We start from the raw sequence: 576,716 nt of genomic DNA, 5'->3' as shown, positions 1-576,716 counted from the left end.
TGTTGTTAGTCAGGATGGATCAAGAGACTCCTAAAATATACAGCTAAATGCTGTTGCCCCTGGTTACCTCTCAGAGGTGGAAGGTAAGTTCCTATTGCTGAGGATGCTATGCACTTCAGTATCAGGACCCAGAGATTTCTGAGCTGGAACTTACCAGAACATCCCCTACCCAATGGCTAGATTTCATGGTACCACGAGACACCATGTAAGCTTCCAAAAGGAAGAAGTGAAGCAAGCAACAGCAGTCCTACAAGTTATGATGCCTATGGACCATATCAAAAATCAGCTGGCACAATAAAGCTAAGGGTGCAGAAGCATAACCATCAGCTGTCTAACTGTACTTAAGATCCACTTAACAAGAGAGATACCATGTCTGGTATTGGAAACCTAGCTACCTCCTCTTTGCTAGTGAAGTCACACTTACTGGAAGAGAATCTACAACTACTATTTTACTAAACCAACGTACTAAACCCTAACAATAACTGCCCTTATGCCAACAGGTAAGTGTAGTCTTCACTCCTCATAAAGCAAACTTCTCTTTGGAACAGATGGATGCCCCGGCCAGTAGGGCATTGAAAAGGGGTCCAGGGAGATCACCTGAAAGAGAAGATGGGGGACAGGCAAACACAAAGAACAGAGCCTTGTCTATAGGCTGATCAAACTGCTGATTTTACTTTTTTCACATACTTTTCACTTTTTCACTTACTTTTCCAAGCTGTCTTGGAACAAATTTCTTAGGATGTTATGAATTTTTACCCAGAGTGGGTATTTGGGAATTAGATCATGAACAGCTGTGTGCTGTTCTTTTAAAACAAGCTAGAGGAAAGAATTTTAAAGATTTTTCTCCCTAAAGGAATAATAAATCAATGAAGAGATAGCTATCTTTAATGTGATTTAGATATCATCTGAAGAATAATTTCATTGAAACACATTATGTTATAAATGTGATGATTTTTATGCTTTCTTATATTAGCTAAATATACACTTAATTTTTAAAGCTGAACAGATGGACTGATCTCAGCTACTCAGTCACTCCCTAAGTCTACTGGACTTATCCTATGTATGTAATTGACTAAACTCTTGTAATCTTTGATACACTCAGTTTCAACAAAGCAAGTTCCTGTGTGGCTCAAGTTTTTGATGTTTCATCCTTTGTATATTGTGCCACTTTATCTTACTTATGTCCATTTTTTCCTCATGCATTCCAATTGATTATTATGTCTCTAAATTGCAACTATCATCAACTTTATTCTGTTTCCAAGTTACATGGAATGATACTTTAAATTTTTGATGAATATTTGAAACAAAAATAACATAGTACAGTGTCTCCCATTCTCTATAGGCATTAATAGCTCTTCATCTGTGAATGGGGCCTTGTGATAATCTCCATTCACTTTGGCATGTCAACTGGTGTTGACATTGTGACATTGTGCAGGTCTTATTTAGGTAACCATATTTTTGAGACTTCATTGGTGCAGCTTCCCTGGGATATATGGAAGATACTGTCTCATAGCAGACATCCTGGTCTTCTGGCTCCTCTTCTTGCCTTCTCTTCTGTGATATTCCCTGAGCCTTAAATGCAAACATTGTGCTGTAGGTATATCCACTACTGTTGGACACCATGTCAGAACCAGTTGCTCTCTGTGCATATCTATTTATTTGTTAAATTGGTCATCTTTTCTTATTTGGCACATGTATCCCATTGTATTGTTAGGCTTATTTAATTAGATTCTTTCCTTTCTACTTAACTGTGCCCAACCTTTGATTTTGATTTTTTTCTATGCTATCAAAGTCCATCCTCAGTAACCTAATATTTTTATAAACAAACACAGGATGAAATTATTTATGAATAAAATAGTTTACTCCAAAAAATCTGTAGACTGCTCAATATTTCCTTCTACTTACAAAAGTATAAAAATCAAATGTGACTCTCAGATCAGGCATATTCCATGTGCTCCCACCAACAGGGAGGCTGAAGTAGAACGACTGTCTCAAGCTTGATGCCAACTATACAGTTAGAACCAGATAAACCAGGGATACAGAGCAAGATTTTGTCTTCTAAGAACAAACCAAACAAAATACAAGAGGTGAATATCCATAAAACAATATTTTATATTTATAGTGTACAAATAAGGATTGGATTTTATTAACCACCTAAAACCATTTTAAGATTTTTGTAGGTTCTCTGCTGCTGAAAGATTTTTGGCACATCGGAGAAAATCCTTTACAAAAATGAGTGCTCCAGGAGAGACTGGTGCTGAGACAGGAGAGAGATGTGTTGAAGGGGAAAAGGAAGTGTGAATACCGGAAACAGTGCTACTTAAAAAAATAGTGTTTCAGAGACATTTTTCAGTTTTCTTTTGTAAGCCTAACAGAATTTTTCTTCAGAGTTTTAAAATGTAATCACAACTCTTACTAACCCTAAAGACTGAAAAATTTTAGTTAGTATTATGTTTTAATATTGGAAATGAATAGGGTTGAACATTTAGGCTGCAAAGGACTTCCCAGGCGTGCCAAAGATCTATGTGTAGAACATGTGATTTCATCAGTAGAGGGAACAAAGTCCTGATTAGGTGTATATAACTTTCAACAAACTGATCAAGTAGTATATTTAGATCAATAATAGGCATAATTGAACCTCTCTGATTCCACCAACACTGGAAAATGTGTTAAACAGGATTATATAATAACATATGGGGCATCCTGTTGAAATTGAATCTTAAATTGACAGCACATTTTTTTTTTTTTAAAAGTACATCCTGCTCATTGATAGTCCAGAGGGCAATCTGTGTATTTATTTGCAGTTCCTGGCAACCCTTTCAGCTTAGAACGACCTGAAGCCTAAGAGTCAGGCCACAAACATGGAAAGCAGTAACAACATACGAAAATCCATGGCATTTTACTGCCAACAATCACAGGTCCATTGTCATTTCCTCACTGAGGTACAGGGTATCTGCTCTTGCCTTTATATCTGGCTAGAACTAATAATTTGCTTGTAGTTAATAGAAAATAGAGGAATACCCTGCAGGAATATAAGGTCTAGATTATGACAGGAGCTTCAGATTCTGCATGGAACATGCAGATATTGCCTGTATCTGAGGACTGAGCTACCAAATAAGAGAACTGCCTGCTGCCACCATATTGTAAAGAAGCCTCACCCACATGGAAAGGCTCAAGTATGTGTTTCTATTGGCTGCCCCAGCACCACCTGCACTGAAGTCGCTTCTGAGAACAATATCAACTATTTGGAATGGGAGAAAACCTACGACTGTATAAATCCCTCCTGGTCACTGTGTAACTATAGACTGTACGGTGTAAAACAGGCAAAGGATTCTTATTTGGCTTATCTAAGTACTGTGCTTACAGAATCGCATAACACAGTAAAGCAATTGTTTAAGCTACTGGGTTTGGAGTGGCAGGGGAGAGGGGGTATTTGCTAAGCAATGATAATATCTAAAACATTAAGACAAAATGAATGGCTAAACTAACCAGTATTGAAGAAGCTGAGAGTCATGAAAGGTTTAGGTAGGGAGAATGGCTCCTCTTCTCTGCATCACCCCACACTTGAAAGTCAAGGGCAAGGGAGGAATTGCTGGTGAAGATTTGTGATCTCTTACCTTTAAAATTATTTATGTAGAATAATTGCAATTTCAAGTCAATCAGTGTGCGAAAGCACTGGGAAAAGAAGATTGAGGGCTGAATGGAGAAAGGAATAAATTAAACTCCTGTCTTAATTTCTGGTCTCTGCCTCTGAGCATTTAAGGAAGAAGCCATTAAGACAGTGCATAGGACTTAATGGTCTTTAAGGAGGCCGATAACCGGGGAAACAGATTACAGTCATTTTGTGTTGGTGACCCGCCAGTCTGACTTAGTCACTTAAATTTTGCATTTCTTTACAGTTCTAAAATAAGGACGTTCTAAAGTGTTCTTTTGAAAGAATACAAAAATTCCATGACAGAAGAAAGCAATTTGGTGACAAGAAAATTTCCTTTATGCTGTAATGTCTATGGTGAAGTCTCCAAAAAGTCTGAATGGCCTAAGATAAAAGTGAAATAAAGTACTTGGTCTTTACTTATGGCAGCAATCTTGTGTGTGTGTGTGTGTGTGTGTGTGTGTGTGTGTGTGTGTGTGTTTGTTTGTTTTTTGAGTACCATAACATGGAGTAGTTGTGGAAAGCAGAGTGAGACAAGACTAAGCCATTTTCCTCGAGGACTTTACAATATCATGGGATGATTGTAATATGAAAAATGTACACATTACTCACTCAGATTTTTCTATTTACATAGCATTTTTTTTAAAGATTTGGGAGTGAACTTTGAGTGACTTGAAACAGTTTCCCTCATACAGCTCCTCTCCCCATACCCCTGCCCCTTCTTCCGTGAGAGGGTGGAGGGCCTCTCTGGCTGAGTAGTATTCTATTGTGTAAACAAATCACATTTTCTGTTTCCATTATTTGATTGCGGGACATCTGGGTTGTTTTCAGTTTCTGGCTATTATGAATAAAACTGGTATGCTGTTCAGTTATCTTTCTGAAAAGAGTTTTGGCCTGTAGTTCAGTCTGGCATCAAACTTGCAATCCTCTTCCCTCATCCTTCTGAGTGCTAAGATTCCAGGTATACACCCTTACCACAGCTGCCTGAGTTAGTCTTGGGTCTTCTTTGGCCCCTCTCTGTTCTTTTCAGGATCTCTCAGTTCTTATGATGTCTGGTCCAACCAGTATCTTCCCCTCTCCTGCAGTCTACCAGCCCTGGATTCTCTGAGATTTCTGAAATGTAACGTTCAATCCTTGGCTGATTTATTCATATTCACCAGTCAAACACCCTCTTCATTAGTGTGGCAAAGCTATCCTCCAACAGGGCTCTTTCTGGTGGAGTAATATAGTATATCCTATTCTCCCCATGGATTAAAACTCCTCAGGATTCCCAAGATTTTGATGTCATACTGCATTTCTCAAAAGTTCATAAATTCGAGAGTGATCCCAAATGTTTTATAGATAATATGATACATATTATTGCCATGCCTCACAATATTCATTTTTTAAAAAGAATTGGTTTTCTGATTACTTTGTAGTGAATTCATTAAAGAGATGGGTGCTTGTCAAACTCTTGTCTCGAATTCTGGTATTGTTTCACCATTCAATTCCTTAGTTATGGTGTTCCTATCACACAATTACCTCAACTTTAATGACACTTATTCACTTTCAATGGAGTTACCTAATAGATAGCACACTTATTTAAGAAAGTAAAAATATTAATCCAGGTGCTCTTAAGGCAGAGGCAGGTGGACCTCTGTGAGTTTGAGGCCAGCCTCGATTTACATAGTGAGTTCCAGGCCAGCCAGACCTATAAAGTGAGACCCCGCTTCAGATATCTGTAATAATTGTTAAAAAGTTTCACCAGCATTTTGTAACAGACAAGATCACATAGTAATAGCTCACATTAAGTCCTCTCCCTGGGTGGTACCTTCATTCAACTGAATGATTCAACTGAATTCAACTGAAAATTCATGCCTAGGACTTCAGCCTCTTGAGGAGTCTCACATGCCCCAAGAAACCTATGAATGGTTATATGGTTTTGTCAACCTGCACAAGAGATGATATTTTTTCCCACAAGAACTGTTCACTTCTCTAAATTGCAGAGGACCCAGTCCTCACCTAACTTGATTTTGAGGATCGCCTGAGAGACTCCACTTACGAGATGAGCTGGTTATTGTCTCTGTAGACAGGTCCTACTTTTACTGTCTTCATCTTCCTGTTTATTTAGTTTAAATTAAAAAGGCACTAAAGTTAAAATACAATTACAGATTTTTCTCCTTTCTTTTCCTCACCCAACCCTTTCCATGTTTCTCTGTTTTCCTCTCCAATTCAATGTCTATTTTCCTTTAATTCTTATTGTTACATATATGTATAAATGCATAAATGTTGTAAATTAACTAGTTAAAGAGTATATTTTGTGTTTCTTGCATGCATAAGATTTCAGGGAAGAACACTTGGTATTAGATAACCAGTTAGGGGCTCATTCCTGGAGACAACTAATTGTCTCTCTTGGCTGTCCTTAGTTACAGGTAGTTCTTTGTTTACAAGGGACTTGTCAAATTTCCACCAACCATGTTAGTATACTAATGCAAGACTTACTTTATGCTAATAGGTCCCAGTAACTATGCACACTTAAATTAGGAAAGGACCACTTGACATGCCGATAAATAATGATTGCTTCATGCCTCTAAATGACTCTCATTATTTCTCCACCTAATACCTTTAACTCAGCCTATCACCCATGGGCTTACCTAACACCTGGAATACCAGGAACCAATTCAGTGCACTGCATTAGTGCATCCATTCTAATGGCTGATGTCTCTGCTCAATGAGTTATTGTTCGAGTTAAATCTCACACCTACTTAAAAACAACTTTTAAAAAATCTTGAAGTTACATATCTTACTTTGAGCGACAGTTTGAAGATCATAAAATAAATCAACATCCTTTAGAAATTATTTTTGGAAGTAATTCTATGTTCACTTAATATTTTATTTATAAATGACTAACAGAAGTCATGTCATGTTAAAAATCACATCTCAGAGAAGTCAAAAATAAGTTGAGCAATATTTTAATAGAGCATTACTTTGCAACTGGGATGGTTCTTAAAATATATTAAAAGGAAAAGCCAGCTGCTAACACAAAGGAGTACTACTCAATAGTCACTGTGTAGGAGTAGCTGGAAGCCTAGAAAGGAGATGCCACGATAACTGCTTACATCGTTACCGAGGAATACATGTGAGAGAGCACGCCTTTAGCCCACATCCAGTGTGGTCTATGCCTTGCTTTGGAAAATTGTAGCTTTCCAGTGTTCTCTGCAAAATTTGGAAACCTTGGCAGGAACAAGTCATTTAGGTCAGATATAATGCATGTAAGTGTAAAAATGAATTTAGAACTTGGCTATTGGGATGCATACCTTTACTTTAAACATGGGCTCTAACATTAACGTTGAACAATAGAACCACCTTGAAGAGACAGCATCCCCACATTATTTTAGTAGATATTTTCATCCAGAAATTGCAAAGAGTTTGTGGATACAGAATCGTTATAGATACAGAGATGTTTTGTGTAGGTTAAGAATCAGTGACAAAAAGTACAGGCAAAATGCACTTCCACACACAAAGTATGCATCTCCTATGTTTTTCAAGATATCTTCAACTTAAAAACATATTATTTTTTCATACAGTATAGTTTTGATCATATTCTTTCCCCTCCTCTACTCCTCTCAGACCCTCCTACCTCCTTATTCATCCAATTTCCTTGTCTCTTTCTAAAAAACAAACAGGAAAGACAGCATAAAACAAAACCCAAAACAGACAAATTCAAAAAAAGAATCAGAGAACAAACCCCCCAAAGCAGGAAACGATCCAAATACACACACACACACACACACACACACACACACACACACACACCCCTCCATAGAGTTTCATGGACTTAAAAGCTAGTAAGAAGAAATATGTGGGAAGGTTTGGAATGAAGGAAGGAAAGGGGAAATGATATCATTGTAATCTCAAACTTAAATTAAAAAACCATGTAGTCCATTTTGTGTTCCTCCATCACTCCTGGTTATAGGTAATACCTAGAGAATGGTTCATATACTCACTGGCACTCCCTTGGCAAAAACCGATTTTTCCCTTTCTCAACATGTAACAATTGCACATAGCTTCTTGGTTGGAGAAAGGACTTTGTTGTATCCTTTTCTCCTCTTGGGATTTTGTCAAGGCATGTTTTATCTGAAGTTCAAATGGTCTGGTATTTGGCTACTCAAGTCTGCAGACATCAACAGCTTTTAAACAAATACTTCCCTTCCCTTCCAGTGGGGACTGAAAGCAGCAGTACTGAACAGTGACATTCAGACATGGTATGGAAGTTAAATAATACTGACTACTCAGCCCCAGGGGTGGGGACAAACAGACAAACAGACATGGATGACATATGCAGAAATGAATTAGTCATTCTATATAATTATATATCTTCTTAGTAAAAGGTGCTGCTTGGCAGAGACTCCAAAGGAGTTTTCAAGCCCAACACAGATTCCTCCCACGGGTGTGACTCATCAGGAGGATTATTCTGTCCTTATGTTAAGTGGATCCACTTCATCTCTCCTTTAGATGATATTCCCTGAGAACTTCACTGGTTCGGCCATGGGAGGATGGACCTTCCATTTGGCTTTTACCAGTTTCCTATGCTTCTGGTTCAGCTCTTTCTTGTGCTCACATTCATGAAACAAACTTTTTTTTTTCTGTGAAACAAACAGCAAAACAAACAGAATCTATTCCTTAGTCTTGATCCCAGTTTCTACGTGCAGGTGGTGGAGAAACCAGAGTCAACCTGACTGTAGTTTTTTAGATTACTGATAACAGTAATAACGGTGACATTTTTGGAAAAATAACCTTTGTTTGAAACAACACTTACAGGCATTATTCTTTGTCATGGAAAATGTGCACTTTGGATTCCATTTTCTGTTTCTTAGAATTTCAACCATCAACAGTATAATTACTAAATGATACTGTGTGTGACTCTGTTGATTTAGTTTACCTAATGCTTCTCCTAGGGAGACACAGTCTTTATACTCAAGGAACAGAATTTTAAAATCAGAAACATAATTCATATATGCCAGTATTAATAACTAGGAAGATTTTTAGTTTAGAATAGCAATCTGAGAGCCTGCTTATCTGTATCATTTCATTTCTTATTCTGTAAATGAAAAACAAAGTGGTGAAAGGAGTAGGCTCAGGCAAAATCACAAGGAAATACTGGGTAGTGTGAAGGACACAGAATAGGAAAATTCTAAAATAGCAAATGTCCATTGGAAATATGATCAAAGCCATCTGAGAACAGTTGTAACTGTGACAAAGATTTTTACCATGGCAGAGGTAGAGGAGTGCCAAGCCTTGACAGGCTACAGAAATCTAGGTCCCGTGACTTCTTAAAATTGGTTCTTCCAAGCCATGTTGTCCTATCAAGAAGAACCTTTTTTGAGTGGACTTAAAATGGACCAGAGAGTGGCAACCAAGAGGACCAGGCAGCAATGTTTAGCTTACACTAGGGAAGAATACCTGGACAAGAAGTGTCAGCAAGCTGCCTTATTGTTCACCACTATTTGAGAAAACAAAATGTGGGAGCCTTGAAGTTTAGAAATATAACTGAATTTAATATCATAAAATCTCATGACATTCTTTTCAGTAAAATCCTAGATACTATTGAGGTCAAATTCTCAAATAATGTTTGCAAGAGAATGAAGAATAAGAAAAGAAATAATATTTAAATTTATAAAATTACATTTATTTGTTTTTTATTTGTGTGTAAATGTATGTATGTATGTATGTATGTATGTATGTATGTATTTGCACATGTGCCATGGAACCTATCAGGAAGTCAGAGGGAAACTTGGAAGAGAGACCTGTTGGTTCTTTCCTTCCACAATGTGGGTCATGGGGTCAAATTCATATCATCAGACTGGGTAGCAAGTGCCTTTATCTGATGAGCCATCATTGCCTGAGAGATAATCTTCTCATAGGTAATAAAAGCCTGTAGAAAGACATTCATAAATGAGTAAGATTGGAATGTAGAACTTCAAAATGAGTAGACAATCACTAAGAAAATTGTAAAGACTATGAAATAATACAAATCAGTTAAGAGTTTGGAAAGAGAGAAAATCAAGAAGTAATTCCAATAGAAGAAAAAAATTTTAGAAGCGAAGTCCAAGATAAAAGTAACAGAAGAGTGAAACCATGAAAAATGACTCTTTAAATGAAAACTATAAGGCACAGGAGGAGGAATTAAAAAGAAAAGAAAGAAAGCAGAAGGATTTAAGAAAGAGTGATAGATATTGGAGACAAAGTGAATCCAAAATAAGAATAGTAAAATGGTTATACCAAAAAAAAAAAAAAAAAAAAAAAAAAAATCAAGGAAGGAAGGAACCATCATGGCTTAAGACTGGAGATAATTGTCCCTCAATTACAAAATATGTCTATTGTTGATTTGCAGGAGAACACCATGTCCTGTAGTGTTAACAGACACTTGTACATGACTGAGACTCACTTAGTCGAGTAGATCTACTTTGAAGCCTGTTTGCGAAGAAAACATCGAACAGATGCTTAGAAACCGTTCAACTTTTCTCCGATTGTTCAAACTTCTATGCAGTTAAACTGAAGTATGTAAAAGTGTGAAAGCGAGAAAATGGCTTTTTATTCCAAAAGTGATTCACTGCACAGTTACCATGCCAAAACGTAAAGACAAAAAGAGATACCAGCTGCAGTAACTTTGGTGTTTCTCACCACTCATCTCTGTTCTACTTAGTGCTAGGCAGGTCAGCTCAGAGACAACGATAGAATCACTAACGACTCATCCATTCATGGGTTTGGCTGTTGATCCAGCTGCTGGGCTGAAAGACCGCTCATCATCTGCCTTGAAGAGCTCTAGCCCTGGGCCATCTCCAATGTGATGTCCAGGACATTGCCCCTATCCCTTAGGTCAATCTCTTGTTTTTGTTTTTTTTCTCCCTTTAGTTTTCTTTCATTACTATGTTCTTACCAAAGCAAATATTTTAAATAACCAATCTAATATCTTTCTTTTTTTTTTGAAACAAGTATGATTTCTAGAGACAGAATGTTCTAGGGAAAGGAAATATTTTAAATAGCCAATCTACGGTCATTTTGGTGTTTTTTTTTTTTTTTTTTCAAAAAGGATTTCTAAAGACAGAATTTCTAGGTGTTTTTTTTTTTATTTTAAATTTCCTACTTAATTGTTGTATTTTCAGGATTTATTTTTCTGCAGCAACTGAAGAACAAGACATATTTTCACTATAATAAGGCCTCATGGGCACTGATTATATGATTAACAAGCAAGAGCCCATTTGAAACTAGCGCACACACACGCGTGTGTGTGTGTGTGTGTGTGTGTAAAGTCTTTTAAGTTGCTGACAAATTTAATAAACATAAGAATTTAACCTTGTGTATAAGGACAAAAGCATCTCAGCTACTTAGACTGTAATCTCACCTTCCTTCCTTCCTTCCTTCCTTCCTTCCTTCCTTTCTTTCTTTCTTTCTTTCTTTCTTTGAGACAGAATTTCTCTGTATAGCTTTGGTTGTGCTGAAACACACTCTAGACCAGGCTGGCCTCGAACTTACAGAGATTCTCCTGCCTCGGCCTTCCAAGTGCTGGAATTAAAGGTGTATACCACCACCACCCAGCTACAATGTCATTTATAAACTCCTTTATAAACTACTATGGTTAAATTACCTGCCCTAACCATAGTAGCAGTGGCCATATCTAGGTGTTGTCTATTGTATTCTAGTCCCTGCTTCTGTATCCCAAAGTTCCTTGTGTTTTATTCTGTTGGGTATTTGAGCATTATTGAACCTTTCTCTTGTCCTTTTTGAGTTCAGATCCACTTAGCTGTGGGAGGTGATAAAGTGAAAATAGAGCTATGGGGACTGTAGTACTGTTATGGGCTTCTTAACACAACAAATACAATAACAGCAACAACAGCAAAACAACAATAACAGCAGCAGCAGCAACAACAGCAGCGAAACAAAACAGAAGGATACTTGGTCAGGCAAACTCTTAGAACAGTTACTGTTATGGGAGGAGTGAGTTTGGACAGAGTTATAGAAATGTTGCAGGGGGGGGGGGGTGGGGCTGGAGAGATGGCTCAGCGGTTAAGAGCACTGGCTGCTCTTCCAGAGGTCCTGAGTTCAATTCCCAGCAACCACATGGTGGCTCACAACCATTTTTGTAATGGGATCAGATGCCCTCTTCTGGTGTGTCTGAAGACAGCAACAGTGTACTCATATGCATAAACTAAATACATATTAAAAAACATTAAAAAAATAAATTCAAACGTCATCAGACCGCCCAGTCTAAACATTAGTTAAAAAAAAAAAAAAGAAATGTTGCAGGGAAACGCTAGAGTGCAGGAATGAGTGCATCCCTCTGGCCCCATCTCCTACTTCAGCAGTTTATAGGAACCGGTGGTTCCCAATCATGGAGCCTTCTCTGCCAAGGCTTCTGAGAGTTAGTGAATGAAAGAAGGTATTAGGACTAGATGGGAGGTATTCTTCTACTCCATATACCCAAATCCCCTCCCTGGCTCTCAATTATTGGATTCTTCATAGATCTTGCATACATTTTCATTCTTAAAGTAATTCTCCTTGGAAGCAAGAGTCTTGGAAGCTATGTGTCCCAGGCACATAGATTCATCTAACATTTGTGTGTGTGTGTGTGTGTGTGTGTGTGTGTGTGTGTGTGTGTTATAAACAGCCAGCAGATGTTAATGGCGGTATTGCAGACAAGCTTGACTATTGGCCACAATGTATTCTGGTTCTTAAAGATTCAGGTGTGTTTCCTGCTGGGTGAGCACCCTCCCAATTATTCTTAGGGGTAAGGCCACTGGGTTACCTAGAGCTTTATGTTTTTTGATTCTTCTCTGAGCAGGCTTAAGTCCAAACCAGGAATAGAGAGGGTGGGATAGACCTTGAAAAATAGGAATTACTTTGTTTCTCTACTTGACTCATTTCTGATTGCTTCATTCTTTTTCTCAATGGGTCAGGCATAAAACCCCTGTTAATCCTGTTCTAGGGTGGGATTTTTATCTAGGATGACTCTGTTGCTATATTCAAGCTTGTGATGTTCATAACTGATAGGCAGGGTATCTTGTACCAGGCATCTCTTTCTATTCAGATTTCACTAACCAAATGTTTACTCTCTATACTGGCTCATATTTTGGAACTGAAAACCTATTTTATGTGTGTGCAGCAGCAGGATCATTTAGCTGGGTAGGTCTCAGGGTAAGGAAATGCCCATCTTACAGTGCTAGAACCTTGGCTGCTCTCCGCATGGAATTGCTTAATGGGCGCTTATGCTATTTACAATATTTGCATTTTTGCTGTTTCCAAGAAAACCTAACCTTTCAGTTTTCCAGGTGCTTCTGTGAGATGCCTGTGGGCACTATGAACCTGGGTCTCAATTATAGAACAAGTGTTAATTTTACTTGAAGTCAGAAGTATGGTTAGTTAACATTTGAAATACCCTAATCAGGAATACACCCACTACAAGCAGTTAGCATTTGAAAGAATCTAATCAAAAGTGCACTCCCCAGAGGCACCTGCTACCAGGGCTCTCACATGTTGCTCTCTGATTAGCACTAGTAGGTGTCCTAATTATAGCATAAGTGATGGTAGAAAATGGTCGTCCTTGGTAAAATGAGAGTTTACAGGATGTATGGACTGGCGAGAAGCGTTGCATAGAAACGCTGACTTGTAAAGAGATTAGCTGTCCAATGACTCAAGCAGATTAAATGAGTGGCTTCCAGCAGAGATGATTTGCCTCCAACCCTACCTCCAACTCTCTACCCTAGAATATATGTCAGTAGTTGAGGATGGGGTTTTGGTTGTCACAGCTACAGAAAGAAGCTGACACTGACTCCTAGTGTGCTTTGCTCCTAAATCCTTTCAGTACGCAGACTCCTAACTAATAAATACTATCCAACTAAAAGTATCAGCAGTGACAGGGTGGAGAAATTCTAGGATAGGCCATTAGGAGGATGTCTTTTTGTCTAGGACTTCATTTGGTTTCATGTGTTGATGTTAACTGAAATTCTGCACCTGCTTCTAGTGAGAAATTTAGCTGACTCCTGCTCCCAGAATATTCGATTCCCTCAATATGAATATTTTATAGAAGATGCTCCTTGGTATTCCTAAAAGAAATAGACCTTGGATGTTTTATGATTGCTTGTGACTGTGTTATAGATTTTGCAGATTCTAGTCTGAGGTGAGTCTCATGGTTTTAGACCTGGAAGGGTCTAAGACCGTTGGAAGAGGATAATCTTGTGAAGGTCTTGTAAGTCTCATCAGCCTTGTCTCCTGAGCCTCATGAATCTCTTGAGTGTCATGTGCCCTCATAAGGAAATATTAATTGGCCTCATTTTTATGAAGGTGTCATTTGGGTGAGTGACTACAATTGTTCTGATTCAAGATGGCAGTATCCATACCTAACCTGGAGGAAACAGCTACATCACACATCACTCTGACTTCCATTCTTTCTATTTTTTTTCTATGATATCACCTGAAGCAGATATATAATTATTTTCTTTCATTTAGGACTGAGCCGTGGACTTACATAATAGCAGTATAGACATGGAAGCAGAGAGTTATCCTCAGTAGTTGGTTCTTGTATGTCTTATTATATATAGCATGAGCCATGAAACTGCTGCTATGGTAAGGAGGTACACCACTACATACCACATGGAGGAAGATGACACCCAGGACTCACCCCATAGATGCTCCAACCTCAGCTATGCATGCCAGCATCTGTTGCCTCTCTTATACATAATGTGAATATATAATTTCCACTATGGCTTGAAACATGTCATTCCATATCATAGACTATGTGGACCTTCCATGGGACATCCCTTGATGGAACATTTTTTTGGTTGGATTATAGAATTCTAAATGAAACGGATAAAATGTCCCTCTCTGATGCAAGATGAAGCTTGTAAAGACACTCCTCCCCCCTTTTGAATATTTATTTATTTATTTATTTATGATTACAAATAGGACAATCCCATTTCCACATTCTCCACTAACTCATGACAGAGACCCTCATTAGGGATAGAATTATTTTTTGTATTTATTGAGATTATATTTGTCTGTCTTTTTTGATTATGTTGTTTTAGGCTAGAGATCTTTGTATGTGTAATACTACTTGTGGATTCTAAAACTCAGTGGACTTAGTTGGTCAGTACTGTCTGAGAACAACAGTGTAAAGCAGGTCTAGTTCTTTCTGGTTCTTTCTTCTATTCTTCATTCCTAATTTTTATTTTATTTTATTTTTGTCTTTCAGAATCAGGCCCAAACTTTCTAAATGTAAAGGGAAAAAAATCTAATTGTGGTAAAATATTGCTATTTAAAATTAATACCTAATTTCTGTTGGATCTTTTCCAAATTTAAATATTATTATTTTTACTAATGTGGAGGGAGAATGGCTTCATAGGCTCATATGCTTGAATGCTTGGTCCCCAATTAGTGGAACTGTTTGGGAAGGATTAGGAGTTGTGGCCTTATTGGAGTAGGTATTTGTCTGGGGATGGGCTTTGACCTCAAAAGTCCAAGTGAGGCCCAGTATCTCTCTGTCTGCTGCCTGTGGATAAGGTTATAAAGTTTTCAGCTACTGCTCCAGCACCATGCCTATCTGCTCATTTCCATGCTGATCATGGACTAATCTTCTGAAACTGTAAGCAAGCCTCCAATTGAACGCTTTCTTTCATATGAGTTACTTTGGTTATAGTGTCTCTTTATAGCCATAGGACAGTGACCAAGATAGCTATGAACAATTAAATGCCAGTCTTCTACTGTGTTTTATAGTCTTAGTTTAATTTTAAGAAATAATCACTAAGAAAGCTGGGATAATTTCTAATTTTAATTTTTAAATCTTAAAAAAAATGTAGAAAAGAGTCACATGGATCACATGTAAGGGCACTACACTGATTCTTAAGTTTAATTCCCATGTGAAAAATTGGAAACAAATCATAAAATGTCAAAGGTACTTTTTCCTATTAACAGGGGAAAAAAATCATCTAAATTCTCAAATATAAAACAAGTTAAGGGAGAGTTTGTGGGAATTTAAAATTCCAGGAACTGTTTTCCGATGACATTGGGCGAGGACTGTTTTGAAGTGTGCACAATCAATGTCAGAGGTAGAAAAGCCTGAACTATTCCAGATGAAAAGGCAAATCTCAACAGGGTGGAAGACAGAAGTTTATTTCTGGCTTTATTTTCTTGTGAGCCCTTTTCCCTTGTGTTATCCTGTAGTGAGCAGATGAGAAGGAGGAAATGAATCAAGCTTATTTACTTGCAAATAGACACATTCTCCAAAGCTTTGCTCTGAATAAGGGTATCTAAAAGCCGAACAGTGCTACCAAATTTTCATCCTTCAAAATTCCAAACTGATTCTGTGAAAAACACAGTCTGTTAAAACACAGTTGCTGCTCGGTTTAAAAAAACAAAAAAAAAAAACAAAAAAAAAACAAAACCCCAAAAACCAAAAACCAAAAACCAAAAACCAAAAAACGAAAAACAAAAAACAAAACTCCCAATATGTTGAGCATTCGTTTGAGTTTCTTCTTCCTCTCTGTGAAATCAGATACTCTTTAAAGTCATAGCAGATTGTTTTTGCTCTTGAGCTGTCTTGCTCTCTTTTCTAGTTGTGTGATACATTAAACCAACATCGTGCTTAATGTCTGCAATTATCACAGAGGTTAAGTCTGGTGCTTATGTAATGGATTTCTAAAAAGAAGTCCTTAACAAAATATTAAGCAGATCTATTAAGACAGAAGCAAAAAAAATGAAAGTGTAAGTAGACTTTGCCTAGATTAGACATCCATTTCCACTTTGTCCCTAGTTCCTTTGGAGAATGGCACATTAGTTTTCTTTTCTGGAAGAATGGCTTTGGGTATTAATTTTGCTAGTACACAGAAACTTTGGATCCACTGGGTGGCATCCGCATTGAATAGTGCTAGAATTTAGAGTTTCTGGCATAATAATGAAAACATCTCTCATGGTTTTGGTTTTAATACTAGATACATTTTCACTCTGATATGACTAGATGTAGAAATGTCTTATTCTTCTAACAGATGGAATAAAGCTTGGCAAGTGTGTTGGAGAAGAACCAGGCTGTCACAGATGTGCCCAAGGGCTGACTTCAGTCAGAAGGCCATTTACCTGAAGTTACAAAATAAGGGTAAAGAAGCTTAGCTAGGGTCATTGTCCTGAGCAACAAAACCATAGCTTATTGCTATCTACACAAAGCCAAACTACCTCATGTGAAGCACAAGGTACTATGTGGTCTGGCCCCTGCTCCCAGCTCTCAGTGATGCTGATGTACACTCTTACCTATAGTGGTTTGTTCATCTGTTCTCTTTGCCTTGTTCATTCCTGACCAAGCACCTTTCAGGTGTGTGCATAAATACCTCTTTCACAATGAATAGCCTGGCTCTGTACCCACCTCCAAACTGGGTCAGGTGCCCTTTCAATATGTTCTAGCACTGTTTCGCTTTATTCTTCCATGCATGGTGATATTTTTTATTCTAAATTAGAATGGACAGACTACATGTAGTAATTAGGCTTTAGGATAGAACAGGAGAGGGCAACCCTTGTCTTTCTTTGCTACTGTGGCCCAAGGCTTGATGCATAAATAAACATTTACTGAATGATTTAAAATTAATATGTAAATGGCAGTACAGACCAGTGACTTTCAACTCTTGGTGATTAATCTTGCCTACCGGAGATATTTGGCAGTGTCTAGAGTCACATTTTATTAACAGTATCTGTAAGTAGATAGAGAAACCAGCACCTAGTGGGCTGGGCCCATTGTAGGATAGAGACACTCTGCAATGTGGAGGTCATATTCTATTACAAAAAATTGTCTGCTCTAACATGTGAATAGTATGAAAATTAGGGATTAAACAATGTCACGGTTAATACAACAGTTAATACAAAGGTGCTACCAGAGGAAAGTAACAGGAGGAAGAGGACAATGGAAGCAAGTGACTGTGGGTTTGGAAGCAGCTTAAGGCTTGCAGCAAGGAATATGATTCATGAGCACAGTCACGGAGAGAGGGAGGCCAGTCTTTGCGGGCGGTGACGATGGCAGTGGTAGGAGACTAGCTCAAAGCTCCAGCTTGCGGAGCTGTTTGGCGGATTTGTGTACCCCTCCTCACCTAGTAACTGCCCTCTGCCCTCTTTACTCCTTCCTGTTGTTGGTGACATATTCATCATTAGTTTTGAAGGTTTTTTTTTTTCTTCCCACTCCCTCATCAATCTGAAGTTGTTGGTTTTTTTTTGTTTTTGTTTTTTTTTTTTTTTTTTAAAAAAAAAAAAAATTTTATCCAAACATGATAGGTTGTCTATGGGGCAAGAAAACTGAAACAACTACCATCAAATTTGTGGAAGGAGTCTGTGGAAGACATAGAAGTAAAGTGATTATAATAAAAATTCAGCCTTCTTGGTCTTTACTCTCAGAAACAGGGACACTGTATTCCAGCCATCTCTAGCACGTCTTTAATCACAGTTTATTTGTGTAATCATGTTTTCCCTCCCACATCTGAAATGCATCTGAACTTAAATTGTCATTAAAATCATGCTCAGTTCAACAAAGATGGGACCCACCTGTAAACAAGAAAATGTTTGATGTATTAACTGGTTTTGCAATTCATGACCTATCATTCTGATTAATAATCATACTTACTGTATCTATGGAAACAAAGAAAAAAATTACATCTGCCTTCAAGAAATGTACACAAAGACGAGAAATATTTTGCTCCTCTGAAGGGTCTACACAGATGTTGTCCTCCTTGTCAACCCTGTGCTATTATTCACTTTGCCAAGAGAAAAAGCAAAGCCATGTGGGTGGACATCTGAAGCCGTAAGGTTAAAATAATTAGATTGAAGATGTTTTAAGAAGAGACAGATGCTTTCATTAAATGAGAGTTCCACATCATTTTCTGAATAGGGAAACAAAAAGGCACATATTTAAATGATTTATAAGCTAAGCTCACAATTTGATTGATGAAGACAACCAATTTCTGCAGTTCTGTAAACACATTTTATAGACAATCTGGAAGAGAGGATACATCAGAAAATAATATTTAATGGAACAGAAAAGAGATCAGTAAAATACATTTCATAAAATAATACACCATTAATAATTGAAGAGATGTTATGTGGTTCATGTTTGTATAATGAATCTAGTTTATATCACAATTCCCAGCATGACGAGATTTCCCGGAAGGCAGCAGTTTTGAACAAGGGAGGAGTTGTTCCAAATATTCCAGAGTAGGTGGGATTTATACGAGAGCTAGAACCGAACAGTAATTTCTGTCATTTGCTCTTTGTTTCTCTTTCTTGCATGAGGTTTAAATATCATGATGCTCTTCTGGGGGTGGGTGTTTAAAAATTAGAATCTATTTCATACAGCTTTTCAAAGCAGGAAGTATAAGATTGTTTTTCTTTGCCATGTTTTTACTTGATTCTGTTTTTATTTTTACATTTTATTTTTTTAAGAACTGGGTCAGAACCATAATTCTCCCCTTACTACCTTTGGCCATAGGCCACATCTGTTTATGTAGTTAATGATGGAGCTTGATTGTCCTCCTATGCTCAGACAGATGAGGCACTGGCTCTCCTGGGGAAGAGAGGAAAGGTGATTAATTATCCAGGACGGCTATGCAGGCACCTCAGCCAGGCTCTCTGTTGTCAGGTGAGGCTTAACCACAAGTGCCAACAGGAGGCTGGCAAGAGACTCGCATCACCCTAGGTAGCAGATGGCCAGGGCAGAGCTTGCTCTGTCGAAGTCGGTGATTCTGTCTTCATCCATCCTCTCCAGTGGTCCGTTCAGGTGGTGAGCAGTGAGCGGAGTGAATTTCTATAGAACTGCTGGAGAAGAGGAAAAGCTGCCATGATACACATTACCCCTTACTGCTTGCTACACAATACCTCTTCCAGGACTCACAACAGGCCGACAGGTGGGTAGGGCTGTCTTCCACAGTAAATGGGAGGAACTTGAACCTCTGAGTTGAGCAAATTGTCCAAAGTCACAGGGGAAATTGGTGCTGGGGTAGGGATTCCACCTGAAGTGATTTTTGCCTCCAGCACCCCTGTGCTCTTCTCTGTAGCCCTTGACATTCTTTTAAAGGTATCTAGGGATGCTCTTCCAGCGACAATAGGAGCCGCATTGGGCAGCTTTCCAAGCTGCAGCACGTGATTCCTCTGTTTCTAATCAGACAGACGGAGGTTGAAGAATTTAATAAGATTCTACAATCGCTTAATGAGAATCTTGACCCGATTTTCTCATTAACTTCACATTCTACTTTGCATCTCAGCACTTTCTTTCTATGCATAAAATTAATTCCAACAATGTACTTCACTTTGTACAGGTGTTCTGTGCTCTGTGTAATAGGAAAGTTTAATTTTGTGATATGAAATGTTATAAAAGGAAGACAAAGACCTGCCACTAGTTGGGAAAACTGTAGATATGCCTACACTTCTGATTGGGGTCATAGCCCAATAAACCCATGGTAAGTTGAAAATATCATACATTAGAACTGCATTTGTGGCTAGACATGTAGCTCATGTATAGAAAACCTGTCTAGCATGTATGAGGCCCTGAGTTCAAGTCACAGTACTCCATCAACAGGGAATGGAGACTCATGCCTGTAATCCTAGCACTTACAAATGCAAACATGGGGATCAATCAGAAGTTCAAGGTTACCCTCAGCTACACAGCAAGCCAAACTGAACTACACTGGATTCTGTCTCAAAAAGTAACAGCAACAACAATAAAAGCGAATCTTTTTTACGTGAAATGTGCCTAGAATGTTCAGCCTACAGTTGGGCAAGATCATTATCTTGGGTTAAGTTCTTATTTATAAGAAGTGCTGAGTATGTTATATAATTTGTTAAATACTCAACTAAAAGTAAAAAGGACAACAGTTAGTATTATGCTTTCAGACAATAGATGGGGGAAATTCTAAGTTGAATCATTATAAATTGCAATTGTTTGAGCATCAGGAACATGTGACTGTCACTGTCACATCATATAATATCAAAGGCTTTAAGACCATCGTATTTCAATTCCTATTTGGAACAGAAAGACTGCACTCAACTTCCCCCAAAGAAAGGGCTACAGAATTTTTCAGGAGATGGGGTGAAGAGAATCCCAAGTCCCTTGTCTGCCAACTGGCTTTACCTGAATGAAGAGTAAATAACGTTGGATTTTCATGACATATGGGCAGTATTATATATAACCCAGAGCAAGGTACTCAGGGTGATTGCATCTCGTGGAATGTTGCTTGAGCAAGACATTGTTCTACCATCTGAGGATGAAGAAAGAAAACCCTGATGTTTGAAACAAACATTCAACCAGATATCTACAGCCTCTGTAAGAATTCCAAGTGGTCAGTTCGCATGCATTTTTCTTGTAATTTCCTCAATAATTGAATTTTGGATGCTATAGAGATTTCGCTGTTTTTCTTCAATTCTTATCAAATGTGTCATTGCTGAATCATACAGCATTATCTATTAAAAGAGGAACAGCTTCACTCCGAAAAAAAAATTTCCAGATCCTCTCAGGAATTTGCTCCTGGGGGGGGCTACAAGGAAGAGGGGCCAAGGCAAGCAGCTGCTTCTTTGTCTTTCTGTCTTGAGGTTCATTCCTTGTAACTATTCCCACTACCATGTTTCCCTAGAGTTATTAGAATTTGGCTAAAGCATGTAAAGCAATCTCTCTCTCTCTCTCTCTCTCTCTCTCTCTCTCTCTCTCTCTCTCTCTCTCTCTTTTGTTTTTTGTTTTTGTTTTTCGAGACAGGGTTTCTCTGTGTAGTCCTGGCTGTCCTGGAACTCACTTTGTAGACCAGGCTGGCCTCGAACTCAGAAATCCGCCTGCCTCTGCCTCCCAAGTGCTGGGATTAAAGGCGTGAGCCACCACCGCCCAGCAAAGCAACCTCTCTTTAATGCTTCTTCATTACATACACTACAGCCAGAGACTTTGAAAATTTAAGCAAATATGAGATTATAATGATATAGAAGTAAGTGCAAAACACTTGAAGCATAACTATGGTAACTGATGTATCAAGTCCCCTGGGCTGCTTTTTTTATACATGAGGCTTTCCCTGTCATTTCATTTATGTGTCTTCTTATATACCCTTGATCCCATTGGGTATGTGGGATCAAGGGTATGTAAGAAGGCTGGCTCCTTCCTGTGGCTATCGAACTTTCACCAGCAGAGAAAGATTGACAAGATCTAGAAGAGATGCAAGTAAATTTTACAACTAGAAGATCATTTTTGCAAGACATATAATTTATATGGAACAGTAAGAAAAAGGCAATCTTAAATATTCTTGGAATAAATTCAGTGAATATTTAATTATTCCAGGAAAGATGAAGAATGAAGTTACCGAAGTTGAAGGGTTCTGTTGAGCAGGTATCAAAGAATGTTTACAAAGGCTATTAGAAAGGAAATGCACTGTACTTTTGGCAATGCTTTTAGTATATACCTTATTACACATATACATTAACTTGACTTACTGTAGAATTGACTACATTGACATTGTCTTGTTTAAGAATATAGTCTTCCCATAGTTATTAAATGAACAATCCAGTGCCAGGCATGGGATATCTCCCTATTAATTACTGATGAGGGTTGTCCCAGAGAGCTCCAAGAATACACAGGTCATTGCCATTGGTTTTGATTGTTCTGCATACTGATGAATGGTAAGACATTATTGTTGAAGACACTAACACAATTTGCTTACAGGACAAAGAGAAATCAGTCTGGAATTGGCCAGAAAATTTCTCCCTTTAGACTTGCTTACACAGAAGTATATGCTAGGGGTTGGGGGAGAATAAACATCAGTTGTCTTACCTAGTGCTGGGCCCTGCATGCTACAATACCAACTTACCAGGTAGGATGTAGCCACTGGCATAATTATTATGGCAGTTATCTACTACTTTCTCAACATATTTGAGACCTGCTTCACTGGGGGAAATTCGCACCTGGTACTATGTATGGGTACATGGGTGGGGAAGTCAGAGGCTCTGGGGGGAAACATACTGTTGTTTTGCTAAATGGCCATTCAAATTGCCTTTAAGTATTTATATTATATGCATAGATCTGTGCTATTCTCGATCTTGGTCAAATTTTCTTTTCAGAGTTGATGGTGGTTAATATAGAATTTCAAAACTGATCTCTTTATCAACCTCCTCCTTCCCCTACATCTCAGTGAACATCTTGGAAGAAGGTGATGAAAACAGTGTAAGAGATGGAGGATGGGAGGTGGAGTTCTGTGAAATGCTGTCTTCTGGCCATAACACACTCATGGCACTCTTGAACTCAGTGTGTGGTTAAGCATGGATGAAGAAGGAGATCCTGATGGCAGCTATGGAAAGGAAAGTTAGTTGTTTTTTTTTTTTTTTTTTTTTTTTTTTTGCTATGGTCTTGGTATGTTCTCCATACCTGTGTACATATAAGCATCACTGGATGGATTCAGTAAGTTATAAAATAAAAAAAAAAGCATGAATTTAGGAGACATTTATTGGGAAGGGTCTAGAGAAAGTTGGAGAAGGAGGGAAATAGATATAAATGAAGTATATTGTATACATGTATGACATTTTCAAAGAATAAGAAAGAGCATAGCCTTAGCTCTAGATTATGGTAAAAATCTTTAAAAAGCTACTTATGGATTGACTTCAAAGTCTGTAACAAAGTCTTTGTTCTTCAAAGTTTCACGCACTATAGGGTTGGCCAATAATATAATGCCATTAAAGGGAGGTAGAGCTGTTAAGAGGTAGTTGATCTTACTGGGTTGTGGCTGAGTCAGACCTTTGAGAAGGAATCAATGAGAGTACCAAAGAGTGAGCTAGGTCTTAGGGGAGTGGATTATTTTCCAGAAAATTGATATGGCCCTATCTAGTCTCTCTCTCTCTCTCTCTCTCTCTCTCTCTCTCTCTCTCTCTCTCTTTCTCTCTCTGTCTCTCTCTCTCTGTCTCTCTTTCTGCTTTCAAAATAGGGGTTCTTTATGTAGTCCTGGCTTTTCTAGGACTCACTCTGTAAACCAGGCTTTCCTCAAACACACAAAGATCCACCTGCCTTTGCTTCCTGAATTCTGGTATTAAAGGCATTTGCCACACAGTCTGGCTTACTTTCTGCTCTTACAAGTGATCTCTGTTGTTTGCTTCTTGCATGTTCTACTGCCAGTATGCACCCCTCTGGTGATATTGGTGCTATATCATTTGAAGTTTCAAGCTAACTGACATGTAAGACATGGTGACATCTTTGTGATTAAAATGTGGAATCCTTTCTCCTCAGTTCTTCAGAATGTGCCTGTGTTTGGAAGTTAGCTTTTCAAGGAGGTAATTAGGTTAAAATGGGTTCACTAAGCTGTTGTTTAACATCACAGTGTCATTACAAAAAAGGGGAAATTTAGAAGAAGACAACAAGATGGAGAAGATACTGTGAGAACACAAGAAGAAGTGGCCTACAAGCTAAAGAGAAAGAGAGAGATTTCAGAAGAAAACCCAACCTTGATGATAGATTTCTGACCTCTAGGGTTGTGAGAAACTAAAGTAGCTTGCGGTAATTCACTATGGGAGCTCCAAACAAAGAGGTAACTGACAAAAACATTGAATCTAGAACTCAATAATCTTTAAGAGGTGAATCATATTTTTTAAATAGAATAAAGCTTATTAAAATCTTCTGTCATTTGTAAAATACTTTACATCAAGTTTTCATTTGGAGATGACTAAGCATTTGAAGTGTACTAGACTCCACCACAGCTGGCCTGGTAAGGATTATATTCTTCAAAAGATGCAAGGTGGGTTGTTTTCCTAGGGCTGCTGAACCACGTAACACTCTCAATGGCTTGAAGGGACTGAAACTTATGCAGAGTTCTGGAGTCTGGAGGTAGGAATCCAAGGCCCCTGCCATTCTTCCTTGCCTTTTTACCACTCCTGGGGAATTTTCTAGCATTTTCTCTCAGGTAGTCTCTAGCATTCTCTGGTTTGTATTAGCTGCTCAGCTCCAAACATGCTGCCACCATCACATGGCACCTCTCCCCAGTGTATCTCTTTCTCTTCACTTAGGATATCAGGCATATGGGATTAGGTCCCAGGATTCTCCAGGATGAATCTTAACAAATTACACCTGTGATGATCCTAGTCCCACATAAGGATATATTCCGAGTTTCTGTGGTTTGAAGCATCAAGATATCATTTTGTATGATATTCAAGCTATAAGAAAGGCTTTGAGCTTCCTTCTGATCTGGGCCTGACCACTGAGCAGATCCCAGGCAGCAGCTTTGCATCCAATTTTACAAAACCCAGAGGAACTGGGGCTTGCAGGAGCTCTAACCCGGGCAAGGAGACAGAAACACCCTCACCAAACAGGGAGTAACTGGGACCCACTGGGACCCAGGAATTCAATCCTGGCCCAGTGCACTTGTTCCTTCCTGTCTGCACCCAAGCACTAAGCAGACCTTGGGCCTCATCTCTAACCCCAGCAGTAACACCCACTCCAAACAGTTCTGACACAACTAAGATAACAGCTCCAGTCAGAGACAGCACAGGTAGCACTAAGGAGATCCAGATGGTGAAAGGCAAGTGCAAGAACATAAGCATCAGCAACCCAGGGTACTTGGCATCATTAGAACCTAGTTCTCTCACACAAGAAAGTCCTGAATTCTCCATATGACTAGGAAAGCAAGTTTCAGATTTAAAATCACTTCTAATGATAATGATAGAAGACTTTAAGAAGGACATAAATAACACTCTCAAAGAATTTGAGAAGAACACAGGCAAACAGGTAGCAGCCCTTAAAGAGGAAACACAAAAATCCCTTAAAGAATTATAAGAGAACACAACCAAACAGGTGAAGAAATTGAACAAAACATCCAGGACATAAAAATGGAAGTAGAAACAATATTGACACAACTGTCAAAGAAAATGCAAAATGCAAAAGTTCTTAACATAAAACATCCAGGAAATCCAGAATACAATGAGAAAACCAAACCTAAGGATAATAGGTATAGAAGAGAGTGAAGATTCCCAACTTAAAGGGCCAATAAATATCTTCAACAAAATTATAGAAGAAAACTTCTCTAATCTAAAGAATGAGATGCCCATAAACATACAAGAAGCCTATAGAATGCCAAATAGACTAGACCAAAAAAGAAATAACTCCTATCATATAATAATCAAAACACCAAGTGCACAAAACAAAGAAAAAATATAAAATGCAGTAAGGGAAGAAGGCCAAGTAAAATATAAAGGCAGACCTATCAGAATTATACCAGATTTCTCACCAGACACTATAAAAGTGAGAAGATCCTGGACAGATGTCATACAGACCCTAAGAGAACACAAATGCCAGCCCAGGCTACTATACCCAGGAAAACTCTCATTACCATAGATGGAGAAACCAAGATATTCCATGACAAAGCCAAAATTACACAATATCTTCCCACAAACCCAGCACAACAAAAGATAATAGTGGGAAAGCTCCAATACAAGGAGGGAAATTATACCCTAGAAACAGCAAGAAAGTAATCCTCTTCCAACAAATCCAAAAGAAGATAGCCACACAAACAATGCCACTGCTAGTAACAATGTGGAGAAAGAGGAACACTCCTCCATTGTTGGTAAGGTTGTAAGCTGGTACAACCACTATGGAAAGCTGTCTGGCGGTTTCTTAGAAAAATGAACATAGTGTTACCTGAGGACCCAGCTATACCACTCCTGGGCATATACCCAAAAGATGTTTCAACATACAACAGGGACACATGCTTCATTATGTTCATAGCAACCTTATGTATAATAGCCAGAAACTGGAGAATCCAAATATCCTTTAACAGAGGAATGGATACAAAAAATATGGTACATTTATACAATGAAGTACTACTCAGCTATTAAAAACAACGAGTTTATGAAATTCTTAGGCAAATGTATGGAACTGGAAAATATCATCCTGAGTGAGGTAACCCAATGACAAAAGAACACACATAGTATGCACTCACTGATAAGTGGATATTAGCTCAAAAGCTCACCATGCCTAAGATACAATGCATAGACCACATGAAACTCAAGAAGAAGGAAGACCAAAGTGTGGGTGCTTTGGTCCTTCTTAGAAGGAATATCAAAATACTCAACCAGAGCTCCCAGGGTCAAAACCTCCAGCCTGAGAACACAAAGGAAGGGACTCATGGCTCCACCTGTATACGTAGTTGAGGGTGGCCTTGTCAGGCATCAGTGGAAGTGGAGGGCCTTGGTCCCTGAAAGTTTGGATTCCCTAGTGTTGGGCAATTCGAGAACAGGCAGGTCGGAACGTGAGGATGATGGGAGCACACCCTCATAGAGTTAGGAGGAGGGGGGATGGGATAAGGAGTATTGGGGGGAAATGGGAGAGGAGATAACATTGAAAGGAAAATAAATAAAATATCCAATTAAAAAAACAGATAATGGGTCTGGCAATTGTAGTTGAGCAGTTGAGACTTTTTGTCAACAATTTATTATGGAGATTTCATATAATCCTCAAGGACAAGGTATTGTGGAAGAGGATCGTAGAACTTTAAAAAGATTGGTTAGACATACTGTTGCTGAGACAAAGAATGATGCTGACCTGTAAGCTTGCAGAGTTCCCTGACAAGGGTGACTGGGGAGCTGTATTGGACATATGTTCCTGACCCACCCTTGCTTGACTATATCCCAGGTGGGACAAGCTGCCTTGCCTCAAGTTTTTAGACCTTGTGGGATAGAGAATCGAAAAGAGAAATTATGTCTCTTGTATTCTTATTAAAGGTGCCCAGCTATTAGGACTCAATCATGTACTGGTCTAGAAATCAATCCAATATGGGAAATAACAGTCTATTTTTGAAAGACTGGATCTGGACTTTGTCAAAGACATATTTGGAAGCTAGCTTTAGCTTACTATGATGTTAGAATAGCAAGAGATAATGTTGGGACAGGATCTGGATTTCAAATAAGGGTTAGTATATGTTTTAAGGATCTTTTAATTGTCAAGCTAAAATTGTTTTTTTTCTCTTCTACAGTATTTATTGTATGTTGCATTGACTGTAAAATTTCCCATTATGTTAGTGTGTTGAAACCTGGCATGTCTGTTATGGAGGTCTATCAACCAGTTTTTGTCTCACTGCCCTGAGTATTAGAAAACCTTGATTCTCTGAAAAAAGCTTGAAAGTGCTGGAAGAAGTGAGTTAGGCTTTAAGCAGAAGCAAGAGGGTAAAAGGCTTGATTATTGCTGGTACAACAGCTTTAATTCCATTAATTGCTAGCACCACTGCTTCTGCAATAGCTTTGACACAAGGAGTTAAGACAACTATTTTTGTTAACCATCTAGCAAAAAAAATGTTAGTAATGTATTGAGTATACAAAAGGATTTACATAGGCATCTGGAACAACAAATGGTACTCTACAACCCATTCAAACTATTTGAAAGAGGTTCAGGGTTCAAGAGTTAGGAATCATCCCAAGTGTCATGAAAAATATCATTGGAGTAGTGTTATTTTTGAAATTCACAATGATTGTCATTATAATTAGAAAAAAGTTTAAAGACACCTGTAGGATATTTGGCAAAATTCCTAACACCTCTCTGGGTGTGTTAACTTTCCATAATGGGATTATGAATTTAAAGAATGCTGTTCTGTTGACCTGTGATGCTGCAGATAATGCTGATAAAATTATCCATGGCCTGAGCTCAGTATTTCCATTTTGGTCAACCCTCAGGAATGGCATATATAGCTTGAACAGGCTAGCCCCTCTTGTCCTGGGAATACCTTTATTCCTGCCCATCATATTAAAGCTTATCTCCAATAACATCAACATGTTGGCAGCCAAAGTACATGGCTTCAGCCAGAAAATGGACCCCCAGACAGATTTACTAAGTTAACAGGCTGGCAAGCCATGGATAGGTAAGATTCTGCACAGACCCTTACCAACCTAAGACAGAAATGCATTGCTTTTGGTAATGCATATTTCATGACAGGTAAGGAAGGCATTCTTGTCAGAATAACCTAAGACAGGTTCAGTCTTGTTAACAAAATAAAAAATGGGAAGAGATGGAGAGCCTTTGGGGAGCTTGGCAAGTAGCTGACATGGGCCAAGGACAAGGAAATGGGCTGCTTGGCAGGAATATGACATTGGCCAAGGACAAGGAAGTAGGCTTCAAGCAGGAATCTGACATTAGACTAATACAAAGAAGTAATTTCAGGTAGCAGTCTAAATCATAGGTTACAACAAAGAAGTAATCTCAGGCAGGAATCCAAATATTAGGCCATAACAAAGAAGTAATTTCAGACAGGAGTCTAAATTTTAGACTAGAACAAGGAAGTAGGCTTCAGATATGACCTTGCACTAAGATAGGAAAGTAGGCTCAGATACTTTGGTCATCCTGATAAGCCTTTAGAAACAGTGATCACCGGAGTGTTCAAGTAACTGGATTTAATGCCTTGCTTTTTCTTTCCCATTTGTGTTTAATGTATTGCTTGTTCCTCAGCTATTTGCATCTATTGTATTGCTAGATCTTCAACCTAGAACTGACCTTATTACATGCATGTAATCAAAATGGTATAAAAGCATAAAGAAAGAGGGGGTATAGTATTGGGGATTCTAGGGAGGGGAAATGGGGAAAGGGGACGACATCTAGATTGTAAATAAATAAAATATCCAGTTAAAAAAAAGAAAGGCTTTGAGCCATAGTGGAAGAGAGAAGGAAATTCAAATGATCAGTTTATTTAATTTTAGATATCAAGGAGTAATTAATTGCTTGTTTTGAAGAACTTGATAGCTGGAATGGAAAGGAATTAGGTTCTGGATATATATAAAATTAGGTTCTGGAGATATATATATATATGTATATATATATATATATACATATATATATATATTTAATGTGTGTGTGTATATTATGCCACTTGTTATATTACTTTATTGAAGTAATGTAGATTTTGAAAGCTCATTTCTCCACTTTAACATGCCATGAGCTTGCTTCTCTGTCTAAAGAGAAACATCACTTTCCCTTTCTCAAATGTGTTCTCTGTTCATGCCTGTGATATCCATAGAATGGCTTGTCATCAGCCCTTGGTTGATTTTCAACCTTTAGCAGACCATACCGCAGACAGAGAGCTAGAAATAGCCATGGTAATCTGGAAATAAAATCATTAGCTGCTTTGCTTGAGAATTTTGAAAGTTTGTCATTTTTCCCATCTTACCATGAGCTACTTGAGTGCAGAGATTGAACCCAGTAGCAGGATGCCTTGCTGCTAACATTCACTGAGAACTTTAATGTTTCTGTTCCCATTCTTAAAGTTATTTCCCACCTTACTGGTGGTAGATATGGTCTATAGGTGTAAACTGAGGAGTCAGGAGCATCATAGCATTTGAATGGCTCTGTGGGCATCAATATATATATATATATATATATATATATATATATATATATATATATATATATATGCAAAGCATGCATACACATAAAATTAAAAAATTAAATTAAATTAAAAAAATTAAAAAATCTTCAAACAAAGAGTTACTTTACTTTAAAAATAACAATGTAACTCAATCAGTCACTTACTTTTGGGAATAGGTTGTTCCCAGTCTCTTGCTTTCTTTGCTACTAAATAATGAGCTTGTAAACCATGGATCTCTGGGTTAAAGTACAGATACATCTTATTTACTTTTCTTTATACTCCAGATTTTGTCTGCCCCACCCCTGTCCATCCTCCTACTATTTCACATCTCATTCCTCCAACCCAACCCCTGTCTCCATGAGGCTGTCCCCATTCCCCATCCCCCATCCCACATGACCTCTAAACACCCTGGGGCCTCCGGTCTCTTGAGGGTTAGTTGCATCATCTCTGATTGAACAGACACCCAGGAATTCTCTGCTGTATATGTGTTGGGGGGCCTTGTATCAGCTGGTGTATGCTGCCTGATTGGTGGTTCAGTGTTTGAAAGGTCTCGGGGGTCCAGATTAATTGAGACTGCTGGTTCTCCTATAGGATCGCCCTCCTCCTCAGCTTCTTTCAGCCTTTCCCTAATTCAACCACAGGGGTCAGCAGCTTCTGTCCATTGGTTGAGCACAAATGTCTGCATCTGACTCTTTCAGCTGCTTCTTGGGTCTTCCAGACGGCAGTCGTGATAGGTCCAGTTTTGTGAGCACTCCACTATATATCTCTTTTCAATAGTTATCAGATTACATTACCCAGAAGTTTGATGATTTAAATCTTTATAATGCAGGTCTTTTCTCTGTGTAATCAGGCAGTATTGTTACAAGTCTTGGCTGTAGCATGTTAACTCTTTCCTGTATCCAGAGTAGGCTTTGCAGGAAACTCAAATGACAGGCTTTATAGACATGTAAAACATCTCAAAGGTATACAGAGGGCTTTAGAATAAAACAAATCCAGGATCAAAGGCTTTTAAAATATTAGATTTATTAGTTGTCCTGTATATGTGTGTGTGTGTGTGTGTGTGTGTGTATGTGTGTGTGTGTTTGTAAGTAGCTGTGTGTGCCACATCTTATGTGTAGAAATACCAAGACAACTTGCCAGAGATGGTTCTCTGTCCACAATGTAGATTCCAGGATCAGATGAAGGCCGTTAGAGACCCGGGCTGTTAGGCTCAGTGTGGGTGACTTTGCTTGCTGAGCCATCTCTCCAGCTCTGGTTTAATATATGGTGTCCATTATTTAGGTTGGCTCATGCTTGGGCTCCTTCTAGGCCAAAGTTAAATAAAGAAAGCAGGAAAAAAAGAATCTTTATGTTTCTTATGGAAAATATATTAATTTTAAAAGTTATATCTAAATTCTTTCTTTTTGTTACTATGTAAACAGTACCAATACTCTAACCATCCTGTATATGCTTGAGTGCAATTGTAGAGAATATATCACAGGATGGACCTGTTACCACAATTATACATTTCCTGGATGATCTAATATTTGATCCCTCAAATACCTGGTTGTTGTCTTAGTAATTACAGAGAGTAAGAGTTTGCTAAAAGTCTCATGTGACTATTTTTTTCTGTTTTTCAGTACTTAAATCTCAAAGGGGATGACATAGGAGACATATCCAGAGGGTGTGTGTTTATGTGTATCTCAATTGTATGGAGGTGAGGCTAGATAAAGGTGGACATCTGTCTTCTTTGTTTGACACAGGGAGAGGGAGAGCAAGAAAGAGAGACAGACAGATAGACACACACACACACACATAGACACACACACATAGACACACACACATAGACACACACACATAGACACACACACACACACACACACACACACACACACACACACATATATATATATATATATATATATATATATATACAGAGAGAGAGAGAGAGAGAGAGAGAGAGAGAGAGAGAGAGAGAGAGAGAGAGAGAGAGAGAATTGTGAAGGTTATAACTGGCTCTGGATTCTTGTCCTGCTTTTGTTTTCTGCTTATAATGAAGTGAACGATCTCTGCTTCTGCACCTACTACTATGAGATTCTGCCCTTCAAAGATCCCTTTTCAATGTCTAAAGACCTGCCACTAGGTGCACAAGCCCTTTCTTAATACAGGAACTTTGCGGAGAAACAAATGATAGCAATAGGTGGTCACTCCCTATATTGTTCCTGCCCAGTAGTACTACTGTTTAATTTTATGAGGTTACCAATTTCTTCTAGATTTATCTTAACTAGAAAACAAGCTACCAAGCTTATAATTCAGGGCTGAAAAGATGGTGCAACAGTTAAGGACCTTGCAGCTTTTTCAGAAGCATGGATTCAATTCTATATAAGCCACATGGCAGATTACAACTCTCTGTAACTACCATTCCAGGAACTCTGATACCCTTTTTGTGCCCATGCCAGCATCAATATACCCTGATATTCAGATATACATGCAAGCAAAACAGAGGCATTGAAAACATCTTTATAATTGTGTGAAGTTTCAAATATTAGAAAAATAAAAACAGTACAATAACATGCTCATTGTAAAAATAATTTAAAAATCATTAGCCAGAGCACTGAGCAGATCCCAGGTGGCAGCTCTGCCACCAATCTCACAGAACCCAAAGGAAGTGGGCCTCCTAGGAACTCTAACCAGATCAGTATCTTAGGTAAGGAGAAAGCAACACCGGCCCCAAACAGGGAGTAACTGGGACCCACTAGGATCCAGGAAGTTACTCCTGGCCTGGAGCACTGATTCCTTCCTGTCTGCGCCTGAGCACTTAGCAGATCTTGGGCCCCAGCTCTAACCCCAGCAGTAACACCCACCTCACACAGTTCTGATACAACCAAAATAATAGGAAAGACAGGCTCCAGTCAGAGACAGGGCAGGTAGCACTAAGGAGATCCAGATGGCGAAAGGCAAGTGCAAGAACATAAGCATCAGCAACCCAGGGTACTTGGCATCATTAGAACCTAGTTCTCTCACACAAGAAAGTCCTGAATTCTCCATATGACTAGGAAAGCAAGATTCAGATTTAAAATCACTTCTAATGATGATGATAGAGGACTTTAAGAAGGACATAAATAACACTCTCATAAATAACTTCTCTTTGAGAAGAACACAGGCAAACAGGTAGCAGCCCTTAAAGAGGAAACACAAAAATCCCTTAAAGAATTATAAGAGAACACAACCAAACAGGTGAAGGAATTGAACAAAACTATCCAGGCCATAAAAATGGAAGTAGAAACAATCAATAAATCACAAAGGGAGACTAACCTGAAGATAGAAAACCTAGGAAAGAAATCAGGAGTCATAAATGCAAGCGTCACTAGCAGAATACAAGAGGTAGAAGAGAGAATCTCAGGTGCAGAAGATAGCATAAAAATATTGACACAGACTAGACCAGAAAAGAAATGCCTCTTGTCACATAATAATCAAAACACCAAGTGCACAAAACAAAGAATATTAAATGCAGTAAGGGAAGAAGGCCAAGTAACATATAAAGGCAGACCTACCAGAATTACACCAGACTTCTCACCAGATACAATAAAAGCGAGAAGATGCTGGACAGATGTCATATAGACACTAAGAGAACACAAATGCCAGCCCAGGCTACTATACCCAGCAAAACTCTCAATTACCATAGATGGAGAAACCAAGATATTCCATGACAAAACCAAATTTACACAATATCTTTCCACAAACCCAGCACTACAAAAGATAATAGTGGGGATGCTTCAATACAAGGAGGGAAATTATACCCTAGAAAGAGCAAGAATGTAATACTCTTTTAACAAATACAAAAGAAGATAGCCACACAAAGATAATTCCACCTCTAATAACAAAAATAACAGGAAGCAACAATCACTGTTCCTTAATACCTCTTAAATCAATGGATTCAATTCTCCAATTAAAAGACATAGGTTAAATGACTGGATACGTAAACAGGACCCAGCATTTTGCTGCATACAGAAAACTCACCTCAGTGACAAAGATAGACTTTATTTTAGAGTAAAAGGCTGGAAAACAATTTTCAAGCTATGGTCCTAAGAAGCAAGCTGGAGTACCCATTCTAAAATCTCCAGCCTGAGAACACAAAGGGAGGGACTCATGGCTCCATCTGTATAGGTAGTTGAGGCTGGTCTTACCAGACATCAGTGGACATAGATGGCCGTGGTGCCTGAAAATTTGGATTCCCTAGTGTTGGGGAATTTCGAGACCAGGGAGGCAGGAATGGGAGGATGGTGGGAGCACACCCTTATAGTAATTGGAGGAGGGGGGATGGGATAAGGGGTTAGGCACCAGTGGAAATGGACAGTGAAATTGCTGCCTGAAAGTTTGGATTCCATAGTGTTGCAGAATTCAAGAGCAGGGAGTCAGGAAGGGGAGGATGGTAGAAGTACACCCTCATAGAAACTCCCAGAATTATATGGATTAGACATGACAGAGGCAGGCTGCCAGAAGACTACATTCCAGAATTCAAACAAACAATTATCTTGATACTAAAATTTGCTTTGAGAATTGTATATTGCAGAATACGCAGCCTTGGTGTATCTACTCATCAAGCAAGCTGAGCAGACCTGCTCGAACCTGTGATGTCTTGAAATTCCAGATGGATGCAGTGAAGACACAGCATCAGAGGCTTATCAATTTACTCTCTCCCCACCCCTCTTCTAATATCTCAATGCCCACAATCAGCTTGAAGAAGTTAATGAAGAGTTGGCGCCCCTATTCCCTGGACTTAGGGAAAATTGTTTCCTAGCCTTTTACTCTAAAATAAAGTCTGTCTTTGTCACTGAGGTAGTTAATACTGGGCTGTCTTTCTAGGGAAAAGTAGTGTATTTTAGTGTAATTGTATTTTCTCTCAAAATACAATTAAAGAATAAATATACCAATTTGTGTGAGTAAGGTACAAGATAGACCTAATACCCAGGCCATCATTTTGTTGACTAACCAAAACCTCTGTAATCTCTCCTAACTAAAACACTTAGTTCTGATCCTGGCTTTTTTTCTTGGCTTTAGAATGAATGTCAGCTGAAAACCATCCATTCAAATCTTTTCTCTCAAAGTAAATAGCAAGGATTGGCTATGAGACTATAAGTTTTCAACCCAGTCAGAAATCCAGAATGACTGAGTTAACTGAAATTATGGGAAGGACAAAGCATAGCTTCTAAAACTTAGCCAATTTATAGAGACTGCTGAATACCTGGACAGTTTCTATACTACAAAACGTTGGAGCATCCAATCTTCAGCCTTCTGGCACAGGATCATCTGACAGACCTAGTGATGCAGAATTATTAAGGGCTGATTACTCTGTCTTGACAGATATAATTAGTCGACTATTCCACAAGTGTGTCCTTTTCTGGACAGTGATTTGTCTGTAGATGAAAAGAGGCAATTCTTGCCTAGTGGCTGTCTCACCACAACTGAAGTAACTCCAAGGATGCTCAATTTCTTCTTAGAATCCAAGACAGGAAGCTGTCAGGAGCAGATATGTCTCTAATCAAAATGAACATTAATACAGAAATGTTTGTAACATCAATTCTGTGGACTTCTGATGTTTTGAAAACCAACTATCCATGTAAGGTAATCTGGACTGTTGTCTGTTAACTCCACTCAGCTATTTCTAAATAAAATATATAAAACACCCTAACAATAAACTCAGAGCCATGAATTTGCTATAGTCCCTTAACTCACAGGCTAACCATCTCAAATCAGTTGAAAAAGTTAAAGAAGGACTGGGTCTAAGCTTTGTATTCCTAAATGTGTTATACAGGCACAATGCCTATGAGAGTATCAATATTCATCTCACTTTTATGTCAATAAGAAGCCCATACCAATGAAAACCTTAAATTTGAAATCTAAGTAAATTTTGTATCATTTAAGAAATTATAACTTCATCTTGATAATAATTATACAGATTTCTACCAATAAGTTATGGCTATGCAATAAATCCTAGCTAATCCTTCCTCCCTATTCCCACAAAACCACTACTTTTCCCTAGAAAGACAGCCCAATATTAACCACTTTAGTCCCCAAACTTAGGGAATAGGGGCGCTGACTCTTCATTAACTTCTTCAAGCTGATTATGGGCATTGAGATATTAGAAGAGGGGTGGGGGGGGGAAGAGTAAATTGATAAGCCTCTGATGCTGTGTCTTCACTGCATCCAGATGGAATTCCAGGACCTCAGAAGTCTGCTCAGCTTGCTTGTTGAGTACATACACCAAGGCTGTGTATTCTGCAATATACAATTCTCAAAACAAATTTTAGTATCAAGATAATTTTTTTAGATGGCTGACATTTTATTAAATATATTGTTCTAACAGCTTTTGTTTTTTCCCCTTTTTATTCGATATAATATTTACATTTCCAATTTTATCTCTTTACCCATTCCCCCCACCACCCAGGAACCCCTTATTCCATCCCCCTCCTCCTGTTGCTATGAGGGTGTCCCCCCACCTACCCCCCACTCCCACCTTCCCACCCTCAGATTCCCCCCCCCCACTCTGTGTTCAGCCTTCATGGGACCAAAGATCTTCTCTCTCACCTATGCCCAACAAGGCCATCCTCCCCTACATATACAGTTGGAGTCATGGGTCCCTCCCTATGTGCTCCCAGGCTGGTGGTTTAGACCCTGGGGAGCTCTGGTTGGTTGGTATTGTGGCTCTCCTCATGGGATCACCAACCCTTTTGGCTCTTTCAGTCTTCTTTCTAACTTCTCCATTGGGAACCCTTGATCAGATTAATGGTTATCTGTGAGTATCTGCCTCTGGGTATGTCAGACTCTGGGGGACCTCTAAGGAGAGACAGCCTTATCAGGCTGCTGTCAGCATGCACTTCCTGTCATCCATATCAGTGTCTATTTTTAGTGACTGCACATGGGACGAGTACCCAGGTGGAATGGTCTCCATATAACCTCTCCTTCAGTTTCTGTTCCACACTTTGTCTTCGTATTTGCTCCCTTGGGTATTTTGTTACTCGTTCTAAGTAGAACTGAGGCATTCCCTCTTGGTCTTCCTTCTTCATGAGCTTCATGTGGTCTGTGGGTTGAGTCTTCACTATTCCAAGCTTTGGGGCTAACATCCACCTAACAGTGAGTAAGTACCATGTGTGTTCTTTTGTGATTGGGTTAACTCACTCAGGATGATATTTTCTAGTTCCATCCATTTATCTAAGAATTTCTCGAATTCATTATTTTTAATAGCTGAGTAATATTCCATTGTGTAAATGTTCCACATATTTTTTGTATCCATTTTTCTGTTGAAGGGCATCTGGGTTCTTTCCAGCTTCTGGCTATTATAAATAAGGCTGCTATAAACATAGTGGAGCATATGTCCTTGTTATATGTTGGAGCATTTTTTGGGTATATGCCCAGGAGTGGTATAGCTGGGTCCTCAGGTAGTGCTATGTCCAATTTTCTGAGGAACCGCCAGACTGATTTCCAGAGTGGTTGTACCAGCTTGCAACCCCACCAACATTAGAGGAGTGTTCCTCTTTCTCCACATCCTCGCCAGCATCTACTATCACCTGAGTTTTTTATCTTAGCCATTCTGACTGGTGTGAGGTGGTATCTCAGGGTTGTTTCGATTTGCATTTTCCTGATGACTAAGGATGTTGAGCATTTCTTAAGGTGCTTCTCGGCCATTCGAGTTTCCTCAGTTGAGAATTCTTTGCTTAACTCTGTACCCCATTTCTTAATGGGGTTCTTTTGTTGTCTGGAGTCTAATTTCTTGAGTTCTTTGTATATATTCGATATTAGCCCTCTATCGGATGTAGGATTGGTAATGATCTTTTCCAAATCTGTTGGTTGCCGTTTTGTCTTATTGACAATGTCCTTTGCCTTACAGAATCTTTGCAATTTGATGAGGCCCCATTTGTCAATTCTTGATCTTAGAGCATAAGCCATTGGTGTTCTGTTCATGAACTTTTCCCCTGTGCCTAGGTATTCGAGGGTCTTCCCCACCTTCTCTTCTATTTATTTCAGTGTATCTGGTTTTATGTGAAGGTCCTTTATCCACTTGGACTTGAGATTTGTACAAGGGGATAAGAATGGATTGATTTACATTCTTCTACATGCTGACCTTCAGTTGATCCAGAACCATTTGTTGAAAATGCTGTCCTTTTTCCACTGGATGGTTTTAGCTCCTTTGTCAAAGATCAAGTGACCATAGGTGTGTGAATTCATTTCTGGATCTTCAGTTCTATTCCATTGATCTTCCTGCCTGTCTCTGTACCAATACCATGCAGTTTTTATCACTACTGCTCTGTAGTACAGTTTGAGGTCAGGGATGGTGATTCCCCCAGAAGTTATTTTATTGTTGAGAATAGTTCTTGCTATCCTGGGTTTTTTGTTATTCCAAATGAATTTGTAAATTTCTCCTTCTATCTCTATGAAGAATTGATTTGGAATTTTGATGGGGACTGCGTTGATTCAGTAGATTGCTATTGGCAAGATGGCCATTTTTACTAACTTAATCCTGCCAATCCAGGAACACGGGAGATCTTTTAATCTTCTGAGATCTTCTTCGATTTCTTTCTTCAGAGACTTGAAGTTCTTGTCACACAGATCTTTCACTTGCTTGGTTAGATTCACTCCAAGATATTTTGTATTATTTGTAACTATTGTGAAGGGTGTCATTTCCCTAATTTCTTTCTCAGCCTGTTTATCTTTTGAGTATAGGAAGGCTACTGATTTGTTTGAGTTGATTTTATATCCAGCCACTTCACTGAAGTTGTTTATTAGGTTTAGGAGTTCTCTGGTGGAAGTTTTAGTATAAGTTAAGTATACTATCATATCATCTGCAAATAGTGAAATTTTGACTTCTCCCTTTCCTATTTGTATCCCTTTGACTTCCTTTTGCTGTCTAATTGCTCTAGCTAGAACTTCCAGCACTATATTAAATAGGTAAGGTGAGAGTGGGCAGCCTTGTCTAGTCCCTGATCTTAGTGGGATTGCTTCAAGTTCTCTCCATTTAGTTTGATGTTGGCTACTGGCTTGCTGTATATTGCTTTTACTATGTTTAGTTATGGGCCTTGAATTCCTGATCTTTCCAAGACTTTTAACATGAAGGAATGTTGAATTTTGTCAAATGCTTTCTCAGCATCTAGTGAGATCATGTGTTTTTTTTTTTCTCTTTGAGTTTATTCATGTAGTGGATTACATTGATGGGTTTCCCTGCATTCCTGGGATAAAGCCTACTTGATCATGATGGATAATTTTTTTGATGTGTTGTTGGATTCGGTTTGTGAGAATTTTATTGAGTATTTTTGCATCAATATTCATAAGAGAGATTGGTCTGTAATTCTTTTTCTTTGTTGGGTCTTTTTGTGGTTTGGGTATGAGCGTAATTGTAGCTTCATAGAACGAATTGGGTAGTGTTCCTTCTGTTTCTATTCGATGAAATAGCTTGAAGAGAATTGGTATTAGGTCTTCCTTGAAGGTATGATAGAATTCTGCACTAAAACCATCTGGTCCTGGACTTTTTTTGGTGGGGAGACTTTTAATGACTTTTTCTATTTCTTTCGGGTTTATAGGTCAGTTTAGATGGTTTATCTGCTCCTGATTTAATTTTGGTTTCTGGTACCTGTCTAGAAAATAGTCCATTTCCTCTAGATTTTCCAATTTTGTTTAGTATAGGCCTTTGTAGTAGGATCTGATGATTTTTTTAATTTCCTCAATTTCTGTTGTTATGTCTCCCTTTTCAGTTCTGATTTTATTAATTTAGATACTGTCTCTGTGCCCTTTGTTTAGTCTGGCTAAGGGTTTATCTATCTTGTTGATTTTCTCAAAGAACCAGCTCCTGGTTTTGTTGATATTTTGTATAGTTCTTTCTCTTTCTACTTGGTTGATTTCAGTTCTGAGTTTGATTATTTCCTGTTGTCTACTCCTCTTGGGTATATTAGCTTTTTGTTGTTCTAACGCTTTCAGGTGTGCTGTCAAGTTGTTAATGTATGCTCTGTCCAGTTTCTTTTTGTAGGCACTTAGAGATATGAGTTTTCTTCTTAGTACTGTTTTCATGGAGTCCCACAAGTTTTGGTATGATGTGTCCTCCTTTTCATTGAATTCTAAAAAGTCTTTAATTTCTTTCTTTATTTCTTCCTTGACCAAGTCATCCTTGAATAGAGCATTCTTCAGTTTCCATGTGTATGTGGGCTTTCCATTGTTTTTGTCATTATTAAAGACAAGCCTTAGTCCATGGTGGTCTGATAGGGTACAAGGAATTATTTCAATCTTTTTGTATCTGTTGAAGCCTGTTTTGTGACCATTTATATGGTCTATTTTGGAGAAGGTACCATGAGGTGCTGAGTAAAAGGTATATTCTTTTGTTTTAGGGTAAAATATTTTATAGATGTCAGTTAAGTCCAATTGGTTCATAACTTCTGTTAGTTTCTTTGTGTCTCTATTTAGTTTCTGTTTCCATGATTTGTCCATTGCTGAGAGTGGGGTGTTGAAATCCCCCACTATTATTGTGTGAGGTGTGATGTATGCTTTGAGTGTTCGAAAAGTTTCTTTTATGTATGTGGGTGCCCTTGCATTTGGGGCACAGATGTTCAGAACTGAGAGTTCATCTTGGTACATTTTTCCTTTGATGAGTATAAAGTGTCCTTCCTTATTTTTTTTGATTACATTTGGTTGAAAATCAATTTTATTTGATATTAGCATTGCTACTCCAGCTTGTTTCTTGGGACCATTTGCTTGGAAGATTGTTTTCCATCCTTTTACTCTGAGGTAGTGTCTGTCTTTGTCACAGAGGTATGTTTCCTGTATGCATCAAAATTCTGGGTCTTGTTTATGTATCCAGTCTGCTAGCCTATGTCTTTTTATTGGAGAGTTGAATCCATTGATAGTAAGAGATATTAAGGAAAAATGATTGTTGCTTCCTGTTACTTTTGTTATTGGAGTTAGAATTATGTTTGTGTAACTATCTTCTTTTGGGGTTGTTGGAGATTACTTTCTTGTTTTTTTTTTTCCTTGTAATTTCCCTCCTTATGTTGGAGTTTTCCATACATTATCCTTTGAAGGGCTGGATTTGTGAGAAGATATTGTGTAAATTTGCTTTTGTCATGGAATATCTTAGTTTCTCCATCAATATTGATTGAGAGTTTTGCTGGGTATAGTAGTCTGGGCTGGCATTTGTGTTCTCTTAGGGTCTGTATGATATCAGTCCAGGATCTTCTGGCTTTTATAGTCTCTGGTGAGAAGTCTGGTGTAATTCTTATAGGTCTCCCTTTATATGTTACTTTGCCTTTTTCCCTTACTGCTTTTAGTATTTTTTCTTTGTTTTGTATATTTGATGTTTTGATTATTATGTGACTGGAGGTATTTCTTTTCTGGTCTAGTCTATTTGGGGTTCTGTAAGCTTCTTGTATATTTAAGGACATCTCTTTCTTTAGGTTAGAGAAGTTTTCCTCTATAATTTTGTTGAAGATATTTACTGGCCCTTTAACTTGGGAGTCTTCACCCTCATCTATACCTATTATCTTTAGGTTTGGCTTTCTCATTGTGTCCTGGATTTCTTGGATGATTTGGGTTAGGAGCCTTTTGCATTTCGCATTTTCTTTGACAGTTGTGTCAATATTTTTATGCTATCTTCTGCACCTGAGATTCTCTCTTCTATCTCATGTATTCTGTTGGTGATGCTTGTGTCTGTGATGCCTGGTCTTTTTCTTAGGTTTTCTATCTCCAGGGTAGTCTCCCTTTGAGATTTCTTTATTGTTTCTACTTCCATTTTTAGATCCTGGATGGTTTTGTTTAATTACTTCACCTGTTTGGTTGTGTTTTGTTGCAATTCTTTAAGGGATTTTTGTGTTTCCTCTTTAAGGGTTCCTATTTGTTTACCTGTGTTCTCCTCAAATTCTTTGAGAGTGTTATTAAAGTCCTCTAACATCATTATGAGAAGTGATTTTAATTCCGTATTCTGCTTTTCCGGTGTGATGTGGTGTTCAGGGCTTGCTATAATGGGAGAACTGGGTTCTGGTGATGCCAAGTAACTTTGATTTTTGTTGTTTATGTTCTTGCGCTTGCCTTTTGCCATTTGGTTAACTCTAGTGCTACCCTCTCTCACTGGGTCTGACTGGGGACTGTCTTTCCAGTTATCTTGTGTGTGTCAGAACTCCTCAGGGTCCAGATGTCTCTGTGATCCTGATCCTGAGCTCCAGCTGCAATGAGTGCAGTGTCTCCTCTAGGATGTCTCAGGGTAAGGAGTCTTCATGAGATCAGACCAGCTAGGTGTTTGATGCTGAGTGCAGTGGTTCCTCTAGAATGTCTCAGGATATGGTATCTGCTGCTCTGGGTTCCCTGGCTCCTCTAGGTTGACTCTGAGTATGGTGTCCCCTGTTCTGAGGTTGGTGGCCTCTCTAGGATGTCTCAGGATACAGTTTCCACAAGGGTGCAGACCCACTGGGTGTCTCCTCCCACCACCAGGATCCGGAGAGCATCCGAAGGGGAGTGGAGTTCTGCAGGGGTGGGGTTTAGGTAACTGGGGTTGGGGGTCCTGTGAGCTTCCTACTCCCAACTGTGGCTCTGGTGCATAGGGCAGCGTGCAACTGGCCTTACCTGCCTCCCTGAGGACACGGGCCTCTCAGGGATGTCTCAGGATACAGTTTCCACAAGGGTGCAGACCCACTGGGTGTCTGCTCCTGCCACCAGGATCGGAGAGGGGCTCTCATAATGTCTTTAATAAACACATTTTCAAAACAGGATACAACCTAGATTCTTGTACTGCATTTGGTCTCATGTTTCTTCAGAGCTGAGACTCTTTAGACTCTAATCTAGTAACCTCTCAGACTGTTTTCCTTCTGACTGGGTATTAAGGAACACAGTGTAGTTGTGGTGAGGACTGTCCCACATTCTGTATATTTATACTATTCTTTCCTTACATCATGCATGGTTCAGCATGTTCTTCTATGTCATCTATTTCTAAAAGCCTGGAAAATTGTTCTAAAGCCTTTTGAGATTCAAGTTAGATATCTGAGCAGGAATCAATGTCCTTAAATTCATTCCCAGAAGTCACATAAAGGCAGACTAGCCCTCATAATGTATCACTGGATTGAATTGTAAAATATCCCATTTAAACTCCAAAAAAACATGTAGAATTTTTGGGACAGATCTGCTTCTCAGTAGCCCCAATCTAAATAGATGTAACATTCTGTGGTTGTCTTAGAGTTACTACTGATATGATGAAACACTATGACCAAAGCAACTTGGGGATGAAAGTGCTTATCTGCCTTACACTTCCACACCACTGTTTATCATCCAAAGGAAGTAGGACAGTATCTCATTCAGGGCAGGAACCTAGAAACAGGAGCTGATCCAGAAGCAGTGGAGGGATGCTGCTTGCTGGCTTGCTCATTATGGCTTACTTAATCTGCTTTTTAAATAGAACTGAGGACCACCAGATCAAGGGTGGCACCACTACAGACAGTGGGCTGGACCATACCCATCAATCACTATTATAAAACATGCCTTACAGCTGGATCTTATGACGGTATTTCTTCAAATGAGGTCCCCTCCTTCCAGATAACTCTTGTTATGTCCAGTTGACATAAATCTAGCTAGCATATTGGTCTTTGAATACATAATTATTACATTGGATCTTTAAAAATTGTGATATTGAATTCTTTACCTTTATCAATTTTCAGAGTAAGATTGTGTTTAATAATTGCCACTAAAATTGCCACTTTAGTAGTAGCAAGTGAGATTTATTTACTTTTTAATTTTAAAATACCAGATGCTATGTAAATGCTCAGGAATAGACTTTACCCTGAATTAGAATACTTCTTAGCATGTGCAGGGCTAATATGGGATTATACAGGCATTCCTGCCATGCCTTATGTTGTTGTTAATATTTAATAAATGCTGCTGCACAGGCTGACCATCTAAGTGGCAGGGGCTCTGCTTAGCTCAGGCCACCATGCTCTACGACCAGAGGCCATGTGCTCCACAGCTGGAATCGGACAGAGGCCACAGGAACACCACAGGTAGAAATGGCCAGCCAGGCCCTGGTCCAGATACCGGTGACTGGAGCAGTCTCCCAGCCGATCTGCTCCCCCCTGGAAACTGAGTCTGGAGGCACCCTAGGGAGGTCACAGACCGTAGAGCAGCAGGTAAGAGAACCCGCACACCACCCTTGGAAGACAACTAGCAGTAGGGAGCCCCCAGAGGGCACGTGGCATACAGACCTGCCCCTGCGGAGAGCCACTCCCCTTCTGCCCCTGGCCCGGATACCTGTGGCAGAGGTACCCAAGAGAGGTCAAGGACCTCAGGGTACCTGCCCCGGATACCAGCTGCAGAAGTACCCAAGAGAGGTCAAGGACCTCAGAGCTGCAGGCATCCTAGAGAGGACACGGCTTACAGAGCTGCAGAGCAGGGGACACCATATCCTGAAGCATCCCAGAGGAGCAACTACATTCAGAGCAGCAAACACCTAGCTGGTCTACTACCGTGGAGACACCATATCCTGAAACATCCTAGAGGAGCCACTATACCCAGAGCATCTGGAGCTCAGGATCATACAGTCATCTGGACCCTGAGGAGTTCTGATACAACCAAGATAACTGGAAAGGCAGACTCCAGTCAGAACCAGTGAGTGTGAGTAGCACTACAACTAACCAAATGGTGAAAGGCAAGCGTAAGAATGTAAACAACAGAAATTAAAGTTACTTGGCATCACCAGAACCCAGTTCCCTCACCATAGCAAGTCCTGAACACCACATCACACCAGAAAAGCAGGACTCAGAATTAAAATCACTTCTCATGATGATGATGGAGGACTTTAAAAAGGACATAACAACACTCTCAAAAAATTTGAGGAGAACGCAGGTAAACAGGTAGAAACCCTTAAAGAAATGCAAGAAAACAACGAAACAGGTGAAGGAATTAAACAAAACCATCCAGGATCTAAAAATGGAAGTAGAAACAATAAAGAAATTTCAAAGGGAGACTACCCTGGAGATAGAAAACCTAGGAAAAAAATCAGGAGTCATAGATGTAAGCATCACCAACAGAATACATGAGATAGAAGAGAGAATTTCATGCGCAGAAGATACCATGGAAAACATAGACACAACAGTCAAAGAAAATGTGAAATGTAAAAAGCTCCTAACACAAAACACCCAGGAAATCCAGGACACAATGAGAAGGCCAAACGTAAGGATAATAGGTATAGATGAAGGTGAAGACTCCCAAGTTAAAGAACCAGTAAATATCTTCAACAAAATTATAGAGGAAAACTTCTCTAACCTAAAGAAAGAGATGTCCTTAAATATACAAGAAGCCTACAGAGCCCCAAATAGACTAGACCAAAAAAGAAATACCTCCAGTCACATAATAATCAAAGCATCAAATATTCAAAACAAAGAGAAGATACTAAAAGCAATAAGGGAAAAAGCAAAGTAACATATAAAGGCAGACCTATAAGAATTACACCAGACTTCTCACCAGAGACTATAAAAGCTAGAAGATCCTGGACTGATATACAGGCCCTAAGAGAACACAAATTCCAGCCCAGACTACTATACCCAGCAAAACTCTCAATCAATATTGATGGAGAAATCAAAATATTCCATGACAAAAGCAAATTTACATAACATCTTACCACAAACCCAGCACTTCAAAGGATAATTGGTGGAAAACTCCAACACAAGGAGGGAAACTACAACCTAGAAAAAGCAAGAAAGTAATCTTCCAACAACCCTAAAAGAAGGCAGCTATACAAACATAACTCTACTTCCAATAACAAAAATAACAGGAAACAACATTCATTTTCCTTAATATCTCTTAATAGCAATGGACTCCATTCTCCAATAAAAAGACATAGACTATCAGATTGGATACATAAACAGGACCCAACATTTTGCTGCATACAGTAAACACATCTTTGTGAAAAAGACACACACTACCTCAGAGTAAAAGGTTGAAAAATAAACTTCCAAGCAAATGGCCCCAAGAAACAAGCTGGAGTAGCGATTCCAATATCAAATAAAATCATTTTTTCAACCAAAAGTAATCAAAAAAGATAAAGAAGGACACTTCATATTCATCAAAGGAAAAATGTACCAAGAGGAACTTGCAATTCTGAACATCTATGCTCCAAATGCAAGGGCACCCACATACATAAAAGAAACTTTACTAAAGCTTAAAGCATACAGTGCACCTCACACAATAATAGTGGGAGATTTCAACACCCCACTCTCAGCTATGGACAGATCATGGAAACAGAAACTAAACAGAGACACAATGAAACTAACAGAAGTTATGAACCAATTGGACTTAACTGACATCCATAGAACATTCCATCCTAAAACAAAAGAATATACCTTCTTCTCAGCACCTCATGGTACCTTCTCTAAAATAGACCATATAATTGGTCACAAAGCAGCCCTCAACAGATACAAAAAGATTGAAATAATCCCTTGTACCCTACCATGGACTAAGATTGTCTTTGACTTGGACAAAAACAACAGAAAGCCCACATACACCTGGAAACTGAACAATGCTCTACTCAATGATAACTTGGTCAAGGAAGAAATTAAAGACTTTTTAGATTTAAATGAAAATGAGGACACATCATATCAAAATTTGTGGGACTCCATGAAAGCAGTACTAAGGAAAAATCATAGCTCTAAGTACCCACAAAAAGAAAATGGAAAGAACGTACATTAATAGACAGCACACCTGAAAGTGTTAGAACAAAAAGAAGCTAATATACCCCAGAGGAGTAGACAGCAGGAAATAATCAAACTGAGGGCTGAAATCAACCAAGTTGAAACAAAAAGAATTAAACAAAATATCAACAAAACCAGGAGCTGGTTCTTTGAGAAAATATGAGAAAAATGAGCTTCTTATTAATATAAAAGTGAGATGAATATTGATACTCTCATGGGCATTGTGCCTGTATAACACATTTAGGAATACAAGGCTTAGACCCAGTCCTTCTTTAACTTTTTAAAACTGATTTAGGATGGTTAGCCTATGAGTTAAGGGGCTATAGCAAATTCATGGCTTTGAGTTTATTGTTAGGGTGTTTTCCATATTGTATTTAGAAATAGCTGAGAGGAGTTAACAGATAACAGTCCAGGTTACCTTACATGGATAGTTGGTTTTCAAAATGTCAGAAGCCCATAGAATTGACGTTACAAATATTTCTGTATTAATGTTCATTTTGATTAGAGACCTGTCTGCTCCTGACAGCTTCCTGCCATGGATTCTAAGAAAAAATTGACCATCCTTGGAGTTACTCCTGTTGTGGTGAGACAGCCAGTAGACAAGAATCGCCTCTTTCCATCTAAAGACAAATTACTGTCCCAAAAAGGACACACTTGCAGAATAGTCAACTGATTATATCTGCCTAGACAGAGTAATCAGCCCTTAATAATTCTGCATCACTAAGGTCTGTCAGATGATTCTGGGCCAGAAGGCTGAAGATATGATGCTCCAACGTTCGGTAGTATAGGGGCTTTCCAGGTGTTCAACGGTCTCTATAAATTGGCTAAGTTTTAGAAGCTATGCTTTGTGCTCCCCATAATTTCAGTTAACTCAGTCATTCTGGATTTCTGATGGTGTTGAAGACCTATAGTCTCATAGCCAATCTCGGCTATTTACTTTGAGAGAAAAGATCTGAGTGGATGGTTTTCAGCTGACATTCATTCTAAAGCCAAAAAAGCCAGGATCAAAAGTAAGTGTTTTAGTTAGGCGAGATTACAGAGGTTCTGGTTAGTCAACAAAATAATGGACTGGGTATTAGGACTATATTGTACCTCACTGGTACAATTAGGAATAATTATGCTCTAATTGCATTTTGAGAGACAAATTTTATTTTAACAGGAATGGTGAAGCTAGGTGATGAGAGAGAGAAAGAGAGAGAAAGAGGGGGGGCATGGAAGCAGATGTTCATGTGTCTCCACCAGTGAAAGATAGTTTATATATCTAGGTTGGGTATTGGGTTACACTTCTCATTGAGCATTACCAAACTTATAAAGCCTTTGATTAACATTTAAAAAATGTATAAAAGCAAAAAGGAAAAGGGGGCATGGGATAGGGGGTTTCTAGGGAGGGGAAAGGGGATGGCATCTGAAATGTAAATAAAATATATATAAAAAAAAGACTGAAGAACAGATTGTTGGACTTGAACTCACAGGCTGGTTCCTTGAACTGATATCTTTATTCCCCTAAGTGTTCTCTTTTGCCCTTTCTGTATCCCCAGATTAAATGATAAATCAATATGGTTGAATTAGATTTTCAACTTCAAGAATCTTAAAGGAGAATAAGAAAACCCTTTGTTCTATGAGAGATGATTAATGTGCTCACTTGAAGTTCTAATTTCCTCCTTGTTCTCAATGTTTTCCTCCATTTGCTCTATCATTTCTTCAGTTCCCTTTAATAAAGTGAAACCTCCATGCCTCTGAAAAAAAAAGGCCAGCCAGAAACACTGGCCCTGGCACCCATAAGATGCCAGAGTGGGAGATGGCTCTGCCAATCTCTCACTGTGTCTTCACAAGGTTGGGCTGAGCCCAGGCCACCCTGCCATCCATGTGGTACCCAGTAGAAAATGAGACTCTAATGCTTAATGATTAACCAAAGGCTTTATAAGTTTGGTAATGCTCATATTAAGAAGATGCCCACATAATTAGAGGTGTTTCTCAATTAATTAACCTAGATATAAGTTGTTACCCAGGACAGCTCTTGGTACATGCATGGTCATCCATGGTGCCTACAAATCTCTCCCTAGCTTCTTCTCTTCCTTCTTCTCTTTACTCCTCCTCTTCCTCTCCTTGCTCCCCCCCCACCATAGCTCCTCCCAACTTGTGAGGAAAATATGCAGTTATACCGTATGAAGTAGTTTAGTGATGATGTCTTAACTAACAACAGACCAAAAAGAAGGAGGAAGCTTGTTCAAGTGACAACAGACTAAGGCTCTTTCTCATCCCCTTTTATTACCAGTTTTCCCTCAGTGTAACATAACAAAAGTCTTCCCCTTGACTGTAAGCATTGGATATATTACTTCATGCACCCTTCCTTCATTATTTTTTCTTCTACCTTATCTCTCCATGCAAAAGAACTCACTAAAAGCACATAGGATGTGCTCCTGAGAAGATAGGAGCTGTCTTTAATTCTTCTATAACAAACTATATCAAATATAGTTCAGTGCTGTGTAGAATACCAGTTCCTGGATCTACAATAACCCTGAGACCACTACCTCTACCCTCTACCTTTCAGGAGCCATGTCTCAGTTCGAATTCCACCTCTAAGAGAGTCAGATGACTCGCCATTAGAAGCGAATGATCGTGAGGTCATGACAAAGATGACTTTTACACACACTTAGACTTACTTAGGACATGAAAAGAGTAGGACTGTCTTAAGAAGGATCTTTTCTGAATAATGAGTCATTATTGGAGTGGTACTTTGTTGTAGATTTAGAATTCAGTTAGTGTAATGGGTCATGATTTTCTCTCTGAGAGCTGCTGGAATATCAGAGATGTGAAGATTGCTTTAGCTTCTTCACATTCCTGGGAAGTTAGGTTCATCAGCATTTAAACATCTTTTATGGACAACAATACTTTGGTTTTTAAGGACTAAATTTACTAACTTAGTAATTATCATGTCATTTTGGTTTAGCATAAAAGGAAAGCATCACTGTGTGGTACCTTTAATCTTATAGTAAGCAGTCCTTACACGTTAAGATCTTCATTCTAGCTCCAGTATAGAGGTACAAGACAGACGATCTTTATAGTTCATGACATTTGCCTTTATAGCTTCATGCTCACTTTAGATAAATTGAAATAATAAAAGACAAGATATATCTCCACACATTAAATTTGCTTTTTATGCTATTCTCTTGAAAGTCTCCTCTCCAGGTTATACCATCTGTTCTATAATTTGATTTGCAGAATAATGCTGAGAATATTTGTGTTTTTCTTTCCCATTCTTTTCCTTTGATGACATTTCAATAATTCAGATTTCAAAGGAAAGTTCATGAAAAAAATGATTCTAATGTCCTTAGTCAGAAAGCTAAACCTTTAGTTTTATCCAGCGATACCTCTTACCACCATCACCTCATAATCAGGAAGATTTCAGTGAATTAAAAATATCCATTAAAGTTAAAGCTTTGGTCATCTTTCCCATTTTCTCATTTCAACATTATTTTCTGCTTAAAACAAATTAACAACTTCTTTCTAGCTCTTACCATAAATTAGCTTCCAACATAACTACTTTATTAACATAGTGAGAAATAGTACTACTGTTCTCATATCACAGATGAAGAAGTTAGCATAGAAAGTCAAGGAACTTGCCCTTTGCTCTGTATGCCATGGATGGTAGAGTGGTCCTCTTACCTCAGCTTTGCCATTTCCTTTATAGCTCTGCATTCCCTGGCCTAGCGAGAATCAGAGTTATAAAAGTATTATACAGTCATTATCAATGACTATTTGAAGACTGTGCATTGCTCCAATTATATCAGATTTTATTATTTCCTAATTTAAACAATAAGAAAAAAAGAATATACTGACTTTTGACAGCAGATACACTGACATGGTTATTGTGGTTTACTTTTATATTGCAAAGAATAAATGTAAATCAAACCTCAGTATTTAGGAACAAACAAGTTGAAATTGCTATGTGAAGTCTATAAAATAACCACAGTAATTTTGCTCTTTAGAGAAGATGAAAAATAAGGCCATTAATGTAAATGGTCTTGGCTATTCAGAACAAACAACATGAAAGACAGAAATTCATTTAGCCACTAAGATGAGCTTCCTGGCTGTATAGACATTTATGCTATTATAAACATCCAACTTCAAAGGCATCAGGATAATTGGCTACCACTGATGGTTTGTTTGGTCCATGATACAATCCATACCTAGAGTAAGTGGGAGCAAGCATTTAGAGCTTCGTATTTATCACTTCCATGTTATTTCTCCTATCAAAGTACACAAATGCTCCACAAGACAGCAGAGATACATATGCAATGAGGGATTGAATTGACTACACAGGAGAAATTTAGCTAACGGTTTTGACAGAGGTTTGCTGTGTTTCAAAGTAGAAAACACAGTAGAAGTAGGTAATGAAGGAAGGCTTGTGGATGGGAGGAAATTAACAGTGAATCTTAACGGCACAACAGGATATTAAAATGAGAACATCAAGCTGGAATGAGATCTGGAACCTTCTTCAAAAGCATCCTCAGATTGTCTTCCTAATCTCTTGAGCATCACTGAGGAAATTCATCTCTGAGGTACTTGATTAAGATCATACATTTTGAGTATCTGCATCGACCCACCCTACCCTTCCTCACCAGTGATGTTTGCACATGAGAATATATTAGAAGTGGTGCGTATAATGGGGCAGGTTCTGGCATTTTCTATGAAATGTCAATTAAGAGTTTGTTTAATCAAGAGTAAGACTTAAAAAAGCACTATGTTAATTGACTTCAATTGCTTGAAGGGCTGTAACTAGATATTCAAATTTATTGTACGTATTGCTTCAGGGTAAAGAACTAGGAATTCATTTAGCCCACGTTTTGACCATAGGGAATTGCATGCATAACATTAGCTTAAAAAACACATTTATTTATTTATGTATGTATGTATGTATGTAGGCACAGAATGGCACACATATGTAGGTCAGAGGACAACTCATGGTAATTGGCTCCCTCCTTCCATCACGTAGATTATGGGGATTGAACTTGGGTTACCAGGTTTGCTTCTAAGTTTCTTTGTCCATGGAGCCCTCTTACCAGCAAAACATTGTATTTCTGAGGTTTGTGTGTTTCAACAAAAGAACTGTCTTCCTTAGAAATTTCTGGTTTCTCATTGTCATGAGTAACCGCTTATGACATGAGAAAATTAGGAGGCAGATCATAACAGATGGTGAGCTGTTTAGTAGGAGTCTTTGACTCTGCATTTCTTGTATCTATCACCGGTCAGTGCAGAGTTCTTATTGCTTCTGTGTCTTCCATCAGCTGTGATCTATCTCAGTCCTGGTGTGCTTGATGCTGCTCTGCCCCTTATGCTGATTTTCTGATTACTAGCCATGCCTTATGCCATCTGTTTCTTAAAGACATGAAACAGTTTTGCTTGTTTTAATTAATTAACATCTAAGTAGATTCATCCAATGGTGTTATGTTTTATTTTTGTTTAATGCTGGTTTTTTTTTGGTATTTGCATTGTGGTCTTAGATTTTTAATATTCATTGCTGTGCAGTGTCATTGAATGAATACACTGCACTTATTGCATTGTGGGAACTGGGATAATTTCCATTTTGAAGCTTTAAGACTATTATTTTACATTTCTCATTGATATTACTATATGAATGTGTCTTTGTTGAAAATACAACTGTGAGTAAATTGTTGGGCCATAGGGAATACACATGCTTGGTCTCAGCAGAAAATGCAAAATACTTTCCCAAATGCTTCTATTAGTTTACTCTTTTGTAAGTAATTTCTGAGAACACTGGTTATTATTGTCAATAGTTGATGGTTAAAAATATTCTGGATATATATATGTATATATATGTATATATATATATTTATAGAACTTTATTTGTGTGTGTGTGTGTGTGTGTGTGTGTGTGTACCCACATGAGTGCAGGTGTTCACTGAGGCCAGAGAGTGTAAGATCCCTTGGAGCTGGAGTTACAAGTGTTTGTCAGAGTAGCATAATGTGGGTGCTGCAATTTAACTTGTGGCCTCTGGAATAGTTATATGTGATCTTAATTGCTGAGTGATCTCTTCATTCCATGTATATGTAATATTTTTAAAATTAATCTTATATTTAAGATATATAGCATTATGTTAAATATAGTAGAATAAATTCATAAATCTATTATCTCACTTCCTTTTTTCTCCAAAAACCCCTCTCAGTTCTACTATAGAATAGAATTATAGTGAAAATCTTAAGTGCAGCATAGTTTTATTACCTAAAGTTTATAGACTTTGTCTACATTAAATCTATAGACTTATTTATCCTATGAATTTCATTTATAACAGTATCCATACTTATAATGGTTTGCTATCCCTGGCAAAATTCCTTCACTGACTTTCTCTGTGAATTTATCTATATCTATATCTATATCTATATCTATATCTATATCTATATCTATATCTATATCTATATCTATATAATTTTAAATCACACCTTCCTTTATTCTCTGGATCCTAGGCAAAGACATTCTATTTCTATCTTTTGAAAGTTACCAACTCTATCTTAACTTTAGGAGCTTTGTGCTGGGCTCTTATCCTAGATATCATTTAGTTTATTGAGATCTTGCTTCTAATGTTACAGCATTTTCTTTTGTAAATCTCATCACTGAGGACAGAGATGAAGAGCCAAGATAATCTAAGGTGACATAATTTGAAAAGATCACTTTGATTGTGTAGAGTATCTTGTTTGAGAATAGTGAGTCTTGAAAATTAGTTTTTCTTTCCCCTTGGTTTTAGGTTTTGACTTTGCTGCCAGCTCTGTTCAATCACCATATACTCTCTTCACAATAGGAGAGAAAACATTTTTCAATAGTCTTTGGAGTCACTGGGGTTAAAGAAACATTGATGTTAACTCAAACTGCACTTTGACCCGTAGATATTTTTTCCCAAACTGATCCAGGAGGTGGAGTGTCTTTTGAGGAAGATGGCATGATGAGAGCATCCCTAGTTTAAATACTACCACTGTGATTTATTGAGAAATGGAAAGCACATTTATCATTTTGGGGGATCTTTATTCTTTAGCATCCTTTAATAAATCATTCTTGTCAGGTGTTATGAAAGAATTATTGGATGTTTCACTTTTACTCTTTACTTAGTTGCTCTGAAGTTTTCATTGTGTTATATGAAATAGGCTATATTAGTCATTTTAGAGGTTTTAATTGCATTATATGAAATGGGTTATATTAGTTATAACCTATACCATATATAGGTTATATTAGTATATTATGTTGTACTTTGTATTATAGTAATGGTATTGTATATTGTGTGGATGCATCTGTCCTATTTATTGACAAAATCATCTATTTTTATAGCAGTGCTGCATTTTCAGATATATAAATGATAGTAATATCTTTAATTTAGTATTGTATATTTGGTACTGAGAATCATGAAAGAGTCAATGGGAAATGGAGAGTCAGCGCTGATATCAGATGATCACATTAGGCTGGTATACTTGGGAATATTAAAGTACTTTTTTAAAGAGAAAACATTCATTAATAAAATTTAACCATAGGCTCTATATAATCAAATTTTACTTATAATTCAAAACTTTGTAATTTGGGCTACTGGTGGCTCTCTTTTCTCTCACCATCACAACAGCCAAATTACTTTTAGATTCTAGTCTTAGATGTGAATCAGTTATCTGTTTAACAGATAACTGATAACTGATTCACATCTTATTTTTACAGTTCTTCTTGTGCAGTTTTTGTTGCTCTTATATCTAATAGTCCCAATATACAGTCAGCCCTCCATATCTCTATGATCCCTAATCATGGACTCAACAAACTGCAGATCAAAACATTGGAAAAATATATTGTTACTAAGCATGTAGATTCTCTTTCTTGTTAATCCTAAACATCATAGTATAATGACTATGTATACAGCATTTACACTGGTATTATACATTCAGTATTATATCAATCTCTATATTGGATTTTAAATGTAAAATATGCAGGAAAAAGTGTGTAAATTATCTGCAAGTGATATGTCATTCAGTATAAATGATCAAGCAACTGCAGACTTTAGGATTTGAGGATTTGGTAGTGTCCTGGAATCAGAATCTCATGGATTTTGAGATATGCCTTCACTTACTTCTGATTTTCTTTTACTTAATTAATGTCTGAATCCTTGGGAAAGATTTCAGAGCTTATATTTGGCACTTGTTCTTGAGGAGAGCCTGGGTTTGATGCTCAGCATCCACATGATGGCTCACAACCATCTGTAACTCCAACTATAAGCAATTCAATGCTCTATTCTGACCTCTGTGGATAGACATGCATATATGTATGCAAAATACACAGTTTAAAACCATCTTAGAGAATAGTGCTGATGAGGATGTGAAGAAAGCTGAGCTCCTGTGTACCAATGATTAAAATGCAATTTGGTACACTCATGGTTAAAAAATTATGAAGGCCTAAAAGGATAATTAAAAAGGGAGCTACCATATGATCTGATAATTCGCTATATATATCCAGAGGAAATAAAATTAATATGTTCAAGGTTATTCTTAAGAGCTATTACTTGAGGAACTAGCAATACAATAGATGCAAATAGTCAAAGAACAAGCAAGACAATGAACACAAATAATCAAAGAACAAGCAGGACAATAAACAAAGTTCCTTGGTCACTCCCATGATCACTGTTTCTAAGGACTTTTGATGATCAAAATATCTGAGCCAAGTTTCCTGTCCTAGCCCAAAGTCATTTTCATGTCAGAAGCTTACTTTCTTGTTCTAGTCTAAGATTTAGATTCCTGTCTCAAATTACTTCTTTGTGTTAGTTCCTCAACCTAGAACTGACCTTAATACTTGTAGGTAATTAAAATGGTATAAAAGCAAAAAGGAGGAGGGGGGATGGGATGAGGGTTTCTAGGGAGGGGAAATGGGGAAAGGGGATGTCATCTGAAATGTAAATAAATGAAAAATTAAAAAGAAAAACAAAAATCAAAATAAACTGATCAATTGTGGTGTCATTAAACCATTCCAAAACATTTTAAAAAAAAGCTATTACTTATGAATTTGACATAGGCTCATGTGTTTGAAAGCTTGGTCTCCAATGAGTAGTACTGTTGTGAAGTTGTATAAAGTATTAGAAGTAGGGTCTAGCTGGTATGTGTAGGACAGTGTGTGGATAGGCCTGGAGAGTTAGAGCCTAGTGCTGCTTCTGATCCTTTCTGTCTCCTGTTCTGCCAAGATGCAAACATAGTGTGCTGAAAGCTCCTGTTACCATAGAATGTGCTTCTCTGACCCCTCCATATTCTCTGACATGGCAGCATACACCCTGTAAGCCAAACAAAGTTCTTTTCCTTAAGTTTCTTCTGTCTTGTATTTGTCACAGTGATAAAAAGATAACTAATATATGAATTAATAGTGATCCATACTATTAATATGGATTAATATTAATAAAAATATTTTTACTTTAAGAATATTTTAAGGAATGTGATTTAAGGAAGTTTCAATAAAATTTTTTATATAATTTATCTTGATCAATTATTTCCCCTCTCTCAATTCCTCCAAGCTCTTTCCCACTTCTCTTTACTTACCCAGTTTTTTGTTTCCTCTCTGTCTCTAAAAAATGCATAAAAACAGAGAAATGAATATCAAAACAAACAAACACAAAATCCCAAACAGAACAAAACGAAACAAAATCCCATGAAAAGCCATGGAATTCCCTTTGTGTTGGCCCCTTAGTGTGGTGAATATATCCAGTGCCACTTCACTGGAGGAAACTGATTTTTCCTTTGCACTGAGCATCAGTTGCAAACAGTTTCTTGGTATGCATGGTACCCTGTGTCGATTTCTCCCTTTCAGTGCTGGGACCCCATTGGCTTGAACATAAGCAAGTCATGTGTTTGCTGCCTTAGCCTCTGTGTGTCAATTCCGTTGTGTCTGGAAGACACCATTTCCTGAGAGCCATCAGTCAGCTCTGGCTCTTACAATTTTTCTGCCTCTTCTTTTGTATAGATCCTTGAGCCCAGAAAGGGTGTATTTGATAAAGACATTCTATTTAGGACTGAGTGCTCCAAAGTCTCTCACTCTCTCTTCAGTGTTGTTTCTCTGTGCTAATTCCAATCTACCGCAAGAAACTTCTGTGATGATGGGTGAGCAAGGCACTGATCTACGGGCACTGCAGCATGTCATTAGGAGTCATTTTATTGCTATGTTCTTTTAGCAGAAGAATAGTAGTAGGTTGTCACTTAGGCACATGACCTATCTAGTCTCAGGTACTTGGACACTTCAGCAATATCAGGTATAAGTTCCATCTCATGGAATGGGCTTATTCCAATAAAAAAGTGGTTGGTTGCTCCCATAATATTTGTGCCAGTATATCTTGCAGGAAGATCACTGTTGTAGGTGTAGCTAGGTGATACTGATGATAACTTTTCTCTTCCAGTAGCATGCAGATTAGTTTACAGCACCATCAACAACAGTCAGTAGGGATGAAGCTTCTAGTTGGGTACCTGTTCAACTTTTCATGTTTGATAACATAAGTAAGCATTTTCTTTAGCAGCCCCCAGTTGTTACAGGCAAATCTAATATATATATAATTTTCTTTAGAAAACTCTGAATAATACAGGCAGTCTACAGTGTTTTCATTGCACTATAATAGAAATGGCTTTCTTACAAAAGGAATTAAAGAACTTATGAGAAAATCAATTAATTCCTATCTTCTAGTATTTACTAGTTATCACAGGTGAAGTACACACTGATTAAAAGCAATTGATTTTTACAAAGCTTCATGGAGTCAATACTGTATTTCCATTTGTACTCTAGAGATAGTGTTTCATAATGCTGGCAAGGTATCTGTGTTGTCATGTAGCTCTTGTGCAAGGCATCCCATCTAAAATCTTATGGTGAATTGGGGCTCATGGGACTCTAACTTTGCTTTGTCAGATTATTTTCTGAAGCCCCCATTTTTCTATGAAGTGACAGAAGAAATTTGCAAGGAAGCTATCCAACACCAGATGATGCCTTGGAATGCAGTAATAGCAATGGCATGAAAAAAATTCGTGATATTATGCATCACTTTTGAGAGCTTACTAAATGTTGAACATTGTACTAACTACTAAGCATGTATTTTCTTGGTTTCATAATTTTTTTATTTTTTTATTGAATATTTTATTTACATTTCAGATGTCATCCCCTTTCCCCATTTCCCCTCCCTAGAAAAGCCCTATCCCATATCCCCTTCTCCTTTTTGCTTTTATACAATTTTTTAAAAATGTCAACCAAAGGCTTTATAAGTTTGGTAATGCTCAATATCAATCAGAAGTGTAACCTAATACCCAATCTAGATATATCAACTATCTTTGACTGGAGGAGACATGTGAATATCCACCTCCATGTCTGGCCCCCCTCTCTTTCTCTCTCATCACCTAGCTCTTCCTCTCCTTCTCCTTCTCCTCTCCTTACTCCTCCTCTCTGTACTCCTCCTACCTTAGCTCCTCCTACATATCATCCTTCCTGTTAAAATAAAACTTTTCTCTCAAAATACAGTTAGAGCATAACTATACTAATTTATGTCAGTAGGGTGCAAGATAGACCTAATACCCAGTCCATCATTGTTGGCGGCTCTGCCCCCAATCTCCAAGAACCCAGAGGAAGTGGGGATCCCAGGCACTTTAACTTGGGCAGTATCTTAGCTAAGCAGACAGCAAGGCCTACTCCAAACAGGGAGTAACTGGGACCCACAAGGACCCAGGAAGTCACTCCTGGCCCGGAACACTGGTTCCTTCCGGTTTCATAATTTTATAAACTAAGAGTGTTATATGTATTTAATAAATGAAGATTTTTGAAGCCCTGAGACAATAACTAAAATTACTTGCTAAAGTTCATACACGTGGAAACACTGGGATAGGAATTCAAGTCCAGGTCTGTTTAATTCTAGAATCTTCTCCCGTTACCACCTCATCAGATATATTGTTCCTGGAGATGATCAAGCCTAGTCTCGAGAGGGCTTGGCAAGAATAACTTAAAAGACTTCCAACATCAGATGGATGGTTAACCAAGAGGATTAAAATTTCCAAGTGCTGAGAATCTGTGATTCTATGTTTATATCAGCAAGAAGTATATTTTTATGTACCTTTAGACTTCAGAAGAGAAATCGTGACTGGAATTTTATCAAAGATGGATTTAAAATTAGTTTTAATTTAAAACACTGCAAAGGAATGTGGTATAGTTTTAAAAATTGGTTACAAAACAAATGATCTCTTTGAATTGTGAGTTAAATTTAGTCAGGGGAAAATGGTATACCTCCTTTAAGAAATGTTTAGCTTTGGGGGCTTTTCATTCTCTCAGAGTCAGAGCTATTTCCCATCTTGTCTTCTTATCAGGGATTTTATTCTTTGTTGCTGCTCTTGATGATGAGGCTACCAACCAAACACAAATCTCATTGTACATCTCATCTCTAAGATATTCTGATGATCTCCTTTGTTTATTTTTATACTTTAGAAATGTGCATATATGTATGCATGCATCTGTATATATATACAGATATATATGTGCGTGAATCTGCATGCATGTGTTTGTACATGTATCTGTACATGTAAAGGTCAGGAAAATACCTTGCCATTCTCTTCATATAAGTTGAGATCTTTCAATGGTTTGAAGCTCATCAATTTTGCCAGAGGGGGCCTCTCAACAAGCTCTAGGGATTTTACTGTCCCAGCTTCTTCAGTGATGGCATTATAAACATGTACTATGACACCACACACTTTTTAACATGGGTTCAAAGGATTAGGTTCTGTTCCTTATGTGTGCAAGGAAACCACTATTGACTGAGCTATGGGGCCAGGGTTTCTTAATCCATAGTACATATATCTCTTGACTTCTCATGATCACTTTCAAATGGCATCTAAATCCAAGTGCAGCTATCTCTCATGACTACCATTACTTCCAGAAACTATCAGGTGCAATTGTTTTGAAAGCCTCCAAAGATTGTTCTAATGCTTTATGTTCACTTATAATATGCCGAGTATTCCCATCACTTCTACCAAATATCTAGTTAGGCATAAGTATTGTATCAATATTCTGCATATGACGTCTTTTCAAACTGATGATAAATCTTTCCAGAGTTCTCAAAGGCAGAAAAGAAATAGACTATAGAGAGAAAGGCATGTCTACATTTAATCTTTTCCTTTGTGTACACTTGCCTTGCCAGTAGGAGGACCAGATGTCAACCCTTAGAACTCATGGAAAGAGAGGGAATGAGAAGAAAGAGAGAAAGAGAGAGAAGAGGAAGAGGAGGAGGAGGAGGAGGAGGAGGAGGAGGAGGAGGAGGAGGAGGAAGAAGAAGAAGAAGAAGAAGAAGAAGAAGAAGAAGAAGAAGAAGAAGAAGAAGAAGAAGAAGAAAAGGAGGAGGAGGAGGAGGAGGAGGAGGAGGAGGAGGAGGAGGAGGAGGAGGAGGAGGTGGAGGAGGAGGAGGAAGAGGAGGAGGAGAAAGAGGAGAAAGAAGAAAGAGCTACATTTAAGAAAATACAGTTTTAGGCTTTCTGCTTTTCTTAGCCACCACACCTCACTCTCCTGGACACTTATAAGCCATGTCAACCTTCACTCTACCACAACTAATCTCAATATGTTTCCACCAACAGCCACCGATTGCTACAAGATTTCTGGCCCCACTGTCCTCACTAAAATCTTGTAATTCTAGCACTTATTCTGTACACAAATGGTTTAGTAGAAACAGACCTCTACCTTAAAAAAGGCATTCCTCTGTGGTGCTCTCAAGTGGGGACTGCTTTTTATCATAAAGTTTTGAAAAAATTTATTATTTTATGTTTATAAGTATTTGCCTGCATATATTTATGTGCCCCACATGTGTGCATGATGCCATGGGGGGAGGTCAGATCTCCTGGAACTAAAGGTACAGATACTTATGAGTGGTCATGTGGGTTCTGGGAACTAAACTTGGATTATCTTCAAGAGTAACAAGTGTTCTTAGTGGCTGACTCACCTCTCCGGCTTCTATTCTATAGTTCTTACATGCTACATCCAAAGATAGGAGTAGATGTTCTTGTTCATCATTGTTGATTTCAGACCATTATTTTTTCTTCTTCTCCAAAAACTCTGAATTTCATGACAAATTGCACATTGCTTCTCTTTATTATTGTTATAATTATCTAAATTATAGGATATTCCAAATCTAAATTTATGGTTTTAGTTCCTGGCTCATCCTCATGCTTTCCATTATTGGCAATGATGTTGTGTCCAGTAATTGGCATCTCGTTTTTATCTTTTCCTCTCTAGTCATCCATCCTTCACCTTCATCTATTCTTCCACCTACAGTCATCATTTCAAAATATCATTTTGTTTTTCTTGGTATGTGTCTCTGTGTATTTATGACCTTATATAAATCATGCACTTTACAGTTTGTTATGATTCTGCTTATTTGTAACTATTCTTATTTCTGCTTTTTTGTTAGTTCTATATAATATGGCATATTTCTGGGGACTATTAGTCAGGGTTTTCCAGGAAACAGACAGACAGACAGACAGACTGACAGACAGACAGACAGGCAGACACACACACACACACACACACACACACACACACACACACACACACACACAGAGGAATTTCTATGTTGGCTTACATTACATGGTTTGGGCATACCCAAAGGGATGCAAAGAACCCAGTAACTGCATATTGTACAAGTCTGGATGTCACAGAATTCTCAATCCAGCATGAAAGGCTGCAGGATTCCTGGAGTATAACTAGTGACCATAGAAGGCAGAAGAAACTGAGTTCTGATGTCAGTGAAGAGATGTGAGATCAGCAGCAATGACAACGTAGATGAACTTGGACTTCCTTTTATCTGCTGCCACCATAAAGTACTGCCCACATAGAGGACAGGTTTCCCCACTTCAAATAACCAGATCGAGAAAAGCACTTACTGCTATGCCCAGTGGCTTACTTTTAGTTGATTCCACATCCAGTGGAGTTGATATTCAAGTTTAATCATCATATTGGTAAAGGGTGTTGTTTGCTATTTACTGAAGTGGGAGACATTGGATGGCAGCTGTTCTTCGTATCTGGTACTTTACTCTTTGGGCATGAAGAGTATTTCCATTCTTTGCTGTGATTGTCTCTGACTGAGAAAGTGCTGTATGAAACCCACGTGCACCATTTTGAGGTCTGGTCTACATCTGTCTTGATCTCTATTTCATATGTGGGCACAGCAGAATTCTAGTGCTGAGCCACCAACAATATTGTTTTGCCCTGACCTCTGTTTTTCAGCTAACCTATTGTGAATAATACAATGATACAATACAATGACACAATGATATAGCTCAAGCCCTCTGAACAGGTATGTCTGGAGTGTGATTGTCATTCTGTTTCCTTTAGTCATAAAATCAAAGATAAGAGAATCATCAATACTTACATATTTCAGAGTTAGCCAAAGACTAAGGCTAACAGAGTCTGGCCTGGCTAGATTGGCTCTGAATTCTGATGATCTATACCCAAAAAGTAGAAGCTTAGAGAATATGTGCCTGGGGAAAGTGTTTCCTAGAATAGCTAGGCTCATAGCGCTGTCTGAGAATGAGCATTTTCTAGGCTTAGTTTTCTGATTTGTTTTTGTTTTGTTTGTTTGGTTTTTTTTTTTTTTTTTTTTTTTTTTTTTTTTTTTTGTTTTTCAAGACAGGGTTTCTCTGTGTAGCCTGGCTGTCCTGGAACTCACTCTTTAGACCAGACTGGCCTCGAACTCAGAAATCTGCCTGCCTCTGCCTCCCAAGTGCTGGGATTAAAGGCACGCGCTACTACCGCCCAATCCTTTATTTTTATGGTGTTTGGTAGTTTTGTTTAGAATTCAGGGCAATTCAAATGGCAACTTCTAATTGAAAAACTTCCCCTTCCCTTCCACTCCTCCTTCTCTTCTTCGCTACTTTCTCTCTTCATGGTGCTGAGGTTGAACCCAGGGACATGTGCATTTTTGACAAGTACTCTTCCCATGAACCACACGTTTACCTTTTAAATTAGTACTTTTTATTTTTTACTAGATGGAAAAGAATTTACTGTCACTTGGATAGAAATCTCCAAGAGAAAATATCCCTGTATGATCTTCAGAGATAGGTAAAACTATCTTATGATTTTGAATAAAATTTCCTTAAGGAAAATCTCAAGTAAAATGTAAAGATTATATTCAAATTGAGGCTTTTCAGACTCTCTGTCTTATTTCATGTATATATTAACTGACATTAACCACATTACTGTTGCACAAACTAAATTAGATAATTCAGCATAAACTATGTGACTCTGCCCAAAGTACGGACCACAAACATTCACATAAACATGTTGAGAAACATGATTTCATAAATTGAGAAATGATGATGGGAACATTATGTGTGGTAATATTGCTGATGATCTTTAATTTTGTTCATATATTTAAATTGGAGTGTGGATCCTCATCTTTACCCCAGTTATAATGAATGGTTTTGAATAAGTCAGTTACTGGCCCAAATCGAGACCCATCCCATTGACAAGAACCAATCCCTGACACTACTAATGACACTCTGTTATGCTTGCAGACAGGATCCTAGCATAACTGTCCTCTGAGAGGCTCAACCCAGCAGCCAGTGCAAATATAATATAATATAATATGATATGATATGATATGATATAATATAATATAATAAAATAATGTATATCATATACTATAGAATGGAAACAGAATGTTTTTTATATAAGCACACAATCAGATCAAATTTATAGGCATTTAAGAAAGCCCAGAATGTCACACTTTGCCTTCCTGGTTCCTCCTTCCTGTCACATGCTAAAGTACATAGTACAAAACCATTAATGCCTCACTTTTGGTTGAACTCATGATCCTTAGCTCTCTCAATTATTGCTCTTGGCGTTTTTGCTACATTAGTCATACTTACCATTTGAAAGACATGAAGCCTAAAGACAGACGTGTAGTTATGGTTCATAAGCTACCATAGGGTATTTTATGAAAAGATTCAATGGGATTTGATTACATTTGTGCTTCTTTTAATTTTGTTAATATTTTTCTGGACAAAGCCAATCAGTCATTTCAAACACCAATTAAAAACTGTCTTTTAAAAATATTTTGAATCACTCCTATGCCTATGTGTCTGTGTGTGGGCATGGAGATGACTGCAGGTGCTCACAGCAGCCAGAGGCATTAGATCTCCTCGATATTTGAGTTATGAGCAATTGTGAGACATCTGATGTGGATGCCGGGAAGCAAACACAGGTCTTCTGCAAGAGCAATAGTTTTTTTCTCTGAGCCATTTCTCTAGTCCCTGAAACAGGGTCAGTGGTGGGTCGGGGGTGAGGGCATCTTTAGGACTTGCCAGAGACCTGGGAAAAGGGGAGGTCCCCGGGAGTCTATCTGGGTGACCCTAGTTGAGACTCCTAGCAGTGAAGATATGAAGCCTGAAGCGGTCACCTCCTGTAACCAGACAGGACTCCCAGTAGAGGGATAAAGACAGCAGGCCACGCACAAAACCTTCGATAAAAAAATGTGTTCTGATTGCAAGATGTGCAGGGACAAAAATAGAGCAGAGGTGGGGGAAATGGCCAGCCAGTTACTGCCCCAAATTGAGACCCATCCCTTGACAAGAACCAATCCCTGACACTATTAATGACACTCCATTATGCTTGCAGATAGGATTCAACCCAGCAGCCAGTGCAAATAGATGCAGGACCATAGCCTAACATTAGACAGTGTTTGGGGGAGTCTTGTGGAAGAGTTAAAGGAAAAATTGAGGGACCAGGAGGGGATAGGGACCCACAGGAAGACCAACATAGTCAACTAACCTGGACCCTTGGGGGGGTCCCAGAGACTGAACCACCAACCAAAGAGCATACTTGGGCTGGACCTTCCCTCCCAAACATATGTGGTGTTATGAGCAGCTTAGTTTTCATTAGGATCCCCCAACAATGGGAGTAGAGGCAGTCCTTAAGTCTGTTGCCTGCCTGTGGATCTGGTTCCTCTTACTGGGCCACCTTGTCTTGTTACAGTGGGAGAGGATGCCTAGGCAGTGACTTGAGGCGCCAGGGTGGAGTCATACCCAGGGGAGGGCTCCACCTTCTCAGAGAAGGGAATTGAGGGAAGAGCCCTGTGAGGCGGGGACTGGAAGGAGAGGAGGCTGATTTGGAGATGTAACGTGAATAAATAAATTAGTTAATGGAAAAAAAAAAGAGAATTCTCTCCTCCACCCAAGGAAATCTGAAACAACTATTTCCAAATTCAAAGCTGTCATAATTCTAAATGTGTTTTATTTGAGAAGGTCAAAGTAATTTGTGAAATTTTCTTACTGTTAGTCTTGCAAACAGCGATGATAGGAAATGCTTGTTTTGTTATCCACATAGAACATTCTTCCAAAAGTCCTGCAAACATTTAGAGACTACGCACCAGTCACTTTTTCCATTATAGAATTGCTGTATGACCTAAACATTGACCTATGGGGGGAAGGCAGAACTAGGAGCAGAATCCCATTCCATGGCAGAAATTATACTTAGTATTGAATGGAAGGAGAAGAGCCAGTGAGGCCTCGCTTATCACAGATGGGAACTTGGGCCCTGGTTTAATTACCTCATCTACAAAGGAGTTTTTGGCAAGCACTCTAGCACCCTATAGTAAATGGAAGAAGTGCAGGGGTAGGTATCTGAGAAACAGCTATTGCCTTGGGGTGTGTATATGCATGTTCGAACAAACTCCCAAGCGTTCTTTGACCCCAGCTCAGTTTGCTGAGAGCAGTTGGCAGGCACCAAGTTGGGCTCACATTCCCTTATTCTGCTTTCCAAAGCCTTCTTGGTTTTTGCTTGGTTATATCCTGTGCATTTGGACTTGGCATTTCAGAGTTTGTCACAGATCCCATTTTAAAAATCAAACTTGCTGTTGCTTTGGCTCAGGTACTTTAAAAACAAAAATCGGAAAGTCATGAGCTATGCAGGCGATCTTGGGAAAGAAATCAAACTCAGCCATTTCTTGTTAGCCAGAGCCCAACCAGGAATGAGTGGTTCTTCAAATTTAGTATTAGTTTTCTGTACATATTTTCTCCACAGGTGCAAACACGATGTGACTTACCATGGGAATAAACACTAACTCACGTCCCTAGGAAAGACATAAAGGTAGGACAGGAGACACGATAGCACTGTTTTGAGACAAATGCTTATCCTAAGAAAACTTTGGAGTCTGCTTTCAGACACCTATGAAGGCCCTTTCTTACTAACTTCAAGTTTGTAACTACTTACTCTGAACATGCTTTCAGTTATATTGCTTTTAGGCTACAAAGTGACTTCATCTATGAAAGGGAACTTAACTGTAGTTAGTTGATGAACTAGCTATTCACAATGAATCATAAAGTTGGTTTGAAAGTAGCCATTTTGATTAAATGTCAATTAGGTGATATAATAATGAAGCAGTTAAATTTCACAATGACTTTTTACAAGTCTTTGAGTGTAGAGATTAGCCATCTTCTCTGTTCCTTGGTAACATCTCGTTGCTATACTATCCTGTCATTTACAGTTAACAAAGCCTTTCACTTTGGTTTCTGCTGCTCAGCACTTGATCATCCAAGGGCGATGGACAAGTTTATCTTCACAGCTGCAACGCACTGTGAAGCTGGCTGACTTCTCTTTGATTTGACCTGTAGTTCTTATTCCTGGATGAGAACCATACTTGATGACAGGTGGGGGAAATAGCTGTCACTTTGTGCTGGGATTCACTGATTTCATGTCTGTTGCAGACTGTAGTTTCTGTCTATGTGGTGGGCCTTTTGAATGATGACACTCTTGCCCAGGGCACAGTGATTGTCTGAAATGGGATAGCCACTAGAGTCAGCATTTTCTCTTCCTCCTTACTTCTCAGAGCAGATGGGATAGTTATGATGCTTTGCTTCCAAAACACACTAATCCAGTGCTTGGCCCCTTGCTGAGGACAAAGCACAGCACCTTGGTCATCTTCTTTGTCTAGATTCATCATGGGGTCCTTGTGCAGATTTGTAATGTGTACGGCAGGAACGCAGGCGGTGTGCTTGGCTTGTCACTGCTCTGCTCCTGAAGCTTTTATTTTCCAGCTGTGTCAAGGGTTTTGTTTATTTGGAGTACTGCACTTTCAGACAAGAGATGATCAACAGCAATCATTTTAATAATGATCATAGACATTTTCGAATCTCCTTTCTTGTTGGAAGGCTAGAGGTAGCAGACCGACTCACATGTCCTCCATCAGCCATGGGGAGAATGAAGAAACTCCAGTGTTTTTGCTCACTCCTGTCTTACACATCTGTGTCATAGGTTAAATGGTGACCCTGTAGACATCTCATGACTGAATGTGATGTAGAGGTTCATGATCCTGTACAGGGTCACATATTAATGTGGGGTTTGTGAAGACTGGTTTCTACAAACACTATTTGAATATGAAACTGCCAATTATTAATTAAAAATCAAGCATGTAATAAATCAGAGGCTCTTCTGGAAGTGCTCGCCTATGTTGTATCTCATTGTGAGCATACCATCTGTGCTGTCTGTGTTGCAAATGTGTATTGCCACCCAATGTCATGTAATATTGCCCAAGATATATCAACTTAGATATGTCTACTGTGTATTATGAACTTCAGTGTCTTTCTGTACATACAAAGTTTTATGCTTTTATAGAAACAAGTGGCTTACTTATCTAAAATGAAGATTTTTATATTTTCCCAATATCACTCCTTAGCACGTAAGGACCAAATTTGTATGTCTTTAGATTGTGCTGTATTTGAATGTTTGAATTTAATAGTCTTGATTGAGTTGCTAATTTGAGTTTTATAAAAAATAAATCATTAAATTAATTTTGGCTTTGGCTTAGAAGAGAATTCCAACTTTATAAATGTTCTACACACACTTCTGCCACTGTATACTATGTATTTATGAGCAATGGAGTTCTCAATATTGATAATTATAAAATAAAAATATTGATCAACTATAAAAAAACACTGAAATTGTTCTCTGTCCTAAAGCATCAAATATTCATTCAACACTTAATTCTTTATATAAAAGCCAGTGACTACACTCATATCTTAAGTGTGTAGAAATGATTTTGTCTTTAATAAATGGTAAAGTGGGTTAGGTGTGATGGCATACACCTTTAATCCCAGTACTTAGAAGGCAAAAGCAGGCAGATTTCTATGAAATCTTGACCAGTCTTTTCTATAGAGAGAGTTCCAGGACAGCCAGAGCTACACTGTGAGATGCTGTCTCAAAACAAAATAAAAAAGGTCCAGTAAAGTTATATGTATGCTAAAGAGACTTTAGAATATTTTTTTTGTGCTTTGCTTTTAGTAAAGGTTGGACTTATATAGCTATTATAAATGTGTCTGTCTGTGTGGGTGTATGTGTGTGTCTGTGTGTGTGTGTGTTTGCGCGCCTGCACACATATACATACCTAAGGACATAAAAAAGTTTCCTTGATGAAATAAATACTTTAGAGGGCTCAGCTGATAGTATCATGTGTGCTCCTGTAGAAGACCTGAGTTCAGTTCCCAGCACTCAAGTCAGGCAGCCCACTTCTGCATGTAACTGCAGCTCCAGGGAAGTACAATGCTTGTAAACCTCTGCACACATCTGCACTTACATATCTATTCACATACACATAACTTTAAGTAATAAAAACGAACCTTAAAAATAATGCCATGAGTGTAAGTGATAAATGTTTAAGAGGCATTTTGACCTATATGATCAAAGTCATCAAATAAGTCCAGCTTCTGTTGCTCATTGATTCTGTATGGAATTCTACTAACTAGAGTGTGGGCATGATAAGGCCACTAACAAAAGAGCCAGCAAAGCACATAATGAAGTGCTGATCTTCCCCTCTAGATTGTGCCTTCCATCTTTATACCCATGTCTTCCGTCCCTTTGCCAATGTCAGTTGAAAGAAGGAAAAGAACTAGAAGGAAGAGATAGGATAAGAGGAAGGAAAGAGAAATCAGAGGTGCACAGAGAATGAAGGATGCACAGATAAGAGTGGTAGAAAAGGAAAGCTGGCCTATGTAACTACAGGTTAAAATAGTGAATCATTTCAGTGGACACTCTCCTTTCTTAAAGGCGAGGAAAGCAGAAGGTGTGGGAGGCTTTGAGGGAAAGAGCACATCAGACAAATCCTCCTCAAACTGCATGTTTCCCTGCAGGATGACCTTGATTTCTTGCTGCCACAGCAGATGCTACAGATGTCTAATCCTCTGATCAGGTGGTATGTCCCAAATCCTAGGTTTTCATAAATATTTTGCAGAATTTCTTATTATTTAAGCTCATCTAGACTCAAGGGTTTGGACAGCAGAAGGGGATATACACAGCAGCAGGAAGCACCTGTTTTTCTACAGAAGAAAAGATGCTTAAAATCTTGATGATGAACAGTGGAGACACACCAGGCAGCACTAGGGAGCTTCTGTTTCTTTTGTTTACCATGGCCTGTCAGGACTTGTCTTCCTGTTCTTCTGACCAACTCACCTTGCTTTAATTTCATTATTGTCTGTTTTTCTTAGTGCCTGGGATCCAATTATGGCTAGGTAATTATTTTGTCACCTCTTAGCCTCATTGTCATTTGGAACAGGTCATGGAGTTTTAATAAGGCAAGGCTTCTTTTTATCTTTTGTCTTTCATGATTAGGTGGTGTTTAGTGGGGAACATGGAGACCATCCTTTAAGCAGTTTGTACCAAAGACATCCAGTATGACAGATTCAGGATGTGGTGGGAGACTGGCAGGTGGAGAAGGAGCGACAGAGAGGAATCGTTGGCAGGACCTGTGTGTATCATCTTCTCAGTTTAGAAGCCCATATGGCGCTTCATAATGCTCAGCTCAATTGCTATATAGTTTTTGTCTATATCCTATTAAAATAAACTCTATTAAGCAGAACACTTCAGCTGAATTATGAATTTTATGTTAAAATCCACCATAGAGTTGTTAAAAGGAGTATCTTGAGTTTAATATAGACTGACCTTGAAGGATAAATTGGGATATCTATTTTTTTGAGTGTGAAAAAAATAGTATCTTCAAAAGAAGTTGCCACCATTTAGTTTTCAAGGACAAAAGGATTCCATGTTTTTTATTAAAAAAAAAGTTTAAAGTGAAACTAAAATGCTGGAAACAATATTAAAGAAACCAAAATATAACAAACACCTCCTCCAGTACTCCTTACTTCTAATTGAAGTATGCACTATTTCTATTGTGGCTTTGATGTACAAAGGCTTGAGTTCTAATATCTGTGAAAAAATTCTGTCTGTCTGTCTGTCTGTCTGTCTGTCTGTCTGTCTGTCTAGGCAGGGGTTTTCTGTGTAGCTTTGGCTGTCCTGGAACTTGCATCGTAGTCCAGGCTGGCCTTGAACTCAGAGATTCGCTTGCCTCTCTCTCTGAGTCCTGGGATTAAAGTGTAACATCACACTTGAATCTATTTTTATTTTTAATGATGTATATGCGTGTTTGTCTTTATGTGACTATATGCACTTTACTGCAGGTGTTTATAGAGGCTATAGGCACTAACTTCTCTGGAGCTGGAGTTACAGGTAGTTGTGAGCTGCCCAACATGGTGCTGGGAGTTTAACTGGGATCCTCTGAAACGTACTACACACTAACTGCTGAGCCATCTCTCCATTCTGAATTCTAATCTTAAACCTTGGGAAACAGCCACATAGAAGAAATTACCTTCTGACCTTAAGGATTGTGTAGTTTGCCATATGTGGTGTGGTATAACTGTGACAGCAAGTATTAGTGGCTCATTACTGTGATTAGTGATCTACTAGGATTTAATTTTATAGTTAATACAGTACCATGGTGTTTCAGTGAAATATATTCATTGGTAAACTTTTTAATTTTTGAAAAAATTAGTGGAAATATAAATTGATATAATTAAAACTGACCACTTAGTTTTGCACAACCTTATTACTACATTTCAATCTCAGCTGGTTTTACAGTAAATATTTACCACACAGTTCAGCCTTACGAAGCATGATTTTGATGGTCTTCAATGTACATCTGGAGTATATATGAGTGCCAATCTCTCCTATGATGGTTTATAGTATGAGAGAACTAGAACAACTGCTTCAAGCAGAGTCACCCAGAGCATAACACCCAAACATAGCCTGTGTACAAAACCAAAGGAAAGAAAGGGATATGGCAGTAATGTGTAAAAAATGAAAATTCTCACAAATAGACTAGCCCTGAGTCCCTTTATCAATTCTCTGAGAGATCTGGATGTTGGACTTGAAGGCATATGCTTTTATTTTTTATTTACATGACATTTAAATACATGGTTTTGGTCAAAAAGTCAAAAGGAATATGAACATTGAAAAACATCTACATTACTGTCTTAATGATTGGCTTTTTATAGCAGTTGAACAGCTTCAAGAACCAAAGGTTTTTCACTCACTGATGAACTCAGAGTGTGCAAATTCTAAAGATATGCTATTAAATCAGGAGATTTCTATTCCCCAAAATAGCTAATGCCATTTTATTTTCTTAACAGAATAGCAGAATGAGCTATAAAGAATACAATCAGATTCATAGGAATCTTGGCATGTGTGTATGTGTGCGTGTATCCATTCACATGTGTGAAGGCATGTATGTGTATGTGCATGTGTGTATAGGTTAGAGGACATCCTTGGGCATTGCTCTGCATACATTGCCCACATTTTTGAGACAGGGTCTTTCAGGTTTGGAACTCATCAAGTAAGCTAAGATGGCTGGCTACTGAACTCCAGAGATCTGCCTATTCTCACTACCCTAGTTTTCAAAGATTCTAAGCATTTGCCATGTTTATCCAGCTTTTTAAGGGTAGTTCTGGGGAACACATTTGTGTCCTTGTGCTTACAAAGCAAGCACTTTACTGAGCTATTTTTTTCCTTAACTCTTTAAGCATCTTAGACACAAGAAAATAAGAATAAAAGAATTCAAGATATGGATTAGGGATATATTGAATATTGTATGTAATTTAATTCACTTATTAAACATACTAAAAGTTTATTCATACAAAATGCTAGATATTTCCACTTATTTCCAGTGAGTTTTAAAACCAAATTTATCTGAAAAATCTACTTTGTAGAAGCTTAATGATTTTTGGAAAAGTTATTTAATATTAAAAAACAATTTAGTCTTAAAGCATGTGTTTATTTTTAAACAATTTTTTCAGATGACTCTATTGTTAAGTTGACATAGTTTTAAAGTAAAAATATAATGTATTTGAAATATTTAAATGTATCTTTTGAAACTTTAATTATAAATTTTTCTTTAAAATTTAGATTTGGTTATTATCAAACAACAAACTTTTGAAAATATAATACCTCACTTAAAAGTAATATGCTAAAGGCAATATATTTGACAGTCAAACATAGTTATTGCACCAGGTTAATGGGTTTTGGTGAGCATTTTCAGGTAGTTGGTTAAATTTTCTAAACTGACTTTGATTCCAAATTGACTTTGATCCTGATGTCTGGGACTTAGAATTAGAGACAAAATTTATTTTTTAATTTTTTAAAATTTATTTATTGGATATTTTATTTATTTACAATACAGATGTCATCCCCTTTCCCCCCTTTCCCTTTCTAGGACCCCCATCTCATCAACCTTCCTCCTTTATGCTTTTACACCATTTTAATTACATGCATATATTAAGGTCAGTTCTAGGTTGAGGGTTTAGCAATGCAATAGATGCAAATAGTCAAGGAACAAGCAAGACAATAAACAAATAGTCAAAGAAAAAGCAAGGCATTAAGCCCAATTACCCGAACACTCCTGTGATCACTGTTTCCAAGAAATCAGGATGACCAAAGTATCTGAGCCTACTTCCCTGTCCTAGCCCAAGGTCATTTTCATGTCTGAAGCCTACTTCCTTGTTCTAGCATAAAATTTAGATTCTTGCCTGAGATTACTTCTTTGTTCTAGCCTAATGTCACATTCCTGCCTGAAGCCTACTTCCTTGTCCTTGGCCCATGTCATATTCCTGCCAAGCAGCTCATTTCCTTGTCCTTGGCTCATGTAAGATTCTTGCCAAGGAGCCCCAAAGGTCTCTGCCTCTCCCCCTTTTTAATTTCATTAACAAGACTGAGCCTGTCTTAGGTCATTCTGACAAGAATGGCTTCCTTACCCATCATGGAATATGCATTATCAAAACCAATGCACTTCTGTCTTAGGTTGGTAAGGCTCTGTGCAGAACTTAGCCTCCTTGGCTTGCCAGCCTGTCAATTTAGAAATAAAATTTATTATCTTGGTTTCTTTATAAGTCAGTTATTCCAGGTTCTAGTTACACACACACACACACACACACACACACACACACACACACACACACACAAAATTTCTAGAGAGATAATTTGGGATTATCAAATTTAATTAATATTTTCCTTCTAACATGTACAGGTATTTAAGTCAGAAGACTTGCTTGTAAACTCACTATCAAATAGCAAATCACTTTCAAGTTTTCTTTTATGTTCTTAACACTGATACTTCATAATCATTTAAATTAGCTTAAATATGAATACATATAGAGATAATGGCCAACCAGAATGGGCTTAGCAATAGTTTTTCATGAACATTATTAGATGCTGAACCTTATGAGAGCATTGTAATAGGGCCAGTGTGGCAGCCTTTGACCTGTCCATACAATATCTTACCACCATTTTTAACAGTGTTATTTGCATTGTACTCTGAAACTTCCTGGCAGTCTGGTAAGGTAAGTCCTGGGATTAGTATTTTACATCTGAAAACCTAGAAGTATTAAGTAGTGTCTAGGCTTCTGAGTTATCAGTGGTGAGGCTGGAAATGGATCTGAACTTACCATAACCTTGTTTGACATTTAGTTAAAAGATGAGGAAATTTAAATATCGAGAGCACCAGGAAGAAGCAGGGCTAGAATCTCAACCTAGTGTGATGATTCCAAGTCTAGCACTGGCTACACCCATCTTCTCCCTGTGCTAAATGATTCTAGGACCCTTATCATCTACATTCTCCATGTAAATCATATGAGATTAGTAGTAATGTATAAGTGATCAGTTCAGGTTTCCGACAATACACATGTTTTCAGATAGAAATACATCTTTTTGTAGTTTTTTATTTTATAGTCATCAATCTAATTTCCTTCTCTTTCCTTCCTCCCTCCCTTCCCCTTCTCTTCTTTATTCTCTTTGTTCAATGATGTAATTGTGGCAATTATTTCTGGAATCTCAGTATATGATAGTAGAGAAGTTGATTCTGTTTTCTTTCATAGAAGCATAACTATGCATGAGTATTCAGTATTTTATGGAGCTTTTTGGTGAGGGGAAAAACTATATATGCACATATATATTTATTACAAAAATATGGTCATATACTTAAAATTTGTTTGATAATATGAATTATTAGCAATGTAAATAAGTATATATTTAGTGTTTGTTATATTCACTGACAATTACTAAGTAGATGAAAAATTCTGTACCAGTTTTTATTAATCTATGTAGACACGAATACCCATAAAATTAAGTCAAAATATATTATTTTTTAATTTGATAAATACAGACTTAAATGAAAAAGAAACTACTTTCTATTTTAAAAGCATAGAGGAGAAAAGCGTAGAGAATGTGATGAGCTCATTTGACATTTGAGGAGTAGTTCTTATACATCATTCTGGCTGACTAAATCATTTGGCAAGGTTCTGAAATGGGAGAGATTTGCTCCTTGCAAATCACCTTCCTTCCAGTTCCCGTGGTTTTTCTTTTCATCTTCATGCCTCTTCTGGTTACTAGGCAGTTTTCAAAGAGTGATTCGATGTCAACCATTTATGTTTTATTTTTTCAGAACTTTAGGTCAATGTTTTACTTCTCCAAGAGTTATTTGCATTTTAATTTTTTTTTCTGCAATGCTACAGTGAAAAGCTTTCTCCTTAAAACAACGTGGGGCATTATCAAGCAAGTAGGGAAAGTATCTGAAGGAAGGAGATGGCATCTTGAGCAGGGTAGTGTGAGCACATCTCTCTCCTTATTTTCATAAGTCAGACAAGAGTCTGGGGACACAGCACAGCGGTAGAGCATTTGCCTAACACATGAAATATTCCAAGTTCAGTCTTTGGTACTGTAAAATGAACCACAAAACTAGCAATTCATTTGATAGTTATTTCCCAGGTGTCTGTTAAATGCACACACACACACACACACACACACACACACACACACACACACACACACATTGTTATCACCAAATACCCGTGGTAATGTAACTATACAGTCATGTTATTCGTACTAAGCTCTAGGATGAGCTTGATATGGGAGAATCTACAATGTGTTCAATAATAATGCAACAATTTCCCCAGAAAAATGAAGAGCAGTAGAATGACCCATGATATGTCTCACAGTGTTACTGCATTGCCTGGCTAACAAATAATGATCAAATTATACTCACAACTGGAATTAAGGTTGAAACTTATTTGTTTTTATTGTGTTGGATTTAAATTGTGTAGAGTTAAGCTTAAAAAATTCTTTCTTTATGGATTGAAACTCGGAGAACTTTAGCTTGTCACTCACTTGCTGCCTCTGAATGCTTGTAGTTTGTTCTAGGACTCAACAGGAATGTGTGCCCACTCTTTGGCCTGACAATTTAGTGGAAGACAGAAAATCTGTAAAGCTCTCAAATATTTTTTGATGTTTTTAGAAACCCCTGTAGTATTGTGTGGTTTATATCCTATGAATTTAAGTGTGGTTCAGGCAATTGGAATTCACCACAAGTAAAGCAAACTGTGTTTGTAGGACTTATCTCTAACTCATGGTCTTGACAATGGGGTCCTTTTAAAGGTGCTGTGCGTGCTCTTGGCTATTCCCATCAATCTAGATTAGCTTTGTAGAATTCAGGAGTAGAACTAGGATTCTGAAAGGCAGAGTCACGAATGTTGGGTCTGGTCAAAACTCATTACCACCATATTCTCTACCCTGAGCTTAAATGTGGATTTTGGTTTTCGTAAATGAGTACTTCTTGCCGCTTAAAATGCAGTTTTCTAAAATTTGCTGCTCTATGAGTTTACTTACCCTTCCCTCTCCCTTTTAAAAAGACAGGGTGCAGAGTACAGCACCTAAGTACTAAGTACTGAAGTACTAAGCCAAAGGTACTTCCAAACAATAATTTTAGAAAGATGGAGCGTTTAAAGCCAGCATGGGCTACATATAGCAAATTTGATATCATCATCATCATTATCAAGAAATTTGAGGCAAATAAACGAAAATATATCTTTATATTCTTCAGAAAATTTCTCTTGTTACGGATCAATTTGTAAAATAAAAGCAATGCACATGGAAGGAGCTAAGTAACTGAAGATGTTTTCTTTATTTTGAACGAAGAGGTAAAAATATAGATAGAGTCTACTTTGAAAATATTTTTTAAACAATTAGGGAAGAAATAAAATGTAATAAAATAAAACTTCTATAATAAAAATTCTCTGAGTAAAGCATGTGCCAAAATTGTTTTGTTTGTATCTAGTGTCTCTTATTCTTCACATCTGTGGAGGACACAATTGTTCACACATGCATTTAAATACCTAGCATAACATAAGCATTGTTCTAAGTGGATAGACCCTTTGAAGGCAAGTGAGATTAAACACACATTTTCTGGGAGCTTACATCTGAGAAGGAACAACAGCCTAGCACACCAAAGATATAAGTGTAATGTGATGGCTTTGGAGATGTCACTCAAAGTCATCTCATATTGTAGATTAAATGGCAGACATGGTTGAGGAATAGATTTGAAGATACAGAAGATTGTCTCAGAGCATATTGAAGGTGCAAAGAAGAAGCCAGTGAGGGTGGACTGGCTGGAGCAAAGTCTGTGCTAGGGAGATAAGGAGTGGTCACGTGACTCAGAAGGAAGCGTTTGGTATAGGCCACTTTTTTTCTTAGAGATTACATAGGTATTATGTATGTATGAACATATGTGTGGAGGCTTTTGTTTAGACATGTTTTTATTATATTGGTGGGAAATTTCATTGTATGATCGCAAAACTGGCTTATTCAAAGGGAAATGAGCCATTCAGAGAGTACACAAGGAACACTGAAGTCAATATGTGTATTACTTTGGCAAATTAACCTTGACGTTTTTTAGTTCTTATTTGTCTGAGGCAATTTAAATTCCTATATCCAAGTTATAAAACATTGCTTTTATATTTGTATATTAAACTCTGCTTAGAAATAATAAAGCACTTTTAAAATAGTCAAAATACCTATCTCCCATGTTTGGCTCTGTGGCGTTCTCTCTCCTCTCCATTTTTATTGTCTAAAGTTTGGTGTTATCATTCCATAAGTTTTTTACCATATACACATGTATTTCATATTTTTAAGCATATTAGCTATTTTTTTTTATTGCTGCCATGATAAAGACCTTGGGGTAGAAAGCGTTTATTTTGTCATATGGCTTGTAAGTCATCATGAAGGTAAGTCAGAGCAAGAATCTGGAGGCGGGAGCTGAAGCAGAGACCATGGAGGAATGCTTCTTCCTGGCTTGCTGCCCAGCACTTGCTCAGCTTGCTTTCTTACGCAGCTCAGAAATGCTTATCCAGGGATGGCCTCATACCACAGTGGTCTCGTCCCTTCAACCATTAATCGTTAAAAAAGAAAAGGCCCTATATACTTGCTTACTACTAATATGATGAAGACATTTTCTCAAGTGAGGTTCTCCTATGAATTTAGTTGGTGTCATTTTCCAAAAAAAAAAAAAAAAAAAAAAAAAAGCCAACAGTAAGTTAATGAATGGCATTGTATTTTACATTCATACAGTGCTCATTTTTCCCAATGTTACTTCCTGAGTCACATATACTTGCTGTCATTCATCGTCCTCTTTATGAATATGCCAAACTATTTATTTTTCAGAAAATAGGGGCTTAAACTGGAAAATATCAGTGCTTTAAATATACTTCAGTTTTACAGGTAGGAAAGTGTTTTATTTAAAGTGTGTGCATCTTTTTTACCCTTTTTCTTTTTTAAAGTTTTTATTGACTTTTTGTGAGTTTCAAGTCATGCACCTCAATCCCACTCCTTTCCCTGTCTCTTTCTATCCAACCTTCTCCCTTGCAATCTCTTCTTCCCAAAAATAAAACACACACATACACACAAACAATGATGACAACAACAACAACAGCAGCAACAACAAAAAACCAAAGCATAGAAAACACCTCATTGTGGAAGCTGCAGTACATCACAGTGTGTCCCACAGTGTATCCCTCTGTCCATATGTCTTCACTTGCAAATGTTCTTTGCAATGAGTCATTGGTCTGGTTCAAAATCTTTGGCTTCTGTAACACCATCAATATTGGATCTCCATTGGGACTCCTTTCGTTATCCTGTTGTTGACCTGTGTCCTGGAGATTCTGCAGTTTTGGATCATCAGGACTGGTCCTTTCATCCATACCAATCATTTGCAGATGACATAGATTTTTGGATGGGCTATCTCAGAGCCCTAGATCTTCTGGGCCTGGGTGGTAGTTGAGTTGGTCAGCCAGACAGCTCTCCCTTGATCATATCGCCAGGGTGAGCCCTCCAGCACTGCTCTGGCTAGACCACCCAATGCCCCAATGCTGCTATGGCAGAAGTAGGAGGGGCAGGAGGGGCAGGAGGGGCAGGAGGGGCAGGAGGGGCAGGAGGGGCAGGAGGGGCAGGAGGGGCAGGAGGCCAGGAGGGGCAGGAGGGGCAGGAGGGGCAGGAGGGGCAGGAGGGGCAAGAGGGGCAGGAGGCAGAGTCAGCTCTCCTGCTCTCATGCACTTTGGGCTTACTCACCTGGACCCATACCTCCAGAGTCAACTCCACTGTGTTGCCCAGTCAAGCTTCGGGTCTTACTGTTGCAAGTGCTACCGCCTGAGAGGGACTGGACCAGCTCTCTCACTCTCACAGTCTCAGGGAATGGGGTGGGGAGTGATCTCAACTGGTGAAGGACTCATTTACGTTAACAGTGCCATAGCCAGTGAGTGGGCAGAGCAAGGTCTCCTGCTCTCATGACCCCAGGGTCAGCTCTCCCAGCTACTGTAGGTGGCGAGTTGGGGAGGGAAAGGGCATTTCCCTTGCACCCATGCCACTTCACGCCTGACAGAGTGACAGGGCCAGCTCTCCCAGGCTCTCACCTTCGGGGCTGGCTCACTTGTGCCTCCGGATTATGTTCATCTTAAGCCTTTCTACACACTGAAACTATTTGGAACAAAAGAAAATAAAACTTGCATTGCTTCATCTCTTCTCTGGTATCTATCCGGTGTTGTCTGACTTTTCATCAAATTTGTGGAATGTGGAAGACTAATTTGAGCTATACTTGATCACTTAAAATTATATGAAATGTGAATAATCAGAGTACTTCAGCAATACCAACCATCCATTTTTCTCTCCTTCAGTGGTTTTATTTTTCATATTTTGTTCATACTTATAATGCTACTTTCTACTAACTTGTTTGTGTTCATCTGATGGATTATTAAGTATGGGTTTTTTTTTTTTTGCACATTTTAGATATAAAATCTGTAGGGTTATATTGCATGCATTGAAAATAATTTTCTTAATTCTTTTGTGAAGATTCTGCTGTTTTCCTGGACTGAATGAGACACACGCTTACTGTCTGGTGTGAGCCAGACATTTCCCTCTGGTCTGGTATGCTTATTATTCACCGTAGAAGACTCAGGCTCCTTAGCACTTTCTCTTTGAATTTACTTGTGACTTTTTATTAGACGTGCATTTCCTGCGCAAATAATACAGTTGTATAATGTTTATGTATCTGCCACGCCCATTTTTCTTTAACTATATACATGATTTACATTTGCTATGGCTATTAAGACATTAGTGTAGAAGACTCTCATTGTTTCTGTGTTTTCCCCATTTCCCTGCGTGTTAATTAAACATATTGTGAAGAATTTTATTTTGATTTATTTATACTGTTTAAGTGTGTTTTCCTGAATAATTTTTTCAGCAGATTTTTAATATATTATCTATGCTTAAGACCACAATGTATTACTATGTCATTCTTTCACCAGCTTAAGTGTGAAAATCTTATCATTATCACCCTTTATTCTCACATTTATAATAGTCACATTTTATTTCCATAGACACTTAGGTCAAGATTAGGTGGTATTACACACTTTATTTCATTTAAAAACTCAGATGTAGATAAACGCTATAGTATCATCTGTATTTTTGTTCATCATTATCTTTTCTCTCTCTTGAGGTTTCAGTTTTTTCCTTATTTCCTCTTTTCTAATTAGGGAATTTCCTTTAGGTGTTATTTTAAAGTAGATGTGTTGAGATAAGCTTTCTCAGGGTTCCTTTATCTGTGGTTGTCTTAATCTCACTTATGATATTATTTTTTTGTGTGTGGACAGATCTTGTCTTTCAGTATTTGAAAAACATATTATCAGCATCCTTTGTGACTGTTGAAAGCAGTCCACCATCCTGTGTTCTATCACCCTGTCCTTTGTGGTGCTGAAGGAAGCTCACTGTCTTTGTTGGTTTTCCGTGGCTGCTGGAGTTTGTTCTTCTTTCACTGCTTTCAATATTCTGTTTTTACTTCCAGCTGTTGACTGTGGTACATCTTGGTGTACATCTCTTTGGGTTTGCTCTGTTCATTTTATTCACTGTTTTTTGAATCTCCAGATGTCCAGGAAAATTTTATTCATGATTTCTTTTAGTTTTCTTCTAGTTCTGTTCTTTTTGCTTTTCTACATGAATCCCCATTGGTGTTCTGTGCTGTCTCAACAATGTTAACCTGAAGATATACAGGTCATGTTTGTTTTCCATCTCATGAGTTCTTTATTGCATGATTACAGTGACTTAAAAGCTATGTATTTGTCCACACTGTGGTGATTTAAAGTGATCCCTATTACCCAGTCTTTCCTATACTCAGGAGTCTGGATTCATTTTGAATGAGAAATCACCATGTGCTCTGCTTCTCAAATCTGAATGTCCTTCATTCTCCTCCCCAGCACCAGTTCTGCAGTATTCTTAATTATTTCCTCTTCAAATTATTCTACCTTTGCTTTCAAAGTATTTTCTGTTTGTGAAACATGCAAAGACTTGTACAGTAAACTTAATTAAATGTCTTAACTTTTGCCTTTAAAAATATTTCCACGTAGATTAACTCATATAGATGCCTATCTATACATTCTGGAAAATTTCTTCAGACTTATTTTTAATTAGTTAGTTAGTTAATTAAGTTTAGAGGCAAAATCTTACTAGTGACCCAGGCTGGTCTTGAACTCCTGACCCGCTTACCTTAATAACACCACGGTGTTTTAATTATAGGTTTATGTCAACAGGTGAATTCCAGATTTTGAATATACAGTTTCAGTGTCTATATTTCTGTTTTGAGAAATTTGTTTTGAGGACTGATATATATATATATTATATAATATATTATATAATATATAAAATATATAATATATTATATATTATATAACATATATATAATATATATTATATATATAATGTATTTTTGAATTTTATTGATTATTTTATTTATTTATATTTCAAATGTTATCACCCTTTCCAGTTTCCCCTCCACAAATCCTCTATCCCCTTCCCCCTGCCTCTATGAGGGTGCTATCCCACCTGCCCACCCACTCCTGCCACAGTGTCCTAGCATTCCCCTATGCTGGGGCATCGAGCCTCCATAGGACCAAGGGGCTTCCCTCCCATTGATGTCAGATAAGGCCCTCCTCTGCTACATATGTGGCTGGAGCCATGGGTCCCTCCATGTGTACTCTTTGGTTGGTGGTTTAGTCCCTGGGAGCTTTGGGGAGTTTGGTTGGTTGATATTATTGTTCTTCCTATGGGGTTGCAAACCCTTTCAGCTCCTTCAGTCCTACCCCTAACTTCTCCAATGGGCTTCTCATGCTCAGTCTGATGGTTGGCTGCGAGCATCCACATTTGTATTGGTCAAGCTCTGGCAGATCCCTCCAGGGGACAGCTATACCAGGCTGGTGTCAGCAAGCACTTCTTGGCATCAACAATAGTGTCTGGATTTGGTGCCTGCAAAATGGGATGGATCCCCAAGTGGGGCAGTCTCTGGCCTTTCCTTCTGTCTCTGCTTCACTCTGTTCCTGCAGTTCCTTTTGACAGGAGGACTTCTGGATTAATATTTTTGAGGTGGGTGGGTGGCTCCATCCCTCAACCAGGGGCCACGCCTATCCACTGGATATGGTCTTTACAGGTTCTATCTCCCCTTTGTTGGTTATTTCAGCTAATGTCCTCCCTTTTGGGTCCTGGGAACCTCTTGGGTCCCTGGCATCTGGGACTTTCTAGTGGCTATCCCCAGTTTCCCCTCCCCCACTGCTACACACCTCCTTTCAAATTCCTAACCCTCTGTACTTTTTCCCCATTTCCCTATCTCCTCCCATATCTGACCCCCCTTTTCCCTCCCCCTCTTCTCTCCTAGATCCCTCACTCCTGCCACTTCCTGAGATTGTTTTCTTCCCCCTTCTGAGTAGGTCACAGTTCTTTTCCTAATGGTAAGACCTTTTCAACATACAGTAGATTCTTTTTCTTGTTTACATTTGACTTTCTTTCAATGTAATTAAGGAGCTTGAAAATAGATCTAATACTAGACAACTCCAGTATTTAAAGTCTGTGGAGTCTGCCACTTTTCACTCACAATAGGTTGACTAATGAGATTTATTTACGGTTTTGAATTTGTAACTCACATTTGGTTGAAATTTACTTGTAACAATTTATAGCATTATGTTTAAAAATTTATCCCTCTCAAGAAGTTTGATACTCTTATTTATATCGGTTGCCAGAGGCATCATCAGCCTGTGGTTGTCTTGGTTTGTTTGCTGATAGAATAAGTTTTAATTCAAAAGCACAGATGATTAAATCTCCCAAAGGATTCAGTTTTTTTCTCTCCTAGAGATTAAAGGGACATTTTTTTTTAAAAAATATATTCTAAATATGTGCTTGAAACACTATATATTCTTACCCCTCTTTTCTTCTCCCTCTTGGTTCAGCCCTGCTCACTCTGCCCCCACATTCTCTGGTCCCATTTGCTCTGGGCTTGCTTCCTCTGCCCCCGCTCACTCTGGCTGCCCCCCACCCCCAGCTGACTCTGGCCCAAAGTACAATGTAGCTATCTTCAGATACCCATATGAGGACATCAGATCTTATTATGGATAGTTGTGAGCCACCATGTAGTTGCTGAGATTTGAACTCATGACCTCCTGAAAAACAGTTGATACTCTTAACCACTGAGCCATCTCACCAGGCCAACCTATATATTCTTATCTATAGATTGATTCCGTGTGGTTTCTGGCTTTTCTCTGGAAGGTCCTTGTTTCAAGGTCCCCTTCTGTTCTTTACAAATTAAAGCCATTTTCTCCTGTTCCCCATATAGTTATTATTGTACAAGGCTACATGTTACTATACTTGCTATAGTTTTATAACAATTGTTTCTCAGATCCTTTACATTTGGATATTTTCAACTCATTTAGATGCAGCTGTGTCTTTTGAAATCTGTTTATCAGGTTTTTAAAAAGTTTTAGTTCTGATGTTATTTTTGGTATGAAAATCTTCTATTTTGCCAATTGCCAAAACCAAATGTTTTTCTCAATTTAAAATACATTTATTTATTTATTTATTCATTTATTTATTTAGTGTGTGTGTACGCGTGTGCACAGGTGTGCACACACACATCCTATGGCTATCTGTGTGGACAAAAGAACACCTTGAAGAGGTCAATTCTCTCCTTCCACCACAATTTCACAGATCAAACTGAGGTTGTCAGGCTTTGTGGCATGCATCTTTACAGACAGTCATCTTGCCTGCCCTTTTCTGTATTAATTTCCTTGTGAACTAAAAAAATAGAATGCTTAAGTAGCAGGATGCAAACAAAATCAACATAAAGAAATCATTGTTAGTTTTTCTGTATATCAATAATAAACTTGCTGAAAAAAATCAGAGAAAAATACCATTCACAGTAGCTTAAAAATAATATATCCAGCCACTTTGCTGAAGTTGTTTATCAGGTTTAGGAGTTCTCTGGTGGAAGTTTTAGGGTCACTTAAGTATACTATCATATCATCTGCAAATAGTGAAATTTTGACTTCTTCCTTTCCTATTTGTATCCCATTGACTTCCTTTTGTTGTCTAATTGCTCTGGCTAGGACTTCCAGTACTATATTAAATAGGTAAGGTAACAGTGGGCAGCCTTGTCTAGTTCCTGATCTTAGTGGGATTGCTTCAAGTTTCTCTCCATTTAGTTTGATGTTGGCTACTGGCTTGCTTTATATTGCTTTTACAGTGTTTAGGTATGGGCCTTGAATTCCTGATCTTTCCAAGACTTTTAACATGAAGGGATGTTGAATTTTGTCAAATGCTTTCTCAGCATCTAGTGAGAAGATTATGTGTTTTTTTTCTTTGAGTTTATTTATGTAGTGGATTACATTGATGAATTTCCGAATACTGAACCATCCCTGCATTACTGGGATAAAGCCTACTTGATCATGATGGATGATTATTTTGATGTGTTGTTGGATTTGGTTTGCGAGAATTTTATTGAGTAGTTTTGCATCAATATTCATAAGGGAGATTGGTCTGAAGTTCTCTTTCTTTGTTGGGTCTTTGTGAGGTTTAGGTATGAGTGTGATTGTAGCTTCATAGATCGAATTGGGTAGTGTTCCTTCTGTTTCTATTCTGTGGAATAGTTTGAAGAGAATTGGTATTAGGTCTTTCTTGAAGGTTTGATAGAATTCTGCAGTAAAACCATCTGGTTCTGAGTTTTTTTTTTGGTGGGGAGACTTTTAATGACTGCTGCAACTTCATTAGGGGTATGGGACTGTTTAGATGGTTTATTTGTTCCTGATTTAACTTTGGTACCTGGCATCTGTCTAGAAAATTGTCCATTTCATCCAGATTTTCCAGTTTTGTTGAGTATAGGCTTTGTTTTGTTTTGTTTTCCGAGACAGGGTTTCTCTGTGTAGTCCTAGCTGTCCTGGAACTCACTCTGTAGACCAGGCTGGCCTCTAACTCAGAAATCCACCTGCCTCTGCCTCCCAAGTGCTGAGATTAAAGGCGTGCGTGCACCACCACTGCCCCGCGAGAGTATAGGCCTTTTTAGTAGTATCTGATGATTTTTTAAAATTTCCTTAGTTTCTGTTCTTATGTCTCCCTTTTCAGTTCTGATTTTATTAATTAATAATTGGATATAGCCCAGAAGCTTGCAATACCCAAGATTCAACTCACAGACCACATGAAGCTCATGAAGAAGGAAGACCAAGTGTGGGTGCTTCGGCCCTTCTTAGAAGGAGTAACAAAATACTCAAGGGAGCAAATATGGAGACAAAGTGTGGGACAGAAACTGAAGGAGAGGCCATTTGGAGACCATTCCACCTGGGTATCTATCCCATGTGCAGTGACCAAAGGTAGCCGCTGATGTGAATGTCAGGAAGTGCATGCTTACAGGAGCCTGATATAGCTGTCTCCTTAGAGGTCTGCCAGAGTCTGACATATTCAGAGGTGGATACTCACAGCTAACCATTGAACTGATCAAGGATTTCCTAATAGAGAAGTTAGAGAAAAGACTGAAGGAGCTGAAAGGGTTTGTGGCCCCATGAGGAGAGCAACAATACCAACCAACTAGAGCTTCCCAGGGTCTAAACCACCAGCCTGGGAGCACATAGGGAGGAACCCATGGCTCCAGTTGTATATGTAAGGGAGGATGGCCTTGTTGAGCATAGGTGGAAGAGCAGATCCTTGGTCCCATGAAAGCTGGATGCTGAGTGTGGGGGAATTTGAGGGTGGGGAAGTGGGAGTGGAGGGGGGTAGGTAGAGGCACATCCTCATAGAACCAGGAGGAGGGGGGATGGGATGGGGGTTCCTGGGCAGGGGGAGATGGGGTAAGGGGATAACATCTGAAATGTAAATAAAATATCCAATAAAAATGTAAATATATATATAATAATTAGTAAAAATTTGACTATGAATGTGAAAGACCTCTACAATCAATATGTTATAATACTGAAGAAAGAAATGAAAAAAAAAAAAAACAGAAAATGGAAAGACTCATGATTAAAAGGTACCAGAATTAGCGTTGTAGAAATGGTTCATGATATACAGACTCAACAAAATTGCTACAAAAATCTATTAATATAATTCTTGCAATTAGAAAAACAATCCAGAAATTTATTTGGAGGCACAAAGACTCAAGTGGCTAAGTAGATCCAAATCAGAAAGAACAACAGTGTAAGGATTACAGTACAGATCTCAAATTATACCACAGAACCAGAGTGACAGAATATTTAGTACTAGTAGAAAACCAACACACCTACAAGATACAGTAGATGTCTTAGGGACAAACTCACACAGTTTAGTCTCTTAATTTTTAACAAAGGTATTAAAAAGTGTATGATAGGAAAAGGCAGTCTCATCAGTAAATGGTGCAGGAAAAACTAGATATCGACAAGTAGAAGAATTAAATTAGCTTCATATCCCTCACATGAGCAAAAATGAATTAAAAATCTTAATGTTATTCCTGAAACTTTGAAACTGAAAGAGGAAAACATGGGCCAAAACTTGCAAGATCTATGCAGAGCTAAGGGCTTTCTGGAAGGATGCCAATTATACAGGAAATAATCCCAAGAATGAATGAGACAAATTATACTGATAGTCATGAATGAAGTTTCCAAAATAAGACAACCAACCACTTTATGTGATAACTTTAAATATTTTAGTTTAAAAAAACATAAAATAATGTTTTGTAAATGAAATAATATTTTAGCTTGTTAAAATTCTTGGGGAGTTTAATTTACTTTTCCTTGGGGTCATATTTCAGTCTGTATGGCTTCTTGATGTAATTTAAATGCATTTCTTCCCAGCCGTTCCTCATCTACTCAGAGCGATATGTATGACCTCTATTGCTACGTTAGATTCAAGCATCTGATTGAGTCACTGAATTTTTCTATGTTTCAAATGTATACATTTGTACAATTGTTACAAAAGAATATTTATGTGCTATACTTTCAGAAATTGGTGGTTTTGCATACATCACAATTTATTTTTAACACCTAATGATGACTGTGGCTATGATATTGGAAGCTTTGTATCATTTTTCAAGCATTTATTATATAACACTAAACACCATTATTGCTTCAAATAATTAAAACAAGTTTACTTATAAATAAGGATATAGTTTCTAAACAAAATAAACACAATCACTCAATTAAAAACAATTAAATCAATTAAAAACAGCAATATGTCACACCAAATGAACTGGCATAATGTTTACTATTAGTAAACCTGATGGGTAAATAAGTACAATATGAATAATAAAAGATTAAAGAGGTATGAACAATTATAAAAGTTATAATCATAAAGCAACCATTTTGTGCTTGATGCTATTTTATTCTTTTTTCCCATAAATTAGTTAATTTATTTTTTTCACTTTACATCCTGAATGAAGCCTCCCCATCTCTTCATGGTCCTCCCTCATATAGCTATTCTCCTACCCCCTGTCCCCTTCTCCTCTGAGAAGGGAGAGGACCTCCCTGGGTACCAACCTACCCTGGCACATCAAGTCACTGCAGTGTTGGCATATACCTTCCCGCTGAGACCAGACAAGGTAGTTCAGTTAGGGGAACAGGATCCACAGGCAGGCAACAGAGTCAGGGACAGCCCCAACTCCAGTTGTTATGGGTCCTGCATGAAGACCAAACTACATATTGGCTACATATATGCAGGGAGTGGTGGTGGGGAGGCCTAGGTCCAGCCCATGTATGCTCTTTTGTTGGTTGGTTAAGTCTCTGGGATCCCCCAATGGTCCAGGTTAGTTGACTCTGTTGGTCTTCCTGTTGTGTTTCTATCCCTTCCAGGTCCCTCAATCCTTCCTGCAATTCTTCTACAAGACTCCCTGAGCTCCCTCTAATGTTTGGTGGTGGGTCTTTGGATCTGTTTTGGTCAGCTGCTGGGTGGAGCCTCTTAGAGGACAGTTATACTAGGCTCCTGTCTTCGGCCATATGCACTTTTAAATCACTTTGCAACCTCACTTATTTACTGTATCAGACCCATGAGGAAGATGATAATATTAACCTAATTTTTATATGTAAAAGGAGACATGAAATGATAATTGCGAAAGAAAGAAAGAAAGAAAGAAAGAAAGAAAGAAAGAAAGAAAGAAAGGAAGGAAGGAAGGAAGAAAGGAAGAAAGAAAGAAAGAAAGAAAGAAAGAAAGAAAGAAAGAAAGAAAGAAAGAAAACCCCACATTGCTCTTTCAGTGAAAGAATAGAAATTCCAGTCCAGGAACTTTGGATACAGAACCTACTGAATGTCACTTTGGCAACCGCAAATACTAAAGTCAATCTATAAACTTCTGTCACTATTCCTGATAAATCACTGGGAAAAGAGGCATTTAAAGAACTAATTATAATCAAAATAATTTGCCACAAATAGAGTTAAATCAAGAAGGAGGATTGCCAAGAAGGTAAGATGTGCGCTTGCTCTAGATTGTCCTGTCTTCACTGTGTTTTCTCAGCTCCCCTTCTTACTTGCCAGACCTTACAGTGGATGTTTTACTGTGATAAATATACTTTGATTTATGAGAACCCATCCTGACCTTATTAATTTTTCAGAAGCTTTAAATTTTAGTTTAAATTTATGAACAAATCATCTCAGTCTTTCCCAATACATTCATTGGAGAAAGTTGAACACTCTTACTTAGGTTCTGTTGGTATTTTCAATGTGATCTGTTGCATTTTTGCATCATTATTGTATTCAGAGATTGGTTATAAAGTAAGAAAATGCATTCTATTCTGCACTTTAGCCGAGAGAACATTTTGTTACCAAGATTGAAAATTGTCTTGGCCAAGGATTCAAACAATGAGCTGTTCTATTTGGTTTAATATTAACATTTTTATTTTATGAAACATTTAATTGAAGTAATTGAACAGTTTTTGTATCAAATGACTCAATCAGTATACCCTGTCAATGACTAGGATATGGTAGGGTTAACAGAGTAAAAATAGGGAAAATGGGATATAATAGTAGACTGAGACTTCTCATATAGACCTGAGGGTCTGCATTTGATACCTCGTAACATTGTTGGCAAACTGGTCAAGGGAAAGGCTTGGAATTTCATGACATGTCTAGAAAGTTATTTGTGGGAAAAGTGATGTACACTCAAAGACTTTGATATTTTAAGCCATAAACAATAATGACATATTATGCATATTTTGGCCTATGGTTTTATCTTGAAGAGCAAAATTCAGGTGGTTTGTTCATTATCCATTAAGAAAACTTAGATAGAAGTTTACTGAATGAAGGTGTCTAAGATAATAAATGAGGGCAGAGTAGAGGTGAAATTGTGACCTTCCGAGCAAAGATGAAGACGTAGGTAACACTATGCTTATCAGTATGCTTTGACAACTCAGACAGCTGCTCACAGAAGTATGTCTGAGGAGAGAAGGCTGTGTGAAAACGGATGACATTAAGTTTGATTGATTTCAGGAAATACTTTTCTGAGAAAAGAAAACTGAAGCTTGCTTGAGTTACTGTCCTCTCATGTATGAATTAGAAGGCATTTTTTTTTTATAGTTTTGCAAATGTCCTTTGTACATTCATATTGCAGCTTTGGCTACTAGGTGTCATCAGTGACTTTGGGGCAGAAATACTTTTTGTTTTGTCTTAGAAGTATTTTTTTTGTTGTTGTTAAATTGGACATTTCTTACCAATAATACAATCGCACTCATTTTAAAGACTAGGTTTTTCAAATCTAGAACATTTGTGTTTTTTCAACAGTTAAATAGAAATGCCTTATAACATTTCTTGTAAGACTTTTTAAAAGTCTGTATGAATTAAGTCCTCATAATAATGCCTACACATTGAAATAGTCACTAACTATTGGATTATACCCAAATGTCTTTGGATGTGTGAAGCCTCAAGAAACCAGGCAATGGGCAAGCCTTCATGGACAAGTGAATAAAATTGCATGAGTCTCTAAACAAGAAGAGACAACATTTTGGAGGATATTTTTCTAAGCAACTTGCAGATAGCAATGGATATTACGGAGGTCTACTTAGGATTTGTGCCTGTTTCAAAGAAAGCTCGCCATGTGTGGAACACACACACACACACACACACACACGCATTCACACTCATTTTGTTTTATTTAGTTTTTAATCCTTAAAGGATTCACAGAGCAGGCTGAATGCAGCTGCCGTGTTTTCCCTGGTTAAATTGGCAGTTACCCACTGTGTAGAGTTGCTAGGAGAGGATGAATAAGCATGATTACAGCATCACTTGATGGACATACTCTCTCAATAACAACCTGTGGAGCTCTGGGGTCTGTCTCCCGTATGGCTCTATGTGTGACTTTTCTCCGTGTTTGTCATTAATATTGGCTGCCTTTATTCAGGAAGCATGCTATATTTTTAAGTGTTGCTTCCAGATACAATTAAGAGACAAAAGCCTTGGTATTTAAACAGGCACTTTCTTCTCAGGGTGGTGCTGCTGGTACTGCTTCCTACCATCTGGTTTCTTATTACATCCTGCCCTGCTTCAGCTGCTAGAGAGGAATTCAGCTTCTTGTGGAGCGCGAAAGTCATTCACGTTTCTTTCGTGCATAATTGAGCTCGTAAACTGTAGAAATTCTGATGTGCTTCTGTGCACGGAGCAGTAACAGATGAGCCGCTTGGAGGCTAGCCTGAGCAGTCGGTCAGTAGTACAGTAGCAGCTCCTGTGTGTGGATTGCTCCCGTGAGGTCAGAGCATCTGTTTATACTCTGCTGGGAGGGGGCGTTAGTGATGGGAGCAGAGTATATGCCTATATGCCTGTCAAAGTCAGCAGTTCTGGCAGAGCCTTCCCTCGGCTTGTCGTCTCTGAATTGTTTTGATAGCTAAGAGATGCTACTGTGTAATGCTTGAGATTTGTAATGGACTGAGGAATGCTTGTCCTAGCCGCTGAAACTGACTGCACCTGTGTTTTCCTAGGAACAGCATCATGGGGTCTACTGATACGGACATCGAAGAACTGGAAAACACCACTTACAAATATCTTATTGGAGAACAGACCGAGAAGATGTGGCAACGCCTGAAAGGAATGTGAGTGAGCCCTCTGCTTGGTCTTATGTTTCCCCCTCAAAAAATATCTGACTGTTAACACAGATAATTGTGGGTGCTACTTGACTTTGAGATTTAGTGTTTTCTTTGCAGAAATTTTCTCTTGAAAACTAAAATATGCCCATTTTCAGCTAGCAACTTGTTGAAAGCAGAATAGTGTTTCTGTACCTGTGTGCTTTGTATGAAGTAAGGTAAGGCTCTGTGAAATCACTTTCTGTTTACACTCCAGGGCTTCTGCTCTCCACTGTGTGTGTTGTTTAGATGTGTGCTTTAGATAAGTGCAGAAGGGACTAGGAAAGCAGCTTGCTTGGTCCTCACTGAAATAATTTCTCTCAGGTAAGTAGAGAGAGAAATAAGATGGAGATTTCTTTCTTGGTAAAAAACAAAGATGGGCTTAATATAATAATTAATAGCATATTGATTCTGTGCTTATTCTATGATGGTTAAATTAATATTCTAATAAGAAAATTATTTATGTGGCAAAACAACATAAAAAGCATATCAAACATATTAGAGCTTTGGTTTAAATTAGCCAGTTGAGTTCCTCACTAGTTAGTAAAGCGCAGAATTGCTTCTAATGTACTGACCGGGTTCTTAACAATACAGAACAGGATGTACAGTTATGTGAAGCATGACTTGTAATTACCTGAATTCACACTGATTCTAGTGTTAGCACCTTGCTCTTCATCCCCACCCCACACCTACCCCCACCCCCATCCCTGTCAGTGTGTGTGAGTTCCGGCCAGAGCTGCAGCACAGCACTGTTGATATGCTTCGTTTTCATCAGAGCACAGTTGTAAAAGCCGATGTAACATTTGGATAAAAATATGAATATTTATAGGTCATTGGAATTTCTAAGTGTATTTTCATATCTCAAAATTAAGTGGAGCATTAGGGTTACAAAGGTAGCTGGAGGACTAGCGTGCTCCATGGACAAGAAGCTTTGATGGATTCCTGTCTCCAACGCTGTTGTGTGCTTACACAGTGTTTCATGAAAAGTAGTGTATGGGTAAGTTTATGTCATTGCTTTTATAAAACTACATCAAACTTTGTTTAGAAGTCCAGATTCTCTCTAGTCTTCTCCATTTGGATGTACAATGCTCTCAGTGTATATATATTCTCTGTTACTTGAAGTCATCCATGGTATTGTGGTACCTAGTATAAAAGCACCCCAATAAGGCAAACAGTTAGCAGAGAATAACTTTTAAAAAGGAAGCCATATTTATAGCCATTGAATGAACTAGAGAAATCTGTTCCAAAGATCCATTGACGATTTAGATGACAGATTCTCTAGAGAAACAAACAATTCTGTTGAAACAAATGGCGGTTCACACAATTAATTAGCATAGATGCAAATTAACCATCGGCAATTATCAGATGATTTATGCTCTAATCTAATGGATGAGTATCTGTACTGGGCTGCTATAACTGAGATCACAACCTATTTTAGATTCTTCCTTTACAGGACAGAATGTTTTGTTTGCTCTTGGTATATTGTATTTCCTTAGTTACTCTGAGGCAAAAAGATACACAGTAATGACTTTAGAAATATGTCTTCAAACAATTAGAAAATTGATGCTGTGTTTCCCCAACATTTTAAAGAGAAGTTATCTGACTTTTCATCTTGTCATTTGATAAGAGTTTCTTTGTGAGTTGACAGTAGCGTATATCTGTGTGTGCACATGCTGTGTTCCTTTGGAGCTATTGCTACCCAGAATCACTTAATGATCTCCAGCCAGTTTAATGTTTTAAAGCCATTCCTACTGATTAAAGTGACTCAGTGCTTCTGTATTCAAGCGTGAAAAAATTTGCATTTCGGTTCATTCCTTTTCCTTGCACTTTGACTTAAGACATTTTCAGAGTTCCTGGCTTAGGCTTGTCAAAGCAAGAAGCTCTAAGTTTAAAATCTGCATGACTAATGACAAGCAAATTGTTTAATTATGGTCTTTTGTGTAGTCTGCTTCCAATGCAGTGATGTTCGGGACTCCCTATCCACTTGATGAAAATGCCTCACCTCTTTAAAACACAACACTGGTTCAAGCAGAATTTTACCTCATCAGGATTGCTCCTGGGATTCTACTTTTAAGTGTCTGCAGTGAAAATCCTGTCACTTGTGAATGCTATTAAACAGTTTTGAAATGATTTCTTATTTTGATAAAATAGACTCAATGGTGGCTATTGGATACTTTATTTGGAAAGGATTTTATTTCATTTTCTTTTATGGAATCCAACTTTATAAACATATTGGTGTTTTTCAGCAGGCTATCCATTTTTAATTTGGCATACAGTATGTACATTTTAAGGTTAAATTCAAGTGGAGATGAAAATAAATGAAATATTTATTCATGCAACATGGAAAACACAGCCATTACAGGAAGATACTTAGAAAGTCTTTCATAGAGATTTTATATAGGATATTTTAGATACCTTTTTAAAAATATAGTTTTGCTCTTTACACTAGTTTATTCTCAAACTTATAATTTTCCTGCTTCATTCTCTCTAATGTTTGGATTGGAGGTATGCACCACCACACCTGGTTTGTATACTCATTTGAGTCCATAGAAATAATGACAAATTTTGTAACACATGTGGAAACGTTGCTAATCTAAATTAAGTATCAATTTTGCTAGAGTATTCAGCTCATTTCTTTCATGAATCTTTTTAGTGTGTGCATGTTGCAAGTGTGTGGATGAATGTACGTGTGGATGCATCTACAGGTGTGCATATATGTGTGTGCATGTATGTGTGTGTGCATATGGAGACCAGCGGTCAGGGTTTCTTCCTCGTTCACTTTCCAGCTTAGTTTCTGAGACAAGACCTCACTGAACATGGGGCTGAGCAGTTTAGCTAGACTGGCTGTCATGTAAACCACTTGAATCCATCCATCTCTGGCATTGCAGTGGCAGGATTACAGGCAGGCAGCCTTTGGGCTGTTTTTTCCCCATTGGTGTTGGGGATATCCAAACGTAGGTCCTTGTGCTTATATAGTAAGCACTTTACCAATGAAGCCATCTCCTAACTTCATCTATTCACCCTTTGGAGTTGTTTTTACTCCATGTTTGGGAAACCCTACACTCTTATGAAACTTTCTATCTCTAATTCCTTTTGGAGAGCAAAGGTGAAATAGTCTTATTTTCATTCGTATGAAAACCTACAAGCCCCACACTGTCGACTTTTAGGTAACATTTTCCTCACCACTTTCAATTTAGCATCCTGACATGACTCGTCATCTTCAATAGTGGAAGCATTAGCAATAGCTATGACATCAGACGCTCCAGAAAGCTGTAATTTGAAATCATCACGCACTTATTCATAACTTGTAAATAGTTCGGGGTTTAGAAAAGTCTTCATCTTTCTTATACCATTCCAGCAGCAAATTCAATTTCTTGTTCAGAAGTTCCTTGTGACTCTGGAACCTCAGCTCAATCCTACATATGAAGGGTAGTTACCTACCTGTGGGCTTTGCAGAGACTTTATGGATTCTCTGTGATAAGTTGACTTGAAAGTTTTATATTGTTTTCAATTAGTGGCACTGATTTTTTTTATTCTAATATTGGATATAATGCTTTTTTTTTTTTATACTAAAGCTTCTTTCTCCTACACAACTGTGTGGTACATAGGTAGCAACATCGGAGCTGCTTGTCCTTGGCAGTGCCTCAGTTCTAAGGATTCAGTCCAATAGCTAAAAGCATTTCCAGAAACTTGATCATGTAAAGTTTTCAGTAAAAACCACGTGAAGTTGTCAAAGAAACTAACCCAATGTATTATTTCACTTGGTCGTTCAACAGAAGCAAAGACAACCTGAACTCCTCCAAACGACAAAGTAGCTAGACATTATTGCTGGCTCCTTCAGGTCATATGAGCATAGGACAAGAGCCGGCTAGACTTTGAATAATCCTTTCTTGTTGGATTGCTGATGTTATCTGTATTGCCACCTGTCTCTCCTATCTTTTACAAATGTCTAGATGTTCGGATGTGTGGCATTGTGAATGCGATGAAACCGGAGAACTTCAAGTGAAGCTGCTTCTCCTCTCGCTTTAATGATAAACGTTAATCATCAGCAGTAAAGGGTGAACTGTAGGGAAGTAGAACGTGAATGAGGGTGGAAGGACTCTATTACTCCTTAGTACTAATTAACTCATTTGCTGAAGAAGGCAGTCTGATGTATGGTTATCATAGGGAGTGGCCCGGGCCCCATTTCTAAGATGTAACTTCTGTGCGTATTTAAACTAGGCAAAGATTGTAACTGGCAAGAAGTATCAACACAGCATTCCGGAGCTGGGATTATACCGTAAGATAAAGCAGCTTCATAAACAAGAAAGAAAAAGGATGCTTTAAATCTCCCACTTCACACCCTTTACAGCTGCTCCCGTTTGCGCGTCAATGCTTAGTGTCATCCATAGCATCTCCGTATCCCTGTTTCGTGTTAGAAGTCCCTGTTTAGGCCTCTGTTTTCTGACTCCCTCCTAACCAGATCTGAGGTTGACTCTAAGAAACGCTGCATACTGCCTTTGCTCATTTGAATAAACATCCTTCTTCAGTCATCTGAGGACTGAGCTTACTTTTGTAACTCTTGTTCCAATGGCTGTCTGTATAGGGGCAGTTTCCACGTAGTCAGCTTGCAATACTTCCGCCTTCGGTACACGGCTGAAGCCGGGAAGAGTCTCTCCTGCAGAGCTCAGGCTACGCCTTCATCAGGAGGAACTGTTCTACTTCAGTGCCAATAGAGACCTTGTTAAGAAACGCCCGGCATCTCTGCTGGGATTTTCCTTACACAGAAAATTCTTTCCGGCTTTCCATTTTAGGCTGGTTTTGGTTTATAAAATAACTGAAACCTTACTTTCCATTCCAAAATCTACCTTCTCTTATGAACCATTGCTTCTGAGTTCAATTCTCAAGTTCACTTTCCTTGTTTTACTCCTGTATTCCCAGCCCTCAGCTCTGTAATGACTGTAGAGTATTAGAGAATTACAAGATAATCCTGATTTCTGAATGCAAAGTTGCAGGATTGGAGACAGATGCACAGCTAGAAAAGGCACCGAGAAGATGGAAGAAAGCAAACTATTATGTACTAGTAGCTAGAACTGTGAGGATATACGCTGTGCACTCTTATGTGTGCATATAAATGACTCTAAGATGTAAGTCTCCCCAATTACTTACTCATGTATCTTGTGAAGCATGAATTTGTACATAGGTCTGTGTTTATCTTCTAAAACAGAGGCATTCTCAGAATAGTTATCCAGAAACAGCACCAGAAAAGAATGTAGAAAGGAAATTTTGAAAGAGTCCCCAGACCTCATGGTAGATGGACTAGTTCTACCTTAGGGTCAGACACTTTCTATTCTCTAGTATTTGTGAACATTATCCTACCTAGAAAACAGGATTAAAGCAGGATACGAGGTTGAAGTTTCCAAATAGTTGACTCTCAACTAGATCTCTTATCCTGGATCACCCAGACCATCTAGATCACCCCACAGAACCTCTTGACAATTGAATCCAGGCAGACGAGGAGGAGGTGGAATAGAGTGGTGTGAGAAGGGATGGCTTGTAGACTCCAGCCCTGAGACTGGGCAAAGCATGCCATGCACCAAAGAATATGGGGATCTCAAGAACGTAGAACATGAAGTCTTCCAGAGTCTTCAGGGAGAATGTTATCCAGCTGACACCTTGATATTAGCTCAGTGAAAGTGACATCAAGTTTATGATATTCCAAGTAGAAGACAACTTAACCTGTATATTTTAAGATACTGGGTTTTGCGATAAACTTTGTTATAGCAGCAGCAAGAAACTACAAGTGGATCTCCTTAAAACATTGTATTTTAACCACGAGACTAACATGGTTTGGTAAAAATCACTTACCACTGTTTTTACTTCCGAGTTTATATTTAAAGTTACAAACCTCAATGTTTCAAAAAATATTTTATTATTATCTATGGAATAAATGTTCTTTTGGTGGGATTAAGATGGCAATCTATTATTTCTTAGCTATCTATTTTTCTTAGTCAGGCGACGTGCAAATGTTATTAATTTTCTGAGCTTTACTTCTACCTGTGAAACCTAATTATTTTGCTCACCATTCATTTACTCATTCAGGAAATGTTCAATCACTTTCCCTATACATGCGTGTCAGACAACAGAACAACAAGAAGGTGAATTATAAAAAGCAAGTTAGCCTGCGCTAAAAAGTAGACTGTGAATAGGCACCAAGGTTCTTTTAGGAAGGTCATGGTTGATTTCTCTGAGAAGACTTTCCAACTGAGACAGCGAAAAAGTGATACCTAGGATGTTAGTGTGTGAGAGGGCCTAATAAATGACACTGCCAATCCCTGATGAAGTTCAGAATCTGGTGAGGGATGGATTTAGGAGTCCACTCTATGGACTATGGATTAAAGTATATGTTTTAATGTAATAAAACTTTCATTGGCTTTGGTGTGCAGCTTAATGTGTCAGAGGGCCCCTGACAGCCTCTAACCTCCGCAAGTATAGATCTTGAAAAATCTCCCCTCCTAATTTACCTCATGTCTTAGTACAGATGAGACTCTACTTTCTCCATGCATAGATGTCTTCCCTATTCACTGAGAGGAAAAAAATCCAGTCTCCAAGCCCAGCTGCATCCACCACTATTCATAATCCAAACAGGTGATTCTTTTATTTGCAGCAAAGAAGGAAAGGGGCCCAGGAAGCTTCTCCAGTGAAAAGGGTTTAGATGCAGAGAAAAGTACTAGGATCTAATGCTTTCATACCTTGAAGTCAACATAACAACAGTTGTATAAATTATATGACAGCACCATAGCACATCCGTGGCCACGGGAGGTCTTTCAGACACTGTCATCATTAATACCCCTACAACACCCATTCTTTAGTTATGGTGTCCCCACTACTCACCAACATATGGTATCTATGTTGATTTATCTTTCAATACCTTAGTTTTTCATGCGTGAACTGGAAATATCTTCTATCTCACAGATGTTGAAGAGTTTAAATTAATGGCTAATTAAATATTTCTTGAATCGTATCTATAATTCCACAAACCTTAGCAGTTATTATTGCTAATCTTGCATATTGAGCCATATATTTTGAGGTGATTGGCACTATGTAAGACAGGCTGGTTTCAAACTTGCAATATTCCTGCCTGTGTTTACCAATTGCCGAGATTACAGGAATGTGCCAGCCCGGTTCCAAAATTCTATACCTTTAAAGGTACTTTTGTTACCAGAATTAGTAGGCAGAATAAAATGGCCAATTTAATAAAGCTTTCTTTTAGCCCAGTGGACCTTGTCTCACAGATGTTCCTCAGCTTCTTTTCCTCAGTATGGTATACTTTAAAATTGAAGTACTTTCGTTACCTTGGTGCTGGAGGTAGAGGGTCCCAGAGAGACAGCTGAGAAGCCTTGAGAGTTTCACAGTGGAAGGATGTATTGGTGTTTTAAAGTGGAGTTTAGCTCTCCATGGTCATGTCTAGCTGCAGGCTAGACAGAGTTTCCGAGTTACTTACAGGTTTGCAATCAGTTGACTTCTCAATAGCAGCTGTTATGTCCCATGTCTACCCATTTGCTGACATATTTTAGAAAATGTCATTGTTATTATGCCTCTATATTTTATCTTGTACCATGTTTCAGTCAGCTAGACTAGTGTTAGCTATGGTTAACTAAAGTTAAGGGAATAAAAATGGAAGCTGGGGAGATGGCTCAGCGGTTAAAGTCTTTGGCCAAGCAAGCATAACCACAGTTTGGAGTCTTAGACTCTATATAGAGTGCTAGGTGAGAATGACAGATACTTGTAAGTCTAGCCTTGGAAGGTGGAGACATGCTTATCCTGAAACCTAGCTGGCTAGAGAGACTAGTCATATTAGCAATTTCTGGGTTTTATTGAAAGACCCATGATGAACAAATTTGAAAGGCAATAGAGTAAAATTCCCAATACCAACCTTGGGTCTCCATATGCATGTAGCCACACATACATATGCACTCACCCCCACAATATGATCATATACATGCAAACATATACAAACATGTACACACATGGAAATACACACATACATACAGAAACATAAATGAAAGCCAAAGGACACAAAACTGGTAATGAGTCATTAGAAGTATAAAAATGAAGTGTCATCTTTAGGACTTCTTTACGCTATACTCTTTTGAAGTTGTTTAAAGATTAATTGTATATTTTATAAAATATTAAAAGACAGGTTTCTACTAAATAGGTTTTACCTGCTTAAGGATGCAGATAATTTTTGGTATTTGGTATTATTTGATAATTCAACATTTATAGCTACTCAAATAAATTTATAATGTGTCATAAAAAACTAGTTGGTTTCTAAGCACCAAAAGCTTCAGGAGAAGAAAAAAAATAGATCTTAATTAAACTGTGCATGAAGGCTGGGATGTGACTCAATGGTAGAGAATGAGGTCTTGTGGTCAATCCTCAGAACCACAGGCACAGAATAATGAAAGCAGTACCCAACTCTACACGAGCATGCTGGCCAACGAACTCCCCTGCATCAGGTTCTAGATAATTCTGATGAAAATCAAAGTACATTTGTTAGGAAAAACACTGTGTTCTGACTCTGTTTTGGATCTACTTACAATGACTTTCTAAGCCTTAGTTAGATTCCAGTAAGAACAAGATGAAGAAAAACTGTACAACTTCAGGATTGACCCTACTTCTTATTAAAATATTTCAGAATTGAATTTTAGAAGTAATCACACGTATAAAGTTTTTGCGTCTGATACTTTCTGAAACATTTTCCCTTTAAAAGATTTTCACAGAGTGTGTCCATTTTACCCATTACGTTGCTAATCAAGGGCATGTGCACATAAAGGTATGGCACATTCATGCAAATGTACATGGCACATACAACACACTCTGAAGTGGTTTGGTTTTGATGTATATGTTTCAAAATAATCATCTCCCGTTTTTCTACTGAGAAAGCTGGGCCCCCAACCGTGGCCACTTGGCCACGGCTCCATAGTTAGTAGGGAAGAGCTAGATTCTCAGATCCATTCTGACTCCATCTAACACTGGCTTAGATACTTCAACTTAGTGCTCAAGATACAATTGGAATTAAAACAAGTCTCCTGTTTTGACTTTCCCACAATCCTGCTGTCTGTTTGCCCAGCTCTGCATGCTTGAGGCTGAAGTCTGGAGGGAGGCAGCACTTGGTTTACATTTTGTAGATGTCAGAAACTCTTCACAGTTGTTCCCTGCACCCCAGGATGAGCACTGCCACCAGTTCTTCAGTTTACTGACTTACACTGTGATCCTTGCTAGCATCTACACATGAATTTGATATTCTAAAACCCTTTGTCCATCAGATCTTAGACCTTTGCAATACTACTCTAGTTTTCTTGACTCTGTGCCCCAAATGACTGAAAGAAAAGGCCCAGAATATTTTATAGGCCAATGAGGCTGAATCTATGACTCTGAAGATTAGAACTAGACATTTTTCCTTTATGATAACCCTCCTTTTCTTGTCATAAAAGATTTTAAGCACATAATAATGGTCTTCTTTCAAGTGAAGTGAGCAGTCTTTTTCCATTTTGTTTATGTCAGAAAAATCAGCTTGGGGTTCTTCCATTTCACTCTCTGAGGCAAATAGAAACCGTGTCCTTTCCCAGGCTGTCTTTAGTATCCAGACTAAAAAGCTCCTTTCTGGATTTCAGAACGTTCCAATTTTCCAGCACTTCTCACTCTTTCAAATACAAATAATAGGCATATTTTTGACATGTGTGGTCCTCTTGACTCTTTATTTTCCAGAAAACCTCTGCTTTAATATCTCGAGCTTTCTAGCGTGTATCAGTTCTTCAGAACTCCTTCTACCCCAACCCTGCCTCACGCTCTTTACTCTCGGGATCCAGTTCGTTCATGACTTTGTGTATCCATGCTCTTGGATTGCCCCTTTGATAGTGACTCTTGGTTATGCAATGTGCATTGGCCAATGGGACTTTGGCAATGTTTTGTAAGAAAAGCCAGGGAAGGAACTATTCACTGGGGTTATTCTCACTTAATTGTCTCCAATGTCTCAGTGCAGCATGTAAAGAAACCTGGTCAAGATGGACATACAAAGTAGATATTCACCACTCAATTGAAGCCTCTCCATAGGTACCAGACATGTAGGCGAGGACAGCCCATACTAGACAATTTCTTCACCATTGCAAAGGGATAATTACATGCTCACTCTTTAGGAGCAATAAGGTTTGGGGTCAGTTCACACAGATACTTCTCTGTTATTTCCCTAAAGAATTTTTTTCCTGTCATTTTATGGTTCCAACAGTTTCTTCTATGTGGTATCATTTTCTTTTCCCGTCATTTATAATTTATTTATTAAACAATTACTAAAAATTGTAGAGGTTAGGAAAGTAAAATATGGAGGTCTTCTTTTTCTGAAAATCAGTTTAGTGAAATTTCTTCCATGCTGTTTTTGCTAGGAGCAGTATAAATGATGTATATTATCTTACAATATTTCTACCAAAGCCTGCCCTTTCAGTGGCCTGTGTACTGAAGTCATATTGTTGTTAGATTTCCATGAATCAATATAATTTCCCATTAAATAGAAAGGTGACGAGGAGTAAGGCAGAGAAGCTACACAGTTGTGTAAAAGAAGATGGTTCATATCTTGTTACCCTAGCAACAGGGACTGGCAAGGCTAGGACTTTCCCGACATCCTGTTGCCCTGACAACAGGTCATACAGGGCCTGGCAGGGTCCAATCCCAAGTATTCTAGGTCTCTTCTTTGAAAGCACAAAGTAAAGGTACCAAGTGGTGTTATATTTAATTCCTTCTAAACACATAAATCCTCTAATTTTCAAAATATTTTATCAAATGATTATCTTTTCAGACATGAAAGAGGTAGAAAGAAATCATAGCCTCCACTTTTGTATTCATGAGTACAGAAACATTTGCTAATTTTTGATTGGTTCAAAGGAACATTAGTAAAATAACAAGGAAGGAATTAAAAAAAAATGAATGGAGAGAACAGACTGTAGGAATCAGAGCCGGAGCATGGGGGTCTTGCACCTGAGAGTTGAGATGGAGTTGTTAGTCATGAGAGACAGGCTCAGCTCAGTTTTAGAGTCTGTCTGAACGAGTCATTTGCTGTTTGCTGACCTCCATTTCCGTTCATGTAACCATAGCCAAATACCATAGGATGATACTAGGTTGTATGTTTACTTTACCAACCTAATTCTCAATTTATTACAAAATTTTCCATTTTTTATTCATATTAAGCATCAACCCGTTTTCCTCACTCATTGTTTCAAGTAGAGTTGACAAAAAAGCAACCTTTGTGTGTTTGTGTATGTGTGTGTGTGTGTGTGTGTGTATGTGTGTGTGTATGTGTGTGTGTGTGTGTGTGTGTGTGTTTCTTTTTGTTTGTTTGTTTCTTGGGTAATTGGTTTGAACATGCAAAAGAAGTATGACTTAGCTTCATTCTTGGCTGTATTTTTTAATCTTCCTATTTTAAGGTTTATGTAAAATGGTTCTATTTAAAATTGACCTATTGATTAATTTTCGACTACTACTGATCTTTATAAATTCAGGTGCAATGTTAGTTTAACGCTACAGTGATGGCTTTAGGGTTTGTATTAAAGCAGAAATATCTCTGTAAACTCGTTTCTCAGAAAGCAGGAAGCTGGGTTTGTAGAATAAAGACTTTTCTAATTTAATTCAAAACTTAATATAGATGGCTAAGAAGCATTATCTGTGGAAAAACACCATCAAGTTAGGGCTGAATTTTAGAAAGACCATGCAGGGAACTAGGAAACTTGGGGCCTTAATTGGTGCAGTGACATTAAAATCAAAGAGGTATTGTTGCTTACCAGAAACTAGATGAGGTGAATGTTTCTGATTCTCCAAGTGCCCTTCCTGCTTCAGCATCATTGCTTATTAAATATTATCATTCATTTAGCTGTGAATCAGTCTGTTTTGTAAATAATTTTTTATATCCCCCTTGAGGTTAGACAGCAGAGGTGGAACTTTCTCCACTCTTTATTATGTCCCGAGTACTTGGCACAGCAGATAGCATAAAGCAGGAATCCAAAAATGCTTCACAACTGAATGACATGGCATGAGAAGTCACACGAGTTATGGCTGAAAGGTCGTGTATGGACTCCCCTTGATCTACTCTGTAGCAAGGAAGAGAATAAAGGGCCAGAAAAGCCTCAGTAGTCAAAGATGATCGGGGATGTTACATTAGCACAGGCAAAATAACAGAACCCCAAGTTAAATGATACTCAGTGGAAGTTATTGTCAAAAAGAAAGATTATTGTAATAGATAAAAATGGCACAACTGAGGTGCTCGCATGCTGTGCATAGCACAGAATATTTACAAATGGTAGCTGTCACTTTGAGCGACATTTAGTGCAGCTGTATGTAAGGCAATGTGCTTGCTTTCTCTCCATTCTTCTTTCAAATACAAGATGGATATGAACGTTAACTACTGAAAATGACCTTATGAGTAGAATGCAAAGAGAGGTTGAACACAACTTATTAAACTATCCAGAAAAAGTCAAATGTTCTTTTAAGATATTATTGAATACTTAGGATTCTGGCAAAAATATCTTCCACAATTAGTCTTGTGGCCTTGTGGTAGAGAAGAGGTAACTGCCCAGTGGAGTTCCTAGCCTCAAGGAGTTAGGCAGGAGATAACTTGGTTAAACTTGGGGGAAATGGAACTGAATCCATTAGTGGTAGTTTTCAGTTGATGGCTTCTTGTCTACGGTTGAGTGGAAGACTCATCTTTACCTTGCAGATTTCTTCTCATTAAAAAAAAAAAAAGTTAATAGCTGCAAATCAACATCCTCTTGAGTTTCCTAAGGTGACTGAGGAATTTTAAGAGTTCCTGAATTTCACTGTATCTGGCATTCAGAGGCAGAGTCTGACAAGGCACAAACTAAATCTAACAGGTTAGCAGTTGATATTTTTCCCTCTGGATTCATCCTGTCATATGAATCATATTTCAATTAGGAAAAATTATTTTTCAATTGCACATTATTTATTCTAAATAATAATTCATCCAGCCAAAATTGTAACATGGATTAAAGGGATTATGCAAGATTAGTGACTAAAAGTGTTCCAAAATGAAATTCACAACCAGACCAGAATAAGGGATTAAAATATTCCTAGCATTCTTCCCCAACTAACTTTGTTACATATTCTTTTTCTCTATTTTACATGAAGTGATTTGTAAAAAAAAATTCATCATAGGTTACAAAATAAAAAGGCTGAAATACAATACTACAATAATTTTCTTCACTTTCATGTTTTTAAATGTCGAATCCTGCATAATTTGTGTAATACATTCTTTCTATAATTAGCAGAGTTTGTTGATCTCCTGATAGTACCTGGAAAATAAGAAGTCGTATAGAATCACTTAAGAGACCTCTGGGGTTAGAAACGGTAACTGTAAAGTTCCCTAGGGAGAGATGTTAAAATGCAACCATAACATTAGAGAATTGAGAAAGATCGTCTTGATAAATCTAGATTGTTTTGCTAACTATGTGTACTTTTTTCTCTACAAGTAAATACCAATTTTCACAGTGTGAGTCATACTATGGCAATCTTAGTCACCAATTCTCACTGACTTAGGAATGGGCATCCTCAACAAAAAAGAAGTTATAGCGTAAGTTCATGTAGACTACATTCATGTATTTTGGAAAATAAGACTCATTATTGTATTATCCCATTTCTATAAGACAAGTTAATTTGCTTGTTTATGCAACAAAATTCATTCATTTGTAACATGGAGAGTTCTATCATTATGTTGGACACCAGGGATAGGATAATAAACAGAAGGTATGCAATTCCAACCTCTAAAGAGCTTATATGTTGATGATAAGGATGAATTGTAAAGAAATAAAAAAAATATATAGTATATTTGCAATGGGAGCATAATTAAAGCAACAAAGTTCCTGAGAATGTCAAAGTAGCTATTTTAGAAATGAGCGGTCAGGAAGAGCATTACCTGACAGTAACTTATAAAGATGGGTTCAGCAAAGTAGGCTGAATTCCCTGGCATTCTGTGCACATGGAGGCAAAGGCAGAACACTTTAAGCAAGGGTGAATTTGTTATATTTGAAGAAGCTCTAAAGTCCAGTGATGCTAGAGTGAAGATGAGGAGGAGGAAGAAGAAGAGAGAGAGGAGGAGAAGGAGGAGGAAATGATGATGATGATGATGAAGAAAGAAGAAGGAGAAGGAGAAGGAGAAGGAGAAGGAGAAGGAGAAGGAGAAGGAGAAGGAGAAGGAGAAGGAGAAGAAGAAGAAGAAGAAGAAGAAGAAGAAGAAGAAGAAGAAGAAGAAGAAGAAGAAGAAGAAGAAGAAGAAGAAGAAGAAGATTAAAAAAATCAGAAGTTAGATTATTTAAGATACAACTAGGGCAACATAAGAAATTAGGATTGTGTTTGTACATAATAGAAGGCCTTTGCAGTGATAGAGATAGAGTATCTTATTATGTTTGAAAAATATAATGTCTGTTTTGTAGAAAGTGAACTAATGAGTGGGGAGTTGTGGAAGGCCAAGAGTGTGTTATGAGGTCACAACAGCTGTTTAGGTGAAGGTTCATTGATCTTAATGACAATGGTACCTATGGAGGCAGTGGTAAAATGTCTGCCACTGGATGCCTCTATGTACAGTACTGAGTTGTGCAGATAGTGTCATCCCATACACACATATATTTATGATAAAATTTAATTTATAAATTATGTACAGTAAGAGATAAAAATAACAATAACATGATAGTGGGCACAGAACTGGATTTACCGAGCCCATGTTTTGCCAAAGAACACAAGTATGATAGCCACGGAGAGGGGGGATGTAGACTTGAGGACCTCTTTAAAGACATTAAAAGTTGACTGAAATCTAGTGATGAGAGATGAGAATGTGTGAAGAACAACAAGCCATGAAAACATGAGTGAGGTCAAGGGGTTAGGGGTTCAGTGGGTAAGGAGTCCCTGGAGTTAGACACTAGAATCAGGGATCTTTTGTTCTTAAATACCCATAATTGTGTAATAAGTATACATTCTATGTAGATAGCCTTATACAAGAAATTCAGTTTGTGAAATGACTGAACAGAGGCAAAATTAGTTTTTTTTTCTCTGTAGAAGACCCCTGTTAGCTCCTTTGCGTTTAGTTACCAGGTTTTATCCTCAAAACAGAAGAGGCTGTTAGAAGTGTGGCCATTTCTGTAATGAGAGCAAAGTTGGCAGATCTAATTTTAAGATGCTTTTCCTTGACAACAGTCTTTAAAATAATGTCTATACAGTAACAAAAATGGGCTCCAGAAATTAATGAGGCTGAATTTGGCCAAGAAACTTAAATTCCTTTTGGTGGTTGATCTCATGTTGTTGTGAAAACATATAACAAGACTTTCTCTTCACCTTTTTTTAATGATGGGGCTTGACTGCCTATGGTGCTGATGGTGAGACAGGATAACATCAGTGAGAGGTCAGAATCAACAGGCACATGTGCAGTGAAAGAACATTGTTTAATCACAGTGTGTGGGGACTGTGGCCCTGCATAAGGTTGGTGTTCTTGCTTTAAAGGTGCAATGGCTTCAGCTGCATGAGACTTTAAGTTCTCTCTTGAGAGCTACATTGCTATATAAGTCTGCACAAGCTACAGGAGCAATTAACTATTCCTTTCTATGATATTTGTTACAAGAGTAAAGCTTGCTTGGTTGAAGTTTTATAACAAATTCTACCTATGCATACATGCATGTGCTCAAACACACTCACATGAAATAATGTATGTAAGTATGCATTTTGATATGAATGTACCTTTCTTCCAGTAACTATCATACTGTGCTGTTAAGTTTTGGAGACAAGTAAAAGGTTAATTCTTTTTCACTTTTATCAATATTAGTGCGTGTACACACACACACACACACACACACACACACACAACTTCATAGGCTATGATATTCAGAGTTAAAGGAAAGGACACTTGTGGATGGATTTTATATCGACTTTTGTGTTTACAAAATTGACTCTTGAGCCTGGGGAGAGTTCCCATTGGGTAAGAACACTTGCGCAGGCACACAGACTTGAGTTCAGATCTTGAAACAAAAAGGTCAGTGTGGCTATGAACACCTGAAGCCCCAGTGTTGGTGGTGGAAAGAGACAGGAGGATCCCTGGGATATACTGGCCACCCCAAAGTTAGTGAGCTCCAGGTTTAGTGAAAAGCCTTTTTTCAAGGGAATATGGTGGAGAATGACAGAGATAGATATCAGACAACATTAACTGGCTTCTGCACACATGGACACACAGAGGTATACAGCAAATGCATGCACATACATGTATACCACAAAACACAGTAAAATAAACAACTTAATTATTTTATTTTTGTTTGCATTAAACTTATTTGCAGGAGTATAAGCTACTTCAATATTTTAAAAAATTCACCTTATGCAATTTTTTTGCTGATAAAACCCTCCTTAACACCCCAATATTAAAGATGGATGCCAGGGCCTCATGCATGCTGGGAAATATTCTACTGCACACTACAGCCCAGCCTGATTTGCTAAGTTTCAGATCAGATCTTTCAGGGTTTCTCATTTGAAGTCTATTTCCATGCTGTTTTCCCCTACATAATTTTTAAACAAACAAACAAACAAACAAACAAACAAACAAACCAACAAACCTTGCAGACAGACATCTTTATTTTTCATTATAATAAGTCATATGGCTTACAGGGGAACTAGGAAAGCTGAGAATAGCCCACCCCGCTATAATTCTTGTCCGTTTAGTTGAGCCACTGTAATTGCAGATTTATGTGGCTGAGTGTGATTACAAATATTTGTGCACACAAATATTAATGGCTAAATTAGGATGATTGGCATTTCCTTCTCAAGCAGTCACCACTTGTGTAGAAATCTTCAAAATTCTCTCTTGTTCTGCACAAAGCATACAATAACTTGCTGTTCTCTGTAACTTTGTTTTAGCCCCATTTGATTCAACCTCCTCTGTCCTTCCTCATCACTCTCCTCCCAGGGCTCTACTCTCTAAGTCTGTGAAATCACCTCTTTTAGCCTCTTAGTGAGTTGGAACGTGTGTTACATAGTTTTCTATACCTTGTGTATTTCAGTTGACAATGTCCTCTTGTTTCAGCCATATGGCTCCAAATGCCAGGATTACATTCTTTTCTGTGGCTCAGTACTCTTCAGTCATGTGTGTATACCACATTTTCTTTTTTCATTCATAAGTCATTGGACACTGAGGTTTAATGTAAACCTTGGCTTCAATTAATATGGAGGTGCTAATGTCTTTCTAAGAGATGCTTCCTGGGGTTGAAGCTAGGTAGGGTCTGTATGTTTGTTTCCTAGGTCCATAGCCATGCTAAGCCACTTAAGGTATCCAAAATAATTCCTTTAATCCTAGAATTCTCTGTGGTGAGTCTCCACAGGTAATATGTGCACATTTACAGTTTGTGAGTTGAAACTTTTTCTTACTCCTTGGGTCTCCTCTTTCTATCCTGCTGTTTTTCTGGAGAATTGGACTGAAATTATCCAGGACCCAATCACTTCTATTTGTTCTCCCAAAGCTATACTTGAATGTACCAAAGTGCCAGCCATACTTTCACTAGAACTTATAAGAAATATAAAATTGTTTTTCTTGGTATCAATCATTTATAAACAGCACATATATTCTCAAAAAATTAAATCTCATTTTTATTATAGTAATAAAATAGCAGCTGTCCTACTTTCATTTGTATGGCTGTGATAAAACCTCCTTACAAAATGCAACTTAGGAGAGACAGTTTATTTTTAGTGCAGAATTTCAGGGTATAGTCTGTCACTGCAAGAAAGTCAGAGTGATGGGAATGGAAGCAGCCAGGAGCAGAAACGAATGCACTTCCCCACATTTCTTGTTTGTACTCAGTTTGCTTGCTACCTTCTTAGGTAGTTTAGGACCCTCTGCCTAGGGAATAAAACTGCCCTTAGTGGGATAGGTCTTATGATATCGATTAACTTAAGACAATCCTCTATAGGTGTGCTCATAGAACAACCCAATGTAGACAACACCTCACTGAGACTTTCTATCCAGGGGGTTCTAGGTTGTATCAAGTGTACAGTTAAACCTAACTATCAGAGTACTGCAAGACAATTTAAATGGGGTTTTTCTTCCTCACATAAAGGCATCCAGATCTGATTTTTCTGACCTTGGCTTTCATTGTTTAATTTTTCTTTTTTAGACCTAAATCCTTATTTAAAAACAATAATTATATTGTCTCTTAACTATCTATTGGAAGAGTTACTTTTTGTCTACTGTAAGAATGAATGAAAATTGAGGATGAAGACTAATCTTTGACCACTCTCCTTCCAATCTTTCACTTACAATACAGTTCTATTATCATTCCAGTGTGTCAGTATTTGATGTTTATAATGTTATGACTGAATTAGTTTCATTTCTGAACCATCATGAAAATTAGTAATTTTTTTTTTTTGCTTTAATGACTATGTACCTATTACTAATTCTTTCTTTCCAAGGTCATCTAAAAAATTATAAATGCATGTAATATATTTCCCATATTTACAAACATATCATGTGTTTTTTATTTCTTTTTTTAATGGATATTTTATTTATTTACATTTCAGACGTCATCCCCTAGAAGTAATTTCAGGCAGGAATCTAAATTTTAGGCTAGAACAAGGAAGTAGGCTTCAGACATGAAAATGGCCTTGGGCTAGGACAGGGAAGTAGGCTCAGACATTTTGGTCATCATATGCTTCTTATGGCCTAGTCTTTGAAAGACATTTTTTCTTTCTTTGCTCTGTCATATTCTCTGGCCACAGCATTCATTTTAGGGAGTCTCGCTACCACAATTGTTTGGCTTCCTGTGTTCTATGCATCACTAGATCCCATTCTTTCCTGGTTTCCTCTCATTTAGATTGGTTTCCCCAATGTTTCTCAGTGAGGGCTCTTGGGAGTTACATTTCTAAAAGTGCATTTGCTGACTGAGGAAATGGCTTTGTTTGTAAAGTTGCCACACAAGCATGAGGTTCTGAGCTGATACCCAGAACCCATGTTGAGGTTTGGGGTGGAATCATGCTATAACCCCCAACACTTGAGGAATAGAGACAGATGGACTCCTGAAGTTCATTGGTCAGCACTCTCATCCAAATTGATATGCTTCAGGTTCAGTTGAAGACTTGTCTCAGAAAATAAAAGTGGAGAGAAACTGAAGAAGATAGAAAGTTGGCCTGGAGTTTTCATGTGGACATACCCACATACCAAAAATTACAACATACACCCACACACATGCATATACACACACATACACACACATGCATGTATTCATACACACAGGAAATACAGGTAAAATATGTACATTTTAATTTGACATAGCTTAATTAGCTCTAAGATAATTTAAAAATACTAGCTTCCAGGATTTTATGAACACAACTTCAATGTTCCTTAACTTTCATCACTGTTACTAAGGAGCCTGATGCTGCCCTGCCATCATGAAGAGCTCTGTCATACCTTGCCTGACCTTTGGGATCTAGGGATCTCTTTCATGTCCTTGCTCTGATAATAACGTCACTGTACACATTTTTGCTACTGTTGTTGAAATTGGTTTGTTCTTCAGTTTGGGAAGAACTTTTCATTTCTACTTAATTTGATCATTTTTCTTTCTCTTTGAATTTTTACATTGTACAGTCAGGATTAAATCCCAAATTTTCTTACATTTTCCCCCTTTCCTGTTGATTTTTTTCAATTAAAAAGTATTAATCATTCTAATGATTTCTCAACATTTGCTTCATTTTTATTTTGGCGTGATCTCATGCATAGCACTTCCCTCATTCATTTTTATAGCTCTGAAATGAATGTATTGATAAGCGTCTTTCCTTCTGTATAAACACTCTGTTTCTGTGATCTTTGTTTTACTGCATCTTTATGGCTTCCTTCAGAGGTCTGGCCATTCTTAATTGTCTTCTCACATTTAAAAGAAATACTAAAAAGCTGACTGATGCTCATGATGAACAGACTCTGAGAACGCAGAGTTTAGCATTCTGTTTCTCTAAAACAGATCACGTTGAGTTCAAATATCTACCATATGGAATGTGGCCAAATTGTCACTGAGCAGTGATGAGGTATCAGTATTTTTCTTTTTCCTTCCAATAAATATATGAAATATAAAATGATAAAAAGATAAAATTGCATTAAGCATTTTTTTGTCCAAATGGAATAATTATCTAAACGGCAGCAATAGTGTAGCTGACACATTCTTCAGTTTTTATTCTCAGTAATCCATGGTAATATCTAAATGTAATACAATATTTTGATTCTCATTGCAGAGTGTTTGCATTAGACTTCCTGGATTAAATCCATGTAAAATATGTGAGATCGTCATTATGTTTCAGAGGACTCATTTCTATAGTATGTAAGGAATCTTATATTTGGTTTTCTATTAAGTGGAGCCATAAGAGGCGTTGTCATATCTGATCATCACTCTTTCCAGGATCCTCTAGTTAACACTCAAGACTCTGTATATCCACCAAATTATGGTGATATTGAACTATGGAATGTGACTTAAGCATGCATCTTCTTTTATATAAGTCTGTCACTTAAGATCTCAGTTGGACATTAATGAGTCTAGAATCTGGGTAGAGAGAAAAATAAACTTAATTCCAAATGGGGCATTATAACCCAAGGCATTGGGTGGGAGTAGGGGATGTTGCAGCAGCTTAGAGTGGGTGCTGCCCACCTAATCTAGGAAGAAATTGTTTCTTCTTTGTCAGACTGTAAACACAGGATAGCCCCTCTTATATTTTGGAAAGTCATCAAAATTTATCATTAAAACTACTAATTTTTAAACTTAAAAGAATTAGTAAATAAAACACAATTTTTGAGATCAGTTACTGTTCAACTCTATGGTACTAAGTAAAATTTGTATGCAAGAGCATGTTAAAATGGGGTTTCTTGATATAGCTTTGCAGCTCTAAGGCTAACAATCATACAAAAACATAGCATTTAAAGACAGAGTCATAGACACTGACCTATGCTACAGAGACATTAACTGAGTGCAAAATGGATTATCTGGTACTAATCAGTACTCCTATAATATAGATTTTGTGGGAATTGAAAGCAATTGCTTTCAGGCTAATTTCGAGGGTCAGCAGTATCCCTAGATGTTCACCATCCCCAAGGAACAGTCTGAAGATCCAGACTCAGATGGGAGCTACCTTTGTCAGCAGAGAGAAAGAAGGACCACTAGGTTTACCAGGAACATCAAAGGCATGTATTCAATAGGTCAAGTGGGGCCTGGACTCAATTAAAAAGCAATCCTGCCCAGAAAGACAGTTCAGAAGAACAGATATTCCCAGGGAGTAGGAATTAGCTGGGAAACAATGAAGGAAATTCTAAACTCAAGTAGCTCCCAGCTTGGAAGTGGAAAGAGTAAAGCTGGAAAACACTTCACTTTGAAAGAAAGTAGAGCTCTGGCTTATACCACATGTTGGTCATTTTTAATTCTGCCCCGACACTGGTCTTATGATTGAGGAAGGACAAAGCGGGGTTTAATCCTAAGGCACAGACAAGGGATCCACAGGATGGATGAGGATTGATGCTGGAGGAAGAATACAAGTCACACAGCACTTTTTTATGCTTCTGTGAGTTATAATTCAAAGCTGTGAGTTTTCCATTTGTAGTCTTTGTATAAAGGGATGGTGAGCATTAGACATGGAGGGAAGCTCAAAACGAAGAAAGAAGGGCTACATTTATAAATATCCAAGTGCATGATATTTTCTGTAGAAATAGTACAATTTTGGACTGATCTTTTTATATTGATTTTTTTAGAACCCAAATGCTTTAACTACACATGTTAATGAGTAAATAAAATCATCCACCCCAGACCTTTAGATAGGTGGGTAGTAAGGTAAGGTGTCATCCTGCCTCCAGATTGCTCAGTAAAGCCCATTCAGTTGTCTTCAAACGATAATGCACAGCCCAATTCAGTTGATAACTTCTACTTCATAGCTAGCTAGAAAGTATTTCTTTTAAAACTTGAACTTTTCTCCAGACTTTTAAAAAGCATTGTTGCCCTTTTAACTAACATGACATCACCTGAAATTTATTTAAATATTAGATAAACTATTGTAAAAGTCCAATTTTTTTTTTTTTTTTTTTTTTTGTGGGTTAAAAGCAAGTGTTTGTCAGGTTCGTGACAAGGAATGCTTCAGCTAGTTGGTAAGAATTTTGTTTTGTTTAAGTTCTTGTTTGGGACTCTTATAGCTGTTGTAATGACAAGAATGAAGTTATCACAGGGTGTTGTGGTAAATCTCTTGCCCATAGGTAGTCCATAGAAGAAAAGACACAAGTCAATAAGTATCAAATGAATGCTGCATGCCTAGATTGGGCAGATTTACCATTAAACTACACTATTCCCCGGCTATGAGAGGTCTTAACAACTTGCGGTTTCCTAGGTCTTCTTTGTCTTCTCTCTCTCCACCAACTGCCCTCTGCTTCGACCAACTGCCCCAACTGCCCCTCCGCTGCTTCTTCCTCTCACGGCTCCCTGGTCTTCCTCTTTTCCTGCCTCTGGCTCCTCCCACTCCTCTTCTACTGCCCAATCACTGGCTGTAGCCTTTATTTAACAAATTTGATTGGACAGAAGGTTTACAAGATTCACTCCTCCTTCGCAGCCCCTCCCAGGAGTGGACTTACCATGACAACAAGAGGCTAGGGCTATCCACCACAACAGGGCAGATGGTTTATACAATGAAGTGTGTTTGAAACCTTGGCTAGTCTTCTGTCCTTTTGTAGCTACTATAGTAGATCCTTGGGGATAATGTATGTTTGACAACAGTTGAAGCCGAGAAATTGCTTGTGTTAATTACTCACTCAATTATGTACCAAAGACAGCTCTGCTGACTTTTTGATGTGTCTATGCTTCTTGCCACAGGATCTGAGAATCAGAAAACCATTTGACCTTCTTTTGAAAAATAACAATGTACCAAAGTTCAGGGTTTGCAAAAGTACTTGACAGAAAAGTCAAGTGTCTCCCAAGTGAAATTCATTCAGAAAACACATATTATAGTGTTGATCTATGGCCTTAAGATCTATGATCAATGATCTTAAGACCATGGAAGCATAAACTCTAATTTATATTATGATTCTATAACCCTAGGCCATTTACATAGATAAAAATAAAAAATCTATACAGTTTATGGAGTTTTGCTATTATTGCAAATTTTATGTGAAGTTCAGATATGAAAAACCAAAAAGCATAAACAGATGTTCATCTGTTCATTCATTATCTATTCAACAATTCATTGGTCTAATAATAGTCACTCAATAAAATGTTCCAAGCTTCTATATCATGTTCAGTGTGATACTTGCCTTTGGGGCTGGACAAAAAGATAACAGATGCAAATGTTAGGAGGTAAGGTAGCTATAAGCAAATATGTGCTAGTCTTTGACACAGTAATTAGATATGGCCTGCAAATGGCATCAGTTGTCGAATCTAATATAAAACAGACTGAGTAGAATATACCTCAAGTCTTGATGAGTCAATGCTAGAAATTGTTTTGTTGAGTGAAGAATCTAGTCTTACCCACAGGAATTGGGTCAAAGGCAATCAGATTGATATTAGGAAGGCAAAGCAGTATGCCAGGAAATGAGGAGACTGGATTCCAAGGACAGTTAATAAAGAGCCGAGGCTCAGTGACAGCCTTGGTGATAATGACAAAGTCACAGGAACATGGAGTTCTTTCCACAGAGACACAGACTTTAATGACCTGAATATATGCTGGCTCTTAAATAAGGAGAACACAAGCTACTTGGGAAAGACATTTTCTTCATTAAACCAAATATCGAGTACTCTGTAGAATATCATGATATACAATACTGAGAATGTAGAAAGAAAATGTTAATAACATATGCTCATTAAAAATTGTTAAATGTCACAAGCACATTATGTCAACTGATTTTAACAAAGCAAAGGTGTATGTGTGTCTCTGTGTGAGAGCGTGTGTATGTATGTATTGTTGCTCCCATTTTAGAAACAGGAAATTGAAGTATAGAAAAAAATCTTGACTGGGGTAATTAAATAGGGATTAACTTTAAAAGCTAGGCTTATCACAAAATTAGCTTGCCTCTTACACTAAATATGGCTGGTCTCGAGTGAAAGATTTGACTTCATGCTCTAGGGATGAATTATGTTAACAGTGAACAATGCTGGTTCTGTTTATGATGAACGTAAATAGGGTTAACTACAGTAGTCACATTGCATCCAAACCAACATGCAGAAACTCTTTCTCCATGCTTCTTTAAGTTTCTTGTCATATATTATTGCAAAAGTTGCATGTATTTTATAAAGCGGAGTAGTCAGGTTTTTGTAACAGCATTTAGTCATCTTCTAATGACTTAATTGCCAATAAAATTTAGAATTATATTGTTATTTTCTTTACTTACGTTGTAGGTTAACTAGTCCTTACATAATTATTGTTTAAAAAGGTTTGTTTTTACATTTTTATTTATATGGATTTATGTGTGTGCAGTGGCAGCACACGTGGTATCCACTGGAGCTAGAGTTTCAGGTGCTTCTGAAGTGCCTGATGTGGGTGCTGGGAACGGAGCAACTCCTGTCCTCCTCACACTGAGCCAGCTCTCCAGCTCTTACCTAACTCTTGAATTTAATCATTTTATATCACTTTTAATTTTAGTGAATAGTATAACATTTATGTTACTGCTATGCTACATTTTTATTGTTTTGTATTTTTACCATTGTGTGTAGTAATATCAAATGTCCAGGTTCACGTGACCCCCTTTAGATTGTTTAAAATATTAGGCTCATCTGGCTTAAGAATAAGGATCTTCTGCATTTTTATAAATATTTCCATTAGATCTAGAAAATTAGAAAAGAATGTACACAAACACAAGTAATTTTTTACATTTACTACTTTTTTGTATCTGTAAAAAGTTGCATGCAAGTCAAATCCTCAGTTTGGGATTACTACTTAAAAGTTTTGCTTTTACAGAAAATCAAAAACCATAATAAATAAGGAAAAGACAAATATGGTAAAAAAAAAAAAAAAAAAAAAACCAAAAAACCAAAAAAACCAAAATTGCCCAAACCAAGTATTAAGAGACAAAACCTTGTGAAAATTCCATTGAATTAGTTTTGTGTTGGCCACCTACTGGTGGGTCTGGGGCATACACTTAGGAAAGACTCCATAAAACTGTGTCTCTCTGAAAGACTGAGTATCCATGAAAGAAAACAAGTTCTTTCTTTGTGAGAGGTGTCAACTTGAGACAGCCTCTGGGTTAGGGATAGGAGCTCAAGTCGGCTTCCTCTCGGCATGCTGGGACTCTATCTGGTTTGGGTCTGTGCAGGTCCTGTGCATGCTGCCCAGTGTCTGTGCCTTTGTGTGTGCTCTCTTGCCTCTGGTTGTGAGGTGATCTGTAGCTTCAAGTTCCTGCCATGACTTTCCTAGAAAAATGAACTGGAACATGGAATTGTAAGCCATATAAACCCATTTGTCCTTAAGTTGCCTTTTAAGGATATTTCATCAGAGCAACAGAAATGGTATTAGGAGAACAGCCAAAATGCAGTGCAATGTTTTAAATTACTTACAGGTTCTACTTTTCCTCTTCATAGTTCATGTGTTTGCAATTTTAAGAAACAGTTCTGCATAGAACAGTAGGTGACTGTACTGATGTTTCAGCAATCATATGATATTAATATATGCAGCAAATGGGTTGGCACAGTCATGCCTAAATGGAAGGCAACATAAAACTTCTATAAAATGCTGACAACAAAGGACATTTGACAAATGAAGTGGACATCCAAATTTAAAATTTTACCTTTTCTATCTGCTTTTTCTTAGATGTTATTATCTGGTTTGTCCATGAAAAGCTATTTTTCCTTGAGTTAGGATATTCAAAAGATCACAAGTGAGAAAAATCCAGTTAACTTTTGAAAATTTCAGTACTATCATTAAAAAAAAATAGGAACGTCCTAATGCTGCAATCATTAGAATTGTACCAAATAGAATCATTGTATTTCAACACTGATGGATTGTACATGGTGGGTTTCACCCTCCTTAGAAACTGTTGGTATTTCAAAAAACAGACACATGCAGAGAAAGAGAAAATTTCAGAAAATCATGTGTTAATAAAATTGTGCAAATCTATACATTATGTTATTCCGAGTCTTGTGTGCTCTGTTTAACTCACCATTTTTGTTTAATATTTCAAGCCACTCTGATAAGGATTTTTTAAAATAATGAAATAAAATTACAAGTACTGATGTGTTCAACCCCTGACACATCAACTGAAGAATTATTTGCTTTTTCCTGATGTTAATTTAATGAGCTCCTTTTGAGCCTATTATGCATAAGCTTTTCTGCTGCAGAGTATCTTTCATTATAAACCTTCTTAGGAAGATAGTTTCAAATAAAAGCTCTCGGCTTAATAATGACAGTTTCTGATGGCTTTATTAAGATATAATTTACATGTCTTAAAATCCATTCATTTAAAATATATAATTCAATTATTCTTAGTAAATTTATAGAGTTACCCAACCTTCACCATGAGCCACACGTTTCCATTGTCTCAGAAATTTCCTTTGTGAATGTGCAGTCATGATCTAGTCCCTACCCCCATGCCCCAGTAGCAGGCAAATGTTAGCTTTTTTCCTGTCTCTGTATAGTGTTGCCTTAAAAAATGTTATATTGCAAAACCATGCAATAGATAATGCTTGTGTTCTTTGTGTATTTCAGATGTTTATTTGTTTTAATTGTCAAATGGTGTCAGTTATATGTAGAGCCACATTTAATTCCAGTTCCTCGTTCACCAGTTTGTGGGCAGGTTCTGGTTATTACAATCAAGGCTGCTGTGAATAGCCAATCAGAGATCTTTGTTGGACCTAGACTGGCTGGTCTTTTGAGTTGATTATGAGTAGTAGAATTGTTAGCTGATGGTAAGTCTCTATTTGATTCCTTAATAAGCCTCTGTCAAATAGGCTATCATGTTTATGTTCTCAGGGACAGTGGAGAACTCCTGCTTTCTTGCTAGCTCCTAGCATGATGAGATTTAAAGTTATTGCAGTTTGTATACAATTATATTCCATTAACTTTTTAATTTGAGTTTTCTGGATTACTGATGGTGTTGGATACCATTTTGCACATCTGTTGTGGATAGCCCTGGTCTTGTATTTTGATGCTAATTCCTCTTTCCTGGGAGGGGCTGCAGATGAGAAGTGAATCAGTGTACATGTGACTTGTGAACTTTCTGCCCACCTTAATTTGTAGAATAAAGGCTAGAGCCAGTGATTGGGCAGTAGAAAGGGAGGCGGAGCAAAGAGTTTTGGGGGAGAGGAGGATGAGGATGAGGAGGAAGGTGGAAGGACAATGGAGGAGAAGCACATGGCCTGGAAAAACTTATAAGGGATCTCATGGACGGGGAATAGAGTAGTGTAGTGGTCAATCTGCCCAACTAGGTGTGCAGTTTGTACTTACATCATTTGAGTTATGTTTTTATTGATCAGGCCTTCTTGGGTTGGAAATTTACCACAACACACATCTATTTTCTTTTTTTTAAATGATAAAAGTCCTTTCACTTCCTTTGATTATTTGTAAACCAAATTAATATCTTACTTTGGCCTTCAAGAGTTTTTTTTAAAATAAATTATGCTTGAAATCTTCTTCATGATATGAACTTTTCAAATAGTTTCTCCCAGCCTACCACTCATCTTTCTCCTTCATCCTGTATCTTCTCTCAAATCTGATCGACTTGATTTTTCATAGAAGGCTATATTGCCACTCTTCTGCAAATTTAAGGAATCAAATGATTTCTGTAGTAAAAGCCTTTTGCAAAGACTTCTGATGACAAAGCAAGCAAGAACAGGGTGTAAAGAGATGACTTACATGCCACACACATACAATACCATTGTCACTGTTTAAATCACATTTGATTTGTACTTTTTTATTTATTCAACAAATACTTTTAAACGAATACAGAATATAAGACTGAAAGAGTACATTCAAGATGGGTGGTGGTGGCACATGCTTTTAATCTTTCAGAGGCCAGCAGATCTCTGAGTTGGAGGCCATCTTGGTCTACAGAGAGAGTTCCAGGACAGCCAAGGCTGTGCAGGGAAACCTTGTCTTGAAAAAAACAAAACAAGACAAAAATAAAAACAAAGCAAAAAGAAAAACTAAATGTATTTATCTTTAAGCTACTTTTGAATTCTATGGTGTTTGCCAATTAGCAGAAATGCATTTTTGGAGAGTGGAGGTAAGTCAGTTCTGGGTTTTAAACCTACTCATGTCCCTCCTTCCTTTTTCCCTTCATCTCTTCCTTCCCTCTTCCTCCTTCTCATCTTCCTTTCTTCTCATCTTTCTTTCCTTGCTTTAAGAAGACAATAAATTTATCATGTGAGCTTGACAGTAATGATTGTATCAATTAAGGTTAGGATTGGAGCTATCACATTTCATTCCAAATATCCAAATTTATCTAAAAATTGTTGATTGCCAGCATCATATGCTGTCAATTACCTTTTGTGGAAACTTTCAAGTAGGAGTTGATATGACAGGCATCTTGTTTGCTGCATCCTTAAGACTGCCTACAGATGCTGGCTTTTTAAAAAGAAATGAAGTTCACTTTCTGTGGTTTGTATTTCTCTGAGCAAACCCTACCACTTCCAGTACAGACTGTTGTACAAAGATGATCAGAAATAGTTATCCACCACTACATTGGCTTTGTGTGTGTGTGTGTGTGTGTGTGTGTGTGTGATTCTTATGGCTTTCATCCTTTTCTTTCATTTCTAACTCAACAAGATCAGCATTTTGTTTACTTCAAGTTAAACAAAATGATGTTAATTGTTAATTAGATTTTTGTATTTTGGAGCTAGATATTGTATATTTTCCATTATAAATAGCACAACAGAAAAATAATTATAAGACGACATAATTTTATGGTTATAGTCTAAAGAAGGGAATGTTACATCAGTAAAGTAATGCAAAGACAGACCAGCAGGGCCAGTAACTTTGTAAAAGCAACCTGCTAAATTTATAATCCCTTCTCTCACACAGTAAGAAATGTGAGATGTTTGTGGTTTTAGCTCCCTAGTGAGCACTGAAGTCTGAAACGTGATATAGGAAAAGACAAACTTCTTTGAACTGAACAAAAATGTCTGAAGGCCTAGGAATTGCACAGAACTCTGCAGACTGCAGTGTGAGTATGAGACAGGTTAAATCCATATGGAGTCACCCAGGTACCAGTTTCCCTTTTAAGCGTAGCTTGTCAATTCTTGGTTTAGACTGAAATGTATTTGCAAGGACACCTAGTATAAGTCAGATGAAACAGGAAAATGTAGGAGATCTAGGGGTGCTCCAGAAGTGGAAGTAGTCTGTACACCTCAGGCCTGCATTGTTTCCTCTCCTGTGTCAATCTACAGGAAGTCTGTCTCTAACCGCGCCTAGATGAAATCTCCCTGCCACTCTGTTATAATTGAAGAATCTGAGTTTTGGTGTCATAGGAGTTACCAGCTCAGTGTTTGATTCACAAAAGCACAAGGTGGATGCTTTTTCACAAAGCACACAAGAGAGTACAGGGTTGATAATTTTCCCTGGATGAAATTTTAAGAATTATAGTCAAGAGAAACACCAATCAAAAGAAACATTAGAAATACAGCAATGGACTACACCTGTGGCTTAATATACCTTCCAAGCAGTTTTTTTTTTTTTCTAGGTGGGTTTTAATCTTTTCTTGGCTCCTTCTCCAGGTTGAGGTGAAGCTACCTGTTGTCATGGCAAGAATCCAAGTTGGGTATCTTCAACAAATCCTCTTGTTTTTTTCTATACACCTAGGCAGAGAATGTCAGTTCACTTAGTTCAACTGTATTTCTGTGCCACGCCCTGAAGCTGCTGACAGAAGTGTGGAAGAGCTATGAATGTTCAAAGCTTGAGTGAATTGCTGCCCAGTTCACACTAACTATGCTGCCCTTTTGTTTTACATTAACATAATCTGGTTTTGTATCTTCATTTTCCCATAAGCTAACTCTTATCCCCCTTCAAATAGATGAATAGCTAAACATTATATCAAAATACATTGTACATATGCACATGAGTCTCAATGAATAAGTGAAATAATATTATTAAGAAAAGAAAATCAGAAAAGTTAAACATGTAAACTCTTCAATTTTGGTAAATTTATATTCCATCTTTGCATTCTATAGTATCTTGAACTAACTTTATTAATTCAGAATTAATTTTGAGATTCAAATAAAATGTCCTAGTTACCAAGGCATTATCTGTGTGTTAATCAAAATAAGATGCACATTATGAAATCAGAATCTAAAATGGATAACAGTAATTAAAAATATAATTTATGCTAATTAACAGTTAACCTACGTGTGTACATAGAACACACATATTTACTTTTGGAGTGTTTTAGCTTTGTAAGGAAATTGTTCACCATATTAGATAACAGTATCAGTGCTAGCAGGTTGATCCTTTTTAAGCTTATAAGTAAAATTTAATTCTTTTTATGCTTTTTTAGAGGTAAAATAAGATAGTTTTCTTGCATAGTCTTCAATGCATCTTTTGGTTTATTATTTTATAAATCGGCACACTTCCTCCTTAAAAGTTTTCTCATTGTAAAGAAAAAGCAAATAGCTGAAAATATCAGCATATAATAAAAATTGAGCTTTAAAGAAATGTTCTGCTTCCATTAATAATACTTTTTTTTTTTTACCTTCAGAGACAATCATAAGAAGTGAAAGAAAATGGTGTGTTTGAGAAACATTTTGTGGTCCCCAGTTATGGAATGACGAATGACTAACTAGTTTTCTTTTACCAGGAGGTATGAGTAACTTCAATTACAGAAATGGAGCTGTAACTTTCCCAGAATGCACTTGCAAAGTGTTCTTGAGAATGGCAAAGCTGTTCTCATGCTGGAGATACTTAGTTAACAGATCTCTCCTTACATTGCACATTCTTTCTCCTCAGAGAGGTTTGCAAGTAAAAAACATGGAGCTGAATTGAAGCCTGTGGGAGGGATTTCAGAAGACATTCAGTAGCCTGACCTCTTCTTTTTCTCTCCTGCCCATGAGCCAATGTTGAATGCTCAGCCAGCTCATGGCCCAGATGCTTCCTTCCTGGATGCAATGCAGTTACTTATTCATTTATTTCTGGGGATTTACCTTGACTTTGCTTGTCTAGAAACCATTCTTGAGCTGTAGCCCCAGTCGGCCTTGGACTCACATTCCTCTTTCTTTACATACCTAAGTGTTGGGACGACAGGGAGGTACCACCAAACTTGGCTTCCCTCTTCTCGTGAAGTGAAGAAGAGTCCGTCTTCTTGATCCTCACTTTGAATGCTCTAAGCGTTTTTTCTAATTTTTTAAAAAAGTTTTTAAACATTTTCCTACATTAGAGGTTTTGACAAAGCCTTGAGGGAAGAGGCTTTCTAAAAGTTAACAGGAATCACAACTGAACATGCCCAACCAAGTAATACTATAGAGCAAACTGGTGGCACTGGAGACAAGAATGTATTTCCCCTATGCTCTCTGGAAAGCCTTAATTTCTATAGGTCTGAACTTGTCGTACACATTGTATTTTATTTTCCTGTTAGAATCCTGTGTAGCCATCATGGAAGTAGTACTTTACAGCATCACCCCAGGCTCCTGAAAGTTTCTTTTCTTTTGTTCTTGTTTGGTTTTTTGGAGACAACATTTCTTGCTAATGTATCTCAGGCTGGTCTAGAAATCACACTGTAGCCCAGGCTAGTCTAAGACTCATGATTCTTCTGCTTCAGCCTCTGGAAAGCCATTATAGTTCAGATATGCACCACCATATCCAGCCTTTCCTATTTCTCTTTGTAAGCCAACCAAGGGATTCTTTTAATGTGTATTGTCTTTAAATTTTCTCACACAGTCTAAACCTCTCTTTCATTGTATTGAAGAAAAGACCCACTTTACAGGACCTTTGTATGTCACCAAGAGAACTGATTTAAGTACCTACTGTGCAATTCACAACAATATATTATTTAACTGGTAAAGAGGTGAAACCACTTGATCAAGCACAAATAGCTAATTCTGTATGAAAATAACTTCTGACTCTATTATATTTTGGTAGATCCAGTGTCTATGTCTGACCGGCTCTTGGATAACCTCATCCCTAAGATAATTAAATAGTCCACTTGGTTGATATGTCTGACTCATCTCTATTGGTACTTTCCTTTGATGAGCATCATGGCCATAGTATGTGCTATTTTTCCTTGCATATAGAGTCCCTTTTAAACACAACTGAAATTAAATTTTCATCATAATAAAGTACCCAGTGACTTAATATATATGCATATCTTTATTGAATATTCAACACAAAGTGGGTGCATAATAATACTCATTTAAATACACGTTTGCACTGAATTTAATAGCTATGCCCCTATTTTCTATTTATGGAAGCAAATGGGAATGCGCAGTAAAGGTGAGTTTTTATGTTTAATTTTTTTCTCATTTCACAAATGGATTGTAAGACAAAATTAAAAAAAAAAATTGCCGGGAAACTTTTAACAATCACATTGCTGAGTTATTGACTGTTGATGTTCACTATAAAACTGAAACCCTGAATTGTGTGATTATTTCTTTCCTGTAGGAAAAAAATGTGAAAAATGTCTTTTAAAAGAAGCCAGTGATGAACCAAAAGTGGGGAAGGAATCCCATTTTAAAGTTCAGTCTTATAAAGTAGTGAGCAATGAAAACAAATTCTTAATGTATGACTGTCTGTCTATCCAAAATACACAAACTATTCTTACTTTCATTCCAGATTTGAAAGTCCTAATTCAGATATAAGGAGAATCTGTATCAGGCTTTCTTTCAGCTGGCTTTCCATGATAAGAGGCAGTGACCAGACAATGTATAATGATTATGGCAATGTATGAAAATGTAGGGAGAGCTTGTCAGATTTTTTTCATTTATATGATAGATATTTGTTATATCACCTTTCTTTTGTTAATTTTTTATTTGATATTTTATTTACATTTCATATGTAATCCCCTTACCCCATCCCTTCCACCCAGGAACCCCCTATCCCATCTCCCCTCCTCCTGCTTCTATGAGGGTATGCCCACACCCTCCCTGCCCATACCAACTCCCACCTCCCTGCCCTCGAATTCCCCTACACTGGGGCATGTAGCCTTCATGGGACGAAGGACCTCTTCTCCTATCTATGCCCTACAAGGACATCCTCTCCTACATATACAGATGGAGCCATGGGTCCCTCCCTATGTCTCCCAGGCTGGTGGTTTAGACTCTGGGAGATCTGGTTGGTTGGTATTGCTGCTCTCCTCCTGGGGCCACAAATCCTTTTAGCTCTGTCAGCTCCTTCAGCTCCTTCTCTCTAACCCTTCCATTGGGAACCTCTTGATCAGTTCAATGGTTAGCTGTAAGCACCTGCCTCTGAGTATGTCAGACTCTGGCAGACCTCTAAAGAGACAGCTATATCAGGTTCCTGTCAGCATGCACTTCCTGACATCCACATCAGCGGCTACCTTTGGTGACTGCACATGGGATAGATACCTAGGTAGAATAGTCTCCAGATGGCCCCTTCTTCAGTTTCTGTCCCACACTTTATCTCCATATTTGTTCCCTGGAGTATTTTGTTACTCCTTTTAAGTAGGACCGAAGCACCTACACTTGGTCTTCCTTCTTCATGAGCTTCATGTGGTCTGTGAGTTGAATCTTGGGTATTGCAAACTTCTGGGCTATATCCAATTATCAGTGAGTGCATACCATGTGTGTTCTTTTGTGATTGGGTTACCTCACTCAGGGTGATATTTTCTAGTTCCATACATTTGCTTAAGAATCTCTCAAATTCATTGTTTTTAATAGCTGAGTAATACTCCATTGTGTAAATGCACCACATTTTTTTGTATCCATTCCTCTGTTGAAGGACATCTGGCTTCTTTTCAGCTTCTGGCTATTATAAATAAGGCTGCTATGAACATAGTGGAGCATATGTTCTTGTTATATGTTGGAGCATCTTCTGGGTATATGCCCAGGAGTGGTATAGCTGGGTCCTCAAGTAATGCTATGTCCAATTTTCTGAGGAACCAACAGACTCATTTCCAGAGTGGTTGTACCAGCTTGCAGTCCCACTAACAATGGAAGAATGTTCTTCTTTCTCCACATCCTTGCCAGCATCTACTATCACCTGAGTTTTTTATCTTAGCCATTCTGACTGGTGTGAGGTGGAATCTCAGGGTTGTTTTGATTTGCATTTCCCTGATGACCAAGGATGCTGAACATTTCTTTAGGTGCTTTTCGGCCATTCGAGTTTTCTCAGTTGAGAATTCACCTTTTTATTAGATGATAATTATTGAAATGTATCTCTGTTTTATAGTGTTTTGGTGTCCTAAGACACATAACTACAGACAATAGCCTGTCCGTTGTAAAGGCTACTCTTGTTCTGGATGTAAATACAATGGTCTGCAGAGCAAGATGGTTTCCATGATGTTATCACTCAGAAAACTTAGCACTCTGAAGTCGTGAAGACTGTCATTTGCCTACCCTCTGTTTTTTAGATAAGTGTATATAATTTTAACTATTTGAAATGTTATTCCACCCACATGCAGCACTCAAGTACAAAAATCACTTAGAACATAGACAAGGTAGTTCATGAAAAACAAATTACGGTATCAAAATAGTCACAGATTCTCTGTAAAAATGTGAAGTCAAATGTCATCTCCCACTGGATGAAGACTAATGTGCCATGCACAAAACCTTTTATTCTAAATATTCTGTAACAGAATAGAATTTCTTCATTCTGAAAATGTATCCAGTTATATTACTTATTTTAAGTTCTATGAACAAGGTTTACTGTCTTCTGTTTCTCTCCTTACTTCACCAGATAAACACTTGCCCCATTTTCAAAGATATACTTAATAGAAATCCACTTTTGAAAAGTCTCTTGGGTCATGAGAATGGGCTAGAAGCACTCACCTTGAATTTATGGTGCTCTATATGTACCACACCACAGCACCACTCATATGGTTTCTCATACTACATTAAGTGCTTAAAGAACAGACACTTTTCACATATTTACCATGAAATAGCCATTTATGTAACAACCCTAGATGGATGGGGAATATCTATCCAATTCATCTTTAAAAATAGAATTAAATGGAACACATAGACAGCCAGGAAGAATGAGAATTACTCCTCCAAGCTAGAGAGTTTTAGTTTTTGCACAGATGCACAATCAGTTTAAGAATATTTCTTTTTAAGTCTAGTTGTGAGTTTTTAAATCATGTGATGCCAGTGAACCTTTGTGAAACCCCTTCACTAAATCTATTGAAATGATTATGCATTTTTTAAATCAAAATCTGTGCTCATGGTCTGTGGACACTTCAGTAGTAAGCTTCCCAAGAGAAGAAACTAGAAACGGTGGGGAGGAAAAGAGAGCACTTACCTTACAAATCCAATCAAAAGGCTTTTGTTTGGTTGGTTCTGGTTTTGTCTTATCCTATACTATGAGTGACTAATGTGCACTTTCTGGGTGATTTATTCAAAGAGTTTCTTCCTGAAACTTGACTGACCAACACCCCTCTTCAAAAACCTTCTATTTGCAGAACAAAGAAAACAAGAATTTGTGCAGTACCACAAAGCATTGCGTTAGTTAGCTTTTCACTACTGTCATGGGTTTCTTAAGGTAAATGACTTGAGGGGGAAGATATTTTGGTGCGTGGTTCAGAGGTTTCATGGCCACTAGTTCCTTTGATAGTTGGCTTATGTTGAGGCAGAAGGGCCATGGCAGGACGACATGAAGGAAGCTGTCCTTTGCATGGCAGATCTGGGGAAAGTGAGGAGAAGAGGATGAGGAAGACACCCTTCTCACCATGGCATGGCCCTAGTCACCCACTCCTCCAATCAGGCTTTACCTCTTATTCCTATTCCTTCTCAGGAATGCCATCAAATTATGAAGCCATTAGTCCTTTGATGGTTTTAGAGCCAGAGTTCGATTGCTCTTCTAAAGCCCACTCACTTGCAACCCAGCCCTAGCACCTGGGCTTTAGGGGGACATTTCACATTCAGACTCTAAGAATCCTCTTTTCTCCGGTCTTTATTTTCCCTCAATTGGTTTCTACTTTATTATGTGCCTACCCTTACCACTCTCACAGTTAAGACTGGTTACTGGCAAATTTCTGGCTTACAACAGTGGATCATGATCCCTCCATCTTCACATTTTAAGACTCTTCTACTGCCTATTTTCCCCAAATGTCTTTGTAAAGAGGAAGCCAAGAGAGGTGGCGTAAACTGATCAATACCAAATGTTTTCCTTAAGAGAAAATGTGAATAAGAACCCAAATTTCAGGCTTCTCTTCCCTCAGCTGAAAGGCTTGAATTTTATCTAGTGACTTTTATATCTCTGAATAGATAACTCTTAGTAAGATAATGTTTTCAGAAAAAAGAAATCTAAGATATTTAAATAGAAGATCTGGAGATAACAGGGTACAAAAACACAAAAGAAATCTTGTGTAAAATATAAGGCCCTTTCTCTATATAACCCTAAATCACAACCCATGGTGATTGGCATAACAAATATTTGTATATTCGAATTTATTTGTGCAAATTCATTTGAATACTTTCCTCAAGTGTTTTTGATGCTGGAAACTCAAGAGTGAAATATATATTTTAAATGATCATGATCGTATCATCAAAATACATGTGCAAAAATTTATAAAGATTTTTGGGAACAGTAAATTGTGCTTAGTTACTTTAAAAATACTTGTTATTTATTTATCTGTGCACATTCATGTGTGTGCATATTATATGTATGTGTGTCTAGTGTGCCCGCATGCACATGTACATGAACAACAATCAGAAGAGGATGTCAAGCACCCTCTTCTATCACTCTCTACTTTATTACCTTGAGATGGGGTCACTCACTGAAGCTGGGGCATGGCTTGCAGCCAGCAAACACCAAACCCTCTGTGGTCCCTGCTAAATCCAGTCACAACATGGGGGTTACATATACACCACAGCAGGGCTGTGGGGTATGGGGATTCTAACTTAGGACTTCATGCACGCGCACATGCTCTTATACACTGAGCCATCTCCCCAGCCTCTATATAGTGTTAGTCCTGACTTTCAGTAGTTATTTGGGAAAATCTTCGAAGTGGATACTTGTAAAGTTAAGGTTTTAGAATGTAGTCTACATGCTGCTATTCCTCAACATACATGTTGAAGGATGGACTTTAAAAAGATGTTTTCTCAGGTGAAGAATGCCAATTGTCCACTTTAAAATTACTTGCAATGCCTGTAATTTGCTATGAATTTTATAACTTCTCCTGGAGTGTGTCAATATACTCATTAAATTTTAGAATGCACAGTTTTGGATCTTTCTCACCAACATATACTTAGATTATCAAGCTCATATTCTTTTTTAAAAATTTATTTTTATAGGATATTTTATTTACATTTCAGATGCCATCCTCTTTCCCCATTTCCCATTCCTAGAAAACCCCTATCCCATGCCCCCTTCTCCTTTTTGCTTTTATACAAATTTTTAAATGTTAATCAAAGGCTTTATAAGTTTGGTAATGCTCAATATCAATCAAAAGTGTAACCCAATACCCAACCTATATATATCAACTATCTTTGACTGGCAGAGACATGTGAACATCCGACTCCATGTTCTGCCCCCCTCTTTCTCTCTCTCGTCATCTAGCTCCTCCTTTTCTTCTCCTCCTCCTCTCCTTACTCCTCCTCTTCTTCTCTGTACTCCACCCACCTTAGCTCCTCCTACATTTCAACCTTCCTGTTAAAATGAAACTTTTCTCTCAAAATACAATTAGAGCATAACTATACCAATTTGTGTCAGTAAGGTGCAAGATAGACCTAATACCCAGTTCATCATTTTGTTGACTAAACAGAACCTCTGTCATTTCTCCTAAATAAAAGACTTAGTTCTGAACCTGGCTTTTTTCTTGGCTTTAGAAGGATTGTCAGCTGAAAACCATCCTCTCAAATCTTTTCTCTCAAAGTAAATAGCCGAGATTGGCTATGAGACTATAAGTCTTCATCCCCGTCAGAAATTCAGAATGACTGAGTTAACTGAAATTATAGGAAGCACAAAGCATAGCTTCTAAAACTTAGCCAATTTATAGACACCGCTGAACACCTGGACAGTCCCTATACTACAAAATCTTGGAGCATCCGATCTTCAGCCTTCTGGCCGAGTATCATCTGACAGACCTTAGTGATGCAGAATTATTAAGGGTTGATTACTCTGTCTTGGCAGATATAATCAGTCGACTATTCCACAAGTGTGTCCTTTTCTGGACAGTAATTTGTCTGTAGATGGAAAGAGACAATTCTTGCCTAGTGGCTGTCTCACCACAACTGGAGTAATTCCAAGGATGCTCAATTTTTCCTTAGAACCCAAGACAGGAAGCTGTCAGGAGCAGACATGTCTCTAATCAAAATGAACATTACTACAGAAATGTTTGTAACGTCAATTCTGTGGACTTCTGATGTTTTGAAAACCAACTATCCATGTAAGGTGTTCTGGACTGTTGTCTGTTAACTCCTCTCAGGTATTTCTAAATAAAATATATAAAACACCCTAACAATAAACTCAAAGCCATGAATTTGCTATAGGCCCTTAACTCACAGGCTAACCATCTCAACTCAGTTAGAAAAGTTAAAGAAGTTTAGGAATACAAGGTCTAATCCTTGTATTCCTAAATGTGTTATATCGGCACAATGCCTATGAGAGTAATAATATCCATGTCACTTTTATATCAATAAGAAGCTCATACCAATGAAAACCTTAAATTTGAAGTCACAGTAAATTTTGTACCATTTAAGAAATTATAACTTCATCTTAACAATTATACAGATTTCTACCAATAGGTTATGGCTATGCAATAAATCCTAGCTAATTTTCCTTATTCCAACAAAACCACTACTTTTCCCTAGAAAGACAGCCCGATATTAACCACTTCAGTCCCCAAGTCCAGGGAATAGGGGCACTGACTCTTTATTAACTTCTTCAAGTTGATTATGGGCGTTGAGATATTAGAAGAGGGGCAGGGGGAAGAGTAAACTGATAAGCCTCTGATGTTTGTGTCTTCACTGCATCCAGCTGAAATTCCAGGACATCAGAGGTTCGAGCAGGTCTGCTCAGCTCACTTGATGAGTGGATACACCAAGGCTGTGTTTTCTGCAATATACAATACTCAAAACAAATTTTAGTATCAAGATAATTGTTTGTTTGAATTCTGGAATCTAGTCTTCTGGTGTCCTGCCTCTGTCATGTCTAATCCATATAATTCTGGGAGTTTCTATGAGGATGTGCTCCCACCATCCTCCCATTTCCACCTCCCTTCTCTCAAATTCTCCAACACTAGGGAATCCAAACTTTCAAGCACCAAGGCTGTCTACTTCCACTGATGCCTAACCCCTTACCCCATCACCCCCTCCAGTTACTATGAGGGTGTGCTCCCACCATCCTCTCATTCCCACCTCTCTGCTATTTAAATTTCCCAACACTAGGGAATCCAAACTTTCAGGTACCAAGGCTGTCCACTTCCACTGATACCAGGCAAGGCCACCCTCAACTACCTATACAGGTGGAGCCATGAGTCCCTCCCTTATTGTTCTCAGGCTGGAGATTTTAGAATTGCTACTCCAGCTTGTTTCTTAGGGCCAGTTGCTTGCAAACTTGTTTTCCAGCCGTTTACTCTAAGGTAGAGTCTGTCTTTGTCACTGAGGTGGGTTTCCTGTATGCAGAAAAATGGTGGGTCCTGTTTATGTATCCAGTCCATTAACCTATGTCTTTTAATTGGGGGATTGAGTCCATTGATGTTAAGAGATATTAAGGGACAATGATTGTTGCTACCTATTATTTTTGTTTTTAGAGGCAAAATTATCTTTGTGTGGCTATCTTCTTTTGGATTTGTTGGAAGAGGATTGCTTTCTTGCCTTTGTAGGGTATAATTTCCCTCCTTGTATTGGAGCTTTCCTGCTATTATCCTTTGTAATGCAGGATTTGTGGAAAGATATTGTGTAAATTTGGTTTTGTTGTAGAATATCTTGGTTTCTCCATTTCTGGTAGTTGAGAGTTTTGCTGGGTATGGTAGCCTGGGCTGGCATTTTTTGATATTTTGTATAGTTCTTTCTGTTTCTACTTGGTTGATTTCAGCCCTGAGTTTGATTATCTCCTGCTGTCTACTGCTTTTGGGTGTATTTTTTTTGTTGTTGTTCTAGAGCTTTCAGGCGTGCTTTCAAGCTGCTAGTGCATGCTCTCTCCAGTTTCTTTTTGTAGGCACTTAGAGCTATGAGTTTTTCCCTTAGCACTGCTTTCATTGTGTCCCATAAGTTTTGGTATGACAAGCCTTCGTTTTCATTAAATTCCAAAAAGTCTTTAATTTCTTTCTTTATTTCTTCCTTGACCAATTCATCATTGAGTAGAGCATTGTTCAGTTTCCACGTGTATGGTGTATGGGGAGTTTCCATTGTTTTTCTTGTTATTGAAAATCAGCCTTAGTCGGTGGTGATCTGATAGGGATTATTTCAACCTTTTTTGTATCTGTTTAGGCCTGTTATATGGTCTATTTTGGAGAAAGTACCATGAGGTGCTGAGAAGAAGGTATATGCTTTTGTTTTAGAATGATATGTTCTATAGATATCCATTAGATCCATTTGGTTCATAACTTCTGTTAATTCCACTGTGTTTCTGTTTAGTTTGTTTCTATGATCTGTTCATTGCTGAGAGCAGGGTGTTGAAATCCCCCACTATTTTTGTGTGAGGTGCAATGTGTGCTTTGAGCTTTAGTAAAGTTTCTTTTATGAACGTGGGTGCCCTTGCATTTGGAGCATAGATATTCAGAATTGAGAGCTCATCTTGGTAGATTTTTTCTTTGATGAGTATGAAGTGTCCTTCCTTATCTTTTTGATAACTTTTGGTTGAATGTTGATTTTATTCAATATTAGAATGGCCACTCCAGCTTGTTTCTTTGCACCATTTGCTTGGAAAATTATTTTCTTGTCTTTTACTTTGAGGCAGTGTCTGCCTTTGTCACTGAGGTCCGTTTCCTGTATGCAGCAAAATGCTGGGTCTTGTTTGTGTATCCAGTCTGTTAGTTCATGTCTTTTTATTGGGGAATTGAGTCTATTGATGTTAAGAGGTATTATGGAAAAGTGATTGTTGCTTCCTGTTCTTTTTGTTATTAGAAGTGGAATTATGTTTGTGTGGCTATCTTCTTTTGGGTTTGTTGAAAGATTACTTTCTTGCTTTTTCTAGGTTGTAGTTTCCCTCCTTGTGTTGGAGTTTTCCATCTATTATCCTTTTAGGCCTGGATTAGTGGAAAGATATTTCGTAAATTTGGTTTTGTCATGGAATATCTTGGTTTTTCCATCTATAGTAACTGAGAATTTTGCTGGGTATAGTAGTCTGCTCTGACATTTGTGTTCTCTTAGGGTCTGTATGACATCTGTCTTGGATCTCCTGGCTTTTATAGTCTCAGATGAGAAGTCTGGTGTAATTCTTATAGGTCTGCCTTTATATGTTACTTGACTTTTTTCCCTTACTGCTTTTAATATTCTTTCTTTGTTTTGTACATTTGATATTTTGATTATTATTTGACAGGAGGAATTTCTTTTCTAGTTTAGTCTATTTGGAGTTCTGTAGGCTTCTTGTATGTTTATGGGCATCTCTTTTTTAGGTTATGGAAGTTTTCTTTTATAATTTTGTTGAAGATATTTACTGGCCCTTTATGTTGGGAGTCTTCACTCTCATATATACTTAATATCCTTAGGTTTAGTCTTCTCATTGTGTCCTGGATTTCCTGTATATTTTGGGTTAGGAGCTTTTTGCATTTTGCATTGTTTTTGACAGTTGTGTCAATGTTTTCCATGTATCTTCTGCACATGGGATTCTGTCTTCTATCTCTTGTATTCTGTTGGTGATGCTTACGTCTATGACTCCTGATCTCTTTCCTAGGTTTTCTATCACCAAGGTAGTCTCCCTTTGTGATTTCTTTATTGTTTCTACTTCCATTTTTATGTCCTGGATGGTTTTGTTAAATTCCTTTACTTGTTTGCTTGTGTTTTCTTGTAATTCTTTAAGGGAAATTTGTGTTTCCTCTTTAAGGGCTTCTACTTGTTTACCTGTGTTCTCCTGTATTTTTTTTTTAAGGGAGTTATTTATGTCCTTCTTAAATTTCTTCATAATCAACAAGAGAAGTGATTTTAAATCTGAATCCTGCTTTTCTGGTGTGATGGGGTATCCAGGACTTGCTATGGTGGGAGAACTGTGTTCTGATGATGCCAGGTAACCTTGGTTTCTGTTGCCTATGTTCTTGTGCTTGCCTTTTGCCATCTGGTTATCTCTAGTGCTACCTGCACTCACTGTCTCTGACTGGAACCTGTCTCTCCTGTTATCTTGGTTGTGTCAGCACTCCTCAGAGTCCTGCTGTCTCTGTGATTGTATCATGTTGAGATCCTGAGTGAAAGAGCTCCTGGGATGCAGGCTGCCTCTTGGATCCTGAGATCCTATGATCCTGGGCATATTAAAGCTCCTGAGAATCCAGCATCCTCAAGTGCTGTGGATCCTCCGCTGCTCTGAGTGCAGTGGTTCCTCTAGAATGGCTCAGGATATGGTGTCTTCACAGAAGCAGACCAGCTAGGAGTCTGCCACAGTGAAAAGGACCAAGTGAGGGGCGCCAGGGGAGTGGTATTCTGGAGGGCAGGGTTTTGGTTGGTGATGGGTCCTGAGTGCCTTGGGGCTCCCAGCTGCAGCTCTGGGGCCTAGGGTTTTGGGGGAGGGTTCTTACCTGCTGCTCTAAGAACAATGCTTCCTCCAGGATTGGTAGGATAGGGTGTCTTCACAGGAGCAGACCAGCTAGGTGTCTGCCCAGCAAAAAAGCCAGGTTTCAGTCTTAATTTGCTTCCTTCTTCCACACATAGGCTGAGGAACCACCATGCAGAGTTCCTCTGGTCTTAATTCAGGGCACACAAAATGAGACACAAAGTTGAGTAGTCCCTGTACTGTGCTTTTCTTGTGGGCGGCCCAACACTTGGCTTGCCTTCAGCAACAATCTTGCAAATCTGTGTAGTCAAAATCCCTGTTAGACAGGATGCTTCCCTCGAGTAAATAGCTTCCTGTTTGCTGATTGCCACCTCCTTATTCCTTCATATGAATTCCCACTTACTGCTTATATTCTAGTTAGATTTCCATGGCTGTGAGAAACATGTTGACTGAAGAAATTTGGGAAATGGTTTAATTCATCATACAGGTTGTGGTCCATCATTGAGGGAAGCCAAGGCAGGAATTTCTAACTTACGTGCTTCAGAAAGCTCGATCCAAGACTTGTAGCTTTCACAAAACAGACTGACCTCCCAGAAGAGGCTGAAATATTAAATGATTTAGCTTTCCCCCCACACCCAGACTGCCATTTCAATTCTGACACTTCCTGTACATGGTTGACAGACTTGCAAAGGATGTTAACAGAATGGAAAAATAGAGAAGGACCTGATATTTCTGGAGAATATAATAAGTTTCATCTTTACGGCATCTCCACTCCTTATCATACCATAGATATGAAGAACTGAGTCTGAATATTATCTTACAAAATTAAATATTTTTATATGTGTCCATAAACCATTGCTGTCTTTACTGTCTCATTTTTCGACACATATGGCACAATTTAGTACAGGCTGCTCCAAGACATGACACCTTAGCACTTACAGAGAGGCAGAGACAGATGGATACCTGGCATTCCTTTATCCTTCTTTCTTGAAATAAATCATAAAGACCAGGAAATAATTTTCTGACATTATTTCATTTTTTCACCTTGTTCCAAATAATTTTACCAAATCCCCATGCGAAACATGCCCGTTTTATGTCTGGTAGGAAGGAGTCTTCTTATCTGTGAAGACACCAGCTCACACACTGTTTATTTGAACAGTCCAGCTTTGCTAGGCCTCCCCAGGAGGTTACCACTAGGTAACACTGCGTCTTCCTGTCACGTGTCTCTGACTGTAGTCCGAGATTACGTCTTTATCCATGCTTCATCAAATTTCAATACACAATACACAGCTTCCCCGCTTCTTTGGTTCTTCTTGTTCTTATAAATGTTCTCATGGCCTAAAGAAGTTATGAAACAATCACATGTGTTTTTCTCTTGTTAATCTTCTATTACAAGTACTTTAGCTCTCCATACCTTTTGAAATGAGTGGAAAAACATTTTTTTTTTTCCCTGACGGGGACAAGAAAGACACTGGATCAATGCAAGATATGTATACTGGTGTATGTAAACACTTTAAAAGTAAGTACCCCTCGAAGCATCTTGAAGTAGTTAATGGATTTGTAAAGCTAAAGCCTTGCAACAACTTAACGCTTGCCAGAACCTTCTTGTTCCTTCACTTGCCTTACTTCTCTTTCTCTCTCCCCCTTTCCCAAATTTCATAGCTTCTACCTGTTAAAGGAAGCCTCTGCCAATTTCCCAATAAACATAATCTTTAAAGATTGGTAAATTTTTTCTTAAAACTTCTCCAGGTCAAAAACTGATTTCTTTATTATTTGAAAAAAAAAATCCCTTAAGAAGAAAGTATTAAGTTCTATAATGTGCTTGTCTTTAGGGAATTTCTCTGTAGAATTAAAAACAAGAGTGAACATTTTGGATTGACAAAGAGTTTGCTCGGCCAGACCCTCTTTAGACTGTTGAATGTTCTAGAGTCATCCCTGTACTGGTAAAATCTAGTTTTAGCTAGGCATCCTGCTAAGTCAGACTAGTGCAAATCTTGTTTTCAATATTAGTTTCCTAATCTTCCACCATCCCTAAGTGATGTCTGATGGTCCTGGCCTGCCTTCAGTAAGAACCTGTTAGGTCATCGTTTTCCACTGCCTCACCCACCCTGCTGTAAGTTCCCTCTTGCCCTCTCTGTGTCTGGAGTTGTGTTCCATTCTTTGTTTCACATGATTCTGAGTAAGGACATCCTTATCATGGTTTATCAAGTGTCTGACTAATCTTTTTCATTGGCATGACACGGAATTTCAGATGGTGAGCAGTTGTGTCAGGGAGCTCTGAGTCCTCGGTATTGGGTGGGTCACCGGGACAGATCTGGATGGGAAGCGAAGTGAGATTCCGTGGAGGAAGAATAGCTCTCATTGTGGCTCTGAGTTCCCATCCACTGACTAGACAGAGAGAGAGAGAGTGTGTGAGCTAGGCTGGCACAGAGCAGTTCTGTTCCCATCATTATCAACTCACTCTCCTTGCCAAGTGTTTCCATTCTAGGAGCAGACTCGGTTACCCTGGGGCCCTAGAAGTGTCTTCAGGCAGCCCCGAGCCAGTCCGGAATGTGACTGTCCTTACGCTCCTGTGTATCATGGAGTTGACTGGATCTTGAAAACTAACTCTGAATTTTTCATAAATGTTTTTTTTTTTTTTTGCACATTCCTTTAACCCTAAAGAGATTTGGACAGTATCTTTTATGTTGGTATTATTTTAATATTATATTGTTTTATGTTGATATGATTAGAAATGTGAAAAATATTGCTGTGTGAAATGCTGTTCTTGCTTGTACAGAGCAGCCTGTGAGTAGGAAGACCTTCAATTGTCCCTGCTCTCCGTGTGTCTTCCGTGACCCTTCTTCATAATAACCAGAGTTATTGCAGGCTATGAAAATGCCAACAGATGACTCCGTTTCTTGTTCAAGTGCAGTGCAGCATAACAGCTTCTCCTTTCATAGAAAACAATTGAGCTTTGAAAACCATGGAATAAAATGTGCAAAGCATATTCTCTGTGCTAGGAATGCTAGCACAGAAGAAGAAGCGGTAGGTGAGCTTTGCAGGATGTGTCTACTTTAAACAACTATTATTTTTAGATTCACAGATAGCCACTTGGATTTTATAAGTACAATGTAAAAATTAGTCACTGGGTGATATGTTTATCATTTTTAAACTCAAGAAAATAAAACACGTTGCTCAAAACAAAATTCCTTGATAATTTTACTTTAAAATTTCTAAAAATGAAAGAAAAGTTTCAAATATCAATATTTTATGTTATTTATAGCAATAATTATGTTATATTTATATTATTGTTTTTGTTCTTCTGAGACAAGGTTTCTCTAACAGTACTGGCTGTCCTGGAACTCAGTTTGTAAACCAGGCTAGCCTCAACTCAGAGATCCACCTGCCTCTGCTTTCTGAGTGCTGGGATTAAAGGCATATGCCACCATCATCTGGACATATTTTTTATTCTTAATTTTAAAATATCAGAATGAGAAAACAATACAAATATTTCTTGTTTGGGAATAAAATATGTGCTAAGCCCTCCATGTTGTATTTCTGACTGCCAGGTCCCTGCTGTTAATAGAAAAGGTTTTTAGCCTTAAGTTTGTGGATCACAACCAATTTTTATTTTTTAATAACAGACTCAAAATTTTTCCAGTGGATGTTCTCTGTGTGTGTGTGTGTGCATTTGCATATGTGTATGTGTTGTGAGAGAAAAAGAACATAAAGGTGATGATGGGTAGGAAAGTGGGGAAGGATCTGGGAGGAGTGTGGGAAGGGAAAGAAAGACATGATCAAAACATTTTGTATGGAAATTTCAAAGAATAAATAAAAGCATTAAAATGCAAATGAAAATAAGAGATTTTTAAAAGCATGCCATTAAGACTGAAGAAAATTTCCTTGGTTCCAGTTTCTTCCCAATATACGTTAAAGAATAACTTCTCAAGAGGTAGGGATAATAGTTCACACAGACTCTGTGAAGAACCTTCTCATTGGAGGTTAAGGATTGCCTGGTATGGTGGTACTACATCTATAATCCCAGCACTCTGGAGGCCAAAGCAAGAGCCTCAGAAATATGATTCAAGGTTAAGATATACAGCTGTACAGATGTCTTCACATATAGTACCAAGTTCATAAGAATTTATGTCTGATTGTTTTCTGCAGGGCTATACAGGTATGTACATGTGTGTGTATGTGTGTGTATTTCCAACTTTGATCAATTTTCAATGATTGATTTTGTTAATTAGTAATAAATTATATGTATATTCATTGTTAATTTTAGAGATGCCTGAAAAGTATGGGCTATGAATTTTATTAAAAGTGTAGATGATTTCTTGCATTCAAGGGAAAGATTGCAGATGTGTTTATTGTGCTAATCAGAAGCATTTTTACTATATTGTAAAAAAAGTAGGTAAAGGTAAAAGGAGAAAACATTTTATTAAGCTTAAAATGTAATCCTGAGGATGTGAAAGATGATGTGAAAGATGAAAAGCAGGGGTATTAATGAAGGGGGGTGTGGATTGGCACAGTTATCTGTGCAATCCCAGTATTCTTAGCATTTTCTAGTTAGTGAGAACTTATAAAAGCTTAAGCTGATGTTGGTATCTATCATTTTCATAAGGCAGTTGCCTACATGCAGTCCTGGCTTCCCCCACAGTTGGCTGTTTTGAGGAAGGTTCTCAGACAAGCATAACTTACACTAATCAGTGGCAGATAATACAACAGATGGGTATGTGGCTGAGTTAGGGATCTGGGATGTTGTCCTGTGCCAGCCAGTGCCTGTTGCCATTTCTGAGCATTAGTTTTCTTATTTAAACTCAAGTAAAGCCTCTTTATCTTCTTTGGGACAGGACTGTGAAGATTAGCCCCACTCTCTGCATGACCTATTTCTTTTTTTCCTGGGGTTAGAGAAAGGGGTGTGCTTTGATTTATTGAGATAAAATGTCTCTATTGGTAAATTCAGTGTGGCCCCAAACACCTTATTCTTGTGCCTTTGCCTCCTAAGTCAGTTTTCTTCAGGAAAAGGACACATTCCCATGTTCCAGTGGTCAGCCCTACACCTGTGTGCATTCAGACAACACTAATTTGACTCAGTAGATTTTATAAATGATAAGGACAATAATAGTAAAGCTAATAGAAGAATAATAATGAGTGCATCCTATTAATGTAATATATGGGATATTCAAGTGTCTTTGTAAACTGGCTATTCCTGAAATTCATTTTGGTGTCAAATTCCAAAATCCTGGTTATGCCTGACTCAAGGTCCCTAAATGCCTAGGGGGAACTCTTCGAGTTTTAGGAGTGACAGCAGAGGAAGGATGTATTCCCAAATGCTGGCAAAACTAGCTATGAATGATACTAGCTAGAATGAAAGTCCTGTCTAATGGGTTCATGTGCAGTTCTTCCATTAAGAAGGTATGTCCACAGATAGACTGGATACAGGGATCACTCATACTTGTCTGGTGCTAGGTTTCAAGGCAAAATCTCTTGCTTACCATCATGTGTGGGTCCAGGATTCCGTGGAACTGGGAGGAGCAGGCTTGGAGCAAGAGTTGTGTTGAGGCATGTCCAAAGCCCAGAAATCTTGTCCTGAGATGGGTAGGAGTAGGATCGTTCCCCTCCTGACCTAGGTCTGCATGACCCAGTGCACATTGCCCTGTGCGCACCAACTTTGCCTCTCCAGAGGAGGTCACATAGCTGATAGCCAGGTTAAACTTAGGTGCCTAATACCTAATAAATCTTCTTCCAAGTTCTCTAGTCTTTTTCCTCAAGGCCTAATTCCTACTCATTTCTTCTGTCTGCCTCTCACCTTTTATATGTCTCACTTCTAAGCCACGCCTTTAAGTCATGCCCTTAGGCCTTGTCTCTAAATCTGATCTCTAAGTCACGCCTTAAGTCTCGGCTCTAAATCACACCTTTAAGTCTCACACACCCAAGGGAAGATCCTGAGTATCCAAAGCAAGATGTTATCAGAGTGTGCTCAGCTGTTGTAAGCTATTGTAATGAAGTCTCTTATCCAGGTATATGGCTCAAGATGGCTGCATGGATGATATCCGCCTTCTGTTGGCTCCCCACACAAAGGTTTAAGCAGCCTTTCTCTCCCCACTCCCCCATTATACCAAACCAGTTCTTGGAAGCTGTTTCTCTCTCTCTCTCTCTCTCTCTCTCTCTCTCTCTCTCTCTCTCTCTCTCTCTCTCTCTCTCTCTCTCGTTTGCCTCTGTACTCACTCCCCCACCAAGATTCTGCCTGTACCTACCTGTCCCTTGTCCCCTTGCTAAGCCTTTCTCTTTCCAGTCCAGTCTGGTGTGCATTGGGCCTGGCTACCCCATGGGGAGAAGAGGACACAGATTGGCAATCATGTCCTTGCTCCGCAAATGTTGTCTTGCACCATATGGTGTTGCCTGAAGTAGTCAACAGTAGTGTCAATGAAGGCAGTTCTTTGGCCCCTCAGCTGATCTAAGCTTAGCTATACCCTAATCTTTCACATGGACAAGGAGCTGTACAGTCTCTCAAGGTACATCCCAGACCACGCAGACTTGCTAGTTGTTCACTGCTGCAATCCGACTCCATTCTCCTGGGACTCAGGTCTCGGCCTGGCTCCGGTTCTCTAGTAGCTCCAGTGATGCCTGAGGTTGGGGGAGGGGTGGTGGAAACGCCTTTGGCCACAGAAGCTGAAGAAAGCTCGGTGGCATCTGAGGCTCACAGTCACAGGAACCTGCAGTATTTCTATGAAAAGGCAGGAATACTGTGTCCTACTTCAAGGCTGAGAATGATTTGTGCCAGGCCTGTGCTCTGTTCTGTCTGTGTGTAAGCCTCGGCCTAATGTCCAACATATCCTGAGTCTCCATTGGTGAGCTCAGACTCCCACACAGGTTCTCTGGTTTTTACTGGGTGTTCTGTCTTCACGTAGCAGGGGCCGGTGCTGAGCTCTAAGCTAATTTTCTTGTCTTTCTCACCAGAGAGCTGAGTCTAACTTCCTTCTTTGCTGCCAGAGGTTGGGTGAAGGGTGGGGAGATCATCAACTCTATCAAACTCCAGAGGCCCAGTCTTCAGGCGTTGGCTGGGTTGGAGGGGTTATAAGGCTTCCTTAACATTGGCTATGGCTGGGGCTGGCATTACTTCTCAAGATGAAGATTCAGTTTTAATCCTCTCCCTGCTGAGAGCAGGAGGAGTCTTCATATTGGACTCCTGGAGGTTGAAGGTGCCAAGCAAGCAAGCAAGCAAGCATGCAAGCAAGCAAGCAAGCAAGCAAGCAAGCAAGCAAGCAAGCATGCAAGCAAAGTCTTTTATCCTTGATGCATATTTTCATTTCTGTTACACTGAAACCAAGCTTTGTGGATCCTTACATAATTTCCTCATCTTTTGCAAAGCTGATTTAACTACCCGTGAGGAAAGACTTCTTGGGCCATACTTAGCTGTCTTGCTTTCCTCTCAATCCCCAGAATGTGTCTAAAGAACAAAGTTAATTTTTTTTTTCTGAGATTTTATTTCGTCTTTCCTTCCAAATGTAATCAGATTTAAATTACATACAGATGGCTGGAGAAATGTTATGCATTTAGTTTTCTCCTTAAGTGCTTAAAATAAATATTGTGATAATTGAGAGAAATGATCACACGCAGGTGATCTTATGGCAATGTCAATAAAATATGATTACTAAAGGCCGCCAGTTGGTGCTTGGAAGTAAAGTGTAAAATCTTGCAAAAATAACTCAGCAGGGCAGAAAAATTCATTATGCTGTTTTATTCAATGCGTCTCTTTACCAGAGAAAGAATAATCACGCCTAGCATTAATGTCACTCTGAGAACACATACTCCAGCACAAGGGAGCAAATTCCAGTCTAATCAGCCCAAATCAACGGGCTTTCAAAGGCCTTTCTTTCCACTGGTTGTTAGGAAGTACTTACAGCTCCTCCCAGACACAAGAGCATCCCAGGTATTCTGTGTGCTGCATTAGTCCTCTTACAATATGAAAAGTACCTCTTATCATGTAACAAGTGCAAATTCTTCACCAGACATTTGTGTAGGAGAAAACCTACATAGAACCATACAGAACTATTGGGATATCTGAGAACAGTGAAGTCTTTTCCAAAGACTTAGGGTTCCAGGAGCTCGATGGTCACCAGAGATGCAGGGAAATCAAGGGGCTTTCTTGTCTCGTAATCCGAAGAGTGAGATTCTCAAACACAGAGAGAGTCTTAGAGAGAAATTATTACAGTTTCATAGGTGGACGTTTAAGAGAGAAGGAGAGGGAGATAAAGTGGGGACATGGGGTGTCTTAGGAATTTTATTGCTATAATGATCATGACAAAATAAAGCATGTTGAGGGGGAAAGGGTTTATGTAGCTTACATTTCTACATTGTAGTCCATCACTGCAGGAAGCCAGTACAGGAACTCAAACAGGGCAGGAACCTGGAGCCAGGAACTGATGGAGAAACCATGGAGGAGTGCTAGTTACAGGCTTTTCAGCCTGCTTTTTTATATAACCTAGGACCACCAGCCCAGAGATGGGACCAGCCACAATAGGCTGGGCCTTCCCACATTAATCATTAATTAAGAAAATGCCCCACAGAATTGCCTATAGCCTGATCTCATGAAGGAATTTTTTTTCAATTGAAGCCCCCTGCTTTCAGTTGACTCTATCTTATGTGAAGTTGACATAAAACTAGCCAGGACATGAGGGTGGGGGAGACACACACACACACACACACACACACACACACACACACACAGAGAGAGAGACAGAGACACAGAGAGAGAGAGAGAGAGAGAGAGTGAGAGAGAGAGAGTGAGACAAAGAGAGGGAGAGACTCAGAGAGAGAGAGAGAGAGAGAGAGAGAGAGAGAGAGAGACTCAGAGAGGGAGAGACTCAGAGAGAGAGAGAGAGAGAGAGAGAGAGAGAGAGAGAGAGAGAGATTGACTCAGAGAGAGAGACAGAGGGACACAAAGACAAAGTCAGCTCTGTAAAACAAACAGCAGGGATTCCAGAAAATAGGGTCTCATTAGATTATTCTAGGGGCTTTAAATGACTTACTGAAGAATCCTAGGTAGACTATGGGAGGAGGCTGAGTTGACAATCCAGTTGGCCCAACTAGGTGTTCAGAAACCTCCACTCAGTTTCAGTCTCAAAGTCAGGAGCAACCTTTAGGCAGAGGTGCTCATCTGGAGGTAATAAGGAACTAGGAACCAGAGTTCTCTTCTGGCCTTTCTTTAAAGTTCCTGCTTTACTGAAGAGTCTCTACTTCCTGTTGTGGTCAATATGATGTGTGTGTGTGTATGTTTATATATGTGCACCTTTATCATAGTAACTAATTCAGTTTTATATTTAGTCAACACAGGTGTGTATACACTGTACACACTCCTGGATGATTTGAAATGTCATTTTAGTATACACAGAATTTCCCAGGAATAGTACTTCAGAAGTAAGTCAGAAGGCTAAAGAGTGTTTTGTGTTTCACTTAGAATATTCTATAGTGAAAGAGGATTTTGGTACTGAGGTTGTCAGCTTAAAAAGACAGAAAGCACATTTGGATCATGCAGTCCATTGGCTCGCATTGCTAGGGTCTGTGAATAAACAACACTCCACCACGAGTGTATGGTAGAGCAAAACTGAGAACACAAGCCAGGCAGCAACCTAGAGAGATGAGGTTGTGCTCCGGTCCCTTCACAGTGTACCCTCAAGGAGCTTATGGCCACCTGACAGGTCGCACACCTGAAAGTTCTGCAGCTTCCCAGCACAGCCTCCTTAGGGAACAAGTCTTCAGCAATGAGTTAACAAAAATTCTTCAAGTCCTGCCTCAGTGGGGAGAATGTGAATGAGTGACTCTACTCAGTCACACTCTCGGGCACCAAGCCTTGATATTTGGAGTGGGTAGTGGGCTCAGTGTCTAATATCAGCCCTTCAGCTCTTCCTTTGCAAGTCCTACCTTAGTGGGTGTGCAACTCACTTGCAAGCCTGGCATTCGTCCCCTGATTGGTCCGGCTTCAGTAAAAGGTGAGGTGGGAAATACCTTATTGTTACAATACGTTATACTAAACACAATTCCTTGGTTAACTCAGCAGACAAAAACATGATTTGGGGCTCAAAGTGTGTCAAAGGCTTTCTGCACAAGCATTTGGACCTGAGTTTCAATCCTCAGCACTCATGTTAAAAAGCCAGGAACAACTTTACATGTCTATAAGTCCAGAACAAGGTACAGGAGAGAGGTGGCGGCTTAGTGGCCAGTTAGCCTAGGGGAAATACTAAGGTACGGATGCAGTGAAAGATCTTTCACCAAAAATAAAATAGAAAAATAATTAAGGAACCTCTCCCAGGTCAGCCTCTGGACTCCACACAGATCCATATGGTTAAGGACATAGACCACAAATAGAGATACACATGCACAGAGACAAGCAGACAGGCACACAGACACACACAAACAGGCACACACACACAAAGATACACACACACACACACACACACACACACACACACACACACACTCACACCTTGAGAACAGCTTTTGCTGCTAGTTAGCAATGATCCAATCCTTGGATTGTCAGTAATTAAACTATAATATTGTGGTTAAATATCAAGGATATATTCAAAAGAATGCAGAAAGGTAAAAATGTAATTTCTGCTGTGTAACCACTTTCCAGCAGAGGCTCTGCTTTGCAGTGGGTGCCAAATGATGCAAGAAGAAAAAGGGCAGAGAGACTTGGAGGAAAGCGGCAGAAAGCACAAATCTTCAGAATGTCAAGGCAAGGGAGGGGTCAGAAGACAGCAGATGCTCTGCAGGCTTTGGACTAGCAGCCTCAGCCTGATGAGCTGAGCCTCAGTTCTCATCTTCCAGCCTTGATCTTCTGCAGTTCTTGATGCCAGTAAAAGTGTAAGCAACCACAATGTGGGCTGTTCACTGTCCAAATGCAAGCTCTGGATGACAGTTAACCTTCAGCTGTGGCTTAAAAGAACAATAGAAATTTTATTGTTTGGTAATGCCTTACAATTAAGGTAGGGAGTATATAATGAATAACATGTCAAATTTTTTTTTTTTACAGAATTTCATTATAATTGCTTTCAGAAATAGCTCAAAAATCAAATATGCTACTTAATTAAGTGATGTGCTTATATTTGAATAATTAATTATTTTTATTCTCTGATAGACCAGTTCATAAGAGTATTTTGAGAAAAGTATTTGTGAATGTCTATTCATGTTACCATATGTATGCTAATATATTATTTATTATATACTGATGTGCTTTTGACATTTGTAACAAAAATTTACCCTTGGAGAGTACACATTTCTACAGTGTGGTGATTTGAATGTGATTGAATTGAGGACCTTCACTAACTTCACTGGGAATGTCGGCACATGGGTTGAAGCTACGTGTTGATTAGATTTGTTAGAAGCAAAGGACTTGAGTATTGTTGTTATGCAATGTTGACATTCAACATTTTTCGGAAACTGGCATACATTTGGGTAGGCATCTACTTTTCTGCATATAATTTAGAGATGTACTTTTTGCAGGTATGAAAACATTATTTTTGCACTCTGTATATTTTTTATACATCATGAAGAGCTTGTAGTTAGCAGTGGATAACATGAATATGGTGTCCCTGTAATGGAGGCCTCATAATTTCCAAAGCAGGGCTCCTTGGAAATGAGAGAAACAAAACAATAACACTAACGCATGTGATGGATTTACTCTTAACTAGCTTTGATATAATTAAACTACCGGGGTTTTTTATTTCCGTGGTAATGTATATGATATTAAAAAAACATTTTTGAGAACTAGCTTGATGTCATTGGTATATCACTTTCTACCATGGGCCACTGGCAAACAATGCATTTCGGCTCTTGGGTCAGGAAGAGAGGCCATGAAATAAGGTAGAGCTGTAAAGTCAGCCAATCATGGATTCCACTCACTCCCAAAATTTCATAGCTTAGTTCTTCAGCTGGAAACCTTCTCTCTCAATTTGGTACTTTATGTCTTAATTTTTTTTTGTTGTCCTTTTCTTTTCCTCATCCCTTGTTCTTTCTGGTTAGTAAAATTTTGTGTGTATCATTGTTTATGGACATATACTACATGCTTGGGCTGCTTTTATTTCCGTTGGGGGGCAGTTGGCAATATGTGTCACCGAGGATAACTGTGCGGACAGGAAGCATATGGGTAACTTGGAATCCAGAGTTTACCCTTAGGGTGTGCTATGCTCAGCACTTATAGATTGATATTTTCTTCTCGAATCTTGAGATAATATATGAGGTACAGGTCACCCTCTCTAACATACTTTCTGTGTTCGTAGTTGGGCTTATAAGAATTCTACATGGATTATCTGAGTTGGCTCAATATTGTGTAGTGTCACCTGAAGTCCAGACACATTTTAAAAGCAAATAATGTATACATTATATAAAGTTATCACAAACTACTGTGGGTTTTTTTATTTGTAACTATTTGGTCAACACTGTTCTCAATCACCTTTTCAAACACGTGTACCAAGGAGCAGAGTATAAAGGAAATTCTCTAATATGAAATAATTAGAGCCAATGTTAAAAACCCAAGGCGTCTCATCCCTACTTTTATGTCTATTTGGGCTTTGTGACTTTTCAGCAATAAAAACACAAACTAATCTGACCACTGTTGAAGGCCTCTCAGAGACTGTGACAAAAAAACCCATATAAAATAATACCCAGACAAGCACATCTTCCCTTGTCACATTGCTATGCTCTTGGCAGTACTGGCCCTCCAACACCCCCTTTCTAATGAGGAATTAGATGGCACTTCTAAGGGGCTGCATTGTCCTCCCATCTATTCTTTCCATTGTTCTTCATGTAGACTCGAATTTCTATTGAGGTGTCTATTTTTATTTATTGGCACAGCTGAGTCAATTATTGCGTTATTTGTTTTTTTTTTTTTAGGCTTATTTTCCTGGCTCGGCCTCCATCGTTGGCAAGGATACATTATAGGATCTGCTGTTGCACTATGTTCCCTCCATAGGCTTATTTCAAGGTTTGATGATACTAGTGTCCTGAGGGAACTGATCAGGATTCTTTCTCTTCCACCTCCCCTTCTCCCCTCCCCTCTCCTCGCTTTCTCCCTCCCTTTCTCTCTCTCCCTCTCTCTCAGAGTGTGTGTTTTATATACTTGTAGTATAATTCCAAGCGTTTCCAATAGTTATTATTTTAGACTTTCTGCTTGTATTTGAAAGCATAGTGAGGAATTAGCTGAATTACTGGAGCAGAAGGGGACTTGGCTTTGCATGGCTACTTTGCCAGTTTTCTCGGATGAAAACGCAGAAGCAGAACAAAATGATCTACAGTACCGTATCCAACTACGCTATAATTAATGTCTGTACCAGTCATGAAGTAGAGTCAGAGTAGATTATGACTGCTCTGTAGGCACATAAACTTTAAATTGAAAAAAAAAATTAGTCTTCAGCCAACAAGTCATACCAAACTGAATCAACTTAAAACAGTATTGAAAAGAACTGAGCGAAGCTTGCTGGAGGGTGCAAATTGGCTGCCACACACAGTTGTTAGCAGTGGGTGATGGATTCTGAGTGTGATGTGGAAAGAACAGACTGCTGCTTTGGAACACCTCTGGAGTTTTTCCTTTCAGCTCTAAATACCTGAGATTCTTGACAATTTTCACAGCAGAGTGCTGGACTTACAATTTCTGCAGGGTTCTAAGAAGAGGCATATGCCTTGCAGCTACAGAGTTTCTTGATATCTGCAATGAAACCGGAACAAAGGAAATCATATGTCAAAGGCAATAATTTGAAAGTAGGTTTAAGTAGCTTTCTATTAAAACATACAAGATTAATAATCCAAGCATGAGGACTAAGCAAATGAATTGTATGTGTTTACTTATTTGAATACATGTGCTGATACGAATTGTATGTGTTTACTTATTTGAATACATGTGCTGATATGAATTGTATGTGTTTACTTATTTGAATACATGTGCTGATACGAATTGTATGTGTTTACTTTTTGAATACATGTGCTGATACGGTTGAAATTGTTTGAACTAGGAATGGGGGAAGAGGGAACGTATGAGGCAGCATGCCCAGAATGAATGTCAGGATTCTAAAATATTGAGAGTACCAAGGATGCACATAGTCAGAAATTCACTAAGATCGTAATGCAGAGTCAAGTCATTAAGAAGTAGCGGTGGTCACATGACCACAGCTGGGAAAACTGCAGTGACGCCATGGCTGTGGCACACACAACTGTTGCTAAGTTAACAAACCAAAGCTCCAAACCAAACCAAACCAAACAAAACAGCAACAAACATCCACCTTGTGCTGAAACCATGTAAGAAAAAGAGGCGTCTCTCTGGTACTGACTTTCTTCAGCACATTTTATGAATGGAGCTGAGAGGCACAAAGGTTGTGAGGCACTTTAGACTTCAACATATGTCACAGGGTGACATTTGATATTCATCCATTCGTTCATCAGCCATTAATCTATTACCGTTCTGTATTTTCTGGAGAATGATCTACGATATGAGCATTTTTGGTTTCAAATGGAGTTTATGAAATCCATAGTAAGCAAAAGTAAAAGAATAAATAGCAAGTAGAGGAGAAAGGGAGAGAGACAGAGACAGAGAGACACAGAAGAGAGACAACACAGAGACACAGAGACACAAATAAGGAGAGAAAATCAGGAAATAGCAAAATATCATCAAAAGAGAAGTTTGCAACATCCAGCTTAGAGGCCTGGAGAAACCTGATTGAGAGAACGAGGAGAAGCAACAGCTTCAAACTAGAGCTTACAAACATGTTGGCAGGCAGTCATCTGCTCCAGCTTGAGCTTCCCCTGGCTGAAGTTCCACCTTCTCTTTTCTACCATGGGCATTTTTTGTGCTATGAGAAAAACAATACTAAATGATTCTTAGAGGTAGTTTGCCTTCTAGGTGTTCTCAGGGTTACACTGTTTTTACTCTCAGGCTATTCTGTTATTCTCTCTCCCTCCGTCACAGTTAGGAAGTTGAAGTGAGCAGCTCAGTCCAGCAAAAAGATTTTTAGAAAAAATTTTTAAGATAAACATGGTTGGGTCTGAAATAGGGAAGCTACCACACTTCCAGGGTAAAGTGGAAGTTTCTGGTTGTGTCATGGGATGCAGACAGACTTACATGGTGTTTGTCTGAGGCAGACTTTCATGGTGTTTTCCTGAGGCAAGACCCATGAGAGGATACATGAAGTTTGGAGAGAGTATAAATAGGATTCAATGGACAGTGAATAGCTAGCCTTGAAATGCTTTTTTGGTCTGGCGAATCTTCACTTCATTAAGACAGGGTTGGTGGAGAACTCCTGGTATCCCCACTGGTTCTGGTCACTCTTGCTGACTCATGCTGATTAGGTGGAGGCCTGGCTGAATCGTGCCACCACTGCTGATTCATGGTATGCTGACAATACTGAACTGGATTGCTGGTATCCTGACAATAGAGAGTGAAATCACCCCCCCAAAGAATTACTTCTAAACAGGTCCATATTCCCTTGTCCTATTTATCATCTTTTCTCCCCTACTTTTGGACGATGGGCTAGAAAGGGAGTTGATGCATTTGAGAACCCTTATTAATGTAGATTTTGAAAAATATAAGCCTACACTAGGGCCAGATTCTCAGTCAAACAACATGACATTCTATCAGTACAATGTATACTACCAAAGTCTAGTTGGAAATTATGCCATGGGCCTAAGAAACTACAGTCTATAGTAGAAAGTAAGTTGTGCCATAAGGAATACTAAACATACTTGGTAGTTCTTCAAAGGGAAACAGGAGCAAACCCTGGAGAAAGCGAAGTTGGAAAGATTGCTGTGAGCAGAGAGTTTGAAGGTCAGGAGCCAGAGACTGCATCCTTTGTCTTCAGGTCTGCACCATCATATTCACTGAGAAATGGAAGAACACATAGTAAGTCTTGGTCTCCAGAGTCTTTCCTCATAATTACAACTTGATTTTGCATCCTTCTCTCAGCTAAAAGAGCTTCTTATACACTGAACCTGTGGGGGGAAAAGGGCTGATGGCCAGAGTTTGTTGAGAGTCAGAAGTAGTAAGTCAAGTATGTGATTGAAATCTGGAAAAGAAATCCCAACTTATTCTGCTAGCCTTAAAAGGTATGGCTACATCCTCCTTTCTACCACTTGAAAACACTACTAATAGATGACATGAGAAATTATCTCATCAAAATTAAGTGTAAGAATAGCGAAGAACATAAAAATTACATGGGAAAATATGCAATAAAATATGAACAAGGTGTGTATGTGTGTGTGTGTATTTGTGTGTTTGTGTCTATGTATTTGTGTCTGTAAAAGAAAGATTCTCATAGCAAACATTTTCCTAATAGTCGTCCTGCTAAGCCCAGGTACAATTTAAATTCAATTCTTGATTTTACGTATAGGCTAAGGTAGAAATTCATTCTGGGTAGATGTATGTATTAAGCATTTATCTAAATGATCTAGTATCTATGTGTCTATATATGTATTATCTATTTACACCCATCTATCAATCATCTATCTATCTATCTATCTATCTATCTATCTATCTATCTATCATCTATCTATCTAATCTATCAATCTATTCATCCATCATCTATCATTTGAAAAGCAGAGACTTTTATCAAATAGTCATGGTTATTTTCCCATCTGTACAGATGAAGGAACTGAAATTTAATCAGTCTGAATAACTTCTTGAGTAGCACACATATTATCTGAAGAGGATCTGAGACTCAGCCAAAGCAGGGCACTCCAGAAAGCCATGTTTTGTGTTCCACACTGGAGAATGCTGCTGAACCATTTGAAGGCACTTAATCATTTAAACTATACTGTCATATATGCCTGTTAATTAACCAAACAATAAACTTAACTGTGTTAACAGCTTTTCTCCCATTTTCATGTTCAATGCAAATGTTTAATCTGGACAATTACTCTAGGCTTGGAGGTATCATCTGTTTTTAAATCTGACACTGAATTTGTTCTCCTCTGGTTTCTTTTTGTTGTGACAAAACCCTGACCAAAAGCAACTTATAGAAGGAAGGAAAAGTTTTGTTTGGATTACACTTTCAAGTAACGGTCCATTATTGAAGGAAGTCGGGGCAGGAACCCAAGGCCGGAACCTGAAGATGTCTGTCTGCTTTCCATACAGCATTACTTGTAAGCAACTCATTTTCAGCTCAGGAAGTACAACTGCTACCATGGACCAAACTCTTTGATTTGCCACTCACCATCAGACAAATTAGCTGACCTTTCTTATACAGCCCAGGACTGTAGGGGTGTTATTTAGAAAACAGCACCCGGTCCAGCTTGTTCCCGAGCAGCCATGTTCCTGCTGCTCCTTGGCTCTGACCGTGGCTCTGGCTAGCTAGATGCGCAGGCCCTGGCACCCACGAGATGCTAGCATGGGGGATGGCTGGGATGGCTCTGCCAATCCACCACGAAGCATACACAAAGCTCGACTGAACCCCAGACAATATCTGCCATCCTATCAGTAGCTGGTAGAAATGAGACTCTTAACGCTTGATGATTATCTAAAGAATTTATATATTTAGAAATGCTCAATCAACAAGATGCCCACACAATTAGAGTTGTTACTCAATATCTAACCTTTTGATAGAAGTTGATATCCAGGACAGCTTTTGACCTGTCTGTGGTTCTCCATGGCTGCTAGCCTCCTTCCTCTCCTCCCCTTTCTCTATTTCTCTCCTCCCCTTCTTTTTTTCTCTCTCTCCCTTTTCTCTTCTCTTCTCCCAGCTCCACCTCCTCTTCTACTGCCTAATCACTGAGCTCCACTGTGAATACAATGTAGCAGAATAAATATCCTACTACAGGACCATTTACCTAGGAAATGGTGTCAAACAATGGACTGTGCCTTCCTACCTCAACAATCAAGAACCCGCCCCCCAATACACACACACAGACACACACACAGACACACACACAGACACACACACACACAGACACACACACACACACACACACACACACACACACATCATAGACATGTCCACAGGTCAATTGGATCTAGGCAGTCACTTAACAAAACATCAATTCTCAGGTGACTCTAGGCAGTGTCAGGTTGACAGTTAAAACCAACAAGGACAGATTTCTTATTAAGTGTATTCATTTCCATCTGTAGCAGCCACTCCTTACCAAAAGAGGTACCTAAAATGTTTGATGGCAGCAAAATTTCTGTCTGTCTTTTGAACTGATTTTATATGTCCCTGTGCTATATGAACCTGGAATTTTGGACTTCGCTACTGTGCTGTTCTGATTGGGCTAAGTGTTCTACCATCTCTTCAGGCACTACATTTTCTAACTGAATGTTCCTTTTCTTATCCTGGTAAGCATTTAAAAGACTATGAAGGGATGGGCATGGAGCTACATGTAGAGTTTGTCTAGTATGCTTAAGGCCTTGCGTTTGAGCCCTACCATTTGAAGAAAACAAATACTATAAATACTTTCAAAAATACTACAAAATACACCCTTGCTCATCACTTTCTTAAATTCTTATTATTATATTTTATAGATTAATATGATAGTAAAAGCTGAGAAGATGAAGCCACACTGCCATCAACACAGTTTAAATTAAAATGAATCAAATGTCTTGTACTTTAATCTTGCATATTAGCATTTTAGAGTTTGCTAAATACTGAATATTCATGGCTCAGCTTGCTATCCATTTCTACCATAACTAATTGCCTAATGAGGTTTCAGTGATGTTCTCTTTTGATGCTAATGGCCCTTGAACACAGTGAAAATGTCATGTCATGAGAGAGGGCTAAAGAAAATGCACACTAATCATTAAAATGGCCCAAATAGTTTTAAGCTTTAATAAAGGAGGAAAATCCAGAATTGGGCAGGAAATATCTAAATTTGTATTGTTTATGCAGAAACAAATTCAAGTAATATTACCGAAGATGATACAGTATATTGACTTAATCCTGTTTATATGCTTAAATTATATTCTCATTCTATATATAGATTTTCTTCTTTTGAATAATTTTCACACTGAAGCTAATTTGATTTTTATTGGCCTAAAGTATTTTTATTTAAATTCTTAGATCAACTTTCTAAAACAACATCAACTCTCTTTGAAAGAATCACCAGCATTCAGAAAACTTAAAAAGAATAAAAGGACACAAGACTCCCAGAGCTCCATCTAATGTTTGGCTGTGGGTTTCTGCATCTGGTTCCACCAACTGCTGCATGGAGCCTCTCAGAGGACAATTATACTTGACTCCTGTCTGTAAGCATAATAGAGTATCATTAATAGTGTCAGGGATTGGTTCTTGTGTAGAGGATGGGTCTCAAATTGTGCTAGTCATTGGTTGCCCATTCCCTCAGTCTCTGCTCCATCTTTGTCCCTGCACATCTTGTAAGCAAGATAAATGTTGGGTCAAAGATTTTGTGAGTGGGTTGGTGTTCTTATCTCTTCTGATGGGAGTCCTGCCTGGCTACAGGAGGCAGATACTTCAGGCTCCATATCTCTCAATGCTAGGTATCTCAGCTAGAGTCACCCTCATATACTCCCTGGAATCTCCCCCATGCCAGGACTCTGACATGTCTTAGAGATGCCTCCAAATCCCCTCTTCCCACTCCCACCCTGAATCCCACTCCCACCCACTGCTCATTTCCATTTTCTTTCCAGGACTTCTCTCCCCAGACCCTACACCAGAGTAATTCTGCCATTCCCTCCTCTCTCCAACCCAGTTCCTTACCTACCTCCACCTCCACCCTGATGGCTATTTTATTTCTCCTTCTGAGTGAAATTCAAGCATCCTTGTTATTTAGCTTCTTTGGCTCTGTGGATTACAGTGTGGGTATCATATCTTGTACTTTATAGCTAGTATCTACTTACAAATGAGTACATAGAATGCATGTATTTTTGGGTCTGGCTTACTTCACTCAGGATGATATTTTCTATTTCCATCCATTTGGAAAAGAATTGAGGGACTCGAATGGGATAGGGGTTCTACAAAAAGACCACCAGAGTCAACTAACCTTGACTAGTGGGGATTCACAGAGAATGAACCACTGACTAAAGAGCATACATGGGCTGCACTAACTCTCCCAGATCTCACACATATATGTAGCAGATGTGCAACTTGCTATTCATGCAGGTTCCCAACAACTGGAGCGGGACTGACCCTGACTCTGTTGCTTCTCTGTGGATCCTGTTCCCTTAACTGACCTGCTTGTCTGGCTTTAGTGGGGAGAGGATTGTGCCTAGTCCTGCAGTGACATGATGTACCTTGGTGGGTTTGTACCCAGGGGGCATCCCCCTTCTCAGAGGAGAAGGGGAAAGGAGAAAAGGGGCAGTGTGAGGGGGATACTGGTAGGAGAGAGATGGCTGTGAATGGCTATAAAGTGAACAACTAACTAGCTAACTAACTAACTAACTAACTAAATGAATAAATGGGAAAAAAGAAGAAAAATAAAGTCATTTGATTCTGTATCAAATGGGAAGATGGAATGTTTATTTTTAAGGAGATAGCTCAAGGCATAAAGTAAATGATTTCTTTTACTCTTGTTTTTACATCACAAAAAAATTCTGACTTTAGGCCATATAATCAACCCAATGTGATCTCAATATTTGTATTTAAAGGTATGATCTTTTATCCTTCCTCATTGTCTTCTGGAAATCTTTACATTTCTATGTTTCCAGTAAATGGTGTTAAATAGCTAAGCCTCTTGGCCTTTTGTCTGGTCTAGCCTTAAGTGCTGAGGGAAATAACATCCATCACTTTGCAGCAGACATAAACTCAGTTAATCGCATTGAATGCTCAACCATTGCATTATGCATTTCCAAACATAATTATAGTATGGCCTAACATAGTCTAAAATTCCATTTTCCACAGCCAATAAAAACATGGTTTTGGGCTAGATCCAAAGTATGCCAAGTTTAACTTGTGTATCTTGGAACTGTTTTAGCAAATGAAACCCCAAAGGGTTAGATATCCTTTCTACTTTTTTTTCTGTTTTGTGCAAAATGGAGAATAAGAGTAGGAAAGTACGTCCTCAAGACATGCTCTTGGAAAAACAGTTTCACAACTGCAAAGTGTATGTGTGCGTATGCCATTAACTGAGATTTAGTAGAAAGTATTTTACAGAAGCTAAGATTTGGGGACTAACTCTGCTTATTACTACTGAACCGCTATTCCTTCTACACTTTACTCACAAACAAAGAAGGAAGTATTTACACAAACACAGATACAGATATATGAGACATGGTAGTATATGCCTGTCTCCCCATCACTGGGCTGAGGTAGGGGCGCTGAGTTTTAAGGTCAGTTTCAACTACGTAGTGAGTTCTGAGTAAGACAACTACAAATCAAGACCCTGTCTCTAAGCAAAGATATATAAGTAAAATTAATAAAGACAGATAAGATTACTCACCAAACTCACATGTTCACATGTGGCTCATTATTTAAGTGTGACAATAGGTACATATTTGTTAATTGCCATTTTATTTTGTATAAAGCAGTATTAAAGATATGCATAGACTATAAGAAAGTCCTTCAATCCTGGACAAATCAAGCAGGGAAGATACAGTTTCTGGTGAACTGAGACATATAAGACCTTGCAATTGTGCCGTCCATATCCTCTAGTGGAAGGGAAGATTTTCAATGGCCACTGTGAAGGCACATGGATCTCAGATTGGAATCTCAGGAAGTATTCAGGAAGGGTGGTTGGAAATCTGTGCTGAGGGCTAGACTATAGCATTTTAAGATGTTTTATTTTATCAATTATCAAAGAAATGATGAATATATAAATGTAGTACAAGACAGCTATATGAATTTGAGGAAAATTCAAATCACACATGAGTAGCGAGTTGGGAGATATTTCTATTCAAAGAAATCTCAAGAAAGGACAATTTTCACTAAGCTTAATACTCAAAGGGTCAAGACCAGTTGTTTCATACTGCTTGTTTGGTTTTGTTTGTGAAAACACAGGGACTAATCTCACAAGGTTTTCAATCTTATTCCTGAATTTTAAAAGTAAAAAAGGCTTTATGTAACACAAGTCATGGTAGGTATAAAATTTGAAGATAATTTTGAATTAAATATGTTCTTTTGTATATGAAAGTCTTAGATTTCAATACAATTTACTCTCTTTGGCCTCCTGGTTGGTGTGACATACCAAGTCTACGATCAAATATAAAGATCTACATATCATTTTGTTGTCTGTCTCTTTACAGTCTTTAAGTCTGGAATGATTCTCCAAATTATTTTTATATTTTCAATGGGACATTTTAAAAGCAAAACAAACCATTTATATATAGATATTTCTCTACTTTGATTATGTCTGGTATTTTCCAGACAGAAAATAAAAATATTTATAATATAATGCATTTATTTTTGGAATGTCAGAAATAAAGGCATTCAGTGTTACATTGTCAGAGTACTATGTTCCTGTTTTTACAAATCTTACAACTAGAAGTCTGTAGAAAGATATCTTGAGACTGTATAAATATATTATTGTATCTGCATTATTTCTACCTGCTATTTTCAAGACTCATGAATTTTACTGGCTGTATTATTATGTTGTAGCTGTTATGACCTTGTAAGAAACAGATTTCTTTTCAATGTTCAACATTTGTCTATAGCCATAGTGTCTCATAAATTTTTATTTTAATCAATGGAAAATAATGCATTTCTGTCACTCATATTGCTGTTCAAATTATTTCATATTTCAACATGGAAGTTCATGTAGTCTTTTTGATATGTTGTCATCATTCTGTGAATGAATTTTTACTTTTATATTTTTGTGTATATGCATATATATGTGTGTGTACACACACATATATAATAGTTCATACTAATACCTTTAATTTATACCAAAGGCATAAGCTATATATTAATTTTTCTTTTTTACATATCAAATAATGTCTCTCAATGTTCTCTGTACAGATTTTTTCATATAAATGATTTTTTATAAGGGATGTTTATGTGTATAAGAATAAACCTGCCATCTGGTACTGAAGAACATTTTTTCTGAGGAGGGAAAAAGACAGAAGCAAGACCAGTATTGCTAATGTAGAGATATTTTTAGATAAATAGTACTGGGAAACAGACAAATGAGACAATTTAGAAAATTCAAATTATATAAAATTATTGAGAGTGTGTCTTAAATTTTATGTGTAGTTCATTTATTTCCCCAAATATCAGCATTTTTATTTGGAATATGTCTTTTAAAAATGAGGAAAATGTGTTGGTATTTATTATAGAACATTATGGAAATTTAATGAAAACATGTAGTTTCTGAATGTAATTAGCAAAAATAGAATCTTGACTGTGTATTGTGATAAATGTCACCTATAACTAATAGCATACCATCACCCCACCATCCATACCTATTGTCAGACTTCCTGATGTATCCTGGGCTGTAGTACAAGTAGTTTTGATTTCTTTGTCAAGCCAGCCAATATAAAGTCCCTTTACACCAATAAAACACAGGACAATTAATTTTCCATAGGAATCAAGGTTGAAAGAAAATTTGTGGACTGCTGGCTTTAGATGGTTGGTGCAGGGACCATCTAAGAACTTGATTTTCTAGAAATCAAATTAACAATTTAAAAAGTGAATTCTGAAATGAAGATGAAGATATGTGAAACAATATTTTCATACTCAAATTATGTGCTGACAGCCAACAGAGCACTAGATCACACCAAAAACGTTTTATAGAGATCTCTGCATTCATAAGTGTCATCCTCAAAACCACACGCTGTGCTTTTATCAGTAAAGCAGATGGTTCTCTTCTCTGACAATAGTGTCAGTGGTCCACCACTGATTGTCAGCTAAAGTTTCATTTCCTCAGTATGGAATATGGAAGTTGGCCTAAGATTCTCTAGTCTTTCCCTTTCATCCCTTCACACTTTTACCCTCAAGTCATACCAAGATGCTTGCTATTGCCTGTGATTAAGGTGTTTCCTTACCTGCATTATTTCTTCCTTTAACCAGACTTCTCTTCATGTATTTTTTTCTGATTTCTTTTCTTTTCTTAACCATTTTAAATGTTTTATTGTAAAAACGATAAATGTTCAGGAGATAGATATTTTAAAGCTAATTAATATGATATAATATAACATGCATAGAAATATTACATGGAATTGCATATATATATATGCAATCTTGAATTTATGTAAATCAGTTAAATATTGAAAAAAGTCTTAAAAAAAATCAAATCTTCATGACCACTACTTAAGACCAGTTAGAACAAAGGCTGCCTGATAATTTGAATCAAAGTGGTTTCTTCCTCTTCTTCTTCTTCTCCTCCTCCTCCTCCTCCTCCTCCTCCTCCTCCTTCTTCTTCTTCTTCTTCAGTCCATCTTGTAGCATTTCTAATCAATGAGTCCTCTCTGATGAACTTATAGTTGCTGTCTAAGTTTTGGTAACAATTTCCTCTATGTATCTTCATTCTGAATATATATATATATATATATATATATATATATATATATATATATATATTATATATATATATATAATATATTGATAATAATAGTGATCTATTGTTGTCTCTCTCTCTCTCTCCACACACACACACACACACACACACACATATATATACATATGTGTGTGTGTCACTCTACTGGAGTAGATTGAAATAGCTTATAGAAAATATCTTTTTGAGGAAGGAGGGCGCATGTTAATATCATTTTCCTGACAACTGGTCCACCATTTGTCAATTTGACAGGGAAGTTAACCCGGGATACTTTCAAAGGAGTATATGATACCCCCTACCCCAGTTTTGAAGTATATTGTTTCTTGACTACATGTTGAAGAAGTTAGATCATGCAGAGCATTTATCTTTAAGCTGAAATTATTTTTGAGATCTTGAGTTCAGAGACTCAGGAAAAAGTTGACTCTCTTCTAGGTTAGAGATTAAGTGTGAACCTACCTTGAGAAGACAGGGAGAATGTCCTGTACAATGGTTGGAGGAACAATAACTGGAGCTTGAAGGTTCCATCACATTCCAGGAATCTGTGATTGTATTTGTAACAACTCATTACTTCAAGGTCAAAAAATAGACATTCGTGAGCGTTATACTGGAGCAATGTGTGTATTCAAAATAGAGGCAATGTTCTTTACTAGAAAAACACCTAGGATTAAATTCAGACTTCCACAAATATATGAGTTTTAGAATTAATAGTAATCGTGGAGATCATCACTAGAAAAATGTTGTTTATGGAACAAGAGCAAGAGGACAAAGTGAAGGTAAAATGCAGAATGATGGTGAAGAATAGAGACAGAGAAACAAGGCCAATATTGAGAGAAACCAGAACTTAAATCCACGAACAGTGTAGAAAGCTGCCCTGGGTTAAATTCTTGCTTTTCTCGTTTCCAAAAAGAATACTAGCTCTCTACAGAAGTGTTGTTAACTTGTGTCTAAATTTGGTTTGGGGAAAAAATCAATATAGTAAAGTCTGTTGAGCTATCAGAAGTATTTGATATGTAGTTTGTGCTCAGCAAATGGCTACCTCCATAAAGTCTTACCAACATGGCTGCCCAAATGTGAACAAGGAAGATACTAACAGACATTCCTGTGCTATTTGCACGTTTTTCAGAAAATCTATGCCTATGTCTATAATACTGTTATTTTTAAAATTCTGAATGTTTTCCATTTTATTTTTGAGATTTTACCAAAAAATTATAATATTTCTTCCTTCCTTTTTCTCCCTCTAAACCATCTCAAATGCTCTCCCAACTCTCCTTCAAATTCATGGCCTTTTTCCCCCCTAGTTGTTATTGAATGCATTTTGTCAAAATTTGCTGGACTGTCCAAATATAGGTTAATTTTGTATCCTGTATTCTAACTCTATTCTACTCATGCACATTTGTGTGTGTGTGTGTGTGTGTGTGTGTGTGTGTGTGTATGTGTATGAATGCCATACAGATTTTGTTACTGTGGCTCTGAAGTATAATTTGAGGGCAAGTATTATGACACTTCTGTGCTACCCACTTTGTTTAAGACTTTGCTTTGGCTATTCAAAAATTTGTGTTTCAGTTTTAGCACTAGAATGCAGTGTTGAGTGTTGGACTTTGGAAATGGCGTTGGTCAGTTAAAATTGTGACTGGAATTTAAATTCTGAGCTTAATAAAATGCACGTACAAATATTTGGTTAACTGTAACATGCTAGAGAACAATTAGTCATAATAAATTGCAATAAAAATGAATTTGGCAAAAATAGTTTGTTAAATTGATTTGGAGTGAGGAAAATATTCAAGTACAAGTGAAGACGAAATTTGAAGCTAAAAACACCTTTTTTTTTTTTTTTTGATGCAGGAAGAGACGTAAGGCAGCAAATACATATGGTTTACATTGCCTCTCCCAGTTAATAACTCACTTTTTGCTTTAGAAAGATAATGGTGGTAGTGACCTACTTATATACTTTTGGGTACTTATAGGACCTATTATGCATCCTACTGACAGTCAAGTGCTGGGAGTATAGCTCAGTGGCAGTGTGCTTGTCTAGTATGCACAAAGCCATAGGTTTGATTCCCATGTCTCTCACCTCCCAATGAAGAAAATCAGTGGCTGCTGCTATTCAAAGTCTGTGTGAGTCATGACCATCTCTAATGCTCTATAATTCTTAATGTCTGGAGAAGCCAATAGGTTAGCATTCAGGAACTTTCCACTTATCAACACTGATTTATTTCTTGGTGGGAGTCATTGACTCACAGGCATTACTGGAACTTTAAGACAAGTTTGAAGAAGAAGAAGAGAAAACATTGATTGAATTTAGAGTTATTTTGAAACCAAGCTTCAAATATGGAGTGGAGCTGGTACTGATGAGTCAGTACTGAAGCTAAGTTGATGAGTGAGAGTTGGACTTTACAGTTGGGAAACTAAGCAGCAGAACCATGTAGCTGCTTCTGAAGAATTTTCCACTGACTGAAGAATTACAAATAAGAGTACTTCGAGCATGTTTGAGGAGTGATGAAAACTCTGACTCACATGGTTTCCAACTGTCATAGCTTACGGCTTATTTCCCTCATTTCCAGTATGAGGGTGAAAGTTTCTTCAGCTCTTCAGGGTAATGTGTGCTCCCAATTACACACTGTTGCTTTGTTCTTAGGCCTTAGAAAAATTTTAACCTTTCCTCTTAAGCCTGCTTATTGAATATATATATTCATCCTTCAAGAGTCAACTAAACCATCTCTGTTTTAATTCTCACTCAATCTTACATTAAGGAGGCACCCTCATATAATGTCTCTTGAACTACCCAATATTCAAAATTTATTTACTTATATAGTACATTTATGTATGGCTTGATCCCACACAGAGCAGTGGGTATTTGACTATGAGAATCTATTTTGAATAATTTTCTTTGTTGTTGTTGATGTCCTCTTGGAATGTCACACTGTTTGAGGGAAGCACTTTGGCAGCACTGGTGGCTGTCAGAACCTGGGGGAGTGTTAACCAATCAAACTTTAACTGACCTGTTTCTACTCTTCTCCTTTGCAATGGATACAACTGACTTGGCACCTAGCCAACTTGGGGGGCTAAAGCTTTCCTTGCCACAAACCGACTTCTCTTACTTGTTGAGGAAAGTATAAAGTCTGACACATTTTTTTAAACCTTGGGTCTGATACACAGGTGAAGACAATCTGTTGAAATTGTTTATCAGATAAAATCCCCCTCTCCCAAGGTAAACAACATTTTTAGTAAAACTGACGACCACTTACAAAGTCACTCTCAAATATGCTGTCAATTTTAATATCAGCATGTCTTGAAAGTGCTTTCTCTGAAACTGAACTCTGGCTGTCATAGTCTATAAGAGACCTTTAAGAGTGTCTTTTTCATGGAATAAATGCTCTTTTAAAGGAAGCATTTGGGGCAGTGATTGGATAACTTGTCTTCTATCACCCAAGGCTGCAGCAGAAACCCCTGCCCATCACCATGTGGAGGCATCTTGATTTCTTTTTTACTGTCTAGAACTGTGAGAAAATAAGATTTTGATTTTTACATGTACCTTGTCTCAAGCCTTCTGTTACAGTAGCACAGACTGGACTAAGATCCCATTGTAAATTGTACTTATTCTCAGATACACAAGATTCTTGGTTTAAAGTGTGATGACAAATTGAAACACATTGTGTGTCAGAAAATATCTTGAAACATTACAAGGAATTGATACAAGTCTGTTCTTAGGGACATACAGTTACACATATGAGGCAAATGTCATTTTTGTATAATTTAATTAGGTTTTCTTCTGATACGGTCAGAAAGATTAGACATTCTGCTCCCTTCTTCCTTCAGTGCATCTTGGAGTCTTGATGGATAAGTTCTTGCATGCATAATTACACTGATTATCATAGATGAAGATTGTGGTGGAATGAGGAATCAAAAACATGTTACAGGCATATGAAACTCAGATGGGCTGTTGGAAGAGGCACCTGCCTATACAGGTGTCAAGGCATCTAAAATCAGAGCAATAAGCAGAACAAAATGTTTTGAGCTAAGAGACCAGTATGGATGGAGAAGGCAGGAAAGATGGATGCTCAAAGGAAACAATGTCTGGGAACTAAAGATGAAGAATCAAAAGATCAGTTTGAAGATGAGGTGCAGGGACATGGGGGCTTGATTGGTTAGATATTAATGTCACTGTATGATGTCATCACCATGCACCCACTTGGATGAATATGAAAGTTTCATAATGTAACGGGACCAATGTGCTTTTTCCTCTTTTGTTTAGATGAATGTGACCCTTTCCCTGTCAGTCAGAGGCATTTATTTGCCTCATGCAGGGGTGGGACTGACACCAGCAAGGCAAAGAAGCAGCTCACTTTGATACCTTCATGGAGATGTTATATCCCTTGAAAACTAACATTCCTACAACCCTGGCCCTCTTCATACCTGAAAAAGCTCCCCAAATTTTTAAGGCTCTACTTAGTGTTTGAGATAAAGGCATTTAGACTTAAATATCCTCAGGTATTTTTGCTACTCTTTGTTTAATAATGGATGATGGACACTTAGGACATAAGACCTGTTCTATTGCGAAGGGTCCAGAAAGGCATCCCACTTCTTACTGATGAAGTTTTGAATGGGGATTCAGATGAAAGGTGATTTATACCAGTGAGCCCAGTATTTGGATCTTGAACATGTTTGGTTGGAAGTAAAAACCTGAAGGAAAGGGGATTTCACTGTGACTTAGGGAGTTATATATTACAGAGGAAAATTTGTAATACAGAATGGTTGGTCTCAAATCTTTTTCAAGGGCCCATGTGGATATAAGGTTCAGGTAGCCCTATTAATCTGGTGGGGACTTTAGGATTCAGTTGATATAGGGAATGTCTATTCTAGTGTTCCCACTTCAAGGGAACAGGGATACTATAGAGACTTCAGTGGAGTAATTGCTGCATCATAGATGTAATTTACATTTCTGTAAATTAAAGAATTGCTTCTATATGAGATAGATAAACAACAGATCTCCTAGGACCAGTGAAGCTTAGAGTGGCTAAGCATTGAGTGACTTTAGTTCCCACATTGAGTCAAGTAAGTTTAGCAGTCACAGAATTTAGCTATTTGTATGGAGCCAAGTGACCAGATAAACAGGAAGCCTTGTTGCAAACATCAGAGACTACAGAGAAGAGCTAACACTTGCAGGCGTGATTCTGGGGCCACCAGTATCCTGCCACCTCCAAATCATAGAAACCCACACCTTTAAACTCTGTGCCACCTTGAAGTAAGGCAGCATACAGAAGAAATCTTAAAAAAAAATGCTCTTTGACTAGATGTAGCTAAATTTTTGGAAAACATTATTGACATATAATGAAAAGTGGTTGTATCAGCTTGCAATCCCACCAACAATGCAGGAATGTTTCTTTTTCTCCACATCCTCGCCAGCATCTGCTATAACCTGAGTTTTTGATCTTAGCCATTCTGACTGGTGTGAAGAGAAATCTCAGGGTTGTTTTGATTTGCATTTCCCTGATGACTAAGGACGTTGCACATTTCTTTAGGTGCTTCTTGCCATACGAGTTTTCTCAGTTGAGAATTCTTTGTTTAGTTCTGTACTCCATTTTTAATAGGGTTATTTGGTTGTCTGGAGTTTAATTTCTTGAGTTCTTTGTATATATTGGATATTAGCTTTCTATCAGATGTAGGATTGGTAAAGATCTTTTCCCAATCTGTTGATTGTCATTTTATCCTATTGACAGTGTCCTTTCTTTGCTTTACAGAAGCTTTGCAATTTTATGAGGTCTCATTTGTTAATTGTTGATCTTAGAGCATAAGCTATTGGTGTTCCGTTCAGGAACTTTTCCCCTGTGCCCATGTGTTCGAGGTTCTTTCCCACCTTCTCTTCTATTAGTTTCAGTGTATCTGGTTTTATGTGAAGGTTGTTTATCCACTTGGACTTGAGCTTGTACAAGGAGATAAGAATGGATCATTTTGCATTCTTCTACATGCTGACCTCCAGTTGAACCAGCAGCATTTGTTCAAAATGCTGTCCTTTTTTCACTGGATAGTTTTAGTTTCTTTGTCAAAGATCAAGTGACCATAGGTGTGTGGGTTCATTTCTGGGTCTTCAATTCTATTCCACTGATCTTCCTGCATGTCTCTGTACCAATACCATGCAGTTTTTATCACTGTTGCTCTGCATTCATGACCGTGTCAGCCACGTTCACTTCATAAGTGACTATTGAGCATATTTATATGCTATGCCTAGGAAGGACAAGCTAGTTCTGGTCTTTTTAGAGCTAGTAAGGTTGGTTCCAAATTGACAGTCTAAGGAGGCAAATGGCTTAGTTAGAATAAATACAGATGCTACAGTTTATTTTTCCTATGTGAGTAGTGTACATTTTTGATCCCATGAAGTGTTCTGGTGTACATTTGACTTAGTTATGGTTAAGAGATGCTAAAAGTGACTGTAGAATTTATTTGCAGTTGGGCATCACATTTAAGTTACTTTACAATTTATCCCAGAGGCTGTGAGAGAACCATGGAGTATCACAGCAGGAAAGGATCTCATAGGAGGGGTAGCCCAATCCCTTAGTTTGACCCAAGAAGAAACAACGCAGATTATTGCAAAGACAGCTACTAGGTCTAGGGTTTGAATACATGCTCTTTGACATTAGGACAAGAATCTTTCTAAAAGAAAATAGAGCTTTCATTCAGATCTTGGTAAAAAAATATTTATTGATCAGTACCAATGATTACCACAGGAATTTACAGAAGGGTTTCCTGGGCTATCTCTTTAAAAAATATCGGGGATATAAGGGGGTAATGTCTTCATATTTAAGAAGAGTCAAGGGGTTAGGAGAAGAAAGAGTGCAACCAGGAGAGATAAGGTGATTCTTCTCTTTTTTTAGAGCTCTCTAGAAATGGTAGAATGTAGACTAGAAGAAACTCTGACAGGAGGCAGAGTATTTACCCACTACATAGTAGGAGAAAAAAGTACAACAACAAAAATAACCATTTGTTTCAAGAAAGAGACACCAGTGTCCTTCGAACATTGCATGTCTGGGACTTTAGCATCATAAACAGAGAGCAAACTGTTTACCTGTTTTCCATAGTGATTAAGAAAAGCACCATGATGTTTTCATGGTGCTTCTGGATGGAAATATGAAGGTGGATCCACATGCTTCACTAAACACAACAAAATAGTTAAGACAGATGTTTCAGCCAAGTGCTTTTACTCATGCTTCCTGATCACCAACTATGACTACCTTTAATACTGCTGAGTCAAGTTGGGTGCGTGCATGAGTTTGCACCTGTATACATACAAAAAGTGTGAGTATATACATAAGCATATATAAAGATATGTGGTATGGACATATGTCTGTATACATGTATATGTGAGAATGTATAGTTTAAAACGTTAAGCAAAATAAGCTGCATTTAATTTACCACATCAGGAAAAACAAATACTATTTCTGACCTTGGCCTTATTAAAATCTTAATAAAGTATATTCAGTCTATTTTAAAAGAGATTTGTCCTGGTTATTTGTACCACAGCTTTTACTACTTTGTGTTGATGGTTGTGTTAATAAAAGTGATATATTTTTCAAATTTAATCAACAATGAGTGTTTTTACATCTTATTGGATGCTATATTAAAATTGAATGCTAGAAAAGGCAACTTATCTTCCCCAAATCAAATTTAAATACTCTCTGAAAAGCATAAATGAAATCCTGTGCTTTGGGACCCATTGAGATGATTCAGCTTGTAGAGACGCATGCTGCCTAGCTTGATTATCTGAGTTCACTCTCTAAGACATATATGGGAGGAACTGAGGGTCACTTACTGCAATTCATTCTCTGACTTCCATCTGTGTTCTTGGCCATGACTGTACACACACACACACACACACACACACACACACACACACTGTATAAATTAAAAATAGCAATTTTTTTTTTTTTGTTTTAAGGGAATGTTTAGTTTACAGACATAGTCTCATTGCTTTCTTTGAGATGAATATTGGGCTCAGATGATGTGCTTAGCATGAATGTGACTCTATCCTGACTCCCTTCATCATTTATAGTTTTTTTAAAAAGAACGTAAATTGATTACAATTAAAATTACATTGGCTTTTCTGTGACCAGTGTGAACAACCTTTAAGTTCTCTAGCTGATAATGAAGTCTTGAGTTTGAGGTAAATAATAATAATGTGGTTTTAGAAAGAACTCAATGTTAACTGTTGTTATGTTGAGTTGTTTTCATTATGGTCATGAAAAAAAAATCTCATATTATGTTAAACGGTTTGTTTTCTATTTGTATGTGTGTAGGTGGCATGCATGCATACATGGGTATATCTATGTATGTGCTCAGTGTGTGAGTGCCTTTAGAGGCCACACTAGGTTCCCAGAACCTGGAGCTCCAGGTGGCTGAGGGTACTGATAAACAAACGGAGGTCCCCTGGAAGAGCAGTAAGTTCTCTTTACTGCCAAACCATCACACACAACTCACTTCTATTGGAAAGGTAGATCCACTTAATAGATGTAATAGTATAAACCATTACTGTATAGACAGAATACCACTACAAATGCAAAAGTCCCTCCAGGAAAACATCAAAAATGCGTTATTATTTATGTACTTTCCTAGGTGACAAAGAAAGTCAAGACATATGGTTGTAATAGAGTGTGCGTTGAAGAGGTTTGCTTCTCCTTTTGAGTTTGAATGGCCTCCATGCTTAACTTATTGCCATGTAAGAAGTCATGTGACTTCACAATGTGTGCTTTTGCTAAGGATGGACACACTGATTTTGATGTTTCTCTTTGATTAATCATAGAATGATAATCTATGAATAATAATATGAATAATAATCTATGAATACTCACATCAAAATGTTATAAATATGAAATTATCTTTTTATGTGGAGTTGTATAGACATTATAACTTCTATGACAGTTTGTTTGCAGGAAGAAAGTAAGCACAAAATCTCAAAAGAAACTACAGAATTCAGTTAACATTATAACTTCATTTTACAGGCAATGACACAGGAGTCCAGACAGGCAAGATGTTTGCCCCAGTCACTGCAAGACAGGGGCTGATTGCACACATTTATTGTATCTTTGGTTCAATGCTCTCTCAGCCTGAATTTTACTTCCTGGTATGGACTAAAACTTCTTGATTAAAATCAGTGATTCTTATAAAAGTCTCTTCTCCCTTTGATGACAGAAAGAAAAAGGTGGTCTTGTTTCTCTGAAGTGTTTGCACACGATTGCAAATAGTTACCTACCTTTGAGACCTTTGATTTGCCTTTTTATGGATCATTCAACCAAAACCATGTCTACTCCCTACCTTTCCCATTATGGCGGCATGCACTTTTAAAACATTTTAATCATGCTCTTAGATGGCTCATTTAATTACATATGAAACCTTGGTCCTAGAATTGAATGACTTCCTCCCGGGCCACCAGGAGCTTGAACAACAATTCAAGAAAGTCTTCAAAATAACTTACCTCGAAGAACTAGGATTTTTGCTCTCTCTAACTTGGGCTGCTATTTACGGAGTGAATGCCTCAGGTTCTAATGAAGTAATGCTCACAAATTTGTTCATAATTTTCTTCTCTACTTGTTTGACTTCTCTCTTATTGTTATGAAATTTAAAAAATCCCACTTACTATAAAATAATATGCACCCAGACTATTTGGGTTTATTTTATTTGTGTCTTTATTTATTTGTGTGTACATGTGTTTGTGTCTTGTTCTCTTTTTGGTAGTGTTATTTTCATAGTTGCAAAGCTGTGTTTCAGGACAGAAGCGTCTGGGTACATTTTCACTAACACACTTGAGCAATGCTTGTTTTGCTGACTCCTGGGCTCTGGCCAACACACAGGGACTTCTATCAGCTGAAATGGCATCTTCAACTTCTGCCTGAGTATAGATTATTAGGTTGTGAGTGTCTAAAATGATGTCTCTCGTCTCCACACTTCATCCAGTGTGAACTAAAGCAACATTGTAAAATAATTATAATCTCTTGAAGCAAAGCCAGCTGTGCAACCTCAGCCCCATCGTTCTTCAGTAATTCATACACAGTTCTTATTTTCACAGGACCGGCTTTTAGAAGGCACTCACTTGGGACTGCTTAGCCAGCTGTACAACTTTTATTTTGAAGAAAAAAAGTTGAGCCTCAGAACAGGCTGTTTTAAAGACAGGGAGGGACTTAGCCTTGCCGGCTTGACCAGCATATGGAAGGAGAGCTCTCATGGCTGCAATAACTTAGGGGGAGCTCCCACCTGGGTGTCGCTTGGGGCAGGAAGTTTTCTGTTTGTTTTGTTCTGTTTCTGAGGGTCCTGTGTGTTTCTCTTGCCTGCACCAGAGTGACTCTTGGTGGGTTTTGCACACCCTACTCTGTGGGGGAGTGCCCCAACGTGCCTGTCTTATGTGGCCTCTATGGACACACTGCCCAGCTGGCAGAGAACAGGGAAGTTTTCTCCCAGCACCCAAAAAGAGAAAGAGGAAACTACTTTTTCCTTCTGGGATCCTTGCAGCACAATAGCTTCCATATCCCCTCCCTGGATTTCTGGAGTGCTTTCCAGGAAGAAGTTAAACCTTCATCTTTAAATGGATGAGTATGTCACAATCAGGAAGAAACATCTCCAAAGACCCATCTTTCGGTAAGTCCTGTTGCATCCCAGGTAGTTCGGGGCTGTCAGCCACAGTGGTCTCTCTCCTTCATCTCCAACCCGAGGAATGTGGCACTGAACAACAGCAGAGCAGCAAAGGGTGCCTGGAGTTTAACTTCGTGCACATTGAGGAAATCCTTTTACTTTCAACTCCCCGAAGCTCGGTACATAAACTCTTATCAATTCTTCAAAATATGCTTTAAAAACATTTTAGCTATTCAAGCACATGAGTGACATAGCACTGGAAAAACTTTTGAAACGTTGTGCAATCTCCCCCTGTTGCTCAGTGCCGCTGCACTCTCTAATAGTTGGAAAATACTGTGCTTGGTTCTTTGAACTGATTACACTCAAGGGCACGGTTTCTGTGGCTATAAATGCTATGTCTTTCCGAAGTAATGTGCTCTGAGATAAATTTGAATTTGATAGCTACTGTACTGGAGGGTACATTTTCTAGATCCTTTGGGAATATTAGGCAAGCAGTTAGACAGGAATAGGTCAAAGAGGAAGACTGTAATATATAGAATGTGTAACCATGAAATATGGAGTTTATGGTATAATAAACTCAGTTAAGGTTTATTTGGGGTGTGTGTGTGTGTGTGTGTGTGTGTGTGTACTTTTTCTCTGGGGCAGCACTGATTTCTAAGTTTTTTAGCTTGATTGTTTAGTGATCTGCAACATACTTTAGAATTCAACTTTGAGAATGAATGGTTTTTAAGTAGGTAGAAAATAAACACACGTTTTCTGCTTCTTGAGACAAAGAACTACTTAACTGTCAACTTTCTATTATCTCCCCCCAAAATATTGTAAGGATACAGAAAATTAGTAAATGTTAACAATAGTAGATGCTAACTTCAAGTTGTAGCCACTAGTTGTTGATCTAGGATTAAATCCATAATGATAGAAATCTATTGAATGGGCCCCATTATTACTTCATCCTGAATATGGGTGGATCTTAAAGAGTGCAATTATATAAACCCTGTGTATTTTATGTACTAAGTAATTTTTTTTACAGTTTCATTGATACCTTGGTAATACATGACACAGTTACAATGTAAATCTGTTTTAAAACATTTTGAAGGTAAATTATAGTTAAATCCAATATGGACTTAGGTATAATTTATATCTACTTAAATGTGTAGCTGTAAATACTACAAAGCAACTGCTATAATTCTAACTTCATAAATCCAAAATTATCCTCAAAATGCATGTTCACCCCAGAGGTCTTCCAACCCTATATAATTATATATTTTATACAATAATATATTAATACATTATTCTTTGTTTTCTTTCAAGTTCATAGTAGTTACAGGAACTGCTCAAACTGGAATCTACTTTTTGTTCAGAAGGCAAGGTGTGTTGGACAGAGGCAAACCCACTTGGTCTTCTTTTCTGTGTATTAATCCCATGTGGGAGTTTGGGAGATGGAGGCTGATGTCTTGTGCAAAGTCCTCTATACTACTCGTAAGCTATATACACTTGGGTGCCATTTTCTGGTGGACATCACCCTATCTATAGTTACCATATTTAAATACAAAGAACTGGCTCTTTGTGAAAGGTGAGATTCTTTTGTTCCTTAATAGAATAAAACTTGGTGAATATTTGCTTCATGTTCCTGGTGATCTGGGTGAATCCTGATTACTACAAAGAGGTCGTACTTTCACTCTGTTGTTTCAAGGAAGTATAGGAAACAGATCAAGGTTAGCTGTAAGGATGAGATCGACAGGCATGTGGGCACTGCCATTGCTGTTACTATGCATGGCGATGAGGAGCGACAGGAATATAACAGTTTAGTGTAGTGAGCCATATGTTTTTAGGGAAAGTTCAGTTGGACACGGATTTCCTCATAGCTATTTGTAGTTGTAGGCAAGCTGGCAACTGGGGCAAACTGTAGTCTTCAGTAATTTGCCCTATCTCACGGTTCTTCTCTGGGTACCTTGTCTCTTAGACATCATACATATCCCGAGTCTCTCATTGCAACATCTTTTTTTCAGGCCTAGCTTTTCTTCTTAGAAACCTGTTTCAGATATTTCTTACTCGGTGTATTTCTGCCTGTTTCTACACTTCTCAAGGGCTTTGCCTCTGGTTATTAGTCCACTTGATAAGTAAATCTGTTTCACATGTGCCAGTAGGGCCACATAAATTTAATAGAACTTTCATGAATGGGATATCTTAGCTGCTTATAAATAATTCATTTAAAGTTTAGCAAGATAGGTAAGGTTTGGAACTTTCATTTTGAAATTCTAAATTTATTCATGCAGGATGGCTTCTCTTGTATAGCTTGTGGTCCTAATCCAACTGGCCTGTACTTCTCTGGCAGATGTTGAGTCCATTAGAGATATTATCGTGTATATGTGTGTATGTGAGCATAGCCCTCTAATGGCAATATACAACAGGAGGAAATAGTACCCTGTGTGATATTAGGGATAAATTAAGTGATCTTAGAGAAAAGATGTAAAATTTCTTTTAAATTCATTTTTGAAACAGAATTCAAATCATTTTTACATCAGCATAATTACTTTAAATTTAAGAAAGTAAAAACTGTTCATTAAACAGGAAAAAAAAGTAGATTTTGAATAATTCATAGTGCATACTGACATCCCACTGCTGGATTAAGAAGGGTGACATAACTTAGATCCTGTTTCTAAGAACATACAGGTCTCATACAATGATAATTCTCAAAGTATGTCTCATAATAAGGCTATCAAATCATTCTTACAAAGGTCATCCTTGGAATGAGAATATATACTTACATAGATTTCCACACCATGTGAGCCAAAGAACAAAAACAAAACTTCTCTAATGGCCAAGGCAGGAGTTTGTATAATCTTGTTCGTAAATAGTGTATAGAACTTTGGGATCAGCCCTGAGCATTTGAAAATAGTGTTCCTGAAATTCAGTGTGGTTCTTGAGGTGTTCTTAAGCAGAGAAAAGACAAATATTTACTTCCAGAGGAAATAATACAGATATGATAATTTTTCAGGAAGGAAATGTCATCACAAAACAGATACTCGTGTGTTCCCAGTCAACAACACAAGTTTCTGCCTCTCAGTATTTACAAAAGAACGTTGCGTGGGTCATTAAAATCCAAAGTGTAAATCAACAATTAGGGAGAGAGACCTTCTGCATACACATGACTGTAGGCCTTTAAAGTTTCCTTTCTGTATTAGCAAAGGGAATTTTCTCTGGGGTCTGATAACTGACATTTCTATCTCTTCCTCATTCATCATCTTCTTGAGAGTCACCAATTTATAATTTTATATTACAAAATTTAGCACAATCACATGAAAGACCTGTGTTTAACTCCAGCAAAATAATTGCTGAAAACATTTCTGCATTATCAAATTCATATTGTTTTGTAAGCTTTTCCCAGTATCATGTGATGAACTAGCCGTAGAATCTGATACCAAGAAAACTTTCCCCTAAGAAGCTATTTCTTTAAATATCTTTGTCATGCAGAGTGAGCTTTTGCTGTGAGATCACTCCCCCCACCCCATTCACTTCACACATTTTCCCATTAAAATTTTACTGCATGTGGAATTTTTCCCATTGTAATTCATAAAAGTGGATAGTTAATGTGAATTGTAAAGATTCTTGCAGGTTAAACGTTTGTAAGCAACAACCTTTGAACTTCTTTCAGGGTTCCAAGTTGGGTAAGTTATTTTTGTGGGGATTTTCCATTAGGAGTACCATTTCTTAAAAAGTCATAAACAAAATCAAATTACACAAATAGTTCTTCATCAGCCTTAGCAGTGAGAACTGTTTTATTCATCTGGGATCTGAGACACTAAGGGGCGATGCTGCCAGGGCCAGAGACTAATGAAAATCAGTTGAGATCTTCCCAGCCTCCCAGCCCATAGAACATGCTGTTTCTTCTCTTTATGTGTTTTCAAAAGTTTTATTTTTTTACAAGTATCTGTTAACAGTGGAATTCTGAGTGTGTTTTTGGCACACATGTTCCGTTCACAGAGAAATGTCGAATGCAGTAGGATGGAATGAGGAAAACTATAAAAAGATCCTAATTTTGTTTGTTGGCCTTCTGGGTAACTTCTGGGGTTTATGACTTAAAAAATAATACTATAAAATAAGTTACACATCTATTTGAAATATGTACCATGTATTTAATATGAAAAATATTTTTGAATACAATCATTGTTGTTTATTCCCATGGTTTAGCCCAGTGTATAAACATTGCTATCAAAGCCCACATATATGTAGAACCCCGTCTTTCACATTCTTATACTATATTATAAGGGAGAGCACATGAATCATTACTTTTTTCTTTTGTCAAGGTATCCAGATGAATGTCAGTTATTTCAGATAGGTGCATTTCCTGCAAAGCTTTTGGTACAACCAAAAATAACTTGAATAAATATTGTAAATCATAAAAACTCTCTTGAAAATTTAAAGGAATTATGATGCATTATTGGCTGTTTTTGTTTTATAAATACTTAAGTATTTAGTATCATTTAATTGGAATTTCTTTTGAGCACTTTCCTCCCTTACCACAGAAATATATAATTTTGAGAAAACACAAGGTACAATCTCAGCAGAGTACAGGAAGTCACACAGAAAAAAATTTAAGTATTAATGTCAACCGATGAAATGGTGTAATATATTAAATGTCCTTTTTATTCAAAATATTTTTATAGGATATGTCTCTATGTGAATCACATGTAAGTTATAGCATAAAAATGATATCATTCTGTATTTGTAAATATATTTTTTCATTTTTGCCAACAAGATGTGTTTATACATTTGTTTAGTGATAAAAGAAAGATCCAGGCATACTGATAACATGATAACTGTTATCCTATCTCAAAAACAGAGCATGTGAACTGGCAAGGGGGACAGTTACTGGAAAGTTAGCTTTAAAGTTTTAAAAAATGTAGATGCTGTTTTTTAACATAGGTAATAAATAAAAGAACTTTTTTTTCCATTTAGGTTCTTGCTTTTAAAGTAGAAAATATTACAAAACAGAGATGTGTGTGTGTGTGTATGATTGCCTGGGCAAGCTTGGTGTGTATGTGGAAGACAGAGGTTGTCTGAAGCTATTTTTTTTCTAAAGCTCTCTACCTTATATTTTGAGACAGAGTATCTCACTTACCCTAGAGTTCACCATTTTAGCTAGATGCAGTAGCCAGTGAACCCTTGTGGTCTTCTGTCTCCACCCACCAGTAGTGGAGTTACAAGCATATGCCAACACACTGGCTTTCATGTGGGTTCTGGTGGTCCAAACTCAGATCTTCACACTTGTGCAGCAAGCACTTTACATTCTAAGAAATCTCCCCAGCACCAAGAAATGAATGTAAGGTTGAGAGCACTGGAGAACAATGGTTCTAAACCTATGGGTCGTGACCCCTGTCCAGGGGGATGAACAACCCTTTCACCGGGGTCACCTAAGACCATCATGAATATTACATAGTTACATTAGAATTCATAACAGTAGGAAATATACTTATGAAGTAGCAAAGACATAATTTTACACTGGGGGTGTATGTGTGTCACCATAACATGGAGAACTGTATCCAAAGGTCATAGCATTAGGAAGGCCGAGAACCACTGCTGTAGAACACGATGCTACTTAACCAAGCAAATCTATTCTAAAACTGATATATCTACTAAAAATTTATCTTCTTGTTGTATTGGTCAAGGGTTTTATGGCTGCTAGCTAAAGGTCATTGTATTAGAGGACAAGAGATTGACACAAATTGATCTTTAACATAAATTATAAAAGTCAAAGCCAAACAAGCTTATTGGAATGCAAAACAGGTAATGGTTATCATTGAAAATAATCAGGCATTAGTGTGCCTACGCATTTTCCTAGTCATACTGGAAGTTGCTCTAATTTTTAAGTGATCACTATCTATCGATAAACTGTAATGTATTGTGTATTTTAACTTGCAGTTGCTGTTTTCATCAGAGGCCTTCCGATTAATAGTAAGAACTAACTATCATTCAGTACTCTGTTGAGAAGTTATATGCATGCAGTACTCTAGACAATACCATGATAGGGATGACGTTTGAAATGAATGATTTAAGCTATAGAGCCAAGAACCAGGAGCAGACTGAAGCATGGGAAAGTGTCTCCCGCTCAGCTGTGCACATCTTGTTTCACAGGCTAGACAGCTTGCTGACGCTTGAGGTTATTTTGGGAGTTTGGTATGATTTAGAAATGGCTTTTCAAAGATCTGGAATGTTGGAAATGAGGAAAATCAAGATTATGCCCGTAGACTAATCTATTTAATGGTCTCACATCATCTGGAAATTCTTATATTTTGAGTAATTAGCCTTCTGTGGATTTTGTTTAAGTAAAAATCAGGAGCAGAAAGTCACACCAATGGACGCTTATTAAAAGATGACCTGTGGGTCTGTAGATGGGGGATAACTTTAAAGATGTCTGCAGTATTTATAAACCAGGCCTCTTCAGTTCTGTGCCTGGACATAACATAGTTTTGACAGTTTGTTCTCATGGGAAAGCTTTAGTTTATTTATGAGTTTGATTACGGCTGCTTGGACATGAGCTCTAATTGAGGAAAATCTAACATTTCCTGAATCGGAGCTGCTGGAGGTGGAAAGCAGCCCAGTGAGTGCATCAGAAGGAACAAACCGCTCTTCTATGTGGGTTATCTTTGCACTTGCTACTCCTGCCCTCCCAGAGCCTTACTTTTTCAGTTGAATTGGTGTCCATTTCTCATGTTTTTGTGACACAAGACTGGTGGTATCTTAGGATGGTATTTTTAGAAAAGGTGCACATGTGTGTGTGTGTGTGTGTGTGTGTAGGTGTGCTTGTGTACATAGGTGTGCTTGTCTATGTACATATGTGTGTGTATGTTTGTGAGAGAAAGAAAGAGAGAGTTTATGTGTGTATATGTAGGTATGTTTGTCCTTGGTGCAGATGTAGAGACCATTTGTTGACTATTTATTTATTTATTTATTTGGAGAGGCTGGCTGGATAGTGAACCCAAGGTTCTGCCTGCCTCAGCACCCTAGTGCTGGGCTTACAAGCATGGCTGTCAGCCTTGAGATTTTACCATAATGTGAGGATTTGAACTTGGCTTCTCATGTTCACTGAGCCATCTCCTCAGTCCTAGAATAAATTTTTAAATAGACATTCACTGGTTATATATTTCCTGATCAGATGTATATAGGCGTGGAGAATTATGAGCTTTAGCATAAAATTACTTCAGCTTTTAAAAAAATTACAATTTAATTTGATGATTTTTCAGGATCAAAGAGCTTGGAACAAATTGATTATGAATCCACAATAGTGAAAGAGTAAAGTTGTGTCTATCATTAACACATGACAGTGACAATTTTATGGGTTCCAATTGAGGAGAGAACAGAAAGTCTTATGAGTTCAACTCACTTTTAAGTAACATCATTTAAACAAGAGCTTGGGTTAAAGTAAGCACATGTGAGAATCCGGGAGCAATTGCTTAGTAGAGATCTCCAATGAAGATGCTTAATGCTTATGTTTTCTCCAACAGTAATAAACATCATACCAAAGGAGGCTTGCAGATTTCTAGGACCACAGCCCAGCACTTGTTATTTGGTTGAGCAGATTCTGGCTGTAATCATAAGATCTTGTGGCATTTTCATCTGCATCCTTTTTACACCTTTCCTCCAAGTTCTATCATAATTCTATGAACAAAAGATTGACTTTCCATATATATATATATATATATATATATATATATATATATATATATATATATATATTTCCTAAGGCTGGAATCAAAATTGAGTCAATTGGAATATTTCTCATAACTTTTAGGAGAACATGAATCATAAGTAAGAAAGGGCTTCTTCAAGGCTTCAAATTTAAAATCAATGCATTCAGCACAGTCTTTCAAATAAGTAAACTAGTACATGTGGTGATCAGTAACAAGACATTTGCTTTCTTGTTTTTAAAAACACTTAAAAAGGGGCTAGAAAGATGGCTCATTGTGTAAGATCTTTTGCTTGCAGAGGACCAGTGTTTGGTTCTTAGTGCCCACATGGTGGTTCATGGCCATTCATAATTTCAGTCTCAGAGGATCCAGCATACTCTTTAACTCCTTGAGTGCTGCCTGCGTGTAGTGCATGTACATATGCAGAGTCAAATCACTCACACATAGAGAATAATATAAATTAAAAAGTATCATCACTGAATGGGGGCTGGGGAGATGGCTCAGCATGTAAGAGGAGCCAGGTCAGTCAATAACTGAAGACGATGATATCAGCTATTACTGTATATAAATATTCCCAAAATATAATGTTTAAGATGACTCTTATCTTGGAGTAGAGGTAAGGTAAGGGAGTAAAGAGTCCCACTGATTTCACAAGGCTAAACTTGAACTCAGTGGGAGATTTCTTGTGTACTTGTAGTCAAATGGAGCATTACTCATGGTGGCTGGTATAAGAACCCTGGGTTACATGATTTGGCTTTTTTACATTTCATCTTTAACAGCTCTCCATGGAATAGCCTGGGCAAATTCTCATCATTTATGTAGGATGCATAAATGGAAACATTTCTTTTTTGTAGGCTCTAAATGAATCTTATTGAGTCCTGTTGCCATTGTGCATTGAGAAGATCAAGGAGTCACACAACAGGCTCAGGGAGGAGGCCCTGATGCCAACAGACAGTACACACAAGAAAGCGCACAGAATTGGGTGAATTAGTGAAGTATGCTTTTTCTGAAAGTGCTTTCTCTGATTATTCTTTTCCTTAATCTACCTTTAGTTTATTCATCCACTGAAAGGATAATAGAGCATCTAGTCTTCCAGGCTGTAGAGTCGCCTTAGTGATTCCTGAGGACAGGAAAAAATTATTAACAGAGCAGTGAGGTCCTGGTCAGTGTTGGGTGGGTAATGGGTCAGATGGGGTGCGCCTGACTCCCAGGTGACAACATACCTGAGATTCTTAGTTAAAACTTTTTAATAGGTTTAAAGTTTAAAGTAGTCTCACCTAATTGCCTAAACCAGTAGTTATTATCCTGATAGCAACTACCCATGTTTCCCCAGGTCTTTTTGAAAATGGATCTTTATTAAGGAACTTGCTAATAAACCTGAGGAAATCAATTATTTTAACAGAAGCTGCAGAATTAATTACATAATTTCAGGCAATTCAATTCTAAATCTACCAATCCAGTGACCTGAAAAGTAAGTTTTGCAAGCCACAACAAACACACAGTTCTCCCACATGCATTTTATTTGTAGCTCAGTCACCACCATAATGTGCATTTTTCTTGGTTTTAAAGTTTAGTTAATTTTTTAAAATATTTTCCTTATACAATAGGCTTATGGTAATGATTTCTGTTTCTGAACTGTCCCAAAGATCACTGCAGAAAGCAAATGTAGGATGTGTTGGTAAAAGCTATAAACTTAATAACTTCTGTTTTGAATCAGTGATACACAGACGAGCTGGTCTTGCCACTGTCAGAATCGCAGCTTACAAAACAAAACAGAAACAAAAAGAGCCCTCCAGCAGTAGCCTCAGGTTCACCAAGTCCTGGGAGAGAAAGCTTTGATGTTTTTCTATAGCTCTCCAAGTTCATGTTAGTTCAGAGCTTGATGCAGACTTGTTTCCTTGTAAGATAGAATTAATACACTCTAGAAAAGGAACATCTAAAAATGTGCTTAATAACATCAGAAAATTAGTGAAAACAAAAGCCATTTTTTTCCTTTTCCCCTTCTCCAAAAAAATAAGAAATAAAAAAAGTCTGAGCAGAGCTGGTGACATGTACTTCTAATTCTAGTATCCAGTAGGTAAAGGCAGGAGAATCGTGTGTTTCATTGTGTAAGTCTGATAGAAGAATATTTTCTTTTAAAGATTTTTTTTTAAATAAAAAAATCTGTTAGGTTCAGTACCTCTGATTATTATTTTTTCCCTCTTAGAAATTCTTTTGTGTGCCTCTTAGTGTGCCTGTGTATTTGTGTGTGTGTGTGTGTGTGTGTGTGTGTGTGTGTTGGTACTGGTGAGTGTGAAGGTGCCATAGCCCGTATGTAGAGGTCAGAGGACAACATTGGGTGTCAGTCTTCATTGCTCACCTCATGGGTGAACAGGCTCTCTGTTGCCCTTTAGGTGCACATATTAGGATGGCTGACATTGGGTTTCTGGTCCTTCCCTGTCTCTATGTCCTATCTCTGTAGAGACGCTGAGTTCAGAGATGGTCAGAGTTCAGAGATGGTCGAACTACTGAGTCTTCTTTTGTGTGACTTAGAGGAATCTCAGTTCAGACTCTGATGCTTGCGTGGCAAATGCATTCACTGAATCATCTACCAAGCCCTCTCAGCTTAAAAACTTCTTAAATATATTTTTATAATGTAGATCTACATGGGCTGGCAGGAACTCCAATATATTAGTTCTCAGAGTTGACAGTGGGGTCTTGAAATCACTGGAGACTTAGAAAGAAAAATCCAAATGTATAAATGTCTTAGTTACTTTTTCTGTTGCATTGATAAAATTTCCCAGTGAAAGGGAAGACATGGTTATTCTGGCTCACAATTCAAAGGAATAGTTCCTCCTGGAGAGGCAGTCTTGGCTTCAAGAGCCTGTGACACCTGTAGGACTTTCATCCAGTCAGGAAGCAGGCAATAGTGAATGCAGGATTCAGGCCCAGTAAATGATAGCACACACTTTTAGGACCAACCTCAGTAAAACTAACCAAGATAATACTTCCCAGGCATGGCCAGAAGCTAACAGAATCTAGATAATCCCTTATCAGTATCCTCAGTGCCTTGTTTCCTATGTGGTTCTAGACCTGTCAAGTTGTTAACATTAATCTTCCTTGCAGGTGCTGGAAGTAAAAAATTCTGGATAAGACGTAGTAGTCAACGTCTTCTTAAACTCTCTACTTTTCCTTCTATGTAGTCCATCTTGATATCATTAGCCCTCAAAAGAGGTACATGGGAAATGCAGTGACAGAAAAAAGAAGGTGGCCTATTTAAGAGTGTCCTTTGAAGAAAGAATAGGTTTCTGATAGGCAAATGGGAGGAGGAAAGGGCATCCAGAATCTGAGAGAGCGAGTAAAGGCAGGGGCTGGAAAGTGTTCGAGAAAGTTTTGTAACTGGGAGACTTGACTGGCCAGCACTTCGAGCTGTGTAAGCATCACTAGGTGAAGGAGAGTGGATAACAGTTTGGAGCAGACTAGATAGCTGACATTGATTGCATGCATTCTATAGATGTGCGTTATCACTTCTATGATATGTTGCCACGAATATGATGTGAAACCTGCACCGGGCTCAGCGTTTCTAGAATGCCATGTCCTTTTGTCCTAGGGCACCACTGCCCTGACACACTAGGAACAAAGCTCTATGTTTGTTATTGCTACTTGCTGTACCCACTCTCCTTTTAGAAGTTTTGCAGAGGACTTTATTTTTGTCTTGTTTGGTAGTTCTCAAAATGTATTCAATTTATAGTTCTCATTAATGTCTATAGATAGTGGCATTTGGAAGAAACTCGAGTTACCTCTACATTTCTCCCAAACATGTCTGATCTGTTTTTTGAAACTCTCTCACCTTTACTTTTCTCCTTTAACTCATTGTTTTTTTTTTTTTAATTTTTATTATCCAGAAGATAGTTTGACCCCAAGAAATGTTTCCACAGCTAATATTTTTCCTCTCATCTCAGAGAAACACAGTGGCCTAGCTGGAGAATAGTGAATGTTTATTATGTAACCATGATGGGGAAAGTTTAAAAAAAAAAAGGAAGAAGAAATATTTTGAAAAGATTGAGAAACAGTGAACAATATGACATTATTGAAACAGCTGAGGATAAATAAAGAAGTAACGGAGGGGAGTTGCATGGGGACTGTCCCGCCCAGTTGTCACTCCGCATACCAAGTGGGCAGCCTGTTACCTGAACCTTGAGTTTTTTCTCTTATTTCAGCCTGAAAAGATTTTTTTCCCAAGAATTACCTTTAAATTCATACTTAATGAGAACAGTTTAAAATATGCAGTTAATTCTATGTGAGCAGTAATAGCTTAAAATTGTGTAGACTCCTATATAATATATTCAATTAAAATTTTATATGCCTGATTTATTATTTGTTTGCAAACAATCTTCATGAAATGGGAAGATTCCAGCTTCAAGGCGAAGAATCAAAAGTCCAGGGGCTCACAGGAAACTAGAGGAAGGGACAATTACATTGGGAGCAAATAGTGTGTTTGTAGTTACAGGCTTTATTTTCAGAGTCAATAGTTTTTACAGGTGACGCACAGCTATATTATCCTTCACTGAGGTATGTTCCCTCTTTGTTTCTAGCCAATGAAAGTACCTGAGTTAAAACAAAACCAAAACCTAACTCTGCTTTTCTGAATTTTGTAATACACTTGATTTCCATGAAAGCTTTCTCTGGAAGAGATGAAGAGGCAAACAAAAAGCCACAGTCACATGATTTCCTGCAATAACTGTGCAAATGTGGATTTTACAGGACACAAGATGCACCTACTAGGAACCAGAGGGCACAGAGTACTGTCTCCAGATAAAGAAGGAGGAGGGGAAAAAATAAAGTTCAGGCTTTTGCTTTGAAAGTGTTCCTAAACAGAAGAGATTTGTTGCTATCATAACCTAAACAACCGTCTCCCAAGCAGCAGAAAAGACCCTGGACATATGGGAGGCTGTGGCTTCCTGGATGTGCAACCCAATCCTCAGTTGCATTATGACTTCATTAATGGAAACGAGTACAGTCTGGAAGAAGCCAGTCTGTTCCGTGTTTGTTTTGTTTCGATTTCTGCTTATTTGTCTTAAAGAGTTTATTTTATTGTAAACTTTTTGAAATGTCATACTAAGAATGTCTAGCTGCCTGAGACATAGACAGATACTTACACCCAACCTTTGGATTGAAGTCGGGAACCCTTGTGATAGAATTACGGAAAGACTGGAAGAAACTGAGGAGGAGAGTGACCCTATAGGAAGACCAGCAATCTCAACTAACCCAAATCCCTGAGAATTCCCAGACACTAAGCCACCAACCAGGCAGCATACACTAGCTGGTCCGAGGCCCCCAACACATACAGCAGAGGACTGCCTGGTTTGACCTCAGTAGGAGAAAACACATCTAACCCTCAAGAGACTTGAGGTCTCAGCAAGTAGGGAGGGCTGGAGGAGAGGGGGCATACTCTTGAAGACAGGGAAAAGAGGAATGGGGATGACGAACTGTGGAAGGGTGGACTGGGAAGGGGACAATGCCTGGACTGTAAACAATAAAAGTAAAATAAAGTGGGGGGGGGAGAGAATGTCTTTTCTAAAGAGAAAAATTCTCACAATGTGTTAGGCAAACTGCAGAGTCTCCTTGAAGGTTATTTCTTCTCTTTTAAGAATCAGATGTTGAGGATGGGACAAAGACTTAGTGAGAGTAAGAGAGCACTTGCTATGCAGTCAGGAGGACCTCAGTTCTAATCCCAACTGCCTCCATAAAAAGCTGGATGTGGCCTCATCAAAGAAGGGACAGAGATGAGATTCTGGGAACTCCCTGGCCCGCCTGCCTAGCTGAAATGATGGGCTTCAGTTTTGAGAGATCTTATCTTAAGGATTAACATACAAAAATGATTCCCAACCTTCGTTTCTGGCCTCTACATTCATACACACAGACACACATATGCATACACGTATAACACACACACACACACACACACACACACACACACACACACACACCCTAAAAAGGATAAGGTCAAATATTTAAAAATTTTTACTAAAACTGTATATTTGCTACTGTGGAGTGGTAAAGGCATATTGTCTTAAAATGCATTCCTTTCCTGGGGTGACACATTTTTCAATGTACTTCCTTTATCAGCGATGATACATTAACAACAATTAAACTTGATATTAAGTCAAGGCATGGAAGACATTTCTGACCATGTTCTGGAGTTAAGCACCTCTAGAGAATGTCCTCTATGTTGCACCGGACAGGCAAACTCTCCTCTTTTCTTTTGATCAGTGTCTACCTAACTGAGGTGGAAGTCAAGCCGCTGAGGTGAGGCTGAACGTTTTGGTCTCCATGTACAATATGGATAGTCTTGTATGCTTCGCCTTTCTTCCTCACTCCCAGTACATTGATTCTCCTTTCCCTATGGGCTCAGTTACTGACTTGGCTATCCTTGTACTCTTTGTCACACTCGGCTGGCGAAGCACACTAGTCTACATTTACTTTTCTTACCTCATCCCCTGATTTGAAAGTACAGGGAACACTCTGATGTCGGTGCTTCCAGTAGCTGCTTCCTTTTTTCCTTCTCTTTCTTTTGCCAGATATCAAAATATCTTATAACATTAATGATTTTGCCGATGAGCATTCTGCTTGGAGGAGCTATGCTCATATCTCTTAACTACAAGAGCATTCGATGCCCCATTAGATTAATGAGTCTATGTCCAAGCAGAAAGTGATCTCTGGAACCACACGTGTGATGTTGCTTTACAATGTTTCCTTAGTGAATGGGACATTTTGAAGAAGAGTCTGGATTTACACATCCACGAATCATCTGAGAATAGAATTCTTAGGTGATATTTTCATACCAACTGAGTTACTTAGAAATGTGTCTTCTAAAATGATTTTCCCTTAGGTTGTTGGCTCTGTCAATTTAAAATTGAATGTGCTTTTTACTTCTTAGTCTTTACATTGTAGACTGTCTGATGCTCATATTTGTTCTCATTAACTTCTTATTCCCTAGAAAAACACGTTCCATCATCTCAGCTATCATCTCTGTGAGTGATTGCTAAGTTGACACCTGACATTCTCAACTCATAATACATTTTATAGTACATCTCATTTATCATATACATATTTGTTCACTGGATGACTGTCTGACACAAATCCAATTTGTTATACCTAAAGACTCTATAAGAATCAATTTCAAAGCACATCTGCACATCCCTTATGAATCTATTTATATGATGGTCCCTCATGAGATAGTTTACATCAATACATGCACACATGCATATGAACACACATTCACAGTACAGCCTAGTATTTTATGCTAAAAACATATGGAGTGAAAAAAAATATAACAATGAGTTTCCATAATTGACAGTACATTTTATTTATGCTAAATATGAGTAAATGTATGAGGATTCTAGCTGGTTATTGATTAGGCCATAGTGCTTAGGAGAACAGCTAGCTTCTTTATATCACTGTGTTGGGAGCTATCAAAGAAAGTTAGACAATGCCTTGTATGGTCCATCCTTTTGACATTGAAATTTCATTTTTTATGCCTTTTCATTTCTTGTTCTCTATAACAAAACAATTGTCACATTCTTCCAATTTTGTCTTTAAAGAATTTATTTCTCTCCTGTCTTCTCTGTGCCTGATGGTGTCAGTCTTTAACCTGTTTCTGTACAGTTTGATGGTGTTTTCCAGACTAGGATTCTAACTTCTAGTCCCATAGTTCCTTGCTTCCTGAGTTCTCAGATTCATATCTAAAGCTTTGTCCTGGCTAAATCATTCCTGCCTTCTGTAATTTTCATGCCCTTTATTTCTACCGAGTGAAAAATGAAGAGTAATGGCCTTTGCAGTGCTCTTTGCTATCTCACCCGCTTCTTTTGTTGTAACACCTAAGTAATTCTTGATGACTCAGCTTCTCTGGGACCTTCATTGTTTCCTCTGCTTTGTCCGTTTCCACCCATTTCTGTCAATTTCCTGCCAGCACCATCCTCTGTCTTTATGAATGCTTCAAGTACTAGTTTTGTACTGTCTTCAGGAGAGCTTCTTCAATCACTCAGCTAGAATAAACTTGTCTTATTCTTGGACTTTAAGAGCAATAGATCTTCATTCATAGAATGAACATTTCTACGACTATTTCTCAAGAAGTTCACTCTTTAATATGTGTCTGGTTTCTCCTTAGTGTGAACTTATTAAGATACCAAGTTAGGGAAGAGCCTATAGCTTTCTCACTTTCATTTTAAAGAATCATCCAACTGCAGAGAGCTCAGAAGCCATCACACAGCTGGGTTAAGGAGCAGTCTAAACTTGCCCCGTTCCAGACTTTCTTCACTCCAGTGAACTTCTACACCATCAGAATGGCCACTTTGAAGCTATGGAGTTTATTTAGCGTTTTACTTTCTCACCTATCCACCACAAAGAAAAGAAAGAAAAGACCATAGCAGAGTCAAAACTAGAAAGCCACACAGCGCTCAGTGCTCTTTCTATATCCTCACAACTCACAGGCCCTTTAGCCTGCATTCTTCCTTCCTCGTCACTTACTATTATCCCGTTTTGATCTGCTTTCTAAACGCTGTGCTCTTACAGATGTTTACATATGCACACATCTTGCGAGACTCCAAACAACTATAAGACATTAAATACACTGGTTAATCACTGATGGCTAGTTAGTGATTAGAATATAAAACTTAGACTGCTACCTAACAACCAAGCTTCAGGATTTAAAATGAGTATGTCTAATATCCAGGGAAATACACATTAACTACTACAGAGGTAAATGAAAAATAAAATATTTATCCAGGTTTGATGAGAATTCGGAGCAAACTTTCTCAAGTTAAACGCAACAAACTTGTAGTAAATGTGTCTGTTGTAGGGGGTGTGGACCTATGTCTTGTAGGATATTATCCTTAGCAGATGTGTCTGTTGTAGCAGGTGAGGGTCTGTGTATTGTAGGATATTAACATTAGCAAATGTGTCTGCTGTAGGAGGTGAGGTCCTAGGTATTGCACGATATTAAGATTAGCAGATGCATCTGTTGTAGCCAGAGAGATCCTAGGTATTGTAGGATATTAACATTAGCAGATCTGTCTTGTTGTAGACTGGGAGGTCCCATGTATTGTAGGATATTATCATTAGCAGATGTGTTTGTTGTAGCCAGGGAGGTCCTGTTGAAGCAAACAAATTTTTTTCACAGTACTTGAAATACTTTTAAAAAATAATTTGTTTTTATTATTACGTATTTTGGTGTTTTGCCTGTATGAATGTCTGCATGCGAGTGTTGAATCCCTTGTAACAGAAGTTACAGACAGTTTTTTTTTCTGTAAGAATTTTCATTTTATTATTTTAAACGAGGTATGAAAACAAGAGGAGTGTAGATTTATAAATACAAAATAACAGTCTTTACATCTATAAGACAGTAACAACATTAAGTAAAAGTCATTTTAAAGAAAAAAAAATGGCTGTGCAGATGAGGATGGGCCCAAGGCAGTGACAAGGTGTGAACATTGGCACCTTTCCCCCGGTGACATTGTTACATGAAACTCAATGTTGCAGATCATAGTTCTTTTCCCTTTGCATGAATGGGCATCAACTGTTCCCCATGCTAAGACAATTATTGAGGGATGATAGTTTTCAATTAATTCCAGAAGGGGAGATAAGTGTAAAGATAGATAAATTTGGGGATTTCTAGGAGCTTGGTGCATGAGAATGAAATAGTGAAAAAGAAAGCAGACACATCCAGGGCTAATGAATAACTGAAGTTGATGTAATTTGCAGAGCTGTAATCAGAAGAAAGAGTGGGGAAGATTTGATGTGTCCTCAATATTTAAGGCTAGTTTAAAATTATTATGGTCTTTGGTTTCTCTTTTGCTGACTCTACCCCTTCAGGGAGACATAACAGTCTTTTCTTTACAGACAGTTTTAAGATGGAGTTATGGGTGCTGGGAATTGAACCCGAGTCCTACTGTAAGAGCAGCCAGTGCTCTTTACTGATGAGCCATCTGTCCAGTCCAATAATCAGAATTCTAGTACATAACTTATGGGTATAAACAGAGGTATAACTTTTCAAAACTGTAGTATATGCTAAAGTGTATGTTTGTGTGTGTATGTGTGTGTGTGTGTGAATATATATTCCACACCAGATAGAAGTGCACATATCTCAGTTTTGCTAAGGAATAATTATGGTAGCTATCACTGAATGAGCATTTACAAAGTGGCTTTTCAAATGCTATAGTAATTTTTCATATATGAAAAATCACTTCAAATGCATTAGCCACTTTTTAAAAGGGTCTCATCACTAATAAGATTCAAGCTTACACCTGCCAAGTCACACAATTAATTGCAAATCCATATTGTCCCTAAACAACAGGGAAATAGTGTGAGGGAATGAGAGGTGGAGGATTTGCATATTTGTTGATGATTTTTATTGGCAAGTAAACTATATACTATGATTAGTCATGAATTAGTTGACTAAGCCCTATTGGCCCAAGCAGTAATATTCTAAGTGTGAGGGACTATGAAATTTCCTAGATAGAAGAAATTTGACAATACAGTTAATAGAAAATTTAACAATAGTAAAAACCAACTAAAACATGATTTATGATAATGTGCTGAAAATTCTAAATAATTTCAGCAATAAAATATTCCTAAAAATTCCTATGTTGGTCCTACCTTTAAACAATTGTTATTACTGTTGAATTTTATTTATGTTTTCATCTATTAATCTATCATCTAGCTGTCAAATATTGTATGTATAGAGTATGCATGATGCATGGATGATATAGTATGTTTGCAAATATATATATACATATATACATATATATATAATCTTTTTAATTAGCATTATATTCTACATAGGATATTCTATATACTTCGGGGGCATTTCCATTACATTTATAACTGAAACTATTTGTAGTATCTCCAAACATTTTTTAAGTTGTTGTGAAATTATCTGTTTCCAATATATTGTATAAAATGTGTTGGGGAAATACACCAAGAACTGTACACCTAAAATGAAAAACTTTTTAACATTGCTCAATGTAAACTTATATTAAGTAAAATAGACACATATATGTTTTAGGTGACAGGTTTTGAGCATTTGTAACTACAGAGATTTGTGGAACTCTGTTAAATTCAATCAAAGCCAAAACAAACAAACACAAAAGCAAAATTCCTTAAACCCAGAAGCAGAGCAAACCAAACCAAACCCCAAAGACACAAACAGCTTTCATAGGACTTTATAAATATCTGCCAAACTTGTCTTTAAGACTTCCCCTTTGTGTTTTAGGTTTATGGCTTCATGTGAACAACCAATTTTCAAAGCAAAAATAATGAAAGTATTCTTCAACTATAGTCTCAGTGATGTCAAACCGACAAGGCTATATCAAGTACTGAATGGATATTTGAAGATTATATAGTGAAAGGGAATCTAAATGCCATCTATGGGTAGCTATGTCTGGGTGAAAACTGAAGGTCCTTTGTTTCTTGAAATTCTCCTGGATGGCTGAGGGACGGACTTTCTATTTCTTTGTTTGCCAGAGTCCTATGAGCAGTTGATGACACATACTTGTATACTTGTTCAATAAAAGGACACATGAATGAGTAATAAAGAAAGTCCTGACACATACTAAGTTTGGAATGGTGGCTTTACTGGAAAGCTACTCTTTTACTGTGAGCCTGAAAATCTAAAAATAATTTAAATTGATAATCAGAACTACACATTTGGATTTATTTTGAAGATGGAAACTGCTGAACAAATTCAGTATATTCAACTGCTTAAGACTGGATCTCATCAAAATATTCTGTGTAAGGTTTTAGAATTTGGGGCCTGGTTGAATATTAATTTCTCATCTTTAAATTGAAGAGAATAATAGTACCATGTCAGGTTGAAGTGAGAGCAGGGTGGGTAATACATACAAGGGAACTGAACAGCACATTGAAATGTGCTATTTGACAAATGATAAGGATCTTTATTGCCTCGCACATATTTTGTTAATATTATTTTCATTGAAAATGAACTAGCCCTTTCCCTCCAGCTCACAGCACACATTGAGTCTGTGTTGAACAGTTTTTTTTTTTCATTCTCTAAGCTCTCCTCAGCTCACATCCCATGGCATTGGCATCATCAATATCCTGGAATCTCCATGGTAACCTATCCCTCACCTTCACAGTTCCACACAGAGACCTCTCAGAGTTTCCATGTAAAGTCTTAGACCTTACTGTACATGACTTTGTCTTTTACTTATTTCCTCAATCCGGAATCTTCCATGTCCACAGACCCAGTACCACAGGGATGGCACCTCCAAGTTCTGCTGCCAGCTCAGGTTGGTGCCTATTTCCTTTGGGCCACAGCTGTATCAGCCTCTGTACTCTGATTGTGGAGAAACACTTTGTTTTGTGGATCAGTAAACCCCTTTAGGCTGTCTTCCTTTCAGTGAATTTAGTTCTTCACAAGCCTGAACCTCTGATGTGTGAGGTTCTGCCCTGAGGATACTATGCTATCTTTCCAGCACAGCATGTTAGTTTTTCTTTAATAATACTATTCTCTTAAAAAAAATTAGCCGCTCTGTTGTCTACACTTTTTGTGTCCGAAACTTGAAGCTTTCTCACACACCTGCCTTCTGGCAAAGAAATAAAGACTAAGTTTCACTTAGATTCTCAGGACATGGACAGAATGAAGCAAAAGTCTTCTCTAAACTGTCTCATGAGGGGACACCAGCCCAGTTCCTGATAGAGTCCTCTGAAGTCTAATAAGCAACTGGCTGAATTTCTCTCCAAGAGCCACATGGTCCAGGTTATGACAGTCCCCGGTTATGACTTCTTGGCATCAACTTTTGTCTTTTTTGTTTCCTGTTGCAGTGTTAAAATACCCGACAATGCAATTTATTTCAGCTTGCAGTTCAAAATACAGTCAATCACAGCATGAAGTCAAGGTGGGAGGACCTTTAATTGGTTGGTCGCTTTGTATCCACAGTCAGTGAAGAAGAATGAATCTATGCCACCTCTCAGTTCACACTTATTATTGTATATACTCTAGGATGCCCTGCCATGGAATAGTCTCATCTGCAGATAAGATGAGCATTGAACATCAACTAATTAAAATCAAGATCTCCCACAGGCATGCCAGGCGCTCTATCTCTTAGGTTATTCTAGACCCTTTCAAGTTGACAATTAACACAAACAATTGTACTATTGTGTGTATGCACGCAGGCATATATGCATGTGCACGGGCACGTGTGTGTGTGTGTGTGTGTGTGTGTGTGTAGAGGGGTAGTAGTTATTTTCATCTTTCCTCAGCCATTATTACATTACCACTGAACTTAGCTATTGTGTGTATGATTGGCACTTGGTTATACAAATTTTATATTACTAAATCTTGTTATCATCTGTGTTTTGTTGACTCCCTTCTGTATTTTTGGTGACCTCATAGTAGGTCCTCTTTATCCTGTGATGGTTTTGGTAATTTAAAAAAAAAAAAAAGGCTTCCTTCATTTTCCCCATGAGTCATTACAGAAATGACCTAATGACTAAGAGTGTTTCTGCATCTTATAGACATCCCGTGTTTATTGTTTGGAGTTTAAATCTAATGTGAGTTCTAGGGTAAAGGAAGAGATCAGAATATAGAATTTTACATACATTACACATGGCTGAATTAGAGTCTAAGTTCAGAGTCATATAGCACTTATTCATGGATATAAACATGACCATAAACTGTACTCATAAGGTAGAACTGGCTCTGGGCAAGAAATGTAGAGCTTGGACTTTTTAAAGAAAGTCTTAAAGACAAGTTTGGTAGATATTTATAAAATCCTATGAAAGCTGTTCGTGTCTTCAGAAAGTCTGACTTCTACATTTCTTGCTCCCAGCCATTTCTACTTTATGAGAACAGTTTATGTTGATGCTTATGTCTATGGACCAGGAGCACTAGATTGCAAAATTGCTATATATGGATCATGAATTTAACTAGAAATTTGAAGTGCTTTTTATTTTGTTGTGTTTCATTTTGAAATCAAGACTGGATTAAGATTATATGCTTTTTCACATTTTCTATTAAACAAATAATCATGTTAAGGGTGAATGTGTTATTAAATAGTAACTCCAAGAAGAAAATTTCACTGATGCTGTACATTTGTTATCACCATCATTTCTGCAATTTGGGAAGGTCAGGAAAAGTTGTCCCCCATAAGGGTAGTATTCAAAAGAGATTTATATCCAAATATATATCTTGACAGTCAGGCTTTTCAAATTCGCATTCATAGAAATGGTGGGTCCAACTAATCAACCTATATACTCTGTCCATTGCTATCTAGCTACCTAAACTTAAACTCATGCACCTTTATTACAATGTAAACAAAAAATTAAATCCTTTCCTCGCTTGTCACTAATTTGACTTAGGTTATTTTCTTAAATAGAATTAGAAGCAGTGTTATGCTTGAATCACTAGGAGAAAACACATGAAATTAATATTTATCCCATGAGATCAGCCATTATGGTTGATCTCAAACTGTAATATGGTTCCTAAGACCTGGACTTGGGAAAAGACAAGTACAAGAAACTCCAACCAGCTGATAGGAGCTGGTCTTAGTACACTCTGAAGATTTCAGTGTCCATCATCCTCTGAGCCTGTATGTCATCTGGGAAGAAGCTGGGGCTAAAGTAAAAGCTCAGTGCATCTTTCCTCCTCCTGCTATGGGTAAATCAACTGAAAAATTTACTATATGTGACATGAAGGGTGGATGGTCAGCAAGCGGTCAATCTAAAAACAGAAGTAAGAGATGGCCAGCAGAAGCAGAATGTTACTATAAAGTCTCTTTAAGAGATAAATATAATATAAATATAAAGCCAAGAACCAAAACAGATCAATGGCAAGAGGAGTGGTGTCTTGTCTACAGATGTGACTATAGCATAACCAGGTTTGATGAATTTTCTTTCATAATTAACCTAAGGAATGACTGCACACTGGACAGCAGAGATCTCCTTAGTTTACAAGTGTCTTCAAACTCAAGCTTTTGTTGTTGTTTCTTTAAATGGGGAAGCCATGAGTTACAATGGGAAAATAACTTTCCAATGGTTTTTCTTGGACACTGGCCCAGATGTTTCTGGTTTAGAAATTCACCTTCCTAGGACATATAATGTAGTAAAGAGATTGTCTTCCATGATAGTTGGCCAAAATAATGCAAAATTACCTTCAGTGCTTTTGTTTATTCAATTTCATGTTACATCTAGATACTATTAATATCATTATTACTTATTTTGGGGATATGAATTGAACACAAATTAACAGATTTTTATCTTCTAAGTTTAAATTCTATAAATCAATTAGATTGGCGTTGTATATGTCAAGAGTTCACTTATAGAGAAAGTGGTATACAATGGAATATGTAAATGTCATTATTATCATATGTTTAAAAGTAAAACAAGAGTAGTTGACTGTCTGAAATTAAAATACACAATCAGGTTCATAGTCTTTTAGATTTAAACACTGATTAAACATTAGATTTAAATCCTTTAGACTTAGACATTGGCTCATATTTTTCCAAACTCTTAATTGTATTAATCTTAATTGAGTGAATACATTTGAGGGAAAGTGAGGATGCCAATAAGCATCTAAAGGAAGGGAAAAGGCTGATGGAACAGTGTTTTGTAATATGTTCTCACTTCCCTGTCTGCGTAGTAGCCCCAATTCATTATATGCATCTTTCAGATTTGCTGTATCAAAGAACTTTGCTGACATGCTCATTAAAATGAAAGGGCAAGCCTAACACGTTTAAATTTTCTAATGACATGGCAGAGGCTGAGTTGGGACAGATTAGGGAATCTCTAATATCAGAATGGAGAATGGATAGACACCAAAGGTTTCTACTTTCATGTCTCTAACTACACATCAGCTGCATGAACAGCACACAGAAATCAACTTCATAGACTGAGACAAACTTTCTCTACTGTCTGTCATTAGTAGAATGGCAAGCTACGTGCCTGTGAGCGGCACATGGTTTCTTGTGCTGTAAGTCACACTTCCGTCATTCATGGATACAAGTGTTAGAAAATACTACTTCTTTCTGGTTCTTTGATTAGTCTGAAAAAAAAATGAATGACATAGATCCAGATGTTTGATGTTGAGGAAACTGTTTTTGTGAAATTTGAACCAGCTTTTAATAAGGCTATTCTAAAACATCCTTGAACTCTTGAGTGGGAGATGCCATGACAGGAGGAGGCATGACGACTAGGAGACATTGCGTCTGTCAGTGACACTGAAGCAACACTGTGATTCTATTAAAATCAGTGACTGAGTGGAAGAGTCAACAAAGACTTTAAAGGAGTTAGAGAATGGTTTGCCCTTGAAGGTAGATGAGATCTGGGATTTACTAGAAAGGCATTTTCTTGATGGGGCTTGTCAATAAAATAATAAAATTTCCCTTTGGTAGAAGTCAGAGGGTCAGAATATTCTGACATTTTTGACAAAAGTCAAAGGTTGCAGTCTCCATTAAATGTTTTTGAAAGAAGCTTCTACAGGCAGTTAGATCTGGTCACCCAGCATAGCCTGTGCTGTCACTCAACCCAGAAAGGGTCTTTGTCTTCTCTTGCTCCTACTGGGATCAACTTTTTTTTCTAAATCCTGGTGCATCTCTAAACCATATTCATCCTGTAAGGTGGAATTTCACTTTCTCTTCTGATCTTAAAATTTTGTGTGTGTGTGAAAAAAAATCACTATGCTTTATCTATTATATTTTATAATGAGAAAACTCCCGTGAGGGCCAAATGAAAGACTGGTTAGAGTTGTAGTGTGTAAGGATGTAAAGGATGGGTGGTAACAAATTCACGCATGAGCTGAAGGTCTTTTACTCGACTGGATGCGAAGGACCATTATCTTGGAGCAGTATTCTTAGAGGGTTTCCCATGAAATTACCACAATGCAGATGGTCCTCTTGTTTCTCATTTCACAGAAGTGTATTCTAAGGTGGGAAAATACAGTGTTACCATGTAAGAGAGGTTGCTGACTTTAGAAAGAGTTTGGAAAAAAACAGGTAAATCATTTTAATTGAGCTAGGTTAATATTTGCTTCATATTAAGAACTCTTGGTCTTCATCTCATCATGGCAAAAAGTGACACAGGGCAGTGGAAATATGTTCAATGACATGGATAAGGATTTAAGAAAAGAAATCAAATGGCCAACAGATACTTTAAAATGCCAAGTTTTAGTAGTATCAGTGGGAGGATAATTGAATCAATGTTCACTTTTAAGCTTGTCAAATTAAGTAAAATAAAAAGCTAATGCTATGCATTGTAAGAGGGAATAACTCAAATATGAATTTGTAGTACTTTTTGGAAATAAATAGTACCTATTAAAATTAAAAACAGATACCATTGAACTAAGCAATGTGTTTAGATACCCTTTATGCAAAAAGACCAACTAATGTATACCACTTTACTTTTTACCTCTGTATTGCTTGTGATGCCTAAGTAGTAAACAATCTTAAAGTCTGCTAATATTGATGATTGGCTTATCATTGTGAAAATTAGCTGTTCTACATAGCATACATGGTACAGATAAGAATTAGAACAGAAATGGATAACTAGAGGCTAATGAAAAGCCTATTGCCCCAAACCAATGATTATTATCTTTCCACAGGAATTTAATAAAATTAATATTAAGATATATAAATGGTCATTCTTCGAGAGCAGAGAAAGTTAATGGAGTCATTGTAAATGACTCATTTTTTATGTATCACACACTTCAGAAAGGCATTTATGAGGGCTGCATGTCATCTTCCCAAGAACCACATTGCTATTCACTGACCTCTCTGCCAATGGATCTACAGCACAGGCTGGTCTCATCTGGCCTAACAACTAATGCAGGTGTTTCCCATCTGAGCTGGAAAGTACATGGTAGAGGGGAGCGGATGGAAAAGGCTCCCATTTCAACAAAACCTTGGATGAAAGCTGGCTTATACTAAGAACCGGTCAGAACTCTAAACTCTAGTAGCTATAGTTCTTATCAGAAGCATGAGTGAAAAGCCTATCATGACATCACCATGACAATGAACAGATTCTATAATTGCCTATACTCTTGTCCTGACCATCTTTAGATGCTGTGTGCTTTGAGATCATCATTACTGTCTACTGAATATTGCTGTTTTGACTCAACTACAGTTGTAGCACCTGCTCTGGTTATTGGCATTGTGCAGTCGATGGTATCCTGCTTGTCTCACTGCAGCAATGCTCTGTACTTACTTCTCTCCTTTAGGGTCCTCAGGTTACTCCAGTGTAACCCTGAATACTCTTTGTAGAGTGACTCATCTTGGCCCTGCTGCTGTTCTTTAGTGCTATCTTCCTTGTTTATACTCAATCGCTCTAAATTTTGATTACCCTAGGAGATGAGTTTTATAAATTCTCATTAATGGCCTTTAAACATGCCAAATATAAACAAAAAAATGTTCCCAATTCAAAAGAAGCACAATCATTAGAAATAGAAAATGGAGAATACTACTTGAATATACATTTCATAATTTTCTGGAATGTTCTCCAAAAAGATCATGTTTAAAATATTTTTTAATTATTTTAATTGTTACACAGCACATGGCACCATTGTTTACAAAAGGAACATCATATGGGCATGAATGGATGAAAGGATGTATTTATTCTGCCTGAATATGGAAGGAACAACACTGGGGAAGTTTGAAGAAGAGGGATTTCTAAGATGAACTAATTGTTTGGGAAGGTAGATCAGGAAGAAAGTTACTGAAGAGGCACAGTAGAAAAGAGACAGCAATAAAGGCACACAGTGGGGTGAAGAGAAAATATAAAGAATTAGACTTTGGTCCTGCCCATCTGTCACACTTACAAACATCATTGTGATAGTGGCCCAGAGTCTACAGTTTTGCCTGTAAATTGCTTTCAAATGGAGTATCCATTTAAGCCCCTGGAACAACATGGATGAATAGCCTAGAAAAGATATTCTTCTTATAAATTCACTCCTACTCTTAGGACCAAGGAGTTCATCATGACAAATACCCACTTTGGAGAAGAAGAGCTAGCACATAAATAAATGCAGGACTATTTTAGATGGAATACTGAGCTACAGGATAATCCTGCTGATGCTTTCTTTATGCTTAGCTCTTATTTTCTGTTCCATCATTACATTTCATTCTGCTTTGGCCTTACAGAAGGATGCCTTTCCCTACATTTGAGGATTATTTAGTCATGCAAAATTCTTGCCTGTGACTGCTGCCTTATTCTTGTTTATAACCGTTAAAGTTCAGCCAGATGGAACACGTCCAAACCCTTGGTTCTATCCGACATTTGAACAGCTGGGACTCTGTAATTTCTGAGCATGAAGCAAAGTATCTGTAAAGCTCATGTCATCAAGACCCGTGAGGTCTCATAACCTCCATCAGTAGCTCTGAACTCACACAGCTTCATCTGGGGGAAAATATCTTAGTATCTGTAATTTGTGCCAGCATAGAAGATAAAGTAAAAAAGGCTCACATGTAATATCTGCCTTTTAACATTTCAGGACTTTTGTGATGGGTTTACTAAACTCATTTTGTACGCACGTAATTATGCCATTATTCCATCTTATGAACTGATTTGACATGAAACAAAGATTTAAATATAGGATGGAATTTTCTTTCAGACAGCATTAAGATTCCCAACGTTTAGCTTAGATTGCTGAGTAGAGAATAATTAAGACAAATCAATGCTGGAATAGAATGTGGTATTTATCACAAAGATTAAGTGATTTTCACAAGTTTTAAGTCATTTTTATGCCAACAATAAAGAGGGAGGTTTTTTTTTTTAATTAAAAAATAAGTATCAATGGTACGTAACTGTTTCTTTTGTTTTTCTGTTTATTTTTGCTTTTTTTTTTGTATCCCCATTTTTCAATATCACAAAGATAAACCCTACAACTCTACAGTGCCTGTGAGTGTCCTAAAAGTCTAAGTAAGTGTGTTTTGGTAGAGATGAAATTATAGTATAGTCAGAATGGTTTTAAGATATTTAAAGTATATAATAAAAATGTTTTAGTAAAATTTATAATAATAAAAATATAGTACTCTTATTCTGATTGGTGAGGTTAGAAATGTTGACAATTGAGCCCTTGAATAACACAACACATAATATCTGAGACCTGTATGCTAACCCTTGACTTCAGTCTTCATTGGCTGTCAATTGAAATTCATTAAAAATTTGTGTACTATTAAATTATGAAACAATAACAGGCAAATGATGCTCAATATCACATCAACAGTTCTTTCTCATTGTGTCTAATAGTTGGAAATTTCTTATAATCTTGTCAATGTGGAAAGGCTTATAATGTTTCGGTCCAAATCAAATTTTTATTTTATTTTTTTAAATTTTTTTATTGGACATTATATTTACATTTCAGATTTTATCCCCTTACCCCATTTCCCCCACCATCCAGGAACCCCTTATCCCATCCCTCCTTCTCCTGCTTCTATGAGGATGTGCACCCACCTACCCCCCCACTCTGACCTCCCCACCCTCGAGTTTCCCCCCACTCGGTGTCCAGCCTTCATGGGACCAAGGATCTCCTTTCCCACCTATGCCCAACAAGGCCATCCTCCCCTACATATACAGCTGGAGCCATGGGTCCCTCCCTATGTGCTCCCAGGTTTAGACTCTGGGAGCTCTGGTTAGTTGGTATTGTTGCTCTCCTCATGAGGCTGTAAACCCTTTCAGCTCCTTCAGTCTTCTCTCTAACTCCTCCATTGGGAACCCCTTGATCAGATCAATGGTTTGCTGTGAGCCTCCACCTCTGATTTAGTCAGACTTTGGCAGACCTCTAAGGAGACAGCTATATCAGGCTCCTATCAGCATGCACTTCCTGACATCCACATCAGCATCTACCCAAATTTTTTAAAGTATAGATATAAGACAGAAAGGATTTGTTCTTTCTCATGGTTGGTGTGGATACAATCTGCCTTGGCATGGCTCAGGGATTGGGATGTATCTGAGAGGTAGGGGCAGCTTACAACTGTGCAGCAGGAGCTTGCTCAAAACACAGTGAATCAGGAAGCTGAGAGGGACTGGGAAAGCCAGTCAGTGAACCCCAAGTTCTGCACCCATGTGATTGCCTAGTGAGGCTTCACCCACAGTCGAAGGCTTCCACAATATCTATATAAAACAATGCCTCCTGGGAACCAAAGAGCCAACCATATGAGCTGCTAGGAGACATTTCACGTTCAGATCACAACAGAATATAGATGAGATTGGGTTTCATTCTCTGAACCTGGATGCTTGTTGATAGTGCACCGCAACTCCCCATAAAACACTGAATAGTTCAATCACTTCAAAGTGCTGGTCTCGCCCAGTTGACCTTGGCACTCTAGTCATCCCGAGACAAGCTTTGTTAGTTTCTAGTACAGTGTCCTAGTTTTGTCTGTCTATGCTCTGTTTAAGTGCAGTTATTCATTATATAAGTTTGTTCATGTTTGTATGAGTTGGGGCTGAGTGTGATTAATTCAGATTCTCCTTTCATTGTAGGAATGGGTTTTGTTTGTTTATCAACTACCTGGTATGATAAAATTACTACAAACATTTCTATAAAATATTTTCATAACCATGTATTTTTATTACCTTGAATAAATACCAAGAAAAAAATTTGGGGTTCTTATTTGACTTTATAAAAACTGCTAAGCTAGTTTCCAAAGTTGTTATAAAATTTTCACTCCCACCACCTAAGTAGTAATGTCATGTTCATTTATTACTTTAATTAACTAATTAATTGTCATCTCAACAATGTCAGGTTGATTTTTCCCCCATTCTGGTGAGTTCAAAGTAATTAGTCACAACTGAATTAGATCTGATTTTTTTTTCTTTTGTGTTAGCTACAATGATACTGATCTTGGTTTTTCAGTGTTACTGACCATTTACAGTAAGTATATTTTTGATGCTTCTGAGAAATATCTTATTCATTTCTTTGGTTATTTTCTATTGTTCATGAACTTATAGAAATTCTTTCATCATCCAGTGCATAAAGTGTTTGCTACACCTATGTCCCTATGTCCTATGAATGTTTTTGTCAAGCCCATGACTTGCATGTTTTTTTTCTTTAGTGACTTTTTTTAGTGTTCTTTTTGAAAAAAAAAAATTGATTATAACCAAGTTAGATTTACTCAACCTTTATGGGTAGTGTTTTTGACCATCTTGTGGCTATAAAATATATAAAGCACTTTCCTGTATTTTATTTTATAAATGAAAGTTATTTGTCATTTATTGGGTGGCTATTGACTTATCCTGCTTTATCTTGTATATGTTTTATAGCTTAGGGGAGAAAGCGTAGATTTCTCTCGTGGACATTGTGCTTCTGTAATGTTCATTGTGGAGCTTACAAATCAGACTTTAAGAGGTTCAAGGTGATCTATGAAAAGTGTCCATATAATTTTAAAATATGACATATGAAAAGTAAGTACAAGATATAATGGATTGCTAGTTCATTCTTGATTAGCAAGACACCTCACTATGATTTTTTAAAAATCGAGTATTGAGATGCTGACATTTCTCTACTACCATTTACAAATATTTAGCAAGTATTTCCTGATTGCAACCTGAAGATCCATAACCATTGATTATATTTTTGTTCTTTTCCACTTACAAATGTCTCTACAGTCCCATGAATTTGAACGTGACTTGCTACCTCTATGTAGTCATGTGGACAATATAATTTTTTTCTTGTTTTGTTAATAACATTTCTTTGTCGTGCTCTCTTGGCAAGTAGTTTTTCCTACATATAGTCTTAAATTCTGTATTTTCTCTCTATGCATATTGCTTTCATTTGTCAGCTTCTGCAGTTTCATGGAAATAATCTCACCAGAATAAGGTTTTATCACAGGAGAATAAATAGTTACTTAAAAAAAAAAAACCAACAACAAATCAAGTTAAGTTTCTTGGGGAAGTTTCACCTGATTTTATTCTTTTAACATAATAAAAGTTGGCAAGCTTTGATTTTTATCTTGAAACTAATTCTTTCATTAGGAGAGTAACTTAATATAGACTATATCTATATTTGTAAATGTTTATAATACATATTTTATAACTATTTTCCTACAATCTTTTCATGGGACTTTTGTTCTAATGTTCCTAGATGATTTTAGATTTAAGTAACATTAGGCTCCTAGTCTACCCAGCTATGGCCTTGTGTAGACAAAGACTGTCTGCCTAGCTGACCACTGGGAAAGCGAAAGTGTCTTTATTTCTCAGACCTGTAGTCATCCCATCTGAGTGAGTCTCATTTCACTTTCTGTCAGAGAATGAGTCTTTCAGAGTACCTCTTTGCCTCTCTCCCCTCCCTCCCTTGGTTCTGTCTCTATCTTTTTCCTTCTTTATCTTCTCCCCTCCCTTTCCCTCTCTTCCCTTCCTCTTTGTCCTCTCCTCTCTTCCTCTCCCTCTCTTTTTCTCTACTCCCATCTTGATGCCTTTTGCCTGTCCTCCCTTCCTCTCCCCTCTCTTCTCCCCTCTTCCTTTTCTTCCTCTCACTTATTATCTTTCTTTTTTCTTTTTCTGAGTCTATTGGTCTGTTGGAAGATATCAGAAGGCCTTTGAAACAGAGCAACTCTAGGATTCTCAGTGATAATCTTAGGGCAGTTTTAATCTCCCCTAATCCAATATCTCTGTTTCAACAACGTTTTTCTCCTAGCCCTGTCTCTGGGCTCCTGGACTTTGAAAGACATCTTTCTGTCCAGACTCATCCTGTCTTTGTGTAGTTCTTACTAGTGATTACAATCTGCATTACTCATGGTTTGTCACCCATGCTTGCATCTGTTTCTCTTCTGAAGCTTGTTTAAATCTAAGAGCAGTCCCACTGTGACCAGAGCCTTGCCTCCTTCTTTATAGCCAGCTTTATTTATAGGGCTCCACTATTTGCTTGCTTTTTGCATTTTCCTAGCCTGAGATGTCCTCAAGGCCTAGCATAATTGTAAGTTGTTATGTATTGGATAGGACATATCCCTTAAAGGCTCTGCTGTCTATGGCTTTTTCTTTGATGTTGGTGGAACACAGATTAGGACTTGGGGAAAATGATTGGACTCTGATGCCTCTGTTTTCACTAATGAGCTAATTCTTTAATTCCTGGAGTCATAGTTTGATGGTACTATTGGGTGATTTCAGAGCTAAGGGCTTGATTGGGAAAAGTCATGGTGTCCTCTGTGCCATATATCTTACTGAGACCTTTTTTGTTTTGGTCTCTACTTAATAGCCACTATGAAATGAATGACAACACCCTTCCATACCATTCTGTCCAGAGGCTCTGACTCACCTCAAGCTGAGAAACAGGAAGTCAGTTAGCCATTAGCTGATAGTTCTGAAACCATGAGCAAAAATAAATCTTTCTTACTTAATGCTGACTTTCTACGTGCAGTTTCTGACTGCATCAAAGAAGATGCTAACCAATGTCTAGTCATCCCTTAAAAAAACAATTTCCAGTCTTTGCTAGTTCAAATTCATTCCCATCAGGATCATTGACACTCATCAGTTTCTGTGACTCTTTTCTACATTCCACAAGCGCTCAATGTAACCTTCAGCAGTTTTCAACTATAAGAGTGTCAGGAATTCTGTATCCACTATGTACTTCAACCTTAAAATTTATCAAGTGAATCAGTCTCCATTTACCCCCTCTTTCTTATCTTGAAGAAAACGTAATGTTGCTTTTCTTCACTTGTTTGAAGTAGAGGCTTCATTTTTATGTTTTATCTGCCTGTGCACTTAATTTTATTTCATTGTTTCTTATTCCTCTTTCACAGCTTTCCTTTATGTCACTGAAATTTACATTTAGTCCTTCCTCTAAATTGCTCTGAGGTCTTAGGACATTTCCTTCCTTGGACCTGGTTTTCTTCTCATTTTCTTGACTGGGATGTCCAGATTTATCATTGCTGATCCTTTCTCAATGAAATATTCTCTATTCTTTATTTTTTATAACACTCTAGAGAACCAGAATTCATTTGTGTTGCTCTTGGATAAAAGGTAGCTGCCCTTAGGTATCACCTCCATTCCTAACAAACAATTTATTGGTGTGGAATTTTTACAACAGCTGCCTTTACAGCCACTAAATCATTCTATTTTAAGTAGGGTGAGCTTAATTTTATTTAATATACTAAAACTTTAGATGGAATATAATAAAATGGACAGTCAGTAAGTATGTGTATTAGGAAGCCATTGTATAAAATGTTTATCAAGAAGATTAGCTTAATAACTTTGTGCCTTGAACCATTTTCTTAAGAAGAAAATAAAGTTACTGTATTTGGTGCACATGCAAGATACTTTGAGTCATACTCAAGTTAAAGACAGAATTTGAAGGTAAAGGGGGGGTCCTAAAGTTTCCACCAAATCAGACTTGTTGAGATAGATCATATCTAAGGTAAAAAGAGAAACAAACGTGATAGTAGATTTTTCTTTATTTAACATTCAAAAAGGTTTAATGGGGATCAGTGACATGAAACGGAGGGTAAGGATACTCACTGCTCAGACTTTTTGATTTCTTTGAAAGGAATCCACAGTGGAAGAAGAGAATTTTGAGGTGTCTGTCTATACTGTTCTGTCTATTCTGTAGCACCTACACACACACACACACACACACACACACACACACACTAAAAATTAAAGACTGACAATTTAATAATGAATTTATTTATAATTGGGAAACAATCCTGGTCTATATATATGGAATTAAAGAAAGGCTTTAATCTATGTATATATAATGGAATAATTAATTTAAACTAGCTAGCACGTTTATCACCTCACCAAAGGTCTTGTTAAATAATGAGTTCATAAAATATTCATTCTTTCAGCAATGTATTATTACAAACTGTATTTATCATACAGTGAGATAGAAAATAGATCTTCCTTTTCCAGTCTTACCAAGATTGCACCCTTGAAGGGCTAGAAAAAGATATTCCACACAGATGGAAACCAATAGAAAGAGTTATTATATATTTATAAAACAAAACAGATTTTAAGGAAAAAACTGTTTTAAAAATAAAGTAATTATTCAATAATGGAGACATCAATTCATCAAAAAAAATTAACAACAGTTAAAAGCCAGGTGTACCCAGTATCACAACTGAATATGTGGAGCAAATGTTAATGGATATGAAAGGAAGGATAGATTATAGCACAATAATTCTAGGAGACTTTGATATCCCACTTCCAACACTGGACATACCAACAATGTAGGTAACACTGGGTTTAAAATATGTTTTAGTAACTATTCAAAGAATTCATTATCTTAGTAGAACATGCCATGCCTAGACATGTTGAAGATCTAAGATATAAAAGCTTACGAGATTAAACTAGTGTGTTCATGTCTGGAAAGTGGCTCAGCTCAGCATATAATGCACGAGACTTACAAGTGTGAAGACCAGAGTTCATCAGCACTGGTGTAATCGCCTCCTGAACATGTCTACATGCTTGTGATGTCACTTCTCAATAGGAAGACCCAGAAGATTCCTGGAACGAGTTGGCTCCCTAGACTAGTTGAAAAGTGAGATCCAGGCTTATTTGAAAGACTGCTTCAATACATAAAGTGCAGAGTGATTAGAGAATACCCTCAAGGTCAGCTTTGGGCTTCCACTGGCTCATGCATATAGTATACAAGTATACATACGACACTCAGCTCTCCTTCTCACATATAGTTACTTGCATATGTGTGCAGGCACAGACACACACACACACACACACACACACACACACACACCCCCCAAACAATAAAACAAATAAATTAAACAACAGTAACTTCCAACCCCTGGTATGTTGTTTCTCAGAGACAACGTTTAAGTGATGTAGCAGCTACTGTGTAGTACATGTGAGTAATGAACAACAGCAACAAAAAGTTTCCTATATTTTAACCCTGCATTCTTTTTATTGTGTGCAATACGGAGTCTTGTGTAACCCAGGCTTGCTTTAAACTTGAGATTCTTCAGCCTCCAAGTGCTGGGACCACAGGCATGTGCCATTATACATAGCTTATACTGCACTTCTAAATCGTCTTTGATGCTTCAGGGCAGATTTCATCAATCTCCTGTTTTAGAGGTAACATAGCCAAGGTTCCTCAGCTAGACAATACAATAGGCTCCCAACTCAAGCTGTCACCTGGCAATCAGCTTGCTGTTTCCTTTCATCATACTATATAAGGCTCTACGCTCAAGAGCAGCAGAGCGGAGTTCCAGCCCTGCTTGTCTGTGACTTGGTTATGCAACAACAATGAGTCACTTATTATCTCCCAGATTCAGTTTAGTCTTCTGTAAGAGAGAGGAGACAGGCAGGATAAGAAGGAGAAAACCAGACCTGAACTTTTGGCGTTCTGTAGGCAAATGACATAGTTTTCTGAACGAGTAAATGTGCTAAGTACAAGGGGATGGAGATAAGAAACTGTTCCAGGTTAATAGACACAGCTGGACGTTGTAGGGCAGATTCTGGGACTCTAATTTAAGACAAACAGTGAGAAAAAACATGAAGTTTGAACATGAACTAGGTATTTGATGTTAACAAGCAATTGATGGTAGTTGCTGGAGCAGCAAATGTTATAGGCAGAGTGCCAATTGCTTAATGCTATGTACTGAATGGCAAAGCGGGATGATGATGTTATATTTGCTTTCAAATGCTGTAGCAGCCATGGAGAATGGCTTGCCTGTATCCCTAACACTTGGGACACAGAAGCAAGAGTATTTTGATTTTGAGGGTGGTCCAGGATGCAACGTGATTTTCAAGCTACCGTGGGTTATATAGTGAGTCATTGTCTAAATTAATAAATTAAAAAAATTGAAACCTTTGCAAAACTACTAAAACTTTCTCATGCAGAGCAACGAGAACCGGGTGAATACCAGTGATAGTTAAGTAAACGAGTGGACCCATGGGGCCTCATTAAATGCAACTTCTCCTTTACTGTGTTTTTACAATTTCCCTCAATTAAAAGGAAGAACACAAGAGAGAGTATTGATCATTTCACAAGTGCCTATCTGTCCCCAAACTTAGAAAATTACATGCATTCAAGACACACAGGTTTTTGTATATTGATCATATCTCCTTAAAATGGGTTTGAAAAATGATGAGAGAAGCAGTAAGATGAGACATATGTCATCAAGTTCAAGCTCATGTGTCCCTTACAGACCACACAGTATGTCATGAGCAACATCCATTTTAACTTTTTGAATTAAACTTTTCAGATATTAAAGAACATTGGATAATTAAAAGCTTACCCTAAGCAATCCATGAGCCCTGTCCTCCACCATGCTCAGTTTCCTGCGTGGGCTGTTTTAGCTGCATGAACTTGTATGAACTCTCCTGTGAAAGAGAAAGAAAGGCCCGCACCCAGCAAGCCAAGAGTCTCTTTTGTTTCCCTCCACTGCTTTTTCTATGAAAACAATCCTCATCTCTTTAAAAATGTATTTAAATGCTTTTTTTCATTATATAATACAAGTTTTCATTTTGCTTCTCTCTTAATTACATTTGAAACAAAGAAAAAAAAACTTTGCAGAAACCATGGTGAGAAAATTTGCCATTTGTAGTATATAAAACACTTCTTATACCCTATGACTAAGAGAACAAATTATCTTTATTTAGGATAAGCACACTATTGAAAATTTCATATATGCATATGGGTTCTGAACAAATCTATGCCCATTGCATCTCATCCAGTCTTTCTTCTATCCTCTTAACTGTTTTCACCCTCCAACGTGATGTGCTCTGTTTCAAACTCACTGAGTCCACTTAGCTCTGCCTTCATGTATCTAGCTATAGGGCCATCTACTGGAGCATAGACAGCCTCTGTAAGGCCACATACCTGAAGATAAATGACTATCTCCCACAGCAGCCATCAACTGGCCAAACTACTGGCCAATAGTTCCTCACCTACATATGGGACTTTATGAACCCCTCCCCAGCAGTGCTGAAATGTTTGGCTGGCTTCGTCTTGTACAGATTTTGTGCATGCAACCACTGTGAGTTTATGTGTGAAACAGCCCTGTGTTGTCTGACAAATACTGTTTTCATTCAGGTGTTTGCCTCCCCTACATCTTACAATCTTTCTGCTCTCCCTTCCGTGATAGTTCTTGAACCTTGGTGGGGGATGTTATATAGATGTCCTACTTAGAGCAGACTATTATTCTATTAATATTAATTAGTTGCCAGACTCTGTATTAGTTGGCATGTACTAAAAAAATGAAGCTTCTCTGATTAAGGTTGAGAGGTGCAGTGATGTATGGGTAAGAATTTAACCTATGCCCGTTTAGCAGAATAATAATATTAAGCTCTACTCTATGGCGTATGACCTAGCAAATCATATGATTGAGTCCAGTTGATGGTAGGAGACATGAATTTCATCTTGTGCATCAGGCTTTAAATCAAATTAGAAAGTGGCTGGTTAGACTCAAAATAGTCGCTTTGCTATTGATCCAGTGGGCATATCTTTCAGGTTAGTCATTATTGTGGTTCACAGGGTTTAAGGCTGCATAAGACTGCTGATTACTTTTCTCCCATGGCAGCTGGCACTGAACCTTCCACTAGTACAAAAGTGAGCCAATATAGATGACACTTCCAGATTAGCACCAACTTAGAGGTAATCTAGACCCAGAAAAACAAAAGCCACATGCTCTCTTTGCTATGTGGATGCTAGCTCTGAATCTTTAGAAAACTGAGTTTAAACTGGAATACAGGTAGAAGCCACAAAACAAGGAGCCATGAGTGTATTTCAAGGGCAGTGGTATATGACGCAGATGGTGTGAAGGGGTAAATGGAATAATGGAACAGGAAGGATTAAGTAGGATAGAGGATGAGAGGAAGCATAGGAGTATGAAAAGATAACCAACAGTAAATACCTTCTTTGAAGAAAGCATATGGAAATCTACTGCTGAAGAGGCTTTCTAACATATATGCACACATTAAGGGAGCTTAAATGGCATTACCCTGTAACCAGATACAATGCCTCTCTCAGATGTCTAGGCTATCAGTGCTAGGTATGGGTTATCTTCTTAGGAGTTGTTGTTCACTGAGATGCTAGTGGGCAGACTCCTCCCCCACCATAAACCTTGTTCTTGCCACTGTTCTCAGTTATCCTCCAGAACTTGATGATAAGACCCCATTGCTGAAGACACTGTATACTTGAGTCATGGAGCAATTATCTTATATCTGATTCTAGTAATAATAGAAAGAGTTACAGGAACTGAAATAAGTCATTTGACCTGGAAGAGACTTAATATCCATACTCATACTCCATATTCATTTTGTCTTTGCCATATGACTTCCAAATTATAGGAAACAATAAAACAAACTTGCTCATTTTTATAACTTGCAAATGTTATGAACTATTAAATATTTTCATTCGAAGTAGCAAGTATTTTTTTGCCATAGTGACCAGTGATAAAGTGAAGAAAGATAATCACAAACACTTAAAAACTGCTTTACTTGCTTATACTGTTTTGTCAAGATTTATGGCTATCTTGTCATGCAGTAAAGCTCACAATGACTTAATGTGAACTTGAGACAATGATGCCCAGTCTGTTTATTTCTGAACCACTCCAATTGCTCTAACATCTATTCTCTTAGCTCCACATTAACCATGGCTGCCAAGTTAACCAGTCAAAACATTTCACAACTGAACATTAGTGGACACAAGAACACGAGCCGAAGCAAATAAAGATGCCATGGTAACCTGATGAGTCTCTGGGAAGTGGTATACTATGACAGGCGGGGAAGAACATTCCCAAATAAAGCTACACACAAACAGTCTGGCATATCATGCTCATAACATCTAGTAATGTGAAATGAACTTGTAATTTCTTATTCTCCACATCCTTATCATAATCATAGTAATTAAAAAAACCCTATTAATACTTAACTCCTTTTTTAAAGATATAGAACAATAGATTTTTAAATTAATGGGTGCAAAGTATAAGATTATTTTATGAGATTGTATTAAGGAGGTACCTAAGAGCATTATTAGATGTGGTTGAAGGTGATTAAAGCTATATAGTTAAGTTTTATGAGACACAATAGGCAAATGATAACTAATAGATTCATGTAACTTCAGATTTGACTGTAACGAGAATGTCATCTAACCTCCATAAATTGTGGGAAACCCCTTATTCTATTTTTTAATTGGTTTTTCACTTGTTGCAAGTCAACCTCCAATCTGAAAATTGGTTATATGAATTTTAATCGTTCCATGTCTGTGAAAAACTCCTAACTCTTAAACTTTTGCAGTTGTCTCTGCAAAAATTTAAAAATGTCAAAACACCATAAAACACATAAGGAATTATTAAACTTTCAAATCTGCTCTAGGAAAGTGGCTTGATGCACGTCTACTCCTATACTATCATCACAACTTCTTACGATTCAGTCCATCCTTCAACAGCACGTCGTTCAATGTAACTGGTTTTTTTTTGCCAGATAAATGTTTCTTATCACTTGGGAGGCACATTCCTGCACCTTGCAGACACTAGAACATTCTTCAACATCTGGCAGAGTGACAGGTGTGGAGTGTGGTAAACAGGCAAGATCTGGACCACTGATTTCCATATCCATTGAATGCAAAGGTGGTTGACATCTCTGTGATTAGTTCTGTGCCTCTTTTCATAATTCGACATCAATCACATGGAGGACAATGGAAACAGATTTCTAATAAAATTACTGAAAGATTTTTTTCATAATTTCAATCCAAAGGATTCCAGGATGGATGTTTGAAAAAGAGAAACTAAGAAGTTTAAGCATGATTAATCTTGTTACCGGGAATCAAGACCCTGATGGAAATAAAGAAAACAGGACGGAGTGAAGAGGGAGTAGGGAATGAGCAGAGATTTGCAGCCAAAAATAGCCTACAACTCTTGAACTGCCATTCACTTTATAGTTGGCTAGTCTTGCATTTGAGAAACTGATTGAATTTTTGTAATATTAATCTATTTATATTGTTAAATAGATAGACTTCCCATTATTCAACAGAAATTGTGCTGAAGAACAAAGTCATTCTTGATTTTGCAAACATATAAGAGAACAGCTAACATGTGAATAACCCACAAGTTTAAAGGGTAGTTGATAAAAGGGAATCATGCATGTTCATTGTGACCCGTGTTGATTAGGGTGATTAGCTCTGGTCTTGGGTTTGCTAATGTCCCAGTTGTGCCCCCATCCCTGTATAATCACTGTATGTTCTACTTCACTCCTAGTATGTTGCAGCTTGCAAGGTGAAGAAAATAAAGTCATCACCATAGACTGAATTTATAGTAATAGAGCCTTTTAGTCAAAGTAGGAAGAACTTTTCAATGTGTTAATCTTGAGTAGTGATTTAAAGGTCCCATGGTAAGAACTAATGGAAACATGGATTTTTAAATTAGATATTGAGAAAGCTAAGAGTTAAGACTTTTTAAAGAGAGATCCCTAGATAACGATTGCTTAATTATATGGAATCATAAATATCTGGCTGTTTGGCTGCTTTAGATTAAAAACCATGTTAATCTCATATGGTTCAACCGAGTACAGCAAGTGCCAACACTCTGAGTTATATATACGTATACACACATATATAAATATTTTAAAGATGGCAATGTATATGAAGTGTATGATTCTTTTAATTTTTAAATAATCTTTATGGGGAAGAACAAAGTATAAAATATTTATTTGTTATTACCTAGGATAATACTAAAGCACATATATCAAGGGGACAGAAATGAAAGCCAAAAGAAAGCTGGGTACATTTTTGTGTCAGGTTGTCCTGAAATGTCAGAGCTATGTATAAGCACTTCTTGGAAGGAGTGAGAATCCTAAAAGACATTCCAGAGTTATGTATGAGCACTTCCGGTAAGGGGCAAGATCCCTAAAAAAAGAACTCAAGGGTAAGATTTTGCCTAAGAAAACAACAGTGTGCTCTAATATAGTTTGGCAGCATTGGAAAGCCATGTTAGGTTAAACCATGACTGATTACACTTAGGGTTCCGGAAAGGCTTATGATATTGATTAATAAGATTGCATCATAGCAATGTGTTCTCAAACAGATTGAGCCCCTGTCACATGGGAAATTTCATTGAAGCAATGATAGCCCTCCAGGCATATTAATAACCATAAATTCTTGGGAAGCAAAGCAAAGAAAGATTCACAAACCCAAAATAAAGTATCTGAATCATATCTTTTATTGGAACGAACAAAAACTTAAAGGAAGAACTAAAGGGAAAAGATGAGACATTACCATTTCTGGAGCAGGATGTAAGAGGGGTTAAAGGACCACATCTCATGAATCCTGTATTGAACTTGTTTATGTACACTGTCTGCCTTTCTCAGCTGCATCAACCATCACAACTGAAGGTAGGTTAAGAGTTCTAGAGTTGTGTTAAAGAAGGAGGCTCCATTAAGGATGCCACCTGGACCAGTAAGTTCTAGCTGTATTGATGTCATTTAGGGAGAAGACTAGGGGCTTTGGCATCTCATGAGAGCCTTGCCTTTCTCTGAATATATAAGCAATGTAAATTGGACCATGGTACATTGTGTGCATCATGGCTGAAGATGATGGAGAATACTCTCAAGCTGGAGATGCCATGCTTAGCGTGGCCACATTTTTCTAAGTTCATGATTTGCATATATTCCACAAGAAAACTCTGAAAAATACCTTGTGTCATTGGTAACAAATGATCTGAAAGCCACTGACATGGAAGGCTTTTTCTCTTTAGTACACAACAGTTAGATTTGATTAAGAATTCCATGAACATTTTGCTTATTTTGAAATACAAAATGCAATATTGTTGGGAGTCACAAAGAAAATTGTTAACGGAATTGTAGGTAGTTGATGAATTCACTGTTTCAAAACATTTAACACAAGCAGATACTCCTAATGAAAATATTATTGGTAGAAACTTAATGGGGAAAAATCATATTTCAAGGCTAAAGTGAATGAGAACAAAGTAAAAATGTCTTCACTGATGGAAAAACTGTGGTCTCAGTAAGCTTTCATCCAAAGTCATATTATTTTATTCATTCATCAGACAGTGCCCATGATTCAACTTTATAACAAATCTGACCTAAAGGCTAGATGGAGTGCTAACAGTCAGGAAACAGCATTGTATAATTTTTAGTGCTCGTGGCAGTGCTTAGACAATTTATCTCAGTAAAGAAGACAAAAGAAAAGCATCAGTCACAACTCAACAACACTCTTTTCAAAAGGTCTTTCTGCTCTGGAGATGCCAAGATGCCAAGGATAGACATCTGAAGCCACCCAGAGAATTGTCAGGATATCTGACATTAGACTTCCAATGGCTTCTGACAACGCCGGCGCTGCCCATGGTACCAAGCTCGGGCATAGGTCTGGGGGATTAAAGAACACCTCAGACTCAGGTCATTTGCTGTGAGAGAATACCAATGCCTTTACTGGGCAGGTTCAATATATACACAAAGCCAGGGCAGGAAAAACACAAAGTCAGGAAAAAAAAAACAGGAACTCAGCAAGGGGGCAATAGGATGTCAAGTGTAAATTCTCTTCCTGGGGCATCATCCTTCAACAGGATGTTTTATTCTTAGAAAAACTGCAGAATGTTACTTTGCAGACAGCAGCACCCATAAAGTCTCAGCCAGGGCATAGCAGCCCTTCGGGGTCCTACAGCTTCTGTGCCAAAAATGAATGTTAGGACTAGCTCATAGGATTTAAGGGGAGGGCTTGAATGATTCCAAGAAGTCTGCCTTGTGATTGGAAAGGTAATTTAGGGAGACAAAGATGGGCAGGAGCAGACAAAATTGATCAGTACCACAAAACCTGACGGTAGAGGCCATGATAGCAGTCTAAAGTTCTGTCATGTGAGATGAATCTGAGATTCTTAAGTGAGAGAGCTATTGAAGATTAGATGGCACCCTCCAGTTTCAACATAGCCCAGGCCTTTGCACTCTTTTACCCTACATCACTGGCATACCTATGATTCTAGCTAATACCATACACATCTATGAAATTACTTGTAGCTTACACTTCAATTCTGGAAAGTATGTGTTGTTATTTTTCCCATTAAGTTCATTACATCAGAAAGAGTTTCACAAAGCTTAGACCATGTTACAACTTTAAGAATGACAAAAATCACATGTACTTGTGATATGAAGCTTGTCCATTTTGTTAATATCATTACAATCAACATCTTTGTTGTTTTCTATTAAGATAGAGAGCCAACTGTTCACTCATACAAAATGACAACATTCATTGGATATATCAGGTGTTGCTAAAGTTATGTGTCTATGCCCAATGTAGATACAGTGAATGTCCCCCCCACCCTAGCATCTACTGAACTCATGAGCTGTCTCATGTCATCACTGTGTGAGCTTTTCAGAGCTATGTACTTCTAAAGTCCTGTATCCAGTGTGTTCTAGAATGTCTTTCACAGTTGGATGATTGCTAAATGTATAGAGCTCACTGTGCACATCGATACATGGAGTATTTGCGTGTGCCACTTCTGTGAGGGACACTATTTCCACAGCTCTCCATCTTACGCCTTTTACCTCCCTCAAGTCTAAGTTCACATTGTCAGTGCTGTTTTACTTACCATTGTCACAGTCCCTCTCCTCTATGATTCTCCAGGACACTCTGATGTCTGATACTTTTTAATGTGTTCTTCATTCATTGGGTTTTCTTTCTGCCCTGTCCTAGTATCTTGGTGGTAACCAACAGCTCTAGTTAGACTTATGACCCACTTAACAAGGGGGAAACTGGGCCTGTAACTGGAACCCAACTAACTAGTCAGTGTTAGTGAAGTCCTGAGTGTTGGAGGAGAATCTACAACCACTAACGTACTAAGCCAGCATCACCCCTTACAATGGTCTATAAACATCTGTCCTATAGCCACAGATAAGTGCAGTCTTTGTCTTTCACCATTATTTGGATTTATAGGAAGCCAGCTGAGCCAGGAAATAATGCAGTGGTAAAGTGCTTGCCTGCCATGCTTCAATGCTGGGTTTTATTCCTAGTACAAGAGACAAAATTAAGGAATACAAAGCCTTTTAAAGAATTTGAAACAATTTAAATTGAAGAAATTTATTAACATTTCTTCATAATACATACATATATTTGACTAAAAACAGATGTAGATTTGAGGCTGAGTTGTGTATTTTGTGTGGGCATATATATTAAAAGAAACTTGATAGTTTGTTTGACAACTGATTCTACTTGACTATAGCTCTAGTATTTGGACCAAAGAATGCTTTTGTTAGTAAAAAACGAAATGCGTTGTTTGGAACTAATACTGTGTATTTCATTTAAATGATATTTTGATGTTTATAAGTCACTTTGTGTGCATATATGTATTGATCCACACCATGACAACTGGTAAGAGAGCAGGTGTTCCAATAAGATTGGATTCTGATTTTTGATTCCAGCACTAATTAGAAGAATCAGATCCTCGGTTTAGGCAGGTGCGTAACGGTGATAAAAACACCTGACTAATTTATTCAGGTCCTATCCAAGTTATTAAAGAACCAAATGATGTGATACCTATAATGTGCCACGGAGACGGCTAGACAAATCATAAATTCTTCGTATTACTCTGTTGCAGATCTAGGATAAGTGGTAGTCCAATTGACAAATTCACCTTGAAGATCTAAGATGAGTTTACAGGGCCAGGACCCTTTCTTCACAATCATAGAGATATTTTGGAGCTTTCCAAGAGCTTCCCTTGTAAATCAGTTGAGCTCAGTGATAGTATGATGGCTTTCTAGAGCTCTGGGCATGTTTGCTTCCATCAATCCTCCTACTATAAGGGGAAAAAAGAAAATAAATTCAAGAGGAAGTCATTAAGACCATGTGTGTATTTGAGTGTGTGAATGTATAATGTTACCATTATATCTACTTTTTCATATTTTAAATAAAATCAAAACATTTCACAGTTATCAAAATATGTTGCGAACACTGGGCCTCACCTCCTTCATGTCTCTGGTTACATCAGCTGAAGTGGGGGCAGGGGGTGTGCTATGTTTCACTGTAAAAAACTGAGTAAAAATGAGGAGTTTTCTTTTTTTTATTGGATATTTTATTTACACTTCAGATGCCATCCCCTTTCCCCATTCCCCCCCATTAGAAAACCCCTATCCCATGCCCCCTTTTCCTTTTTGCATTTATACACTTTTTAAAAAATGTTAATCAAAGGCTTTTTAAGTTTGGTAATGCTCAACCAGAGGTGTAACCCAATACCCAACCTAGATATATCAACTATCTTTGACTGGTGGAGACACGTGAACATCTGCCTCCATGTCTCCCCCCTCTATCTCTCTTTCATCACCTAGCTTCTCCTCTCCTTCTTCCCCTCCTCTCCTTACTCCTCTTCCTCTCAGTACTCCTCCCACCTTAGCTCCTCCTACATAGCACCCTTCCTGTTAAAAGGAAACTTTTCTCTCAAAATACATTTAGAGCATAATTATGCCTATTTGTACCAGTGAGGTACAAGATAGTCCTAATACCCAGTCCATCAAAAATGAGGAGTTTTCTATCCCTATGTTATTGTTGTAGTTCAACGTTTCCTGATGAGGTCTTGACGACCTTCCCACAGGGCCTCACATAATGTTCTGTAGTTCATTTCTAAAACCAGTAAGATAAAACTGGGACACCTGCCAAGCCTTACTGCCGCACTCTGTGAGTGATGGAAAGGATGATCCAAAATGTGAAGCTCAAGATAAAATAACTCAGAATTTTAAACCATAAAACCCAATAGCTCTACATCATGTATAGAAGAACAGTGTGTGAATTAAGGTAGTAATTTATCATTTCTATCCCCGAAGTTTCTATGCTGTGTTTCCAGCCAGTATCCAAGCCCATGTCTAGACTTTGTGGTTGAACACTACACTACAGAGAAATAGAGAGTATGGTCTTGTGAGGGGAGAGACATGGGCATACAATCCCACATCTACATGAGTTGATGAAAGAGCTAATTTGGATGTAAATTTTAAAAAAGAAAAGGATCCCAGAGTTGTGCATTTACAGACTTCATATGATAATCTGAGAGCAAGACAGACAGAGACAGACAAAGATGAAGAGAAAGGCAAAAAGAGAGGAGGAGAGAGAGAGAGAGAGAGAGAGAGAGAGAGAGAGAGAGAGAGAGAGAGATCTGTATTTTAAGGTCTATTTTAAGGATTCCAGAGAACCGAGTAAGTCAGAGCCTCAACTACATAAAATCAGGAAACCATTGTAACATCCTCAAATAACAAAGCAAACTAAACGACTCATCTCTTGGCTAGGTTAAGATATGCCTGCCAGGGTTTGTTGTGTTACCTTTGGTGTGGTGTGATCATCTAAGTTTTCTCACCAGGAAGGTTTATAAATAGAGGAGACAGAAGCACATGAGAAAAAACTGTCAGTAACTTTTTGGCCATTTTATTCTTTGGAAGCTTTATTCTTAGCAGCATAAAGTGATACAATCCCATGGAGAATGCATCTGCTCAACTGCACTGACATGGTGGTCACAAGCCCTCCCATTTCACTCACATGACATCACTAACCTTCTGATCCAGAGAAAGGACATTCCAAACCGAGTGAAACGTGCTAGTGTAGAGTCAAACTTAGGAATCTTAAGCCTCACTCCTGCTTTAAACAGAGAAATTGTTTATGTTAATCATTAATACGCAGGACAAAAACTTGTAAATGTGTCACACTAAAAGCAGTTTTATGTGATAAACTTACTTAATAAAATCATTCAAATATGGAGTAAAGGATTTGCTGACATCATTTATTAGAAGTTTTAATGTGGTCATTTGGGATTGACTTGAAAAATTATTTGAGGAGTGAATGAACTCAGAGTGTGCTTAAGTCGCTCTTCAGATGAGCCCTGTTGATTACCAGCTTTAGAGCTCTGTTCATTTAGATTTCTTCAACTTCAGGAAGAAACTGTACCTACCTTTCCCAAAGACCTTATTATTCAAATTACAGTGATTCATTTGTTTGAGGAACACAGAGAACACATGCCAGGAAGTGTAAAAGACTCTGAAAAGTAAAGAAAAGAAAGTAAGAGATTCAGAGGAAAAATGAAGAGGAAAGAAGATGGGGTGGGCAGGAAGAAAGAGGGAGGAAGACAGGAGGAAGGGAGAGATCAGAGGAAGAAGGTGGAAGAAGAAGGAAATCTGCCAGGACGAGGCATGGTGGCAAAGTAGTTAGGAAGAGTTAAGGAGCAGACCCTCATTTGGATGTCTTGTCATGTAATAAAAATAAGATGGCATTACCTTCCTTTGTCCGTTTTCTCATCTTTAGCATTAGGGTGATTGTAGCTGAAACTCCTAAGACTACTATAAGGGTCAAATAAGTTTATATGTGCAAAACACTAAGAACCATTCCTGACACTTAGTAACCTCTCAATAAATGTCAGCTGTCAGCTGCCCCCAAGAAACAGCATAATAAAAAATGGGCAAATGCAGACACAACAGTAATACAGTGCAGCAAACGATATAAATCTAATCAAGTGAAAGAGGGAACTCAGATAATATTGGGGGGAAAAAAACCCCACAGCTATGATTAGCAACGGGAGATGGGAAGGGACAACAGTCAAATCAGAGTAACGGAGAAGAGAACTTAACTCCCAGTCAGTGGGTCAGAGGAAATGTCAAAAGGAAGCTATCTAGGAATGCAAACATGTTAGAAAATAATGCAACTGGGTTGGCAGGCAGCAGGAAGAATCCTGGGCAGGAAAACACAAGGAGCATTTAAGAAACTGTGGCTGGTTAGGTGAGGGAGGTAGGGAGTGTGAGCTGGAAATGCACCATAAAGAGGGATAGAGAAAGACCATCTGTGAGCTGCAAAATGTACAGTAAGGAGGGATAGAGTAAGATCACCATGGCATCCCATGGGACACCAGGCAGCCATGAGTGGAATTACAGGGAAGGTAGACATATTTTTGCGAAGAAAAAAACAATGAAAGAACACATGAGAATAGGCATGTATAATCAGATTCACTCAAAACAGAAGCACTGGAGAAGAAAGGGGAGGCGGGAGACTGTTGAGCATAGATCAGTAGAGAACAGAGCCCAGCACACTCATCACAAGGCGAGTGATCCCACCATTCTCTTCCCCATGTCATCTCCTTTAGTCTAGTCTAGAGCCCAGGCAACCCTGGACAGATTGCTTGGAAATTTTAGCTTATATATTTTATGAAGTGCTGGTAATAACACATTTGCCTGAGGCCATGCAATTTACTATAGAATGATCTTTGAAATGCACAACTAAGATATTTAAATTAATACTAAGCTGCGAACCAAATATCATTTAAATTATAACAAGATCTGTTAGCAAAGCTGATTTCCTTCAGACTCCCTTGAAAAAATTCAGTAACTCAGATATACGATGTTCTATTATTAGGCATTACTTATTATGTAGCCTTTGAGTAAGACATTACTGAGAAGTTCCATGGGGTAATAATCTTTGTCATCTATTTTATATTGTTCATTATTTCTTCAAATGCCAGTGACTGTTAAAATGCCAAATATATGTTAGAAGTGTCTTTAGGCATTTTTTTTTCTGAGAAAGTATATCTGTTTACAAATTTTTTTAAAAAAACATTTATTTTTATATGCATGTGTATTTTTAATGTGTATGAGGTTGTTTTTTTAAGATTTATTTATTTTATGTATGAGTACACTGTAGCTGTTTTCAGACACACCAGAAGAGGGCATCAGATCCCAATACAGATGGTTGTGAGCCACCATGTGGTTGTCGGGAATTGAACTCAGGACCTTTGGAAGAGCAGTTAGTGCTCTTAACCACTGAGCCATCTCTCAAACAATTTTGAAGAAATTGTTCACAATTTTTTTAAAAATTAAACCCAATCCCAAATTCCTCCTCCTTAATTGCTTTCATATCCTCTTCACTGCCTTTCATGTACTCTTTTAAAAAGTCCATTGGGTCCACTTAGGGCTGTCTATGTGTGAGTCATTATAGGTCTATCTACTGGAACATGGGTGGCAGGGTCACACCCCTGAAACAGCAACAACAAAACAACACACTATTACCTCTACTACTGCAACACTCCATTCCCCAGAAACCGTATCAACAGCTCCTCAGCGAAGGGTGTGGCTTCATGAGCCCTCTCCCGATCCATGCTGGGATCTAGGTTGGCTTGATCTCCTGCAGTTCTTGTACATATAGCCACAGTTGCTGCGAGTTCACGTCATGTCTGTAAAAACTGCTTTGGTGAAGAAATGCAGTACCTCTATTTTTGGTTTTACAATTCTATGCCTACCTCTGTGATAGTTACAAGAGATTGCAACTGGTTAGGCTAGCCTACATCTCACTAGGTTTGCCCTGAATTTGTGAGCCTCCTGTTTTGTCTTGAGTGCTGGGATCCTAGGCATGTGCTACTACTCAACTTACTTTCTTGTTTAGATTTAAATTATTTTTAATTAACACCCATGGGAATCCCATACAAATATTCAAAGTTCTCGTAAGTATTTTCAATAGGATATTAAAATTATTTTTATGAGGATTTTTATTAGGTAGTGATATGCTTACTTATTTAGGTCATAATGATCTTCAAGAAATAACAAACAAACAAACAAACAAACAAAACATGTTTTGAAACTGTCAAAAACCTGGAAACAAACTTCTCAGTGCAATTTGGTCCTTTAATATTGTGTGCTGAGTTCTTAGTCTAAAGAAGGCCCATGAGCTGGTGATCCATGTAATACTATTTCAGCCTTCCTTATTGATCTCGTTTAAAGAGACAAATGGATTTTAGATGAAGTATGGAAGGCAGTGTATAGTTTAGAGTACTAGTTTCATTTATTCTCAACTTTTTAACTAAGATGAAGTGCGGAAAGCTAGTTTTCATTGAGCTGGCTCTCCTTTATTATCAAACTACCCGCAGTCTCTCTCTTTCCCTTTCTCCCACTGAATTATCAGTTTACAAGAACAACTGATCGTGAACTGAGCATACAAACTGAAGCAGGAGGATTGCAGGAGGATTGGAGAAAAGCCTGGGTTACACAACAAGATCCTATCTCAAATAACAACAACAACAACAAAAATAGCAGCACTGTATCATAAAATTATCAAATCACAAGAAATCAATGAGAAATCTCTGCTTTAGTATTAATAAATTAATGATTACTAAATAACAGTAATGTCTTTAATATATTAGAGACAAAAATATATGTAACACAGTGTATTTCTTCAGGGCTGTGCAGTCTTGCTTTTTTTTCCCTCTGTTGTGTTATTGAAGTATTTGTTATTATTAAATTGTTTCCTAGTTATTATTCAAATCCATTGTTTCTGCAATTTCAGTAACTTTACAAAATACTATAATAGTTACTTTTCTCTTGCTGTGATAAAACACTGAGGCAACTTGCAGGAGGAAGGGTTTCTTAGGGGCTGAGGGGTCAGAGGGCTAAGAGTCCCTCACCATTGGGTAGTGAAATGTAGTAGCAGACAGGCATTGTTGAAAGAACTTCTGAGCGCTCTTTTGAACTGCAAATAGTGAGCACAGAGAGCCACTGGAAATAGGGCAGGGCTTTTGAAACCTCAAAGCAGGCCTCCAGTGACACACCCCCTAGGCCAGACCTCCTAATCCCACTCAAATAGTGCCAGCAACTAGGACCAAGTATTCAAGTGCTTGAGACTATGGGGAACACTTCAATCCAACCACCACAAATGCCTCTCGTTTTGCAGAGTTGAGTAGCTGAGTGGTCAGAGTAGCTTAGCATCTCTTCCGATAACCAGAATCACCTTTATTTGCTTGCAAATTATACAACTCTTGTATGTTAGATATTTCTTAACTTGAACTCACCTGTCTAGAATATTAGTAAGTCTTTAAAATTATTAGTAAAGTCTGTCTCTTTAAGTCTTTAACATAGTAGGATTTTAAAATATTTCAAGCAAACCACTTTAAGAGGGATATGATTTGAAAAAAAATTGAGGATTTTAAAATGTGTTTGCAATTCGATTGTGACTTTGAATATCATGATGAGGAAGCCCAGTGAAATGATGTGTTGCTACAGAAACAGTATTTATGCCAAAACTCTCCCTTAAATTAAAAACATTAAAAAATTAACACAAGGGCTGACGAGAAGGCTCGGGGAAGCAATGGTACTGGCCATGTAAGCTTGGGGAACTGTGTACAATCCATGGACCTTACATAAAGGAAGAAGGGAGAAGTGACTCCAGACAGCTGTCCTTTGTCCTTCACATGTGTACTGTGGTGCACATGCTTAAACACTCACATTACGCATACACATACATAATGATAATGAAGAAAGAAGAATGGAAATTACCATGAAATTGTTTGTGAGAAAAAGATGCTTTGGAAACTGAATCTTGATATAACAATGGCTTTTGTGTTAATGGGTACATGTAAAATTCAGAGGTGTGTGGGTGTAGAACAAGTTTTATCTAGAATAATAACCACATCAAATGTATAGAGATGAGTTCCACCTATTCACAAATACGATTGAAATATTCCTTTAAAATGGCAACCGTTTGGCATAGCTTTATAAGTATTTAACATGTGAACACATATTTGAGTACTTACATTCATTTTCTACTCTGCAGTATAAGCAAAGGCTAAGATCCAAAATTGGTTTTAGTCATGGATGCGGTGGGTTTCTAACTTGTAAACATCAGAACAGACATATTTGTTATAACATAATTTAGCAATTGATGAAATTGCCGTGAGTTTGATCATACATGTGCACTGTATTTATTTCATTTTCTTGTGTTTATGGGAAGAATTGATAAATATTGGATATTAACGAGTTAAAATACAGTTCCTGAGGCTGGAGACATGGCTCGTTAAGAACCATGTGCGGCTCTTACAGAAGACCTGAGTTTTGTTTCCAGCATCTATGCTGAGAAGCTCACAATTGCCTGTAACACCAGCTCCAAGAGACTGACAACCTCTTCTGACCTCCACAAACATGTGCTCATGGGCACACCCCTCTCCAACACCAACACCTACACACACACACACACAGAGAGAGAGAGAGAGAGAGAAAGAGAGAGAGAGAGAGAGAGAGAGAGAGAGAGAGAGAGATTTACACACTTAAAAATGTGCGAAACCTCACAAATAGAAATTAGTCAAACTATACAAACCATTGAACTATTTTAAACAGAATAGCTGTTTGAAACAAAAAAATGTGGAAATTACTTAATATATTTACTATTTTCTACTACTATTCTATTATTATTTACTGAATATATTTTATTCACTTAAAACAAAATCATAAAAATATAAATAAAAGATCTCAACTTATTTTCAAATTTGAGTACTTACTTTTATTAAGGGAAGAGTGAAGTCAAGAATCTAATCTGCAAACTGAGTTAACACTTCAAATGTATGTTGGCTGAGCTGGTGGTCTCTGGAGGCTTATTAACAATGTGAGATCAATCAGCTTACCTTGGTGGGTTGAAGGCATAGCCCTGGAATCTGTATTATTAGGAAATGTCCCAATGTTGCACCCATACAGGGGCAGGTCCCTTACAAGTAAAAGGAACAAGTCTGTACTAAGATCCCAGGCTTTTTTGCTTTTAAATTTTATTTTGTTCTTATTCTGTGTGTATCTGCATGTATGTGTCAGAGCATGAGCTTGGAAATACCCTTGTGTGTTAGAAGATGGTGCCAGATTCCCTACACCTGGAGACAGAGGCCGTTGTGAGCTTTCAGATGTGAGTCCAGATGTGAATGCCAGAGTCAAACTGCAGTTCCCTGCAAGAGCACCAAGCACTTGTAACTACTAAGCCATCTCTCTGCAACCACTAAGATTCCAGTTTTCATTTTGAAATGGTGTTCAGGGTAATATTTGGTGCTAATATTTGAATGTCATCTAAAATCTCTTCAGTTATAATTTCTTTGTCTTCTAAAACTGCATTAATTTTCTGCATCCCTCAGAAATCTTGGTAGGCAATTGATTATCATGCCTTTTCTTAAGATCAGTTGTAACAAGTGATAACTTGTTAATTCAGGGTATCTCCTGTAACAATGATGCTATCATTAGTTTTCAATCTGTTCTAAAACCTAGCCCCCACCCCCTCTAAAATTACAAATATCTATCCTCAACTTTTTTTTTAATTTAATTTAATTTTTTAATCAAACCGTGATTTTTACTTTTTCACAGAGGGTTTATAAACACAAAAAGGCAGGATGTGGGGAAGGGGATGACACAGGAGTGCAGGTGTTCAGGGGAGTACAGTTGTCTTCCAGAACAGAGTATCAGCTGGATGAAGGTTCAGGGAACATGTCACTATGACTCTGTCTATGAATCACTTGTTTCTTATCTAAACTGGTACTCTCCACCAAGGTTACCTATTCACAAGGGCAATGGCTATTAGTTCTTATCCAGGCTGATAAATTTTCACTAAAGCTGCCTGTTGACAATATCTTATCTGTTTCAGTGTTTTTCCACAGAGACCAAGGTTTTGTGTTATCAGGTTGACTTAGGCCTATGGCTGATTTTAGGCCTTCAGTGTATAAGCAAGTTTGCCCCCGACATCTCCTCCATTCTCCAAGTATAAAAGGACCATGGCGATTCCAATCTTGCAAAGGCGGGGATAGAGGCCTGACCTCCAGTAATTAAAAGGGACCTTGTAATGGCTCTGGTTCTCCTGTCGTTGTTCAGTGTATCCTCAACTTTTAATGATTAACTTGTAGCCTATTGATGATTTGATACAAAGCCTGACTTGAAATGCAACAATTAGAGAGAAAAACTTTAAAGGTTTTGTGAATAACCTAGGCTTATTGTCCTTTAACCATAATGGGGTGTCATATACTCCATAGGCTCAGAATACGTTCTTGGTTTTGAAGGGATATATGCTACAACTGTAGATGTTTACACATTGACTTATGGTGACAATATGTACAGAATAAACAGAAAGAAGCAAAATCTGCAGGGTCCCGCAGGTAATTAAGTGTTCACAGGGGGTGAAGTGACATTATCTTAATATTCCATTTGTGTTCTACAGAACATCTTATAGCCATTTATCAAGATGTGTTAGCATATCAAGCGAAGGAAAATTTGTGCAATGTTATCAGCATGCATTTGTTATTATATATGTCAATTGAGAGAGGCAAACTTCCAGAATATGAATCCAGATGAAAAGCAGTCCGTAAGCATGCTCACTAAGCATGCTTAAGTCATAATATCCTTAGGGAATATATCCTTAATATCCTTATGGAATGCTTAAGTCAGTAAGCATTCCATAAGGATATTCATTTTTATAATTTGTCTTTTACACCAAACAATTTTTCAGTTTTCACATGCATACAGACTCTGTCTTAGAGTTTCTATTGCTGTGAGGGTACACCATGATCACTTAAGATGACCATGGCAAATCTTAATAAATAAAATGTTGAATTGGGGCTGGCTAAGCACAGGCAGCACAACTGGAGAGGAGCTGAGAGTTCTACATCTGGATCTGCAGGCGGCAGGAAGAAAGAGTGACACTAGGCCTGGCTTGACCTTCTGAAACCTCAAACCCCCACAAAACATACAAACACACACACACACACACACACACACACACACACTACACACATTTTCTTCCAACAAGGCCACACCTACTCCAACAAGGCCACACCTACTCCAACAAGGCCAAACCCCCAATGATGTCACTCCCTATAAGTTTATGGGAACCATTTTCATTCAAAGCACCACAGGCACCTAACATCCATAAATGTCGGAGGTCTAAATAATTAATAACTCATTAAGGTTAGAAAACAGGACTCTGTGGAGATCGCTCAGCTATAAACTGCCAAATAAGTATGAGGACTTGAGTTCTTATACCCAGCATTCATATAAAAAGCTAAGCTCAAGAGTAGGTGTCTATAGCTCCAGCACTGGAGAGGAGATTGAAGGGTCCCAGGGGCTTACTGGGTGGCAAATATATGGGAAGTTTTGCCTTTCTCAATTGATGTACAGAATAATAATTGCATGAGGATAAATATTTAGGAAATTTTCTTTGCTTGATATGCTAACACATCTTGATATTTTGTTATAGAATTTTCCATAGAACACAATTGAGTATTATGATAATTATATAACATTCCTCCTAGGTTATATTATATACAGTTTTATAAATCTATCTATCTATCTATCTATCTATCTATCTATCTATCTATCTATCTATCTATCCATGTGTTCGTATGTTAGCAAGTCCTACTTTGTAGTTATTTCAGTGAAACTCGTGGGCCCAGCCCAAATAAAATGTACTGTTCAGGTATTCATGCCTCGTGTATGCAATACACAAGGTCAAGCTACTGACTTTTGTAAATGATTTTAAATTTCTTGCTTTAATAGCTGAATTGGCTAATGGTGTGTCCTCCACTGTAGACAAAATGCTTTCCCTACTTAACTAAATGCAACAGCTGTGTTTTGTTGACAAAATCTTATCTAAAATAAATGCTTTCTGCCTCATTTTCTGTGGACTCCTGCAGCAGCTTCTTAGTCCAGCTGGTGACTGGGTAGGAAACCCACACAATTAAAAAGAAAATTAACATTTTTTCTTATACAAACAAAATGTTACTTTACAGTAAATTGAATGTAACTTTACAGTAATTGAATGTGCTTTTTCTTGATAATTGTATTTTTAAATTTTATTTCTGTTTATGTCTTTCCTTTCTCCCTTCTATTTTCTCTGAGAATTAAATGTAAAGTTAAATTACTTGGGTGTTTCACTTTAATTCTACATTAATATTTTATGAGTACAGACTCGTTGCTTGAAGCATTAATTTTATACAATTCATTAAAGTCTTTCCGGTCTGCAGAGAAGGAGCTGTAGTCATGGCCATCACTTTACACTGAGGAGCCAGAGCCAATGACTGTGACTGATTACAATGGAAAGTTGACATCCCAAGGCTGGCTTCTAAAAGCCTCCAAGGAAATGACTCATATGTGACAGACATGGGAATGCTCCCCCCAGAGTGACTTAGGACTTTCCTCTGACATCACCCTGTCGTGAGATTTCATCATTCAGTGTTTTCTTTAGTTCTTATACCCTGGTGCTGAGTTTTCCCTCACTCAAGCTAAATAATCCAGGCTTAACAACATCTGCCAATGGTGGCCAGGACCTGACAACTTCCTAAGCTATTAATACATTCGAATAAAGGGCAGACAGCCCTTACTATAAGTAATGCAGATGCATTAGACGATTCATTAGCTGAATTAATAAGCATCACAAGGATGGTAATTGCTGCTGGGGATAATGGCTCACTTCCATGATCCCAGCATTTAGTTAGCTGTGGCTAGAGGATCGCCATACGTTTCAGATCAGACTGAATTAAGAGTGAGACCTTGTTTTGAAATAACTGGCAATAACCAAACTCAGAAAAAAAAAAAAAAGAAAGAAAACGATGGTGATTCAGATTACATCAGGAAACTCAGGTTACCCTGAAAGCAATCAGTTAGAAGGATCATCTATCGCCCTCATTGTCTACTAGATGGCAGAATTAGTGAAGTTACGTTAGGACTTTTAAGAGACAGATTCTACCTACTTTAAATGTATTTCTCTTCAAATTATCCTACGAAGAATATCCTCTCGTCTTTCCCTGTTACCTCTTGGCAATTTCACCATAAAAAGAAAAAAACAATAATAGCCCAAGAAGAATGCAGTCTGTCAATTATTGTGCCTCCTGGCTGGCCATACCACTGAAACAAGAAAATGCAAAATGAGCACCCTGCAGATCCCTGCTCCGAATTTACATATTTCACTAAATAAAGCAAGCTATGCAGGTTGTACCGTTGTAAAGACTAGCGGCATTCCTTAGGATGATGACAGTCTGGAGTCTGAGTAGAAGGACATAAAGGCAAGTGAATGAGCAGATTTGTGAAGGCAATGGTGGTGAAATTCAGTGGGCGCTGTCCTAAGAGCTGGCTCAGAGGGGGCACTTTCTAGTCTCTGCTTTGGTGCTTTCCAGTCATGCTCCACACCACACGTGACATAAAGAATCCAAGAAGACCACTATAAAAATCCTATAAAGATCAGACTCTGCATGCCCGTCTTGTTATGCCTTTTCAAGTGTGGCCTGGCCTCATGGTGAGTGTTCCCATTGTTCACGGCCCTATGAGGTCTGTTTTCTCCCATGCCTTTCTTTGCCTTAGATGATACCACAGGACCTTAGAACATGTTCCCAGGCAAAGACAGGATTTGCTAGCATAGTTCCAAGCTGGGCAGTAGTAATTAGAAACTGTGCTTAAACTGCATCTACCTGGAGTCAGAAAGCCCTTCTGGAAGCAGACTATGCATGACCATCTCTCTTGATGTGGAAACTCACCGTTTTTACATTTGGATATCTGCCCTGCCGGATCTCTGACAGACAGTTCACAAGCATGGACTGTTTTCTGTTTCAGGACATGCTTGACGTCCAAGACTCCTGGAAATTTCCTGCCCCTGCCTATCTCAGCTGAGCCACCTGACCTTGACCTCTGGCTCTGGCAGGCTGTTGCTGTTCTTCAACTTCCTTTTCTGACAATGTTTCTGTTTTGTTCTCTTTCTGGTCACGCCATGGGTTCTTTCCCCCCTATTATTACCATCCCATTTTCTCTGGATAGTATATATTAAATGTGTTCTCTTATGGGATGCTTTTGTATTCACATTAGTATTTATACATTTCCAAATATAAACATCTGGAGGGTTCTATGTACAGAATATCTACAATCTCTTTTACAACAGCATGTTATCAGTGGTCTTTGTGAACCTGGGGGTGGCTTCATGAGACTGTAAATTGTGTAGTCCCTTGGGTTAAAGGTAACTCACTTTGATTTAAAACCATGTTGTTTTCATTTTAATGTTACTCTGAACTTTATCCTTGAATCCCTACTTTGTAAGTAACACAACTTTCAGTGGGACAGGGCATATGTACAAAACCCTTGTCTCTCGGCATACCTTGCTGCACCCTCATGTGGCTCAAATCCTGTCTGTCTTCCTCATCTCCTCTATCTTCTGTCTCCCTGGCTGGTAACCACTGATACCTTTAAGTAGGCGGGGAAGACAGTCCATTGTATCCTTGGAGGAACACGTGTAGGAGGAAAAGAGATGTCCACATTCTCTGGGTGCTTCTAACAATAGCAGAACGGTGGGCACAGGAAGCTTCAGGCTGGGGTGTAGCAGACAACTATCTTGGTTGTAGGACAACAGAGGGGCAACTCACTTTTAAGATTGTTAATATCTCCTGCGTATAATAGAGTGGGACTGTGGGCTTGTAAAAACGAAAGCCTGTCTGTTGCCTTTTCCAGTTGTTGTTGGTTTTATTTTTTTAAGTCTAGCTTGTATTCTCAATGCCAAATCAGGACTCTTTAATTATAATTATAAAATCTTGACAATTCTGTGTGAATTTTCTTGTGGCTGTATGCAGAACTGACATTGTAGGGCTGGGACGATGGACAGCTCAGTGGGTTAAAGTGATTCTTCTATAATCATGGAGATCTGTGTCCTAATTCTCAGACCCTATGTAAACCTGATGCATAGCCCACATATCTCAATTTCTGGGTCTCTCTCAGAGAAATGGGAGGTAAAGAAAGGGGGATCCCAGAAACCCGCAGGAGATGCCCAAGCAAAGAAAAGAGAACAATAAAGAGATCCTGACTCAAACATGGTAAAAGGCCAGGACAAAGACTCAAGGTTGTCTGCTGATGTATGCCATGATACACATATGCACTTGTGCATTCTTACACATACATACCTGTGTGTATAGATGAACACAAACACACACATTGTACATGCTCATACAGACACATATAACTGAAACAGCACATCCAACTGAAGAGATAAAATTCATTCTAATAATTGTAAATTTTGTTGTTTTCTTTATATAAGTGGAATTGTATTTTATATAAAATTGTCAACACAAGAAATAGTAAAGCCTTGACATTTTCTCTGTGTACTGTTTCTTGTGAATTATACAGCAGGCCCTTCATGCAGATGTTCCTGTGAACAATCACTTCACTTCTACTTACTCTGAAGTAAACACACAATACCTAGAAAATTAAGGCTGTACATAAGCATTTTTTATAGATTATGAACAACAATTTTCAGTAACTTCTTTGGAATCATTTATTATAAAAATCATCTAAAGACATAGGAAATGATGTTTGGTAGAAATACTACCTCCCATAGTTCTTAGAATTATTCAAGTGCCCTGAAAAACGTGGCAACAAATTACATCTACCAACAACTGAAAAACCATATCTCAAGGATAATGATGAATGCAGAACTAAAACACCCAAGGGGTCATACAGCATAATTTCAGCCAAATCAATCCAAAAAAATAGTCAAAGCTTGATGTATTGAATTTGTTTCTGTGGTATTTAAGAATGGTGGTTACCGTTGTACAGGGACATTGAGGACTACAGCCATGTCCAGAGGATCAAATGAAAACTGAGTTCTGACAATATTCTGTTTCTCTTAGCTCTGGTGACAATAATTTGTCCACTAAAAAACCCCTACAAAGTTGTAACTTAAGATGTGTGGGCTTCCATTATTCATGCTACAATTGAGTTACAAAGTGGAAAACAGTGCAGTGTTGTTTAAAAAAAGTCTTTTGATTTTTCTCTTCATTGTAAAGCAAAATCTGATGTATTAATGTGAACTTCAGTGGATGAACTGTGTGAGTTCAATTCTTGGAACCTACAGTGGAAGAGAACCAACTTCAAAGAGTTGTGTTCTTGCCTCTGTATCTGCACTGTGGCAATGTGTACATGAAAATACACACAAATGTAGCCACATGCTAATAATACATTTTTTAAAAATGAAGGAACCTTTATTTAGCTCGGGGCTTTGGAGTCTAGCAATCCAGGCTTGAGAAAGCCTACTGTTTTGGTCTCTAGTGAGTATAAATGGCAGTTTGGTGGGAGGCGTAGAGGAATAAGAAACTGTATGACAAGACAGGAAGCCAGAATGCAGGAGGGACAGACTCAAGAGATCACTGTCAGACACCAGAATTTCCTTTGAAGAATAGGACCTGTAGTGATCTAAGAGCACACACTAAGCCCATTTCTAAATGGTTCCTTCACCTCTTATGTCTCTTCCCTGGGATTACATTGTCACTTTGAGCCCAAACCACAGTGAGATGTTACATTTATGATTGTCTCCAGGGAGGGAGGGACAGCATCATCAAAGCAGGACTATTTCAAGGGATAGTCTGTGGGGTTCTGATCAGAACCGTACTTGGCAAAGTTAAAGAAATGTGTTTTTGTATTTTGTTAGGCACCATAAGAACCTCGCCCCAAGATGGCGATGGCCACCCAAGGGCCGAGTGATAAACAAGTCCTTATTAGGTGTGAAGGCTGTGCTTCAAGGTGGCCTGATCTTACGCAAGCGTCACGAGCCTATGGAGAGATGATACGTGGCATGAGTTCATGGGCTCCTGGCAGGGTTTATAAGCTGCGCCCGGGAAGGGATGGGGGCTAGCCATCTTGACTACCAACTGCTAAGCATCCTGAGTAAACTGCTGTGAGAAGGAACCGGCCGTGTCTTAATTCCTGCTGGTCAGGGTTGGTGCGGCACAGTATTTAAACTTGAGTATACAAGGAAAATAGAGCCCTACGTATTTAGTCAAAATATGCATTATTGTTATTTTTTTTCCTGCTTGAGAGTATTGAAGTTTTAGCCATTATTCAGGATACTTTTCAAATATCCTTAATTTTCATCTAGAACCTATGAGAAAGTGAACCTTGATCAACTGGAGGGTGTTGAATGCAATTTTTTTTTTTTTAACAAATTAATGATTTTAGACTAGTTTAGCTGCCTGGTATTTTCTGACTTCCTATCACTTGTTAGATAATATGAAATGAAGGGTGAAACAGAAATATCCAGTTTCAGCGTTTTTCTCATTTGCCTTCTAGCACAATCTCTTTAGAGTAGTTCAGTTTTCTTTTTATTATCAGAGTTAGCTCTTTCAAACTGAATGCATTACTATTAACTCCGGATTGAAGCATTAAGCACCTCCTTATGACTTAGGAACGTGATCCACTTTACTTTGATGTGGAATGTGTCTTGTGGTCTGGTCATAGCGTGCCTTCACCTGTTCCCCTCCTATGTCTCTTCACACTTTCCTCCTTTTTGTCCGAAAGCTGGCCAGTGTGGTGATAGGTCTAGGTCTGAACATTTCATGTTTCTGCTGTCTTTTTTTTGCTTGACTGTTTTAACTTTTTTCCCTTATCCAGGGTTAATAATCCTCTCTGGTCATTTTGCAAATTTTGTTCACTTACTGGTAACAGTTTTAACTCAAGATAGTAACATTCCTTTTGAAAATTGCATCTTACCCAACCATGGAGAAGCAAAGTGAATTTATCTTGATTCTAAAACAATGCCTTGTCCTGTAGTTAGTTCTTAACTCTGTCACATGAATGATTTTTAGAAAAGCCTGAAACCAGATGGACCCTGATTATTTTTTTCCTATACATTACTGTTAATGAAGATTATCCTGCCATGCTAACAAAAAGAAGCTTAGTAGCTAAGTATAGGCATCTTTTAAAACATTTTCTATAGTTTAGGAAGTTCTGGGATGGCATAGTTAACAATTTGAAATTCAAACCTGTTTTTATTTTGTAATCATAGTGCAATAGAATATTTCCTCACACCTCCCTTAAGCGCGTTTATGTATCTTTACTTTTAAATCTGATTATGTATGTCCATGCTTACATTATGTATTAGTGTTCAGCTCAGCGACTTGTCTATAAGTCTATTGAGCTGGAAAGGAACACAGTTTGACAGACCGTAATCTTCTTTTTCAGATGATTGATGTGTTCCAGAAATTTCAAGTGCCTTTCAATGTCATAAGCAGTACTAAAAATTCCACCAGCTTGAGTTCAATCCAAAACCAACAACAAACATGACATAAAGTCTAAACACAAATGCCTGTCACTGAGAGCTTTTCCATTCAGTGTGTTGTCGCTTTTCTGCCATGAAGGACTCCACGGCCATGTTGCTCTCTTGCCCTGCGCTGCCACAGTTAGAGGTCAGTTTGCAAGTTTTGGCAAAGAGAAATGGAAAGTGTCTTTTTCAGACAGATGCTATGTTTATCCTGCTTATTTGGGATATTTTAAAAAATAAATTGTTCACTCAAAGAGGCTTCCCTTTTCTTCGGTAGGATCCATTTTATAATCTGAAGTGCACCGAAACATCCCTCCTGGCCTCTGTAGCCAAGGACCTCCTAACTAAATATATGTGTCAGTCAAAGGTCTGCTCTGTGCACTCACATGGGTTATTTTCAATACTCTTGAGACTGAAGTCACCATAGCAATGACATTTCACTCTACCTAGATCCTCACTGGAGATGCCTATTAATATAACGTTTATCGGGACAGATTGGTTTATTTTCATGCCATGATAACACATTTTTAAAAACTCAAATCGTCCCACCTCCTTTGCACAGCCTTTTATGTCTTGATTTCTTTCCTTTACCCATATACAAATCTATTTAGTTCTATCTCTCTTAGTAGAGAATAGCCTTGGGAAGGTCACATTCAAGACTTAGACTACCAGTTTATCATCCTTTCAGACAGATAGACTGATGCTCTCACACAAGGAAAGATTTTGAGATCCAGAGATCTGGGTTAGAGTGTAGATGGAGGTATAGTACTGGTGAATCAAGAAAAATATTCTAGATTAAAGAAATGCAATACTTAGGACAGTGGAGACTGAAGTCAGGTGGATATATGTGATGAGTACACTTCAATAGGATGTACTAACTAGATCAAGCAAAAAGAAACTCCACTAGAGACCTAGGTCTATCTAGTGCTCCTAGCCCATTCACATGGACTCTGTGAGACAAAGATCACCGAATGTGTCTGTGTGATTGTATTAGTTAGGGTTCTCTAAAGTCCTAATAGAACTTTAGACTGTTAGAACATAATAGAATGTGTCTATATATTAAGGAAATTTATTGTAATGACTTACAGTCTATAGTCTAACTAAACAATAATAAGAAACTGTGAATCTGAAATCTTCAAGAATGTAGTAGTTGCTCAGACCCCCGAGGCTAGTTGTTTCAGCTGGTCTTCTGTATAAACTGGAATCCTGAAGAAATAGTTTTCAACAGATGTGCTGGCAAATAAGTGCAAGCAGGTGAAGAAGTGTGAATCTTTCTTCTTCCAATGTCCTTATGTAGACCTCCAGCAGAAGGTATGGCTCAGATTACAGGTGTGTACCACCATGCCTGGATTTGGAACTTACTCTGTTCCAGGCCTGCCTTGAACTCAGAGATCTGTTTGCCTCAGTCTCCTGGGATTAAAGGCATGAATTTCCTTGCTTGGGCCTAAACTTTGCATGGTCACTATTTCTCAGTATATGGATGTTTTCCCATGTCAATATTTGGGTCAGAAGCCTGTGTCTTCCAGTCTCAAAATCTGGATCACAGGTGTGCCTTTCAATTCTGGATTATAGTTCGTTCCAGATGTAGTCAAGTTGACAACCAGGACCAGCCATCACAGTGACCAGGGCTACTGACATCATCCACTTTTCCTGTGTCCTGCCCTCATCCCATCTGTCACTTTTCTGTCTGGCCCAGTTACTGAAGATTCTTAACAACATCCACAGAGTGTATGAAGGTTTCTTTGTAGTATCTGTATACTTACACCTCACCACATCAGTTACTAGCATGAAGCTAATATTAATATGACATAATGTTTGTCTTGAAGCTTTAGGGTTGTAGCTAAGCATTGAAATACAAATAAATGACAAATATACCTGTTAGTTTCATGCCATGATAGCATAACTGAGTTTGATCTCAATGGCCTCCAATTTCCAGGCTTAGTAATCACTGTAATTTGTGGCTAGGATTATGATATTTTTTTCCTTAATAGCATTTATTACTTCCGTTAAGGATAGCTCTGTAGCATAACTCTATGGCCTCTGCTTACACTATTGCCTCCCTTACATAAATATCTTCCTTTCTAGTTTCCATTCCCTTCATTATACAGTCATAACCCTGTCTTGCCCTGTCTGTTATCCATGTCTTTGTCCTCTGCAGGGCTCCATTTATAGTCCCCAAGGCTCTGAAGGATAATTACTTTTGTCCACCCTTCTCTTTTCTACTGAATGATAATTTCTTTGAAAATTAAGAACATGTCCTATATATTCAATCCTATAGCACTTATGCTCTTCCATAAATCTACTGATACTTACTAGAGAAAGACGTTCACTACATGGCTAAAATGGCACTTTTTCCAGGTCTGACTTCATGCTAGAGTTAACAAGATTTCCATCATGATTTTATTGAAGGCAAAGAATGGAATGTTGTTAATGGAGAGCACCAGGGAAACATAATCTTAACAAAATGAAATAATATCAACATGCATTAATACTGAGACCAACGACACAAATTATGCAGACATGTTGCACAAATTGCCTAATAGACAAGAGAAACTAAAGACTTCAAAATTAACTCTAAGTTTTCATTTTAAAATTAGAGTCACAGTTGAAATTAGACAGATTGCATTCTTTGTAGCAATGGATATGTGTATTTTGTTTCCCTTAAGATACTAAGATGAGATAGGACTAAATATTTAACAGAGGCCTAAGCAAGACAGGAATTTAGAAATTTCTCATAAGGATTAAAATAAAATGTTTTCTAATTGGATAACTTCAGTTAGGCAAGAGGAAAAAGCAAAGCTTGGGCCTTTGATGTTTTCTTTATTGATTGCACATGAATGCACACAGATAGGAGCTTAATCATCAACAGGTCTAGCTTTCCAAATGTTACCTCAGCTTTTGCTTTAAAGTATGTTCTAGAACAAAAGAACACATACAACATATTAGTAATCTACTTTTTATCTAGCTTCCAAATGATCAAGTGAAGGAACCACACTTCAATGATGAGCAAATGAATTTGAGAGGTTCTGTGTGAAACTTTTGAGATAATTTTCTTTTGTGTAGGAGTTAGATTCAAACAGGTTTGTGCTCAAATGCAAACCCTGACATTCGCTCCTTGAAAATTTGTGGGACTGCTATGTTCTGAGTTTTACTCACATTACAAGGAATCAAGTATCAGCTGTGTAAAGATGTGTTGATGTGTACATGGCTGTTAGTTTATATTGTTGGAGTGATGTTTTTTTACACTATGTGAAGATGTGTTTCTGTCCTTCACTGCCTGCCTAAGACATCTTCTGATTGGTTAAAATTAAAAGCCTATGGTTTATAGCAAAAGGAAGGATAGTAAGGTGAAACATCCAACAGAGAGAGAGGAACTCTGGGAAAGAGTCAGAGGCAGGAGACTCTGCACTGAGACATAGAGGAAATCAGCCATATGAAACTAAGGAGAGGCAACTAGCCACATGGCAGAACTTAGATTAGTGTAACTGGGATAATGAGTTACAAGTTAGTTGTGAACAAATCTACCTTAAGATCTAGGCATACAATAATAAAATTAAGACTACATGTTGTTATTCACAGCAATAACAGGCATAGAAAAGACCTAATGGTTACATTATATGTCCATAGATAATGTCAAGAAAGATATAGAAGAAGCAGTGTGAACTTTCTTTTCAAAAAAAGGGACCGGTTTCTTCCAGGTAGTCAGGAATGAAAGACTTTTCTTTTTGTGTAAGGTCTTAATATATTTAGAACATTATAACATTTCATGTACTTTCTTTTAAAACAAACTAAGAGTAAAACAAAATGATAAAAATATGAAATAAAATTTCAAAGCATTCCTGAGCTAGTGCAAATAAATCTTGCCATCTCAACTTTCTGCATTATACCCTACAGCTTGACTTTCCCAATATGCTGTCCACAAAGAGACTCTTGTTACTATGGGAGTTTCAATATCTCAACCCTTTGTGGTTCATTAAAAAGTTTGGGGTTGTTGTCTTTTTAATTACTTATGATCATGAAGTAAGCTTAAGTCAGAGTTTAGGGTTCTAAGTCACAAGGTTTTTTTTTCTGTTATTCTTGTTAGCAGGGCAGATATATTGGAGAAAGTTAGTTTTAAAAAGAATCAGTAACTAATAAATGGGAAGACGCTAAAGACACCAGTATTTTTAGAAAACCCAAACTGTGGCTGTCTTTATTTTGTAAACCATGTAGCTATACAAATTTGGTATCAGCACATTTCTGCCTTGAACGATACTGATTTTGTCTATTAAGAATCTAGGTACTCTTCTGGGTTGCTGAGAGTTTTCATTTCAACACGGTGGACAGATTACCTTCTTGCAGATGTTATGTTGCATTCAACAGATAATAAACACTAAGTTAATTATTCAATATGTTAGACAGTGGAGTATGCCATGACAAAAAGACACAAGGGGGTGAAGTTATGAGCATGGCTGGTGGCCTTAACTACGACAATCAGAGTAGTCAGCTGGGGATGAAACTTGAGCAGTGACTTCGTAAATGTGAGAACAAGCCACGCAGACATCTGGGGAAGAGCATTCCTGGCAATGGGCAGGCTTTGCATAGCATTGTACATGTTCAAGGAGCTGCAAAATTGCCAGGATGACTGGTTAGCACAAGAAAGAGGGATAAGGTAAGATCATTGTAGTGTTTTAAGGAAAGTGGATGGCTCCAGCTTCTTCTCTGAGATGGGGATACACAGGGTTTGTTAGCTGATAAGAGATGGAAGACAAAGTAAAGGCTCCATAAATGCAGGGAAGAGCACACCATTATTAACCAGCATGAGGAGAGTGGAAAGAAGCTCAGAAATGGGGAGCGATTCAAGGAAATTTACTTTTGTCCTCCAGAGAAATGCAGACATCAGATTCCTCTGGGTCCATTTATGCTCCCTTTGCTCCTTCATGCATATAAATTCACACAGGAAATTACTGTTTTAGACAGTCTTCTCTTTTAATTCATATATTATTACTATGATGCCCTTCAATTCCTTGATACTCAGCCAGGATCTTCTCAAACACTATAAGTAACAATATTCCTTTTGCTTCTTCTGGAACTTTAAATATTGCATACAAGGTGATCATCCTTTATGCAGGATTCTGCATCCTTCATGACTCTTCTTGTCTCTTGTCTTTTGGTTTTCATTTTGGAAAACTTTTTGAATCAAGTTTCAAGATATCCATTTTTTCTTTGGTATTTATAGACTCTTAGTTATATTTTACCAGATCTAGAATGTTCATTTGGTAACATAAAGGTTACTCTATATTTTGTTTATACTTCCTCTTCTTCAACTCCTCCCAGAGACTCCTCCCTCTACCCACCCAAATCCACATTTTTAAGAGGACTCTACAAAAAAAAAGAAAGAAAGAAAGAAAGAAAGAAAGAAAGAAAGAAAAAAGAGAGAAAGAGAAAAGAAAGATATAGATAGAAAAGAAGCTAAAATAAAAACAAACAAACCTGAATAGGACAAAACAAACAAATGAATTGAAAAACAAAGAGCCAAAGGAAAAACACAAGAGATACATACAGATGCATGCCCGCACACTTGTGAGCACACACACACACACACACACACACACACACAAACACACACACACGTTGGCATGCACAGAAATCTAAAAAGACAACACCAGACACATAATATATTAGCCAAAACATTATGAAAGAAGCAAACAAAAACACTCTGAATATATCATTGGGTTCATTTTGTATTGGCTATCTACTTCTGGGTTTGAGCCTGGCCTTACGATTGGTTTGCATATCCAGTGATTCTGTTAGAAAAAGTTAATTTTTCATTTGTGAGTAGTTAGAAATTGACGATAACTTCTTAGGGTTGGGAACTTGTGATCTTTTGTGCTGTTTAATAGTGTAAGTCCGTAATTTCCTACCTAGAGATTCTTTGTCTTTGAGATTTAAGATCAACTTGATAATTCAAAATATGCTTACAGACTATTACTTAAAGAAAATAATTTCATAAATGCTACCTGTTCAGTGGATACATGACCATTAACATATTTTGAGTACCACAGGAGAGAGACGGGTGATGGTCCAGTCTGAGCTATGATAGACACAAAGGGGATACTTAGGGGTGAGAGTGTTTGTGATTTAAATAATTTGTTTATATTGGCCAGAATAGAAAGCTAACCCTGTACTATAACTATTAACTCCAATTTAAAGTGAATATTCATGAGTTAGAGCTGCCTGTTTTATGCTCAGTTCCAATCAAGATGCCAAACATAAATAACCTTGAGATGTGACTACACCTGAATTGACTTTGTCCTTGGAGGCAATGACTCTGGATTATGGGAGGCACTGGCACTGGAATTAAGTACGTGTGCTCTAGGTGAACAAACTTAATCACGTAGAACTTTGGAGTGACCAGCCAGTGAGTATTATGAGCCTGTTTGTTTGTAAAACTGTACATCAACTAATTATAAAGCTGATTATAATTGTATTTACTCATATGTAGCTTGAAATTATATATGCACAAACTAAAGTACATATAAACTTTTCTATAAAAGTATAAGAGTTTTATGCAAAAATGTGTAGTATAGATCAATTTCAATGACTATTTGTACACTTTATCTAAGAACTTGGTACCATATAAATTCACTTAGCATTTCAGTGATGTATTTCACTTACAGACCACTGGAATGTTTTTCCTCATTTGGCTGCTAATCTGGTCTAGACAGTATCAAGAAGTGAAATATTTTCAGCCAAAATATTAAAACTTGTAAAATAATCATTAAACAGAAAATTCTCAGCAGCAGATGTGAGCTTATATTCTGTTAATGTACAGAAGGAAACTAGCAGTTTGTCAAGTCAGCACTTTCTCCAAAGAACACGTCCTACACATAATAAAACACAGCTAAAACTTGTTTCCTATTAGTTGTTCATTCAGTGAAGTTGCTCAGACACATGCACGAGGGATGAGGCATGCTATTTCTGAGTGGCAGCTGAGATACAACTGTATCTCATGGCTGCAGGTTGAAATGTCTATCCAAGTATGGGTGGAGGCCTGATGAGTCCTCAGGAAGAAGATTTAGAAAGTAGATGGCAGAGCTACCATCAGAGTATTCCTAGGAGTGAGTAGTTATGCTTTAAAATGATGTTAGAATTAATGAGTCAAGTTCCTTAGATGCTCAGTACACATCCAGGAATACAAGATGATCCCAGCAACACACAAGGAACTACTCCTAATATATTTTTTAATTTACTTTGGAATATTTTTAGAACATGGCAATTTAAATTAGAACTAGAAGGGCTTTAAATTTGGTATAAAAATGTTCTATTTTACAAAGGAAAATTCTATGACATTTGGCTTCTCTCTGACTCCACAACTTATAACATAAGCCACCAGGCTTCAGGAGGCTATTTTGTTTGTAAAGAGGGAAGAGATATCTCACCACAACCAATACATAATCAATAAAATTCTTGTGTGACATTTATAAACATTTATGCTAAATTTGTGGATATGTGGTAATATAAAATGAAATAATTCTTTCAAGAAGAATAAAGAAAAAAAGAAATAATTTGTCAGTAGAATTTGAATTAGATCACATAAACTTGTGATATAGGTGCATGGCATTATTCATATATTTCCAAAGCTTAATACTTGATATTGCCAGATGATATTGGGTGAGCATGTTCTTGTTTCCTGTTCCTTTTGTTTATTTATTTTCATGTTTGAGACATTTTTTTTTCTCTGTAACCTTGGCTGGCCTGGCACTACCCTGTGTAGTACAGGGTGGCCTCAAACACATGAAAAACATTCTGTCTCTGCCTTTCTTCTTCTAGGACTACAGGTGTGGGCCACCTGGCTCCTTTTATGAAGATGGAATTGCTGATCATATTTTGAAGCTTAGTAACCTTTCATGGATCTACTACTAATTTAACAATAATATTTTGATGCATCAATAAAGGCATAGTTTTCTTCGACAACTTCATTTATTATTGGGCTTCTTGAATAAAAAGGCAGGAGAACCTTGATACATCACAGCCCTCTTTTCTCAAGCAAAATTCACTTCTAGCCATGTGCTGCTTCTACTGCAAGGAAGTAATATTGCTAAACTGCTCTAAGGAGTTTCCAAAAGACAAGTGGAAGGGTTTTTCTGCAATTAATGCTTTAGGCACATTAAAATATTCATCTTAAAATTGTAAACAATTATATATCAGTTATTTCTTTCTATTTTTAATCTGAACACTCTGTCAGAGCTACCCATTGTGTGCACACTGGGCAGCTAATTAAATTGCTTGTACTGTAGTCACTCTGTGTCAGGCAACAACCCATCTTTAACTATCTTCTATTTGCTTGAAGACCTAAAGATGATAGATCTAGTGAGTGGTTGGTATTCATTCTCCCATTCTGCTTTTGACTTCAGACTTTCCATTTTTTTTTTTTTTGTCTTCTTAGTACAGGCATTTTACATAGTGAGTTTTATGAGACAAGCTGCCCCTAGTTTAGTATAATGACCAAAGAGGAAGAGAGTTAAAAGAGATCAGACGAGCCTTAGGTTTCACTCCCCAGGGCTCATTCCACTTTAAAGGTCTCTGAAGTCAACTTTGAGAGCAAGCATTCTCCAGCCCATTTGTTTGAAGACATTTTGTTCATAAAGCATTTACATTTGATGTAATTTTTTGAAAGCATACAGAAATATATACCCTCTCTACTATAAATGTCCTTAAATATAGTCACTTGTTCCCTTTTAAATGCCTTTTCCCACTTCTATAAATGTACACTGCACAAAGTTTATTTTATTGTTTACTTATAACATTTGTCGTAATTCAACCCTCCTCTTAAACTGTTCTCCCACTGTGACCTATGGCCAAACTATACCGTATAAGAGTTTGCTTCATCAGGATTTATTATTCACGGTTACACACTACCTGTAGGAGTTCACTGAGCTGTGTAGAGTTCCAGACTGGACAAGGGCTTGAGTGGATTTCTTAAGCTAGCTGAACAATGTTTTTAATGTTTTTTTTCTTGTAAGTTAATTCAAATAAAATGATTTTATAAACAATTAAAGAATATTATACATGATCAATGAAAACACTTTTCAAATTATTAAATGATTTTTTTTGAATCTGGATTGCATTTGAATTTAATATCTTTTTTTGGAAGCAATTTTGAAGAGTAAGTTTTTATTGCTATACTATTTTAAGTTGAAACTTATAAAGAGAAGCATCTTGGCTATGCTAAAAACTTTTGTATTCAACATGAGGAGGGACAGTATATGAAGTGAGGTGGGATGAAGGAATGCACCCTTAAGAATTAAATTCATTGAGAGACTTCACAATCTTTTCGCCAGTGGAACGTGTTCTTTTTATGGCTCTGAGTTCTACAGCTTCATCACACATGCAGAAAAATATTCTGTGCACTGGTTCAAAGTCAACATGCTTTTGAGGTTATAGTAAGAACATTCTTTCAGAAACAGAGGAAATAACTGTCTGCAGAATATACCCAGGAATAAGCCATTAGCATTGATATCCATCAAGAAGACACTAATAACTATTAAGTATAAAAGGGGGGAGGGTTTCAAACAGTTCAGTAGGTATAGGTTAGATACTCTTAACATCTTGGCTGCTGTCATTGGTGCAGCTCCTCTAGAGAAAACACGCCTCTCATGCTTCTCATAACAGGAAACACGTGTGTTTAAGAAAGATGCAAGACAAGAGTGGCCACTGTGATGTATAAAGTAGTTTCCTCACACCATACTCCCGGAAAGAGCATGTGCAATGTGACACTCTGGTATTAATCTACTAAGAAAGACTATCTCAGGCCAATTCAGATAAAGTGGTAAAATGCATCTTACAACCTCCTTCATGAATTCCTCTTAAAGTGAATGTCCTATACCTCTCTTACAAATGAGGACTCCAAGATCCAGAGATGTTTCAAGTCATTTCATATCAAATATCAGATAACAGCAACAAGGTTTAAGGGAGATGCTGCTCTTTCTGGCACCCTCGGTACTTTATTGGTTCCGTTAAAGGAAGAAAGAGAAAACATTCAGTGAACCTAGATTCCCATCATTTTATTATTGTCTCTTTGTTTACAGCTTACTCCCTAAATGATATTAAGGTATATAAAAAAGGAGGCTCCAGTAGGAAGGTATACAAAAAATAAAATGTGACGCAGGCTCAGACATAACATAGAATAACAGATGACAGGACGCTCACCACTGGCTGGAATTGGCTGAGATGCTTTTGGCTAGTGTCTTACACTGTAACAAACAGACTTTATCCATTTCAGTGGGACCATCACACAACTTTATTAAGGAAAAAATCATTTTATATTTATACATTTATATTTAACACACTGAATAAATCATCCTGCTTTTTATACAAAAAGCAATAACATTTAGTCTAACTAGACAAAACTCTAATCTGTGATAATTAGGACACATAAACATTTTAGACAGTCAAAACCTTAACTATATGAAGGAAAGTACTCAAATATTTTCTTTTCTTCTTGTAAGATAGGGACTCATGTAGCCCAGGCTGGCCTTGAACTCACTAGGCAGTTGTGGATGACCTTGAACATTCTCTCCCCACCTCCAAAAATGCTGAGATTACCTGGATGTGCTATCATACTTGGTTTCACACAGCTATTTTAGATAAGTTTTTGTTTTCTCCTAAGTTTCCTGAACTGAGAACACAAGACAAAGCCTTGTTGAGAGTTTGTAATAATACTGGGGAAAATCAAACTTCTAGGTGCCAGACACTAATTTTGATAGAAGATAAAAATGTCATGTTATTTACCAAGCATTTAAGGTAGTTGATAACTTTATAACTTCAAATGGGATAGAATCCTTCATTATTCTGTCAAAAGATTCCATGCAACCTTCTTATTTAGATGGTAAATCAAACGTAACTGTGCAATTATGAAGTGAGCTTTGCTAACATGAGATTAACTGTGCAACTCCTAACATGAACAGTTTCTTTATATTTACAGTGGTTTTTACTGCTCTCTTCTCATGCATTTATTACATGTGAAAATTTCCAAAATTCCTTTCTTCCACTTCTTGAATTCCTTCTTGTATTTATGGTTCTGCCCAGGATGTACTATACAAAACAGTGACTATGAGTTTAAGGTCTAGGTAAGGAAAATGGAAATGAACATGCTTTGGCATTTATAATGTATCAAATACTAGTCATTTACACATGCTTGTCTAAATTCTTTTTGTGTGTACTCCATCTTAATTGCCAACCTGTGGCTTAGAGAATATATCTTTAAATCCCTTCACAGTTTAGTGAACTCAAGTACAGAAGGCAAGTTACCAGATGACAATAGTCACAGCCAGCACTGTGTGCTTATGATCAGCTGCCTTACAAGTATGTGGTCTTGACGAAGTTGCTGAACCTTGAAATATCTCTGTCTGGTCATCCATAAAGGAGTGTGGATACAAAATAAATAGATAAGCTTCAGAGAGCTCGTGTTCTTCCTTGTGGAAAATAAGCAAGTGAGATTGTGACTCTGGACGTGAGAGGCAAGATGGAGCAGAGTGTAGGAGCTAGCCTTTAACTCCCCAGGGAAGCCCTGAGAGTGAACAGATCCCCAGGAGATATGTATAAAGCAACAAGATGACCAGGGGGCCAGAGGGGAAGGCTGCCCAGGGATAAGAACAAGGCCCAGAGGAGAGTGTGGGAGAAAGGTTTAAGGAACTAGAGAGGAGCCAGAAGTGTAATGGGACAGAAGCCAGGAAGTCAGTTGAAAAGCCAAGCAAAACCTCTTATACTTTCAGGATAAAATCAGATCAGTGTTTGGCTATGAGGTCATCACTGACCTTTCAAGATACCCGTTTCTAGAACTGCCGTGATGGAAGTGAAACTGTAGTGGGTTCAGGGGTGATGAGGGCAAGAGGAAGACACAGGGCACAGAAGACTATCTAAGCAGTCTGCCACAAAGTGACTGAGGCAGCTATAAGGTAAAGAGAACTGAGGCCAGGGCCCTTAGGTCAGGGACATGTAAGAGACTTTCTTGATAGTATATAAGGACCAGACCAAAAAAAAAGGAAATAAAACATACACACACACACACACACACAGAGAGAGAGAGAGAGAGAGAGAGAGAGAGAGAGAGAGAGAGAGAGAAAGAGAGAAAGAGCAAGAACTGACTAAAAAGGAAGGAACGATAGAATGAGACAGAGGAAAGAGGAGCAGACCCATTGTTCTTGTGAAAACATTCATATTATCAGAAATGCTTCTGTTTTTTTCCCCAAGATATATAATTAATGAAAGTCTAAGATTCAAGACCATCTGTGAACGTCAGACATCACTGTAAATACAGGCCGAGAGTGGCAGTGAGGAGCCACTCATGTGATATGGAAGGCACATGGTTTGTTATGGAATGTGTCTAGTGCAGACAAATAGAATGCAGAACAGTGATTGGCCTGGAATAGGATTGAAGACTCGGTGGATCTTCCTGTAGACAGAAGGTAGGAAGTCTGAGGACAAGGGGTCTTATAAGTAGAAATCCAAAGATGGAGAAAGACTGAACTGTATGATCAAAAAGGCAGAAAAAAAGTTTCAGACAAGAAAAGTGACAGTCACATCTGCCAAGGGCAGGAGGGCTGTAGATCCACCAAGGAGCTGGGAGGTCACAGGCTGGAGTGAAATGAGATGAAGAAGGAAGTTCAGCCATCAGATCACACCATCACACAAAGAGTAGAGTGTTGTGTCCATGGGCACACAGTTCTATAAAGAGTCTACAGTTGAGTTTCTACTGTTTATTATATTATGGTTCTGTCTAGAGATAACTTTTTTATTTTGAGTTATTAGGACATTTTAAGGAGCTTTTTAAAAAAAAAAACCTATAAATTTACCCTGTATGGTAGAGAGGCACATAGCCACACACATTTTTTTTTTTTAAATCTCTTACAATTCCATAGGGTTCTTAGAACTTAGAATCAGCTCCACATAGCCCAGCTTCCATGTTCATACTCAGTAAGATGAGATATATCCCAACATTGATGTCTGTGTTACTGTATTTCTAAATAATGCAGAGGTCCTAACAGCTGTCTCTCTGCCTCTTTCTACACCCTTCTTTCTGACAAAATCCTACAGTGTTCTCTTATGACTTCTGTTCCTCCATTCCTGCTCCTTAACCTAGCCAGATCTGCATTCACCATCAGATCTGATCTAAAACATACCTCCTGCTTTCAATTGGCTTGTGCTACTGAACCTGTCAGTCACATCCTAGTTCTTACATGAACATTCTTATTGTTATTGAGATGACTAATGTTCCCTCCTTCAGGAAGTAATTTCTTTACCTGGCTCTGCTTCTGTGTAATTCTCACTCCATGTTGATCCTTAGTACTTTGCTCTTGAATTCAAAGTATTCAACAAAGCTGTTCTAGCTGTACTGACCTCAAGAACTTAGACTGACTTCCATCAATAACAGTTCTGTTGACCCCAAAGAAGTCACTGGGCCTTTCTGAGCTACAGGATATGGAGTACCTACCTCAGTCTATGTTATGGTAACCTCTGTGAAACCAGTTGGCCCAAAATAAACACTGTGATGTTTACTACCCAAGACTGAACCTCCTCTGCTTCCCCAAATGAGTAATCTTTGTTGACCTTGTTCTTCACAGTGGGCAGTCAACCATGAAGTAGGCAGAGGATGGAGAGGGCCAAGTGCTCATGTGGGGGTGGGAGGGAATAGATATCAGGTGCCACAACGGGGTGCTGAATGGAGTGAGGGTGCTACTAAAATAGACACCCACATTGTAGCCATAGGGCAAAATGCAGAAGTTGATACTAGAAGCACTGCAATCACAAATAAATGGGGTATGCTCCGCATCAGAGTGTAAGTCTAACTCTTCATATTACATAAGAGGGCTTTCATGCTTGATATCGGGGTAATTATAACAAGTAAATTACTATAATATTTTGGAATCTCCTAAAGTTAAGCATTATAATTATTTTATGTGTTTTATTTTTATATTTTTAGTATTAGTAGAACTTTAAAATATGTCTAAAACCATGTACATTGATTATTAGCATATTGCCAAGGAGAGAGGTTCTTAGAGAAAGGGTGTCTGGGAGCTACAAAAAGAACAACTCAAGGTCAAGTCTTGGATCCAAGCTGACTGTCTAGGTTCTACTTGCTATTCTTAGAGATCTCTCTGTCCATGTCCTACTTGCTTGTGTGTGTGTGTGTGTGTGTGTGTGTGAGAGAGAGAGAGAGAGAGAGAGAGAGAGAGAGAGAGAGAGAGAGAGAGAGAGATCTCCATGCAGTTCTCTCTTTTTATCCCCCAAAAAATTCTCTGGATAGTTCATCTCCTGCAGAACACAGGTCAAATCTTTTATTTTACATATCAATTTACTCTGGGTTTCTTTTTGATTATCTTATGAATCAGCATGTGACCCCAGCCCTTTGATTCTTAAGAGACACCAAGCAGACATTTTCTTTTAAGATTGCGAAAGAATTCAGAGATTTGCCTGGCTCTGTTACACGCAGATGCTAAACTCGCTTAGTGGGACCCAGTCCTGAAATTATCATTTCTAACACACATGGGCCAAACCTTACTGTGTCTCAGGCTGACCTTGAACTCAGGAATCTGCCTGCCTTTGTATCTTTCCGACAATCTAGCTCATTAATGCAGCTGCCTTTGTCTATTTAGATTTGTGAAGCCCCTCATACAATTCATCCTAATTTTTTGCATAGTTGAGAAATTATATATTTTTGAACTCATGTTTTTAGAGTTCTTTTCCACAGCCTAAAGGACAGTTCTGAAGGTCCCAGTGTTTAACATTTTGCGGAGAAACAGCCACAACCTTGACTCCTGGTGATATTTCTAATTCTCATGGAGTCATTAATGTCAACAGGGAGGACTTTCCTAGGAGGAATGTGAAATATGTACATTATTATACAAACAAGATTTAGGCCCACAGAGCCAACGACTGACACTCATTGAGCCTCACACCAGGACCTTGTTCCAGGGGCTGGAACCATGTCACTCTGTCCCCACCAGGTCCACACTGAGCTCAACATCATGGTCCTCAAATGGTAGGCTTTGGCCAGTGTGATGATACCAAGGTTCTGACGTGGGAATCGTGGTTTGAGATTTTTTTTTCTCTGATTTCAGAGACAGAACATCTAGTGCTATCCTGTAAAATAAATAAAATTAAAGTCACATTTCTTATTCTGTTATCATATAAATAAAATGAAAACATTTTTTTATTCTCTCATGACACTATAAATGGTAATCAAATGAAAGAAAGCCTGTGAACATGCGATGAGTATGTTTTTCTATCGGCAGTCTGAGATAAGCAACAGATAGCTCTGCTAATATTTATATCTCTGTTTTCCACTCTCCTACAGTGCCTTAAAACAGGAATGTCTCACGTGGTGATTTTGTGAGTTACTGGCTCAGTAGAAAAATCTATGCTCTAACTGAAAATGCCTCTTACTATTGAACAATGCTAGGAAGTAACCAGGAGATACAGGGCTTGCAGCTATACCCTGGCTTGTTATTCAGGACAAGTTATCCTGCGCCACTTGAGAGAGTTTCTATGGCTCCATCACACTGCCAGAGAAGCAAGGAGCATTAGAGGGTCACTGTCCACACTCCTGAGATGTTGCACTTGTTGGACTGGACACCTTGTCTGTAAGGACTGCCTGCCCTCTTCCCAAGTGATGGTAGGACTCACTTCTCCAGAGGCTTTACAATGCTCACATTGTAGACAGACTTTTATTCAGAGAATTACAAGCTCTTAAAACTTTTGAAGAATCTTCTCTTTCTTCTCCAGAGTGTAAAAACATTTTTTGTTCTAAGTGCTAGGCAAGGGTAGTGATGCTCCTTTGCAATTCTTTATGTTTCTTTATGCAGTTGATTATGTTTCTTGTCCTTTAAAAAATATTTCCCTTATCTTCTCAGAATAGCCTTATTTTCCTCTGCTTTCTCTCTGCTTCCTCTGCTACAGGTCCAAGCACTTTTAGAAAGTCATTTTTTGAGATCTTTTTTTGTCAAATCTCATAAGGTTAAAATAACACTTGTGATAGATCAGAAATAAAACAGCTTTTTGTGAATTTCACATAATAAAGAATAACATGTTATACAACAACATCATACAACACTCAAAGTATTGAGTCAGGTGTGTTGGAGACATACTAACAACAGCCTAAAAAATTAGTATTTAACATCTACAGAATTCTACTGTTTGTCAGTGAAGAGGAGGTGCATAGCTCGTGTGAGTGAGAGATCTTTGTAGGGGAGCAGTCTCAGGCTGCAGCCAAGTGGGAGGAGAAAGATGTGCTTGATAGTTTCTCCTTACCATGTCAACATCTACACAAGGAAGCAGTTCCTCTTCCCTCCCTTTGGCACACTGTGGTTTTAGCTAAAGGCCAACCATTCATCAACATCCATGCTAAGACCAAAGAAGGCTTTGTCATCCCTTTCTGTCTGACCAAGGGAAGGTCTTGTCATTTCTAATGGGTCTGAGGCATTAGGGTTCTCAACATGGCTGTGTTTATGTCAATAACACACGTGTACTCAGGACTGCATCCCCTCCTGATTAACACAAATTTCACCTCAGGGAGGAATAAAATAAGCTGCTTATTTCCAGGAAACTGAATTCTGTGATTATATAACCTACTGAATCCCCATTGCCATTTTAAGATACTTCCATGCCATACTGAATTTAGTCCTCTTGATGCTTATTCATATCTTCACTTACAATAGACACGAGTCAGCATGAGAACCTAATCATACAAGTGCCAAAGGGGGGATTTAAAATACAACATGATTTGGAGCTTTCACTTCCAAAGTTAATGACAACACACTGGACTTCTGAAGATTCTTGCCTTGAAATTACAAAGCCAGAGTTGAACATCATTGAGTAGAACCTTTGAGCTATAAAACTGGAAGATATTTAAAACAGTGTCAGGCTCTTAGTCACGAAAGTCTTCGTTCAGATGTAATTACTTGGAGTTGAGGGAGATAAATATCCAAGAGTTGAGAACTCTACAACAGACAGACTTACTGCTGGCCTCAGCTTTGGGTGCATATTAAGGGCATTTCCCCCAAATCCTCTCAAAATCAAGTCCAAGACAAGAAACTATAAACTTTTCATGTTGTTTCATGTATCTGTTCTGTAAATTAAAACAAATAAACCGAACTATTTTAGAATATAGTTAAAATGGTAAAAAGTAATTTTTCTCTGTCAAAGTAATAGCTATTGCTTTCTTGGTGTCTTTTCTCTCTTATTTTAGATCCACATGGTAAGAAATGAGCCACATTTTTCTTCTTTGCATTAATTATTGAAATTTCTTATTTTGTACAGTGCCTAAAACTTGAAAAGTACTAAAGAGCCAGATGGACAGCATTGCCAGATGGACAGCATTGTCATTAACGTGTAGAAGTTAACCTCAGTAGAGTTATGTATATATACATGTGTATGTGGCTGTTCTAAAATTTGGAAGAATATTAATTTTCATAACTACATGTTGAAATGTAAGGGAAATCTTCATGCTTGCTCTACTGCCATGATATGAAGCACTAAAAATGGAAGCCAGAGTCCTTTAAATAGAGAAATGCATGAGAAGCAGAGAAGTCTGACAAGTAAAATGACAGGGGAACTCTGGGATGTATCTATTAATCTAAAGAGTAACTGCCAACTCCCCATAGGCCATGGTGAGTAGAGTCACTTCCTGGGCATTATGGTGCCTCCTAACAGTTAAGTCTACCTAGAGAACGCAGAAGACTCACATAGTACATATTATATTTATAATAACATATAAAGAGAAAAGATCTAGAAAAATGGGAAACTGCTCACACTCTTGTAAAGGCTTATCAGCATTCAGAACATCATGGTCCAGTGCTCAAGAAAATGATCCCATTGAGTGCCAACTGGACAGTAGGTATTGTATTTTTTCACCCAGCCATTCCAATTCTTGGAGGAAGTACAGCTTCCATGTTCCTGGGAGAGCTGCTTCAGAAGCTGATGTCCTTCTGGCAGCGTCATTCACCTCACAGGGAAGGGAAGAAGCCTGGACCATGTTTTCCATTCCTGCCTTCCCTTCCTCATGCTGGTTACCCTGGGGTCATAACGTAAGGACCATAGAAGAGAATGAAGTTACACGTTCTACTAAATAGCAATAGATTTGAAGTGCAATACTAAGCCCAACACCCTAAATCAACATTTCTTAATTCATTGCTAAACTTAAGCCCAGAAAAGCAAAGGCCAAGTTAGGATTTAAGAGTAATTTATCATAGAAATTAGAGTTCTGATTAGTAGGACTTTTATCATTAGTGTCATAGGTAATGTTGCTTGCTTAATAACACCAGTAGAGACATGGTAGAACATGATTAGGGAATTTAATTTATTTTATTTTACTTTAAAATGTCTATTTATTCATTGGCTTGTTTGTTTATTTATTACTTTTGAGACAAGATGATCTTTATCTTACAGTCTTCTTGCTTCAGCCACCTCAATGCCAGTGTTAAGGCAGCTTCCAGATATGATAAAGTTAAATAAAGAGTGTCAGTTTTTCTTCCAGCTTCACATGATTCTGCTATGATTCTCGGATCCCCTTACAGACACCAAAAAGAATAATTTTGCCCTCGGGTAAGAAACATAGACTATGATTTTTGTATATTTCACATAAACAAAGATTGCTAAGCTAGGAAAATCACACAGTGAGACACAGTCTGGCTCTCTCAGGACACGAAGGTAGAACGGATAAAAGGAGAGAGGGGCAGTTCAATAAGAAAACATTTCTTCCCCAAGGCGGCTCTCAGCATGTGTGGTGTGTGTATAAACATGAGGAGAGCAACTAAGAAAACAGGGACAATGAGCACACCATGCTGAGAATGCTGACGTACTGAAACGCATGTGGTCTGAATAGAGTTCTTAAAGTTGACAGAATAGGGAAATAAGGTCTTGTACCCTGCCACATGGAGTTGGAAGACTCTGGAGAAAATGATGGCCGTTAATAGGTTGCATAGTTTAGAAGCCGCAGAGAGTCAGCATCCTGCACACAATTTTCTTCTGGAGTCTCTGTGGCACTGAAGGAAGCATTTGGCAGCAGCCTACATCTCTGTGTGAGCTCCTCTTCATCCACGTTATTGTCACGTGGGCATCAAGATGATCAACTCCACGGAGACTACGAAACCAGCACATCGCTACTACGTCGTTTAATTTTCTGGATAAGAGCCTCAGCACTTCATATGAGTGCTTTCTCGATGATATAGATTAACGTATGTAATAGTATCCATCTTTTGAAACAGAGAACATTGAAGAAGACAAGCGTCAGGGACTGCTCCTCTACATGCGGTAGTGCTAGCGTGGGTCAGGCAGCAGCATGGGGTACTGCAGGGACTTTCAGTAGGGTACAAGGGAGGTGGGAAACATCATTTACACTGTCAGTTTGTGTTTGGAAGTGAAGTCATGATTTATACTAAAAACTACTAAAACTGAAGTTATTGGTTAGTGAAATCCTAGTGTTCTGCCCAGGTCAGAAAAAAAAGGGGGGGGGAGGGGGGCGCAGGAAAGAGTTAGTTTTGTTGTTTGTGAAATTGCAGAGGAATTCACTTTTTAAATTTGTGAAACTGGTTGAAATGAAGTAAAGTGAGTATGAAAGCAAAATTATTTGAACCCCAACTTGACTCTCTACAACGTAGCTGAGATACCTACCCCCTTAAACTCTTAGTTCATGGATTCCCACATTGGCAATACTCAGATATAACTGTAGAGTTAAGTACTCTTATTACATATTAACATAAAACAGAGGCAATAGTATGTAAAGTCCCAAATGCATGCACTCACCGAACAGTAAGCAATTGTCCTCCCTCTCCGTCTCCCTCCATCCTTGTTTTCATTCATCTCCACAGTTTCCATTTGTCCCCATGAAGCAAAGCACCTTGCTTAAGAATCAATCAACAACTAAAAGAAAGGCCATCTCGTTGTTCCTAGGTCCTGACCTGAATGGCACACCAGCTCTCTTCCCTTCCTCTCCGGTTCCACTCCCTAAAGTCCACTCAAGTTCCCCTCTGGACAACTATCTGCCATTGGACACTTTTGCTTGGGTTTCTGAATGGCACTTCACTAACACCTACTCTAAACAGCATATATTTCAAGAATATTATTCTACTATCCCTTCAAGAAATGATCAACCTTGGTTAGGTTAGATATTCATACCCTACCCCACTGCTAGATCGAGAAAAGACTCACTCACAATGCGCTGCAACATATGCAGACCTTGCTTTGACTGTGTATCCAGGATGCAGTGTTGACCTTTGTGAACCAATGGTTCTTTCGTGCACGTGATGTAGCATAGTGGAGACAAGTAAAATTGCTATTTACAAGGCTGTCACTTAACGACTGTGGCTTTTCTCAAGCAATACCTTTCTTTCTTAAGCATATGAGCAATGTCCAAAGAACATCTGCTTTCTTAAAAATTAGCATAAATATTTAAAACAACTTTGGAGCTGCATATCACTACAAGTGTCATAAGGTATAAATGCACGAGAGAGCGAACATCTGGCCATCCTGGAGATATGTTTAACTTTTGTATTCACGTGCATTGCATAACTAAACTTGTCTAAATTCCAGACCAGAAATTTATTATTTGGAAGCAAGATGAAACCAAAACACAAGCCTCTTAAACCTAAACACAAGCTTGTCCAAGGAGGGACAGTGAAAACATGTCCGCACTTAGAGTCCTGCAGGAGGAGAGAGGCCATCTTTCACTGTTTTTAATGAATGCTGCAATCCAACAGAACTTTGGCAGTTATTTTTTTTCATAGAGACCTAAGAAAAATAACAAAAATGAGATAATTATCCACATTTTATCTATGGTTTTCCACAATTAATATAATAATCTCAACGTAGAAACATTTTTAATGCTTTTGCAAGTGTGGTACATTTAACATCTATTGGAAGTAAACATATAATAACATGTAATAATCTTTTGCAATATAATTTAGAAAAACACACTAAGATTTTTAAAAAACTTTATTCATTTCTGACTCTCTGAGTTGCCTCTCGTAAATCCCCAAAGTGAAGTCTCCAGCAAGCTTAACAATTACTGTTAACAATAAAATTGGCAGTGGGAATCCATTCTTAATGCAATGAGTTTAGCAGGATGCAAAGAACTGAGAATTCAAAAGACCAGTGTCTGGTGATTTACTAAGCATGGACTGGTGAGCAAATCACCCATCTCTTTTCAATCTCAGCTTGACCCTCTGGAACATTCAAATACTAATGTCTGCTCCCTCACTTGATACTTAGTTAATGAAATTATGCAAATGCATAAATATTCTCCGTAAAGTTTTAATGAACATAAACTAACTCATCAGTATGAATGACGTATTGCAACTTTTTTACTAATTATTTTTATTTATTTACATTTCAAATGGCGTCCCTCTTCCCAGTCCCCCCAACCACAAGCCCTTCACCTCTTCCCCCTCCCTTGAGGGAAACGGTCGGTGGGCTACATGGGTCTGAAGGCATCTCATTTTGTCCCTTATAAACCTTGGTGTCACTCCATGTTTAGGAAAATACAACGGCCTTGCAGCCAGCAATGAATGAGAGCAACTCCTCATGCATGAAATGACAAAACTGAGTCTATGGACATGAAGATTTCCTCAGTGAGGGAAGCCAGACCCAGATGGCTCTGGATGATATGTTTCCATTTCTATGACATTTTAGGAAAACAGAACACAGGGACAGAAAACACATCAGACAGCAAGAGAAGGAGTTGGTGGGAAAGGGTAGTGATGCAATGAAAGGTAGAAGTGTTCTGTCTTTAATGCAGCTGAGGGCTCCACTCTATGTGCACTTGTCAAAATTCATCCATTGGTTGTTTAAGAATGAGTATGCTTCTCATGTAAATAACACATGGCATGCTGACACATGTCTGTGATCCTAGCACTGAGAGGTTGAGGCACTATGATTTCTGTGGATCTGAACCAGCCTGGGCTACATAGCGAGCACTCATAGAAATAGAAACACGAAAAAGAAGATAAATTCATGTACACCACAGTAAACAGACTTATGAGCAACAACAAAATCAGGAACTGCAATGGAGGTCATAAAATAGTTTCTGGAGGCAGGTTCATCTAAACTTTGTGTGGAAACTGATTAAAGGCAGAGAAGAGTGGAATTTGTGTTAGCCAGAAAAGTATTTCTTTTATAAGGTGGTCGGTCAGTCTCGCAGAACACTGGCTTAATTGATGCCCCCGTGAGATACTTTTTCACATGGATATCCATTTGAATGCTTAGGAATCAACTGTTCAAAATGCAATAGGCATAGTAGGAGCTCAGATCCTTGGCATCTCCCACTGACTCCTCTACATCTGGAGACAGGGAAAGAAAGAAGAGGTAGAGAAAACCATCACTGCAGTTGGGTGGGGGACTTTAGAGGACAGACCTGCAGACTCAGCTCTGCAAAGCCATTTCAAAATGTAACTAAGTTCTTGGGTAGAAAAGGAGCTAGTTTGGTATTTGTCAGGGTAGACAAGTGTGAATATGACACCACCGGGTAGCAAGAAGCCAAGTGATCTGCAGGAACTGGGAAGTGTAGGGGGAAGAAATAAAAGTTCCCATGATAGAGTTGTGCTGCCTGCAAGGGGGTCGATTCGCCATAACAATATCTTTGGGAAATCATCTATACTGAGGCAATGAAGTTATTTGCAAGGTTTTTGAAGCACTGGCTGTTTAACACAGGCTCCAGTAATCACAAATATTTTCTTTGGTTATTCTTTTCAGCTGATATTTTCTAGAAACTTCAAATTTCCTACAACTTCTTTTCTCTAATCATTTCTTCTCCACCATGGAAGGAATATTTTCTTTGCCTGTCTTATTCCCCAGTAAGGGGAAGATATTACTAAGTAATCATCTATCTAGCTGTCTGTCTGTCTGTCTGTCGGTCCATCCGTCCGCCCCCCCGCCCACCCACCCACCCACCCACTCATCTATGTATCTATGTATCTATCTATGTATCTATGTATCTATGTATCTATGTATCTATCTATCTATCTATCTATCTATCTATCTATCTATCTATCTATAAACCCACAGGATTTTTTTTTTTAGTAAGTCTCCTTTCTCTGAAGACCCTACTGTGAGGTAGCTCAGGAGATCATCTTACCAATTGTGCTAATAAAAATATAATCATCATCCCAAATCATGTTACAATACAGAAAGACAGGCTATCATTCTGAAAGTGAAATTAGCTCTTGAGTTGTTTCTCTTTCCTGTAGGCTCTGTGTGTGCCTTCTCCATGATCTCCCCTCCAACATGACCTGCCTCAGTTATATTGTCTGCCAACTACCCAATTTTCCAAACTGATTTGTCAAGCTTAATTCATTGGGAACTCTCACCCTTTCTTTTTTAAAATTAATTTTTCCAAGCTTTGAATCCAGTTTTAATTGTTGCTCTGGGCTGCTGAGTATCGTCTCCACCATCGGCAGCTGCCTACATCAGTCACTGACTGTTACTTCGCTTCTCAATATCTTTATTCCAGAAACACTCTTAAAGCACTTCTGGTGTTTTCCTTCAGTTGCATTCTTGTGCATATTTGACCTGGCTGCATATGTCTACAAAGTGCTTTTGTTTGACGATTTATGTGTTCTCTTCAAACAATGACTTGGTTTTGTTGTCGTGGCGGTTGGCTGATTGGTTAGGGTTTGGTTTGTGTGTCTGTGTGTGTGTGTGTGTGTGTGTGTGTGTATGTGTGTGTGTGTGGTTTTTTGAGATTTTTGTTTGTTTGTTTTTTGTTTTGTTTTTTTTTTTGTTTTGTTTTGTTTTGTTTGAATCCTAACAACATCCACTTTATCAGAGAACTCATACATAAGATTTCCTAGAAGGTGAAGCACTGTGAGGTTTATATAGGAAGAGCCACTCTAAGTCATTTCTATATTAGGTAAAATTATTACAAAAGATTTTAAAATCCATGGGGTGATTGAGATGGCTCATCTGTTAAAGGTGTTTTCTGCCAAGCATAATGGATTTGATCCTTAAGACCCTCGTGGTGGAAGGAGAGAACAGACTCCAACAAATTGTCTTCTGACCTCCATATTTGTATCATGGTATACACACACACACACACACACACACACACACACACACACACCTGTACCTGCACATGCATGGAAAGACAGAGAGACAGACAGACATCCAAAGAGCACTAAAGAATGTAAAATTTAAAATCTAATTTATGCTGTCTAAAGGAACTTCTTTCTTTCTTTCTTTCTTTCTTTCTTTCTTTCTTTCTTTCTTTCTTTCTTTCTTTCTTTCTTTCTGGAGTTTTTGTATGAACTGAACTGACTAACATTTAAATTGAATGAACTTTCTCTCTTGTTGCCACTTTTTGACTAGTATCTATGAACCACTGATAAAAGCTTCCAATCCTAGAAATTAACTATGATTTCATCACCAGGCACCTTGCTCTCAAGCTTCCTCCAGCCTTCTGGATTTATAACGTTGCTTTGACAGTGTTTTGTATTATGTTGTATTATATTTGTATTGGTATTGGAATTATTTTTGTGTATTGGTATTGGAATTATTTTTGTGTTGTATGCAGTACTGATTATTTTTTTTCTAGATCTTACATTTCATTATTAGAGGTAGAATGTTTTGGATTTTGGTTGGGTATAGAAATAGAAAATTACATGCTGTTTGATTGACTGGTATTGTTGCATTACAATTATGCCATGTCCCGTGTTATTATCTGTTCTGAGGTAACAGTGTATCACTGGAAACATGGCATTGTTTTTTTTCTGTACTGAACTTTACAACAGCTCACGTGCGAAGCATGAATACACAAATGAAACAACACTTTGCTAATCTAATGGTGATGCAGTTCACTGGGCTACCAGGTGAATTAGACCTTGTCTAAAAACCTATGGATATAAGCAAATAATAGCAGTAATTCTAACTATGTGCCAGTGACTCATCAGGGAGAGAAGCTTGCTGTGGGAGCCTCATGACCTTAGCTCCATCCCAAGAACCACGTGAAAGAGGAAGCAGAAACCAACTCTATAGAGCCTCTTCTGACCTTCACAGGAGCACTATGGCGCGTGCACACACACACACACACACACACACACACACACACACACACACACACACACACACTACAGCACTGAGACTCATGTCCACATAGACACACAACAGCAATTGCACCAGTAACAATAATAATAACAAAGTTAAAAACTTAATAAACACCAGGTCTTTTGTTATTTATCAAATTTCCACTATTGTTATTGTTTTAAAGTCTTTAAAATTGAACTTAAAAATAAACAAATCTCACTATTTTTTTTAGAGTTTATTCACTTGTTCTGTAGCTACTCTCATTAATTTGTAGCTTATTTCATTTTATAGTTGTTTTTATTATCTGCCCAGATGAAAATGAAAGGGAAGGAATGCTATCTACATAAAGATTTGATTAATTTACAGTTCAACATGAATATGAGATACACTTTAAAACTTTTCAGTGACGTCTAGTTGCATTTAATGTTCCTAATCAAATATTTATAGTGATATATTTTATTTATCATGTCAATATTTAATATATGTTTTAGCAGTTTAGAAGTGATAATTTGCATAAACCCCATACACCCTTGTTCAAGTTAAGTAGAAATAATTAGTTGCCAAAGTGATTAAATGAAAATATTGGTCTTTAAAGAAAACCTTTCATGCTTTTATGAATTATACATGCTGCAAGTGACATTCCTCCCTCGGTGTTCCAAGCCTGCATGTGATTTGTGCTCACTTAGGCTGTAATTAGTAAATGCATACAGAATAGTATTGTCAGTGCAACCTCCCATAGGAGAAAGGAGCAAATTCACCTGTGTGAATCACATCTCGAATTGTATTTTCAGTATGACTATCAATGCTAATATCAAAAGTTCAGAAATAATAATTTTCTTTTGAGGAATTCCCATACTATGTTTCACAATGGCAGGACTTATTTACACCCCACCAGTGTTCCACAGAGTAATCTTTTTCTATATCTTCACAAATCCTTGTCATCATTGGTTGTTTTGATAATCACCATTTGAACAGATGAAAAGTGATTTCCCCTCTGATTTTAATTTACATTTCTTTTCTAGTCAGCTTGGTTGGGTGTTTACTTTTCCATATATTTGCTGGTTATTTGGATGTCATTTGAAAAATGCATGCTCAGGTTAGTTACCTTTGATGATCAGGTTATTCATTTTTTTGCTATGGAGTTCTTTTTCTCTTTTGATTTTTTCTTTCCCAGTTCCGTATATATTGTGTATATCAGTCATTTCTTTCATTGGATAGTTTTTTTCTCCACTGTACCTTTGCCTTATTTAGAGACAATTTAATTTGATATAATCTCATGTGTTTCTTTCCCTTCTTAAATTGCATGAGTTATTTTAAATTATGTGTAAAACCCCCAAATCAACCATGCAAACAAAAAACTCATACCCAAAGCAATGTTATATATATTTTTCCTCTATTTTCAGAGTAGGCTTAAATTTTGGGGATTCTTTTGCTTGTTTTTGTTGTAGCGAGGAGAAAAAGTACCATCCCAGGGCATGGCATGACAGACAGGTGCTACATACTTGAGCAACACTTCTAGACCCAGTCGTCAAGTTTGAATTTCTGTCTTCCATTTACCTTTATAAATGGTGTGAAATGGGGGCCTGATGTCATTCCTCTTGTGAGTGTCTACTTGTCCCAATTATTTTTGAGATTGTCCTTTCTTATTGAGTGTTCCTGGCCCCTTTGATAAGAATCAATAAGAGAGTGACCAAATTTTCCACTATCTGTTCTGTTATTTTGACCAATGTTTCTAGTTTTCTGTTAGTACCACAATGAGACTCTAGCATTGTAAGACAATTTGAAGTAAGGGGTATGGTAGCTCAAGCTTTGTTCATTTTGCTTGATTGCCTCTGACTTTGTCTATGTTTGCGATGCTCTGTAAATTTTAAGAATTTTAAAAACAATATATTTCTGTGTAATGTGGCACTGGAATTAGGGAAAGCACACAGGCAGAGTGAGTTCCGGTGAAGAGAAAGTGTTCAGATAGAGACACAGGGCTGGCTATTGAAAGTGGGAAGACACAGGGCACTAAGGCAGAGCCTGAATACCAAGAAAGTCTGAGTGACTGGCCTAGCATTAGTCTTTACATAGAAGAATGCAAGTAAGAACATGGGATTTCTACTTTATTATTTTATTTTATTAGCATTTTGAGAATTTCATACTGTAGGTTTTGATCATGTTTACCCCTCCCATAGTTACTATTTTTCCAGATTCAGCTCCTTTTCCTCTATTCTCCCATCTTTAGATTTAATTTGTATTGCTTGTATACTCTTGCATATATAGCCATTAGCTAGAGTGTAGCCCACCTATCCTTAGAAAAAACTGGCTCTACCTCTCCCAGTACCTAACAAAGCACAGGTATTTGGCTGTTCTTTATTTTATTTGGAGGAAGTATTGTACTGGGCTCTTCTTGTCACATTTGTCCTTAGAGAATATTTTTCCCTATGTGTTACAGCTGCGAAAGGAACCTCTGTCTACTTTAATGGAAAAATCCCTTCAGTTGCTAATCCAAGTACAAAGATTTATTTTAAGCTTTTGTCTTCCCAGTTTTTGAGCTTACAAAAAGGAGTTTAATCAAAACCAATATTTTTGTGTGTGGAGCTGGATTATGGGAGGAGAGACGAAAATGAGATTTTACTTCTTACCAAAGGAAAAGATTAAAACAAGAGAAAACAGTGGAAGCTCTGTGTAACAAATCATGGATTTTGTAATGCTGAGAACAGGGGGAGTTACAGTTAACTCATTCAGGGCCCAATCTTAATCAGAACAGGCCCGTGTGAGTCAGTTTGCTCTAGAGAACAAAAGCAGCAGGAATAGGTGTGCGTATGCAGGTGGAGAGGCCATATGAGGACAAGAGAGCTTTCTCTAGTACTTTTTCTGCCCTATTCCATGGAGACAAGGACTCTCACTGAACCCAGAGGAGGCTATGTCAGCAAGACTGGTGGTCAGCAATCCCCAACAGCAGCCCTGTCTTTGCCATCACAGTGGTTAGGTTACAAGTGTATACAGTCATTCCTTCTTTACTATGTTGGTGCTGGGATTTAAATTCAGGCCCCTCTGCTGGGCAGCATGCATTTCGACTCACTGAGTCATCTCCCTACTCCTGATGTCTGTTGTCTTTGGAACCACAAGCATTAGCCACGCTTCTGAGTATTTGTCTCACTTCCAGTGACTACAAAGAATATCTGGGGAAGATGAACCCATGAATATATTTGTACAGCAAACTTCAGGCAGAAAATATGATTAAGAGAGAATTTAAGAAAATCTCCTAAATGTCAGAATTTAAATCCCATTAATAGACAGGTAATCACTTTGTTAGAAGCTCAGCAGAGCCTCTCTGAAACCCAGCTCTGTTTTACTTCAGGATTTTCTTGATTCTGTGTTTGTATTATTGCAACATGTTCACTGTTGGTTCCCAGTCACTGTTTTCTATAGAACACAAGCTCTGTTCTAAACTATCATTGAATTATATCCGAAGCAAACACATTCTATTAATACCACCTTCCTGGAAGGAGTTGGCATGTTTTGTCACCTAAAAAGCCACAGAGATAAATAATTACAAGACTTCAAGACCTCAGAATTCAGAGGGCATCCGACCCTGTAGACATATAAATTGCAGCACACTGTGGCATACCCAAACCTAGATATGCAGTACAGACAGTGTTCATACAAATGAGGTGATTTGTTCACCATTAAGGAAAGCAGATGGAGTCTTCCCTCAAGACTCCATCTCATTCAAGGCTCTCCAGTAGGTTTTCAGAGTTCTCTAGGTGTAACTATGCTACATTTTTCTACCTAAATCTCTGAAGGCAAAGCACCATGAGGAGTTGTGTTCAAGACGAATGAGTGATTTATTATCATCCTTGTACTTCGAAGTATTCCTGTACAGCGAAGGGCATGTTGAAAGTTTGCAAGAACTGTTAATGCCAATTTTATTACCACTAATATTCTATTGAGAAGAAACAATAAAAATTTAGATCTATATCTGAAGACACCAAGGTATAATTGCACCATTTAAACAGATATGAGATATTAAGAAGGGTCTTTTGTGGTTTAGATGTGCTTTTGTTATATTATGGGTTTGTCTTTGCTTTTGCTTGGATTTGTTTCCTGGCAGGGTCTCACATAGCTTTTGAGCTTGCTAAACAGCTAAGGATCACCTAATCCTCTTCCCCTCTTCTTCCCAAGTGCCATAACTACAGGCATGGACCACTATGTCTCCCATACTATTATGAAATTTCATTCAAGTAGGGTGCAATGAATCATAAATTCTACTTTTGTACTAAGATTTTTCAATGTAAAGAAAAATAAATCAGTCCAGTCAATTAAAAAAAACCACTTTGCCCTAGTCTGAAAATTTAACTGTTTTCACTTCACATGAAAAATTATATTTCTTTTTAAAAAAAATTCCCAAATTGCAGGAAAACGCACAGTATAGACATTTCATTCAGATCTTATTAGAAAGAGAAGAGGTTACAATAAAGTTGTCAGCTAAGCAGTCCCAAGGAAAATTATTTCAAAAGTCAAATAAATGTGGACAATTTATTTTATAGTAGAACTGTTTTGGTCTTGAGACAGGTTTTACTCTTTGTGCAGCCCTGGCTGTCCTGAAACCCAAATTGTAGACCAGGCTGGCCTCAAACTCACAGAGGCCCATTTGTTTCTGCCTCTTGAGTGCTGGGATTAAAGGAGTGTGCCACCACCACGAAACTGGTTTTTAATACACTAAACCATCTCTTACACTATCAATACACTAAACCATCGCTTACACTGTCAACACACTAAACCATCATTTACACTGTCAATACACTGAACCATCTCTTACACTATCATTACACTAAACCATCTTTTTCACGATCAGTGCACTAAGCCATCTTTTACACTATCAATACACTAAACCATCTCTTACACGATCAATACACTGAACCATCTCTTACACGATCAATACACTGAACCATCTCTTACACTACTGTTGTGAAGCATTAACATGGAAAACAGCATGGAGGCTCCTCACAAAGCCAGAGACATAATGTGGTCAGTCTACATTTCGACTGTATATGTAGCCAGAGGAAATGAAAGCCTTCTGCCAGAGAAATTCCTGTGCTCCTGTGCTCACGGCAGAACTATTCCCAATAATCCTGACAGGGAAGGAACCAAGAGGTCCGTGAGCCGATGAAGGAAACACGCTGCACCTGAAGCTTGAACAATTATCCAGCAATACAGAAGCAGATGCTCTTGTTATTTGAAACAATGTGAAGAGACGTGAAAGACACCGTAGGGAGTAGTGTAAGCCTGACAGGGAAAGACAAAGGAGATTCAGTATTGGATAATGAAGTGGAGCTAGGCAGAATAAGCTCTAACAGTTTACAGCACAGTAGGGCACAACTACATATGAACGGCCAGAAGAGGGGAGTTGGAAAGTTCCCAACATGTAAAAATGACAAATGTTTAAGAAGATGGAAATTCTAAATATCCTGATTTGAGCCTTCTACATTGTATCTATGGCATTATCACATTGTATACTAATGCACACTTGTGTACCAATTCAGAAGCAGAAATATATATCAATAATATCTTAGATTTTTCTTCAGTGCTTTAGATTTATTTCCTTAAAACTTTTTAAATATATTTAATATTAAACTCAAAATATCACGGCTATAGTGTTGGAAACTGAATGGACCATTTGTTCGTCTGTTTGTTTGAAGTACTGAACTTTTTTTTTTCCTTTCTGTCAGTAATCATTTGCTAGGTGAGACTGAGTACATGTACACTGCCTAAGCAGTGATCAAGAGAGAGAATTTTAAAGATTAACACCCACATGACTTTGTTCCTTTCACTACCCCAGCATCTGTCACCACCACTGTTCCTTTGCTGTGAATACATGTGGTGAGGACACTTCACTCTGAGTGTGCAGTTACCCCCCTTTCTCAGCAGGGTGTGCTTAACATCTGGTTCCATCACAGGCTGGCTGGCTCTCAGCATCCTGGCTGGCCTCTCTTCTATGTGCTTAGCATTCAAATAGGTTTCTTGAGATTCCTTTGTTATTTTATTCTATCACTCTCAAGTTATTGCAAGCCATTTGTTCCACAAGCCTGTGTTAAGTCATTTTTTTAAAAGCTAATTTATTCTAAATACCCCTAAGTAAAGAACTCATTATGACTTTTTCATCCCAATCCCCCCTTCCCCCCACCCCATGGGACATTGTAAAACCAAATTGCAGTAGAAAAGTTACCACTAGTATTATAGAATAGAACACGAGGGAGTGTCACACCTTCAAAAACACTGCAGTCACTGGTGAGGAGAAAAAGTCAAGACTGAAATTGCCAAAAGAAATGAGTCAAGCATCTTAGAGTGCGGGACACACTCTGTGAGTCTTCATAGTCAGAGTCTTGGGGTGAGTCAGAGAGATGAAACAGAAGAGCTGCAGGATTAACAGTAAGAAGACTGAGTTTGCAGACCAGAGCTGGATATCTGTACATGAACTTCGAATTATGCTATGATTCTTCACTTCTTAAATCCCTCTGCCATTCTTTCTTGCTATGGTGATACTTTACACAGTACCAAGTGGTCGCTGTCCATTTGCCTCTATAAGCTTGTTGGTCATTGATATTTCATCCAGTTATTTTGAGAGCTCATATAAAACTGGCTTTATTGTTTTTGCCTATGGCGCCTTCTTTATTTATATTATTTTTACTTTTGGGTAAAGATAATGAATTGTCACACATACTTATTTTCTTTCCAACTTGAACTCTGCTTCCCACCTAAAATCATAAGTAGAGATGTGTCTTTATAAAAATGAAAGCGAACAAAAGAAAAGTAATTGGAGAGTGATGTTTTAATGACATTTGAAACATGGTATGTAATCAGGAAGAAAATTGTTAGCTGTCAGTGAAGCACTGCAACCACGTGGATTCCCCACCACAGGGAAACTGAGCTTATATACATTGTGAGAGAAAATGCTTCCCAGCTTACAGTACTCTGCCAAAGTGTCAATCAAATGGAAAGAAGAGAAAAAAAATATTTTTAGCACTCAGAGACATAAGAATTTTTGTCCCAAGCATACTTAGTTGGAATGTACCAGAGGATGTGAGTTTTAAAGCAAGGTATGGAGAATTGAGAAAGGAAGAAGTTACTGAATCCAGAAACAGGTGACTTATAAAGAATGTTGTCATTAGAAGCCTCAGTGTGCACAGTGTGCTCCAAATTTGGGGGGGGGGGGCAACTCGAACAGATTTGGGCCAGGAGAAAACAAACTTCAAGACATAGCTCTCCAGAATTAAGAAGAAAATTATTGATTGGTATCTGACAGATGTGGTGGATCTGTGAGCATTGTCTATAAATGCAGAGATGACAGTAGTTAAGGTGATGGGTTGATAACCAGCTGACAATGGTAACAGAACCTAAGAACGGGATTGAAATTACTCACCATTCAGCTATGCAACGAACTAGACCCATGAGATCATAGAGGTATAAAGACTGTTTTATGGGCATAGTTGTGTGAGCATAATATGAGAAGATTGTAAATGGGGCAGCCATGTAAATACCCAAACCCCTATCTAACAAGAACACTAAGAGAGTCAAAGGACAGAATCATGATTGTCTGTCCTAGTGGCATTGAGGGTTCCTACAGCAGAAACAACCTAGGTCATTGTGATCCACTGTACAAACAAAACTCCCCACAGTTACTAATGTGGGGGCTCCTTACTGTTTGCCTGGTTGTCCTGTGACTTCAGGGATCAAGCTTAAGGATTAGGTTCTTGATATTAATACTTCCTGCTTCCTAATGTTATTCATCCCCGAATTTGCCACCCAGAGGCTGATAGCAATGACATCATTTCTATTGTTGTCAATATCAATGTAAAACTCCTAAAAGAATTTCATGAGGAAAAGAATCATCTGGAATGATCCTGAGGGATTGTGGGTATAAAAGCCACAGTACGGGGGAGGTAAGGGGAATTCTATAATGTTTTATCAGAAGTCGTGCTTAATTTTATTTTGAAATCCAGATGGGGGGGAGGGAGAGAATCATCTAAATTAGAAGTTGTTGGTCTTTTTTTGTAGTGTATACAACAGCCTTCACAATAAAAGGTATCCTGCTCTCGAGCTGTGTTGGATTGCTGCCTATGCTAGGAATTACATCTCTGGGGAAAGCGTGGGCTTTCAAGAGCTTCTTTAAAAGACTCAATTTTCTTCTTGCTGAGTATCAAGTGTAACTGAAAGCCTTCTATGCTTTGGGTACCATTGTGGAACTGTTCTGTTTATCAGGTGTTCTTATGTACTCTATAATAATTGGAAAAAATCCATGTTGATATTTTTTCTGTAGTTTTATTTTTTTGTGTGCGTATTTCTCTAAAAATCTATTTTTATATGATTTTCCTTCTCTGCTGGTGTATTTTTCAAGCCTGATGGTATATGCTTCTGCATTAATTAAATGTTCCAAGCCGCTTGTTATGTTTGTTTTGTTTCCACCCCACTTCCCAAAAATTTGAATGGTGACATCTAATCCTCCTACTTGCCAAAAAGATGGTTTGGGGGGGGGGGAGGAGCCTGTGGGATGTGAGTAGACCCGAGGCCACAGGGCTACAGAAAGGAAATCTGTGCTGTACTAAAAGAAATCTTTTAATAACAGCTCATTTGCTTCTTCTGCCAGGGGAGGAACATGGGAAAGAGGAAGTCAGCTGGAGCCAGCACTGGACCTGCAGGTCTTGGTGGAGGGCACAGCCTCCAGAACTCCAGAACTTTAAAAGAAAGAATTGCTATTATCAGCTGCACATAATGTACTGTGTTGTAGTTTTAGCTATCCTTATTCACTTTCAGACAGTCCAGGGCCCAGACTATGCAAGTGCCATCCACTTGTGGGTCTGGGTCCTTCCTATATCAATTACCAACCCTCACACACAAGTTCAGAGGCTGCCCTGCTTTAGATAGTTCTTTGCTTGAGACTGTCTTCCCAGGTGACAGGGAAGCATCAGGCTGAAAGGGTGCATCAGACTGACTACCCAGGGAGTCTGCTACCACACCTCACCCTGCTCCAAATCTGTGCTGGAATTTGCTCTAGGCTTATTTGCTGCCCTCTTTGGCCTTACTGTTAGCTTGTATTTTCAATTCTTTTGTCATATTAGTGAAGTTTCAGTGGTGAATGAACAATAATAAAGACTTCTAAACAGTAATCTACCATGTCTACTTTTAAACCATAAATCTTTTAATGTCTACATCCTTTTTGTTTGATTTTTAAAATATACTATAAATTTTCTGATTCATCTAGCATCAGTGCCTCTAACAAACACCCTTTCTCAGTATCAGGTTCCCCCAGTGTGAGAGAGTCAACTTGCTTGTAGATTTCTAGCATTTCTGGATGGTCTGCATTTCCTGGGTGGTGGCTGTGCCCAGGCTTTCTGTGGGATTTCTTAGCCTTTCTAACCCTGTCATAGGTTAGGTGCCCATCACTACACACAAACTAGAAGAAAGCTCTTGGGTCTGTACTATTCCTTTCTGTGAAGCAAGGAGAGTGTCAAGTAGGGGAAGGCTTTCTTGGCTTTCCTGCCTTTAGTCTTCTCAGTGAATCCACAGGGCTGCAGTAAATATCACTGGAAAGAGTGGGTAACACAGCTCCAGTGGGGTGTATTGTGAGTGGCAGGCTGAAAGAGATTCACCACAGGTAATGGGAAAAGAGATGAATAGTCTTTACATCTGTATGGTATTCACAGATGCAGCCAGAGTTACGTAATCTCTTTGATTTATGGTACCTTGGGTATTGTCCATACACCAGAAGCATCAAGGAAAAGAAGGGTTATAAAAATTCAGAGAAAGAAGAACAACAAAACAAGGCAGTGGGACAATTAAGAGACTGAAAGAGGACAGGCAAAGATGGGGGAGGGAAGGGAAGAGAAGGAGGGGGAGGGGAGAAGGAGAAGAGTAGAGAGAGGGATCGGGGAGAGAGAAACTCTGTGGAGAGCTTCCCAAATAAGGTTCCTCTGCGGAAGAGAAGAGAAAGAGGAGAAGAGGGAAGAAAGGGAGGAGGGGTTGTGGGAGGAAGGAAAGGAGAAAGAGGAAGATACTTTAGGGCAACTGAACAAGTACCAAGAAGCCTCCACTCCTCTTTCCCTTCTACTTCCTCTGGTGCTCCATGTTTCTGATTTACAATGTAGTCTCTCTCCATAGGTCAGATGCAGCATCTAAGGCCCATAATAGAGAGCCAGCCACAGACATGGGAGGGACAAACGAGAGGTATTTGACAAAGTACAGCTGAGCTGAGTGCTAAATGAGTTCTCAAACGTCCAGGAGTATGACATTTAAGATGTTAAGCTGCTCTCCAGCGCAGCTGTCATGAGTGTTCCTTATTCGTAGCCTGTCTCCTTGATTTGAGTAAATAACTCATTAGTGGGCAAAAGTTTCTGTCTTTTCATCAAGACACACAACCTCAAGTATATTTAATTACATTTTAGTATATATTTATTTAAATCATAGTGTTTTCGAGCTGTTAACAGTGACTAGGTCTAAATGATTAATTTTTTTCTGTCTTAGAGTTATATGGTTGTACAGGTTTTTATTTTGTTTGTTCTGTCTCCAAGGAGAAAGAAGGGGGGATCTTGAAGGTCTTTCTAACTATCTCTGTCCTTTAAAGGGAATTCTTGTTTTACATGCTGGTTATTATGCAATGCCTATTTCTGCAAAACAATAAGCTAACATCCCTTGAACTAGTGATAATACTTTACTAACTTGTCATTAGAGAAGAGTGGAAATTGGATATAATTTTAAACTGAGAATAAACCATTCATCACAGTGGCAGGAGCTCTGTGCTCATGGGTTCCATATCTCTTGATTCATCCACCCACGCTTTGAAAGCAATGAAGAAATATTATTTCCAAGTTGGACATCCACAGTTGTTCTTTCTGTCACTGTGCCCTAAAGGATATAGCATAGTACCTACTAACACAGTACTGATACAGCATTAAAGATTATAAGCGACCATAGGAAATTTTGCATAGGATCATGCAAAGACTGCTCCAGTTTCTGAAAGATTTGAGCAGCCATAGATATGGGTATCTGTAAGAGTCCTGACCACAATCCTCGACAAGCCGTGAGAGATGACCACACTGTCAATAGGACTTTTTTGTTCCTTTAAATCGAGACCATAATCATATCTAAATGCATTTAAGGCTACTGTCATAAAGCTAATCACATGGTATTTTGTGTTGTGCACATTTGAGGACTAAAATATGGTATAAATACACGTAGACACACATACTCACACACACACACACACACACACAGTGACACAACTAGGAAAAGTCAGGGAAAGAAGGGCATCCATCCTCTTCCACAGTTATGTTTGTTCGGGCTGTGAAAGTACCTTCCATGTGTCCCTAGTAAATGCCTGGGGTCCAGTAGGATGCTATTCCATGCAGCCCTAACACTGTCTAGTCAGAACCCACTGATCCCACCATTTTCCTTGTTGTTTCCTTCAGTGATTCACATTTTTTAGGGAACCTGTAGCTCGTGATTCACTAGTTACCAATACAGTACAGCATGAAGGAATGAGTGTGGGATGACCTTACATCAGAAGGTGCTGCTGCTTTGATGAGGCACAGATGTTAATTTCCTGATCGTTGACCTTTGGAGTCCATAATTTTATTTTCTAATGGGTCTTCATTGTTACTTTGTATTGTTTTAGCCTCCCATTCAAGGCAGGCAGGACTGCCTGAAAGTGGCTCATCAGGTTCTTGTCCTGATAGTTGTGATGTCATCTGTCCATCACGTGTCCATACTTAATGTGAGCATTAGTATCTACGACCAAGTTCCTTTCAACTTCACCACTACTCTCTTGGTTCTCGGGAAGGACTTTTAACACAAATTCATTTTTATCCATTTCTTCTGGAGATTTAGTAGTTTGTATCTCTCAAGGCTCATTTTAATGGAGTTGTTAAATATATTATTTCAGTGTTCTTTTTATGATTTTATTCTAATAAATTGCATTTTAACAAACTCGATCATTTTAGTCATTATTGTTACATTTGGGCCAATATTTTTCTTTTATTTTTATTTTCTTACAAAGAATTGGCTTTCATTACAAAAAAAGAATTGGCACTTTTTTATTACTAATTTATTTATTTACTTTACATTCCAATCACAGCTTCCCCTTCCTCTTCTCCTTCCAGCCAACTTCCTCTCCTCTCCCCCAACCCCTACCTCTTCCTTTTCTCCTCAGAGAAGGAGATGTCTCATCTGGATGTACCTGCCTTGGTATGTCAACTTACAATAGGATTTCTCCTATTGAGCCTAGACAAGGCTGCCCAGTTAGGGGAAAGGGATCCAAGGGCAGGCAACAAAGTCAAAGACAGCCCCTGCTCCAGTTATTGAAGAACTGGCAAATAGACCAAGCTGCATGTGGAAAGGGGGGCTAGTTCCTTCCCAGGCATGATATTTGGTGGTTAAGATGAGCCCCATGGGCCCAGATGAGTTGGTTCTATAGGTCTTCTTGTGGTCTCTTTAGAGTACTTTTCATTTTCTCCTCTGTGCCTTATCTCCACGTGCACTCCCAGCCCAGGAGCATCCTTTCTGCTGCCCTCACCTATGATCATGTGATTCCTCTAGGACATACTTTCTTCACACCGCATAATTGATTATTTTTCCTATCTCTTCATGTGTCTTCTAAATGTGTGTGACTCGGTGTCAGAACAAATAAGGAGATATTTCAGTGTGTGTGTGTGTGTGTGTGTGTGTGTGTGTGTGTGTATGTGTGTGTATTTAAAAGGAATAAATTAAACATGGTTTGGTTACTAAGTGTGGACAGAAACCTTCAGAGGTTTTATGAGATAGGTATTTCGCCAGATATATCTGGTAGCCTAGTAAAAACAAAACAAAACCAATGTAAGCAGTTAATGATGATGATGATTATGATGAGGATGATAAAAAATTCTAATAAGAGTAGAGAACTTGTTTACAATTTTAAATCTGTGTGCATATCATGTTTTCAACTTTATTCATAAATAGTCTCATACTTAATACATATATGCAAATTCACTCAGTTATAATCATTTCGTGCTTATAAAAAAACAGAGGTAAGAAGGGGGAATTCTAGTCATCCCAAAATATATGTCAGTTTTTTAGGGCAGGAAACACTTTTCTTTATAAAACTTGTTCACATTTTTGATGTGCACGCTTATTGTGTATATATGATGGCCTCTTACTGTAACAAGCTACTGATAGAGTGACTCCCTGGGGACCACTCAGGCTATCTGAATTAGGAACCCACCTGTGGTAACCTCCCAGGAAGTGCTCCTCTTGTTTTGTATAAACTTTTCCTTATTCTTGAGTTCTTCATTTTGATTTATTCGTTTCTTCAGGATTAGGTTTAATCACATATATATGAAGTTCAGAGTAATTGTACCCCTAAGTGGTCTTAAATTGATGCCCTTCCTCTTGGTTCAGACACCAAGTGATGCAGATAGAGGTGCATGCCACCATGCCTGGCATACATCACCTCCATCCTGCTTCTCTGATATTCTTTGGGTGGTTTATTAGTTAAGGTTTCTTCCATATGCCCTCAATACTTGACAGAAACAACTTAAGGGATAAAGGTTTATCTTGCTCACTGTTTATGAGGCTTCAACCCATCATGACAGTGAAGTTACACTTGGGAAGACAGCTCACATCATAGCCAGCCAGAAAACTTATACTCTGGTGACATTCTCTTTCCCAGAGTCCATGAGAAGGTGCCATCAAGGGTCAAGTTTCCCTCTCAGTGAATTCCCATCTGGAAGTATCCAAATAGACTTACCTAGAAATTTGACACAATCTCCTAGGTTGCTTGTAAGTCCTCCCTAGGCATGGCGAGGGAAGCTTTTCAGTTTGAAAAAAAAATAGCTTAAGTGACAACACATAAAACAAAATAAAATCAGAGTATGAAAGAGAGTTCTGTATATCAAAACAATCAAAACAAATCAAAACAACTTCAGTGTCCTATCACAGTGAATAAATAAGGAAGATGTGGCAAAAATTTATTGGAATACTATTCAGCCAAAAACAATCATTATATAGAAAATGCACAGTTTGCAAGTATACCCTACAACCAGCTACAGTCAAACAGTACTCAACAACTCTCATAAGGAGAATGCATTCACAATAAATATTTACACTAATACAGAGAAATGGAAGTGAAAAATCCTTGGTACTTTCATAAATGAAAGGCAACTTGATCAAATTTAAAGTTTATGGGCCAGAAGTTTCTGAATCCTTTCTGGGCCACTTCATTATTCTCACAGTGCCGCATCAAGCCTCCGTGCTAGGCTTACCATCTCTTTCTACAGAGCTTGGTAGAGTCATACTTCCCATAAGTTGGACTTTGTTTTTCTGTGTCAACTCTGTGTAAGTCATTTGGTATGTACAACTCACGTTGTAATGTCTGCAGGTATTTTATTACACAAAATTCATGTTGAGAAAGTGTGATAGTTCACACCTCCTTGAGAAGTTTTAACTAAGGTGTGACATTTTCTACAGAGAAAATATTTCTCCAGGTGGAGGAATGTCAACCGGCTTTTACAAAGCTCCCAGTTCGTTCTCGAATACTCTAAAGCTTGGTATTGGAAATCACTAGAAGTTAAACTGCCGGAAAATTGAAGTCATCCTATTTCAGCTAGTGCTCAAGTGGAGGTGTGTTCTGCCGTCGCCTCTGAACAGAAACGACATTAAAGCATCTCACAATGTAGAGAAATAGCTAAGGTGTCTTCATATTGTTTATCTGTGTTGGGTACAGAAAGGGGTTTATGGTTGTCTGTACTCTGTGAGAGGTAGTGGATCTGAACAAGCAATGTGGCTCCATTTCAGCCCAGGAAAGCATTTCCAAAGATGTCTGTCTTACAATTTAATGCAAAGAAGTTCCCCAAAGTGTCACACTTATATCCAGATCATGTGTATTAACTCACTGTGTTGGATGTCTATTGCTGCATGACCATTATCCCCAAATTTGCGGTCCTAAAACTCTGATCTTAATCATCTCAGAGTCTGTGTCAATCGGCATTCTAGACCTGACTTTGTTGTACTTCACTTTGTTGCTGTAGACCTGTGCTGAGAGTGTCATGGAGGGGAAGGGTCAATGCGACAGAGTTGCTCATCTCCTGGAATCAAACGTTACCTTTCATCTTTCTGCCTTTGTTGCATATAGTGGACAGTAGTTAAGGTGCCATCAGAAGATATCATGGCCAGCCCTGGAGAAGCAGAAGGATTTTAGATAAAATTCTAACCCTAAAAATAGACTCTTAGAAATGTGTCTTGAACATGTTGTGTTGAACTTTCAGAAAAATTGGCCTTGAATATGGTTATCATACTACATACTAATATTTGTAATATTCCTGAGATGTGAATATCATTTGTAATAATTACTTACATTAAGAAGATTGGTTTTAATTATACAAAATGAAAACATCTCTGCATAATGCTCTAGAAGTAGTTATGTTAGCTGTTTTATTTAGTTTTTGTGCTTAACACTGAGCTATTTCTAGTTAATAAAAAAAATCTCTCTCTCTTTCTCTCCCTTCCTTTTTTAAATAGACTAAGATGCTTAGTGAAGCAGCTAGAGAAAGGGGACGTCAACGTTGTTGACCTAAAGAAGAATATCGAATATGCAGCATCAGTACTGGAAGCTGTTTACATCGATGAGACAAGGTGAGTCGTAGCTCCACACACTTTTGTCTTCTCCTCTCTGTCTCTCCTCTTGGCCCTTTTATATTATAAACCAAATTATTCATCTTTGGTATGAAAGAAAAATCAAAATATTAAAATTTGAAGTTCATTTTCATGTAGCTAGTTAACTGGAATATTATTCTTTTTAAAATTATTAGTAGGTCCAAATAATTGAACATAATAAAATAGTCAAAGAGTACAATTATTAAACAAAAATAATTTATTGCTTCTTCATCTTTACTGTTCTTAAAATTTAAATATCAAAAGACTTATGTAGGCTTAAAGTAGGTTTTACTAATGTAAGAGTTCCTTCTATAGTCTCAGAATACAAAATCTCTTATTAGAAAAGGGGTGTGAGACCCATGAAATAGATTCATCAGGTCTTATGTGGAGGGCTTCTGAGGGTTAGCTAAGTATCTCATGCCCCAAACCTAGCATCATAGTTGGCAGTTGGAGGAGGTTTGGACGGAGACATTTATTTAAAGAGGGTTGTCAACACAGTATTGTGGCTCTCTGACAAATTCCCCATTAAATCACTTGTAAATTCAAGTGATTTGACTAGTCTCTCCTGGTACTCAGAAAACATTGAGGCAGGGTCTAAACTTCCCACCAGAGAAGGTGAAAGTTACAAGAAAAAGAGATTTGCCCCCGTGCAGGAGCAGAGGGGCAGGCACACTGCAGGAGTTCAGTTCAAAGACAAAAGGGAATTAGGAGGAGGTTTCTGGATGTACCATCGAGTGCTGACAAATGGGGAAAAGGGAGAGACTGCACTTATTTCTCATATAGGAGTCAGGACTGTAACTCCATCAGTGCAGTCATAATTTCTGAGAAAATAAGGTTCAAGATGTACTTTTGAATTAATTATCTCTGAAGGACTCATAAATGCCTATGATAAAATAAAAGAACCAAGGTTTGAGAATTTATATAGATTGCAGTAACATGAAAAAGTCTATTAAGATCCTTACCCTACTATTTCCTCACCCATCGTTGACCTACCTGTAACAGTAGAGTGTGCAGAAGACAAGGAGTGTGTACATGCTACCAGGCCCTGTCCCCTCTGCTCATGTTCACGTAGGTCAAGTCTGACCAGGGAGAAGGTGAGAAGTGTTAAAATAGAGATGGGTTGGAACTATTCATCTCTGTGTGCTGAACTTCACAAACAGCTAACAGGCAATACATTTATACTGTTATCTATGGTCAGGGTCTAGGCTAAGTGTTTTTAGATTCTTGCCGTCTTATTCAAGTAATTGAAATAAATGTCTGTGCTTGCCTGTTACAGTATGACTCAAGTCAAATATATAAAGAAATGATTCATCAATGTCCTGGCCCCACCTTAGTCCCAGTGTTCTCAATTCTCCCACTGAATGTCATGTATTTTCCAGTGACATAATAAAATAGTTTATTCTGGATTTTTCTCCCCTCGATTTATGGAGGTTGGACCACAACTGATATTTCATTTTACTGGTTTCACTAATCAAGTAATTTTGGAGCTCTTGAATCCTGTGTTAAACTTTTATACACCCCCAAATTAAAATGTTTTTACTTCTAAGAGAAAGATTCTCAATGCAGGCTGCATTGAGAAGGCTGCATCCTTGGGCCGTAAAATATAATTTCTCTGGTTTACAAGTTTTTGTTTGTTCTTTTGATTTTATGTTTTGTTTTGCTGGGAATTTTTGTTTGTCTGTTTTGCTTTGTTTTTTTGAGACAGGGTTTCTCTGTGAGCCCTGACTGTGCTGCTGTCACTATGTAGACCAGTTGGTCTCAAACTCTAAGAAATCCATCTACCTCCCCAGTGCTAGGATTAAAGGCATGCACCACCTCACTACCCTCTGAGCCCCAATTTGGAGTTATTAAGAGGTGAAAAATCACAGGTTTCTTTTTACTTTACAATCCTTCCCTGAGTTGTTTGCTTGGTTGATCTTCATTGAAAGCATAAGGCATAGGTGGTCATTCAAAGGGAACAGAGCCAGGTATGTGCTAAATGCAGAAGATGCTCCTATACTTTCTTTAGACTTTTGCTTTCAGCTGTATGACTTACAGTTCATAAGTTGATTGAACTTAGCAGGTTTAAGGTTCTTCAGTCTGCTTTGGACCAGACATTATATGTGATGTTTATTTATAAATGAACTTTAAAATTCAACACTTCCTTGGAGCTTTCCAACATCTTGCTGCATATGTAATTTTTATTTGCCTGGATGTGCAAAGTTTATTTGATTGATAATATGCTATATTTATTCATTCCCATGGAATTATGTCCTTCCCATGGAAATTATGATTTCATGGTTATTTTGCTAGCTTAGGTCTCCATGGTCCTCAAGTCATTTAAATACATGTTGCATTTTTTTGTAATTCTCTTACATTTGAAAATTGCTCTCTAGTACAGGAAAAAAAGGTTCAGCACAATGGTAGAAATTCAGCTTCTGCTGTGTTGGTTGTTTCCAGTGCAGGTTAGGGTCCAGGACAGTGAGTTATTTATTGGCTTGCATAAACTCTAGTTTATGTAGTGCTGGGTATTAAACACAGGGCTTTATGCATGCTAGGCAAGTGCTTCACAAAATGAACTATAGCCCCAGAGCCCTGCTCCTGTGTTTAAATCCTTCCATAGCATCGTGTTCATTAGATTAATAATAATTCCCTAAATTTACACTGTCGTCTAAAGGCTACTAGCTCTCCACAACCCAATGCAATAATCAGAGTGATTACTTTCTGCATTTACTAATGGGAGCACTGAAGCTCATTTAAAACATCACAGCAGCCCTAGGAGATACAAGTTCTCTTATTACTATTTTGAGCATAAAGACAATGAATCCCAGAAACGTTTACACAGCTTATGTAAGAGAGTACACTGAAGAGTGAGTTAGAGCCTCTAGCATTCTTGACACTGGAGTTGGGTTATTAACTACCATTCACACCCTAATCTGTTTAGTTAGGGTTAACTCACAGGTATTTTCAAGACTGGAGCAGTTGCTTAATGTACAAAAGTAGTTGCTGCCCAAGCAGGAAGATTTCCCCAGCATCCACGTAGGAAAGTCAACTCCTGTTACCCCAGTGTGGGTGGGGGCCTGGGACAATGAATTTCTGGAGTTTTCTGACAGAGGAAGGTAGAGAGCCTCAAGTTCACTGAGAGAACTCAGGGAAATATGGTAAACAAACAACAAACAAAAAAAATAGAAAGTTAGACCAGATATCCTCTTATCTCTTATCCTCTTGTACCTACCTACACAAATGTACACACACACACACACACACACACACACACACACACACGTACTTTTAAAGATGTTTATGGACCTTTTGATCACAAATTCTTAGATTCCATGGTATTCAGAGGGCATTCTCATCTTTCCCTGTTACGACCTTATGTTAACATACTGCTGCCGTGAACTCAGCTACAGTGGGACATTATGCCCTGGAGAGAATCAAAGCCACGCATTGGAGTTTTGTCTTCCCTGGAAAGCCTATGGCTAAGCATTTCCATCAGGCCAGTGGCTAGACCTAAAACTACTTCTCAAGAATCTTCCAATTTTGTGCTGGAAATGCGCACTTAAGGCATTTTAGAGCAAAACCCCATAATTCAAATTGATTTCCTATGTATTTTGTAAGGCCTGAAGCATGGAGTTGAGCATATTTCTGAGATGTGTTTGCCGTTTGTCTTAAGAATTCTAGTAAAGTAGGCTGTGTAACAGAAAGACTTAGGCAGCATTTAGTTGCATGCTAGTTTACATTTTAAGATACTCTGGCTTCTGAAAATTGTATCTAGCGAGCCTTTCAAGAAAGTAAACTGTTCTGTGCATGTTCCATGGAGATATTTGAATAAAAGATTAACACAGGATAAAATAGGAATTTTAATTTATCAGTGCACACACACATGCATGCAATTCTTTCTACTAAATATGACTGCAGGGTTTCGGTTAAAATAAATCAAAACAAAAATCTCACTGTAAAGATGATTTTGTTTAGAAAAATAAAATTTCTGATAGAAATAGAAATATGACTTTTATGGAGATTATTGTAAATTCCACAGTGAATATGATCATTTATTAGGTTTTATAAATTTGAAAATGCCAGAATTTGTGAGTCTTTCAGACATGTCTCTAGAGGCTATTATTCTTTAAAGTTACACAGTTGTAATCCATGTGATCTAAAAAGAATACACTTGTCCTTATTTGGATTGTAGCACAGCCAAGCAAAGAAGCATCCCTGGCTTCATGGATACCAGGGTAGGCAGCTGTATATTGTGTTTGCTAATACCTAAAACCATAATTTCCTCTTTTATTTTGGTTAAAATGAACCCATCTTTATGATTATCATGACTAGACTATAGTCTCTGAACTTAAAAAGAGCAGGTCATTCAAAGTCAGGACCCTCAACTCAAAACTGAAATAAAGGCACTTAATCTAGAGTACTCAACTTTCTCATGAAACACAGATGAGGGTTGACATGAAGACTATGTGTGACTTATGCCAGGTAGAGAAAAAGTTGGATTGTAACTATTATTTTTATTGTACATGTAAAATGAGATACACTTTGCATGTTTGGGTTACAGAATATATTAAGATATAGAATTTAAGCCCACTAAGGAAAATATCAAATAATTGTCTGAGAGCAGTTTGGAGTTTTGGAGAAAATGCACACAGCCATAGAATAAAAGATCTGAACAAAATGATGGAAGAGATCTAGCCCCTGCTAACACATTATCTCTTGACTAGCTTTCTAACTAAGCCTATGAGTTCTTATCTTGAGAAAGGTCATACAGAATTGAGACTGCACTGATGCCAGTCAGCGCACTTAAAAAGTTGCACTGGCAGACACTGAGTGAGTACCTGGTAAGTGAGAGTCATTTGGTGCAGGAATTTACCAGTGAACTTCCACTGGCCTCTCACCTATTGAGTGAACATGGTAAGTCACTATCAGAATCGGATGGGAATTATAGTAGAACAAGAAAGGTGAAGAGCAATGTGAAGACAGAGGGCAAGCCTGACCCCCAAAAGAAGGCTGGGTGTTACAGAGACTGAGAACCAAGATTAAAAACTTCAAGGAGTAGCAGCTAGTTGCAACTAGAGGGAGTAGTGTGTGGTAACCATTTAGAGTCTGGATTTCAAACCAACCACAACTGGACTTGCATGTGTTTCCTAATGAATCTGCTCTCTGCTGTAGCTCTCTCAGACCATTCTTCAGGGCACAGCTTCTAATAAGAGGTTTGAAGATGCAAAGCATTAAGAATGTGCTAAGTATCCAAACATTGAATTGATACAGGGTATCCATTAGAGATGTGAACTGGAAAGTTCTAACCCCAGAGTTTCTGATCGTTTTAGTCATTGCTAACTAGAATTCCTTTGCTGTGTGGCTGGGTTCCCCTATCTTAAAGACTCTCCACTGAATATTTCCTTATTTTGCCAGTCTGTCTTGTCACATTGCTTGGCAGCCAGTGCTGGCTCCAACCTATTTGTTTTTATGTAGGCCATTATGTTTATTAAGTCCAAATAATATAAGCAGTCTCTGAAGCATGAGCTGAATCCTCTTCTCCAGTTCAAGAAGCTCAAATTTTCTGTAACTGCTGTAAGAGCTTCCTAATGGGTGCTTTCAGAACTCAGAGTGCATCCCCTTCACAAAGACCCCACTGTATGCTCTCCATGTTTATGTCTACCTGATAGAGACCAGGCCACCGTTTCATACGGGAGCCTTTCAACATGTCTTCCTACCTTGAATTCAGACTCTCAAGTCCAAAGATTAACATAAGAGGACCATCAACGTTAATGTTCAGTTGGACCTTCTTCTCCTAGGATTAACATCTGGGCTAGAAGAATGCAGTCAAAATCCATGCATATAAAAATGGTAGGGTGATGAATCTGCATTGGTGTATCTGCATGCTCAAGGATAGTCTTGTTCATGATTATTCAAAGATGATGTCATGTTCATCCCATGCTTTAAGTCTCTTGTATGTCAGAGTAGAATCTTCCCTTTAGTGCAACTAAGAGGCATATTCAAAAGATTTTTCAATACAACAAAGGAACAGTCTTCACAAAAGTTAAAATTAAGCCTCTGTAGAATACATATTTTTAAAAAAAGTTTTCAAATGTCAGGTTTTCTCACTTTCAACCATTAAGGTTTTAAAGACTCTTGGTTACCATATTATACTAGTACTAGCAGTCGGGGTGAGGATAGAAATGTGAAAGAAGTCTGTGGAGTGGGGTGTGTGCGTAAAAATCTTTAAAAGATTAAGAAAATCACAGGGTAAAGCTGAAAAGAAGAGAAGTAGGCACAGACATGGGCCATAGATCAGAAGAGTGTGGACTGGGTAGAGTATGGCATAGGGTTCCTGAGTTGGTGAATCTAATCTCTCAGGGAGAACCTGGATGCGTTGGGAAATTCCTAACCCTCTGAAATACAATTCCAGCAAAGGGAAAAAGCCACTAGCTACAGTATGATGTTGAGCAGAGTTAGTGAGGATGGTTTTGAAGAAATTTTTACAGTCGTGCTTCCAGAGTTTGCTAGTATGGCAGAAAAGTATAAACAGAACAAAATATTAATGGGGTCACATACTTGAAGAAGTTAGCTGGAACTAACCAGTGCACAGCTAAGAGTTCCTGAATGAATGGGTGTGAGCCGTATTTTTGAATCAGAAAGGCAGGTTAGAGTTTGAGCCAAGTGCTCACCACAGGTGGGTAAGGGGTTACAGGAGTCATGGTCCAAGTGTGAGCAGTGAGACACACAGCATTTGGACCCTGGTGATGTAGAGAGAAAATTCTCTGTGCTCATCACCATGGCATTGATTCTGTGTATTCCTCTCACACTTAAAAACATTAAAGAGAGGAAGAAGGGAAGCGGAGAACTGAGCTATAAACATCTTTGAGGATGTTTCAATTATGACTTGAGCTCAGCCAACCCCACTTAAACAGAACAGTTGATTTACTAGCTCCCATTAACCAAAAAATTGCCCACTAGTGCTGCCTATAAAATAGGTTGACTCCGGGTACAGATGATGTCAGCAGAGGCTGATCTGTTCTGCTTGTTCTGGAATGATCTCTCAGATGCTGTGAGGGGTAGTAAGACATTACCAGTATTTCCAAGCTTCAAACTTTCTGAAAACTATCAAATCTAAAAGGAATGAAAAGGCGTTCTTTGCTACAGGATCTAACAAGCATATTCTCATATTTGATTTGTTTGGGTTAGCCAGTAAGCTTATCTTTGAACAATCATTGTGTCCAGGGGAACTGGATACATAAGCTTATGTGTCACACATCCCAAGAGAAGGGATGCTATTTAAGTCACTTGGCAACAAATTGAGAAGGATGAGAGTGTTTCTTAAAAAAAAACACTAACTATATGTTGTTGACTCTGCAAACTAAAAATAAATAAAATATATCTCTGTTAATTCTTCAGGCAAGAGGACCTGGATGAGGGTGTGCATAGGAGCTTGAGAATATCAGTTGGCTGGAAGTTCAGATACTGTTTTATTTTCCTCTTGCTATTGATTATGGGAAGTGGTTTTTCCCCTTCTGTCCTTCCTCCCTTCTTTCTTTTCTTTTTTTGTTGTTATTTTTCATTCTCAGCTGTTACTTTTCTCACACAGAAGATGAATCCTCAATTTCTTTCTGCTGTAAAAATCTGTAATCATTGGTTCCCAAGTGTTCTTATTAACCTACCCTGGCCAGCAGGACAAGGCAAGGAGTCAGTTGATGTTTTGCTTAGAAGGGAAGAGCTTGTAAATGTGGCCTTTGCTTTGCTCAGTTTCACTTGGAAGAAATACCAAGAACATCTGTTCAGGTGAACTGTGTGTGCTAAAGATCAGTACATCTTCAAAAACAAATGATAAGGTTTTCATGAATTCTGTTTTTGTGGCATAAGCTGTTTGGAATACTGTGTTTGTAGGCTGTACTCACCTCGTACATGGGTGTGAAAACCAGGCTGAAAAAAAAAGTCACACCAGTTTTGTTTGGTTTTCATCTTTTCTGACCATCTGTGGTTTGTTACTTTCTATAAACCTCAGAAACAGCTTCACTAATGTGAGCGGACAAAAAGAATTATCATCAGTTGTTCTTAGAAATGACTGACAAAACCTTCACATATTAAATAAGATTTCACAATTACAACATGTAAAATAAATTCTTTAGACTAAAAAATGTCCCTTTTTAAACACTATTCTTTTCTAATAATATGCATGACAGTCATTTGAAAGTTATATCTAAGACAATATATTATGCAATTTTCAGATATCATTGCATATTATTGCATGAAATTCTCAAAAATATAAGGAGTTACACTATTAGTTTTGATGAGAAGTTAATAAATTTGAAATATACAATAAACAATTAGATTCATATTGAAATATGAATATTAAATTCATATTTATATTCATATTAAATTCATATTGAATATACCCTAAAATTTGGTTCTAAACTATTCCATATCCTTTTCCAGGGACATTTGGCCCAAGAATCAGTATGAGTGAATCCTACCTAATTAACTGAAATGAATGGCTAGTTCCAAGTTTCCTAGCCACAGTGTTTAGAGATCAATTCTATCCAAAAGGAATTCCAGAAAGATTGATAAGGCTGTTGGCAAAAGTTTTTTTCCTTATGAGAGGGCATTGTGTGAGTGTGATACTTAATTTTTAAAAATGATTGTGTGTGTGTGTAAACTAGAGCTCAACACTGAGTATCTTCATCAATTCCTCTCTCACCAATTTGACTAGATCGAATGACTGACAAGCTCCAGAGACACTCCTGTCTTTGCATCCCCAGTGCTGGGTTTACAGGAGCATACTATCATGCCCTGTTGGTTTGTTTTGTTTTGGTTGGTTGGTTTGCTTTTATGTGGGATTGGAACTCAAGCCCTCATACTTGTCTGGCCAGCACTGTACAGAGACACTTCTCCAGCAAGAGAGTTTATGAAAAAGCTATTTTACTACAAGAAAAAAAACCCTAAACATTAAAATTGGCATACAAAAAGATAAAAGGAATCTGTGCTTTAGATATTGTTAATCTGATTTTTATTTTTTATTTGTAATAGATTAGAATCACATCACTTTACTTTCTCAGTTTTCTTCTTTAGCACCTCTGATATCTTTTTCCAGTCTCAAGTTGGTAGCCTATTATTATTATTATTATTTTAGTGTTTTTATGTGTGAGTGTTCTGTCAGTATGTATGTCTGTCTATTTCTTGTATGTATAGTGCCCATGGAGATCAGAAAGGGCATCATATCCTGTAACTTTATTTTTTAAAATCTTAATTTTAATATTGTTTTTAAATACTTTAATCTCTCTTTTAGCCCACCACCCACCAAAAGTAGTGGAAAAGAAAGTTAGTGGACCTGTTTAGAAAAGATTCTTTGTAGCAACACCAGTCTGTGAACTAAACTGGCAAATTTAGTTCACAGGTCAGCAGCAATCCACTAGCAAATACTTTAAATATACAACCAGCAATCCAGTTCATTAGAGTCGGGATCACAAACAGTTATCGGCAGCAGTGGCACTATCTAGCAGAGACAGCTAGTCCTCAGCCTCAGCACAAGTCAGCAGTTGGAGGGACCAGCAGGAACCTACTTCAGTCTCCATCATTGTCCCTTGAGTCATTTTTACACACCTTCCACAGGTCTTGCTTCTGCACTTGTCTTTCTCAACATGTGTGTCTGTATCAGCTGACATCACTCATATGTCATTAGCAAAATGTCTTTCATCATATGCCCTTTCACATATTTAACAAAACATCCTTTCTTCTATGTCTACTTCAGCTAAACATTCCTTTACGAGTCTGTCTTAGTCTTTCACATATGTCTAGTTTAACTGACCATTCCTTCACATCTTTGCCCCAACAAAACACTATCCAAGCGACTCCCCTCCCCAAAAAAAACCCTTAAGTTTCCACTCCAAGATCCCTTGGAGCTGAAATTATAAATTGTTGTGAGATGTCATGTAGGTTACTGGGAATCAAAGCCAAGTCTTCCGAAAGAGCAGTCGTTGTTCTTAACAGTTATTACACCTCTCTCTCCTGACCTCCTGATTTTGAAAATCCCTTGCCGAAGTTAACCTACATTTAATTTTTACTTTTAGTTAAAATAACATATCTCCTCTGTGTTTAAGCTACTTTAGCTCAGGTTTGGTGTCATTTATCCTTGAGAGCATCCTTCTGGCAACATAGGTCAGCCTTGTTCTGAACCTATACTACTATCCTGTGATCAGAGCAAGATCTCATCCTATTCTAGCTATAATTCTAAGCAATGGTGTGTGCTTTCTAACTTAGATCCTTATATTTAATAATGTATATCTTCTAAAAAACAAAACAATAGGTTGATTAAACTTCAAAGTATTCCATGAAGCACAATGATAATGATCTTATAATAATGCCAAACAACATTGATGATTCTTGAGCAAGTATCAAGTACTGGAAATCAGACACAGGTTATTTTTCAAAATAATTAAAGAGGCATGTGATCATTCTTTTCAATACTTCATCAGTAAGACTTGTTCCAAAATATGTATTGCCTGTTTGCTCCTCATCTTTTTCTCTCACATCTCTTTGTTCCTTGGGGATCACCAGTCTGATATTACTGTTCTGTTTAATGACTGCCAGGACCCTACTGCTATTTTCTCTTCTATTTTGGCCCCATGGGTTAAGAGATTTAGTCTATATTCTCTTATTTCTGTCTTATAAATATACCTTATCTTTTTGTAGCATTCATTGCTCACTTCTACTCAGGTGAAACTTTGGCTTTCATATTTTGCAACCAAGCATCATACACGTATTTCCCATCTGTGACATCATTGCAAGAAACTCAAAATAAATGTTCTAGCACTTGTCCCATGTCATTCATTGGCAGTGAAATAATAAGCATATAAATATAACTACTAATGCTATGTTTATTCTATAGAAGAATATAGAAGCCTCTTTGACAGGTAGATGCCCATCATCTGGCAAGCTGTGATTGGAGAATAGTAGTTTTGAAACACTGATGTTGCTGAAGGCTGGTGTTCCTGGTGTTTCACTCAGAAGGCTGGATAAAACAGCATTCAGAGACTGCTCCAAGAATTTCTGATTCAGTAGGTTCTACTTAGAGATAGTTTCCACTTCTCATAAATTCTCAGTCTACGAGGATTTTCCCAATCTAGGGAAATACACTTTGAGATCTACTTGAGTAGAGAACATCACAACAAGGCTTCAGAAAAAGAAATACAGAGAGACCATTAGGCACTGGTATAAAACTAGTGTGGTAGCTCACAATTCTAACTATAGCACTCTGTAAGTTGAGGCAGGAGGATTAATAAACTATACTATAGGTTCAAAGCTAGACCAAGATATATAACAAAGCACTATGATAAAAAGAAAAATGAGGGTACATTTTGTAGAAAATTAATGTTATCAAAAGACTGTGGTCCAGGAGTTATACCCCCTATTATGTATGAGGTAATCATGTGTTGAAAGATAGCCCCTCGCCCCAGTTCCAGGATACAAATGAGAAAGGAGTCATGAAGAGCTAAGTCAGGGGGTGTGAGGTACCAGGAAGTCAATTTGTAATGTTTTCAGTAGTCTCAGGTCTTGGGATTCCTCTCTGGGTTACAATTTGACCCTTTATCTTTAACCTGCAGCTCTTAATAATCTTGAGTAGACACAGGTAGAGGGAGCACAGACTGCTTTTTGTCTTACATTCCCTTGATTAGGGAGGATAATATGTCCCCTCCTGAACTTGATAGTGATACTAAACTTGATTCTTGAGTCATAAAACAGAGAAATCAAGATGGTACTGATCTGAAAGTTTCATCCCTCTTGGCTGGGTTTCATAATTAGAAGGTTCTGTACATGTTCCCCAGGAGAAAGTGATAAAAAAATCTTACCAGCCTGTAAATTATAATAATCACTGACCTCCCAGATATAGTAATGCACCTCTAGCATGAGTACTATGGAAATAACAACTCTCTAATTGGATCTAAGATCTCACTCCAGGAGACAGAGCTCATTCACGGACTACACAGCAAGGTCATGGACTCCAGGGAGAACTTAATACTATATTCTACTAAATGGACAAAGCCTTAAACCATTTCCTATACCCTTATCTTTTTACCCAGATAAATGCATTTCTCAGTCCTATTGGGGAGGGTATTGTTTTGTTTGTTTGTTCTTTGCAATAGATAGTGATTAATACTGAGACCCATAATTGTTCAATAGAGAATAGCAGACTGTGGAGTCCTCGGATCTCAATAGTACATTTAAATCATACCTCCTCATGCTAGGACTTAAGAATCACTTCATATGAGAGAGCAGAGAGATTGTAAGGGCCAGAGGTTGTAGACATCTGCAGCAGTGGACTTCATGTGGGTAGGGCCAGCGCATACATGAACTCATAGTGGCTCTGACTGCATGCACAAGACCAAGCCAGCCTAAATTCCACATCCATGAGGGCAGTCCTAATTCTAGCTAAAAATCAATGAGCAGCTGATGTCTGCTGAGTGACACAAAGTCAGTTTTCTTCAGATGTGTGATCCCTGAGAGGCTACCCATGCTGCAGCAGATGGCCCACCCATGCACAGATAGGCAGCACTAATGGAGTCGATGAGTTTGAAAATATAAAGCTTGAAGGGAAAGGAAGTGATGAGAGATAGAGGAGAAACCAGAGGCATGAAATGGGAGTGCCAATGAAACAGAAACTTCTTTTCCATTCCCCTCTCTTCTCAACATGCTATTGTCGATTCTACTTCTGCATCTGTGGCTTTTCCTATCCTACTAGGTAAATTTTGAATCTATGTAAAATTATTTTTGAAACTCTGCCACTGTCTTTTCACTGCCTTGAGAGAGGAGAGAGAGGAGGAGAGAGAAATAGAGAGGAGAGAGAGAGAGAGAGAGAGAGAGAGAGAGAGAGAGAGAGAGAGACAGAGACAGAGACAGAGACAGAGACAGAGAGACAGAGAGAGAGCACTTTTCTTTCCTAAGTCTCCTTTGGCATTATCCATATCATACATGCTTCAAACACTCTGACCTCATGGTGTGAGACATTTTCTTATGTGTTGGTGAAAGGAAATCAGCTTAGACTAATTCACGTAGAGGTGTAAACAGCTGGGGCTCCCGCAAGAGCTTACTGTGTGACAGCTGCTGTTCTAAGCTATCCAGGTAGTAGATGATGAAGCCAGAAGCATGATTAGAAAGTCAGGTAGCTTAGCCACAGAGGATGCTTATTAACCAAAACCTTGATAATTAGTGGAATGTTAAGCTTTGTGCCTAATCGAATATATTCAAAGATATATTTTGAGCTAAGAATTCCTGATGAGAAGCCAAGAGTCCTCAGGAAGGCCCGGGGCAGTGTTCTGACTCTGTTTTTCCCCCATTTCTATCCCAACACACTCCAAAAATATAATCTTTTTCTCAGCTCTTCAAGCAACTTGATTCCATCTGAGATCCTTACTGAAAGATGCCTGGGGCCCTTCCTGCCTGTCATAGGGGACTGGACCTCCCTAAGTATGGGCATTCACTTCCTTGGGTGAATACAAAGGAGCTGCCAAGTCATCCTTAAGTCTTAATGTGGAGAAAGTCACCTCTGACTTCCACATTATCCTCAGCCAACCTTCCAATAGTCGAGACTCCTGGGAGTTGAGCCGATGAAGGCATGGCTGCCTTCCCAGCCAAGTATCTAGTCCTTGTGTTCTTTCATATACAATGGTCATGTTCGCACAGTTCACAGAAAAGAGGTAACATCTGCTTTAAACAACCACAAAACTTCAGAATTTGTAAGTTTTTGTCCCTTTGGGAACAGTACAGGGAATGAATAAATAAATAAGCCTTGATACTAACCTGGAAGAATTTATTCCACTGTGTTTAGAATTCAGCAGGTGGGGTAGTGATGATAGAAATGAAATTTCAAATGTACTCAATTCTATCCTAGCAATGAATTTATCACCTTTTAAAGTACCATAGTTGTTTTTGTTGTTGTTGTTGGGTTTTGTTTTTTTTTTTTTTCCATCTAACATTTCTTCAGAAGAGAGTGCTCCAGATACCAGCATACCAGCTTTCCAGCTTTGGAAATAAATCTAAGCTTTTTTCCACCAAAAGTTTTCCAGTAAGCTGAACACTTTTAAGATTTTCTTTCCTTTTTTGATTATTTGATAATTTCATACATACATACATACATACATACATACATACCCAATGGTCAAACCTACCCCTCCCATTCAGCTCTTGAAATTCATATTATTCTCCTTCTACTACTTTTCTTTCTCAACCAAATATTTTTAAAGATTATTTTTAACTCTAAATTTCCAAGTTATAGAGGAGCTAGAGAACAATCGCCGCTGGGATTGTTGACTGAATGAGACTTTGAATTTTGAAAGGAAACCAGACATTTACAATGAACAAGATCTCAACAGTTAAAGATCCAGACTCCAGAATCAGACACTCTGAAGCTCAGAATTTGTCATGTCCACTGACTGAGCAAATCTCTTAAGTGTGCGTGCTTCTTTTATTAATCACTAAAATAGACAAAGGTGGAACTCTTCCCCAAAGAAGTATCTTGAGGACTGAATGAACTAAATTTTGGCTTTTTTTTCCTGGTTCAGAATATAAGCAATAACATTGGTTCGAATCTTTATCTGTATCAATGTTATGTAGTTCTGAAGTCTGAGTGAAAGACTGGTATCATCTTTATATTTTCTTTGGTGGATAAGCAAATGGAAAAAATATGTCAACTCATAACACAGACATTGCTAGTTTAATAAATGACTCTGGAAACATTATATGGGAATCTACTGGGAAACACTGACTATACAAGATGCTGTATCCAATAGGAAGAGGAGATTCTCTTATCCCACCTTGCAAGTGTCCAAGAATGTGACACCATCACATGGCAGATGTGAGTTCCGCCTCACCCTTAGCACTAGATCAGAGTATTGTTCCCCTGAACATTGACTCTACTGCAGGGTGCAAATCATGGCCTTTTAGGAATATGTCCCTCCCTAGAGGTTACAAGTTTCTGATACAAAACACATTTGGAGTCTTTCCCTCTACCCTTTTCAGGTACTAGCATGCATGACATTTTTTAAAAATCATGTTCAGAATTTGTACTCTGAAGGATTTTGTGATTTAAAAGTAAGGCATAAAATGTGAGGGCCTAAACAGTAAGGTCAGCAAGACAAACACAGCCAAGCTGGTCCTGCCGCATCACACAAGGAGCTGAAAGTTTGCATCTTAACTCAACTTGTAAGCCTTTTGGGAAACATTGTAAAATTGAGGCATAGGTCACATAGTTTGTTCACCAGATAAATGACATCAAAATATTGATTCTGTCTCACATGGAAAAACTATGGTTCTGCTCTGGACTCATCAAATGTTAGGGGTAGAAGGCATAAGTTAATTGCTTTTTGAAATAAATCTTTTATCATACAAATGGCATGGAAGTAAAAAGAAAAAGTCAAACTGGAGAAGCCAGTCTTTCCTAATCACACCCAGCCCAGCATTTAAATTGTAATACTTAAGTTCAATTGTGGCCACCAACTTCCTGGAAAGGACTGTGTTTCCTTGGGTGTGACTATTTTCCAAGAGTCCCCTTCAGACAGAAATATTTTCACTGACACATAATTGTAAGAGTCAAAATCCCATGACCTCTTCTTCCGAGGTTGCCCCCTTCTTTATTTCCCTTTCCCTTTAAACTTTCTAGTTCAAAATATAAGCCCTTTGGGAGATGTGTCATCTTATTCGGAGAGAAATTTTGGCCTATAAATAGCTCCAAGGGATCACTTGATCACTGATTGGATGCAAGGTCAGTTTTTCTCAGTTCCCTCGACCACTTTCTACACAAAGCCTATGTCTGAGAACCTCTCTTTAATCTTTGATAATACTCAGTGGGACTGAAAGCATCGTGTCAAATAGTGAAACATTTTTCAGAGGTCAACAACTGGTAGCATGTTACACACATATGCACAACCTATCATTTCTTTCCTTTATGAATTCGTAAGGAAAATGCACCAATAGTTATCATTTCATATGATAGTTCATATCATAATATAATATGAACCAGCATCTCTGGACCTTTATAGGCAGACTTTTCCTATACATTTTTAAGTTGTGCAAGTTGTCTCTGATGATCCTATTTAAAGCAGTATTTCCTGTCATAATTATATCCTCATTCTCTTCTGTTTATTCTCTTCGTTTGAAATGAAAAATCATAAGACTATGCTATCTATCTATCTAATCTATCTATCTATCTATCTATCTATCTATCTATCTATTTTAAGACAGGGTCTTTCTATTTGGATCTGCTTCACAAGAAACTCACTACATAAACCAGGCAGGTCTTGAACTCACATAGACTCACCTGCTTCTGTCTCCTGAGTCCTGGAATTAAAGGTCTTAAATACTATGCCCAGAATATTTTAATTTTTATCATTTCATAGGTTATCAATAATTTTGACATGACTAAAATTATTGTGTTTAAACATTTCATTTATATAAGGATTTTTTTTCATATATTAAAACCAGAACTAGGAACAATATGCTATCAGAGATCAATATTACTACAGGACCAAGACTTCATTCTGTATCTGACTTAAAGTCTACACTGGTAGGCACTCCACACTATTCATATAGGAGAGAGGAAGGGAAACATGTTTTAATGACTATCTTGCAAACACGAAAATAGGCTGGCAAGCTGGAAGTTATAGGGAATTAATGCTATAGTCTTGAATCTGAAAGTCATCCCAACTCAGAATTTTCCATCTATTTTTTAAGGCCTTCAGATCATTCAATAAGGCCTAGCCACATTTTGAAGGGTAATTTATTTTGCTCCATCTTCACATAAAAAAGTACCTTCTTAGGAACATCTAGGTCATCATTTAAACACATAACTAGGTATCATACTCCATCCCACTCCATTTGCCCTATCAACTGAACCACCAGAGAAGTGTCTGTCACTGTTTCAAGATTTGCCTGTTCTGTATACAATGCCTTTGTCTTTTTAAAAAATTGGATATTTTATTTATTTACATTTCAGATATTGTGCCCTTTCCCCATTCTGCCCCCACCCCCCAGAAACCTCCTATTCCATCCTCCCTCCTCCTTTTTGCTTTTATATCACTTTAATTACATGCAAGTATTAAGGTCAGTTCTAGGTTGAAGAACTAGCAATACAGTAGATGCAAATAGTCAAGGAACAAGCAAGACAATAAAAACAACCATAAAACAAACCCTTTATTCCTTTTTTCTAAACTAAATATAAACCACTCCTTCCCTGAAACTGCACACTTTTTCTCAAGAAAGATTTGCATGCATTGTAACAGCAAATTGCCAGAGTAACACATCCCAGGGATGCTCACTATGTCTTTACACCAGCTTTGTCTTGTCTAACTATCTGTCATGGCAGTTTGTGAGTCTAGGATATATAGACCTTAAGTCTCCAATACCAATTATTGGTAGAAAAATGGGTAATGGTTACCATCCACCTGGCATTCTGGCATCCAGCTGATAAGAACAGGGAGAAGAGAATGAGAGGAACATGATGACATCACGTGATTACACCACAATGGTTTCTGTTCTGTCTGTCCTGCTCTATAGATTTACTTGATCACAGCATAAACGAAAGTAGAAATGGCATATCTTTAAGTAACAAAATTCAAGGCATGCAGTATAGTATTATACTAAAATGGGCTAATCAATCTAATTTGAAATGACCAAAGAAGGCAAAAAAGATTTTTACTTAAAATTACAATTGCAGTTGTCTATTGGTAAACTAAAGTCATTAAAACATAAGAAGAAAAAAAAACTAGAAAAAGTCACAAAGTGAGTATTGATCAGTATGTTTACTCATCTATATGCCTTTTGTCTTGTGTGTACATGTAGTTTGGAAACCCAATATTTAAGGAGTGTTTATTTTTACTACCATGTTTTATAAATACAGATGTACTTATTTAATATCATAAAAAATAAGTAGTGTGTGTGTGTATGTGTGTGTATTGAAGGAAACAACACATGGGGGGACCATTTAAAGGTCATGTTGATTAAAAGATCACAAAGGTCAAAGCTAAAGCATGACATGGATACCTACGCTCTTGATCGAGTGCACTGATGAGGAAATGGCCAATTCAGATGTCAGGACAAGCTAGTTTGTATTCTTTAGACAAAGTAGACTAGTATGTGTAGCTGGGTTTGTATACAAGGAAAATCTTTCATTTATTATTCCCAGTTCAAGATTTTAGGAAGTTCTCAGTTACAGACTCTGATAGGCCTTCAGTCGGTATTCCCTCAGAACACCTCTGTGGCAACTATGGTTCCTTATCAACCAGTCCACGTCACTTCCCAGAAGTTAATACACACCAGGTCCCCAACTCTCTTGATGGCTTTGGGCTGCAGTTCTGTTTTGGTTTCATTGAGAAAAAGGTCTCATTTGAAACTGGCCCAGGTTGGCCTCAAACTTGCAATCCTCCTGCTTTAGCCTTTAAAGTGCTGGGACACTTGGGTCCTGGTCAGAAGTTCTAAATCCATGAAATCAAGTCTTCACCCTTATGTTAAAATCAACTCTTCACTAGCAGTGTTCCTCCTCCTTAGAGAGTCTCATTCTCCTGAAATGACTTTTCAACATAACCCTTTTCATCCTCACACACCATGACTATGGGTTCAAACAACTAAGCATTAGAAGTATCTGGAAAATTAAATTGCATATGGACTGAATGTGTATAATCTTTTTTTTCATATTTCCCTAAATAACACAGTATGGCAATATATATATATATATATATATATATATATATATATATATATATTCATATATCATTTATAAATTTATATACATATATATGGCAAGTACATTTTATTAATGTTAGGTAGAATGGAGAACTGATTTAAGGTATACATGAGAGCATGCGAGAGCTAATAGGTTACAGGCAAATAACCTGATAATTTACTAATGAGACTTGAACATGTGCTGATATGTGCATCCTAGGGGTGAGAGAACATCCTTAACTCCCCCACAAATAATAAAAAACAATTCCAACACATTTATCTTTATTTAAAATTTTATTTACTGTTTTTTATGTGAACGTATATGGTGTGTGTGTAGGGTGGTGTATAAATGCCACAATACACATGTTAAAGTCAGTCTAAGGAAAACTTTCTTTTCACATGGATCTGGGGATTGAACTCCGGTCTTCAGGCTTACATGGCAATCATGGGAGGTCCGTTACCTGATAAGCCATTTCACTGACTTTGTTTCTTCCTTTATGATTTTGTAATGTTGTAAAAATATTCAATGATATTGTTTAAAAGACTGTTTTTAGAATTCTTAGGTTATTTAATTAATTTAAAAGAACCTACTCAATGAAATAGTGTATACGGACGGCTTATGGACGGCTTATGGAACCCTCACAAGCTATCTCTACTATGTAGAAAAATTAAATTAGGATTTTTTTTATAGCCTCAACCTCCTTTTCCTTCCTTTCTACTTACTTCCTGAAAAAATAAGTAGCACACACTTATTTATAAATTTTCTTCCTTGCTTTGAGTTAATCACCATTAGGGTGGCATATTAATGAGATTGACAACATAATGTAACCACTACTAATACTTTTCATCAATATTTGGGAAGCAGCAGATGCTATCTTGTATCATTTGATGCTTCCGGCAAGTGATCAGCTCAAAAACTTAAGGAGCTTTCCAAATGGTAACTCAATTTTTAGAAACAGTTTGTGTTAAGGAATAATTAGAGAACTGTGTGCCATAAAAAAAAAAAAGCAAAACAAAACAAAGAAAACATTTGGATATTTGTTTCCTTGTTAGCCCTTTCTCCCATTTCCCAGTGCTTATCCTGTGTATATGTTTGTAGAAGGCTTCTGGACACTGAGGATGAGCTCAGCGACATCCAGACTGACTCGGTCCCATCGGAAGTTCGGGACTGGTTGGCGTCAACCTTTACACGGAAAATGGGGATGATGAAAAAGAAGCCGGAGGAAAAACCAAAGTTTCGCAGCATTGTCCATGCTGTGCAGGCTGGGATTTTTGTGGAAAGGTAAGTAAGCAACTGGATTCACACCCCAAGATCGGAGAATCTGAAGGTCAGTGAGTATGTGTAGTACAGAGGACACATGCTACCACAAGTCTAACTAGAGGGAGCACTTTGGTCTTCTGTTTATTACACCTAAAGCAAAAGACTCTTGCCTTGCTTATTTTTAAATTTCTATTAGGATGATAGGAAGATTGAAATCATACCCATTTGGAAGCACACCCATGTGGATATCTGTTTACAAACATTTCTAATATATTCGTATTTTAGCAATTAATTTTGTATAAATTAGTTGCAATAACTCATAAAATAAATCCTGTAATAGGCAGTAATCTTTATTTCAATGTTAAGTGAGTCATTTTGTCCTAAATAGAAAAGACCTCCCTCTCCCTCAGTTTTCATCATGAGATGAAATCTCTCTCACTTCTGCTTTGGAGAACTTAGTATTTAGCATTTGTGTTGCTGAAAGGAGATTCACTGATACCATTTTGGGTTGCCAGGGGTGTCAGTGTTTATACATAGTAATATGGCCAAGTTTCACATGGTGCTTTCTTTTTATCTTTAAGAGAAAAGGCTACTCTTCTTTCTATAAAATGGAATGTTTCAGAATCAAAGCTATACAAAGGGCAATTATAAACATGTCTGACAAAAGTGCAAAGCATTTTTCAGGAATCCTTCAGTAAACATAGTATGTTAATTATGTGTAAAGTGGAAATTAAGTATTTTTGAAACTGAGCAGATTGAAGACAGACAGTAATTATATTATTTATCAGGGCACTGTTTTTGGATAGTGACTGATTAGGCCAGGCTGGCTTTGAATTATCAGTGGAGAGGCTTGTGTCACTGTGCTCAGCTACAGCACCCTTTCCATGTATGTGAATGCTGGCCATTTCCTTCATCGCTCAATAGTTTGGAACATCATTTCCAACGAAAGAACAGTGGAAAGGATACTGGATTTTCAAAATGTAAGTGAGAAAGTGTAACAGTAGCACTATTGAAGATGCAGTTTAAATATATGTTAGGACAGTTGTGATAAAACTTCTAAAAGCTTATTTCATGAGGTTATAACTCAAAAGAGCATCCAATGAGTGTTGGATTATTCAAATTACTTTGCAAGCTTCCTACCTACATCTGATTGGCTTCAATAAATAAATACTAAGGATACTCTAATTAGTGGTAGGATGCTACCTTGTCTAGTGAAAAGATTTATTCTAAAGGAAGTGCCAATCAAGGAGACTGGGCTGAGGAGAGTGTCTACAGTCAGGTCCCTTTTGTGTGTTATTGATTTCCCATGGCATCAAATTAAAAGTGTCTAAGAAGCATTTCAGAGTCTCAGACGAAGCATGCTGAAGGAATGTGGGTTATCTTCCTTCTTTAAAATTTGTACACCTATTTGAGACAATGTTATGAATTCAGATTCATATATTTACCTGATGCGTTTCTATTTATTTATATACAACATCAACCAATCTCACTTCCAAATAGAAATATCAAAACACACAGAAGATAACTAAATAACAATTTAACTACTATAAATTAACATGGTTGAAGTATTTAGAAATAAAATCTTTATCTATCAAAGTCAAATTCCCATCATTGATATGTTTATTTTGAATTTTCAAAAGTAATTATTTTTAATTCTGAAAATATAACTCTTATTGCTTCTCCTGTAAAGCTTCTATCCCAAGATTCAGTACCTTAGCAGGTCCTGGCAATTATTTGCCCAAATGTTCTCTTGTACAGCGTTGAGAAAAAGAGTGTTTATTTGCTTCTTAAGTTTGGAATTATGTTTTATAGTTTTAGAGAAATCTTTAAAAAATAATCCATTGTAATTTCACTTGGACACTACCACTTCTTGGGTTCCAGGAAATCTCTTAGTTTTTTCCCAAGATATATGGCAGATCACCTGTTTAATAAAGTGACAGCTCCACAAAGATGTCCTGGAGCAGTCGTGATGCTTTCTCTTTTTATTTGATGTAATTATGTTTTCTTATATATAAAATTTACAAATTTGTATTTCTATGCCTGCTGATAGGGTTAGAAGGTTAGGTAATAGGCTAATAGGGGAAGTTTATAAAAGTTACTTTAAAAGGGCAATCTTCCCTGTGTCTTTTCATTCCAAACAATAAGTAATATTATGTTCATAGCATATTTCTCAATCTAGGAAACTCAGTGGTGTAAGAGTGATCACTGTGCTCAGGGAGCTGAGTTTTATGACAGTTGGATAAAGAATGTAGTTACAGTGATAGTGATACAGAGCAAATGTTCATGTTTCCACAAGAATTTTTATTTAAAAAAATGCAGAATATCTCTCCTTGATTATTTCTCATATTAACAACATCTCTTATAGTTAGTCAAATTGCAGTGTTAACTTATATCTTAGTGGGGGAGTCACAGCAATGCAATCTAAGGAATACAGCTCATTGATACTTGAACCTTGTCTTTCCAGAACCTTAAGGAATCACAAATCTTCCATACTCCCAGATAGAAGACAATTGCTGTTAACTGTGTTAGGGTTTTCTTTACTAAACTCTACCTTCTATTTGGTTTAGCTTCCCATCAAATTACAAGTCAGATTAGCTATTCATCAAAAGACAAACAAGTTACAAGTATATAAAAGTGTAGTGCTGTTTTCAAAAATGGAAAGCTTATTTTCTCAGAGTAAGCTTTCTTAAATAATATTGGATGGCAATTTGAACAGTGCTGAGTTATTTTTTGTCAATATAACCTTTTGTTATATCCTTAACCACAAAGAGCTGTGTAAATTGTGATGTTGCTGTCTCCCTCTGATAGTAGCCATTCTGAAATAGACAAATACAGATAGATAGATAGATAGATAGATAGATAGATAGATAGATAGATAGATAGATTGACAGCCAGATAGAAACACAAGCATGTTCATGCTATTCAACCTCTATTGTAAAACCTTTAGTACACAAATGGACATAAAACAAGAATACTCTGCTGTCACAGATTGGGTGGCCTGTGAAAGGTGTCACTGGACATAGAAAGTACTGTCACCCTGTAAATTGCAAGAAGTTCAGGGAAAGATGTATGTGCATGGAAGTTAAGATCAGTTCTCAGAGTTGCTGTGAGTTGACAACTGCTATCCCCCTTTCACCCAGAGAAACAATGATGGTTTTTATTGCCACGGTCACAGTGGGGATGCAGGGTGAAGAAACCAAGAGTTGTCTTTTTCTGATATTTGAGAAAACAGCTGCAAGTGTTGAGCAAATGAATGTTATATATGCAATTACTTTGTCTTTTTTAGGATGTACAGGAAGAACTATCACATGGTTGGTTTGACATATCCTGCCGCTGTCATAGTGACACTCAAGGTGAAATAATTTCAATTATTTTTCTTTGTAAAGTGACATAGATTTATTTTACATCCAGTGCCTAGGATAAAAATGATAAAAATATTTGCTGCGGCCTACATATTACAATATGGAACTTATTTTAAGCATCTGTTAAATGTAAAGCAACCAAATCTTGATTCACCACACAGTCACGTGACATCTGACTTGTGCTAAAGTCGGTATCAATCGGTACACATGAGTGTATGAGCTTTTCCTTCAAGCTTTAGTTACTTGGCTCTTGAATTACACTTTGAAATGTCACTATTTCAAGAATACACATATCTTCTCATGCTTATATTATGCATTATACAGGTGTGTAGTGTGTGTTTAAATAACAAAATCTAATGAAGTTATTTAAGATCTTAAAATTTAAGAAATTGTAAAAGTGATACAGTAACTAACAAACAAAAAACAAACTTTCCTCTCTTCTGTCTGGCTTCCTGGGACCACCGTGCCCCATGTCCAAGTGTGATTGCAGTGCTGGGTGTGCTGGATACAACCAGGAGTGGGAGTCTGCCTGAGCAGGCTGCTGGCTCACTTCCCCATCTTACACAGAGGACATGCAAGGCACAGGTGTTCCTTGCTCATAGTTGTTTCTTCTGCAAAGAAATCTTGTAGGATTTGCCTTCTTAATGCCCTCTCCTCTCCTCTCCTCTCCTCTCCTCTCCTCTCCTCTCCTCTCCTCTCCTCTCCTCTCCTCTCCTCTCCTCTCCTCCCCTCCCCTCCCCTCCCCTCCCCTCCCCTCCCCTCCCCTCCCCTCCCCTCCCCTCCCCTCCCCTTCTCCTTTCTTCTCTCCTCCTTTCTTCTCTCCCCTCCCCTCCCTTCCCTTCCCCTCCCCTCCTCTCTTCTCTTCTCCTCTCCTCATTTTTTCCTGTCTCTTTATTTGGTTGTGTGGACTCAACTTTGTCTCTAAAAACAACCTTATGGTGGTTTCCTTATATTATCCAAGAGATTGTGGCTTACTTTATTTATGTTTGCTTGTCTGTTTGTTTTTGAATTGGGGGGGGTCCTATTTAAATTTTTCAATGTGTATATGTGTGTGTTTTCCTTTTTTCCCAAGTGTCCTTTCTGTATTTTACTCTGCTGATTTAAATATTACTAATTTTAAGAGGTTGTCCAATTTTCATGATGTGTGTTAATACATCCCTGTTTCCAAAGCTAGAATAAAGATGAGCATGTAAATTTCACACCTCTTCACTATGTTAACTACTCTGTTTTGAAAGATTTTTGCCATCCCTATTATTTCTTCAACTTCGTGCAAGAAAACCATTGTTTGTTTATTTTTAAATTATTTGCTTAAAGACCAACTAAAAACATTTTAGTATAAGAGCGCAGTCATTTTGTAAAATGTAGTTTATTAAAACTACATCAAGTGCAAGGCCAAGGGCATAAACATCATAAAGGAAAGAACATTTAAATGAATGTGTTTTCTGAGACTCCTCTGTGCCAGTCTAGCAGCATAGGTGCTAGACGCCTGCTGTAGGTGGCAAGTGTAAATCACAACTGTTTGTAAAGCCCATATGAGGTATGGGGAGCTACAATTCATCTTCCAGCCTCTGACTGGAAGCCTTCAGTGTATGAACCAGCTCTTCCTTGTTAGCTTTGGGATTTTATAAAAAGATTTATTGTCCATTAAGCTTTACCAATGCTTAAACTCCTTCTAGCAAGAACATTAGATTTTTAATTTATACAAAGAGATAAAAGTGTGTGTCTAAGCATCATATTGGAGCCAAATGGGAGGAATTAAACCATTGCATGCAAGTAAACAAAGGCTTAATTGGCATTTTATTTTAAGTGATTAAAAATGGCTGGCAAGATGATCCCGTGGTAAAAAGAGTTTGCTACAAGAGCCTGGGGGCCAGAGTTTAGTCCCTGGGACCCAAGTAAGAATAAAAGGAGAGGACTTACTCCAAAAAGTTGTCCTCTAGCCTTCATATGCATGGGAAAGACTGCATGAGGCGAGGCACATAAATAACAATGCATTTGAAGTACCATTGGAAGCTATCACTATTATATTTCACAGGACGGATTCTTACAGAGGCTTGATCAGATGTTTCATTTAGTTTCAGCATCTTGCAGCATATCAAATTGGCTCCCACAACAATGTTCACATAAAGGAAAGAGACTATGAATGGTGTTGACACACATATATAACTAATCATTGCTTTAACTGTCCACTTACCATCCAACACTAAATATGCCAGTGTGTGTTTCTGTGTGTGTGTGTGTGCGTGCGCGCGCCCGTGTGTGTTTGCATGTGTTCACCCACCAAGCCTTCTTTACTGACAGGCAGGATCTTCTTTAGAAGAAAATAATGTACTCCATTAGATTTTCTTCAGCAAAACCATGTGGTGATTGTGCTGGCAGATGGTCCTACTTCCTGCTCCCACTGCCACTGAGAGGGGCTGCATTTTTGGTGTTGTCTGTTCCCTATGGACCTGCCTACATCCCCCAAAGAACTACATGAAGTGGCAACATTACTAACCCATTTCTCAATCAAACGAGCCACTTCTAGTTCTGTCTATGGAGGTCTAGAAGTGAGTCAGCCTAGGTCATGTGAGGGAGGCTAAGGCTCTGCTTCCCTCTGGAATTTACATCCCCCCAAACAAGAGATAATATTAGTGCTTTGAGCTAAATTACCAACTTTTTATGCCAAGCAAAGAAGCAGGTGGCTAGAGGAGTGGAAACAAAGACTCAGATTATTTTCCCTTTTATCCCTTAATTGACCAGCAATCCTGCCTTAAAATGGAGCCATTCTAGAAAACGATTTATGACAGGAATTCAGAGGGAGAAAAAGATGAAGGCAGCATTAGACTGTACCCAAGTGTTATTACATCAGCTTCATCAACCTGGGACTGGAGGAAAAACCTTGAAGCTGTATGATGCATAACAACCAAACTCCCAAAGATCATTCATAACAGACTCCTCCAGTACAATGTAGTTTGACATGTTCAGTTGCAATGTTCCATGTTGTATGTCCAGTGATTAATATGTTAAATAAGTGTCTGTGAAAAGAAGCACAATTATATGTTCTTGTTGTCTAAAATATTTACTCTTTTTTTTTCTACAGGAAGTTGATAAATGGTCTTTTGACGTATTTGCCTTAAATGAAGCAAGTGGCGAGCATAGTCTGAAGTTTATGATTTATGAACTGTTTACCAGATATGATCTTATCAACCGCTTCAAGGTCAGAAATGTCAACAGTGAGATGCTTAGAGAATTGGTTATGTGAATAAAAATGACAATAAAGAACACTGAGCCATTGATCTATGCCTTCAGGTTGACTTAGCAGGTCACAGGTTAGTGGTATGAGCTCACCGTCTGATGAAACCACTACTCACTGACATGTCTGTTATACAGGCAGCCCTGGATTCTTTATAGAATACTAGCAGGACAAAAAACTGTCTTGAAGAAGTACAGAAGATTCTAGAGTCTGTGTACTACACAAAAGTCCTGTCCTTTTAAAATATCGAACCATGATCTTTCTATGTAGCCCAGGGTAACTGTGAATTTGCCATGTCTGTCTCAAACAGTCTCCTTGACTCAGCCACAGGAGCGCTGAGATGTTAGTACCTCATCTAACTGACTGGAAGCTTTTCATAGATTGAAAAGCTAGGTCTTCAAATTGGTTTCACTTCAAAGTATCTAAGCAATAGATTTGATTCTGATTTCTGAGCAGTCTGAGGCTCTAGCTTTTATTTCCTGGGGGATCATGACATTGTAAAGGCTGGAAAGTACTGGAAGGCCACAGATTTTCTCCTACGGATGGGAATGTTAGGTCTTGCTGCTTATATTTATACTTTTATACTTTTAAAAACTAGCCGTTATTCTTGACTGTTAAATATATAAAATGACAGAACTATATGGTATGAGCTATTTCATTTGGGTTACAGTCCTCCAGATTGAGAGCTAACGTATCAATAATGTGATTTTTCAAGACTAATCACATTGAACTTTAAATTACTGTCTGTATTTGACATTAGTATTTGTTCCATTTTCAAACACTATGCTCTTACTTATGTAGCATAACAATCTTGGCCAAAATGTGATAATAAATATTGCTTTCCACAGATTCCTGTTTCTTGCCTAATTGCCTTTGCAGAAGCTTTAGAAGTTGGTTACAGCAAGCACAAAAATCCATATCATAATTTGGTTCATGCAGCTGATGTCACTCAAACTGTGCATTATATAATGCTTCATACAGGTATCATGGTAAGAAACCCTTTATAAATGAAATGTATTAGCATGGAGATAGCACCCCCCATCCTGAGATCCTCATGCCATGAAAAAATATGTGTACAATATCATAGATGTCTCTAACATATATGTAAAAGTCACTAGGATTTTACAAATTAGTTATACATTTTTCAGAAAGTATTTTAATTCTGTGGAAAAAAACATACTTAAAGGTCAATTAAAATATATTTAATATGTCCATTTTTAAAATTTGAACTGTAGAACACTTTTGCTTGTACTTTATTTCCTTTTTATTGCAAATGGATTTTTTCTCACATATAGTAATTATGGTTTCCACTCCCTCTAGTCCTCCCAGTTTCATCCATCTTGTTATCTCCAAGTGGATACACTTTTTTTCTGTCTCTCATTAGAAAACAAACAGGCTTCTTAGGGTAATGATATGATATAATATGACATGATATGATATGACATGATATGATATATGGTATGACATGATATGATAAAACAAAAATTAACCCACTGGAATAGGACAAAGCGATATATACAATACAAACACAGAGAAAGAAAGAACACATGAAAAGGCACAAGAAACAAACATAAACACAAAGACCCTTTCAATTGCACACTCATGAATTCCCTAAAAATACTACAGTGAAGGCCATAACACAAAGGGGAGAGAGAGAGAGAGAGAGAGAGAGAGAGAGAGAGAGAGAGAGAGAGAGAGATAAAGCCCTGGTGTGCCATTATGTGACAAGGAACCGCCAAAGATGCTGTTGAATGCATTTTTGTTGTCTGGGCATGCAGCATACTCTCTTGAAGAGTAGTTTGTTTCTACACTCTTTTCTAGGCAAATTCTTTATTCTTACAGAACTAACCAAAACTAAAATAAGTTAAATAATTGACACAGAGAAAAAGTCTTAAGTCATCAGAATGTGTTAAGGATAAATACTCACTTTCTAGCTCACCTAACTTTAGGGCTGTTTCTCTGTGCTTACAATACTAACCACAGACACATACTTACAGAGGGTTGGGGGAATTATGTAGGTAAGCTTTTACTGGTATTCCTTTCTGACTTTTTCACCCAAGCAAATGAATGAATGAGCAAGATATTCAACATGGAGATATTAGGGTAACAGTAAGGGAAGATTGTAGAAGGTCTGGGAATCTCTGTGGTGTCTTCCAGCTCAGGATATCAACTGGAAGGAGAAAAGAAGGACCTACTAAGTTGGACAGTGAGGAGGATGGGCCATGAGTCACCCTCCAGTCCTGAGGCTTTCAATTTCTCATATTCCAGTGTTTACTAATATAATGTCATTAATGCCTGTAAGTGGCATCTATTTGAGCTAAATCCTTGGGTTACAATTCTCATCACAATTGGAAGCTAACCTGTCAGTAATGTTTCAGACATCCCATCCCATGGGACTCATGAACTTCCTTCAAGCTCTTTATTCTGTATGATGAGGGTTAGGGTCCCAGGAATGTCCTCTGAGGCCTTAGAGTCCCAAAGAGCTTGTCAACCTGTCGCAGGTGCATGATTCTCTAAGATGAACAAAGGCAGAAAACTATCATCACAGTTGTGTTTTCTCATTCTGAAATTAATTCTGTTGACTACTACATATAATATCCATGTGCGAGGGCTTACCCACAGTTCCTCACACACTCACCAAATACATTTTTAGTCCTTATTTTCCTTTGTCTCTTAAGCTTTGCAGATCTGTCAATGTCTTGGGGCAGATCCCTCTTCTTCCCTGCATTCCATGTTACCTGCTCTGCAAGAAATGTATCCAAAGCACAGTATCTTGAGGCAGTGATTTGTTGTTCTCCCTCAAAGGCATGTGGTTAAAAGTCCCAGCAGGGAGGCTTATGCTTGAGGTGTCTCATGGGATTGCAGCCAGCTAGCTGCAATAGCTGGAGACAGCTGAGGACATCCCTGGCTTGTGGTCTAGGATGGCTCACTTGTGACTTCTTGTTGATAATGACTGGTGGTTAAGCTCAGGTGAGCACTTAAGGGATAGTTTAAATTTTTGCTACATTGTAGAAACGTCCTCACTATGACAAAGCACTTTTAAAACTGTCCTAAAAGAAATGTTTCCAGGGCTCTTTGTTTCTCTTGAATGAGAGCCCTGTGTAGTCCCTTTTCCCCCAAACCTTCTGGTCCAATGAGTTTCCATTGTCACAGTTCTGTCTGGAAGGCTCTGCATTCTCTTGCCTTAGTGCACATGATATATGAGAATGGAAATAGGGACCTCCTGACAACTCTAAGGGCTGTTCTGTGGGACACATTGCCTTGGGGTTCTCCACTCGCTGGTTGATTCTATTGCCTCTGTCTTGACTCTAACAACAAGGTGATTTGTTTTTCATATGTTTGATAGTCCCTCTTTCCTGAATTTATTGTTTTTTTTTAAGTTAACTAGAAAAGAAAAAACCTATTTAAATCACACTCTACAGTAGAGAGTGAACTGAGGAAGAGGGTGAAGAAGCAATGCCCATTTTGCTCTAATTCAATAGCTGCTCAATTGTGAAGCAATTTGAAAATAAAAAAAAAGTGCTGTCCCAGCCAGAGTTTCATCATCTTACAATATGATTCAGTACAAACACATTTTGCTGTTTTCTTTTGTTTACTGCAAGGACATGGGGACCAAATAAACACCTCCTCTTTTACCCTCTTTTATTCCAAAGTTCAAAGGTTACACTGAAAAGATCTGAAGTGTCACATTAGTAGACAAGCAGAGAATTTCAAATCCACCTTGTGACTTCTTTTCTCTATTTATTCATTTATTTATGTATTCATTCATTCATCCCCTCACTTTACATCCCAATACCAGCCCCCCATCTCCTTCTAGTCCCTCCTCTCGCACAGCTTATTCTCACATTCCCCCACTTGCCTTCTATTCTGAGAAGGGGTTGGCTCCTTCTGAGTATCACACCACCGTGGCACATCAAGTCACTGTAAGGCTAAGTACATCCTCTCCCACTGGCAGAAGACAAGGAAACCCAGTTAGGGAAATGGGGTCCAAAGGCAGGCAACAGATTCAGTGTCAGCTCCCACTCCAGTTGTTGGGAGACCAGCATGAAGATCAAGCTTCATGTCTGCTACATAAGTGCGGGTGGTCCAGGACAGCCCCATGCTCGCTCTTTGGTTGGTGGTTCAGTTTGTGGGAGTCCCCAGAGGTCCAGGTGATTTGACCCTTTTGGTCTTCCTGTGGAGTCCCAATCCTTCCCTTAACTCTTCTAAACTCTCCCAACGACTTTCTGAGGTCCATCTAATGTTTGGCTATGAGTTTCTGTCTCCCTTTACCTTGGCTGCTGGGTGGAGGACCACTATACTCCTGCCTGCAAGCATAACTATCATTAATGACACTCTCATTAATAGTATCAAGGGTGGGTTCTTGTCCGTGGGATTGGTCTCAATTTGGGCCAGTCATTGAGTGGTCATTTCCTCCGTCTCTGCTCTACCTTTGTCCCTGCACATCTTGTAGGCAGCACACAAATTGGATGGAAGAATTCATTGGCTGGGTTGCTGTTCTTATCCCTCCAGAGTCCTGCCTGGGTACAGGAAGTGACCACTTCAGGCTCCATATCCCCCAGTGCTAGGAGTCTAAGCTAGAATCACCCCCATAGACTCCCTGGAGCCTCCCCCACACCCCACCTTGTCCCCAGTCTGGGTCTCTAGCACATCCTAGAAACAACCCCCCTGCCAATTTCTCTCCTCTTAGCCCTGCCGTACCTACTTCTGATCCCCCTTCCCCAATCCCCTCCTCATCTTCTCATCCACTGTGTGCCTTTAGCCTCAGACTTACAAGGAAGATTTGTTGAGTGCATCAAATGCCCTTTCCTGTTCTCTTGAAGCTGGAGAACTCTGCGCCCACATCCCTGGTTCCTGGCACAATACCAAGAAAATGAAGGCATTAGTGCAGGTCAGAGGCACTCTTGAGAAAACCACAGATGTGATTGTAACTTCCTTTCTATTAACAAAATTGGCGTGACACCTGGCTTCCGATTTTAATCATTCTTCAGCAAAATATCAGTGGGGTCACATGTTAATGTGACCATTACAAAATTAGTTTCCTGGCAAACCTAGTTTTGTCTCATCTAAGATCCAGAAACTGCATTTAAAGCAAAAGGGAGAATAATTTTTACAATGGAATACAATTTTTTGCAGGTGAAATGAATTTGTGAATGTGTTGAGTATTTTATCAAAATGAGATCACACTACCAACTTGACAGTTTTAGAAATATACTTTTAACATGCTTTCTTCCTTGGTGGTAGGTGAACACTAATTTTTGTACAAATGAACATTTAGGTCTTTGGAACAAAAATGCATTACAGAGATGCCAGCTAAATCTGTTCCAGTCTTTGTCACCCTTCAGATTTGGTACGGAAAAGACTGGGTCACTCCTTTTAGCATTGAGCTATTTTGAGCTGGCCTCTTATCAGAGTGACATTTCTAGAGCACTCCAGTTCCAGGCCAAGGCTGTCAGGTGACTAATGCATCTGTCACCTGCAAGGTGTTCTGAGGAGCGTCTTCTGAAAGGGATTGTGATGGAGCTTCCTGTGTGTTAATGTCAGAGGGGAAGCCCGCAGTCCTGTCAGTCAGTCAGCAGTGGAGAGAGGCAGGGACTTGATGTTGGCAAGGCCCCTTGCTTCCCTGTCTCTCTTTTTGTCACCTGATTAACTTGTAACCTGTGCCACAGTGACAGTGATGTGCAGAAAATCCATTTGCTAAAGAGCCATTTCTCTGTGGCGTGATGTCATACTACCTCCAACTGTCTCTTTGAATACAAGGTCATTCTAGGGCCATACTCAGTGCACTTTGTGTTTGGTGGCTGGTGACCTTCATTTTCTCTAAGGAGCTGGGTAGAAGAAAGTGAGGCAACTTGCAATCTTTCCTTTGGAATTTGCAACCCACTGCTTGGCTGGATGCCAACTCCCACACTTTGGGATGACTCTATTTTTCTCTGATCAATCTGCAGAAAATGTGGCAAGAAGCCCATGGTCTGTGGTAATGGCTTCCTTGGGAATACTGTCTGAAAGAGCGTGGGCTTAGGAGGCTGCCACCAGCTTTGAAAACACTATCTGCCACATCTAATGTGCTAGCTCTCCATTTTGGCCTCTATTAACTCCTCACTAAAACAGAGTTAATAATACTGACCAATTCGCAGGCTGGTAATGAAGAACCATTAAGTCTCACTATGAAGCACTTTGTGCAGCACCTGAAAGAAAATAAATGTTAATACAAGCTATGTTATTGTTAGCTCTATAATGCAATGCCTTTCTGTGTAAAATGATAGCAAACTACCGAAGTGTTTTCTTTCAAAAGGATGATGAAAAAAATGTGTCAACCCCAACACTTTAGGCTCAAATAGTTATTAATTATGTCTCTTTAGAATGCCCTGAAGAAAAAAATACTTTTAAGAACCAAGCCAATATGATTTTCTGATCTAAAATTCTCCCTAGACTAAACATATACTTTATCACACATATACATAAACATACAAGGCAATTTAAATGTGAATATAGTCTTAGAGTTCTATTAACTTTACACATTCATATATGTTCAGGTAATTCAGTTAGCTATTTTGCTTTTGAACAATTAGAACATAGACAACTGTCTCGAACCATGAAACTTACTGTGATCTACAAAACAAAAAGAAACCAAAATTTCTTTCTTGTCTGAATCCTGACTCTTGTCTCTGTGTGACCTCTGGCACATTGATTCATTTCCATGAGACTGAGCTTTGCAATCCACCAACATAAAGCTACAAATATTTACTTACTGAGGGGAAAGTAGGACAAGAATAAAAATAATGGAAACTCAAAGGTCCATCTAATAACATCCCTTTCCCACCCTGTCCATCGCTGCTGTGTAAGCTGTTGGGAGCGCTCAGTACTTTCTTTTGATGTCGCAGGAGGACTGCCCGCTTGAGAATATGTCTGCCCGAGTCCTCCTCTAGGCCACATACCGTCTATGGTTTAGATGAGGTGCAGAATCTACATTGCTCATGGCTCATTATTTTAACCTTGGATTTCTACCCATCACAGACCAGCAGAACCCCAGTGTTGGCTTAGTTCTGTTCCAGATGGGAACCATGATATGATCTGACCTTGTATGTCCTAGCTTGTCCCCCAGGAATTATTTCTACAAGAAATAATTTGTAGATTTGTAGAATTATTTCTACAAAATCTACGAGCTAAAACTTTTTTTTTTTTTTTTTTTTTTAGTTCTAAGGACATTCATTGCCAGTAACAAATGAATCATCTGTGAAAAAGCTGGAAGTCATCCCAAAATTCTACTTTCACTAATACAAAAAAGATACTTTTCAATTGAATGTAAAGATTTCTGTATTCTCACATTTTCTCATATAAACGTAATCAATAAGACCACAACACAGTAATAATTAAGTGAGGTTCACAGAGAAACTTTTTTTTTGTGGGAGGCAGAGATTAACTAAGAAAAAAACAGAAAATACATTTGAAATCAATTTTGGCAGCTGGAAATATAATTTTAAATAATTATGAGCTAGTGTGTGATTAAATTCCATCTCTAAATTTACTTTGCATCTTTGCATTTGATATTATTGTAGTAGGTACTGAGTGTTGCTTTTTTAGCCAATTAAATTTATAACTATAATCAATAAGAGATGCTTGAGGATGACAGGGTGATTTCTGTTCCCTTGGAAACATGTTTCTTTAATAAACAATGGATCCCTGGGGTACCAACTTTTTAAATTTCATTTCTCCTCATTTTATGGTGTTTAGTTCCATGGACTCAGTGGGAACTCTAGAGGCTCCATCTAGTTTAGCCTGTAACACAGGCCATTATGGAGATCACTTTTTTTTTCCTTTTAATGACTCAAATGAGTGTGTACATGCACCAAGCAGCTAGTTATACTAAGTCCCATTAGCTCACTGCCTACATGCAGAGCTTTCATACGTAAAGTGCCATCAGTTAGGACATGCTGGTTCTCATCGTCCAGATTTAATGCTTTGCAACATAAAGTAATGACTGTCGTAAAATGCCATTTGTTCTGTGTTTAGCTATTGGACAAGGCTTTGATAGGAACAGCACGTAAATTTACTTTAAACTTTTGAAAGCTTACAGAGAAGTACTCCTTAATTCCATTTTAACGGGAACTGGAGCTCAGCAGGTTAACAGCTCACTTCCCCAGGGATGACAAAGGACTATCACACTGGACTAACCTATCATCCACTCTCCTCCACTCTTCCCCACTACATCTCTCTTATGAAACTGATGAGCTTCAACTCTACAAACAATATCTCCTGCTGCGTGACAGATTCTGCCATTGGTTCTGTGAGAAGCGCACAGCTCAGTGGGCTCTGAGAGTCAGTACCCATCAGCTCGGCCTTCCTGACCCACGGGTCTTCAGTGGCTCCTGCCTGCCTAAATCCATTAGTTTTAATGAAAGAAGAGCATCAATTGGTTTCATGCTCTTCATTCTCTTTTTAACCTGATTAATCTGACTTTTAAACATAATAGGGCTGTGGCCAACTCTGTTTCAATATAGACCACATTAATCATATTAACCATATCAATATGATTTATGGTATCATTCTCCATTTGCTGTTTTTATGTAAAGGACCTTTGCTGTCAGCCATCTTTTTCTTTTTCCAAAATCCATTGCCATTGTCAAGCCTATGTACCAGTACTTAGATAGTACCTGTATCCTGTGACCTCTTACAACTATAAATAAGGGTCATTTGGTATTCTTCTTGTGTTGTGTTTGTGTGTGTGTGTGCATGTGGTGTGTGTGTATATGTGTGTGTGTGGTGTGTGTGTGGTATGTGTTATGTGTATATGTGTGTATGTGTGCATGTGTACATATGTATTTATGTGTATGTACATATGTATATTTGTATGCATGTGAGTGTATATGTGTGTGCGTGCACATATTTAGGCATGAATGTGCATATGTATGTATGTGTGTGCATATATGGGCTTGTGTGTGCATGTATGTGCATATGTGTATGTATATATGAGTACATTTGTATGTATGTATATGAATATATATATGGCATGAATGTACATGTATATATATGTGTGTATACATGTATATATGTATAAGTATGTGCATGTGCATGCATGGGTGTGTGTGTATGTCTGTGTTTTTGGTCTTTATGTGTTTCAAATGTATGAAAAATGTTCAGGAGAAAATTCCACCTCACATTAGAACATTTTTTCCTAACAGAAGTCCTGTTTTCTTGCAGGACTGTCCAAAAAAAATATTTGTGGATGGTGGAAAAACTTTGTGTTTTAGCTGTTCTCTGTGAAAACACTTGGCCCATGTGATTACTAATCATGTGAAACATGCCTAGGCAACAGGGCATGAGAATTTAATTTTATTATGTTTTACTTATTTTTAATTGTCATATTGTTATTGAGTGTTAATCGAAGTGAGTAATGAACAATTCATTGAATTATTCTATAAACTATAGGAGTAGAAAATGGTATTATACAGATGATAAAAGAAAGGCCAGTGAGTATGAAATAGATGGGTCTAAATTTAAATGAAATTAGTCTTTCCCTTGTCATTGTTAAGTTTCACTGAATTGGAATATATTTGGAAACCAATCTGTAAATCTAAAAGCAAATTTCAGTTTCTCTCTTGGGAAAAATAAATACTTTCGATTTTAAGTGGAAATTTGTTCTCATGGCATCTTCTGTATGGCCTTCTACAATCATCTATAATATACATTTTAATGAAGGTTTACTCCATGTTAAAAGACCACTATATTATAATTAACATCATACAAAGCCAAGCTAGTAAGATTGTAATTTCAAGATCCAGTGACAGTCAACCTTTTAAACGATGGAAAATGACTCCTTTCCCAAGTAGCAAGGACACTCATATTTTGAATTTTAAATTTTGAACTTACAAAGCATGACACAATCATTGGTTTCATAAAGCATCCATTATTCACAATTAATGGAGTGAGAAGGGAAATTCATATGAAAGAAATAGAGCATTATTTTACACGATTGTGCATTCTGGACACACTAAAGATGTCCCCATAAAAAGAAATGATAATGAAGACATTGACTGTGACAATGTGTTTCCTTCCTTTGCTAGCACTGGCTCACTGAACTGGAGATTTTAGCAATGGTCTTTGCAGCTGCCATTCATGATTATGAGCACACAGGAACAACAAACAACTTCCATATTCAGACGAGGTAAGAGCAATGAAGTCTTAGCGTTAACAAGTAAAAATTTAAAACTTATTTTTAAATAAGTTTTAAAGGGCAAAGAAGACAACTGTGGTCAAGATACATGATAAAACTCAACAGAATGAGTGTCCTTGTGAAACCCATTGCCATGAGCAATGGATATATGCCAATTAAAGTGATTTTTACATATTTTTTTATTCTTAAGAGAAGTTGTTTAGAACATGTAGATTTTATTAAGAATAGGTTTAAAAATTTTTAGCAATCCTTCTTAAGCTTTAACAACTTAAATCAACCCACTGCTCTTTTTCAAGACTATTCATTTTGCCTGACACATTAACAACTTAAAGAACATAGATGTCTTTAGGATAAGTTCCTTCTACCAAGGCTTAGCCTAAGCAGTCACATAAGTCAGATATGCATTCACTGAGGAACATTATATAATAAATTGTCTAAGGTGTAGTTTTGAATCATAGTATATGATAAAAGAGGTATACAACTTCATTTCTTGGGAAATCAAGAGATTGTAGAAATCTCATTCCAGGGCAGTAGGAAGTATTTAATATAATTGAAAAATAAGATGCCTTCATGAAGGCTAAAATGGCAGTTACTCAAACCAAAGTAGACATGGATTATAGTAGCCTCTAGGGTTCCTATAACAAAATACCACTGAATGGGTGGCTTAAACATCATGCAGTTCCTTTCTGACAGTACTGGAGGTCTTGAGACTAAGACTAAGGTGACAGAGGCGTGCTCTCTTCTAGGTCCTACCCTCTTAGCCTGCAAACAGCAACCTCTTTGTGTCCTCAAGCTGGTCTTTTCTCTCTGCATATACCCCCTGGTTCTCCTCCTTCTTCATATGAGGACACAATTCATACAGGATTTGATTCTGCCACTTACATCACCTCATTTAATTTTAATTATACCCTTGATAGATATATATTCAAATATAGTTACACTGAGGGTTAGAGAGTCAACATTTGAATCTGGTATGCATGGGCTCCAGAATGCTATCTGTAAAAGGAAGGTACCCTAAGTTCTTTTTACTTAAATGGAGATATCAGTGCCTGAGAGGCAGAATTAAGTCCAGAGTAAATCAGGATGCAACTCACTTTCTGTATGTGGAATCCTGATATTTTGTGATTCATTAGCTAAGATTGCTTAAGAAGAAAATGGGTATAAACAAAATTATTTAAAAGGCAATTTGATGTGAATATTATAATTATTTAAAAGGCAATTTGATGTGAATATTATGCTCATTGAGCAGCAACAACGTTAATAACTTTCCCACTCAGGTCTATGACCTCCTCAGCCATGAGTTTTTAACCAGGTTTACACCACCAAATATGAACTCCCTCTTGTGGCAGTGGGCTACAAATCCAATCAGCAAGTAGTTTATCATCTCTCTAACAGACGTGCTACTATTACACTAGTAGCTACTTCCTGCCTGTCTGATTGGTACTGTGTATACAGGATCTACAGCAGAGTAAATCTGTTGGTGAGAGGTCTCCTCAACAACCCACAGAGGAGCCTCTGGCACTCTGAGGGATGGTCTTCCAAGCCAGTCCCACCTTAATTTCTCTAAGTCTGAGACTAGAGAATGTGATACCTTTAATAAGAAACTCTTATCACCTAGTTTTGGTGGGAAACTAACAGCAGTGGTAATTTACCTGCGTTGTTTTAAGGGTTGTGACTATACCTCATAGGAAAGTATTCTCTGCTTGGTTTTTTCATTTAATAACTTACAACTTATGGAAGCAGCTTTATCTACCAACAGGAGTGCCACCACTCAAATTCTATTTCATTTTTAATTAGTTCATCAAGTATCAGCCTTCTCATCCATTGCTTTAGCTGACCAGTCTTCTCTTACTCTTTCCAACCGCCCTGCCTCACATCCTCACTTAAACCAACCATTCCCCAATAGTCCTCTTTTCACAGTGTTAAATATGCTTATTTTTGTTTATTCACTAGTTTTGTTTTGATAAACTATTTCTTAGAACAATTTTAGATTTATAGAAAACTGATCGTGGGGCACAAAGTTTCGATAGGGTCAACCCAGCCACTCTACAGTTTTGTCCTATAATCAGGACCAGTGTACACAGCTTGACTTGGAATAGAGCACTATTTGCAATTAACAAGTTTATATTGATATGTTATTAATTAAAATCCTTGCTTTTCTTTAGGGTTCAGATTCTGTTTGTAATTTCTATGGGTTTTGATAAATGTCTAATGAACCTCTCTGTAGCTTTAATGATTTAAGTATCTCATCTTCTTTGCTTATTTCTCTCTTCCTTCACCACTGGAAACAGTGTTCTAAAGATTGGGTTAGTTTTGCCTTTTCCAAAGTGTCACGTTGAAGTTAGTATGTGTCCTAGACTAATTTTTTTTCCACTCAGCAACATACGTGAAAGCTTCCTCCATGTTTTCTCAGGTCTTGGTAACTCATTTTTATTCTTGATATCTGAATAATATTACATAGTATGGTCCTGTCAGAATTGTTATAGTCACCTGTTAGAAGACCATTAGTCTGCTAAATTTGGCACTTATCAGTGCAGCTGCTATCAAACGTGCTAGTTTTATGTGGTTGATTCCTTTAGGGTTTTAACAGAAATATCTTAACAACTAGTAATTCAGATATTAGGAGGTTTTTTTTGTTGGTGTTGGGAGGAAAGACAGTCTATTACAATAGTAGGTATTTTAAAACTTAATGGTGACCTAAGATGACTGAAATGCAACTTATAGATCATCCAGGTTACATCTCACAATATATTTAAAAAACAAAAACCAACCAACCAACCAAACAAACAAAACCCCTAAAATCACTAGGATGAAGTGGCCTATGAAAACACACACAGCCATTGGATGGCAGTTCTGAGACTGACTGTGGAGTTGAGAAGAGAAGCAGACTCAGTCTAATGACTACTTAACTCTGCTGCCACAAGAAACACACAAAGGGTGGGGCCAAACTGTTAAAGCCACGAATAGGATGGTCAGTTGATCAACAGAAAAAGCTGACACTCAGTGAAAATGTGAAGCTGTTCTGTGTAGCCCACTCCCCCAGAGTGACAGAGAAACACTGGGAAAGAAGAACTTTGCCATCTGATTATAAAGCAGGAATGTTATTCGCTTATTTTGCAGAACAAAGCAAACATCTTTCCTTTTACTGTATTATGACTCCAATGAAAAGAAGACTGTTCATATCAAGGTTGCTTAATGAAGACTTTTTACACCCACAGAATCAATCCATAACAAAGAGGGTTTATATGATAGATGGGTCATTACTGAGCCTTGCTGTGTATAGGCCAAGAGTCCCAGAAAGGGGAGCAAGTGACCCACAACTGGTGAGCACTTACTGCTCGTTCTGTTCTGAACTCTGAAGACTAAAGTGGTTTTCTCCAGGGCTGCATCAGTATACCACATGGTGCTTGCTCTTTCACTAATCACCTAGGGTGAGCAGACCTAACTTACTTAAGCATTGGTCTTTGGAGAAATAAGAGAAGGCATAGGAATCAGGTAAGGGAAAGAAAGATGCCACATGGAGATGAGAGAAGAAACAGATGACAACAGCAAGAAAAAATAGTATTTTCCTCATTTCTAGTAAGAAATAATAAAGATGACTGTAGTCTTATATTTTACTGTCTTTCATATAAATTGTCTCTGAAGATCCATTATTTCATGGATTCATTCTACATGAACTTGAAAATTCTATTAAAGGAAACTATTTCAATGACAAAACATACAACAATAAAACATTTTAAATTCATGGTGTTACCTTCACATTGCCAAAGGAGAAATAAGGTCAATGTCACCAATAACATTAATTCTATTTTATTTTATAGTGTTCATGCTATTTGGATTTATGGGGGGTTTTGTAAAATGGAGATGTACTTACTGTATAAACAAAATAAGCAAGGCAGCATTTGAATTTCCTCAAGATATTATAATGCATGAAATCCTTGAAAGTGTAAATAAATGAAATTAATTTTCCCTTTGTGAACAGCAAATGACGAGCTACATGTTACCATGGATACTTCATGTTGCTTAGAGTCTTGTTCTTTTCTTAGCAGTAAAAGACCATCAAACATTGAGAGCATGCTGCATTCTCAGCAAGCTTGATGGATTTAAAAGACAAAGCTGTGCATATTTTGCTATGCTAAATCTGATTTAAAAACACACCTTGGCTTGTTTTTTCAGAAAGGAAGTGATACTCATTGCCACAACGTATAATCACCCTGAGAATCCTACTATAGATAGGTCTAGGTTGACATGATAAAAATGAGACTGTTGGGAAATCATAGTTTTTCCTATGACCTTGGCAAACTTCTGGAAACACATGTTGTTCAGTTAATATTGATTTGGTTATCCATCAGATATGAATTACATATGACCTTCCTTCGTGTTGAACTATGATTGTTAGTTAAGCGAGTGTTTAAGCTGTGAGATTGTTAGAAGGTATGTGAGGTTACTTGGACCCGCACACAGGTTTTGCATTTATAACAGTGCAGGATGCAAAAGAGTGAGTGATTATTCCAGTGACTGATAGGCCAATTTGCTTATGCCGAGTTAACAACATGAAAGGCTTGCTTTATCTGGTAGACTATTCGATAATGCTCTTGAATATACTGCTTGCAGAAGATAGATGTCAGATTTCTTTGGTGTCTCCTTTTCAAAATATTATGTCTATATAAAGCAGGCCATATGATTTTATGACACAAATAGCAAATGGTTACTAGAGAGACGCGAATTAGTGCAGCCTTCCACATTTTTGCATGCTTCAGGGACAACATTGGTTCCTTTGTTTGTACTCGCCTGCTCACCAGTAAACCCTCAGCAACAGGTGAGTGCTAGGTTGTAACTAGAACTTTATCCATCAAAAGCCAGAGACAGTCCATTCTGTGCAAGACAGTTTCCTACCACAGTGTCGTAGAGTTTCATATTGCTGTGATAAAACACCATGACCAAAAACAACTTGGGAAGGAAAGGGTTTATTTCAGCTTACAAGTCTCTGGTTACTCTTTCACTGACAGAAGTCAGTATAGGAGCTTAAGGCAGGAGTGCGGAGGCAGGAACTGAAGCAGAGGCCATGGAGAATTGCTGCTTACTGGCTTGCACAGGCTGCTTTTTTGTACAGCTCACGACCATCATCCCAGAGAAGGCACAGCCCACAAAGGAAAAGGCCCTCCTATACCAATCATTTATCAAGAAAATGGCCCACAGGTTTGCCTACAGGCCAATGTTATGAAGACATTTTGTCAATTGAGAGTCTTTTCCATTTACTCTACCTTATATCAAATTCATCTAAAATCAACAGACACACATGGAAAATATATCTAGCAAAAAGAAGGAATGCCAGAGGGATTAGGCTCTAGGGGCCAAATGGTAGTGAAATTGCTATAGGCTTTAACTGCTGTAGGCTGCTGCTTCCTTTCCCTGTGCTAACCTGTATGGCTGGTTGGCTCACCAACTGAAGACACCGCACACTGGGATTCTTTCATTCTGACACTCTAGGAGGAGAGAATAGAGAAGCCAAGACTCCACTTTACAAGACTGAGAGTGCTTGCAGCTGACCCATACTTGAGCCAGAGTATCAAGTCTACCCAGGCAATTTGAAGTAGTTTAGAGTTTAAATAATATGAAAATGTAGACAAGAGAAAAACAAAAGCCATTTGATGCATTCAACAGCTTAAGAAAAAAATGTCTGCTGCAAACTTGTGTTGGAAAACAAGTTTCTCCGTTTGAATTTACAGTGAGTACATCCGCAATGTTCAGATTTAATCACAGGATTGTGTGGGAGCAAGTGATTTCCATCCTCCTCTTTATCCCCTAGCCAAGGTAATTTGGGGTCAAAGGAATGATGATGTGATTACGTACTTGAAATGGGGTAAAAAGGGGCTAATTATTCACTGACTGAATAACGATGAGCTAAATATTTTCCCTTAGGTATTTAGGCTATCTCACAGATATTAGCATTATAAATGAAAAGGAAAGGGCATATAGATATTTAAAGTATAATAATTAAAGGGGAAATTAGCATCAGGACCAATTATCTCAGGCATGCAAGCCATCTTTGGCTTGAAATTGAAAAACATTTGAAAAATGTTGAAAATTTCTATGTAAAAATCTAAAGAAGAAATGGAGTCATGCCAAGATACGCAGGAAAGTATTTGACAAAAACCCAATATCCCTTCATGGTCAAATTCAATAAGCTAGAAAAAGCAGGCATTGTTCTTAACTTTAGAAAGAATATGTCCTAAAGAACCGTGCTCACTGGGTGCTGAGGGTGCAGTTTAGAGACCTTGGTCAAAGGACTTACAAATCTCACCTAGACAAGAGGTATAAGCTAACAAGAGTGATTATATGGCAAAGGGACATAGCAATGTATTACTTTATGAGAAATGACCAAGAGTAGATATTAAATATTTTACAGAAATAGTAAGTATATGAACTAATGTATAATATTAATCAGCTTAGCAACATATTGTCTCAATAGGTCATGCTGTAGCAAATCTATGCCTTTTTTCATTTTAAGATTTGTAAATGCAGTGAACATTGGAATCTACAAGAAAATAGGGATATTTTTATATTAAGAAAGAAATAACATTATCTTTGTTCACTGTGACATGGCTTTGTAGCGTATTTGAAAAAAAAATTGACAAACCAAGAGCTTTAAAGCAAACCCTGCAGTTGAAGTGATACAGCAGGGTTGTAGGAGGCAAGGTCAATGGGTCATGGTATCCTAAGTCTACAGCTCTATTATCTACCAGAGTCAAACTGATGGAATTTATTTTTGAAAATATAATACCATTTACATTAGCATCCTCAAACTGTAATACTAAGTATAAATAAAACAAAATATGTAAAAAAAAAATCTAGAAGAGGGAAACCATTTAATTTTGCTGGAAGAATCCAGAAGGGTCGAGGACACCAAGAGAACACAACTCATAGACATCAACTAAGTAAGGAAGGCTCCCAGGCACTCCCAGAGACTGAAAAAGCAATTTTGGTACTACATGTGTCTATGCTAGGTCCTCTTCACATATGTTTTAGTGTTACCCTGGTGGTTTTGTGGGACTCCTAATAGTGTCTTTGACTCTTTTGTCTGCTCTTGGGACCCTTTTCCTCCCATTGGGTTAACTTGCCCAGCCTTGATATGAATGTTTGTGCCTAGTCTTCTTGTATCCTGTTATGCCATGTTTGGTTTATATCCCTGGGAGGACTGCACTTTTCTGAAAGAAAATAGATAGAGGAGTGGATGTTAGGGAGAGGGGAGCCCCTCTGGCAAGAAAGCAGATTGGCAGCAATGGGAGAGGAAACTTGAGTGGGATGTATGACAAACAAAAATTTAAAAAAATAGAAAAAAAAAAGATTCTGGCAGAAGAAACAAATTGAAGAGGTAAATCATGTTCATGGATAGAAAGCTTTGATTTGGTCAAAATGTAGTTCAACCCAAGTTGATAAATATAGATCCATTGCAATCTCAATCAGATTTTTTAGTGTATTTGGTTCTTTGTTTTGTGTTTTTGTTTTGTTTTATTTTGTTATATTTGGTTTGGGGGTTTTGTTTGTTTATTTGTTTGAATTTTCTTAAAGTTTGTATAGAGAAAGAAGAGCTCCAGAATAGATAGTACAACATTGGAGTAGATGAATTAAGGGTACGGTTCCACCTCACGTCAAAGTTTACAATTGTGAAAGTTCCTGGAAAGAACCACACCTTGTGCTCAGCCTTTTGCAAGGCTAATTAACTGATTAGATACTCAGCAAGGTGGACAGGTTAGAATGTTGCAAGTCCAGAACCAGATTATATTGGGACAGTTTAAGCCTCCTTCATAGATAGCTCTTTATTGGCCTCTTTTGTGTGTGATCTAACAACTTTGTAGCCATTACTAAATCCTGTGGAATGTACACACTTCCAGTCCTTCTTCCCAACCAAAGGGCTGAGTATATCATCAGCTAGTCTTGAAGTCTGAGAGCTGTTTTTCTATGCCCCACCTGCCTGATGCTTCTATCAATGTATTTTCAAACCATCTTGAGTTTTACATTTTTTTGTTCTTCACTATAAAGGTATTTTTTCTTCACTATAAAGAATTGCTATGATGCGAAAATGTGTAATCTGGGGCTGACTCAAGTCTGCATTCTTGAGCCTTGATCACTCATAGAGGCTCTAAAAAAAACCTCTTATCTTCTTTAGGGTGAGAGATGTGCTTTAGTGTTGACTACACAGCTGTAAGAATCAGAAAGTGTTAGTGAAAGAATAGACAGACAAATGGAACAGTCTAGAAAGCCCAGAAATGAACCCACAACATTTAGTCAGTTGCTTGTTTAAATAGACTTATTTTATTTACTTTATTACTTGTGTGTATATGTGTATGCCACATGTGTGCTGGTTCCAGTAGGGGCCAGAAGAGGGAGTCAGGTCGCATGGTCCTGGAAATGCAGGCAGCCTGAGCATCCAGACACTAGTTCTGTGAATTCAATTTGGGTTTTCTAGAATGCTTTGTAATTGCTGAAACATCTCACTAGCCCTAGTCAATTGATCTTTGACAAAGGAATTAGGGCTTTGGGACAAAGAGAATCTTTTCTGTAAATGGTGTTAGAAAACTTTCACATCCAGGCTGAACACTGAATAGGGAGGAATTCGAGGGTGGGGAGGATGGAGGGGGGTAGTGGGGGCACACCTTTGTGGAGGCAGAAGGGGGAATGGAATAGGGGGTTCCTGGGTGGTTGGGGGGAATGGAGTAAGGGAATAAAATCTGAAATGTAAACATAACATCCAATAAAAAATATGAAAAAAAGAAAGAAAACCTTCACATCCATCTGCAAAAACAAACAAAAACCAATAAACTAAATACAAGTTGCTATGGTTTAACTGTGTCTTCTAGAATTTATGGGCTGGAAATCAAATCTCCATTCAGCAAGCTAGGAGAGGTGACTCCTGACCACATGTAGATCATAAGGACTCCTCCTTCATAAATGTACTGCCATTGTAAATGGGCCCTCTGGGTGATCTCTGCATATCTCTGCCCTTCTTCCATGTGATACCCAAACCTGCAGCAAGAGGGAACTTTACAGGTGACCAGGTGACATCACTTTTATCTCAAATAGTCCTGCCTCCAGAACTACAGAAAACAAATATCCATCATGTACAAAATGTCTGTTGGGACTCTGTTTCAGCAGTGTGAAGTCTGATAAGATACAAACCTCACATCCTTCAAATGGCTCAAAGATTTAACTATAAAACACAAATCAAAACGTTGCAAAAGACAACACAAGAGAAAATTAATATGACTGAACATGACACCAAAGGCACAGCACATGAAAGGAAGGAGTTCACATGAAAGCTGAACCTCATTAAAGTTAAGAATGCTCTGCCATAGACAGTGCTAAGAAAATAAAAACAGAACATAGACAGGAGGACAATATATACACGAGACACAGTTATTACAGGACTGTTATTTAAAACACACAAAAGTTGTTTTAAAATAAAAATAAGAAAGCAACCTGACTGAAACTCAAATATATATTAGTGAAAAGAGCCAATATGGGAAGATATCTGCTGCATGCTGCAAACTCTGACATTTGGGGAAAGAAAACACAACAGAAGGCGACCTCCAACGAGCCATGCTGGATAAAGGGAAACTGAATTTTTTACAATTTCATTGTGAACTCGAAATGGTATACAAATTAACTTTGTTTCAAATATTAAAATATTATATAGTTTCAAAAAGTAACTTACTACTTGCATGATTTTCCGTGTTCAATAATGGGATTTTAACCAGTGTGATGACTTAAGCTTGATTGTTTATTACTAAACTCTCGAAGTCGGAAGACATCTGGATGTTTGCTTTTAACTTCCAGGTCAGATGTTGCCATTCTGTACAATGACCGGTCAGTGCTTGAGAATCACCACGTCAGTGCAGCCTACAGACTTATGCAGGAAGAGGAAATGAATATTTTGGTAAATTTATCTAAAGATGACTGGAGGTGAGTTTCAGGGGAAACCCGATGGAAATTGAACCTCAAGAACAATGTAAGTTATGCTGTTAACATGAGGCAGAGAAAGGAAGGCCCTAGGTCTTCCCTCATTGGAGGAAGTGCTCTCAGGCTCTGTCCAGGAACCGTCTCTGCTGGTGGATAGACAGGAACTAACTGCAGATTAATCCAATAGCCACACACGTGTGTAAGACCACATGTCACACCACAGATGATACAATTATTCAGCCTGTAGTGGAGCTTGGGTTGATTTTGTTACTTTTGTGGTTGGTTGTATTTCTGTTTGTTTTTTATGTAGTCTTACACAAACTCAAAATTTTAGTATCATGCACATTTTTCTCCTTAGTATTTTGCTATAAATGGAACTTATCATTAAAAAGATGAAAAACTTTCATCTACTTGAGAAAAATTACAACTATACTAAAATGACCCACAGTGAAGAGAAAAAATGTATGTCTCCCAGGAATAAAATGTGTAAAATTAACTTTCATTGTCTAGCCTTTGAATTATCTTTTTTTTTCTCATAGGTAAGTCTTGTTATTTCTGTATGAATTTATTAACTCTTTTTCTTTGTAATAATATTTTATGTGTCTCTTCATAAACTTTAGCCATCCTGGTTGGACTTTTTTGTATGATGTGTTAACAAATAATACATTAATCACACAGACTGTAAAATTTACTAGTAAGTTCAATGATTTCCAACTACCAGCATAATACCTATTTTCTAATATAACAACAATAAAAGTTTGCCTAACATTAAAACTTGGTTATCTTGTTAAAGACCTGTAATTTTTCTACCCTCAAGTGTTTTTAGTATTTTTATTACAAATAAAAGCATTGCATTTTTTATAAAAATATTTCACATCATAAGTTGTATTTCTCTTGTGTTATGTTTCACCTACTCTATTACCATAACTTAGAACTTATTAAGTATTTAAATGGAAAGCATAGCATATTTAGTACATTGTGTAGATTATGGAAAGTTTTTGTCTCAATTCTTCTGTTTAACAGATATTGTGTCTAGTCATATTAATGCAAATTCTGTTAAAATTCATTGAAAAATTATAATTGAGAATAATTTTATTATCTACTTCAATTCCTGTATTTCTCTGTAGACATGGTAAATTATTCTAAGCAGGTTGCCCAGTTTTATAAGTGACAGCAGAATACTGAGGCTTTGTCACTTTTGTATAAAATATAATAAGGTTGGACTGAGTGCCAGCAATTTTCAAAAATAAATAATAATATGTTGCTATTTTTAAAATAAATCATTTATTACTTAAGATATTCGTGATGGGGGTGGAGTTGAGACACAGTTTCTCTCTGTAGCCCTGGCTGTCCTAGAACTTGCTTTGTAGACCAGGCTGGCCTCAAACTCAGAGATCTGCTTCCCAAATGCTGGGATTAAAGGCACATGCCACCACTGCCTGGCTAAAAAATATTTGATTCAAGATCATATTCAAGTCAAAGCCTTGCCTTCATTTATAATGCTGGCCTGACAGTGAAAACAGAATATAATTGACTTCTTATCGATATATAGAAGCCTTTGCTAGGGTGACTCAATTTTCTACTTAGAGTGAGAATTTGTTACTCTGTCATAGGCTCTGTGATATGATCACTGTATTTACACAACAACATCTTGCTTAAAAGTTTAAACAGTTCCAATGGGTATGTCTATGTTACATAGGATTGGGTTCACAAAAGTCTACCCTTTCACTAACATCTGGACTTCGCTGAGGTGCTTGTGGTGGCTGCTGAGCTCTGTGGAGTGACCCAAGGGCCAGCTTTTGAAATGAGAATTCTGGTTGAATTTTATGCCAGTCACATTTAGCAGCACGACTGAGCAAATGAAGTCTCCTCTGGAGGGAAATCTTAAAAATCCTTTGCAGATCTACCACAAGAAATAAATGTTCAGTTAGTGTACTGACAGAGATATTACTACATAGTCCTAAGTCTATAAGTAGACTGGATAAATAATTCTGGTCCTATTAAAAATAGTTTCATTTAAAAGACTAAAAGAAAAGTGCAAGAGAGACCTTGAGAACTCATGTTTTTCCATGTCCCTTCCCTGGGGCATTGAGTCAAACTGTCTTGTTGGCCACATAAGTGTAGAATATTATCCAGTGCCACTGACTTCAAGTCTTACTTCTAAAGCATTCAAAATTGTCTTTAGGAGCAAGAGTGATGTTCTTGTGAGAGCACATGCCAGACAAGTACAAGGACCTTGCTTGGTTCAATGTCCAGAACGCATGTGAAAATGTCAGATATGGCAGAACATGCTGGCAATCTCATTCCTGTAGAAGCAGAGACAGGGAGATCCCTGGGATTTGGTGGCAAGCCAGCCTAGCCTAATTGTCAAGCCCCAAGTCAGTGAAACCCAGTTTTTTAAAGACTGCATTCAGTTCCCCTGAGTTTGACTTCTAGTTTCCACATGGACATGCGCAGATGTGCATGCACATCTATATACATATGTACACACAGAGACGCACATATAAACACACTCTGTGTGTGTGTGTGTGTGTGTGTGTGTGTGTGTGTGTAATATTTAAAATGTCCAAGGATTTTTTAAGTAGGAAAAAAACAAGACTTGGCAATTATGAGTTGGAAAGAAAAGTGGCTTGTGAAGGAAATACATCTCATTTTTAAGGAGGATATTAAGTGACATGACCTATTCAAATCATGAGTGTCAATGATTTAAAAAATGTACAACTTTTGTGAACACTATTGCATTTAAAAGGTGGTAGCTCTGTGTTGATAATTGTTAGGAAAAACAGTATGATCATATTTATAGAAATCTCTCTAAGCTAAAGATGACTCAAATGAACCTTTCTCCCTTTGATTCCTCTACAGAGATCTTCGGAACTTAGTGATTGAAATGGTCTTAGCAACAGACATGTCAGGTCATTTTCAGCAAATTAAAAACATTAGAAACAGCTTGCAGCAGCCTGAAGGGTAGGTTATGTTCTTTTGCCATGTTGAAGTTCTGTGGGTTTATGCTTAGAAAATACTAGATGATTATTTTGTTCTGGTAATTTGAGCATGTCTTTGGTTTGACAGGATTGACAGAGCCAAAACTATGTCCCTGATACTCCATGCAGCTGACATCAGCCACCCAGCCAAGACTTGGAATTTGCACTACAGGTGGACCATGGCCCTAATGGAGGAGTTTTTCCTGCAGGTGCATTTTTTACTCTGTTTTGGAAATAGCGACTGTGAATATTGACAAAACTTTTCTCAGCAGAACCAGGGCCTCTGACTTCTATTTCCATTTAGTCACCACACATAGTTAGGGTGCTTGGGGAAATCTACCAGGACTTGATGTAAGTACATTAGATAATCCAAAATTATATTAAATGCCTTTTAAAAGGAGTAATGTTCTAGATATGAGGATGTGGCAGTCAGGAAAAAAAGCAATAGAAAAGCAAGATAAGAATACTATATTGCCAGGCAGTGGTGGCGCACACCTTTAATCCCGGCACTTGGGAGGCAGAGGCAGGTGGATTTCTGAGTTCGAGGGCAGCCTGGTCTACAGAGTGAGTTCCAGGACAGACAGGACTATACAGAGAAACCCTGTCTTGAAACACTAAACAAAAACAAAAACACCCCAAAACAAAACAAAATAGCAAAAACAACAACAACAAAAAGAATACTATGATACTAGGAGGTAAGTCTGAGAACATAACCTGCACAGTGAGAAGAGAGAAAGGATGGTGAGGGAAACAGAAACTTCTATGTGTATCTTCCTGCTCAAAATTTACCTCCATACATAGCTGAAAGAGAGGCTGAGAAAAATGTAGTGGAGCAGATACCTGCCTAAGCGAATTGACAAATACAAGCCTGAAGGAGAGGAGACCCCTGTTCTCTGGTGTAGGTATTTCTTTACAAGTTGTTTCCTGTGTAGTGTCCCTGTTCTGTCAAACATAGTATAAATGTGATGTAATCATTCAAAGTTGGCTTCAGTTCCACAAAGGCTCCATCTTCCAAAAGATGGGCTCCACATCAGACTTCAGACCCCAGTGGAGCCATAGGACATAGAAATGTTGATTTCTGACCATCTGGTTACAAATTCAGTTCTTGTGGTATATTCTAGAGTTGTAGACTTGTTAGTCTATAGCTGGTACTATACTGACAATTAGAATTTTATCATAAAGGATGGAAGTTAGTAATGGCCAGATAAAGCAGATAAGACACATGAGTGGCTCTGCGGTCTCTAGGTGGAGGTGGAGCATGTCAACTCCTGGATGAAGAATATAAATCTGAAATTTTCTCTGAACTTGAGTGTCCACAGTATTCTGAATTTTTATTACATAGGTGTGAAAAACCTAAATATTCTGAATTGAATGATCATAAAAACCCAACACGGGGCAATCTGCTGGGTGCAACTAAGCCTGTACTTAAAGGACATTTTGTAGCATGTGATTTTTCTTATTTAAAACGACCAAAAGCATAAAACCACTGCTATGATTCTGTCTTTAAATGTAGGTGAAATTTAAGAAAATGGCGTTAAAATAAGTTGATAGGAGGAGGTGATAATTATAAAAACAAAAATCAGTGGAAGAAAGCAAAGGGGAACAAGAGCCAAAATGAATAGAGACAAAATCTGACAGCCTGAATGAAACCACTCGCAAGAGCAAAAGGAGGGAGAAATATACATAGAAGATGGATTAATATTATAGAGTTTACATATGTCAAAAGGGTACAGAAGTGTATGAACAGTTTTTTATGAATAATACTGATGACAAATAAAATTGCCCAAATCTTCAAGAAAGATATAAATTACCAACCTAGGCATACAACCAAGCTACAATGAATATTCATATACTTACATTTTAATTGAATTTTTGATACAATTCCACATAAGACAACTCAGGATTTGGCTGCTTTTCCAGAGCATGAGGATCTGGGCTCAATTCTCCACACCAACATGGCAACACACAATATCTATAACTACAGTCCCCAAGGATCTGATATTCTCTTCTGGCCTTCATCAGCATCAGACACACATGCAGTGCAAAGACATACATGCTGGCTAACACCCATACTCATAAAATAAATTAACTCTTAATAAATGAAAACCCAGGATTAGATAGCTCCAATGTTTTATTTTAATTTCAATTTCCATTATTTGATTCAGTTGAGAGACACCAATTTTCTTAAAAATTTTAAGACAGAAATAATAATTTTAAGACACAAAATTTTCATGATAGAGGAAGAAGAAAATTAGCAGTGTATTGCTCGTAAAATCTGACAAAGATGTTTCAAATAAAGGAAATTATAATTCATATCTGTCATGAATCTAGATGGGGGAACTCTTAAAATATTAGCAAGTCAAATCTATAATATTATAAAAGAATACATAGAATTACTTAGCATGCATGTCGAACATTTTTTAATTATACCAAACTATATTAAAAGTATAAAAGGGGAAAATCACATTGTCATATCAATAGATTCACAGAATGCATTTGACAAAATTCAACACTTTAGTTACACAAATTCCCAGCAAACTAAACTAATAAATGCTTCTCAGCTTAGTAAACGATCAAAGGGTCATCACTAATATAATACTCCAAGGAGAAATACAGAAAACTCTTATGTAAAAATTGGACTATCCACTGTTTCTGTTACATGTTTCATATGAAATCCTACTCAGTACAAAGTACTGAGAGGAAATAGTAAATAAAGTGGAAAAATAAAACTATGGTCAGATGCAAGAGGGCTGGTAGAACCAAAATATGGTTTCACAGTATTGTAGGATCAACTGTAGTTCTGTACACAAGCAGGAAACAATTGGAAAATTAAGTTTAACCTTTCTAGTTGTGGCAACTCCTTATGAGAACATGCCTCTTGCAAAGGATCTCCTTCATCTCTCCCTGGAGAGAAGAAGAAACACAATAAAAAGTGCCTGGTGCAAAGCCCCGATTCCTACTGTATGGATCTGAAATGCTCAGTGTGCTATCAAGTCATCACAGCCTTTAGCCATGTACAAACACTTGTCTTGTCTGTTGTCCCTTGTCAGCCTACTGAAAGACAAACAAGGTTGACACAAAAACCTATGTCTAGTGACCAATAAGCACCTTTTGGTTAGAAAAAAATTAAGTTTAAAACATCATTACTTATGAGAGCATCAGACAAAATATTAAAGATTACATTTAGCTAAATGCATGCAAAACCACATTTTAAATTTTACATATATATAAAGTTAAGTTATATGTATAATTAAGTTACATATATATATATATATATATATAATTAAATTAGACACATAATTAAGTTTTGTGTGTATGTGTAAATGGACAGATAGCCCATGTTAATGAGTGGTCCAGTTTGTTTTCTGTGGCTGTGTTCAAACCCAGACTGGAGAGGAAAGGGTTCTTTATATTTTACAAGTTGCAGTCATTGTCAAGGGAAGCCAGGTCAGAAGCTAAAGCAGGATTGTGTAGGTCACTGCTTACTAGATTGTTCTCCATGTCTTGCTCAGCTTACTTTCGGGGCTGGACTCTCTCACATCAGTCATTAATCAAGAAATCACTCCATAGTGTTGCACACAGGGCAATCTGATGGAGACATCTCAGTTGCAGTTTGCTCTTCCCGGGTGACTAAAAGTTGTGTCTAGTTGGAAAATGCTAGGCATAACAGTGGATTAAAATATTCAATATTACTAAGACATAGTTCTTTCAAAATTGATTCATAAGTTTGGGATTGTGTTTCAAAAATCTTAGCAGGCCTCTTTGTAAAAGCTAAAATTCTGATCCTACAATACAAGTGGAAATGCACAAATCTAAAATAGCCTTGGCAATTCTGTAAAAGACTAGAAAGCTGGAGCATCCACTGTCCCATATTACATAATTAGCATTTCGTAATATAGAAATGACCAGACTGTCACTGGCATATAGACAGGGAATAGATCAATGCAATCTGATAGTGCTTCCAGAAATGAGTCTACACATGTCTCCTCGTGTGATTTTCTTCATAGACACCGAGGCAAATAAGTTGGGAAAGACTTTCCACAATGTAAATACAACAATTATAAAATGATGGGGCAGTAAGCAAATCTATCCTTTCTTTAATGAGATTTTGTTCTTATTTATGTGTATGTGCTCATGTGAATGTATGGCATATATGTGTGGGTGCCCTTTGAGGCCAGTGCCGACATCCGATCCCCCTGCTTTTAGCATTTCTTCACCTGGCATTCTTGTTTTAGATTTTTGATTGTTTGTTTTTGCTTTTCTTTTTTATGTTTGAGAGAGTGTCTCACAGTGTAACACATTCTGGCCTGGAACTCACTCTGTAGCCCAGGTTAGCTTTGAGCTTTGGGTATTCTTTCTGCTGCAGCCCCCAAGTACTGTCATTAAAGGCAGGCCCGAGTACATCCTGCTGCTCAACTGCTGTTGAGCAAAATTAGAAGATGAATGTAAACATGAAACATTAGGAAAAGCAGTTAAAAGAATGTTGAAACGTTGAGAATCTTTAGGAGTAAAAACTCTAATAACTCTCTCTCTCTCTCTCTCTCTCTCTCTCTCTCTCTCTCTCTCTCTCTCTCTCTATCTCTCAAACAGTGTGTGTGTGTGTGTGTGTGTGTGTGTGTGTGTGTGTGTGTGTGTTTGCATGCATGCATGCATGAGTAAATTCATAATTAAAAAAACCACAGAGAAAATTTGGGCTGTGTTAACATCGAAGTCAATTTTGTGTTACCTTGTTTAACAAGTTCAGTATTTTCTGACAAATGCATAGGACTTTTTAAGTACACTGTGTTTGAAGGACAGTGTGAAGAGCAGCTCCTTATTCATCTGCTTCAACTCAACCAGCTCACTTCCTGCCTTTAGTTTGACTCAAGTTCACCCTCTATCCAGGAAGATTGTGGCCAGAGGAGAATTCAGTCCTGAGAAACATTGAAGGCTGGATAGGCCATCATCTTCCAGGCACAAGCTAGTCACACTTATCAGTGCATATAGTATCTTTTCTTTGAGTGTTTAACAAATCAACTGAGGAGTTTTTCAGTAGAATAATGATATCTAGAAGATGTTCCATCTGATTTGACTGTGATTGACATAAAAGACAGAGGTACCAGCCAAAATGATAACCAATAGTAAAATATTATATTCCTACCTCTTTTTCTCTTTTTGGACACATACTAGTTGGCACAATGAGAAGTTAACATAATTAAATTTAAGAATTACTACTTCCATTAGTTTGTTTTTCACTATGATCACAATAAATGAATAGTTTTCTCTTTTCAAGTCACTATTGTATGACACATAGAAATGATCGATCTCAATTTAGTAAAGCTCTATATCTGTTAAGCAATATTATCTTAGCAGAGAGAAACAAATGATTTGAAAAGTAGGTTATTCATAAGGAAAAGACAAAGTGATGCTTTTTTAAACTCTAAATTGTATATTATCAAGAAATCCCTCTGTTTTCTTTACTATTGGTAGATGTTCTGTAAAGTATGGCATTTTAAAGTAAAATTTGTCTCTCACACTACTAAAAATGCACTCAGTCAATCCACTCCAGATAAAGATCTGGGCGAAATGAAAATTACAGATATAAACTCCCAAATCAAATGAATGTAAAGAACTATAGCTCAAAATGTTAAAAATCAAAGCTAGTTCTAAGAGTTGAGAAAGTGCTGTAAACAGTAATTACACGGGTAATCCTAATGTTTGGTAAGATGATTACAGTAAAAATACACAATTACATTCTACCATAAATGCAACTGAATATAGATGTGGCATTCCTATAGCCATCAAACATATAATCTTTTAGAGTGACTTTGTGAGCATTTCTGAGGGTCATTTTTAAAAGGAATAAAGGAAGGCAGACACATGGCAAACATTCCTTATACAAGGTGTCCAGAGATGGCTGAAGGTGCACTGTCCCGCCTCCATCTCAGCTTGTCTACAGAACCAGGGCTCCCTCACCCCCTATCACTGGGGCCTGATAGTGGTCTGAATGTTACTTTATATTACTTTTAAGACTTACATCCAGATCTCAGTGTGAAAAAGTTCCCCAGACTTCTGTGCTTCATTCTTTTCTTGGTTGTTTTGTTTATTTAGCCATAGAAATTGCTTCAGTTGTAGTGAAATTTAAAGAAAGAAAGCCTTGGATTGACATCTTGCTGATAGCTGTCAGAGCCTTTTACTCTGTTTGGAAAGCGGAAAAATAATTACTGGCTGTTTGTCATACCAGTTCAAAGAAGAAACCTTGACAAGTTGGCTAGGAACTTTGAGACAGCTACGGGCTGTCAGACACTGAACACCGGACCCTCTTGGGGATTTTGATGGGACCACTTCTGCTGCCTCAGCACCTGTAGGCTCATTCCCAGAACAACAATGCCCAGACAAAGACCATCACAAAAGAGCCATTGGGTAATTGAGTGTAGTATTTCCTCTTACCACTTCCATATGTCAATGTAAACACCAGGAAATATATTTATTGGATTTAATAAGCTGTTGATTCTAAAAACTATTTTTGGTCTCTTAAATAAAGTGCTTTCAACAGAATGTACAACTTTCAAGATAAATGTGAAGCAGTTGTTATGTAGAATGCTCACAGTTTTGACCATTGATTTCATTTGAATAAAAAGTCAGTATCTCCTGCCTTAGGAGAATAAGGCCCTCATAAGGTTGGTCAAGCTTCTCCTAAGATAAGTTTCCCTTTGTACATCTCTCCCCTCCCCATGGTGTTCTGTTCAGTTTTTTCGTGGTCTGGCTCAGGGCCCCCTGCTGCTCACCTGGTACCCATGGCCTTTATTCATTCCAAAAAATAAATAACACTTTGAAATATTTATAAGAAAATTGAATAATTAATGTATTTTAGCATCCCGTGCTTTTAGCAATAGGAATTTAATATTCTAAATTAATTGAAAGGTACAGGAGGCAGAAAAAAACATTAACCCTCCAACTTCAGCCACAGGAAAGCCAAATCTGCATGTCAGTGGCAAATGTTTGTCTTAGATAAAAATGTCTCAACTACTCCATGTCTTTAAAATGGAGCTTACACAGAGCATAATATCAAGGTGCCCTTTTCAACCCTAAATAATCCTTTTCAGTCTTTGAAAGAACCATATAATATAGAAATAGACCTACTTAGTGGTATCCTGTTGGGGTATTCTTAAGCTATAAATAGCAGATATTCAATCAATAACATCAGCCAAATACAAATATTATACTGTCAGCCAAGGACAACTGCATCTGTAAATACTAAATAAATATATGTCTTTAATATTGTTTTTCCCATTAAGGCTATCATCTGTCATTTCTATTGTAAACAATGACAGTGCCATTATATTTTAATTTAAACACTTAAGGATACTGTTATTCAATAATTAACTACTGATGACATTCTTGTACTGTATTATAAACATATGATAAAAATCATTTGTAGTGAGACATTTAATAAATCTTAGTCAATGAAAAGAAAGAGATTTCAAAATACTCATGCATATTTCACTTGAAGAAACAGTCAAACATAAAATCTTGCTTTTTAAAACTTTGTGAAGCAGAATCTAAAATATGAAGATAAGTCCATAAACTTCATGGTTAATTAACATCTGAAAAATGCATTGGAATGACTGATCCATAGGGACTTCGGAAAACTGAAACGTTTGTCTGTTTAAAGTCAATGGGTTGGAATACTACAAAGATATTTAGAGATCTATTAGCACTAGAAAAATCCCTCCAAAAACAAACTATTCAAGATAAATTATATACGTTTAGACTTTAATGATATAAATAAGTATGTAGGCATCACTGCTTTAAAAAGATGTGGTTGTTTTTAGTCATTCTATCTAGACTGCACATTTTCTTTTTTATAATTTGTTGAATTTTTTTATTTGCTTGAAACTTCTCTAAAACACAAAGCCTATTACTATTGTTAAATACAGAAGTTTTGTATAAACCATTTCATAGCAGCATTCACGGTAGAGTTCAATTGAGTTTCTAGGAGAAAATATGTGTGAATGGAAAAGAATGGGAGACTTTGGAGCTACTTTCGAATTCTGCTAGTGGATATTATTTTAGCTTAAATTGTCTCTTTTGACAGCCTCCCTTCTTATCATATACTAAAGCTGATATCTCCTATATTTCCAAATCAAGTCCATCTTTTATCTCCTGTACATTAACCTGAATCTCATCTACTCTCATGTTCCAGTGACTTTCTGTACAACAGTAACCACACAATTGGCCTCTCTACCATGTCATCTGAAATCCACATGCTCCTGTGTAGTGATTGCACATTTTCTTAAATTCTCCAACTTGATTCTGGCAATTCATCTTTCTTTCCCCAGGGAGACAAAGAAGCTGAATTAGGGCTTCCATTTTCTCCACTTTGTGATCGGAAGTCAACGATGGTTGCCCAGTCTCAAATAGGTAATTTTGAAGAATGGTGGTCCTGAAAAGTGGGTGGGACTTGATGGTGTTCAAATGCATGTACTATGCTGTTCAACGTCTTCCAGACCAACCTCGTTCTACACTCAGATTAAACTGTGACTTCAGGCTGATCTAGGTAATGCTGAAGGAGAATCAATGAAATATTTTTACAAAATGAATTCAATAAAGCCACTACTGCTGGTCAAGGTCAGGGTTTCTAGGTTCTTGTCTTCTTAACCACGGAGTTAAAGTAAAAGCCTAACCCAAAATTTTCAGGAATAGCAAAGCAATTTTATTTAAAGGAAAGCAATAGAAATGATCTCTATGAACAAGGACCCATGTTAGAGCCTAGAGTCTCTTTATGTATTCTAAAGGAAGGAGAGACTAGGTTCTGAGGGGTATACTTGCAGCAGATCTCTATTCTGATTGCTAAATTAGATCACACGGGCATTCTCCTACCATGTAGCCCACTTCCTAGAATGCTTCTGATTGAATAGAAACTACTCCAGCTTTGACTATTGTTAGGGGAATGGAATTTTATCATTATCCTTAGGTGGTATAGATGTAGCAGGATGCAAGTGGAAGTCTGTGGTTGTTAGATGAACTGTATGGAGAGGGGTATGTGTATGCACAGAGCACACAGGGAGCCGGACTGCCAAGAGCAGTGTTGGGAAAAGAAATGTGTAACACATCCAGCTGAGTCCAAGGTTACTGAACTATCCCCTATGCTTGCCTGTCTCTGATAGTATTCTGACAGCCAGACTCCTCTTCACAGAACCATGTGATGTATGAATCTGTATCCCTTCTCCAGAGCTGGGCTCTGGTGTAGCTGTTACAGAACATTAGGACAGTGGGAAAGCTGCTGGCTATAACTTTTTCTCTTCCCAGCCAACTTCCAACAACTGTTCAACCAATAAAACAGCATCTGGTGCTTATCACCATTCAGAAAGTGGATGTTGTAGACTCAGGATCTCATCTAGCAAGCTGGCTGACTCTCAGTGGCTAGTGGCTCTGATACACATTCCTCTTAGTGAGTAGAGGTGCTGAATTATTGGACAGTCTACCTGCTCTAGAAAGCTTAAAGTCTGGGTGAACAATTAGTTTTACTTTGAGTTCAAATATTAATTAAATTATAGTAGTTTTTTATATAAAATTTGAAATGTGTCCCAACACGTCCTTGAGAAGTGTCAAGCATACAATACTTTGGTTAATCATTCAATGGATAATTTGCATGTTTGTGTATGTTACTTCCAGATCCTTCTATTCTTGTATTCAGACGTTAGTTTCTGTTCCTAGGTGGGTTCAAGGCAAAAGCACCTAATAGCTCTTGGGACTGCAAGGTTTTGCAGTCTCGGAACTTTAAAAGGTTATTGTTTTTAATCTCCTTTTACCTCACTACTAAGGGGCAAATGCATCCTGTGGACAAGGCTCTGCTCTTTGCCCGTCATTCTCCATCTTGATGAGCACTTTAAATGTAAGTCATCACTCAATCCTGACATCTCAAAGTGGTGGGATTAGTGCTGTCACCTGGAGATTGCAGTGTTCTCTCTGCTGCTTTGACAGCACACACCCACACTTTGTGAACTAATTCTTTATATGCAGAGAATAATAAACAGCAATTTGAAAAAAGAGTGCACTCACAGACTACTCTGATGCAGTAAAGGGAAAAAAAAAGTGGCTGTCCTCCTGTGGTTTGAAGGGTGGGGATCTTTAATTAGTTGGTCTACTTAAGGTTTAGATAGCATTTTTTCCCTGCTGCCTAACATTCAACAACCAAAAACCAAATGAGGACCATTCATAAGGGTAATGGCCTCTCACTAAGAAGAGAAGACATCCCTGTTCATTAGAATTGGCTCAATAGTTAGGACAGCAGAAAGGATGGAATATTAAATAGGAAAGACCATGTGCTTGCACTAGGACGTTTTGTTTCTCAGCTCTTACTACTGAATGCACTATTACCCAAAGTAGCTGCCTCTGAAGATTGTTACTGTCCTCAGCTTAGCCAGTTCTGTAATGAGGACTTGTTTTTCCACATGTGTCTCAGGAAGTCCTCACTGTGGCTTACCATACAGTTTAGGAAATTGTGACACTTGATTGTATCTTCTGTTCTGTGTGTTTTGCTTTTTTAGGTTTCATTGATTTCATAGTGGAGCCAACGTTTTCTCTCCTGACAGACTCAACAGAGAAAATTGTTATTCCTCTTATAGAGGAAGCTTCAAATTCGGAGTCTTCTAACTATGGGGCAAGCAGGTATACTAATACATATATATAATCTTTTGCCCAATAATTATTCTTTTCCTCAAAAGTAGGCCTGCGGTTCTTGCAGTAATTGTTAGGTAGTAGTGCCATCTAGTGTCTATATACTATAGTGCACTCCCTTTGCAACTGATGATGGTCCAGTATAAATGAGGAAACAAAGGGTATGAGTCTGGATGGGAGGGGAGATGGGGGAAAGAACTGGGAGGAGTGAGTAGAACCCAAACTAAAATCAGAGTACACTAGCTGAAAAAGAGTCTGTTTAATTTTTTTAAAAGAGAGAGAAAATAAATGAAGCATGTTGGACAGTCCCTGCCCACTCCATGTGGGAAAGAGGATGAGGGGTAAGCACCTGCCACAGGTTACATCTGGGCCCATGTGACTGTTGTCTAACACCTGTGGGTCTCTATAAACCTGTATAGTATGGTATCTTGACCTAGATGTCTTTTGATTTCTTTGGTTGTCCATGGCAGCTCATCCACCATGATTGGGTTCCATGTTGTTGACTCTCTGAGGCGGTCAAACACAAAAGGCTCCATGAGTGATGGGAGCTGTACCCAAGATTACTCTCTGTCGGCTGTGGATCTGAAGAGTTTCAAAAACAACCTGGTGGACATCATTCAGCAGAATAAAGAGCGGTGGAAAGAGTTGGCTGCCCAAGGTACAGTTGTTGATGATGCTACCATTAATGAGTCTCTAATTCCTTAATAATTTGCACCGCCTTCCATTTGATGTGCATCTTTTATAAAATACAAAAACTCTTGATCGTTATTGAATTTTGATCATTCATGAGACAGCTGGTCCTGTTGCCAGCTAAGAAAGGATACTGCTGTTCATGTCACCTGAGCTGCAAATGTGTGTGCTGATAGATGGTGGCCGTACAGATGTGCAATAAGGGACAATAACATGATGACAAACAGTGTAAGAACCCTTGTGCTTTATCAATGGTGCTTTCAAGCCTATTCTAGCACCAAGAAAGGCCACTAGTTCTTGCTGTATCTACTTGAGTGTCTAGTATTTTAGTCGAAAATAAAAGTTTGGGGCTGGAAAAATGGTTCTGTAGTTAAGAGTACTTGCTGCTCTTTCTGAGGACATATGTTTTTTTTTCCAAACACTTATGATAAACAGCTCATCATAGCCTATACCTCTAGCTCCAGGATCCAGTGATCTCTCTTGGCCTCTGTAGACATCGGCAGAACTACTTATCTCTCTTAGCCTCTGTAGACATCTGCAGATACATGCTAGCGTATACACGCATACAAACACACACACACACACACACATACACAGAAACACATGCATACACATAATTGCAGTAAATAATTTTGAGTGAATAAAAGCATTATGAATTATTGGGTATCCAGAGTAGAAACTACTGTGTGAATTGGTTGTTAAAGGTACTGTGGTTGCGTAATGAGAGGGAACTGAGTAGACCCGCTTCAGTCTTCAGGAAGGCCTGCAATGCTAAACATGAGCAGGAGTGCACTTTGAAATAAGGATGTGAGGAAAGCCTTCACTAAGGAAGTGATGACACAGATAAATAGGAGAAGGGATGAGAACGAGGGCTAGAGAGCAGCCTGGTGTGGAAGATCAAACCTTTTCAGACAGATGCAAGGAATGGCCATGTACAAACTAGGAGGTGGAGATTGCCTCAAGCCTGTGGAAAGGGAAGATGGTGAGCATGGAAGCTCTGCAGGAATGGTATGGGAAAATGCGGTGACCACACCATTTGTTTGATCCCTCAAAAGGAAAGCCAAATGTACGCTTATCCCTCAGATGACATGTGAGTGACTTCAACCAACATTTAACAATGGTTTCTCTGACTACATAGCAGGAGATATTATTTTGTTTAGGTTGCAAAAATCTCACCAGAAAGGAGGCAGTTATTTGCCACCTAGGAGAAAGATGAAAGTGTAGACTAAACTCCAAACTGTGAAACAGAAGAGGGAGGCTTGAAGCAGTATGCGTGCAACAGCATGAGCAAGAAGTTAGACTTTAGGTGTTTGAACAGAGACTTTCTGTGCGTATTGCACTGGTTTCAATATGCTTAGTCTAAGGAGGGGCACTAGTAGGAAACGTGGACCTGCTGGAGTAGGTGTGGACCTGTTGAAGGAAGTGTGTCACTGTGGGAGTGGGCTTTGAGAGAGCTTCTTCCTAGCTGACTGAGGATGCCAGTCCCTCTCCTAGCTGCAGTCAGATCAAGATGTAGCTTCTCCTCCTGCACCATGTCTGCCTGCATTCTGCATGCTTCCTGCCTTGATGATAATGGACTGATCCTCTGAACTTGCAAGCCAGCCCCAATTAAACGATGTCCCTTATACAAGTTGCCTTGGTCATGGTGTCTCTTCACAGCAATGGAAACTCTAATTAAGACACATATTTATAAAATGTATAGATGCTAAACATAATCATGATACAGAGTATACCATAAATATATATGTATGCATATTATGTGTGTATGTATGTATCATTGTATGATTTGACTTTAATAATTTTAAACTCTATACCCACCATTGTATCAAATCCTATCTGTTCTCCTTCCAATCAATCCTAGATCTGATCTCTTCTTGCTCATTCTCTTGCATGCATGAATCTATATGTGTGTATATAACATATATACATAATTGTATGTTGTCTTTTCTATTGCTATGATTAAACACTATCATTGAGACAACTTATAAAAGAAAGTTTAGATTTGGTTTGTAGTTCCAGAGGTTAAAGTTCACAATGTTGAAACAAAGGAACAGCTGAAAGCTCACATCTTGATCTATAATCACGGACAGAAAAGGCACTGGAAATTATGTGGGCTTTTGAAACTTTAAAGCTCATGCAGAAAAATATCTATTTCAACAAGGCTACACCTCCTATTCCTTCTTAAACAGGTTCACCAACGTGGGACCAAGTATATGAGCCATTCTTACTTCATTGTACCACACATGGCATTTACTGTCATGATACTACTTAATATATATATATATATATATATATATATATATATATATATATATATATATGCCTTTATAATTATGCATATAATTATCTTATATGAATATATTTCATCATAACAAATGAAAACATCTGCTACAAAAGACGCCTACTCCAATGTCAGTGACTGTTAGTTTATATGGCCATGGTAATCTGCTATGGACCACTCCCAACCTTCAGTCCCTGAAGTGAGAGCATCTTTCTTATCTCAGATGGGATGATGATGTGAAGCTGATCCAGTGTCTACTGAAGCTATATGAGAATCCCAGAGGTGGTACCACAATCTCAGCATTCCTCACATCTTCATCTTCAGATCTGCAGAGCATCCCACTAGTCCTTATCAGGGGAAAGGTATAAATCCTTTGGTTCCACTATGTAAAGTTCACTGTAACAAGGTGAGCTAGTAGCTAAAACACCCCTTAAAAGAACACTTTCATCCAGGAAGCCTTCTCTTAGGGAGCTGAACATACCTGTCTAGAATTGATGTATGTAGATTTTGTTTTGATATTAGGCTTTAAAAAATACGAAAGCTTTCTAACATCCCAGAATTTCCAGTTTGGATTAGATTTTTCCATCTAGGCTGAAGACTATGTCCCTATCATCAGTCTGTTATTTCTTATTGTCTTGTGTCTCTATCTTTTCTACACTATTCATGAGATGTCAGAACAACATGCTATTCTTGTAGCAAGGTGGGCATTTGAAAACAGCAAGAAGAGTATATGTGAATTCTGTATCTGCTACCTTGCTAAATATGTCTGTCAGAGGTAGGAGCAGCTTTTACTACCCTTAATGTGCATAGTCATATTGACTTCGTCCTGTCCTAATTGTATTGCCTTTATCTCTCCATGTCTAACAGCTCTAGCTGAGATTATATTTAAGAGGAGTGAAAAAAGTGGAAATGCTTGTCTTATTTCTGATGTTACTGGAAATATTTCAAGTTTTTTCTTCATTGAACATAATGTTGGCTGAAGGCTTGCAGTGTGTTACTTTTTTGTGTGCTGTGATATATTTCTGTCATCAAGGTCATCAAGGTCTTTTATCATGAAGGGTTATTGGATATACCGGAAGGCCTTTTCTGAATATAACGTGATGGTCATGTTGTTTCTGTCTTTGAGTCTATTAATGTGGTAGATTATATTTACTGATTTGTACATGTTGAAATATCCTGCATCTCTGAGATGAAGCCAGTTTTACTGTGGTAGATGGTATTTTTGATGTGATCTTGAATTTGGATTAATTATACTTTGTTGAGTTTAGCTTCCATGTTTATCAAGGATATTGACCTATACTTTATTTTTATGTCTATCCTTGTCTGGTTTATGTGTAAGTGTACTGATGGTTTCATAAAAACAAACAAAAGTAAACACAGACAAACAAACAAAGAAAACTCTTTGTATTTCTCTTCTATGGAATAGTTTGAGAGTCAGTGGCTTTAATTCTTCTTTAAGGAGATTCTACACAAAGGCTTCATGCAATATAATGTGCATTTTCCTATTTGCTGAAACCATCCAATGGATGCCAAAAGGAAAGATAAATAAATTGAAAGTTTTCTACTATTTCTTTTATATCTGAATTTGTATGCTTTCTGACATTGCAGTTTTTTTCTCTAACTTTGCATTATGAATATGAATAATAGCTCCAAGACTTTATAGCAGTTCATGTACCCTCAGAAAACAGTTGGGTTAGAATGTGGCCGTAGACAAGGTGGCAATGAGGAAGAGATAGGCATGTTAGGTGCTGCAATGCTGATCCCATATTAGTGAAGTCGTATGGCCTCAGTGACTAGACCATTTACAAGCACATTGGAAGTTTGTCAACATTGTATCTTAGGGAACTCTACACACTACACACATACAAATGCACATATGTTTACATTTATGTGTGCATGTATATACATGTACTCTCATTTCTGCTCTCCTTAAGGAACCTTTAGACTTACATTCAACATTCTCTGTTTAATTTTCTTCCCTCTCTGTTTCAAATGTTCTTTATTAATCAGGGCAATATAGTGCTGGCCTCAACTTTAATTCATATAGGAAAAGAAACCCTGTTTCCAACAAGTACTTGCTACCATTCAGCAATGAGTTCATGGGTAGGTTAGAGTAGTGTTTGGCCAATTACTGAAATGCTTTCAATAGACTGATCCATGTATAACGTTAGAACCTTTGTGAGCCAATGATTTCTCAAAAGCCCATCTGTGGTCAGTCCAGCTTTTTGGTGAATTCTTAATATCAAAATTATTCACTCATTAAACCTCACAGTTTAGGATACACAGAGAGCCCTGTCATGTGCTGGAAATATGCTCCAGTTCCATAAGGGCATGCATGAAAATCATATCTAGCTCTGAATCCTTTGCATACTATATTTTATTCTATGGGTTCATACTTATCAGGCATTTTAAATTTATGTCTAATTTGTGTGTATGGATATTTTGACTGCACAGATGCCTGTGCACTCTATGTGTCCCTGGTGTTTTTGGAGGGCCTTGGATCCCCTCAAACTGGAATTACAGATAATAATTATGATCCACCAATGTGGGTGCAAGAAATTGAACCTGGATCCTCCAGAAGAGCAACCAGTGCTCTTAAAAGCTGGTCCACCATTCTAGCCTCTTAGTATACATTTTATATATAAATTAAGCAGAGAGAATAATGAAAACATGATAATCATATGCTAAAATAGAACTCTATAACAATACATTATAATGAAAAATAAATGAAATCTCTACCTCTTTCTCAAAATATCTTGCTGAAAGTCATATTGGACTCATATAATAACATCAGTTCCCATAACTTTGATTCCTGTACAGGATTTGGGTTCTTTCTTGTTGTTTAAGTTATTAGGTATAACCAATGGGAAAAGACATTTTTGGATAATAATAATAAATAAACATGTCCTTACTCTTAAATAAACATGTTCTTACTCATCTCATTTTAAAAATGAATCTCAAACAGAATATTATTTCTTAATATAAATTTATATTTAAATAGAGGTATAATATATGTAAGACTAATGTCTTTCATGATAACTTCTCATTCAATTCTGTGTCTGCTTGAGCCAAAATTGATTAAAATTGCTTTTTTCAAATCATCTGAAGATCATCACCAACAGATATGAGAGTCATGAACAGTTCTAATAACAAAAGCAAAATATGCTGAAAATTAAAAAATATTGACGATATTTGGTTTTAATGATTTTACTACAGTTGTTTATGCAAATGTGACTAATTTATAAAAATATTCATTGGGTTTTTTTTTTTTTTCATTACCTCTTCACACTTTCTCTAGACTGTTAAAGTGAGTACCCTTGTTTTTCGGAACCAAAACCTATTCTACAGGAACAGTGTAAGTTTTTCTTTTCAGTAAGCACCTTTAGGTAAAACTTCCTCTGTGCTGACAGCTCTAATTTGATCAAAAGATATTCTTCCTGGATGTCTACCTGAGCCTGAGTGAGAAAGGGAATCCCTGTTTTTTGTTTGTTTTTGCAGGTTGTTACTAAGTTGACATCAGAAACCTCAGACATAGCAGCTTCACATTTCTTGATTGACTTGGCTTCTCTGGCATGGACTAGATCTACTGGTGGCCGCTGCATCAACATCTTTATGCCTTCAAATATTGGTGCAAATAGCATTTTGTGGCACCTCTCTTTGCTGAGATGACACAGCGAGTGCCAATAAATGTTCCTTGAGCAACTTCTCAGTGATTTTTGTCATGTCTTCTATAAGGCTACCAAGATAGTTTCGCTTCAAATGTGCATTTTCTAAAATTTCTAAAAGGAAGCACACATTTTAAAAAGTTGTCCTTTATAAAAATTTTAACTTTTTTCCTCTGAAAATGCTTCAATAATCCCTACCTTAAAATTATTCATAAAAATTACAAGATGAATATTACATGGAACATGTTCATAATTTATATTCTAGTGAGAATGAATGGCCAGGATAGAATGGTTTGACACACTGGGTTGTGTTTAAATCTTCTGTTGCCACATTAGTTTAAGATTAGTTTTTGCTACATAACTTAGTTTAAGATTAGTTATTTTTCCTCCAAGAAAACTTCCTTAAATATTTTAATTGTGTTTTATTAATTTCAGTGTGTGTGTGTGTGTGTGTGTGCGCGCGCGCACAAATGGCAGGCAGTGCAAATGGCAGGCAGAGCATGTTGAGATCAGAGGACAACTTGCAAGACTTGATACTCTTTTATATATTTTAACAAATGTTTTTCAGTACTGTTTTTGACTATGACTCCCTCATGGCTAACTTAATAATTAGCTGTACCAGAGTCGTAAAAGAACTGTCTTAGTTAGGGTTTTACTTCTGTGAACAGACACCATGATCAAGACAATTCTTATAAAGACAACATTTAATTGGAGCTGGCTTACAGGTTCAGAGGTTCAGTCCTTTATCATCAGGGCAGGAGTGTGCCAGCACCCAGGCAGATATGGCACAGGAAGAGCTGAGAGATCAACATCTTATTCCAAAGGCAAACAGGAGAACACTGGCTTCCAGGCAGCTAGGATGAGGGTCTTAAAGCCCATGCATACAGTGAAACACTTCTTCCGACAAGGCTACACCTCCAAATAGTGCCACTCTCTGAGCCAAGCATTTTCAAACCACCACATCCCACTCCCTGGTCGCCCTTAAATTGTTCAAACATGTGAGTCTATGGGGGCCAAACCTAGACAAAGCATTATCAAAATACATTTGATCTAACTTCAAAAGTCCCCATAGTCTATAGCAGTCTCAACAATGTTAAAAGTCTAAAGTTCAAAGTCTTTTCTGAAATTCATTAAATCACTTAACTGTAATCCCCTATAAAGTCAAAATCAAAAGGCAGATCACATACTGTAAACATTAAAGAATATACATTACTGTTCGAAAATGTCATAGGGAGACAATACTGGAAGAAACAAGACCAGAAGCCAGATGGGCAAATTCCAACCTTTGCATCTCCATGTCTGTTGTCAAAATGCTCTTCAGATCTCCAACTCTTTTCTTCCTTGTTGGCTGCAGCACAATTCTCTTTGGTTGGTTCCACTTCCTGTTAACAGCTTTTCTCAGCTGATAGCCCATGACTCTGGCATCTTGAACATCTTGGGGTCTCCAACGTAAATTCAACATTGTAGCTTCTTGTTCCAATGCCTGGGATCTGCACATGATCTTCTGGGCTCATCCAGAGGGATTAGGTGGGTCACTTCTCCAGCTCTGACCTCGGTAGCACCCTAGGCTCTGGTTGACATCACTTCACTGCTGCTGCTGCTGTTCTTGGTAATCATCCCATGGTACTAGCATGTCTAATACACTGGATTCTTCTGCTGTAATTAGGCTTCACCAGTAGCCTCTCGTAGGCCCTCTGCATTGCTAAGACTCAACTTCTTTGCCTGACCCCTTCAGTTCTGGGCCATCAAATGCAACTGAGGCTTCACCCTTACCTATGGCCTTCTCTAGCCTCTCATAGTGCTAAGCCTCAACTGCTCTCCATGACCCCTTCAAAACCAAAACCACCGGGGTAATTCTAACACATTACCAAGTATAGCAGCAGCATGAGGTACAACCTTGGCTATCACTGGAACACAGCCTCTTTGTGCTCTCAGAAAGCACTTCTCAATGATGCTGGTCTCTTCTTAACCACTGCTAGTTTCTTAGTTCCAGCTAACCAGAATCAGTTGTCCCAATAATTCCTTCTATTTTTGACTCTAAAGCCTGAACCACATAACCAAAGCTTCCAAGTTTTGCTGCTTGCTGGAGCTGGAACATGCCCCCCCACTCCCCGTTTTATTACATTATTATCAGCTTTCTGTTTTCCTACTCCTTCACTAACTAAACTTGGCTATTCTGGAACTTGCTCTGTAGATTGACCTTGAACTCAGAGATCTGCATGTCTTTGTCTCCTGAATGCTGGGATCAAAGGTGTGTACTACTACCTCTGAACTTAAGTTTTTTTCTACTTGGAACTTGCTCTATACCAGATTGGCCTTGAACTCAGAGATCCGCTGCCTCTTTCTCCTGGAATTAAAGGTGTGTGCTACCATGTTTGGACCTAAGCTTAGCTGGGTGAGATCTTGCCCCAAAGTTACCACTCCCTTAATCTGTTTATCTTCTTGCACATAAGATTCAGCTCCATTTCACTTCCTGGTGACTTTTACTACTTGAACCATACATTTTATGTTTTTCCTTTCCCAGCTTGCTCCTTTTCGTTAAAACACTCTTCATGAGAGTGAACTTTAGTAACCACACCACAGAATTTATATTAGATAGTTTTGAGACTTCCTTTGTCAAGCAATTAGTCTAAATGTCTTCATCTTAGCCTTAGGCAGACTCTTTAGAAAATGGCAAAAAACAGTTCTTCAGCTAAATGTCATAAAAAACAGTCTCTAGGCCACATACCAACATTCTTTCCCACTCTTGGGACAACAGGCCTACACAGTTTAAATCATCCTCAGCACCACCATCTTTCATATTCCTACTAAGATGGCCCCGTAAGGTCCACTTAAAGCACTCTATGGCTTTCAAATCCAAAGTCCCCAAATTCCCATTTTTCCAAACAAAACATGGTCAGGCCTATCAACTTCTTAGTTATGGTTTTGTTGCTGTGAACAGACACAGTTGTGAACTGTGAACAGTTGACCAAGGCAACTTTTATAAGGACATTTAATTGGACCTTGCTTGCAGAGGTTCAGTCCATTATCATCAAGGTAGGAACATGGCATCTCTCAATACAAAGTGATTGACATTACCTTTCCTTGAATCACCAATGTAGCCTTTCCCATATCTCTCCCAAGTATCTCCCAAATCCACCTAGTGTCTCTATGAGAGATGGCCAGAATAGAAATAACATAGGTCAGAACTGATGTCACAGTTGTCTAATGTGGAAAGATGTAAATTAATAAATTTAAATTAACTTTTAAGGAATTGAGGATTCTTCCCTTCCCCTAAACACAAAAGCCTCCAGAGAATAAAAAGAGTTTTAAAAATGTTTCTGTAGACCTGACTGCTCTAAAAGGGAAGCTTTGTAATCCAGAAAATATTTTATGAAAATTTTAAAGAAATCTTTACCACCTATGTCTTGATTTCTTAAACTACAAATGTAATTATATATATTTATATACATATTCATAATTTTTAATAATTTTTTTCATTAACTGTGGGAATCATGGAGGTTCCCAGAGATCATGCAGAAAGATTCAGAACGAAACTGTTGATTTTTCTCATATATATTTAATTTCTGTTTTTTATTTTTTTCTCCAACATCATTATATAAATGTATAATTTTCCAATTATAAAAAGAAAGAACAAAAAACCAAAGGTATTTGTAGTTTCTTTCCAAGTGAGGTTGAATTAAAAAATATTCAAAGAGAAATGGAGAAAACCTTCAGGGATCTGAAGGTGCAACTTTATTATAATGTCATTTCTTTCTTTTCTTTTCTTTTTTTGTTTCTAAGAGACAGAGTTTCTCTGTGTAGCCTCAGCTGTCCTGGAACTCACTTTGTAAACAAGGCTGGTCTTGAACTCACAAAGATTCTCCTGCCTCTGCCTCCTGAGTGATGGGTTAAAGTCATGTGGCACCATTGCCCAGTTTACAATGTCATTTTTTAAAACATAGCCTGGCATAGTGGTTTATGTCTTTTATGACACCACTTGCCTCACAGAATGACAAAACTGTGAGTCCAGCCTGGTCTAAATAGCACACTCCAAGACAGCCAAGACTATGTAGTATGACTCTGTCTCAAAAACAGCATAGAGACTAGGCTCAGCTGGCTGGTGAAAGGTCCAGGTCTGCATTTCCAGCTACTCTGAAGCTGAGGCAAGGGAATCTCAAGTTCAAAATGAGGCTGGGCTCGAAAGCACAACAAAGTCAGCCTGCGAAACCAAGAAAATTCTCTTTCAAAACAATCTGTGGTGGGACAGTTGCCTACTGTGTGCCAAGCCCTAAATTTAGTGACTAGCACGACAATAACAACAACAAAATAACTAACAAAATCAAAACTGTAAGCTGAGCCCCTTCTTTAGCTTGAAAGCTGGTGATAAGTTATTTTGGTAGGCTTACATTAGTTTTTAATTATATCTACAACATTTGGTAAAGGTAATAAGACATACAGGCCACAGATCACTCAGTGGTGTTTGCTTCCCACTCTGGAGATTCGATTTTCTTTGTAGGGTCTTGTGTCTCACATCACCTTCTGTGTTCAATTAAGCTGAGAAAACCCATAGATATCAATGAGGAGTTGAGGCATTGTTAAATAAAATCAATGAATACTAAGACAATAACTTTGATGTTAGTTTGATGGAAAAATTGTACAACACCCACAATTTATTTTAAATCACTTAACTTCCATGGTGAGAGCAACCCTATTACATGAATCTGTAGAGGTCACAAATCCATCATTGTTGATCTGCAAACTACTTTGTAGCTAATTGCTCAATATGCTTTTTTTTTTTTTAAATTTTAAAGCATGAATTTGCAAATTTATTGCAATAGGAATGACTTGCATGAAGAAGGAAAAAAATTTCTTCAACCACTCTATTCAAAAACTGTGGTTGGATGAGACTCTTCACATATCCTTTCAAATAATCCTTTCCTATAGTCTGCAACATTAGATAAGAATGTATGCACAACAGAAAAATAAATAGTATGGGTGTGATGTTATGAAAACAGAAGCGTCTCCCTCATCCCAGGTACTAGAGTAGCTGTGTGTTTAGGACTAATTTCTCTCTTGGTTGATCTGAGGATTCATATAGATAAGTACTAACCATGTAAGCCTTCTGAGATGTGTTGACATAAGAGAAAGTTAATATAAGCAACTGCTATAAAAACAAAATGTTGAGAGGTATTCTATAGTTTCAATTTAATTCCATGTGTGAATTTGCTGAGCAGTATTTACAGAATAGCATGAGGACCATCTAGTAGTTGCTAGGTTTTAGATCATGCATCCCACCAGAATTTGCTGGACTTTCCCCCCAAGTCTCATACATATTTGTTGAAAATTGTGTATCTCAGACTCATAATAACTGTAAGTAATTTTAGCTTTCATAAGGTAAATAAAAGTAAAGGAAGAGGAAAGAAAAAAAGCTGTAAGGGGCCAAGAATCACTGAAGAGAATACCTCAGACTCAAATAGCATGTAAAAGCAAAGAGAGTTTTATTCTGCAGAAATTACCAGCAAGCAGGGGTGAACTATTCATCAAAATGGCGATGTGGAAGTGAGCTCCCAGGCTCAATTTAAAGCCCATTAAAGGACTTTCAGGGGTGGATAGGTGATCTTTATCCTCATTGGTTGGTTCTATCTCTAGGGATGTGGGTGTCTCTGGGATTTGCCAGGGTTCTTGGGACTTTCCAGAACCATTACCCTCTAACTAGTCTTGCTTCAGGCCAGATGGCAGAGCAGCTCCTGATTGGCTGTCCATGGGCTGTGGTTTGTCCTGGAACAATTTTTTTTCAGTTCTGGGAAACAGAAACTTAGGCCTAGTCCCCTGAACTGGCATCTCACAGCCTGTCATAGACTCAGTCTAGCTCCGCCCTCTCAAACCCAATCCAGATAACTGGAAAAAATAGATAACACACATAGTAGCCAGAGTCTCATCCTCCCAAGTTGGAAACACACAATGATGTTGTCTCCATTCAGCTGTTGGCCAATTATATACTTGTGGACCATTAACATAAAAAGGTGAGCCGTCTGCAGTCTCCAGGTGAGAGACAAGGCCTTAACTTGGCTGTGGATGATTCTGTAGGACCAGTACTGTGTAAAGCTCCAGATCACTGACATATGTTATGTGTGATCCAGTCTGGGTGGAGGGCTGAAAAACTTGTCAAAACAAAATACCAGAATTTACAGTTTTGTTTTGTGAGTATAGAGAACCACAAATGTGGGGATTTTAAATTTCTTCTCCCGAAGGTCCGAGTCTTGTGCTTTCTCTTCCACACATTTGCATCTCTTTACTTTGAAAGTCTCAAGGGTGTAGGACTTGTGTGTGTCTTGAAGTTTTGTTCGTGTTTTGATTTATTCTTAGCTAATCTTTTACTACAGTATTTTCAGTCAAGGACATTAATGAAAAGAGAATTCTGGTGTTTGTTTGTTGGTGCTTATTGTTTTGTTTGTAACAAAACACTGCTTACAGTTCTTGCTGTTAAACTGCTCTATCACCCCCAGGGAACTGAGCTCAAAATCATTTTAGTTTTTCTTAGCATAAAAATGAAAAGCTACCACATTTGTCTCATAAATTTCATCTTGAAACGTTATGATATTTTTTTTCCTGAAAACTAATAATTTTCTTGCTCTTTCGGATTTGAGTAAACTTGCCCTCTTGGATCAGGGAGTAAACCTGTGTGAGCAACATCTTCAGGTTTGTGAAGCACAGGGTAGCTCTGGAGTACAATGCCCAGATCTGCTCCATACATGAATAAAACTTTTTGTGCAAGATGAAATTGATGATTAAGTGGTAAGAAGTGTGGCTGGCTAAAAATGTTCTCTATGAGTCTGTCTTTGTTGTTACTATTATTACTAATCCAACATGTCATTCTCAGAAATTTATGCTTTTTATGCCTCTTCTTACCCCGGTTGCATATGATTAAATAAATTATGACATATTGATACATTTGTGTTAAAGTACAATAGATTTCATCAAGAACGTAAGATAGAAAGGGTACTATGTATTAAGTCATTTTAAACAATCTGAAGTTAAAATTTATATAATTATTATTATACTCCTCTGGTAGCTGCACTTAAAATATGTAAAAGGATCAGTCAAATGACTTAGTGGGTAAAAGCACTTACCACACACGTAAGTGGAAGGAGAGATCTACCTCCTGTAAATTGTCTTGTGACCTCTACATACCCTCGCTCCAACTAAATCAATACATAAAATACAAGTATAACATATTAGTGTTTTCCTTATTATTAATAATTATCATCATTGATAATATAAAAATTATGTGTATGTACATAAAAAAAATTTTAAATATATGAACCCAAATTCTATAAAAAATTAAATACCATAGGCTTTAGATAATTAATAAGATATAAATTCATCATTGGATTTTGCATTCTGACATTGTTAAATACAGCAATTTTGGGAATGGTTCCTTACGGTAGTAACATTGTGTTATGCGGTGTCACACTAAAATCCACAGCATCATTTCTTTGACTTTTAAGATTAACAAAAAATGGCAACAAATAGGCAATTTAGGAAATTATGCCTGCATAATTGTGCTGTGCCACAAAAATTAAAGATGTGATTCCTATGTCTTTCCACATTTCCAGCTATTTTCCACGTACAGGAGAATGAACATGACTCCATGGTTTCTATATCAAATAGGACACACTATTTTCTTTTTCAGTACTATCTGTGAAAAAACCAAGCTTAGCTATATCCACCAGTCTCCATTCAGCCAGTAGCAAAGTAGATTGCTACATCAATATAATTGGGATAATTGGGCATTTTTTAATCAAAATCAATTGAACGTTTCTGTTTACTTACCAAATTGAAACTTAAATAGAAATTTTAGATCATCGGAGTACTTCCAGCACAGCCGAAATGTTTCACCTCTTTGCACTTTATTTCCAAGTTTCAATTCCTGATGATTGATTTTGATCAATGTACATAAGACCAGTAATATGAGCTAATGTTCTACCTACAAAAGATAAAGCAAAGAAAAAAATAGCACACCTTTTAGACTCAATTGTTATAATTTTATTCTGATAAAAATTAAACGCCCATTCAAATATGTCTTGCCCAAACACTGTTGGGTGTGGAGGCTTCTCTGGAGACCTCCCACAGATCACACTCTTAAAGAAAACTGACACTTCTTTTCCAGCTGCTATCTAATTGCAATAACACCTAGGCTTTGGATGGGTCTTGGTGTCAACCTCCTTTCTCCTCGTGCTGAGTTATTTTTCTGGCTTGTGCTTGTACAAGTTTTTCACACTATCACAATCTCTGTGAATTCATATATGCAACTACTATTGGAATATAGACTTATGCAGCCATTTGGAAATCAGTGTGGAGACTCCTCAAAAGGCTAAAAATAGATCTTCCACATAATTGAGTTATATAACTATTGGGCATATTCTCAAAGAACTCTATATCCTGTTACAGAGATAACTTGCTCACGTTTATCCCCTGCTTCTCTATTCAAATATCCAGGTAATGGAAACAGTGGAAATATCCCTCCACTGAAGAATAGATAAAGAAAATGTAGTACATTTACACAAAGAGACATTAAACCACTGTTAAGTAAAATGAAACTATGAAACTCACAGGTAAATGGATAGAAGTGGAAACAATCAATGTGAGCAAAGTAAACCAAACCCAGAAAGACAGACATCACACACTTTCTCTACTACGTCGATGATGTTAGCACTTGAAATACTCACAGAGATTAGAAAACTAGTAAGGGGACATGAAGATGGGGAATCTTTCCAAGGAGGGAGATAGAGCATAGTAATATAAATAAAGAATGAAGAATATGGAACAGGAAGTATCAAATGAGGGGATGGGTAAAGGAAGACATAAAGAAGGGACAACCAACACTAAAGCCCTTCTGAAGAAGCCATATGGAAACCTGCTACTGAGGAAGTTTCATATATATATATATGAAAGTTTTATACATATATATATATGTTAAAGGAAGTATATATATATATATATATAAAAACTTCCTCTAACACAGAGACATATATATATATATATATATATATATATATATTAAAACTTCCTCTAACACAGAGACAATGCTCCAACTAGACACCATGTATTAACAAAGCCCCATGACTAGGAAAGGATTACCACTTTTTGAGTTGTCGGTTAATGGGATCTCTTAACTATTACAGACCATTGCCAATGCTCTTGGTTATCGTCCAGAACTCAATGATAAGACCATATAAGAACTTATTGATTTGAAACTTATGTAACACTTTATAAGATGAGGTATTTTGTGTTAGTCTGGTTCCTGGACTCTGTGACAAACTTCTGGAGAAAATAATTTCAGCAAAGAAGGATTTGTTTCAGATGTCCAGCTCATGGCTGGTTGGCTCTTTAAAGAGTAAGGGAAAACTTTACTATTAGTTCCTATAAAATTTAAAAAGAAGCTTATCTGCTTCCAGTATAGAGTGGCTTGGAGTAAATGTTGCCATTCCAAAAAGAATAAAATAGGGACAAAAAAAAAAGCTATGACCAAAGCAAGACCATACCCAACAGAAAAAAATGCCAAATTTTACAGCTCTATATCTGGTTCTGAGGCATTTATTTAATTTGTACAAAGCCATGTTCTTGCACCCTTAGTAATATGGCCTCTCTTTGGGACTATTAACTTTCCTGGCCTAAAACTTTACTTAGCATATGGTCCACATTCTAGACATCCTTAATCTCACAGAGACTTCAAGGCATGTTCATCTTCGTTCTCACAGCTTCAGACATTACGCTTTGAGGTCCAGAACACAAGGACTTCAACCATGACATGTGTACTGTGTGCACATGTCAAACCTTCATCATCCTTCATGGTCCCTAAGCTCCTTTATTTTGCTAGTCTGTAAAGCATCATATTGGACAATGCAGAGATTTGCTATCAGCTCAAGTAGTGCCTAGGATCCCACCGACCATGTCTGCAGAAGTTCCTGTGTACTTGAGTGAAGAGCCAGGTGAGACATTTCCCTAGGTTGCCATCCCTCTTTCTCCTCAGAGGCTGTTGGCCACCAGCCTGAGAAGACAAAGGAACAGAGGCAGAAGCAGGGTTCAGATGGCAGTAAATATGGAGGAATGACCTCTGGAGATGGCTGCAGCAAGACAAGTCTACTTTATTGTTTCAGGGGTAGAGTAAATAGGGGCTTTTTAAGGGATGTGTGTGGAAAGGGCTAATTGGTCCTAGCATCATGCAAGCAGAAAGGGCTGATTGGTTCTAATACAGCACTGAATAATCATGCTGGCAAAAAGTCAGAGTGGGATGTGTGTGTGATGAGTTATGCAGCCTTGCAGAGAGCTCTGTACAAGGTCACTTTTCAGACAAAGCCAGCCACCTGTGTTCAGGAACACCCTCTAGGTAAAGACACTCTCCAGACAGAGAGAGGCAGAGACAGGAAGACCCTGCTGAGAAAAGGAGTCTCCCATTTTTCACAGAGCTCCTAAATCCACCTGGTAATGGGGGATGATACTGTAATAGCATGGTTCCACAAAACTAGGTCACCCTATGCTAAGTTATCCTCACAGTATCATTTCTATTTTATTGCCTCAATACAAAATATTTGGTGGCAGTGGACTATTGTTATTGTTAGTTATTATTTCTCCTCTTCCTCCTTCCTTTTCTTAAATTCTTCTTTTCTCTTAATTTTATAGTACTGAGGATTGGACCTAAGGCCTTGGGTGTATTAGTCCCATACCTCACTATGCAGCTACATCCCAAGCTTCTTGGTGTCTTTATAGTTTCAGTATCTCTTTAGCAACCACATATTTCTTGATATTATTATTATTATTATTATTATTATTATTATTATTATTATTATTACCACTATTACTATTATCTTTTTGGCATTTCAAAACAGAGTTTCTCTGGGTAGTCCTGGCTATCCTGGATCTTACTCTGTATACCAGGCTAGCCCGGAACTCAGAAATCTGCCTGCCTTTCCCTTCCTAGTGCTGGGATTAAAGACATGCATCACCACTGCCTGACTGATTTCAACTTTAAACACTTTCACTTTCTGAGAAATTTTCAAGGTTTCTAAGGCTTCAGATTTGCTTTTTGTTTCCAACTTTCATTGTAAGGTGGCTAAAAGCAGCTAGCAATATTTAAACTATGGGCTAAATGCATTGAAATTTCCTCTTTGCTTTAAGATATAATTTTCTAAAAAAAAAAAAAAAAAATCTGGGCATGACCAGAGTGTAGACAAGTTCTTCACAGTGTAGCGCAAGGAAGGACTTTCTAGCACAAATCACCACAGAATATTCATCCATTTGAACACCCATCACAAGTAGTCTTTAAGTTCTTTATTCCAGTTGGCATTTTCCCACTAGAATCTCTCATTTACGTGCTCTGCCTACAACGCTGTGCATATTTTTTACCTCATAGTTTTGCACTGTTCTAAACTCATCCTTATAAACCAGTGCTAAAAGCTCCTAACTCACAAGGTTAGGATGCCCTGAATGTCAAAGCCCTGGATCCCTTTCTCTAGTACCAATTTTCTTTATCAGTCAATGTTTTACACACACACACACACACACACACACACACACACACACACCTCTATCTCTCTATCATCTCTATCTAATCTTTATAACCAAAAAAATTATTGACTCATTATGTTAGCAATTTTGCTCCAAGGACTGTTGGAACATTAATTTGGGCTGAGGTAATAAAAGCATATGGTAGTAGGAGTATCTAACAATCTAGTCACTTCATGCTTAGCAGGAAGAACAGACATGAAGCTGAGAGGATGCATGTGTTTCTAGGGAATGCCCAGTATACTCTTGTCCACTCTCCACTGCCTTCCAATAATGATATCATACTGTGAATATGTCAAGAGGTGACTATAATAACTACCCCAGGTCCCCCAGAATCTACCTATTTCACCAAATCTCATCACTAGTACCAGATATGAATTTATTTCTGTGTAGCCTTAACTACAATTATAAAATGATCACTTCCCCCAATAATAACTTAACCACAATTGCCTCAGTTAAGACACCTTACCTGGCCCTTGGCAGTGTGGCACAGAGGGTCTACAGATGAATATGAGTATTGATGATTGTCTTTCACCACCAGCATGTTCAGAATCTTTGAGAACTATGAACACTGTCCATTAAAGAAGGAGCTATGATCTCTGTTACAGTTTGTCTTTCAAATCCTATGAAAAAATGGTGTGCCATTTTCATCCATAAGATTTTGCAGTCTGGTACTGTTGGGAACCAACAGCAGTGAAAACTGCCTGAATTGTTTAAGAACATGTCTGATGTCAAGAATGCACTGGGACATTCATTTAATATGCTATAACTTCTGGAAATAGTTTTATCTATTTGGGGTCATTTAGGGTAACTCTACAGAGAAATTATTTTAACCAAAAGCTATGTGCATGAATCTTATGGGAGATTATTTTCCTAGCTCTAACTTGATTATCATGCATATCATTTGTAGGCTACATTGCATGTAAATGTTAGTAGCATTTTTGTCATAGCTAGGAATCATAAATATTTTCATAATATATTTAGTGGAATATATTGAAGTTTAATTTGATGCCATTATTACTTCTAAAGCATATATAGAATAAACCTGTACTTAGTTCTTGTCATTTACACAATTACCAAAGAGGCACATGTAGTAGCACTGTGTTTTAGTAGATTCCTTTACTATGCTGATATTGTACTGCAGTTTAAATGAAATTCTTTCTGGTAATATGTATTTTATTTATAAAGTTTATTTTGGTTTTTTTGTTTGTTTTTTTGTTTGTTTGTTTGTTTTTTGAGGCAGTACTGCAACTGTATTTGATATTCAGGTTAGTTCTCATCTACATTGACCGTCTGTAGATTTTTGAATGCGGTAACAGGCACGTAAGTTACCAATGTATAGAGCTTGTTTGGTGAATCCTCATCTTCATTACGTTTTCTGGACAAGCGTACTCAGATGCGATATGGAACATTCCTTATTACCTTGGCCCAGACGGCTTTATTGAGCCTGGTGTCAATGCGAACATCTGGAGTCCACATTTCCTTCATGGCAAACTTCCAAATTTCTTTGAGTGCCCGAGGAGCACGCTTTTTGAAGCCCACTCCATGGATGCGCTTGTGAATGTTGATGGTATACTCTCGGGTCACCACCTCGTTGATGGCAGAACGACCCTTCTTCTTCTCGCCACCCTTCTTTGTGGGAGCCATTCTGCCGGGCCCAAGTTGGAAAGGCTAAAGTTTATTTTGTAAAGAACATACATTTCATCAGGCTAAAAGGCTGGGCTGAATCATATAAGATCAGAGTAAAACTTTGATTCCATGGATGGTTTTTAAGATTGTTTACATAAACTATGCTTCAATTATGAAGGTTACCTAAAATTATCTTTGAGGGGATGAATGCTCCCAGTTGTTTCCTCCTTCCTGAAAGGATGATGTCAAAATTATGTGCCTAAGAGTGACTTACTCATGGCATACCCAAGTTAGTTACAAAGGCTTCTACAACTAAAGATGAATTTTTAATAGTGTGATTTTGATATATGAGGTCTTTAATTTTTGTGAATAACCCACCTTCTATGAAATCACTTGGCAATGGTTTGTGTGTGTGTGTGTGTGTGTGTGTGTGTGTACTCACAGTTTGGAAGAAGGATTACTCTTTTGATACTGTGAAACTATGAACTTGATTATAATACTGCTTTTTTAATTGCACTTACAGAATTACCCTTAGATGTTATTTGCACATCATTTTGAGATTTAATTATTTTTATTTTATTATTTAATTCATCTTCCATTTTTCCTTACTGATAAGACTTCATTAGAAATAAAATTACTTGATTAAGTAGACTTTAGTGTCCTTTACCCATTGTAAAAAGTTCTCTCCAAATGAGATAAATATTAATGTTATTTACTTTTTTAAGTCAGTCAGTCTATTTTTACCTCTGTCATTTGTTCTTTTCTAGTAAAGTGTGTTTTGTTATTTTTCTCTTCTGGTCTTAAATAACAGGATATCAAGTTTGAAGTTTAAAGCAAGGCTCCAACATGATAAATGTCAAAGGACAAACCAAGCTGCGAGGAACAATGTCAAAGAAGTTTCAGAGCCTTGTTATAAACTTTTTAGTATGAGTTCAAATAAATGAAATATTAACTTGCTGAAAATAGAAAGGGGTTTATGAAGAAAATTCCAGTAAAGACATCCCTACAGTGGAGAGATAGAATTACTTCTTCTTATCCCAAATTAATAGAAGTGAGTTTCCCTGGGAAGAGAGAACCTATAGCTCAAGACACACTGGAATGGAATCTAATCCTGTCTGAGAGAGTGGAGAGTTCCGTGAGTCAATGGGGGAAACGACTGTATAGGCTTGAGATTTTCCAAGTGCATTATGGGAACAAATGCCTCCCAAGGGCTACGTGTGAATGTATTTGAGTGGAACAAGAACCGAAAATGTAACAGCAAGTTTCTGGGAGGTTGTAAGGCAGCCGGATGTTCTTGTTCTGCCAACAGACTGGGATGAAATCTCTGTCTATTGTCCTTAATGTGAAGTATCTGAACACATCATTCACTCACAAGATACACAGTCAGTCTGCATAACTGCCGGGTCTAGCGAGTATAAACTGTGTGGCACTGGTACTGGTCCAGGCGGCACTTGGGTCTCCTTTTATGTTTATCTGAAACTTTATTCAATTTTTAATCAGTTCTCCTCAGCGTCTTAGGAAGCATTGGAATAGTTTCCACACTAATGCTTTCCTTATCTTCAGGGTTTATATAAAGCCAGAGTTTATATAAAGCTCAAAGACTATAAATTCTATTAATTTGTTTTGGCAGATCATTTTATCTGAAACATTACTAGTCTCTTATACTCATTCTAATTTGTTTCAAATTCATAGCAGCAGCCAATCAGTACATGGTTAAAGACATTGGTTATTAGGATTTGTTTAAACTTGGTTTCAGTAAAAGAAACATCCAGGAAAATCACGCAGTCCTGCATGTGACTTAACAAATGCTTCTCTCGTATATTTTGTCTCTGTGTTTCCAGACTAAGCTGCAACTTCAAAGGTTAAACAATCATGTGAAGATGTGCTGTACTCTGCAAACCCCCGGGCTGAAAGGGAAATACTCCATCTTTGGAGAAACGCACTACAAAATCCATTATCAAAGCCTGTCTTCAGCACTTTGCAAATGGCTTTCTCCTGGGAATGTTAGTGCCCCCCCACACACACACCTGCTGCCAAAGGCTAATTTTGTCTTATCTATTTGTTATTTGATGTTTTTAGGCGAACTTGAACTTCATAAGAACTCAGAAGACTTAGGAAATACTGAAGAAAAGCATGCTGACCCACGGCCATAGGTGTGAACAAACTTTAAGAGTTCAGTTGTTTTAAACACAAGAGGTAATTTAACCTTTGAGACAAGAAACCTATTTTTTTTATTATTTAATTTTATTTTTCTACTTATTCACTTTAGATCCCGCTCACTGCCCCCCTCCTGGTCCATCCTCTCACAAACCTTTCCTCATCTTCCCTTCCCTTCTCCTCTGAATGGGTATGGGAGCCACTTGGTAAAGCCAGCATGCCTCCCTCCTGCCCTGGCACTTCAACTCCTGTAAGGATAGGCACTTCCTCTCTCACTGAGGACATACAAGGCAGCCCAAACAGAAGAACAAATCTTATGTGCAGGCAACAGCTTCTGGGATAGACCCCATTCCAGTTGTTCGGGACCCACATAAAGACCAAGCTGCGCATAAGAAACATATAAGAGACCTAATTTCTCAAGTGAATTGTTTATGTAACACCCTCAGACACAAAGGACTCCATTTAAATATTATTTTATTTTTTAAAATGTACTTTTTTCCAACTACATTTTATTTACTGAAATTACAATTTTAATACTTTAAAGCACAATAAGCTATATTTTATATGGATTATGAAAAAAGATTCCGGAAGAAACTCTTACAGTGGGAGAAGACTTAGAATTACCTTTTCTATGGCATATAGGAACCATTAATAACATAAACATCAAGTTTCCTACAAATCTTTGGGTAATAATGGTCTTATTTTTATAAATGGCTTCTGTGACTTGCTTTCCATCTGGCAGATTGATAACCCTAGTAATAATGCTGTAGAAATATGAAGAGTATTTCAATATATTACAGATATATAGAAACATGAAGTTTTAATGAGCTGATATATTAATATTAGTGTCTATTCAAACAAAACTACTGCCTTGAAAGAATACAGGATGAACAGACAACTAGAGAGGGTGATGTATATAGTATAAATGTCTAAAATTTTACAAAATGCATATTAAACAAATCAAATTGCTATAAGGAATATTATATTGCTTTAGTAGCAGGGGCATGGTAAAATAGTGAGGGAACCATGCCAGACCCCTGAGAAGTTGTCATTGACTCTTCAGATGCTGGTTTGAGTTAAATGTGATTTGGTGTTTAAGGTAATTCTTCAGTATTTGTGCAAAGACTCACTTGTGAACATCTTAGACATGTTGCATTAAGAATCCCATTGTGGCTATAATTCCTGTTTTATCCATGAATGTTGGAAATAAAGTAAATCACCAAGTGGCTTTTTAGCTTCTCATGCCCATTTATGTATTTTGCTAGTAACCATTATAACGACCGCTCACATTTTAAACACAGATTGCATATTTATTAGCTCTTGAGATTCTGGTCATTTAAGGTGAATATGAATATGAATATGCATAATTAAGCAATATTCCTCCCTATAGGACATTTGCAACCAGATATGTATGTGTGTGTGTATATATATATATATATACACATATACACATATACACATATACACATATACACATATACACATATACACATATACACATATACACATATACACATATACACATATACACATATACACATATACACATATATACATATATACGCATATATGCATACATGCATATATGCATATATGCATAAATGCATATACATCTATACATCATATATACATATATACATACACATATACACATATACATATATACACACATACACATACATATCTGGTTATATTTATAGTATAGATCTACATTATTTATGACTATTTCCCCAAAATGTATGTAGAAAATACAAGTCTCCAGTGTGTTTACTAAAATGACATTTTATGAAAACATTCTACTGAAATTAGAAACTGTGAAAAACACAGACATTCGGAACAGAGCTAGAAAGCAATTACAATATAGTAAACCAATTGCTATTCATTATAAATCTCTTATTTCTGGCAGCGTGTATAAGTCCTATGTGAAAAAGTCATTCAGTAGCTGACCCTTATGTAGACTAAATAATATTCTCTAGTTTTTTTCCTTATTTATTTTTAGTTACCCAAACTTGCAGCTTTCACATGTGGCATATTTTGCAGCCTGTAGTGTTCATGGAATGGTTAAGTTGAACTAAATACTAAATGTATGACCTCCCACACTTGCACTTTTTGGTGACTAGGTGAAAAGCTACTCTCAGAAAGTTTCAAGAACATAATACATTATTACTTACTATATCTTCTGAATATATCTCTCGAGTTTATTTTTGTGATGTAACTGAAATGTTGTATCTTCTTACCAATATCTAACCAACCCACCTTCCCGTCCCTTTTCTCATCTCATTTTCATTTGATTTTTATTTCAGGAAAATGAAAGCAGTATGAGAAACATGCAAAGACATTGATTTTCAGAAAAAAAAACATATGTTCGGCTCAGGCCATTTTAGTGAACTCTGTAAGGAACAAGAGCATAAATTTCAACCGTATAACTGAGCAAAGAAGTTCCCGCAAGTTATCATTAGGATTCTGGCCATTGTTTCTGCCATGATTTTCCTTCTATGATTTGATCATCTTTAATCAAGCCAGAGAAATCTTTTAAGACTGAAAGCTGGACACTTTCAAGTTTTTAACTTGTGCAGAAGATGAAATGGTTTTCAATGTACTTCTTGCACCGTGTAACTCAAGAGTGCCACAACGACACCGTTGTCAACAAACAAGGACAACAAGAAGAAGAAGAAGAAAATAAACAAACAAGAGAGTAAAAGAAAAGCAAAACAAAATGATGAAAACCCTGTTTTCTTGCAACACTGATCTGGTAAGACCGTCTTGTTTTAAACGTACAGAAACAGAGTCAGAATCAAAGCTATCTTCAGAAGTTGTTCATGAAGTGCCAGCAACAGCTGACTATAAGAGCTGCTGCACAGTGATTGGATGAACATCTCATTGGGCCTCCAGCTGGGAAACTACAGTGCCATCTTCCTCTGAAGCCATCAACCATCCTGCAAGCATCCATTGGGTTTTAAGGCCCTAGTGTATCACCCATGTGTGTGTGGTCATATTGCAGGTCTCATCTAGCAAGATGGGCCAAAGTAACAAGAAACATCAGCCATTGCAGAAGAAGGGCACTCAAAGAGAAAGAAGAATTTTCCTTCTGGGATATTGTTCCCACTAGAATATAAAACCATATTACAGGCTGAGGCATAAGAGATTGTGTGTGTGTGTGTGTGTGTGTGTGTGTGTGTGTGTGTGTGTGTGTGTGTATTTGTGTGTGTGTGTGTGTGTGTGTATTTGTGTGTGTGTATGTGTGTGTCTATGGTAGGTGTATGCACTCATGCTCAGAGGTGTATATGGAAATAGAAACCCATAATTTTCTGTATAGCTAATATTATTTGATGTGACTTTTTAATTTTACTGAGCAGAAGCTAACTGTAACCCTCAGAGGCCCTGCTTCTTGGCCACGTTTTGCCTGAGCATGTGTAAAGCCTTTCCTCAACTTGTCAGCCCTTTTCTTGTTTTCAGCTAACAGCAATGGTCAAGCCCAATTAGATGATGTAGCTTTTTTACTGTACATACCTTTCAGGGATTGCGAACTTCATGAAAGGTGGAAATTGAATGGAATGAATAGAGAGTTACTGTCAATTAAGTGATGTGCAGAAAGGTTCGCCCATCCTAATGAGTAGCTTCTTGCATCTGTGTTTCCCCCAGGTTCCACTAGGCTAAGCAATATTTCAGAGAGGGGCATGACCAGAAGCTTTTAAGTCTAAGTCGTGAGTTCTTTATAACTCACAACTTAGATCTACTTTAATGTGTAAGCCATATTCTCTATGCATATTTAGTATGCATTATTGTAATTTAAGATATATTTGTGTGTAGATTGTATAAAAATGCTTTTAAATGTTCTGTTAATTAGATTCTTAGTGTTACTATTGTCTAAATCTTGTTAAATAATTGAATTGTATTATAGCCATTATAATGTGATGGATATTTTAAATATCAGCAGTAAAGATTGATCTATAATAATGTGTTGAGAAGATTAATAGAAATATGTATCTTAGTAGCCTTTGTCCTTTAACATGGACAATTTATTTCTATTTATGGAGAAACTGTAACTACTGCTTTTAATGTCTTCTTTTTTTAAATGAGAGATTTACTATCTAGAAAATATTCTGCTTTCAAAGTAGAATCTGAGAGTCTAAGAAGTCTAATTACTATTATTACTAAGTGAGCCAGTTGTCTTTCAGTAAAGCTAGAACCTATAGAGGGAAGAATAAGTTGAAGCTCTGCTCCTCTCATGGCATAGAAAATACATGTATTTTGTTCTTTTAATCTCTATGCTTGGTTAATGTAAATTAAGGAATACACGCATTGATCGGTGTATGCTTGCTAGCCTAATTGTCCAGGCTATGTGACTTACAGAGCACTGTGACCAACTTGCAGGGGTAGTTGGGGAGGCACACTGCTTCAGAGCTGTCACACTGCCTGGATCACACACCTCTCTCACATCCCTCCCTTTCTTCCTATCTCCATGATGCCCAATGTGTGTCATATCTTGCCTTTGGCCTTCCACACTCCTTCCTTCCTCTTTCTCTCTCCATAGGACAGCTCCTTCCGGAAACTAATAAGTAGGGGTCACACAGGGGATCACGTGTGCCTCCAAATGTGTAGATATTGGTGTGAGAGGCACTATGAGGCAGGACTATCTCTCTCTAGGCTGCTGCGCCTGCTTTGCATTTTTACTCACAGCTACCCACCATATACTTGCAAGTTTATTTGCCTTTTCATTTAACCAGAACTTTACTTTTTAACCTGACAACCTATGATTCTTGTGTTTTTATTATGCTGTAACTCTCTGTATTTCCTACTATATATGATTGCTAAATAAATCATATTTGATGAAAATTAACCTGACCCATTTAGTCTTCCATTTAATTTCTTTTAGTAGACTGTTGACATCTTGGGAAAATCTGGAGAAACTGGGAGTAAACCAAATGAAAATCTGATTTGAGTTTGTTCAGAACATGATTTTTTTTTCTTATAAAAGAAATGATCATTGATCACAAGATACAAGTGCCTGGCTAAAAGAGTGGCTCACATATAAACATGGAAATGAGAGTCTTTTCTCTAGGTAAAGTTTGAAAGATTAGCCATTCCCACTGTAGTGTATATATAATACTCAGAATGCCACATATAAAGGTGACTAGTTCCATCCTAGGTGATCTCAAGAAGTAAAAACAAACAACAAATGGACATGAGTTGACAAAAATAATACAAAGAGACAAAAATGAGTTGACAAGAAAATAAAAGTATTGCCTGTTTTCTATGTGTAGCTTTCACATAATTCATTAACAAACATTATTTTTATTTTAACAATAATTCTGTAGTTGTATTGATACATTCAAGAAAGCCTCTTGGGACTCCTTCTTGGGTACCCCACTAAGGCCACATCTGCTCAGATTTCCAGTAATCCTTTCACCTCCTCCTGATAAACTTAACTCACTTTTGGTGGCTTTGCTTAGGTACTTGGACCCACTACAATCATTCTTTCCCTTCAGTTCTCTTGCTGAAATGCGAGGTGTAAGTGCCCCCAACCAATTGATTCAACAGCCTTAGGTGGATGGTACAAGTGCAGCCACTATTGAGGGAATACCACAACACCACAAATCGCTAAACCCAAGGCAAAGAGAGATAACTTAGTTGGTGCTTCCTCCATGGAAAGTGCTAAAAGAGAATACAGTATCCACTGATACCCCTAAGGTAAGTCTATTGTTCTGCTGTGCTCCATGGGAAAGTGCTCCTGACCTAGTATCTACTAAGGATGTTGTATTTGATGCTTTTGTGAAAAATGTGAAGGGCTGGTGTGCCAGTTCTGATTCTGGAGTAGGCTTCTGCCAAACCATGGTTCATGGAACCACAAAGGGGTTTTTTATTGAGCTTATATCAATGGTTCTCAACCTGTGGGTGGCAAGCCCATGGGGGGCGGTGGAATCAGGGGATCATTTTACAAGGGACAACGAAGACTTTCAGAAAACACAGATATTTACAACATGATTCATAGTCATGGCAAAATTTTATTTATGTGAAATACAAAACAAAGAAAGAAATGAAACACGGAACTTAGATTGATTATTGGTAGAAAGGGGAGCTGTTGCATTACAAGGCAAATAGTTCAAAGAGTACAGGGTTATGGGTGACAGGCCTTAGTCTGTGATATAGTTAGCAGGACTTCACCAGAATATGGAGTGAAGGAAAGATTGGAATTAGGCAAATATTAAGGGAGTTGCTCAAGGGTAAGAATCCCTGTTATAAACAAGTAATTTTTTGGTTTATCAAGGAAAAACAATTACCTCTACATGGTTTGAGGTAATTGTGTTTAGTTGGGCAATATCTTCTACATAGGACAACCTGCCTTGTTCCTACAGGGGGTGGAGTTTTCTGTCTTTTGAGCATTGAGCATACGTCCCACTATAATTGAGCAAGGCTGCAATTGCCTCTTGGTTTGGGCTGTGCTTTTCCACTTTGGAAAGTTCTGAAAAACTTTTAAATTCCTCTAACTGAATACAAAATCTATAGCATTCAATTTTCCTCAAAACAGAGCTAATCACAAAAAGCCCTGTAACTGTGGCAACATCTCTGCTCTGGCCACTTCTATCTGTCAGAGCTCATTGCTTAGCATGTTCCGGTCCATTTGGAATTCAGATGCTCCAAAGGTTAGGAGAGCCAAGTCTGGAAGGAGGAACAAAATTGAGGTTATTTCATGTATGGTCAATTTGAATCTCAAAATTGTGGAGAGAAACCAAAGACACATTTTTTTTTAACTCCTGAAGAATAACTATTAATAGCCATTAGAGTACTATTGCATCTTGAAATAAATAAAGCTGAGGTATGTGGGAACAACACTGAGGATTGGGGGTGAGAGATAATAGAGTCACATGATGAATTCCGGGAAATCTGACTCCAGAGACCAGATTTGGGGTGCAGATCTGAGTTTATTGCCCAGCCCATAAGCTTACATACACTGTTTGAGCCAATCCCAAGACCCTAAATCCTGGGCCAAATGTATCTCACCACACTGTCACAATGCTCCAATGAAAGCCCCACCTAATGAGGTAACTCAGAAGGAGTTGGGAGAGTACCCTCACCTGTGAGGGCTTCAGTGAAGTCTGGGGAAGTGGCCACCAACCTGGTCTCAGTCCCTTTTTGCTGTTTCACTGGTGTGCCAAGAGCCATCTTAGATCAAATGCTGTGTGTGGCACATCAGGACTCTTGGAGGAGTCTCAGGAGCCTGTGGCACCTTTCTCTCCATTCTGCTTTTTCCCTCACAAGGTTGACTTCCACATCCCCCACAGAGATATGTATATCATGAGGACAATGTAATATTATAAAGGTTTATGTCCAGTAGCAGTTTTTTAATGCAATGAATTAGAATCTCCTTTTCCAAAAGAAGGTAGCTTTTTGTGGATAGCATTTGCCATTAGAGAGTACATGAAGGATCTCCACCTGAGAGGAAAAGAAAGCTACTTCTCCTGTTTCATTTTCAACATCTTTGGCTCTGGAGGATGACAAAAATTTTGGTTTTATTTTCCCTTAAATTTATTTGGAAAATTACTTATTTCTAAACTATTATTAGATGCAGAAATAAGTTCTTTAATGTGCTCATCCTGAAGACATTAACTATACCAGTGAGCTCATTTACTAGAACTTACTTTTGTCATAAGTGTTAAGGCCTAGGTAAAATATTAAGGCCTAGGAATGTTAAGGCCTAGGTAACAGTTACTTGGCTAGCCTGCCATAATGGGGAAACTTTTTCATATGTTTCTGCTGTTACTAGGAAACTTTGTAATGCCAAGATTATTATTCTGTTATGTTCTGTGCCCTTGGAAACCAATCATGATAAAAGTCAATAGAACTGTTTTATGTAGTTACCCACAATATGCTTGGACCTGAATCAACCACTGAACAACACTTCCTGCACCTGTGTATAAGCTTTTATGGTATAAAAAAAATTGTTGAATGGATCTCAACGTAAGAGAAACATCTGCCCCACTATAAGAAAGTATTTGAAATAAGACTTCCATTTTGAGCAGTAGTTGGTAAAGTTTAAGTTCCCAGGACCTCTCTGGGAATTGACATCCTGGGTGGCAAGTTAAGATATGAATGTTAGACAAGTCCCATCCTGGTAGACAAGTTAGGAAATGAATGTTAGGCAAGGCAAGTGTGCTGTTACACCTGAATACCCCAATCAATGGGAGCAGAATAAATGTACAACAAAGACATGTTCCTAAGTCAATACCCTACTCCTAAATCCTGATTGGAGAAATAACTTGACACAGATATTTGTGGGTTTTGGCCTTAAAAATCCTGTAGAATCTTAACTCAGGATCATGGTTCTGTTCCCAAATCTGTGCCATGGCCCTGAGGTATATGCTCAATAAACTATCCCTGTCTGATCAAGTTTTCAAGTGGTTTGAGAGGCAATTCCTGGAACCCAACAATAAGTACTGTACATATTTGTAAGTCAGTTAAGATAGAGTTTGTGGAAGAATCTTCCCCCAATGAATAAGGATTTCAAGGAATCAATCACTGGGCGAGTAGGTGCAAGAGGGGAGTCAGGAGAAAGATACTTCCTTTTGGACAGGAGAGACTATGGAGACACAATGTAGGTAGTGAGAGGCCCCCGGGTTAGGTGGCAGATCTGCCAGGATGTGCCTTCAAAAAATTTATAACTTACATAGCTTACAAAATTAGGATGCTAGTTTCTATGCCCAACGATTGTGTTACCTGTAGATTCTAAACTAAGACTTTATGGTGTTTTCCTTCACATGGTGATTCAACTGAGTTCCAGAAAAAGGTACAGCAGCAGGGCATCCCAGCCAGCCATGGAGGGAATTTGGAAGTACAGGGCAACAGCCTGCCTCAGGAACTTAGTGAGCGAGGTGGAGAGATTTCAGAGCTTTGAGTCAGAGAGTCTGCAGGGCTGAGAACAGGTCAACCTATCTGCTGGGCTGAGAACAGATTGGCCTGTCCACTGGTGCCTTGCTGACGGTAGCATGGATTGCCTTTTTAAAATATATTTCACACAGCAAAAGTTTATTTGGAAATAACAATCAGTGCACAGTGTATGAATGAATTTTACTGCAGTGTATGCATGTTTAGTATATCTATGTTTGAATGACTGTATGGACCTTAATGACATAAGATAAAATATTAGAGACTTTAAGATTTCACAACGTAGAGTGGGGAGATGGCTCAGTTGATAGAGTGCTTGCATAGCAAGCATGAGTATCTGAGTTCAATCCCCAGAACCCATGTAAAGAAAGTGAGTTATACATGGTAACTTGAATTTATCATCCCAGGTTGCTGAAGTAAGAGAGGCAGAATCCTTGGCATCACTAACCATCCGTCCTGTCTCAAGTAAGCAAGGTGACAGACAAGGCTAACCTTTGGCTTCTATACATATATGCATGTATGTGCACACAGCCTGCCCCCCCACATGCATCCTCAAGAACACACACACAAATACACACACACACACACACACACACACATACACACACACACACACACACACACACACACAACTTACAAACTATGTTTTCTATCTCCTCCTCCAAATAATTGAATCACACTTTCCCTTTTGGAATACTTAACCATATGAAAGTACTTCCTATTTCAAGAAATCTTTTTAATAAAAACCAATGTGCACGTAGTCACTTTCTATCCAGTTCCATTTTTTTATTATACAGAGCATTAATAAAAAAAGAACTCTTCACATTGCTTCCAAGATAGACTAAACATTCCACGAAAAAGGAGGTTTATTTCTTGTTGCTTTATTCTCTTGTAGTCTAATAAATCATGCAAACATTATGTCCTAAGTCATTGGAGTTTCAACTTTCCTGAATTCCTTCAGGATTTTTCACTTAGAGTTGTGGTGAGGATTAAATACATGGATTTGGGTAATGTATTCACTGGTAGGTTGAAGGAGGTTAATCGCCTTTTTAAAATCTTTATCCCCAGGTAGAACTGGAATGTAGAATCTATTGATTCAGTACTAAGAGTATTAGCTACAATGTATTCATATACAGTAGTATCTGAACACATAGTACATTCTATGCTCTGAGGATATATATAGATCTATAAAGTTCTTTATTCCTTAACTTTAACAACTTATTTAATTCTTTTTTTTACTTTATATTGATTCTTTGTGAGTTTCACATCATACACTCCAATCCCATTCATCTCCCTGTCTCTCTATGTCTACCCTCTGCCCTTGTAACCTTTCCCTTCCCACAAAGAAAATTAAAAGCTAATAATAAAAAAACTTAAAAATAAATAAAACAAAACAATGCATTAAAAACATTTCATTGTGGAATCTGCTGAGTCCCTCATGGCCTTGGTAGGGACATAATGATTAAGTTCCTGCCCCTGGGACAGGACCAGCAGGTGTGGGCCTCCATGAATGTTTATGGTTGCTATGGGGACTTGTTAATGGCTTCTGTGTAAGGCTTGTTTGTATAATAATATACATATTTTCGCATTCCTTCAAGGAATGTCCTTTTTGTTAACATTAATGATTCCATGATAATCAGAGCCAGCATGAGTCTGGGGAGGCAAAGGTGTGGCTAATGACTCAGCAAAATGGTAAATTCTGGGAACTTCAGGACAGCCCTTAAGTTCCCACAGGGAAAAAGAACTAAAAGCATGAGTTCAAAAATATATAATTTCTAAAAGCATGAGTTTAAAGATATATAATTTCTCAACTATGCAAAAAAGGATGCAATAACAATTATGAGGGACTTCACATGTAGAGTGAAAAATTATAAAAATCATTTTATAAAATGTATATAGGCTTTTCTTTAGGCCTCACTTTAAAGGGAATGGAAAATTTTCTCTGAAGCAAGCTAAAAATGTAGACTGGCTGGTTTCAGGAACCGGAAGAGAGGAATGCAAGTCATCTAGGTGGTGCTGATAAACTAGTAACCACAATGACAGGGCAGGGCTGTGTCCAGAGCAACTGAGAAATAGTTGAGCAAGTGACAGGGCAAGACCACAGTGACATAGCAAGACCACATTTTTGAGAAGAATAAGTATACAGTGTTTTCCACATGACCCTGACTCACTTAGGTTGGGTTCCTCTGGAATTTTCCACTATTTTTATGTTACGTTTTCCTTAGCAACCCCTCACCCCCTCCTCACTCCCCTGGCTTGTAGTTTTCTTCTTTTAAAAAGCCCCTCAGCCAGCCGGTCTCTGTCAATTCAGCTCCTGCGTGGGCAAATGAATTGACCATTAGCCGGCTAACTCTCCCAAATAAAGCCTCTGCTGTTTGCATCCAGATTCGGTGTCTTGCGAGTTTTTGGGTGGCTGTGACTTGAGTGAGGGTCTCCCCAGAGAGGTGGTCTTCCCACAAATCTAAAGACACAAAAGCAGCAGCTGAACTGTGAGCCAACTTGTCTGAAAGATACTAAGGAAGGAGGTAAGAGATTTAGAGAGTGGTGATCACTTGAGATCCCACCCAGCTAAGTGTTGTTGTTGTTTGTTTAGGATTACAAAAGCAGACAGATTCATGAGTTCAGGGTTGGCCTGGGACAGAGGGAGATAAGGCCTAGAGGTGGTAGAAATGGTAACTTCAGGACTGGGTTCCACCTAGCTAGTTTATTGTCTGTGCTTAATAGAGGCAGGCAGATCTCTGAATTCTTTTGCAATGTTAAAAGAAAATGTCTCCCAAGAATTAAGGGGCTGGGTCACAGAATGCTGATTCATAAGAAAATCAAAAGAAAACCTAGAGTAAATGACTGGATTGATATGTAAAATAAGACTGGGCCTATGATCTGCAAGAGAAGAGCTGTCAAGAGAATTTTTTGGAATAGCAAGGGAGAACTGCTTGAACTGTCTCCAATAGAACATAGAGAGAAGACATATCAGAGAGAAAGAAAGCAGAATAGAGAGAAATCAGGCTAGAAAGCTGTTTCAATCAGAGCATAGGCCGCCAGCTTCAACCCATGATTTGACTCAAGTCTTTTGTTTCATGGCTCTCAGATACTCTTTTCTCAGAACCTCTCTCCAAACCAAGGCGGGTTTTTGGCAGGAACTTGTAGGGTGTCACAGTGTGTCCAACTGTATATTCTTTTGTCCACATACCTTTACTTACTCATTGCAATGAGTTGTTAGTCTGGTTTGAGGCCTCTGACTTCTGTTACACTATCAATACTGGATCCTTACCTGGACTCCTCTTGGATATCTTGTTGTTGCCCTGCGTCATAGAGATTGTGTATCTATGGACCTGTAGGACCAGCCCTTCCCCACTCTATAACAGTTGGTAGATGAGGTAGATGTGGTGGGCCAACTCAAAGCCCTTGATCTGAGTGGTAGCTGAGTTGGCACCCCTTAGTCTCTCTAGCACCTGTATCACAAGAGTGAGCTCTCCAGCACTGCCTGGCTAGCTCACCCAATGCTTCAGCATACAAGATATCCTGTCAGCTTTCCTGCTGTTATGCCTTCAAGGACAGCTCACCTGCACCCATACCACCAGAGTCAGCTCTACTCTACTGCCCAGTACAAGATGTGGGACTCACTCTCCAAAGTGCTGCAGCTGGTGAGGAGCTGGGCCAGCTCTATGGATCTCACAGTCTCTGGCCAGCTCACGAAAGCCGCCACCACAAGGGCCAGCTCTATTGGGCTGTCCAGGAAAGGTGTGGGTAAGGGGTGTGGAGTTGCTCTCTCTAGTGCCACAGCTGGTGAGAGTCAAGTCCTGCTCTCCCACTCTCATGACCCCAGGGCCAGCTTTCTGGATAACTTTCTTAATTCTGACAGGAAATACAAGAGATAACTATTTGTAGTGGGATATCTTCCCACTACTTTATATAAAGCACAGTGATTGGGCTGTATGAGAGGTAGGCAGAGTGATGTGTAGGGAGGAGAAGGAAGAGAAGAAAAAAGAGGAGGAGTTAGAGGAGGAGAGATGTAGGAGCCATGGAGAACCACGGGTCCAGGACAGTCCTGGGCAACAATTTATATCTTAAGGTTAGATATTGGGAAACAACTCTAATTGTGTGGGCAAATTGTTAATTGAGCATTACCAAATATATAAAGCCTTTGGATAATAGTTAAGCATTAGAGTCTCATTTCTACTGTGTGCTGCATGAATGGCAGGTATTGTCTGGGGTTCAACAAAGCTTTGTGGAGATAGAGTGGTGGGTTGGCTGATTTAGCCACCACAATGGTGTCTTGTGGGTGCCAGGGCCAGTGCTTGTAATAGCCATTTATAAATGTGAGAAAAAAAAAAGAAAGATAAAACAATGTGTTCAAGTGTCTTCCATATTGGAAGACCCAGACTTAGAATTTAGTTTCCAGAATCAAAGCCTCCATGACTTACCTGATCTCTCAAATTAAATCCTGGCTGTGAGCATAATTCATTAAGCAGCATGCACTCAATATGCTTGAGGTATGGGGTTCAATTCCCAACAGCAAGTAAAAGCTACATAAAACGAAGCTCCCAAGAAATGGCTGAACTGATCATGCTCTAATCTCTGATTTCTTTAGTTGTTGAGAAACTTACCACAGCATGCATTACTTTAAAGTTAAATGCTACCATTGTGAGGATCAAAAGCTCCATCTCTTCTCACCATCTGAAGAGCTTTCCTTTGCTCAGGTCTTTAGACCTTATTTGTGGAAATATTTGACTTCTCCTCCAGTCTTAGGAAAAATCCCACTCAGTTAATAAATTTAATCTCTCTACTTTTTTTCTTCCTTTTATAGATTTTTACATCTCATTTATCTGTCTGTCTGTCTGTCTATCATCAGTCATCTATCTATCCATCTACCTATAGGGGGGAGTGTGCTCACATGTATATACACACATACTTTCGTTCATGGAGCCCAGAGTAAACATTGGGTCCCTCAGTCTTAGAGTTACAAGAATTCCTGGAACACAGAATTATTAGGTGAATGCTGGAATCTGGTGGTCCAGACTTTGGTCCACTGTTCCTCTTCATAAAAGTTTCTTTTCTACATCAAATGTCCTATAGATTTCCCTATAAGTAGAGTAAACATTTTAGGCTTGGTAGCACCAGTGTCATCATACCATCTCTTCTCATGTCTTTTCTCTTTCCTTTTCTTCCTACAACCTCCCCATCTTCTTCATCACTCCACACACGTCCTCTCTTCTTTTAAAATTAATTACAAAGTTAAGTCTATTCTTATCTTGGGGTAAGGCTGGCCATGTGACAGATTGGGTTCTGAGAGCATATGGGGCTTCTTCAGGACAAATACCCTTGTGCCCTGAGAGATAGGCAAGCAGAGGAATAGCTTAGCCCCCAAGGCTCCACTCAGCATGTTACACAAGGACCTCTTGCCTAACAAAGCAGCAACTCTATATCCCAACATCTATTAACAAGCACACATGCATGTCCTTTTCCAAAGTCATTCATCCAAGGTGATGATGACATCACTTGGGCTACAGACTCACTTTGAACACTCCTTGCCTATTTGTGTTATATGTTGTACCCTCACTGTCTCAGTGGAGCCTGTGTTTATGGTGATAGTGTCTTTTACAGGTTTTGCTTCTGTGGGTCTCTGGCAGGCCTTTGTATAAAATGTTGTCTAGTCTTACTGTTCTCTGTGCTATCTTAACCTGCCTGCTCCACTCCTTCCTTCAAGGATCTACACAGAAGCAGCTCTAGAACAAAGCTATTCTCATTATCACATCTTGCTGCTGGACTAGAAGGTAAGAAAGTGCTGAACACTGTTGGTATTTGGTGAGTATTATTGAATACATGCATAAACAAAAACAGGTGGAGGCCTCTATTGTTATTTTTCTTGATTGATAAATGATTGAGGTAATTTCCAGATTACCTTCTTAGTTAATTCAGTCAAAATGAGACCTGTTTGAGAAGTCCTACAGATCTACAGAATCTCTAAACATTCTTGTTTTTCTCAAAGCAGACAACTGGGGAGTACATTAAATTTTAATTCTTAATAGCTTACTAAAAATAAACATGAATTATACAGGAGATGCATTATGGCTTCCCCACGCCCCTGTCGACCCCTGGAAATCCCCTTCTGCTGCCACACATGTTTAGTAATCACAGAGGATCCTATAACACTGCTCAGGAGCTAAGCTCACATTTCCTAGGTGGTTTCTTGTAACCTTGGTGATTAAGTATGGGAACTCTATTGGATTTTTGAACCAGAATGAGTTTAATTCTCAGTCATTGGTGGTTGCTAGCAATTAACATTGACATTTTCTAACCTCTAATCATAAAGACATTGATTAAATAGTAAAATAATAATGAATATTTTAAAGATCTAAAGAGTGCTTAAAATACTGCTGGCCTCGAATGAAAGGAAATTAATATTGATTGATATTTACCCAGATAATATTATTTTTATCGAGCTTTGTATAGAAGACCGGAGGCAAGAAATTCTTTACCAAGTACTGAAATGTGGACCCAGGTTTTTTGAGCTTATCATTTACCAGCTTTGTGGTCTTATCTTTGTTATCTTTTCTTATTTTTGACATCAAGATAGTATGAATATTTATCACTTAGGGTTATTGGAATGATTAAATGTAAGGTGCTGACAACATTATGTGACAGTATATGATTTATAAAAGGCTGTACCCATTTCCCATAAAGTAAATTGATGTCTATAATTTTAATAATATAGCATGACTTCAACTCCATAGCAATATTCTAAAAGCCCACATGATGGGGAGGTTGTTCCATTATGTAAGCCAGCAATTTCACAATAAAGATTGGATTATTAATCAGTCAGGTTTGAGCAGAAAAAAGGCAGAACTGATACAGACAAAAAGAATATGGATAGGCTGAAAGATACTGAGTTGATTTTTATGTACTAATAAATAAGTAGAGATAGAAATGTTGATTGATTACCAGTTGATAGATCATGGAAACAATCTTACTTTATAATTGAATGATTTAGTGCAACCATTAAAGAGAGAAATATCAATATAAAGCTAAAATAGTAAAAGCCTTTATAGTTGTTTAATGGCTTGTTAAATAATGCACACTACTGGTGAATCAAGTACCAAGAGAAGTAACAAAAGTTGTAATTTCCCTAACTACTAGAACAACAAAAGAAAAAAGAAAAAAAGGCAGCTAGACTTGTGGGTAAAGTGGTACCTGTTTGTAATCCCAGAATTTGAGATGCAAAGGCAGAGAAAACACAAGTTAAAGCTCAAATGGTCTATACAGCTTTTACCAGACCAGACCCTACTTCAGAAAACAATTACATCAGTGGTTCTCTCAGTCTTCCTAATGCTGTAGCCCTTTAGTAGGGTTCCTCGTGTTGTGGTAACTTCCATCATAAAATTATTTCATTGTTACCTCATAACTATAATTTTGCTATTTTATGAATCATAATATAAATATCTGATAGTCAAGATATCTGATATGCAAGGAAGCTGTGACCCACAGGTTGAAAACCAGTGAGCTATAAGTATACACATACGTGTGCATGTACACACATACACACACACACACACACCAGTCAAGTCCCATCCCCCAAGTTTCATGTTAGCCAAACAAGAAAGCAGAAGGTCCCTAAAGACACAGCAGCCACCTAGTGAGAGGAACAGACATGTTGCCAATCACAAGTCAGACACGTTTCGAAGGCAAGTGAGTCAGTACTCCAATGATAATCTTCAAACACACCCCAAAAAATGTACTGTTAAAAACAGTCAGACAGCAGAAAAAACCCTCATGTGGGATAATCTGAGGTAGTAGGCAGAAATCTACCAAGGGCAGCATGTATCAAGGGATGAGCATGTACAGAGGGAAGAGGATACCTTTGCCTCTCCTCAGCTCACTCACAACATTCTTTCAGGGCTTCTACAACACAGAAGATTGGAAATAATTGGGAAGTATTTGTTAATAAATAATGAGCTGTTCTTTATTTAATAGAAATCAGGTTGTTTCTTTTCTTTCTTTAAAAAGGTTTTATTTTTACTCTACTGTTGTAAAACATGTACTTATATGTATATTTAAACGCATGAATCTAATACATTGACACATTCCTATTTCTCTCTCTTTTGTTTTGTTTTGTTCTGTTTTTTGAGACAGGGTTTTTCTGTGTAGCCCTGGCTGTCCTGGAACTCACTCTGTAGACCAGGCTGGCCTCGAACTCAGAAATCCACCTGCCTCTGCCTCCCAAGTGCTGGGATTAAAGGCGTGAGCCACCACTGCCTGGCAAATAACGCGCGAAGTCCTTTGAGCCTATTACTCAATAGACACACACTTAAATTTCACATTATGTAAACAAAGAAAGTGACTTGGATAACTATATTTTCTTTGAAATATTATGTTAATTATTCATACAGACATAGTTTGGGGTAATTTAATAACAATGTCTAATTTTTAAAATTTTTCCTGTTCGTTCAACAAACACCATTTTAAAATTAATTTAGTTATCATCTATTTCTAATGTAAGCTTTAATTACAACAGGCAAGCTTAAGCTCACATACAAACGCGATGTTTAGTAGGACAGACAATTCGTATTTAATCTCATGGACCTTCATGCCAAGCTTTTAGACAGTATATTCTCAAAATCAAATAAAGGGGCTCATAAGTGTTTCAATCACTTGAAAAATGCAATAACCAAGTAACAAATTTAAACTAAGAAATCTGTGTCTCATTAGAGCAAAAGAAGTAAGCAGACAGTAACATATGGTAATGTAATTAGTGTGATTAGGGAATCCCATCCACAGAGTCCATGCTGCGGGGCCACTGTAATGAGAAACCTGCCTTTCTGTGTGACGCCTTGAAAAATGTTTCTTGAAACAATAAAGAGAGAAAGAAAAGACAACTCCCTGAAAGGATGGAAGGACTCTTCAGCCATCTGCCAGATATTTGTGTGATTAAAGTTCTCATTGTCTTGTTGCTTTGATTCAAGTAAAGAAAGTCATACCTTCAGTACTTTTGAGAGATATAGTATTTTGAAAGAGTCTAGGCGCAGTGAGTGAAAATTATCATGTCTCAAGTTCTGTGGAGAGTAAGGGTAAAGTAGTAATCAGTCTTTAAAATGAGCCTCATATTTATTTTGTAATTTATAATTTGTGATTCTTAGTGCTTATTGGCACAAACTTGACAACACTCCCCTTTTGAGATAGTCAAGTTTATTTTTAAGAATAAACTTTGAAATTTGTATGGGTGGGGGGGCATAAGTGAGTGTGTGTGTGTTTGTGTATGTGTGTATGTGTGTGTCTGTGTGAGGATGTATGCCCATGGATGCACATGCAGAAGCCAGAACAAGATCTCAGGTGTCTTTCTCTGTTGCTTTTAACCTTGAGACTGACTCTTTCATCTGACCAGATGATCACTATTTACTGAAAGGCTAACCAGCTTGAGAGAGAGAAAGAGAGAGAAAGAGGAGGGGGCATGGAGGCAGATGTTCACGTGTTTTCACCAGTCAAAGATAGTTGATATATCTAGATTGGGTATTGGGTTACACTACTGATTGAGCATTACCAAACTTATAAAGCCTTTGATTAACATTAAAAAAAAATTGTATAAAAGCAAAAAGGAAAAGGGGACATGGGATAGGGGGTTTCTAGGGAGGGGAAATGGGGAAAGATGCCATCGCATCTGAAATATAAATAAAATATCCAATAAAAAAATCCACCTGTCTCTTTTGCCCCAGTGCTGGGGTTGTAGATACATACAGCCATCCTTGACATTTACCTGCATTCTGGGATTTGAACTCAGGTCCTCATTCTTACAGAACAAGTACTCTTACCCACTGAGCCATCTCTCCAGCCCTCTGAAAATAGAAAGCATTTTTAAATGAAACATTGAGCAAGGAGTGGTGGTATTTTCCTCCATTCTCAGCACTCCACTGGAGAGGCAGGTGGATCTCAACAATCAAGGCTAGCATTGTCTACATAGTGAATTCCAGGCCAGCCACGGTTACATAGTGAGATCCCCTTCTTTAAAACCAAAAGAAGAGGCAGAGGATGAGGAAGAAGAAGAGAAGGAGGTGGATAAGAAGGAGAGAAGGAAGAAAAGGAGAAGGACAAGGGGGTAAAGGAAGAGGAAGATCTACTAACTGTCCAGGTTGTTGTAAGAGGTTGTTCCACTTGTTGGATTTTGCACAAATCATCGTAGGTTAAGTCAAGGCCAAAGAAAGCTAAGTTTGTTCTTCCCACCCAGCCACATGACAAAAAGTATCTTGTGTTTTATGCCTAAAACTCCAGAGATTTCATTGTGAGTGGTTCCCTAGCCCATTGAAGAAAGCATGGGAGCTTGGTTCCTACGGAAGTGGGCTTTTCTGTGTTTACAATTCTGATGGTTTCTCTCATGGATCATAAGCTAATAAGCTTGTCAAGTTACAAGGTCACACAGAGCCACTTCTTTTCTGTGGAGTTAAGTCTCCATATCTATAAACTGAATCTTTTCTACACATTTAATGGGATTAATAACCAAGAAACGTAAGTGAAGCCACCTTATTAATTTTAAGGACTTGAGTCAACGTTAACCAGCATAGTTTACTACCTATATTTACAAGAAGGAAAATACTATCCTTTTTCACTGTTACAACCCCGAGTACTTAATCATGTAAACTTCTAAAAGATCTCTAGAGCTCAACTGAATCAAGACAAATGGAATTTGAAAAAGCAACAAGAGGATAAATAAACACAGTGGAATTTGAAACAGAAACAAGGGAAATGTGTTTGAAAGCCTCCCCATTATAGGAGAGACGTCTCAGGTTTCACAAGGAGAAAACTTAAAATAATTCAGTTAAAATTTATCTCAATTCAAGTTCTTCCTTCTAGTTATAGAGGGAAATAAAACCAGGGAAAGGAGTTTGACAAATAGCTTAGTGCAAATAATAATAAACCATTTTTGAAAAGCATGTCCACATTATGTATGAAATATCAAGAGCCCTTTAGAAGGCAGTCCAGTCGGCTGTCAAGAGTCTGAGAGGAGGGGTGGGGGTGCTGGGGCGGTGTGCATTTGTGCTGTACTTTTCCAAGCTCAGGCCCCGAGTACAGTACTGACAAGCCAGCTTCTGGTTGTTATCAACTTGTTTTTTGCACCTGGAGGAGAAAATGAAAATACCCCAGAACACAGGGGACGTATTCCAGAGGATTTAATACCACATCACATAAATCTCTGTAAAAGAAAAAACCTGGTATGCAATACTTTATAGCAACAGTTCACACATTAGGTGGAGTAAATTATCCAGTTAGTGACTTGTGGCTGAAAAGTTCTCCTGGAAGAAGTACCAAATAAACAAAACAGAACAAAACAAAATAAAAAACGAACAAAACCAAGCAAACAGACAAAAACAGATGTCAATTTAGACTCATTTTCTAAGACCAAGTTTTCAAAGACAAGATAGTCAGTTACAGTATTTATATCATTACATGCTATATATGTGTATACATCTCTGAGTCAGGACATAGTTTTGTTCTGTTGACTGTTGTAGTCACACAAGCCAATCCCTTTTCTCTTCTGATCCATCTTCCCCTAATCCAGTTGCCTTTCACTATTCCCATCTCTTCTTTTCTTCTTGGTTGCTTGCTCCTGTAAGAGAATTAGATGTGAGAAACATATAACTCAGAGTCAAAGGGATCTGTGCGTGGTCATCTGTTCATCTCCCAGGCATATGATGTTCCACAGTGAGTAAGGAGCTTGCCTAATGTCACTCTATACAGTGAAGACACTACCTGAATGTCCTGCAATGTGTCATTATCTGAAATAATGTTATTTGCATATAAAAATTTAAAACCCCACCAAACAATTCTGTGCAGGCAACATAGAATGATTAAGACTATCTAGACCATTTTATTCAGCTATGGATCTAGACTAAATATTCCTTCACTTATGCATATTTATGCAAATATTATTTGTATTATACAAAGATCTGGTGATTATTGATGTTTCCAATTCCTTAACTCTCTGACATTGTTGTGGCCACTGGACAGTAGCTGAGGGTCTCCCTTCTGTGGCCTCCCTCTCTTTGTCTTGTACTTTAGTCACAATAAAAGAATGTTCAGGGAAATGACAGCTCCTCACTGTACTGCTGCCCAACCAAGGCATTCCACTACTTGTCAAAAACCATCTTGGGTACCATCATGTGCTGATTTTTCTGTTATTTATCCCCCAAAACTTTTATTCCTGATGTATTTTATATCTATATCTATATCTATATTTATATCTATATCTATATCTATATCTATATCTATATCTGAGGGAAAGTTCCAGGATTGACCTTTCCCATATTTTATACAAAGATTATAAACCAGAACTCAGTGACTTTTTTTTCTTTCTTTCTTTCTTTTAAAAATATTTTACATTTCCTTTTTGTTCTCTATGTGCATTGGTGTTTTGTCTGCAGTGTGTGTCAATGTGAGGGATCCGATCCCCTGTGGCATTAGATAGACATGCGCTGCCACGTGGGGGCTGGATATTGAACCCAGGTCATCTGGAAGAACAGCCAGTACTCTAAACGCCTGCTCTATCTCTCCAGTCTCTCAGTTATGTTTTCTAATTCAAAGCTTCCCAGTGATGTCACCTCTGGAAAACAAGGCAAGTTCATGGTGCTGTCCAAGCATTCTAAGATTTAGTTTCCCTTTTCCCTTATTTTCTTTTCAGCCTTCTGGTTCTTCTACTTTTGTAAGTTAACAGCTGTTCCCCAAAGCCACATGCTGAATACCTCCCAATGTTCTGGTATTCTTGAGGACTCAGATATTACAGTAGTGTCACAGGCTCTTAGAATTCACCACACTCATCTGCCTCAGATTACTTTATCAATATTAATGGTCATTAAAAGGGAGAAAATGCAGTTTTATTAGCAGAGTAAGACTTAAAGATGAATCCAATGGCATTTTAATTATAATTTGTTCTTCAGGTTTCAAACATTCTCCTTCATACATTTTTATCTATATCTCTAGAGCAAATCTCTGTTACCCACGTAAAAGAAGACAGTTAAATGCAATAGGAAAGTGACTAAATCAACATTTGTGTAACAAAATGAATGCCGGAGAAAGATGTAGAGTTGAATGACAATGATTTTCTAAATGTATTTATTTAATTATGGAGATTATTTCCCTATGTTTGCTTACTGTTGAAGAGTAGGAAGCCTTCTCCTCACTGCTCTCCAGTTAGGGGGCTTATTTGCAAAACAACTTCCATTATTTTTGATATCATTTTAGTCTAACCAGTAGAAGAAGATGTGGGAAGATTGTAAGAGTCAGAGAGCTGGCAGGCAGCTGCTGTGAGTGTCTCTTATAAAACAAAAGCAGGGAGGAGATGGGGTTAGAGGAAGTGGGGAAGGAGTGGAGGTGAATATAATTAAGATACATGGTATGGAATTCTCTGAGTTAATAGAACTATAACTATAGTACTATATACTATATATAGTACTTTATAGTACTGGTATTTTTAAAAATTTTTTCCTTTTATTGAAAATAGATACTTTTTGTATAGTATATCCAATTATAGTTTTCTCTCCACTCTTTCCAGTCCCTCATCACTTCCTCTTCCCTCCCCACCAGACCCATTTCTTTTCTGTCTCCTATTACAAAAGAATAGGCCTCTAAGAGATAAAAACAAAACAAAACAAAACAAAACAAAGATGACAAAATAAAATGTAAGCTAAAGCAAAACCCATCATATCAAAGTTGGACATGGCAACGTAATAGAAGGGAAGCAAAAAAGCAAGAGGAAGCAAAAGAATCAGAGACCCACTCATTTTCACTCCAAGGAGTTACAAAAATACATAAACAGAGGTCCTAGTGCAGACCTGAGCAGGCCCTGTGCTTGCTGTTCCAGTGTCTGAGTATCAGGCTCGCTTACATGATTCAGACAGCCATGTTCTTTGGTTTTCCGTGGTCTCCTCCCTGTCTGGCTCTTCCATTTGTTCTCCTCCTTCTAAGCATTCCCTGAGCTCTGAGGGGAGGGACTTAATGGAGACCTCCCATTTAGATTCTCCTCTGCTTATATCTATTTCTTTAGATTGCATGACTTTCTGAAATACAATCATTAAATTTTTTACGTTTTCACATTTTAACAATTTATTTATTAGTCAGTAAATTGACGCCTCTGAGGAATGTTTCCCCTGGAATCTGTGACTTATAGAATAAAGAGAAGTATTACTTCCTGCATCTTCTTTACTCTGAATTACATAATGGCATAAACACTTTTATATACACAGACCTGCCTTTCCTATTATCCATTTTTCACTTGAACTTTGCTCTTAGATACAGATGAGAAGCACATGAAGTGGTGATGTATATGGCTTGTTTATATCTTAATAAGTCTATAATGCAAGTCAATGGACACTGAAATACACTTAAATTGTGTGTTACAACAATACCCAAGTAAATCAATCTTAACATTCACTGAATTGTATACTATGTCTTATATTTGTGATTTGGGAGACTACGACGGTCATTGAATATGTTCTTAAGTTGACTTGAAATATACTTTCACTTTAAATTGTCCCTAGCCCAAACAATAACCACTATAAAAATCATAGATGTGAACACTTATACATATTCTGATCCTATGCATGAAATAAACATACCGTGATCATAGTTAGTCTAAAGCCATCTTTCTTACAATACAGGAGACATTAGAAATTCAAAGTGAAATGATGGAAACTTTGTTAAGCATAGGGATGAGTTTGGAATTCTGTTGTGGAGCACAACTCAAACCACTATTTGGATGCTACAAACTCACACCATCCAGCAGCAAATCCTCTGATTTAGCCTCCTGCTCTATGACATTCATTTCCTCGTTTGTTTTTCTGTATGAGAGACAAAATATAATCTGTAACTTTTATACTTTTCTCCATCCAGCACAAACAACCAAGGATTTTAAAGTGAGTGACCAGGGTACCAAGGAAAATTTGGGAGGAAATGATGTTTTCTTTCAGAAAAGAAATTGTCTAAGAGGTGGTTTCCTGATATGTAAAGGGCTGGCATAGGAGAGGAGATAAAGGGATGCTGGAGTCTTCAGTGGAGAAGAAAAGAGATTATGCAGGGGCACAAAGGCTAGCCAGTCTAGCATAGAGATGCTAGTTCTTTGATGAGTTGAGACATGGACAAACTTGCTAGAGAGTGAGTAAGAGCAGATTACTAGACCCTGACATCCAAAAGACTACACAGTAAGTGAGGCTCACACAGTAGGTGAATTCACATAGTAGGTGAATTCACGCAGTAGATGAAGTTTACAGAGATGCTTTCTGGACCTTTTGTAGCAGTGGTAGCAGTGCCTACTTGGCTAATTTAAGCATTTCATAGCTCCTCCATCACTCAAGTCTCAAAAAACGATGTAGGTTCAAACTGAATGAACTTATTTTGCAAATGGAGATTTGGAAAACTGAGACAGACTTGGTTGGTGTTTTACTTAAGAAAAGAAATTGTCTAGGAGGTGGTTTCTAGGTGTCTAGGAGGAGGTTGAATTTGAATCTAAGTAGGAGTATGCAAAGCCTGTCTATAAACCATCATATGAATAATTATTATTAATAAGGTTTGGCAAATATAAAATTTGAAGGGTTATGGGTCAGACAGTTTCATTGCCTGTTCAACCAAACTAAAGCCCCACTGTCTTCTTGTAAATAGACAGAGGCTTTCAATGTAAACTGTAACTGTGTGAAAAGGAAATTGAAAGCCTACTATCTCAGCTCCAGTCTCCTTCAATTGTGCAAGAATGCTACACATTTCCCAAAAAAACTTAAGCTTTAAACTGTAATTGATTTGTTTTGAGAGTGGAAAAAGAAATAGAAGAAATAAAACTCCCCCCCCCCCCAAATAATGTGCACCTCATGGTTTGATACCTTTAACAACAGAGAGCTAAAGAAAAGAGCTCAGAAGTCAGACTACCCATGTCCTAAAATGAGAATACAAAATCAGGGAGAGCTTTGGAGCCTTCCGGTTTGCCTAATGTGGGGGAGGGGCGCACTTACAAAAGTGTTTATTCAAGGAAACAGAAAAGGTGGCTATTATTTTGTTAATACTCCAGGGAGCCTCAAACACTTTCAAAGGGTGTTAAAAATGTTTTTGAAACAAACAAACAAAAAAATCCAAAAGCATTACAAGAAATATGGACCATAATGATGGTTTCAGTAGAGAGGACCTGGGGAGGGGGGGAATAGTCATAGCAGGTGGCAATAAACTCTAAAGGTTTATTGATTTAGCAAGGACAGCGTTGTCTTAATTTTTTATGATTATTTAGTGTGTTTGTGTGTGTCCCACATACCAAGGTGTGTGGTAAAAGTCAGAGGAAAACGCCTCTGACAAAGTGAGACGATTAGTTTTCTCCTCCTGCCATGTAGGTTTCAGGGATCTACTAAGCTCATCAGTTGGTGACAGGTGTTCTTACCCAGTGACCTATGTCACCAGACCCTTGCTTTAATGGTTTTAGGTGGATTTTTTTTTTACATTCATGAAATATTTGAATCTCAATAAAAACAAGAATGTAGAAGCAAAATATCCCCATTAAATTGTGCATTCATATATCATGAATAATTAAAATTAGCCAATGGCCAGAAATCTGAGTTAAAGTCGTACTGACAGATACCCACTGTCTAGCAAAACCTTACTGTCGCTCTAGCTCCAGAGAAGAAATAAAGCTTTCCTTTATTTTCCTGGCTCCCAAAAGAGTCATTTCCTAGGGAAAATTCCATTTAAAATAGTTGATAGGTATGTAACAACAATTAATGAAAAGAGAGGCAACATATTTGAAAAGGGCTGAAGGGTGCTGTGTAGAAGGATTTACTGTGAGGAAAGGGAAAGATGAAATGGCATAAAACTAATCTCAAAATAACAGTGATCTTTTTTTAACTCCACAAAAAGTAGTTGTTGAATTAATGCGTGAGTCTATGGCTGAATTAATGAGATGTTTTTTATTCTATCACAGAGAAGAATAATAAAGCAGTCAGGATATATTAAACTGCAGTAAGACTGAGGACAGGGTCTAGAAGAATGTTTGCATATACAAAGCCCTGGGTTCATTGTCTAGCACCAAGAAAAGAAAAAAAAAAAAAAACAACGAAAAACCCAGACAAACAAAAGCAATACAGTATAGATGGCTTAATTTTAAATAGTTAATAAAAGAGAAAGCAGAAGAGATTTGCCATATTTTATTATAAATTTAGCATTTCCTTTTTAATGATTAGATGATGCAGAGAAGCCGACATTGCACGGCTTAGAAAATAAAGGGACATTTGTTTCTTTAAGTAGCCATTAACACACTGCTGGATGAAAATCATTTCATATCTGATGTGGCATTTTGAATCAAGACAACTGACATCTACCTATCATTGCATTCTTGAAGTAAACTCTGGTCTGATCTAGACACAGAAACATGCTAAATGCGGTTATTACTTAGAAGCTTCCAAAGGCATTCCTCTTCCATTAATCCCCACTCACACTTGTCCCTAGCACATTTGGCATTTATTTTGTACTTTTAGAGTAATGCTCTCTACATTTGACCTTAGAATGTAAATCATATCATAGGCCAGGAGTTAAGCATTGGCAGTATCAAAGTGAGAACATTCACACGGCAGCAGATTTCTAGGTTTGATCAGTTGAAAAGAAAAATTGCGGTAAAATAAGTGCTATTCTTTACTGCAAGTGGTACCCAACAATCTGCACTCAGTTTCACAGTTCAGTCAAGGAGGCTTCCATGGGGATCACACTGCTGTAAGGGTAGGGAATGAGACAGAAGAGGATGCTGGAGGCGGAGCTTTGGAGTACCATTGGATATTCAGAAGAGTGTACAGTCCAGTTATTTCCAAGAAGCCCTCTTGCTACAGATGGGTAGAATCTTAATGGTTCCACTTCTCTTCTCTTTCATTTGCACTTTCTTCTTCTTCCGGAAATGCCGATCCATTCTGGCCTTTCAGATGCTTAACCCCTGAAATTATAAAAATTGTGCAAAATTCAAATGAATTTTATTTCTGGAAGATCCACTGCTTTGTTGAAAGAGTTAATAAAAAATGTGGAGAGGAAACCTTGTGTGTGTGTGTTTGTGTGTGTGTGTGTGTGTGTGTGTGTTTCTCTCCAAGAATCTCAACGATGTATCCTACATAAACCATTTCATTGACTGAGCAGTAAAAGCACACCCAGACAGATTTCCATTAGAGACAGGATGACATCTTCTCCTTCAAGGATTGTATCACAGTTTACTAAAATCCTGTCAACTAAAGATCTGCTCACTAGCTCTTATTATAATCATGATGTGTCATTCAGTGAAAGTATTGCTTTTACTATTACTGAACTCAATTACAAGGATGGCCTTACAAAGTCATAATACCACAAGGATGTCCATCATTTTTGTAATGTGTAAACAAAAAGTAACAATATTCTTAGCCTTTTTTTTGATCCATAATATACCCACTGGATTATGGAAACCTTTTGTTCAAAATTCTTCAATAACTAGGCTTACGGAGTAGAAGAGCCTATATGCATAGTTTTACTTAATACCCTCTGCTCAGCTGATATGGCCTCTTCCTACCTGGTGAGCTTCATTTCTCATTGAATTTTCTTTCCACTTTTCCTAATAATTTCTGCTCTAACTATTCTTTGACCACTCCTGGCTCACTTAAGCTTCTAAGCTTTTTGCCTCTCATTCTCAAAGCCAAAAACCATTCTCTTCCTCCTCACACTCCAAGTCTCTTCCATTCACCGTCAGATACCAGCTCTTCTATCCTGAAGGAGAGCACAACTCCCAACATAGTTAGGAAGCTGTCTCTCAGACCTGCCTGCTACAGTTGATTCTTTCTGCACCAATCACCTTATAGAACTTTGTTTACATCTTTCTCATTCAACAAAACTCATTGATGGCAGACACTATGTAATTCCTGTTGAATACCAGGCTGGATGTTGACCTGACAGTATGTGTTCATTAACAGTTAATCTGATTGACTGAATTAATGAAGAAACCATTTAGTATATGCCCTGACAATTCCACAATAACTTGTCTTCAGATTTCTCTTTTTATTACAAATCAAGATCACTACTACACCCACATTTAATTGACAGAATTGTCTTCAAGCCCTCTGACTGTAATCTGTTAAGACAAGCTGATAACTGCACGTGTGACAGTTTTCATATATTTTTACATTTTGACAATTATTTTCTGAAAATTATTTAAGAATCATGAAAAATACTTGAGTTAAAACTGAAAACTAAAAGCAAGACATGGCTCATGTTTTGTATAAAACCAAGCAAGACTCAAGAGCTATGTGAATTTGTGTGGACTACTGCCACCAGACTCAGTGCACAGTTTGGCAAGGAGTAGCTGGTCTTGTTGTGTTATCTTGGAAAAATATGTGACCAATGATCAGGTATAATAATACTTAATATTTGAATATGCATATATAGAACAGTCACAATTCCTATTAACACAGGTCTGCAGAGAGATAATTATTAGGAATTCAAAATTACCTCATTACAATAAGTTATATGGAAAAGCAGTCTAAGTGCTGAGGGTAAAGGACGGAAATTCATTGGATCCAAGCAGACACTCTGCTGGAGTTTTGCACGCAGAGCTTACTAAGCCTCAGAAGTCTGTGATGGAAATACCTCCACCAAGGGCATTGAGATGCTGAGAACACAAGTGATACACTCTAAATTGTAAGGGTGGGTGGTGCTCAGGGGAGTCCTAATATACCCTTCTGTGTGTGTTGGGTGTTTAAACCACAAAGTTCCATGATCAAGTTATCTCAACTGAATTTTAACTTTTCTGAGATGTTGAGCAGTACTTGTTAGCCATTCACCATGATATGCCATAGGTTTACAGCACTGACAGTGAACCTGGTGCAGAGGCTCTTAAGGTTCCTTTGAAAATGCTGGGTGTCAGGTGTAGTGCTACCTCCACCCAACACTCAGTTTTCTGAGCAGAGGTTGACTGTCCCTCCAAAGTATGGTAAACTACTACTGACTCCAGGACTTGTTCCATTCATCTTATAAGTAATGAAACTGTGTTTGAGAATTTAAATGCCTAGTATTGACCTAATTGATATTAATATGGGTAAGTGGGAGAACTCTAGAAAACAAAATACCAACACACTTAACCATTAGCCAGTCACTCCCGCATTTGAGTACAGGTCTGTCTGCTTATCCTGATTTGAATTGTATTTGCTTTTTATAATGACAATGACTATAAATGTATAGGAGGCATGCTTTTTCTGAAATAAAACCACTTTGAAATGAAACATTCTCATGGGGAAAGTTTTGAGGAGACAGAGCTGGATACATGTCACCACCGAGAAATCCCGTGGAATATTTTCTACAATAGTTTTTTGTCTCTACACAGTTTGCCTTAGTGCCTCCTTTCAGTTGAAGAATGTATAGTTGATTAATTTCTGTCTTGAAGCCTCTTCAAACCACTGTTGGCCTGTTACCCATTATCAGTATTCATTTAGTTGATAGGCTCAATGATGTTGAAATTAAAGTCTACAGTATACTGATGTATATCTCATAATGTCTTTCACCACACAGCTTTCATGTATGATTTGTGTTTCAATATTCTTCAAATACTCATTCAACCCCATAAATAGAGGATAAACTATTCAGGAGGCATTGATGCTGACAGGTGCATGAGGAAGGCTTTTTCCCATAAATGTGGGCTATAATGGATCACATTTTAGTTAGAAACCAAGACAAGTATAGACTTAGTCATGACTTCACACAAGCAGGAGACAAAGGAACCTCAGGGAGCACAATGGAGGTGCCTTTCCCACAATAACATGAACACACAAAAATGGGTCATACATAAAACGAGGCTCTATAGCATGCATCTGTGAAAATACGAAGAAAATACGAAGGCAAACAAAGTAGACTGAGTTAAAATAGAAACAGAAAGAAAGAACCATTGCCCACAGACAGAGAAGACGTGCATGTGATCCCTCTTATCTCCATAAAGAGGGTTCTTTCATAGGTAGAGACAGGAGAACTGACCAGGTTTATGCTCAACTTGGTCTAAATAGTCTATTCTAGGCTAGCTAAGGATATGTAGCATGATGATTTCTCAAAAAATATTATAGGCCACTTTGACTGACTGTAGTTAGATGATCAGTTTCCACATGACACAATAGGACTGACTATAGGAGCATCTGTTGCCAGGAGCTTTATAGGAATGTTCTGAATGGCAGAGTCAGCAGTTTAGGAAAGAGACTTGGTCTCCCTCCTGCAGACTGTGTATATCAGAAGAACTCTATAGGATCTATACATGAAAATGTTAAGTTTGGGATGCAGAAAATCAAGAGAAGATAACAAAGACTGAATTTCTAAAATACTTGAGGAAAAGTCAAAGCAAATCTATATAGTATGTATGGGCAGAAATAAGGGTCAAGGGCTGAAAATCAGGTAAGGAGTGAGTTATATTCAATACAGGAAAGTTAGCTCCTAAATCTCCTGTTTGTGTAGTAAGATATATCTGTAATTTTGTTTGTTTTGATGCTGTTTTTTGAGCAAGGGCCTTACACCGTATGTAATCTGGTCTGGAACTCATTTTGTAGTCCAAATTAAATTTGAAGTCATGAAATATTCTACTTGGCCTCCTGAATAATGCTGGGATTGCAGGCTTGTGCTATCATGCTTAGATCAAACACACATTTAAAAAATAAATTCACAAGGTCATTGAGTAAATGTAGAATTAGAGTTTGCTTGTTTTGGGATTTTTTTTGTTTGTTTGCTTCGTTGGTTGGTTATTTTCGTTGTTACTGTTGTTATTGTTTGGTTTGAGGTTTTTTTTTTGTATTGTCTTGTTTTTGGTAAAAGCACATTCTTGTAGGTCTTAGCAATTATTCTAAACTCCTCTAGGGAATCTGTAAGTATGTTTTGGAGCACTATTATCCATTTAAAAGTCTAATTTTTAAAAATTATATTTATGCCTTTTCAAGAAAAAAGCTCCCATGGTCTCTGATCTCCAAATAATTATAAATACAAGTACCAAGCAGTCAAATCACTCTGGTTTAAAGAAGTGAAGTTTCCTAGTTAGTTTCACCAAGAAAACATTGGATGAATTAGGGCACAAACTTTAGCCCTTTGCTTTTATTGGAAGGGGCTCTTAGCCTCCATAACTAGAGCATTATTCCACTATCAATAAACTTTTACAAAGTTAGAACCATGAAGAAAACATAGTGACTCCGGTTCAAGGGGATATTTTCATCACCAAAGAACTGTGTAAAGTAGATTTCAATGTGATTTTTTCCCATAATCTTGGTTTCAGTGGAATCTGTTGTCAAAAGAAAAAAAATGTTGAATTTACCTAAGTTGTACACACACTTTAAACATAACCTTGTGTTACAAATAGTGATCAAATTATAAAAATAGAGGAATATTTCTCTCTGTTGTATCCAAAACTGGACTCTAGACACACACAAAAAAATGTGGTCATTTAATTTTCAGAGACAGAACTAAGCAGTTTGATTTAAATGTAATAAATCCCATCTGGGAACTATACAAAACTAGAGACCAGATAGGCTGTGTGCTTAGGGGTGATGATTTAATTTAGTGGAAAAGTATTATAGATGAATAGAATAAGCCATGATGGTGACCAACACAGTGTTCCAACTTGAGGAATAGCAATTTAGACAGCCATGTATAGATCAATGAGCTGGTTAATAGCATGTTTGGTGTTTGTGTAAACACTATTTGCAAAATATATTAAACAAGATTTAGCTTTCTGAATCCCTGCCATGCACAAAGGAATAATTTCTGTGGTCTTAGCAAGACCACTAACTAATTGTTCAGCTTGTTTAAAATGCAATGTTAGATAGAGTCTATTTAACCAGTAATGTGGCAGCCTCTCAGCAAAGGCCTTTCGTTTCTTAGATTAGACATGTGTTTTTCATTTCTTAAACTACTTTTATATATACTGCATTTTGTTTAATACTCTTACCATTTATTTATAATGAACAGCTATATATTAACATACTGAGGTCACAGAGATCAGGTGACATATTGATATTGTTCCAATAAAAAAGTGCCTAGGCTCACCACAAATCTGTACCTTCAAACTTTATTTGAAGTAAACCTGGTGTGGGAGACATAGTCAACCTCTGCTCTAATACAACGAAGGCAACATAGTAAGCCTTCACTCTAGTACAATGAACACTCAGCACTATAAACTTCAGGGCAATGTACAGTTATTTCACTTAACTCTCTATCCCTTCTCTGCAGAATAAATGTGGGATTATGGTTTTCCATGTCATGTAGGGATAGGATCACTGAAGCTTGCTGAGGAAGCCCTTTCATAACCTGCTCAAGTAGGGAAGGCATTGTGAATTAATAATTTTATATCCTAGTGTTTATAGACCAGTCACTATTGTATTTTTTATTGAATACGAATATCCCAGGCTTAAGACTAAGCTTCTTCATGACTAAGCTGTCATGAAGAAGATAAATTTGAGAACCTGTCTATCTGAAAGGATGGTTTTGATCTGGAATTTGTCTATGTGGCAACTTGGAGAGATCTCTGATGTCAAGAAGTTAGTATCACCTGACTCCAGGCTTACAGTAAATATATAGCAACCAGGATTGTATGGTATTGTAGAGAATTAATACATAGAACTATGGAATAGACATTGATCTACAGAATTGTAGTCAACTAATTTTGACAAAAATAGAAAAGGCAACAAAATGCAGCAAGTGTAGTTTTCCCAACATATCATGTAGATCAGCTAAACACCCATATCCAAAATATCCCAAACCAAACATGAAATGTAAATTTAAAAGTACTAGAAAACAACACAGGAGTAGTCTGGCAATGACTTTCACAGAGACATGATCTCTGAAAGGAAAACATTTGATAATTTAGTCTTTGTTAAACTTGGAAATTTCTGCTTTGTAGATTCAAAGTCAGGGAAAAGAAAGCAAACCCAAAACTGTAAATATAAAGCACAACAAAACACATCTGTTAAAAGTCTAATGTGCTAACACAAAGTGAACCTCTAAACCCCAACAATATGATGAGTATACCCAAAAGCCTTCAATATTACATGCCATTAGAAAACTTCAAATTAAACAATGAAATGCAGCTACACACACGAAAGACTAGCAAATATCCAGATTACTAATAATGATGAATGATGGAGAATACATATAAGAATGTTCATTCTTCATTGGAAAAAAATTAAAACTCGTACACATATTGCAAGACATTTTTAGTCACGTGATTGAGAAACTAAATTAAGCATATTCTTTGAGCTGGAGATATGTCTCAGAAGTTAAGAGCTGATCTTCCAAATGACCTGAGTTCAACTCCAAGTACATGGATCATAACAACCATCTTTAACTTCAGTTCTAGGGCATGCAATGTTTTCTGACCTCAGCAGGCCCCAGGCACACATGTGATACACAGACATGTATGATGTCAAAATATCCATAAAATAGCAATATAAAATAATAAATAAAATAACAATACCCTTACCATGCCATGTAAAAATTTTTCTTCAAATTCACTAAAATGGATTTTTAAAAAGTTCATACACAAAGGAACCCAAATATGGAATTACCAAGAGATACTTTGGCAGATAAATAATCTGTGATTTATCCAGGCAAATGGATACTACTGAGTTAAAAAACAATAAAAGAAAAATGCCACAAAAATACAAAAAAAATGAACCTGTAAGGATATCACTATGTAAAAAGATTCAATTTAAAAATGTAATGCAATATATTATTTTACTTTTATAGCATTCTGGAAATAAACAAGACTATTGAGACAGGTAAGTGATTACTATGGCTAAATGAGGAAGAATGGAAAGACAATGCATTTTATGGCCCTGAAACTAGCCTGTATATTATACTATAGATTCATATAACATTTATTTATCCAGATTCACAGCATGTACACAATAGTAGCCCTACCTTAAACCATGGGCTTGATGTAATGACCCTGCCAGTGTAAGCCCATCAACAGTAACTGAGGTGCCACTACAGTGCTAGATGAAGATAATAAGAGTATGGTACAAGTATAGGAAGAAAAGTCATAGGAGACTGTGTGCTTTCACCTCATTTATTTCTGCAAGCCTAAAACTACTCTAAAATTAGTTTAGTGCTTTAAAAATTACAAGAAGTCCGATGTTACAAATACTGTACTGTTTTGCTCAGCTATGTTCATAGCAGCTTTATTTGTAATAACCAGAAATTGGAAACAACTTAGATGTACCTCAACTGAAGAATGGATAAAGAAAATGTGATACATCTACACAATGTAACAGTATTCAGATATTAAAAACAAAAACATCATGAATTTTGCAGAATTTTACGGATTTTTGCAGAAATTGAGAATATCATCCTGAGTGAGGTATCCCAGTCCCAAAAGGATATGCATGGTATGTACTCACTTATAAGGGGATATTAGCCATAAAATACAGGATACTCATGCTACACTCCACAGACTCCAGGAAGCTAAACAAGAAGGAAGGCACAATAGAGAATGCTTGAATCTCACTTAGAAGGGGGAATAAAATATTCATAAGAGGCAAATAGAAGGAGGAAACTGAGAGGGAGAGGAAATAAAGAGGGGAATGTGGGATTCTGGATCAGGTGTAGGTAAGAACACAGGAGAGATGGCTAGATGGCCATGAAAATGAATGCAAAACTACAACTGATGGGGGTGAGGAGATGTGAGGCATATCTAGGGAGAGACAGAGACCTGCAATAAGGGAGCACCCAAGAATCAATGGGGGTGACCTTAGCTGTGACTCACAACATTGGGGATATGGAACCTGAAGAGGCCATCCCTTGTATCCAGACAGGAACCCCAGTGGATCAATAGAGACACCAACACATCCACAAAACTTTCAACCTCAAATTTATCCTGTCTACAAGAAATGCAAGCACAGGGATAAAACAGAATCTAAGGGAATGGCCAACCAATAACTGGCCCAACTTGAGACCCATTCCATGAGCAAGCACCAATCCCCGACACTATTAATGATACTGCTATATGCTTGCCAACAAGAGCATGTTGTCTTCTGAGAGGCTCCACCAAGCAGCTGATTCAGATAAATACAGACACACACAGCCAAACAATGGATGGAGCTTGGGGACTCTTATGGAAGAATAGGGGAAAAAGAATTATGGATCCCAAAGGGGATAGAAACTGGACAGAAAGACCAACAGAGTCAACTAACCTGGATCCTCAGGGCTCTCAGATTCTACACCACCAACCAAAGAATATACATAGGTTGGACCTAGGACACCCTACACATATGTAACAGATGTGCAGCTTGGTCTTCATGTGGGTCCCAAACAACTGGAGTAGGGGATATCCCAAAAACTGTTGCCTGTCTGTCAGATATGTTCTTGTAGTTGGGCTTCCTTGTCTGACCTCAGTGGGAGAGGAGGCACTTAACCTCGCAGGGAGTTGAAGTGCCAGAGTAGGGGTCGAGGATATTCAGGGGGTCCCACCAGTTCAGAGGAGAAAGGGAGGAGAAGAAGGGAGGAGAAGGGTTGTGGGAGGGGGTGACCGAGAGAGGAAAGTGAATGGTATGTAACATAAATAAGTGAAAAGTAAAATTAAATTTAAGAAGTATAATAGTGTGTTGTTAGGCAAAGGTTTTTGTGTTGATTGTGGGTGTAACTCAGGCTTTCCTTGTGAGCACCGGGCTTCAGCTGTGCATGAAGGGTTCTCATTAATGTGAGGCCATTTGTTCCTAACTCAGTCTTTTAACTTTCACTGTATCTTCCATCTTTTTATAATTCAGTCTTGGCAAGCTGTGTATTTCTAGGAATGTATTCTCTTCTTGATCTGTTGACATAACTCTTCTATGTTTTAATCTGGTGTGTCTCAACACTGGTAACGTCTCCTTTTTCATTTATAATTTTATCTGTGTGAATCCCATTGTTTTAACCTGGGGTAATATAAAGATTTGTTGATTTATCGTCTCAAAACCAAACGCTTTATTCTGCGGATCTTGACTGCTGTGTGTGCAGTCTCAATTGCATTTGTTTCTGCTTTGATCTTTACTATTTCCTTTTGTTTTGTTTGCTTTGGATTTAGTTTGTTTTCTATTTTTCTAGTTGTTTGAAGTGTGAAGTTGGTCTATCTATTTGAACTTTGCTTTTCCTTAATGTAGACTTTTATGCCTGTAAATTTCCCTTTTATAATTATATTTCTGTATTCCAACAGTTTAGTAAATATGTTCCAGTTTTATTTTCTTCAACATACAATTAGATTTAGCTTTAATTTCCACTTGTATCCATAGGTTGTTCAAAAGTAATTTAATTTTCATATGTTTGTTAATTTTCCAAAATTGCTCCAACTATTATTTTTATTTTACATTTTTGTAGTATGAAAAGATAGTTCGTGTTGATGAAAACTCTTGATGTATTCTCGTTATTTTGAGAATGAGAGTCATGCTTATCAGAAACTTGAAGAATCTTCATAATTTGGCTGTCTCCTGACACATCTCCCCACCTCCACAAACTTGATAAGACACTGACTTTTCACACATAGACCTTCTCCAGTCTTGGGCCATGTTTCCCTGTGTCCTCCCCTCTGAATTCTCTTTTCTCTGAGGGCCCAATAAGGTGTTCCTTCACCTCATTAAAGTAGGGAGGTCATCATTTCATAGTTACATCCTGAACATATCACCTAAAGCATGTTTTGCTCTGTGAGGGTCTTTCAGTTCACCACAGCTAGCAAAGGAATGGTCTTCAGGAGGCAAGAATGCAGTTTGGTTCAACACAACTCAGTAGTTTGCATTGGTTCAAACTTGGAGAGTCAGACATTTATTTTTGACATATTCAAGCACAGCACAACTTAGTGAAGAAAATCCTGGTTATAACCCAATCCATTGTGCACAACACAGCTTAAGACAAGACTACACCAAAACTCTTTATAAAGTACAAGTGACATCTTCCATAAAGATAGGTTCTATAGATGAAGACAAACAAGCTGAAGAAGAGGAAGGATCCAATGTAGTCTCAGCAAAGGTCACTGGGCTATTAACCACATTCACTGTCACTTTTTAGGCAGAAAAAAAAAGGTCATACACTTCTCCCTTTGAAGAGACCTCCTTGTGCATTTAATATTCCTGTTTCTCCTAGTGCTTAGCTGTGACCACAAGGACCTACGTACCTCCTACACCACTCTCTCTCCTACCATCTCTTTCTGTATATCGTATTTGCTTGTTTGGGGACCTATGGAACACACTCCGTCCTCAGTATGTTACCATGATGGAACCAGAACCAATGCATGCTTTCACCAGCTCATCAGTAGAGTCTAGTTGAAGGACTGAAGCTCACTCATGCCCAAGGTGTTTTAACTGATGAAATGACTGGCTTTAGCTTCATTTTCATTGATTTTTTTTTTTTTTGTATTCTAAGTATGGATAGATTTAAATGCAGTGTTTTCTTCCACCAATGGATAAACATCTTTCCAATCCAATCTTCCTCAACTATGTTTAGTATATAGAAAATGATGTGTCTGTATTTAGCTTATTCTTCTTAGGCTGCCACAAGATCTTACCAATCCAGACTTTATCTGGACTTCTGCTAGTGACAAGAAATCTTTCAGAGAGAGAGAGAGAGAGAGAGAGAGAGAGAGAGAGAGAGAGAGAAAGAGAGAGAAAGAGAGAGAGAGAGAATGCTTTCTCTGTATTTATTATTACTTTGATCACTAAACACAATTAATCTCATTGAATATATGGCTTTTTCCAGGGAAGTGATGTAAATGTATCTAAGTCTTCTGGTCACGTCTACAATTCTTCCACTACTTAAACTCTTTCATTGGAAAGTGAACCCTGATGCATTCGTCTCAATATCTTCCCAGTTCTCTCTGTATCCCAAGGCTGTTTTTCTTCTCTCTCTGTGGCTGCCCCAGCTCAATGGATCTCTCATTCCCCAGCCTGCTGACCCCCAGGAAACTTCTGAATGAGCAGATTGTTCTGCTTTCTGTCCTCTGTTTGACCGGTGCACACACAGGTCAGGCAGCTGCTTGGCTGACCTGTCTCTCCTGCCAGATTTACAGCTGTTCCCAGGCAGGCTTGTTCTTTGGCTTTTCCTCTCAATAACAGAACTTCACTGTTCTCACCACAGGGTTCCCTGACCTGTTTCTCTTTGTCTCTTCATTGGTCTGTCCCATACATAAAATCACACTCCCCTTCCTTTCAGGCAGATCTTTACCCAGCTTCCATAAGCTAGTACCTTTATTTTTTTCTTTTGTAAGATGTATTTGTGATACAGAGAAGCATTTACTGCTCAAGTTTTATAAGGAATATAAGAAATCAATTTACATTGATTATATGAAGGTAAAAATTGATATAGTCTCTGCTTAAAAAATACATTTCTGGTATTTAATGGTAGTAACTAGAAAGGAAGTGTTCACATGTCTCATTTACTTTCTCTTCCCATCGTAGTATCATTTATTTGGGATTGATTATTTTATCACTCACTCATTCATTCATTCATTAATTCATTTACATCCTTTGAGACAGGGTCTTATATAGCCCAGGCTCACCTCCAACTCACTATAAAGATAATGAAGACCTAAACTCTTGATCCTTCCTCTGCCGTTCAAGTGATGGATGATAGGGATAGACCGAAGTACACAGCAGGGGGTTTCTAATAGCAAAATTAGAACCACTCCCCAACCCCACAAGAATTATGCTAATAAATTTGTAATTTTAAAATATAAATTTTTGAATTGCAAAGTACTTCTGTGTTACTCTCAGTACAGATATGTTGTACTGGTGATAAAGGTTTATTGTCACCCAAAGAAAGGTGTTTTAGGAAAATCTCAGACTGTTTTGAGAATATTGGCGCTTTTTCAAAGTCCAAGCAGAATCTCATTGAAACCCCAGCTGGAGGAAGAGTTCTCCTCAAACAAGCTTGTCAGTGATCATGCCCAGTGATCCTGGTCATGATAAATAATCCCTCAGAATAACTAAATACTGCTGGGAGAGAGCTGATCTCCTAGGAGTGCAGGCATACCTGTGAGCACAGGTAACACCACCATGTCTGCTCAAATTCCTGGCCCAAGAGGGACCAGCCCAGAGTCATCAGGACACAAGAACTAAGGAACAACCAGAAACAGGATCCTTCAGGTTTCCATCTACACCCCTGAGCAGACCCTGTGCCACAGCACTCCATACCCAAATTTATCCCAGAGAGAACTAGTATCCCAGGAGTACTGACACACAGGCTTGCAGGAGAGACAAGCCACAGTCAGAGACAGCAAGACCAGCTAACACCAGAGATATCCAGATGGCAAGAGGCAAGGGCAAGAATATAAGCAACAGAAACCAAGGCTACTTAGCATCATCAGAACCCAGTCATCCTACGACAGCAAGCACTGTATGCCCCAACACATCAGAAAACCAAGACTCTGATTTAATGCCACATCTGATGATGATAATAGAGGACTTTAAGAAGGACATACATAACTCCCTTAAAGAGATAAACAGGTAGAAGCCATTAAAGAGAAAACACAAAAATTCTTTAAAAGAATTATAGAAAAACACAACCAAACAGGTAAAGGAATTGAACTAAACAATCCAGGATCTAAAAATGGAAATGGAATCAATAATGAAATCACAAAGGGAGACAACCTGGAGATAGAAAAACCTAGGAAAGAAATCAGGAGTCATAGACACAAGCATCACCAACAGAATAAAAGAGATAGAAGAAAGAATCTCAGGTGCAGAAGATACTACAGAAAACACTGACACAACTATCAAAGAAAATGCAAAATGCAAAAAGCTCCTAACCCAAAACATCCAGGAAATCCAGGACACAATGAGAAAACCAAACCTAAGTAAAACAGGTATAACAGAGAGCAAAGATTCCCAACTTAAAGGACCAGTAAATATCTTCAACAAAATTATAGAAGAAAATTTTCCTAACCTAAAGAAAGAGATGCCCATAAACATGCAAGAGGCCTACAGAACTCCAAGTAGACTGGACCAGAAAAGAAATTCTTCCTGTCATATAATAGTCAAAACGCCAAATGCACAAAACAAAGAATATTAAAAGCAGTAAAATAAAAAGGTCAAGTAACATATAAAGGCAGACCTATCAGAATTACACAAGACTTCTCACCAGAGACTATGAAAGCTAGAAGATCCTAGGCAGATGTCATACAGACCCTAAGAGAACACAAATGCCAGCCCACCCTACTATACTCAGCAAAACTCTCAATTACCATAGATGGAAAAAATAAGAGATTTCATGACAAAACCAAATTTACACAATATCTTTCCACAAATCCAGGCCTACAAAGAATAATAGATGGAAAACTCCAACACAAGAAGGGAAACTACACCCTTGGAAAAGCAAGAAAGTAATCTTTCCACAAACCTAAAAGAAGATAGCCACACAAACATAATTCCACCTCTAACAATAAAAGTAACAGGAAGCAACAATCACTATTCCATAATATCTCTTAACATCAATGAACTGAATTCCCCAATAAAAAGACATAGACCAACACACTGGATAGGTAAACAGGACCCAGCATTTTGCTGCATACAGAAAACTCAACTCAGTGTCAAGACAGATACTACCTAAGAGTAAAGGGCTGGAAAACAACTTTTCAAGCACGCTAGATGGAGTAGCCGTTCTAATATTGAATAAAATCAACTTTCAACCAAAAGTTATCAAAAAAGATAAGGTCTCTTCATATTCATCAAAGGAAAAAAATCTATCAAGATAAACTCTCAGTTCTGAACATGTATGCTCCAAATGCAAGGGTACCCACATTCATAAAAGAAATTTTACTAAAGCTCAAAGCACACATTGCACCTCATACAATAATAGTGGGGGATTTCAACACCCCACTCTCAACAATGGATAAATCATGGAAACAGAAACTAAACAGAGACACAGTGAAATTAACAGAAGTTAAGAACCAAATGGATTTAACAGATATCTATAGAATATTTCATTCTAAAAAAAAAGAATATACATTTTTCTCAGCACCTCATGGTACCTTCTCCAAAATATATCACATAATTGGTCAAAAAAACAGGCCTCAACAGATACAAAAAGATTGAAATAATCCCTTGCATCCTATCAGATCACCACGGACTAAGGTTTGTGTTAGGTGTTCAACATGTGAAATCCAAAACATCCAGACAAATCCTTTTCCCTTAGTTTCTATATTCATTAGCGTCTCCTTTTGAGGTGGGAAGGGACAAGGAAAGACAACTCTCTCTCTCTCTCTGTCTCTCTCTCTCTCTCTGTGTGTGTGTGTGTGTGTGTGTGTGTGTGTGTGTGTGTGTGTGTGTGTGTGCGCGTGTGCATGTGTGTGTGTGTTTGTGTGTGTGTTACAGGACTACTTCTCCCATCATTTCTAAGGAGGTATTTATCTTGACTTTGAAACAAGTCTCTCATTTGGCCTGGAGGTATCTTATTTGGTTTTTGCTGTCCTGCCTCCAAGCCCCAGAGATCCACATGTCTACACCTCTCCAGTACTGGGATGATAACCACACACTACCATAACCAACTTTGTTTTTTTATTTACCTGAGTTCAGGTCCTCATTCTGATGTAGCAAACTGTTTATCAGCTAAAATATTTCTCCAGCCTATGGAATATTTTATGTTTTTTTCTTTGTCTCCAGCTTTGAATAAAACTTTATGATAAGACAAAAAACAAACAAAGAAATTGCTGCATTATATCTCAGAAATACCCAACAAGTTGCATCTAAACCTTTAACTTGTGACCAAACATCAATTATCAGCATGGGCAGAAAGAATGATGGTTTTGGTATTATTGAAACTTACATGATAATTGAAATGAATTCCTAATAAATGAGTCTGTGTTATGTATCATTTATTGTGCATTTCCACTTTTTTTTTGGCCAATGACTTCTTGATGTTTATTTTTGACTAAGAAAATTATGTTAGACAAAATACAAATTTGAACAATTTTTTAATTGAGTAAAAAAATAGGTAATAAAGCAATAGAGACAACTTCCAATATCAACAACTCATTTGGCCCAGTAGCTGATGAGCTGTGTACACTGTGGTGGTGATCCAGTAAGTATTGTGAAGGGGATGAGAGCTTTGAGGGTAAGGAAAGTGATGGCTACCCATGGGACATTGACAATGACCAACTATCAACACTGATCCTCTTACAGCTTAAAAAGTTACCAAAGAACTCAGTAGAGATTGTTAAGTGTTCATTTGGCCTTTGAAGCAAATTAGAAAGGTGCAAAAACTCAAAAGCATGAATATCTATTCATGGGATGACTGAATTTTTACAAAGTACTGTTTTGGATTCTTGTCCTGTCTTAGTCTATGGAACAGTTTCTCAATCAGATTATGACATGCCACAAATAGTTGACATATATGACAACCAGTGAGAAACATTTTAGTGTCTGAAGGAGAAGCTACAAAGCCAAACTTGTAGCAAAGTGTGTGTGGGGTAGGGTAGGGTAGGCATGTCATGGTCACTGCTGTTGATCTGATCTACCTCTGTTTTCTGAGTCCTCTTGAGAGCGCCTGGGAAGGATGCACCACAGATTAATTTGATACATCCAAAACTGCAACACCAGCATCTGGGATTGGGAAGCAGAAACAGCCCAGTTCTCCAAAATAACGCCTTTTTGTTACATATCACACATTACTGGAAGAAGCCACATCTATCATATTTGAAAAACTCCAGAGGTGATGAGAATCACTGCTTCCTGTTTCCATTCTTCAATAAACTCTAAGAAGTAATTATGGTCCCAAAATGATGTTTGGAGATCAATAATTTCAAAAGTTGAATGAATTGGGTTAAGAAGTTTCACCTTGTCCACCACAGTAAACTGACCTCTACAACCAATGAACACTTTTTTTCAAGCACAAGAACAACATTTTTTCTTCTTCTTCTTTGTTTTTTTATCTAGTCACTTTACATCCCTATCACTGCCTGCTACCCCTCCTTGCTCCCTGCTCACACAGTCCCTCCCCCATTATCATCCCTTTCTCCTCTGAGAGGATGGCGCCCTCCCACTCAGTATCCCTCTACCCTCGAATATCAAGATCAACTTTTTAAGTAAACTACTTCAGTAACCAGCAGAATGCTGAATGTGCTTTCTAACAATCCCTGGATTTATGAATCTTCATGATATAGGGATAAACAAACGTATTCTTCATTGGCATAAACATGTCAATTGTAATGGTTTCTATTTTCATTGATGAAGATATGCTTGAACCTAGTATTTTTAATTTAATTTTTATTAATTCATTTTACAACCCGCCACTGCCCCCTCCCAGCCACCTGTCCCACAATCTTTCCCTTCTCCCTCTCCCCTTCTCCTCTGAGTGACTGGGGCTCTCTGGGTATCCCCCTAACCTGGCACTTCAATGATTTAAAATTTATGGTCTGAAACTGAAATTACTTTGCACCAACCTAGTGAAATAACATCTCACATGCATTAAAGATATAGTACAAGACCCGGCACTGATAACTGAGGCCACATACACTGAAAAATAACGTATATGCTAATTTTTTCCAGAAGATACTTATCTGTGGATAAGTTTACTAAAAAATAAGCACATATATTGACAATAAAAACTAGGCTATAATAAGTTATTTAAGAGGTGGATATTTTACTTTTGTAATTTTCCACTTAACATTTAGTTTTTGAAACAGTGTCTCATGTATTCCAAGCTGGTATTAAATTTGGTATACAGTTGAGGGTGACCTTGAACTTCTACCTCTTGCCTCTACCTTGAGTACTGATATCACAGACATGTGCCACCATGCCTGGCTTAGGCAGTGCTTGGGCCTGAACCATCTATTTTATTTGGGCTAAAATCCCATTCTAGTGACAGGCTATTTTTAACTGATCTTATCCATTCACTCTGCTCTATATCATGATTAATAAACCTTTCACCAACTTTTCTTTCCTGAGGAATACGAACTCCTTTCTCATACCTCAGAAGAAAGGTTCAGATAACAGGAATGTTAGGTCAGGTGCCAAGAAAGGCCTTGACAGGCATAAATGGTTCAGGAACCTCACTTCCCACTGCCTTTTATCATAGTTAGATGGCTGCATGTTCTTTGACTACTTGCAGATTGGTTTCCACTTAGGGAAAAAAATAGACATTTTCTACGATAGTGCTAATTTCAAATACTCAGATATATTTTCCCATAAATATGGAAATGTCTTAGGAATTCCAACATCTCTTGAATTATTTCTCTCCCAAGACTCTTACACAATTGCACATGTTCTTTATCCTGATTTTTCCCCCTAAACAATATGGTCACCAAAGGATCATGGGGAGACACAGTACATATGTTTATGAACTGACTATTGCAATCAAACTTTTCCCATGCAAAGTTATTTTGGGAAAACTTAACATAATTACTGTTATTTTTAGATTTTTTTTTGAGACAGGGTTTCTCTGTGTATCCCTGGCTGTTCTGGAACACACTCTGTAGACCAGGCTAGCCTCAAATTCAGAAATCCACCTGCCTCTGCCTCCCAAGTGCTGGGATTAAAGGCATGCACTGCCACTGCCCGGCTTTAGATCTTTATTTTTAAGTTAATATGTTCAATGCAAATTATGATGTCCCAATAGTGTGTATCAGGACAAAACAGCTTGTACCTTTTCATTACATATCACACATTACTAGAAGAAGCCACATCTATCATATTTGAAAAACTACAAAGGTGATGAGAATCTCAGCTCCCTGTTTCCATTCTTCAATAAACTCTAAGAAGTAACTGTGGTCCCAAAATATACTCGATGTTTGGAAATCAACTTGCATTTCCACAAATAAAGATGCTATAATGTAGGGGTTGTTTTAATGTTGTTAGCTACAATGCAACACGTACAGATTTTAAAAAGACCCACGTTTGCTATTATATTTTTCTCAAGGAGCAAGTCATTTTAATCATTTGCATCCTGAAGCTCTGGGGACTCTGCCAGCAATTGGAATCTGGTATTAGGAGAAAAATACTAGACTATTCTGTATGGTAACACAACATTAAGCAATATTATGCCTGTTAAAAAAGACATGGTTTTTCCAAGAGGAGAGAATGGAAGGAGTAAGCAGACACAGTGTAATGTCTGAGAGGAGGAAAGAGGAAAGAAGCTTATCATTTGATAACCTGGGACACAAGTGACCTTGAAATAAGATGTCTGGAGGGGTTGAGAATTTGCTTAGGAGCACTTGATACCAAATCTCAATTTGTACTGTGATTTTGTCAGTAAATTCTGCAGTGCTCGCCTACATCAGTGCCAGAAATTCAGTCCATAATACTAAGAGAAAAAAGGAGAAAGGAACATAAACTGGGCTTATGGTGATTATTTCAGGAAAAGCTACAATGTCCCTTCAACACATTGGGATCCAGGAATGTAGAACCAACAGATCATTTCAAGCCCAAACCAGACTGGCCTAGTTTCCGTGACCAAATAAGTTTTAAGTTACAGTGGTTATTATATATAGAAACAGAAATAATCTCTGCAGTCCTCACCCTTTCCAAGAGAAAAGTAAAACTAGCTCCTCTAAGTCCTACTAATAGAGCATCTTTTATTGCCCTGTCAATGCATTTAGAACCATTCTGTGTGGTAGAGCTGGTTCTTGAGCCACTTGTTCTATGTATGAGGGATTCATATCTTTATGTTTCCTATGCTTGACATCAGAACACAGAACATTACATAGTGAATGTACCTATGCAGAAATGAGTGAACACTCCAACAGTGATTGCTTAAGATTGTACTCCAAGAGAGTTAGCTTTTGAATGATTCTAATGCAAAACTCCTTTCAGAAAAATGCTCTTTAAGCCTCCAATCAACCCTAGAAATTTATTAGTTTGAATATAGTAAGTTAGAAGTATTTTCTTCTGAGAAATGAGAAGTGCTTAAGAAATGGCTATTCATGAGAGGAACTGAACTGACACCCTTGCTCTTACATAACTAGTGTTTAAAACTCCAGCAATAGCATATCTTCCTCAGACTGGGACATATGCTCAGGAGTTCTATCTCTTTGTACAAGCATTTCAAGGACTTTGCTTGTTAGAGAACTTAAAAGAACTGAAGGTTGAAACATTGAAATTTTAGAATAATATGTGTATATGTTTCTTATATAAGGAACTCATATATATAAGATATATATATATATATAGATATATATATATATATATATATATATATATATAAAACTGCGTTATATAAGGAACAGTGGAAACTGAGGACAGGATTAAAGAAAGGGGAAAAAACCTATAGGCAGCCTTCAGTTCCTGTAGGGGAGATGACAAAGTAACTGCCATGTTTCCATCTAGAGAAAGGGGAGTCAGGTAAAGAGAATTGAAATATGAATGCTGGATGCCCCTTGAACTATTTACAAAAAGGGATGACATCATCAAAGACAGAAAAATGAGAGTTTGTATAAAGCGACACTTATTGCAAAGATAAGTCATTTTACCTAGCAGTAGGTCATAAGACTTTCATTCCTGAAGGTTACTGCACTGGACCTGGCCAAATGGAGCCTGAACAAATAAAGACTGGTAAGTTCCGTCACTTTATTACAATTACATCACATCTATAACTGCCTTTTTTTTCTGTAGATTTCACTTAAAACCTCTTTCCCTGGGCCTTTGGCTCCTCTTTTCTTAAGTCTGCTAGGTCACAAAGTATTTTTTGTTAACGAGTTTATTCTGCATTCCTCTTGTTACAGGATTTCAGCTGAGAACATTGTGGTGGGTAATGGAAAATGCTATTTATTCTCCTCTATTCCTGCACAAGGACACAGCTTACTTATAAGCTGAGTATTATCTGCATCATGAATTGTCTCCACTATCCGCTAACATGACCAAGCAAGAATCATAAGTGGGTGAAACAGTTGATTATAGAATATAGTACTTAAATATGGAAAGCAGCTGTCAGTTCAGGTTTGAGTTTACAACAATAAGTGGTGGGAACATTGCAATAAAAGCCTTCTGCTTCCTTTTGGGTAAAACTGTGCTTGGGTGGTGTTGGGGGGACCTGCAACTCAAATATTAGGGGTACTCATCATGTGAGTCAAGTATTTCACAAGAAACACACATTATACTTTGCAAGTTGAGACTATAACTTTGTGTTAAATCTAGTGTTTAATAATGGTAGCTACTTAAATATAAAATGTTTCATAATGTAAATAAGCCCTGGCACTCCTTCCGTGAGGCTGTATCTACATGTGACCATTGATTTCGGTTGTGAATATGTAATTTTTAGTATATTTGGAGTCTCATGTTGGTCACTCTTTATGACATTTGATTATTTCTATTCTGTATAAAAATGAAGCCCTTTAGCAAGTTGGGAATCTAGTCTAGTGGTGCAGTGCTAATCTAGAAGCTATGAGGCCCTCAACAACACATGCAAAGAGATCCAAGACTAAGCCAACATTTTTTTTTCCAATTCAACAAATATTTGCAGTGTGCCATATGCTAGCGGTTTGAAATTTGTGAATGAATAAAACATTACAATCTCTTCCTTCTGAACTTCCCAAACTCTTGGTAGACACTAACATCTAAGAGGTAAGTAGCAATTCTGGAAGGTGAGAAGATGCCAAGAGGATTAGACACTTAGAAGAAGAGGAAGGAAACAATGTGACACAATCAAGAGCTATGCAACCCTGTCATCTTGGCATCAAGCCAAGAGAAAGTGGAGTAGAGTAAGTGGTAACCAGAGTGTGACAGGCATCTGTAAGATGTCCACACCCCTCCCCAACTCTCATCACAGGAATTTGCCTTTGTATTCTACCTAGAACTCAGGTCTGGTCTGGTCTGGTCTGGTCTGGTCTGGTCTGGTCTGGTCTGGTCTGGTCTGGTCTGGTCTGTTGTTCTGTTCTGTTCTGTTCTGTTCTGTTCTGTTCTGTTCTGTTCTGTTCTTTCTGTTTTCTGTTTTCTGCTCTGTTCTAGTCTATTCTTCCTCCATTAATGAAATATTCTCAAGTATCTTCTAGCCTAATCACAAGCAAGGAAGCAAACAAAAGCTCAGAAAGTTTCCTTGAAGGCTGTGTATTCTTCTTGTTACCAGGTTTGTCCCATTTGAAAAACAAAAAGAGCTGCCATCACTAGCTGTACCCTCTCATCTCTTCTAACCCATCTATCTACTCCAGTGTGGCCGTGCCCCCATCCCACTCCCACCATCACGAAAGTCCTTCCTTTTCTCCTGTAATGCCTTAGTCCTTGTGAACATTTACATCTGTTCTTATCTTCTAAGGTACGCTTACCCTGGTGCTTTCCCCACTGCATTTAATGACTCATTTGTCTGTGTGGTTAATATTGTTTGAGAGGTTGCTACATCCCCTGGTTGTCTTTAAATATCTATGAGGGGTTTCTACCCCACTTCAGACCATACTGTTCCCAAATAAAAAACACAGAAACCTTTAGATTTATAATAAACTTATCCTCAAGATATTGCTTATCATGTTCTGTCTCCATCAGGCCAGTTCTCATGGCTATGCACTCATGAGCCACCTACCCCATGGCAACCTCCTTCCTTCTTCCATTCTGGCTCTTCTCATGGTGCCTACCTCAGTTGTTTTCTGGGAACCTTTGCTCTACCCACACTCTTCTGCTCAGCCCAGGCTATATGTATCTTTTTGGAGGGTGCAAGATTTACATAGCTTCATTTGGTATATGTTCAGATCTTCTCATGGGAGGGGCATATCTTGGGAGCTAGTATTTAGCATTTGAATATATAGCAACACCATATCAACCCCCTACATTAGTCACCTTTAAACTTTTTCCTGATTTACCTATGCATCTCTAGAATAAAGACATTCTCTCAGTGCAAATCACCATGTCTCTGAAGTTGGAAACATGCCCTTTACCAGTACAGAAACTACAGACTCAACATGTTGGAAAGTACATATTCATTCACTCTTATTTAATCCTGGTATAGGTTAGCCCTGAGAAACAGGATGTCTATTTTCACTTTGAAATATGAAAGGTTTTGTATTTTAAATAATGTTTTGTCTCTTCATCTGACTGGGAAGACTATGCATGTAAAAACGGAGGTTTCTGATCTCAGGATTTTAGGTGGAAGTATAAGATGTTTGGGGAAACATTAGGTATCATGTGAAAATACTCAACTTTGAAAAAACGGCATGGTGTCTAAATTTATTTTTAGGGAAATTAAGATTACAGTGTCATCGCTGGAAGATTGTATCTGGAATGTTTTATTTAGACATCCTGACTAACTTTTCAAATAGGAGTCAGCATAAATATTAAGCACTGTATTTAAGGAAACCAAGTTTATCTGGTCATCAGCAGCTCAAATGTTCGGCTCAGAAAATTACAACAAAAAGAAACCTCATCTGGTCTCCATCTGCCATAAAAAAAAATGTCATCCAACCTACTACTTGTTTAAGGTTGGGAAAACATTCTTTACCAATTAACTTCTCTCAGTTTTATTTTAACAGAGACTATTGAACTACACGACAGGCTCTCTCTCTCTTTCAAATTTTATAGCTCAAGAGAACTGTTTAACAAGAATTTGACATATTAGGTGGCAAAATAAATTTGGGCTCCAAAGTTCTACCCAATTATAAATAGCATCCATTTTCATACCAATTCATTTTATAGGATGGATTTGTTAAGTCTACATGGATAAGAATGCCCTAATTAAATGTGTAGCATGTATACTATGAAAAACTAATCCATATCTCTTTAAGAGAGGATTTATATTGGAAATGAGTTGCCTTTGGCTATGATTTCAAATGAAAACTAGTTTCAAATATATAATTTATGAATATGTGAATATGAAAAGAGAATACATTAAAACCATGTAAAAGTTTAATATATTTAAATGAATATAAATTGCTGTGTTGGGAGATAATGCTAGAACAGAGTAAATCATAGAAGACTTGTGTAACCAGAGGAAAAAAAATCACTAAACCTTATTTTCAGAGATTGATATGCAGTGTTGTTCATTTTATTAATAATGAAATGGGTGACTAAGACAGAACACTACAGGTTAGTTAGCAAAGTGGTAAAGATTATCAACAGTAAATGAAACAGTCCAGTGTGTATCTACCATTTTTCTCTGCTTATTTGTTTAAGTTTACATAGAGTTTGCTTTGTGCAGTGTAATGCAAATGGAATTCTGGGCCCCGAACTCAAACATGGAAAATCTAAGTATGAGAGAAAACACACATTGTGGAAGTTAATCTTGATTTCAGTTTTATGAGATTTAGGCTCATTTCAGAGGTAAGCCTTAGGGTGTGCCTATAAGAGTGTTTCCAAAGGAGTCTGAATGAATATGGAGGACCAACCCTGAATCCTGAGCCAGGGAGCACTGGTGAATGGGCTTGGGTCCCAGACAGAATAAAAAGGGAGCAAGGGAGAAATCAAGAAACCATTGGGATGAACTAGAAGCCTAGTGCAATGAAAACTTCCAGGAATCTATGAGAGTGACCCTAGCTATGACTCCTAACATTAGGAGATATGGAGCCTGAACTGGCCGTGTCCTGTAACCAGGCAAGATTTCCAGTGGAGGGATTGGGACATCAGCCTGGCCACAAAACCCCTGACCTATAATTTGCCCTGCCTACAAGATGTGCTGGTGTAAAGACTGCACAAAAATTGTGGAAGCAGCCAACCAATGAGACACATTGCCATGAGCGGGAGTCTGGGCTGACACTGCCTGGAGGGCCAGCACCCTGAGGCTAGAGAGCCCAGAGACCGAGGGGTGTTCTGCTATACTCACAGACCAGTGCCTCACCCTATTGTCATAAGCTTCACCTAGCAACTAATGGAAACAGAGGCAGAGACTCTCAGCCAAACATGAGGCTGGCAGAACACTGCAGAAGAGGGGAGGACGGATTATAGGAGCCAGAGGGTTCTGTACACCACAAGAAAACCCACAGAATCAGCCATCCTGGGCTCACAGGACTCACAGAGACTGAACCAACTGATCTTTATCTCCATCTGCTTTCTTGTTACAGAAACAATGCAATAAACCTTCTTGTTCCTGTCTCCCATCATCCCCTCAGTGATGACTACATCCTTTAAAACTGTGAGCTAAAATTAATCCTTCCTTCCTTACGTTGCTTTTGAGGAGTGTTTGGTCATCACAATGAGTAAAGGATCAAGCACCTCCACAAACGGTTAGCATGCTGATGAAATATACAAGGCAATAAAGGTGGGAAAACATAAAGATTTCCCGGAAAGACACTGGCTTCTGCTTGCTTGAAAATACACACATCTGGCGAAGTGTGTTCAGGCTTAAATCGGTTTGAAATTCCAAGCAGGAGATGTTGGGACAGCTAAAACCACAAGTAACAGTTAATCTGATCTGCTCACTAGCCTTTCCAAGCTACTGCTTCATGGGGTGGTCTGTAAGAACTTTGCTTTCTAGCTACCCACAGCTTCAAATTTACTAGCGATAGTGCTTTCTGTGGCAGTATTTAGTTGTTCTTGGGTTGAGATAATCCAAACAGCTGGGATCTATTTTAGTTCTTTCTGGCTCCAGCTGGAATTGCCTTGGAAAGATTCGTTTTCATATTTTTTTTTTTTTTTTTTTGGTGCAATCGCCGAATTTCGTTTACAAAGTTAAGACAGAAATGGTGGACTGCACAGTGCAAGTCTTAAGTCTGACCCTGCTGTCTAGATAAAAGCAAATCCAGCTGTTTATTCATTCTTCTCCTCCAGCATCTGAGACTGTTTGAGTCTACTGAAAGCATCCGGGGGTCTAGTTCCTTTGGGGCTTTTATTAAGACAGCATAAACGAATTTGTACAAGACATGTTTTGTCTACTGAGAAAAAAGTAATGTAATTCACACAGGCCAGGCATGTTTACACCAGGCTTTCTGCATATGACCCTATTAGCAAATTTATTTATCCTTGTTTCAATTACATTAAACCAAACACAGGTCTGAAGCAAGAATGTCTTACTAGGTAGTAGAGAAAAAAATAAATGGCCAGTGGCATCGGGAACCTATGCAACTTCCCCAGGGCCAAGGAAATCAAGATATTAAAAAACCCTGCCTGAGTCAGTTGTGCTGATTGTCGTGACATACTTCCTTTTGTTAGATGACAGGCTCTGTTCCCAGCGCTTTGACTGCTACCCATGAACTCTGATGACCAAGCACACTCCAAACTCCATCAACCTGCTATAGATGAACATCAACAGACTCAAAATTAGTATGAGTGGTTTCTCATTTAGCAACTATTTTATCTTTAGAGATTTAAGTGAAGACTAGATTTCTACAGAAAGTTTCCTGAGCACATTTTCTAAGTGTCTGTTTTCAATGCTCAGGGCATCAGGATCAAGATTTATTGACAGTAGAGCCTCCCAGGGGGGAAATGGCAAGTTGCTATAAAAGTTCCACTCCCGTTTTTATTTATTCTTCTAGCAAAGTCTAAAGAGAATAGTTGCAGGCAATCGCCAAGTCCCACTTATGATATTTTAAATCTATCACAGAATACTTGCTTGTCTGTAATTAGTGAATATGTATGTAGGCTTTTAATTCTTCAAAACAAAAGGTTTTGTGAAATCCCATAAAAGTTAAAAATGAAACTACTGAAAACTACAAAACGGTCTCATGTCTAAAAGGAAATCTGATAGGAGATGGACCACTGTGCTCTTCAGGGATGATGTCAGCATTTGGATTAGATTGACCCACTTTTAACCATCTCTTTCCTCTAGCACGCTATGAGTGTTAGACAGATGTGTTTACTCTATTGTGAAGTTTACAGATACTCAGAATCCATTCACCTCTTTAACAGATATTTTGGTGTGTGAGTATGTATGAATATTCACGTGTGTGGGCTTGTGCATGTATGCATATTTACATGTGTGGGGGCATGTATATATATATGTATGTTCACCTGTGTTTAGGGATGTGTGTGTATACAGGTTCACATGTGTGGGGGCATATGTGTATGCAAGTTCACATGTATGTGAGCAGGTATGTGTATGTGTGTTCACATATGTGTGGGCATGTGTATGTTTGCAGGTTCACATATGTGTGGACTTGTGTGTGTATGCCAGTGAAAGATCAGAGTTACTTCAGGTATCTTGCTCTATAGCGCTCTAATTTATTTACTGAGGTAGGGTCTTTCATCGAACCCACACCTTGTTAACTAGGTTACCCTTGTTAACCAGTTTTCTCTGGGCACGCCTTGTCTTTGAGATTATAGTGGGTTGATGGGTAAGTGGCCACATCTATTTACATAGGTGGTGGGGATCCAAATGCTTGTACAAATTCATTTTGCCCTCTGACCCATCTCCTCAGCCAATATTTTCGAGGACTTACTCTGTGCAGGAAGTTGTCTGTTTATCAGAACATGCAAATAAACAGCAACAACAAACTGTAATTTACTGAATTTATTTTTAGCAAGAAGTCTAGACGATAATCATTTAACACGAGCTACCACTGAAAAAAAATTTACTACAGAGATAAAAGTATCTTGGGAAGCAGGAGAAAGGTCTTAGACGTCTATGTGGAATTAGGGCTGGCATGAAAGTTCATCAGAAAAGTGATAGTGCAGTGTAAGGATGTAGGCAAGCTGGAAGAGTACCTGCCTAACCTGCGTGAGGGCCAGAGTCTGATCCCCAGTGTGTCATAAAGCACAGCATGGTGGTATATGCCTGTAATGCCACAAGTTGGAGATACAGGCAGAAGATCAGAATTTAAGATAATCTGCATTTATGTAGCAAGTTCAAAGGTATCCTGGCCTACATGGAGCACTGAATACCTCACCCCTAAAAAAAATAAAATAAAAAAGTGAAAAACAAGAGATGCATCTGAGAAAAGCATAAAAGGCATGGAGGTTGGGGTTGTCATTTAAATATTGAGGAAAGAAAAAATAGAAGACAGACACTACAGAGGTTCCAAGGCAAGGGGTAACTGGCATTTTTAAGAAACAACAAAGACTCTGCATCACGCAGAGTGAGCTAGTGAGGGAGAAGATGAGAGAGGAAATAGTGCCCAGGTCCTGGCCCTTTCAGACTTGTCAAAGGAGCACACATCAGCAGGTGATTTAAGAGAAAATACCAGCAGTTCAAACATGAGTGGAAACTGTAGGGATTGAGAGAAGTGGTCAGAATGGGGACCAATAGGGTACCTTAGATGATCAGATAGGAAATGTCAGGGTGACAACAAATTAAAAAAAAAAAGACTATGGCTTCTCAGCTGGCAGGACAAAGCTGTCATTAACTGAGGGAAAGAAAACTTTATGAGAAGTATGGCTTGGAGATTTGATAGAGAAGAAAAAATTGTGCCCATTAGAGATCAGTTCAATTTAAGGTGACTATTAGGCACATAAGAGGAGACTCTCTTAGAACACCTAGGAAGTATGATATGAGTATGTGGAATTTTGTTGAAAGATATTTGGCATCGTGTGTATATAATGATCTGGAGACTCTAAAGAAGAGGCTTCTTATTAAGGAGTAGTGCAGACTGTGGATCTAGGCTAATCCATGGACCACACCATCATTCCTCGATCAGACAGAAAAGAATGAACAAAGAAATAAGGAGATGGGAGGGACTCGCTGAGTGGTGCAGAGTGGGAGCCAAGGAAAGAAGGTTCTCACGAGAGAGAGAAAGGGATAAATCATGCCAACAACTCCAGCAGTAAGTACAGGATGGATAATCACCACAGAATTCAGTTTAGTATGGAAAAGATCAAAGAAACATTAATATTGTGATTAAAGATGGAAATACCCTTCTCAATAGGACTCAGACAAACATAGAAGCTGCTGATCCCACAATTACTAACCTTACCTGTATTCACTGTCTCTCTCTTTGGTTTGTGTACTAACATTAAAAAACATTTTTGTTCAAAAGTATAATTTGTGTAAAGAACATTATTATTATTATTATTATTATTATTATTATTATTATTATTATTATTATTCAGGAACTGTTCAGTCACATAGGGACCTGACATGGCAGGTGTCGATTAGTGAATTTATGTTTGTGTGAGCCCATGGATACCTACCCGTCTTGTGTGTTTGTTGATATAGTCTATACAATAGCCAGTAAGTCTATATAAACATTTATTGTTTCAATTCTTCAGTTTCTATCTCAAAGACAATGTCTTATACCAGTAACTATTGTGAATATCTTACTCTATTTTTTTCACAGAACTATTTTCATATAACAGAAAAAAAGTTATAAAGTTAGACTTTTTCACTTAATGTCTTATCATATTCGATGAATACTCCCACTCTGTGTTTATAACAAATTAAAAATAAAATCTAGAAGCAAGAGATAGTACATGTTTAGCTTTTTCCAAAAAGTTACACCAAGTCATATTCAATGACAATATCTCCTTTTCCATGTGCTCATGAAGAATAAGGAAAATCTTAGGGGCAATTGCTGGTAAGTCTGACATCCCAAGTCCAATACAAGAGCCTGTGTTGGAAGGAAAGAACTAACTCCCCAAATTTGTTCTCTGACCTTCACATGGATGTCATTGCACTCATGTATATATTCCCATGTACATACTACATACACATGTACACATGCACACACACACATACACACACACTGTAAATACAGATAAATTGTAGACTGGGGAATTTCAAATTATATGATGTATAAAAATGTAAATGCAATTGGGCTTGTGTATACCCATCTATTTGGAAAATATATTTAGAATATAAATAAATGAAAACCTAGGTAAGATTTTATGAAGGAAGAGGCGAGGAGTGCCATAGGAGCCAAGAGAATAAAATAATGCTTCAGTTCAAGTGTAAGTGTGAGAGTGAAAAGCAAGCAAACACATTGTGGAACCAGTGTTGAGAGCTGTCACAAATCAAGGCAAAACTGTTGACACTCAGGTAAATACAAGCTGTGAGCTGATACTTTCTAAAAACATATGGTTATTAGTGGCTCTCAATACACACAAAAATGCTGTCTCATTCATAACTGAAAATTGAAAATAAATTAGTCTTTGAATGTATATTTTAAAAATATTTTATGTATTAGTGTGTATGTGTGTGAGAGAATGTATGTATGTATGTATTTATCAACACACTTTCATTTGACCAGAAACTATAGTCGACAGCAAAGATCAAACAGGCATGCAATCAGCTTTCTCCTCTGTCCTTTCTCTGTCTTAAACATTTCCCTGTGTCATGCTATGGAGTCTTGTACTCATTGGAAATAATGTAAAAGCATCTGAACTTCAACAAATATACTGGGGCTTGATTCTGTGTTACAGTCAGAGCAGACAGTAGCTGCAGGCAGAAGAAACATTAGACACAGCAGATTCTTGAGAGATTGTTTCTGTGTGAGAAGCTGGAGGCAATAAAGGACAGTGTATCTCCCACTTTGCCTAAGGTGAATTACACTAGAATTTAATTATCTTGTAGAAGAAAGCATCTTTGGTATCCAAATGCTTTTTTTTTCTTTTCTTTTTTTTTTTTTTTTTTTTTAATTCAGGGTGCAGTTGAAGAGTGAAGCTGCATAAGACTCTGATGAGCGTTTTAGGAGGAAAAAAAATCACAGCTACCCATGCCTCACTGTTACAGGGAGTCTCTTTAGAACTGGCTACTCTCCTGGAAAGCAGTGTGTGTTTATGTGTGTGGGGACAGATGTGCATAACAGAAATCTTGCAAACATAAACCCACGAGGAAAAGAAAATGTCTATTAATCATTCAGCTCTCTGTGTCTCACACCAAGACACTATGAATATTTGAAAATATGAACATCATGTTCTTTTCCACGAATTTGCTTTGCTTTTTCTATACTTTAATATCATGAAAATATCCAGTGTATCTTAATGTTACAAATGCCTGGGCCTCTGCAATCGATTCTTAGACCCAAATAAAGTCCTTTCAAATTCAGTCATACTCACATCCTGTACCAAGAGGAACATGGATTTTCAAGCTATGATTGTGACTGTCTTCACAAATAAGTACATTCGGTCTTCATGTGTTAACCTTGTTCAGCCAGGCACTGTGGCTTTCTACAAGTGCCACCAGACTCAGTGGAGCACTGCACTTTCTCAACTGCCTCATCCTTGCTCTATAAGACATCATCAACCGTGGTCCTTTGGTCCCCTAGGAAGGGGTGGACTGCAGCTACACAGGACAGAATGTCTTTTCTCCCTGTAAGTTGCAGTTGATTAGAGAAATTTTCTAGTAATATTGCTGAGGCCTTCAATGCCTGACAGTGCTTTTATACAACTATCTCTTTCAATCTTAAAATGTTATTTCTATTGCTATAATAATCAGAATAATTGAACAACTGCTCAATTCTTGCTTTCCTGAGCCAGAAAAGGAAGGGAATATGGAACTGGGCTTACAAATAGACCTTCCTAATACCTAAAGCTCTATTACCAAACAAATCAAGGTGAAATCTGGCAAACCCAGTCCTTTTGTCCTTCAGGATACCTCCCAAAGATAACTTGATGCCTAATATACACAGGTGTGATTTAGAGATGGTGAATGACCTGTAGTTCTGTCAGATACACTCTGAAGCCCACTTTAATGCTGTGAGAACATTGCTCCAGCTCTATCCCCTCTGATCATCTCTGGGTTCTGTCTATTAAATGCTGGATATTTCTTGTTTCACATGTGTGCATCTGTCTGTTGCTTTAGAAGTGCTTCTGTTGCAAGGAGAGACGTTTTCCGAATGATATATGAGAGTGTACATTTGAATGTAGTTAAAGCATGTTGGTATCTACTTGACTCTTTAATGCACATGGCTCCTCCATCCTTGACACCAGTAACTTAGAATGTGATAAGGAATTGGTCAGAAGGAGAAAAAAAGACATAAAGATATTTGTATCCATAATGAATGTATATGGCTTCATATAGGATATGAAATCTTGCGGTGTTCTCAGTATAGTTTAGCATGTTAGCATGTACACGAGACACATAACAACTATTAAGTGAAAGCTTTTTCATTAATAATGTTATAATATATATAATATATGCATGTACATACCTATGGTATCCAGAAGCTTTACTCGTTATAATACATCACACTTACACACACACACACACACACACACACACACACACACCACACACACCACACACACACACCCCACACACAGGAGTATGTGCTATAAATAGATGACAAGGTAGCTTTATTTACTGGAACAGAGAGGGACAGGAAATGGAGAATTACTAACCACTGTTCGTTCTATATTAGAATTAATCTTCTCTCTTTTCCAGTCATGATCACTGTCATGTGATAGAGTCCCAGAATCTCAAACCAATAGATGCTTTATGTCCTGAGTATTCCACTGACAGACGCATCTAGACTTCATGAGTGTTTGTCCAAATGTTTTATGCATTCTGCAGAGCTGCTTCATGTAACTCTGTACTATGATAGATTGCACCTCTGTCAAAAGAATTAGCAGTTTTAAGACCACATACATATTTACCTAGAACCCAACGTGTGTGTGTTTACCTAGAACCCAGCGTGTGTGTGTGTGTGTGTGTGTGTGTGTGTGTGTGTGTTACACACATTGGGTTCTAGGTTACACACACACTCACACCTTAATGAACACTCTGCACTATCAATTCTCACATTCTATTTCTTCCCATTTGTGTAATATGAACACTAGAGGATGCTATAACCAGAAAAGACACATTTGTCTTTCATTTTCCTCACCTGCATGCACTTAATGGTTCAAACCAAATTCTATATCCAAAACTTTACTGTTTTGCTAAAAATTCGGTAGGATGTACAAATATATTTTAAATGAAATGATTCATCAAAAACCAAATAGAATTCTGTAGAACTATTGTCAATACAATCCTAAAATGTTGTAATGATCATTAGCAATGTGTTCAAAGAATACTTTGGAGATGCAGTTTGCACATCACATTTTCTCTGAACATTTATAAAAACCCTATGGATAGAGACAACTTCAGTTTAAAAATAGTAGAAATTGTTTCCCCCCCCAATTTTTTTCCTATAATAGATGCAGTCTATATGCAATATCAATAAGTAAAGCTACCTTGTGTGTGTGTGTGTGTGTGTGTGTGTGTGTGTGTGTGTGTGTGAGATACATTAATGCTACCTTTTATGGCCCTTCCTTGCCTCTTCATTGCCATTCTCCAGTGGAATATATTCAGTATTTTTCATCAAATTGTGAGAATTATATTAAACTATCTGAAGTAAAGAAAAATATATTTTATCTATATTTCTGATGTATTAAACTTGTGGGGCAAGTGTGTATCTATGTGTGAGTGTGTGTGTGTGTGTGTGTGTGTGTGTGTGTGTGTGTGTGTGTGTGTGTGAAGTGGGATATTTTCCCTGCTACATTTGCAATAAAGCTCGGTGATTGGGAAGTATGAAAGGTAGGAGTGAGGAGTTGGGAGGAGAAGAGAGGACGGGGAGGAGAGAAGGAGCAGCCATGGAGAACCACAGATGGGTCAAAAGCTGTCCTGGGTAGCAATTTCTATCAAAAGGTTAGATATTGGGTAACAACTCTAAGATGTGTGGGCATCTTGTTGATTGAGCATTTCTAAATATATAAATACTTTAGATAACCATTAATCTTTAAGAGTCTTCTTTCTACCGGGTATCTCATGGATGGCAGATATTATCAGGGGCTCAGCCAAGCTTTTCGGGGCAGCATGGTGAATTGGCAAAGCCATAGCCCACACTGATGTCTCGTGGGTGCCAGGGCCTGTGTTTCTAGATAGCCGGAGCCGTGGTCAAGAACCAGAGCAGCAGGAAAATGGCAGCTGTCTGGAAACAAGCTGGACAGAGCGCCATATTCTAAATACCACCCATTTCGTGTGTGTGTGTGTGTGTGTGTGTGTGTGTGTGTGTACTGGTCAGCTGGGCAATTGTTGAGGGAGGCCTAAGCTAGAACAGTATTAAGGATACAACAATAAGCTGTATTCAGGGTACTTTCTCAAGGATCAAGTGGGTTTGACAGACAGATGGATTACTGTCAAGCAGGATCCATCAAGTCTTTTTTGGATGTAACAACAAACAAGGAGTGATTAAAATGATGTTGAGGACTTGGGTCTGGGTAAGTGGAGAACAGTGGGAGCATTCAGAACACCTGGAGGACTCGGCAGTTCTTTTATGGATTGAAAATGAAATCTTCTTAGATGGCCAGACTTTGAGAAGCAGCCAACTGTTGAAAAGTTTTATTGAGAAAGCATGGACACACACACACACACGACACTGAACATGGGGCTCCTCTCCCTGACACTTACACTTAATATGTGAACCTAAGGAATTAGTCATAAGCAGAATAAGAAAATCTGTAAAGGGTCTGGAGAGAAAGCTCAGTAGTTAAGAGTGCACATTGCTTCTGCAGAAGACCAGGCTTAATTCCTAGCATGCATGGCATGTGGCTCCAGCTGCAGAGGGGTCATCTGCAGGTACTACCTGGACACCTAGGTTTCAGATTTTAAGCTTCCTGAAGTATAAGGGGGGGGGGAGTTGCCTTTTAAGTCATGGGTTTGTGACAATTCTTAATGCAACCCTGGGAAGCTCATACCAAGTTTTCATTTTTGTATATTTAGTTTAAATAGCAGGGCAGTGAAACCAGACAGGGCATCCAACAGCACTCTCAAGGTCAGAGAGTTAAATGGTGCTGGAATTCAAACAGAGATTATCTGCCTTTCGCTTTTAGATGTAGCCTCTACCTATACTGTCTCTATTGTGACTTTTTTATAGCCTGATAATAAAGAGTGACATAACATGTGTGAGGGGAACTAGAGAACACAGTGGTACCCAGAGGCAAATTGTCCCTTTAAACACATACGACATCAGGATCAAACCACTTTTCCCAAGCTGACCATCTGATAATAAAACCACGGTGTATTGTTTTTGACAAAAACCTAATATAATAAAATCAACATTCTCTGTCTAAGTAACAATAGAGTGTGCTATCAGAGACACGGGTCTTCTTCGAATAAGTTGGGGCAAAGCCTGTCCTCATTGTCTAAATCCTGATCCACAGGAGGTACTGTTTATCCATCTTTTTTTATGGCTTCATTTAAGGGTTGGAGTCTGCTAATTCTGCAGGTAAGGCTTACTATAATTTGAATCTTTTATTTTTTTCAAGATTGATTTTTTTATGTGTATGGGTGTTTTATATCTGTGCACATGTATGCAGTCCCTGAAGAAGCTAGAAGGCATTGGAATCCCTAGAGCTGAAGTTGCAGAGGGCTGTGAACTGCCATGTGAGTGTTGGGAATCAAACCCAGGTCCTTTGGAAAAGCAGCCAGTGTTCTTGAGTTGTGTCTCCAGTCCTCCACTCCCCAGATATTTTCTTTATACCAAAAATAAATAGGCTTTGTTTGTGTAACTGCGATAGTCACATGCTAACTTTTTAAAAGGAGTTTATGTGCATGAGCATGTTGTATGGCCATGCAGAATGTTTAGAGGGGAAATTAGCTTGCTGTCTGTGTCTTTGTCAAGCCTAGCCTTCTCAGGAATGGTGTTCAGTGCAGTTAGCATGCTTCTGCTGCTTGCCAGGTATGCACTATTTTTTTTTTTAGTTCATTATTTTGTTTAATCTTCAGAATGACTCCTTCAAACTATTTTCTACTAGTTAAAGAAATAAATGAGAAACTTGGTTGGGGTTAGGGAAGGATAAGTTGCTTGAAGATTACACATATTGGCACCATCAAGGCTCAGGTTTCTTCTACTCCAGTCCTCTTTTGTGACCTTCCCAAATGAAGACCACCACCAGTGCCTTAAAGAGGAAATGCACAGGAAGTTAGTCAGTTTGTGTGTCACTCCTTTGTGCAGAATAAAGGTAGTTTCATACTCCTGAGAATAATGCCCTGACATGTGACAGTCCAGAGCCTTTCAAGGGTAAGAATCTGAGAGTGAAGCTGGCTTTGATTAGGGTTATTCAGGAAACAAACATCAAACAAGAAAACATAGACAACAATAACCTGCCTACCATGTCTAGAGCCTATTTTGCTTTGTGGTCCTAAAGAAGGCAATATCTAATCTGTATACATAATAGTTGGAAGGTGAAAGATACAGAGAGAGTGTGTCTCACAATTTAAGGACAACAAAAATAAGAACTCCTTCTGCCGACCATTTGGTGTAAGCTCATTTTGTGCTGAAAAGGACACACTTTGTTCTCTGATTCCTAAGCACTATTTTCGATTCAAACTTTTGAAATCTTACTCACCAGCAGAGGGCGATCTCCTCACAAGCTCTTTATTTTTCACCTTCCCATGCTGAGAACTTTGTGTGAAACACTTTGGGTCTCATTGCCAGTGAATAAAACAGAGTCATGGGCCCCTTGTTCCTGGAGTGTTTATATAAGGGATCAAAACATTCCTGGGACATCTGCTGGCCAATTACCAGGGTGGAGAGGAACAGTATTTATCCAACACACACCGGAGAAGCTCCAAGGGATCCTTTCAAGTTATTGAGTAATGATGCAATTATGTGAAAAGATACACACACACACACACACACACACACACACACACACACACACACGCATATATAATCTCAGGTATCAAAAAGGATTAAAATACCTGTCTAAAAACTAGGAATGCTGATACAAAAAGCAAAGACCTGGAAAGATTCAACAATTATTTCCTTTTTTTTTTTAATTTTTTTTTTTACAATTATTTCATCTTAGTAAAATGAAAGCACACTTTTGGAGTTGACAACAAGTCTCTTCAATATTTACTTTTGGAATATTTCTTAAAACTAAATTCAATATATGGAAAATTAAAATTGATGATCATTAAAATCAAAACTTTTAGAGCTTTCTCTTTCTCTGCTTTGAGATCTGGAAACATATATCTTAATTTTTAAAAGTCATATAAGAACTTTAAACATCTTGATACTCTAAAGAAGGCAGCTTGAGGCTGGAAAGATGGATCAACCAATAAAGCAATTGCCACACAAATGGAAGGACCTGATTTTGATTCTGAAACACACATAAAAATACCCAGGAGTGGTATACACACCTGTAATCCCAGTGTTGAGTTGGTGGAGGCAGGGAGATACCTGGGCTCTTGAGCCAGCTACTCTAGTTTAATAAATAAGCCCCAGGATAATAAGAAAGCAAGGTACATACAGACCTGATGTAGGAACACATTCTTAGGTTCATAGGAATGCACACACACACACACACACACACACACACACACGATGGTATAATGTCACAACGTCTAAACTATCTAAATCTTGAAGCATTGCCTGACTTTGGTAGTCTTTGCAGCCATGAAAGAGAATCTTAGTTCTTACACAAATAGGTTTCATTTCTGAACCAGTCCAGCTGCTAAGTCTTCCTTGCTGAAGTGCGTGGCACTCTCGAAACTGCAAATGACTAAGTTGTTTTTGCAAGGTATTTGGTCACAACAATGAAAAAAATAAACAATATATCAAGTAATTATGAAAGATTAATTAAATCATAACTAAAGGACCTTGCCATCTTATAAGAAAACCCAAGAGAAAAATATTTTTTGTTCTTTTCACAATTTTTAGAATGGATACCATTCACTCTAAAGGAATATATAGAGGAATATATAGAGATCCACTTTTCCAAATAGGCTAAGAATATTTGCCAAATGAATCTCTCTCCCACATCTCTTCATGTTAGTATTTACAGGTGTGTTTTTTAAAACCCGAGTTACCTAATAGCAGGGGAAGAAATGGAACGTTGAAGAACATATCATAAGCAAGATGCTACAGGCACACAGAATTGTGAAAGATCAATAGAGAAATATTTTACAAGAAATGACTTCACAAGTGCTAATTAATTTATTGTGTAGAGGGGCAATTACCTAAGGGAATAATGCTGGGACCAGAAGATGTGAGTTGGCCTCATTAAACATCATTGGAAGTTGCACATCCAAGATGTGTTTCTTCCAATCTCTTATGATTTTTATTTAGTGTGTGTTCAATAGCATCAGAGGCACTAATAGGTACTGTTATGATTTTCAGGAAAAATTCAAAGCTGGGAGTGGTAGCATGTACCTGAAACCCCAGCACTAGGAAAGCCATGACAGGAAGATAGCAAAATCAACCTTGCTCCTTAGCCAAGCCAGTCTTAGTAGGATGTAAAGCCGGCAAGCAGAAAGAATGGAACAAAGGAAAGGTGGGAGGGAGGCACAAAGGAGAGAGAGAAGACATGAAGAAAAAGATGGAAGGGGAAGATACTTCTTATTCCATTTTATTCTAGATCAAAATCCATGATTTCTAGAAACTTTGGAGATATCGGGAACTTTCTTCAAAGATTTATACCAATTCCCACAAAGGTAGACTTTTGCAAGTCAAAGAACAATATAGCAAATAGTACAAATCAAAAACCTACATTCATCTAAAAACAAAGTATATTTTAAATTAAATTACAAAACATCGTGGCTGGGACTTTTTGTCTATTCAAAAACCCTATTTTAATAAAGTGTAACCACTATCCTGTTGCAATGTTCAATACACGAAATATGTTTATTTGTCTAAGAACTGCTAGAAACTGAGACAAAATCCAGCATTTATTTGTCAAAAAATGAACCTCAAAGGAAAAACGTCTTGCGTATTTGAAGCAGGGTGCCCAGACTGTGGTACTTCATGAGCCTAATGGATAACAAGAATTTAAAGCTGGGGGACATACTTTCCCCAAACGTGATGCTATAGCATAGTTATTATTGCTCTACTATGTTCTAGAGTAGCTCAGGACAAAACAGAGCAATGCGATTGTGTGTGGCAATAAACAACTATAGTGGTTTAACTTGGCTGAAAATCACCCCTCTCTAAATGAAAAGCCATCTATGGCTCCATGACTAATCCTTCAAGATTTTAAACCTGATGAACTTCTTAGTAAGTGTCTTGAAGTACCCAGTCTTTTCTTTAAATTTCAAAGTGTTTAAGGAAAACTTCTGTGTGGAGGAAGTAAAGACAAATGCAGAAAATTTTGGTGTGTGTGCCCAGTGAGTTTTTACCATGTTTCTAATGTCCCCAACCTGTTTAGAAGACCAGTGTATAAATGGAACGGTAGGCAGCTTTTGCTTGCATTTCATGTCTTATCCCAGTGTCTGCTATAGAAGATCAATAGAATGTTGTAAAGCTTCAGAAAAGACAGAACTCAAGGAGGGACTGGAAGATGACTAGGAAGTTAAACGTGTCTAAAGTTTACGTGACTAAAGTTTAGTTCCCAGCATCTATATAGGGCGGTACACACACATACATACATACATACATACATACATACATACATACATACAAACAAAACCCAAATAAAATAAAAATCTCTTTTTAATAAAAGGAATGCAAGGACATTGGAACTATCTTTTGTAGGAAGTTGAACCATACATTGCATTTAAAAAATGAGAGAGAGAGAGAGAGAGAGAGAGAGAGAGAGAGAGAGAGAGAGAGAGAGAGACCTTAAATTTCTTGTTTTAAAAACTATAGTAAATAGTAAATCTTATGGTTACTTTTGTAAGTCTGGCCAGGTTTTCCTCATCAGACACCAGCTCCCACAGCTGCCCTGCTCATGTCCTGTTCTTTGGCCTCTAAACTGCCAGGGTCCAGGAGAACCAATAATCTTTCAAGAACTGAATATAAGGGCTGAGAAACAGCTCTACACCCAGAAAGAGAAGGACAATAACCATTTCATGCTCTCAAAGATTTCTGTACATTCTGGCTCCTGCTACATTTAAAGCCTAATTGTCTTTGAGTTGCTATCTCAGTGGAATATTTTGTTGAAAGTCAATGAAATCACTGAAGCTTGATTTTCGTAATGAGGTGGAACAATGCCATTCCAGAGTGGTATGCATACAAACCTGGGACAAGAGTAAAAAGACAGGGTTGGTTTACCTGCCAAGGGCAAACAAGTACAGTGCAGCTCCTACTGCTAATTAGAGAAAAAGAGGCTCAATGTAGAATCCAGATTGTAAGTTTAATGCTTATTATACATTTGTGTGTGTGTGTGTGTGTGTGTGTGTGTGTTCGTGCATCCTAATATTTTTCCTGCAACTGTAAACTTTGCACTTTGTAGTACTTGCTATTTTATCTCTTAGTGAGAGAATCACTAGTGTAAATTTTTGTCAAAACTTGAAGCATTTTGCTTACCACTAAGAACTATGCAGAATTCAAGAGTAACATATACGTTTGTCTTGATTGACAGCAATGTTGGTATCCACTGTTGTCATTTCCTGTTCCCTTCACAACCATTGACCAGGTTAGTTTTGTTATATTTGGGATGTGGGATGTAAAGACCAATAATCTTTCAAGAATTGAATGAGGGCCGAGAAACAGGTTTACATCGTGAAAGAAAAGGACAACCACTGTTCCACGCTCTCAAAGACCTCTGTACGTTCTAGTCAAGAGGATTGGCTGAGAAAGGAATTAGCAAAACTGGTCATAAAATTGTCTTCCAGATCAGCCTGGATTTTGAAGTTCAGACAAGAATATTAAGGTTTTAAGAGGGAACATGTTTAGACAGGTTTTATAGAGCAGCATGTGTTTGCAAGGAATGTAATCCTATCCTAAACTTGGCCCACTAAGAACCAATCCTTCAATTTATTATGAAGATTTTATATCATAACAGATTTTGACTTGGATTTTCATTAATTTATTTGAAAGATAACATGATGAGTAGTTAAACTTCTCACAACTCACAGCTATTATTTAGGGAAAAAAAACCCTAGGTTGGCTCTAGTAGTTAGCCATCTTTCTACAGACAACAGTATTGAGGACAGGCAGATGAGCTGAGGCAAACACAATCATTGAAAGTAGTCTTCCTGAAAAGCAACAATGTGTATATCCATTTTCCAAAAGCCCCCATATTTTCAAGACTATGTAACACAACAAATTTAAAAGTCAAATCAAAAGCTGGGGAGATGGCTCAGCCTGTAAAGGTATGCAAACACGTGGTCCTAAATTTAGCACACATATAAAATGCCCAGGGACAGCCTTGTACTACTGTAATCACAACACGAGGGAAGGAAAGACAGGAAGATCTCTGAAGCTCATTAGCAAGCCAGTTTAGTCAGCTCAACGAGTTAGTAAGAGACCTTGTCTCAAAATGATGATGATGATAATGATGGTGATGGTGGTGGTGGTGGTGGTGATGATGGTGGTGATGGTGGTGATGGTGGTGATGGTGGTGGTGGTGGTGGTGATGGTGGTGGTGGTGGTGGTGGCAGTGGTAGTGGTGGTGGTAATGGTGGTGATGATGGTGATGATAGTGGTGGTGGTTGTGGTGGTGATGGTGGTGATGATGTTGATGGTGGTAGAGACAGAAGACACACTATCTGAAAGTGTGTTATTTCTCTCATATTTGGAATCTACACAGGATCGTGTGTGTGTATGTGTGTGTGTGTGTGTGTGCGCGTGCGCGTGCGCGTGCGTGTGCGTGTGCGTGTGTGTGTGTGTGTGTGTGTGTGTGTGTGTGTGACATAAAAGCAAAGATGAAGCTATGTGTCTAGAGGATGAAGCCAGGGCCCAAAGGGAGTAAGAAGGAACAAGATGAGGAAATGAAAGGACATGAAAATGTTACAAGTTTCTCTTCCACCATCTAGCTCTTGTCGTGAGGGCAGGAACGGACTGGGAGGAGCAGGCACAGAGGACTGTGAGGAGCCAAGGGAGGAATTCAAGCAAAGTATACAAGTTTAAAGTGCTACAGTGAAACTCATTGTTTTCTATCCGAAGTAAATAACTTTTAATAGAACATGCCACTGTCTCTGAATACAGCCCAGACCCTAAGTAGAGGCCTCAGGAGACCCTCAGCAGCTCACAGTGTTTGGAACACAGATGGCCTTTCACAGTCTGCCTGTCAAGTTCTGACAAATCATCCACCTGGTATCCACCCTCCGCTCCTCTCTTTTAAGAGCTTGCTCACCCCACCTCTGGCACAGAAGTCTTTTTCTCCTGTGGAGCCTCTCTCTGGACGTTGTGGGCAGAGGTGGATATTTCCTCCTCTGCCTTCAATTGCTGCTATCCAAATACATCTCAGGCAGCCAATAATTAGCTTCCACACAGCTCACTTTTTCATCTGACATTTTCTCTGTTGACAGAGATGACGTTTGGCTCATCTCAGCTCTAGCGTCTAATCTGTGACCTGGCAGTCAGTAGTCATTTTATAAATGCTTGCAGCATGCAGTAGTAATTGAGTCAATGAATAAAACACACACACACACACACACACACACACACACACACACACACACACAAAAAAAAAATGGTAGTTTTTTTTCAATGTGGGCAAAATTAAGCTGTCATTATAATTTTTAAATCTGGATTATTTACCCAGATTCAGCATTTATTATGAGCTGTTGCAATATGAACAGAAGATTGAAGAGAATACACCTGACATTGTCCCTGTCCTGAAGAGACTCCATCTAGATCATGGGAATTATAGAAACCACAAGGAGGCCTCTGTGGAATTCATCATCAGTCTTAAAGAGGCATAATTCAAAGGACTTAGAATCAGGTCAAGGGGGAAAATAAAACATCTACAGGTATGTGGCTGAGGACAAAACCCAGAGAAACAATAGTCAAGAAGTAGTTGTGTATATTTACAAAGAATCACGTGAAGCTCAGAATTGCTGCAGTGGGGGTGGGAAGAAGAAAGGGAGAGGAAGCAAAATAGTTGCAGTTGAAAAGGCTAGTCAGATAACGGGGAACCAAGGTCTACTCCAGGGCCTTACTCTGAAATAAGTGGAGGAATTAAAATAAGACTGAGATTTGTATGGTCAGGAGCCTACGGGTTAGATGAGGATTTACCCTGAAGAGAGACAAGGTTAGCTAGAAACTTAGTTTGAGGAGAACATTGTTATCACAGGAAGATCTATATCACAATTGCATTTTAAAATTAAATTTATGTTTTAATCTAAACACAAAGAAACCGAGTAATTTGCAGAAACCAGAATAAAAAAAAATCTTATGAAAAAAGATTCCCATTAAAAGGGTTAGAGAGATGGCTCAGAGGAGCGAGGTTCAATTCCATATGGCAGGGCAGTTCATTAACACTGGGAACTCCAGTTCCAGAGATTTAATGCCATCTTCTGGCTTCTGTGGGTATTGCATGCTTGCAATGTAGATATACTGGTGTGCAAAGCACTAGAACATGTAAAATGTAATGAATTTTAAAATTTCATTAAATTATAAGGGTCTTTGGCTATTCATTAGGGGCAAATAGGATGAATTTGAAAATGGGAAAAAATGAATTCTAAGAGCCAGGACTCAGCCAGGTGCTGAGCTATGCTAATACTATGTGTCCTTGACAACCTGTAAAATCAATGTCTCTTTATCTCTTTGAGGTTTCTTCCCCACACCCACTACCCCAGTGTAGTCATACAGAGTTAACCTAGAAAAATAGTCAACTAATATTTTCAAAATTTTCAAGGTCATCCAACCAAAAAAAGTCTGAGAACCTGTCAAGTCACAGTCAAGAAAAACCCAGAGAGATAATAACTGCACATAACATGGTTTATATATAACCCAATTGCTGAATAACTTTCAGGAACAGAACCAAAACATTAAACAGCCCAAGATGAGTACAAAGCAAACATCTACACTAGTTTAGAGAGTATAACAAGAAATGCTATTCATAAAACATAGATTGCAGAGATAACAGGTATACAATACCTAGAAATGATATGTGCTTACTGCCCAGTTTTTCTATGACTCTAAAACTGTTCCAAAATACATAATTCATGTTTTTAGTGTGTGACTTGAGCTGGAAATTGCTCTAATAGTAAAGTAATGTTAGGAAGAAAGGCAGATACGAACCAGAACTTTCCAAAAGGATTCTAATGCATAAAGTTTTTCCAGTTTGCAAAAAAGATGAGGTCTATATAAGCCTGTTAATAGAAGCTACTTACACATTTCCTAGTATCAAGAACAGCTGGGCAATCACAAAGATGGATACCCAGTGGCCTGTGAACCTCATTTTGTCTTCCTCTGACTTTAGTACGTCTCTAAAGTCACCCTGTTCTGCAGTTCCTTGGATTCCAGGAATAACAGGATCAATAGATATCTTCATAGCAAAAAAAAAAAAAACAAAAAAAACAAAAAAACAAACAAACAAACAAACAAAAACCCTAGAACTACAACTACAACAGTGAGCCTTGCAGGACAGACATGCCATGAGGAGATCACGTGCCACAGGAGTACTCTGAATGGAAACCAGTCTGCTCAGTTCAGTGACAGCTGCTACAAGAGCTTTTCCCAGAACCCTCTTCAGAACTGAAAGTGCGACAACAGTCAGAGATCACTGGTGTGTTTTGTTGGCTTTGCAGACCCCACCCTCCCCTTTGTAGCCCTATTTGTGAAATCTCAACATTACTGTTTGTTTTGGTGCCTCAGGGCCTGAAATAGGATCATTGACCTCCTTTATCTTTTCTTCATAATATGCTACATCCATTAAATCTCTCTAGTCTCTGTGTAGCTACTGCCCTTCTGTTATACAGATGTATTGAGATGAGTGGTCACTTAACTGTGCCTGAGACAGTGTAGCTGTAAATGCTTCGAGTGTTTCCATGAGCAGATGGACAACGATAGGCTCCAATTTTCCATGGCCACTTCTGTTTTACTTTCCAGACATATGTAAATATGACTAAGAGTCTGAGACTCCATCATGGCCATACTTCCTGCCCACTTGGTCACACTCAGATCTGTCCACGTCCCCTGGTAAGACTGCTTAAATCTCTACTGAAGGATTTGCCATGCAGTACTCAGTATAACTGTGGCTTGCTTCTGCACATAGCCTTCTGCACAGTTGGGATTTACCTTTCTCATCTTCTCATCCATAGCACTTGAGTGCAGAGCTCAAAGTCTCATATGTGACTTTAAAAATGTGGTACAAGGAGTTACCCAATTAAGTGTAACCATTTGTGTATTTGAGAAAGATCTGAACATACTGGTTCTGATTTAGCCACCCAAACCAAATATAGAAACTCATCTCCCCCAACACCCACTACACACAGACACACACACACACACACACACACACAGAGAGACACACACACACACAGAGACACACACACCCCTCTGAGACAGCAAGTCATTTTGAAAATTAAATGTTATTTATTTGAAAGTCTTGAAAGGAGTCTAATTTAAACACGAGAAAATACATCAAGACAATTAAGCGGGAATACATTGCTCAGTGGTGATGTGACCTTCAAATCTTTAAGTGGCATCACGAGGTTGATTAAATTACTGATCCCCTGTTGTAATTTTGAGGCTTAATTCTTCTCATGATCCTTGACCATGAAATTCTAAGGCAGTGCTACATAACAAGAGGAGTCTGTGTTTGTTGTGCTCTGTTTTCTCTCTGTGTTGATCTTAGAAAGAATAAAGGGGGGGAGGGGAGCATCAACTTGACTTCTGAGCAGGGTACATCTTAGTTCCCAGCCTGACTCCACCCACCATTTTTTAAGATATGAGGGAAGATAAACTTCAGACTCAGAGGAAGTAATTAAAGAGCACTGAAGGAAGTGGGTCTAGAAATAGAAGCAGAGTTTTTAAAAAGGAGCAAGATTTGTGTATATTTAGAATGTGCCTTGCTACCTAGAAATCTTGAGATGAACAAGCAAACCCCACCCTGAATAGTAAATAAACTAAACCAGCACAGAGGGGTGGGGATGACCAAGATTTAGAACAGCAGATGTGATAAGTACCTACAGAAAATCTTCAGAGAGCCAGAAATCTTCTAAAGAGACAGTTGGGTGGAGAAGGCCTGGTAAGGAGCTCAAAGGCCCTGCCCCCATCTCTTTGCCTTCAGTGACCTACAGTACTTAGTAAAGGCAGAGGAGTGTGGTGCTGACTGAGTCACAACTACAACATAATTATTGCTAATTGCTAATCTGCCTCCATTGCCTGTTGGAGATTATATATATCCATATATAGTATTTATCAACCTGCCAAGACATATTCACTGTAATTTTTGTGTCTGCACTCCAGATTCACCATAACCAACACCTCACCATAGGGACTGAAGCAACTAAAATTTTCTTTTACAAGAAATTAGAAAGAATGAGAAGAAAATGTTTGTTTCCCAAGTAAATGAAACATATAACTTACTAACATTTAGAATACAAATACAATACTAATGGGCTCTATCACACTAAGTGGATTTTCTATCTGCTCCTCTGTTTAATGTTCAAGTTTCCACTTAAATCAATAGCATTCACTTTGCAGTAGAACACATTTGAATTCCAGTAGAAGACCACACACCCCCAGACGCAAACGCAAACGCAAACGCAAACGCAAACGCAAACGCACACGCACACGCACACGGCATGGAAATGAGACAGTCATTTCCTGTGCCGGGATTCAAATTCACTTTGCTTTTCAGAAAACAAGATTCAAGCAATCCAACAATAATTTAATTGGCTGTTCTGTAAATTGCAGACTGATCACCACATAAATAAAAACCAGGAAAGTGCACAGGGATCTCCAGTCATCAGCTGTCCATTTGATGATAATTTTCAGAACTTTCTACTTATCTGATCATAAAGCACTAGATTACAGGGTAAAGGGAAAGAAACATTTTTTGATGAAAATGTCAACTTCTGTAATTTTTAAGAACAACATATGTCTTAAATATATGATTGATCACTATACTCATAAAAAATGTGGTGATCACAGGATATCTAAAACACAACAACCTGTCAGAGAAGAGTGATTGAGGACTTGTGGTTTGAAGGGATAAAACCCTATCATGTCTGGTAGATAATTGTTAAATTGTGTTGGTCAAAATGAGGGTCAACCAGAGAGAGACACATGTGCTCCAGGGTGCTCTCTCTGACTGCAGTTTGTTCTATTTGATAGATTTGTAACGAACTTGAATTAAGAATGTGAAAGATAAATTTATTTTCTCTGTGGATGGCCCACCACTGAGATCATTGAAACCAGAGTGAAAAATAGAATCAGGAGATAACCTAGGATATGCTAGTCTAACAGCCTGGCTCTAAAGACAGAAAATCCTATTGAAATGACAGTGTCGACTTTCATTTTGCTGGAGGAAAAAAAGACATAATATACAGTAAGAAATGATTGGTGAATATGGAGATCAGTACATGACCAAGGAAATCAGTGCAAGCCTCATGGTCAGCTTACTATTTGTTGAAACACACACATGGGTGCTAGGTGCTGGCAAAAGCTAATCAGAGGGACATTATGCCAAGAGATTAAGTTTGGGGACATGAAGGAAATTTCAGACATAGCTGCCTCTTTGTCTTCTGGTCTGTCTTCACTTGAAATAATAAGTTGATTTTAAAAGATGTATTTATATACAATGGAGATTCTTAGGAAATCAAGAATGTGTGAAAAGAAACTAAATGGCAGCTATGTTTGGCATCAGGATGGGATACAGACCTGAAGGAAGTCTTGAAATATTTAGGTGTCTAATATTGAATTTTCGTGTAAATGGTAGCAAGGTGCAGAACAGCAGTAACAACAAGGGTCATAAATATACACTTGAAGGGACCTCAGCAGAAGACCTAATAGTTAGAGTGCCCAGAGAGAAGCTGGGTGACTTCACACAGTACAATGGAGTACTGACCATAGTCATCCCCACTCCTCCAACTCCTTCCAGAGCCAGCTCTGCTTCCTGACCTACCCAACTTTCTTTTCCTTAAACCTCTAGACCAATTAGGATTATGCAAGATTTTTTATCTGAACAGCTAGAGACAATTTACCAAGATGGAGAAATCCAGAAAAGAGCTTTATAGGTTTGGTTTGGGACATATTAAGTTTGCAAAGGCTGATAGCATCCAAGTGAAGAAATCTAGTAGTTTAGTTGCAAACTGGAGATCTTGTTGTGGGTCATCAACACCTCCCTCCAGTTACTGCCTGGTAAAATAACATACTAGGCTCTGCTTCATTTCTTCTCCTTTGCATCTTCACAGGAAATCCTCCCCTGACACAAACAGGTTACCTGGGTGTGCTCTTTCTAAGCCAACTGTCTATACTATAGTAATTTCAAAAGAAAAAATGTAAATGACTCTGTGAGTTATGGGGGGCAGAAGTAGGGTGAAATTCACCATCTCTTTCTACCTGTCTCCTTAACCCATAACTCCTCAAACAAAAGAAGACAGGCTCTGCCTTCTTGGTTATTCTAGCCAATCCCATCACTGAAGTGGTTTCATTCGTTCATGAAACCACTGTAGACTTTGCCTCAGAGCACATTTTTTCTTCACTCCTGTTGATTGCCTCTGTTGGTGCTTTGCACTCCCAGCAAACCATTCTACAGTCATCTGTTGCAAAATCACACTGCAGTCTGAAGAACTTTCATTTGAGGACAACTGTATTAATGTGTTTAGCGACTCAAGAACACTCTCTTTCCATCTTTATCATGATTAAACTTCCCCCTCTGTGCTCACAAGAGACCGTATGATACCATTGGTTACACTGATTTTCAGATACACATTTCCAGCTCTTAGGAACAGATAGACTGAGAAAAGTATTCCGATTTGGCTTTTTCTTTCATCCTATGCTGAAAACTCACAGAGATACACATTAACTGATTTGTATCAATACTTGATGCCTCCTTGAACAAATGGCTAAACTTTCTCAAGCCTTTAACTCATTACTGCAGATGCTGGTTGTTGAAGAACAATCTCCAGACTCTGCAGTATAAAGTTATACTAAAAATGCTTCAATACAACCAGCTTCTCTGAATGCTAAAGTCCCACATTCTTAGGATATTTGAGAGCTAAAAATAATGAACACCATGGCCCCTTAGGCCTTTGAGTTTAAGATTTTCCTTTCAAAATAATATAGTTATTCTCTGAGGACATGAGGACAGTACTACTACTTTATTTAGCTTAAGCTAACTCAAAATAGAACAGAGGAAATAATTAACCAACTGCACATACATCTTCATTGTTGTCCATGCATGCCAAAACTGATGTGTCTCGAAAAACACAAACCACTTACAGTGAAGAACTATCTTGAAAGCCCTATACTGAACTTTAGACAGTGATACCTGGGAATTCAATAGTTGCCTTGGGATAAACTACAAGGCAGATGGATGCATTATTTACTCTTCTTTCTACAAACAGACACAGCCTTTTATAGCTGCACAGGACAGAAGTTTACTGAAAGTAGCTATGTGTCCATTTATATTCCACCTCCCTGAAGAGAGAATAAAAAGTGGAAGTTCTAGCTCTGGACCTCTAAGCTTCCCCGCTGGCTTCTTCCACAATGAATCAGAGCTGAAGGGCAGTGTGATGAACCCTGAGCCAAGAACCAGGGAGCCAAGCTGGAATGGGAGACACTGGCCTGAACAGTCACTGCCTTGTGTCAGGAACATTTTTGTGTGAAAAAGAAAAGAAGCCTTTCTTGGAACTAGTATTTGTCAAAATACTGATACACTTAAATGTTACTTGGCAGTTCTAATTTTGAGGAGAAGTTCTGGGAAAATGCCAGCCTCTGAGCCAGCAGCATTCTCTGATGTGTTCTGGGCAGCTGTTAGGAGGACAGCAAATTGGTGCTCTATTGGGTTCAGTAGATCTGGTCCTGACATGAGGCAACGAGATGATTCTTGACATTACATTTCTACGTAGCACAAGCACTTCTGCTCTGCTTAAGTTAAGGGTTAAAAAAAAAAACTAATAATCATGTGACAATTAACAAGGACAATTAGAGATTTGGGGGAAATTCTTTCAAAGGAAAAATATAAATAAAGGTAAAAGAAAAAAATTTTGTCATTATTTTGAAATTTGATTTCTATTTTTTCCCCATTCTAAGATTCTGAGACTCTCCAAGTTACCAATTTTTCAACTATGTATTTCTTTCATGATGAAACAAAGCTTCAGAGAGGTAAAATCTTCCCCGCCTCCACCCTGTTGCTGGAAGCAGAGCTGAGACAAGCATATATGATCAGCAGACAAACGGCCTGGCAGTCCTGACACCCATCACTCATGACACTCCAAAACGGTATCTAGCAGTACCTTTTATGGCCGGTGGCGTGTACACACTCTGCTTCCTTTGCTTAGGGGATGCATTCTGCGACTGTGGACAAGGAAATTGAAAGCATTAGATGTGCATTAAAAGTACATTGCTGTCAGACCTGTGAAATAGACAAAACTGCACTGTATCTCAAAGGGCTGTGTGATGTTTCCCTGTCTAGAAGTAGTGCTGTAGCTGTAATCAATTATGGACCTGTTCAGTGATCCCACAAACCTCCAAGCTACATAAACCAAAGGGTATATTTCATCATAAAATTCACATATATTATGATTATTTTATTTTTTTTATTTCATTATTAGCATTAGGTTCACAGTGTGTGTGATTTTCTTACACTTGTTTATGTGTTTGTTGTATGTCTATACTTGTGGGTGAACACATTTCATGGTGCATGTGTGTAGGTCAGAAGACAATTTGTAGAGTTGCTTCTTTCCTTCTACAGCGTAGGTCCTGAAGATCAAACTTGAGGTGTCAGACTTGGTGGCAAGTTCCTTAACCTATTGAGCCATCTTGCTTGTCCCCATGTTAGTTTATTTTAAGAAAATAAAAAGATATTAATTCAACTGCAAAAATATATGTTCTGATACCAAGTGTATTTCATGTATATAGAGAGACAAACACATAATATTCAGACATATATAATGTATAAACATATATACATATATTATCTGCCTCTGTAATTAATGAGGGTTCCAAAAAAATTTTTGAGTTCTTCATTCATAAAAGCAATCTTACATTGCCACATTAAATCTAAATCCTGCTTTTATTCAGAATGATCATGCTAAGGCCACATATTCTTTTGTTTGTCCAAAAGCTAAGTTCTTTCTTACCAAAACTGCTATACAGCATCATCACCTAAATACCCCAGATCAAGTTTAGTTTTAAAATGATAAAAATAAGAACACACATTAGGGTCAAAACCACCATTCTATGATCATGTTGAATCATGTAATATTATGAATATTTATTATTTATATACTTCATTCATCAATCAGATTGTGTCCAAGTGACTTTTTAACAATGTGTTTATTGAAAGGATAAAAACGTAGTGTTGTGTAGCATGCATGAAGCCTTGTATTTGATCTCCATCATGTCATAAAATAGAGGATAGCTGTATATGTCTGTAATCCTATTTCTAGAGATACAGAAGAAGGACCATCAGAAGTTCAAAGCCAGCCATTACCATTTAGTGACACTGAGCTCAGCCTGGGCTACTTGAGACATTGTGTCAAAAGGAAAAATTATATATACATATATATGTATATATATGTATATATATAATATTTTAATGTGATGAATAAAAGGATCCTAACCAATGAGTTCTAGTGTCTGAAGTGATCTTTGCTGAGCAAAACTGAAGTATAAATAGTTACAAGATATATTTTAGGGGTGGTATTATGTTTCCATGAACATAAGAAAGAATTTGAGGTGTAGAATTTTTAAGGAAGTAGAAATTATTTTTTGAAGTTTTAACTTGAATAGAGGCACATCTGTGCAAGCTAAATTGTACTTAAAATCATCATCCAAATAATATTGATTGCTTACTGATGTAAAGCTATCAAATTAAAGGTAAGAGAACTGGAACAGATACTTGTTGAATGCTTAGCACATGAGCAAGCTGCACAAGATATTGTTTTCCCCCTTTTACTGGGGATGAAACCCAGAGTCTCACACAGGAGTTCTTTGGGAGCAGTCTGCATGAACACTAACTGCATGGGGTTATTGATAACTCTGAGGCCCCATTCTTGCTTCAGTCATGTCAGGCTGATCTTGAGTAACAGCCACTACCTCTGGGATTTCATGTATCTTTTTCCATATACACTCTCTAAGACAAGTAGAAAGTTAATTCTACAGCGATCTTATGTTGTCTCTTAGTAGAGTAATGGTGAAACATAATGAAACCTACGTTACATAAGTGCTTAGTTTCCAAAGCCATTTTGCTCTTACTTTCTCAGTAAATTGTTTAAGGCTGTACAAAATGTGAATCAGTATTTTGCAATTTCTAGAATTTCTTCTTTGGGTGTTGTATGCTTACTCATGATCATGGAAACTGCTTATACCCAAAGCTCATTCATTCTTTCTATGTTCTATTACTGGATTTATATAATTCTTCATATTTTATATACTCTATCAGATCTCAAGCCTCCCCTGCCTCCTACTTTCTATCTGAATATAGACATGAACAAGTTGAGAGCTGTACAAGGTTCAGACTGGCACTGACTTTTCATTTGGTGAACCCATAAGTTCTGGTTTAACAAGGCTCCAGAGGAACTCATTTTACCTGGACTTCAGCTGTGGACTGTGGTGGTTTGAATATGCTTGGCTCAGGGTGTGACACTCTTTGGAGGTGTGGCCTTGTTAGAGGAAGTCTGTCACTGTGGGTGTGGGCTTTGAGAGCTTCCTCCTAGCTGCCTGAGGATGCCAGTCTTCTGTGTGCCTTCAGAACAAGATGTAGAAGTCTAAGCTCTTCTAGCACCATGCCTACCTGGATGTTGCCCTGCTTACTGGATGCTGATAATGAAAACCCTAACTAAAACAAGGGTTGACTTGGGCTCTAAATTGCTAGAGATCTTTTAAAGTGTTCTTAGCACTACCTCTGTTTCTTTACTCCTGAATTTCCATGTTGCCCAGAACAGTTTATCATTTTCACATACAATCACTCAGAAAATTAAAACTGTCAGTTACATATCTTACCACTAAAATCAATGTTTTAATTTAGAAATTTTGCAGGGCTTAGAGTTTCAACCAGAAACAGGGTAATGGAGAGGCAGGGATTTTTGCTATACTGCTTTACTGTCTATTCGGGAAAAGCAATCTAAGTACTGTCTATAGCATTATGTAGGTCATCTGTTTACATTATCTATGTCATTATCACCCACACAGTCAATACGAATCTACACTCCTGCCAAAGAATTCTGTTTCAAAGACTATGATGAGATGAGTATTTAGCTCAGTGGAGAGTGTGCCTGTGTGTAAGACCCTGGATTTGATCTCAGAGTAAGGAAAAAACAAAACAGCACTGTGATATTACTACAGTTGTGTTTTAACACATGTATACAAAACATAGGGAAACTTACTTCTTGTGTGTTAGTCACCCTCTTCTCATCAATTTCTGAAAGAAAAGTTGACATAACTCATTAGAAATGTAACTGTATTCCTTATAAAAGCATGCTAATATTTTCAAAAACATTGGACTTACGATCCAGGGCTTTTCCGTATTTGAGCTAGTATCTAATCTAACATTTTTAACATCCAAATGTGCTCTAATTATTCACTTTGAACATCTCTTACTCTATCATAAGACACATTAAAAGCATATCTTTCCAGTAAGAACTATACTCATTATATAATTAATAAGAACAATATTTATTATATGTTAAATAAGACTTTCACTGGTTTTGTTGTTATAGTGACAAAATTTACGTTGTTGTAGAAGCAAAGATGAAAAAAACAAAAAACAAAAAAAAACCCAGTCCTGGATCTCCATCTTAAAAGTAAAGAATTAAAATCAAGTAAGCTTCAAATCAAAGGGACTCACACAGAGGTAAGGATGTTAAAAACCGTGTTACAGATTTTTAAAAATTCACTGATGATTCATTTATTTTACTTCCTAGGTTGCTGTTGGATTGGGGAGATTAATCCTCTTGCCCTCCTAACACCCTATGTAAACTCCCAGTGTCTGCTCATAGGACACATTTACAAGAAGAATAAAGACAAACACCATGTTCCTAATAATTTTTACCATGGAAGTTGTCACCAACAAAGGAGACCCATAAAAGCACATTCAAGTCTTGCCAGCTCTCAGTAACATCATAATGACATTTATAGTGACCACATGTTCTCTTCCAGGCTACAAATTGTGAGCCCCATGGCCAACTTCAGCAATTTTCAGGAATACTAGATCTCTAATAAAATATGCAAAGAGACCCTTGTATTCAAATATTGTCAAACTTCTCAGTAATCAGAAAAATAATATTATTTTTGGGTACAATTGAACAAAACAATTTTTTAATTGATTAGAAGCTTTCTGGATGATTAATCATAATTAAAAACTACAAAATTTGATGGCTAGAGATCTCTCTGCAGTTAAGAGCATGTGATACTCTGTTCTGAGGACCAGAGTTTATATCCTAGCACTGATGTCTAGTGACTCACATATTCCTATAACTCTAGCTCTAAGAGATCTGATGTCCCCTTTCAGCCAATATAATTATTCACTCATGCAGACACAGACACACAGACACACAGACACACAGACACACAGACACACACATAAACACACTGACACACATACACATATAGACACAGACTCACTCATAGACAGACACACACAGACATATATACAGACACAAACATGGAAAAACACATACACATACAGTCACACACAGATACACACACATAGATACAGAGACAGACACGCAGATACACAGACATTCACACACACACACATAGACATAGACATATACACAGTTGCATATACACACCCAGACACACACCAACACAGACACACAGACATACACATAGACAAACAGAAACACAGAGGCACACACAGACACACATACAGACCCAGACATACACCAACACAAACACACACACACACACATACAGACAGACATACAGGCACACAAGCACACAGAAACACACACATGCATACACAAATCATATTAAAGCTATTAATTTTCTAGAAAGATTTACAGAGTTTTTATTTTTAATCCTCTTCTTTTTTAATAGTCAAATGTCCATAAACATCATCATGCTAAGTGATTCAAAAGGGAATCAGGAAAAATAAGGATTCTTGACTTTGCTCTGTGAGTTTCTGGAGACCAGGAAGAAATCAAAATCAAGGGGTGTGTGTGTGTGTCTGTCTTTCTGTCTGTGTGTCTGTGTATACAGACGTATAACTTCATATATATATATATATATATATATATATATATATATATGAAGTTCATATAAATTCTCATATATGTATATAAAAATCTAAGATGGTAAAATCATATTTAATATACTCTTTGATAGAATTAGCCTCGTGAACCAACTAAAACCAGAAAGAAATGAATGATTTATGCAGGGCATCTCTTGCAGAACAGTGCTAGTTTATAAATAGAAGGTTCTAGTAGAGAGAGATACAATTTCTTAGGCTAAATTCAAAAGATGCAGACTCCTTATGTATTTAGATAAACAGGGTCACTTGAGCCTTTACTTTAAGCAGCTATTTTAGAAATGCAAACAAGGAAAGTCAGTTCAGACAGAACTGGAGAACTTCAAGTAAAAACAGTGTTGCAAAAACAGTGCTGAAGACTTTTCCTGTTCAAAGGAAAGAGCAGTGACCAGCTAACCATAACAAGAAATGACCGGAAAGATGAAGCCATAGTCAGAGGGAGTAAAAAAATCTCTAGAAACCCGAAACATTAAAAATAACAAACAAACAAACAAAAACACAAAGGAATAAGCAGGTGAGAAACTGAGTTCAAGTGGCTCTGGAATCCAGAAGTAAGCAGAAGCAGCAGGAATTTTCAGAGCATCTGTACAAAGAGTGATTTCCTGTGTGAAAGAAACAAGACTTGAATCCTGGTATCAAGAATGCACAATTTTTACTTATGCTAGGAAAAACTCCTACACACATATCCAGGGCAAGACAGGCAGCAGAGAACAAGCTGGCATGGATGACTACTAAGGAACTGAAATAGAAACACCAATCCTGATAGGCTGTTTAATTTCCTTTCCTCAAGATGTGAAATGCTGCTTGAAATAGGGACATGTCACCTCACTAAAATGGAGGAGCCAGGCTCCATATTAATTATACCATCAGGTGGCATGAGAGAAGAAGTTAGCATAACTAATCATAACCCAGGTAGGCAGAATTCATTAAAATAGGATTGAACTTCATAAAACCACCACCAGTGTGTGTTTGTGTGTGTGTGTGTGTGTGTGTGTGTGTGTGTGTGTGATAATAGAACCAACAGATAACAGTGAAAGTCACTTGTCAAAACATTCCCTTAGTGTTATCTAAGCATATGTCACAATGATAGGGACACACATATACTCCAGGGTTCCAGGGAGAGAGAGAGAGAGAGAGAGAGAGAGAGAGAGAGAGAGAGAGAGACAAAGAGACAGAAATAAAGACAGAGATAGGGAGATAGAAAGACAGAAACAAAGACAGAGACAGAGAGACAGACAGAGACACAGAGAAAGACAGAATGACAGAAAAACAGAGAGTGACAGAGAGACAAGTGGGAAGAGAGAAAGAGAAAGAGAGAGAGAGAGCAGAGAGAAAGCAGAGATGAACACTCCTACCCTAGCAGGAGGAAGAAACCTGAGATCTCTTTCCAATATTATTTTCTTCCTGTTACACTGATATCCATTTGTATGATCATTTATCATGAGTCAGTCCTTTAATACTGAGCCTTAAAAACAATAAAATGAGTTCCTACGATGAGAAACTTTAAGTGGAAATAAAAGCTAAATTTTTTATTTAAATTGCTAACATGTTTGTGAAACACAAAATCACTTCATGCTACTGACTGTTACCAAATTTATTATTAAAAAATTCTATAGTAGATGATTTAAGATTTCATGAATAAGAACATGAGTAATATTTATAATTATTTCAATCTCAAAAAGAGTTTAGGAAGAAAATTAGTCATCAATCTGGATTATCACATTTTTACCCTTATAACTCCAAGCAAATACTATTAATGTCTACGTTTACATCATGGTAATGGATTTGGGGACGCTACTAGTTAACTGTCCTGCTAGTCAGCAATTCTGCTCCTGTGAGCAGGCAATGTTTATAGTTAAGTAACACTCTATAAGTGTCTGTGAAGGCAAGAATATTCTTCTAGGTACAAAGTTTCTGCATACTTTAATAACAAAGCTTGAAGTGAATGATAGAAGTCATGTAGATTCAAAATGAATGAGTATAATAACTTCTTAACTGATTATTTTTATGCTTGTCAGATGAGATCCCTAAATCCATGTGCTATTTGGTTATATGTGCACTCTGTAATATATATGTGTTAATATATATATATGTATATATATATACACAGATATATATATATATCTGTGTATTTATATATACATATATATATCTGTGTATATAGTTATATATGTTTGGGTCAAAATAAATTTATAAAATTATTTTTGTTACTATTTCATATTTTAATTTTGCTACTGTTGTGAGTCATATTGTAAATATCCAAAATGCAGGATATTTGATAAATGACCCCTATGAAAGGGTCATCTGGGTCCCAAAGGATTTGTGATCCCTATGTTGAGAACCACTCGTCTAGAAATAGGAGAGGGTTGAGGAGATGGTGCAGGTGTAACATGCTTGTTACTAAGCAACAGGACCTGAGTTCAGCTCAGATCCTCAGCACCCAGGCAAGGGTGCTGGACACAGCAGAGCATGTCTGCAACCTAGCACTAGGGAGGCAGAGACAGGCAGGTCCCTAGAATTTACTAGCTAATCCGGATCGTTGAGAAAGCCAGTCTCACAATATAAGGCAGCGAACAACTAAGAAAAACAACACAAACACATACACACGCACACGCACATGGGTGGAGAGAATCTCACCAATATATGGTCTGGACCACAAGATATTTCACATCCATCCTATACACTAATTTCTTTCTGAATGTGAATATGACAATATATTCCTGAATTAATACTGATTAGGAAAGTGTGCTATAAACTCATCTGCATAGGTCTAGGAATAATGCTCAAGACATCTTTCAGTTTTATGTCCAATCCTTATGTCTAGGAACTGGAGTTACCCAAGCTAGCAGCAAGCTTGGCTGTGACTCTAAATCCTTGGCATATTTTCACTGCCTTCTTGTTTTGATTTTTACTAGCATGACTAAAAGTTAGTTTTATTTTATATGAGAGTAACACTTCAAAAAGCAACGTGTGTGTGTGTGTGTGTGTGTGTGTGTGTGTGTGTGTGTGCCCTAAAGGCTTAATTACAAGGAGACTGGTGCTACAATTGGCAGTCTCTAAAGGAATTTACCATCAGATCGCTGAAAATGGCTTTGAAATCTAAATTGTTGCCCTTTAGCTGGTTCTCTATTTCCTGTCACATATTTGAAGACTAGACATCCTTCTAAAGACCCCAGGAATACATCTAGTGCCCATGTGAACTATTAAACCTATATGACTAAGCAATACAAAACGGAGACTGGCAGGGACTCCACAGAGGGCTTTGTGTCTACAAGTTCGGGATGGCTCAGCACAGCACGTTTCCGGTACTAAATAGGAATAAACCAAGTGCAAACAAGGGACGGTGTTGCATTGCTGATCACATCTGAAGCCGTTAGGTTTGTCGTCAGCTTTGTAATCCTAGTTAGGTTTGTCGTCAACTTTGTAGTTCTAGTATCCTGGTTTGGAATAAGCACGCTTAGCATCCTGGATACATCTACCCTGCATTTACTACAAGATGCAAAGGACTGAACTGACTGCTGGATACTTCACAGCAGGGCAAGGTGGAGTAGGGCTCTCTTTAGGCAGCTATGGTGACGTCTCGTCTCTCATACTGGCTTCCCCAGCTCTCCCACTTCCTAATGCCAGCCTCAGTCATTAGCCCTTTGACTGGAAGCCTGTCCGGCCCTGCAGGAGTCATGTTATTTGGGGCATCTAACTGAGCCACTAGGCAGTGGTTTCTTCTCTGTTCTCCTGTACACTCTCTTTTTTTTTTTTTTTTTGTCCCAACTAGGGTCCAAATTGAAACCACCAGAGCAGTGAATTTATGTACAGTGGGAAGGGAAATGTGGAGAAAATAAACCACGAAGTTCAGCTCCAGCCTGCGGTGCCAAGACTCACTTGGCCATATTTTCTCTTCAGTGCCACTTCAAGCTTTCCCTTTTTAAAAAAATTGCAGATAATCTCATTACAAAATCAATTTTTTTTACCAGAGTCCTCTATAAAACAACTTATTTTAAGGGCTATCCAATAAGACCAAGGTGTATTGTATGCACTATCAGTACCAATGAGAAGAAAATGGCAAAGGAAACCCTTGAGATAATGTAGATCACTGTTGTCTTATGACTCCAAATTGTCTTTCTGCTCACCTGTCTCAGTTTCTGTGGCTGCTTTCCAGCTGATGAAAAGAGGGCAAAAAAGGTGGAACCTCTGAAGTCCTCAGAACATGTTTTCTTGAGTCTTCCTGACTTTTATGAATTTAGCTTCTCATATTAAGTATTAGTTACTTAGTTATCTTCCCACAGTCAAGTTTCTGGAGGACCTAAGGGCTGCTGCATCTTCTATCTCATCGGGCTTTAAGGCCCTTTCTGGTTTTTTTTTTTGCAAGTTTGAGCTTGAATTTGCCACATTTCTTCCAGGAAAACAATTTTGACTTGGTAGCAATTTAAACTGCAACATGATAATTCAAAAAAAAAAAAAAAAAACTGCTTTGGAAATAAAGACTGAGAGAATCGATAAAATATAGATCTTTTACATTAACTTAATGTAAAAGATAACATCAACATAAAGATAATTCTCTGATATCTAATGTTCTGGGAAATGTAGAGAAATCAATGGAGTAGCTATTATTAAGAATTCAACATCATTCAATATTGTGTTTTGTGCCATTTTAGCTAGAGTTTCTTCCAAATGGTCATAATTTGAGTAATTGTGGTTTAAGCCATTTTGAATGATTACTATTTTATCTGTCTTTTACTTAAAATAGCACACCACTATTTATTTTTGACAGAATCCCCAAATGAAGTTCGCTGTCTAACTGTGAGTGCAAATGACTGAACGGACCAGCAGTGGGGATGGAGATGGTGGCATTTGGAGAGCACCCACTTTCCCTATGAGGCATGAGATAGTGCATTTGGAATAGAATTGGCTGTTCACCAATATTTGGGATAATGATTTCTGTTTTCATGCCAGAGAAATGCTTCCTCTTTCCCCCAACAGATTGCTAACACTGCCAGTGACTTACAGAAATTTCTTTGAGATCTTCATAAAACTTAATCACCTTCCATTTCTAGAGAGGATAACTCCATACAAGAAAGTACACAATTTTTTTTAATTTATCATACATTTTGTTTCTTATCATGAATTTCCAGCTTAAACTTCTAATCTCTATTTCTAATTTGAGTTGATGAATAATTTGGGGGCTACAACTCATAAATAGAAACCATAAGCACACACATACACCTACATATATGTGACCACTCACATACACATGCATACCTTCCACATACACAGGAAAAAGAGAAAAGATACCTCACAGGTAGCATGATGCATTTAAGCTTTATGAGGAAGATCAGAACAAAGGCTACAAAGTTTCAATTGTGTAAGATAAATGATTCTAAAAACCTAAGGTATAGCACGAGAACATGGTTAATATTGTTATATTGGTAATTCACAAATAAAAGTAGATTTTTGGTGCCCTTCCAAAAAGAGAGAGAGAGAAAGAGGATGAAGGAAAGGAAAGAAGATGGATGCAGGGAAAACAATCAATGATCAGAATTCTGTTTTAAGAAATTATCCTAAGAGGTAGGTGGTCACTGGGCTGCAGAAGCCACCCAGTTAGGCTATGATGGCAGTATTCAGGCAATGGGTGATGAATCTTTGAATCAGGCTTGAGAAACAATGAAGAGGAAGAATGGCCAAGCTTTGCCTATTGACTGAATGGGTGGGGATGCAGGGACCAGCAACAAAAGACAAGGGCTTAAAGATCACATCCAGTGTCAGGATCAGATTTTGAGTTTTCATGAAATTGTTGGTTTTGAGATGATTGTTGATTATACTAGTGGGGAAGATCCAGAAAAAGCCGTGCTCAGGACTGAAAGCCCAGCAGAAGACAGAGAGAGAAGACAGAGAGCTAAGACCAAGGCAGAGAGGTAAACAACAGGGCTTGATGGAAACCCTACCTGCTCACAGTTCAAGGAAAGGTTGAAAAAGCCAGGCTTATAAAGGGACAAGAGCAGCCACTAGGGAGACTGGCAGCTTCCCTGATGACCCACATGGAGAGTCATTTCCCAGAGTACACTCTAATCTGTTTTGGGTCAGCACTCTTTTTTTGAATATGTGGTGCACACTCAAAACATCTATGTGGCATCTGCTGTCTACTCAGATCATTTGTATATTATATCTGGCCTTGTATGTCATAAGAAATATGGGTGCCCCTTTCTGTGCTCAATGGTAACAGGAATGATATGATAGCATGTTAATCAAACAGTTTAGCTTGTGTTCTTGCTTATATTATGGTTCAGCACATAACAGCCATGCTTCAGATCTTTGGAACAAGCTTGGCAAAAGGTCAAGGGTGTCATAAGACTCCTTGGAAATAAGTTCTTACTAAATAAAATGTTAGCGGTTCAAGAAAAATAATTTAAGAACAGATGGACCAAATTTACTTCCACACACATGAATCTGAACATAAAGTGGTTGACCAAACACATTTCACATTCCTCCAAATAGAACTCTATGAATATTAAATTGAAAGAAAATGCTGAGTGGTATGTTCTGCTTTTCTGGTACTTGGCCGTTATCCTTAATACTTATTTTTTTTTTCAACAAATGTCTATTGTTTGGGCTTACCTAAACACATTTAAGGACAAGGAGAATGTCTTAAGATAAATATTTTTATTTTCATTTTTAAAAAAATTATTTCTTGTCACTCATATCTTTCAACCCTCTGCAGACTTTTATAATGACTAAAATTAAACAGTTGAAAAAAATCAACCTTTTGATTTATCTCCAGCTAATGGGATCGATTCCCCTGCTTCTTCTCCAGTTAATATCTTCCAGTTTCTCAATATTCTTGATGGGACTTGTCATCTGCCACATTTGACATTGTAATGCCCCATTAAAAGCTAGTTTGAACTAAGGTTCTCAGGAGAAAAGGCCATACCTATTTTCAAGATTTTACAAGTTGACTGGCTGCTCAGAATTTTGGGATTGTAGAGTCAAATATTGCAGATCCAGAACAGAATAAATATAGAGATTTCTTCAGTCTTACTAATAGCTGTAACTGGATATTTTACAATAAACTCGGAATGTGGAAGGAGTCAGGAAGAGAAGAAGAAGAGAGGAAGAGGAGGAGCTAAGAGGGAAAGGCAGGATGTAGGAGCCATGGAGAACCACAGGTTCAGGACCATCCTGGGTAACAACTTATATCTAGGTTAGTTAATTGGGTAACACCTCTAATTGTGTGGGCATTTTGTTAATTGAGCATAACCAAACATATAAAGCCTTTGGATAATCTTTAAGCATTAGAGTCTCATTTCTTCTGGGTACCACATGGATGGTGGGATGATCTGGGCTCAGCCCAGCCTTGTGGAGACAGAGTGGTAGATTGGCAGAGCCATCTCCCATGCTGGTGTCTTGTGGTTGGCAGGACCAGTGCTTTCAGCCGGCATGAACTGCGATCAGAGTTGAGCAGCTGTGGGAGCACACTGCTGTTCATGGCCTCAGGCCCTGCCTAGTCGGGAAGATGGTGGGCCCCTTAACAACAAGCCAGATTGGGTACAGCCATTTTAAATATTACCATTAACAAATAGCTATTCACAGCTTCACTGAGCATCTCTCTGTCTGCCCTAATACCCTATCATATGGAACTTTTTGAAATGTATTAACAGATCTAGTTTCTACTACTGCAAAGATGGAGAAAGCATCTAAAACCTATAGCAGAGATTTCCCACTGTGCTGTAACCCATCTACCTGATGTTCTCACCCACATATTTGAAAAAATTCCTTTATTTATGATCTTTTTTATGCTCTATAACTATGAAACTATTCCCACATTAAAATGTGGTATTTTGGCAATCTGAATAAGCCATGTTCCTGGGGCATGATCACTTACATTTGGCTCAGGAGTAAAATATCTCCTTTTGCTTTTGGGGTAAGAGTTGTTTTGCAATGACACTGAGTACATTCCATATCAACGTACAGGCATTATAATTCTGTTATTGAAGTAAAAGAACCTATGCACTTATTCCTGGCAAATCCATGCAGCTTTCTTTTCTTCTGAAAGAACCCTCACTCTAAAAGATCCCCATACAGGCAGAGTGAATGTTCCTGGAATAGTCTGCAGCCAGCAGAGGACTGGAGCCGACAGACAAGATCTTCAAGCACCCATTCTTCAAATGGAAGCAGGTGGATGTGATGTTCACCCTCCATTTGTTCAGTTCGATAACTCTAGTAAGACATCCTGTATCCTTCCAGCAGCATCTCAGTACATTAACGTCTTCATTCCACACCAATGCAATTGCTACAGTGTCTTTCTCTTTTCTGTCTCCATCTCTCCTGATTTTTAGGATTATACCCCAAATAAGCCACTTTCGCACAATTCCTTTTTCCAAATCACCATTCCAGATACTTCAAATCTAAGCATCGAAACTACAGATTTGACCTGTGCCCTGGGAGAGTTTATGTTTGAATTTCATCAAACCAATGTCAAGAATTGGTCAGTTCTATTGATATTTCAATTTTTTGATAGTGAATACTTTTATTCTAGTCCTACAAATCATTTACAATGGATATGGTTACCTAGTCTAAATAGCACAGTTGAACGTGAGCATAGGTGCTGAGCGTTGCCTCTGGCTCTCCTGATGAATAGGAGACCAGGAGGCATAAGTATAGGAAAGGAAAAGACACCTTGACTCAGACCACCAGAAGTCCAAATTGGGGAAATATGAAATAAGACACATTAAAAACCACACATTCCATCAAAAGAACACAGGTGAATACACTGCCAACTAAACTCTACATACTACAAAACTACCAAAGACATAGTAAACTTAGATGTTATTAGAAAATAGGCTCAAATATAAAGATATACAGTTCCTGGGGAGATGGAGGACATTAGCCTTTCACATTCAGCCAGAGCAGCCAACTGTTGCTTTAAGAGCCTGAGAGTAGTTCTCACCTTTGTGCATTCAGTCTTGGGCAGTTAAACACATGACCTGATCCTCTCCCCTTGCAGATCACAGTCTAGGTTGAAAACCTATGTAAATGGATGTTGAATTTTCACTTTGCTCCTGAATCTGTCTGAATTTGTCCTGTCTGCAAGATGTGCTTGGGTAAAGATGACACAGAATTTGTGGGAGTGGCCAACAAATGACTGGTCTAGCTTGAGACCCAGACCACAAGAGGAAGCCCATGCTTAACCTTGCCTGGAAAACCAGGAACCAGAGGCTAGATAGTCCAGACACCTAGGATAAAATCAAATGAACTGGTAACAACAACAAAAAAAAGTTAATGAAATGATTTTTCTATACTTGCCAACCAGAGCCTAACTTAATAGTCATCAGAAAGGCTTCATCCAGCACTGTTAGGAGCAGATGCAGAGACCCAGAGTCAAACATTAGGCCGAGCTTGGGGAATTCCATGGAAGAGGAGGAGAAGGAATATAGGAACCAGAGAGGTTAAGAACACCAGAACATGGCCCACACAATCTACTAAGCATAGCTCATAGGAGCTCACAGAGATTGAAGCAACAATCAGGGAGCATGTATGGATCAGACCTAGGTCCTCTGCATCTGTGTTATGGTTGTGTATCTTGGTGTTCATGTGGGACTCCTAACAGTGAGAGCAGGGACTATGTCTGACTCTTTTGCCTGCTTTTTGTATCCTTTTCCTCCTCCTCCTGGGTTGCCTCATCAACCCTTGATAAGAGGTATATGACTAGTCCTATTGTAATTTGTTGATACCATATTTGGTTGATATCCCTGGGAGGCCTGTTTTTTCTGAAGAAAAACAGAAGAGAAGCGGATCTCAGGGAGAGAGAAGAGGGGGTTGGGAGGGACTGAGAGGAGAGACAGGAGGGGAAACTGCAGTTGGGATGTAATATATGAGAGAAGAACAAATAAATACATTCAAATTTTAACAAATCTGGAGAAAAATACTGAGAAAAGAACAAAATATTAAGATGCTTACAGTGGAGTCCTACTGCTCCTCTTGTGTGGTTAACAACTTGTGAGCTGCAGAATGCATTATAATTCAAAATTATTTTCCATTTTAAAGTCAGTCTTTGTGTGTGATTGCTTCCCCACCCCCTAAATGGGAAAATGGATCAAAGGCATAATAAAACAAGTGAACATATCATGGATTCCTACAGTGAATCTGTTCTGGGCTTGGAAACAAACTAAGCTTTCTTCCCCCTAGGGGATTTAGAATTGGCAGTAAGAATGCCAGGAAGTAAAGTTTTTGCAGAAAAAAATTCATAATTCCTTACAGCATTTTTTAAAATATTAAGGCACTTGTATGACTAACTAGATGTTTATTTTTTAAAAACTAAGTTGAACAGTGACTTAAGGTTGTGGAAATGGAAAACAAGACATTTTACTTAGGCATTTAAATGTAAGATCTAACTTTGTACAGTAAACACCATCTTGTCATCAAGCATGCATTCATTTATATAATAAACTTTGTAAAGCAGGTCTGCTGGGAAGGAATAAAGCCGAGTGAATTCAGATTCATAGCAGACTGATGTAGACATGTTAGATAGTACCAAACTCTACTGATCTTCGTAATAAAAATTTAAGACAAAATCAGAAGGGATAAAACCACTAAACAAAAAAAGAAAGAAAGAAAAAACAGATCAATGACATGAGGACACAAGTGCTTCTTACTTTGGTAGCCAAAAAAAAAAAAAAAAAAAAAAAAAAAAAAAAAAAAAAAAAAAAAAAACCTCATTTCCTTTAGTAATAAAACTAGTAACTGTGGGGGCATTACATTTTTTCTGTTTTGAATACTTTGAAAACACTATGCTTTGCCTCTGGGTGCCTGGATATGTTTGATTCCTGCACGTTTGTTGTCATAGTGGTATGTGTGACTTTCTTAAATTCTTCATTTGAGGACTGTCATTTATGTCAGCCAGAAGTGGCATATACTGCCTAGAATGGAAGTATAAATGTTCAACCAGAGCAGCACTGTCCTCAGGAGTGTAGTCAGTCTATTTGTATATGATGTCAAGTTCATGTGCTAAATACTGTCTGATCCTCTTCTGCTCTCTACCCTCAAAGGTCATTTTTCAGTACCTCAAAAGCAACATCCTGTTTCCTACCTTGAGGCTCATCTCTGTGTAAATCTCACCTCTTCCTTGCTTTGTACTTTATATATTAATGTCATTATAAGGCCTCTTTGACCTCTAGACTACATTACATCTGTCTTAGTATATACTCTAATGGCAACTGTGAACCCTTTGCAGAATTTATAGTAATTAAAGTAAACTAGTTTTTTCATCATCTGCATCATAGTTACTTTTCAATTGCTGTGTCAATAGTATGGCAACTTATAAAAGAAAGCGTATGATTGCTGTTCATGGTTCCATGGAATAGTAGGCTCTCTGATCATCATGGCAGGGAGCCTGGCACCAGGCAGGCAAGCATGGCACTGGAGCAGAGTAGTTGAGACCTTCAAAGCAAACAACAATCATGAGGCAGAGAGAGAGAGAGAGAGAGAGAGAGAGAGAGAGAGAGAGAGAGAGAGAGAGAGAGACTAGCTGGGAATGACTGTACTTTTTAAACCTCACACCCAACCCCACTGACACTCCTTCCACAACAAGGCCATGCCTCCTAATCCTTCCCAAATAGTTCTACCAATGGTGTAAGTTGCATTCAAATATATGAGCCAATAGGGGTCATTCTCATTCAAAACACCACAATCTGCTTAAGATCATCCTCTATACATCATCTTCTCTAAGTCTGAACATTTCCTGGTCAGAAATATTCTTTAAAATGTTTCATTGAATGGATAAATTAGTGAGCAAATGTGTTGGGAGACGTTCACTGGGTCAAAGGCATTCAATAGAAGATCCATACTAGCCTAGAGTTACAAAAGACTTCCTGAATGTAAGTCTGAATAGACAAAGATGAAAGGATTGTATCCCTGGAAGGTCAGAATTTCTCACAGGAAGAAAGAACAGCATGAAGAACAGGGCACACATATAAAATTAGATTGCTTTGCCCAGGTACCGAAAATATGTGGAGACAAATTCAGTTATGTTATGAGTGGGTCACAGAAATAGATACAGACCTCTTGCTGTACTGTGGGTATAATTTTTGAAGAGATATAAGTAGCAAATTGATATGATCAGATGTGAATTTTAGAAATATTTTCCAGGAAGGGAAGAATGGAGTAAAGTTTGGCACCACAATTGAGATAAGATTATTATAAAATTACAGAGAAGAGATAGATAGATAGATAGATAGATAGATAGATAGACCTGAGTTAAGAAGCAATGGAGCAATGAGATGTAAATTATGTAGATTTCATTTGACAAATGTGTAGAAAATAGAATTAGCAGTAGTTGGGATTGGGTTAGGTGTTAAAGAACACATGACAAGAAACAGGCTTGAGGAGGCAAAAGAAAATAAATTTTCTGTTATTCTTATTAAATTGGGTATGCCTCAAATTCAGTCAATGTCCAGATGACTTTTAACACAGATATTTAAAGATCAGAAAATATCTTCAATTTAAGATATTAATTTGGAAGCCATCAAATTGACAGTTTGATTGACAGTTCTACACAATGAGGGAGAGGGAATTAAGAGAATATGATTAAGATAGGTGTAGTGGTGCTGTAGAGTGAAAAATTATAAAGACCATTTTATAAAATATATACAGGGGTTTTTTACCCCTAGACCTGAGCAAAAGAATGCAGGTTCCAGAAAGCGGAATTGAATGTAAGATTTCAGGCCTTCACTGTCCCCCTCCCCATACATTCCAGGAAGAGTACATTATCCCTGAGTCAGAGGACACTTGCTAGGTTAACATTCCTCAAGCCTCAGGGAAGAGAACCCACCTGTGGGTGGGGAAGGCCCAAAGCAGGAAGACACATTCCTGACCACAAAGAGAAATGCAAGTCATCTGGGTGGTTCCAAGAACTAACTAAGTTTCCACTGTTCTTGGTTACCCCTTCCCCCACTTGAGGTCTTCCCAGTGTTACAGCCTGCTGATGTTCAAAATTTGTAAAGCAACCAATCATGTATAACCGCGTGAAAATCCCTCCCTTTCCCCACCCCGTGCTATAAAAAACCCCTCAGCTTGCTAGTCTTTTGTCAATTCAACTCCTGTGTGAGTGAACCGAATTGACCTTGGCTAGACAAGTCTCCTTAATAAACCTCTGCTGATTGTATCCAGGTACTGTGTCTTGAGATTTTTGGGTGGCTGTGATTTCCCAAGACTTGAGTAAGGGTCTCCCAAGTTTGGGGGTCTTCATTGCATGTCTTTAATTACAGTATTTGGGAAGCAAAGGCAGGTGGATCTCTGCAAGTTTGAGGCCAGCCTGGTCTATATAGTGAGTTCCAGGACATCCAGGACTACACAGAGAGACCCTTTTTCAAAGCTAAACAAACACCACCACCAACAATGAAGAGTCTAAGACACCAACCCTGAAAAAAACAAGGCTGATGGTATAGAAAAATCATAGCAAAATCTGGCAGGGAGAAGAAAGGTGAGACAAAAGTCAAGAAAGGCAAGAAGTACAAGAATGTTAACCTAGCCAATAGTGCCAAATACAACAGAGGCATCAGGGGCTGAAAATAAACCTTAGACCTACAGAGTCTTAAATAACTATTAGAAAGCATATGAGACACATTTGGGCACAGTAGCTCACACTTATAATTCAGGAGGCTATTTATAAATCCAAAGACAGACTGGGCCTCATAGATATTTTCAAGCCAGTCTGATAGATGATAGACAGACAGACAGTCAGACAGACAGACAGACAGACAGACAGACAGACAGTAGACAGATAGAGGATAGATAGATAGATAGATAGATAGATAAAGTCAAAACAGGAAAGAAAAGAAAAATATTAACTGGAGGTAAAGTCAAACTACAATAGCATCCCAAGAAGAATTGACAGCTGATGAATTTGCAACTAAATCCTGAAGGTTTCTTTTGGAGGGCAGAAGATTATATGATGCCTGGAGTGTTCAAGTGAAGATTTGTCTTTAAAATAAAGGGTCTGCAGAACCTTGGTAACAAGGACAGAGCATCAGTACTTAATGAGTACTTTATTTATCCTCTTATTCCACACTAACCCTCATAAATGGCTTTGTTACTATCAACACTTTTATAGAGAGCACCACTTTGCACAACTGCTAACAATAATTGTTGAGGAAGCCCTTGAGTCAGAAGCCCTAGCTAGGCACCCATGTTCTGACCCCACCCAGTATACATATTAACTATATACTGCTTTAAATATAGTGGCAATGAACTTAACTCTTAAAAGGGCATTTTTGGCAGGGATCTTATTGTGCCACAAACTTCTGTAAGCCATCGGGATATATTGGTGAATGAAATGGACAAGGGTCTGTCTGCTCATGGGATTTTAATTTTTCTCTAGCAATGGAAACATAAAACAACAGGAAACAAGATTTAACCTATAAATAAGGTATACAATGTAGCAATAGACCATACTTATGAGAACTAGCAGATACACTGATTGCCCTGAAAGCTTTAGAGCAGGCAGGGAAAACAAAAGGATAAGGTAAGAATGAACCTCAGCTTTTATTGTAACTAGTGCTGGAGTAGGACTTCTAAAACCCAGCCCAAATCCTTCAACTGTAGCCATATTAACCACAGCACAATATTTGGGGGGGGGGGGTTGGAGTATTCATATAATAATCAACTCAGTCCCAAGTGCACAACAATTTAAGATATGTTTATACTGAAATGCATTACAACGTACATCTGGCTTTTTTTCCCCAAAAGAATGAGTACTGTTGACTCAGAGACAGTCCACAAGATAAAGGTGTCAATGCTTATAGGTATCAGTATTGGCACGACCTTAAGATAACACAGAAGTCACTTAGGCAATTTTAAAGCACAAATGGTATCATTGATAACAATGAGTGTTATGGCTCTCAAAGTAAAGCTCAAGGTTTTAAGAGGAAATGGTATGGAATAAGTAAATTGTGGGAGACACTACAGAACCTGTCTCATTAGACAATAAATGATCACTGGTTGTAAAACTCTATCATTTGTGACATTCCTGAAAGAGCAGCTGCATACCTTATTACACTAAAGAGATAGGCTGTGTGTTTAAAGAGATAGGCTGCGTGTTTAACTCTACTGGCTTCTCCAGAGCTTGTCTGTGTGCACAAGGCATTTTTGTCCTCAACAAGTAGAGCGATTAAGCTCATAAATTTACAATACGGTGATCAGGTGGGACCCTGAGAGATAGAGATTTGAGCAGTGACTTGAAAGAGCTGAAGAGGTGATCATGATACAAATGTACCTGTTGATGTTCAGCTGTGATAAGCCATGTATGTATGTTTAGGTTTTTTTAAAACCTACTTTAATAAGGATTCACAAACACTCCAACTCCTTTTCTAGCCCACTGTCTAAAGGTAGGGGAGAAAAGTTGGTAAGTAGGACAAGGGGATGTGATCCTGTTTAGAAGTAGTTCCTTGAGGCAATTCCAATCTCTGTTTGTCAGGATACCAGCAGTCCAATTCAGTGGTGTCAGGATACTGAAGACCCCCAAACTCGGAAGACCCTTCCTCAAGTCTCAGGAAATCATGACCACCCAAAAATCACAAGAAACCATACCTGGATGCAATCAGCAGAGGTTTATTGGGGAGAGTTGGCTAGCCAAGGTCAAAACTGCTTATCCACGCAGAACAGAATTTTGACAAAAGGCCAGCAAGCTGAGGGGGCTTTTTTTTAATAACACGGGGTGGGGAAAGGAAGGGATTTTTGCGAGGTTACACATGATTAGTTGCATTTTGTTTTACAAATTTTGAACAACAGCAGGCTGTAACACTGGGAAAACTTCAAGGGGGGTGGGGTAACCAAGAACAGTGGAAAGTTAGCTAGTTCTTGGAACCACCCAGATGACTTGCATCTTTCTCTGTGGTCAGGAATGTGTCTTCTTGCTTTGGGACTTCCCCACCCTGAGGCTTGAGGAATGTTGCTCTTCCCTGAATGTATCCCAGGGCAGTGGCAGTAAAGGCCTGAAATCTTACATCCAGTTCCACATTCTGGAACCTGTACTCTTTCTTCTCAGGTCTAAGGGCAAAGAAAAAGCCTGCATATATTTCATAAATGGTCTTTATAATTTTTCACTCTACAATACCAAACACCAAACAGCAACAGTGGCACAATCCAGCAGAAACCACCAAGCCTTTGCTGAATCAGAAGGAGTCAGCAGGAGTGACCAGGATCAGCCAGGGATGCCTTTCTCTATCTAGCTATGCAAGTGTGTCATCATGTTGAGAACTATTTATATGTTCTTTAAATATCATGTGTCCTTCCATGGGTTTTGCCTCAACATAACACCATGCGAGGCAGGCTCACCCCATGAGTCTGTATCACCTAACATATCCAGAAACTTCTGCTTCAAACCAGTATGTTATTGTTTCCTTCCTGTTAACATTAATGAGTACATGATAATCACAGACAGCACGAGGCAAAGGTGTGCCTAATGTCTTAGCAAAGCTGTAAATACTGGGACCTTCAGGACAGCCCTTAAGGTTGTGGAAAAGGACTATAGAAACATGACTTTGAAAATATATAATTTCTCAACTATGTAAAAATTTAATGATGCAATATGAATTTTATAAGAAGCTTCACAGATCTAAAGAACAGAGTCAGCTACAGTATGAGCCAGCTTGTCAGAAAGATACAAAGACAGGCAGACACAAATGCAGGCAGATTCCTGAGTTCAAGGTCAGCCTGGTACAGAACTAATTTAGGTCCAGATGTGATAGAAATAGTAATTTCAGGACAGGGTCCCACCCAGCTAGCTTATTGTCTGTGCTTCACAGAGGCAAGCAGATCTCTGAATTCTTTTGCAATGTTAAAAGAACATATGTGAATTAAGGGTCTGGGTCACAGGATGCTGATTCATAGGATAATTAAAAGGAAATCTGGAGTAAATGACTGGATTGATATGTAAACTAAGACCGGGCTTTTGATCTGCAGGAGATGAGCTATTCAGAGAATTAATTTTTAGAAAAGCAAGAGAGAAGTTTTTGGAGAACTGTCTAAAGCAGAACCTAGAGGGGGAGAGCTGTCTGAAGATCAGAGAGAAAGACAGCACATCAAAGAGAAAGCCAGCCAGCTAGAAAGCTGTGTGGAGCAGAGCATAGACTGCCAGCTTTGACTTCAAGGCCTTTATTTTTGCTGCTTCTAGACACCACTTCTCTCAGAACCCGTCTCCAAGACAAGACTGGTCCTTGCCAAATGGGCAGAAAAATCTCTCAAATTTTAAACTGACAGAAAAAGGGATTCCTCAGGTGTGGAAAGAAAAATTGTCAACTGTTGTCACCAGCCCCAGAGTCTGAGATAGGGCATAATATGCAATGTGGGCCAAATAAGACATGACAAGATTCTTATTGTGTAGCCTTCTTAATTCAATATTTTTATAAGCAAAACTAAAGTGGTATATTTAATTAAATGGTAAATCTAGTCAGGTTGTTTCTAACAAAATGTCACTGAAGACCCCAAACTCGGGAGACCCTTCCTCAAGTCTTAGGAAATCACGACCACCCAAAGATCACAAAAAACCATACCTGGATGCAATCAGCAGAGGCTTTATTAGGGAAGTTGGCCGGCCAAGGTCAAGCCACAAGCTTTCTCAAGAGCAGAGTTTGACCTCGAGTGGCGGGCTAAGGGGTCTTTTATAGCATGGGGTGGGGAAAGGAAGGCATTTTCGTGAGGTTGTACATGAATGATTGCATTTTTGCACAGTTACACATGATTGGTTGTTTTACAAATTTTGAACATAGCACTGGGAAGACCAAGGGAGGGAGGGGTAACCAAGAACAGTGGAACATTTCAGAGGAATCTAGCCCAAATGATCCAGAGTCATGTGAAAATCACTCTGCACACTCATTCTTATCAAAAATGTGGTTTTACCATGTCACTGCCCTACCCTGTCATTTACCAACTATTGATTGACTATTTCTCACTTGTTTCAACCGTAGAGCCACAGCCCTGTCATCGTGTTTCGCCAACTGAATGACTTTCAGCCAGTTCCTGAAACTGGCCTGGCTTGCTTCAGAGAAAAATTTCCATGTCCCTAAAAGAACTTAAAAAGCATCTATATATGTATATATTCTATAAAAATAATTTTTGTAATTTTTCATTCTTCATCACCAGATCTTGGTTGTAGGACAATGTATTTGTCAAGGAGCTGGATTTATGTTGCAGTAAGCTGAAAATATGATTATTTGAAAAGAAAAGGAGACAGCTCATTGTAACACGAATTTTTTTCTAAGTAAGTGTTGCTAATCTTTGGATTTCTTCACTAATGTTCTGATGGATTACTTAAAATTATATTTAAAACCATGCTTAAAACCCAAGCCATTTGAGTCTTTCTGAGTATAACTAAAGCTGTATAAATATTATCTGGTTTTATTTATTTATTTTTTTTTGCTTGTGAATATTTATAGTCTGAATGTTGAGCAACTTAAAGGTTTTATTCCACAGAAAAATAATCAAAGCTTGTTTAAAATAAACAATCCCCAAACCACAACAAAGAAAGAGTATGAGTGTCTGCAGGTAAAAGTAATCTGAGTGTTTCTCTTTGTGTATATCATATATAAAAAATGAGAAACATGCTATTGTTGTTGTAGGAAGTCCTGGGGATTAAAAGCAGGGCTTCACTCACACAGAACAGTGCTCTACCACCTCACACACCAGAGCTCTAGCCGCAGTTGCCTTCCACAGAACAGATACTTATACCACTTAAAATAGTTCCAGTATTAAAAAAAAGACTCTGTTTCTTCCATTTATTGGGTGAAAGATAACAAGGAGAATTTTAGAAGTTGATAAAGTTCAATTATTTCTTCACCAGATGTAGCAGTGTTTTAAAGATTAACTTAAGATTCTAATAAAAATTATCAGAGAACATTGCTTTCAAACATCTGCACATTCTGATTGGTCTTTGTTCATTTATTTGTTTTTAGTTCCTGTAATACAGGATTGACATCCTCTTATGACATGTAGTTGTACAAATGGATGGATGATCATGAGTAATCTTTGTATCATGGTTTCCTCACGCTGTCTTTCTACTTTAATTAAGTTATCTATGTTTCATCAATAATTTATAGGAAGCCTCACAGAAACTGTCTTCTAAATACCATCATGCTTAAGGGTACTTGAATTTTGATATATAGAAAGAACATTGCTAAAATATCAGACCACGATCTCTTTAATTCCATGTAGTAAAATCTACTATAATTTATCTGTTGTGAGGAGAATCTTGCTTTTGCTAGTGCATCTGGAGGATTACTATTGAATTGAAATAATATTTAAATGCTATAACACATTTTATGTTATTATTTAACCTGCAATTATAATTTAAATTATTATATTATACATATTAATATAATTAATGTACTATATTAATTATACAATTAATATAATAATGATATAATATATAATATATTAATATAAACTATCAATATAAACTATTAATATAATTATAATATATTATATTAATATAAACTATTAATATATTATAATAATTATATAATATATTGATTTATTATAATAATTTTATGTACATTTTCTAGATCATTAGATACTATTCTAATCCCCTAACCTTTCTCTCATTATTATATTTGTGTTTATGATTTTAAAGTCTTTTTTATTTTCTTGTTTTTTTTCACCTTTTGTTTCCCTTTCCTTCTCCTCCTCTTCCTCCTCAGTCTCTTTTGATGAAAATACAATCAGGTCAATAATCCTGTGGAATTGCCTTTGTTTTTTTCAGTCTGTCTTATAACTTTATATTAGCCCCAATCATCCTGAAGTCTTCTCTCCTGTAAGCAACTCTACGTCCAGCTTCTCTGGGTTGTTTCATCTTGTAGGAAATGCATCTCTCGGTTCTGTAGTGCTGTCATTCTGTCTGTGGTCTTTCCCCATTGCTCCTCTCATCTCATGTGCATCTGTGACTGTGATGCCGTGTTTCTAAGTGTTTATGTGTCATTAAACATTGAAAAGTACATCTCTCTATTCCATGCACCGTATATTCCTCATGCCAGCTTCTTCATTTGTCTCCAGCAAGGCTGCACTGTAATTCTTATTTCTCAGTAACATTCACACAAAGTTGGCATGCAATTTTTCTATTTTAATAAAATAAGCTATAGATTTTTATACCCATATCATGCTGAGTTATTTAACCTTCTTGATCAGTTACAATGAAGGACCAGATTTTTTTTTTTGCCACTTCTGCATAACACAAACATATTAGCAGAGGAGGGATGAGAAAAAAACTTTAATTTGGTCTTTACTCTGAAATTTCAACATATTATCAATTCCCTACACTAGGGCTCATGCCTCATATTGGCAGCATATTTTATTCATAAGGAAAATGCAAGTGCACTTCCTACTGCGTCCAGGGCCTGTTTGGGAAGATCTCTAATGGTTTCTCAGTTTTGCCTGTGTTATATTGCAGTGATGACAGCTCAAGTTTTCCAAGATTTCATATCTCCTTCAAAATACCTATTGACTTTCTTGTAATGGAATTCTCTTCTTTTTTAATTAAAAAAATATTGTATTTACTTAGAAGCATTCAGAATGTCAACAAAATGGCTGCAATTTTTTTTTTTTTTTTTGCAATTACTGAGTGGTCTTCAGTTAACAGAACAACAATTATCTTCGTATAAGCTGCATCAGAGACAACTGAAGATGGAAAAAAAATAAAACCAAAAGAAAAAAAACATAAACCAAACTACTTTCCCCATATATAACTAATTAGTGCTGTGCACCAACAAGAACCTGCTTTAAGTTTCCATGCCAATTTACAACCCCCAGACTGTACCAGGCAAGGTTACTGGCTATTGAAAATACCAGCAGGACAAGGCTATCTAAAGACACATTCGGTAGTGTGTTAACTATACAAAAAAAAAAAAAAAAAAAAAAAAGACACTGTACAGTTTAAAAACAAATTTTACACAGCCTTACATTTCAATTTTTTCTTTAGAAGGAGTGAGTTGTGAACAGGGGGGCTAAATGCTTTATAGGCAAGAAAAAAACTGCATTAGAACCAAATTATTCATCATCTTCTTCCTCTTCCTCCTCTTCTTCCTCATCCTCTTCATCCTCATCATCTTCCTCTTCCTTCTTTTTCTTGCTCTTTTCAGCCTTGACCCCCTTTTTCACTGCATCAGGTTTTCCTTTAGCTCTGTAGGCAGCAAAATCCTTTTCATACTTCTCCTTCAGCTTGGCAGCCTTCTTCTCCTAGGGATGCTTGTCATCCGCTGCAGCGTTGTTCCACATTTCTCCTAGTTTCTTTGCAACATCACCAACGGATAAGCCAGGGTGCTCACCTTTGATTTTTGGGGCAGTACTCAGAACAACAGGAAGAAGGCCGACGGAGGGCTCTTGGGTGCATTGGGGTCCTTGAACTTCTTTTTGGTCTCCCCTTTGGGAGGGGAGGGAGAAGGCAAGTTTTCATTTCTCTTTCATAACGAGCCTTGTCAGCATTTGCCATATCTTCAAATTTCCCCTTTTCTTTAGCAGACATGGTCTTCCACCTCTCTGAGCACTTCTTGGAGAACTCTGAGAGGCTGACAGAAACATCTGGGTGCTTCTACTTGTGCTCCTCCCGGCAGGTTTGCACAAAGAATGCATACGAGGACATTTTGCCTCTCTGCTTCTTAGGCTCTCCTTTCCCATGTTTAGTTGATTTTCCTCCGGGCACAGAGTTGCCCAGTGCCCGTCCGGTTCTTGCTTGCCCCTATGCTGTTTCCATGGAGTTCAATGTACTGCCTGGAATTCTTTTCACAGTGGGAGTTTTAAATTAAAATCTACAGCACCGTGCTATATTCCTTAGAAGTGCAGAGGTGGCGTCAGGATGAGTAACTGATCTGATTTGGGAGACAATCATCCATTTCCTTCTGTGCAACTTTTCAAAGTTCATGACATGGGTACCTTAAGTCATCTTTGTGCAGCTGCTTTTTATAATATAATGTTCTCGATGGTTTCACTGGTTTTAAAAATTTAGCAACAACTGAGCAAGGAATTTATTATATCATATTGTGAACTACTTTCCTACCTGTGCCTCGGATGGTGCCCGCCTCCAGCCTTACACAGTGGCTACCACCCTATGCTCTATCATTACCTTCTGAGTCTAATTGAAAATATAAATTGGCTCAAGTGTAAAGACAGCCTTAACTAAAATATGTTCCTCAATTTGTTTTCTGCATCCTGTGGAGAAGAGTTCTTTAATTAAATTATTTGTTTAATATAAATAATAGCATCAATTAACTAAATCGTTATGCTCAACATTGCTTAAGAAAACAGTTTCAAACAAGAGTGTACGAAACACCCACCTGTAAGTTTCTCATTAACAGGCCCTGTCAGGCTGAGTCTTGCAATCCGAGTATTCTTTAACTTGAAGCTTTTAGCTATGATTTATGCTTGCTTGTTATTTCTGACAGAGACAATTACTGAAGTTTTAGGACATGCTGGCAGAAGCTCTCATGGCTGAAGTGGCCATCCTCTGCTAATAATGGCCACTCTGTTTTTAGTGGAAGTGGGTAACTGGCCCCTTGATATTTTCCAGAACTTACTGATGACTTCTTTACCCAACATCCTTCCCATCATTAGACCCCATTCTCTGGCCTTTCTTACTGGAAGGGGTTAAAGAGAGAATTGACCACATCTTTTTTTAATTACAATTTCTAAAATCTTATGAGAACCCTAACCCTAATCCTGACCCCTAACCCCTAACCCATAACCCCTAACTCTAACCCTAACCCCTAACCATAACCATAACTCTAACCCTCTAACCCTAACCCTAGCAAATGGACAAAATTTAATGACTGGGTCTATATCAATAGATTCATATCCTCCCTTGGTAGAAATCTTACCAAAAAACCCACTCCCTCCATCACCTGCATAACAGACCATTACTACCACATCTGTAACAGCCATGTAGCTAGAGACTATCTGAACTATACTAGATGCATTCCACACCAGCTCATATTTTCCCATATATGACATTATAATTCATACTAAATTAGAATACTTGATATACCCTCAAGCCATGTTTCTTCATAAAAACATTTGTTGTAATGTAAACTATATACTTTTAATTGCTACAAAACTGCTATAAGGCAATTTAAAAATTAAATCATTTTATTTTTACAGCTCTATTGTTGCTTCCCAATGAGCTATTTCTGACAGATACTTGGAATTTTACCCATTAGAAAATTAAGAGACTATACTGATTTTATTAGAACAAAATATGTACTGCCACTGCCATAAAGTTGTCAAAATAAATATATAGTTCCATTATGGTTATGATATAAATGTATTCAAGAGGCTGATTGATGTTTTTAATTGCAAAACTATCTTTTATTTATAAATTTTTGGACAGAATTCAAGTTGGTGTATTAAAATATCCCCAAAACATTTTAGCAGTTTTAAAAACAATTAAATTACAAATTTCCACATACAAAACTCTAAATTAAAAATATGTTTTATAAAGTATTTGTTTCTCAATAGGTAGAGATATTTTAAAGGAGAGACGCAGACAAGTATTGAGCATTTCCCCTCTGTATGTAGAGCAAGCTTATCTTATAAATCTACTTTATCCACTACAGCAATCACATCTTCATGTAAAAGCAATGCATTTACATTCCGGAAAGGTAAATAAAAAGTAGCATTTACTCCCAAAACTCTACCACTCTGGTGTCTATCAGCAAGGTATTCAATTATGTCTCTACTAATAAATTTTTCTTTTAAGTAATAATTAAAAACACTGTGACCTACCTATGTCACAGCACCAGTGGAAGACATGGATATGATAATGTACAAAGGAATGGTTTGCATGAAAACTCAAATTAAATTAAGACAGGCATAAGACGTCAAAGCTTGAATTCAGTTCACAGACATGACACAGTTATAAGCTTCAGTAGTAGAGTTTGCAAAACACATACATAAACGACTTAATTACAATAAGTCTAATGTATTTTAGCATAGATGTTTGTATTATACTATGAGATAATTTTTTTGATTTTGTAAAGGGATGCAGTATACAGACGGTGAACTCTAAAGAGATAGCTAATGTGATTTACGACACTGCAGGGAATGGAATAAATGAATCCGGACCCTGAGAAAACACCACTTGCTAAAGGAGGAGGAACAGAGCCACCAGGGAACAATGCTGAGGGAGAGAAGTCACCGAAGATAAAGAAAAAGACCGAAGCTAATCCCCTAAGCCAGAGGTAGACAGAATACCAAGAAATGAATGGACAGCAATCGTCAGGGGCCAAGTGAACAACACAGAGGAGGGCAGGCCAAGGACAACGTGCCTTTGGATAAGGTGACCTCAGAGATTAGTGAAGGCCAAACTGAAGTGGCTGCAGTGACTAATGAGGATCTAAAAACAAGGTCAGACCGACCTCTGTCCAACTGAGTCATAGAAAGTGAGAATGAAAACAAGTAGCATATGGGAGTGGGTGGTGAAGGTCTGGACACAAGGTTTCTTGTCATACGATACAGAGGGAAGGCGGACATGGGGGAGTATCAGAATCAGTACAGACGAGGAACTCGTAATGAAAACGGCAAAAAATGACTTGAGGACCGAGAGAGAGGACAGACGTAAAGAGCTGTATCTTCTGTGGCATCAGGAGTGCGCGAAGAGTAGTGTTCAGAGAGGGCAGCCTCATGGGACCACAAACATTTTATACCTTTGTCTTATTGTTTCTTTAACCATTCACCATTGCTTTTAGATCTATTATGGTCAGGAACAATTTTCCTGCGGTCACCAGAGAAAGAGGTATTAATTGTATGGGTTGCCTGGTCTTATGTTTTATCTTTCTCTCCACTATTTCCTAATATAGAAATTATAAACATATGCAATGATTCCCTCCTACTTAAGAGTTTTCTTCCTTCTGATTCTATGTAATGATGATATGAAAATGAAAACATATTCTCTGTTTACCTCCCTGCCAAGAGTCACATTATAAATATGTATGAATGTTTCAAACAATTTACCAAATCAAACATTGAAATAATGTATTTTAAATATGCCTCTGCCGTGCTGGGCATGCAAATTTGTCCTTAGATTGTCTATAATCTTATGCTCTAATCTTAAAACTATATTTCTAATGAGGTTTCAGTATTAATTATCAAATAGCTGACTTGTCTAAGCTGGTCTTAGTTGCTTGTGTTTTCAGGGACGTGCGTCCTGAGCGTCTCACATCTTGAGAATATCTGATGTCCTCCAGCTGCTCTCACAGAGATGGATTCATAAACCACGACTTTAAAGAGGATCACCAAAGGAGGCAGCAAATTTGGCTTCAGTTCCATGATTCCCATTTAATTTGTTCTGTTGATTTGATAAACCTATAAAATCTTATTTCAAAAGTGTGTTAATAAAAGCTGGGTGGCATTTATATAAATCCTGGCTGAAGAACACAGGGCTTCTGAGTTGATGGATCCAAGTTTAAATCCCAGCTTGACCCCTGGTTTGCTCTGTCGCTAGACACCATATGCCAATGAGGACCGTGACTTAATGTACTTCGGCTCTTTTTTTCGTGAAGAATCAGGACACTGCAACTAACAACTTAGATGTTTGTTCTTATACTATCAATACTTACACTAACACTACTACTTATACTATCAATATCTTACATTATAAATACATTTGCCAGTAAATATTCTGAGGCTCCTCTAAAGCATTAAGATCAAGAAGAGTCATTTTTGGCCAAATTGCATAGTACCTGTGGACCATCTGAAAACTCAGGTACCCAAATCTATCATACTTTCAATTTTTCATACTTTTCCATTTTCTAAGCCTGGAATGAAGCTCTACCTCCTGCACAGCACCGATTTTAAACAGCCTCATGGCTCTGAGCTCTTAAGCACTGGCTGTGGGCATCACTGGTAAGCAATGAATCATGTTCTGTCTTACTGTAAGTACTTAGATTGTTTCATATGTCTCCGACCTATTCTCAATTTCCTGACTTGTTTCCTTAAATAAGTCTGTATGCTTATTCTTCAGCCCCTAGAGATCTACTTTCTTTTAGCCCCTGAACTGAACTCACGAATTGTATTATCAATAATTTTGTTAATTTCTTAGTTTAGATAAACCATCACAGCCAAGGGCCATATAACATAGGTTCGTTTGCACACTATTGTCTACTTTTGTGTTTAAATATTTAAAAAGATAAAAATACTAAGGAAATTTATATAAATGGCTACAGTTGATTAGTCTAAATGTACATAGTTTCAAACACTTAAACTATACCTAGAATTATAAATACATCCTCTTCACTGACTTTAAGTTAGTAGAATGACCATTTAGGCACACAAATAGCCCAATGTTTTGCAGTACAAAACAAGTAATAATTGTTTCCTGGTTTTTGTTGACTTTTTCCAGAAATCTTTAACTGGTATCCCACATCTTTGATAGGGCAAACAAAAGGCTTATAATGTGAACATTTCTATGAAAATAATGAGTTCTGTAGCAAGTGCCTATTAAATGCATGGATGTGAATGGATGTGCTTTGCTGAAGATGGCATGGACTACACATTTTAATTTGTTTCTCTACTATTGGCAGGAGACAAACTCGTATAATTTTCTCAACAGAGATAAAAACAATCAGATGTAGGCCTCTTTTTACTTATTCCTGTCACACCAAGTATCCCAAGGAAGTAGAGGCTTTGTTTATTTTACCTCTTACTGGGGCCTAGAGCTAGGTACTCACTATTCAATTAATTAATTGAATGATGAGAGAATAAAAATGTACTAGCAACTAAATCCTGGATACTTTGAAAAGTTAGAGCAAGGCAGTGCTACACCCTCTGAGGAACTAGTGCAAAAAGGAATGAGACACAGAAATGTTCAGGGTTTTTTTTTTTTTTTAAGTTTTTGTTTTCAGTGCGTGTGTGTGTGTGTGTGTGTGTGTGTGTGTGTGTTTGTGTGTGTTCTAGCACTGGTGATCCATCCCAGATCCTCCCGTACATATTAAGCAAACACCCTTCCATTGAGCACCACCCTATCAGGTCTTTGTTTTTCCATTTAAGACAACAGCAAGGGGGAAATTAACATACGTTTAAACTTTACTTTTAATTTTCTTCCATCGTTTGTTTATCTGTGTGTGTGCAGGCACATGCCCGCATGTGGCTGCATGTATGTGAACACACATGAACATGCCAAAGCACAGATGTAGTTAAAAGCCACTTGGCAAGAGTTGGTCCTTTCCTTCTACCACATGGCTCTAGGATTGAACTCATGTTGTCAGGCTTGTTAGCAAATTCATTTACTCATCAAGTCATCTTCCAGGCAATGCCGTATAGAATTTTTTTTTAAGTAAGCTATATGAAATTTAAAGAGAACTGAGAAAAAAATTCCTCTGACTAATACTCAGCAATGTGGAAAATGTGGCTAAACAGTGGTTAGATGATTAAAGTGCAGACTTAGAGTGGGCCACAGAATTAGCTTCAAATCATACTCATATATGTTCATAGTGATGACTACGTATATTCATATATATATATATATATATATATATATATATATATATGAACTGATATTCATGTATCTGTTTCCAATGGTTTTTTCTTATCAGTTTATAGATTTGTTGTTAAACAAATTATTTTTTAAATAAATACACAAATAAATAACCGCAAGAGATGCTGTTGACCCAATTTTAATGCCTGCCTTTGGTGGAAGCCATAAAACCTGTTAGCTTCTCAGGATTTGGGAAGGACTTCAAAGACGTACCTGAAGAATGGGTACACTACCTGCTATCAGGTATTTGTGATGATTACAAAGAACCATACCCTTTGGATCATAGATGAAAGTTATGTTAAAACATTAGTTCTGAAGCTGAGAATTTCACTATGACTCACACAAGCTTAATACTATAGTGTCTTGTCTGTAAAAGTGACATAGAACTTAAACAGGTGTCTACCCATTTTTTAAGCAGTTACTGATGGGATGAGGGCAAAAGCCAAGAAGCCAGGAACCTAAATCTCTGCAGTGGTCAGAAACAAAGAGAAAGGAGATGCATTGTCTGACTAAATGATACCTGTGGCTTATTGAAGCTGTAGTGTAGGCAACTTTCAACTGTGAAAGACTACCAGTTAGTCCTCCTTTCAAATGTATATGTAATTGTCTTCATAAGAATGCCAGCACAACTGGTTTTTATGTAGAAGAGGAAAAGAAAAACAGAAACCTGTTTGCAAGATAATGATGATGTATTTGTGCCTATATCATTATTCCTCACAAACCTTCCTTAATGTTCAAATAAAAACAGAATCTACACTGGTTTCGGGTGAAAAAAAAATACTATATTTCAAAGAAAATTTACCTACCAAAGGTGGTAAGATATTTTGTATAGCTGGATTATGGCAGAATTGAAATTAAAATCCAAAGTTCCAGACTTTCAGTAGGCAGCTTACTGTTGTTGTTTTAATAATCCCTTGTTGTCTTTTCACAAACAAGTAACAAAGGTAAAACAACTTTTCTAGGAAACATGAGAAAATAAGTAATAACCTAATCATAGAACTACCTATCTAAATACTTGTTTCGAAGAGTAATACTGCGACTCTCAAAGCTGTTAACAAACCAAAAGGAGGCAGGTTAAGCCCCTCAATTGCTAACACCTTAATGCCTGCCCCGTGCTTTCCACTTTGATCTTGGCTCAAAATGCTTAGCTTCTTGGTCTGTGCAGTATGTCAAATGTTCCTACAATGGCTTATGTGTAGGGTGGAGTTTTGAGGGTGGGGTTTCAATGTCTCTGTATGTCGCTCATAATGGCACAGGGACTTCACGTTTCAACATGTCTGCATTGTGAGAAAAAGGTGCCTGAAAACCCAAGGCTGTTGATGACAAAAGTCAGACGCATCCAGAAACGATATCTGAAAGCTGCAAGGAAATGTTTTCAGTTGTTTTTGTTGCATGTGATTTTGTTCCCAGTTGTAATCACATTCACAATTAACACTTACCTGTTAGTTCTGAGAAACAATACATCGCCCACAGTCTTATGCACTGACTAGCTTTAACGCAACTGTTTGGGTTTTGCTGTTGTTTTAGGTTTTGTTGGTTTGGTTTGGTTTGGTTTGGTTTGGTTTGGTTTGGTTTGGTTTGGTTTGGTTTTAAGAGAGCATATTTTATGTAGCCCACATTGATCTTAAACTCACTATTCGCCTGCTTCAACTTCCCAAGTGCTGGAATTTCTGAGGTGTGTTGTCACACCAGGCTTCTTTTTTGGTTCTGTGTATTTAAAGAAGCCCATTCCACTGACACTCTGTGCAATTTTTATGGATCTGGTCAACTTTAAAGATACTTTGAGTACCTTTCATTGAATCATTTTGATCTAAGAAATTAAATGCAACATTTTAAAGAGGTTTTACAGGTTATAATGGAGATCAAAGTATATGTCTTTGATCTCTTATTATAAAGCCCTACTTGAGACATCATAAGATTTAGCTTAGTAAAATCATAAGCAATGACAGGTGTTAATCCAAATCTCCTTTGAGGATACTTCATCCTTCAATCCATAAAATTCCCATCAAACATAACCAAAATACAGTCACTGATCTGGTGGAGTTTATAGCTGAGGAAAAGAACATTTTATTTTGTTACAAAAAATGTCAAAAATATTAATGTTGTCTTTGTTACTATTACTCCTGGATGTACTATGGTAAGGCCATATGGTCAAACATTTCATTCATTACTTTCCTGTTCAAAACCATTGTGAAGTAGATATCCTTAACTAGATTTTATATGGAAGCCAACTGAAGCTAGAGAGAAGTTGAATAACTTACCTAATGTGACAGAACTGGACAGTAGCCATCAAACCTTCATTCTTTCCATTCTAAAGGCTAAATTTTGCAAATGTGCCACACTTCACTGCTAGATATCTAGGCTTTTTTTTTTTTTTAGATTAAAACAGAATAGGCTAAGAACAAGACAGAATGAATAGGAGAGTCTGGACATGCTTGAAAATGAAAACGGTGCAACTAACACACTGACAATAGAAAAAGTGTATGTTTGTGTGTTGTGAAAGTTGAAACCAATTGTGAATTTCATGAGATACAGAAACTAGGATGTAGGCCCCTGGAATTCCTGTGCATGAGCAGAAGTTAGCTTCTGGTGACATCAGTGACAGATTATCAAGATTAGGTAAACTGAGGTGGAAAAACCCAACCTTCTTTGATCTGGGGTCCCAGGCTACATAAAAAGTAGAAACTGTAAAGCTGGCTACGAACCAGCATTCCTGCTCTCTGCTGCCTGACTGGAGATGTGTGTGAGGATCTGCTCAGGCCCCTGTTACAATGCTTTCCCAGTCTGTACTTCCAAAACACAAGCCAAAATAAAGCCTTCCTCAAACTGGGTGTGTTGAAGTCGTGAGACAAATAGTTGTTAACAATATATGAGTATGGCAAATGTCCCTATTATAAAATGATACAGGGTTCTTCTGACTTAGAAATCCTCAGACCTCCCAGAACCCACGTTAGATACTTGGAGTACGTGCAGGCAATTCAAGCTCAGTTGATATGAGAACACGGGGACAACTGGAAGGAAAGGCACTTGTTCTACAAGCCTGGCAACCCAGAGGTCAGTCTTCAGAACCCCTGGTCAGTGGATGCAGAGAACTGACTACACAAGATGTCCTCTGACCTCCATATGTATGCTGAGGTATGTATCCCCACCCACATATCATGAGCAAACACACTAAGAGTAAAGAAACAATTAAAATGATATAAAACTCATCAAAAAAAAAAAGACGAAAAATTAATTGTTCCCATTGGGCATTGTGATGAGCAGGTATATTGAACTGAGTGAGATCAGGCAATTAGACTTCACCATTCCACAGAGCTTTTATTCAGGCATCTGTCGTACAAGGCAAGATAGCAAATACCCTATACCCTAGAAAGTCAACAACACACGAGTGACTCAGCACGTCAGCACATGGGAGTAGCCAATCTTACTTGTTTGGCTAATGATATGTGCCTGATTATATAGTTCTCTTAATGATTAAGACCTCTAATTGTTTCAGGTAATTACATGGAGCTTCTAACAGATACATTGCCAACATTATCCAAGGCATAATTATTAGGTAAACACACCTTTTTAAAATAAGTATGTTGAGCTTACTCTTAAGAGTATCTAGTAAATTGGGTTTTAATACCTTTAATACCCGTGACTCCATTATTGTGGCATTAGTTCCAGGAAGGCTATAAATATTTAATATGAAATTAGAATGAGAACTATCTTATCCTCAATGTGCAGGGTATTGTGTTCCTTCTGACTCCACCATCCCACCCATTCCTCCCCAAGCCTCATTTCTACCGTGTGTGTGTGTGTGTGTGTGTGTGTGTGTGTGTGGGTTTGTGTGTGGGTTTAGAAAATTGTTTATATTTTGTCATTGTCTTATTTTTCAGCTCTTTAGACAACAGGTTTAGAGTAGGCAATCATGTTGTATGTTTCCCAGATTACTTTGTGCCACAGTTTGAAATAATTTATCTAAGGAGGTGTTTTTTTTTTTTTTTTTAAAGATTTCAAAACTGAAGTTTTTTCAGATTTTTCGTGATGCAAAATGGAAACCTATAGTTCTAAAGACAATAAAGAAATTCCAGACTCTGGTTGCCACACAGGAAAAAAAAAATAACATTAAACCTGAAATAATTTTCTTGATAGAAAGCAGGTTGTACTCTGTATGGGAAAAGAATTACAGGAAGGAATGTCAAACTAATTTAGAATCAAGGAACTGGACCAGATGCTTGCAATGAGGTCATTTACTATGGCAAATAAGAGAAATATGCCCACGTTGATAGGCATGTTAATAATTACCTACCTATCAGAAATATATGAGACACAATCTTATCAGACTCATTCAGGAGATCGCACAACAGCTGGAATGCTATTAAAGGAAGATATCTATATTGTGTGTTTGCCAGCAATTAGTGGGGGCAGGAATTAGTTGTTTCTATTTTCCTTGCATTAAAGGGTGAACCAGAAGAACATAGTATAAGATTCATTCTAAGATAATTTCTCTCAAAGTTATTAAGATCTGTTTACAGAAGAGACTTATGAGCAAACCAATCAATTGGACTACTTGGCAAAGTTGTGCAATGGTAAATGCTTTGGATATGAAACAGACGTATTTGATTTTCAGTATTAACTTCCAAGTAGCTATCAATTTTTTGATAGGTTATGTGGGAGGGCAGGAATGGTTTCAGAAGAATTACTGGATTAAATGTTTATTTTACAATGTAAAGAAATTGAAAAAAAATCCCAGTTCATGTTTGTCCAGGAACAAATTAGTTAAGATCAAAGAAAAGTATACACTTATTTGGTCAGATAGAAGCTGTTTACTGTCTGATGGCATTAAGGAATTGGACCCTTGGGCCCATTTTTGTTAAAAAGTGTTAAAAAAATATATTCAGTTTTCAATATCCCCATTTTGCTGACACTTTGAAATCTGATGTGAATAATTTAAATACAGCAAAAGAAATAAATTTGGTTACTAATATAATGTATTCTGGTTTCCAATCATCTCTAAAACTCAAGAAATCCCCAGATCATCATGACATAAAACTGCCTGCATCTGTAACCACTAGTCTCCTCCCCTGTGATGTTTATCCCAAGGCATGTCTGCACCAAAGTCAGGAAGCCCCTACAGGTTCTCTACCACTAACACTCATCTTGATGAAATGACTTTGAGAACATTGTTCTGTGTTGTACATCCAAGACCAAGTTAACTGATGACTATGAACACAAAATGCATGAAGTTTAATGGTTAAAGCATCACCATTGTAGGAACTTTAAAAAGTGAAGGCAGTTATAACCCTTGTGCAATAACCAGATGAGGTTTAATGACCCCTGTCCTCCTTCTATGGTAAGGATCTTCCTAGGCATTTGCCCCTTTTAGGGCCTCTAAGCTTGATTCTATAGCTTTGGAATAAGAGAGGGCACAACTAATACCCAAAATACATCCAAAATCTCCTAAAAACACTTATTTTCCCCACTGACATTAAAACTGGCTAATTCTATGATCCATTCCTTCTGACCATTACAAAGGAATGGTCAGACCAGAAAGAATGACATTCTCCAAAAACTTAAGTTAAAAAAAATTAGATGTCAATTGGAGCAAATGTGTTAACCAGTCCAACAAAATATTATTCATATAGGTATAAAAGTTTCTAGCTGGTGTGATCCATACACCTTTCTAGACAAATGGGTTTGTTCTGAGCCTTAAGGTAGAAATAATAATAGAGGAGTCAAAAAGACGACTTTCAGTATATGCACAAGTCATTACCGTTCTGTATTAACTAAAATCCAAAGGCAAAATCATAACCTTTCTATTTACATGTTTTAAGCCAAGACAATTTTTAAACATATCTTAATATGTAGATATCAAACAGATGAATTGCTAGGGATGATAAACACAATTATTTTTTCTTTTTATCTGGTTGTAGAGTTCTTTTTATCACATAGTAAGATCCCCACTGTTAACTTTTTAGAAGTCTTTTTATTAATATTCACAAAAAATATAAAAATGTAAACTTCAAAATAAATTCCCAGTGAAATGGATAAGTACAGTCTTCAAACACTGTGTGAGACAGAATCTCATGTGGCAAGATACAGTGTGGAGTTTACTTGTAGTTATTCCAAGAGGATAGCAAATAAAATAGCAAGAGTGTTTTGATGTTGCATGTTTATGGATGGAAAGATGCTATGGGAAGACTCAAGACTTAAATAGATACCTGTTTACATCAGATGCACTACCTTCCCTGCTATTGGACCTTCAATAGCTCACCATATCATTCTCCCTCTCTCCATTGGAGACAGATTACTCTCTGAGTTGTTGAGATATGTAAGACAAGAAGCTTTGCAAACTGTAAAACCAGCAAGAATATTCATCACCATGAGGCCCTTTAAGTTTGTCTTTGAACTTGAGCATTTTTCTTTTTAAATTACTTTGCTCATACCTTAGAGGCACTTTTATCCTTTATGCCCCAAGTAGACTTCAAAATATATTCTTAACATGTTCCTTATTCCTTAAGTGTCTACATAAAGTGTACAGCTGGCATTTGCTTTGAATCAGTGGCTACGACTGTAGACCCAGACTGAAAGTATTTCCAGCCATTTCTAGGCTCCAGTGTCCTTTATTGGCTGAGTGAGGCAGGAACTCTGGGATAGTTACCAAGTGAAATTACCTGTGGTAGAATTTGAGATGAGCCACTTTAGCTCAACCATTCGTGCAGTTCTTCTTCACTAAAATGTGATGGGAAAGTGGGTCTCTGGCATTAGCTCTTGAAAACCCTTAATCACCAAGGGCAAGTGGGTAATGTCTGTCTGAATCAATAATGCTGAGAGAATGGATTGCCCTTGTGCTTTAGGAAGCACATCCTTCCCCAGCCTGTCCCTACTAGACCTGAATTCTCTGTACATGCTGAACTGTATTTTAAGCAGGAATTGCTACATGGAAAATGAACATAATACTTACATTCTGCCAACACCCATAACAGAGAAAAAACAAAGCAGCAATATTAATCATAATTGAATAGAATTACTTTCCTCTTTTTTGTTTTTGTTTTTTTAATCACATCTCAGCTTTAGTATAATTGTCAATCAATTTATATAATAAAGATTCTATAGACTAGGGAAGAAATGACTAGCTCATTTGAAAGACAGAACAAAAGTAGCATGCAGGAGGTGATGGAATATGTCATCTTTTCATGAGAAGCTCCTGTGTGCCTTATCATAGCTAATTAAAAGCTAGGATGGGTACATGATGGGGGATAAATTAGAGCTTTGACAGTTGAATTATGAAAGTTAAGTTGCCACAGTCAATCACCTATTATTTAATTATGTCTTCCAGAGCCTCACAAAACTGTAGCAGAGAAGAAGGAACATGTCTGAGATCTGTAACATTGCTTTGAAGTTTCTTATTAATTCCAGCAACAATGCTGGAGGCAGGGCTACCATTGTGCTTCAAGGAAATGGAATTAAAAGACTAAGGATTCACATCATGATACAAATCTACACTCAATGGTTCTATGCTGGTTCTACGTTTGGAATGTGTCTCAGCATGACACACCTCTTTGTTAATGTCACAAACAACCAGTTTGGAAATTACTGTGCCAGTGTGTGATCTTAAATACTTAAAAAACAAAGAATGTTGTTGATAAGCAAGAGCAAAACCAACAAAAACAGAAGGTGAGGTTGTACTTGTGGATGAGAGTTGGTTAAAAATTCACTGAATGAATTGAGGAAGAACAACCAAATAATTTTAAGGTTGTCTTCATAGTTGCAAGAATGTGGATATCATTGCAACAGTGGTTGTCAACCTCCCTAATGCTGTGACCTTTTAATACAGTTCCTCATGTTGCGGTTATCCACAACCACAAGATTATTTTTAATTGCTGCTTCAATAATGTTATTTTGCTGTTGTTATGAATTGTAATGTAAATATCCATGTTTTCCAATGGTCTTAGGCAACTTCTCTGAGTCTTTCAACCCCAGAGGGGTCATGACCCATGGGTTGAGAACCACTAACTTATAGACCTGCTGGTATGAGAACTGAGGTGCTTACAAAGACAGATAGTGCAATCAGCTTTGGTGACACCGTCCTGAAATAGCAGTATTTGAGAAACTGAGACAGAAGACTTGCAAGTTTGAGGCCAGCCTGGGCTGATATAAGGACCATGTGTCATTTATAAATATATATATAGATAGATAGATAGATAGATAGATAGATAGATAGATAGATAGGACAAGATATGATACAATAAGATGAGATAATTCATTCACTTTCAGAAGGCCTAAGCTTTCTATATACAGTTATAATTCTTAATGTTCACCATTTAGGAAAATGGGAATGTGAAAACAACTTAAATGAGATACATAATCCTAAAATAGTAAAATATACAATGGAGATAGCATTTAAATACACTTTTTACATTTTTTCTCTGTGTATATGTAGTAGTGTGGGGTTTTGGTGTGTGTGTGTGCGTGCACGTGTTGTACATGATGTGCTTAGGTCAAAAAGATGTCAGATGGCCTACTCTGCCAGGCATGTTCTGATTTGTTCCCTTGAGATATAGACCCTTACTGACCTTGGTTTGGGGACAGAGTCCTGTTATCTCAGTACTTGAGAATCTGACCTTGGAACTTGGCTGTCAGCCAGAAAGCTCTAAGGATCCTTCTGTCTCGAAGGCTGACAATGTTGGGGTTGCAGTAGCATGCACACTTATACCTGAGTTTGTACAGAGGTGCTGGGGATTCAGCCAAGAGTAAACACTTGGTAGCATGAGTAACTGAGTTTGCATCCCCAGCACCCACATAAAACCACAGTTCTTGGAGGGTAGGAGACAGAGGCCAGCACATCCAGAGGGCTCAGTAGCTCCTATAGTAATTTGATGAACTTCAACTTTTGAGACCATCACTCAAAAAATATGGTAGAAGATGACTGACAAAACTACCTGTATCACTAAGGGTAATTATTTTAAAACTGAGTTTTAGTATAACTGACTTAATTCTTTCTTTTTGTATAGTCAATTCATATATAATATCCCTTCCATATTTATATAAGAAGAATAAGATTCTGAAAATTATCTCTCCCAGTGATAAGAAATTGATACCAGAGAGCACAGGAAATAAAAAAGTGCAGATGTCCTGTTTTATCTCACGTAGTACTTTCTTTTATTATTATTTCTAAGTCTGTATTGTTATTATATTATAATTGGGCTATCAATATTGTGCCCTTTAATGATGCAGACTTTGGCAATTTTATTTTATAAATAGCATTGTTCAGCTCTCATTGCCCCTGTGTCAACTTATTGCAAATAATTTGAAGTCATATAGCTGCGTAAATGATACAGAGAAGACTTGTAGATAAGGATGCAGCATTTTTCAATGTGCTGAGATTTCTTGAATGTTAGGGAATGTCTGAAGGGACAAAGTATAGACTGGGATTGAACGGTGAAGTCTTTTCCATTTGAACACATGCTTTGGGACAGGCTTTTTCTTCTACCTCTGGCTTTCAGTGATCACCTCTTGAGCCCTTACAGAATACTTTTCCAAGAACTCATAACGTATTTGTAAAATATTTGTGTCTCAAAAGTAACAACAACTTAAAATGTGAGATGGAATTCAGATGGACTTATGAAAGCATCAGGTATCTCTAAAATCTGTTTTTGTTTTAACTTTCCTTGTAGGTTTGTCTACTTTAAAAAAAACTTGAATGATCTTATGTTCTCAAAGTAAACCACAACTCCAATCTCAACATAAAATAAGATAAAAATTCCTCCCCAGTAATTTCTTTTGCTAAATTGTGTGTGGAGATTCTTGGTAGGACTCTTTTAAAAGTCCTATGTAGAATCAGATGAAAAGATGGAAAATCCCAAGCCTTGGAAGCTTGTTTCTGAGTAATAACTCCTACCCCCCAAAGTCTCACTTTCAATAAAGTATCCAGCTTGATGAGATCCCAACCCCTCCTCCACCCTCAGACCCTGCTGCCATCACAGGTCCGCTAGTTCTATAGTTTGGTGGGTTTGACCATCAACTTGAAGCAACTTGAATGAGTTGCCTTAAACTTGAAATTGAACGTGAAATTTGAAGTATACTGGACAGACAGTATTACCAGGCAAACACAAAAATGAATGTCTATTTATTTAATGAACTCACACCAGCATTCTTTCAAATGACCATCTGCAATACTTAGTAAAATACAATGGGACTGAAGGAAATGACATATTTTGAAGCTTCCTTACCTGAGGTTTTAGGAAGATGAATGGGTTTTTTTTTTTTTTTGAGTTAATCTCCATTAGAGAGCATATGCAACTCCAGCCTCTACTCTTAACTTTATCCATTTACATCATCAAACAGTTACTATCAGTCAATCACCTCTTCTGGGCAGCATGGCTTATTTACAATTTAAAATCTAATTCTAAGAAAGTCCTATGGTAGACATTCCTGCACTGAAGTGAAATATATTGCATATTTATAGAAATCTTTGGCCATGTACTACCAGCTTCATTGTCAAAATACATAATATCAAATTGTGAACTTTTCTTATTTAAGTTTCTCCATGAGCATACTGAGGAGCACACCCTTATTTCATCCCTTAGAGAGTAATGCGTTCTCTAAAATGTCAGAAAGGGTTACAATACATTTGAGGACTTTAAAAGTGGATGTAAATGTCCTAGCTTCTCAGCATTTAACATCTATCTACTCAATGAGTGATTTAGAATGAATAGCAAAAGATTAGTTTCAACCTCAGTTTTAAACACTTAAAATTAGAAAACCAAGCGGAGTCAATCATATGCTTAACAGAACAGTGGATATAATAAGAAATGCTTCTATTCCTTGGCCAGGATGGATTTCATCATGGTTTTAGTAGTTTAGGCTTATATTGTTCTAATTATCTCCTTTCCCATCCAAAACCACTCATCTCTGTTATCTAGATTACATGTCCTTATAGGATTTGAGACTAGGGACCAACTGATGAATATTCACTGAATTAAAGTCTATAGTAAAATCAAGTAAAGTATTCTAGAATAAGGTGTTAGAATAACAATGTCAAGCTCTGGGTCCATCAGATAGGGAGAGCTTTTGAAATTTCAGTAAGTCTTGTCCTGCAGTTTAAATATGAGCATTGGGAATGACAGAGACTGATTCCTACAAATGAGTCAGTCTAGAAAAATTCTTCAAACGTTGGCTTAGAAGAATCACTTCAAGGAATCAAAGAAACCCCTGCAAGAATATAGGCTGGGGATGATGTATGAAAGGAAGTCAGAATGAATGGACTGGAATTAAAAATGATCCAGCAGAGCATTTCAGAAACGTTCCTAAAGAACTTCTTAAATAATGAATACTTGAGGTTCATTTGCCATACTATTAAAATAAAATTTCATTGCTGGTCAAACATGTCTGTCAGAAATATGTTATCGAGTCTAATCATTTTAATAATGGTATAGACAACAGTAGGAGGCTTATTTTAAAAATCAGTTCTTAAGAACTCAAGCTCTATGCTGTGAAAATTGTATTCGCCAACAAGGACATACAAGGTTGAATCAATTCTGCATTATAGAGTATATAACAATTCTACAGATGTGCACACTTCTGATAGGTTTTGAGGCATTAGACTTTTTCCCCACAAGTGATCATATCTCTTGGGGACTATTTATGACTGCCTAACAGGATTCAAAAACAGTGGAATTATTTCTTAATAATGTATATGCTTTTCCCACAGCCTGTGAAGGAGCATTGGAAATCTTCAGGATTCACTTGGTAGTAGTTATTCTGCAGAGCAGTTTTTCATACTTCAACATTCTGTTATAAAAGAAAGAAACTAAGCTCAAAGAGATGAAGCATACAGCCAATGTCTCACTAGCTACTGGCAAAGCTGGAATTCAAACCAGGTCCACTTGAAAGCCAGGCACTTCTATGACATATAGTGCCCTGTCTAGGTGTTTTCATCTGCTTTAAGCTGCAAGAAGAAACAGACACTAAAATAGAGATACTAGTCTAGCCAATGGTCATTCTATCATATTTCACCAATTATATTTTAAACTCCATGTAAGAGGTGAGTATGTGTGCGATTATTCAAAAATCAATAAAAACTATCATCTTGACAAAATAAAATTTTTATTATTTACCCTTTCATTTCAGTTTAATTTGAATATTATATTACTTTATTTGAATGCTTACAATATAACACACATTGTTATTACTAAGAGTTAAAATTTGCCTTTGACTCAACCATTCCATTTGACTGTACAAATTGGTTATACAGGCTGAATAATTATGAAAATGTTAAGTCAATCAATTGCATAGTGGATGATCCTTAGAAGCAGCTTACATCATTTGTCTTTAAATCTTTCCACATGGCTTGACATCCAAGAGTGAATGAAAATAAATGCTGAAGAAAAAAAACCCACAGACTTCTCTGACATTCCTTAGAAATTAGTATTAGATAACTGTTGAGTGGACTTCAAACGTTGGATTTGGGCTTTTCACTGTAGTTAATAGTAATAAGGCAGAATAATTTCTGAGCAATCCATGGAGACTGGATCAGAATAAAAATCATATTGCTAAAGAAGATAAGGAAATCTAGAAAGAAAGCTTGCCTGTATACTATGGATCAACATAACTTTTATTTGGACACAGTTGATTTCAGGTCTTTGGAGATCACTGTCATCTCCAAGAGTCATGTGATATCTTACTCAGATAGTAAAGTTCCTGGAAAAATCCTCAGTGTCTCCAGAGCTTCCATTCATGGTGTGGTCTTTTGACTACATCATCATTCATTTTGAAAATCAATAATATTGCTGTTAAGGTGTTTATTCGTGTGACTCTCTTAACGAAGCAAATGCATCTCCACTTTTACTTGATGATACTACAAAGCTTCCCATTAGTTCTGAACAAAAAGACTTCTGAGAAATCACCCAAAATGTCTGGAGCTCCTTTATTTTTGAATGACAGCATATGTTCTAGCTAGGATTCTAAATATGGGGCTTTGCAGAAATCCCATTAGGTGACTGAGTTTCAACATTATACAATGTGTCTTGTTTACAGGTCACCCTCCATGGTATACAGAATGCCACTGGATTTCTTTCCATTTTGCAGAGTCACATATTCCCAAATTTTGGGGATCCTAGTTCTTTCAGGTTGCTGGACTTACTATCAAGATTGTAAGGAGTTTCGAGTTAAGTGATTTTAGAACCCCAAGGTATATGATAATATTCTTTTATTTTAATTTGTATTTCTAAGATAATTTAGGGGTAAAATAGTCAAGAGAAAGCCAATTTTCCCCAAATTGGCTTGGAAGTAAATTCAATAAATACCCTCCCAAATCATTTTACACTGTATTTCCAGTCACAATTTTAGATGTATAATAAGCTTTTAAAGTCTGGGGTACTTACCTAAATCTTCACTTAGCTTCAGACCTCTTATAGTTCAATCATATTTAATAGGCCTCAAGCCCATTAAATATAATTGTAACCATACAGCCTCTGCTTAACAGTAAGTGGAAAAGAAAGGATGCCGCAAACTTTAATATTCACAAAGCCTGGTCTAGGCTGGCTTTTTACAGGAAGGTTGTGTCCAGCTCTGGGCTCGAAATGCAGACAGATTGGGGAGTATTTTGGAAAGAGTTCTCTAAAACGCTTAGTGGTTCTGGTAATGGATAGTTGATGAAAGTAACAATAGGGAATTGTTTTACAATAGGAGAAAAACAACTTTTATTGAAGAGAATAAGTGAAGATTCATTGTCCGAGAACTTTTTCAATTTGGCATAAGAAACTACTTTTTAACCTCTCTAAAGTTAAATAGATTTGAAACTGAAATCCAGATGTGTGTGTGTATATATATATATATATATATCCTGCATATTGTAGAGCCATTCTCAGGAAGCTGAGGTGATTTATGTCCTTCTGTAACAATGTGAGATTAGAATAGCAGTATTTTCTAAATGTTTTCTTTTTCTAACTCTGGAGTTCTAATTCTGTGTATTATTCAGTTTTTTGTTACCATGAGGAGACACTCATTTTCCCCCATGGCTTTAAAGTGATTGCCTAGGCTTCTCGTGGGCTGGTGGTAGGGTAAGACAGCATAGTAGACTTATCTCCTGACAGCTGGACACTACCCAAAGAACCTTGCTTCTGTCCAGGAAGTTTCTATTTCCAAAAGTTTCCATCGTACCTCAGCAGTGCCAAAGGCTAATGGTCAAGATTTGAGGATGTTGAGCCTTTGAGTGACACTTAACATTGAAACCATAACATACCCATTGCCAAATATGCAGTCTTATGTCTGCTTAAAGATAATGTTCAAGAAAATCCATATATGAGATACAGTAAATTACAAAAGGCATTTCTGTCATTTATTGCTGCATTAAAATGATTTATGTGTGAATCCAGGTACTGCTATAAGGACCAGACCCGTTGACTACAGACTACAGAAGAGCAAAAGCCAACTGTGTTTACTGTAAGAATAGATAACAATGCTCTAAGATAGAATTTCATAGAAACTGATAAGCTCTGTTGGAAAAGGAACAGAAAATACAGAAGAAGAAGCAGTTTGTTTTTTTTTTTTTTCAAAATTTGCTTAAGTTACTGACCTGAGAAGACAGGGAAAAGGTGACATTTGTCTTTGATGACAGCTGAGTCCCAGATCTTATGTTCCTGGTATTTTGTTACTGTCATCTGACTGTTCAGAGTTATTTTGGAAAGTAAGTACTTAGATTCTTTCCTGCCTACAGCAGAGGCACAGTATCTGCTATTGGCCTTTAGTGTTTCTGCAATTTTGAGTTAAGATGATTTGCTGACCTGTGTAAAAAGATAATATAGACTTATAATGTGTATACCTGTTTCATAGGGCATCTACTGGGGGGAATTCGAGCTTTTTTGTGAGGAAAGAACTGAGGGCATAATTTATTGCCATGGGATCAGACGAATCAGGCATCTATCTTCTCTGTGGTTACATCAGAGTCAAACTAGTGAAAAATGAAACAACTGTACTGACATGTTAACAGATCATCCCGTTCTACTGTTCCATTCTGAAGTACAGCAGTATGAGAAATGCATATATATATATACTTAAATCTAAAATTAAGCCATTCTTTTAAATACTCTTTCATAACTTACAATTTGTGCTAATGTCTAATGTGGTAAATAATAGTAGCCACAGAAAACTACACTTCTTAGTTAGTCATGGTTGCAATTCATTAATATAACATTGGAAAACATTTTTTTCTAGTCTTAAGACAACTTTTCACACTCTACACAAAATAACCAGTGTTGGGCAGGTATATCTTATATAATTCAGGACAGATAGAACTTGGGGCAAAAGTATCTCAGCATCCTATGTTCTAGGATTATAGACTTGTGCTACCATATCCACATAAAACTATCCACTAATTAACTATCTATAATGAAAAAGTTAGCCTTCTTTGCTTCATTTATTGACCAGAAAAAAACATTTGCAGGGATTTGGATCTTAAACAGTATTAATGACATATAATTTAAAGAATCTCTAATTATTTTTAGGGCTGCTTCAGTGAATTAAAGAGGATTGTTTAGATTTTTCTCCCCAGTACTTAAAACTTCACCATTCCCTATCTGTTTAAGTCCAATGCTTTTTGAGGGCAGAAGAGGCTGCTGCTTTGCAAAGGTAGGGGCTCTTAAGGAGTGCTCTTCACGTGGCCACATGGTTGTAACTAAGAATCGCTGCAGAAGACAGAACTTCTCAGGGCAGATGTGAGCACGAAGCTGCTTTGGAGCTTGTTCTACTGGATCTTAAGTGCAGCATGCAAAGGCTGATTTCTAAACGATATCAATTAACAATAAACCTCAATGTTTGTTTTGCAGTTTGAAGGTATATTTATGTTAAATCATTGGTTCATGAAAATAGCCCGTGAAGTAGAAACGAATGGGCACTATTGTATCTGCCTGATACATGATAAAGCTTGGAGATGTCCCTTACCCAGGACTATATGACTAATAACCAGTAGCCAAATTTATATTCGGTTTATAGTCTTTTCATTATTTTCATTATTCGTTTGGCTGAGGAAAACTGACTTCAAGCTTTTTCCTTGGTAAATTCAGATGCTGGGTTATATCATTTTTACTAGGAAAAGTCTTAGATCTAGGGCTTTGCTTCAGAATCTGTCTCTCATTCTAAGTATGGTTCACACGCACACTGATGCCAGTTCTATACACAGTGACCATTCACTTAAATGAAGATCCAGGTAGATAATAGCTCCAAGATGACAGCGCTTTGTGTAAGATGCTGGTCACAGCTAACTTCTCTCCAGTGGCACCACCACAGAGAGGGACAAGAATAATAGGAGAAACGGGGACTTGGTGGTTGGAAAGTCTCCTAAAAGCAAGCTTTCTAGGTCAACACTAAATAGTTCCCCAGGATATCAAATATAGTTCCTCATTTGTTGGAGTAAGTAGCTCAGAGAACTTTCCCTAAATGCTGGGTTTGCCTGCTTGTAAGAACTGAGAATCTAGTTTGTGCAATAGATAACCTATGTTCAAGGTTATTATTGTAAGGCTACAGGAAAAACATAGACTCTGGGGTCAGAACTGCTTGAGGTTTTTCTTTGGAATAATGTCACAAAAGCCAGTTCACCTCTCTCATACTTTTCTTTTGTGCAAAAATGGCCCCTATTTAGCATTTAAGACATATCAATTACTATGTGGAGTTTCAAAAAAGAGCTACAAAGACTAGTGGCATGGTCTTACTATGTTTAGATCATAGTAATACTTGAATAACATGGATAGTTAATCTCTAGTGGTTTGAAAGATACCTATGAGTCAAGCCAGACAGTATTCTATCAGAAGGCAAATACTGGGGTATTATGGAAATTTTTGCTGTTATGAGGAAGGTATGGATTAAAAATTTCTATGAACTCACTTACATATTAAAAACATTTAGTCACTGTATGTACAAACGTACATTTATTTGTAATCTATAAGCACGTACATATCATTTGTACCTCTGACTCAGCTCCATATAAGTTAGCACTTATGAAGGCAGTATGCTTAAAGATGATAAAATACTGTGCAGTTTAAAGGTTAAGGATCAAATTAAAATGCTTTGTTCTCGGCAGAGATAGCTTATTTGTCTCCAGTGAGCTTCTAATTTTTCTGTATATAGGCACAATAATAAATATTCTAAGAGAATTTTTCTTTACTTTTGTGTGTTTCTCTAATTAAGAAGATCGCAGAGTTAAGAAGAGGCCAAAACTATTTTGTCCTTAAATTCCTAGAGGAGCTCATTCACAACTTATAAATAGACATATTATCTTTCCATTATTCAAACTCGTTTCCATCCTCTTTTGTTTACAGACATACATGTGTGTGCATGTAGACACACACACACACACACACACACACACACATACCACCACCACCACCATCAACAACAACAACAACAACAACAAAAACCTTGAGATTTGTTGGGTAACAAAATTAATGTCCTCTTTTGGTCTGCTTGTATTTTTAGGGCTGCCATTAAATGTAAGATGAAAATCACTCCACTCAGTAAGTAAACAATGTTTGTCTATTACAGACCATAATTCTTTATCGAGACTAATAATGCAGTTTTACTTTTTACAGGAAATGGAAACCAAAACCTCGACAAATGGATGCAACTGTTCGGAATGGCTCTCAAATGGGCAGCACTGAAAATTGATCTGCTTCCTTTTCAATTGCATTATTCAGAGATGACATCAGCAGCAAGGCTGCAGCTAATGCCGGCATGTTGCCCTTCCCATACCATAAATAAAATCACATTCTGCAAAAATATAATCATCTCTAGAGCTGCAACTTGAACCTCAAAACCTAATTAAGCAACTTTTAGTAACTTTATCAATGAGGCCTGAAGCAGATTTCATATAAGCACACAGAAACCGACGCTGACAAAGCATGGCACACTGTGGGATTAGCAGTGCGTCATTCTAGAACAATGGTTTTCAATCTGTAGGTCTCAACCACTTTGTTCAGAAAACAAGATCACAGGGGTTGTCTAAGACCATCATAAAAGACAGATATTTACATCGTGATTCATAACAGAAGCAAAATTACAGTTATGAAGTAGCAATGAAAATAATTTTATGGTTGGGGGTTCACCACAACAGGAGGAGCTGTTCTAAAATGTGGCAACATTAGAAAGGTTGAGAACCACTGGTCTAGAAGAAAAGGTAGACTGTTGGTGGAGCCGATTCTTATACTATATAGCCATGATTTTGTTTATTATCCCTTTTAGCTAACTGAAACCCTAAGCTGGAACTTATCATCAACGCCATGCTCTTTGGACCTCTTTAGACAGCCCCGCTCCATCTCACCAATAAGAAAGACATCATGCCTCTTTACCTGGGGGATTATGCTCATTGAGAATCACAAGGGATGCTGGTGTAGGTCTTCTTTTCCTGATCTGTGAACAGCAAAGGCCCAGCTAATGTCAGTGTGAGAATCAGATGCTTCCCCTAATTGGCTCTACAGATCGCAAAGCTGCTGACCCTCTTCTTTCCCTAATACACATAAGCAAAGTTCTAGAAGGAACACAGTATATGCTCACTATATATCTTAGAGCACAGGAAGCTATAAGAACTGCCAGACATTACTAATGTAATGTCTTCTTTGACCACAAAGCTACATTTGACCACAAAGCTACATTTCCAAGGGAAAAATAATAGCTGTATATAATCAAAAATGCAACTGAAATTAATATACTGTAAAATACAAAGATGGTTAACTTTCTTAAGTGACTGTGGTAACACCTCGTGACATTGGCAATGATATCAAGGTCCCTTGCTCTCACTAATTGAGGCAAATTTGGAAGCCTTAAATTTCTACTGTGGGTTATAGTTTGATTGGCAATGTCACTTTGGATTTCAATTAGTATGGTTAACTTTTAACTTTCTAACTTAATATTTATACCAAATTGGCAGGTCAACCAAAATACAGATCTTATAAGAATGCGTATTTTAATTCCTTCAGGCAGTGAATTAAAAATAATAAAAGGGAAAGAAGATGAGAGAGAAAGGATATATTAATGTCAATGGAATGAGGTAGTTGGGATAAATATGATTAAGATACATGTATCATGTGTGTGCGTGTGTGTGTGTGTGTATGTGTGTGAAATTGTAAATAAATACATAAAAATTCCTCAAAAGTGTAGAAGAAAAATATATACATTTAGTTTAAACTAAAATATTATGATTAGAATCTTCTTGCTTCAGATAGCCTTTATTCATTCAATGTATTTGTTCAGCTAAACTCTCAGTGTATTTGCCAATGCAATAAAGAATAAAGCATATGGATGATGTTCAAGATGGAAACAATGTTCAGTTCAGTAAACAAACACTGTCAAGGTTATATCTATCTGGCCTGAATCTGGGCGGACCTTATGTGAAAGCATCATAGAAAGTAAGACTCACGGAGTCAATACTTATTTTAAAACCTTGTATAAACTATTTGGAAGAGGATTCAGGAATCTTCTGGGTTTTGAGCAATTAGATTGGATTAGATTGGAGTTCTTATTACTTTCTTTGCTTATTCCCGAAGTACACCGCATTTGATTTTGTGCCACAGGACCCTTTTAAATGGGTCCACTGCACCAGAATCTAAGTAAATATGAACAGTTAGAAACCAATATCAGACATAAACAAAGGAATCTAGGAAAAAGTAAAATAGTACTTTTTATATCAAGTGCCTATATATAATGGGCAAAGGACATGAGCAGTATGGTTTAAGGTACACAATAAAACCACATTAAAAATAGACACCTAAAAAACTAAATTAGTCTGGGATTTTAGTACTTTAATTTTTACAATGCTTTTTGTTTTATAAATAACAAAATAAAAGATTGTTAATTTTTGATGAAGTTTACAAAGCTTCTCTAAATGTTGAAAGTGTTGTTAGAAAGCAAAAGCCAGCACCAGACCAGAAGGTCTAATTTTCTATAAAATTAAGGGCTGCTAAACATTTTAGCCAATTGTTCCCCAGTGCACCCGCAAACACGAGTGGAAAAGCAAACTCCTTTCTTATCGTAAAAGTCACAAATTTAGGCAAATGTAGAAAGCAGAGAACCTTTCATCTAGCAAGAATGCACGGCTTTACTGCCCAGTACCCAGGACTCACTCCCCACCCGCTCCTCCTTACCTGCTCGGCCGCCTCTGGAGCAATCTGACTCTGGAATAAAGGCACAGCAAATTGTATCTTTTTGGGGCTGTTGGGCTCCATGCTAACGATGAGACTAAGACAAGACAGAGCGGTGAAGCACTCAAAAAGACAGAGCTCAAGTGCTACCCGGAGTGTCTCCTGAGGCACCCTTCACCAAGCCACACAGTGCTTTGTAATAAATCTCTGTAATTCCAGCGTGAGCAAGTGAAGATGTCGAGGTCTGAGCAACACCCTTCTTCAAAATCCAGCGATGCCTGACTTGCTTGATCCACCACCAATCCTTTGGATCCTCTCAACACAACACGGAAAGGAAGAATAAGCTAATTGTGTCCCTGCTCACTAATACACATGCCAAGCTTTCACTCAGGAGCTAATTGAAATTGCAATGCTAGCCTTGAAGGACCTGCTGCCCTGGGATTTAAAAGAAAGGCTCTATCCACTGTACATTACTAACCGGCTGCTCAAAAGTGCAGTGTAAGCTCCCTCTGAGCATTACAGGGATGGGTCATTCATTATTGATGAACATAAAGCAGGAAGTTTTTAGAGTGGGGGGCAGGGGCTGGGTATAGAATCATGTCATTTCTTTATAGCAACTTACAAGTCAGATACCTTTGTTGTTACACGCTCAACCACCACATCAATGAATGGCTAGTGACAATAAGCCACAACTAGTAACATCAGCTATATTTGTGCTTGAGATCTGGAGAGGTTAGTTCTGCCCCAGGGCTGAGGAGATCTCCGTTGAAGTTCCACTGTTAATAAGCTCTGTGGCCTCCAGCAAACCACAGCATATGTCTGGGCCCCACACTTTGAACGGAGAAATGGGGGAGTAAGATTAGATGACCTTTAAGCTCCCATTCTGTTCTAACGTTCTAATTGTAGTTCATGGCTTTCATTTGAGTGGAAAGTATTGAGCAGCTAAATTTAGCAAAGAGCTTGGAAGTCACTGCTGTTTCAATGGCCTTTATTTTAGTTCCTGATCGAGCCAGTTACATCCCCTGACTTGGAAGAATCCAGAAATGAGTGGAAAACATGAGGGGAAAGCCAATGATGCCTGACACTGTGGCTTGGTGTCAATTATGGGGTTTATGCAAAAAGATGAAGATTTGAGGAAAAGCCTAAGAAGGCTCATCCTCGGAGAATCAGTCACGTGGATGTGGTCACAGCAGCACGAGGCACTGGCTTGATCATCTCAGACAGGAGATGGCCACATCAACACAGCTTCCCTTCCTATGCTTCAGTGCTTATTGAAGAAAGCCTTGAAAATGAGCCAGCCTCCATGGAAGAATGAACTTGCCTCCTTCACTTTTGCATTTGAAAGATGTTATTTGATGACTACTAGATTTTAGAGTACAGTTTTCAGATTCATTAAATGCATTTTAACACTGTCTGCAATTGGAGATATATTCAAATGAAGTCCCTTTGATTTCAAAAGTCCCTTTCTGTAACAGATACACATTTCAGTGATTCAGTCAAACAATGTTCTGTTGGATGTATATAGAAAGTAATACACATTATTCAAGTTATTTCCTATATACACTAGAGGAAGAAGCAAATGGGGATACTGATGGGAAAGTAATTTTAGGTAAGAATAATGCTGACCAGCAAGAAATCATGTAAAGGACTCATCTCTGCAGAAAGGAAATTTACCATTTAAAATATTCTATGGCAAAAATTAAGGAAAACCCTAGTAAGAAAACCCTCATAAAGCAATACCATTAATAAAGTTACTTCTCTGACTATTGGTCAAAATTTTACAAAATGGAAAGGCAGACAATCTTTGTAGTGAGAACTTAATTCAGAACTTTGTTAAGCACAGCTATTAAGAACTTGTACTTGGTAGCCTCAGACTCACAAGTTGAACATCTTGGGCCACAAGAGAACGTTTTTTTTTTTTTTTCTCCTGTGACATTTAGGTGAGCAAACACCTAAAAGGAGCTGCTCATAAGGCCAGCCTTTCTGCAGCAGACTTAAACTAGATTTTTACTAGATTCTTCAAAGAGCTTAATTGTACACATTTTTACTAAGAATCTCTACCTATTGGAAAACTTAATGCCAGTAAAAGGAATAGAAGATAAACTGAAGTTCTATGTGTATATTGTAGGATGAAGACCAGAAAGTGTGTATGTATGTTTATATAGTATGGGCAGATTCTGTGTGTATGTATGTATGTATGTATGTATGTATGCATGCATGCATGTATGAATATGCATGCATATGTGCACACATGCGTATAAAATTTAGGAATTGCATTGGGTGTCTTCCTAGCTAATGGTCTACTTTATATATTGAGGCAGTCTTCCACTTGAGCATGGTGATTCAGCTAGTCTAACTAACCATCCTGTTCCAAGGAGTCCCATCTTTGCATTCTACAGTCTGAGAGTACAGGCCCACCATCTCACTTACAAGACCTTTACATAGGGGATAGATAGGGATCTGAACTCTGGCCCTAAGGATTGCTCAGTAAGTGCTTTACGTGAGAAGCCATCTCCCCTTTTTAATGGTTTGAACAGAGATAGTATCTTAAAGAAACTTCCTGGACCTTTTAAGATTGTTATTTTTTCATCAGTTCAACCAACCTTTGCATACCCATGGGCTCATCTTAGAGGCATTGCTTTTAGGAAAATGTTATAGATTCGTTGCACCCAAACAGGGGTTGTCAGAGCATGGGCACAGGGGTCAAACCATCTCTCCTGTCAACATGGAACACTTAGTATAACTCCACTTAGCACAAGAGCTACCTTTCTCTCTATTAATTATTTAACATTTTGAAAACCTACTCACACAGCATTCCAATGCACTTTCTTCTGGGCTTTTTGCTCTGGCATTAGAAGAGAGACTGTATTTAAAAAGTCTCATAAGAAATTCTTTTAAAGCTAAATGGTTGGGCCCGGAGATTTGGCTATGCAGGTATGAGAACTTAAAATTGTGGGGTTTTAGTACAAATAAGTTAGCTCACAACCATCTGTAACTCTAGCTCCAAGGAATCTGATGGCTCTTCTAGCCTCTGAGAGCACTGCAAGCATGTGGTGCAGAGATATCTGTTGTAGAAAACTTTAATTCCAATCCAGAGTTTCTACCCAGCTTTGACCAATTTTTTCCTAGTTCTGGAAAAAAGACACACAACTTTTATTATTTACAATAAGCCTTAAACAGGATAAGAGCGGGGCAGATATCTACCCTCTATGCTATTAGAATCTATTTCCCTATTGATAACCCCGAGTTATTGCTTACTATGTTTAATCTGGGCTGCTCTTAACTCCAATTGGCCAGCCCTCAGGACCACAGTTTTATGACTCACCTAACCCATAGTGGCTTCTCCTCCTTTCACTGTCTTCTCCTTCTCCCTACGATTCTACTCCAACCTCCAGCCCAGGAATTCTAAGCCTTGCCTATGTCTCTTCTGCACAACTATTAGCTGTCAGCATCTTTATTTGCCAATCAGAAATAACTTGGGGGCAACATCACATAGTGTCCTTTGGGTCTGCTCTCTCCTCTTTGGGGCAAGCAGGTCTTGGTGACCTCACTTAGCATTACAAAACATAGCAAAAGACCAACCCTCAACAGATATACATGCAGTAAAAACACCCATACATATAAAATATAGATAAATAAATCTTTAAAGCTAAATTGTTAATCTAAGAGTCATATACATGTAACTAAATATAAAGTAATTGGAAAAAAATCAATATGATATCTCCCTAACACTAAAGTATATGCATAAACCAGTGCCTTTGAATAATTAATTAATAATAATATAATAATTATTCTAAATAAAGGTGTCCCTTGTATGGTAACTGCTTTATCCATGTACTATACTAAATGCTATTCCTATGTTAATTTATTTTATACTGAAACTGGCTATTCCAGTTTATCTTATTGCCATCTATGCTTTTCATTTCAAATGAGAAAACTATGAAACAAAGAGTTTAGAGGATTTGTTTAAAGTTCTTCCATTTAACAAATGGCAGATAAATTTCAAATCTAGGCACTTTTTCCAAGGCCTAGATTCTTATCACAAAATTGTCATTGACACTATTTAATGCAACAACCTTTGGAACAGTTGGTAGAAGCCACCAGAACCTCTACAGCCACCTTTTATTCTAATATATGATCTCCATGGCACATGAGTTAAGAGAAGAAAATGGCATGTTTTCAAGATATTGATCACTATGAAGATCATCTAAAGAGTTGGGCGTTGTGCCCTAAGTTGACTAGGAGACAAAATGTGTCTTTTTCTATTTTAAAATAACGGCTCATTTTATAGATAGAGACATGAAAAAAATAAAAATAACCCTACAGTGTCTTTTCAAAGTAAGTACTACTGTGAGTACAGACAACAAACAGAAAATAAAACATGGCCCTTACTCATTTTTACTCCATGCTGTTAGCCTAAACTCCAAGATTCCTTAAGATCCTCTCACTGGCTACGTCACTGGTCAGTATATGCCCTCTTCTACTGGCCCTAGAAGAATTCCTAGCCTACCTTCTGTATTTGTATCATATAGATTCATCTTCCAATTCTACCTACTCAGAATGGTGTGTTCAGACTCAAAAAATGAAACGAATCACTGGATGACTTTGTCTCCTGGTATTTAGTTGTATATAGTTTTATGTTACTGTACATTTTTCCCCTTTAACCATGCATACATACTTACATTCTACTTTTAAACACAACAGAATCAAGATGTCAATTTCCTCATTACATAAGACCAGTTAGGCTCCACCTTTATTATAATGCAAGTAAATATAAAACATACCAAGAAAATTAAATTTCAGTTCATCTTTAATTACCGTATTTTATAATTTTTATCTTTAAAGGCCACTTAAATATTTACATTTTTATGCCTTTTGAAAGTAAGAGCACCAACCATAATTTACCCTTTGTTACTATTTTCTAGCCATGCGTTTTAAGATTTATGTAGTGTCATATATACAAAGTTGACCCTGAAACTGTTATTTCTTTTTCCCCTGACTGCTCTCCAAGTACCAGAAATATGTAGTTACTATAGGTAGCCATTTGTCACCTGATATATAGTAAGTTCTTTATTTGTGGAAATAAGAAAAGGGAAGAATTTGGAGAAAAGGGGAAAAATATAGAAGAGAGAGAGATAGGAGAGAAAAAAGGATGATTTTTTTGTTGGGGACCACACTAGCCCCAAGTTGGGGCAGCCAAAATAAATGTTGCAGCCCAGGCAAAATGTTGAGGCCCGGGCCGACCCACGTTTGGGCGGCCACTGTATCCCGGCCCAAGCTGCTGCTCCGGTCTTCAGGTCGGGCTTCAGCAAGAGCGAGGGTGACAGCAGATTCTACCTAATGTCTGAGATTCGTCTCTGATGATCCCCTGTATTCTCTGATCTCCGTCTATATTCTCTGATCTCTGGTTCTGTCTTCTATAGTCTGACTTCTACGCCACGCCTCTAAGTTACACCTTTAATCATGCCCTTAGGTCTTGTCTCTAACGCTGATCTCTATACTTCTAAGTCATACTATTAAGTCACACACCTTTAATCTCACACACCTTTAATCTCAAGGTATCTAAACCAAGATTATCGGAGTGTTCTCAGCTGTTGTAGGCTATTGCAATTTAAATCTCATGTCAGGGTATATGGCTCAAGATGGCTGCAAAGCTGATAGCCACTTTCTACTAAAAGTTGGCCCCCAACAATTTTTCTCTTTAAAATTGTTCCTTTTATATTCTTCTTTATAACTTCCTCTATTTTTGAGAATGTCACACATGTATATAATGAAAGATGATCATACACAGCCTGATTTTCTCCATACTTCTCCCTGATTTCTCCATAACTCCCTAAGACATTTCCCTCCCAAATGCATGTCTTCCTTATTATTGAATTTGCAACTATCTTCAGAGAAACTACAATAATAATTGGAAGCCATCAAAGGAGGGATTATATTATTTTATGGCTTCTTTTGTATTTTTTTGTGGGTGCAGCAAACATTTATTGATGGTATTTCAGAGAGTAGGGAGGGCTCCCTAGGCCCCTCCTGTTGTTGTGGGGGTCTGGGAAGGGAATTGTGAGGAGATGCTCCATGTGGGGGACAGGGCCTCTCTCTTGCTCTCAGTGTCCTCGCTGGGGTGGGCGGTCCAGGGTTTCTTACTCCTTGGAGGCCATGTAGGCCATGAGGTCCACAACCCTGTTGCTGTAGCCGTATTCATTGTCATACCAGGAAATGAGCTTTACAAAGTTGTCGTTGAGAGCAATGCCAACCCCAACATCAAAGGTGGAAGAGTGGGAGTTGCTGTTGAAGTCACAGGAGACAACCTGGTCCTCGGTGTAGCCCAGGATGCCCTTCAGTGGGCCCTCAGATGCTTGCTTCACCACCTTCTTGATATCATCATACTTGGCAGGTTTCTCCAGGCAGCATGTCAGATCCACAACGGACACATTGGGGGTAGGAACATGGAAGGCCATGCCAGTGAGCTTCCCGTTCAGCTCTGGGATGACCTTGCCCACAGCTTTGGCAGCACCAGTGGATGCAGGGATGATGTTTTGGGCAGCCCCACGGCCATCACGCCACAGCTTTCCAGAGGGGCCATCCACAGTCTTCTGAGTGGCAGTGATGGCATGGACTATGGTCATGAGCCCTTCCAGGATGCCAAAGTTGTCATGGATGACCTTGGCCAGGGAGGCTAAGCAGTTGGTGGTGCAAGATGCATTGCTGACGATCTTGAGTGACTTGTCGTATTTCTCATGATTCACACCCATCACGAACATGGGGGCATCAGCAGAAGGGGCGGAGATGATGACCCTTTTGGCCCCACCCTTCAAGTGGGCCCGGCCTTCTCCATGGTGGTGAAGACGCTAGTGGACTCTACGACTACTCAGCACCAGCATCACCCCATTTGATGTTAGCGGGATCTCGCTCCTGGAAGATGGTGATTGGCTTCCCGTTGATGACAAGCTTCCCATTCTCAGCCTTGACTGTGCCGTTGAACTTGCCATGGGTGGAGTCATACTGGAACATGTAGACCATGTAGTTGAGGTCAATGAAGGGATCGTTGATGGCAACAATCTCCACTTTGCCATTTGCAGAGCAGAAGAAAGCCCTGGTAACCAGGCGCCCAATACGGCCAAATCCGTTCACACCGACCTTCACCATTTTGTCTACAGAACAAGGCTGGCACTGCACAAGAAGATGCGGCGATCACCGGAACAGGGAGGAGCAGAGAGCCATCTTATGGCTTCTTATTTATTAGAAAACTTGATTTATTTTGGCTCACATTTCAGAGGGTTTTTAAATCCATCGTAGCCAGAAAGAAGTGGAAAAACAGTTTAGTCCATGATGGTTATAGGTGTTTCACATCATGTTGGACCAGGAGTCAGAGAGCAGGCCAGGAAATTGATAGGGATAATATACCCACAGGATCTGCTCCAATGGCATCATTTCTTTTGCTGGGTCTCATCCCCTAAGATTTCAGAACCTCAAATTAGCATCAGCAGGTAGAGACGAAGCATTCGAAGCAAAAGTGTAGGTGTGAACACTTCAGGTTCAGACTGTAACATTCTACTACTAGACTTCAGTTGTTCATGGTCAACTTATACTGTAAAATACATGAAGTCTGATTTTAATAGTCACCATATCTCAGCAATCCCACAATGCTGAAAATTCCCATTTTCCAACTCTCATTTGAGACTCAAAGCAACTACGAGCCCCTATAAAATAAAAAAGAAAGTTGCATATTTTAATTATACAGTGTTACAGTAGATACAGTTTCATTCTACAAAGGGAGAAACAGAAGCATACAAATGAAGGCTAGGGTCAAACTTCTACAATACAAACATTAAATTCAGTAGCCAGCTTTCTATGACCAGCATTTTGGAGGATGTGGCATCATCTGAATTCTAACAAATGTGGAGTCCTCACCCCATTGGTCTTACTGTTTTCAGACAAGATAGAGTGTCTGTTGTGATGTGCCCATTTGGTGCTTTCTTCGGCAGTTAACATTTTCCCAGCATCTCTAACACCCTGGGGTTTCCTTCGGACACTTCACAGTCAGTCATGGCTTTATGTTTTACTTTAGTCAGGAGATCCACACAGGGAATCCATTTCTGCTACACATTACCTGGCCTTACAGGCTTTTCTTTGGAATCTTTGTGCTAGGATTTATGACTCCATGACTTTTGTATTTCACATGCATGCAAAGTGAGCGCCACATGGATAACACAAACCATTGCTACCAGCTCAGTCAGTAGATGGGGTTTTGTGAACTACTGCTGTAGCAGCTTCTAAGAGCCTGTGTGGTTAAACATGGAAAAATACCTCCTTGAGGTAGTTTCCTCAAAGGCCAGTCTTTCAAGTGAACTTGAAGCTTTGAAACCTGTAGCCTACAATGGATGACAGCTTCTTTGTTGTTGTTGTTGTTGTTGCAATGAAAATACCCTGAGGCTTTTTAACAGCACCAATCTCCATGACAACAGCTGAACCTACCTGTGCTCAGTTTCCATATAAACAGCACATGTTTATCAAGTTTCAGCTCTGTGCCTACTCCTGATTCTCACTGCAGTTCTGGCTAAAAGCAGCCAGCAACAACAAATCCATAGTCTGAGATTTAAGCTGTCTTAAATCTTCTGACCAATTCATCAGTCCATACCTCTTAGTTCTGGCTCAGTCACATTTTTAGGATATGCACAGGGCAAAGACAAATTATTTGACAAACTCTAGCATGGATGGTCTCTAAGATCTACTCTAAGATAGAGTATGTAAGATAGAGTAATGATCTGAAAGATCATTAGTCTGTCCTTGATTGCTTCCATTTCTGTCAGCATTGTCTTCTGTCAGACATTCAACTCTGCTCACAGCCTTCTCAGGTTTCTCTAGCCTGTGAACCAAACTCTTTTAGATTTCTCCCACAAGTCAGTCCCAAAGCCTTAAGAGCCACACGGCCTGGTTTGATCAAAAAATGTCTCCCACATCTATGGCACCAATATTTTATATCAGTTTTTTTTTTGTATTGCTATGACTATAATACCAAAGGGAAATAAAAGAGAAAACAATTTATTTTCAGCTCATGGTTTTTAAGGCTCAAGCTATCACAGTAAGGAAGGCCCAACAGAGAGACTCAGGCCATGGCATTGGGTGCATGTTACAGAGTGCATGTCCATTCCTGTCACAGCAGACCAGCATGCTTGTGGATTCCTTCTAAATAGCCATTTTAAAAATTCATTTAGTGTTTTGGTACTTTTCCTAAGCTCTGATAGGAAGTTCAACACATGGTCTCTACTTTTATTATTTACATAATTACATAATTTACAAAATTAAAACAGAACTGAAGACAGGGGAATCAAAGCAGGTGGAAGATGAAGTCAGTTCTATTCAGAAGATCCCCTGACAATATCAGCATGTGGCCTCAGTACACTGAGCTATATGATAGCAACACTAATAGAGGAGACTTCAGTGACTAAGCCTCCTAAAGTTGTTCTCAGTCTTATCTTCTTAAAATCTTTCAAAAATATACACTAGACAAAACTTTGTTGGAAAAAACAAATGGACTTTAAGTAACTCCCCAGCTAATATGTTATCTCCAGACAGTTCTTGCTAAAATTTTCATGTTCATTCTCTGTTCTAACAAGGCTATACTGAATTATGACACAAATCATTTATCTCTCCTTTGTTTTTCCAATTGTATTGAGATAAGAATGGTAAAACAATGCACAATAAAAATACTGAATGAAAACAAAACAACAACAAAAAAAAAAACTTTAAAAAAAATCCCATCAAACCCCGTAAAGGAACAAATGGCCTCCTTTACTCCACACAAGACTTGTCAAAGCAGTTTTGTAAGGCACCTAAAGTCAGTGACCTAGTACAACATATGACTGATGTCTGACAACATATGATAATCAACAAAATCTTGAGAGGCTTTTAAGCACTTTGGTTAATTTTTTGCAAGTATCAGTAAAAGCATCTTTGAATCTTTCCTCAGATAAGACTATTTTAAATGATTAAAGAAGACAAGAAAACACTGTACTCCTAATAAGGTCAAGAATTTTTAAAATACATGTCACTTTTCAGTGTGTGTATGTGTGTGTACAATGTTGCTTGTATTTTTATATTTTTATTTTTGAAATCATAATATAATTATATTGATTTATCTTTTAATTTTTTTCTCCCTCCTGTTCTCTTTAATATTTCTGCCCTCTTTTATTTAATTGTTGTTAATATACCCATAACCCTGAGTACATAAATGCAACCCTGATGTTATTCATGTGACTCATCAAATGAGTACTACATTTATACTGCATACATTTTTACTTTCTAGAGAAACTATTTTTTTATTAGGCGATCTCGGTATAAGGTCAACAAGTGCTTCTATGTCCTCATTGGTATAGAAAGGTCTACCTTGTCAATAAAAGATAATTTTTTTTCTATCTTTATAACTCAGAAAATTGTTAATACAAACATCCATCATTTTGTCTTTTTTTAATAGTTAACATTTTATTTTTAAAATTATAATTACATCATTTTTCCTCCCTTTCCTTCCAACCCCTTCCATGCAGCCTCTTTTGCTCTATCTCAAATTTATGGCCTTTCTTCAATTGCTGATTTTATATATATACACACACATACACACACATATGTGTGTGTATTTATTTATACACATATATAAACAATATATAAAACATGTGTAAATATGACTTGCTCAGTCCATATGTTACCTCTCTGCCTTTTAAAATGATCATTATAAAATGTTCTTCTCTCTCATGGAGTTCATTCCCTGCTCATCTGCTTTGTCCGTTGTTTGTCCTTCTATTTGTAACTTTATTTAAACATGAGTCCTTTTATAGTCACAAAACCAAACCAAGAGTCAAGACTCTAGAAAAGCCGCAGGTTTGGGACTAGAAGGGAGATAAGAAAGGGTAGAACTAGATTACTTTCTAGACTGCATTGTATGCATACATGAAATTGTTAGAGAACTGACTTCGTTAGTAAAAAAGGAACATTGCAATGACGGCATATTAATTAATCCAACAAAAGGAAATCTTAAATACACTTTAAAAATCTGAAATTAATGTCAAATGATTAAAACATGGTTTGCAATATTTGGTTTCATGTTGCAATTCAGCAGACTCTGGCTCTGAGTAGACTCTGAGAAAAGAGTTCTGCTGGAGTTTCTGTCTGTGTTTCCATACACCACATAGGCCTCTTCCCATCCGCATCTGATCTTAAGTAATGGAGCATTACAAAGTAAAATAATTGACTGACTAGGATGAGCCACTGCCAGCAAAAGTAGCTGTCTTCTTCACAAGAACATGAAGCCTGTACTGGATGTCTGAGGACGTTTGCCTGTTTCCCATCTAGTTGGATTGTCATGACTCTGGTCTGGTCAATAAGCCACAATTGCTTCCTGATTACATTTATCTCCCAGCAACGTGTCGTCAGGATCCCTAGTGTCATCTCATAGTTTCTGCTTCACGATATTTTAAAATATTCATCCCTTTTTAATGTTTTTTTTCCAACCACCCAGTTTTAAAATGTGTAAATTAACACATGACTCATTGTCCTCTTATGTAATGTATGCATGAGGTTCTTGGAAGCAAAGGCAACCTCTCAGTGGAGAAAGACCGTGAAACTTCTGACAGGCCAGAATGTGCTGAGCCTTATTTTCCAAGAATGAGTCATGAGGTGAAAGTGATGATAGGTGTGGGTTCTTAAGAAAACGTGATAAGAAATTCAACTGACATTCTTCCCTGGTACTTTGGAGAAAATGAAAATAAAATGTTATTTTCTAGGTGCCTCTCAAACCATGTGCCCCTCAGCCACTACTGAACTTTACTTTGAATAACCAAAGGCCTTTCCTAATGCTATGGTCTTTAGACATCAGTCCTTTGTTTGGAGAATCCTTTCGCCCCTCTTGTGCAATGTAACATGCATCTCTTCTCTTAGGTCTGTGTTCAGCGGCTCCTTCTTCTATACTGTCATCTCGGAATTCTCCAAGTAGGTTGTTAAACCGTCTTCTAAGCTTTCACAGGATTGTGCTTATAAATGTTTCGGGTTTTGCTTTTTCTTAGTTGAAAAGTAATTTGGAGACAGGAGCAATGGCTTAGGCAGTAAAACACACGCCTCACAAGCATAAAAGCCTGAGTCTGGATGCCTAGAACCCACAGAAAAAGCTGGATCCAGTGGCACCCACTTGTGATCCCAGTGTTGGTGATATGGGTAGCAGATGAAGACGGACCCATGGAATTCAACAATCAAGAGTACCTAGCATATTTGGCAAATTTCCAGGTCAGTGAGAGACCCAGTCTCAAGCTAAAGATTGAATGAAAACCAAGGTGATTGACCTTTCACCTCTTTGTGCATATGCATACATATACACACATGTACCCACACATACATGCTCCCACACGCATGAACATATATACATGAAACTAATTATTAATGCTTAATGCTATTGATGAATGTGCATGGATGTTTACATCCACTCCCAGGAAAGCAAGATGCTAAGCACATCCTTGTCCTGCTTACACATCTATCATAACAAAGTCACCTCTTTCTATGAAACCACTATTGTTTCAATAGGATACTTCTTTGTCGTGGATTCAGTCTGTCCACCAAAATGTACCATTTCATAAGCTTTTCAGTAAAGAGTCATGGCTAATAAACTCTTTAAGTTTGTGCGTTTCTAAAATGATTTTCACCCTTCTACATGAGTTAGTTTGATTGAATGAAATATTACAAGTTTCAGAATTTTTTTTTTTTAGAACTTTGATGATTCTTTATGGCTAAATAATATCTAGGGCTACTGATTTTATTTCAAAGAAAGCTGTCATGAAAGGTCTGATCTTTTCTCTTGAGAAACGTTTAGTGTATTTTCCCTTAACATTCTCAAGTTACAGTAGGGTGTGTATAGATGTGGGTGGTAGTTTTCTATTCAAGTGCCTAAAACACTTTGGATTTTCCCAATATTTTAGATGACTCATTTCATCCTGGATTTTTTTCAGTAAGCTTGTGGTTTGAGATTGCTATTTATATTTATGACCGAGCATCCTCCTCAAGCAACATCATCAGAATAGATCTCATCAGATCTACTCTACTTGCTTACTCTTATTAAGTCGATATAAAATTTTGAAAATAGAGGCTGTCCTACGGTATTTAGGAGGAGGGTCAAATTGAGAAAACTTTTTATATAAAAGTTTCTGGGTTTCATACCCTCCTGATTGTATGTCAGTTATTAAACCAACCCATTTCAAATCTGTCCAAGCTTGTCCTGGAAGCAAGGGGAGCAGTGGTTCCCCATTTGAGTTCCCTCTTTGCTGTTTGATAACAGCTCATGCTCCACTTCCTGTCTCTCCAGACCCTGCCCTCACACTAGGGACTCTCCAAGGGAAAGGAATCTCCTGTGTATATTAAACAATCTTCTGGGGTTTATCCTAGGTAACCCTGCTGCTGCTGCCAGCTATTACTGAACTAGGTTATCAAGTGAGGTCCAGAGAGCTGCGCTGAGAGTCTTCTCTATCTTCATCATTATGCGTTGGTGTTGTTCACTGCTTCCCTTGGGAAATGCTGGTTTGACAAAATAGCACCTTCTCCGACAATTCTTTCTTTTCTAACTCCTCCAAAAAGATGGTTCTATCTACAACTTACCTTCCATTAATACATCAAAAATTTTGATCTGTTGAACTCTTTCTTATTACATATAATTTATATACATATGTCATATATATGTACACATACACACATGCGCATGCAACACACACACACACACACACACACACACACACACATATCGTTTACACAATGTATTCCTTATATTCCTTTCTCTTGGGAAGTCCCTCATGTGGGCAGGGTATGGAGAAACAGGAAGTAGAGCCTAGGAGCCTGAGCTGTCAGAACAAGAGGGAACTAAAAGGGAAAACCACTGATCCCTTGTCTTCAGGACAAGCTTGAACATTGTATGTGTGAGTGTGTGTGTGTGTGTGTGTGTGTGTGTGTGTGTGTGTGTGTGTAGTACTAAAGTATTTTTATCATTGTAATTCATCTCAGCAGGTTTTGGAAGTCCAATAAGACAGACAGAAGGCTAGCATTATCTTGTTCTTAATATTCAGAAATTTATATCAGTGTACATTAAAGTGATTATTCTATGAGCGTCCCCCATAAGAACACAATAGTTCTATAACTCCCCCACTGTCTAACTCAGCAAATGAAGAGAGTGGAAATGGAAACACAAAACTAAAAAAATCATAAAGAAGGAATCATGGAAGAGATAGGTTTCACTTTTCTGTTAGTGGAAAACATTAATGGAAGTGTTTTAGGAGAGAGACAGACGCTGAGAATTTGGAATGAACGATGAATGCGGCAGCTGAGGGTCTGTTGGGATGACATGAAGGCTGATCCTGATGCCTTGCTGAGTTCTAGTTCTCCTACTTGGGGGAAAGAATGTCTCCTGCAAAATTATCAGGATTTTTTTTTTTTCATTTTAATTACATGATCTGAACTAACAATTGGGAATCAATAGAGCCTCCTGGTGTCCCCGGACAGAGGCCATGTATGGCTTGTTTTGTGCTTGTCCTGAAATAGTGTGACTAGGCCTTGGTGACCTCTGAAAAGGATTGTTCTTTATATTTCTTTCTGCAATTTATGAGTAGCTCTGTGTGTACATTTTGTCCTATAATCTTTAGTTCCTTTTTTCTTTAACCACAATTCCCTAATGACTTACTTTATTGCTATGTCTATAAATCTCTGATAAGGCATTAAATGATAATAAAAGAGTCACCAGATTAAAAACTCTGGGCAAATGTTTTCTGTTAGTTATATAGAGATTTTTAGGGAAATATTAATCTTTTATTTTTCAAAAGTCTTTTTGTTTATAAGAAGAAAAGTAACACCACCCCTAATCATGTAGTTGAATAAATTTGCCATTAAAAATCTAATTTTCATTTAGATTTTGGAACCTCAAATGATGAGTTCTAATTATGACCACATAAAAAAAAACATAATAAACTTGCTACCAAGAAACCCAAAGCCTTTAAAAGATAAAAATCAGACTAGTTAAATAATATAGTGCATAATCAAATTGTTTTGGAAGGACAGGCACACTGTTGAACTCGTTCTTAAATTACAGTTCCTTGAGTAACAGTCTGTTCATCCTGCCTGTTATTAGGTCTATAGAAAAATTATACCTATTTTTAAATTCTATATTTAAGCTAAAATGTGGTTTCTCCCATTCCCCCTAAACACTAACACGATCCAATCTTATTCTTTACATTTATGTATATTAAAATATTACCATATACTTTTGTCAGGCCACCTCAATCTTAAATTAGAACTAGAAAGTGCTATCGCAAGAGTATCATGATCTGACTGTAACATCTGTGAGGCTCCCCCCACCCCCACCGCCTCCATGGCCAGAATGGATAGCTGATCTCCCTTACTAGGTGGGTGTCACTCCATTCCAGTTCTATGCATATTCCTTCCCAAACCGAGAGTTCAGTAGTAGAGACTGTGTTTCCACTATTGGGGAGGAATACTTTTTGGTCAATGGCATCTGAATAGCTGTATCCAACTCCTATCCCCTTGTGCAAGTTCCAAATGAGCTCTTGGGACTAGCTAACCTAATAAAAATTTTAATGGACATATATAATTCCATAGTACTAGGTTGTACAGTACTAAAGTTTGAGCCTTCCAGAATAATTCTTGATGACTAAGAATACAAAACACAAGAGAGATCCTTTTGCTTTGGATTCAGGTGGCTTAAAGGTAAAAGTCAAAGTGAACAATAGAGTAAATAAAAATAGTTAGGCCTTCTTGTGTGTGTGTGTGTGTGTGTGTGTGTGTGTTTGTGAGAGAGAGAGAGAGAGAGAGAGAGAGAGAGAGAGAGAGAGAGAGAGAGAATTATATGTCAGTATTTCTCCAAGTGAGAATTCTAGATTTAAGTAAAGTTTCTAACAAAAGCCTACTGAGTGTTAAATTCATATTTAGTTTAAGAAACAAACCTAATCATTACTCACATGGAATATTAAGCTTCTAGAATACTGAAATTTTATACTGCTGGTGGGAGCTAAAATGTTACCATTACTTTAGGAAGCTATAAGACAACACCTGAATAACATCTATATAACCAACTCAACTCTACTATCAGGTATGTTTGCCCCACCTCCATCCTCACAAGGAATTTAAATCATTTGTCATCACAGCACAAAATTGGAAACAGGGCAAATGTTTATCAGCAATACACTTCTGAAACAACTATAAAGGAATAGCCAGAAAAAAACATGGCTTATTACTAAATACCACAACAAGAAGAATATATATTGTCTTAGTTATTGTTCAGTTGATATGAAAAGACTCCATGACCAAGGAAACTCTTATAAAAGAAAGTATTTAATTGAGGATGTGTTTATAGTTTCAGAGGGTTTAGTCCATGAACATTATGGCAGACAAGCATGGTGCTGGAACAGTAGTTGAGAGCTTTATATCCTGATCCACAGGCATCATGCAGAGAGAAAGAAATTGGACCTAGTGTGGACTTTTGAAACCTCAAAGTTCATTCCTAGTGACACACCTTGTCCAACAAGGCTACACCCACTCCAACAAGGCCACCAACTGATCCTTCCCAAACAACCCACTAATTGTTGACAAAATATTCAAATATACAAGTTAATGGGGGGTTATTTTATTCAAACCACCACGTGTTATATGATTTATTCATAAGAAACTAAAAATCAGGCAAAGTTGATTGTAATAAGAGCACTTATTACCTAGTGTCTTTGGGTTGGGACAAGTTACCATAATGAGTTCTGAAGTTCTTGATCAGTCTATATCTATGCTAGTTCTGATATCAAGGCATCATTCACTCACTGTTCCCACCACCACCAAGTTCATACTGCTACAGTGAATACAGTGTTCCATCCATCTAAGCCCTGTGCCCACAACTGTAGTCATTAAGAATTGCACTTGGCTTATTGCATCTGTTCAACCACATGATCACAGAACTAGAAGGGCAAGGACCTTATGCCCTTCACACAGTGACATGTATAAGTAATACCTGACTGGCATAAAAAAGGATCAGTTTAAATTCTTTCTCTCAGTACCTAAGATCATAAATGCAGTGATCTCTGCATAGATCTGTATGATCAGGCTGAGGTTGGGATTTGACCTTCAGTGTGTCCTTTGCTTAGTGTTTTTTTTTCCTCTTCCTTAGTTCTGCTCACTCTCAGTCATGACTAGCTAGTCCTAGGAACACTTCCCCAATGGATGAATCTCTTGTTCATAAGTTCTCAAAGTTGGCCTCTCTGAGAATCATACCCAAAAGTCAATTATCAAATCTTTTCCTTTTCCCTTTTAAACTACTTCACTGACTTTATCTCCTTGTCTCTCTACCTAGACTCTGACCATCAAAGGCTTTGCATTAATAAAGCACACTGTCCAGGAGCCCTAAGTTATGAAGCACTGGTTAGCTATTTGCACTTTAATAGATGTAGTGGATAGACTGGAATAGTTAGTCATCCCATGGGACCTGCAGTCACCAGAAAGGCTAACACTAGCTGGTGAGAGTTGGGGTGCAGGGTGGTATTCAGGAAATTCTAAGAATACAAGCTCTGTATTCTTGAACAGGGAAATGAGCTGGGCATAAAAGACAGATGTCCAAGGGCCATTTTTCAGATGTTGGTCACCTGGGCAGAAAAAGAAAAGAAAGACTCAAGACAGAAAAATGTTTCATCTAAAATACAATTCAACTTGATGAATTTCATTTAGAAATAACTCTGAAATGATTAATATTCATCAGTTCTCTGTATGGACAGTGAACTGAATGTATTATAATTTAGTATATCAAAGGGACTTGCAATCATGGTTAAGTGGTTGAGAACAGGGCAATTTCTACATCGTCTTGATGAAACCCAGATGGTTTCGTGCACTGAGAGCTCACTTGATGAGAGTTCATACAGCTGAAAAGCATGTTGATGCCACTTATCCCAATTCAGAGAGCTTTCCCTGCTTTTTTTCCACACAATCTATTTTAAGGTTTAACAATATGAACAGCTGGTATCGTGGGTTTTAGAAATAATTACAGAGTATGTGAATAAACATAAAATTATGTAATATTTCACATGGAAATTTCAAAAATAATATACTTCAACTCTATACCTCACAATTTCAATTTACTTGTGGTGTCTAACATATTCTTAAATTGACATTTTACAAGATAAATATTATATGATTGACTTAATTCAAGTGAATAGTAATCAAAATTAGCAAAAGAAACTGTAATGCAAAGAAGATGAAGAAAACCAGAAATTCATAAACACAAAAGCATGCACAGACTAGACAAGGCAAATCCACTACAACATATGAGGGGTGCTAAGATGAGCATGCTAGAACTAGAAATCATTCTCTCTCTCTCTCTCTCTCTCTCTCTCTCTCTCTCTCTCTCTCTCTCTCTGTGTGTGTGTGTGTGTGTGTGTATGTATGTATATGTATATGCTTACATGTGTGTATGTGTACCTGAATGCTTGTATGTTTATGTCTTTGTGTGTCTGTATATCTGTGTCTATTTTTATATATATGCGTGTCTGTGTTTGTGTGTATGTTTATGGATTTATGTGTGCCTGTGTGTTCATGTGTGTATGTCTCTCTGTTCACATATGCATTTGTGTTTATGTGTGTGTATCTGTGTCTGTGTGTTATGTGAGTGTAGAATATGTATTTGGAGTGTATGGGACTGTATGTAGGTGTATGGGTCTGTGTGCCCATTTGTTCATGGAGGCCAGAGGATATTAGGTTTTCTGTTCTATGTCTCTCCATATTATTCCTTTGAGATATAATCCATTATTGAACTGGAGCTTTGTTGATGGCTACCAAGTCATGGGAATCTTCTTGTCTCTGCTCCATACAGTGCTGGGATTACAGATACATGCCCAGCTACACATGGCTTCTTATATGGGTACTGGGATCAAAACTGGGGTCCCCATGCTTTCATCTGACCTACCAAGACAGGTTTCCAAGCTCCATTGTCTTAATTCTCAGAAACTGAGTTGTTTGTGAACATCTAGTGTATAGGATTATCCTTCACACTTAATTTTCTGTTAACTAATGACCTAGTAAGTAAATGTCAGAAGGATCACAAAAGCTTTGAGTGAATTAGGCAGAGAGATGTATTGTGGTCCTTTCGATTTTATATATATATATATATATATATATATATATATATATATATATATTGCTTAGAAAACACTCTAAACTAGGGAGCCTTGAAAGTAAATAGAAGTGCTTTTGTTGGTAGTGGTGATATTGAACAATCACTTTCCTAATATCTTGATTGACAACTTTAAAAGGAAAGGGATAATGACATTTAAACATGCATGTGACATTATGTGAAAGAAAAGAAATTGCATTTGTGCAGGACTCCTTTAAGTCACTTCTCTTGGACCCTCCATTCCTGGTTTTACATGTCAACCAATGGTACAGGAGAAATAATATAGAGAACATTTCAGAGAAAGGCACAGCTGATAAAAGCATGGCTCTTGTCAAGGGAGTTTTCAGACATCAAGTTTCCCTCACATTAACAGTACAAGCTGAAACTCTGTGGGATGGTTTATCTCACTTTTGGCATTTTCTGTGAGTCATACTTCATACCTTTACATCAATGAGTATTTTATAAACACAGCCTCAATAACATCCACATTGTTTGTGTTGCTGTGTAAATGGAGTAATAAGCCACCAAAGGGCTCATAAAGGTGACAGTCGCCTAGGCTGAGGCTGGTTTGCTATAAGCACCCCTTTCCATGATGGCCTGGATTCAAATTTGAGAACTGAACAATACCCATCCTAGCACTTTAGACTCATGCCTCTAACGCTTTGGAAATGTTTAACAAGGCACAGTCCTGGGGAAAATACATGTGTGTGTGTATAGATGGGTCTATAGACATAGACTAAAAGATCTCATAGAAGGGGTCCACAAGCAGGCAAGCTGCACTAAACTGATGACTAGCAGAGAAGCCAGAAGAACCTGGCTCTTCATCATGGATCTATGACTTTGGTTATATCTCTGAGAATATAACAAAGAATTCTCTTGGCATTTGAGAAGTGGGACTGTTTGGAATTTCAAAAACTATCTTGTCAGTCGTGATGTTTTTGATATCTCTCAACTCCTGATTAGAAGACAGGGGTTTCTTGCCTTTCTTGGTGACTCCCTAAGGTTTAAATAAAAATGTCCATGTTCAGAGGCCAAACGAGCTGCCTAACCATTTGGAAATATAGTTATGTCTCAGCATCATAACGTTTGATGTGGTGTCTAACTTTGTTGTACTTTCCCTGGAAAGCTGAGCCCACAATGCTTCTGGAACTGCATGCTGGGGTAGAGTTACATATGGGCATTGAGTATAGTGTAGGAATTTCAGCTCTAGATGGTGTGAGCCACAGAACTGACTCTGAAGGGTAACACTTGAAAACAAGTGAAAGGATGTCCATGGAGAAGCCACTTCCTCATTACAGACACCAGTTCTGATAAAAATGCCCAGTGTGCACTTTAAGTTCAGTTTCTACCATATTCTTCCTATGATAGAGAAGGAGAGCAGATATTTCCCCCTACAGAAGCACACAGGGAATCATTTGAAGATTAGTTATCTCCTCATTAGACAGAGAGCCCCAAATATACAATGCCTCACAAGTTTATTTATTCTGTGTTACCTTTCCTTATACCTTTTCATAAACATATATGGATTATTCTCCAAATCATATCCAATTAAAAATAGCAATAAAAATATGGGCTGCAGATAAAGTTCTTGCTTAGCATTCACTAAGGCCTGTGTACTGTCTCTAACACTGGAAAAAAGACAGGCAATGCATCACTGTTACATATGGAGCTTCAGGCAGCCTAGGCAACATAAGACACCCATCCTCAAACAGACAAACACTTAAAAATTCAAGTAAATAAACGAAACAGATTTCTGTTTCATATGAATCAAATCAAAGATAAATTTTATACATACTATAATTGGTGTAAGACAGTCAGACTTACAAGCATAATCGCAGATGCCCCGATTAGAAGAAAAAATGGTTTAAGTGAATCTGCAAAGAAGTTACATAAGTAGATAGATTTACCTTGCAGGGGACCTATTTCCTGTGGAGCTGTTCCCTACACCTATAGCATTTAGAAAAGCAGAAGAGTTTTGTTTGTTTCATTTATTATCAATGATTAGTCATTCTTCTGAGACATTTCAAGGGAGCTACAGGGGTTCTAATCAAGCTTTGGTCATACAACAGCTCACAGCTTCAGATGGCTTGCTACAGAGCAGAAGCAAATTAGCAGAGAGCCAAAGGTGGTGAAGACAAAGAACTTCATTATGATGAGCTTGCTGGAGGGAAAATAGCAGGATTGGCATCTGAAAAGGTCACCCTGGTTGAGATAGGAGGTAAATGATTGGGAACAAGTGGAAGCCTCTTCACAGGTGGAGACTGTGGCCAGATGTCCATGGCTGAGTCATAAGATAATAGTAAGTTCTGCAAAGCTCAAAGTAAGGATTATTATTTCTTCATGCTATCCCTGTCACTGATTGACACACCATCAAGACAAATTCTGACCCTCTGGTTACACAAGGGGTGACAGCTGTCCCGAAGCCTTCTTGCTGATCTCCACACTTAGAGAACTGGAAGCATCAGACCCTCCTAATTGTGATTGAAGGCCACCTTCTCAAGAGATTAACCAGGATGTCCAGCATCAGAGCAGATCTTAGGGTTCAGGCACAGTGATGTCTGATGCTCTGCATTAATACAAACTATCTTTTTTAAAGAGCTATTATTTGGAGAGTGCACTGAGTGCCAGTCATGCTCCAGGTTTAGGGGATGGAGAAGGGCTCTGAGGAAGATGAATCAGAAAAAGAGGTGGATCACCTCCCCCCACACACATACACTCACACACCGAGGTGGGTTTGGTTGTTATGAACAGGAAGCTTTGAGGACTTGGGAATCAGAAATGTGGAAACAATTCTCTCTCTCTCTCTCTTTTTTTTTTTTTCTGCCCTCATTTTACTGTTTTTAAAATGCGGGTTGGACTGCGTGCTCTCTGAGACCTGATGTTCTGATTTTAACACCATATGAGGTTCACTTCAAAGTCAGCTGAAGAGCTGCAGCAACAGAAATAGACCTCAAAGTATAAACACTATGTTATCCAGAAAGAAAACAAAGATGACAGACTATGCATTTTAAAATAAACTCGCTTACTGTGGTTTTTAATTCTCAATTATAACCTTGAGCTTTATGAGTATTGATTTCCTAGGATAAGAAAACCTGTAAGTGCTGCCTTTCCTAACTATGTTTCTATTCGTTTTAAGTAAGGTCATTAATCCCCCTTCCCCCTCCCTCCTTTTTCTCCTTCTTTCTCTTCCCCCTCTATCCGTATACCCCTCTCTCCCCCTCCTTCCTCTTTCTCCTCTATCTTTATCTTGCATGTACACACACACACAGACACACACACACACATCAGTTTAAATATCTCTTCACCCTCATCAAAGGGGCCTTTGTTCAACTAAAATTTTTGACAAAAGTTTTAAGCTAGACATATTCTGGGTATTTATAATAACAAAATGAAAAGAAAGGAAACAAAACAAAACAAACCTTGCTTTCCCAAAAGAGAACAAAACCTTTGTGACATACTTCAAACATTGAAGCAGAGTGTTGCTAACAACATGGTAAGAAAGGAACAAAAATGTGATGTTTCTCATTTGCTTAAGGTCATATTTTAACTGAGTCCATGGCCAGAGGTTCAGGACCAGGTGTTGCTAGCAATGAGTTAGATCAGTCGACCCAACTCAGAAATCAGCAGAGGGAAAAGGCAAAAAAGGAATTTAACCTACAGATACATAGTGGGAAGGCAGGAAAGATCAAAATCTGAGTGTATCTTCAAGACTAGGCTCTGAGCTTGGATTTGAACAGACAAAGAAGTAGGCAGGGTACACTGGGCATGCACAAATACAAAGCAACCACCAGTCTCTGGTTAGGCTGGTCATCACTCGGTTTAAATCCGAGGTGACTCTGGAGAAATCTACTAGGCGTTTTAGACAGGTGCAGGACATCAAGTTTCAAATCTATTGCTGTTGTAAGAACACAGGGTTCCAAATTACAATTTTGTTGGCTACAGAGCAGGGAATTATAGTCCTGCAGGAGAGGATAACTAGACACAAATGGCAAATCTCTGACACCGATTTAGGAATTGCTTTCACTTCAAAGCATGAGATCTGTTGGACATGATGTCCTGCACCAGTAATCCCAGCACCAGGAGCGGGGAGGGGAGGCTGAAGCAAGAACACCATGAGTCAACACCAGCCTGGGCGAGACTATGAACGCTTGTCTCAAAAAAAACCCCAAAAAACAAAAAACAAAAAAAACAAACAAAGAAAAAAACAAAAAAACCAGGGCATATTGATATGGTAGGAAGAAGAGGATAAGAAAGGGCTTCAGTGAGAAGAATCAGAATTTAGTGTATACATTTATAAAATTATCAAAGAATATATTTTTTATTACTAAATCAAATCAAATCCAACCAACTTAATAAGCAACATAAACACTGCATCTAAAATGCCTAGTAGTTGACATTTCTGCCCACAGTTTGCTTGCCCGCTTTGGTCTTTACATGGCTCGGATTCCTGCTGTGCAGGTAGTACAGTCACCATTCAAGACATACCTCATTTATCTCATCTCCCTGTAAGGCTGACAGCACAGGGAGGTATTTTACCAACAGCTTTTACAGTGCTTTGTTCCAGACTTCCCCGAAAGTCTCTGGTTATTGTTACCAAGCTACAGTTAACTTAGGCTCCAATTCACAGTGTTACACCAGATAACCCAAAATGAGATTTCTCCATTAAATGGAAGCAATCACCCCACGATAGAAACGGAGACTGATCTTAAGGCGTGAACGGTAAGCTCATGGGGATCAGAATGATCCTTTGTGCCATAGAGATTTCTCCAGAGTCACCTCAGATTTAAACCGAGTGATGACCAGCCTAACCAGAGACTGGTGGTTGCTTTGTATTTGTGCATGCCCAGTGTACCCTGCCTACTCCTTTGTCTGTTCAAATCCAAGCTCAGAGCCTAGTCTTGAAGATACACTCAGATTTTGATCTTTCCTGTCTTTCCACTATGTATCTGTACGTTAAATTCTTTTTTTTTTCTTTTGAGCTTCACTCAAACCTGTGATCTTTGGCATCTCCAGTGACTCTCCAGTAGGATTTGTTTTCTAATCTCCCAGACTCTTGGCATATATATCATCCCTTCTAGTTCTGCCTTCTAGTTCAGTGAGGCTTCTTTGTACACCTTGAACTCGATAAACATGCCTGTCTCCTTGTCTGACACAGTGTGATCCTGACACCCTCTCAGGGTTTCTAGTCCAGTCTTCTCTCCTGGAATTCTTTCTTCTCTGGTTAATGAGCACCCTAGGCATTCCAAAGGTCCATTTCCCAAGCCACTTCCATGCCATGAAAACTCTTTGTCTAAACCTTTCCTTCTTCAAATTCTCAAGTTCTTTGTTGGTTACCATAGTGCTGGATGTTTCAGACATGTTTCATAGTCCTGATCTTCTGATGCTTACTAATGACAGCCTGGAAAACATGTTCTATGAGGCTCAGGATCTTCAATTACAGGGTAGAGAGCAAAGTCTCTATTTCAGTAATACCTACCTTGCAGAGCTGTTTAAAGTGACTATGTCATTCCTCAGTCAGTGGTAGCACGTAGACAGACAATGATGTATTATTTCTAATTATTAAAAAAAAAAACTTTCATGGGCCTATGACTTTTTAATTTATTCTTTGATGATCTTGTGACCATGAGCAATCTAGTCTATTCTAGTAATGACAAAGCTATATTCCAGTTTCATAAAGAAAACAATATCCAGTATTATAGGAAGTGTCAGGGTTTCCTTACTTTCTATGTGGAAGACCAGGGTCAAATGAGGCAGAGTCATGACTGGTTTGTTGAATAGTCTCACTCCACCGCTTTCTGTACTACAGACATCCGAGTCCAGGCCTCACCAGCGTTTTGCCTCACTGGTAATTGTGTCTGTTCTCCAGAGCTGCAGGCACATTCTGACTCTTTGGTGTGTTGATGGTGTTGGGTGGGGAGCTGCGCTCTTGAAGACCAAGGCAGTACACCTGCTAGTGCCCAAACGTTCTCTGGTCGCCTCCATTCTAAGCACATGGTAATCTTTCATTGCTTCATGTATCATAGATCCCTTTTGGAAGAGATCCACTCTTTTTTTAAGATCATGACAGATAAACTCATTTATGAAGAAGCATGAAGTTTTAGGCTCCTATTTTGCCACCAGGAGCCCATGTAAGTAATGGAAATCTCACTCTAGAGCTTTTAAAAATATCCTTTGACTCTAGATTTCTCAGACTGAACTGTAACTGGCATTCCTTATCTGACAGTGGTTCTCAAGCTTCCTAATGCTGCAGCCCTTTGTTATACTTCCTCATGTTGTGGTGACCTTCAATCATAGTTTTTTTGGCTGCTACTTGGTAACTTTAATTTTGCTAATGTTATGAATGTAGCATATCAGTATATAACTGTCTAATATGCAAGACATCTGATATGTGATCCCTGTGAAGGGGGTTGCAATCCACAGGTTGAGAACTTCTGGCTTAATATTTAAAACAGAGAAATAAAACATCTCATCATGGTCCTCATGGGCTTGAACTGGGGGTATAGCAAGGTGAGGAAATGTCAAATAAGTACTATCCACAACTCATACAAAGAAGTCTGTCTACTGGGCAGAATTGTTCTATTCCTCAAGCTGGGGTTCATAGGCATGTGAGCAGAAGCATCTTCTTGTCTTTTAGCAAGCCACACATGGCTAGTCTAGTATCTCAGTCATCTTCTGAAACATCATGTCAGAGAATTAATTTTTCCTCAGGCATTGATATATTGTTCTTTGTCTCATGAATTCATGTTTTCATTTTTAAAACCTTTGAACAGACACAGAGCCCTGGGAGCGTCTAAAATTTTGACTGTATGTCATCATGGACCAAGGAATCTTTTCCTTGTTTTTGTTTTTGCTGTGACCAAACACTACCTTAACTTTTTCTCTCTGCTCACAACCAATTTTGTTTGCTTTTCTCTCCCAGGATTCTTCATTTTTCTATGTACATAAAAATCAAGACTGCCATACAACTTTGAAAGCCTACAATTGAGCAGAAATTTGAACCCAGTTACACACATAAATAGATCTGGATTGCTTCCAACCTTGGTCACAAGAGGCTCTTTTCACCATGGGTGCTGGTTCATGCAGAGGCTTCATAGCTGCTCAATGTGCTGAGTGGATGTAACAGTGAGTATTGGGTTGCAGATGAGCGTCCATGACAACCTTGCTCATCTAAGGCTGAGAGAACATTGTAGAAGAGGAGATAGAAAGAATGGAAGGGCTGGCAGTTGGTGAATGGGTAGAGCCAAGAAATTCTGTCTTCTGGAAATGGCTTGGCTTTTAGGCACATCACAGTAGCTTTGGCTACCTTCATGGGACCTCAAGAATCCAGCCAGAATTCCAGCTTCGCCAGGGACGGCCTCCTGAGACATTCTCCTTTGAGGAAGGGACTATTGGCAGTTGATGTATGCAGAGGGAAGGTCACTGTCCTTTGAGGACATGGTCCCTAGTTAGGTTGTCCATATCCCTGGTAGAAGAGGTACAGGAGTGCTGTACGTGGGGGGAGCGCCTGTTATACTCATGGGGAAATTATCGACTTCAGCAATCCCACTTTTCTTCTTCTTTGTTTAGAGTTCCTACCTTCCCCATAACTAGTCATAAGCAGTTGCTTTAGATCACCTACTTCTTGTCCCTTCATTTTGTTTTGAGATGGGGTCCTGCTAAGAAATCTAGACTGACATTGAATTAGCCCTTGTTTTACCTCAAGACCATATACCTTAGGTCTGTGTAACTGTAGACAGGTATTTAATTTAAATTATAGAAATCACATTTTTTTTCCTCCATCTTCTTGAGTATTACCTAGACAAAGGTGGTCTACCTATCTGAGACCACTCTTCAGAGTCCGTGCTTTGAGAAAGCAGTTTACATGAATGAGTCAATGGAACTCCACCTGAGAAGCCTCTGCTGTGTCACACTCACTTTTCCAGAAGCCCTGTGGTATAGAGATGGTCAATCAATCTCAGGGAGAGGGGACATTAGTATCTCATATAACCTTCAAAAGATGAGCCCAAAATTGAGTCTCACGAAGTTCAGAAACCAGAATCAGTTTTCCCTGCAGCTAGAGAATCACAATAGCTTTAGTCTGAGGTAAGGAGATGTAAGAAAGGCTCTTGTCTCCCTACTGAAATAAAGAAGATATTAAGGAATTAAATATAAAATAATATAAAAATTATTATCCTCTATACACCATTAGGAATAAATGTCTGACTGACATTCCCTTGTCTTCACTATAAAAATGAGAACAAATGAAATTCCATAGAGATTACATCTTTACTCAACACGAGGCCCTGCATGAACTACTAGAATAAATATAGTATATTTTTCTGCAAGAAAATAACTTGAGACCCAAAAGCAATGACTCATTACGGAGACCCAGAAGAAATCCACCTGTACAGAGCTTGCACAGAGATGCTAGCCCTCAGCCACGATCCCCATACATGTCCTTCTAAAGCCCAGGAACACAAACAAGGAAGGCTCATTCATTTATAGGTTTACATAAACAAGGCCGACAGAGAAAAAGATGAGCTGCTGATATTTTCCACTTCATCCTGTGGACACTTCACTCTGGAAGTTATCACCCAGGCCCAGGTCTTTGAGACTGCCATAACAAGACTGTTTTACAAGGAATGCAGATCAACTGGAACTGGGTGAGTTACTTTAGACACTTCAAATGCACAGTGCACTAGAAAAGGAATACTTCTCCCAGAGCCTCAGACAATCCCAAATATGTAGCTGCTTGCAGCAGCTTCTACCTTCCATATGCCAAACTTATAGGGAGGGAGTTCAAACATACTTAAACTGCAATGCAGCTTCTCCAGTGAAGTGCAATGCTGGTCAGAAATCACACTGGGTAAATCTCCATCATCATTCAAATGTGGTTCTGCCAAAATTTAGCTGATTTTAACCACATTTGATAACATATTTGCTTCCTACTTTATTTCCCACAATCCATGAACTAGTCCCCATTATGGACACGGCCCTGCCATTTCCCTGTTCTGAGATTTATGGCTGAAGAAATTGTAGTGTTTCAAGCATTCTATATATTTTAGGACAATATAATCACCATGTTCATGTTAAAAAAAATGTGGTGGGGAGTTCTAAGGCATTGGCTTAATTCTGAACCTCGGAGGATCCAATGGCTTTGTCATATTATGTCATTTCACACGTAGAAATTCTTCAATTTTTTTTTTGAGATTTCTCCTGTCTCGTTTGATAAGCAACACCATTGGACAAAAGCTGGACCCCCAAAGCTGCCTCTCTCTTCTGGTTTTCTTTCACGTTGCTGCACGGGGCCTGGAGACTCCATTACTTCACAGAAAAACCGTGGGTGGGCAGGACTTTAAATGTCCTTACAGAAACATTGCTGTTTGAAATGTTTTATGAGCCACTCCTTCTAGTCCTTCTGAGGTATTAACAAAAGAACTTAATAACTCAACCTGGATTTTATCTTTTCCAGAGCTGCATTTTTAAAGTAATTCTAATGAGAATCTGGTATATATGACATAGTTTTATTTTAAAGTAGATACTTTCAGGTCCTATTTAAAGTGGTTTTATTTATTTATTTATTTATTTATTTATTTATTTATTTATTTATTTATTTTTAGTTCATTTCTTGATCTTTTTTTCATTGAGGAAAAATCAAAAAGAAAAAAAAGGCCTGTTTCCCCTCTTTAAAAAATTACTTCTTTTGAAAGTATCATTAAACTATTTCCTTCTTTTCTTTCATCCCCTAAATGTTCCTATGTAACACTCCTTGTTCTCTTTCAGATTCACGGTCTGCTTTCCATTAATTATTGTTACATGAATATATGTGCACGAGTGCATGCGCGTGCGCACACACACACACACACATCTTTAAATACAACTATGTTTGTCTGTTTAAACTTATTTGCATGTTTTGTTTTCAGGGCTGACCCTTTGGTATTAGGTAACCGATTGATGTCTTCCCTGGAGAAGATTGTTCCTCCCATTCTCAGCATGCCTTAGTTGCCTGTATGTCACTGTGCAGGTTTGAGGTCTTGTGGTCCGTCCCTGTCCACTTTGGACACCTATGATGTTGTATTTGATCAGGACTGTCATGTTTGTGAGACTTTATTGGTCTAGCTTCTGACATTATTAGGAGACACAGTCTTACAGCAAACTCCTTGATCTTCTGGCCCTTACTATCTTTCTGCCCCCTCTTTCTGAAATGTTCCCTAAACCTTCAATGCAGATCTTGTTTAGTAGAGGTAATCAGTTGGGGGTTGGGCTCCACAACTCTGTTCTTTGATTGGTTTTGGTTTTCTGTAATGGTCTCCATCTGCTGCAAAGTTTAAGTAATGATCCTAATTATTCTAACTGTGCCCACACACGGTACTATATGTTTGTGAATCTAACTTAGAATCTGCTTTATAATATTTAAAGGTGGTTTATGCATATATATATATATATATATATATATATATATATATATATATGCACCCTCAGCCTTGTGCCATATCCTTACAGATACAGACTCACACACATAAATAAGAGAAAAAAATTAAAATTTCATTATTGGTTCTTTTGATTCATTTTTTATTGAATGAGGACAGATGGTTAAATAAGTCTAATTGTGATGAGATTTTAGACTAGACAATAATAAAAATATGAATGTTTAATATTCATCATTTGAATACTTCTCTATTCTTAAATAAGGCAGGAAGAATTTGTGCCTGACACTGCATGCATTGTAAGGTTCAACCAAGGTGGATTTGACTCTGTTTATTTGAATGAGGATGTACAGCAGAGAACAGTAGTGGTACCTGCATAGATGGTTTATACCCATGGCTAACACATCCAAGGAGATGGAGCCAAGAGCAAAAATGATCAGGATTTCCCCAGGGATTCATAAAAGAAAGCTGGGCAATGAGCAATTCAGCTTTGCCACCAATGTAGGCATTGATAACAAGGGGAAGGATCTCCTCCTCATGTCATGCCAAATGTCATCCTGTTGAGAACCTGGTAGGAAAGCAGGTTTGCCTTCATGTGGGGAAATACAATGTTCCTCATTATTAATTCCATCTCATTTTTCCTCTGAATAAACATTACTTTTATTTGAATGCCTGTATTTTATATATACTAACAATAATGGTATAATCTCTAGCCAAATATAAATCTAGATATTCACAACTGAAGTTTAAGTAATGACCCTAATTATTCTGTGTCCACACACGTTTGCTCTATGTTTGTGAATCTAACTTAGAATCTGCTTTATAATAATTAAAGGTGTTTTTTTTTTTTTTTTTAAATATCTTTGGGCTACAGAGATAATAGAAAGAACCATGAATCATGTCTTCATGGACTTACTAAGCAATTACCTCAAGAACACGAATAACACAGTACAGTGTTTAGTGTGGATGGCCTTGTTTTTAATCACTTAATCACTTCCTAAAAAGGAATGGTACAGCATGTACTTCAATCTGAGAAGCTGCCCATTGTTGGTGTATCATTCAGTGGCTAAAACCTTCAAAAATAATCTCAGGGTTCCTTCTGTGCCTTCTCTGGGAAGGCTCTTGGCACAACATCCTTGAGCTATGAACAATGTGCATCTTTAAGAACATCACTCTCATCAGGCACACGGTAATTTGCAATCATTTTTGGTGTTCTGGATAACATTTTACTAATGTTCTTCTTGAATAATGTAACCTCATACTCTCCAGGTCTCCATCTTTAGTCTAACAACTTCACCCAAACCAAAAGACTTTGGTGGACTTTTCTGACCACGGTAAATAACACTCTCGTAAATTTTTTTTTGAAATGGACACTGCTAAGCATACTTTACATTAAAAGATGCATGGTTTTTTTGGCCCTCTTCACTACTCACTCTATATAGCATGGTGGCTAGAACATGGTAACTTCCCAGTAAACCCAGGAGAGGAAACAAATATCAATGATGAGATTCCCTTTATTCATATGCTAAGTGATCAGTCTGTTGGCTCAGCCTAGTATGTCAATTATAAGACCCATAGCCTTCATCATCAAAACCTGAAATTCTTATTCTGTTAGAAATATCCTGAAATTGGTTAAAAACCTGAATCGCTAGGACTGTCAATGCTTGCATTAGTTTTTGATGGTGTTTGTCATCACCATCACAATCAACTGGTTAAGCTGCTGAATAATTTGACTAACAACATTTTTCTTCAATATATTTTTATTCACTTACTTCCCAATCACAACTCTCTCCTTCCTCTCCTTCCAACCTCACCCTTACAAATCCCTCCCTCTCCATTGTCCCCTCCCCTTCTCCTCCCTTAGGTACCATCCTACCCTGGGACATCAGTCCCAGCATGGCTAGGCATATCCTCTCCCACTGAGACAGTTAGGCTAGGTTCCTGTCTGCAAGCATAGCAGAGTATCAAGTTGGGGCAATCACTGGTTGGCCATTCCCTCAGTCTCTGCTTCATCTTTTTCCTTGCACATCTTGTAGGCAAGACAAATTTGGAGTTGAAGGTTTTGTGGGTGGATTGATGCCCCCTCCCTCCTCTGGAAGGCCTGCCTGGCTATAGGAGGTAGCCACTTCAGTTTCTAATCCCCCATGGTAGGAACCTCAGCTAGGGTCACCCCATACTTTCCATATCCTATCTCATCCAGGCCTCCCACTAGTCCCAGAGATGCCCTCCACAGGTTTCCATTCTTACTCCCAGCCCTCTCCCATCTCCCTCTCCCCATTTTACCTCAAGACCCAACTATACCACTCCTAGGCATACACCCAAACAATGTCACACAGGGACACTGGACCCCAGCCAGAAACTGGAAACAACCTAGATTTTCCTCAACTGAAGAATGGATAAAGAAAATATGATACATTCACAGAATGGAATACTATTCAGCTATTAAAAACAAAGACATCATGAATTTTGCAGGCAAATGGATGGAACTTGAGAATATCCTCCTGAGTGAGGCAACTCAGAGCCAGAAAAACAGGTATGGTATGTACTCACTTGTAAGTGGACATTAGCTATAAAGTGCAGAATAACCATGTTATAATCTACAGACCCAAAGAAACTGGGTAATAAGGAGATCCCCAGGGAGGATGTGTGAATCTTACTCAAAAAGGGAAACAAAGAGGTAGATGAAGAGGGGGGACTGGGTACAAGAGGGGTGAGGAGAGGGAGAAGGTGGATAACAATCATATTTAATATCTGTTCTTTTTCATTTGTTTTTTGAGGCAGGCACTTGTAAGTCCAGGCTTGTGGGGAGCCGACAGAAGGCAGATATCATCCTTGCAGCCATCTTGAGCCATATATCCTGATAAGAGATTTGATTACAATAGCTTACAACAGCTGAGCACACTCTGATAACATCTTGCTTTAGATACCCAGGATCTGCCCTTGGGTGTGTGAGACTTAAAGCTGTGATTTAGAACCGAGACTTAAGGGCGTGACTTAGAGATCAGATTTAGAGACAAGGCCTAAGGGCATGATTTAAAGGTGTGACTTAGAGGTGTGGCTTAGAAGTGAGACATATAAAAGGCGAGAGGCAGACAGAAGAAAGCAACAGATTATTAGGCACTTGGGAGTACAACTTGGAACTAGGAATTAGGTTAGAGAGTACAACTTAGAGTACAACTTGGAGTAGGAATTAGGCATTGAGGAAGAAGACACTTGGACTAGAGAACTCGGAAGAATTATTATTAGGTATTAGGCACTTAGCACTTGGAAGAAGTAACTTGGAACTTGGAGGCACTAGGGACTAGGAACTAAGGACTAGGAACTCAAGACTTGGGACTCAGAGAGAAGAAGAGAGACTGAAGAATAAATGGGATTGAATCACACTCTGTCTGGTCTCCATTCTTCGAATCCATCCTCACTCTCTCTCTCTTGCTGAACCCCAACCCACGGACCTGAGCAGCTTGGGGCAGTGCAGGCTCTAACAGTTTAGCCCCCAAGGCTTTTGGCAGCTCGGGTCCCAACTGATAGAATGGTCCGAGACATTTTAGCCCCCAAATGTAGGGCAGCTCCGGCAGCAACACAGGCTGGCTTCAGATTCCTGATACTCCTGCATCTACCTGTCCAGTAACAAGATTACAGGCACTCGTGTCATACCTGGCTTCTTATCTGTTCTTTATAGTTTAACTGTACACTTTTTAGTAGAAGTTCAAACTGGCTAACATGGGATCCCAGCCCTGGACCTTTATGAGCCCAAGAGTGATACACTGCTGAGTCCTCTTGGTGGTGGAGACCTACTATCCCAACAGCACTGCAGAAGCCTCTCCAGGAGGGAAGGCCCAATAAGCCTTTCACTTTGTTGGTTAGTCTTCAAATGTAATCCAAATTCTTCATGTTATAGCTCAAAAAAAGAATTTAACATTTTAGGCAAAATAAATACTTTATTGTTTTAATGGGGGTTTTTGTTTTTTAGAGATCAGCCTTTGTGTGATAGTTCAAATATTTATAAACTTTTTAGATATTCTTTCAAAGGATGCTAATTATTTCAAGCACTTTCGACTAAAAAATTTCATACAAAGTAACATAATAGGAGTTGAAAATTACAAATACTAAAAGACTAATTTCTAATAACATTTGGTTGTTACTTTATACATTTATTTGACATATATAATACCAGATAGGAAAACTTTTTTTTTCTTTTTTTCAGAAAAACCATGAGTTTTCACTGGTTAAAACTGAATTAAAATCATTTATGCATGAGAAAAACAAATCTAAATCTCATTTGGAAAACCAAAAACCAGCTTATTCATTTCTATTCTATCCATTCAAGTCACAGGCCCCATTATCTTGACAATACTATGTAGCCTAAAAGGCAGAAGAAACACCTTAAAGGAAGACATCTGGACAATGCAGAGTTCATAGAGCTTACCACAAGGCAAATGGCTATGATGAAATTACAATGCAGAGAGTACATAGTGTCTACCATAAGGCTCATAGCTATAATACAATTACATTTGTTGGGGCAAAGCAATAAGGCTTACAGTGTAAGAACATGAAGTAGTTGTAGGTAACCTCATGAGATCTACCCTACTGCTTCTCAGTAGCTCCTCAAGAATTAAGAGCAATTTTTACAACAGAACCATTAGTCTCCTTGGAAGTGACCCCAATGAAGAGCAGTGGAGGGAAAAATCATCGGTTGCTTCAAGCTCTCAAAAGGCAAATCTGTTATTGCACAGTAAATACCTCATAGAGGTCAGTGTTGTAGAAGCTAGTCTGAAGAAATATGTTATTTATAAGTTGGTTATATCTGGAATTCTTCAAGTTTTACAATTAACCTACATAGGACATCAATTGGAAAAATATTGACATACAAATAAATACTAGGCTTTCAAATGGCCAGTCTGATAGTTTAGAAATGAGTCAGCAAAGTGCCTAAGTTTCTAAGTATGTTTTTTAAAATTTTTATGCATAGAACCATAACCTGTACACTGCATACAGAAATGCACACTGTCCATTGTGTACAGTAGCCCAGCTCAGTAGAAAATATCTTCCATAGGACAAACAACACCTCCACCAGCATAAATCACTGACGACACCTATATTAGTAATCGGGATCCATCCCAACCCTAAAAAGAAGAAAAAATGCATATTAAACATTCTTGAAATATTATTTTGAAAGTTCTTTAAAACAAATGTAAAATTTATTCAAATAAATCCATATATATGGCATAGGTGTTTCTACCTCTATCTATCTATCTATCTATCTATCTATCTATCTATCTATCTAATCTATCATCTATCTATCCATCCAGCATATATACACAATTTTCTGGCTGTTATACATTTTTTTGAAAGTTAATAATTTTACCCTAGGTTTTGAAAAGAAATTGTATGATTTGTTAAGACATAATATTTATAAAATATTTTCTTTCTTTCTACAACTGAAATTATATCTCACATTTTTCATATCACTGAATAAACACCTTCAGCTCTGAAAGTGTTATATACATTATTCCATGGTGTGTTCACCAAACATTGCTATTGATAAAAAATACATATAATTTATAAAATATAGTTATAGCTATTATTTAGTAAGTCACATAAAATCCTTAATAAATTATGATTAGAAATGGATTTATAGAATATCTGTTTAAATGACAAAAATAATAAGGTAAGGTATTAAAATTTTTTTGACTAATTCTAAAATTCTTGCCCATACATTGTACATTTGAAATACAATTTAATTAATATTAAAGTAAGATTCTGGTCTAAAGTCCAACTCCAGGATTTATTTACTATAATGACTTTCTATGTAAGCACACATTGCAGGCAATTCTGTTCTTAAATTGAATTGTTTATACTTTAAATGTGTTGCATATGTTTTTCATACTGTAGGACAACTATGACATATATTATAAAAATAAAAACGTAGCTAGTTCTAACAACTTCACTAAGAAAACAAAGAATTACAAATCAAGTGTTGATGTATATTATATCCAGTTACATGAAGAAATTAATAAACGTTACCGAATATGTCCCACTCAATGGCTGTCCTGCTTAGATGCTTTACTTGAAGACACTGCTGCCAAAAGTCCACTTACAATTTCTCGCCTAATTTCCCCAACAATAGACTCTTTAATCTATAATGGGATAAAAGAAAAATATGCATTTAACAATATGACCACACTATTTTTTCCTGTTTTCAGGTAAAATACATACCACTTAATTGTTGCAGTCAGCTAAATCACAGAGAAGGCCACAGCCTTCATGTGACAAGCACAAAGAGGCACTTGCAGGAAAGCCCATCCCCCACATCACATCAGACTGTGAAGTCCTGTATAGCACGATCTGGCCAAAGCCATTATGAAAAGCCACTTTAAATCTTTTTTTTTTTTTTTTTTTTTTAATTTTGGTTTTTTTGAGAAAGGGTTTCTCTGTGTAACTTTGGCTGTTCTGAACCTTGCTCTGCAGACCAGGATGGCCTTGAACTCACAGAGATCAGTTTGCACCTGCCTCCTGAGTGCTGGGATTAATGGCATGTGCCACCACTGCCTGGCTAAAAATCACAATTCTTATGGGAAAAACATGATAAAACTTCGCATACGTTACTTTACACACAGCCTGCAGAACTAAATGTGAAGTTTGCAAAGCTGCTTTTTATGGATGCCAGGAAGTCAGCAGGACTCATTTTCTTAATGCTAAGAAACCTGTAAGTGGCAAAGCCAGAGGCAGGCAGAAACACTGCCCGTTTCTACCAACTAAAAACCGAGTATCTACAGAAGTTTAACCTAATACACATTTTCAGTGGACAGAAGAATATTTCATTTAGTGATACTTACATTTTAAATATTACAAACATACTTCTAACAGCCCTTGGCTCTACACCTGAAGTATTTATTCCTTTAGTGTTATGATGCACTTATCACCTGATGCACTTGTCACCCGTCTGACTTAGGAAAAACTTTCATCTTGGGCTGGGGACGTGGCTGAGTCAGTGTAGTGCTTACCATGAAAGCACGAGGATCTGAATCTGACCCCCAGAGCCCATGGGAAAAACAAAACAAACAAATAACACAGGAAAGCAAAAACTGGGTGACATGTGCTTATAATTTAGACATTGGGAAGATAAAGACAGGTGGATCCCTGGAACTGAGCTCCAGGTCAGTGAGAGACCCTGTCTCGTAAAACAAAGTAGAAGTCTCCGGAGGATGACATCTGAGGTTATCCTCTGGGCTCCACATGCAAGTACACATCCATGCACAAATAAACACCCATACAAGCACACCCCCCCCACACACACACACGAGGGGGGAGGGAGGAGCAGAGGGAGGGAGGAAAGGAGGGAGGGAAAGAGGGAGAGGTAGAGAGAGGGGGAGGGAGGGAGGGAGGGAGGAAGGGAGAGAGGGAGGGGGGAAGAGGGAGAGAGAGAGGGAGGGAAGAAGAGAGAGAGAAAGAGAGAGAGAGAGAATACATCTTATTTTATGGCTAAAAAAAAGTAGACAGATGGGCAGGCACAATCCTGACACTATTAATGACACTCCGTTATGCTTGTAGACAGTAACCTAGCATAATTGATCTCCGAGAGGCTCCACCCAACAGCCAATGGAAAAAAATGCAAAGATTCACATCCAAACAGATGAATCTTGGGGAGGGAGTCTTACAGAGAGTTAGGAGAAAGATTAAGGGACCCAAAGAGGACAGTGAAGACCAACAGAGTCAACTATCCTTGACCCTTGTGGGCTCCCACAGACTGAATTAGCAACCACAGTGCAAGCACAAGCTGGACCTAGGCCCCTGCACATATTTAGTAGATGAGCAGCTTGATCTTCATGTAGGTTCCCCAAACAACTGAAGCAGGGGCTGTCCCTGAGCCTGCTGCCTGCCTGCTGCCTGCCTGCTGCCTGCGTAACTGCCTGCTTAACTGCCTGCCTGCCTGCCTGCCTGCCTGCCTGCCTGCCTGCCTGCCTGCCTATGGACCCCAAGCACCCTAAATGGACAGCCTTTTCTAGCTTCAGTGGGAGAGGATGTGCCTACTCCTGCAGCAACTTGATGTGTTTGAGGGGGATGGGTGGGATGGAGGGTTGGAAAAAAATATAAAATAGAGAAAAAGAATAAAACAAACAAACAAACACAAAAGCAAACAGGCACGAGGTAATGATCATGTCCAGATGTCTAAATGCTACACAAATACTACATGCCTTCTTCCCCCCTTTCTTTCTAATGATATAGCTTCACCTCCAAATAGCTCTTTGTAACGGCTTTAAATGTGCATTTCCTGGAGCAAATTGATAATGTATTCCCAAATTAGCACTGTGCTACTCTCAACTAGCTCTTAAAAATTCTACATTTCCACAGTTTCCTGTCAGGCTCATCTATTTCCTAAAACGTTCCTAAATACATCCTGAAAACATCTCGATTGAAGTTTTTCTAAAAATGGCTGTGCTATGCAAAACTGGTACATAATGCATAGACTTATATAGGATTCTTCATAGAAGCAGAATAAGGCTGGAGAGATGGCTCTACTGTGAAAGGCTAGGCTAAAACCAAAAAGGCAATAAACAAAAATTTCCTTTACTATCACATCATCTGCCCTGGTGCACGTATAAATAAATATGAGATCTGAAGTTTACCTTCTACCACCATTTGTGAACATTAAATAACAAAGGATTTCAGATGTATTGTACTTTAGATCCATTTTAAGTGGGTATGAAACATGAAAATCAGAATATTGTAGCCACCATACATAAGGCAAGTGCAGTATATAGAAAGAGAGCCATTGAAATTCTGTATTATACAAGATGTTAAGCAGTCTCTAATAAAACAGCTTCCTTACATCTCCTTCATGCTTATCATTCAGTTAAAAATGAAGGCTAAACATTATGGTAACACAGATATTGGTAGCATAAAGAATAATAGAGTATTTAAGGCCCTGGCATGTGTAGTCCTAGGCATTTGGGAGGCTGAGACAGAACTATTTGACTTTTAGAACTTGAGACCATCTTGAACAAGACCCTGTTTCAATAAAAAAGAAAAGAAACAAACGAACATAAATCTCTACTGTCAAGCATATTTTACTCTAGATGATCATAGAAATGATACCACCTCAAAAATAATAACAGAAAGCTGGAGGTGCTGGTACATCCCTTTAATCGTAGAACTTGGGCAGCAGAAGAAAATGGATCTCTGAGTTTAAGACCAGCTTAGTCTACAGAGAAAGTTTCAGGACAGGGCTACATACTGAGACCCTGTCTCAAACACCAAAACACAAACCAACCAATCAATCAACAACAACATCAGCAAGAACAAAAACCAAAACAACAACAACAAAAAAGAAATAAAATGAAAGTAGCTACATTAAAACTAACCCCCAAAATAACATAATGCCTGTAATAAGCCATTTCACAACAGAATTGTGAACAGATAAATTAGTTCTAAAGTTCCCCATGCTTGAGAGAAGACACAAGGGTTCAGAGTAAGAAAATTCTAGACTGACTAGTAAAAGGATTTCTGTGAGCACAACTTCCAAAAGGTTGTGTAGACTTTAGACAGACTACTTGACACTTAACAAAAGACTGTTTATTGCAACACACAATGACTTGCTGATATAACATGTGAATCTGTATTTAAAAAGTGCCTAGAGCCCCAAAGCCAGGATCCTTTGATGGTTGGTCTCTAATACATTCCAAAGAAATACATGAGAAGCTGTGTTTTTGCCCAAACACATGTTTTGTCAGATATACTGACAGTTGTAAACCAAGACTAGAAGCTAAAATAAACACAGAAAACTTTTATGAAAAGCATGCCAATCTATGCTATTTATTCGTGACATTTGAGGCTGAATTTCCTCTGAAAATGGCACATTTTCACATATCCTATAAACTGTCTTTTTATTCCTACACATATGAACATTCTGAAGCATTTGTAAATGGTTTTAGGCCATGATCACATATATCACAAATGACTCAGACAAATTCCAAGGCAGTACTGTTTTGTTCCCAACTGGGATGTGTACACAATCTGGAAGGAGAAGGAGCATCCTTGGTTTGACAAAAGTTTAAGTACAGACTGTGGATAAAACAGTGTGAAATGTGTATGGATGTTCTCCTTCCAAAGGGGGGGTTCAGCTGATCTAGTGCACTGAGGTAATAGAGCACTCTTTAAACCTCCCAGGGTGCAGGAATGGAAACAGAAGCCTGACCGATGCCATTGTTTTCATGCACCCAGGAGTGCAGTAAGAAAAAAAAAAAGGTCCCTGAGAGAGCCTGCCAAACATGCTTAATCCTCACCTGCAGAACTGTTTTATCCAAGATCAGATCTTGCCCTCCTGAATGCTGGCTTTGTTAATGGGGTTAAGAGCCACAAATTTACTGGGAAGATAGAATCAAATTTTATTTTCTTGGTAGCAAATACAATTAAGCTTAGCAACTTAAAATTTAGTACCATAGACATTTAAGGTTAAAAGATTAACAGCTGGAAATAAATAGAGTAAAAAAAAAATCAGTATTTGAAATATTTTATAAACAAACTTTTAAACATAAAACCACCTAGCTGAGTTAGGATAACAATATGATCTGGTTTTTGAATTTGAGCAATGAACCAAGTGTATTCTCAAAATACTTCAGAAAGTTTGATTTGCTACACACATCAACATCCTTGTGCAGGCTAAGTCCTTTGCGGACAGCAAGGGTAAATGTTAAAACAGATTTCCTTCAAAGGCTGACATATTTTGAGCTGAATGGCTTCTCACGAAGGGTTTAGTAACACTTTCTGAAAAGTTTGTCAAACATTTGCCTTCCATGCCAATTTAAATGCTGACAAAGTATAACATCTTTCATATTTAATAGGAGATTCCTATAAATGATTAATTCCCTAGGACGAAGGTAGCAAAGTGGAAACAAATGACTTCTTCTATAGTCTGTGCTACTGGCCAAAGAATCAATATTCTAGTCTAACGTGAACACTTTCGTCCTAGGCAATCATTTGTAACATGGATCAGGCCAATAAACTTTTTAAGATGAGAACTCAGGCATGCTTTAGAGGAGTAACCATGCCAAATGAGCAACAGGAAACCAAGTTTTCAGGAGAACTTAAAACCAAAGCAAATTAAGAGGAACGAAAGTATCAGAACTCAGTAGAAGAAAAAGGAGTTAGCGAACGTTCAGGCTGAATGCAGTTCAGGCTGAATGATTATTTAATCTAACTAAAGTACTGTCCTGTGTATAAACAAGTTCCTAGGACTAGATCCCTACTCATGTTCCTCCTCAGGCAAACCCGACTAAGGAAGTAGAATGTACACTCTGAAAATGTTAATCAGCTGTAATCAAGTTACAAAAATAACTCCATTTTCAGAACAAATAAATGTATAGAATTGAAGCCTTCCACTAGTTCGTAGTCAAGTCTGGAGAATAAATAAAAACCATGTACCCTGCACCAATACTGATTTTAAAAATGGGCATTTGTGTCAACATATCAGAAATCCTGGATAACAATTTGTATGTAACACAAGTGTCACATCTGTTTATTTGAATTTCATCCTCAAGACACACGGGTGGCCACAGAAATCTACCAGCAAGGTCGGTCCTGTGCACAAGGCACTCCTACTCACACCTGACATTCCAGCTTTGTCAGGTTCCAGACCATCCTTTTACCCCATCTTAGGAACTGACAAGCTCCAGCCCTCCCAAGCCTGGATTCCACAAGCACAAGTCAAACGTTTCCTAAGTCAAGTACCATTTTTTATTGTAGCATTATCTGTTTCCTGACTATGTTAACTGCGTATAAAACCATGCTACTCCTTTGATTAGTTTTCTATTTTTTTGTCCTTTCTCGTGTCACTGGTGAAGTTTGGAATGTCATCCTTCCAATCCTACTCTTTCCGACAAGTCCTACAGGTTTTAGTGCATGTTTTCACAGTACAGACACTTAGAAGAAGATAAATTATCATCTGTGTGTTCATAGCAGAACCCACTTTTTTTTTAATGTGGGTTCCAAGCTATTACTACGCAATAAATGATAGCAGCATATGTGTAGGCACTAACCTTAGGCCCCAGAGGATCAATGTCCCTTTTGACTATGCCAAGAATTAATTCTAAAAGTACATCAGAATGACATTTACAATTACATTGGAAATACAGCCTGAAAATAGGAAGGCCCAGTTTCTATGGCTTAGTTTGACTTACTTGGATCCTAATGCATTAGCTCTTAAATAACTAAAAAGATTTAGAAATGTGCATTTATGAGATAAGAAATGTTACATTTTGTGTGTGTGTGTATATAATGTTTTCATAGACTTTAAGAACCCCCAAATAAAAAGGCCCAAAACCTTAAACCTTTTTCAGGGTCACTGTGCAAGTTTTCAGTTTTTCTTGAGTTGAGGCCTCTGTAGCTTACAGGTATTTCCTACTGCCTTGACACTTCATAAGCTTTCAAAGATTAAAAAGCTTTGCTGGTTGCTCTTTGTTCTTCCTTTTGCTTGGGCAGTGCTGGGTGGGGGGATTCACACTCATGTCACCTCTGCTGGGGGGTCACACTCACGGACCCGCATGTGTTCAGTGCCACCTCTGCTGGATTCACACTCAAGGCCTCACACATTGTCACTAAGATATAGTTCAATCCCTAATGTGACTTTTAAAATATGTGTTGTTCTTTTTAATTAATAACATAAAATAAAGGTTGCTTATCATCAGGAGTTTTAGGAGTGGTTGAAAAGAAAAGTACACTTCCTCTTTGTGGAAACAGAACAGAAAACTATTCAGCATATATAACCTGTAGAGAGAGCATTCAATGTATATAACCCAAAGAGAGAGAAGGTTCAAGCCAAAATTCACCATATGTAACCCATAGAGAGAGCAGACCTAAGCTAAGAGTCAACGCACATAACCTATAGAGAGAGCATTCAACATATATAACCCACAGAAAGGGCAGGCTCAAGCCAATAGTCAACATATAAAACCTAGAGACGGCATTCAATGTATGTAACCCACAAAGAGAGCAGGTTCAAGCCAACAGTCCATGTATATATCTTATGAGAGAACAAGTCCAAGCCACTCTGAAGTTTATCCACAGTGCTTTTCTTTTTAAAGAGGATATACCAGTTTATATTAGTGGAACTCAATAGTAAAAAAACATTATAATGTAAATCTACAATTGTCCCAGAGGTTCAGATGCAGAAGGTTTGGTCCTCTATATAGAGATACTCAGAGATGTGGCTTTTGTGAAGTCACTAAATTAGTCCACAGAAGGGCCAGAGAAACTTCAAAGGCAGGGCCAGGCAGAAAGCAGACAGGCCCTTGGGCTCAGGATCGTGGAGGCTCTATGTTATCCTGACCCCTCATGTTCCACCCTCTGTGTCCTGCTCTATCCCAGCTTTCTCCCATGTTCTCAGTTTCACTACAGGCCCATGAACAACAGAGCCAAGTGCTTACAGGCTGACACCTCAAGAGCATCAACAGAAAGAAACATCCCCCTTTTAGCTTGTTCTTTCCAGGCATTTTCTCACAGTGATAGAAAGCTCACAGTCATTCTATACATTTTCTCAATTAACTCTGACCCTGAGTGGTAACCCTCATACATGCCGGTGGCCCTTGGGAAACCCAGACCTCTGGTTAACACTTTAGATTCTCATGCTCTCATCCTCCAGGGTACACCCCACTTCACACTATACTTCAGTCTATGAACAAATCACAATTTCTACAGTTCTCAAGCCATCAAAGGAAAAAAGAACAAATTCCTTCTAATTCTGGAAGAGGTCTAAATAATTATTTTACACACATGGAAATGAGAGATCTAAGGGGCTTTCTGTCTTTTAAACTTTATGAACAATATTTTGGCTACAGTGGACACAGCAGTGAGATGTCTGGCAGTCTCAAAATCTGAAGAAATACAGTCAATGGGAAAGCTGATCTAAAGCTTCCTGCAAATTACTGTACACAGTGAAATCAAAGTCTAACAAGTAAGCAGTCCCTGAATAAAATCCACCATGACACACATCTGCGGCTGAGCCAGGCTCAGGCGGGACCCACCTCTCGGATGACTTGCTGCAGTTCATCTTGTTCCACATTCCGGTGCATTTCCTCAGCAGCTGGCATCAGTGAGAGATCATCTGGCTCCTCCTCCATGTGAGATGTGAGTCCCACAACCTGTGAGGCTTCGTCAGCTGCTCCAGCTTCCTCAGAACTCTCCAGATCTGGAGGTGTTTGCACAGAGCCTGTTCTAGAGGGGGCAGTTGGTGTCAGGGCTACAGAGGCTCGGAATATCTTCTTTCTCGCCAGTAAGCGAGCTCTGGGTTTGCTCCCAGATGGCCCTCTAGATCTTCTGTTGGTGTGGGAGGGGCTGGAGCAGACAGAAGATGACTCTGATGTGGCTTGAGAGAAAACGGACTCCGAACTCTCTCCAGGAGGAATTTCATACACCATGTCCCCAAGGCCCAGGCCCAGCTCGGACTTCAGGTATGATTGCTCCCGCATTAGTTCTGTGACCTAGAAGCCAAAACATTATTCTTCTCTCTTACAATTAAGACTGACAATTAAGAAGGTTAAATTCCCAGCTATCCTTATTGTCCCAAATCACATGGTATTTTAAAGGCATAATTCTATTTCACTAACTTATTAACATATCAATTTCATTCACACACAAAATTAAATTCATGGTAATCTCAAACCCTACCTTGGAAATCTAAGACACACAGTGAAATGAAATTTTACTAGTTAACATAAAGATGTCTGGATTATGCCATGGAAGGGTAATTAGTGAAAACTAAAACAGCTACTCAGAATGTTTTGCCAATGCGTCTAAAATGCGATGAACACAGTCATTTTACAGGTCCTGTAAGGACCTAGCATCTGACAAGAAAGTTCTCATTGGAGTATAGATGAAATGTTTCTAGTATGCATTATGTTCTTTTGGTTATAAAGACAAATCACCACTACAATGAAGCTAGCTTTCTAGTGGCCCAAATTGGTACTGCACTTCAAAGTGGCAAACTCACTTCCAATTCATTTAATGTCTTAAAGTCTGTACTTCAACCAACCATGCATTTTATACAAACTGAGAAGACATATGTTCATGAGATATTATAGCACCCCTTCCCCAGGGACTTGAAGAAAAGAGGCTTACTGGCTCCATGACGTTCAGAGGAGATGGGCATGATAAGTTATCAGCACTCCTGCTGCCACACATCCCCTGAAAGGTAAGCATAGCACACAGGCTTACACACGGACACATGTCCTCAAACTACAAATTTCCTTGAAACACCACTTTATGTCACAAACACTGTAGTCAGCTGCTGTGGACTCCATCAAGTACAGTACTGCAGCTGCTCTACAGGCAGTCAGGTTCTCTGCTTCCACCAACGAATTTCTAAAAACAATGGGCCAAAGTCACGGAAGCATGCATTCGTAATGATTTGAAATATTAATTTATCTGTGTATATATACATTCTCATTCTCCACCATATATGCTCAAACATACACATGCCATGCATGCGCGCGCGCGCGCGCGCACACACACACACACATGCTTATTTGGACAAAATCAAACATGAAAAAGGATAAAATTCAATATACATTTTATAACTGCAAAGATATTGGCAAAATATGAATCCAATGGTAAAGCTAAAACTCCATGGGAAGCAGCACTGGAAATAATGCCAAGTGGAATGGCAGAAGGACAACAGTGCTCTCTTTCATTATTATTGTGTATATGGATCCTATCAGGGCATCACACTTGCTTCCTGCAGGAGACAGAGAAGGCATGGAGGGGCTGTCTGGGGAGGGCATGGAGTGGGCCTAGGGGAGGTCTTAGGTTCAATCTTCAGCATCAAAACAAAACAACAAAAAAGAACACCCCTTATTAACCCCCCCCCCAAAAAAAACCAAGGCATGGAAAAGAATTAAACTGAAAACAAAGGAAAACTTTAAAGGGATCAGTTATTTACTTAAACAAGGGATGCTGGATAAAGAAAATAATTTGTTCTTTGGAGTTGTAAGCAGGGAAACAAGTTTAAAGTAGTCATCTTTTAGTTCACTAGAATTTTTTCTTCAAAAACAAAACTTTTGTGTTGACTTTTGTTTTTTCGATTACCAAAATTTATCATTAAAATTTTCAATGTATTTCTAAATATACTAAATGTGAAATTTATCACACTGCACATAAAACTAATGTGTATGAAAGATACTTGAACAGCATGCATGGTCCCAAAGCATTCAAAGGTATGGTGAGGTACCCTTCCTGAAGCACACATCCTGAATAACCTTTCTGCAGACTCTGGACCCCACCAGCATACCGGGAGCGCGGAGGAGCGGAAAGGTGAAGGCACCCGCACTGCACGGAGCTGCTCATCCAGGCCCAGCAAGCGCTCCTCCAGCTGCATCTCCAGGTCCTGCAGTTCCATTCGGACAGAGTTCCGCAAACCCTGCAGCTGATCAACTTCATACCTGTCAGATTGTGACAAGTATAACTTTGGAAAAGTAGTAGCTGAATGACTGCTAGTCACCACGCTTTTGAAGAGTATGGACTAAGGAAAGGTACTGCAATTTTATAAGTTCAGACAGCAACCCTGAGGTAATGATCCCCTGCCCTCTCACCTCTCTGAAAAGCAGAATCCTCAGCACAGAGAGAGCTCAGTAAACTCAGTGTGCCTGCTTCTTCCCTGTAGTGCTTCACTACAGAGTTCAGAGTGTTGGCAGAGCTGGGCTCTGAAGAAGCTATGCTGAGGGCCTGCTTCTCTGAAGAAAGGCTCTGACTGTACTAACACAACTGACTGTACTAACCTGTCCTCCTCTGTCATATGAGGGTACACCACAGTTTGCTGCCGCAGCATGGCCAGCTCCAAGTCCATCATCTGCGTTCTGAACAGATTCAGGCTCCGCCTCACGACTTGGAGCTCCTGAAAGGTATTCTGAAATGAGATATAACAGGCTTACACTTCTAAATCACACACATTATTACAACTCAAAGATTTAAGGGGTAACTTACTTCATAAAGAGGTAGAACAGACGACTTCTGAGTACTGTACGGAGCAGCAGCGAGATCAGGTCCTCTCGTCATAGGGTACTTCAAACAGATGAAACAGGATTAAAAGTCAAAATGACTACTGCCAAGTTCTCTAAGGTGTTAAGGTTGATGTAAGGCATGCATTATCATTTCCTTTTGAGCTAAGTCAAACCCACCACAATGATGTATACTATAATCAACAACAAAAGTCTCTAATACTACTGATTATTCTTTAATACTCCATGTCCAAATTACTGTTTAGGAGAAGAAAGAGGCAAAGGAAAACACATCCATATAAGTGTGTGTGCTTGTGTGTGCGTGCATGTGTGTGCGTGTGTCTATATCATGAAAGCAAATGAAAATTCAGGAGGAAAATATGCCTATAGTGGTAACACCTGACCTGAGCTTTAGACATCATCAGGATTTTGCAGTTCATGAAAAGAATGGCAGGGACAGAGCCCCACAATTGGAAAACTGCAACAACAACAACAACAACAAAAAAAAACAACCAACCAGCCAACCAACCATGTGACATGTGCAGACCACCCAAAGTTCAAGGACACTGAGAGCCCTGAATGCCCTGCTGCCCAGTAGCACACACCTAGCAGAGAGACTGTGGAGTCATCTGTCTACTGGGGTGAGGTGGGAGTGAGATTTATCAACTGCATTACTGATACGATATTCAAGGCCAACAAAGCACAGCTGGAGTAGTTTGCCTGGAAAGACACACTACCGATATACAGATAGAGATGGCTGGGAAATTCCCAAGCCTCAAGGAAGTATAATCACAGTCAGAACTATGCCTGATGAGGAAGGAGAAATAGGTGCGCTCTGGTCAGGCTGCAAACTATTAGAGACAATTGTCAGGAGGACAAAGGGGTATCTGAAAGGTATATCTTTTCATATCTGGAAATTTGATTGATATTTATTTATTTAACCCAAGTGGCTTCTTGTCCACTATTTCACTGTAACATGTGGCATGCATTCAGAATTCACACTTTACCTGATTCTCTTTGGAGTGGTTCCAGTTTTGAGCCCATAGAAAGAGACTAATTCTGTGCCAGGAAGCCAGCATCAGAGGTGAGCAGGTGAGCAGGAGAACAGGAAAGCTTAGTCAGAGAGCTACAAAACCCAGGAGGACATGGAGCCACCGAAGCCAACGAGAAGTCTTAGAAAGTTAGAGGAAATCTGCACATCCAAATGGCAGAGAAAAGGAGAAAAAGGATTGAGAAGGAAGATGCTTTTAACAGGGCAATCTAAGGATCAGACAAAGAGAATGAAGGAAAGGCAGAGAGGAGAAATGCCGTGGAACAATGCCTCCTCTACAAAGAGGAGATTCTCAGATTAACTTTGTCCAGGATTAGTGACAGCTTTCTCCCACAAAATGAGAGGGACACGTCCAGGAGGGCATGTAGGAAAATAAGGTAAGGTGGTTTGTCTGCTCAGTCTTAACTTGCTGAGGAATTAGGAGGAATTCAGAGCAATAAAACAAAGATCTTTTTATCTCACCTGTGAAAGATTCTGTAGTGAGTTTCTAATATCATGCAACACTCTCCGCAACTGAATCTCTATGGCAGAAGGAGGATTCACAGAGCATGCCCTGTATGGGTGAGCAGCATGTCTGTGTGAATAGGGACACCCAAAAGGAGAGAAGGCACTACATGAGGCCCCTGATATGTTGGGGACACTGTGGGCACTCAGAGTCCTCATGTGTTCACACAGGGGTCTGTCATGCCATTCAGAGTGAGCAGAGTGGAGGGAGCAGGTAGACTGAGATATTGGAGCAAACTGTGGGCAGGGGGCAAGCCTTCCATGGTGGCACTCCTCCAGTCGTGTCCTCTCACTCTGAGGGGCTTCTTCTTTCTTCACGGAGGATGGGGGGATAAAGATGGTAGATTTAACCAAAGACTGGCCATCATGTTCAGTTACTTGCTTTTCCAATTCTTGTTCCTCCTCAGGTGTGTACTTGTAGGTGAAAGATGGTGGGCTGCACCTGGTCTCTTTTCCTGGAGACAACCGTACATTGACAGAAGATACAACCCTTACTGGGCTCAGTAAAGTGGTGGGCAAAGACTGAGACCTTCTTAAAGGATAGCCAGCTTTTGCAAGCAAGTACCTTTGTTTCAACAGATCCTTTGATTTTATTAAGCTACGCCCTACTCTCTGCCCGGATGTACTGCAAACCTTCATTTGAGCTCTCTGCAGGGCAGTGTTCACTCTGTCCACAGAAGAAGGAAACCCAGTTTTCTTTTCAGAGCTCATACCGCTGCTTGGAGCTTCAAAGGAAGCCAAGGATCTGAGAATGTGGTGTGTGGTGTACTGGGCAAATTCACATTCACTGCCTTTCTCCATATCACTCTCTCCACTCCCTTCCCTCAGGAGCTCTCCAGGGGCTGCCAGAGGTGGCTCCTCCTCTCTTTCTGTAATATGAGGATCAGGCTCACAGGGACCCTTCATGGACTCATTGTTTCCAGCATTCTCTGCAGTCTCACACTGAGGGAAATCTTGGTTGTCTACATTTCTTTGCTCAGTAACTATTACCACCGTTGTTCTTCCTTTCTGCTGAGAGGCAAGAGACTCCTCCTCTGACTCATTAAAGTAAGGCTGGTCCTGTGCTGTAGGGGTCACGTGGTCCTCACCAAGCGATGTGACAGTTGTTTCACTGTCACAGCTGTCAGCACTGCTGCCCATGGCTTGCAGGGATTCATGAACCTGTGAAGGAAAACATTTGGGAGGCTGAGGAGGACGTCAGAGTCCTCACCGACAGACAGGACTACAGACTTGTAGCTGTTCTGGTTTTTACCTCCCTGCCTCCCACTTACTCATCAAGATTGTCTCAGATCTATTTTGCTTACATTTCCTTGCCAACACACAAAACTGACTCTCAGAGTTGAACAAAAATGTCTTCCTGTTCTTCCCCAACACATACACTTTCCCTAGTTCTCACCATCTTCCCTTCATTCTGAAAAAAACTGTGTCCCTTTTCCACAGCTAACCTGGATCACCTTGCTTCAGGATATGGCCCTTCCCTAACCTGATCAACTCAGCTCCCATGTTGAGACATACAGACCTCTTCAGGCAGGCAGACAGACTTATTTGAAACCCTAGCCAGGGCCTCGCCTTTCCTTCCTCATCTCTGACACATGCCCCAGGCTGCCTTTACCTTGTTTATTTCATCACAACTACATACACTCTTCCCATTGCCCATTTTTTTGTTCACTGCACTATTCTTTATTTTAAATGCATGTAATATACATAACCTGTCAAGCATCATTTCTTAGCTTATTCTATCTTAAGTATGCTTAGACCAATTATATTAACTTACAAGCAAGCAAAATCATCTAAAATAAACCTTACTTATCAATGAAATATTGAGTATCATGTACTTTACTGAATAATATAAATAGGAAAAAACTGTATCTGTACAAGAGAGATAGATGGCTACTCTGTGGACATGGTGGAATGCAAAACCTCAGAATGCAAAGCACATAAAACACTGGACACACAGCACACGCAAAGCACTGACCATTCACTCCCAGGAACACACACTGGATTACATGCACTGTTACTGGCCTGTGGCATAAGAGATACAACCAAACACTGAAATTCAAAGATGTCTATGAAACAAATGCCACTCTTGCAGCACTGTAAAGCTGCAACTTTTAGATCAAGGAATTACAACGTGGGAGCAGATACCTATTTGCCTTTACCAATACATTTTACATCACACTTTCATATTACTCTAATTTTTCCATTTTAACTTGAATAATTCTCCTCAGTGTTTTCTTTAATAGTTTTTAATTTATTCTCTTAAGAATGTCATGCATATCATACAATGAATTATGATCATAACTACATCCCATTTCTCTACTCCAACTCTCTCCAGATGCCCACATCATGTCCCCTTCCCAACTTCAGATCTTAATTTGTTTTCTTGATAACACACTGAGTACCAATCTTATCCATATGCATATGCAATCTTATCCAGTGGGTATAGGGTTACCCACTGGAACATGGACAGCCAGTGGCCAGAACCCCCAAACAAAATGAGCCAATTACCAAAAGCTCTCCTAGGATAGACCCTTGTGAGCCTCTCCTCCCAAGTGACTCTTCCTGTAAATTCCTTGGGTGAATTTCTTGCCCGTTTAGCCTTCAAATGTCAAGCTTCTAGAAAACTCTTTAATCTTTTTTGTTTGCCTTATTTCAATTTTCAGATTTTATTAAAGACATTTGGAGCCCCTTTCTTGCACATTCTGTGACTCTATGTACCTACCAACCACCAGTTCAAGGGTGAAAAAGCACCTGCTTTCTGGGTTACCTGAAACACCTTAATTTTCATAAAAATTCATAGAGTTAGCAGGAATGTGAGTTTTAAAATAAGCAAAATTTATTATAAAATACTGGAATATAATAACTATAAGCAAATAAGAAAAACATCAGAAACATCAGTTTAAAACCAAAGTCACTAGTAATACAACACTAAGACTTATTTTTTTATACCCAGAATTTGTGAATAAAATTTGAAATTTATAGTCAAATACATAGCCAAGATCTACATTTCAGATATTTTATTCCTATTCCCACTTGATATACAACTTTACAATATGACACATGGACAGACCGACTGCCTTAAAATGAGGTTAATGAAAGTGCTGACTAATGAAAATGGGAGACTGTACCTGGAGGTGGTTGAGGGAAAGGCAGTCTGTGGAATCCTCAGCAAAGCCGCTGCTATCAGAATGCTGACTTGCAGTTCGCAACAGATGATCTGTCAGTAGAAACAGAATATTAAACAAAACCAGGCATAGGCCTGCAATGGCAGTGACATCATCAAAGATACAATCCCCAATAAAGCAGCACAAATTACTTATGAAAAATTGCAGCTTCAAAGTACAGCCAGTAACTCAGGTTCAAATAAAAGCTGAGTCAGGTTATCTATCAGAAACTCTCAGCGTTCACTTGCTAAGTAAGATCTAATATCAAAGTATTTGATAAATCCGATTACCACAGAAGTAAACTGGATGAAATAAAAATAAACAATTTACAAATTATGTAAATCTATAAAAATAACTAAGAAGTGAAATTAAAAGTTTATATGCAGAATTCTGTAAAACATTCTGTATCTTCCTATTTGAAAGAATAAAAGTAAGGGCTATAAACTAAATCACTTGAAATATGGGGGTATTCAAGCATCTCTAGTATTTCTTATGATGCAAGGATCTACGTTAGGAAAGAACTTTTTCATAACAGTTAAAGAAAAGTCAAAGATTCAATTAACATGTAACACTGCACATATGCAGACATCTTTATCATGTCTCAATGTTCTAATTTCTAAATATATATACATATATATGTACATAAGTGTTCTTTTATGAAAGATACTAGATATATAAATAAATATATCTTCTTTTAAACTTCACTCGGGTTTAAAAACATCCTACGGGAGTTTGATGGTTCAAGAAATATTGATTATATACCAATGAAAAACTGAGCAAAACCTGCAACAGTGTTACGATATTAAGAAAGCTGTCTGATGAGCTAAGAAGTGTTCTCTCTCCTTACCAAACCTAGAAATGCTGGAATTACTGTGGAACTGGACTGAAACAAACTGTCCCCAGCAGTTCTCACTGGCCATTACATTCCTTCAAAACGGACTAGCGTCTGGCCAGAGCAGCTGCCACTGTGCTTGTGTTTTCATGGCTCTGCTTTGTTTTGCTTATAACTAGACTGTGAGCCCGTGAGGACAGGAACTGTACTTATTCTTAACGTTCTGGTATGTAGAACAACATGGCAATGTTTGCTTAATGACTCAGTGGTAATTCTCAACAATTAAACAGTTACATAAATGATCTAGAAATTAAAGGGCCTATTTGGTGGGGAAAAGGGAACTTCTATGAAGTACAGAGAAGCCAGACTCAGTTTCTTCAAAGATCTGCTGAATGTTCAGCAGAGTAAGGTCGGGGCCGGTTCCCCTCAAAGCTGAGCACCATGTGCTCCACAGCTCGGTGGGCAATGCAGACTGAGCCGGCTTCAGAGTAGGCATGGGGAAGTGAACATCACAGAGTTTAAGCTGCTTCTCTCTGAAGACTGGGCTCTTAGCCCTCCACTGCAGAGCACTGCTTCAGGAGACCCTAGGAAGGTATTCCCGGAGCTACAAATCCCACAGACATTGTTCTACTAACCTAGAGAGACAGGCAAGGGGAGCTTGAGTCTGAGGCCAGCCTGAACTAAAGAGAAAGGCTTTGCCTAAATATAAGCAAATTTCTAAAAGTATAAATATCACAATCTAAGGTCTTTAGGCAGATATTTCTGTTCATGAAATGCACAGTTCTCTTGGGCTAAAGAGATGACTCAGCAGCTAAGAGCATTTGTTTTTGCACAGGACCTGAGTTCAATTCCCAGCACCCATAGGGCGGTTCACAAACAACTGTTAACTTTGGCTCCAGGGGATACAACACCCTCCTCTGGCCCCTGTGGCACTAGGCACACCACTGGTGCACAGACATACGTGCAAGCAAAACAAATAGGAAAGCAAAAGTATCACTAAAGTACTTATTGATAAAGTAAGTAAACTTTGTAAAATGAAACCACAATTCTTTACTAGAGAAATTTAGACCTAAGGATTAATACTCAGTTCTTAAGACATTGAATATTACCTTAATTCAAAAGTTAGACAAAGCAGTTAAGTATGAAACAAAACAAAATATGGAAACCATCTGTTTAGTATCAAAATCAGTTTATTTTTATCTAGATTTTCATGAAAAATAGTTGTCTTCTATAAAAAGACCAGTGTAGGATTTCTAGGAATATGAGGCTGCCCAGTAAACACTAGGCTGGGACATGAGCTGAGCCACTGGACCTGTCTCAGTGCAAGAATAAGTCCCTGCAGTGAGACTAGAGGAGTGCACTTGCAGAGGCAACCAGTGAAGCCACGCCCTGTTTCTATTCTACCTGTGACCTGAGTATGCTGCTAGTGATTCTAACTAGTAAGTTATGACCAGTCTGTGTTACACCATGATTCCAAAATGGACCAAATGTCACTGTCTCCTGTAACCCCTTATCACAGCTGCACATACAAAACTCTGTTACTGTAACTTTATAAAAGAGCTACTGACAAATATGTACATGGTTTTGTTTGTGGCATCATAAACGAGAGACTGAAGACTGGTAACCAGGAGAAACTCCAATCTGACCATCAACTGAATATATCTTCCATATTACTCAGTTTCCCTAGAACAACTTAAAGGAAATTTACTATATTTTATCATCCTTGGACACATAACAGGTTAGTTGCTTTGTTCAATACTGCCTCTGCCTATTTGCTTTACACTTCAGAAGCAGAAATATTTATTTATGCACTTAAGAAAGGAAGAATATCCCATGAGAAAGTTCACTGTGTGTCCGACTAGAACTGAAGTGACTAGGGGCCCTATTCTTCAATGTCACACTGCAACGAAAGAAAAGTCACATGCAAACCGTTCCTCAGGAAGACTAACATGTAATTTTCTATTCTAAGAACATACATATAAATTTTTGTTAAAAAAATAACCAGGTGGTTTGGTATGTGTAAAGTTTTAAAAATAAACAGTCCTATCTTCAGTGGTTACTTAACTTCTTCCTCTTTCTTTCTCTAAATATCAAATGCTTTGTAAATTTAAAAGCAGACAGCATTTTCTAGTTGCAAGTCAAAGAGTAAGGAGTGGATCCAAAGGTTCTCTGGTCAATAATTAATGATTCAAGAAAAGAGTAGAATCTGTAGCCATTCACCTTTGATCCACACCTTTGTATTTAACTTGGTTTAACTACTGACAGTGAGTTTTTGCTAGTTATATTGCATGTATTATACTTATAAGATATATTTGCATCAAAATCTCAGAAACAGAGAACATATGATAGTGTCCAATCATAACAACATAAAAGTAGTCATAATCTGTTTTAGTCCATGTGCAGATTTGAAAACTAGAGCACACAGAAATTTTTAATGAGGTCATTATAAGATAAACACTCTAGAATAAGTTTGTAAGGATAAAAGTCTCCCTATAAGAACCCCACAAAAATTATATGCTGAGATAAGAGCACGCCCATCCTGCACCCTCATCTTTTCACACTTACTGCTACCCCACATACTGAGAGACACTCCTCTCCTTCCCAGCTGACAACAAGTGTAGATATAGGAAACAGTAGTCAGTGGTCCACTTACCTCTTTTTGACTTGGCAAGACTTAGTTGGCAAGTGGCTGGTACGTGAGGTGCTTCTCCCTCTGTGCTCTGGACCTAAAAGAGAACCATATACAGTTAAAACTAAGAGAATCTATGGCAAAAAAAAAAGAGTGTCTCTTGATGGTTATTCATTGAACAAGTCAGTTCAACTGAAGTGCACCAAACACTATGTAGGCACTTTAATCTCAGAAGTGTCAGCATGTCCCACAACTTACTCTACTTTTCTGACCTACTTTCCCACTGACATGCCACACTCAACCTAGGTAACTGGCAGAGACAAACAGCAAGTAGAGTAGCTGCGCACATACAAACATACACAGAACTCCACATGAAAAGACTTTGTTTCTCAAAAGTTGCTACTGGGAAAACTGGCCCATCCCAGGAGGTTGCCCTGAATGTTAAACATTAAAGTAGTTCCAGTCTGAGGAAAAATGCTAACCTGTGCCTCCTAGGAGGCGATGGCTGGGCCATATTTGAGGCAAATACAAATTCAGTATCTATGGAACTAGGACACCATGTTCTCACAGATAAATTTTCCTCCAGTTTGAGGCATCAATTGTTACTCATGTATAAGAATGTTCTGTCCTGATAAAAATGTTTTTTCAAGACATATTGGTATTTTAAGTGGGAATCAAATCTTAATACAATTAAAATCTTAAGAGTCTTATCCATAAAAATTGCTCTAAAAATTCTATTTAATGGAAGTACAAAACCTAGAAAAGTTGCCTTTTTCTATCTGTACAACTGTATCCTTATTTAGGAAATTTTGATTCTAACTGCCATCCTCATGCTGTGGAGACAATGACTAGCTACTAACTTGTGTCAAGGAGGCCTGTGCTCATTTCAACCACTTTATCACATAAAAGGAAACAAAATGCTCAAACACAGGGTTTTAAACTTGAACAAATCACAAACAACAAATAACAAACAAACTTTTGATTTGAACCCTGGTATACTTCAAGCTATCAATTAATTAAAAAATAAGAAATATAGGAATGAATAGAAGGTCAACACACACCACAGACAACCACTACACACACACACACACACACACACACACACACACACCACAGACACACCACAGCCACTACACACACACACACACACACATACCACAGACACACCACAGACACACCACAGACAGCCACTACACACACACACACCCACCACAGACACACCACAGCCACTACACACACACACACACACACCACAGACACACCACAGACAGCCACTACACACACACACACCACAGACAGCCACTACACACACACACACACACACACACACACACACACGAGAGAGACAGAGAGACAGAGACAGAGACACAAAGACAGAGAGAGACAGAGAGATATAGATGGAGACAGAGAGAGCTCACACATACACATATACTACCCCACAAAAATTAATGTTAGCCCTCCCCTGTTCAGGAATTCCTGATTTGTGATGACTTTTGTATATAGTCCCATGAACCTAAAGTTATGACCTGAAGAAACTGAAAGTAATGGCGACCGTTTAACACTGTCCTGAGTGTGACACATATAGAGTAAGCTTTCCTTTTATTTGCTACTGCTTACAAACTATATTCCTCAAAGCAGCAGATACAAGTCCAGCCGGAAAACCATTGTTTTCAGTGCAAGGGAACAGAATACATTTTCTTTTTATATTCAACAAAAGGCCTATTATTAGCTGCTACTCTGGCCCAGCCTAATACAGATTTCCAAAAAGCAATCATTAACAAGACTGAAAAAGTACAGAAGAAATCCAGATAACTATTTATATCTTAGGAATCTCAGCTTAGACACAACAAATTACTATCTCCCACTTTATAGATGAAGGATTATCAAATATTCTATTTCCTTGGAGATAAATTAAACACAAAGTGGTGTCAATTTAAAGAACATGATACCTTCCCTAGCCATTTATCCTTCATGATGTTATTCTAGGGAAAAAAATATTTCTCCTTTTACTGCAAAGCCCTTCATCAGTGCAAGACAGGCTCTGATAGTAGAGAGGGTCATGTTTACTTACACAACTGCTAATGTCAGGAAGACTTCCCAGCAAAATCTTACTGTATTAAGACCATGAGTGATGATTTATTCTTAAATCTTACTGGTCACGACTATGCAAAAGGCAGATTTGAGTGTAAAACCATGAAGCCAATACAGAATGAAGACCCACGCAGCTAGCAAGCATTCCTAGTGCTGTATGGTGAGCTGGCCATGTACTCTAGGTAGCATTTGATTAAAGTTTTACAAATATAATCAAACAAAAGAGAAGTCAATAACAAGTAATAGGTTTGTATCATACAATTCTTTAAAGTTTAGGTAAGTTCAAAACTTCCCATAATAAAAAGAAAACAAATTAAAAACACACTAGGCCAAAACAACAAAGTTGTTCAGCTTTGTGAATTAATGCCTGGCTCTTATGGCATTAGTTTCTTGATGGCAGGACCTTTTGGATGCAGCTCTCATCCAGCCTTTCAACTGGGATCAAAACAACACTAACCACTTGTCATTTTAAACATACTAAATACACAATCATGCTGAAATAAAATTTAAATTAGAGTCTTAGAAATTACAATTCTGCGTGGTATCGAAAGAAAGAAAAAAAGGATGGAATAAAGGAAGGAAGGAAGGAAGGAAGGAAGGAAGGAAGGAAGGAAGGAAGAAAGGAAGAAAGGAAGCCAAGAATGTTTTGCCAAGAAGTTGTACAGGGCTGTGACAAGAACTTGAGCTCTTGTCCACTGCTCTCACTGATGTCCTTCCCCACCTCTGCTCCATGGCAAATGTACGGCAGGTCAAAGGAGCCAGTCCTGAGTTCAAGTCTTACTCACCATTCACTGGCTTCTGAAAACTATCTGTGCTATTTATCTAGTTTTGCAATTATAAAATAAGGGTGAAAACACTTCTACCACAAGTCCTTAAGTCAATCAAAAGTAACAACAAAGTAGCAAAGACACATGATAGCAGATCCCTCTCAGCAGCCTTCCTTCACAGATATCAGTCCATCCTGAAGCTCTAACATTATAGCAAATACGACTTCCCTCAGAAAGAAGATGAAAACCTCTGCTGGGAAGTAATCTCTAAGGTATAAGGGGAGAACTATTTCAAACAACCATTGTATTAGTCTATGATTCTGTAATTACTTCTACATTACATTAGAGAAAAGACTGCTAAATTTTAAGATAAACAACACAAAAAATTTGTTTCCACTGTTATGTAATTTTAAAAAAGATTCAAGGAATTTTAAGATTCCTTGAATTTTAATTGCAAGAATTTTTTTTAGATTAAAAAAAATATCAAAACAGCTGGGCAGTGGTGGCACATGCCTTTAATCCCAGCACTTGAGAGGCAGAGGCAGGCGGATTTCTAACCTGGTCTAACAGAGTGAGTTCCAGGACAGCCAGGACTACACAGAGAAACCCTGTCTTGGAAAAAACAAAACAAACAAATAAAAAAAATTATTAAAACAGTAAGAAACAACCCAGTGACTATCTGGGATGTGTGATATCAGGGCAGATATGAACTATCAGAATTCATATTTAAATTCCTATCTTCAGAAACTACAGCTAGGAGTAGGCATGGTGGTACATGCCTGTAACCCCAATATTTGGGAGGCCAAAGCAGGAGAATCAACCCTGCCAGCACAGCAAGATCCTATCTAAAGAAACCAAATTCACAAATGTGGAAGGACAAAGGAACATACTACTATTCCTCAAATACCCCACTGATTTGGGATTACTTGAATTCGATAAATAAATAGAGTGAACCCTAAAACTTAGAAGCTAAAAGTAATACGTTGTATAAGAACAAAGGAAGATTAACAGTTATTTTAGGAACTCAAGCAAGATTATGTGTGCACCCAGTAACAATTACTTGTAAACAGTTGATTAGCACAGTGAGAGGACCCCCAGCAGACAGAGGAAGGCTCCTTCCACAAGTACAGACATATTCACAAAGCAGAAGCAACTGTTCATCCAGCAGGATCACTTTAACTGTGACCCTTCAGATTTCTGATGTGTAACTCCATGGAGTTACCACGCTGTATTCAACAAGCCAACAAAAACAAACCAAAACCAACCAAACAAAAAAAATCCGAACCACTAAGAATTAAAATCCTCTCCCACACCCCAACCAAAAAACAAGAAAGGGTTTAGAATTTCTAGGTATTCTGGACATTCTAAAACATTTTTTAGAAGGCAAGTTGACTTTTAACTAAAACAGTCTACAGACTTTTTTTTTCATGTTTTTCATTTCATAAATAAAAGAAACAGGCGTTCTGCTGCTTCTAGCCTATCTCACTCAGTCTTGTCCTTTGTGAAGTTCTCTTCACACACGGCTTCCTCCTAGGTCCTGGTCACCTCACAGGCTTCCCTTCTGTCTCACCTGATTAGGCAGCCTCACCCACAAAGCCAGACTGCAACATTCTTCCCGACTCCAGCCAGAGCTGCCGCTGCTGAGGCCTCTCTTGGAGCTGGCTCTGAGAGAGAGCTCTAACTTGTATCTACTTGCTGTTCACACAGGAACAAATGTTCTCTACAGAGATCAGACCCCAACCAAAGGAGTATCAGAGAGAAGCGCACAAGCTACTCTGAATGGGATGTAAGCTGGCCTTGGAAAGACTGTTTTCTTTGTCTGCTAATACAATTCATATCATGCCTAAGAGGAAATGAAAATAACACATTTCCCTGCTTTATCCATTGTTCTAGAAGTTTCTCTAAAGTTTCCAAAGGAAAAAGCACAATTCTAGGAGGTTTTCAATAAATATTTTAAATAGATATGAAAAAAGAAAGGATTCATTATCCTTAAAGTTCCTCTATTTACAATAGACAAAGTTGAAAATTATTTTGTTGTACGTACTTGAAAAAATACCTTACTAGGTACACCAGGCTACTATTCTAGACCTTGCTATGTAGCTTCAGCTTATCTCAAATTCATGGTCATTGTGCCTCAGTCCTTTGGATGCCAGTTACTACAAACATACAACACCATTCCTAATACACACACACACACACACACACACACACACACACACACACACACACAGTATCTAACATTCCTTAACTAGTCATATAATCTTTACTACACAAAAGGGTTCACGATATTTTGTCATGAACGTTTTGTTCCAGCAGAGGGCGCAAGTGAAAAGGTCTATGAGGAAAGGTAAGAGCCACCAAACTGCACCCACCATTTGACAGGCCTTAAGGTCCTTCCCTGTGTGTTATCTGAACCCTTTCAGAGACCTGACACTTACACTTTTGCTTAGAATTTATGAGCTCTTTTAAAATCCTAGAAACTACAAAAAGGACACTGTCAACCTACTGCTGTTCAAACTGAGTCACCAGCATGAAATTTCCAGCTGCCGTATCATTTGTATACATTTGCATGCCACGGTGCAGGGCTAAAGTATGGAAGCTGCTGGATCTACTGAGCACGGAGGAGCAGGCCAGGGAAGGTCTGAACTTACACTCAGTCGTTAGTTGGACAACCTGGACCAAAACAGCACTCAACAGAGATCAACAGAGAGGACAGAGCCAGGGTTTTCAAGCAGGCCTCAGAATCCTCTCCCACACGCACCATACTATGGCAGATCACCTTAGTAATTCAAAGAATAGACGTACAAACTACAGGAAAAAGATTTAAGGGAAAACAGTCTACAAGAAAACGTACAACACTCTACAGAGCTTACCTCTCGCCCTTTACTCTTTAGCCATAATTAACATACTAAAATCCAGAAGCCATCAAAAACATAAGTAACTGTATCAGCAACTGAAAGTTTGAAATAAGTAAAAAGTCATCACTGATGTGACTGACGCAAGCTCAGTGACGAGAACATGAGGGCACCATTATTTACTCTTCAAGCCGAGAAAAGGTGATTCTAAAGCTGACACAAACTATTACCAAAGCAAACCTTCCATATTTTCAATAGGAAAAATTACATACTATATTATGCATATCCACAGACACCTCAGTTTCTTCCTGTGTAACAGGAGACTGCATTCTTGCACACTGCTCCTTAGGGCAAGCCCCTTTCCTCCCACAGTGTAGTGTGGTCCATACCGCTGAACAATCAGTCCCTACGGTCTGTCTAGGAGCTCTGAATGAACCCCCTGAGTACTGTTCCATTCTTGAATTTAGATTTTATGTTAATTAGCAGGAGTATCGATGGGTAAGATAAAGTCACCAAATGTGTATCTGGACTTATAAAACTCCACCCAGCAGCCTTCCAGGTCCCTCCTTTCCTCTCAGGTACACGCATCACCAGTATCTATTCATAAATTGCCTTCTCCCTTGCCCTGGTCACTGAGACCCCTGAAGACTGACGTGCAAACGTGCAAACCTGTTTGATCTTAGCATTTTCACTGCTATACAATACAATGATTTGGATTTGCATACACACTCTCAAGGCTCTCTGATACCAAAGCCTAGGCTTGAGAAAAAAAAAATGGTTGCAGACAACATGTCACTGACTAGATGACAGCTGCGCCTGAGGGGCGGCACAGCACACAGCTCTGTGACAAGCCCTCGGTTTGGAAACAGAGCAGGAGTGTCAACAGGAGGACTTGTTTCCACAGCTATGAATGTTAGCACCTCCCTCTCTAGAAACACTTCTGGCTCTCTACAGAGGAAGCTCAGGAAGTCTTTTGCCTACCTCTTCCATCTCGAAGGAGTCTTTCTGCTGCTGCGTCATTATGTTTCTTATGGATGGGATTGTCAGTGGTGCACAAGGCTCTTTCTCACTCGAGGACACCTGGGCACTTTTCAGCTCTCCGCGGCTCTCCAGCTCGCAGTGGCTGGACACACTGCCATCATGACCAAAGTCAGGATCTGTAACAGCAGACTTCCAGAGTGGGTCGTTCTCCTGACTGTGAGCTTCTCTGCTTTCTTCACTTTCCATCTTGAGACTGTTACTATCTGCTTCATCAGAAAGTCTGTCAGCATCAATGCTGTCTGTGATGGTTGATGAACTACCTGAGACTTCTTCTGTAACCGTAGCCAGCATCGAAGACGACTCCTTCTTCTTTATAACTTTCTGAAGCTTAGGATCACTCTTGCCGCCGCCGCCGCCGCCGCCGTCTTCAGACAGGGAAACACTTAGACTCCTTCCTTTCTCAGCAGCAGGGGAAGAGCTCCCGTCTCCTTTCTCTGTTTTATCAACACATAAGTTAAGTTTTGATAGTGTTTTCATCAGACGGTTCGCAGTGTTGCTCCGAGTTAGAGGAGGAGGGGAGTCTGCTGCCTCCTTGGTGGAGGTCACTGAGGACATACTTCCAATCCTCTGCAGCGGAGTTCCAGAGACTTGGGAATATAGAGAAGAAAATGCATTGGCCACAGTAGTGAGAACTTCAATTTGGCGAAATCGGCCTACAAAAGGATAAAAGAAATAAAATGCTTATGCTGTACATACATATTGTACACAAATTCCATGTTATAAGTACATAGAGTGAACAAACTGTGTTTATGTTAGAGGTACATACAGTAAACACATATTGTTTAGAATTCTAGTAATTGAATTTAGATCCCAAATATTATGAAATCATATTCTTTCCTAAGTGAACATGCAAACCACTACATTCAAAGGGTAGGGAGGAAGAGGATTTTTACTGTAAAGATTAGAATTTATACTCTAAAACCATTAGAAATAAGCACAAAAACTGATGATAGTACTGAAGATAACAGAACCAGCTACTGATCTCTAGCTATGGGCTGTTTTGTCATGGGCTCCATCAAGACTCTTACAAATGCCTTCCCAAGAAAATACATATCCAAGTATATTTTCCACTGAACTGGAGAGTACAGTTAAAGAACACAGGGGTTGATCCACAGACAACCTGGGAAGAATCCTGTTTTGAGATACTATTTAACAGAGAAACATACAAGAAGAGAGAGAAGTGAAAAGACCCAACTGGCCAAGGTATTTTAGATTTACAGAAAAGCACTTGAAATGGACTGATCTCATTTAAAATTAACAAAGCCCCTGCCCTTGCTTTTCTTTCTTGAACAAATGCAATTTGGAGATAAACAACAGGTCCTGTACATAAATTATGATGAGTTAACAAGGAGGAGGAGAGAATAGCACGTGTGTGTGTGTGTGTGTGTGTGTGTGTGTGTGTGTAATACATATATATTATATATATTAAAAATAAACTAAAATAATTCATTCAGAATGAGTAAAAGACGCAGTCTATTATTAACCTTAATTTTAAAATGTTAGATGCTAAAACAAAGATCATCTGGCCCAGTTGCTCAACATTTCAAACAATACTCTAACATCAAAGTCCTTACTTGTCAGAGCATAGTTCGGGTTCTCTACTTCCATCCGTTGCATTTGTGCACTCAGAAATACTTTAATGTCTATGCCTCTGGCAAAAGATGATGAATTAAAAAATCTGGAAGGAATTTTAGAAGCAATATCTGGTTCATCTCGTCCAAATCCAAGATTATATAGAATTTCTTCAGGATCTTCCTCATAAAGCTCCAGCAGTTCTGAAACACTACAGCAAATGATGAAGACATAAAGATGTTAAGTGTGCTTGCAGTCCACACTACATGCCAATCAGTCCACAGCCCCATTTGCATTCCCCTTGGCTCCTGGTCTTCACATCATAGTATCTTTCCCTATCTTCCGATACTATGCATTTATGCGATACACAATCCTTGGAAAGGATACATAGGCACATTTATCAGGGTACTAGTGTTGGAAAATCTGAAACAAATGCAGAAAGTCCTAATCTCTAAGAATACAAACAAGGACCTCTAAGGGGCTGCTCTCACCTTATTTTTTTGGTCATTTTTAAAGGATTCTCCAGGAAAGCAATTCAGACCAAGCATGATAAGGAAACAACAGATTAAAGGAAAATCGTCTCAGGGAGTTGGTGCAGCTTGGGTACTGAGGACCCAGCTGTAAAATATAAGCTTTGAAGACACTTTTTTTTTTTTTTCTTATAAGAGACAATTGTCTTAGCAGAAGCAATGAAGGAGACAAGCTGGTGTCAGAGAGCCAGGAAGGAGCTTCCCTCCAGCTCCCCTCTCCCCACATCCAAGAAAGAAGTAGGAGGAGTAAAGTGAGGAGGATCTGGGTTATGCAGAGAGGAACTTGTGCCCTGACTCCACTAGGAATTCAACACTAACCTACCCTCTCACCGCAGGGATGATCCGAGCTTTTGGGGGCTTAATGAGGGAATAAGAAGGAGGATGGAATGGGTCTAGAAGATGGGTAAGGCTGCTACAGAGAAAAAGGAACGATGCGATAATCTGTATAGCAATTTAAAAACTGGTCCACAGGCCCACAGGTCCACATAGTTGATTTAATTTACATTTTAAAGATCATTGGTTTAACACACTGGAAACAAATTTAGCCTTAAATATCAAGCTACTAATTGAGGAGGTTTACGATGCTTTCTATGTCAGAGTTACTCGAGGCACTCTGCAGTGAGTTTTGGTTCCTTACAAGTAGAAGTTACTCCCCTATGGAGTTTCTCTTTCAGGATGCCCACAAAACTTCAACCACTTATTATTAGATTCTAGCACCGGTATGAACACAGTTACAGCTTTTTATTTGGTTTGTTACAGTTGTTGTTGGTTTTGCATAAGAAGCTCTTGTCACTTATGATGGTCTAGGAAACACTTGGGGCCCTTTGATTCACACTCTCAGCATCCAAAGACCAGAAGGTTACAGGTTCAATACCACATGGTTACAGTTTCACCAGGACTGACCTTGACACGGTACCACTGCTTTTCCCAGACCCAGTAGAATTCATACTTCTCCCTTTCTGATGAAACTGAAGTCTTCTCTCCTTGGCCAAGATATTGTTGCTACAAATATAATAAGATACTTCAAAACTCGATTTTCTGATCCCTTCTCACTTTTAGAAAGGAGTAGACCCAAACAGGTACATACCAGTTTTCAACTTGAGAATCCGGTTCATGTAGGTGATTGGCTACAAGTAACAAACAGACAGACAAACACACAGAGAGCACAGCTGTTAGAAGGAAATGGCATGGTTATGGAGAAGACAGGTTATCTAAGTTGTCATGGCTAGCTTGTTAAATATCCACTACTGAAACCACACAACAGTGAGGCAACAACTGGGCCAGCAACTTTCGGAGGGGCTTGTACTTTCTGGCAATGCAAAACTACTTCTATCTGAGTGTTTAAAATTAAAAAAAAAAAATCTATAAATAATTAGATTTCTGGAAGCAGGCTGACAAGTGCTGAGGGAGATAAGCCACACTTACTAGTGTATGTAGTGCTGTTAACTTCCAAAGCTGTCAATCAGAAACACCTTAAAAGTAAATGTGACTGGCTGCCATTAAGGAGGATCACAATATTCACATATTTCTTATGTGTTCTTAGAGTCAGTGAAGCAGCCTTTAGTGCATAATGTGAAACGCTCTGCACCTTTCAATGTAACATTTTCTTTAAAAACATCCTCTCAGCTTTAACCTAGATTAACAGGGTCAAAGCAAATAGAAGCCAATGGTTAATTTCATCATAATTGTAGAAAATAAAACAAATAAGATTAACAACCAAAATGTCTGCTTCAGCAAGTGACTTTTTCTATTTCTGAGGTGCAAACCTGCGAGAAACTTTTTGATTCTTTGTACTTCCTACTAATAATATCAGTTGATATCGTGAAACCTCCCGGGCAGATATCAAAGCATCAAATGCATTGTTCACCGGGATGCTGGTGAACATCTTCATAATGGACTGACGAGACTTTTAAGAGCATTGATTTGAAAGAAAAAAAGTTAGTTTTCAATCATTCCTTGAAAAACATTGACAGAGATAATAAAAATATGTATTCTATACTTTCTGATGCTAGAATGTTCTAAATAAGTAACTCATCTTACAAATGGAAATGAAGATCTACAGGACCAAGGATACTAAATTCAGGGGATAAATTCACTCTTTATCAGCTTGCAATTTTTGAGCATTTAAAATAACCTTTAGTTTTTTTCTAAGAACTACCAATAATCTATTCTACGTAATAAAATTTAAGAAAAAAAAAAATCAGTGGCCTCAGTCACAGCGGCTTACACATGCAACCTCAGCACCAAGGAGGCAAAAGCCAAACAACTGTGAATTTGAGGTCAGCCTGCAGCTGCATTGGGAATTCAAGGCCACGCTGGCTACGTAGTACAAACCTGTCTCAAACAAAGTGAACTACATTTTACAATAACAACAAAATTGCTTTAAAAGAGAAACCTAGCTTCATATACTAGGAAACTTTATTGGAACCTACAAAGAATTTAAGGACATACTTTTACAGTGCTAAAGGCAACCTGAAAGAGACACCAGCATAATGATCTAACTTGTAACTCTATGTGGTCTTTGTCCTTTAATCTTTAACTGTCAGGGGTTAAAAGAGGGAAAATATAAGGAGAAAGACAAACCACAGCTGTAAGTGTGATATGAATCTATGTCCCTAAACCAAAACTAAGCTTCAACTTGTTTTTTTCCCTGCATAAATATTTAAGCTCCCTTTCTTCTTTGGGACAGTTTTTCTCTCATTTACATCACCATAGTTTTGTCATAAACAGTCAGGTAAGATGGCATTTCAGAGTCATCCAGACGGGAATCCTACAGGTTAAGGCAGTAAATGGGACCCACTGTCAAGGACTTTAAATGTTTCTCTAAGAGCTCTAGATCTGACAGTCTTTATTTACTTCATTGCTTAAGATAACTAGAACTACATAAAGATACAGTTCCTCAACAAACATACCTTCAGCTCCCAGTGACAAGTCATCTTCAAAGCTTCCTCCATTTCTCACAAGTGCACCTAAAACAGAGTATGAAAATTCAAAAACCACACCCTCTTGCTCTGCTGTTTCCCCACTAATTCCACTACCGTACAACATCGTTAATTAAATAAGTCTACTTCATAAGATATTTCATAAAGCCTAGGAAATATCTCAAACATGAATACACTAAGAAATTATTTACATTATGTCGTTTCAAAGAGCAAACAAGCTTTTTCTCTGTTGTTAGGAAACTAGGTTTGTGGCCACAGACATTTTCCAGAATTTGGGCTCATACTCTATATTCCCTTATGCCTCTGAAAACATTTCATTAGACAAACTACTTCACCAAAGAGTTTCATGAAAACTAGGTCCTAACATAGCCACCCCTCTTACACCTTCATGGTACTTCAGGACCTCAAGCTATGTCTTCCTCACACTCTGAATGCTTCTCCTTTGCCTTGTCATCACCTGTACATTCTTGTTGTACTTTGAACTTGAGAATTTTGTCTTGCACAGGTGCTAAAATTCCAGGTGTGGCAATTTCAGTTAGCATAAGCAAAGAAATGCTACACTAAAGTTAACCGAGTTCACTCATTATGTATTTTCTTTATGTTTACTTATCAGAGTCTGTATTTAATCAGTCTTTATAATATCTAACTGGGCAATAAGAACATAAGGTTGGCATTGTAAGAAGCTTTGGGAAACAAAGTAGTGCAAGTTACTTAGTATTCTTTTATGCCTTATAACAATATTTTTCCCTTTGGGCTTCTAGCTCACAATAGCATATTTTATAAACATGATCCTCACTAGTATAATTCACACAACACTTTCACCTAAAGACAAAGGAAGATTCTCACTTAAAAAAAAGACAACTGTTTCTTACCCTTCGGCGCACCACCACTTTGCTCATCCAGTGAAGCTCCCAAAGGGGTGCTGCAATCACAGAAACACAGAAGCCTCAGTCTTCTGAACACCCATCTGGAGAACTGTTCCTGGGGAGCCTCACTTTAGAATTATAGCTAAGCTAGCATCTTAATCAACTGAGCACTCCTCCCCAAACACCAGGAATGTGAGTGGCTTACATAAGTAATGTCCTTCTAACCAAGCAAATACCTGTTGTCAGGTCAGTTTACCAGCCTAACTTAATCACAGGTCTGCTTGGCAGCAATTAAGAGCTGGAATGGCCATAGCATAGGATATGAATTGTTATTTTCTTTGCAAAAACAGAGAGGAGAGACAGAGAGAGAGAGACAGAGAGAGAGAGAGAGAGAGAGAGAGAGAGAGAGAGAGAGAGAGAGAGAGAGAAACATTTCTACCAAAACAAGCAACAACAACAATAAAAATATAAAACCAGGATTAGAAGAAAGCACCTTTTCAGCGGTAAGTGACTTCACTTAGTAAAACAAAAAGTTACAGGAGTCAGGAAGTAAGCCTGAGTTCTTAACTCTTGCCTGTCAAGAAGCTGGCTGCTCAGAGCACAACCTAGGCTGCCTCTGCACCTCAACAGAGGCCTTTCTCACAAATACAGGGAAGCCTGACCATCAGGGTCTTCTTTTAAATTCTAAGGAGTACACCTCTTCCTCCCTTAACTTTGGGAAATCCACAGCTCAGCTTGGAATCAGAGTCAAGGATCAGCCAATGCTGATTTTTCTCCCTCAAGTTTGTAGTTCATACACGAAGGTCTCAGTTGTTTTCAAACACAAAGGTATCTTTACTTTTCTCGAAACAACTTGGTTTTGTGACTTGAATCACAGAAACACTCTTTTATTCTGAATGTTCTAGTCTGCGATGCAGACTTCAGTTTCTCAGTAACAGTTCATACGTGCTAACAATTTACATTCGACGTGGGATGCATCCTGCTTCAAAGAAATCCTACTCAATGCCAATTAAACATACAAGCAAATACGTAAACAAGGTGGTTCTTTGAAATTTAGTGCTTTTAAGAAGCAATTGCGAGTTGTAGAAGAATCATCAGCAAGTAACATATGGGCACTGATCAAACCTCAATTCTAGGGCTTTGCAAACGTTTCATATTTGTGACATTAAAAATCTTGGCCCCTTCCCCCGCTGCCCCGGTAGCTCTTTCCTTAGTTGGGCCCAAATTATGTCTGTGTCCACAGCTGCCCATGGTGTTCTTCTTCACTAACAGAAACTGGCAAGTAGGCAGAGCATAACCGGCCTTCTTCAAAAGCAAGTTCTCTATTTCTAGACACCATCCTCCAAATCCCACCAGAGTCTCTACTGCTTCTTAGACATTGACTCCAGTCATTTGCTTAGTGAAAAAAGAAACAGCTATGAGAATAAAGACTCCACTGGAAAAGGAAAAACATGACATCTTTACCCAGAATATGGACAGCAATGAGAAGACAGTACTGCAGAATTTACCAAGGGAGGAAAATGCTCTTTCAGATGATGTGCATACAATATCCAGAATACGTTACTGCTCAGCTCAGGTGCACACAAGAACTGCTTGTGCTCTGAGAGGGGTAAGTATAGGAACAAGAAAGAAATCTACGAGAGGTTTCTTTAGATAATTATATAATCTGTGCACATTAGGTTTAGCAACAACACTTCTGGAATTTTCTGGACCGAACTTGAGTCCTGGTCACTGTTAACTGTTACCCTACTTCCTTTACCTAAAAACTGTGTTTATTTTCTGTCTCCTTGATATGATTTCTTTTATAACCTCAATTCCTATATATCACTTTTTAAATGTGATTTTTCTCTTGTTCTTACATTTGAAAAAAAAAATCCTTTCACTATCCACTTGAGAGAAAACACTAGAAATGTTAAGACCTGCTTTAAGTTTCGCCAATACTGTATTAAGGAATGGATTTTAAATGAGACCAAGACGTAAACTTTAAAGAACTAAATAAGAGAAAGAATAGACTACCCTCTTCACTCCTTGATATGGAAACTTCAAAGACACTGCTTTGTAAGTTCTCTCCTAAAAAGTTTTGAAGATGGATACTTAAAATTTCAGCCTTCTAATTTCAAACTGTTCTGATGGCGAGCCCCTGGCACACGTTATTGTGCTTTGTAAAGGCCATATTCTTGTAATTTGAAAATCAAGGGGTTAAACTAGGCTGGGTGGTTAACCTAAAGATGTCTTGAAGCAATATATTTGCCTCTGTGCATCTTTAAAAGGAATGTCTATAAACCCCATAATATTTCAGGCAAGTCTATGACACCTCAGTAAAGCCAATATTCTATCGGTCTTTACAGGAAAAAAAAAGTAATATCATATGTAAGAATCCCTTTCAAAAAGAAAAATAAAAAACAACCAAATAATCCCTAGGATAAACATAATTTGATGAAACAATTATATGCCCAGAAGCAAATGCCAGCAAAAGTTTAAAAGCTATAGTCTTTACACAAGATTTTTCAAAGAGCAAATAAACTGGGAAAATAAAGAAGTAAAACACATTTTATTTTTAGTCAAATTTACTTGTAACACAACCCATGTCCTCTGTATTTTATCAAACATCTGTGTGCGGGTTGCCAAAATATGTAACTAAACAAACTCATGAAGTTTGAATGCCTTCAAAGCTCCATTTTCTTCTGCAAATTCCAATGCCATCTGACAAACCCGTGTCCAAGGAGTTAAAACTCCAAGGAGCAAGTTGGCTAGTTTTAATAGCTCCCCAGAGAGACTTAAGGCACACAACCCAAATTAAACCCCGGTTAGTGTAGTTAAGTAAATTAAACCTGTCTATAACACGTTTGAAAGGAAAATGATTCCGTGCCAGATATGCAGATGCCAAAATAAAGAAAAATAAAAGGTCTTGGGAAACATCAAAATTCTTTCAAGAGAAGCCACGACCAGCCAAAGTAACATCACTGTGACCTGTTTTAGTTTCTGATCTGCTGCTGACATCATGCCTGGACTGAAGTCGTAACTGTAAAGTCAACTCGGTCACCAAATAATCAGCGGCCACAGCACTTCCAGTTCTAATCGCTTCTAGAAGGAAGCTATCGGCCGGCTCACTTTCCGGTTCCTAGCTTACAGCCGCCACGGGACACAGAGACGAGGTCGAACCCCTCGCTTCTCCCCGGGCAACCTCAGCTTTTACTCACCGGCAGTCTTTGAGCCATATCGCGATCTTCTCGTTGGGCACGTTTCCTGCGGAATAGAGCGAAAGGACAACTCGTTAGGGACCCCATACATAAGTACTCAGAGGCTGTGCCATCCTGACACTCCCTTGCAGGAGAATCTGCCTGGGGCAACCCGCAGCCTCCAGAGCCTTCCGGGCTCTCGACCCAGGGGAGCCAGCCGGCAGCCAGGTGCACATGCTGGCGCTGAAGCGCGGGTCACACGCGCATTTAAAGGTCGGGGGCGTCGGGTCCCGGCACCCAGTAGCACGGAGCACGCCACCTCCCCGATCGCACAATCCTGTCCCGCGCACCGACCTCGCCCCGCCGCTGCCGGCAGCTTAGCGCCCGGGAGGTCCTCCTCGTCGTCCTCGTCCTCGTCCTGCGTCGTCGTCTCTGTGGACAGATCCTCGGTCTCCGACGCCTGCCAGGAGCTGCGGCACTTGGCCCAGGCCTTCCTCCTGCGACTCGCCACTTGCCACTCCAGTTCCTCCTCCGCCTCCGCCGACAGGGGTCGGTTCATGGCCGCGTCGGGGGCTCCGCGGGCCCAGCCAGAGCCTGCGCGGGACACAGCGGCGGCTGCGGGGACCCCCGCCGCTGCTGTCAGCGCCCAGCCGGGCAGGGGGCCCGGGGGAGCCAGAGCGGGCGCCGCAGGAGGAGGGGACAGGGAGGGGGGAGGGAAGGAAGGGAGGGAGGGGCGGAGGGCCGGCGCTTCACGTGAACCCGGCCTGGCGGGGCGCAGCAGCGCGAGTGGCTCCAGCAAGCCCGGTAGGCGCCGAGCGCCGGCCCGGCCCTGTCCCGCCCACTCCAAGACCCCGCCCCTCCCCTTCTAGCCACGCCCCCGCTAATGCACAGTCCAGCCCCTCGCAGCTGTGCGCCCCTCCCACGAAGAAGGCCACGCCCCCTTCCGGTGGCTGTCTTGCCGGGAGGTGAGGAGGAGAGTCGGGGCGGGGCTCGTCCTGACGGGCTAGGAGCGGAACCGCCCCTTCGCGGTTGCCCCAGGAAAGAGCCAGATTTGTTTGTTTGTTTGCTTATAGCCTTTCCTTTCTCTCAACTCCTCTCTGGTCCAGAAATAGAGGTAAAGTGCCAAGGCCAAGTCTCATAAAACGCCCCCGCGTGCAAACAAGTGACTGGGCTGCTGAGACTTATTCAGTGTGGGATGCCTACAGGATTGGGCAAGGATGAAATAGACATGAGATTGTACTGTCTACTTGTAAAAGCTTCCCCTAGTGTTGCTTGCACGTTTGAGAAACGTGTGTGTCCTGGTTATGTGAGGTATGAAAATACAGTGAGAAAAAATGGATATATCACATTGAAGCTGCAGACGAAAAGGGGAAGTGGAGAAAGAAAGAAACCTGGGAATGTAGAGAAAGCTAACCGCTTGGATCTGGGAGTTAGAAGATGCGTCAAGAAGCCGGTAATGTCAAGCTTCTGAAACAATTTTTAAATGAGCTCCAGCATCCCTCCTCCTTTAGCATATTTGTATCTCCTATGAGAAAAAAAAAAGATTCAAATTCCATCCAGATTGAGATAAAGTGTGATATATCCAACAATGAATGTTCTAAACTATCTACACATAATATAGAAGGCTTCCAGCATTTTATTGTGCATGGCTTAACTCTACAAGCAAAGATAGAATAGTTTTTGTTTTTTGTCTTTTCGTGCCTAAAAACGTTTTTATATAAATAATATTTTAAGGGAGAAACTTTCTACTTGAAATAGATATTTACAGTCATAAAAGTACAAGTTAAGTATGCATTCGTAACCAAAGGAACTGGTTTTTGGAACTTTTAGAATGTAAAGTGTTCTTGCGATGAGATGGTACCTAGTTTTTTGTGCTGGCCCCTACACATAAGCTATGTGTACACATGAACAGTGACTACCTTCCTGTCTTTGGTCCCTACTATCTTTCTAGTGTGGTCCATATGTTTGATAGTTCCCAATACATCATTAATTATTGACAGAAACAACAACTTCTGTTGATTTATCAATATCTCCAAGATCGAATCCAAAAATCCAAGCTGGCTTCCCAGAGCTATCCCAGCATTGTCATGGCCCTGCTACGCTTACAGTGAACTGTAAGGGGCGCTACACGGATGGGACCAGCACCTCAGTGGCTTGACCTTTCACTGGTAAAGGATCTTTTAGTTCTTAATATGTATTAGACTTTCGGGAGTTCTATATTAAGGACGAAGCTAACTTCTCCATGTCCAAAAGCAGCTGCCTGTGGAAGATGAGACAGAGGAAAAGTAGGTGCCTAGAGAACTGTTGGTGGGGTTGGTCAAAAGCTGTAGAGGACGCTGCCTCCAGTGGTTTTATCCAGGGCCCTGTTGGGTTCTGTCCCATCCATCAGCTCTCTCCAGCTTCCATTCTACCACATCCATGTGCTGTGTGGCTGGTTCTCTGGTCTTGCTCTTTAATTCATTCCTGTTCTGTCTAATACCTGCATGAACCAGCTGATCCAAAATTTCTTCACTCTGTGGCTCCCCCAGACGTGATCACATCCTGTTTACAGTTCCTTGTTATACTACAGAATGTATGTACGGTTCATTGGGGGAAATGAATTATGCAGCAAATAATATGACCAGAACCAGATAATATGTTTACTTTACCAGCCACATTGTAAACATGAGGGATTGTGGGACACATTTTATCTTTTATGCATTCTTAATAGAATGATGAGTCTACATAGAACACTGACTACTCTCCTTGAAGCAAGAAGTCTGACGGCTATTTTTCTTCAAATGGGACAAACTGTTTTTGTTTGCTTTGTGTTTTTTCTCCAATGCCTATTATTTTTTTTAAATTAGTTTTGCTTGTACTTTTAGAGAGCAAGGAATTCTGGGGGAAGGCAATAATGAAGTGTGACTTCTACTTTATAAATCATACCATCACAGTCAAAGAAAAAAAGGGAATAAACCCAGGAAGTGTCATTAGCGTGGAGGATGGCAGTTACTGTATCTGCAGTAGCACGAAGACTATTTTACACTGCAGAATTTAATGGAGAGTGATAAAGGTATATTTCCTTTAGAAGAAAGTCGTAGGCGGCATGCTATTTCCTTAAAATCAAAGGGGCTTACGTTGTCAAGTCTGAGGTTGTTTTCAATGCCCAGGGTGTTTGATTTACTCAATAATGAATGCTAAGCCTGAGGAAACTCTAGATATCTGCTTGTTTTCTAGGCAAGTGCCCTAGACCAGACCAGCTGTAAAATCTGCACCTCTCATGATCTCCATTAAGAGTATTGTCTAATTTGTTGATGCATATGAAGAAGAGAAATATAGTTATATTAAATATGGACAATTTAACCTAAAAAGGTAGAGTAGGAAGAGGAAGGCCTTTGGTATCAGACCAAAGTTGAATATTTTCCTTCTAATTTTACAAATAGCTCATCTCTCTGGATATCGCTTTCTTCCTTTGTGAAATTGCAATCGTAACTACATTCCCAAGTTAGTGCAAGGGTTTTAAAAACTGAAGTAGATATTCTCTAGGGCCATTGCCGTTATTATGTTGAAAGACACAAAAATAAGTCAATTTCATATGGAGAAATTATTCTAATACTAATGAATAGCTTCTTCTATTTCCATTTTAATGTAAATGTTTCTTTAAAAGTATAATAAATTCAGGGAAGGACTGAAAACATACTGTGACTAAATAACAAAATTTTAGGTGGAAAAGCTTCGATAATAAGTGATATATGATATAAAATTTCTAACTTTAACACAGGCGTCAAAATTAGAAAATAAGATTTCTTTTGACTATAGTTAAATTGAGGCCTTTGGTTTTAGTTAAGAAATTGTTTCAGTTATATTTATGTAATCAAATTTGTATTCTCAGTCTGATTTAATGGCAGAATTGTAATTATATCAAATAATTTTTACCTTTTTTTGGGATAATGCCATATATTCTCCACTTCTATTCCAGCTCAATCCCAGTATTAGAGGGTTGAGAATTCCTCAAAATATATTTTATGTGAGATTGGTATAGAATCTACTATACAAATAAGATATCTTCAAGGTTTATTCTAAGCAAACATGACTTAATTGTGCTTAGCCCAAAAATTCTTAAATTAATTTCAGACAAAACCCTTGTGGGCCCCTCAACATCTATCAGCATTTCCCATGATAGCAGGGGGAGGATATTTTTCAAATAGAATAAAATAGAATTGAAGGAAAATGCCAATCAATACAAATAAATAAACTCTTCAGAAACATCCAATGATTAATTTATAAAACAGGCATAATAAATAAACTCGGCTGAAAGCTAGTTAGTTTAATTTTAATCAGTTCCTTGATCTATTCTATTAAGCTATTATTAAAAATTAAAATTGTTTTGCTTTATTATTTCTAGTTTTGTAACTATTTTAAAGTGATAAAATCGTATCAGGTATATAACTCAAACTTGTTCTGTTAGACTTTCCAGACTAGTAAAAGTGTAGTATGATTGGATTCCTCGAATGAATGAAAGGATAAGGATAGCCTTTCCTTATTGGAAACACTAGTATTGCAGAGCCATTTGCTATGTCTGTTTTCTGTATTTTATCAAGTACATATCAGAGGGAAAGCAGCGAATACCAGTAGAAAAAGGCCTTAGAGATTATTTACTCGATAGTCCAGGAGTTACCCCATTATATACTTTAAGTAAGGGCATTGGAAGCTTGACACTTTTCCCACTTGTTCTAGGGTCACATTTGTTGAATAATACTAGACTTACCCTCTCCACAGTCAATTTATAGCCATCTGTTTTGTTTGTGCTTGTTTGTTTGTTTTTTTTTACTGACTCGGTTCTGTCTTGTTTCTGAGCAACAGGTAAGAATGTCCATCCATTCTTCATCCACAATGGAGAAGCAAGATTACATAACAGAATAAATAAGCTTCTTCTGACTTGTCCCATGAATTGGTAAACTGCTCAAAGGAGGCTTTGGAATCCCTACTGGACATATGGGACAGCTATGTGGAAAAGCCAGAATATTTATAACTCATCTGTGAAGCCTGGATCCTCAAGTTTAGATTCAGGTCTTTTCTCTTTCTCCTCAGTCTTGCCTTAAAGTGCTGTTAAAGATCTCAGACATTTTGAGTTATACAAGGTTTTACATAGGTATATGGGGTCTGCATTCAATGCTCACTCCATGCCAGCACTTACTGATAGGAGGAGTTTTCCTGCAGTATATGACAAAACAGGATAATGTCCTAAGTTCCTAAATATTAACACCATCCTGTAATGTGATTAATTTTTGAACCACATTTTCTTCCTAGTCTGATTATTTCCAAACACTTGTATTTATATATATATATGATTGGGTGGGGTGCTTTCCACTAAAACCAGTTAGAATTTAAAAATTCACTATTTTTACTAGGTTTACAATTATGTATTCCTATATAAAACTCTCTTTCTGCATTTTTATGGAAATGAAAGAAAGAGGTCTTAGTGTCTGGACATACCTTACACCTATCTAATATTGATAGATTTTAAAGGCGTTATGGGTACAGTGTTCATTATGGTTGTTTCAATATGTGAACATGCATGAGCATGCACATGTGCACTAAACACACACACACACACACACGTGTGTGTGTGTGTGTGTGTGTGTGTGTGTGTGTGTATGTTAGAGAAAATCAGTTCTTCAACATGTGTCTGATTCCGAAAACTATGAACTGTCCTGGCTTCTACTAGCACATTTCCTGAGTTCCTAATCTTCTTTCTGCAGCTACTTCATGCTCACTGCAGAACAAACAAAATCTACATTCAGAACAGGACCCTTCACAAGTTCAATGGAGTTATTTTGGGTGAGTCATTGAAAACACAGTACAAAACCTTTCCTCACTCACCAGAAATGCATTTTCAAAATAAAGCCAAAGTGAACAAGGCTTGGCAAGTTTCAGAGTAAAATGGGAGAAAGTAGGGCTTTTGCCAGCCACAGACAAAATTTTGGCTATCTCTTAACTTCCAACTCCACCAATTCCTTTTGTTTACCACTAACCAAAAAGTGCAGAGTTGAACAGGTAAGACATCAATGTAATGGCACATGAGTTCAACTGGCACCTTCACAGCAGGCCCCTTGCAGAAGCCTAAGTGTCTTGTAGCTCAGAACAGTTTTAAGACTCCTTGTGTGTCTTTCTTTCCTGTAGAGCTCTAGGGCACACACATCAAGAAATCACTTTCTTCAGGCTTTTAGACAAATAATTAAAAAGTAGTAAATAAGTGTAATATCCTTTCCTTTAAATAGCTTTTAAGTAAGTGAGGTCTCATGAAAGTTAATCCAGCAAGAAAGTATTGGAGGAAGCAGAACTATGGAGATAGAAAACAAGCTAGCTCCTAAGAAAATTTTAAGCTGAATTTTATAATAAATAAGTCTGTGTAATAGTTTTGTGAACCTGAGATAAATATTTAACATAGAGGCATTTAAGATTTTAAATCACTGTGAGTTACTTCCTATTTACAGTATTACTCACCCAGTATTGTGAAGAAATCTTATTTTCCACAAGGCACTGCAGATCAGACACACAGGTACTCACATCTCATAAGTGAGGAGAAACTGAGAGTCTACAAGGAGATATAAAATCTGGTTTTGTTATTCTGAGTTATATGTGTTTGTGCATGTCAATATGTGGGTATGTCAGGTGCCCAAGAAAGCTACAAGCGTTGTGAACCCTCTTTACAAGAGCAGAAAGGTTCCTTAACCACTGAACCACCTCTCCAGCTCTGGGGAGATATGTTTAAAAAATTATGGTAACTAAAATCTCTTGCAAAAAAAAAATTCATAACTCCTAAAATCATCTTTAACACAGGTTGATCCAAATATTAATGTGAGCCAATTAACATATACTATAGAGAATCCTACAGAAAGAAGTATCCTATTCACTCTTTGATTGATGCTTTAGTCCCTGGGAGCTTTGGGGGTCTGGTTGGTTGATATTGCTGTTCTTCCTATGGGGCTGCAAACCAAAGAGTACACAGGGAAGGACCCATGGCTCCAGCTGGACATGGAGCAGAGGATGGTCTTATCTGGCAACAATGGGAAGGGAGCCCCTTGGTCCTGTGGAGGCTCTATGACCCAGGGTAGGGGAATGCTAGGGAGCCGAGGCAGGAGTGGGTGGGCTGGTGGGGGAGCACCCTCATAGAGGCAGGGGGAGGGGTAGATGGGGTTTGTGGAGGGGAAACTGGGAAGAGTGATAATATTTGAAATGTCAATAAATAAACAATAAAAGAAAGGGAAAATCATATTCACAAAAGTCCCATCTCCAAGTTACAGAGAAAGCAAAAGAACACTGATTTAATTATACACATATTATCCTTGGGCCCTGAAAACCACCAGTTTTTACATGTCAGGGTGACAACTGTTAGGAAATAAAATCTCTATATTTGAAATTTAATCTGCCCATGGAAATACGAGGGCCAAAAATAAATAGATCCCCTGCTCTAATTAAAAATGTCATGGTATTCAATTTCCTACATTTGGAGAATTTCTCTTCTTTCACTTCTCTTTTGGGGTAAAGTGGTGGCTTTTAAATAATAAAGTAAGAAATTATGTTTATTCTAAAATGTGTCTCTCCCACAGGAATGATTTTGTGTTGTTTATTTTTATTTAAATATATTTAGATATAATGAACTTTTAGACACTAAGGAGACTTAATATATATTACCATCAAGCACTAAGAACAACAACAAAAAGAACTCCATAGTCTGCATCAAAGGAATAAAAATGTAAAGAAAAACCCATTGAAATCTCATCTCATTAGAACATGACAATTTCCTAAAGCTACAAGGTAGCATGCTTGGCCTAGATTATATTAGTGTAGATCAAACACCTTGATGGCCTGTTTATTAGGAGATTGTTATTAAGTAAAAGATTCCCAGAGAAACAAGTTGTTGTACTTTAAACCTTTCAAATACACCTTATTACCAGTATGTTTGATTATACTTGTAGAAGTTCTTATAGAGCAATTATTTCAATGCACTCGTGGCAATATTAAAATATGAGTAGCTTTAACTGGGTATTTGCTTTGTGACCAGTCACTATATTTAGAGCTATACTGACAGTGTCTCCTTTAATTAAAAAACATCCTTTTAACTGTTCATTTTGCCCTAGTTTACGGGGTGGGGAGAAGATTTTCTGAGATGTTAGTGCTCTAGACCACACACTAAGACACTGCTTGAGTGGCAGAGTACAGCCAAGGCTTCTGCCTGCAAAGCTCAGATGGGACCCTGCACAGCTGCTTCCTGGACCTTCAGGCTGACTATGAAAGCTCGGCAGCTGCTCAGGGCCACTGAGGGGCCTCTTCACTTCCTGGGTGGAGGAGCAGGGCCACTCAAAGCCCATGGACTCCTGGGAAGGGATTTATCTCCTGCTACTCCTTGGGTTTTCAGGGCAACCAGACTGAGTCAGAAAGATGGCCTAAGGTCAACAGGTGGTCAGTGACAAAAGTAGGTCAAGAGTTCACACCAGCCGTTCAGTGTGCTTGTTTATCTACCTCTCAGCGATCCTACCAGAAAGTTTTAGGTGACAATTGTACACATCTTAACGATTTAAATTGAACATATTGGGAAGCCATACACATCTGGTTTGGGGGGTTGAGGTTTTGTTTTTGTTTTAAATATACATTGCAAGTAAAATTAATACATTTAGGGTCTCAACAACCTCATATACTACTCTTGCAGAGGACCCAAGTTTAATTCCCAGTACCCATATACTGAAGTCTCCAACAGTCTGTAACTTTAGCCCTAGGAAGAATCCAATACATATGGTCTCTATGGGTACCAGTTCTCATGCAGCTCATACCACCAGACAAATCATGGGCATATACATGGTAAAAAAGAATGAAAGTAATACATACATACATACATACATACATACATACATACATACTGGCTTGAGAGAGCACCACTTAAGCACCCTAACTGCTTCTTTAGCAGACCTGGATCTGGCTCCCAGTACCCACATGGCATCTCATGACCATCTGTAATTTCAGTTCCGGGGAATCTAATGCCTTGTTTGACCTCTGTTGGCTCCTTGTGACCATAACGCACATATATACACACAGGCACACACATGTACATACTAAATAAATAAATAAATATTTTTTTAAAAATAGATACATCTAAAAGCATTAATGAAAATGATTTTATCAGATGGCAAAACTATTCAGGCTAAGAGTGTTTGCAATTGTCATTTAAGAGAGTGTTTCAGAACACTCTGAAATATTTATCTGTAGTCAGGAGAGTTCTAGTTAAATGCAGGACAGGTCTCCTACTTTCTCTAGAAAAAAAATCCCTTTTTTTTTCTTAACAATGTGACACCTCTCGATATTTCATTGTTTTGCACTAGACTTATTCCGATATATTTTGTGTTTTGAAGTAAAGTCTCTGTATCTACCTCTATCTATCAAATACCAGGATTATTTCTTATTGTATTATCATGTATTGTACCAAAACCTTTACCATATGGCTCCAAAAGGAGTGTGGTGTTCATTTTGGTCTTATTTATACATAAAACTTGTAGTCATAAAAAGTCTCCTCTATAAAATATTTTGAAACTATCAGGAAAAAAATCAAGACAGTCTAGCCATAGGCTACACTTTGGTATTACATGGAAAACCTCAAGCTTGTTGTCATCTCCCCCAGCCCCTATCTGTCCAAGTTCATGCCTATGTGCTAATAAACTTTGAAGCAGCTGCACCCAAAATTAACCACAATGGGGAAGTGCTATTTGTTAGAGCTTATGTAGTCATTTTAAGGAGTGTTAGGCTAGGTCAAGGTTAGGCTAGATAGCATGATACAATGGTGGTTCAGAAAGAAGTATGGCAACTCTGACACAGCCTTTGCTACTGGTGTCTGGTGGAAAGGGTAAATTTACCACACTTTTGTAAGCTTCTGCTGATACACACACACACACACACACACACACACACACACACACGAGATATAGCTATTCAATAGCTAAGCAATCATTTCTCCCTCTCCTTCTCTGCTTTTCTGGGAACAATTGTATTAGACTTGATAACATTCCTGTAAGTGATTAGAGCTGCCTTGAGAGCCATCCAGTATAAAAATATATTTTGATAACCTATGTGCCTATTGATTGCAGTACTATATATATATATATATATATATATATATATATATATATATATATTGTGTAAGATACTTAATGTCTAGTAAGAAAAATCTTCCTTTCATATAAGCCATGTATCTTGACTGGAGTATATTTTTTGATAAAGGTAAAGGTAGAAAAGCCTTTTATATTATCAAACCCTCAAAACCAGTCATAATATTTTAACATCTACATTTCTCACTAGCATGTAATATTAAAATACCTTGGTAAAATTGGTATACTTCAGATTCCAAACCTTTCATTCTATCCAGACATAAGCACCCAGGGTTAGGGACAGAATCTCTGTAATTCTGAAGATGTTGTTTAACTTGTGTTTGAGTCTTCTAAGAGACTACACTACACTGTTCTATTCTATACTATACTAGAAACAAAAGTCTAAGACTGTAACATATATGGTCTATTTACTTTCTTGTACTCAGAAGTATTATCTGAGAGATAGGTTCTTGATAAGAACAAGAATGATTCAGTATCTGAACCCAAAATCTAGTCTTGCCAGCAAAGCGCAAGTGCCAGATGTGGGACCTGACACTAAGAGCTTACTTTTAGGGCTGGAGAAGTAGCTGAGAAGTTCAGAGCAATGGCTCCTGATCCAGAGGATCCAGCACCCACTTAAAGATGTACCCAGGCTTTAACTCCTGTTCCAGAGAATCCAATGCCTTCTTCCGACTTCCAAGGGGCATCACACCCATCTTGTGGACAGACATATATCCACAAAAACCACTCATACATACAAACTAAGTAAACCTTTTTAAAGGTTAACTTAAATATTTAAAATTCTAACATATATTGAAGGAGGTGGACATATTGACTACCCAGATTTAATCATCATACATTGCCAACAAATACTGTCACACTGTACTCCAAAACCTTGTACAATATAACTGAAATAAAACACTCTAACTGGATGAGAAACAATATTCAATGTTTTCTAAAGGATACAGATTTAGCTATTATTGCAACTTTCAATAACAATATGAAAACATGATTGTTTCAATATATCAATATTTACCCAAAACTTAAGAGCAGTCTAGGAAATAGCCTGCTGCTTTGCTGCTTTGATAATATTCAGTGGTTTCCATGAAGTTATTTTTTATAAGGTTACTCTGTGGTTTACATGGTGACACCTGCCAGTATCAATTCTGCATGTGAACAATGATATGAAAGTAGAATGCACTATCTCAGAAAGTGAATCTTTCAGAGATCATTAAGAATATCATCCTTCTAGGGGATTTCAGAAGGGGAGATCTAGAAAAGGGAAAACATTTGAAATGCAAATAAAATATCCAATTAAAAAATCAAATAAAATGTCATCCTTTATGGTAAAATTCTACATATGAGGAAACAGACATGAGAAAAAAATTACATAAAATCCTGGTAGGAGTCATCAGAAAGTTGATTAGCAGGAGGGGTGTAAAATCTTATCCATAAAGCATTCAGCATCAGCAACCCCATCAAGAATAATAAAGCACTTTTGTGCATCTAAAAAAAAAAAAACAGAATTTCATCATTTCCATCTTAGATTCTCTTTAAGAGAACTTCCATAGAATGTTTTTTTGTTTTTGTTTTGTTTTTCTTAACAATTTTGTTGCGAGGACTGTTGAAATCTCCAAGCTTTATTTTTTGACCTCACTGGTACTGGAAACCAGATAATTGACAAAGCTTGTGCTATATTGCCTGCTAGACAAATGGTGCCAAGCATGTGGTTTATGCAAGGCAGATGAGTAAGTTGGCATGGTATGTGTCTTAAACATTACCCTGTTTCGTCCCACCCTGTTCTTGTTCCACTTTCATTTATCCTGTGAAGTAGTATTTTTGGGTTTTAGGGCATTTGTTTTGTTTTTTCGAACATCCTTTTCTACAATATAACAAGAAACAGCTAAGTCAAGTATATTTGGAAAGTATACAAAGTTATATTTCATCATGAAAATACATACTTTATAGAGAAAACAGGAGAATTAATCAAGAGACTGTTGAGTGACAGCATATGGCTCTTTTCCAAATTGCTTGAGATTATGTTAACAATATAGCAAGGGGAAGGGTGACTACTTGAACTTTGACGGCCATAGCTATTTAGGTAGGAATATGAGGGAAGTATATATGTGAACCCACGTAATATATTTCAGTTTGATTATATTAATACATGTGATGAACTATCATAATTGAGATTGAAATAGTAGGTAAAAGCCCATTTTCAGTCATCACCCTAAAGGTTTGTGTTATTTTATTTTTTAACTAAAGCACTGTATTGAAAGATAGTGACTTTAGAGTTGAAACAGTTGGGCGGGCCTCTGGCAAGGCAACCAGATAGGGTGTATATTCATTGCTAATTGTAACAGATGATACACACCTGGGTTGGGGCAGTAGCAATAGGCTCTACACATAATGCCAGCAGCTTAGAAACAGGTGGGAGGGAAGAACCAGAAGAAATTCACAAGGCTGGTTTTCAATTTTTGTTAAAAAAAAAATCTATGCATTGCCGTTGTTTGATGTAATAGGAAGTATTATAAGGAATGAATATTTGGTGTTAATTGTTTATGAGTAAGGTGAACCAGGCAGATAAGTACGTTACTGGACATTCTGAATGGCAAGTGTTTATTAAGGGCATTGGTTAAGATGTATCTTCAAGCACTCAAAAACACAGTTCAGAGCTACAGTTGTGAATAAAATTTAGCTGAAATAGTATTTGTATGGTTTGATAGCCTCCTGTCTTCATGGTTCTTGTCTGGGAGTCTTCTTCCTACTTCCTGAAAAAGCTGCTATATACCCAGGGAGGCTGTCATTGTAAAAGACATACAAAATGCAAACACCAGGAATCATGTTCAAAGCCCTCTTTATAGCTAGCCTTGTAACTTTTGGAAGGATTCACTACCAGTTTGTTCTCTCCTGTCCTGTTCTTGTTTGTTTGCTTGCTTGCTTTTTCATTGTAATTTTAGCCTGGGTAATTGGATCTGTTCACCCACCAGATATAGTCCTGCGTTTTCAAAAATTTCACCAGCAGGTCAACTTTCCCTGGGTGAGGAGAGAAAGAGATAACTCTATCACAGTAGCACTTTAGGTGTCTGAAGAAATGTGGCTCTAATTCAATGAGAGCAGAGGTTAAGCAGAGGGATTGCATAGTCTGACTCATGTGTTTGAAGAATGACTCGGGCTGTTCTTTATAAATATGACTAATGTAAAGATAGAAATGGAGAGAAAAATGGAGTAACAGGCTTGTATCAGAGTGGGAGCTTTGGACATGGCACATAATAAGATGACAAGTTACATCTTGAAAATACAGCCAGCAGTGCTTGCTATGGGTTAGAAGTGGTGTATAACAGACAGAAGGGGGTAATAATGTTTTACTGATTGAGAAACTAGGGACTGTGCTCAGACTGAGGCGAAGACTTCTAGTGCAACAGTCTTGGAAAAGAAACAAAGGATAATTGAATGTGTTAAGTTTGAAGACTTGTTTAGATGCTTAGCTAGACAGAAGGAGGCCGAGAAAAAAAGTAAACAGATGAGATAGGAAAAGGGAAGATGGAATCCAGAGAACCAGGTTTGGAAGAGGAAAAAATCGTCACCTTTGCAAACCTCCTGAGGTGCTAATTAGCATGAAGACTGAGAACTGGCTTCTGGTTTGGCTGTGCAGAGATCGCTCCTGAGGTTATCCTGATAATGATTGTGGCTGGAATGGTAAAGGATGGAGACTAGATTAGAGTGGAAACCTGTGGGCTAGTTCCTTTGAGAAGGAAGCGGGAACCAATATGGGTATTCACAGTAGAGCAATACACTAACACACAACAAAAATGCAGGGAAGCCATCAGACAAATCTACGGCCTTAAAAATCAGTTTGTGCTCAGCTGACACTGAAGCAAAGAGCAAGTGCTAAAGTTTGGGTTCTCTCTGGTCTTAATTTTAACATTGGCCTCACAATGATCATCATTTCTCAAGAATTCAGTAGGCAGGAAATAGAAACACACACACAAAGTGAATAGATGTAGTACTTTGAATGAGAGTCACTCCCATAGGCACTCAGACATTGCTCCCGGCCCCCAGTTTTGGCGTTGTCTAGGGAAGCTTGGGAGGCACAGCTTCCTAGAGGAAGTATGTCACTGGGGTCATGTTCTGAGCTGAAGAGTCTTGTCCTGCTTCCAATTCACTCTCTCTGCTTGGCGCTTGTGGTTTAAAATGTGACCACATGGCTGGCTCCCTGTTCCTGACACCATGTTTATCACTCGCTAATATGTTCTCCCACTACAATCGACTCTTGTTCCTCTGGAACCATAAGCTACCATAAGCTCTTCCATTGCTTTGGTGATGATGTTCTATCACAACAACAGAAAAGTAGTACACAATAGCGAAAACAGAACACACAGTTGGAATTACATGTATATTACTACTCTCTGAGAATTAATTTTGGACTGCACATATAGTAAAAATTATATAGTGTTTGTTTTTCTGTTCTTCACTTATTACACTCAACATGATGTCCTCCACGGCCATCCATGTTGCTGTAAATGAAAGGTTATTTTTTTCTATTACATAGTAGTATCCCACCATGACTACAAATCATATTTTTTCCATTTCTCACGTGGACACAGGTTTATTTCATACATTCCAATTAAGAACATCACTTCAGTCTTGAGCTCTCATACTGATAATTTCCTTCAGGAATACACTCATGAGATTTTTGGATCATATAGTAACTCTGGTTTTGTTTTCAACACAGTATTTTTCATAATATTTTTATTGATTATTTGGGAATCTCACAAAATGCACCTTGATGATACTCACTTCCAGCCCTCCCTGGTCCACCCCTTCACTCTTGTGACCTCCCTGAAAAAAGAAGAAAAAGAAGAAAAGGAAGAGGAAGTGGGATAAGAAGAGGAGGAGGCAGAAGAGGAAGAGGAAGAAGAAATTCAATTTTGTTCCCTATATCACTGTAGCTTGGTCAAATTCCCAGTAGCCAGCCCCTTAAAGAAAACTGAGTCCTTCCCCACCTGCACCCCTGTGAGAAGCCATTGACTGTGAAGAGCATTCTTATCACAATTTTAAAGAATTTTCTTTAGTGGCTTTCCGTCTAGGTTGTTACTTTTAGGGTGGGTGAGTTTGGAGTAGGGGTTGTCACGGAAGCCTTCTTCATCTCTTTTTCAACAGTGAGTCTGCAGTCATCTATTCCATTGCAAAGATAGAAGGAAGGACCTACATACCAATTTCCATAATAACTCTACCAATTTACAGTCTCATCAGTTCAGGTCTTCCCTATCCTTGCCAACACTAGTTAGCACTGTTTAGTTATTGTAATAGATGTAAAATTATATCTCTCTGTTGCTTTAGTTTGCATTCCCTGATGATTACTAGTGTTGGACAGTTTTTCAAATTCCTGTTGGTCATTTCTTTAGATAAATGTGCATTCAGGTCTTTTTCTCATTTAAAAACCAGTTTATTTCTTTTCTTGCTATTGTGTGACATTCTTTATATATTTTAAAACTTAACCCATTATCTGTGTGTATGTATACACATATACATACTGTTTGTATTCTCTCTATAGGCTTGTCTCTTCACTTGGTTGCTGTATAGAACCTTCGTAGTTTAATGTAGCCACATTTGTCTACTTTTGCTTTTGTTTTCAATGTGCTAGAAATCATGCCCAAAAAAACCGAAACCATGAATTAGATCAACATTGCAGAGGCTTTCAAAGAGAGAGAATTTAAAGGAGCTCTCCTCATTGGTCCTGAATATACACTCAGAATCAGATGACCTACTAAAGTAATAGAGCATAAGACGTATGGAGATTAAAAAGAAAGATTTGGAATTGTGAATGTTCTAAAGAGAGAAATAAAAACTTGTTTAACCAAGTTAGATTACTGTCTAAGCAGCTAACTCAATTCCTTGTGAGTTAGCATATTTATTCATAACACAACTGTGAGACACGTCCAATTACCATTTGCTTCTTGCAGTTGAAGCAAAGAAAATACAGAATGGACATGTTATTTTCTCAAGGGCTCCCAACTAGAATGGGAAACCGAAAGCAGGTAAGCTCCAACCTTGTTAACATACCTAGCAATGCTTCCGCATTGCAGAGCATCTGAGAGGCCCTCTTGGGGATGATATAGCTGTAGTTAGTAGGTGTTGAATTTCATGAGCAAAATTTAAGTTCATTAAGATAAGAGTTTAGACATTGAGATTGAATGTGAGACTGGCAAAATGGTAAGAGTTGAGGATTTAGCTTTTCTGGTAAACTATTGAGATATATAGAAGAGGGAAGTCATGAAGGGAGGAAGAAGGCTAGTCGAGGGCCTCAGAGAGATGATACTGTGTGACGTTTTTCTAAGGTTTTAGATTCCTGTGAAGCCAATGGACTTGCCTGATAGCAGTGGGGAAGAGTTCCAGTTGGAGGAGTAGGCACTCAGGTTCAGATGTTGACCCTGTGTTGTAGTTACAGGAGGTGAGGACTTGCTGGGGATGACTAGGTAGCAGTGGGGCATGTCACTGGTTGTTAACACTCAAGTGCAAAGGAGAAGACTTACGCACCTCCGAAGGTCAAGCAGTTGTGAGTCTAGGGTGTTGGGTGGGGCATCCTTATAAAATACTGAAGTCATGTGTGAATCATTCAGGATGAGAAAGGAAGCAGGGTGGAGAGAAGGCCTGCAGAGCCCAAAGTACTGTAGCGTGAGGCTATGAGGACTAAAAGACAGAGGGAGTCACAAGACCAAGTTAGCAGTGAGCAACGTCCAGTACAGCCGTTCTTGTAGCTACCTGCCTTTGGGAGTGTGGTAGGAAAGCTGAAGGTTCCATGTCTGTGCCTACGCTGGCAGCATTCCTGAAAAGCTTTTGAGAGGCTGAACTTTTGAAATGATTAAAGCATTAAATTACCTCAGAGGTCCAACACATTAGTAAAGTAAATATTAACACAGATTAGTCTATCAAGCCCATTTAAAACCATTAGTGCTTTAAGCACAAACAAGGCTCTGAAGGTGTGGACAGCTTTTGAAAGTCGGGGAATGGAAGGAGGAAGGCAACATAGGAAACAGCCCCAGGCAGGAGGAAACAACTCCCAAGCATAAGCATGAGGAACTGACTAATGCTGTGTCCTGGCCATGCTGGGGAGAAAGAGGAAAGTACAAATAAGCCAGGGTCCTTAGTTCAGCAAGCTCAACAAAAACTATTTTAATTGTTTCAAATACATAGGTTGGGGCCGAGGACAGTTCCCAGCTCTTATAAGATGAAGGGTCTCCATAGGAAATATTAACATTTACAGATAACAAAAGGTCAGAGGGTTCTACATAAATATGACAGTTGACCAACTTTCTGTCCCTGAACCAGAAAACGAGATCAATTATATCCTGTTACAGAACAAAGTCCATATTCTTGGAGGAAACTGTATTAGTCAACAAATATCCAGATTTATCTTGGTAACATCAGTTGTTGGTTACTGACTAAGCCACCACTTCTTCTTAGCAACTGAACCATTTTTATGCCTTCTGTACATTGGCATGAAATGACATTAAGAGACCAGCTGTCTTGTGACCACAGAGGAAGCAGCCTCAGAAAACCATCTGCTGAGAAGGTCCCTGGATTTGAGAAACAGAAATGCATAGCACCCAGCTAAACTAGAACTTCTGACACCAGAATTGCATGGCATATAGTAAAAATGTATGACCTCTTTGGTTGAAATTCAAATTTCACTAGATGTTGTACATTTAATTTCGTAAGCCTGGGTGTTAAGATTGACGATACAGTCATTTACAAAGACACCACCTCAAGGAAGAACTGCCTAAGTTACTGACCCAATCAACTCTGCAGAATACCTGAATTCAAAATATTTTGAGATTGGTAACGTTTCCTTACTAGTAAGCCAGATTTATTTCTATATTTTCTGTCATTTTCTGTCAAATGCATCCTAACTAATACCATCTCTCACTCCCAGCAAGTGGATAATATGTATCGGTCAGATTAAACGTCAACTTAGAAATTTTAATTGGCATGTTCAAAAAGCTCTTATATAAGAAATCCATGTATATTTTAAGAATTCATAATTTTATAACTTTGCATAGCATATCACAAGATTCATTGTGTGCAGTTTGTTACACATTAATGTCTTCATTGGCACAGTTTAACTGGTTTGGATTTTCTCTAGCTTCCTAGTTTTAAAAGATTAATGTTCAGAAATCAGTGGATATACAGTATAACATATGCTAAACTGAAGTGTATATTTTATCTGTTTAAACACCTAACAATTGTGGTATACAGCAGATTTTTATCTAGTATTAGGCTTATTTAGGTAAGGAGCCCTTTTCGACAGCAGTCATTTGTTCTGAGAATTAATGGAGCTATATGTTTGTAACACCAGCCCCTCATGAAAGCAACAATTCTATGCCTTCTGAACACTTCTACATTGATGACTGAAAGCTAAATAATGGTCCTATATCCATGTAAATATACTACTGTGCCTGTCAGTATCACTAAGAATGAAGTAGCTTAAAGTCTTATCAGGTAAGTTCTCCGAAGCTCTTTTGGTACCATAGATGTTGTCACTGCGTTTCAGTACCATGGCTGTGGCCATAGTGGTTCAAGAGGAGAATAAAGTTTTCTAACTGAGCTCCCAGGAATAACTCATGAGGTAATAACTCATGCTGACAAACAGGAATCCCTTCAATTCAACGTATGCATTTGTGAGCAAGTACGCACATGCCAATCTCAACACATGTGTATGCTGATACTGTGCTCCAAAAGCACGTCTCTTCTATAAGAGACCCATATTCTCCCTCACATGACCACAGCCAGGGCATCTTCACAATACCAGAGCAAGTGAAGTCACTTTGCTAAAGATTTTCACAGGCTAGAGATGGAAGGAGAACACTACAAAGTCAGGACACACTGTCCTTGTGCATAGTAGCACTCCTTGAAGATGGCGCTCTCTAACTTGGCATACTTCTCCTGATCCTTTCCTCACACTCTCTTGCTTAAATGAAATTAAACTGTCTTTTCAGGTATGCACACTTAAGAAAAACAATTACTAGTTATAGGAGGCATGCACTAGAATCCCACTGCTCTCGGACATACCTTTTGCCAGCCTTCCTGGCACCCATGTGGTGGCTCACAACAAACAGGAACCTTAGTTCCAGGAGATCCAACTCCTTCTTCAAATCTCTGAGGACTGGGCGTACATGTATTGCACATACATACTAATATGTTTCTCTGCCAACAAATAGCCAACTCAAGTCAAATGAAGACTATAAAGGCAGGTTATTGGAAGGCAGCTCTCCAGCAGGCTCACTGATCTCAGAGGAGGTCAGTGAAATTGCACACCTGGGCTAAATAAAGCAAAGGGGTTTTACAGAGCTTAGACAAGGAGTGCTGACTTCTCAGCTAGGAGCTGGGACTGTACCCATATGGTCAACACTGAGCTCCTGGGTGGGCACTCTTGGGTGGGTTGCTGAAATCTGGATATGAGGAGTTATGACGTGTTAGCCTACAGTTTTCTCCATGCGGGCAGGGTTAAGGGAAGAAAAGCAGATGGGGTTTTCTAGTTTGTGTGGCGGCAAGCAAGGGTTCCAACCAAATGCATGCATGCAAAGAAAACACTCATACACACAAAATAAAATAAATCTCTTTTAAAATGATGATTTATTTGCTTCATCTTAAAAAGGAATAATCATGTAATAATTATTCCTGTATATATTAGCTGAATATCTCGAATTAGTCAAGAAAGTGAAATTAATGACTTCACATATTTTTTCTTTACATTTCTTATTATTCATACCTGGTAAAATTTTGGCTGTAAGTCTTTTACATTGAAGACAATAGAAAGTTATGAATGAAAATGATATTTTTCCAGAAACATATGACTCTAACTTCCTTAAAAAAGGTTATTTTCTCAATTTTAATTGCTTAATAACATCCAATGTATTTTTTTAAAAAATGTGTAAATAATATTTATAAACTGCTCTAAAAGGGACTATTTTGTCTCAGAACTATTTTGTTATCTCATATATTAAGTGGGCTTACTGAAGACAAGGCTTCTAGTATATTTACTCATTTTGTTTTTAAAGGAAGTGACAGAGCTTGGGAATATAGTTCAGTTGACTACCTGCCTGTCATATACAAAAGTCCAGGCTTGATTCCTAGGGCTGCATAAACTGAGTATGGTGGTACTCACCCATAATCAGTCTCCAGCACTCAGGAAGTAGAGGCAGGAGGATAAGAAGTTCAAGGCCATCCTCCAATTTGAGCTAAGTTATCCTATCAAGTTTGAGGCTAGCCTAAGTACATAAGACCCTTCACAAAATAATAACAAACAAGCAAGTCAACATCATTCTAATGAAAAAGTACAAGAATGATAAAAATGTTATAAAATAAATTGGTTACATTTTTGTTGATCTGCCTAAACCTTTTCCCCAACAAATTATGAAAGTAGTAAAAAAAAAAAAGTACTAGAATATTTTGACATCTTTGTTTTTTTCCTACTGCCAAATGTTTAAAACAATAACAATCCCTTAAGTGCACCTGCCTACCCACCTGTTCTTGTGCTCTGAAACACATTAGACAATTTCCTACCAATGCATGTCTAGTCATTGTTCACGACTATGCAATCCGAATTTTTACTACAAAAGTCATCAGTCAATGTATAAGGGGGCAGGGAGAAAAGAAGGCTTTAGTTATACAGAAAACTGCATTCCAAGCTGGGCAAGTGACTCTGTAGCCCTAGTACTTGGGAGGCAGAGGCAGGAAGATAGTGAGGTGTAGGCCAGCCTGAGTTATGAAATAAAACCCTGTGTCATATCAAACCAAACCAAACAAAACCAAAACAAATTCCCTAGGTATTTCTTTAGTTTAGAATTTGATTTCTTGATTTTTCTCATACTAGCTAGTATACAGTGACATCATTTGTGATTTGGGCACCATAACCTACTCACCTTTTCTTTCTCCTTCCCTCCCTCCCTCCCTCCCTCCCTCCCTCCCTCCCTCCCTCCCTCCTTCCTTCCCTCTTTCCCTCCCTCCTTCCTTCCCTCCTTCCCTCCCTCCCTCCCTCCTTCCTTCCCTCCTTCCCTCCTTCCCTCCTTCCCTCCCTCCCCTCCCTCCCTTCCTCCCTTCTTCCCTCCCTCCTTCCTTCCCTCCCTCCCCTCCCTCCCTCCCTCCTTCCTTCCCTCCTTCCCTCCCTCCTTCCTTCCCTCCCTCCCCTCCCTCCCTCCCTCCCTCCTTCCTTCCCTCCTTCCCTCCCTCCCTCCTTCCCTCCTTCCCTCCTTCCCTCCCTCCCCTCCCTCCCTTCCTCCCTTCTTCCCTCCCTCCTTCCTTCCCTCCCTCCCCTCCCTCCCTTCCTCCCTTCCTCCCTCCTTCCTTCCTTCCCTCCCTTCCTCCTTATTCCATCCTTCTCCCTCTCTCTTTCTTTCTTTCCATACTCTTTCATCCCCAGAGTTTCAAACCATGTGGACTAGATGGACAGACTGGACCTTTGTTAGCACATGTACATCTTGTAGGTGAGATAAAGTATGCCCCACTTGGTCGTTTCACAGCAGCACCCTGAACTCCTCTCAATAATTCTTAGGGATTCAGAACCAGCATCAACCCCATCATGGCCTTGGTCTGACCTCCTTTCTCTGTGAAGGCCGGAGCAGCTTTCTCTAGCCTTCAGAAAAATGATCTCATTAGAGGCCGAGGATATACAAACAAACAAACAAACGCTGGTAATACAAACGATGCTCAGAACAAATGACACAATTTATATCTAAACTATTCTGATGCTTTCTTATTTTTATATGTGCCCACCACATTTAGATACTTCTTTAGAAATGTTTGTATCACATCTGATACAGAGTAGCATTCAGAATTGACTGTCAATTTGAATAGTTGTAAAGATTTACTTTGATTCTGGTTTATGGTTATTCTTAGCAATAAATTTTACTGTTTAGAATTCTATTTTGAGTTTGTATGTTTTTTAAGTAGCCCAAATTTTTGTTCAACAGTCACCAATTCTAACCCTCCAAATTACTTCAGGGAGCCTTCAGTAGAGCACGATGCTCCCACATACAGACAACCTGGTATAAAGATTATTCAGATTTTTGCACTGGCAACTCCTCACAGAACTTAACAGAACGTGTGAGGAAATATGCACTCAGTGTCAGACAAATACCACTAAAAAGTACTACAACATCAGGTAGTAAAATATGCTCTTGAAATTGGGACGTTTTACTCTGGCCTTATTTAAAAGCCATTTCCCACAGGGCACTGGTTCATTTGTAGATGGGGAAAAAAGTCAGGCAAAATGTCAAAACAGTAAGTTCACTTGACTGAGGCCACCTGTTAAATAAACTGTTGCTGCTTTTAACTTCACAGAACTTTAATGTAGCTGCCACCATCTATAAATCTTTTTTAGAATTTCTGGTTTTCCCATCAGATCAACTTGACTCAGCTACCAATAAAAAAAGTGACGTAGTTGTCAATTGAGCTTCGTCAAAACAAATGATGATACAGCTAATCCTTGCACCAAAGTTTCTCATTTTTAAGAAACATATTTATAACATGAAAAGTCTAATAGAAAAGTCAGTTCACATACACACACACAGAGAGACACACAGACACACAGACACATGTAAACATACATGAGCACATATCTACTTATAAATTTAGAACTATTCATTGTACATTCATTATTTCTAGTGAATTAAGCTTAGCAAATAAATGTTAGAGAAAATTTAATCATCTTTGTGAAAATGTGCTTTTTACCACACCATAATAGTAGAATGCTAAGTAGAAAAAATGTTAAATACAGATTATGGTGTCCATGTACTCTCTCATTCATTCTGAAAATAGCTGTGTTGTATTTTGCACAAGATGAGCGTTTGGAGCTCTAGACTAATGAGGAGCACACTGAAGAACTACAAACTATAAAGCAGTGGTTCTCAACTTGTGGGTCATGACCCTTTTGGGGGTTGAATGACTCTTACCCAGGGGTTCCCTAACACCATGAGGAAACATATGTATTTACATTCTGATTTATAGCAGTAGCAAATTTAAAGTTATGAAGTAGCAACAAAAATAACTTTATGCTTAGGGATCCCCCACAACATGAAGAACTGTGTTAAAGGGTCCCAGCATCAGGAAGATTGAGAACCACTGGTAACATTTACCCTCTCAGTGGTCTAGCCAAGCACTTTAACATCAATCATGTTTCTAGAGACACCACAAAGCAACTGAGATCTGAAACAAATCAAGGAACACTTTTTGTTTCCTGTCTGGAGAGCAATGAGAGATTCAGACTACATTTTCTCCCCCACTTCTCTGGCATTTTTTTTTTTTTAAAGAACTATCATCAATCAGATTTCAAATCTCTGGGGTTTTGTTTTGTTTTTGTTTTAAAGCAGTGAAAAGGGTGACTTTGAACAAGAAAAGTCTGTAGGTGACAGAAGAACAAAGATACCTTACCATTTCAAGTCTATATAGAAACATGAAAGGCTACCAATTGTTTTTTTCTTCTGCAACTTAAAATAGGAAGGTATTGCAAAATGAGAGAGAAGCTTCATATCTAATAATCTCATGGATTTATGGCAAAGCCAGTGTTGTTGCTGCCATGTGATTATTAGGACCAAAGATACTTAAAAAGAAACTAATTATTGCAAGAGCAATAACCAACAGAGTTCACAGATAAAACCATAGTCACCTGTACACAAGAGAGGGCTTGCTGAGTATGGAATCCCAGTGCCAACTGGCTGAATAAAAGTTCTGATTATCCAAATTACATCCTTCATTTATCTAATGCACAGGCTGTCCAGATTAAAATGTTTGGTCTATTCATAATAAATCAGGGAATTCAGATTGCAGGGGAAATAGATCAGAGATTCACAATGAAATATCATGCTTCAAAGACAAGATATACTTCACAGTTTTTGGAGAAACAGGTTCAGAGTCTAAAATCTTAATCTCTATCAATTATGATATCTGCACAAAGTACTTTTGAAAATTCTGTCACCCTTCAGCTACTCACTTGACTTTTACAGTATTTTATGAAATGTTACATAACCTGAAAATCCCAGTTAAATAAGTGAATATTATACAATTTCGTTTTAAAAACACATATGAGAGCTGAGTGTCTTTAAAAGGCAAGGGATCTGGCAGTCCCGATAATGTTATCATTCATTGGAATTAAGATCAAACATTAGACAAGTTAACACAATCAAATGTTTCTCTAACCTATATAGAGTTTCGTTCCACCCTTCTTCTTCTTGTAACTAGAGAAAAATAATTGTGCTGAATCGCTTAATTAGCTTGTGTTAGTCCAGGCTGGAAGGTGTCCTATCTCTGGTCTCAACTCTACTGTGTATGTAATTCATGCCTGTGTTTTAGTACCTACCATAATTCATTATGGAATTTTTTTGTTTTTATTTACAAAAAGAGAGGGAATTTTGTGGATCCAACTAAATCTTCTGGCATCCCTAATATTTAGTACAATGCCTGACATTTTGTGCAGACTTCCTTCATGTATCTGAGTTAAATACCACATAACAGGAGATTAATATTAGTATTGTTCAACATGCTGACACCATACAAGTAACTTGGGTATAATCTACACATGGAGGAATTGGTGAAATATCGTTTCTACTTTCAAGATGTTTTTCAAAATTAATAAGATATTTTGCTGAAATTTTCTCAAACATCCAAATCATTTAATTGTAATTATCTCAATGAATTTTAAATGCTAAATTTACACTGATTGTGGAAGCCTGTTATTGGTAATCAGTCTTCAGATAATCTATCTTTAAGAGTAGAGTTTACAGTGATACTTAAGTCAGTATTTCTCTGAAGCTTAACTGTGATCCTGGGAATGTTGTTTTAGAAATGATCTCCAGTCACAAGAATGGTTAAATTAAATGCTCAAAACAATAGTTTTATACAAGA

At 38.0% G+C, this 576,716-nt stretch overlaps 3 protein-coding genes, 2 long non-coding RNA genes and 2 pseudogenes across 13 annotated transcripts; 3 read left to right on the top strand and 4 right to left on the bottom strand.

Moving 5' to 3' along the window:
- Positions 1-18,938: 18,938 nt before the first annotated feature.
- Positions 18,939-24,301, top strand: LOC143441354 (uncharacterized). 2 transcript variants are annotated; one of them, XR_013108669.1, is made up of 3 exons: positions 18,947-19,557; positions 19,969-20,109; positions 20,682-24,301. It is a non-coding gene; the product is annotated as an uncharacterized LOC143441354 (long non-coding RNA). The 2 variants fall into 2 exon arrangements; XR_013108668.1 differs by having other exon boundaries at positions 18,939-19,557; positions 19,969-24,301.
- Positions 24,302-89,929: 65,628 nt separating this feature from the next.
- Positions 89,930-357,724, top strand: Pde1a (phosphodiesterase 1A). 6 transcript variants are annotated; one of them, XM_076928955.1, is made up of 16 exons: positions 89,930-89,947; positions 90,594-90,704; positions 270,456-270,569; positions 290,380-290,562; positions 293,828-293,894; positions 296,986-297,102; positions 297,987-298,127; positions 307,203-307,303; positions 317,150-317,275; positions 320,135-320,236; positions 320,342-320,462; positions 328,575-328,656; positions 330,786-330,906; positions 331,386-331,573; positions 352,807-352,880; positions 355,188-357,724. In XM_076928955.1, the coding sequence occupies exons 2-15, from the start codon at positions 90,604-90,606 to the stop codon at positions 352,878-352,880; spliced, it is 1,638 nt and encodes a 545-aa protein (XP_076785070.1). In that variant the 5' UTR covers positions 89,930-89,947; positions 90,594-90,603; the 3' UTR covers positions 355,188-357,724. The 6 variants fall into 6 exon arrangements, with proteins under 6 accessions (XP_076785070.1, XP_034350930.1, XP_076785072.1 ...); XM_034495039.2 differs by having other exon boundaries at positions 352,807-352,923; XM_076928956.1 differs by lacking the exon at positions 89,930-89,947 and adding an exon at positions 90,166-90,318 and having other exon boundaries at positions 352,807-352,923.
- On the bottom strand, positions 350,345-350,768 carry LOC117703436 (large ribosomal subunit protein eL31 pseudogene; annotated as a pseudogene).
- Positions 357,725-372,907: 15,183 nt separating the features above from the next.
- On the bottom strand, positions 372,908-481,568 carry Ppp1r1c (protein phosphatase 1 regulatory inhibitor subunit 1C). Of its 2 annotated transcripts, none has more exons than XM_076928954.1 (5): positions 481,107-481,568; positions 479,316-479,376; positions 431,629-431,663; positions 428,536-428,596; positions 372,908-373,360 (listed from the first exon to the last, which is right to left on the bottom strand). In XM_076928954.1, the coding sequence occupies exons 1-5, from the start codon at positions 481,185-481,187 to the stop codon at positions 373,323-373,325; spliced, it is 276 nt and encodes a 91-aa protein (XP_076785069.1). In that variant the 5' UTR covers positions 481,188-481,568; the 3' UTR covers positions 372,908-373,322. The 2 variants fall into 2 exon arrangements, with proteins under 2 accessions (XP_076785069.1, XP_034350929.1); XM_034495038.2 differs by lacking the exon at positions 372,908-373,360 and adding an exon at positions 378,668-379,699 and having other exon boundaries at positions 481,107-481,564.
- A 5,501-nt stretch (positions 481,569-487,069) lies between these two features.
- LOC117703460 (glyceraldehyde-3-phosphate dehydrogenase pseudogene) lies at positions 487,070-488,252 on the bottom strand (annotated as a pseudogene).
- A 26,355-nt stretch (positions 488,253-514,607) lies between these two features.
- On the bottom strand, positions 514,608-552,409 carry Itprid2 (ITPR interacting domain containing 2). 2 transcript variants are annotated; one of them, XM_034494999.2, is made up of 18 exons: positions 552,052-552,409; positions 551,719-551,764; positions 548,525-548,574; positions 547,623-547,679; positions 545,798-545,837; positions 545,614-545,712; positions 544,183-544,391; positions 542,549-543,261; positions 535,879-535,951; positions 532,358-532,446; positions 529,188-530,390; positions 527,661-527,738; positions 527,456-527,571; positions 526,969-527,119; positions 525,801-525,866; positions 524,708-525,163; positions 516,714-516,826; positions 514,608-515,812 (listed from the first exon to the last, which is right to left on the bottom strand). In XM_034494999.2, exons 1-17 carry the CDS (start codon positions 552,254-552,256, stop codon positions 516,728-516,730), a joined length of 3,750 nt encoding a protein of 1,249 aa, XP_034350890.1. In that variant the 5' UTR covers positions 552,257-552,409; the 3' UTR covers positions 514,608-515,812; positions 516,714-516,727. The 2 variants fall into 2 exon arrangements, with proteins under 2 accessions (XP_034350890.1, XP_034350889.1); XM_034494998.2 differs by having other exon boundaries at positions 527,456-527,583; positions 552,052-552,408.
- A 4,136-nt stretch (positions 552,410-556,545) lies between these two features.
- Positions 556,546-566,900, top strand: LOC143441352 (uncharacterized). The gene is made up of 3 exons (XR_013108666.1): positions 556,546-556,746; positions 557,439-557,517; positions 566,622-566,900. It is a non-coding gene; the product is annotated as an uncharacterized LOC143441352 (long non-coding RNA).
- Positions 566,901-576,716: the final 9,816 nt, after the last annotated feature.

The sequence above is a fragment of the Arvicanthis niloticus genome, chromosome 2 (genome assembly GCF_011762505.2).
Source record: "Arvicanthis niloticus isolate mArvNil1 chromosome 2, mArvNil1.pat.X, whole genome shotgun sequence".
Lineage (NCBI taxonomy): Eukaryota > Metazoa > Chordata > Mammalia > Rodentia > Muridae > Arvicanthis > Arvicanthis niloticus.
This window is presented reverse-complemented; position numbering and strand designations above follow the sequence as displayed.

Bases quoted from the DNA above. Each gene is read 5' to 3' on its own strand.
- Pde1a (XM_076928956.1), top strand. From the start codon at position 90,287: ATGAGCCGCTTGGAGGCTAGCCTGAGCAGTCG. The intron at 297,103-297,986 runs GTCAGAAATGTC...TGCTTTCCACAG, and splicing joins ATCTTATCAACCGCTTCAAG to ATTCCTGTTTCTTGCCTAAT. The intron at 331,574-352,806 runs GTACAGTTGTTG...TGATGTTTTTAG, and splicing joins GAAAGAGTTGGCTGCCCAAG to GCGAACTTGAACTTCATAAG.
- Ppp1r1c (XM_034495038.2), bottom strand. From the start codon at position 481,187: ATGGAGCCCAACAGCCCCAAAAAGATACAATTTGCTGTGCCTTTATTC. The intron at 431,664-479,315 runs GTAAAGAGGCAT...CTTTTCTTTCAG, and splicing joins CAATGAGCATAATCCCCCAG to AAATTGATGAGAAGAGGGTG. The intron at 428,597-431,628 runs GTAAGTTTCCCT...CCTTGTCCACAG, and splicing joins GGGTGACTAACACACAAGAA to TCGCAGAATGCATCCCCTAA.
- Itprid2 (XM_034494998.2), bottom strand. From the start codon at position 552,256: ATGAACCGACCCCTGTCGGCGGAGGCGGAGGAGGAACTGGAGTGGCAA. The intron at 543,262-544,182 runs GTAAGGACTTTG...ATCCTTTTGTAG, and splicing joins CCCGAACTATGCTCTGACAA to GCCGATTTCGCCAAATTGAA. The intron at 532,447-535,878 runs GTAAGTGGACCA...TTCTACTGACAG, and splicing joins TCTTGCCAAGTCAAAAAGAG to ATCATCTGTTGCGAACTGCA.